This window comes from Rhinoraja longicauda, chromosome 17 (genome assembly GCF_053455715.1).
Source record: "Rhinoraja longicauda isolate Sanriku21f chromosome 17, sRhiLon1.1, whole genome shotgun sequence".
In the NCBI taxonomy this organism is placed as follows: domain Eukaryota; kingdom Metazoa; phylum Chordata; class Chondrichthyes; order Rajiformes; family Arhynchobatidae; genus Rhinoraja; species Rhinoraja longicauda.
Genome location: NC_135969.1, coordinates 38092960 through 38669675, shown reverse-complemented (window position 1 = coordinate 38669675; position 576716 = coordinate 38092960). Strand labels below are relative to the sequence as shown.

The 576716-nt window shown below is 44.8% G+C and overlaps 1 protein-coding gene across 1 annotated transcript; it reads right to left on the bottom strand.

Moving 5' to 3' along the window:
• Positions 1-145963: 145963 nt before the first annotated feature.
• On the bottom strand, positions 145964-417502 carry suclg2 (succinate-CoA ligase GDP-forming subunit beta). The gene is made up of 11 exons (XM_078414531.1): positions 417382-417502; positions 312740-312881; positions 246421-246520; positions 240609-240699; positions 239483-239635; positions 237568-237657; positions 231594-231690; positions 211237-211398; positions 207324-207466; positions 157545-157665; positions 145964-147431 (listed from the first exon to the last, which is right to left on the bottom strand). Exons 1-11 carry the CDS (start codon positions 417448-417450, stop codon positions 147316-147318), a joined length of 1284 nt encoding a protein of 427 aa, XP_078270657.1. The 5' UTR covers positions 417451-417502; the 3' UTR covers positions 145964-147315.
• Between the last annotated feature and the right edge of the window lie 159214 nt (positions 417503-576716).

Here is a 576716-nt window from a genome sequence, read left to right as displayed (position 1 = left end):
CTCCTCCTCCATGGATCTGGTGTTCCACCAACGCATCATTACACTTCGTGCACGTTGGACCACACCTCCATAATTCCCATGTGTGCATATCCAGCTGATGCTGTTCTCAGGATGCTTGTATGGAAGGAAGATTTCACAATGCCAACGTAATTAATGTAGGCAATATTCTTTTTAAACTTTAGTTTGAAGATACAGCGTGGAAACAGGCCCTTCGCCCCACAGAGTCCACACCAACAATTGATCACCTGCACACTAGTTCTATGTTATCCCACTTTGGCATCCTACACACAAAGGGGCAATTTACAGAAACTAATTCATCTACAAACCCCTACGAACTGTACACTGCAAGGGCCAGGAAGCGAGCGGGAAAGATCATCTCTGACCCCTCTCACCCTGGCCACAAACTGTTTGAAGCACTTCCCTCTGGAAGGCGACTCCGGACTGTCAAAGCAGCCACAGCCAGACATAAAAACAGCTTTTTCCTTTATCATCGTGACTTTGTTGCATATCTTTTATTCATTTTTGTGTTCCTTGACATTGCAGTTATGGTTTATGACAGGCTGTGAAAGCACCGGGCGTTTCATAATACAAATCTTCGATAGCTCGCCTTGTCTAATCTCTTCCATAGCAGAATCCATACGAAACCAAGACCTCTAGCGACCTAGAATTTTTGCTCACACTTCCCCCAGGAAATAAGTGCATGCTTATTCCATTGACATGGTCATAGGGTCATGCAGCACGGAAACAGGCCTTTCAGCCCAACCTGTCCATGCCAACAAGATGCCCCATCTAAGCTAGTCACATTTGGCCTTCTCCTATCCATAGACTGGTCCAAATGTCTTTTAAATGTCGTTATTGTGCTTTCTTTGGTAGCTCGTTAGATATACCCACCATCCTCTGTGTGAAACAGGGGACCTCAGGTTCCAATAATGTTTTCTCCTCTCATTTTAACCTATGCACTCTACTTCTTGATTCCCCAAAAGACTCCACACTATCTGATCCCTCATGACTTGACACACCTCGATGGGATCAACTCTCAGCCTCGTGCACTCTAAGAGATAAAGTCCGAGTCAATTAACCTACAAACCTGCACGTCTTTGGAGTGCGGGAGGAAACAAAATACCCAAGCGGTCATGGGGAGAACGTGCAAACTCTGCACAGACAGCACCCGCAGTCACGATCGAACCCAGGTCTTTGGTGCTGTAAGGCAGCAACTCTACCGCTGCGCCACCGTGCTGCCCCTAATTAGTCTAATTTCTCTTTTCAAAGCCGCTTAAGACAATTTTTGTTCCATTTCAGATTTCCTTCAGCATTGGAATTTTGCTTTTGAATTCCTATTTAGCATGAAATCCAAAGGCTTGTCTTTAGGTTTTGTTGAACCCAATGCAACCAGCCCTTTCGATGGAATTCTTAGGAATTATGTTCACTTTCCAAAAATATGTATATTTTTTATTTTAATCAAAAATTTAAGATTAGATGAATAATTTCAAAGTGGACTCCAGTCAACATTGAGGTCAAATCTTTTTCGACCATCGTGTTTGGTAATAAGGTGTGCAGCGGTAGAGTTGCTGCCTTACTGCACCAGAGACCCTGGTTCAATCCTGACGACAGGTGCTCTCTGTACGGAGTTTGTACCTTCTCCCAGTGACCATGTGGGTTTTCTCTGGGTGCTCCAGTTTCCTCCCGCACTCCCAAGATGTGCAGGTTTGTAGGTTCATTGGCTTCGGTAAAATTGTAAATTGTCCCTAGTGTGTAGGATAATGTAAGTGTGCGGGGATGGCTGGTCGGTGTGGACTCGGTGGGCCGAAGGGCCTGTTTCTGCGTTGTTTCGCCGAACTAAGCTGAACTAAAATGTAGCATTGAACATGCGTTCTAGTGCATGACAACTGGTGCTGCCTGTACGGAATTTGTACGTTCTCCCCGTGACTGTGTGGGTTTTCTCCAGGTGCTCCTGTTTCCCCCCACACTCCAAAGACATGCAGGTTTGTAGATTAATTGGCTTCTGTAAATTATCCCTAGTGTCTAGGATAGGATTAGTGTACGGGGGACCGCTGGTCGGCGTGGACTAAGTGGGCCAAAGGGCCTGTTTCTGCACTGTATCTCTAAACTAAACTAAACTAAAGATGGAACAAGCTTTGCAACAATAATACTCTAATAGTAGAGGGCTTGATGTTAAATAGGGCGAGATGACCATCTCTAACCTCACTCCCTTGAGATGGGATGCGTGCAAAGGCTTCTGTCAAGCAGTCTAACTGAGAAACGACAACATTTATCTCAACAGTGACAGCTACATCACAGTGCCAGTCCAAGGATTTACATTTACCAACATCTGATTTCGAATTTAGCACCTTTCACATTTAAGATTAGTTGTCATTTATTTTTTAAATGTTCTTGTAAGGTTGTAGAGTGTCAGTGTTTATATCCGACAGTCTAGGATTGGTGAAGGAAGGAACAGCAGATGCTGGTTTAAACCGAAGATCGACACAAAATGTTGGAATAACTCAATGGGAAAGGCAGCATCTCTGGAGACAAGGAATGTGCGACCTTTCAGGTCGAGACCCTTCTTCAGAGGGGCATGTAGCCATCTCAGGCATTAATAAAACTGGGAACCAAGAGGAACAAACCTTTCACTAGTAAAGTCATTGAGATCTCTCCCCTGACTCTCAGTCTGACGAAGGGTCGCAACCCAAAATATCACCTATTCCTTTTCTCGAGAGATGCTGCCTGACCCATTGAGTTACTCCAGCATTTTGTGTCTTTCTTCAGTGTAAACCAGCATCTGCAGTTCCTTCAAACACTCATTGAGATCTGCTGTTCTGGATTCCCCTTCCAGAGGAATGATTCAGTATCTAGATGCGAGGAACTGGAGGTGCTGGTTAGACAATAAACCTAAGACAATAAGTGCAGGAGGAGGCCATTCGGCCCTTCGAGCCAGCACCACCGTTCAATGTGATCATGGCTAATCATTCTCAATCAGTACCCCATTCCTGCCTTATCCCCATACCCCCTGACTCCGCTATCCTTAAGAGCTCTATCTAGCTCTTTCTTGAATGCATCCAGAGAATTGGCCTCCACTGCCTTCTGAGGCAGAGAATTCCACAGATTCACAACTCTCTGACTGAAAAAGATTTTCCTCATCTCAGTTCTAAATGGCCTACCCCTTATTCTTAAACTGTGGCCCCTTGTTCTGGACTCCCCCAACATTGGGAACATGTTTTCTGCCTCTAACGTGTCCAACCCCTTAATAATCTTATACGTTTCGATAAGATCCCCTCTCATCCTTCTAAATTCCAGTGCATACAAGCCTAGTCGCTCCAGTCTTTCAACATATGACAGTCCCGCCATTCCGGAGAATTAACCTAGTAAATCTACGCTGTACGCCCTCAAATAAAAAGACATAAAGTGTTGGAGTAAGGCAAGCAGCATCTCTGGAGAATGCAGAATACTCAGGAGTCTGAAGAGGGGTCCCGATCCAAAACTTCATCAATCCATGGTCTCCAGAGATAGTGGCTGACCCGCTGAGTTACTCCTGAACTTTGTGGCTATTTTTTCTACTCAGTGTCTGGCACAGGAGGACGAGGGGCGACATTATAGTGGTGTTGCCGATCATCAGAGGAATGGACAGGGTAAATGCACGGAGTTATTGTAGGAGAATTGAGAACCAGAGGATTTTAGATGAATTCTGGAGAGGGAAGAAACATTGTAGACAGAAGGGTTCCTCACAAGTATGAGTGATATTGCAGTGAGAGCAAATTAATTAAAAATCTAATCCCGTGAGGTGCAACCAAGCTTGTAAAGTCAGAGCTAAGTATAACATGGGGAAGGAGCAGCACAGTCTAAACTATTAGATTCAAGGTCCACTACACTTCAAGAGGTGGATTAAGCAGGCGTTTTAGACCCCTGGGGACATCTATCTAATGGCCTGCACTTAGAACATGTTTTAATGGTGGGACAACTAATGCCCACTGTTATTACAGTGTAAATGGAGCAGGAAGTCACTGCCCAAACTCCCCTACTCCTACAGCTGTTGTGCTCCACTTGTGGTGTCTAGACGAGAAAGAGGGTGGCACAGTGGCGCAGCGGGTTGAGCTGTTGCCTCATAGTGCCAGAGGCCCGGGTTCGATCATGACCTCAGGAGCTGTCCGCCTGGAGCTTGCACATTCTTCCTGTGACTGGGTGGGTTTCCTCCGGGTGCTCCCGGTTTCATCAATTCATAGGTTCATAAGTTATAGGAGCAGCATTCAGCCATTTGGCCCATTAAGTCTACACCGCCATTCAATCATGGCTGATCTATCGCTGATCCTCTCAACCCCATTCCCCCGCCTTCTCCCCATTCCCTTGACACCCTTACTCATCAAGAATCTGTCAATCAGCGCCTTAAAAATATCCCTTGACTTGGCCTCCACAGCCTTCTGCGGCAATGAGTGGCACACATCCCAAAGATGTGCGGGTTTGTAGTTTAATTGGCAGCTATAACATTGACCCTAATGTGTAAGGAGTGAATGAGAAAGTAGAACTAGAGTGAATGGACGATGAATGGTCGGCCTGAACTTTGTGGGCCAAAGGGCCTGTTTCCATGCTGTATCTCTAAACTAAACTAAACTAAACCTGTCATTATAATGCATTGGACGTGTAAAACAAGGCACAAAATGCTGGAGTAACTCAGCGGGACAGGCAGCATCTCTGGATAGAAGGAATGGGTGACGTTTCAGACTGAGACCCTTCTTCAGACTGAAGATCAGGGGAGAGGGAGACAGAGATATGGAAGGGTATGATGTGACAATGAGAACAAAGGGGAAGGTGATCAAGGAAAATGTGGAATAGAACATTACCAGCTAGGGGAAGCTGACAACGAGGCATACAAAGATAAAATGTAATCATGTAAAACTGTTCTACATACATAATACATGCGTATTATGTATTATATAAACATCTTTAATGGTTTATACATTACAGTAAAAATAAATTTGCAATGTGAAAATTTTCATGACTGATTGAAATGCTGATATGCCGTTTCAATCATTCAATCATTCAATCAACTCAGAAAGGTCATGGCTTATGTTTTACTTCAGCATCATGTCTTGCACGAACCCCATGTCCCTTGGCATTTAAAAAAAATCTCGACATTTCTCTTGAATAACTATCTGAAATGTCGAGTTTTACTTATTCACAAGTTTGCTCCCTGTTTCCTCCAATTAGCCTACAAACTCGCATGTCGTTGGAGTGTGGGAGGAATCCGGGACACCCGGAGGAAACCCAGGCAGTCACAGTGGGAACGTGCAAACTCCACACAGACAACACCCGTAGGCAGGATCGAACCCGGGTCCCTGGGGCTGTAAGGCAGCACCTCTACCGATGCGCCACTGTGACACCCATTTTGCCCAAAGCCTGCAGAAAACACCTGGTTAAAAAACAGATGTAAACATAACTTGCAACAAAAGAAAAAGGTCTTTAATTGAAGATTCAATTTCCCTTTAAATGGTCTCAGCATGTAGCAAACTTCTCTGCAATTCAAAGGTTACACTAGTGACAATGATGCATGGCATATTGTCTACAAGAAACAGCAGAAACTGTGCTTTTACCGACCTCAACAGCATTATGATTCATTGTAATATTCTAATGATTTGCCTATACTGTTTTTAGAAAGACCTTTAGTCCTTACCTCATTACCTGCTTTTAGCTTCTTCCTCAGTCAGAAACACCAGTGTTGGCAACTATATGTACCCGACAGAAACGGAAAATAAAGGAATGGAAACTACCATCAGAATGGATAATATGATGGAGAGAAATGGTAAAAAGGGCGTTTAAAACACAGGAACTGGTTTACTGAGCATAATGCATAATAAAAGCAGTTTGTAGCTGGAAATGTTAAGGAACACAAACTGTAAGACGTACCAATGTGGTAGAACACTATAGATAGACACAAAATGCTGGAGCAACTCAGCGGGTAAGGCAGCATCTTTTGGGTCGAGACCCTTCATCAGACTGGATACCATGTTTACTATGATACAATGTTAGAAAACTATGTTTAATGCACTATTCACTGCCATCATTATACTTTCATGTATAATTTCCATGTGAAAATATTTTTATTTTATTAAAAGTGGACTAGCAAACATTTCGCCAAACATTTGTAGTTGGTTCAATTAGGTCAGCAGGATAATCTGGTAAGATATTTAGACTTTTGAGATACTGCGCAGAAATAGGCCCTTCGGCCCACCGCATCTGTGCTGGCCAGCGATCACCTCATACACCTACACACTAGGGACAATTTACAATTTTACCGAAGTCAATTAACCTACAAACCTGCACGTCCTTGGAGTGTGGGAGGAAACCGGGGCACCTGGCGAAAACCCACGAGGTCACAGGGAGAACATACAAACTCCGTGAAGACAGCACCCATAGTCGGGATTGAACCCGGGTCTCTGGCGCTATAAAGCAGCAACAGTACCGCTGTGCCACCGTTCCGCCCAAACCATGTCCTCTGGTTCACTTGGAGGATTTAATGTAGATAACATTAGTGGTACCTCTCCAGTATGTTGAAGCGACTACTGCAGGTAATCCATGTCTCAGATACATACAGTATTAGAATATTGTGTTCAGTTCTGGGCACCATGTTATAGGAAAGATGTTGTCAAGCAGAGAAGATTTACGAGGATGTTGCCAGGACTCAAGGATCTGAGCTATAGGGAGAGGTTGAGTAGGCTGGGACTCTATTCCTTGGAGCACAGGAGGATGAGGGCTGATCTTATAGAGGAGTATAAAATCATTAGAGGAATAGATCGAGTAGATGCACAGATTCTCTTGCCCAGAGTAGGGGAATTGAGGACCAGAGGACATAGGTTTAAGGTGAAGGGGAAAAGATTTAATAGGAATCTGAGGGGTAACTTTTTCACACAAAGGGCAGTGGGTGTATGGAACAAGCTGCCAGAGGTGGTAGTTGAGGCAGGGACTATCCCAACATTTAAGAAACAGTTAGACAGGTACATGGATGGGACAGGTTTGGAGAGATATGGGCCAAATGCAGGCAGGTGGGACTAGTGTAGCTGGGATATGTTGGCCAGTGTGGGCAAGATGGGCCGAAGGGTCTGTTTCTGCACTGTATCACTCTATGACTCTGTGAGAAGGCCAGGGATCATGGCTGCCCTGTAGACCTTCAGCTTTGTGCAAGGTTTCAAATCATGGTTGGTCTTCAAACACTCTTTGCCTCAGACTGTCAAAGGCTATGCTAGTGTACTGAAAACAACAGGGTATGATGGCAATTAATTTAATACACTTTATTTACCCATTGCAACCCTTCTAGTAACATAGATTTCTTTCCTCCCTTCTAATGCATTTTTAATGGGGCAATATATTAGCTGCTATTTCAAGAACTGAGACAGAATATCCCCCTTGCAACAATATTGTGGTATTCACACCATATTGTAGATGTACTGTTCAGAAGCAATATGCTTTGACTTTTGGGATTTGACTTTAGTTGTAACTAGTCTAAGAATAAAGGGGAGACCATTTAAAACTGAGATGAGAAAGAACTTTTTCACCCAGAGAGTTGTGAATTTGGGGAATTCTCTGCCACAGAAGGCAGTAGAGGCCAATTCACTGGATGAATTTAAAAGAGAGTTAGATAGAGCTCTAGGGGCTAGTGGAATCAAGGGATATGGGGAGAAGGCAGGCACGGGTTACTGATTGTGGATGATCAACCATGATCACAATGAATGGTGGTGCTGGCTCGAAGGGCCAAATGGCGTCCTCCTGCGCATATTTTCTATGTTTCTATGTTTCTAAGTTTCATTATAATAATAATAATAATAATAATAAGCATTTATTTTATATAGCGCCTTTCCAGAAGCTCAAAGCGCTTTACATAAACAATCATAACATAAAAACAAACAGACAAACTATCCTAACGGAGAAGCGGCGAATAAACAGCGCCAGCGTCCTCTCACGTCAGGGTCCGGCAGTAGACAAAAAAAAGCACAGGACACACATATACAATTTTTACACAAACAGCCATCACAGTGATTGCTCTAGGCACACCCTCACTGTGATGGAAGGCAAAGTCTTATCTCCTCCTCATTTCTTCTCCCGTGGTGCCACGAGGTGATCGAGGCTCCCAACTTTTTGAAGCCCCCACCGGGCAATGGTAAGTCCCAGGGCCGAGCCAAGCAGGCCGATGAAGGTCCTGAGCCCCCACCGGGCGATGGAAAGTCCCAGGGCCGAGCCAAGCAGGCCGATGAAGGTCCTGAGCCCCCACCGGGCGATGGAAAGTGCTGCGGCCGAGCCACGCAGGGCGATGAAGGGCCTGCGAGCGGGTCGATCGTACCTTGCGCTTCGGGGCGGTCGAAGCTGCTATGGCTGGAGCTCCCAAAAACCGGTCGCCAGCCAGGGACCTGCGAGCTCCCGATGTTGCGGTCTGCAGGGCCCACGGCCGAAGCCTCCGAGATGGTAAGTCCAGGCCCTGCAACCGGAGTCTTCAAGGTCGATCCCAGCTGGAGGCCGCCGACTCCACGATGTTAGGCCGTAGCGCGAACGGAGATACGACACAGTAAAGGTCGCATCTCCGGTGAGGAGGAGATTTGAAAGAAGGTTCCCCCCCCCCCCACCACCCCCCCCCCCCCCCCCCCCCCCCCACATACACAGAGTTAAAAATAGAACAAAACGTACATTAAACGATGACAATAGACAAAAAAACAAAAAAAAGACAGAGAGACTGCCGGTGAGCCGCAGCTGCAGAACACAGGAAGTGCAGGTGCTGGAGGCACAAGAAGGCACAAAGTGCTGGAGTAACTCAGCGGGTCAAGCAGCTTCTCTGGAGAGTGTGGATAGGTGACATTTTGGATCAGGACACTTCTTCAGACTGATTGTAGTGAGGGAGGGGAGAAAGCTGGAAGAGAGATGGTGGGTCAGACAAATCTAGCAAGTGATAGGTGGTTGCAGGTGAGAGAGGGAGTATTGATTGGCAAATGGTTTGACAAAGGCCAGAGATGAAAAGACAAAAAAGTGTGAGGTAAGGAGATAAGATAGCGGGCATGTGGAACGAGCTGCCGGAGGAGGTAGTTGAGGTAAGTACTCTTGCAACATTTAAGAAACAATTAGATAGGTACATCGATAGGACAGGTTTAGTAGGATAGGGACCAAAGGCAGGCAGGTGGGATTAGTGTAGATGGGACATGTTGGTCAGTTTGGGCAAGTTGGGCTGAAGGGCCACGCTATGACTCTCTATGATAGAAGAGACGTGAAATGTGAAGCCAGAGGAAGGAATGTAGGTGGAAGGGGAAAGGGAGAAATGGGTGTGTATGTAGGTGGGGCCCAGGGAAGAAGGGTTGGGGGGGGGGGCGAAGAAGTGAGAGGGGGAGTGGGGGGAGGGGAGTGCGGAGGGAGAGGAAGTGGAGGGGCGGGGAGTGGGGGAAGGGGAGTGCGGAGGGAGAGGAAGTGGAGGGGAGTGGGGGGGGGGAGAGTGCGGGGGAGGGGAGGAAGTTGTGGGGGGAGAGGGGGGGGGGGTGGGGGTGAAGAGTGGGCTGACCAACAAGACAGCCATTTTAAAGTACCTTGTATTCATTCTTGCTATTAAAATTTGACTTCTGCCTTGTTTCCTTCAGCATTGTTGCCAGAGTTAGGATGGGAGGCTGGGGAAATTGATCCTCTCGATCGGATGGCTGATTCTTTCTCAAGAAGGACAGGCATGAGGAGGACAAAGAGGAGAAAAACGGAGAAATAAATTGCCGCGGTAAAGTTAATCTATTTTCACTCTGAGGCTCATTGCTCTTGCTAACTTATCGATACATTACGACCGTCATTAGAAAAAACCATTAGAAGTTTAAATGCACTTCTAATGATTTTATGAATAAAATATTGTCTCACCAAACAAGCACACTGCCCATTAAAGATCAATCTCTGAATTTCACTGCTGGATGTCTTAGGCACACCCCACCCAAATGATCTAAGGCTATTGTTAACAGCAGAGATCAATTAACTTACAGTGTACGAAGGAACTGCAGATGCTGGTAACGCAAATCGTCACCCATTCCTTCTCTCCCGCGATGCTGCCTGTCCCACTGAGTTACTCCAGCTTTTTGTGTCTATCTTCGGTTTAAACCAGCATCTGCAGTTCCTTCCTACACATTTTGTCGGCCCCACTGCAAAATCTCCTCAGGGTATGCCTACTCTGAAGAAGTTCTCCTCCTCTCTCGCTCCGACGAGAGTTTTGTGACATCCTCTCTCGCTGCTCCCCCTTTGTGATGCCACCTGGCCTACAATCCGAAGAAGGGTCTCGACCCCAAAACGTCACCCCTTCCTTCTCTCCAGAGACGCTGCCTGTCCCGCTGAGCTACTCCAGCTTTTTGTGTCGATCTTCAATGAACCTACAGCGTGGTTGTTCTTAGTTTGTAGAGTTGAGTCACAGGATGGATGCTGCAATCATCAAGTCAACCCAAGGCCAGCTGAAGATGGACACAAAATGCTGGAATAACTCAGCGGGACAGACAGCATCTCTGGAGAAAAGAAAGGGTCTCGACCCGAATCGTCACCCATTCCTTCTCTCCAAAGATGCTACCTGACCGCTGAGTTACTCCATCATTTTGTGTCTATCTTCAGTGTAAACCAACATTTGCACTTTCTTCCTACACATCAGCCATCTCAATTTGTTTCTTCGGATTGTCTCACTTTATAATTGGTCACAGGCGGCTGTGCGCTCAAAGTTTGCACAGCAAAATAACAGCATTTATTAAAATCACAGATGCTTTCATACGAAACGATACGATACAAAAAAAACTTTATTCATCCCCAGAGGGAAATTGGCCTACCAACATTCACACACACACACAAGGTACACAAAAACTTGAAATTAAAAGTGAAAACAAAAAAGAAAAAGACAGGCATCTGTTGGCTGGCTGCCGTGTGCACAGCGCCTTTACTGGAACAAATGAACAAATAAACAAACAAACACAGACTTATCTCCTGGGCAGAGGATTCTAAACTAGAGTGCCCCCCTCCCCCCCATGCCAGGTCCTCCATTGCCTTCCCCTCCCCCCCCTCACGAGAAATGGCTAACTTTGCATATCCAAAAAAGTTGTCAAGTAACCACCAACTAAGTGTGTAGGATGGAACCGCAGATGCTGGTTTATATCGAAGATAGACACAAAGTGCTGGAGTAATTCAGCGGGTCAGACAGCAATAGAATATGTAATGTTTTGAATCGGAACCCTTATAGTCATAGAGTCTTACAGGTTGGAAACAGGCCCTTCAGCCAATTTGCCCACACCGGCCAACATGTCCCATCTACATTAGTCCCAGCTGCCTGCGTTTGGCCCATATCCCTCTAACTTGTTGTAACTTGTACCAGTCTAAATGTTTCTTAAACGTTGCGATAGTACCTGCCTCAACCATGTCCTCCGACAGTTCGTCCCGACCCGAAACATCACCTATTGCCACCTGAACCCGCTGAGTTACCCCAGCATTTTGTGTCTACCACCAAACTAAGTCTTCAATTACATTTAAAAAGCAAACCAAGTATATTTGCAGATATGTTGGATAAGTTGAAGAAAGATGCCACCTTGGCAGAATAGAGGGCAGAATTTCAATATGAACTATCAGTGCAAATTAGTCCCAAATTTCTATATTCTCAAACACTGGTGATGAAAAGTTTTAATTTATTTTAAGCTGTCTTTGTAGAATCATCTGCAGGCAGCCACTGCTAAAAGTTCTTTAATTAAAAGTAATAATGACAAATTTACATGTTTTAACTAGGTTACAATAGTACTTCCATTTTTCCATGCAGTTATGCTACGAGAAAGTATTACTGCAATAATGAGGACGTTGGATGCTTCCTGAGGGCCATATTATGTTGACATACATCACCTGGTAAACATAAAAATGCAAAACAAGCCTCCTTACCCATTTATAAAAAGCAATAAGCCAATGTGAACTGGGTTTAGTAAGGCAAACACCTCATTAACAGCAGCAGAATGCGTTCATCAGCTCATAAGTTCACAAGTGATAGGAGCAGAATTAGGCCATTCGGCCCATCAAGTCTACTTCGCCCTTCAATCGTGGCTGATCTATCTCTCCCTCTCAACCCCATTCTCCTGCCTTCTCCCCATCACCCCTGACACCTGTACTAATCAAGAATCTACCCATCTCTGACTTAAAGGCCTCCACAGCCTGGTGCATTATAATGGTAAATTATTTGCTATTTATATTGAAATTATTTTTTGTCATTATCTCAGTCCAGCTCTATGCCCCATTCTCTTCTCAATCACACCTAAATCCTCAAGGATAAAAGCTTAACTACACTTGCACTGTCAAATTGTTCCTTAAACTGTTTCAACTATTAGTTTCTGAAAGAACAGGCTATAAATAAATAAAGTAATTAGTTTCTGCATTTAGCAAAGTTACACTGAATGAACTTTTTCTATGCTAATATGTAGGATCAAATTTCAAAAATCTCCTGAGTTCATGAAAGCATTCTAAATACATTATTTTAACTGGTTGGTTAGAAACAGAGCTGTTTTCAGTTCATTATTTCCAATGCCTTTCATAATTCTTTCAATTATATGAAGTTGTTGTTGTGGCAAAATTAATGACAATTGAGTCACAAATTGTGACAAATAGCATCCAAAAGCATTCAAAAAAAGAATTTGTTTGAAGTGAAATGATTTAAAAACCCATTTTGTAAACCTCTTTTTAAATTCCCAAATGGCAACCCAAGAGCTGAACGCAGTCTTTAATCAGATGGGGTTCCACACCAAGGGAGAAAGGCGAGAGAGAAGATTTACGAGGATGTTGCCAGGATTCGAGAGTCTGACCTATAGGGAGAGGTTGAGTAGGCTGGGACTCTATTCCTTGGAGCGCAGGAGGATGAGGGGTGATCTTATTGTGGTGTATTAAATCATGAGATGAATAGATTGGGCAGATGCACAGGGTCTCTTGCCCAGACCAGGGGAATCGAGGACCAGACGACATAGTTTAAGGTGAAGGGGAAAAGATTTGATAGGAATCTGAGGGGTGATTTAAACGTTCCCAACGTTTAAGAAACAGTTAGACAGGTACATGGATAGGACAGGTTTGGAGGGATTTGCGCCAAACGCAGGCAGGTGGGACTGGTGTAGCTGGGACAGGTTGGCCAGTGTGGGCAAGTTGGGCCGAAGGGCCTGTTTCCATGCTGTATGACTCTCTGACTCTATGACCAAGGGAGAGAATAGCAGAATGTTTAACATGTAATGCACAAATGGGGTAGACAGTCAGAACCTTTTTTCCCAGGATGGAAAGATCAAATACTAGAGGGCACAGCTTTAGGATGAGAGGGGCAAAGTTTAAAGGAAATGTGTAGGGCGTTGTTTTTCCATACAGAGGATGGTGAGTTCCGGGCACAGCTGCCGTGGGTCATGGTTGAGGCAGGTAAGGAGGAGAAGGAAGTTCTTTAGCCAAAGGATGGTGCATCTGCGGAATTCATTGCTTGTTTTTAAGATTGAGAGGGTCTTGATTAGGAAGGGCATCAAAGTTTACGGGGTGAAGGCAGGAGAAGGGCATTGAAAGGGAGTAGACTCAATGGGCCGAATGGCCTAATTCTACTCCGATGTTTTACGGTCTTATGATAAGATAGTGGCTTTTTGGAGACTTTTGGATAGGCCCATGGATATGCAAGGAATGAAGGGATATGGATTATGTACAGGCAGATAAGAGTTGGCCTTGACATTATGCTCAGCACAGACATAGAAACATAGAAAATAGGTGCAGTAGGAGGCCATTCGGCCCTTCGAGCCAGCACCGCCATTCATTGTGATCATGGCTGATCATCCACAATCAGTAACCTGTACCTGCCTTCTCTCCATATCTTTTGATTCCACTAGCCCCTAGAGCTCCATCTAAGTCACTCTTAAACCCATCCAGTGATTTGGCTTCCACTGCCCTCTGTGGCAGAGAATTCCACAAATTCACAACTCTCTGGGTGAAAAAGTTCCTTCTCACCTCAGTTTTAAATGGCCTCCCCTTTATTCTAAGACTGTGGCCCCTGGTTCTGGACTCCCCCAACATTGGGAACATTTTTCCTGCATCTAGCTTGTCCAGTCCTTTTATAATTTTATACGTCTCTATAAGACCCCCTCTCATCCTTCTAAACTCCAGTGAACACAAGCCTAGTCCTTTCAATCTTTCCTCACACGACAGTCCCGCCATCCCAGGGATCAATCTCGTGAACCGACGCTGCACTGCCTTTGTGGGCCAACAAAGGGCCTGTTCCTGTGCTGTATCTTGTGTCTTGTGCTGTTCTCGAGTCCTGTTCGAGGCATTACCCCGGTTCACCCGCCCACGAGTTAGCCCTTGCACCTCGCGTCCGATGTCTCCAGCGGCTCCTCCTGATACCGCGGTCTGTCGAGCTGTCATGTCCTCTGGGTGGGTTCCTGGTTCCGTGGTCTGCCGAGCTATCGGGTCCTCCGGGTGGGTTCCTGGTTCCATGGTCCACCGAGCTGTCGGGTGCTCCGGGTGGGTTCCTAGTTCCATGGTCCACCGAGCTGTCGGGTCCTCTGGGTGGGTTCCTGGTTCCACGGTTCCTGGTTCCACGGTCCACCGAGCTGAGGCATTATACCTTCAGGGTTATTTGCCTTCTCCTGTTGAGTGGCTGAATTGCGCATGAGATACTGAGAGAAATATGATGCAATGGATACACAACCACAGAATAATACTGATGGTGAAATGGAAATGGATTTGTCTCTACGCTTGGTTTCAAAAGCGTACATTGGCCTGTCACAAGGAGTATTTTAACTGATGCGCCATTCCAGATGTACAGTTTTGTAGGTTAATTGATGATTGTATATAGTCCCTAGTGTGTAGGATAGTGTACAGGGAACGCTGATCGGCGTGGACTCGATGGGCTAAAGGGCCTGTTTCCAGGCTACATCTCTACACTAAAAGCTAAACTGATGTTTTAGTTATATCATCTGCATGTTTTATTTATTCTTAAATAGAACACAGAACATAGAACAGCACAGGAACGGGCCCTTCAACCCACAATGTTTGTGCCGAACATGATGCCAAGTTAGACTGATCCCATCAGCCTGTACATGATCCATATCCCTCCATTCCTTGCACGTCCATGTGCCCATCTCAAAGCCTCTGAAATGCCACTATCGTATCTGCCTCCACCACCAGCCCTGGCAACGCGTTCCATGCCTCCTCTACTTTGATCTCAAATTCATCAAATCTTTGACCATTTGAGACAAATGGGAAGAAGTATTAGGAGACAGAAAAAAAAGCACACGCCAGATAATTGCCTCAAAAATGTGTGCTCAGGAAAATTGTCAGGTGGAATTGCAAAGCGCAGATGGGGAAAAATGCAAAGTTAAATCAGAAAGGAAATATTGTCACATGGCTGCTTCCAATTTTAAGAGAAAAGAGGAATCACTGCCTGCATAATTTAGAAAACACAAAATTGACCTTTTATCTACAAATTTTGAATTGAAGTAAGATATCAAAAGAGTGAAATTTAATTTTGTATGATCTTCATCAAAATATATCTTACAATTATGAAGAATATCCATCTCCAAATACCAGGTCGTGTTCCGAAGGCTGTTAGATTTGTCCTGTTGCTATGAAACAGCATGAAACGTATTGCTCTACAAATAGGATTCTCTTACAATTGAACAGTTGTACCTTAGGGTATTTGTCTGAAATCGAAATACTGGTGCAGGGAACAGCGCCGACATGTTTTCTAGGATGTTTTAATGATTGATTGTAGTCATAGATTCATACAGCACAGAAACCCTTCGGCCCATCTTGCCTGTTTCCGCACTGTATCTCAAAAACTGAAAAATCGAAGGAGTCCTCATTATTGCAGTAATTCCTTTTTGTAGCATAACCACATGGAAAAATGTAATTACTATTGCAACCAAAAACTTGCCCCTCAGATTCCTATAAAACCTTTCTCCTCTCACCTTAAACCTATGTCGTCTGGTTTCTGGGGGTGCCGCACGATGGCTGCCTCACCTACAGTCTGTCTGTCTTTTTCAAACTATTTTTGTTATTTTTAGTAAGTTTTAAAAATTTGTGTAAATGTTCTCTGGTTTGTTTTATGTGGGGGGTGGGGGAGGGGATCGGGGGAAACTTTACTTCGATCTCTTACCTTGCCGGAGATGCGATTGTTTTGCGGGTCGCAAGTCCAGTCGCTCTGCGGCCTAACATCGTGGAGCTGGAGGCCTTGCCTGGGACTGACTTTGTGCCCCCGCGGGGCCTTGGATTTACAATCTGAGCGTGCGATTCCTTGCCTGGATCGACGCTCCAACCGCGGCCTGCGGACTTTAACATCGTGGAGCTCGCAGTCTCGGGTTGAGACCGGTCGGGGACTCCAAAAGCCGCACAATGTTCGACTGGTCCCGACCCGGGGTAGATCGCCCTGCGCGGGGGAGCTGAAATACCCCCTCCCACCGATGCAGGAGCTGGATCGCCCTGAGGAGGAAGGCCCACCGCCGGTCACGGGAGTCAAGATCGTCCTGTCAACAGAAGGTTAGAGGCCCTCGACTGCTGGAGGACAAAGAAGGGAGAGATTGAACTTTTTTTCGCCTCCCATCAAAGTGAGGAATGCGGAGGAGTCACTGTGGTGGATTTTTTTTTAGATTTAAAGATACAGCGCAGAAACAGGCCCTTCGGCCCACCAGGTCCGCGCCGCCCAGCGATCCCCGCACACGAACACTATCCTACACCCACTCAGAACAATTTTTACATTTGCCCAGCCAATTAACCTACATACCTCTACGTCTTTGGAGTGTGGGAGGAAACCGAAGATCTCGGAGAAAACCCACGCAGGTCACGGGGAAAACGTACAAACTCCGTACAGACGGCGCCTGTAGTCAGGATCGAACCTGAGTCTCCGGCGCTGCATTCGCTGTAAGGCAGCAACTCTACCGCTGCGCCACCGTGCCGCCCTTACAGTAGATGTTCATGTTGAAATGTATTTTGTATGTCATGTTGCTTTTTATTGTTATGACTGTACGGCAAATGAAGTTCCTCGTATGTTGCAAAACATACTTGGCTAATAAAGTATTATTGGGAATGTGATTGATTGTGATTGTGATTCACCTACTCTGGGTAAATGACTCTGTGCATCTACCCGATCTATTCCACTCATGCTCGTAGATGATCATCGACCTTGATTGGCTGTCCGCTGGCAAAAAGCCTCATATTCTAGTGGATCATTAGGTCTTAGAACAATGAATTAAAAAAAATTTTTTTTTTGTATAGGATGGAACTGCAGACGCTGGTTTACACCAAAGATAGACATGAAAAGCTGGAGTAACTCAATGGGACAGGCAGCATCTCTGTAGAGAAGGAATGGGCGACGTTTCGGGTCGAGACCCTTCAAATTGAGTCTGGGCAGATGGAGACACAGAGATATAGAAAGGTACAAAGAAAATGTAAGATTCAAGGTTGACAGAGGGAGCGGAAATTTAAAAAAATTGGTCAAAATTATAAATTGTCCCTAGTGTGTAGGATAGTGCTAGTGTATGGGGATTCACTGGTCTGCACGGACTCGGTGGGCCGAAGGGCCTGTTTCCATACTGTATCTCTGATCTCCAAAAGTGATAGTCCATGAGAACTACAACCAGTATTACACTCTTTTTCATTCATTTATACGAGGAAAAACCTTTTCACCCTAAGAGTTGTGAATCTGTGGAATTCTCTGCCACAGAAGGCAGTGGCGGCCAATTCACTGGATGTTTTTGAGAGAGTTAGATTTAGCTTTTAGGGCTAAAGGAATCAAGGGATATGGGGGGAAAAAGCAGGAACGGGGTACTGATTTGAGATGATCAACCATGATCATATTGAATGGTAGTGCTGGCTCGAAAGGATGTATGCCCTACTTTCTTTTTCTATAGTTTTTTCCCACAATATTACCAAGTTGGGAAAATTTGTAAATCGTGCGCATGGTGCCTAATGCAGAAATGAGAATGCTTTCCTCAATTCAGGATTCCTAGACTTGTCTCTGGAGGCAACTGTCCCTGAGGCAGCTCTACTGTTTAGCACAAATCGTGGTGTGTATTGTGGAATAAAGACATCATTTGTTTAGTGAGTCGCAACTAATTCTGGAATCATCCATCACAAACCCTTTCGAATGCATCTCCGTGACTTACCGGGTTTACAATTCCATTTTGATTCCATTGCGAAGTTTGAAATTGCAGCATCTCGTGCCCCAGAGATTTTTTTAAAATATAGATAGATCTGTAGTTCAAGCTGCAGCAAATTCAAATTATTTTATCTCCATCTGACACCTGGTAATTATTTCACCCCGATCATCTATTTTTTTTCTGTTCACAGCCATTTGAATCTTTACCCTTCCTAGCTGCTCGCTGAAGGTCTGGCCTGGAGTGTTTGTGCAAACAGTGATGTCTTGAGTTCACAGAATAGACGAGGCAGTGACGGCCAGATGATTGGAAAACAGTGCAGCCTCTTTTGGGGGTGTTTGAGGTGTAATTTGGGAAGATATAACACCTGTCAACATATTGCTGACATTTCATTTTGATTTTAAACAAAAAGTCCCTGGATTGTCCCGGTGGACCTGTGGCTAAGTACAATGCTCAATGTGTTGTACACATTGCTGGGGTGGCACAGTGGCCCAGCGGTAGAGTTGCTGCCTTACAGCGCCAGAGACCCGGGTTCGATCCTGACGATGGGCACTTGTCTGTACGGAGTTTGTACGTTCTCCCCATGACCTGCATGAGATTTCCCTGGAAAACTCTTGTTTCCCCTCACACTCCAAAAACGTACAGGTTTGTAGATGAATTGGCTTGCTATAAATCTAAGTTGTCCCCAGTACGTGAAGGATAGTGTTCGTGTGCGGGGATCGCTGGTGGGCATAGACTCTGTGGGCCGAAGGGCCTGCTTTGGGGCTGTATCTCTAAACCAGACTATAATAAACCAGATGTACCACGTCTGGACTCTGATCATGGACCCTGCTGAGGTGGTGAGACAAGGAACTGTAGATGCTAGAATCTAGAGCAAAAAGCAAAGTGCTGGAGTAATTCAGCAGGCCGTGCAGCATATCTGGAAGAGATGGATCGGTGACATTTGAAGTCTGAAGAAGAGTCCCGACCAGAAATGTCAACTATTCATATCCTCCACAGATGCTGCCTGACCTGTTGAGTTACTTTGAATATTAACTCAGCTGCGGTACTAAGGACTAGGGACAATTTACAATTTTACAAAAAGCTACAAACCTGTACATCTTTGGATTGTGGGAGGAAACCGGAGCACCCGGGGAAAACCCACACAGGTCACAGGGAGAACGTACAAACTCCGTACAGACAGTGCCCATAGTCAGGATCGAACCTTGTAGTCTGGCGCTGTAAGGCAGCAGCTCTACCTCTGCACCACCATATATGAGGTGGATAACATCATGACATACTGAGGATGTTAGCCTGGGAATGAATGAATGATACTTTATTGTCACATGTGACAAGCCACAGTGATATCCTTTGTTTTGCATACCCAAGGTATGCAAAGAATCACCACATAAAGGGCAGCGACAAAGTTACAAAGTATCCCACGCCAGGTCCTCCTTTGACTCTGACAATAATTTATTTATCTTGTCTGCGTTTTTGGAGGTTTTGCTGAGGGAATCTGGTGGTTTCTCTACAGGTCTTTGAGGGGCTACTGAGAGGCAGGGGGTCATTGTTTACCCAGTGGTCTGTAGGCAATGTATCTGGCTCATAGCTACTAAAACATCTCACATAAATGAAGTATCAAGTTTGCACCATCCAACTCTGGCAAAGGGGTCAAGGAAAGAGCGTTCACCTCGCGGCCCTGTTTCCACCAATCTTTCCACCACCACCACACACAAGAAGCACAGGACGCCATTGTATGCAGATGCCAAGAAGTGTGTTCAACTCAGGCTGAACAATTTCTAATCTTGTGATGTGGACTCGACAAGAAGCACTCTGGAAATAAATAAAACAAGCTCACGTGGAATAATTGGAGAAGAATGTGATAGATTTCCAAATAAATTACATCATTGATTTTGAGAAACAGTTTAAAGGTAGAGTACTAGAAATACATTGTGAAACATAATATTCAGTTTAACTGACTGTTATTTTGTAGTTTAGCTCTATTAAGCTTATTGATATTCAATATCTTGGTGTGATTTTTTGTTTACAGAGGAGTTCATAAATAAATTTCACAGTTATAATATTAAACACACACACATACACATGCACAAATATACACACACAGACATATATTCTCTCTCACACACACACACACACACACACAAATGTACACAAATACACACACAAACTCACACGTACAAAAACACACAAAGTCACAAACTCGCACGCACACAAAAGCTCACTCATACACACAAAATCACACGCATAAACACACATAGATACACACACGCACACACACACACACACACACACACACACATGTATAGACACACATACACACCCAGTCCATATTGAGAGGATTGGACGTTATGGAGTCTGGGAAAAGTGGTTAAGGAGCACATATATCCTAAGTTCATAAGTGATAGGATCAGAATTAGGCCTTCAGCCCATCAATAAATCATCATGGTACAATGTAGCCTTGGCATTGTGAACATGACAATACTGGACAAAGCTGGACCATTAAAGAAATAGGATCTTTCCTATCCATGTCCCTGTCTAAGTTTCTTTGAAGTACTCTAAAAGTACTGCCTCTACCACCTCCTCTGGCAGTTCATTTCCCTCTGCATGATAAAGTTACCCCTCCGGTCACTTTTAAATCTTTCTCCTCTCACCTTAAACCTATGCCCTCTAGTTTTAGTGAACCCTAACTTAAACAAAAGATGGTGGCCATTCACCTTATTTCTGCCCTTCATGATTTTATAAACTTCTTTAAGGGTCACGCCTAAGCTCCAAGGAAGAAAGTTCCAGCCTATTCAGTTTCTCCTTATAACTCATACCCTCCATTTCCGATAACATCCTCATAAATTCTTTTGGTACCCTTTCCTGCCTATAAGGCAGCAATCTCCTCTGTTCAAATTCACTGCCCTTCCATCTGCCATTATGAAGCCAATATGGAATATTTGGCGAAGACACACAGGAGATACAAGGGATATGTCTCCACCCTAAACGTCACCTATTCCTTTTCTCCAGAGATGCTGTCTGACCCGCTGAGTTACTCCAGCTTTTTGTGTCTATCTAAGGGATAGATAAGTTCATAAGTTATAGAGTCATAGAGACACACAGCATGAAAACAGGCCCAACGTGCCCACACTGGCCAACATGTCCCAGCTACACTAGTCCCACCTGTCTGCGTTTGGCCCATACCCCTCCAAACCTGTCCTATCCATGCACCTGTCTAACTGTTTCTTAAACGTTGCGATAGTCCCTGCCTCAACCACCTCCTGTGGCAACTTGTTCCATACACACAACACCCTTTGTGTGAAAAAGTTAACACTCAGGGTCCTGTTAAATCTTCCCCCCCTGACCTTAAACCTATGTCCTCTGGTTCTTGATTTCCCAACTCTGGGCAAGAGACTCTGTGCATCTACCCGATCTATTCCTCTCATGATTTTATACACCTCTATAAGATCACCCCGAGTACCTAAGTTGTAGGAGCAGAATTAGGCCATTCGGCTCATCAAGTCTACTCTGCACACAATCATGACTGATCTATCTTTCCCTCTCAACCCCATTCTCCTGACTTCTCCCCATAACCTGACTTCCGACTTCTCCTCATGACATGTCATGAAATGCTTATTTCTGTATGTAAGACAAGCCTTTCATGACATCCAAGGGCAATTAACAACCAATAAGGTAGTTTGAAGTGCAATCATATCATAAAATAGGAATAGAAAGATATAAATATACCTTAACCACGTTTTACCTGTGACCTGCCTGGGGTTTCTCCGAGTGTTCCGGTGTTTCCTCCCGCACTCCAAAGACATAGAGGTTTGTCAACAAATTGGCTTGGTAAAATTGTAAATTGTCCCTGGCGTGTGCAGGATAGTGTTGGTGTGCGGGGATCGCTGGTCGGCGCGGACTCGGTGGGCCGAAGAGCCTGCTTCCACTCTGTATGTCGAAACTAAACTAAAAAACTAAACTATGCCCTCTAGTCCATGACCCCGATCCGTGACCATATCACCCCCGTCCTTTACAAACTCCACTGGCTCCCCATCCCCCAGAGAATCCAGTACAAAATCCTCCTCATGACCTACAAAGCCCTCCATAACCTGGCCCCATCCTACCTGACTGACCTCCTCCACAGGCACACTCCCACCCGCACCCTCCGCTCTGCTGCTGCCAATCTCCTATCCCCCCCCATCCGGACCAAACTCAGATCCTGGGGGGACAGGGCTTTCTCCATCGCTGCTCCCACCCTATGGAACTCACTACCCCAAACCGTCAGAGACTCCTCCTCACTCACCACATTCAAAACATCACTGAAGTCTCACCTGTTCAGTACTGCCTTCAACCACTGAAGGTCACTTCGCCTTCTGTCTCCTTTCTCTGTTCGTTTACTTATTTATCTATTTATTCACTTCCCTATGTTCTTTAAATCCCTGTAAAGCGTCTTTGAGTGTTTGAAAAGCGCTATATAAATGTAATGCATTATTATTATTATTATTATTAGTCCTTGATATTCCCAGCCAGGGATAATGGTTCTGGCAGTCTATCCTAACAGACCACCCTATCATGTTATGCCTCTCATCATACACCTCATGCATAGGAAACTGCAAAATTGCTAAATTTGATCGGCATAAGTTAAATTCAGCCTGACTCAATGACTCATAGAAAATTAAGTCCTGTCATGTCAGTCCAAAATATCCTTTTAACAATATAAAGTGCCAGTTATTGCCAGTTAATGTCACTTTGACACTGACAATTTACAACGTTTGATCTCACCCCTCCAGATTATAATTTTTTCTGCATTTTGCAACACAATTTTCTTTAAAAGGTCTATATTGTAAGGGTGTGTCTGATTAACATTTGAAAATCAACAGCTTTTGTTATTGCAAAATAAGATTCATTATTGTTTTACATGGTAATAAAGTGATACAATAATATTGTCATGCATCAAGTAGATTCCATTTCTGAGAATGTGTTTGATAATTTATGAAATTCGTGAAGTGTGAAAATGCACATCTCCAGATTCGGGGACAGTTTCTTTCCAATTATTAGGCAACTGAGTCATCCTTACCACAACCAGAGAGCAGTGCTGAACTACTATCTACCTCTTTGGTGACCCTCGGACTATCCTTGATCAGACGTTGCTGGCTTTACCTTGCACTAAACGTTATTCCCTTATCATGTAACTGTACACTGTAAATGGCTCGATTGCATTGTCTTTCTGCTGACTGGATAGCACGCAACAAAAGCTTTTCACTGTACCTCGGTACACGTGACGATAAACTACACTGAACTAACTAATTTATGCAGGAGAAATAGTTTTAAGCTGAAGTAGGAATTTTAAAGGATTGCACTAACTGAAAGCCTTAAATAGGGCTGAGCTGTTAATAAATAAAACCACAGTACAGTGAAGCATTTAATTCAATGTAAATCAATATATACACATAAAGAGAAAAAAAAGAATTGCAAGTGCTGTCAGGATACAAGGTAAATTGGGTTATAACGCTGAGGTAAATAATACACAAATTCCAAGACAAAGCAATAATGCTAAGGAATTTAGAAAATAGCAGAGGAAAACAAGAATAATTAACAGCCACAAAAGGTTAGTTTATTTTAGAGATACAGCTTGGAAGTAGCTTTGGCCCACCGAGTCTGCGCCAACCAATAATACACTAGTTCTATCCTTCACCCGAGGAACAATTTACAGAAGCCAATTAACCTCCAAACATGCACATCTTTGGAGTGTGGGAGGAAATGGGAGCACCCGGAGAAAGCCCACACGATCACAGTGTGGAGATGAGGAACGCAGAGCCAGATCTATCTTATTTGTTTGCTTGGGCCACTGGACTTTGCATGGGCTTTGCAACATTGTGTTAAATCACATGCTTGAGGCTCTCTCTCTCTCTCACCTGCTTGAGGCTACATAATCACAAAAATGCTGAACTTGCTAAAGCTAATAGTAATCAGTAGCCCAATCCGCAGAATGTTCCAGCTCGTCTTCAGAGGAGAAAAACACAATGTATAAGAACAAAAAACAGTAAACAGACGCTGGCTAAACCTTGAATAATAGCATGTTAGGGCCTTATGAGGGAAAACTGACTATGTTCCAATACTCGGCCTTATAAGGGAAAACTGACTTTGTTCCAATATTGATTGGTTGTAATAACTGTAAATTTTGCGGTTTTTGGGAATAAAGTGGGCTTAATTCTAGGGGCTGGTGAGACACGTTTCCACTGGCCCCGGAGTCCGCAACTCTGTGTGTGCTTTTAGAAACCTGTCTACGAGATCTCTAATAAACTACGGATAAGTGAGGTTTCTGCCGTCTCTGATTATTATCAACCAACTGATTGGGAACGCGAACTCGACAACAGAGGGAACGTACGTACAATCTCCGTACGGACAGCACCCTTAGTCAGGTTTGAACCTGGGTCTCTGATGCAGCAATTCTGCCTCTGTGCCACCGTGCCACCCCTATCTTTCAAGCGTTCTACAGGTTGTTATAAATATATTGAGTAAAAGTAGCATGCGGGACAAATACAGGCGATTGTGTAATATGTAAAATGACGTCAGATTTATCAAGGGATGCTTTGGTTTTTTGCTCACAGTGAAGGTGATATTGTAGATGGAGGGGAGAATTAACAGAGTGAATTACATCAGGGCAGAACTAACAGGGTTTAATGTAGGTAAACATAATGGAGAAACCAATGGAATGTATTATAGTGGCACAGTGCGCCACAGTTGAGTTGCTGCTTTACAATAGACAATAGACAATAGACAATAGGTGCAGGAGGAGGCCATTCGGCCCTTCGAGCCAGCACCACCATTCAATGTGATCATGGCTGATCATTCTCAATCAGTACCCCGTTCCTGCCTTCTCCCCATACCCCCTGACTCCGCTATCCTTAAGAGCTCTATCTAGCTCTCTCTTGAATGCATTCAGAGAATTGGCCTTCACTGCCTTCTGAGGCAGAGAATTCCGCAGATTCACAACTCTCTGACTGCAAAAGTTTTTCCTCATCTCAGTTTTAAATGGCCTACCCCTTATTCTTAAACTGTGGTCCCCTTGTTCTGGACTCCCCCAACATTGGGAACATGTTTCCTGCCTCTAACGTGTCCAACCCCTTAATAATCTTATACATTTCGATAAGATCTCCTCTCATCCTTCTAAATTCCAGTGTATACAGTGTTACGGTGCCAGGGGCCCGGGTTCGATCCAGACTACGGGTGCTGTCTGTACGGAGATTTTCACCCTCTCCCCGTGACCTGCGTGGGTTTCCTCCTGGTGCTCCCACATTCTGAAGACGTGTGGGTATGTAGATTAATGGGTCTCTGTAAGTCGTTCCTAGTGTGCAGGACAGAACTAGCGTAGGGGTGGTGTGATGGTCAGCATGGACTCAGTGGTCTGTTTCTGCACTGTATCTCTAAACTAAACTAAACTAAACTAAACTATAAGATTAGTCATAATCTTTCAATCCTTTTACGATTTGCAGTTTGTGTTGTTGGACGAGAAAAGAGACAATACCACTGCATTATTCAAGAGATAGATGGGAACATTGGGCAACCTGAGGCCTTATATTCAATGCCAGTTGTAAAGAGGCTTCCCGAATCCGTTACTAGCAATGGAATGACTGATCACTGGAACAAACGCACGCTGATCACAGAGCACCAGCATGGATTATTTAAGAAGATGTTTAACAAACCTGATGAATTGTTAAAGAACTTCACTAATAATGTAGTTAAGAAAAATCTGTAAAGGTCCATATCCACATAGATTTCCAAAACGTATTCATCAAAATGTGGTGCAAGAAATCATGAACAAATATAAAAGCATATATAATTGTAGGCTGGAAATTATTTGAGAGTTAGGAAATATGGGCAGGGGTTGAATGGGCGGCACGGTAGCGCAGCGGTAGAGTTGCTGCTTTACAGCGAATGCAGCGCCGGAGACTCAGGTTCGATCCTGACTACGGGTGCTGCACTGTAAGGAGTTTGTACGTTCTCCCCGTGACCTGCGTGGGTTTACTCCGAGATCTTCGGTTTCCTCCCACACTCCAAAGACGTACAGGTATGTAGGTTAATTGGCTGGGTAAATGTAAAAAATTGTCCCTAGTGGGTGTAGGATAGTGTTAATGTACGGGGATCACTGGGCGGCACGGACTTGGAGGGCCGAAAAGGCCTGTTTCCGGCTGTATGTATATGATGATGATGATGGTATGTATAATAATAATAATAATAATAATAATAATAATAATAATAATAATAATAATAATAATAATAATAATAATAATAATAATAATAATAATAATAATAATAATAATAATAATAATAATAATAATAATAATAATAATAATAATAATAATAATAATATGCCTTTATTGTCATTGTATGAACAGTACAACAAAATTAGAAGTGCTACATCTGAAACAGTGCAACAGTAAAGTGATAATTGGTATTCTCAAGTCTGAAGAAGGGTCTCGACCCGAAACGTCACCTTTGGTTTTCTTCCACACTCCAAAGACGTACAGGTTTGTAGGCTAGTTGGCTTGGTATAAATGTAAATTGTTCCCAGTGTGTTAATGTGCAGGGATTGCAAGGGCGGTGGGGATTCGGTGGGCCGAAGAGCCTGTTTCCGTGCTGTATCTCTAAACTAAATAAAAGTAAACTACAAATTCATCGTCTTGAACACTTCCAGTCTCAAAAGCATGCGCCTCACTCCAGCAAGAAGAAAACCTTTTATCATTGTTTTAATTTTTAATTTCCTCCTTCGCTTGCCTCCGCCAAGACTGAACATCTCACATCAATTTCACTTGAGATACTGTTAATTTAATCAATAAACAGCAGTGGGGAAGCAGAGATCAGAGCTGTGTCATCTATCCTGTTAGTCTTTGGAGAGCAGCTTCAGAACGCAACCAAAGCCATTGAAGATAAAAGAATCAAAATATTTAGCAATTTCTTTAAAAATTAGGTTAATGAAAGAAAAAAGTAATTTCTGGCGATGGTCTCTAATTAATATTGTTCCACGTTTAATGGATAAAGGGCATAATGTTTAGTGCAAGATAAAGTCAGGTAAAAATAGTTCAAAGGACTCCAGTGAGGTAGATGGGAGGTCAGGACAAATCTCTAGTTGGTGAGAGGATGGTTCAGTTGCCACAATAACAGCTGGGAAGAAACTGTCCCTAAATCTGGATGTGTGCGTTTTCACTCTTCTGTACCTCTTGCATAATGCGAGAGGGGAGACGAGAGAGTGATCAGGGTGAGACTGGTCCTTGATTATGCTGGTGGCCTTGCTGAGGCAGCGTGAAGTGTAGTGGAGTCAATGGGAGGGAGGTTGGTTGGCGTGATGGACTGTGCTGTGTCCACAACTCTCTGCAATTTCTTGCGGTCTTGGATGGAGCTTGTGATCTGATGGGCAAACGTTTCATACAGAAGTGGTGAATATTTGGAATGAGCTGCCAGAGGACACAATGGATACAGATACTATTAGAACATTTGAAAACTATTTGGACAGATCTTGAATAAGAAAGCAATAGAGTGCGCAACAGTGGCGTAGCGGTAGAGTTGCTGCCTTTCAGCACCAGAGACCTGGGTTCGATCCTGACCAAGGGTGCTGTCTGTACAGAGGCAGGAAACATGTTCCCAATGTTGGAGGAGTCCAGAACCAGTTTGGAATAAGGGGTAGGCCATTTAGAACGGAGATGAGGAAAAACTTTTTCACTCGGAGAGTTGTGAATCTGTGGAATTCTCTGCCTCAGAAGGCAGTGGAGGCCAATTCTCTGAATGCATTCAAGAGAGAGTTAGATAGAGCTCTTAATGATTGCGGAGTCAAGGGATATGGGGAGAAGACAGGAACAGGGTACTGATTGTGGATGATCGGCCATGATCACGGTGAATGGCCGTGCTGGCTCGAAGGGCCGAATGGGCTACTCCTGCACCTATTGTCTATTGTCTACTGACCATCTTTAATGTAAGCAAAAATTCTGAGGTGAATTTGGCACAGGAACTTAAATAAATAAAGACAAGTACTGACATAGAGATGGAGGGAGAGATCAGGACAGATTACAAGAATTGATTTTCTGATGACTTTATAGGAGGCATGAAAGGAAGCATAAAGAGGAAATTTCAGAACCAAGATAGCTGAAGGCAGGTCTTCATCACCAGAGAGTGGGGAATACTTTGTTATGTGTAGCTTTGTTGTCTGCATAACCCACCAGAACTGCCCCTGCTATCTTACCTGATACTTTCCTTTGATTAATCCGCAAAAGCATGCCAATAAAAGCCACATTCATTATATCTTACTGGTATCTGGCTCGATCCTGTCTACGGGTGCTGTCTGCACGGAGTTTGTACGTTCTCCCCATGACCTGCGTGGGGTTTCTCCGGGGGCTCCGGTTTCCTCCCACACTCCAAAAACGTACAGGTTTGTATGCTAATCGGCTTGGTAAAATTGTAAATAGTCCCTAGTGTGCGCACGATAGTGTGAGCGTGCGGGGATCGCTGGTCGGCACGGACTCGGTGGGCCGAAGGGCCTGTTTCTGCGCTGAATCGCTAAACTAAACTTTGCGAACAAGGGTCTCGACCTGAAACGTCACTCATTTCTTCTCTGCAGAGATGCTGCCTGTCCCGCTGGGTTACTCCAGCATTTTGTGTCTATCTTAAGCTAAACTTCAATTTTGTTTAAACTGGAATGCTGACTTCAATTATCGCTTTTCCAGAATTAGTCCAGTTCACCCACAGCTCATGTAGGCAGAGCAATTGCAATCTTTAGATCAGCGGGAGAAGCTTACGAGAAGCAGCATTACATCTTATTGTTCTGCGCAATGTAGATACTTGTGTACATGTATTGCGTACAGTTTTGGTCTCCTAATCTGAGGAAAGACATTCTTGCCATAGAGGGAGTACAGAGAAGGTTCACCAGATTGATTCCTGGGATGGCAGGACTTTCATATGAAGAAAGACTGGATAGACTCGGCTTGTACTCGCTGGAATTTAGAAGATTGAGGGGGGATCTTATAGAAAGTTACAAAATTCTTAAGGGGTTGAACAGGCTAGATGCAGGAAGATTGTTCCCGATGTTGGGGAAGTCCAGAACAAGGGGTCACAGTTTAAGGATAAGGGGGAAGTCTTTTAGGACCGAGATGAGAACGTTTTTTTTCACACAGAGTGGTGAATCTGTGGAATTCTCTGCCACAGAAGGTAGTTGAGGCCAGTTCATTGGCTATATTTAAGAGGGAGTTAGATGTGGCCCTTGTGGCTAAAGGGATCAGGGGGTATGGAGAGAAGGCAGGTACGGGATACTGAGTTGGATGATCAGCCATGATCATATTGAATGGCGGTGCAGGCTCGAAGGGCCGAATGGCCTACTCTTGCACCTATCTTCTATGTTTCTATGTTTGTACTCAGGATAAATTATTAAGGAATGAAAATGATATTCAGTGAGTTTGAACATTAAAAATAAATGCCAAGTTTTTCATCCTTCAAGAAAAGTCTGAGTGCAATTGTCAAAAGAGTTGACTGCAAGGCATTTGGACTGTAATTCACGTATAGCCCCAAATTTGACCTTGGTAGGATTTAACGCAGTGAACGGTAGCTTTAATGGAAAACTATCTGCACTTCTAACCACCAAAGAAAGCTGTAAAGTTGACTCCCCCTAAGAATGAAAACCTCGGTGGGGCTGTAGCGAGCAAATGAAGCATAATGCACTGTGCGTGCGTCCGTGGCCGAGAACTGAGTGAGGATGGGCAGGCTGCGTTCAGCTATTTTAAACCAATATTACTGATGTGCAGTTAAGGTCCCCAGTGGTCTAGTTCTGGCTAAAAGGCTCATAGCTGAGTGGTTCCGATCATGTAAGTTTGTTTAAGATGCATAATTCATGAAGGGTAGATATCGCCACCCTTGAATTGCTCTCTGCACGGGAGGAAGCTGGCAGAAGAACTCATGTCGAGAAACCTGACATTACCACATCACGTGCATCAAGGAAGGACACTGGAAAACAATTAGTCTTGAGGAGGACAGACGCAAAATGCTGGAGTGAATCAGCGGCACAATAGACAATAGACAATAGACAATGGACAATAGACAATAGGTGCGGGAGTAGACCATTCGGCCCTTCGTGCCAGCACCACCATTCAATGTGATCATGGCTAATCATTCTCAATCAGTACCCCGTTCCTGCCTTTTCCCCATACCCCCTGACTCCGCTATCCTTAAGAGCTCTATCTAGCTCTCTCTTGAATGCATTCAGAGAATTGGCCTCCACTGCCTTCTGAGGCAGAGAATTCCACAGATTTACAACTCTCTGACTGAAAAAGTTTTTCCTCATCTCTGTTCTAAATGGCCTACTCATTATTCTTAAACTGTAGCCCCTAGTTCTGGACTCCCCCAACATTGGGAACATGTTTCCTGCCTCTAATGTGTCCAATCCCTTAATAATCTTATATGTTTCGATAAGATCCCCTCTCATCCTTCTAAAGTCCAGTGTATACAAGCCTAGCCGCTCCAGTCTTTCAACATATGACAGTCCTGCCATTCCGGGAATTAACCTAGTAAACCTGCGTTGCATGCCCTCAATAGCAAGAATATCCTTCCTCAAATTTGGAGACCAAAACTGCACACAGTACTCCAGGTGCGGTCTCACTAGGGCCTTATACAACCGCAGAAGGACCTCTTTACTCCTATACTCAACTCCTCTTGTTATGAAGGCCAACATTCCATTGGCTTTCTTCACTGCCTGCTGTACCTGCATGCTTCCTTTCAATGACTGATGCACTAGGACACCCAGATCTCCTTGTACGTCTCCTTTTCCTAACTTGACACCATTCAGATAATAATCTGTCTTCTTATTCTTACCACCAAAGTGGATAACCTCACAGGCAGCATCTCTGGGTAGAAGGAATCCGGTGACGTTTTGAGTCGAGACCCTTCTTCAGACTGATTCCTATTGTAGAAAAAACTTTGAATCCAAATCGATGAGCTGTTACTTAGTACAATCTGATTAAACTCCTCAAGAGAACTGTAGTTTTAACCTTGCAAAGAAATGAGGAAATATTCAAAATCAATTTTGTTTTTAGTTTAAAATTAAACTTACTGAATAGTGAAAGGCGTGGATAGAGTAGATGTGGAGAGGATGTTTCCACTAGTGGGAGAGTCTAGGACTAGAGGTCGCAGCCTCAGAATTAAAGGACGTACCTTTAGGAAGGAGATGAGGAGGGATTTCTTTAGTCAGAGGGTGGTGAATCTGTGGAATTCATGGCCACAGAGCGCTGTTGAGGCCAAGTCAGTGGATATTTTTAAGGCTGAGATTGACAGATTCTTGATGAGGACATGAGTCCGGGGACATGGGGAGAAGACAGGAGAATGGGGTTAGGAGGGCGCGATAGATCAGCCATGATTGAATGGCGGAGTAGACTTGATGGGCCGAATGGCCTAATACTGCTGCTATCACTTAGCAACATGAAAATATCTCCTTAGGGCTTTAATGTAATAACTAAATATTTTCTCTTACCATTTCTTTCCTATCTACATCAATTGTGTAGTTACTCTGCACAACAAATGTTATGTTTGTTTAATTCACGTGTTCCAAAGTTGTTTGGAAAATAAAGTCAACTACTGTAGTAATGAAGGGCAACAAATATTTTTGCAACATTTTTCTGACATCTAAGATAATGACGTGAATACCAATCACTAAAATAATGGATGTAACAAAATTAGAAATGCTTAATTTTAATCCAAAATAAAATCTGGCTAACAGAGTACTTTATTCCTTGTTACTTTTCACAAATTCGTCTTTATAAAGTAGTGCTGTTTCGGCATTGAAAATTGTGAAATATGCAGAAGACTGATTACTACCTGAAATATTCATGACTGTGATTCTGATACAGATGTGCTGGCAGAGGTTTTAATATTTAATACTCCACAATTAGCGGGGCAGTTGTGATTAATGGGAGTGAAATTTATTGCTAAATGCACATCTGCCACAAATGCCCTTTCTGCTCTGAGTTTGTAGTTATTTCTTATGCAGCAAGGAAACACATGTTGGTCGATGCCACGATTTAAAATCTATTTTCAGAGCATCAACTAAATCTTTTCTGTTGTCCTCATTAATAGTAAGATGGCATTTCTTCCTAACTCTGTACGCGTAGGAAGGATCTGCAGATGCGGGTTTAAACCGAAGATAGGCACAAAATGCTGGAGTAACTCAGCGGGACAGGCAGCGTCTCTGGAGAGAAGGAATGGGTGACGTTTCGGGTCGAGGCCCTTCTTCAGACTGAGAGTCGGGAGAGGGAGATTATTTTTCTTCTCGTGTCCACACATGCTAGATATTGTGTTTCAGCCAAAACTGAACAAAACTCTTAGCAATATCATTGTTCTCTGTGAGGTCCACAGCTTTGCATTCTTGCTCCAATAGAGGACATCTCAAGAGGTGCTCCATGGTTTGTGGTTCAGTGCCACATATGAAGACACGTCTTCAGTGTCTATATAACCCCACTTCTTGAGAGTCGCTTTACAACGACCAGTACCAGCTCTGTTGAGGCATTTCCATTCAGCCCAGCTTGATTCGGCCCCAGGTAGAAGTTTTTCTTTGGCACTTATGGACGGATGTCGTTGATGGGAGATTGGCTAGCCTCTCTTCCCATAATGCAACTCTAGTACCCTCAGCTTCAGGAGAGGGAGATACAGAGATAAGGAAGTGTAAGGTGTGAAAACGAGACATGTAAGAGGGTGGAGATCAAGGAAAATGTAGAATATATCATTGTTAGCTTGGAGAAGGTAACAACAAAGTAAACAGAGATAAAATATAATCAGGGACAGTCAGACTGGTCGACGAACTGGGAGGCGGGAGGATTGGAGAGAGAGGGAAAGCAAGGGTTACTTGAAGTTAGAGAAGTCGATATGCATACCGCTGGGGAGTAAGCTGCCTAACTCTTATGGTTTGCAAATAAAATTCATGGTAACTTACCCCATGTGCTTCAAAACCATTGCAATAAACACTGTACCAGCTTTGCTAGAAATTGCAATTAAAATGTACCTATTTAATAATATTTTGAATGAATGTGGGTGTGTGAGTAGGAGTTATCATTTTTAATTTTATTACTACAAATGTATTTTGCATTTTTGAATTTAGTGTATCTGAATAATAACATCGGAATTATACAGGAAATGGAATTTGATCCATTTAACGTTCGATTTGAAGCACCCTATTTATTCCGCCTATTTAAAACAAGTATCTTTTGTCAATTGTCATGAAAATAATTTAATGTCAATGGTCTGTCGATGATAGAAATAAAATGTAAATAAAAAAAGATTTGACAGTTTTAAGTCAAATGTATCCTAAAAGGTTTTAATGCAATAACTAACTCTTTTTCAGGGCGGCACGGTGGCGCAGCGGTAGAGTTGCTGCCTTACAGCGAATGCAGCGCCGGAGACTCAGGTTCGATTCTGACTACGGGCACCGTCTGTACGGAGTTTGTACGTTCTCCCCGTGACCTGCGTGGGTTTTCTCCGAGATCTTCGGTTTCCTACCACACTCCAAAGACGTACAGGTTTGTAGGTTAATTGGCTGGGCAAATGTAAAAATTGTCCCTAGTGGGTGTAGCATATAGTGTTAATGTGCGGGGATCGCTGGGCGGCGCGGACCCGGTGGGCCGAAGGGCCTGTTTCAGCGCTGTATCTCTAAATCTAAAATCTAAAATCAAATCATTCCTTTCCCTTTGTACATCAATTTTGTAATTCCTCCGTAAAGCAAAAAAAATAATTCTGTTTAATCAATGTGATATAAAAAAAACATTTTCCAAAACTAACTGCAACTTTAGTTCTTCTTCAGACAGAGTGGCACGGTGGTGCAGTGGTAGAGTTGCTACCTTACAGCGCTTGCAGCGCCAGAGACTCGAGTTTGATCCTGACTACGGGTGCTCTCTGCACGGAGTTTGTACGTTCTCCCCGTGACTTGCGTGAGTTTTCTCCGAGATCTTCGGTTTCCTCCCACACTCCAAAGACCTATAGGTTTGAAGGTTAATTGGCTTGGTATAAGTGTAAATTGTCCCTTGTGTGCGTAGGATACTGTTCGTGATCGGGATCGCTGGTCGGCGCGGACTTGGTGGATCGAAGGCCTGTTTCTGCGCTGTATCTCTAAACTAAACTAAACTAAATTAAACTAAAAGACATGGATAGGACAGCTTTAGAGTGATATGGGCCAAACACAGGCAAGTGGGACTAGTGTAGACGGGACATGTTGGTCAGTATGGGCAGGTTAGGTCGAAGGATCTATTTCCACGCTGCATGACTCTGTGACACCATGACTCTTAAGAATAGGCTTAGGTTGGATTGGAGCAACAAAGTTGTGGGAAACTCTGGAACATTCATCCTAAGATATTCTTTATTAGAGTATCTGGGAGATGTCTGAATACTAATCCATTGGAAGAGATTAGATCTTGCAGTCTGCGGTCATTTATACACCTGCAGGGAAATGCAATATTGATTTTTAAGGGTATTAGTAAAAGCCTGTTCACTCAATCTTAAAGCCTCTATCAAGAGGCACTGATCTTTATTTCCATACTGCCAAATCATTCACAAGAATTCAAGTTGCTTTCAGAGAGCAGAAGCAAGGAGAAATTAAGAGAACCATTATTCAGAACATCGTGCACAGACACAGGCCAGTGGGTTCAACTTGTGCATGAAGGAACTGTAGATGCAGGTTTACACCGAAGTGACACAAAATGCTGGAGTAACTCAGCGGAACAAGCAGCATCTCTGGAGAGAAGGAATGGATGATATTTCTGAAGAAGGGTCTCGACCTGAAACATCACCCATTCCTTCTCTCCAGAGTTGCTGCCTGTCCCGCTGAGTTACTCTGGCATTTTGTGTCTATCTTCGGAATCAACTAGATAATGCTGAAGATCATCATAACACACAGAGCAGATTCTCCCAGAATCATTCATCTCATCAAAGTATCGATCTATTCCTTCTTTCACTTATTTACTATACTAGTTTCCACTGCAAGACATGTGAGTTGTGTAGCTGAACCAATGTCATCAGATGTTATAGTCTGCTCTAAATCCAAGAACATTTTCCTTATTTCCCTCTTGATTTGTTATTAACAGTCATATTTATGGCTCTGTCTTTGGATTCTCCCACAACTATATATATATATATATATATATATATTCTCCATATCTACCTGGTTCATACAATAACAAAAACTAAGGTCGTCTATCAGGCCAGATGGAAGATTAACAGGAAAAGCTGGAGTAACTTAATGGGTCAGACAGCATCTCTGGAGAAAAGGAATAGGTGATGTTTTGGGTTGAGACAATAGACAATAGACAATAGACAATAGGTGCAGGAGTAGGCCATTCAGCCCTTCGAGCCAGCACCGCCATTCAATGCGATCATGGCTGATCACTCTCAATCAGTACCCCGTTCCTGCCTTCTCCCCATACCCCCTCACTCTGCTATCCTTAAGAGCTCTATCCAGCTCTCTCTTGAAAGCATCCAACGAACTGGCCTCCACTGCCTTCTGAGGCAGAGAATTCCACACCTTCACCACTCTCTGACTGAAAAAGTTCTTCCTCATCTCCGTTCTAAATGGCCTACCCCTTATTCTTAAACTGTGGCCCCTTGTTCTGGACTCCCCCAACATTGGGAACATGTTTCCTGCCTCTAATGTGTCCAATCCCCTAATTATCTTATATGTTTCAATAAGATCCCCCCTCATCCTTCTAAATTCCAGTGTATACAAGCCTAATTGCTCCAGCCTTTCAACATACGACAGTCCCGCCATTCCGGGAATCAACCTAGTGAACCTACGCTGCACTCCCTCAATAGCAAGAATATCCTTCCTCAAATTTGGAGACCAAAACTGCACACAGTACTCCAGGTGCGGTCTCACCAGGGCCCGGTACAACTGCAGAAGGACCTCTTTGCTCCTATACTCAACTCTTCTTCAGACTGAGCCAAGGGAAGGGGAATCGAGAGATATAGATGGTGATATCTATATCTCTCGATTCCCTTTGCCCTGACTCACAATCTGAAGCGTCTCGACCCGAAACGTCACCGATTCCTTTTCTCCAGAGATGCTGTCTGAACCGCTGAGTTACTCCAGTTTTTGTGTCTATCTTCAGTTTAAACCAGCATCTGCAGTTCCTTCTACACAGTGGAAGATTAATGCAGCATATGATAAGGTAGGGCAAAGATAGTGAAACTCAACAACAAACACAACAATCCTGTGCCTTCTGCCAAAGTACTTAAGATTTTCTCAACCTTTCTAACTGTTCAAAACAAATTAAAATATCAAATGTGAAATTAACAACTCATAAATTTTCAAAAGTATTAAGTGAACTATAAACAAGATAATGTCCTACCTAAACTTAATAGTTTATCTAAAGAGAGAGATATTTCACAGTAGTTATGAATGAACGAATGAATGAATGAATACGTTTATTGGCCAAGTATGTGCATATACAAGGAATGTGCCTTGAAAGTTTATCAGTGTTGCATCGAGAATTACTGTATAACCCAAAAGTGTTTCTACATTTCTGACACTTCAGTTACCCAGATCAGGTCATTGAAACCTTAATGTTCAATTACCTGTTATATCAGAACTTATAATCATACCAGCACTCTCACATTTTGCACATTTTTGCAATTGATGTTTGCTCAGGAAGACTTGCTATGAGAAAATAAAAGACACAAATTGCTGGAGTAACTCGACGGGTCATGCAGCATCTCTGGAGAACATAGATAGGTGACGTTTTGGGTCAGGAGTCCCGACCTATTCATGTTGTCCGGCGATGCTGCCTGACCCGCTGAGTTACTCCAGCACTCTGTGTCTTTTTTTTTTTGGAAGCCGGCATCTGCAGTTCCTTGCACACTTTCTAAGGACTTTGCATAGGGATGAGAGATACACAGAGCTAGCTGCATCCTCCAAATGGAAGCGACTCCTCCTGATTTATATTGATTGTTTGTTGGCAGACCTTGCCAGGATAAAATAGTTTGACTGTTTAGCAAATGGATATGTCATTTAGGAATGAGTCAGCTATAAAACCTAATAAATGACGGTCGATATCAAGTCCGCTTTACTGAAAGAAATGATCAATACTGAACACCATGCTGTCACAAAGCAAAGGTATGGTCCATTGCGTTCGCAATAGATGAACACCTTTGATAGACTATTAATTGTGATATATGTCTAAACAAAATGGCCCTGTTTCCCAGACTTCCAATTCTGCATTGTCTAGACCATGGGTGAATCATTCGGATCAGACACCTGAGAGACTCCTTGATATTTTTTTAATTTAACGGATTGTGCCTGTCACCGTACAAATGGTTTTACCCTTGGCTAGTTTAGATTCATTGTCTGATTCCGGCCATCTTGTTTTTACAGGAAGATTTACAACTGCCAAGACAAAGGAACTTGCAGGCACAAAAGGGAGAAACAATCCAAGCATTGATTAAGTAAATTGGAAGCTGGAATGGTTCCAAATTCTAATGCGGTGAGATCACGTGGTGTACAGGATGGAACTGCAGCTGCTGGTTTAAACTGAAGACAGACACAAAAAGCTGGAGTAACTCAGCGGGACAGGCAGCGTCTCTGGAGAGAAGGAATGGGTGACGTTTCGTGTCGAGACCCTCCCTCAGACATGTGATGCTCCACATAAAAAATGGTCAGACAACATGAGAACACCGTCACATACACATGCAGGAAGTTCCTTGGCTTTAGAGATAGAATAAACAACCTTCTTCAAAGCACCTTCCCTGTGCCCCACCTGGACTCGCTCCTATTTCTTCCCTCCCCCTCCACCCACTGTCCTTCCTCTGGCTTCACAATTCGCAACCCTTCAATCATTTTGTCTCACACCTTCTGTTTTAACCTCTGGCCTTTGTTCCAACCATCTGCCGATCACCCCATCCCCCTCCCCCCCCCCCCCTTCTCGGCCTGGTTTTACCTATTACCTGCCACCTATTACTTGTCCTGTCCGTCTTCTCTCCCAGCTTTCTTTGCTCCCTCACCCCCCCCCCCCCCCCCCAATCAGTCTGAAGAGGACCCTGATCCAAAACATCACTTATCCATGTTCTTCAGAGATGCTGCCTGAGCCACTGTTACTTTGGCACTTTCTGCCCTTTTTTGTAAACCAGCAACTAAAGTTCCTTGTTTCAACTGCTAGTTCAAAGGTCTTGTATTCTGTAACTGCTATTATTTTAAAAAATGACTGGACTAACTCAGCATCTCTGGAGAAAAGGAATGGGTGACATTTCGGGTCGAGACTTCTTCAATTTGAAGAAGGGTCTCGACCCGAAACATCACCCATTCCTTCCCTCCAGAGATGCTGCCTGTCCTGCTGAGTTACTCCAGCATTTTGTGTCCATCTTCGGTGTAAATCAGCATCTGCAGTTCCTTCAAACACACATTGTAAAAAATGAGTTGGGGTAAATTAGTTATTTGCAGTTTGACTAGCTGGGACTAACGGGTTGCACGGGGAACTCAAATGTTACAAACCTTCTTGCAGGCAAATTTACCGATGATATAAAAATAGGTGAGAAGCCATCTTTGGAGGAAGAATTGAAGAATATTTGGATGGGTAAAGCAAGTGAGCAAAATTATTGGCGGGTGGAGTTTGATGTGGGAGACTATAAAATTATCCTCTCTGGCAGAAAAAGTAGAAAGACAATGTATTGTTTACATGAAGAGGGGGGGTTCTGGGGGGGAGGGGTAGAGGGGGGAGAGTTGATAAAGTGGATGTTGAGTATGTTTCCCCTCATGAGGGGAATCAAGAACCGCCGGTGGCACGATGGCACAGTTGCTGCCTTACAGCGATCAGCACCAGAAACCCAGGTTCGATCCCGACTACGGGCGCTGTCTGTACAGAGTTTGTACGTTCTCCCCGTGACCGCGTGGGTTTTCTCCGAGATCTTCGGTTTCCTCCCACACTCCAAAGCCATACAGGTTTGTAGGTCAATTGGCTTTCTATAAATATAAATTAGCCCTAGTGTGTGTAGGATATTGTTAGTGTGCGGGGATCGCTGGTCGGCGCGGAATCGGTGGGCCGAAGGGCCTGTTTCCGCGCTGTATCTCTAAACTAAACTAGACTAAACTAAACTAGAGGCGATAGTTTCAGAATAAGGGGCTCGCCCACTGAACACCCGAGATAATCTCCGCCCTCTTCACTATCTCTCACCATTGTCACACAGCTGGTCCCATCGGTGCAACATGAAGGAGCAGAGGGAGATGGAAGGAAAGAAGGAAAATTGCAGGCAACCTGGCCAATTCATTTCTTGTCTGTGGCCAATTCATTCACTCATGCTTGACCTAACATGACGGGAATCTGAGCATTCCTGAGTGCAGCCCGTTTGTCCCCGGCACTCAGAGATAAGGCGGGTTGTGCTTGAGTTGTAATGGAAGCGTCAACTGTTGCAAATGGATTGTCCGCCCACTGCCACGCTGGAAAGGATGTGCTTCAAACTCTGTCTAAAGCCCTGTACCATGTCTTTGTCACGGAAAGCTGTGGAGGCCAAGTCAGTGGATATTTTTAAGGCAGAGGTAGATGGATCCTTAATCAGTATGGCTGTCAGAGGTTGTGGGGAGAAGGCAGGAGAATGGGGTTAGATTCAATCAGCCAAGATTGAATAGCGGAGTAGACCTGATGGGCCGAATGAACGAATTCTACTCATATCACATGACCCTATGACATTAGTGTTGGACTCTTTCTTTAGACTTTACTTTACTTTAGAGATACAGTGTGGAAATAGGCCGATCGCCCCACCGAGTCCGCGCCAGCCAGTCAGCGATCCCTCCATACACTAACACTATCCTACACACTAGAGGCAATTTACAATTTACAGAAGCCAATTAACCTACAAACCTGTACGTCTTTGGAGTGTGGGAGGAAATCGGAGCATCATGAGAGGAATAGAGCGGGTAGATACACAGAGTCTCTTGCCCAGAGTGTAAGAAAATAACTGCAGATGCTGGTACAAATCGAAGGTATTTATTCACAAAATGCTGGAGTAACTCAGCAGGTCAGGTAGCATCTCAGGAGAGAAGTAATGGGCGACGTTTCGGGTCGAGACCCTTCTTCAGACTGATGAAGAGTCTCGACCTGAGATGCTGCCTGACCTGCTGAGTTACTCCAGCATTTTGTGAATAAACACTCTCTTGCCCAGAGTAGTTGAATTGAGGATCAGAGGACATAGGTTTAAGGTGAAAGGGAAAAGATTTAATAGGAATCTGAGGGGTAACTTTTTCACACAATGGGTGGTAGGTGTATGGAACAGGCTGCCAGAGGAGGTAGTTGAGGCAGAGACATTTTCGAAACAGTTAGACAGGTACATGGATAGGATAGGTTTGGAGGGATATGGACCACATGTGGGCAGATGGGACATGTTGGGCAATTTGCTGAAGGCCCTGTTTCCACATTGTCTCTCTCTATGACTCTATGACGCCTGAAGAAAACCCATACAGTCACAGGGAGAACGTGCAAACTCCGTACACACAGCACCTGTAGTCAGGATCGAATTTGGGTCTCTGGCGCTGTGAGGCAGCAACTCTACCGCTGCGCCACCGTGCCGTCCTTTTTATTTCTGAGTGCGCTGTGTGAGAAATCTTTCATGTGATTAGGCATTCAGCCAACTTGATGATATCATACGTATTGGAACGCAGGGATTCCATAGACCTGATGTCAGGATGTAAGACATAAGGAAACAGGGGATTCTCACAGAGTCTCTGGCAGAGATCCCTTGACTTTGTCAAGAGATTTGTCCCAACCCATAAGTGGGTTCTATTACTTCACAACAAATAGACAATTAATACAGATTGTAAATAGCTGGTGCTGTGAGCTACAGTATCTTTGCAGAAACAGCCTGCCAACCTGCCAATAATCCGTTTGTTCATAACATTTTGGTTTAATCTCTATATGCATATGATTAGCGGGAGTGATTTTGTTTTGAAAAAATAAAAATCATAAAATATGCACGATTATGATTAAACACATGCCATGAGCAGATTAAACAGTTTCTTTACCCTGGGCCGTTTTTTGTTTTTTTTAGAGATACAGCACCGAAACAGGCCCTTCGGCCCACCGGGTCCGCGCCGCCCAGCGATCCCCGCACATTAACACTATCCTACACACCCTAGGGACAATTTTTACATTTGCCCAGCCAATTAACCTGTACGTCTTTGGAGTGTGGGAGGAAACCGAAGATCTCGGAGAAAACCCACGCAGGTCACGGGGAGAACGTACAAACTCCGTACAGACGGCGCCCGTAGTCAGGATCGAACCTGAGTCTTCGGCGCCGCATTCGCTGTAAGGCAGCAACTCTACTGCTGCGCCACCGTGCCGTCCGTTTAGTTCTGTTTATTTTGGTTTGTAGATACAGCGCAGCAACAGGCCCTGTCGGCCTACCGTGTCTGCGCCAACCATCATCCGCCGTACACTAACACCATCCTACACACACTCGGGACAATTTATAACCGGAGCCAATGAACCTACAAACCTGTATGTCTTTGGAGTGTGGGGGGAAACCGGAGCAGCCGGAGAAAACCCACGCAGTCACGGGTAGAAATGTCAAAGCCGCCACAGCCAGACATAAAAACAGCTTTTTTTCCCACACTCAGTAGCTGTACTCAACAACCTAAAGTCTGTAGCCTCCTTTTGCTCTGGTATTTTATTTCATTCTTCACATGTGTAAACTAAAAAGTTTTATTGATAATTGTTTAGTGTATGTCGTGTTGTTACTTGCGAGCAAAGCCCCAAGGCAAATTCCTTGTATGTATACATACTTGGCTAATAAAATGTATTCAATTCAATCAATGCTAACTTTGTACAGACAGCACCCGTAGTCAGAATTGAACCCGGGCCTCAGACGCAGTAAGGCAGCATCCTCTACCACTGCGCCATTTTATCACTTTAATTTTTTTCTTTAAATAAAAACATTCATTTCTGACTAATTGCTGTAAGAGTGAACAAAAATAGTCTCGCCATACCCCTCAGCCTGTTCAGACTCCATTGCAGGAGGCTGGACATAGTTTTAATAATGGGTCAATGAAAGGAAAGCATGAATCTGCAGTTAGATCACCTCCTGAACAATGAACAAATAATCTTTGTGATTGTTTGTATTCTATGCCCTCTGCTTCCTTTGGGTCCGATGGAATACGTGGTTTTGTGAAGGATGAAATTAGTTCATTTTGGCAGGTACATGAATTTTTAAGCATGACTGTCACATTGTATTAAGATTTCAAAGAACTCGGACAGTGTTGCTAAGTTACATGTTTCTTGCGTGACATCTGTCCTCGCCCGACTCTCCAGTGTCAATGGCTACAAAACCTTTCTCCTTTTGGTGCTTCTGTTCTCATGTTTGACTTTGAAGCTTTGTTTAATTCAGAAGATTTTCCTTTTTGCACTTCAGAGGGAACGCAATGGATCGTTTGTGCTTTGCTACTTCAATGATACTTAGTCACTGGGCTGGTAGCAAGTTATAAGATCGTAAGGTTATGAGGGATAGGAGCAGAATTAGGCCATTTGGCCCATCAGTGCAGCAGTGCGGCACGGTAGAGTTGCTGCCTTAGAGCAAATGCAGCGCCGGAGACTCAGGTTCGATCCTGACTACGGGCGCCGTCTGTACGGAGTTTGTACGTTCTACCCGTGACCTGCGTGGGTTTTCTCCGAGATCTTCGGTTTCCTCCCACACTCCAAAGACGTACTGGTATGTAGGTTAATTGACTGGGTAAATGTAAAAATGTAAAAATTGTCCCTAGTGTGTGTAGGATAGTGTTAATCAAGTCAAGTCAAGTCAAGTCAATTTTATTTGTATAGCACATTTAAAAATAACCCACGTTGACCAAAGTGCTGTACATCTGATTAGGTACTAAGGAAAAAATGAAACATACAGTAGCACACAAACATAACAGCACATACAAAACAATTAATGTGTGGGGATTGCTGGGCGGCGCGGACTCGGTGGGCCAAAGGGCCTGTTTCCGCGCTGTATCTCTAAATCTAAATCTAAAAAAAATATCTAAATCAAGTCCACTCCGCCATTCAATCGTGGTTGATCTATCTCTCCTCCCTAACCCCATTCTCCTGCCTTCTCCCCATACCTCTGATCCCGTACTAATCAAGAATCTCTCTCTGCCTTAAAAATATCCACTGACTTGGCCTCCACAGCCTTCTGTGGCAAAGAATTCCACAGATTCACCACCCTCTGACTAAAGAAATTTCTTCTCATCTCCTTCCTAAAAGAACGTAATTTAATTCTGAGGCTACGACGTCTAGTCCTAGACTCTCCCATTAGTGGAAACGCCCTCTCCACATCCACTCTATCCAAGTCTTTCACTATTCTGTACGTTTCAATGAGATTCCCCATCATTCTTCTAAACTCCAGCAAGTACAGGCCCAGTGCCGACAAACGCTCATCATAGGTTAACCTAGTCATTGCTGGGATCATTCTTGTAAACCTCCTCTGGACCCTCTCCAGAGCCAGCACATCCTTCCTCAGATATGGTGTCCAATACTCAAAGTTCACAGAATAAGCCGTTGTTCTCGATGTGTCCTCCTATATATTGGCGAGAACAAGCGCGGACTGGCCGATCATTTCACTGAACACCTACGCTCAGTCTGCCTTGGCCTTCGCAATCTCCCAGTAGCCAAACATTTTAGCTCCCCTTCCCATTCCCATTCTGCCCTTTCTGTCCAGGGCCTCCTCCACTGTCAGAGTGAGGAGACCCAATGGAGATTGGAGAAAATTGTGAGACCCAACGCAAATTGGAGAAAACAGCACCTCATATTTCTCTTGGGCAGTTTACAACCCAGTGGTATGTAAACCACTGATTTCTCTAACTATTGATCTCTCTAACTTCAAGTAACCCTTGCTTTCCCTCTCTCTGTGTCCCTCCCCCACCCTAGTCTTCCTGGTAGTTTCACTGCTCGTAACCCTTCGTTACCACCCCTTCCACAGCCAACAATGGACCATTGTGGGCACTTTGGCCTTCTGAGTTGTCTTTGATTTACTCTGTACTTTTTCATAACCCTAGTAACCCTTCCCGCCTGTCTCTCAGTGTGAAGCAGGATCTCGACCCTCCATGACACACTGGTCAATCTGAGGAGCACCTTCAGACAACAGACTGGTTCCACCAAGACGTAGCACAGAACGCCACAAGAGATCCTTCTTCCCTGTGGCTATCAAACTTTACAACTGTCGTGGGGTAGACTGAGACTGAATCTTTTGTGTCTATCTAAGAAATATAGGATGCTAGGGATAAAAAAAAACCAGATAGATAAAATAAGGATAATGTCATGGTGAAACTGCTCATTGAATATTTCTGTATTGTTTTATCTGCCATCTATAGGGAACGGCTGTAGGAGACACAGTGTTGGAGTAACTCAGCGGGTCAGGCAGCATCTCAGGAAAACATGGAGAGGTGACGTTTCGGGTCGTGGCCATTCTTCAGATATTGGAACAGCTGATATTCTACTAAAGTAGTTTGTAAAATTTCCCTTGCATTTTCCAAAATCCTCATCTGTCCTACGATTTACCACAAATGTAAATTGCTGGTTTCAAAATTGTAAAAAGATTCTCCGAAGGAAATGCAAATGTCAGTGGTACTTTGAGTCACGAGAAAGTGAATCACATTTGAAGGCGATGTTTTAACTCGGTGATCGTATTTTGACTGTCCTGAAGATTTATCACAACATTTAAAATCACACTCTGAGAAAAGAATCTTGTCACACAAGTACTGTAAGAAATATCTTCTCCACAGACTCTGAACATTCAACAATGTTCATTTGTTGATTGTGCTGATAAATACATGAGAACCAAGGAATTCAAACCTCAGTGTATCCTATTTAAGAGCTCCTCACAGACTTGTTTTCACTTCTAATTTATGTTTTTTACACTCATGTCTTGTTCTTTTGCACAGCGTTCTTTCTTTTAAAAAAATTCTGTGTCAGGTGGAGCAGCGGTAGAGTTGTTGCCTTATAGCGCAGAGACCCAGGTTCCATCCTGACTATGGGCACTGTCTGTACGGAGTTTGTACGTTCTCCCCATGACCTGCATGGGTTTCCACTGGGATCTCTGGTTTCCTCCCACGCTCCAATGATGTACAGTATTGTAGGTTATTTGGCTTGGAATAAATGTGAAATTGTTCCTCGTGTGTAGGATAGTGTTAATGTGTGGGGATCGCCGGTCGGCACGGACTCGGTGGGCCAAAGGGCTTGTTTCCGCGCTGTATCTCTAAACTAAACTAAACTAAACTAAACTAAATTATGTGTAACTTGTTTTTGTGTGTTTGTCTGAGTCTTGGTTAAGTTCAGATTTATTATTCTCATGTGTATCGAGGTACAGTGATAGACACAAAATGCTGGAGTAACTCAGCAGGACAGGCAGCATCTCTGGAGAGAAGGAATGGGTGACGTTTCGGATCGAGACATTTCTTCAGAAGAAGGGCCTTGACCTGAAGCACCACCCATTCTTTCTCTCCAGAGATGCTGCCTGCCCTGTTGAATTACTCCAGCATTTTGTGTCAATCCTCGGTGTAAACCAGCGTCTGCAGTTCCTTCCTACAGTGAATAGCTTTGTTTTATGCTCTATCCAAATAGATTAGATACACAATGTGAATCAAAAATACTGAACACATGCAGGTTCACCACATATTTTCTGGCAGCTGGTGGTTCGGCACCTCCATTAATCCGGACAAAATTACGAGAGCGCACATGAAATCCCCCCAGGGAAGTCCCCCCGAAAATGTGTCTCCTAGGCTGGGTTGAGGCGGCCGATCCTGACCTCTTCAGGACTCCCTTGCTAATTGGTGGGTTGAATTTGCCCCCCTGTGGCTGGGGCTTTGGAACACCGGCTGGGCCGGAGCTGGCAGATCCGTTCCCATAGCCCACTTCCTAGGCTGACTTTGCGGTCCGGTATCTCGGACCTTAGGGGGCATACAGAAGCCAATTAACCCACAGACCTGTACGACTTTGGAGTGTGGGAGGAAACCAGAGATCCCGGAGAAAACCGAGGTGGTGACAGGGAGAACGTGCAAACTCCGTACAGACAGCACCCGAGGTCAAGATCAAACCTGGGTCTCTGGAGCTGTAAGGCAACAACTCTACCGCTGCGCCACCGTGCCACACCAACTCTACATTTCTCCAACTGCTGGAAATCCTAATATTATTAGTGCTTAATTGGGCATAATTTCCTTTCATCTCAACCTTAATCTCAATCATAAACTGAATCAAACTGAATCTTCGAAATGTAGTCGGGGCCATCACTCATATTTCAGAGTTAAATGGTGAATATTTTAACTGCATGCATTCTACAAATGTCTCTGTCATATTATAAATGTGATACAAAAGAACGGTATAGGCCTCCACACCCTGAACTAATTCCTTCTGCAGGAGAATTAAATATGGAATACACATACATTGGTTTTGTTAACATTTTAATTGTTATGGAAAATATATCTTCATATTTAGTACCAGATAAACAATTATCTATATGTTACTGTGTAGGAAAGAACTGCAGATGCTGGTTTAAACCGAAGATAGACACAAAATGCTGGAGTAACTCAGCGGGACAGGCAACATCTCTGGAGTGAAGGAATGGGTGACGTCTCAGGTTGAGACTGAAACCCAATCCAGTGGTATGAATATTGATTTCTCTAACTTCAAGTAACCCCGGCATTCCCTCTCCTCCCATCCCTCCCCCACCCAAGTCGCACCAGCTTCTCGTTTTCACCCAACATACAGCTAACAATGACAAATTTCCTTTATCATCGTCACTTTCTTGCATATTTACATCATCTATATCTCTCGTTTCCCTCTCCCCTGACAAGCCTGAGAAGGGTCTCGACCCGAAATGTCACCCATTCCTCCTCCCCAGAGATGCTGCATCAGGCAGGTCAGACAGCATCTCTGGAGAACATGGATAGGTGATGTTTTAGGTCGGGAACGTTCTTCAGTCAAAAAGGGTCTGACCCATTTTGCGTCTGAAGTAGGGCCCCAACCCTAAACGTCACCTTTAGTTAGTTTAGCTTAGTTAAATTTACTGTCACATGTGCCGAGGTACAGTGTAAAGCTTTTGTTGCGTGCTATCCAGTCAGCAGGAAGGCAACACATGATTACAATCGAGCCGCTCACAGTGTACAGATACATGATAAGGGAATAAAGTTTTCGTGCAAGGTGAAGCCAGCAAGATCCGATCAAGGATGCATTCAAGAGAGAGCTGGATAGAGCTCTTAAGGATAGCGGAGTCAGGGGGTATGGGGAGAAGGCAGGAACGGGGTACTGATTGAGAATGATCAGCCATGATCACATTGAATGGCGGTGCTGGCTCGAAGGGCCGAATGGCCTCCCCCTGCACCTATTGTCTATTGTCTATTGTCTATTGTCATCTGAGTGTCTATCTTCAGTGTAAACCAGCAGCTGCAGTTCCTTCTTCCTACCCATGCTGCCTGACTTGTTGAGTTACTCCAGCACTTTGTGTCATTTTGTGCATTAACCAGCATCTGCAGTTCCTTGCTTCTACACTTCCTCACTCCACTGATGGGAGTCAAATTTCCTCTTTCCACTGTCAGAAGCCCTGAATGAAATATTTTTCCATTAATCTCAATCTATTGCTGTGGAGACATGAATCCTACGACATAAAACTACTTGTAAATGAGCTGTAATTAGGCAGTATCACTGGGAGAGACCGTGGGGATACATGATGTGGGAAATGGAAATGCCACACTGGTGCAGTAAGGCATGTTCGAGTCCATTATTTGACAGCGTAGGTGGAGTTCCAGATTGTCATAATCCATATATTATCCAACCTAACACCCTAATGAATTAAAATATCTCAACTGGTAATAATGTTTAATTTCACATTAAAACTGATAAGAGAAACTATAGCAACAGAAAGTTACATCATAAAGGCTTGCGGCAAAGAGAACAAAGCATTGTTCCAAAGTACTTTGTATGATTTATAATAACACTCATACGAGTTAAATAACCATAAAACCTTTCCCGCTGTGAAGGATGGAATCTGAGAATATAAATGATGCTTTTCTTTAAGAAGTAAACGAAACAGAAACTCAGAGATAAGGGAAGAGAAAATTGCAAAACAAAGGTATTATAAGCAGCTCGTGATACTGCCTGAGTTACTCCAGCATTTTGTGCCAATCTTTGGTGTAAACCAGCATCTGCAGTTCCTACACATTTTGTCTGTTCCACTGCGAAACCTCCTCAAGGTGCAAAGAGGCCCTGGGGCGGCTTGGTGGCGCAGAGGCAGAGTTGGTGCCTCACAGCGCCAGAGACCCGGGTTCGAACCTGACCATGGGTTTTGTCTGTACCGAGTTTGTACGTTCTCCCCGTGACCTGTGTGGGTTTTCTCCGGGAAGCTCCAGATTTCTCCCGCACTCCAAAGACGTACAGGTTTCTAGATTAATTAGCTTAGGTAAATTGTAAATTGTCCCTAGTGTGTAGGATAGTATTAGTGTGCGGGAATTGCCGGTCGGCACGGACTCGATGGGCCAAAAGGCCTGTTTCTACGCTGTATCTCTAACTTTAAATTTCTTTTTTTTAATTCAAAAAGTATGCCTACTCTCTCTGAAGACCTTTCATTTATTTGTTCTTTGTACATTTTCATATCTATAGTTTTCCTCTCCCCTGACACTCAGACTGAAGAAGGGTCTTGACCCGAAACGTCACCCATCCCTTTTCTCCAGAGATACTGCCTGACCTGCTGAATTAACCATATAACCATATAACAATTACAGCACGGAAACAGGCCCGTTCGGCCCTACCAGTCCACGCCGACCACTTTCTCTGGCCTAGACTCATCTACCTGCTCTCAGACCATAACCCTCCAATCCCCTCCCATCCATATACCTATCCAATTTACTCTTAAATAATAAAATCGAGCCTGCCTCCACCACTTCCACCGGAAGCTCATTCCACACAGCCACCACCCTCTGAGTAAAGAAGTTACCCCTCATGTTACCCCTAAACTTTTGTCCCTTAATTCTGAAGTTATGTCCCCTTGTTGGAATCTTCCCCACTCTCAAAGGGAAAAGCCTACCCACGTCAACTCTGTCCGTCCTTCTTAAAATTTTAAAAACCTCTATCAAGTCCCCCCTCAACCTTCTACGCTCCAAAGAATAAAGACCCAACCTGTTCAACCTCTCTCTGTAGCTTAAGTGCTGAAACCCAGGCAACATTCTAGTAAATCTCCTCTGTACCCTCTCCATTTTGTCGACATCCTTCCTATAATTTGGCGACCAGAACTGCACACCATACTCCAGATTCGGCCTCACAATTTCAACATTACATCCCAACTTCTATACTCGATGCTCTGATTTATAAAGGCAAGCATACCAAACGCCTTCTTCACCACCCCAGCATTTTCTGTCAATGAATTACTCCAGCATTTTCTGTCAATTTAAGAAAAAGGAACAAGCAGGTGGGTACCTCAGATTGCTGTACAGGAGTTTGGAGGTCTGAATAAAACTCCATCTGCCATTTCCAACGAATCTATACCCTGGTGGATATCTACCCTCATTCCACCATCCCACACCTGCTGGTCTTCCATGAACGACCTTGTCAAATGTGATATTATAAATATAAATATTAAATATAAATGCAAATATTATATCATAATACGTTCAAGATGAATAACATCTCACTTGTATTTAAAAGGATCCAAAAGAATGAGTGGATAGAGACATCTGTAACCGTCTCATCCTCCGTACATGCCTGATGTGGGAGAGTCTAGGACCAGAGGGCACGACCTCAGGATAAGAGGACGTACCTTCAGAATGGAGAAGACAAATTTATTTATCCAGGTAAATCTGTGGAATTCATTGCTGCAGACCGCTGTGGAGGTCAAGCCATTGGGTATTTTTAAAGTGGAGATTGATAGGTTCTTGATTAGTAAGGACTCCAAAGGTTATGGGGAGAAGGTAGGAGAATGGGGTTGAGAGGGATAAACAGATCGAATGGCAGAGCAAAATCACAAGTTCACAAGTTATAGGAGTAGAATTAGGCCATTCGGCCCATCGAGTCTACTCTGCCATTCAATCTTGACTGATCTCTGCCTCCTAATCCCAATTTCCTGCCTTCTCCCCGTAACCCTTGGCACCCGTTCTAATCAAGAATTTGTCTATCTCTGCCTTAAAAATATCCACTGACTTGGCCTCCACAGCCCTCTGTGGCAATGAGTTCCACAGATTAACTACCCTCTGACTAAAGAAGTTCCTCCTCACCTCCTTTCTAAAAGAGCGCCTTTTAATTCTGAGGCTGTGACCTCTGGTCCTAGACTCTCCCACCAGTGGAAACATGCTTTCCACATCCACTCTATGTATGCCTTTCATTATTCTGTAAGTTTCAGTAAGGTCCCCCCTCAACCTTCCAAACTCCAGCGAGTACAGGCCCAGTGCTGTCAACTCGATAGGCCAAAAGGCCTAATTCTACTTCTATGTCTTATGGTCTTATGTTTGCAGTCTTTATCCACGCGTGAATGAAATAGTTTATGCTGAATATGAAATCCTGTAAATGTGTGAAGGTTTTGAAAAGTATTAATTTGAAATATTTCTTATCAGAAACAATTGTGCGTTTATTTCAGAAATATTTTCCACAAATGTAAATGCTACGATAAACATTTGATAGAACCATAAATTATAACCTTTAGTTTCCTGCACATGAAAATTTGAATGCTATTTGGACTCGGTTGATATCTGTTATATTCATTTTAATGGCGACAAATTAAATATTTACCCCATAATTATGTAGGAACAATTGTATTGGTAAGCTCATTTTAAAAGCTGTAACTTTCTATGTTTAATAATTTAAAGTCATAAAGACATAAGATGAAAGAATGGGTTAGCTGGGCTTGTATTCACTGGAGTTTAGAAGGGGATCTTATAGAAACACATAAAATTCTTCAGGGATTGGACAGATTAGATGCAGGAAAAATGTCCCCGAACCAGGGGCCACAGTTTAAGAATAAGGGGTAAGGCCATTTATGACTGAGATGATGAAAAACTTTTTAACCCAGAGAGTTGTGAATCTGTGGAATTCTCTGCCACAGAAGGCAGTGGAGGCCAATTCGCTGGATGTTTTCAAGAGCGAGTTAGGTTTAGCTCTTAGGGCTAAAGGAATCAAGGGATATGGGGCAGGAACGGGGTACTGATTTCAGATGAGGAGCCATGATCATATTGAATGGCGGTGCTGGCTCGAAGGGTCGAATGGCCTACTCTTGCACCTATTTTTCTATGTTCTATGTTTCTATATTGAATAGTTTCCCTTAGTAAAATGATTACAAGATGGTTTCAGATTTTTGACTTGCCATGGTATATTTTGTATTGTCGGCATTATTTCTACAATTACATCTGTTCCATCTGCTCCATCAATACCAAGGGTATTATTAAGATTTCATGATAGCTAAAACGATGACTTCAGTTCTTCAGTCAGTTTGGAGCAGTGCAGTGGCACAGCTGGTACCTCACAGCACCAGAGTCCCTGATTCGATCCTGATGTCGGGTGCTGTCTGTGTGGGGTTTGCACGTTTTCCCTGTAACCTCGTGGGTTTCCTCCGGGTGCTCTGGTTTCCTCCCACATCCCAAAGCCGAGCAGGTTTGTAGGTTAATTGGCCTCTGTAAATTGCCACTAGCGAGTAGGTAGGGAAGTGGATGCGGAAGTGGGACAACATAGAACGTGGAATCGAAGGTATTTATTCACAAAATGCTGGAGTAACTCAGCAGGTCAGGCAGCATCTCAGGAGAGAAGGAATGGGTGACGTTTCGGGTCGAGACCCTTCTTCAGACTGATGTCAGGGGGGCGGGACAAAGGAAGGATATAGGTGGAGACAGGAAGATAGAGGGAGATCTGGGAAGGAGATCTGGGAAGGAGGAGGGGAAGAGAGGGACAGAGGAACTATCTAAAGTTGGAGAAGTCTATGTTCATACCACTGGGCTGCAAGCTGCCCAGGCGAAATATGAGGTGCTGTTCCTCCAATTTCCGGTGGGCCTCACTATGGCACTGGAGGAGGCCCATGACAGAAAGGTCAGACTGGGAATGGGAGGGGGAGTTGAAGTGCTCGGCCACCGGGAGATCAGGTTGGTCAATGCGGACCGAGCGCAGGTGTTGAGCGAAGCGATCGCCGAGCCTGCGCTTGGTTTCGCCGATGTAAATAAGTTGACATCTAGAGCAGCGGATGCAATAGATGAGGTTGGAGGAGGTGCAGGTGAACCTTTGTCTCATTTTGTGAATAAATAGCTTAGATTTGTACCAGCATCTGCAGTTATTTTCTTATAAGTCAACGTGGAATCGGTGAGTTGACGAGTCTGTTTCTGTGCTGTATTTTTCATTCAATTCTACGCTATTCTGTGCTTTGCCTCTGCATGCCATCGTGACATAAACTGCCGTGAGGGGGTTCTTAGAAACATCGAAACATAGAAAAATAGGTGCAGGAGTAGGCCATTCGGCCCTTCGAGCCAGCACCGCCATTCAATATGATCATGGCTGATCATCTAACATCAGTACGCCATTCCAGCTTTCGCATCCAAATCCCTTGACTCCCTTTGCCCCAAGAGCTAAATTAAGGCTACGTAGAAAATCACAAATCACGTCTCCTCTGCATAAACATTATTCCTATAATCCCATTCATCTCTAAAATAATTGCCATAGCCCTTTGCCTAACTTTCAATAATACATATAGTCAAATAAATGTTTCGAATATTGCAGATGGGTGGAGTCTATTTAGCAGGCACAATTAAAACAATCTCCAAGCTATAAACGCAGACAATAGAACAAAGAAACAGGAAGAGGCCAAAGTCTGTGCGGAAGAAAATGCCAAGGTACAATGATGTCCTCTGCCTGCACATAATCCATGCAAAGATATGGATCATGTCATAGAAGCATAGGAGTTATACAGCACAGTAACAGGCCCATCGGCCCAACTCTTCCATGGTCACCAAGATGCCTCACTGAAGCTAATCCCATTTGCCTGCGTTTGGCCCATATCCCACTAAACCTTTCCTATCCATGTACCTGTCCAAGAGTCGTTGAAATGCTGGCAGGTGAAGTTAGTATATCTTGGCATTATGTTCAGCACAGATACAGTGGGCCAAAGGCTCTATTCCTGTGCGGTGCAGACTTTATGTTCTACGTTATGTGATACAGGTTGAGTAAAATTCAACTGCATAGAACTAGGAGTGTGTAGAAAGGAACTGAAGATAAACTGAAGGCGGACACAAAAAGCTAGAATAACAGCGGATCAGACAGCATCTCTGGGGAAAATGAATAAATGAAGTTTTGGATCGAGGCCGTTCTTCAGCCTGAAGAATGGTCTCGACCCGAAAAGCCACCTATTCATTTTTTCCTGAGATGTTTACTGACTCGCTGAGTTATTCCAGCTTTTTGTGTCTATCTATGGAACTAAGAACTATAATTGAGTAACAGTGTTGCACAATATGGCCTCTAATCCAGATACTTATCAACTTATTAAGGACCGTAACAATGTATAGCATACAATTGTACTAAGAGCATTGTCAGTTTATCCACTGCTGACAAAACAAAACTTTCATATCGTATTTGAGATTGTCCAGCTTCAAACATATATTCTCAAAAATCTAATCTAACTTGTACACATGGCAAGATATTGCAAAGCAAGATTGTTCTGAATTGTTTACTGTATGTCGTGTGGTTACTTGTGAGCAAAGCACCAAGGCAAATTCCTTGTATGCATACATACTTGACGAATAACATTTATTCAATTCAATTCAATTCAATTCAATTCAATTCAAGAAGGGTCTCAACCCGAAACGTCATCCATTCCTTCTCTCCAGAGATGCTGCCTGTCCCACTGACTTACTCCAGCTTTTTGTGTCTATCTTCAGTTTAAACCCGGGTCTGCAGTTCCTTCCGACACATGAGTTGATTGATGTTTTCTTCTCCACCTCGAGAATAAATTAATGGAAACATTTCACTGCACAATTTTGTCCACGAGAAACCAAAAGCATCCATTACAACCTCAACCCAAGATACTACCAGGCAATTTGAACTGTTCGTTAAGGTTTCATAGTCATATTTGGATGTAAATCTTTGCAATTCTGTCTCATTTGCTGCTGTTCGTGTTATTATTCCAGGATAAATGGCCGTAACAAATACTCACTAAGAAAGAATAAACACTGCATTTATATGGCACCTTTCAGAGGCACAGAACACATGGTAGTTTACAGACGGTTAAACAGATTCAGTGTTGTAAGGAGAGAACTGGCTGGCAAATCAGATTCAGCAAACTGTCCCACACTGGAATGAAATAGGAGCTAATATCTGCCAGTTAAGGTGTTGTTTGAGAGATATATACTGGAGAATAGCCCAGGAAAATGCCCCTGGCCTTCGTTAATGCATTCTTTATGTCTATCTGAAAGTTAGTTTAGTTTGGTTTAGAGATCCAGCACAGAAACAGGCCCTTCGGCCCACTAAGTCTGCACTGACCAGCGATCACCCTTAAGATTAGCACTATGCTACACACACTTGGGACATTTTTTTTTTTAACAATTTGACCAATCCAGTTAACCTGCAAACCTGTACATCTTTGGAGTGTGGGAGGAAACTGGAGCACTGGGAGAAAACCCACGCAGTCACGGGGAGAACGTACAAACTCCGTAGGGACAGCACCCGAACCCAGGTGTCTGGCGCAGTCAGGCAGCATCTCTAACGCTGCGCCATTCATCTTGCCGCCCCTCTGAGTTGGAACCTTAATTTAACTTTTCTCAATAACAGACAACCATGTTTAATGGTGCAGCACTTGCTGAATTAATTCCATCCTGCATTCTATGTTTAGTTTTAGTTTTAGAGATACAGCATGGAAACAGGCCCTCCAGCCCCCTGCGTCCTTGCCGACCAATACACCACTTCCATGTCTGACACTTTAGGGGCAATTTACCAAAGCCAATTAACCTACAAACCCACATGGCTTTGGAATGTGGGAGGAAGCCGGAGCCCCCAGAGAAAACCCACTCGGTCACAGGGAGAACGTATAAACTCCATGAAGTCACATCCTTGATCAGGATCGAACCCGGGTCTCTGGCTCTGTAAGGCAGACAATAGACAATAGACAATAGACAATAGGTGCAGGAGTAGGCCATTCGGCCCTTCGAGCCAGCACCACCATTCAATGTGATCATGGCTGATCATTCTCAATCAGTACCCCGTTCCTGCCTTCTTCCCATACCCTCTGACTCCGCTATCCTTAAGAGTATCTAGCTCTCTCTTGAATGCATTCAGAGAATTGGCCTCCACTGCCTCCTGAGGCAGAGAATTCCACAGATTTACAACTCTCTTACTGAAAAAGTTTTTCCTCATCTCCGTTCTAAATGGCCTGCCCCTTATTCTTAAACTGTGGCCCCTTGTTCTGGACTCCCCCAACATTGGGAACATGTTTCCTGCCTCTAACGTGTCCAACCCCTTAATAATCTTATACGTTTCGATCTTGCCTTACATTCTTGCCTTAGAGGGAGTACAGAGAAGGTTCACCAGATTAATCCCTGGGATGGCGGGACTTGCATATGAGGAAAGACTGGATAGACTGGGCTTGTACTCGCTGGAATTTAGAAGACTGAGGGGGGATCTTATAGAAACATATAAAATTCTTAAGGGGTTGGAGAGGCTAGATGCGGGAAGATTGTTCCCGATGTTGGGGGAGTCCAGAACCAGGGGTCACAGCTTAAGGATAAGGGGGAAGTCTTTTAGGACCGAGATGAGAAAACATTTCTTCACACACAGAGTGGTGAGTCTGTGGAATTCTCTGCCACAGAAGGTAGTTGAGGCCAGTTCATTGGCTATATTTAAGAGGGAGTTAGATGTGGCCCTTTTTGCTAAAGGGATCAGGGGGTATGGAGAGAAGGCCGGTACAGGCTACTGAGCTGGATGATCAGCCATGATCATATTGAATGGCGGTGCAGGCTCGAAGGGCCGAATGGCCTACTCCTGCACCTATTTTCTATGTTTCTATGTTTCTATGATAAGATCCCCTCTCATCCTTCTAAATTCCAGTGTGTACAAGCCTAGTCGCTCCAGTCTTTCAACATACCGCTCCAGTCTTTCAACATTCAGCAACTCTACCGCTACACCACCATGCCACCATCACTGTTTCTGAACTACCCTCAACCCCAAAATAAACCAGGCCAATTAAATAGTCTATGGCCCTGAACTATCTACAACAGTTAACAGCACTCAATTCCATAATCAATGAATATGCATGCATCTACAGAATAATAATTTACTTAAATGACATTAGCAATGCTCAGTGGGAGAGTGCCAAAGGAGAATTTTTGAACAATAAATCAAAAATACAATTAAGTTAACAATCTGACATATACCAAAGCATCTCATACAAGCAAAGGATTTAAATGTTCTTGATTTTGTTTCGGATATAAATCTATTGAATTAAAATTCCCATAATTTTTAATATAAAGTGTTTTATGAAATTATGAATGAATGGGCTGACAAGTTAATAACTTTACACACTTGAAGGTTCATGCATCACATCAAGAAAGTTACTCCATATAAACTGAAGGAGCTGCGGCCTCTTTTACAAGCCAACCTGAAAGGTGGCACAGTGGCAGGACGGTAGAGTTGCTGCCTCACTGCGTCAAGGGCCCGGGTTCGATCCTGACCATGGGTGTCGTCTGTGTGGAGTTTGCACGTTCGCTCTCCCCGTGACTGAGTGGGCTTTCCTCGGGTGCTCCGGTTTCCTCCCACATTCCAAAGGGGTGAAGGTTGGCAGGTTAATTGATTTCTGTAAATTGCAGCAAGTACACAGGACATGAAAATGGATCTAACATGGAACTAGAGTGAATGGGTGAACGATGGTGGGCGTGGCTTCGGAAGGCCGAAGGGCTTGTTTCCATGCTGAATCAATAACATTTTTTTTTAAAGCCTTAAAGTGGATCAGATCAGAGACAAATATCCTCCACCACACCCCTCATTGCTTTCTGCACCTTTAGAGGAATTTGCAAAGGCCCAGCCATCTATACTTCATTCATAAAGTAAAATGGAAAGGATGATGGATAGAATATAATGCCAATCAACATCAACGTAAGGGAAATTTCACAATGTCGACGCATCTCAACAGGGAATTAATGAAGTTGTCATAATCTATTTCACTTGTCACTTTGAATAGCTATCACTAAATAAGAGCTTCGTCTTGCCTTTTCTTTTGAATAAATAGCTGTAAAAGTGTTCTAATGAAAACCCATTACTCCAAAAAAAAAGCACCAAAATGTACCAATATTGCCCTCAACTTACTTTCAACACGCAGAAATCTATTAAGAGTCAAGGGGGTTTTATTGTCCTTTATCCCAGGCAGAATAATCTGATTCTAACTTGCAGCAGCACGACAGAATATGCAAACATAGTACTCTGTAGACAATATTAAAAACGAGAAATAAAGTTCAGTGTACATACACACACACTTTCTACACAGAAATTAAAAAATATATGTAGTGCTCTGTAAACGTTATAAACGACAGGAAGAAAAGTTCAATGTATGCATGTGTGTGTGTGTATATATGTGTATATATATGTGTATATATGTGTATATATACGCATACATACACATATACATACATATATACACATACGTACATATACATACATATATATATATATATATACAGTATAAGAAAATAACTGCAGATGCTGGTACAAATCGAAGGTATTTATTCACAAAATGCTGGAGTAACTCAGCAGGTCAGGCAGCATCTCAGGAGAGAAGGAATGGGCGATGTTTCGGGTTGAGACCCTTCTTCAGAATCTATATATATACACATATATGTATGAGCTGCAGATGCTGGTTTAAACAGAAAATGTTGGAGTAACTCAGGGGGACAGGCAGCATCTCTTTAATCTGAAGAAGGGTCTCAAAACGAAACGTTACCCATTCCTTCTCTCCAGAGATGCTACCTGAGTTACTCCAGCATTTTGTGTCATATATATGACAGCGGGGCTGTCATATGTTGAAAGACTGGAGCGACTAGGCTTTTATACATAAACATAGCACAAAAAGTAAGGAAATTTGTGTTTGGTAGATTATTTCTTTGTTGTAACAATGCTTCTTGGCAATAAATCTTATACCGTTGGAAAGCCTGTTTATTTCCCTTTTAAATGGTGCCACATTTGTAAGGAACATGCATTTATGGGATGAGCAGCAGAGCTGAGTACATGGGTTGCGCCCATGAAAAATCTGCCAAATCTTCTCTGCCAATGCCAAACAGCTTATTCTGCTGTTGTTATTGACTCTTGTTTTGAGCTTCTGGTACCCCCAGGTGCTGACAATCAGGTGCCTGATTGGCACTGTAAGCGCTGTAAGACAGCAACTCTACCCTGTCAGCACTTAGGAACCGTAGGCTGTCTTCTACAGATTTGCAGTCAAGGTTTGCAGGACGATATGGCCGACGGCTCTCTGCCCAGCCAGGCTGTTGTGGCTGTGTATGGTTCTTCCACACGCTACTGAGGCTCCTGTTTATTAAATGAATAAATTGTTAAATTGCCAATATGTCTTGTTTCTTCAGACTTCAATCATCCAATCCACCAAACAACACCGAACAAGAGTCAATGGCAGAATAAGCTGTTTGGCATTGCAGAGAAGATTTGGCAGATTTTTCAAGGGCGCAACCCACATACTCAGCTCTGCTGCTCATCCCACAAATGCATGTTCCTTACAAATGTGGCACCATTTAAAAGGGAAATAAACAGGCTTTCCAACGGTATAAGATTTATTGCCAAGAAGCATTGTTACAACAAAGAAATAATCTACCAAACACAAATTTCCTTACTTTTTGTGCTATGTTTATATATATATATATATATATATATATATATATATATATATATATATATATATACATAACTTTTACTGGTATTTTTTCTCATTTTTATATTGTTTTCAGAGTGCAGTATAGGGAGTAAGAATAAGGGGTAGGCCATTTAGGACTGAGTTGAGGAAAAACGTTTTCATCCAGAGAGTTGTGAATCTGTGGAATTCTCTGCCACAGAAGGCATTGGAGGCCAATTCACTGGATGTTTTCAAGAGAGAGTTAGATTTAGCTCTTCGGGCTAACAGAATCAAGGGATATGTGGAGAAAGCAGGAACGGGGCACTGATTTTGGATGATCAGATTATTATCTGAATGGTGCTAAGTTAGGAAAAGGGGACGTACAACGAGATCCGGGTGTCCAGGTGCATCAGTCAATGAAAGGAAGCATGCAGGTACAGCAGGCAGTGAAGAAAGCCAATGGAATGTAGGCCTTCATAACAAGAGGAGTTGAGTATAGGAGCAAAGAGGTCCTTCTGCAGTTGTACAGGGCCCTAGTGAGACCGCATCTGGAGTACTGTGTGCAGTTTTGGTCTCCAAATTTGAGGAAGGATATTCTTGCTATTGAGGGCGTGCAGCGTAGGTTTACTAGGTTAATTCCTGGAATGGCGGGGCTGTCATATGTTGAAAGACTGGAGCGACTAGGCTTTTATACACTGGAATTTAGAAGGATGAGAGGGGATCTTATCGAAACGTATAAGATTATTAAGGGGTTGGACACGTTAGAGGCAGGAAACATGTTCCCAATGTTGGGGAATACAGAACCTGGGGCCATAAGAATAAGGGGTAGGCCATTTAGAAAGGAGATGAGGAAAAACTTTTTCAGTCAGAGAGTTGTGAATCTGTGGAATTCTCTACCTCAGAAGGCAGTGGAGGCCAATTCTCTGAATGCATTCAAAAGAGAGTTAGATAGAGCTCTTAAGGATAGCGGAGTCAGGTGGGTATGGGGAGAAGGCAGGAATGGGGTACTGATTGAGAATGATCAGCCATGATCACATTGAATGGCGGTGCTGGCTTGAAGGGCAGAATGGCCTACTCCTGCACCTATTGTCTATTGTCTATGATCATATTGAATGGCGGTGCTGGTTCGAAGGGCCAAATGGCCTACTCCTGCACCTATTTTTCTATGTTTTTATGTTTCTACAATGTAGATATATTTTTTTTTTAATGTAGAAAAGTAGAATATAATATTTTCACTTCTTGTTAAAACTGGGAGGAAAGTATTACAATAGACTCCCACCTGTTTGACACTGCCATCTGTACTGTTGGTTTTGTTCATTAATAATAGCTTCAACATATTTCAGCAAGAGCAACCAGCAAGTTACGTGACATGGCAATGCAGACCCCCCCTTGTGGCAATGGCTAAAAAGAGGAGCTGGGAACGAGCAGATGTGGTCCACCAAGCAGCTGGCAGCCACTTGAATGTCTGGCAGCAGGTTCCACTCTTCGTTGATCCTTGTACCTACAACCAGCAGGTGGGTGTGGATGGCATCTTGAGTCATGCAAGTGATTTAGCAACGTGCCAAGAACCTGGTCAATACACAGTATGTGTCAAATCATAGACAATGCTTTGCTTTGAATATAGAACTGTTGCCTGGACTAGAGGGCATGAGCTATAGGGAGAGTTTAGGTAGACTAGGCCTCTATTCCCCTGCAGCACAGCAGGATGAGGTGTGATCTTACAGAGGTCTGTAAATTCATGGGAGGAATAGATCGGGTAGATGCAGAGTCTCTTGCCCAGAGTAGGGGAATCGAGGACCAGAGGCCATAGGTTCAAGGTGAAGGGGAAAAGATTTAATAGGAATCTGAGGGGTAACTTTTTCACACAAAGGGTGGTGGATGTCTGGAACAAACTGTCAGAGGAGGTAGTTGAGGCTGGGTCTATCCCAACATTTAAGAAACAGTTAGACAGGTACATGGATAGGACAGGTTTGGAGCGATATGGACTAAACGTGGGGAGGTGGAACTAGTGTAGCTGGGACATGTTGGCCAGTGTGGGCAAATTGTTTCCACACTGTATCACTCTATGACTATGATCCAGAGAAAACCCAGGCGGTCACGGGAAGAACATACGAACTTCGTAGACAGAACCCATAGTCAGGATCGAACCGGAGTCTCTGATCCTTTTCACACAAAGGGTGGTGGGTGTATGGAACAATCTGCCAGAGGTAGTTGAGGCCGGGACTATCCCAATGTTTAAGAAACAGTTAGACAGGGACATGGATAGGACAGGTTTGGAGGGATAAGGACCAAGCACAGGCAGGTGGGACTAGTGTAACTGGGACATGTTGACCTCTGTGGGCAAGTTGGGCTGATGGGCTTGTTTCCATACTGCATCACTCTATACAGTGATAATAGTTACTTCTGTATTGCTCTTTGAAGGAAATATTGATCTTACAACATGAAATGAATACCAATATTACAACAATGCAGATCTATTGGTGCTGTTCACTGTCTGAAATATGTTGTTGTTTCTTAGTCTGTTTTTAGCTCTTCATGTTTGTTTTTGTCAGTGTCATTAATATAGAAAATTGCTCTCAATTCATTTTCATACTACATTATATAAAGAGGTTTTGAGCAGTTTTGCACAATTTAATACTCTATATTTTGAGGTGCAGTTTCATAATTCTAAACTTCGAGGTATATCTAAATACACAGGTTTCAATAAACCAAAGTAAATGTTAAGGAGGGAATTCAGATGCTGGTTATCACTGAAGATAAGACACAGAAAGCTGCAGGAACTCAGCGGGCCAGGCAGAATCTCTGGAGCAAAGGGAAAAGACTTCGGGACTGAAGGATCTCGACCCAAAATGTCACCTATGCCTGTTTTCCTGAGATGCTGCCTGACCCACTGAGTTACTCCAGCTTTTTGTGCCTATCTTCAAAGTAAATATTATATTGATTGATGAATGTAACCCTTAAAAACAAATGCGGCTTTGACTGAATCATCAGTCAAGATGTAATCTGTCAAGTGATGTATATTCACCCAGGGCAAATAAGTACGTTTTTAATAAGTAGTGTAAAAATGGTGAATTTTCAATATGAACAATATTCTACTTTCAAAGAATAATATTTTGATAACTAATACTTATTAATCCTTGAAACTAGAATATTGATTCATGTTGAAAATTCTGTTATCCCAGGATATGCCGAATGATGGTCATAGGTAACAATATTTTAATATAAATACATATTGCGGAATAATTACGCTGCCCACTTGGGAACACCAGCACATTATATTCATCATTGTAAAAACATTATCCAAAAGAAACGATGAAATCAAATTGAATTATGTCTGGCAAACATCTGTTCAATCACTATTTCATTTCTCCAGTTCCTATCATTGCAAATGGCTTCTGCATTGATTTCCCATCTGCCTCGAAGAATGATGTATTGGAAGAATACCAGAACAGAGAATTACTGATCCATTGACATGATTTTGTCACCAGTCCAGTTGCCAAACTCCAAAGACATCACCAAACGTTTCTGAGGCCAGCAGTATTAATATTGACTTCTCTAACTTCAAGTAACCCTTGATTTCCCCCTCTCCATCCCTCCCCCATGCTAGTCCTCCGACTATAGACACAAAAAGTTGGAGTAACTCTCCGGGACAGGCAGCATCTCTGGAGAGAAGGAATGGGCGACGTTTCGGGACGAGACCCTTCTTCCGAAATGTCACCCGTTCCTTCTCTCCAGATATGCTGCCTGTCCCGCTGAGTTACTACAGTTTTTTGTGTCTATCTTTGGTTTAAACCAGCATCTGCAGTTCCGTCTTACACACTAGTCCTCCAACTAGTTTGACTGTCCTGCTGATTAAATTTTATCTTTGTATGCCTCGTTGTCTTCTTCCCCAGCTAACAATGATCTATTTTCCTTAATATTCATCCCCTTTGATCTGTCGTTGCCACACCTTACCCTTTCACATCTCTGTGTCTCCCTCTCCCCTGACTCAGTCTGAAGAAGGGTGTCGACCCGAAACGTCACCCATTCCTTCTATCCAGAGATGCTGCCTGTCCCGCTGAGTTACTCCAGCGTTTTGTGTCTATTTTTGGTGTAAACCAGCATGTGCAGTTCATACCTACACATTCCTGAGGCCAATATTTTCCACCAACTCTACCTTTTTTGTGAATTCTGAGATTATTTAACTAAAATCAAAGTCTGTGTACAGAACATAACAGGAGTCATAAACTGTGGCAATTACATTCTCTCAGAAGTAGAAATCTTTCAACGCTCTGTTATCGTAGAATAAAATGGAGTTTAAGTTGAGCAAAACTCCTCAGAAACTGTATAACATGTTATGACATGAATTTGCTGGAGCGCAGGAGGATGAGGGGTGACCTTATAGAGGTGTATAAAATCATGAGAGGAATAGATCGGGTAGATGCACAGAATCTCTTGCCCAGAGTAGGTGAATCGAGGAACAGAGGACATAGGTTATAGGTGAAGGGGAAAAGATTTAATAAGAATCTGAGGGGTAACGTTTTTACACAAAGGGTGGTGGGTGAATGGAACAAGCTGCCAGAGGAGGTAATTGAGGTAGGGATTATCCCAACATTTAAGAAGCAGTTAGACAGGTACATGGACAGGACAGGTTTGGAGGGATATGGGCCAAATGCTGGCAGGTGGGACTAGTGTAGGTGGGACACGTTGGCCGGTGTGGGCAAGCTGGGCTGAAGGTCCTGTTTCCACATTGTATTACTCTATGACTCTATGACTAGCACTCTCCTACACACAAAGGACAGTTTACAATCTTTACCAAAGCCAATTAATCTACAAACCTGTACGTCTTTGGAGTGTTTGAGGAAACTCGAGCATCCTCAGAAAACCCACGTAAGTCACGGGGAGAACGTACAAACTCTGTACAGACAGCACCTGGAGTCAGGATGGAACCCGGGTCTCTGGTGCTGTAAGGCCGCAACTCCACCGCTGTGCCACCGTGCCGACCTTCAAGCTTATTTGGAAGTTGCAGTGTTTAAAAGCCTTAAAGTCTTGAATTTAATTGTAATTTTAAAAGTCAGATAAAAACAGATCACTTAAATGTTCAAATATATTTAAAGATGCTCCTTAAGACTTGGAAGGAGATAGTTTCAAGTTTATGGATTCTTTTAACCTGAAGCATCACCTCCCAATGTACAGCAATAAACTGATATGGGGGGGGGGGGGGGAGATATGGGGGGGGGGGAGATATGGGGGGGGGGGAGATATGGGGGGGGGGAGTTAAAGCTGTAAATGACCGTAGATTTTAATTTACTCATGTTTTAAATGTAAGATAAATGTATAACACAGAATCGCATCAGATAATACAATAAAGCCCCTGAAATTACAGGAGAACATGTTCATTACACTAATCAGATTTTGTGCTGAAAATTTCCACTTGAGTTTCAATTGGAGTCCGCACATTATTATTCCAGGGTTTGTTATCCCCCCTTTGCCCTCCTAGTGGTTAATTTGCACACCTTTTACCTCTGAACAATGTTTTTATAGCTTATGGGTAGTCATGGGTTACAATTTCCATATTGCTGTGTTGCATTATGTAGCGACTTCTCTCTGCTTTGATGCAGCTACGAAGAGGCTGGCAGTAATTGCCAGCGTCTGTAATTGTTACCGTGGCTCAGGCTGGGTTAAAGCTGGAAGAAACACGTACCAGAACAGCTGTCAAACACATAAGCCTGGACAAATGCCATGGAAACCAGAGCTAGCAGGAAATGAGCTGATGGTCCCCCGAGGTATAAAATCCTGCTTCATACCGTGTGATGCGGTGTTTCTCTGCCAGAAGATGATTCGGTGAGGGTGTAATAGTTGGCTTTGTACAAAGGTGCTTCATAGCCCCAAATGAAAGTAAGTATCATGATAAAAATAGCAAGCCCAGAAGCTAAATGGATTCAATTTAAATGCCAAAGAAAACATCTGCAAGATTGCAAGATGCAAAATGTTGCATTAGAAACCTAATTAACGTGAAGTAAAGGTAGCTTATTTTCTTTTTCTGTTCCTTTCCCAAGGCAACAGTTGGGTCAAGATCTACAATTGCGAGCCGCATCTCTGTACATTATTCGAGTGTGCGTTTCTCATGAATAATTTGGCAGCTTCTCCAGACGTTAATGGCGAGTGTTTCATTGAGTTTGTTCCTTACCTCATCCCACGCCAAGGTCCTTCACACTTGCCAGAACAAATCGCCAGGGAGCAGTCACGGGTTGGAACATTAACTAGTTCATAGAAACATAGAAACATGGGTGCAGGAGTAGGCCATTCAGCCCTTCAAGCCAGCACCGCCATTCAATATGATCATGGCTGTTTATCTAAAATCAGTACCCCATTCCTGCTTATTCCCCATATCCCTTGATTCCTTTAGCCCGAAGAGCTAAATCTAACTCTCGCTCACTTTCCAGTGCAGTGAGACTGCCCCTGACTGTTTCCTTGCAACCACCCCAGTGTAATTCAAACTTTGGGGACTGAAACCTGCAACCTTTATAGATAGAGTGCACCAAGTTCAGTTCCTATTTACGCAGTCTTTATCAATTAACATATACATTTTATTAACATTTCATACTCAATGGATCAACGGTTCTTTATTGTCACTAATGCACTGCACAGTGAAATTCTTTTGCACAGCCCACAGTTGCCATACTTTGGCGCCGTCTATTATTGTTTACAAAGAAATGTCCAAAGTCCAAAGTCAGGTCCACACGTATGTTCTTTGTACTTTGTACTACTTTGTTTCTTTGTACTTTGTCCAAACCCTTTGTCTTATCCCTTTCACTGAATGTTATTTAGTTCAGTTTAGTTTAGTTCAGTTCAGTTTAGTTTAGTTTAGTTTAGAGATACAGCGTGGAAACAGGCCCCTCGGCCCATCGAGTCTGCGCCGACCAGCGATCCCCGCACACTAACACTATGCTACACACACCAGGGACAATTTACAATTGCACCAAGCTAATTCACCTACAAACCTGTACGTCTTTGGAGTGTGGGAGGAAACCGAAGATCCAGGTGAAAACACACGCAGGTCACGGAGAGAACGTACAAACTCCGCACAGACAGCACCAGTGGTCAGGATCGAACCCGGTTCTCTGTGGCTGTCAGGCAGCAACTTCACCGCTGCGCCACCCTGCCGCCCTTTATGGACTCGTTCTTCATTGCAGTTCTTTATTGTCATGCATGCACAGCAGAGTGAAATTCTTTTGTAACAGCCACAAATGTACAGTCACCATATTATTTGGCACCGTTTACAAAGAAAACAATGATACAAAGCTAGGTGGCAGTGTGAACTGTGAGAAAGATGCTATGAGGTTGCAGGGTGACTTGGACAGGTTGTGTGAATGGGCGGATGCATGGCAGATGCAGTTTAATGTGGATAAGTGTGAGGTTATCCACTTCGGTGGTAAGAATAGGAAGGCAGATTATTATTTGAATGGTGTCAAGTTAGGAAAAGGGGACGTACAACGTGATCTGGGTGTCCTAGTGCATCAGTCACTGAAAGGAAGCATGCAGGTACAGCAGGCAGTGAAAAAAGCCAATGGAATGTTGGCCTTCATAACAAGAGGAGTTGAGTATAGGAGCAAAGAGGTCCTTCTGCAGTTGTACAGGGCCCTAGTGAGACTGCACCTGGAGTACTGTGTGCAGTTTTGGTCTCCAAATTTGAGGAAGGATAATCTTGCTATTGAGGGCGTGCAGCGTAGGTTTACTAGGTTAATTCCCGGAATGGCGGGACTGTCATATGTTGAAAGACTGGAGCGATTAGGTTTGTATACACTGGAATTTAGAAGGATGAGAGGGGATCTTATCAAAACGTATAAGATTATTAAGGGGTTGGACATGTTAGAGGCAGGAAACATGTTCCCAATGTTGGGGGAGTCCAGAACCAGGGGTCGCAGTTTAAGAATAAGGGGTAGGCCATTTAGAACAGAGATGAGGAAAAACTTTTTTAGTCAGAGAGTTGTGAATCTGTGGAATTCTCTGCCTCAGAGGGCAGTGGAGGCCAATTCTCTGAATACATTCAAGAGAGAGCTAGATAGAGCTCTTAAGGATAGCGGAGTCAGGGGGTATGGGGAGAAAGCAGGAACGGGGTACTGATTGAGAATGATCAGCCATGATCACATTGAATGGCGGTGCTGGCTCGAAGGGCCAAATGGCCTACTCCTGCACCTATTGTCTATTGTCTATAAAAGTCCAAAGTCCACAAGTACTTTCTATGTACTACTTTGGTACTTTATACTTTGACCAATATTCTTGACCCTTTTGTCGAGTATTGTTTAGTTTAGTTTAGTTTAGTTTAGATTAGTTAATCTCATTACAGAGAGTCAAGTCAAGAGTCATAGAAACATAGAAAATAGCTGCAGGAGGAGGCCATTCGGCCAGCACCGCCATTCATTGTGATCATAGCTGATCATCCACAATCAGTAACCCATGCCTGCCTTCTCCCCATATCCCTTGATTCCACTAGCCCCTAGAGCTCTATCTAAGTCTCTTTTAAATTCATCCAGTGAATTGGCCTCCACTGCCCTCTGCGGCAGAGAATTCCACAAATTCACAACTCTCTGGGTGAAAATGTTTTTTCTCACCTCAGTTTTAAATGGACTCCCCTTTATTCTTAGACTGTGTGGCCCCTGGTTCTGGACGCCCCCAACATTGGGAACATTTTCCCTGCATCTTGCTTGTCCAGTCCTTTTACAATTTTATGATCTTCTCAAGAGAGAGTCAAGAGTGTTTCATTATCGTATGTCAATATCACTGTGAATGCTGGACTGCCTGTCCCGAAGGGGCTGCCAGTCACACTTTCAGTTACTCCAGCTCCTTGCAAACCCGTGCGCTCATCTGGGTTAAACTTACGACCGAATGTGGTGACTGCAATGAGACCACAGCTCCAATTAAATATTGATGCAAGTCGAACTAGAGAGACCATAGGGGCCAGAAATATACCGCCTGTCACATTGTCCAACAGCCTGCTAGAGATGAACATGGCAAGATGATTCAGCAGGCCGGGTCATGAAGGTGCCTGTTCTCTGTGCCCCTTGAAGTGATGGATACTGCACAATACAAGCGTCACTGCCGTGACCCTTTGGGCCATGTCTTTCCCCACCAGTACCTTCTGACATGCAGGCTACACTATTGTACTCTGTGGAACACATTTCAAGTAGCAAGCAGGGAAAGCCGTCTCTGACCTTACCGTGAATCTTGAACTGCATCGTCTGGTCCTGTTAGTCTTCCATGGAGTCCATAAGCTGCTTCTGCATTCATTGCAACAATCAAAACCGGGGGGGGGGGGGGGGGGGGGGGCATGGTGGCACAGCGGTAGAGTTGCCGCCTTACATCGCCAGAGACCCCCGGTTCAATCCTGACTATGGGTGCTGTCTGCACCGAGTTTGTACGTATGTATGATTAGTAAAGATGTCAGGGGTTATGGGGAGAAGGCAGGATCATGGGGTTGAGAGGGAGAGATAGATCACCCGTGATTGAATGTCGGAGTAGACTTGATGGGCCGAATGGCCTAATTCTGCTCCTATAATCTTTGAGCTTACGAATCTATGTTCTCCCTGTGACCGCGTGTTCTTTCCCCAGGTGCTCCAGTTTCCTCCCATACTCCCTACAGGTTTGTAGCTTGATTGCCTTTGGTAAGTTGTAAAATTGTCCCTAGCGTGTAGGATAGTGTTAATGTGCAGGGTGATCGCTGGTCAGCTCTGACTCGCTGGGCCCAAGGGCTTGTTTCTATGTCGTATCTCGAAAGTCTAAAGTCTGAACAAAACGTCCTGGAAACACAGGACACCTGTGGAAAGAATAGACGAGTGAACATTTTAGGCTTCTAATGTTGATTTTATGATTAAATAAACTACATTTATCATTAGCCATTCCACTAGTCTTCCATAATTTAGTTTAGTTTAGAGATGCAGCGCACAAACAGGTCTGCCAACCAGCGATCCCTGCACACGAACACTACCCTACACACCCTAGGGACAATTTACATTCATACCAAGCCAATTAACCTACAAACCTGTACGTCTTTGGAGTGTGGAAGGAAACCAAAGATCTCGTAGAAAACCCCCTCGCAGATCACGTGGAGAACGTAAAAACTCCATACAGGCAGCACCCGTGGTCAGGATCGAACCGGGTCTCTGGTGCAGTAAGCGCTGTAAGGCTGCAAATCTACCGATGCGCCACCATGCCGCCCTTGTAATCTCCGATGCACTCCCTTCCAAAGTCGCCACAGCTCTCCCTGGATCAATGCATGCAATGCACCAATACTCAGAACACAAGAGGGTGATGGGGGCCTGGAACTTGCTGCTTTGGATATGGTGGAGGCAGATATGATGGGGGTATTGAAGAGGCTTTTAGATAGGCACATAGATATGCAGGGAATGGAGGGATATGGATCATATGCAGGCACAGGATATTAGACAATAGACAATAGGTGCAGGAGGAGGCCATTTGGCCCTTCGAGCCAGCACCGCCATTTAATGTGATCATGGCTGATCATTCTCAATCAGTACCCCGTTCCTGCCTTCTCCCCATACCCCCTGACTCCGCTGTCCTTAACAGCTCTATCTAGTTCAAGTATTCTATTTTCCATTGTATTATCTTTTATTATTATCATTCTATTATCTATTACCATGTATCTATACACTGTAAATGGATCGACTGTAATCGTGTATCGTCTTTCTGCTGACTGATTAGCAAGTATCAAACAGCTTTTCACTGTACCTCAGTACACGTGACAATAAACTAAACTGAAATTGAACTGAACTTGGCATCATGTTCAGCATGGACATTGTGGGCCGAAGGGCCTGTTCATGTGTCTCACAGTTCTCAGTTCTATGTTCTATGTTCTAGTATAAGCTAAAAGTGCAAGGCGTTATATTAATCCATTTAAAGTATTTTAGTTTTGTATATCAACATAGTTTGATTTAGACACTTAAGATCTTTACTTTTGACTTTATTTACTTTCTCCAGCGTGGAAACAGGCCCTTCGGCCCACCCAGACCGCACCGACTAGCGATCACCCTCTTCACGAACACTATCTTCCACACGAGAGACCATTTACAATTTCACCAACACCAATGAACCTACAAACCTGTATGTCTTTCGAGTGTGGGAGGAAACCGGAGCACCCGGAGAAAACCCACGCAGGTCCCCGGGGGTACATACCAACTCTGTACAGACAGCACCCGTAGACAGGATCGAACCCGGGTCTCTGCCACTGTTTGGCAGCAACTCTACCGCTGCGCCACCGTGCTGCCCATTTTATTTATGCATTTTACTTTAACAATGAACACAACCTTTGTTCTCATCTTTACCTACCTTTAAGAAATGCACAGGAATAGGAAAATAAACTGCAGATGCTGGCTTAAATCGAAGGTAGACACAAAATGCTGTAGTAACTCAACGGGTCAGGCAGCCTCTCGAGAGAGAGAAGGAGTGGGTGACATTTCGGGTCGAGACCCTTCTTCAGACTGATGTCAAGGGAGGGGGCGGGACAAAGATAGAATGTAGTCGGAGACAGTAAGACTAGAAGGAGAAATGGGAAGGGGGAGGGGATGGAGAGAGAAAGCAAGGGCTATCTGAAGTTAGAGAAGTCAATGTTCATACCGCTGGGGTGTAAACTACCCAAGCGAAAATGAGAAATGCACATCAGTGATACCAGTTTCGTTTTTGACAGCTGCTAGCAAGTAAAGTCCCCCTTTATCCTTTGCCAAGGCCAGTACGTATGTGAACCAGGAGTTTGCCCACCTATTTAATTAGGCTCGCAGTCAGAAACTCCTTCTTGACAGGCCCAGCTGGAGAGAGGCAAGTGAGAAGCTCACAGCTCCAACACAACGCAGGTCCACAAACTTATGGACAGACTACCCTTGCATTACACCCCTCTGGACCTTTTCCTTTCTGAACTGAACCATCCCACAACAACTAGAGAGCAGACCTGAACTATTATCTACCTCATTGGAGACCCTTGGACTATCTTTGATTGGACTTTACTGGCTTAATCTTGCACTAAACGTTATTCACATTATTCCCTTTATCATGTATCTGTACGCTGTGGAAGGCTCTATCGTAATCATGTACAGGTGCTCCTCAACTTACGATGGGTTACGATGAACTTACGATGGGTTAAGATGCAGGTTACGTTCTGAGAGACCCATCGGAAAACAAAAATATCGTAAATCAAAATGCATTGAATACACGTGATCACATGGCCGGAAGCAAGCTGCGGCTCGCTACGGGTCACTGCCATTTCCACCATCGCAAAGTCTAAATATCGTAAGTCGAAGCATCGCAAGGCGGGGAGCACCTGTATTGTCTTTCCGCTGACTGGTCAGCACGCAACAAAAGCTTTTCACTGTACCTCAGTACACGTGACAATAAACTAAACTCAAACCTCACAAAAAAAACACTGCAGAGAACTGGACGTAAGCAGAATTTCCTTGCTGCAGAAGACAGATTATTCCTTTCGCAAATATATAAGAAAATAACTGCAGATGCTGGTACAAATCGAAGGCATTTATTCACAAAATGCTGGAGTAACTCAGCAGGTCAGGCAGCATCTCGGGAGGGAAGGAATGGGCGACGTTTCGGGTCGGGACCCTTCTTCAGACTGATGTTTTGCAAATTCCTTTTGCATATGTAATCTCTCAACATTCTTCATAGAATAGTAGGCAGCACGGTGGTGCAGCTGGTAGAGCTTCCGCCTCACAATGCCAGAGACTCAAGTTCAATCCTGATCGCAGGTGCTGCCTGCATGAAGTTTGTACGATTTCCCTGTGACAGCGTGGGTTTCCCCCGGATGCTCCGGTTTCCTCCCGCATCCTAAAGCGCCTCGTATTACACTTTGGTAGTTTACAGCCTAACGGTATAGACATTGTATTCTCCAATTTTAGGTAACCTCTAACTTTTGTGTTCTTGTTCTATGTCCGTGTAAAACTTGAGAGTCTTCAAGGTACAGCGGAAGTCTTTATTACGTTAACTCAATGCTGGCAGCGAGACAACTAAAAATGGCTGCAACCACACGATCTGACTGTGCACTCACACACTGTGTACAGACAGAGATAACCATGTACAAAACATCTCCCTTTGTCCTGTGCGGCACCACCTGCTGCACGGGAGGAGCAACGGGTCCTCCCACCCCACACGGTCCACCAAACATCACACCCCCCCCCCCACCACCAAATCCCCCTTTTCCCCCACCTTCCCTTCCCTGTGCCACACCTGGACTGCCACCTATTGTCAGGGGTTATGGGGAGAAGGCAGGAGAATGGGGTTAGGAGGGAGAGATAGGTCAGCCATGATTGAGTAGCGGAGTAGACTTTGATGGGCCGAGTGGCCTAACTCTGCTCCTATTCCTTATGACTGATCTATTTCTCTCCTCCACTGCCTCCAACCCCCCCCCCCCACCTTCCTGCTTACAAGATGGTGCCCAACCCAGGCGACTATTTGCGTGCTAGCCGCAGAAGCAGATCTACAACCACACATTACAATCGCTCCACATTCTTAAATCTCTGTTCCTGCACTGTAAATGGCTCGATTGTAACCATGTATAGTCTTTCCGCTGACTGGTTAGCAAAGCTTTTCACTGTACCTCAGTACACGTGACAGTAAACTCAGCTGAACTAAACCAAACCCCACCCACACCTTCCTTCTACCTTCATTCCTCTGGCTTCACAATCCACAACTCTTCAAACCTGTCTCACTCCTTCTGTTCTCATCACTGGCATACAAACTCCATACACACAGCACCCGTGGTCAGGATCGAACCGGGACCCTGGCGCTGTAAGGCAGCAACTCGACCGCTGCGCCACCGTGTCACCTGTGGAGGTTAGAAAGATAATTAATTTATCCAAGTGGCTTTTACTTGTGGGCATGCCCAGAAGGGTAAACAGGGGCAGGTGTTTCAATCTGCGGGTGTCAGGGATCATGGGGCAAAGGCAGGAGAATGGCATTGACAAGGAGAGATAGATCAGGCATGATTGAATGGCAGAGTAGACGATGGGCCGAATGGCCTAATTCTGCTCCTGGAACTAATGAACTGATGAACCTGAGAGGTGGAGTATTACTGAGCACACTCACGTCCCCATCTCTGCTGTTGCACTCATGAATTTCAACACCGTCAGTGGATAATGATCGAAAATTTTGAAAGCGTTTGTTTTTGGTTTCTTGCCTGTTCTCATCAGCCTGTGGAGACTGTGACTAATTAAAGTGAGTTTACTGCTGCACAGCCAGGATGAAATGAAATGGCTCACATCTTTTTAAATCTTCCTACCTCATCTTTTATTCTTAGCCTCTGTTGACTCTTTTTGGTTTATTTTTGGTGCGGGTTTCTTTGATTCCGCCTCTTTCCTTTTCCCTTGTGGCAGGAATGGAGCCCCCTGGGTTTCTGTTTATCAAGAGAAGGACAATGAATAATGGATCTAACCCAGGCTGATTACATATCAAAACCACTCCATTCTTCAGTAGATAGCAAGCACGTTGCAAGCTCCACAGGGATACAACAGAAACTCTCTTAGACAAGGAATGAACTAGGAAAGATTACCATTTTACAGAGTTTCTCCCACAATTTCCTTGCTAAAATTATATCAGGGAATCAGGAAAGTGCCAAGGAAATTTGGGCTGTGGAAATACGAGTCACGTGCGGCTTACCATCTTCAAACATAACGGCATATCAAGTATAAAGTGGCGCAGCGGTAGAGTTGCTGCCTTACAGCACCAGAGAATCGGGTTCGATCCTGACTACGGGTGCTGTCTGTATGGAGATTTACGTTCCGCCTTAGACCACGTGGGTTATCCCCGGGTGCTCTCGTTTCCTCCCACATCCCGAAGACGTGCGGGTTTGTAAGTTAATTGGCTTCCGTAAAATTGTCCCTGGTGTGTGCGATAGTGCTAACGGACAGGGTGATCGCTGGTCAGTGCGGACTCGGTGGGCCGAAGGGCCTGTTTCCGCGCTATATCTCTAAAGTCCAAGCGATTAAAGCAGTTGAGTCAGTTGTCACGATTTTCCTTATTGAGAATGATGGGAATGTGTGGAAAATAAAATGGAATTAGTACGGATAACGCTTGCTGCTTGGTGCGGACTCAGTGGGCCAAATGATCTGGTTGTCCGCGGTATGGCTCTATGATATTATCCAACTAGTTGTCAGCTTGGGATAACCCCAGGAGTCTGGGCGTAGACTGCCAAAGGACCTTTAAAATATTCAATATGTCTTGGCACAAACAGCCACATGTTTCATGTCCAAGAAACGTTTGTCCAAAGGGAATGACACAGATGGGTAGGTTTCAACGAGCAAAGAGCAGAATTGTTCATAGAACAGAGATTCCAGTTTTTATTGTGACCAATATTTTAGTATCACATCAGCAGAACCTAAACGCTCAGAAGGAACTGAACCCTTCTTCAGTCAGAGGGTGGTGATTCTGTGGAATTCATTGCCACAGACGGCTGTGGAGGCCAAGTCATCGGGTATTTCGAAAGCAGAGGTTGAAAGGTTCTTGATTAGTAAGGGTGTCCAGGGTTATGGGGAGAAGGCAGGAAAATGGGTTGAGAGGGAAAGATAGATCAGCCCTTTGAATGGCAGGGTGGCGCAGCGGTAGATTTGCAGCCTTACAGCGTCAGAGACTCCGGTTCGATCCTGACTATGGGTTCTGTCTACGGAGTTCGTACGTTCTCCTCGTGACCCCCTGGGTTTTCTCTGGATCATAGTCATAGAGTGATACAGTGTGGAAACAATTTACCCACACTGGCCAACATGTCCCAGCTACACTAGTCCCACCTCTCCACGTTTGGTCCATATCGCTCCGAACCTGTCCTATCCATGTACCTGTCTAACTGTTTCTTAAATGTTGGGATAGTCCCTGCCTCAACTACCTCCTCTGACAGTTTGTTCCAGACATCCGCCATCCTTTGTGTGAAAAAGTTACCCCTCAGATTCCTATTAAATCTTTACCCCTTCACCTTAAACCTATGCCCCCTGGTCCTCGGTCCCCCTGGGCAAGAGACTCTGTGCATCTACATGATCTATTCCTCTCATGATCTTATACATCTCGATCAGATCACCCCTCATCCTCCTGCGCTCCAAGGAATAGTCTCAACCTACTCCACTTCTGCCTATCACAATGGATTGTGCAAAGTATGTTCAGCGGGGAAGATGGGAAGATGAAATTTAAAGAAGACAAGAATCATGTATTACATGCAGGAAGGAAAAGGGTAGAGGTATCTGAAAGTGGTACGAAACTGATACAGATGAAGTTTAAGTAAACTTGGAAACCTTGGTAGATATCTCCAGCTGCCACAGCTTAGCAATCAGTAAAGCTAATAGAAGGCTAAACTACACAGACTAAAGGACAGAGGGGAAGTCACAGGACATGCTGCTCAGTCAATAACATATCAAAGTCTGGTCACACTTTGCGACTCAGTCCTGTGTGGAAAGGTCCATGTGGGGCAAGGTGTTGGAGATGGTACAGAGGGGGAAGATGTAGAGACAAAATGTGGAGAGGTGACAGGGTTTCAAGGAGAAAGAACATTTAGGGGATGCTGGAATCAAGTGGACATTAGGTATAAACCGGGCGGTCACGGTGGCGCAGCGGTCGAGTTGCTGCCTTACAGCGAATGCAGCGCCGGACAACGGGTTCGATCCCGACTACGGGTGCTGTCTGTACGGAGTTTGTACGTTCTCCCCATGATCTGTGTGGGTTTTCTCAGAGATATTTGATTTCCTCCCACACTCCAAAGACGTACAGGTTTGTAGGTTAGTTGGCTTGGTAAATGTAAAATTTGTCCCTAGTGGGTGTAGGATAGTGTTAATGTGCGGGGATCGCTGGTCGGTGTGGACCCTGTTTCCGCGCTGTATCTCTAAACTAAACAAGAGCTGCTGACGCTGATTAATGCACAAAAGGACACCCAAAGTGCTGGAGTCACTCAACGGGTCAGGCAGCATCTCTGAAGAACATCAGTAGATGGCATTTCGTGTTGGGACCCTTTTTAAGACCCAGTCTGGTGTTGACCAGAAACTTCACCTTTTACTTTATAGTTTAGTTTAGTTTAACTTTTAGTTTAGTTTAGTTCAGTTTAGTTTAGATTAGTTTAGATTAGAGATACAGTGTGGGAAAAGACCCTTTGGCCCACCAGATCCATGCCGACCAGCGATCGCCGTGCACCAGATTGATCCTACACACTAGGAACTATTTACAGAAGCCAATTAACCTACAAACCTGCACGTCTATGGAGTGCAGGAGGAAACCAGAGCACCCGAAGAAAACCCACACAAGTCACGGGGAGAACGGCAAACTTCATACTGACTAGCACCCGTAGTCATGATTGAACCCAGGTCTCTGGCGCTGTAAGGCAGCAATTCTACCGCTGCGCCACCGTGCCGGAGGAGTATAATCTACAAAAAGACATTCTGCTAGCTGAATGTTATAGAAACTGGAGAGATTTTTCTACATTTTTAGGAAAAGGCTCAACAACATTAACTCAGCTGAAGCTGCACTGAGTGACACTAAGTTTGGACCGTGATTGACGTAGCCAAGAAAACATTCACTATACCACAAAGGATATCTCAGCCGATGCGAGAAACAGTCATCCTCTGTGTCATTCTGTGCTGTCAAGATGCAGGCTTGGATCAGAGGTCAACTTAGGAGCCAGCTGAGACTGACTGAAAGTAAAATTTACTACTGGAGAGCAATGGAGGCAAACACAAAGGAAAAGGCAAGTCCAAATTAAAACTACGTGTGGCCTTGGACACTGTAAAACTGAAAACAGTTAAGAGATGGTTTCAATGTATAGTCAAAAGGCAGTATAAAAATTGGTGTAAAGCCACAGATTGTTGTAGTAACTCAATGGGTCAGGCAGCAACTATGAGTCTGAAGAAGGGTCCCAACCTGAAATGGCACCTATCCATGTCCCCTGGAGATGCTGGCTGACATGCCGTGTTAGTCCCACACTTGGTGTTATTTTTTGTAGGTTTACTTTAGTTTAGAGATGCAGTGTGGAAACAGCCCTTAGTCCACCCAGTCCATTTTAACCGACAATCACCCATTCACACCAATTCTACGTTGTCCCAGTTTTGCATCCTACACAGGAGGTATCAATTTACAGAAGCCAATTAACCTACAAACCTGTGCGTCTTTAGAGTGTGGGAGGAAACCGGAGCACCCGCAGAAAACCCAGGTGGTCACGGGGAGAACGTACAAACTCCGCACAGACAGCACCCACAGTCAGAATCGAATCTGGGTCTCTAGCGCTGTGAGGCAGCAACTCTACCGCTGCGCCATCATTGAGAGTATGGGAGTGGGAACAATGAGCATTTAACTGAAGTTTAAGTTAGCATTGTGTGTCAATATCACCAAAGATGAGTTTTAGATCTTGCTTTGGTTATTTTGTTATGGTCTTATTAACCAAAATCATATAGAAACTCTACTCCCAACTATTTTTGTATGATGTATTAACCAGAACCATGTATATATCGTATTCCCAAATGCTTTGTCCTTCTACCCAATACCATTTTTTTTCCTTTCAGTATACAGATAGAGTTCTATTCCCTGTTTTTCTGGGACTTGACTGTCAATTTGGATGTATCTAACCCAAGAACATCTGATGGAAATAAATCTACATAAATGCTTGAGCATCTGTCGGTGATGCATTCCCATTACAATTAAATTTTCTATTACGAGTCATTATACTGCTTTGTGTTTGAAAGCAGCTCTTGCTCCAATGGTTTGGGTTACATTAGTGACTTGATTGCTTTAATTGTGCCAAGATTGTCTTGGAGCAAATTTGATTGCTATCTTGGAATACTTTTTTCATACAGAATGTGAGGAAGCTGTGGAGGGGTAATTGGATGGTGTTGTAATTGCCTAATTAACCCAAATGGTCCCACATCGGGCATTTGGTTTTGAGGGCGGCACGGTGGCGCAGCGGAAGAGTTGCTGCCTCACAGCGCCAGAGACGCAGGTTCGATCCTGACTACGGGTGCTGTCTGTCAGGAGACTGTACGTTCTCCCCGTGACCGCGTGGGTTTTCTCCGGGTGCCAATTAACCTACAAACCCGCACGTCTTTGGAATGCGGAAGCAAACCGGAGCACCTGCAGAAAATCCACGAGGTCACGGGGAGAACGTACAAACTCCATACAGGCAAGACCACTCCGAATAGGCAACACCCGTGGTGAGGATCGAACCCGGGGCTCTGGCGCTGTAAGGCAGCAACTCTACTGCTGTGTCAGGTGAGGAGAGCTGATTGGCAAATGTTTGGAGTAAGCGACAAAGGCTAGGGATGAAGAGGAGACGAAAGGGTGACAAATAAGTGAGGAGAGGGGTAAAATATAAGGACAGAGAGAGATGAAAGTGCGGGGGGGGGGGGGGGGGGGGGGTGTGGAGGAAATAGGTGTGTAGCAACGTGGTCAGGGAATTAACAACCAGAGGACATGGGTTTAAGGTGAGAGGGAAAAGATTTCATAGGAATCTGAGGGGCAACTTTTTTCATTCAGATGGGCAGAGAGTATATGGAACATGCTGCCAAAGGAGATAGTTGAGGCAAGTACTATAACAACATTTAAAATACATCTGGACAGGCACATGGATAGAAGGCTTTCGTGGGATATGGGCCAAACGTGGGAAGATGGGAGTAGTGTAGATGGGGCGTCATGGTGGCAGAGGCAGGTTTGGCCGAAGGGCATGTTTCCGTGCTGTATGACTCTATCACTCCATACTTACTGCCACCTACAGGCTATGGAACTAATTTCCTATTTAGTTTAGTTCAGTTTAGTTTAGAGATACAGTGTGAAAACAGGCCTTTCGGCCCACCAAGTCCACGCCGACCAGCGATCCCCACACACTAGCACCATCCTACACACACGAGGGACAATTTTACACATACCCCCAACCAATTAACCTACAAACCTGTACGTCTTTGGAGTGTGGAGGGAAACGGATGATCGAGGAGAAAACCCATGCAGGTCACTTGGAGAACGTACAAACTCCATACAGACAAGCACCCGCAATCGGGATCGATCCCGGGTCTCTGGCGCTGTGAGGCAGCAAGTCTGCCAAATGCGCCACTGTGCCGCCATTCTAAAGTCCAGAGGTACCAGACCAAGACCATGAACTGTATTATCACAGCTGTCTCAGCGATAAAACCCATTGAGTGCTTTCCGAATGTCCTGATTTCTGTTGGCGTTTGTACACGTCAATGGGACTGACACAGGATGCTGGCAGGCGATTTCTGTTGTAGATTGTGTAAACATGTGGCTTCTCTGGGTTTAAAATGCCGGGAACGAAACATGTGTAGGAAAGGACTGTAGATTAAATGCTGCTTTAAATCGAAGGTAGACGCACAATGCCGGAGAAACTCAGCGGGACAGGCAGCACCTCTGGAGAGAAGGAATGGGTGACATTTCGGGTCGAGACCCTTCTTCATGTTTTGTTATCAAGAACAGTATTTCAATGTAGTTTGCTTTGTAAGACACTGACTGCACCTCTGTTTATCTATAATCTTGTACAGCTGGGTTGTACTTTTAAAGAAACGTGCAGTGTCATATTATATTCACTTAATGTTCTTTTAGACAAACTACATCTACTCAGAGCAGAAAGCTCTTTGTGGTAAATTAAATTATTGGACAGACTTTCCTCAGCAGTTATCTAGGCTGTGTCATTGTTTAAACACACCAATCAGTCAAATCATTATGACCACCTGCCTAATATGCTGTTGGTTCTCCGTGTGCCACCAAAGCCGCGCTGACCCGCCGAGGCATGGATTCTACAAGACCCCTGAAGGTGTCCTGTGGTACCTGGCATCAAAACATTAGCAGCAGATCCTTCAAGGCCTGTGAGTTGCGAGGTGGAGCCGCCGTGGGTCGGACTTGTCGATCAGCACATCCCACAGATGCTCAATCGGATTGGGATCTGGAGAATTTGGCGGCCAGAGCAACACCGTGAACACTTCATCATGTTCCTCAAACCACTCCCGAACAACCTGTGCGGTGTGGCAGGGCGCATTGTCCAGCTGAAAGTGGCCACTGCCATCAGGGAATACCATTGCCATGAAGGGGTGTGCCTGGTCTGCAACGATGTTTAGGTAGGTGACACGTGTCAAATTGACGCCCACGTGAATAGCTGGACCCAGGGTTTCCCGGCAGAACATTGTCCAGAGCATCACACTCCCTCCACAGGCTTGTCATCTTCCCACAGTCGGTTTGGACCAGACGGGATAGCCTTCATTGCCCTCGCGTATCGATGAGCCTCGGGCGCCCAGCACCCTGTCGCCGGTTTGTGGTTTGTCCCTCCTCGGACCATTGTCGCTAGGTACTCACCACTGCTGACCGGGAGCACCCCACAAGCCTTGCCGTTTCAGAGATGCTCTGACCCAGTCGTCTGGCCATAACAATTTGGCCCTCATCAAAGTTGCTCAGGTCTTTACTCCTGCCATTTCTCCTGCATCCAACACAACAACTTCAAGAACTGACTGTTCACTTGCTGCCTAATATACCCCACCCCTTGACAGGTGCCATTGTAACATGATAATCAATGTTATTCACTTCACTTGTCAGTGGTCATGATGTTTTGGCTGATGTATGTCTCTGGGTTCTGCATGTATGTCTGGTATGTAGGAAAATAACTGCAGTTGCTGGTTCAAATCGAAGGTAGGCACAAAATGCTGGAGTAACTCAGCGGGTCAGGCAGCATCTCAGGAGAGAAGGAATGGGTGATGTTTCGGGTCGAGAAGAAGGGTTTCAGTCTGAAAAAGGGTCTAGACCCGAAACGTCACCCATTCCTTCTCTCGTGAGATGCCGTTTGACCCGCTGAGTTACTCCAGCATTTTGTGTCTACCTTGTATGTCTCTGGGTTCTGCATGTAATGAAAGTACTATGTCTGAAGAAGGGTCTCGACCCGAAACCTCACCTATTCCTTTTCTCTAGATATGCTGCCTGATCGTAGACCCTGTCCAGGAAGGATGTCCTGCTAACCTTCGTGGAGAATATTCTCTATTTTAATTTCGAGATACAGCGCGGAAACAGGCCTTTCAGCCCACTGAGTCCATGCCGACCATCGATCGCCCGTACACTAGTGCAATGTTAGCCCACTAGGGACAATTTACAGAGGCCAATTAACCAGCAAACCTGCACGCCTTTGGAATGCGGGAGGAAACCAGAGCACCTGAAGCAAACCCACGCAGTCACAGGGAGAACATACAAACTCCGTACAGACAATACCCGTAGTCAGGATTGAACACGGGTCTCTGGCACTGAGAGGCAGCAGCTCTACCGCTGTGCCACCGTGCCACCCAAATGACAGTCTCACCACGGTAGCGCAGTGGCGCAGCTGGTAGAGCTGCTGCCTCGCAGTGCCCGAGACCCGGGTCTGATCCAGATCCTGATTCAGAAGACGCAAAACGCCACGCATCCTTTTTCTCCCAGGATGCTGCCAGACCCGCTGAGATACTCCAGCACTTTGTTATATCTTTGGTAATAAACCAGCATCTGCAGTCCATTGTTTCTACATCTAGTCTAATATTCAAATCCTCTTATTGTAAAGATCAATAATTGATATGGCTTATCAACTAATTGTTGTATCTCAGTGTTATCTTGCACAGAAGGACACCTAGTACCTTTAAATATCAACATTTCCAAATCTACCGTTGAGGGAACATAGAACATAGAACAGTGCAGCACAGACATGGACCCTTTAGCACATAGTGTTCATGCCAAATCTGATGCCAAGTTAAATGAATCTCTTCTGCCTGCAGGTGATCCACATTCCTCCATCACCTGCATATCCGTGTGCCTATCTAAAAGCTTCTTAAAGGCCATGATAGTATCTGCCTCCACCACCATTCCAGGCATCCACCACACTCTGTGTAAAAATACTTGCCCCTTTAAATTTTGCCCCTCCCACCTTAAAGCTATGCCCTTTGGCCACTAACATTTCCACCAGTTAACAAGGTTCTCACTATCTGCCCTATCTAAGCCTCTCAAAATTTTTATAAACTTCTATCAGGTCTGCCCTCAAACTCCAATGTTCCTTGAAAACAATACAACTTTGTCCAACCTCTTCTGATAGGTAATACTCTCTAGTCCAGGTAGAATTGTGGTAGGTCTCTTCTTCCCCCTCTCCAAAGCCTCCACATCTTTCCTGGTAAGAGATAACCAGAACTGCTCATGATACTCCAAATGAGGCCTAACCAAAGTCCTACCAAATGTATCCCTTCCTTATCACCTCATCCACAGCCAACAATGGAGCATTGTGGGCTCTTTGGCCATCAGTGCCGTCTCTGATTTGTTGTGTTCCTTTTCATAATGCGAATTGTAGAAACAGAATCTCATATTTCGCTTGGGCAACTTACAGTCCTGTGGTATGAATCTTGATTTCTCTCACTTCAGGTAGCCCCTGCATTCCCTCTCTCTCTCTATCCCTCCCCCACCCAAGTCGCACCAGCTTCTCGTTTTCACCTAACAAACAGCTAACAAATAACCTGTTTCCTTTATCATCGTTACTTTTTGCATATCTTTCATTCATTGTTCTTTACCTCTCTACATCATCGCCTATATCTCTTATTTCCCTAACCAGTCTGAAGAAGGGTCTCGACCCGAAACGTCACCCATTCCTTCTCTCCAGAGATGCTGCGGCACGGTAGCGCAGCGGTAGAGTTGCTGCTTTACAGCGAATGCAGCGCCGGAGACTCAGGTTCGATCCTGACTACGGGTGCTGCACTGTAAGGAGTTTGTACGTTCTCCCCGTGACCTGCGTGGGTTTTCTCCGAGATCTTCGGTTTCCTCCCACACTCCAAAGACGTACAGGTATGTAGGTTAATTGGCTGGGTAAATGTAAAAATTGTCCCTAGTGGGTGTAGGATAGTGTTAATGTGCGGGGATCACTGGGCGGCACGGACTTGGAGGGCCGAAAAGGCCTGTTTCCGGCTGTATATATATGATATGATATGATAAACCAGCATCTGCAGTTCTTTGTGTCTACGTCAAAAAGAATTGTACTGGTCCTGCAAAAGTCCCACAAGGCTGCACTGTGACTTCCTGCCTCTTGTACTCAATATTTGTGTTTAATAATTTAGACCGCTTTTCTATTTTATTCACCAAAATGGATAACCTCACACTTTTGTACATTATAATCTTTCTGCCACTTTCTTGTCGCCTCACTCATCGTATCTATGTTCCCCTCAGATTCCTTTACGTCATCGTCACTACACACAGTCTCGTCCAATTTTGCACCATGAGCAGACTTGCAAATATGATATTTGATCCCTCCAGCCAAAGCATTGATCCAGCTTGCGAATTACGATTCTCAGGACAATTCTTGAACAGGTATCGAACATCATTTACCTGCCACAATGATTAATAAACTATTATACAATTTTAAACCTGAGTTGAAACAGATTAATTCAATGGTAACTACGCAGCAATGTTCAGAACGGATAAATGCTGGAAAAAAATCTTGATTTGATTGATTTATGATTACTTTTTTAATAAGGAGGCCATCGGTACAATACTTTGATAAAATATAATGCTATAAAATGGGACAGGTGATTAATTCACACTAAAATTGTTCCAAATTATTTTTCAACACTTTTGTTTCATACGGATCAAATAATTTTGCAGACAGAATGTTAAGATAGTGATGTAGATACTCATTTAATTTCCTCTACTCATTTCATATTATCAAGACTTGATCTGGTTGTCTTTATATGCTCCAGAAAACAACACAGTGGAGCTCAGTCGTTCACGTGAGTTAAATCATTAACGTGCGTTGCATAATTCAGTAATTCAAGTCAAGTTAACTTGAGTTTCTTCTCATTTGCCCAGGTACGGTCTTGTACAAGTTCAAAGAAAATCTGGCTTGCAGCAGGATCATATTTTACACAAAGGGTGGTGGGTGTATGGAACAAGCTGCCAGAGGAGGTACTTGAGGCTGGGACTATCCCAACATTTAAGAAACAGTTAGACAAGTACGTGGATAGGGCAGAATTGCAGGGATATGGACCAAACGCGGGCAGGTGGGACTAGTGTAGCTGGGACATGTTGGCCGGTGCTGGCAGGTTGGGCCGAAGGGCCTGTTTCCACGCTGTATCACTCTATGACTCTATCATACATACATGGACTCAGACAACACACGTTCGGCATGTCCCCAACAACTCTCACCAACTTCCACAGATGCGCCGTAGAAAGCCACTCTATCGGGATGCATCACAGCATGGCTTGGGAACAGCTCCATCCAAGACCGTGAGAAATTGCAGAGAGTTGTGGACGCAGCCCAGACCATCATGCTAACCAACCTCCCTTCCATTGACTTCATCTAAACACTTCACACTGCCACCAGCGCAATCAAGGACGAGTCTCACCCTAGTCACTCCCTCTTCTCCCCTCTCCCATCAGGCAAGAGGTACAGAAGTTTGAAAATGCACACCTTCAGATTCAGGGACACTTCTCCCCAGCTGTTATCAGGCAACTGAACCATCCCATCAACAACTCGAGAGCTACCATCCACCTCATTGGAGACCTTCGAACTATCTTTAATCGGACTTTACTGGAGTTCGTCTTGCACTAAATAATCATCTGCTCCCTGGGCAATCTGGTCAGCTGTGTCCAGCCGACTGGAACACTTTGATTTGCCTCAGGGCATTTGCCCTATTCTGCTGGCCCTCCTCTCATTCCCCATCATATGGAGCCCCAGTGGTAAAGTGCACCTTGTCTTTACTAACCACCAACAAGGCTGCTCTAGTAAAGCACACAAGGGCCCAACTGGGGTATGCTCTTTGGCAAAGAGCCCTGTTCACCACTTGTGTTCCCGCAAAATGTGTTTCAAGAAAGGGAGGAGGTAACAAGAAGAAACTGCTTCAAATTTTTGTTTTGGTTTAGAGATACACCTTCTGGCCCACTGAATCCGTGTTGACCAGCGATTTCCCCGCACATCAACACGCTCCCACGTGCACTAGGGACATGACACATTTACACTAAGCCAATCAACCTACAAACCTGTACGTCTTTGGAGTGTGGAAGAAGTAAGCCAAAGATCTCGGAGAAAACCCACCCAGGTCACGGGGAGAACGTACAAACTCCTTACAGACAAGTACCCGCGGTCGGGATGGAACCCGGGTCTCTGGCGATGCAAGCACTGTAGGGCAGCAACTCTACCGCTGCGCCACCGTGCAGCCCTGATTCTAATTGAATGTTCTCATTCTTTTTATTATTGCGACAAATAGATGGTATCAATGGGTTGGAACATAGAACATAGAACATAGAACATAGAACATAGAACATAGAACATAGAACATAGAACATAGAACAGTACAGCACAATAATAATAATAATAATAATAATATATTTATTTTATATAGCGCCTTATCACATGCTCAAAGCGCTTTACAAATACAATTAACATAGAAACAAACAGACAAACTATCCTGACGGAAAAGCGGCGAATACTCAACGCCAGCGTCCTCTCACGTCAGGGTCCGGCAGCAGACATCAAAAAGCACAAGACACACAGATACAATTTTTTACACAAAACAGCCATCACAGTGATTGCTCCAGGCATACCCTCACTGTGATGGAAGGCAAAGTCTTATCTCCTCCTCATTCTTCTCCCGTGGCGCCACGAGGCGATCGAGGCTCCCAACCCCTTGAAGCCCCCACCGGACGATGGAAAGTCCCAGGGCCGAGCCGAGCAGGCCGATGAAAGTCCTGAGCCCCCACCGGGCGATGTAAAGTGCTGCGGCCGAGCCACGCAGGGCGATGAAGGGCCTGCGGGCGGGTTGATCGTACCTTGCGCTTCGGGGCGGTCGAAGCTGCTACGGCTGGAGCTCCCAAAAGCCGGTCGCCAGCCAGGGACCTGCGAGCTCCCGATGTTGCGGTCTGCAGGGCCCAACGGCCGAAGCCTCCGAGATGGTAAGTCCAGGCCCTGCGACCGGAGTCTTCGAGGTCGATCCCAGCTGGAGGCCGCCGACTCCACGATGCTAGGCCGTAGCGCGAACGGAGATACGACACGGTAAAGGTCGCATCTCCGTTGAGGAGGAGATTTAAAAAAAGGTTTCCCCAAACCCCCCCACCACCCCCCTACATACACAGAATTAAAAATAAAACAAAACGTACATTTAACATCGACAATGACAAAAAAACCCCCCAAAAAAACGGAGAGACTGCCGGTGAGCCGCAGCTGCAGAACACAGCCACGCCCCAATAACAGGCCCTTCAGCCCACCGCCCATACCAAACATGACACCAAGTTAGACTAGCCTCCTCTGCCTGCATGTGACCCACATCCTTCCATTCCCTGCACATCCATGTGCTTATCTCATAGCGCCTTAAATGCCACTGGTATCTACCTCCACCACCACCCCTGGCAGTGCGTTCCAGGCACCCATCGCTCTCTGTGTAAAAAACTTGCCCTGCTCATCTCCTTTAAACATTGCCCCTCACCTTAAAACTATGGCTTCAAATCTTTCACACAGCCTTTCTGGGGGAAAAACGGTCTGTCCACCTAACAATAGACAATAGACAATAGGTGCAGGAGTAGGCTATTCGGCCCTTCGAGCCAGCACCGCCATTCAATGTGATCATGGCTGATCATTCTCAATCAGTACCCCGTTCCTGCCTTCTCCCCATACCCCCTGACTCCGCTATCCATAAGAGCTCTATCTAGCTCTGTCTTGAATGCATTCAGAGAATTGGCCTCCACTGCCTTCTGAGGCAGAGAATTCCACAGGTTCACAACTCTCTGACTGAAAAAGTTTTTCCTCATCTCCGTTCTAAATGGCCTTCCCCTTATTCTTAAACAGTGGCCACTGGTTCTGGACTCCCCCAACATTGGGAACATGTTTCCTGCCTCTAACGTGTCCAACACCTATCTATGACTTTTATGCTTTGATTTACCTCTATCCGGTTTCCCCTCAGCCTCCGTTCCAACAAGAGAGAACAATCCAAATTTGTCCAACCTCGCCTAATAGCTGTTACCTCTAATCCAAGCAGCATTCTGCCCGAGACCCTTCTTCAGACTGAGTGTCAGGGAGGGGGAAGCAAGAGGTATGAAAATGTACAGAACAAATCAGAGGCGGCACCAATGGCTGTCATAACGAAGGGATATGAACAGTGAAACTAGCAGAACAGCGAGCCACGTATACCTTTTCTCCAGAGATGCTGTTAAATTACTCAAGGATTTTGTGTCTATCTTTGGTGTAAACCGGCACCTGCAGTTCCTTTCTAAGCATTCTGGTAAACCTCTTCTCCACCCCCTCCAAAGCCTCCACATCCTTTCCATAATAGTATGAACAGAACTACCTACATTACTCCAAAAGCAGTCTAATCAAAGTCAATAGATAATAGACAATAGACAATAGGTGTAGGAGGGGGCCATTCAGCCCTTAGAGCCAGCACCGCCATTCACTGTGATCATGGCTGATCATTCTCAATCAGTACCCCGTTCCTGCCTTCTCCCCATACCCCTTGACTCCACTACCTTTAAGAGCTCTATCTAAGTCTCTCTTGAAAGCATCCAGTGAATCAGCCTCCACTGCCTTCTGAGGCAGAGAATTCCACAAATTCACAATTCTCTGGGTGAAAAGGTTTTTCTTCATCTCCGTTCTAAATGGCCTACCTGTTATTCTTAAACTGTGGCCCCTGGTTCTGGGCTCCCCCAACATTGGGATCATGTTTCCTGCCTCTAACATGTCCAACCCCTTAATAATCTTATGTGTTTCAATAAGATCCCCTCTCATCTTTCTAAATTCCAGTGTATACAAGTATCCTATAAAGATGCAACATGACATCCTGACTCTTCTACTCAATGCCCCGACCAATGAAGGCAAACATATCATGCGCCTTGAGATAGACACAAAATGCCGGAGTAACTCAGCGGGTCAGGCAGCATCTCTGGAGAAAAGGAATAGGTGACGTTTCCGGTTGAGACCATTCTTCTGAATGAGAGTTAGAGGAGAGAGAAACTGGAGGTTCACGGGAGAGCGAAACTAGAGATACACCTTGTTTTCCACTCTACTTGGGTTAGAATGATAAGCTGCTACGAAGAAACATTTTATATATATATAGATTATCACAATACAGGTTGATATACAAATGCTGGCGGCACGGTAGCGCAGCGGTAGAGTTGCTGCTTTACAGCGAATGCAGCGCCGGAGACTCAGGTTCGATCCTGACTACGGGTGCTACACTGTAAGGAGTTTGTACGTTCTCCCCGTGACCTGCGTGGGTTTTCTCCGAGATCTTCGGTTTCCTCCCACACTCCAAAGACGTACAGGTATGTAGGTTAATTGGCTGGGTAAATGTAAAAATTGTCCCTAGTGGGTGTAGGATAGTGTTAATGTGCGGGGATCGCTGGGCGGCACGGACTTGGAGGGCCGAAAAGGCCTGTTTCCGGCTGTATATATATGATGTGATATGATATGAGATCATCACAATACAGGTTGATATACAAATGATATTCAAATCTTCATAAAAATGTAATCAGTTCAATCAAACCTCTGAGGTATCATTTTACAATTGCTGGCCAGTTGGATGGTATCTGACAACACTTCTTCAGTCTGAAAAAGGGTCTCGACCCGAAACGTCACCCATTCCTTCTCTCCCGAGATGCTGCCTGACCTGCTGAGTTACTCCAGCATTTTGTGAATAAATGCCTTCGATTTGTACCAGCATCTGCAGTTATTTTCTTAGAACACTTCTCCGTGGATTGTCACCTTGTCGTGGTGGAGAAGCTTGTGTGGTCCTGAGATCCTGAGAGCGATGCCGTCTGGAGCTACGCTCCTGGTAGGGTCACCCATGGCGGTAAGGTCGAGGGGGAGGTCCCTGACAAAGAGCAATCCAACCAAGATGGATCAGGCGGAGGATGATGGCTGACTTTAGTGGAGCGTCACAACGGCTGGGAAGGCGGATGGATGAAGGCTGCAGCAGAAAAGGGTCCCCGGTCGTCTTGGACTCCACGCCACTGGATCCTGATCTCGATCTGTCAAGGACTGTGTGGTGGCTATCTGTGCACCAGTCTCCCCACGTTGAACAAAGTCACGCACAGGTGTCCTCCATAAAGAGGAGAGTCATACTCGCTTCGAGTGACCGCCGATGATGATCTGACAACATTGATATGCCGTAAGATTACAGCTCTCAACTGCACTACCAACCTTTACAAGATCTAGTACTTGTCAAGATTCACTCTCTCTCTCTCTCTCTCTCTCTGTGCCACTTCAGTAATATGACTTTTCAATTATGAATCTATCATCAAAGCAGTTAGTGTCACACAAAGCAATCTGTAACCCCAATGCCAGATTGTCAATCTGAACACTTTGCCTGAAATAAACTCTGTTTCCTCTTGGGTATCCACAAAGTGAAATCAAATTGAGATGCATTTTCTTTCACCTGTTCCCCCCCCCCCACCGCCCCCCCCCCCCTCCCACCCCCTCCCCCCCCCCCCCGTGCAACTGGGCAGCACGGTGGCAATTGCTGCCTCACAGCGTCAGAAACAAGGGGTCGACCCTTGACTACAGGTGGTTGTCTGTACGGAGTTTATCATAAGGTCATACGTGATAAGAGCAGAACTAGGCCATTCGGCCCATCAAGTCCACTCTGCCATTCAATCATGGCTGATCTACCGCTCCCTCCTAACCCCATTTTCCTGCCTTCTCCCCATAACCCCCTTGTACGTTCTCCCCATGACATGCGTGGGTTTTCTCCGGGTTTATCCGGTTTCCTCCCACATCCCAATGGCATGTGGGTTTGCAGGTTAAGTGGCTTCTAGAAAGGTTCCCCCTAATGTGCAAGAAGTGGATGCAAAAGTGGGATAGCATAGAACTAGTGTGAATGGTTGATCAACGGTTGGCCTGGACTGGGTGGGCCGAAGGGCCTGTTTCAAGGCTGTATCTTTCAATCAAAAATTGTGACGATCCCTTAGAAAAATAATCATGTAGAAAACAAGGTTTTGACACAGACATTTTGGCCTAAAAAGCACAGCATTCCGGAAACTTCTAAATGCTGCAATCTACCTCTGTCGCCACCTTTATTCCTCCCATGGGAATTTGTGTAACTCTACCCTTGCTAATTGCAGTGAGGTATTTCCAATGGAAGAAATGAAGATGGAATTAACTTTCATGGTGTCTGTCTGACCCTCAACTACCCTGATCAGAGCATTAATAACAACATAATCCATCCAGCCCTGCACATAATTAGTAACTGATGCTGCTCAAATTCATCAATTATTATTTTTGGTGAGGTTTTTGCTCAACTAGAGGGAGAAATAGAAACCTTATTTTTTTATATGTCCCCTAATGTCAGTCTGGCTGGGTGTGGTTGTGTAGAAGTAAAATTGCGACGTTTTAAAATCATACTCTTTAGTCTCTAAATCATACACTTTAGTCTCTATTGCTGCATGGTGGCGCAGCGGTAGAGTTGCTGCCTTACAGCAAATGCAGCGCCGGAGACTCAGGTTCGATCCTGACTACGGGCGCCGTCTGTACTGAGTTTGTACGTTCTCCCCGTGACCTGCGTGGGTTTTCTCCGAGATCTTCGGTTTCCTCCCACACTCCAAAGACGTACAGGTTTGTAGGTTAATTGGCTGGGTAATATGTAAAACTTGTCCCTAGTGGGTGTAGGATAGTGTTAGTGTGCGGGGATCGCTGGGCGGAGCGGACTCGGTGGGCCGAAGGGCCTGTTTCTGCGCTGTATCTCTAAATCGAAATCTAAAAAATCTAACTCCATTTAAAGTGTTTTTCAAACCAGCACGGGAAACGACCAGCTAACCCGCGGCACAGTGACACAGTGGTCGAGTCGCTGCCTCACAGCAGCAGAGACCCGGGTTCAATCCTGACCACGGATGCCATCTGTGCGGAGTTTGCACGTTTTGCCTCTGACTGCGGACGCTCCGGTTTCCACCCACACTCCAAAGACGTGCAGGCTTGTAGGTTAATTGGCTTCCGTACATTGCCCCTAGTCCGTAGCATAGAGCTAGTGTCCGTAGCATAGATCAGTGGTCGGTGCTGACTTGCCAGGTTAACCAACAAACATCTTTGAAATGTGGGAGGGAACAGGAGCACCAGGAGAAAACCCACGTGGTCACAGGGAGAACATACAAACACCATACAGACAGCACCCATCGTCAGGATCGAGCCCGGGTCTCTGGCGCTGTAAGGCAGCAACTCACCCGCTATGCCACCGTGCAGGTAAGAGTGGAAAAACTCCCCTAATTGCTCGTAATATATGCAGTGACATATTTATGTGACTGAAGTGTCGGTCTTCCTGTATAAACATTTGAATCAAAGTGAGAGATGGCTCCGAGTATGTGTTAAAGCATTGCGAATCGCAGCTTTGATTCCTCGCATCAAACTGATGACATTGGTGTAATCTTGCTGAACTGCTGAAGTGACATTTGGAATCATCATAAATGATAACGTGACGGAAAGATCAATGATCGCCATCGAGGAAAGAACACGACAAGACTCATTATAATCCCCAGATACCACATTGCACAAGATCCCGAAACCACATCAATATTCCATATTCACATGGTAAGTATTGCGCCAATCCTTCACCGACTTTCCTTGTCAGCTAACAATTCAATTAACCATTTGTTTTCATGATCATCGCAAACAATGCACAAACTAATGTTTTGTTTTATGTACAAGCATCACAAATTAGTAATCATGTATAATTAGCAATTAGTACCAATTCATGCTACAAGGTACTGATTAAAACCAGGCTGCACTCATTACTAGGGGTGCACATGATGACATAGTAGACAACTTTGCGGGTTTCTAGCAGACAGAAGGCAGAAGACAGAAGACAGAAGACATTTTGTAAATTATAAGAGCAGAATTAGGCCTTTCAGTCCATCAAGTCTACTCTGCCATAGAGTCATAGTGATACAGCAAAGTACAAGTGTGGAAACAGGCCCTTCGGCCCAACTTGCCCACACCGGCCAACATGTCCCAGCTACACTTTTACCACCTGCCCGCGTTTGGTCCATATCCCTCCAAACTTGTCCTATTCATGTACCTGTCTAACTGTTTCTTAAACGTTGGGATAGTCCCAGCCTCAACTACCTCCTCTGGCAGCTTGTTCCATACACCCACCACCTGTTGTGTGAAAAAGTTACCCCTCAGATTCCTATTAAATCTTTCCCCCTTCACCTTAAACCTGTGTCCTCTGGTCCTCGATTCACCTACTCTGGGGCAAGAGATTCAAATCATGGCTGGTCTAAATTGTAAATTGTAAATTGTAAATTGTAAAAACCTTTATTGTCACTACACAAAGTACAGCGAAATTAAAGCAGTCCAGATGATGCAATCACACACAGCAGACAGTACAAAGGATAAACCTTTATCCATAACAAGCTAAACCTAATCTACTGAATTAAACAAACTGACCTCTAATACAATACAGACAAAACAATTACAATACGGTCGAGGCAGTGTACAGCGCAATCATATATTCCGCAATGATAATAGCAGATTTCGGAGGATTCGGATCATTGATGGAAGAAAGAGCATTTCAAGGCTCCAAACAACTATATTTGTCATTGTGAAATGCAGGATTTAAAAAAAAATAAAGCAACTAATCTCATGCCATCTGTTTATTGAGTCATAAGGTCATAAGTGATAGGAGTAGAATTAGGTAATTCGGCCCATCTAGTCTACTCCGCCATTCAATCATGGCTGATCTATCTCACCCTCCTAACCCCATTCTCCTGCCTTCTCCCCTTAATAGACAATAGACAATAGGTGCAGGAGGAGGCCATTCGGCCCTTCGAGCCAGCACCGCCATTCAATGTGATCATGGCTGATCATTCTCAATCAGTACCCCGTTCCTGCCTTCTCCCCATACCCCCTGACTCCGCTATCTAGCTCTCTCTTGAATGCATTCAGAGAATTGGCCTCCACTGCCTTGTGAGGCAGAGAATTCCACAGATTTACAACTTTCTGACTGAAAAAGTTTTTCCTCATCTCTGTTCTAAATGGCCTTCCCCTTATTCTTAAACTGTGGCCCCTGGTTCTGGACTCCCCCAACATTGGGAACATGTTTCCTGCCTCTGACACCAGGACTGATCAAGAACGTATCTATCTCTGCCTAAAAATATTCACTGACTTGGCCTCCACAGCCTTGTGTGGCAAATAATTCCATAGATTCACCACAAATGAAATTTCCCCTCATCTCCTTCCTAAAAGAACCCGTAGTGAGGAAGGATATTCTTGCTATGGAGGGCGTGCAGCGTAGGTTCACTAGGTTAATTCCCGGAATGGCGGGACTGTCGTATGTTGAAAGGCTGGAGCGATTGGGCTTGTATACACTGGAATTTAGAAGGATGAGGGGGGATCTTATTGAAACATATAAGATAATTAGGGGATTGGACACATTAGAGGCAGATAACATGTTCCCAATGTTAGGGGAGTCCAGAACAAGGGGCCACAGTTTGAGAATAAGGGGTAGGCCATTTAGAACGGAGATGAGGAAGAACTTTTTCAGTCAGAGGGTGGTGAAGGTGTGGAATTCTCTGCCTCAGAAGGCAGTGGAGGCCAGTTCGTTGGATGCTTTCAAGAGAGAGCTGGATAGAGCTCTTGAGGATAGCGGAGTGAGGGGGTATGGGGAGAAGGCAGGAACGGGGTACTGATTGAGTGATCAGCCATGATCACATTGAATGGCGGTGCTGGCTCGAAGGGCCGAATGGCCTACTCCTGCACCTATTGTCTATTGTCTATTGTCTATTGTCAGGATCGGAGCTGGGTCTGTGGCGCTGTAAGGCAATAGCTCTACCGCTGCATCACCTTGCAGACTTACTGGTTTTAATTGCTGTTGTAACTGCCTCAACTGCAAAGAAAAAAGAATCTGACTTTTTGATATTACAGAGCACGAACTGACACGCCATCCTTCTTCCCCAAGGTAACTGCACCCAGAGGAAAACATTTTTGCAATGGCGTTTGAGATCTAATGTTAGCCTCATCGTGATTCCCTCAACAGTAATTTATGTCTTAGGAAGTTCTCCTAAGTAGGCAATAGGACCAGCAAGCTTGAGAACTGAGAAAATATATGATCCAGTTATTGCATTGAAAAAGATTTAATTGTGATATATTTTGCAACTGAGAGAAAGAAAGAAATAAAACGTCATTGTGTGATGGGAGAAACAATAGTACCAGCTTTCTGAAATATTTTAGGAAACTCTACAGGGAATATTGATGTGATTTCAAGGAGACAAATAAAAGATTAATATGGGCATGTTCTTTCCCATTCATTCTCCCTGGTACTGTTCAACCATAAGATATTGAAACCCAGATTTATTATTATTTTTTGCATCTCTCACCAAATACTTCTTATCCTCTTTGTTGGATACTCTTAGCATGGTTTAGTTTCCAATCAGTTGAGGGTCAAACATGCGGTAGAGTAGTTGCCTCAGACCTCCTGAGACCTGGGTTCAATCCTGACCACGGGTGCTGTCTGTGTGGAGTTTGCACATTCTCCCTGGGACTGCCTGGGTTTTCTCCAGGTGCTCTGTTTTCATAGAAACTTAGAAAATAGGTGCAGGAGGAGGCCATTTGGCCCTTTGAGCCAGCACCGCCATTCATTGTGATCATGGCTGATCATCAGTAACCTGTGCCTGCCTTCTCCCCATATCCCTTAATTCCACTAGCCCCTAGAGCTCTATCCAACTTTTAAATTCATTCAGTGAATTGGCCTCCACTGCCTTCTGTGGCAGAGAATCCCTTCAAATTCACAACTCTCTGGGTGAAAAAGTATTTTCTCATCTCAGTTTTAAATGGCCTCCCCTTTATTCTTAGACTGTGGCCCTTGGTTCTGGACTCCCCCAACATTGGGAACATTTTTCCTGCATCTAGCCTGTCCAGTCCTTTTATAATTTTATAAGTCTCTATAAGTAAGATCCCCTCTCATCCTTCTGAATTCCAGTGAATACAAGCCCAGTCTTTTCAATCTTTCCTCATATGACAGTCCCGCCATCCCAGGGATTAACCTTGTGAACCTACGCTGCACTGCCTCAATAGGAAGACCAAATTAGGAGACCAAAACTGCACACATGCTCCTCCTACATTCCAAAGACATGCAGGTTTGTAGGTTAATTGGCTTCTGTAAATTTCTCCTAGTGTGTAGGATACAAACCTGGAACAACATAGGTGGTTGTTGGTCGGTGTGGACTCCGTGGGTCAAAGGGCCTGTTTCCATGCTGTAACTAAACTACGCTAAATGAAGCCCTGTCTCAATAGTGAGGATGAGTTTCCAGAGTTTGTGCTAACATATGAGATGAGCATAATTGTGGAAATATAATATTGATTTTTTATTAATAGCAGTAATTTGCAGGTCAACAGGCAGATTCATCCCTGAGGGGAGAAAGCAGCATAAACCACAAAATACATATTGTATCTCGTTGATTTGAGGGTCCTGTTGAGAACAAGGTGAATAGATTCTGCAAGAAAAAATACAAAATGCTTCAGACTGATACCGGCCTCCACACGAAACGTCACCTACTCCTTCTCGCCAAAGATGCCGTCTGACCCGCTGAGTTACTCCAGTTACTCCAGCTTTTTGTGTCTATCTTTGGTTTGAACCAGCACTTGCAGTTCCTTCCTGCACATGCAACCCCATACATGTTGAACATCTAAAGACTAACATAATTCCCACTGAGCCACCCATGCAACAAATTAGCCAACAACCTGCAGAAGTGTTTGATAATTGACCACAGAAAGGCAAACGCAGTGGTCATGAGGTCATGTTAAAGCACGCAGTCGGAGAACAATAAATGTTCAGTTTTACTAACACTATTTATAACTATTCTCTCCGGAGATGCCGCCTGTCCCGCTGAGTTACTCCAGCATTATTTTGTCTACCTTCGATTTAAACCAGCATCTGCAGTTCTTTCCTACGCTATTTATAACAAGATGTCTCTCCTTGCAAAAATAAAACCTAGGTACCAGAATTCATGAGATGCATGTCTGGGAAAGGAACAATTCCCAGATCACGATGCACAGAGGAAATTTCATAGTGATTAAACAAAATCTTTTTAAAATTCTCTAAAAAAATGCTGATTTTACTCATTATAACAAATATATGTTACACCTCAGCTGGAAGCGTTTGACATCGGCACTGGTAATAAAACCCCAGCATTTTATTACCTAAACACTAATGTTTCTCTGCGGGGAAATAAAGCTGTTCTTGGGCCTAGATCCAGCCTCAGTTGAAATATACACATTTACACGTGCACAGAACTTTGTGCTGTGAAGGTATTCATACGCCAAATGGTAATGGTGTTTATTGTAGATGTATCCAGACTGGTTAAACATTTCAGAACAACGAGACTTCAACGAAAGTGGAAGGATGGATTAATCAGTGTCTGGTTAGATCCCTAGATCACGTCTCCCTAGATCCCACGTGATGTAACCATCCAGACTCATCTATCCTGCAGCACCTTGGCAAAGATTTTGATGAATTCCATTTAGACTTTACCCTTCCCTTAGCCCTTATCAGTCCTCTTGGTAACCTTGTGAGACACAATTTCCCATGCACAAATCCGTGCTAGCTCGAATCAGTCCATGTCTATCCAGAAATGCCGCTGGAGATACTCCAGCATTTTGTGACGTTTCGGGTCGAGACCTTTCTTCAGAAGTCTGAAGAAGGGTATCTAGCTGAAAGGTCACCTATTCCTTTTCTCCAGAGAAGCTGAGTTACTACAGTTATTTGTTTAGGAAAATAACTGCAGATGCTGGTTCAAATTGAAGGTGAGCACAAATTGCTGGAGTAACTCAGCGGGTCAGGCAGCATCTCAGGAGAGAAGGAATGGGTCTGAAGAAGGATCTTGACCCGAAACGTCACCCATTCCTTCTCTCCCGAGATGCTGCCTGACCCGCTGAGTTACTCCAGCATTTTGTGTCTACCTACAGTTATTTGTGTCTATCTTTGGTTTAAATCAGCATCTGCAGTTCCTTCCTACACACTCCAGCATTTTGTCTCTCTCTTGCCTATCCAAATGTTGGGGAATCTTGCCTGTCAGAATCCCCTCCAGTAATTTACCCACCACTAATGACAGATCCACCAACCGATAGTTCCCTTCCTTGCCCTTGCTTTCCGTTTAGTTTAGTTTAGAGATACAGCGCGGAAACAGGCCTTTCAGCCCAGCAAATCCGGGCCAACTGGCGATCCATGTACACTAGCACTATCCTAAACACTAGGAACATTTTTTACTGAAGCCAATTAACCTACAAACCTGTATGTCTTTGGAGAGCGGGAGGAAACCGGAGCACCGGCGGAAAATGTGGTCACGGGGAGAACGTACAAACTCCACCCCATAGTCAGGATCGAACCCGGGTCTCTGGCGCTGTAAGGCAGCAACTCTACCATGTGGTATGACTCTATGACTAATCAACAGGCATTTTAAGAGTTCAGCTGCTATTTTAACATTTATACCTGCAGTGAAGAAGCGGTTTGGGACATGTTACAGGTCACAGATTCTCCATGTGGGAAGCTATCCTAATGATGAGAGGTTAACTCAGATACACATTTTAATTATTCAGTAAATTAATTTAAATGTGTTTTCCTCCCACTGTGGGCTGGAGATTCCTATCACTATCTCTGAACCAAGGCTGGGCCTAATAATGTAACGCATCAGTAAATACCAACATGTTTCTCTATTAAAATTTACATTTCATACTGCACAGAAAAGCAAGGTTTTCGTGAAGCCAAATTTTCATTCATTAAATTACATCCCAAGTCCATTAGAATCGTCAAATCAGCTCATTTTTCTAATCAACTTTTATTAGATACTAGCTGATATTTCTTTTTGTTTATTGATTTTAGTTTTAGAGATACAGCACGGAAACAGGCCGTTCAGCCCATCCAGTGGGCACTGACCAGCGATCCCCACACATTAACACTATCCTACGCACACGAGGGACAATTTACATTAATACCCAGCTAATTAACCTACAAAGCCTACATGTCTTTGGAGTATGGGAGGAAAACGAAGATCTCAGAGAAAACCCATGCGGTCAGGGGGAGAACGTACAAACTCCGTACAGACAGCACCCGTAGACATGATTGAACCCGGGTGTCTGGCGCTGTAAGGATGCGACACTACCGCTGCGAAACTGTGCCGCCCAACTAGTTTATCAGCCCCCTGCAAAGTTTACCAAAACCCATCAAGTACAAACGAGGAATGTGATTAAATATTGTCCACTTGGCTTGATGATTGCAGCACCAAAATTTCAAGATGCTATCCAGAATAATTGGGCGACATGGTAACGCAGCGGTAGAGTTGCTGCCTTACAGCAAATGCAGCGCCGGAGACCTGGGTTCGATCCCGACTACGGGTGCTGTCTATATGGAGTTTGTACGTTCTCCTCGTGACCTGCGTGGGTTTTCTCTGAGATCGGTTTCCTCCCACACTCCAAAGACTTACAGGTTTGTAGGTTAATTGGCTTGGTAAATGTAAAAACTGTCCCTAGTGGGTATAGGATAGTGTTAATGTGCGGGGATTGCTGGGCGGCATGGACCCAGTTGGCCGAAAGGGCCTGTTTCCGCGCTGTATCTCTAAACTAAACTAGAAATTTAAAAAATCGTTCTTGAGCAAAACCCTGTGAAAACATTCTCTCCCTTACCACCACCACTATCGCTACAAGATAGGCTTCCATCTCGCACGTTCTCCCTGTGATGGTCCGGTTTCTTCCCACATCGCAAGAGCATGCAGGTTTGTGGGTTAATTGGCCTCTGCAAATTTCCTCTCGTGTGTAGGGAATGGATGAGAAAGTGGGATAACATGGAACTAGTGTCAATGGGTGATCGATGGTTGACGTGGACATGGTGGGCTGATGTAAGAAAATAAAGGCAGATGCTGGTACAATTCGAAGGTATTTATTCACAAAATGCTGGAGTAACTCAGCAGGTCAGGCAGCATCTCAGGAGAGAAGGAATGGGTGACGTTTCGGGTCGAGACCCTTCCCTGGTGGGCTGATGGGCCTGTTTCCATGCTGTAAAACTCACCCAAACTAAACTAAAGATCCCCAAACATCAATGAAACAGTAATAACCCCTCAGGGTCATTAAAGCAGCAGCCGCAGAACCTTGTTATTTGCTGTGAGCTTATCTATGACACTCAAACGGTGAAAGGAATGATCGGATGTAGCCTTCGTTTCGCTCAACACCTTCGCTCAGTCCGCCTTAACCAACCTGATCTCCCGGTGGCTGAGCACTTCAACTCCCCCTCCCACTCCCAGTCTGGCCTTTCTGTCATGGGCCTCCTCCAGTGCCATAGTGAGGCCCACCGGAAATTGGAGGAACAGCACCTCATATTTCGCCTGGGCAGCTTGCAGCCCACTGGTATGAACATTGACTTCTCCAACTTTAGATAGTTCCTCTGTCCCTCTCTTCCCCTCCCCCTTCCCAGATCTCCCTCTATCTTCCTGTCTCCGCCTATATCCTTCCTTTGTCCCGCCCCCCTGACATCAGTCTGAAGAAGGGTCTCGACCCGAAACTTCACCCATTCCTTCTCTCCTGAGATGCTGCCTGACCTGCTGAGTTACTCCAGCATTTTGTGATGCCTTCGAGATGTAGCCTTCATCTCAGTTCCACCTTTTACGACTCGTGCTGGAAGGCTGCTCTACGAAGCAATGACCTGCAGACTTTCTGTCCTCGGTCTCCTCCATTGTCAGTGTGAGGCTAAATGCGAATTGTAGAAACAGAATCTCATATTTCGCTTGGGCAACTTACAGTCCTGTGGTATGAATCTTGATTTCTCTCACATCAGGTAGCCCCTGCATTCCCTCTCTCTCTCTATCCCTCCCCCACCCAAGTCGCACCAGCTTCTCGTTTTCACCTAACAAACAGCTAACAAATAACCTGTTTCCTTTATCATCGTTACTTTTTGCATATCTTTCATTCATTGTTCTTTACCTCTCTACATCATCGCCTATATCTCTTATTTCCCTAACCAGTCTGAAGAAGGGTCTCGACCCAAAACGTCACCCATTCCTTCTCTCCAGAGATGCTGCCTGTCCCGCTGAGTTACTCCAGCTTTTTGTGCCTACCTGCAGGTAAAGCTGAATTCAAACTGTGTTGAAACAAGGAACTGCTGATGCTGCTTTACAAAAAAAGACACAATGTGCTGGAGTGAATCAGCGGGTCGGGCTGCATCCCTGGAGAAAATTAATCGGTGACGTTTCAGCTCTGAAAAAGGGCCCCGATCACGAAACCTCACCTAGCCACGTTCTTCAGAGATGTTGCCTGACCCGCTGTGTTACTCCAGCACTTTGTATCCTTTTTCTGTAAACCAGCAACTGCAGTTCCTTGAAGTACGGAAAGTGACAGAGTAACTCGGCGGGTTAAGCACCATCTCTGGAGAACATGGACAGGTGACTTTCCGGGTCGGGTCCCCATCTCCAGAGCTGCTGCCTGACCCGCTGAGTTACTCCAGCACTTTTGTTCCTTCCAAAGTTACATGCATGCGTCGTGACATAAAACACAATAGCCCAGAGATGAAGGATTGGCGATCATGTGTGCGAAAGCTGCAGCCATCGCCCATTGTATAGAGGCAGGTGGGAGATTAATATTCACGCCAACCCTTTTGATAGTCAAATCATCTTCTAAAATTGGGAATGTTGTCAGAAAAAGAGTTCAGATAAATTGACAAGCTTGCAAAACAGAAGCTGGAAGCGGTACGCGCGTTTGAACTGTGGTGATAATGAAGGAACCTAGCCTCTGATTATGAATATTTCATGGCACGTGTGCTGGAAGAATGCACGCTTAACAGCTGTGAAATGACACCGACAGGACTGATTATGCAACGCTCTCGGAAACTTAGGACTGGAAGCCGTGAAATTTGACAGACCACGTCGTGGGCCATGAATCCGGCCTGCACTCAGAATAGCTGGCTGCCGTTTCATCGCGTTCCCTTTTCCCATCATGTTTTTTTCATGGCCTGACATTTTTCATTTGCCTCAGCATGACATTTAGGCCTGGCTAGAAGCGAAGGTCTTTTTTTTTTGCAATAGGTTTATCTCACCTCATCTGAATATAATGTATTTTCAATGAATTCCTTGCAGTGTGCTGTTGAAATAAATCGGTCAGAAAAAACTGAAAAAGATTGTCCCCAAATAAATCAGTGGCAGCTAGACTTTAACTATCGCTGAAAGAATGCTCCAAGTTTGTGCTTTATGGCGGAGCCTTACTGAATCATTTCTGATTTCATTTGTAGGTTGTCTAATTGGCGGATAGAACAGTTCCTTGATGTTCAAGCCTGCTTTCCTGCACATATCCACACTGGGTGTTAATAATATAAATGTGAATTAATTGTACATGGAAACATCACTTCATGAAGGTCTATTTTCTTGAGGCACATTTGTACGTTTAGTTTAGCTTAGAGATACAGCATGGAAACAGACCCTTTGGCCCATGCCCAACATCCCATTCAAACTAGTTCCATGTTTCCCACATTCTCATCCACTCCTTACACACCAGTGCCCTGCACAGTAGTGCAGCGGTAGAGTTGCTGCCTTACAGCATCAGAGACCCGAGTTCGATCCTAACTATGAGAGCTGCTTGTACAGAGTTTGTACGTTCTCCCTTTGACCGCGTGGGTTTTCTCCGGGTGCTCCGGTTTCCTCTCACACTCCAAAGATGTATAGGGTTGTAGGTTAGTTGTTAATTGTTCCTAGTGTGTGTAGGATAGGACTAGTGTATGGGTGATCACCGGCTGGTGCGGACTCGGTGGGCCGAAGGGCATGTTTCCGTGCTGTAACTCTAAGCTAAACTAAACTAAACTAAACTAAACTAAACTAAACCAGGGGCAATTTACAGAAGCCAATTAACCAACACACCTACAATGTTACACAAATATCCACAGTTGTAAAACCACACTGATATAAAATCATAAAGTGCATTAAAAAATCTGATTTTGGTAGATACAAAATGCTGGAGTAACTCAGCGGGACAGGCAGCATCTCTGGAGAGAAGGAATGGGTGACGTTTCGGATCGAGACCCTTCTTCAGACTGATCCAGTCTGAAGAAGGGTCTCGACCCGAAACATCGCCCATTCAATAGACAATAGACAATAGACAATAGGTGCAGGAGGAGGCCATTCGGCCCTTCGAGCCAGCACCGCCATTCAATGTGATTATGGCTGATCATTCGCAATCAGTACCCCGTTCCTGCCTTCTCCCCATACCCCCTGACTCCGCTATCCTTAAGAGCTCTATCCAGCTCTCTCTTGAATGCATTCAGAGAATTGGCCTCCACTGCCTTCTGAGGCAGAGAATTCCACAGATTCACAACTCTCTAACTGAAAAAGTTTTTCCTCATCTCCGTTATATATGGCCTACCCCTTATTCTTAAACTGTGGCCACTTGTTCTGGACTCCCCCAACATTGGGAACATGTTTCTTGCCTCTAACGTGTCCAACCTCTTAATAATCTTATACGTTTCGATAAGATCTCCTCTCATCCTTCCTTCTCTCCAAAGATGCTGCCTGTCCCGCTGAGTTACTCCAGCTTGTTGCGTCTACCTTCGATTTAAATCACTATCTGCATTTCTTTCCTACCCCAAAAAATCTGCTTTCTTGTTCCAGGCATCATTCTGGTGAACTTCTTCCAAAGACAATATTTGCTAAGATGTGGCACCTCGAACTATTAACTACAGTGACATGGTCTGACAGGAGCTTTCAGTTGCTGTTGCTTACTCTTATCTGAGTGTATTCCAGTCTCTCTTTATAAAGGTCAGTCTGTACAAATATTTCTGTAACTGTCCACTATTTTTTAATGATCAATGTGCATGGATTTCCAGAATGCTCGGATCCTTAGCATTCTTAAATTTTGTTTATTTGGAAACAACCTCCCTCTGCCATTTTAGAATGGTTTAACATTGACCTGCATGGAAGTATTTTAACATTGTTTGACAATTGGCTTTATCTATTAATATCACCTTGTAATCTTATGCTTCCATTCACACTCGTTATTAATAGTTCTGCTTCGTTCATTGTCACGTGTACCGAGGTACAGTGAAAAGCTTTTGTTGCGTGCTAACCAGCCAGTGGAAAGACAATACATGATTACAATCGAGCCATTCACGGTGTACAGACACATGAGAAGTGAATAACGTTTGGTGCAAGGTGAAGCCAGTAAAGTCCGATCAAAGATAGTCCGAGGGTCCCTGATGAGGTAGATAGTAGTTCAGGACCACTCTTTGGTTGTGGTAGGATGGTTCAGTTGCCTGATAACATCTGGGAAGAAATTGTCCTTGGATCTGAAACTAAAATGAACTAATAGTGACTACCTTTCTTTCAAAGAAAACTTGAATAAGTGAATTTTCTTTCCAATTATCCAGGGTATTCATAAATACAGTGAATAGCTGTGGACTCAACAAAGACCTTTGTGGGGCACCATTTGACATATTGAGATAATTTGTAAACCAACTCTTTATCCTTTGCTTCCTATCACTCAACCCACCTCCAAACCAATTTGAAAAACGTCCTTCAATTTTATCTCACAGTCTCTTACCAAGGACTTTTCAAATGTCTGTTGAAAGCTTACATTATACCAGCTTCTAGGGAGATTGTCCCCGTCCATTAGTTACGTCTCTTCTTGGAAATACGTAAACTTTCTTCGTCAACCTTTATAATTGGAAACGCGTGTCTCTCATTTTGTGAAATTTGAACGTAGGTACTGCTGGACAAGAAGGAAACCTGTGAATAATAGGCTTTAGGGATACAGCGCGGAAACAGACCCTTCGGCCCACCGAGTCCGCGCCAACCAGCGATCCGCGTACACCAGAACAATGGTTGTGCCGAACCTGATGCCCAGCTGAACTAATCTCATCTGCCTGCAAGCGATCCATATGCCTTCATTCTTCAACCATATCCCTTCATCCCCATCTAAAAGCTTCTTAAACACCACTATCATATCTGCCTATCCGCCGCCACCGCCACGCATGGCAATGCATTCCAGGTCCCCACCACCCTCTGTACAAAAAACCCTGCCCCACACACCTCCATTATATTTTCCCCCTCACGGCTTATCGCTGAGCCTTCTACTGTTGGACATTTCCACTCCAGGAAAAAAGGTTCAGACTGTCTATCCTATCTATCCCCCCTATAATTTTATATACATCTGCCGGGAGCTCCAATGCCGCGGAGAGTCTTTTCAACCGTCCCGACGCGGGGAGTTTGGTTGTGGTAGCGAGGGCTTGAACATGGGACCGTCGGCAGCGGCAATTGCGGACGGTTCAACAGCCCAGACCACGGGTGAACAAAGAGGAAGATGATTTAACTCTATCACCTTCCATCACAGTGAGGAATGTGGGATCCGCTGTGGTGGATGTTTATGTTCAATTTTATTTCATGTGGCTGTGTGTTTTGTTGCTTTTCACTTAGTTTGGCTTTATGGTAACTCAAATTTCACTGTACCTTAATTGGCACATGTGACAATTAATTGATCTTGAAATCTTGACTCTCCCCCTAAACCTCTGAGGTTCTGATATCTTTTTTTTAACTAAACAATCAAATTGGTAGGTAATCAGCTAACACATAATTTTATTTAAACGAGTTCGACGGTGATTGTTTACGGAGGTGTGGGAATCTTTTAAATATTTTTCTCACTAGTCAGTCAAAAAGAAATATAATGTCATAAAGTGATACAGTGTGGTGGTAACAGGCCCTTCGGCCCAACTTGCCTACACTGGCCAACATGACCCGGCTGCACCAGTTCCACCTGCCCACGTTTGATCCATATCCCTCCAAACCTGTCCCATATATCAGTTTTTAAAAATTGTTTAGACTTTAGTTACAGTAGGGAATCAGGCCCTTCGGCTCACTGAATCCATGCCAACCAGCGATCACCTGTGAGACTACTGCTATCTTACACACCAGGGACAATTCACAAATTACAGAAGCCAATTAACCTACAAATTTGCACCTTGGAGTGTGAGAGGAAACAGGAACACCTGGAGGAAACCCAGGCGGTCACAGGGAGAACGTACAAACTCCGTACGGACAGCACCCGTAGACAGGATCGAACCTGGGTCTCTAGCGCTGTGAGGCAGTGACTCTACCGCTGCACCACTGCGCCGCCCCAAATGGATGTGTACAGTACAGCTGATCGGTGTAAGGGAAAATGTGACTGTAAAATATTGGGGAACTGTGGAATTATCTGCCACAGAAGGCAGTGGAGTCAAGTTAAGTCAATTTTATTTGTATAGCACATTTGAAAACAACCCACGTTGACCAAAGTGCTCTACATCAGTTCAGGTACTAAGAAACGAATGTACAATGGCACTCAAACATAACAGCACATACATAAACAGTTCACAGCGCCCCCCTCAGAGGGCCTCAAACGCTAGGGAGTAGAAATAGGTTTTGAGCCTGGACTTAAAGGAGTCGATGGAGGGGGCAGTTCTGATGGGGAGAGGGATGCTGTTCCACAGTCTCGGAGCTGCAACCGCAAAAGCGCGGTCACCCCTGAGCTTAAGCCTAGACCGCGGGATAGTCAGTAGCCCCAAGTCGGCCGACCTGAGGGACCTGGAGATAGAGTGGTGGGTTAGAAGATTTTTGATATGGGGGGGCAAGCCCGTTTAGGGCTTTGTATGTGAATAGGAGGAGCTTGAAGTTGATTCTGTACCATACTGGGCCTATTCACTGGATGTATTCAAGAGAGAGTTAGATAGATATACGTTCTGTACCTCTTAGGGCTAATGGAATCAAGGGATATGGGGAAAAAGTACTGATTCTAGATGATCAGCCGTGCTCATATTGAATGGCGGTGCTGGCTCGAAGGGCCAAGTGGCCTACTGTACCTACTTTCTATGCTTCTATGGTTCTAACTCTGCCATATTTTAACGAGTAGATTTCTTCAAATAGAAAGTGGACCAAAAAAAAGTCGCTCGGAGACCATTCAGTCAATCGTAAGATATGTCAAAGTACATCGACTCAAAGCAAAGAACTGCTCGGAGAGCCGACTGCTCCCTAACCAAATTAACTTCCACAGACAGAACAGCAACAAAGACATTTTTCAGTTTTCGCCCTGGAGCAGAGTGACGCAGGGCGCCAATACTTCAACTCTTTACTCTGCAGCCCAACCATCTGTTCCAACGTGTACCCAGGACCCACAGAATGAGGTCCCGTAATATATGGAGGTTGACAACCCAGCTCCAAGTCGTGGCAAATGAGAAGAAAATACAATTAACCTCATAACATTTGGATAAGTTAATCACTCTCACAGGCCTTGCTCCTTACCTTTAGGTCAGTAACGTGCGGCCAGTATAAAAGGCAATGCAGTCTCCCTTCCATTGACAAGATGATACTCTGAATCCTGCTAAAAGATGGGACTTGGACCTCCAGGGATTGAAATGTGGTTTGGCAAAACAGATGTGCTACGCGCAGAGATTGATGGGGAAAGAACAAATGCACAGAGCAATAGACTGCCTGTCTAATTTTGTGGCACACAATATTCATGGGAACACAGATTGCTGGTTTAATTAGGTTTAAATTACCCTTACAATCTTTACTTAATGGTTGACTGCGACAAAACATTTATTTTTGCAATGGAACAGTAATTTATGTACCAACAAAAAGTTCATTTGCGGAAAGATACCTCTCAATGGCTGATGAACAATTTCCACAAAATATTCTGCTTATCTTTGAAGTGTATCACTCTGAAAGCAAAACTGAGGGGATGTAATTGATTTTCTGCATTTTTACATCAATTGATTTAACAATGAACCTTTATCAGTTACGATAAAAAGAACACTAATGCTCCGGTTTCCTCCCACATCTCAAAGACACGCGGGTTTGTCGGTTAGTCCGAAGATAGGCACCAAAAGCTGGAGTAACTCAGCGGGTTAGACAGCATCGTTGGAGAAAAGTGATAGGTAACTTTTCGGGTCGAGACCCTTCTTCAGACTGAGAGTCAGGGGAAAGGGAAACAAGAAATACAGATGGTGATGTGGACATAGCACAACATCTAGTGTGAGAAAATAACTGCAGATGCTGGTACAAATCGAAGGTATTTATTCACAAAATGCTGGAGTAACTCAGCAGGTCAGGCAGCATCTCAGGAGAGAAGGAATGGGCAACGTTTCGGGTCGAGACTCTTCTTCAGCCTATCTTCGGTTTAAACCAGCATCTGTAGTTCCTTCCTACACATTTCGTAGATTAGTCGGTCTCTGTAAATTGCCCCGAGTGTGCAGGGAATGGATGAGAAAAGTGGGATAACATAGAAATAGTGTCAATGGGTGATCGATGGTCGCCATGGATTCTGTGGGCCAAAAGAGCCTGTTATCATGTTGTATCTTTAAACTGAACTAAACAGAAGGGTGCGGAGGCCAAATTATTGGGTATTTCTAAGAAGAGATTTACAGGTAATTAATTAGTACGGGTGTCAGGAGTAACGGGGAGAAGGCTGGAGAATGGGGTTGAGTTGGAAAGATAGATCAGCCATGATTGAACCATGGAGTAGATTTGATGGGCCGAATGGCCAACTTCTGCTCCTATGAACTATGAACGTGAACCTATAAACAAAACTAAATGACATGGGTGAATTCCATTGCTTCCTAATCAGAGTAGATACCACACATAATACAATTAATTCTTAAGTAAATAAAAATAATTCCAATGACATCAGATATGATTGAATGGTGAAATAGACCTGGAGGGTGCTAGGCCTAATACTGCTTCTATTCCAATGGTATTATGTGCAAAGTATTAGATGGTTATAACACATTCAGAAGATTCTTGTGAATTCCATAGTCAGAAATTCACATTTTCTTTGTTATGCTATCTGCTACCCATATGCCATTTTGTCTAAGTTGTACTTACAGCAAGACAATGTTGCTGGTGTTTGAAGCTCATAAACTCATATGCATTGGAATTCGTATTGGTGTGTTATTGGCATGGGCAGGAAAAATGTTCCCGTCGTTGGGGGAGTCAAGAACCAGGGGCCACAGTCTAAGAATAAAGGGCAGGCTATTTAAAACTGAGATGAGAAAAAACTTTTTCACCCAGAGAGTTGTGAATCTGTGGAATTATCTGCCACAGGATACGAATTCACTGGATGTTTTCAAGAGAGAGTTAGATATAGCTCTTAGGGCTAATGGAATCAAGGGATATGGGGAGAAAGTCAAATCATACCTAGGGTTGCCAACTGTCCCGTATTAGCCGTGTATCGAGGTACAGTGAATAGGCATAAAATGCTGGAGTAACTCAGCAGGACAGGCAGCATCTCTGGAGAGAAGGAATGGGTGACGTTTCGGATCGAGACATTTCTTCAGAAGAAGGGTCTTGACCTGAAGCACCACCCATTCCTTCTCTCCCGAGATGCTGCCTGACCTGTTGAGTTACTCCAGCATTTTGTGTCTACTGTGGCGGGCCACTACATTACCTTCGATTTTAACCAGCATCTGCAGTTTTTTATCCTACACATCGATGGTGTGGAGGCTGGTTCGGGTGATGGAATGGGATGCGTCCACAACTCTGTAATTTCTTGCTATCTATTGGTACAGCTGCTTCCAAAACAAGTTTAGACTTTGGAGATACAGCGTGGAAACAGGCCCATCAGCCCACCGAGTCCGCGCCGACTAGCGATCACCCTGTACATTAGCGCAATCCTACACGCTAGGGACAATTTACTATTTCCAGAAGCCGATTAGCCTATAAACCTGTACGTCTTTGGAGTGTGGAAGGAAAACCCACCCATTTCACGCTACCCATTCCTTCTTTCCAGAGATGCTGCCTGCCCCGCTGAGTTACTCCACAATTTCATGTCTACCTTTGGTTTAAACCAGTACCTGCAGTTCCTTCCTACATACTCCATCATTTCCTTGATCCTTATTACCATGCCAAAGTTCATTCGCAAGGAGAAATCAGCAGCATCATCTGCGTAAGTTGCTGACCGATCTCTCCTCACGGCGTGAGTTTCAACAAGGGCTGTCCAGACTAGCGGTTATCTGAGGGGAAAAAAAGCTATTTGCTGACCTAAATGCATTCTGATTGAATGCTCGTTAGGAATATGTTCTCTGTGAGTAGTCATGCAGATTCCTCTCAATCTGCTGGTAGCCATCCTGATGGCACATCTGCCCTTGCACTGCCTTTGAACATTGGCAGAGCATTTTCAACCATCACTGAGGGATGCTGCCAGCCCCATCGTTCATCAACGCAACATACGCAGCAATTATTATCATCAGAGAATTTACACGCCCCTCAATTGCACCATGCTGTTTCCTACACCGCAGAACATTTGCAGTTGGAGCCCATCTTGAGATAGTCCATCCATCAACCAGTCTGTTTGGAGCCTCCTCCACAAAAGAAGCCCATTCAAGTTATGTTTGGGGAACCCCCCCCCCCACACAAATTCCACCTCACAAGGTTCTTCTCGTTAGTCCTCCTCCAGCAATAATCTTTGAAGAATATTTCCTGGAGGTGTTTAATCACAAGGGGATTCAGTGCTAATGATGGACACACAACGACCGTGGTACCAAAAATAAAATGAATAGAATGGTTCATTTTTAAGCAATACAAGTGAAAAAAATGTTAGATTGCCATGTAAGCACTACATCACATTTAAAAAAAAGATGTAATATGTTTGCAGTCGTTGGGGTTTAAATGAGAAGGTATGCCAGATTTGACATTTAACAAAAACAAACTTGTTTGGGCCTAAAATTGCTCATTACATTGAATGAAAAGCAAGGTACTGTTTCTTACTCAATGATTAACACCTCACATAAAAAGTGATTTCTTCAGAACATATTTACAATTGTCATGAATCACAGAGAAAAGTCATGAATCACAGAGAAAATGGAAGGGTCTTTTCTTTAAAAGATTTTTGTCATCCCTGTTGTTAATCGTTTTAGAGTCATAGAGTCACACAGTACGGATAGGGGCCCTTCGGCTAGGGTTGCCAACTGTCCCATATTAGCCGGGACTTCCCGTATCTTGGGCTAAATTGTTTTATCCCGAACGGGGTTGTCCCGTATTAGGCCCGGATGCTGTAGGTTGTAGGCCCGGACGCTGTAAGTTGTAGGCCCAGACGCTGTAGGCCTGGACGCTGTAAGTTGTAGGCCCGGACGCTGTAAGTTGTAGGCCCAGACGCTGTAGGCCCCGACACTGTAGGTTGTAGGCCCGGACGAAGTAGGCCCGGACGCTCTAGGCCCGGACGCAGTAGGCCCGGACGCTGTAGGCCCCGACGCTGTAGGTTGTAGGCCCGGACGCAATAGGCTCGGACGCTGTAGGCCCCGACGCTGTAGGTTGTAGGATCGGACGCAGTTGGCCCGGACACTGTAGGCCCAGACGCTGTAGATTTTAGGCCTGGACGCAGTAGGCCCTGACGCTGTAGGCCCCGATGCTGTAGGTTTTAGGCCCGGACGCAGTAGGCCCTGACGCTGTAGGCCCCGATGCTGAAGGCCCCGATGCTGTAGGTCCCAAAAGTTTAGGTCCCGACCCTCTGGGTTTCCGACATTTTAGCTCCGGACAGTCTAGGTCCAGAGGCCCAGGCGTCGCCTAACGGAGGTTGCGTAGCAACCCGCCTCCCGGCCTGGGGCGGCCGCCATTGGTGGAGCGGGAGCACGTGGCCGCTGGCTGTGTGAGGTCACGTGGGGCATAGGACGGTGACGTCCCCATGTCCCGTATTTGGGAATGAGACAGTTGGCAACCCCTACCTTCGGCCCAACTGGTCCATATCAATCAAGGTGCCCCAACTAAGCTAGTCACAATTGCTCAGGTTTGACTCTTCTCCCTCATGTAACTATGTCCCATTCCATTTGTCTTTTAAATGTTGTTACAGTATCTGCTTCAAGGGCTTCCTCTGGCAGCTCGTTCCATACACCCACCACCTTCTGACTGAAAAGGTTGCGCCTCAGATTCCTATTAAATCGCGCCCTTTTCATGTTAAACCTATGACCTCCAGTTTTTGATTCCCCAACCCTGGGTAAAAGACTCTGTGCATTCACCCTATCAATTCCACTCATGATTTTGCACACCTCTATAAGGTCACCGAAGATGGACACAAAATGTTGGAGTAACTCAGGCAGCATCTCTGGAGAGAAGGAATGGGTGATGTTTTGGGTCGAGATCATTCTTCAGACTGAGTCCGGGGAGAGGGAGACTAGAGGTTTCAAGGAAGGGTAAGGTGTGAAAAGGTCAGATCAAAGCAGACGATGGTCAAGGAAATGTACAAAGAGAATAAAGTACCAAGGGATAAAGTCCCAGCCCGCCCAATCTCTTTATTTAGTTTCTTGCAATACATAGAGTTAAACTCAATATTATTCCATTAACTCAAGATGGATACTAGTGTAATACTTCCCTCATGTAATGGAAGTCCTGACTGTTATTTGTCTCTCTATTACCTCATATCAGACTTACAGAACAAACACAGCCAACTGTCAGTGATCAACACTAACAGTTACAGAGGTTTATACAAATGCATTTCCATTGCTCCTCGGCAGCAGATGAGCTGTTAACCTGCTATCACCTTGCAGCAGAATGTTAAATGGGTATCAGTCAGCAGTGACAGATGCATATTTCTTCAGACCTCCTGCGGCTGGCAGCTAAAGATTTGAAGAGGACTGCTGTTAGAAGTGCTTAGATCCTCAGCTTGACATCCACAAAAATTATCTTCACTTCAACATAAGATAACATGGTAGAGAGGAATTTCGTTTGGTGGAGATAATGATACAAACATTTGAAAGTTAAGGCTGGCCGCCATAAACGCATTAAGGATCAGCACGGCGGCGCAGCGGTAGAGTTGCTGCCTTACTGCGCTTCCAGCGGCAGAGTCCTGGGTTCGATCCTGACCACGGGTGCTGTCTGTACGAACGGAGTTTGTCCGTTCTCCCTGTGACTGCGTGGGTTTTCTCCGAGATCTTCGGTTTCCTCCCAATCGCCAAAAACATACTGTAGGTCTGTAGGTTAATTGGCTTGGCATAAATGTAAATTATCCCCGGTGTGTGTAGGATAGTGTTAGTGTGCGGGGATCACTGGTCGGTGCGGACTCGGTGGGCCGAAGGACCTGTTTGCTCGCTGTATCGCTAAACTAAACTACACTATTAAGCATTTAAGTTTTTTTTACTTTAGGACTTTGGTTAGGCCGTGTTTGGAGTGTTGCATGTAGTTCTGATGACAGAATTGTAATTATTGTAGGACAATGCCGCATTTTCTTCTAATCTTCTCCTCAACGGAGATGCGACCTTTACCGTGTCGTATCTCCGTTCGCGCTACGGCCTAACATCGTGGAGTCGGCGGCCTCCAGCTGGGATCGACCTTGAAGACTCCGGTCGCAGGGCCTGGACTTACCATCTCGGAGGCTTCGGCCGTGGGCCCTGCAGACCGCAACATCGGGAGTTCGCAGGTCCCTGGCTGGCGACCGGCTTTTGGGAGCTCCAGCCGTAGCAGCTTCGACCGCCCCGAATCGCGAGGTACGATCGACCCGCTCGCAGGCCCTTCATCGCCCTGCGTGGCTCGGCCGCAGCACTTTCCATCGCCCGGTGGGGACTCAGGACTTTCATCGGCCTGCTCGGCTCGGCCCTGGGACTTTCCATCGCCCGGTGGGGGTTCAGGACCTTCATCGGCCTGCTCGGCTCGGCCCTGGGACTTTCCATCGCCCGGTGGGGGCTTCAAAAAGTTGGGAGCCTCGATCACCTCGTGGCAACACGGGAGAAGAATGAGGAGGAGATAAGACTTTTCTTTGCCTTCCATCACAGTGAGGGTATGCCTAGAGCAATCACTGTGATGGCTGTTTATGTAAAAATTGTATCTGTGTGTCCTGTGCTTTTTGTTGTCTACTGCCGGACCCTGACGTGAGAGGACGCTGGCGCTGTTTATTCGCCGCTTCTCCGTTAGGATAGTTTGTCTGTTTGTTTTTATGTTATGATTGTTCTTGTAAAGCGCTTTGAGCTCCCGATAAGGCGCTATATAAAATAAATGCTTATTATTGTAGGACAAATGTGGAGGCTTTGGAGAGGTTGCAGAATAAGGACATGTTTTGCCTCGGTAGTCTATATCTCAAAAGCATGAATGTTGAATTCTGATATAAGGCAATCCAGCTCCTCTCGCCTCCTCTATTCACCCAGATCCTCCCTCTCCTACAACACCTCTACCTTACCCAGTTCCTTCCCCACCCTCTCCACCTCCCCACCCCTCACATACTCCTTCCTTTGCATCTCCTGGCACAAAACAGCAAAACTAACCCTCTGGTGAAGACTCGCAAGCCATATTAATTCATCCTGACATGGATCCGGTGATAACATGAACTGCTTGCACAGAAAATGAAACAGCTTTTTTAAAGAACATGCAATTAGCCACTATTTCTCTAGATGCAAAATGCTGTTAACAGTTTTTGTTTAGGTTACAGCGCGGAAACAGGCCGTTCGGCCCATCAAGTCCGCGCCAACCAGTGATCCCTGTACACTAGCATTGTCCCACATAGGAGGGACAATTTTACAATTTTTTACCAAAGCCAATTAACGTACAAACCTGTACGTCTTTGGAGTGTGGGAAGAAAGCGGAGCACTGGGGGAAAGCCCACGCGGTCACGGGGAGAACGTACAAACTCCATACAGACATCGCCCGTAGTCAGGATCGAACCCGGGCCTCTGGTGCTGTAAGGCAGCAACTCTACCGCCGAGCCCCTTCTTAAAAAAATTTTTTTTCTCTATCGTACAAAGTGGGAGAAGGGGGTCAGTGAATGTACACGGATATTCAAAAGAGTAAGTTCTACACAGATAGCTTTTCAAGCTTATCTTAATTACGGAAAACAGTCACTGAAACCTTTGCAGTAACAATCCATCCAAGTTCTCATGATCAAAGTGTGTACACTCTGATGAGCATTGCTTTGTAATATGCCTCAGAAAGAATCCAGTCGTAATCTTTTAAATGCTATTACAGGTGATCCTAAGATTACGTAGTGATAAGATGTGGAGTTGCATTAACTACAAAGGTGCCTAAATAGGCTCAGTCGGCAGCCTTGTCAGACCAAGAACCTAGCAGTACATGATAATGGAATAGCGGACTGCTTAACGGCACTAATATAGAGCAATTACCGCTTTCATTATCTGCTCTTGGTTTTACTTTTGGGACCCAGTGGAATATAGGAACCAAATTAATGTCCCAGAAAATCTGTCACATCGTCTGAAGCTGCAAAATGAAATGCATGCTGATTTTCCAACATCAGTTGAATGTAGACACAAGGAACTGCAGATGCTGGGTTATAAAAAAAAAGAGGTAAAGTGCTGGAGTGACCCAGCGGGTCAGGCAACATCTCTGGAGAACATAGATTTAGGGTCAGGACCTTTCGTCAGTTGGATGCGCTTCCCTGAGGCTTTCAACTAAACAATCACATAGAATAATTCCTCTAAAATATTAGATTGTTTCTTCTTTAGAAAATAGAACTTAGGGCACTGGAACATAGAACAGTAGGGCACTGGAACAAGCCCTTCGGCCCATCATGTCTGTGCCAACCATGATGCCATCTGTCTGCATGTAGTCCATTCCCATGACTGTTTAGCATTATACCAACCTAATTAACCTACAAACCTGTACCTCTTTGGAGTGTGGGAGGAAACCAGAGAAAACACACGCGGTCACGAGGAGAACGTACAAAGACCATACAGACAACACCCGTAGTCAGGATCGAACCCAGGTCTCTGGCGCTGTAAGGCAGCAACTCTACCGCTGCACCACCGTGCTGTGGTGTACAAAGTACCTTGTGTTTTAATAGTAACTATACCAAGTGGACCCGTTGGACCCAAACCTCTCCTGCATTGGTGCAGCACCCTCTCCTCCCCCTCCCCTCTCCCCCTCCCCTCCCCCCTCCCCCCTCCCTCCTCCCTTCCCCCTCCCCGTCCCCTCCCCACCCCCCTTCCCCTCCCCTCCCCCCCACTCCATCCTCCTCAACCCCCCTTTTCCTCCCTCTTTCCCCCTCCCTTCCCCATCTCCCTCCACCCCCTCCCTCCCTCCCTCCCTCCCCTCCCTCCCTAGGAGATAGATTTAAACTTTAAAATGTGAATAACTTTTAAAATATAACACCGATTTCAATGAAACTTCTTCCATTGGCACCAAAGTGATGACGGTGAATAAGGTGGGCCTACAATTGTCACGCTATCGTGTACCGTTTTGGCTGTAGTTCAGGAACAAACAAACAAGCAAACGAGAGTTTTAGGAAATAGATTTAGTCATGTGTTTTTTGGTATGATTGAGTTTCATTGTGTATGAGACACTTTGGCAATGCAAGGCCGATGTAAAGTTATGCAGCTGTTTTTCAAAGGAAGACAAATCAAAGATGTTCATTAATTTCGTTCGGTAAAACGAATGACAATAAAGCTATTCTGTTCTGTTCTGTTCTGTTCTGTTGTGGTTGCCAAAATGAACAGGGCACATCGACCTTGACAGAAGGAACTAACTCGGATGGTTCACGCCAGCACTCAGCTGCAAGTTTAAGGTCTCAAAATCAGAACAGATTTATTTTTTAAATCCTGGCAAATAATTTTTCAATAAAGCCTTGAGCTCAGGTTTGAAAATGTCTGTCAAAGCACTGGAAATTACTCTATGAGATTATAATCCCTTGAAGTTGTAAACTGAAGCAAATTCTCATGATTTGATTGGGCAGCACGGTGGCACAGCAGTAGAGTTGCTGCCTTACAGCGAATGCAGCGCCGGAGACCCGGGTTCGATCCCAACTACGGGTGCTGTCTGTACGGAGTTTGTACGTTCTCCCCGTGACCTGCGTGGGTTTTCCCCGAGATCTTTGCTTTCCTCCCACACTCCAAAGATGCACAGATATGTAGGGTAATTGGCTTGGTAAATGTAAAAAATGTCCCTAGTGGGTATAGGATAGTGTTAATATGCGTGGATCGCTGGTCTGCGCGGACCCGCGGTGGGCCGAAAGGGCCTGTTTCCGCGCTGTATCTCTAAACTACACTAAACTAAAAAGATTGTACATGCTCGAACTATATACATCTATAAACATCCAGTTGTTATCAGGCAACGGAACCATCCTACCAACAACTAAATGGCAGTCATGAGCTACTATCTACCTTATCGGAGACTATCTTTGAATTGACTTTATCACCTTTATCTTGCACTAAATGTTATTCACGCCATTCCCTTTATCATGTGTCTGCACACTGTGGGCGGCTCGATTGTATTCATGTATTGTCTTTCCGCTGACTGGTTAGCACGCAACAAAAGCTTTACACTGTACCTCGGTACACGCGACAATAAACGGAACTCAAACGGTCATTGCTTAAAGACAAGAGCAGGAAAAGCATCGAAACCTCTTCCAACGTCAAGATTATTCAGGCAAAAAGACACTGAGATGCAAACGAAATGGATAAATATCAGGTATTTTAAAGCATTGCTTTTCGCTATTTTCCCTCAGAAATATTCATAATTAATCTATAAATGCTGACAATATTCCATTATCTTTTTCAAATTGCCCTCTGATGCCCAAATCAAAACGTTTTTAGTCACAGGCTGTCTGGAATTTGATTTTGCCCTCAATCTATAAAGAAACTACGACCAACGCACTTTTAATCTTGTGAGGGGAAAGAAAAAGATTAAACTGTCAACATAAGGATGAGCCACCATGACGACCAATCTCATGCAGCCAGGCTTCAAACCCCAGCTAATCGTACCACGGCAGGAATATATTTTCCATTCTAATGCATGTAATTAATAGGAAGCACAAAATACTCGGTTCAAATTCACAACATGCACAACTAATAAGGGTGAGAGGATGGAGCTCTTTACAATTTATTTGCATGAAAAGCTTCAATATATATGAAATATTTCAAAGAAATTAGTTTTTAATCTTCGTCAGTGGATGAGTTTGTGACCCAGGCTGTTTTCGAAGCTACCTGGGAGAATTCACAGTGAAGTACAATCTGGAGTTTTCATAACTAAGGCAGACAGCAAACATGTATTATCTTCGCATTGATATCTGAGAGTCCGACATCATCAGTGCAAGCTGGAAATTGTCCCCTTTCAGATCTCATCTCATATGGATTTACTTCAGAAGATGTTATCAACATGTGTCAAAAGCATTTTTTCCCCCCCACGATTTGTTGAACCACAGAGTTGAGGCTTGTCTTTGACCGAGACTTTGACCAAGATCGTAGAAGGCATGAAGGTCATAAGGTCATGTAATAGGAGCAGAATAATGCCATACGACCATCACGTTTATTCCGTCATTTAATCATGGCTGACCTATCTCTCTCTCCTAACCCCATTCTCCTGCCTTCTCCCCATAACCCTAGACAACCGTACTAATCAAGAATCTTCTATCTCTGCCTTAATAATATCCAATGACTTGGCTTCTACAGCTTTTTGTGGCAAAGAATTCCACAGATTCACCACCCTCTGACTAAAGAAATTCCTACTCATCTCCTTCCTAAAGAAATGTCCTTTAATTCTGAGGCTACGGCCTCTGGTCCTAGACTCTCCCACTAGTGGAAATATCCTCTCCACATCCACTCTATCCAGGCCTTTCACTATTTGGTAAGTTTCAATGAGGTCCCCTCTCATCCTTCAAAACTCCAGCGAGTACAGGCCCAGTGCCGTCAAACAAAGATGATGTGAGAGTCTGAAGAAGGGTCTCGAGCCAAAACGCCACCCATTCCTTCTCTCCAGAGATGCTGCCTGTCCTGCTGAGTTACTCCAGTATTTTGTGTCTATGTTCGGTTTAAACCAGCACTTGCAGTTCCTTCCTACACAATGATGATGTGAGGGCCAGATTAGACTTGAAACAATTGAAAAATTCAACTAACCTCAATATATACGTGGATCAATTCTGTTTCATTAATACGGGCAGTCAGTCCTGATGAAGGGTTTTAACACAAAATATCGATTGTCCATTTCCCTTCAAAAGTAGAATAAATGTTATTAGCCAAGTATGTATACAGGTGATCCTCAGCTTCCAATGGGGTTCCGTTCGAGAAACCCATCGGAAACCAAAAGTATTGTAAGTCGAAATGCATTGAAAACGCGCGATCACGTGCCCGGAAGCGAGCGGTGGTTCACTACGGGTCCCTGCCATTTGCTCCATCGCAAAGTCGAACTATCGCAAGTCGAACCATCGCAACCTGGGGAGTACCTGTACATTGAAAGGAATTTGCCTTGGTGTTTTGCTCGGGCCTGCTGCGTTCCTCCATTTGCTTACCTTTTTTTAGCTCCAGATTCAAATATCTGCATTCTATTGCATCTCTGACAAACATGGAAGAGTTTGATTAAAAGATGCGCCATGGAAAGAGGCCATTCAGCCCATCAAGTCAATGCCGACCATCGATCATCTTTTCGCACTAGTTCTACGTTATAAACAATAGGCAATAGACAATAGGTGCAGGAGGAGGCCATTCGGGCCTTCGAGCCAGCACCACCATTCAATGTGATCATGGCTGATCATTCTCAATCAGTACCCCGTTCCTGCCTTCTCCCCATACCCCCTGACTCCGCTATCCTTAAGAGCTCTATCTAGCTCTCTCTTAAATGCATTCAGAGACTTGGCCTCCACTGCCTTCTGAGGCAGAGAATTCCACAGATTTACAACTCTCTGACTGAATTTTTTTTTCCTCATCTCCGTTCTAAATGGCCTACCCCTTATTCTTAAACTGTGGCCCTACCCCTTATTCTTAAACGGTTATCACACTTTCACATCCACTTCCGTGACTCTCGGGGCGGTGTAGAGATGCCAATTAACCTACAAACTCGTACGTCTTTTGGATGTGGGAGGAGAGCGGAGCACCCGGAGGAAACCCACGCGGTGACAGGGAGAACGTGCAAACTCCGCGCAGGCAGCGTACGAGGCCAGGATTGAACCGAGTTGACATAGATCAGCCATGATTCAATGATGGAGTAGACTTGATGGGCCGAATGGCCTAATTCTGCTCCTATGACTTATGAACTTATACCTCACTCTCCCTATCTCCATTTTACACCATTGCAAGTGTACGATCAGCCAGGTGAGGAGTTCCTGATGGGCGACAAAGAGTGGGTTATCCCAGGTGACTGGGAGAGGCACGTGCTTCTCTGCTGCTAACGTCACGTAAGGCACGGCTGCTCGGATCAGATGCAAACCATTTGGTCTGCAGATCATTCAGCCCCCGCATGATTCATCAGTCCACAGCCCCCTTGTGTATTGTTAATCATTCCCCAACCTCTACCATTTCAACACATTCTACGGTCCTCTTGATACATCACAAAAAGGTTCAATCCAACATCCTTGTCTGGTAGACGCGAAATGCTGGAGTAACTCAGCGGGTCAGACAGCATCTCTGGAGAAAAGGAATAGGTGGCGTTTGGGGTCGAGACTCTTCTTCTGACTTTAGTTTACTTTACTTTACTTTAGAGATATATTTTAGTGCACGGGGATCGCTGGTCGGCACGGACTCGGTGGGCCGAAGGGCCTGTTTTCGCGCTGTATCGCTAAACTAAACTCAACTAAGCTAAGATACAGCGCAGAAACAGGCCCTTCGGCCCACCGAGTCCGCCCCGACCACTAGCACTATCCTACACATCTGGATAGAGATGGGCCTATTCAGGCTCATGGATGGCCACAATTTACAATTGTTTACAATTTACAATTTTTACCAAAGCCAATTGATTTACAAATATGCAAAAAAAGTCACAATGATAAAGGAAATATGAATGATCCCAGGAATGAGTAGGTTATCCTATGATGAGTGTTTGTCAGCACTGGGCCTGTAAATTTCTTTAGTCAGAGGGCGGTGAATCTGTGGAATTCTTTGCCACAGGAGGCTGTGGAGGCCAAGTCAATGGATATTTTTAAGGCAGAGATTGACAGATTCTTGATTAGTACGGGTGTCAGGGGCTATGGGGAGAAGGCAGGAGAATGGGGTTGAGAGGGAAAGATAGATCAGCCGTGATTGAATGGTGAAGTAGATTTGATGGGCCAAATGGCCTAATTCTGCTCCTGGAACTTATGAATTTATGAGTTACTCCAATACTTTTGTGTCTTTTCTTTTGTAAGCCAGCCATCTGCAGTTCCTTGTGTCTACACACATTAGGAATTCTTTCTCCCTTTGTAATGGATTTTGGTGCCAACAGCTTACTTTCATTTGGATTTGCTTTTCACTCAGGCATGATGTTTGTGTGATCTCTGTGAAGTATTACAACTCCCTGTTTACAACTGTACTCGGGGTTGTTTCTGTGCCCAGCATCCTTCAAGGTTAAAACTTCTCAGAGGTCAAAATCTAAGTCTCCATTGTTGAATTGCTGGAAGTAATAGGAATGAAGACAATTGTTTCTTCATGCAGAAAATCACACATTTGGAGGAAGCCCAAAGATAATTTTGCACTCCAGACCAAATCCATTTCACTATCACTGAAAAACAAAACAAAATGTGTAGCTGATGTCATTTAATGACTGCAGGATTTCTTCTGCAGCTAAACACCTCAGCTCAGTCTGCCCAGACCCACATGATCACCCGGTTGTCAAACACTTTAACTCCCCCTCCCTTTCCCACACTGTCCCTTCTGTCCATGGCCCCCTCCATTGTCAGAGTGAGGCCCAATGCAAATTGGAGGAACAGCACCTCATATTTTGTTGGGCAGCTTACAAACCCAGCAGTATGAATATTGACTTCTCTAACTTCAAGTAACTTGCTTTCCCTCTCTCTCCATCCCTCCCCCATCCTAGTTCTCCGACTAGTTTGACTGTCCTCCTGATTAAATTTTACTTTGCATGCCTTAGTGTCACCTTCCCCTAGCTAACAATGATCTATTCTACATTTTCTTTGAACTTCGTCCCCATTGATCGCTCTCCTTATCCTTCCATATCTCTATGTCTCCCTCTCCATTGACTCTCAGCCTGAAGAAGGGTCTCGACCCAAAACGTCACCCGTTCCTTCTCTCCAGTGATGCTGCCTGTCCCGCTGAGTTACTCCGGCATTTTGTGTGTATCTTCGGTTTTCTTCTGTTAAATTGGTTGCTTCTGATGGGGTGGCAAGCATTCACTGCAAGCTGAACGTTGACATCATTGGTTCCAAGGGAATTCCCCCTGAGGTAGGGATGAGGATAAATCCTGTTTATGTTACAAGTATCAGCCTGTGTTGCAGAGCACTCCCTGTTGATATCAGTTACCAGGAGTCTTGCCATCCACTGCTTTTCATTGTTCACTTGTCCGGCCTCCTGCACTCCAATAACTTCAAGAGGCAAGGGTATTTCATTGTCATTTGTAACCACCACAAAGCAATGAACTTGTTATTTGCATCAGTATAACAGATGCATACTCATAGATAACATATAATAAGCAAAAAATTCTGTTAATTATAACCCCAATTTAAGGATGGCACGGTGGCGCATCGGTAGAGTTGCCGCCTTACAGCGCCAGAGACCCGGGTTCGGTCCTGACTATGGGTGCTGCCTGTACGGAGTTTGTATGTTTTTCCCTTAGCAGCGTGGGTTTTCCCTGGGTGCCCCGGTTTCCTCCCACACTCCAAGGGCATACAGGTTTGCAGGCTAATTGATTCGGTTGTAAATTGCCCCTATTGTGTAGGATACTGTTAGTGCTGGATCGCTGGTCGGCATGGACTTGGTGGGCCAAAGGGCCTGTTTCCACGCTGTGTCTCTAAGCTAAACTAATAACTCAAATACTAGTGCAAAAAGCCTGGTCCTTATTGCAACCTAAGAGAGTCACAGTTTATAGTTCAATTAGTGTTGTGTTGTGTTGTGTTCAAGAGCCCAACAGTTTAGTTTAGTTTAGCTTAGTTTCGTTTAGTTTAGTTTAGTTTAGAGATACAGTGCGGAAACAGGCCCTTCGGCCCACCGGGTCCGCACCGACCAGCGATCCCCGCACATTAACACCATCCTACACCCACTAGGGACAATTTTTACATTTACCAAGCCAATTAACCTATAAACCTGCACGTCTTTGGAGTGTGGGAGGAAACCGATCTCGGAGAAAACCCACGCAGGTCACGGGGAGAACGTACAAACTCCGTACAGACGGCGCCCGTAGTCGGGATCGAACCCGGGTCTCCGGCGCTGCATTCGCTGTAAGGCAGCAACTCCACCGCTGCTCCACCGTGACCGCCCGTGATGAAACTAAACTAAACAGTTGATGGGAAGAAGCTATTCTGGGACTGACTGTTCACGGCTTTCAGATTGCTCTCCTTTCTTCCTGAGGGGAGGAGTGAGATGAGAGTGTGAGCAGGTTGTGTGGGTCTTTGAGGGTGCTGGCTGTATTTTTTGAGGCAACGCTTCCTGTAGATCCTGTCGACGATGGGGAGGTCTTACCCGTGATGGACCGGACAACGTTCACCACGTTTTGGAACCTCCTTCATTCCTGGGCGTTCGATATGCCAAACCAGGCCGGGATGCAACCAGTCATTACGCTCCCGACCATAAGGTTGGAGCAGTTCACGAGAGCTGTTTACTCATACAGAAAAATAGTCCTCAGTGCATTCAAACATAGTCATCAGCTTCTGCAATTACTTTCTACACATAAGATCTTACTGGAATATATGTGCTCTGTTTACAAAAAAAAAAGAAATTGTAAACCCAATTCCATTTATGCTATTTATCAAGATTGCTATAGTTCATGAAGGAAACATTTATTAATTGGGCATTTTTATTGTTTTGGTTTGCTCATCGCTTCCCTTTGACTTGTTCTCCCCGTAACCTGCGTGGGTTTTCTCCGGGATCTCCGGTTTCCTCCCACACTCCAAAGACGTGCAGGTTTGTAGGTAAATTGACTTCTTATAATAGTAAATTGACCCCAGTGTGTGCGGGATAGTGTTAATGTGCAGGGATCGCTGGTCTGCACGGACTCGGTGGGCCGAAGAGCATGTTTCCCCACTGCACCTCTAAACTAAACTAAACTAAACTAAACTAAACTAAACTAAACTAAAAGTTATTCATTTTTCACTCCTGAAGGGTGGACCTTCATAATCCTGTTCAGTTCAGTCGAACTGTCATAATTTTCTGCTCCAATTATGCTACATTTCTCGAACTTGGTCATAAGGGATAGGAGTAGAATTAGGCCATTTGGCCCAACAACTCTACTCCGCCACTCAATCATGGCTGATCTATCTCTCCCTCCTAACCCCATTATCCTGCCTTCTCCCCACAACCTCTGACACCCGTACTAATTAAAATTCTATCTATCTCTGCCATAAAAATATCCACTGACTTGGCCTCTACAGCCTGCTGTGGCAAAGAATTCCACAGATCCACCACCCTCTGACTGAAGAAATTTCTCCTCATCTCCTACCTAAAAAATCGTCCTTTAATTCCGAGGCTATGATCTCTCTAGTCCTCGACTCTCCCACCAGTGGAAACACCCTCTCCACATCCACTCTATCCAAGCCTTTCACAATTTTGTTCGTTACAATGAGGTCCCCCCTCATTCTTCTAAACTCCAGCGAGTACAGGCTCAGTGCTGACAAATGCTCATCATAGGTGAACCTACTCATTCCTGGGATCATTCTAGGTGCAGCGTTGCAAGTTTCCTGAGGAGTATCGTGGCCTGCCCTAGGCAGCAGCTCTCCTTGGGCTGAAGAATATTGAGTTCAATATTTGGCAGAGATCCAGGAGATTCTTGAGGTAAAAATAAGTTGCGTGCAACCACAGTTACATCAGTGCTGTGGCTCAACACCACTTAAAGCTGTCAGCCAGTTCTACCGTTCCAAAATGGTTTATTTAGAAGCTTGACGAGTAACTTAGTAAGTGTGTGTGAATTTACGCAGGTATGTTCAATTTATGCAAAGGAATGTTGCCATTTATAATAAGTTCATAAGTTCTAAGAGAAGAATTAGGCTATTCGGCCCATTCACTGATGGCTGATCTATCTTTCCCTCTCAACCCCATTCTTCTGCCTTCTCCCCGACTAAAGAAATTCCTCCTAATCTCCTTTCCAAGGGAACGTCCTTTTAGTCCGAGGCTATGGCCTCCAGTCCTAGACTCTCACACTAATGGAAACATCCTCTCCACATCCACTCTATCCAAGCCTTTCACTATTCGGTAAGTTTTAATGAGGTCCCCTCCTCATCCTTCTAAACTCCAGCGAGTACAGGCCCAGTGCCTGCAAGTGCTCACCATATGTTAACATAATCATTCCTGAACTCAGCGGATAAGGTAGCATCTCCGGAGATCATGGACAGGCGATGTTTCGAATCCTGACCTTCCTTCAGAAGAAGTGCCCCGACCGGAAGCGTCACCCATCCATGTTCTCCAGAGATGTTGCCTGACCCGCTGAGTTACTCCAGCACTTTTGTGTCCTTTTTGGCTGATGGAGTGTTGGTTCGGAATTGGTTAGAAAGGACACGATGGGCCGGAAGAACGTTTCTAGGGAAATGTGTAGGGGAATCATGCAAATTGTACTTCACAGTTAGGGTTGCCAACTTTCTCACTCCCAAATAAGGGACAAATGGTGAGGTCACCGCCCAGCGCCCCACATGACCTAACCCAGCCAGCGGCCACGTGCTCCCGCTCCACCAATGGCAGCCGTTCAGGCCGGGAGGCGAGTTGCTATGCAACCTCCGTTAGTCGGCGCCCGGGCTCCCGGGCCTACAGTGTCCGGGCCTACAGTGTCCGGGCCTACAGTGTCCGGGCCTACAGTGTCCGGGCCTACAGCACCTCCCGGGCTTAATACGGGACAAGGGCGGTCACGTACGGGACAAACCAATTTAGTCCAATATACAGGTTGTCCCGGCTAATACGGGACAGTTGGCAACCCTATTCACGGTGTTGTCTGACCATCCACAGATCTACAATCCATGGAGTTGTTACGAGAAGGAAATTACTTCTTGTGTGGGACTGAAGGTGACCTTGCAGGGCTAACACCAATTATCTGAACTCATTTAGATCCTTGTCCTCTGTACTCTACATTATTCTCACAAGATGTATTCTTTAGGCATCACTTAGAGGAAGCGAACATATCAAACCTGCATGTGTCAAATGCTATCCACATCAAATACCTTTCACTGGCCTTCAGCTACTTTGTGCTTCAAGCCTTTCACCCAAGAAAGTGGGCTGTCACTGGTGATTTTTCGATCTGATGAAGCAAAGAGAATAATGAATATAAGGTATGGTGAGCAGCCAGCAAAGGCTTATTTTGCTAATGTTAAAACACTGTTGCATAACACGATGAATGGTAATACGGAGAATACAGTTTAGTTCATCGTCATGTTTTGGTTTGTTCGTTTTTTAGTTTTAGATGTACAGCGCAGAAACAGTCCCTTCGGCCAACCGAGTCTGCACCAACCAACGATCCCCACACATTAGCACTGCCCTACACACACTGGGGACAACTTACATTCATACCAAGCCAATTAACCTACAAACCTGCACGTCTTTGGAGTGTGGGAGGAAACCAAAGATCTCGGAGAAAACCTACGCAAGTCCCGGGGAGAACGTACAAACTCTGTACAGACAAGCACTTATAGTCAGGATCGAACCCGGGTCTCTGGTGCTGTAAGGCAGTAGCTCGACCACTACGACACTCTGCCGCCCTGTACAAGTTACAGTGAAAAGCTTTTTTTTTTGTGTGCTATCCAGTCAGTGGAAAGACTATACATGATCACAATCAAGCCACTCACAGTGTACAGATACAGGATAAAGGGAATCACGTTCAGTGCAAGATAAAGGGAGGTAGAGTTCGATTAAAGATGGACCGAGGGCCTCCAATGAGGTAGATGGTACGAAGAAACTGCAGATGCTGGTTTACACCGAAGATAGGCACAAATTGCTGGAGTAACACATAGAAACATAGAAACATAGAAAATAGGTGCAGGAGTAGGCCATTCGGCCCTTCGAGCCTGCACCGCCATTCAATATGATCATGGCTGATCATCCAGCTCAGTAACCTGTACCTGCCTTCTCTCCATACCCCCTGATCCCTTTAGCCACAAGGGCCACATCTAACTCCCTCTTAAATATAGCCAATGAACTGGCCTCTGTGGCAGAGAATTCCACAGACTCACCACTCTCTGTGTGAAGAAATGTTTTCTCATCTCGGTCCTAAAAGACTTCCCCCAGCAGGACATGCAGCGTCTCTGGAGAAAAGGAATAGGTGACATTTCGGGTCGAGACCCTTCTTCGGACTTCTTCAGCGGGTCAGCATGAGCAGGTTTCGCATGATAACATGCCTAAATTGGAAAAGCTTAAAACAGTGATTTTTCCCAGCAGTGTTTTACATATGGTGCCTATGTTACACTGAACACATGAACTGGGCAGACTGCCCAGCGGCACAATGGTACAGCAATAAAGCTACTGCCTCACAGCGCCAGAGGCCAGGGTTCAATCCTAACCTGGGTGCTGTCTGTGTGGAGTTTGCACGTTCTCCCTGTGACCATGTAGGCTTTCTCCGGGTGCTCCAGTTTCCTCCCACATTCCAAAGGCGTGCGAGTTGGTAGGTCAACTGGCCCTCTGTAAATTGTCCTGAGTGGATGAGAAAGTGGGATAACATAGAACTAGGGCCAGTTTCCACGTTGTGTCTCTAACAAAGATCCTCTCCTCTCCTTTTGCCTGCCAGTTGCCATAAATCTGATCTGTCCGGTACTGAGGGAACCCAAAACAATCTTTGAGACGAGATGTATAAATCTGTCAAATCTTTCTGAGAGGCATAAAAGATTCCATGGGTTTTCATGTTATCTCAACCAATTTTTTTGTGCTTTCAACCAACGTTAACAAAAGAGATTATATGCCCATGAATTTGTGTGGCTTATTTCACGTCAACTGTTTATTCCATTTCCTACAATACAGTCTTTTTTAGTGGGAAATTAGGAATGTTCATAAACTCATCAGTTATGGGAGCAGAATTGGGCCATTTGGCCCATCGTCTACTCTGCCATTCAATCATGGCTGATCTATCTTTCCCTCCCAACCCCTTTCTCCTGCCTTCACCCCATAACCCCTGACACCCGTACTAATCAAGAGCAAGTACAGCTTCGGTGTTGAAAACGGTCTGGGATGTTTAAATATCGTGGAAAGAAAACTATAAATGCTTTTTGATCAGAAATTACTTTCACTTTCAATCGTGGGCCAAACAGTAGCTTCAGCGATGCAAACTTTCTTCCCTCGATGTTCCAGATGCATAAATATTCCTCTGAGTTTGGTGTTCTGTTTATTTCCCGTATCCTTCATGAATTCTAACATGTTGTCTGCTTAGATTATTCTTTCTGCAGCTCTCAACTAATTATATACCAATCATTTCACATGGTTTCTTTCAATCAGTTAAAAACAAAACAGTTATGTAAAAGCGATTTTAATTAGAGTCAAATCTCAAGGAAAAGCAGGGTTTCCATTTTATTGATATTGAGTCTCTCAGTGGAAGCCTCTTTGTAATTAATAACTCCAGTTCCCAAGATCCAAAATGCTGGATTCTGGCATAATTTATTTCCCTGCAGCAGATTGATTCATGACACATTTTGTTTGTGAAAATATTAAATTATGAACACTTGATCCGTTCATATAAAATTATAATTTTTGAAGAGATGTCAAACTGTTTCTTATTCCCCAATTAAGCATACTGTTCGTGGAGCTCAGAGCATGCACTGTGAAAGCAAGAGAGTAAATAAGAATATGATACCTCAGTTGTGATTCTGACAACTGCTTATAAAAATGAAGCAGGTTTCTATGCACCAAGGCGAGACCAAAGTTAGTTCGCTACTTTCACTAAACGGCATCAACATAACTCGGAAGAAGGGTCTCGACCCGAAACGACGTCTATCCATGTTCTCCAGAGATGCTGCCTGACCCGCCGAGTTACTCCAGCACTTTGAGGCCTTTTGGCACAAACATAACGCTAGACACAAAGAGCACAAAACGGTTGGCGGCACGGCGGCACAGCGGTAGAGTCGCTGCCTTACAGGGCTTGTCAGCGCTGGAGACCCGGGTTCGATCCCGACTACGGGGGCTGTCTGTACGGAGTTTGTACATTCTCCCCGTGACTTGCGTGTGTTTTCTCCGAGATCTTCGGTTTCCTCCCACACTCCGAAGACGTACAGGTATGTAGGTTCATTGGCTTGGTGTATGTGTAAAATTGTCCCTAGTGGTGTGTAGGATAGTGTCAGTGTGCGGGGATCGCTGGTCGGCACGGACTCGGTTGGCCGAAGGGCCTGTTTCCTCACGGTATCTCTAAACTAAACTAAACTTGCAGGTGGCTGAACGTGTGATGTGTACAGATTTAATTGTGGTACTTTAAATAAATGCATGAAGAATAAAACAGATCAGGGATTTGGGCAAAGAGCTGGAGCCTCTGATGTATTGGGTTTCCCTTTGGAACGGCAGGTGAACCATCTTTGCTTTGATGTTCAACAATTCTGAGTAAACTGCTTCCATTCCAAATGGGAACCTAAGGCCAGAACAGTATTAACAGCTAAAGGGGCATGAAAAAATGCAGATGCCGGTTTACCAAAAAAGAGACAAAGTGCTGGTGTAACTCAGGCAAGATCTCTGGAGAACATGGATAGGTGATGCTTTGGGTCAGGGCTGTGGTGTTACTGCCAGCAGCTGCAGGGTCGGCTGAAGGGGGCAACCCCGGGACACAAAGACGGTCGGGCGAGGAAAGGGACGTTGGTTCGCCGGCTAAGCCGGTCGAGGGCAACGAAGGAGGCCCTGCAGCAGCCTGGGGCTTACCTGGGCTTACCTGGATCGAGAGCGCTCCACTACATCCAGCATGTGGACCTGACTAATGGACGTTATTTGGACGATTTCTTTTTCTTTTGTAAATGGTGCCAAAATATGGCGACTGGTGCAAGAATTTCACTGGGTAGTGCATACGTGACAATAAATAACTGTTGAACCATTGAGAAGAAGTTGTCTTCAGATTCATCTGAATGCTGCAAGAACCACATTATATGGGGCCAAATGCCAGTTTGAAAAATTAGCTTGTTCCTTGAGTTCTTTATATCTATTTCTGTTGACTACTAATTATTTTTACTGATATTTGGTGGCAAATAACACAATGATTAAGTTAATCATTCTCATTTGTGATTTTATTCAAAACATAATCTTTGTATTATTGTTCCTAAGGAGATAGAATGCAATGCTTGCGGGCAATTAGATCACCTTCAATATTACATTGGATTTTGTCAAATGCTTCATCTGATTGATATATGATTCCCTCACACTTACAAAGTAATTGCACACACACAGGGAATGACTTCAAATCAATATTATATAATGGCACTTCTTTGTTAAATCTAAAATAAATCAGCTTACCTTTTCAGAAATCCATATTAAAGCGTGAAACATAATTCACCCACTCCTTCCAACTTTTCTTGCCCAGACAACTGAAATAAGCAGCAAGCTGGAATGAAAAAGCAGAAAATTATAGGAATGCATATCTCACCAAAGTGAGGTCCATATTTTTGGGGTTGGCACGGTGGCGCAGCGGTAGAGTTGCTGTCTTGCAGCACAAGAGACCCCAGATTCGATCCTGACTACGGGTGCAATCTGTATTGAGTTTGTACGTTCTCCCCGTGAGCTCGTTGGTTTTCTCCGGGTGCTCCTGTTTCCTGTCGCACTCCAAGGATGTACAGGTTTGTCGGTTAACTGGCCGGTAAAATTATAAATTGTCCTTAGTGGTGTAGGATAGTGCTAGTGTGGGACAAAAAAGGCGGTTGGGCGAGGAGAGGGACGTTGGTTTGCCGGCTAAGCCGGTCGAGGGCAACGGAGTAGGCCCTGCAGCAGCCTGGGGCTTGCCTAGGCTTACCTGGATCGAGGGCTGGTGGGCGTGGACTCAGTGGTCTGAAGGGCCTGTCTCTATACTGTATCTCTAAAGTGTAAAAGGCTAAATCGTGGATTGGAAAAGATGAAAAGTTCCATTCGAACCAGCAATCAACCCTTTCATGTCACAAGTCTATCAATATCAATATTTTCAGTATCACAAGTCTAACAATATCATAATTTATCCAAATAAATTATTTTGCACAGTATTATAACGACACTCAAAACTTGTAATCTGGTTAGAATTTAGTACTCGAGAAGAATAATATAAGAAAATAACTGCAGATGCTGGTGCAAATCGAAGGTATTTATTCACAAAATGCTGGAGTAACTCAGCAGGTCAGGCAGAATCTCTGGAGAGAAGGAATGGGTGACGTTTCGGGTCGAGACCCTTCTTCAGACTGATGTCAGGGGGGCGGGCTCGAGAAGATGTCGGCACATTTGAGCCACATCAAAGTTCAAGGGATGCAGTTAATTCAACAGTATGCTTTATATCCCAGTTGGTAGTCCACAATATTGTAAAACTCCACGCATTTGCACAAAACACTTAATTTCTCACTGTTAAGTTTGTCCAAGGTAGTCTAACGGTAGTAAACACTAACGCACTGTGACTTAAGATCAACTGAAGATGAATATTCTATTGTGCATCAATGGCATGTGAGCAAGCTGACTGAAGAGTCAGATCAAGGTGCAGTATCATTTGGACACTCACTCTGGTGAAATCCATTCACCCAATTATACAGCAATCAATTACAGTCTTCAAGGCAACTTTGCCTTTCAAGGTGCAAGATTTCATGCTGGGAAAACAATGAGTAAGGGCGAGCGGTTTAATAACAGCAAAGAAGGAAACTTATAAGATTTCCATCCCCTCACTTCCCTGTGGCCCACTTGGACTTTAGACTTTAGACTAGAGATGCAGCATGGAATCAGGCCCTTCTGCCCACCGAGTCCACGCCGCCCAGCGATCACCCCGTACACTAGCACTATCCTGCACACCAGAAGGTATTTATTTCACAAAATGCTGGAGTAACTCAGCAGGTCAGGCAGCATTTCAGGAGAGAAATTAAGTGTTTTGTGCAAATGCGTGGAGTTTTACAATATTGTGGTCTACCAACTGGGATGTAAAGCATACCGTTGAATTAACTGCATCCCTTGAACTTTGATGTGGCTCAAATGTGCCGACATCTTCTCAAGCCCGCCCCCCTGACATCAGTCTGAAGAAGGGTCTCGACCCGAAACGTCACCCATTCCTTCTCTCCAGAGATGCTGCCTGACCTGCTGAGTTACTCCAGCATTTTGTGAAATAAATACTTTCGATTTGTACCAGCATCTGCAGTTATGCCAATTAAGCTACAAACCTGTATGTCTTTGGAATGTGGGAGGAAACCGGAGCACCTGGAGAAAACCCACGCGGTCACAGGGAGAACGTACAAACTCCATACAGACAGCACTCGTGGTCAGGATTGGTTTCTGAAAATTGCCCCGAGTGTGTAGGATGCGAAACTGAGGTGACATATGGGTGATTGATGTGTAGGAAAGAAAACTGCAGATGCTGGTTTAAATCGAAGGTAGACACAAAATGCTGAAGTAACTCAGCGGGTCTGAAGAAGGGTCTCGACCCGAAATGTCACCCATTCCTTCTCTCCAGAGATGCTGCCTGACCCGCTGAGTTACTCCAGCATTTTGTGTCTACCTATGGGTGATTGATGGTCGGCATGGACTCAGTGGGCCGAAGGGCCTGTTTCCACACTGTTTAAACTAAACTAAGCTAAATGAACAAATTTGATTTGATAAAGTACTGAAACTATGTGCGTCTTTTATATCTAACCATGCACAGATGGTAATCCCTAATGCGCGAGACTCCAATACACTTTAATGCTTCTATAATGAATAATAATTATGATGAATTCTAGGACTGTCGTATGTTGAAAGGCTGGAGCAATTAGGCTTGTATACACTGGAATATAGAAGGATGAGGGGGGATCTTATTGAAACATATAAGATAATTAGGGGATTGGACACATTAGAGGCAGGAAACATGTTCCCAATGTTGGGGGAGTCCAGAACAAGGGGCCACAGTTTAAGAATAAGGGGTAGGCCATTTAGAACGGAGATGACGAAGAACTTTTTCAGTCAGAGAGTGGTGAAGGTGTGGAATTCTCTGCCTCAGAAGGCAGTGGAGGCCAGTTCGTTGGATGCTTTCAAGAGAGAGCTGGATAGAGCTCTTAAGGATAGTGAGGGGGTATGGGTAGAAGGCAGGAGCGGGGTACTGATTGAGAGTGATCAGCCATGATCGCATTGAATGGCGGTGCTGGCTCGAAGGGCTGAATGGCCTACTCCTGCACCTATTGTCTATTGTCTATTGTCTATTGTCTATCGTGAACATGTTGTGGGGTTTGAGTCATGAATAGGACTCGATTCTAGTGTTAACATATTTGGGCAATGCGGTGCTGAACACATTTCCCCTGGTGCTGTAAAAATACAGCCGATAATGTTTTAATTTAAAGACAATTCTTTCTTTAGTCACACTGAAACAATATTAGTCTGGCCTCAGCCTTTGGATGAAGTTCAATTAAACTGGAAATTAATCTGTGATTTACCACGGGCAGATATAAAAACAAAGAATGAAGGAAACCAAGTGTAATTGAATTTTACAAAAAGCTCCCAATGTAGCAAAGCACCAACTAGTCCCTTTACTGGAAACTTCCTAGATGATCTACAGGCAAACACAAGTGCTATTAGCAGCTACGTGATAGAACATTGCTTGGAGTCACTATTGAAGCAAGCTATTTATTACCCGAAAATGATTTTTTTTTTCCCCCGAACTAACAGGGAATAGTTTACATCAAAGAGAAATTTACCGACTCCTATTAGAACAGAACAAATACTCGTGATAAAATTATATTTGTTTAAGTATCCAGCAGCGGTATTGAGGTTCCTGGATTTGTTATGGCTTCTATTCATGTTCATGCTATGGGGTTATTGTTACAGTTAATTGCAACAACCGCAGCTCAACAAGGGCTGCAGAGGGCCGGGCCTGGAGAGGGACGGTGGTTCGCGGGGCGACCAAAATGGAGGCCACGGCTGCAACGGCCCTTTGCGGCTAGCTGCCAGCTGGGACTGTAAAATGGCGCCCAAACAATACGTCATGCACAGCGACTCAGTGGAAAGACACAAAATGCAGGAGTAACTCAGTGGGACAGGCAGCGTCTCTGGAGAGAAAGAGTGGGAGACGTTCCAGGTCGAGACCCTTCTTCAGTCTCAATCCAGAGATGCTGCCTTGTCGTGCTAAGTTAAACCAGCATCTGCAGTACCTTCCTACATCATAGTGAATCAGTGGACTGCTTTGTGCATATTGTACTGACCAGAACAATTCAGACAACAGTCTGAGGAACGGTCTCGACCCGAAACGTCACCCATTCCTTCTCTCCTGAGATGCTGCCTGACCTGCTGAGTTACTCCAGCATTTTGTGAATAAAAACCTTCGATTTGTACCAGCATCTGCAGTTATTTTCTTACAGAACAATTGTGCTTATGTACAGTGCATTCAGAAAGTATTCAGACCCCTTCCCCTTTTCCACATTTTGCTACGTTACAGCCTTATTTAAAAATACTATCACCTATGGTGATAGTTTTACTGAGCTGTCTGCAAAAAAAATGTATTTCACTGTACCTATGTTTTCTATGTCTATGTTTTCTATGTTACCTGGTACACGTAGCAGTAAACAAAACCATTGACATTCTTTATTGGTTGCAGAAAATACACTACAGTGAGGTGGGGCGTTTGTTAATGCATTTTAATCACAGGACTCTGGAAAGTATTATCCTTCTATACATTACTGTTGATGCTGAAGTGTAAAGTAATTGGGACAGTGGCGCAGCAGGTAGAGATGCTGTCTCACAGTGTCAGAGACCCAGGTATGATCCTGACCTCGGGTGCTGTCTTTGTGGAGTTTGCAAGCTCTCCCTGTGATGATGGCGTGCTCTGTTTTTTTCCCCACATTCCAAAGACATACGGGTCTAGTTTAGTTTTAGTTTAGAAACATAGAAACATAGAAAATAGGTGCAGGAGTAGGCCATTCGGCCCTTCGAGCCTGCACCGCCATTCAATATGATCATGGCTGATCATTCAGCTCAGTAGCCTGTACCTGCCTTCTCTCCATACCCCCTGATCCCCTTAGCAAAAAGGGCTACATCTAACTCCCTCTTAAATATAGCCAATGAACTGGCCTCAACTACCTTCTGTGGCAGAGAATTCCACAGACTCACCACTCTCTGTGTGAAGAAATGTTTTCTCATCTCGGTCCTAAAAGACTTCCCCCTTATCCTTAAGCTGTGACCCCTGGTTCTGGACTCCCCCAACATCGGGAACAATCTTCCCGCATCTAGCCTCTCCAACCCCTTAAGAATTTTATATGTTTCTATAAGATCCCCCCTCAGTCTTTTAAATTCCAGCGAGTACAAGCCCAGTCTATCTAGTCTTTCCTCATATGCAAGTCCCGCCATCCCAGGGATCAATCTGGTGAACCTTCTCTGTACTCCCTCTAAGGCAAGAACGTCTTTCCTCAGGTTAGGAGACCAAAACTGCACACAGTACTCCAGGTGCGGTCTCACCAAGGCCCTGTACAACTGCAGCAGAACCTCCCTGCTCCTAAACTCAAATCCTCTTGCTATGAATGCCAACATACCATTCGCTGGAATAGTTTGTCCCTATTGTGCAGGATAATGCTAGTGTACTGGGTGATTGCTGGCCGGCGTGGACTCGGTGGGCCGAAGGGTTTTGTTCCTTCGTTGTTCCTCTACAATGTAAAGTAAATGATCATATTTCTTTTTATTTACCCAATCAAGAACATCTGCCCCCTGCCAAATGTATAAATCAAAGGTAGACACGAAATGCTGGAGTAACTCAGGCAGCATCCCTGGAGAGAAGGAATGGGTGACATTTCGGGTCGAGACCCTTCTTCAGACTGAGTTGCTGCCTGTCCTGCTGAGTTACTCCAGCATTTTGATTTAAACCAGAATCTGCAGTTCTTTCCTACACAAATGTATCAGCTCATTTGAGTTTTAGACTCAAATATCTATATCTTTAGAACTCAGAAGTGCTACCACAAAAATATATAACCCATGCATATATAACCCATGCATATATAACCCATGCATATATAACCCATGCATAAGGATATATATGAGAGATGTGGGTATGTTTTCGGACCAGCAAGCCTGCTTCACCATTGAATAAGATCATCACTGATGCAGTGTATCATTCACTTTATCATTTGATCCCTGCTATCCTTTAATGCGTTTACAACTCATAAATCTGTCAGCCTCAGTCTTAAATTATTTTTGATGTGCCTTTGAGGGGAGGATTCTGTGAACCGTTGGCCCTTGCAGGGAGAGATTTCTCCCCATTTCTGTCCTAAATGTCTGGCTTTTTTCTCTACTTGGAGATCCTTCAAATGAAGGAAATCACCCTTTTAGTATTTAACTTGTCAATCCCACTTAGATTTTTATTCGGCTAATTATTGTAGCACTTCTCATTCTTCTAGGGATTACAGATGTTTGATTTGCATTGGGTAGAGTTGCTGCCTCACAGCGCCGGAGACCCGGGTTCGATCCTGACTATGGGTGCTGTCTGCATGGAGTTTTCACGTACTCCCTGTGACTGCGCGGGTTTTCTCCCAGTGCTTCGGTTTCCTCCCATATTCCAAAGACGTGGAGGTTTGTAGATTAATCAGCTTCTGTTAATTGTCACTAGTGTGCAGGATAAAACTAGTGAATGGGTGATTTGGTCAGCACGGACTCGGTAGGCCGAAGGGCCTGTTTCCACGCTGTATCTCTAAAACTAAACCAGAATCATATTGTATTACGTTTTTCATTAGTTCATAAGTGATAGGAACAGAATGATATATTCGCCATATCAAGTTTACTCCGCTATTCAATCCTGGCTGATCTATCTTTCCCTCTCAACCCCATTCTCCTGCCTTCACCCCATAAACCCTGACACCCGCACTAATGAAGAATCTATCAATCTCCGCCTTAAAAATATCCACCCACTTGGCCTCCACAGGCTTCCGTGGGTTTTTGAGACTAAACAAGAGAACACCGAAAGCATTAACATTTATAACACTGTGTGAATACTTTCATGCATTTCTAAAACCAAAGTGCAAATTCCACCAATGCAGTGCGGGATTACATGTTCCCTTAAGGAAGATCAAATTAACCCACGTTTCATCCCGGTATTTCCTTGCCACTTCCAGACCTCTGTCTCTGTTCTCCAAAGCTCCAGTTACTCGTCATCTTTCAAGCTGTCGTTAATCTGACGACGTTCTATTTCTGAATATTGCAGCTCAGAAAGTCGTTTTGGTTATTTATAACAGATCGCAATGCTGAGTTCATCAACTGCACGATTCTGTAAATTTTCCAATTAACAATTCTCTCAGTCTTACCGTGACCCAGCCACATATATGCCTTCTTGATTTCCTGCTCCCACTTTAACCTACAAGTACTTAATTAACTTAAAATTGCCAAAACCCATGAATGGGATAGATCATTTGCACGCCTTAATTTTAAGAGTTCTTATTATAATTAAATGGTCCCATTCGTTCTGCTGTCTTTAGCGGCAACGGTTTAAACAAATTTAGGCAATTTATTGCAAGTTATATTTGACTTGCTCTTCATTTTTCCCTAGCATCTATCCTCTAAGAGCAATAAGAGGCAGCACAGTGACACAGCGGTAGAGTTGCTGCCTTGCAGCGCTTACAGCGCCAGAGACCCGGGATCGATCTTGACCACGGGCGCTGTCTGTATGGAGTTTGTACGTTCTGCCCGTGATCCTGTGGGTTTTCTCCGAGATCTTCAGTTTCCTCCCACACTCCAAATACGTGCAGGTTTGTTGGTTAATTGGCTTGGTATAAATATAAATTGTCCCTAGTGTGTGTAGGATAGTGTTAATGTGCGGGGATCGTTGGTCGGTGCCGACTGGCTGGGCCGAAGGGCCTGTTTCCGCGCTGTATCTCTGACCTAAACTAAACTAAAATTATGTAAGAAAATAACTGCAGATGCTGGTACAAATCGAAGGTATTTATTTCACAAAATGCTGGAGTAACTCAGCAGGACAGGCAGCATCTCAGGAGAGAAGGGATGGGTGACGTTTCGGGTCGAGACCCTTCTTCAGACCAAAATTATCATTAGCAAAGATCTCATATGTAAGAATTCTATTAAAGCCAATCATTCCTATTGTTGGCTATTTCAATTTAATACTCTGACATCTGTTTATTAATAGGCAAAATACTGAAAAGGGCAGCTTTAATACTTTTACTTTTAAATCTATGTATTAACGTTGTCAAGTTATTAAGGCTGTCAACTGACGTTAATGAATATTAATCTAATGTTGCCAAGAACCTTCTGCAATTAGATTTTTAATTTGGCTTTGTGTTAACTGTCTATATAATAAACTGTTACTAGCCTCCTGGGTAACCATTAAGCTGAAGACAGACACAACATGCCGAAGTAACTCAGTGGGACAGGCAGCATCTCTAGATAGAAGGAATGGTGGAAATTTTGGGTCGAGACCCTTCTTCAGACCTTCGGGTCGAGAGCTGAAACATCACCCATTCCTTCTCTCCAAAGATGCTGCCAGTCACGCTGAGTTACTCCAACATTTTGTGTTTACCTTCGGTGTAAACCAGCATCTGCAGTTACTTACTAACCATTAAGCTGGTCTGTGCAGCCAGATTCATAGACAAGTAAGTGCAACAAGGCTGCTTTTAATACAACAAAAAAAACCTCATGCATAAAGTTTGCAATTTGAGGAAGGTGGTTGGAGAGGGTGTGAAGAAGGGTCTCGACCCGAAACTTCACCCATTCCTTTTCTCCAGAGATGCTGCCTGTCCCGCTGAGTTACTCCGGCTTTTTGGGCCTATCTTTTGTTTAAATTAATTAATGGTTTAAACTGAGCACCTGGAGAAACTAAAAAGGCAATACGGGGAGAAAAGATGAGGTACGAGGGTAAACTAGCCAATAATATAAAGGAGGATAGCAAAAGTTTTTTTAGGTACGTGAAGAGGAAAAAAATAGTCAAGGCAAATGTGGGTCCCTTGAAGACAGAAACAGGGGAATTTATTATGGGGAACAAAGAAATGGCAGACGAGTTAAACCGTTACTGTGGATCTGTCTTCACTGAGGAAGATACACACAATCTCCCAAATGTTCTAGGGGCCGGAGAACCTAGGGTGATGGAGGAACTGAAGGAAATCCACATTAGGCAGGAAATGGTTTTGGGTAGACTGATGGGACTGAAGGCTGATAAATCCCCAGGGCCTGATGGTCTGCATCCCAGGGTACTTAAGGAGGTGGCTCTAGAAATAGTGGAAGCATTGGAGATCATTTTTCAATGTTCTATAGATTCAGGATCAGTTCCGGTGGATTGGAGGATAGCAAATGTTACCCCACTTTTTAAGAAAGGAGGGAGAGAGAAAACGGGTAATTATAGGCCAGTTAGTCTGACATCAGTGGTGGGGAAGATGCTGGAGTCAATTATAAAAGACGAAATTGCTGAGCATTTGGATCGCAGTAACGGGATCATTCCGAGTCAGCATGGATTTACGAAGGGGAAATCATGCTTGACAAATCTACTGGAATTTTTTGAGGATGTAACTAGGAAAATTGACAGGGGAGAGTCAGTGGATGTGGTGTACCTCGACTTTCAGAAAGCCTTCGACAAGGTCCCACACAGGAGATTAGTGGGCAAAATTAGGGCACATGGTATTGGGGGTAGGGTACTGACATGGATAGAAAATTGGTTGACAGACAGAAAGCAAAGAGTGGGGATAAATGGGTCCCTTTCGGAATGGGAGGCAGTGACCAGTGGGGTACCGCAAGGTTCGGTGCTGGGACCCCAGCTATTTACGATATACATTAATGACTTAGACGAAGGGATTAAAAGTACCATTAGCAAATTTGCAGATGATACTAAGCTGGGGGGTAGTGTGAATTGTGAGGAAGATGCAATAAGGCTGCAGGGTGACTTGGACAGGTTGTGTGAGTGGGCGGATACATGGCAGATGCAGTTTAATGTAGATAAGTGTGAGGTTATTCACTTTGGAAGTAAGAATAGAAAGGCAGATTATTATCTGAATGGTGTCAAGTTAGGAGGAGGGGGAGTTCAACGAGATCTGGGTGTCCTAGTGCATCAGTCAATGAAAGGAAGCATGCAGGTACAGCAGGCAGTGAAGAAAGCCAATGGAATGTTGGCCTTCGTAACAGGAGGAGTTGAGTATAGGAGCAAAGATGTCCTTCTACAGTTGTACCGAGCCCTGGTGAGACCGCACCTGGAGTACTGTGTGCAGTTTTGGTCTCCAAATTTGAGGAAGGATATTCTTGCTATGGAGGGCGTGCAGCGTAGGTTCACTAGGTTAATTCCCGGAATGGCGGGACTGTCGTATGTTGAAAGGCTGGAGCGATTGGGCTTGTATACACTGGAATTTAGAAGGATGAGGGGGGATCTTATTGAAACATATAAGATAATTAGGGGATTGGACACATTAGAGGCAGGAAACATGTTCCCAATGTTGGGGGAGTCCAGAACAAGGGGCCACAGTTTAAGAATAAGGGGTAGGCCATTTAGAACGGAGATGAGGAAGAACTTTTTCAGTCAGAGAGTGGTGAAGGTGTGGAATTCTCTGCCTCAGAAGGCAGTGGAGGCCAGTTCATTGGATGCTTTCAAGAGAGAGCTGGATAGAGCTCTTAAGGATAGCGGAAGTGAGGGGGTATGGGGAGAAGGCAGGAACGGGGTACTGATTGAGAGTGATCAGCCATGATCGCATTGAATGGCGGTGCTGGCTCGAAGGGCTGAATGGCCTACTCCTGCACCTATTGTCTATTGTCTATTGTCTATTGTCTATTGAAACTGCTCCCCATGGCTTAATTTCAATTACCTGAAGGTGTTAACGTGATTGGTAACAGATGCAAAGGCAAGTGTTTTATTTTAATGTAGCTAGTGGCTTGGATTTGGAATACACGGTCTGAACATTTGATGTGTACAGATTTAATTGTGGTACTTTAAATAAAAGCATGAAGAAAAAAAATGATGGGGATGGGGGGGTGGGGGATGGGGGTGGGGGATGGGGATGGGGGATGGGGGGGCTTGATGGGGGGGGGTGGGGAATGGGGGGATGGGGATGGGGGGGAATGGGGGGGGTGGGATGGGGGGGGATGGGATGGGATGGGGGGGGTGGGATGGGATGGGGGGGGGATGGGATGGGATGGGGGGGTTGGGATGGGATGGGGGGATGGGATGGGATGGGGGGGGGATGGGATGGGGATGGGATGGGGGGGGATGGGATGGGGGGGATGGGATGGGGGGGGGATGGGATGGGGGGGATGGGACGGGGGGGATGATGGGGGGGATGGGGGGGGGGGTTTGGACAAAGAGCTGGAGCGTCGGATAAATTGGGTTTCCCTTTGCAACATCTTTGCTTTGATGTTCAACAATTCTGAATAACTGTTTCCACTCCAAGTGAAATGGGAACCTAAGGCCAGAACAGTATTAGCAGCTAAAGGGACACGAGGAAATGCAGATGCCAGTTTACAAAAAAAAGACACAAAGTGCTGGAGTAACTCGGGGGGGGGGGGGGGTCAGGCAGCATCTCTGGAGAACATGGTTAGGTGACATAACGGCTTGGGATCCTTCTTATGACTGAAGAAAAGCCATCTATCCGTGTTCTCCAGAGATGCTGCCTGACCCGCCAAGTTACTCCAGCACTTTGTGTCTTGTGAGTAATAACAGCTGTTCGAAACTACCCTCATCTCAGTTTGATCTCCCTGAATATGCAGTGAATATACGTTTGGCTATTCACGTTGGATCTCAATGCAATTTCTCTGGCATAACCGGAGAGAAAGTTTACATAACATCTAGCTTTAGTTCAGTTTCGACACACAGCATGGAAACAGGCCCTTCGGTCCACCTAGTCCACACCAACCAGCGATCCCCGCACATTGACACCACCCTACAAACACTAGGGACAAGTTTACATTTACACCAAGCCAATTGACCTACAAACCTGTACGTCTTTGGAGTGTGGGAGAAAACCAAAGATCTTGGAGAAAACCCACGCAGGTCACGGGGAGTATGTACAAACTCCGTAGTAAGAATCGAACCCGGGTCTCTGGCACTGTAAACGCTGTAAGGCAGTGCCACCGTGCCACCATAACTCTTTGGGACTTCCAGAAATTGTTATGCTTTTGAGAGTTTGACTTGATTATATTTAAGTATAATATTATCTGATTTGATTGGATAACACGTAAAACAAAGCTTTTCATTGTACCTCATAACAGGACCTAATTCTGACTGCGAAAATAGTACGATACATTTTATCAGGTTTTTTCAATTTGTAATGGGACCATTTAAAGGCTTCCTGTGTACAATAATAATGACATGTAAACCCATCCCTAGAGGTTTGCTGGACTGTTTTAATACTGGAAGAACATGTACACTCACATCTCGCTTGGGGTTGTGTAATTTTAATGCCTATTTAATGCTTTTATTGTTGGACTGTGGGTGACTGAATTTCGTCCAATATTGGATGACAAATAAAGCTATCTCTTGAAAACCACCATAACTCATCCGTGTTTATTACATGGAAAAGGATTGTAAAAGCCTTGCCAGTTTTACTTGTTCACTAATCGCCACAAAATGGACGGGAGCTACAAGCCTCAAAGTCACACTGGACAAAAAGAAACAGGAGGTCAACATAACTATGCAGGAGAGTCAGATTCATACAGTGTGGAAACTGACCATTCGGCCCAACTTGCCCATGCCGACCAAGATGCCCCATCTACACTAGTCCTAAGAACAATGGCGGACTCGGCATGGGGGGAGCGCCGTGAGGGAGGGGATAACAAAGGGGGACCTGGCACGGATACTTTGTAACTTTGTAAGCGCCCCTCGTGTGGCGACTATTTGCATACCTTGGGTATGTACGCAAGCAAAGAATTTCACTGTAACTTGTCACAAGTGACAATAAAGTATTCATTCATTCATTCATTCTCTCTCTCGCCCACATCCCTCTAAACCTTGCCTATCCATATACCTGTCCAAATGCCTTTTAAATGTTGTTGTGGTACCTGCCTCAACTACCTCCTCTGGGAGCTCGTTCCATCCACCCACCATCCTTTGTGTGAAAAAGTTGCCCCTCAGGTTCCTATTAAATCTACCCCTCTCACCTGAAACCTATGGTTCTTGATTCCCATATTCTGGGTAAAAGTCTCTTGTGTATTTACCCTGTCTATTCCCCTCATGACCTCATACGCCTCTATACGATCAGAAGATACAGAAGCTTGAAAGCACGGACCACCAGACTCAGGAACAGATTCTTCCCCTTCTATTAAGTTTCTGAACGGTACTACTGTAAGCTACAGTACTATCTACTACACCACTACCCCATTGCGGACATTGGACTTTGTCGATGGAACTGCTGCGCTACAATATTCAGAACTATATTTTGTGCTACGTATCTTTTGCATTTCTCCATCTAATGTACTTGAGTTTGACTTGATTGGTGTTAATGAGGGGAGACCTCAATTAAATATACAGAATAGTAAAAGGTTGGGTAGAGTGGATGTGGGGAGGATATTTCCACTAGTGGGAGAGTCTAGGACTAGAGGTCACAGCCTCAGAATTATAGGACATTCTTTTAGGAAGGAGATGAGAAGGAATTTCTTTAGTCAGAGGGTGGTGAATCTGTGGAATTCTTTGCCACAGAAGGCTGTGGCGGTCAAGTCGGTGGATATATTTAAGGCAGAGATAGATAGATTCTTGATTAGTACAGGTGTCACAGGTTATGGGGAGAAGGCAGGAGAATGGGGTTAGGAGGGAGAGGTAGATCAACCAATATTGAATGATGGAGTAAACTTGATGGGCCGAATGGCCTAATTCTACTCCTATCACTTATGATCTTTGGGAAGTCTGAAGAAGGGTCCCAATATGAAATGTCGCCTATCCATGTTCTCTAGAGATGCCATCCAACCTGCTGAGTTGCTCCAGCACTTTGTGTATTTTTCTTTTGTAAACCAGCATCTGCATTTCCTTGTTTCTAGGTCTTTGTGGGATGTGGGAGGAAACCATCGCACCTAGAGGAAACCCACTCACTCACAGGAAGGGCACGCAAACTCCAGACGGCCAACACCCGAGACCGGGATCGAACCCGGGTCTCTGGCGCCGTGAGACAGCGACTTTACCAGCTGCGCCACCATGCTGCCCCTTGTGGTGGAACCCTGGACAAAAGCTCACCTCATGATCTCCTTGATGTTTAAGAATACCATATCCAGTTGTTTAAAACAATCCAGGGCAACGTGGCTGGCCCCATCGTTCCCCACTTTAATCACCCACTGCCTTCAGGACCAGGGTACAGTAGACCCTCGTATTTACGCATCTCCTTACAATGGATATCGGTTCTAGCGGAAGGACCTATCGCCTGGCCGCGTCCTCGACTGGGCCTGTCGCGGCCGCTGCCACCGCCTGTATCGCTGCTTTGAGATCTTGGAGCTTTGTACCTTAAGGCTGGTTCTCTCGAACACCTACAGGTGTACAGTAGAATGCACATTGACTGCTTACATCACGGCCTAGTTCGGCAACTTGAACGGTCAGGAGCGGAAACGACTGCAAGAAGTTGTGAACACTGCCCAGTCCATCACCGGCTCTGACCTTCCCACCATCGAAGGGATTTATTGGAGTCGCTGCCTCAAAACGGCAGGCAGCATCATCCTGGTCACACACTCATTTCACCCCTGCCATTGGGAAGAAGGTACAGAAGCCTGAAAACTGTAACGTTCAGGTTCAGGAACAGCTTCTTCCCAACAGCCATCAGGATATTAAACACTACAACCTCAAATTACCTCTGAACTACAATAGACTATTATTATTATTATTATTATTATTATTATTATTATTATTATTATTATTATTATTATTATTATATTATTATTATTATTTACAGTGTACAATGTTTACATATTCTGTTGTGCTACAGCAAGTAAGGATTTCATTGTTCTATCTGGGACATTTGACTTAAGGCTGGTAAGACTTTGGTTTAATGTCTATGTTTATGTTTCAGCTGAAAAAAAGACACCTTTGTCAGTGAAGTTCTTGCTCAGCCTAAATTTCATTGTTGGGTCTCCACACCTGAAAAGTTACACTCTGTTATAGCGGACGATCGGCGACAACGCTCACCATTTCCCCGCGCCCGTGGTCCGTTGTAACGAGGGTTTACTGTGCTGTGGTTGCCATCTGTTTACCGACTCCGAGGCTGACACCAGGCTCCTGAAACAAATTCCCTGCTTCCTGCCCCATCGCAGCAAGGCATTTCCACGAAGACGAAGACTTTTCAATGAGGTTGTCAAAGCTTCCAAACCCATGGGGATTCCAGGCTTGCGTTTGTTCAAAGTGAAGAATGATCACCTGAATCACGGAGCTGTTTAAATCTCAATGATCGGACCCCATGGAGGTGGACAGCATCTCAATCTCCAAGGTTTAGTTTAGCTTACTTTAGTTTATTATTGTTATCTGTACTGAGCTAGAACAAAAAGCTTTTTTATTGCTCTGCTATCAGGTCAGTGGAAAGACTATACATGATGGCAACCGAAACGTGATGTCTTATCGAAACGTATAAGATTATTAAGGGGTTGGACACGTTAGAGGCAGGAAACATGTTCCCAATGTTGGGGGAGTCCAGAACAAGGGGCCACAGTTTAAGAATAAGGGGTAGGCCATTTAGAACTGAGATGAGGAAAAACTTTTTCAGTCAGAGAGTAGTGAATCTGTGGAATTCTCTGCCTCAGAAGGCAGTGGAGGCCAATTCTCTGAATGCATTCAAGAGAGAGCTGGATAGAGCTCTTAAGGATAGCGGAGTCAGGGGGTATGGGGAGAAGGCAGGAACGGGGTACTGATTGAGAATGATCAACCATGATCACATTGAATGGCGGTGCTGACTCGAAGGGCCAAATGGCCTCCTCCTGCACCTATTGTCTATTGTCTATTGTTAAGCCGTCCACAGTGTACAGATCCAGAATAAAGGGATGCAAGTCGGGGCCTGATCAACCCCGGCTGGGTCGGCTGGGCGAGGGTGTCTGATGTTGTGAGACCCGAAACACCCCATGACCCCAGGTCACATCACTGAGGATGAGTCCCAGAGGATGTATCTTTCACACAGTACGAGATAAAGTGCAGTAAAGGTCATAAGGAATAGTAGAATTAGGCCATTCGGCCCATCAAGTCTACTCTGCCATTCAATCATGGCTGATCTATCTCTCCTAACTCCATTCTCCCGCCTTCTCCCCATAACCTCTGACACCTGTACTAATCAAGAACTGGATGCACAGAATCTCTAGCCCAGAGTAGGGGATTCGAGGACCAGAGGACATGGGTTCAAGGTGAAGGGGAAAAGATTTAATAAGAATCTGAGTAAAGTCCGAACAGAGGTAGCTCGATCCAGGAATGAAATATGATTTGAGCAGAACACAGTGTTTCATTCTGTAAGAGGGTCCCGGCCCAAAATGTTGATTCCCTTTACAGACGTCGTACTATCCCTTTACGGATGCTGCCTGACTTGCTGAGTTCCTCCGGCACTTTGCAGACAGGACAAAGGGAAAGACGTCTAGTGCAAGGTATGTGCAATGTACCCATCCACCTGCTCAACCCAAGATACAATCCCACTTCAGAGCTACAAAAATGCAATGGAGGCTAATCATTCTGGACTAGGGTGAGCTGCTTACAAAGGAGGAGATGAGAGTGAGTGTAGGTGCAGGATTTAGGAACATAATGCAATGCGGCATCGCTTCCCACACCCGTGAATATTATCACCATAGATTGGCCAAGGCTGCAAGCACGTGGGAGCACATCACATTAAAGTTATCCTCTAAACAAGATTCTCCTTTCTTAGAATTAACTTTTGGGGCGGGCCAGTGGCACAGTGATAGAGTTTCAGCTTTACAGCGGGTTCGATCCTGACTATGGGTGCTGCCTGTACAGAGATATCTATTGATGTCCTTTCTCCGGGTGCCCTGGATTCCTCCCACATTCCAAAGACGTGCAGGTTTGTAGGTTAATTGGCTTCTGCAAATTGTCCCTAGTGTGTGAGATAGTGATAGTGTTCGTGGTGATCGCTGGTCGGCGCGGACTCGGTGGGACGAAGGGCCTGTTTCCATGCTGTGTCTCTAAAGTAATATAAAAGTAAAGTAAATCTTGGTTCATATATCATCTCCTTCTCAAAACCTGGCACTCTGTCCCTGCCAGCATTCTGTGAGTTTGATCATCCCGTGAAGCATTGTTGTTTAACTTAGCCCAGAAGAGTTGCAAATGAGGATCATTACTAGATCTTGGGAACAGAATCAATAAATATAGCAATGACTTATTTTTAAAATGCATCCATATAATTGAAAGCATTTTATTCACCGTTTGAAAGACATTTTCTGCTGCAAGATATGGTCTTGAGAAGATAATGAGTTTTTCCTTGCTTTTACTTTCAAGGTTGTTTCAAGTACTGTGAACTTTAAAAGAGTCATAAAAGTTTGAAATGATAATATTGCTCAGGCAGTACATTTCTAGTACAGTAAAATTAAGTTTCACACACAGAAAATAGCCAATGACTAGAGAAAAAAGTTTAGCAAGATTATTTGCCCACTTGAGCCTTGTCATTAGTACGTTAGGTTGGGCACAGTTAGAGTTGCTGTCTTACAGCACTTGCAACGCCAGAGACCCGGGTTCGATCCCGATTACGGGTGCTGTCTGAACGGAGTTGGTACGTTCTCCCCGTGATCGCGTGTGTTTCCTCTTTTGCTTTCGACCCACACTTCAAAGACGTACAGGTATGTAGGTTAATTGGCTTGGTATATGTGTAAATTGTCCCTAGTGTGTGTAGGATAGTGTTAATGTTGGGGATTGTTGGTCGGCATGGACTTGGTGGGCCAAAGGGCTTGTTTCCGTGCTGTATCTCTAAAACTAAAACGACTTAATTGTGCCAAGATTAGTTTAGGTTAGTTTCGAGATATAGTGTGGAAACAGGCACTTCGGCCCACCGAGTCCACATCGACCATCAATCACCATCAATCACTAGTTCTATCCTACAAACTGGAGATAATACGCAGAAGCCAATTTACCTACAAACAGGCACGTCTTTGGAATGCGGGAGGAAACCAGGGAACCTGGAGAAAACCCATGCGGTCGGTCACAGGGAGATCGTGCAAACTCTGCACAGACAGCACCCGTAGTCAGGATTGAACAGGATCGCCCAGTTGTGTACATTCCAGCGGGGAATAGCTTTGCATTCTTGGCACTAAAGGAAGGTTAAGGCTTTACAAAACAGCACCGGGTTTACAGTGGCAAAATCAGTATTGCTGTTTTAAATCCATTTTAAGACTAAGGCTAAAGCGGAGGTCTTATTGCACGATCACAAAGACGTTCAGGAAATACGTCAAAACATTAGATTATTCAGAATTCACAGAAATAGAAAAATGTCATAACAATCATTGATATGCAGGAATTGTTTAGTCAGCACATAATTAAATAAATTTGTAAACATTTTTACAATTCAACTGCCCAATTTGTTTTCTGCAAATGCAAGGCACGTTGTATAAATGTATTGATGTTTCCTTCACATTTCACACGTCACCGGGTGAAAAATAATCGCGGAGAATTATTGTCCCATCATTAGTGGTGATCCAGAATTGAGTAGTACGATGAAAGGGGAAAGAAACGAAATTATTGCTTGAAAACTTCCTTGATGAATCTATTTTGCGGAGGCTCTGGCGACCGCTAACCTGGCAGCGTCTTCTAGGTTGCTGGCTGAGGCGATTGGCAGCCCGCTCTCCTTCAGGATACGCTTGGCTTCATTAACATTGGTTCCTGCACACACAGACAGACAGTGATGGGTGGGAGATTGATGGCGGATTAAAATCACAGCGACAAACATGGCACGGCTTTGTAACAAAAGCTATCTGCCCGTTCGAGTAACATCCTGATCCGAACTGCGATTTCAGCTCCACAAAGTATATTGATTTTTTACTAATTTCTTGCATCATTAAAGGAAACTGCTGAGATATTTATTTGTCCCCTCTATTGTTCTTCACAAAATGAGATGAACTCACGGTTCAATGTCACATTGAATTGCTGAGGATGTGCAAGGATAAATGGGAAGAAGTTATTCTCTTGCCCCCGCGGTTACTTTCTAGAATGTTCTGGAATACAGTGGCGAGGGTAGACAGTCAGAACCATTCTTCCCAGGGTGGAAATGTCAAAGACAAGAGGGCTAGGTTTACAGAGTTTAAAAGGAGATGTGCGGGACAATTTTTGTTTGCACAGAGTGGTGGGTGCCTGGAACACACTGTCAGGGGTGGTGTTAGAGGCAGAAACGATAGTGGTGTTACGAAACATAGAATATAGGTGCAGGAGGAGGCCATTTGGCCTTCGAGCCAGCACCACCATTCATTGTGATCATGGCTGACCATCCACAATCAGTACCCCGTGCCTGCTTTCTCCCCATATCCCTTGATTCCGCTAGCCCCTAGAGCTCCATCTAACTCTTTTTTAAATTCGTCCAGTGAATTGGCCTCCACCGCCTTCTGTGGCAGAGAATTCCACAAATTCACAACTCTCTGGGTGGAAATGTTTTTTTCTCAACTCAGTTTTAAATGGCCGCCCCTTTATTCTTAAGACTGTAGCCCCAGTTCTGCACTCCCTCAACATTGGGAACCTTTTACCTGCAACTAGCTTGTCCAGTCTTTTTTTATAATTTTATACGTTTCTATAAGATCCCCTCTCATCCTTCTAAAGTGTTTTAAGACCATTTTCAACAAGCACGCGGACATGCAGGAGATGGAGGGATACAGGTCAGGTGCAGGCAGGTTAGTTTAACTTGGTATCTAGTATAACATGGACATCGTGAACGGATGGGCCTGTTACTGTGCTGTTGTACTGTTCTATGTTCTAGGTAATACCATACAAAATCATTCCTGTATCATTTCTCGGAGTTAAACATTTTCATTAACAATTAAAAAAATATTTCCGGCTAGTATAATTATTATAAGGATTTTAATTTAGCTGCATTTCAGTTGAATACCTGAAACAAAAAATCAGTGCAGTTAATGTATGAAATACATATCTTCAGTTTTATCCCCGTTATATTTTGCACAGATTTTTTTTTTACACCAAAGTCTTTCGATTTCTGAATGTTTCTGCGTCTACGATACGATAGAACTTTATTTATCCCAGTAGGGAAATTGGTCAGCTGACAGTCATAAAACACACCAAGAAACATGAAATTAAAGTGGCGAGTGGAAAGTCCAGGATCGGGGATGTGCAGAGATTGGGGGTGGGGGTGGGGGTGGGGGGGGTGGGTCAGTCTACCCCACGACAGAAGGGGGAGGAGTTGTACTGTTCGATAGCCACAGGGAAGAAGGATCTCCTGTGGCGTTCTGTGCTGTCATCCTAAGCAAATTATTATTGGTCCCGCTTATTAATATAACCAGTAGTTCATCATTTGGAACCGTTCAACCTCTTGAAACCACAGGCACAAACGTGACAGTGTCCCCATATTTAACAGAGGACATTACTGGCACAGCAGCATTGCAGTCATGTTACTGAACCAATGATCCAGAGACGCACATTCAAGTTCCATCCATGCATCTGGGGATTTGAGTTTTGGTGGGAATGACCCTGGCTTTGATATTGAGGTAAAAGTAAAAACAGATTTCTGTAGCTTTTAGGTTTTTTTAGTTTTAGAGATGCAGCGCGGAAACAGGCCCCTCGGCCCACCGGGTCCGCACCGACCAGCGATCCCCGCACATTAACACACTGGGGACAGTTTTACATTTACACCCAGCGAATTAACCTACAAACCTCTACGTCTTTGGAGTGTGGGGGGAAAAGGGAAGATCTCGGAGAAAGCCCACGCAGGTGAACGCACAAACTCCTCACGAGGAGGACGTACAAACTCCATCAGGAAACCTGACTCTGAGGTGTAATATGGCACCAAGGATTGAGAAGAAGTTTGGCACTGCCATGAATTGGCCTTGCTAGATCCCATTCCACACTGGAATGGGGTGGCACAGTGGCGCAGCGGTAGAGTTACTGCCTTACAGCACCAGAGACCCGGGTTCCAACCTGACTAATTCAATGATACTTTATTCACAAAATGCTGGAGTAACTCAGCAGGTCAGGCAGCATCTCAGGAGAGAAGGAATGGGCGACGTTTCGGGTCAACAGTCTGAAGAAGGGTCTCGACCCGAAACGTCACCCATTCCTTCTCTCCTGAGATGCTGCCTGACCTGCTGAGTTACTCCAGCATTTTGTGAATAAATACCTTCGATTTGTACCAGCATCTGCAGTTATTTTCTTACAATGATACTTTATTGTTGCATGTCCCTAAGTACAATGAAATTCTTTGTTTTTTGCATCCAAGTATGCCAAGATTCGTCATGTATCTGGTGCTGACCAAGTTATAAAAGTACCCATTCTAATCCTGATGATCCGCCTTTGTTCTCAGCTCCCCTCCCCCCCCCCCCCCCGGGTCTCTCTTTGCAGTCTGTACAGAGTTTGTACGGTTCTCCCCGTGACCGCGTGGGTTTTCTCCAGGTGCTCTGGTTTCCTCCCACAATCCAAAGATATGCGGGTGGGTAGGTTAATTGGCTTCTGTAAATTGTCTCTAGTGTGTGGGATAGTGCTAGTGTACGGGGTGATCGCTGGTCGATGCGGACTCGGTGGGCAGAAGGGCGTGTCTCCCCTAGCCAGGTGAAGGAGGCAAGGCTGTGTATTCACGCCAGAAATTCTCCTCTGTCAAGACTCAGAAGTTCAGAGAAGGAAAGCAAGGGAGAAAAAAATGTCAGATAGACACGAAAAGCTGGAGTAACTCAGCAGGACAGGCAGCATCTCTGGAGGTGAAGGAATGGGTGATGTTTCGAGTCAAGAACCTTCATTAGACTGATCAGTCTCTCCAGAGATATTGCCTGTCCTGCTGAGTTGCTCCAGCTTTTCGTGTCTAGCTTTGGTTTAAACCAGCATCTGTAGTTCCTTCCTTCAGGATAAAAAATCAGGTCACCCGCACACCCATAGTTCTATCCTGCACACTAGGGACAATTTTGCAGGTGCCAATTAACCTAATAACCTGAGATAGACACAAAATGCTGGACTAACTCAGTGTGAAGAAGGGTCTCAACCCGAAACATCGCCCATTCCTTCTCTCCAGAGATGCTGCCTGTCCCGGCTGAGTTACTTCAGCGTTTAGTGTCTATCTTTGGTTTAAACCAACGTCTGTAGTTCCTTCCTCCAGAAAAAAAAAAGTTAAGTCTGTAAGCCATGAAAAACATCTGTAAAGTAAAGAATTTCACTGCTCCCAAAGACCCAACTGGTTCACGAAAGACAAATTTGTGCTGGGATAAGGTATGATTAATGAACGGAGACCTGAAAGCTTTCCAGCTGTCAGTCTGGGATTCTTTGGATAATGGAGAAGATTTATTGAAACACTTTACAGTATTTTATCTGACACCCGAGCCGGCCTAATTGTGTGCGGTTTTTATAACTTCAGATTAATTGTTTGAAAGTGGAGGACATAACCAAGACAGGATTTTAAGGCTTCAAAGTTCTATTCATGCAGGCTACTGGAGTCATGAAGAAATTAGCAGACAAGGAAAGGAGATTACGGCTGAGGAAAGTTCAAGGAGAAGGGAAAATGAATGTCAAAGTGAAAATGAATAAGATCCCTCACTTTTAAAAATCCGTTACAATCCCCGGTGAAACGATGTGGAATTTGATCCTAATTTCAATGCAAAGATATAGACAATAGACAATAGGTGCAGGAGGAGGCCATTCGGCCCTTCAATGTGATCATGGCTGATCATTCTCAATCAGTACCCCGTTCCTGCCTTCTCCCCATACCCCCTGACTCTGCTATCCTTAAGAGCTCTATCCAGCTCTCTCTTGAATGCATTCAGAGAATTGGCCTCCACTGCCTTCTGAGGCAGAGAATTCCACAGATTCACAACTCTCTGACTGAAAAAGTTTTTCCTCATCTCAGTTCTAAATGGCCTACCCCTTATTCTTAAACTGTGGCCCCTTGTTCTGGACTCCCCCAACATTGGGAACATGTTTCCTGCCTCTAACGTGTCCAACCCCTTAATAATCTTATACGTTTCGATAAGATCTCCTCTCATCCGTCTTAATTATATATATTTGGTTCTTAACTACCCAATTTCATATGTCGGCAATAGGACAAATATTCTAAAGATTTCCTTCGCTAAAGGGTCATAAGGTCATAAGTGATAGTAGTAGAATTAGGCCATTCGGCCCATCAAGTCTACTCCGCCATTCAGCCATGGCTGGTCTATCTCTCCCTCCTAACCTCATTCTCCTGCCTTCTCCCCATAACCCTTGACACCCGTACTAATCAAGAACTTGACATTGACCTTTGGTCATAGGCTGGATTTAGTCCGATACGTAAAACAAAATCTTTAAAGAGGAAGAAAACTAGATTTTTTTTTAACATTCAGTGCTCTTATCATATAAAAGATAGACACAAAGTGCTGGAGTAACTCAGCAGATCAGGCAGCATCACTGGAGAACATGGATAGACACAAAGTGCTGGAGTAACTCAGTGGGTCAGGCAGCATCACTGGAGAACATGGATAGACACAAAGTGCTGGAGTAACTCAGTGGGTCAGGCAGTATCACTGGAGAACATGGATAGACACAAAGTGCTGGAGTAACTCAGTGGGTCAGGCAGCATCACTGGAGAACATGGATAGACACAAAGTGCTGGAGTAGCTCAGTGGGACAGGCAGCATCTCTGGAGAGAAGGAATGGGTGACGTTTTGGGTCAACACCCTTTTGGCTGGTTTGTTTAGGCTGCCCAGTCTGAAAAAGGGTCTCGACCCGAATTGTCACGCATTCCTTCTCTCCAGAGATGCTGCCTGCCCCGCTGAGTTACTCCAGCATTCTGTGCCAACTTCTTCTCACTCGGGCCTGCTTAGTGTTTTCCAGCGTTTTCTGTTTGCATTTATCTGTCTTTAAAACGTTTTACGTTAGTTTGACAAATCGAAAAGGCATGCACAGCTGATGAGAATAGTTCAGTGCAACTGCGGGGCAAGCAAGAAGTGAAACATTGTCAAGGCATTTCAAAAACACAGAAGGCATGTTAGAAAGCACTAGAGTATTGCTGCAACATCTTATCTCTTGATTATCCGAGGCAGAGCTGGGTGCCCATGAATATTAATTCTGTTGACAGAATTCTGTTGACTCTACATCACCCAAGTTATTTAGTGGAGTATGAAAGGCTACATTAATTTGCTGCAACCTGAGGCACATGTCCATGCCTGAATGAAACGCACACAATAAATGAACGCATAAGGTGTATTGATGGGCCTGCATTAGGTTTCTTGAATCCACATTAATCAAAATAGCCCACGCTGTCATTTTTCATGAAGTTTCGCTTCAGATTATAGTTCTGCAACATGTCATAGCCCAAATAAACGACGCACATCACCAAAGTCACGAGCATTTTACAAAATCAGTATTTAATCTAGGGACAGGCACAAAATGCTGGAGTAACTCAGCGGGACAGGCAGCATCTCTGGAGAGAAGGAACGGGTGACGTTTTGTGTTCGGGTCACCCATTCCTTCTCTCCAGAGATGCTGCCTGTCTCGCTGAGTTACCGCACCATTTTGTGTCTATCCTCGGTGTAAACCAGCGTCTGCAGTTCCTTCCTACACTTTTTAATCTAGGGATATTTCCCTAATGAATAACGTGTCATAGAGATGCTAAATAAATAAATCTTGCAAGGTACACTATTTTAATTTAATTGTTTAGTTTTTAGTTTAGTTTAGAAATACAGCGTGGAAACAGGCCCGACTGATTCCATGCCGACCAGCGACCCCCGCACACTAACACTATCTTACACACACGAGGGACAATTTACAATTGCACCAAGCCAATGAGCCTACAAACCTGTACGCCTTTGGAATGTGGGAGGAAACCGGAGCACCCGGAGTCAGCCTACGCGGGTCATGGGGAGAACGTACAAACTCCACACAGACAGCCCCCGTAGGAAGAATCTAACCGGGTCTGTGGCGCGGTAAGGCAGCAATTCTACCTCTGCGCCACCCTGCCTTTTCTACTCACAATCAAGATGGTTTTTTAAAAAATCAATCAAATTTTCTTCAAACGGTGGGGGGGGGGGGGGGGGGGGGGAATCAGGCGTCTTAAATAAAAGCCACCAGATTCACTGATCTTGAAGTCAGGTTGATAATGGAATGAGAAGCACTGTTAAGAGTTTCCTCATAACCTCCCAGCACTTGATGGCAGCAAAGAACTGTGAACTGTGTTCCTGGCTCAGTCTTCAGCTGTGATAGAGAGATCCAGCATTATTCCAAAACTTGAATTTACAGTTTACACCTTTACTTTTGCAGATCCGGTAAAGGCTAGAATTGTTAAGTAAATATTGGTACAGCACTCTCAGGCTCTTGTAAGTCAGCACATTGCATTTAGTGAGACTTATTTTCTGGAATTGTGTAGGGAAAATGCACTCTAATCAAAGCTTTCTCATTGCTGTTATAATTCCCTCAGCAGGTCGGTGGGGGTGGTGTGGGTGAGGGAACTGTTCTGATGAGGGAGAAATAAAGTCCAAGGCTTGCAGAGGGGTTGTTGCGGCCTTAGACCACCAGCGACCCGGTGCGGCACGGTGGCGCAGCGGTTGAGTTGCTGCCTTACAGCGCCAGAGACCCAGGTTCGATTCTGACTACGGGCGCCGTCTGTACGGAGTTTGTACGTTCTCCCCGTGACCGCGTGGAATTTCTCTGAGATCTTCGGTTTCCTCCCACACTCCAAAGACGTGCAGGTTTGGAGGTTGATTGGCTTGGTATAAATGTAAATTGTCCCTGGTGTGTGTAGGATAGTGTTAGTGTGTGGGGATCACTGGTCGGTGCGGACTCGGTGGGCCGAAGGGCCTGTTTCCGCGCTGTATCTCTAAAACTAAAAACTAGACCCGGCTTCAATCCTAACTAAGGGTGTTTATACGGAATTTATACGTTCTCCCTATTCAGGGTGGTGGGTGTATGGAACAAGCTGCCAGAGGAAGTAGTTAAGGCAGGGACTATCCCAACGTTTAAGAAACAGTTAGACAGGTACATGGATAGGACAGGTTTGGAGGGATCTGGACCAAATGTGGGCAGGTGGGACCAGTGTAGCTGGGACATGTTGGCCAGTGTGGGCAAGTTGGGCCCAAAGGGCCTGTTTCCACACTGTATCACTCTGACTGTGTGGGTTTTCCCACACTCCAAAGACGTACAGGTTGTAGGTTAATTGGCTTCTGTAAAATTGTAAGTTGGCCACAGAGTATAGGATGAGGTTAGTATACGGGGTAATCGCTGGCTGGCATGGACTCGGTGGGCCGAAGGGCTTGTTTTCTTGTTTTCTCATTATATCTCTAAAGTCTAAAGTTATGTTTATCTTGGCCACCATTGAATGATCTGAATGTTTACACTATTAAAAGCAGTTGCAAGAATGACAACAATAATGATTCGGAGCACTTTAGCTTAAAAATATGGATTTTCCAATTCCAGTTAAAAATGTTAAGGTGCAGAGAATGGCTTCACATTCCCCAGTCTTTACACCAGCACTACTATCGTTCTCTGATGGCTTGTTTCCAGGCTCCAGGTTCAAACTAGCAAGCAGCCTCACAAACTAGTACACAAGGTGGCGTGAGAGGCCACATTAGCAAGATTCACCCTGATTCTGTGTAGGAAGGAACTGCAGATGCTGGTTTAAACCGAAGATAAACACAAAAAGCTGGAATAACTCAGCGGGTCAGACAGCAACTCTGGAGAAAAGGAATAGGTGACGTTTCGGGGTTGAGACCCTTCTGCAGACTGAGGAAGGGATTAGAGATTGCAAGGTGGCGCAGCGGTAGAGTTGCTGCTTACAGCACCGGAGACCCGGGTTCGATCCTGACTGCGGGTGCTGTCTGTACGGAGTTTGCACGTACTCCCTGTGACCACATGGGTTTTCTCCGGGTGCTCCGGTTTCCTCCCACATTCCAAAGACGTACAGGTTTGTAGGTTAATTGGCCTCGGCAAAAAATTGTACGTTGTCCCTAGTGTGTCGGATAGTGCTAGTGTATTGAAACATATAAGATAATTAGGGGATTGGACACATTAGAGGCAGGAAACATGTTCCCAATGTTGGGGGAGTCCAGAACAAGGGGCCACAGTTTAAGAATAAGGGGTAGGCCATTTAGAACGGAGATGAGGAAGAACTTTTTCAGTCAGAGAGTGGCGAAGGTGTGGAATTCTCTGCCTCAGAAGGCAGTGGAGGCCAGTTCGTTGGATGCTTTCAAGAGAGAGCTGGATAGAGCTCTTAAGGATAGCGGAGTCAGGGGGTATGGGGAGAGGGCAGGAACGGGGTACTGATTGAGAGTGATCAGCCATGATCGCATTGAATGGCGGTGCTGGCTCGAAGGGCTGAATGGCCTACTCCTGCACCTATTGTCTATTGTCTATTGTCTATTGTATGGGGATCGCTGGTTGGTGCGGACTCGATGGGCTGAAGGGCCTGTTTCCTCACTGTATCTCTAAACTAAATGAAAGATACATCATGGAAACAGGTCCTTTTGCCCACCGAGTCTACGCTGACCATCACAATAGTTTTACATTATCCCACATTTTCATCCACATCCGAACACATCAGGGGTAATTTACAAAGAATTATAATCAGTCTGAGGAAGGGTCTCGACCCGAAACGTCACCTATTCCTTCTCCCCAGAGATGCTGCCTGTCCCGCTGAGTTACTCCGGCATTTTGTGTCTATCTTTGTGTTAACCTGTAAACCTGCTCCTTTAGGGTGTGGGAAATTGGAGCATCCGGAGGAAATCTTTGCAGTCACAATGTTGAAACTCCGGCGCTCAAGGTCAAGATCGAACCCAGGTCTCTGGCGATATGAGGTAGCACCTATGCCACTATTGCACCCAGCAGTAACAGTACAGCATTCTCCTGCTTGAGAATCATGGAGTCATGCAGCATGGAAATGGGCCTTTCAGCACAACTTGCATACACCGGCCAACTTGCTCCAATTTCCCACACCCTAAAGGAGCAGGTTTACAGGTTAACACAAAGATAGACACAAAAAGACACCTGCCTGCATTTGGCACATATCCCTCTAAACCTGTCCCATCCAAGTACCTGTCTAAATGTTTCTTAAACATTGGGATAGTACCTGCCTCAACTACCTCCTCCATACACCCATCACCTTCTGTGTGATGAAGTTACCCCTCAGCTTCCTATTAAATCTTTCCCTCCTCACCTTAAACCTAATCTGGTTCTCGATTCCATTACTCTTGGCTAGAGACTCTGTGCGCCTACCCGATCTATTCTTTCTCATGATTTTATACACCTGATCACCCCTCATCCTCCTGCACTCCAAGGAATAAAGTCCCAGCCTACTCAACGTCTCCCTACATCTCAGGCCCTCGAGACCTGGCATGATCAGCCATGATCACAATGAATGGCGGTGCTGGCTCGAAGGGCCAAATGGCCTCCTCCTGCACCTATTTTCTATAACATCCTCGTAAATCTTCTCTGCAACCTTTCCAATCCGACGAGAGCACTTACTGTTTTATTTTCTTTTGATAAGGGAGGCACGGTGGCGCAGCAGAAGAGTTGCTGTCTTACGGCGCCAGAGACCCTGGTTTGATCCTGACCAGGGGTGCGTGTCACTATGGAGTTTGTACGTTCTCCCCGTGACCTGCGTGGGTTTTCTCTGAGATCTTCGGTTTCCTCCCACACTCCAAAAGACGTACAGGTTTGTAGGTTCATTGGCTTGGTATAAAAAATGTAAAATTGTCTCCAGTGTGTGTAGGATAGTGTTAGTGTGCGGGGATCGCTGGTCGGTGCGGACTTGGTGGGCCAAAGGGCCTGTTTCTGCCCTGTATCTCTAAACTAAACTAAACTGAAATTAGAGTAGTGTCCATTACTTACCCTCAAGTCGAACAACAAGTGGCACTTCCAGTTTAAGTTCCCGACTGGCCTTTATTATGCCATTTGCTATGATTGCACAGTTAACTATCCCCCCAAAGATGTTGACAAGGATTACTTCAACCTAAGGACGGAACAAAGAAAAGAAATTAAAATGCGATTGGAAATATAAATAACACACACATGCTTGCCTCTATTGGGGTAAAGTTAGGTAACAGAGTAATTATAAAATAGGTTTTGTCGATAGGGTGGCGCAGCGGCAGAGTTGCTGTCTTATAGCGCCAGAGACCCGGGTTCCATCCTGACTACATGTGCTGTCTGTATGGAGTTTGTATGTTCTCCCCGTGACCTGCGTGGGTTTTCTCCGAGATCTTCGGTTTCTTCCCACACTCCAAAGACGTGCAGGTTTGTAGGCTGATTGGCTTGGCGTAAATGTAAATTGTCCCGAGTGTGTGTAGGATAGTGTTAGTGTGCGGTGATCGCTGGTCGGTGCGGACCCGATGGGCCGAAGGGTCTGTTTCCGCGCTGTATCTTTCAACTAAACTACACTAACATTGTTTATTTTAGTGTAAAAGATGGGAAGCGATAGTTTTCGAGAAAACTGTGTAGCTCTTTGCAGCAATTAACTCATTCATGTGGGGCCTGTGTACATGGAAACATAGACAGAGCAGTCTGCTGTTTCCAGACAGGAGGCTTCTGTCGTCTGTGTTAATAAAAATCTTTCCTTCAAAAACTGGCAGAGATAGATCTTCGTCTGCTTTTAAAACAGGCAATAGTTCCTGAATGATGAGTTATAGCTTACAAATCAGCCATTGTTTATGGTCTATGCAAAACAACTGACCTTCCGGCATTTCCATCTGCCTACAGATTACAATCCTTCATGTGGTGTCTAGTCCCTTTCAGATTTATAGACACACAGTGCTGGAGTAAATTGACAGTCTTTTGCCCAGAGTAGGGGAATTGTGAATCAGAGGACATAGTTTTAAGGTGAGGGGGGGGGGGGGGGAAAGATTTAACAGGAACTTTTTTTACACTAAGGGTGGTGGGTATATGACACATGCTGCCATTGGAGGTAATTGAGGCATGCACCGTCATAACATTTAAGAGCCAATTGGACAGGTACATGGATAGGACAGGCCCTGGTGAGACCACTCCTGGAGTATTGTGTGCAGTTTTGCTCTCCTAATTTTTATGAAGGACGTTATTGCTATTGAGGGAGTGCAGTGTGGGTTTACCAGATTAATTCCCTGGATGGCGGGACTGACATATGATGAAAGAATGGATCGATTGAGCTTATATTCACTGGAATTTAGAAGGATGAGAGGGGATCTTATAGAAACATATACAATTCTTAAGGGGTTGGACAGGTTAGATGTAGAAAAAATGTTCCCGATGTTGGGGGAGTCCTGAACCAGGGGTCACAGTTTAAGAATAAGGCCATTTGGGACTGAGGTGAAGAAAAACTTTTTCACCCAGAGAGTTGTGAATCTGTGGAATTCTCTGCCACAGAAGGCAGTGGAGGCAATTCATTGGATGTTTTCAAGAGGGAGTTAGATATAGCTCTTAGGGCTAACAGAATCAGTGGATATGGGGAGAAAGCAGGAGCGGGGTACTGCTTTTGGATGATCAGCCATTATCATATTGAATGGTGGTGCTTGCTCGATGGGCCAAATGGCCTACCCCTGCACCTATTTTCTATGTTTCTATGTTTAGAGCATTTTGAGCCAAGCTTGGGCAGGTGGGACTAGTGTCGATGGGGCTTGTTGGTTAGCATGGGCAAGTTGGGCCAACGGGCCTGTTTCCATGCTGTATGACTCAATGATTGTATCTAAGTTGTAAATTGGAATTGCTTATGTCAATACATTATCCCAAAGGTTAAATAAGAGACAGAAATCTATAACATTGTAGCATCAGTACACACATCTATACTGTAGTTAGGTAAGGCTACTGACACCGATAGACTTGCCAAACAAACATCTTCTATTGTAATCTTATCGAAACGTATAAGATTATTAAGGGGTTGGACACGTTAGAGGCAGGAAACATGTTCCCAATGTTGGGGGAGTCCAGAACAAGGGGCCACAGTTTAAGAATAAGGGGTAGGCCATTCAGAACTGAGATGAGGAAGAACGTTTTCAGCCAGAGAGTTGTGAATCTGTGGAATTCTCTGCCTCAGAAGGCAGTGGAGGCCAATTCTCTGAATGCATTCAAGAGAGAACTAGATAGAGCTCTTAAGGATAGCGGAGTCAGGGGGTATGGGGAGAAGGCAGGAACGGGGTACAGATTGAGAATGATCAGCCATGATCACATTGAATGGCGGTGCTGGCTCGAAGGGCCGAATGGCCTCCTCCTGCACCTATTGTCTATTGAAGTCAGTCAATACAGCAACGTAGAAACAACTGTGTACCATTAAAAAAACACATTATATCTGCAGTACTCACAGGATACACACACTCAATATTGATTGAATGGTATGTTAAAAACAAGGATTTTATAAGTACTCTTGATCTTCTGTTTGCTGATATCTTTAAAAATATTCATACATAATTTGAATTTTTAAAAAGATTTGACCGTCTATTGAAGATGGTGGCACAGCGGTAGAGTTGCTGCCTTACAGCGCCAGAGGCCCGGGTTCGATCCCGACTACGGGTGCTGTCTGTACGGAGTTTGTACGTTCTCCCTGCGACCGCGTGGGTTTTCTCCGAGATCTTCGGTTTCCTCCCACACTCCAAAGTCATAGCTTAATTAGCTTTGGTAAAAATTGTAAGTTGTCCTTAGTGTGTGTAGGATAGTGTTAATGTGCAGGGATCGCTGGTCGGTGCGGACTCAGTGGGCTGAAGGGCCTGTTTCCCTGCAGTATCTCTAAACTAAACTATCTTTTAAAGGGAAATAATTGATAGTTATCATGGGCCTATTAAAATGATAGTTAACATGTTTGCTCAAAACACAATAACCTGTTATCAAATTAGCAAACCCACCAGAAGTGACACCAGCTTGACAATTTTTTCTCAAAGGAAATAAGAAATAAGTATATTCTTCGGGTAGACCAGACACACAATCTTGCATTGACATTTTGCTTTGATCTCCTAGAGATTAGATCTTATCAGCGAGTAAATTATACATAGAGAGCATTGATTGCCATTGAATAAAAGGAAAATTATTGCTTTAGCTGCAAAAAAAGCAATGCCAACACAAGGGGTAAATTGATGCAGTAAAAGAACTGCAGGTAAACTGCTGGTTTGTACCAAAGATAGACCCAAAGTGCTGGGGTAACTTAGTGGGTCAGGCAGCATCTCTGGAGAACATGGATAGGTGACATTTTGGCTCGGGACTCTTCTTCAGTTTGTAAAGGGGAGAGAGTAAGATGTAAGTCATCTGTCATAAATTTAAATAGTGGTACGCCACTTGCTCACTCTTGCAAGCAGCCCGTTATTTTATATTATATTCGTACATTTAATCCGTTCAAAGTTCTGTCTTTAATCAGTCCTTACTTTCAATAATTTTTAAAAAAAAATTAATTTGACATCTTCTTCAGCTGGCATTCCCACTATTTAAATAACTGCTTGTGATATTTATTATTATTTTATTTTATTTTATTTTGTTTATTTGTCATTCCACTCCTTACAGATCATGCAATGAATGGGATGATACACAGTGCCTCCGGGGGCCATAGTGCAATACAAATGCAAGACATATAGACAGGGGATGACAGTGCAGTATAATACGATACAGCACAATACAATTAGACAGTACGATACAATACAATACATATAGACAGAGGATTAAAGCATGTAAACGGTACAAGGTAAATTATCAGATTTCACAATACTGTATTTTTATGACATGCTTTCTTTTTTATTTATTAAAATATGTTTCTGTACAATATTCAATACGTAAGTCAGCATAAGTGCCTGAGGGTTCGGTTGCTGTAGAAAGCACCCAGTGAATGATGAAAAAAACCACTGCAGGTGGGTCCACAGCAAAAGAGCAGTAGGTCATTTTAAAATCACTGATCGTGAGTAAGTTTCCAGCCTACTGTTCTATATAGCTGGTATAAGAAAATAACTGCAGATGCAGGTACAAATCAAAGGTATTTATTCACAAAATGCTGGAGTAACTCAGCAGGTCAGGCAGCATCTCAGGAGAGAAGGAATGGGTGACGTTTCGGGTCGAGACCCTTCTTCAGACTGATGTCAGGGGGGCGGGACAAAGAAAGGGTATAGGTGGAGACAGGAAGATAGAGGGAGATCTGGGAAGGAGGAGGGGAAGAGAGGGACAGATAGTTCTATATAGTTGGAGGAGTTAAGTAAAGTAGCGATTTTAAGAGCTTTAAAAAAAGCGTTGTTTTTAGTTTTTAGTTTCAGAGATACAGCGTGGCAACAGGCCCTTCGGCCCGTTGAGTCCACGCTGACCAGCGACCACCCATAGACTACTCCTATCCTACGCAGAAGTGGCAATGTACAGAGGCCAATTAACCCACAAACGTGCATGTCTTTGAAATGTAGGAGGAAACCAGAGCACCCAGAGAATCCCATGCGGTCATTCACAGTAAGAACGCACAAACTCCGTACACACAGTACCCGTAGTCAGGATCTAACCCGCTGTCTTTAGTTTAGCTTAGTTTTTAGTTTTAGAAATACAGCATGGAAACAGGTCCTTGGGCCTACCGAGTCCTCACAGACCAGCGATTACCCTGTACACTAGTACTCTCCTACACCCTAGGGACAGTTTTATAATGATTACCAAAGCCAATTAACCAACGTACTCACATGTCTTTGGTACTTGGGTGTAAACCGGAGCACACGGAAAAACCCACGTGGTCACAGGAAGATCGTACAAACTCCGAATAAACATCACCCCATGTCAGGATCGAACCGGGGTCTCTCGCGCTGTAAAGCAGTAACTCTACCGCTGCGCCACTATGCTGCCCGGGACCATCATATTGCCATTGTGAAAGTCACAAAGATCTCAGGCGTTTCCACCATGGAATGAATAGAATAGTTGGAGTTCCCCCACATTCTAAAGACGTGCAGGTTAATTGGGTTCGGTAAAATTGGAAATTGTCCCCAGCTCATAGATGGTGTTAGTGTGCGGGGCAATCGCTGGTCGACACAAACTCGATGGGGCAAAGGGCCTGTTTCCACACTGCATCTCTAAAGTCAATGGATGTTTTTAAGGCAGAGATAGAGAGATTCTTGATTAGTACGGGTGTCAGGGGTTATGGGCAGAAGGCAGGAGAATGGGGTTGAGAGGGAAAGATAGATCAGCCATGATTGAATGACGGAGCAGACTTGATGGGCCGAACGGCCTAATTCTGCTCCTAAAACTTATGGACTTATGAAGTCTAAAGTAAAGTGGTAAATTATTACAAAAGCTGTTGGCAATAAGGTTAAATTAGTTTGAAAAGATAGCAGCAAGCCCATATTGGTTGAGTCTGCACAAACTCATTTTACATAAAACCCTTACAGCTAGCAAAAAACTGGAATTTTCATTCCATCGGTTTCAGCTGTTTTAAAACTACGAAGGCCAATTTTTAGCATTCACCACCAGTCATCCATAAATCTAGTTAAATATTAATGGTGATTCAAGGTTTTATGTCCTTTGGTGTTTAAAGCTGTAAGGCAATTGGGAGAAAATATAATTTGAGAAAAACACAGGAAACTAAGTAGAATGATAGAAACTGATTGCATACAAATATCAGCACAGCCAAATAAATCCATTCTAAACAATTACTGCCAGGTACTCTATAAAAAACAAGATTCTAGTCACGGAATCTAATCCACACCAGGCAACAGGAGACAAAACTGGAATATATTAGTAGCAATGCGGGATGACAGAAAGTTTTGAGCAGTGGCGCAGTGGCACAGTTGCTGACTTACAGCGCCAAAGACTCGGGTTCGATCCTAACCACAGGTGCTGTCTGTGTGGAGTCTGCACATTCTCCCTGTGACCTGCGTGGGTTTTCTCCGGGTGCTCCGGTTTCCTCCCACGTTCCAAAGACGTGCAGGTTTTTGTAGGTTAATTGGCGTCTTTAAAATTGCCCCTCGTGTGTAGGATGTAAAATGTGGGATACGGTGGGACTCGTGTGCGGGTGATCAATGGGCGGCGTGGATTCGGTGGGCCGAAGGGCCTGTTTCTGCGCTGTATCTCGAAACTAAATAAACTAAAATCCCTACCCCTCTCTTCCCTGCACTTCCATGTGCCTATCAAAAAACCCCTTAAACGCCACTATGGTATCTGCCTCCACTACCACCCCTGGCAGCTCCCCCTTCTCTCTGTATAAAAAGATACTGCTCTGCACATATCCACGAAACATTCCCCCTCTCCCCAGATGCAGTGCAAAGCTAACTCGTAAAGGCACGACTAAACCAAGAAATAGTAAATATTGCTTATTATTAAAACTGATAGCGCCCACAATATTGGGCTAGGTTTATGCATTAGTTTTTCTCTCATTAGAGTGAGTTAACTTCACACCCAGGTGTTTAATTGTGGTTGGCAGTCAAGCAATTAAACCTTGTACATTATTTCATGATGGTAACCTGGCATAGTTCTTTACTTTAGTTTAAAGATACAGCACAGAAACAAAAACACGGAAACCGGAGCACCCGAAGAAAACCCACGCAGTCACAGGGAGAACGTGCAAACTCCGCACAGACAGCACCCGCAGTCGGATTGAATTTGAGTCTTTGGCACAGTGAGGCGGCAACTCTAACGCTGCGCCACTGTGCCGCCCTTAATCATGTCCAGGCAGATGAGATCAAATAACAGAGCGAAGGTATTTATTCACAAAATGCTGGAGTAACTCAGCAGGTCAGGCAGCATCTCAGGAGAGAAGGAATGGGTGACGTTTCGGGTCGAGACCCCTTCTTCAGACTGATGTCAGGGGGGCGGGACAAAGGAAGGATATAGGTGGAGACAGGAAGACAGTGGGAGATCTGGGAAGGGGGAGGGGAAATAACAGAGCGGTCACCAGATGTCACTAAACCCAACGTGAAGCAAGTTTTAAACTCACAATATCAAAATGACTATCTGGAAACTTATAATGATTGAAACTTGACAGATACATGTTCATTTACACACCAAGAAACAAGACACAAAGTGCTGGAGTAACTCAGCGGGTCAGGCAGCATCTCGGGAGAATATGGGTAAATGATGTTTTGGATCGGGACCTTTCTTCAGTCCCGAAACATCACCTATCCCATGTTCTCCAGAGATGCTGTCTGACCTACTGAGTTATAGAGTCATAGTCACAGAATTATACAGTGTAGAAACAGGCCCTTCGGCCCAACTTGCCCACACCAGCCAACATGTCTCAGCTACAATAGTACCACCTGCCTGCGTTTGGTCCATATCCCTCCAAACTTGTCCTATCCATGTACCTGTCCAAATATTTCTTAAATGTTGCAATGGTCCCTGCCTCAACTACCTCTTCTGGCAGCTCGTTCCATACACCCATCACCCTTTGTGTGAACAGCACAAGAACAGAGTTACTCCAGCACTTTGTGTCTTTTATTGTAAACCAGTATTTGCAGTCCTTTGTGTCACAATTTGCACATCTACCCTGAGACTGATTGGTTTCTGGGATAGTTTTGTTTTAAACTATGCCTGATCATTTTGTGGAAAGTTGCAACTTTAAACCGAAAGCCATGTATTCACCAATATTAATGGTGGAATTGTAAACAAAAAATTAATTGCGCTACAGATGGAAAGTAGCGCATTTTAATTATTAAAAGCTTTCATTACTCAACCATAATCTCTTCTGGTCTGTTCACAAACATTATTAAAATAACATCAACAGATGAAACTTCTTAGAACAAATTTTAAAGATAATTTAATAAACATTTCATCCTACCTACTATATTATAATGACTTTTTAGTTTTAGTTTTGTTTAGTTTAGAGATAGAGTGCGGAAACAGGGCCTTCGGCCCACCGAGTCTGTGTTGATCAGCGATTCCCGCACACTAGCACTATCCTGCATGCACTAGGGACAGTTTACCAAAGCCAATTAACCTACATTCCTGTATGTCTTTGGAATGTGGGAGGAAACCGTTAGACCCGGGGAAACCGTTGGACCCGGGGAAAACCCACGTGGTCACGGAGAGAACGTACAAACTATACAGACAGCACCTTTAGTCGGGATCGAACTTGGGTCTTTGGTGCTGTAGGGCAGCAACTCTACCGCTGTGCCACCATGCCACTCTAACCTTGGTTTAGTTGCTAATTCAGAAGTGATTTTTCAAGCCAACTTGGGCTAATAACCACTCTATTAAAATCATAGATTATACCTATCTGTTCTTTAATATTCATGAATATCTTTACATCACAACTACGGACATACTTAAATGTTGATCAAAATTATTTTAACAAATAATGGGTTCATGAAAAATGCTATATAAATGCACGTGAAAACACTTGAATTTACATAGCATCTTTCGAGAAGCCAGTATGTGCTTCTTTGAATATATAACCAATTTGGCCCAAGTTTAAATTTGGATTTTATTGCTTCTGGGTTGAAAAGGGATTGTGATTTGAAGGAAAATGATTTACTGAATGTTAGTTCTCATCAATGTACTGTTAAATAAAAATGATTGCAACAGATTTTCAATGGGTTTCTGGAGAGTATAATCTAATACAATAGCCACTAGAGGGCAGGGCAGTTTGCAATCTGTTCAACAACTACCTGAGGCTGAATAACAACAAAAGTTCACCAGGAATAAAGAATAAGAAGGCTTTGCACCCCTGCGCCACTATTCAATAAGACTGTGGCTAATTTATGGCCTCAACTTTACATTCCTATCTGAGCCGCATAAACATCAATTGCGATTGGGGGTGCCAACTATCTCACTCCCAAATAAGGGACAAGGTGACGTCACCGCCCCGCGCCCCACGTGACTTCACCCAGTCAGTGGCCACCTGCTCTCGCTCCACCAATGGCGGCCACCCCTGACCGGGAGGCGGATTGCTACGCAACCTCCGTTCGGCAGCGTCCGGGCCTCCGGACTTACAGCGACCCCCAGGCCTACACTGTCCAGACCTACACTGTCTGAACTTACACTGTCCGGGCCTACAGTGTCCAGACCTACAGTGTCCGGGTCTACAGTGTCCGGGTCTACAGTGTCTGGGCCTACAGTGCCCCCAGTCCTAATACGGGACAAGGGCGGTCCCGTATGGGACAAACCAATTTAGCCCAATATATGGGATGTCCCGACTAATACGGGACAGCTGGCAACCCGAATTGCGATACAGGTAGAAAAAAGCTGGTTTACATAAAAAACACAAAGTGCCTGAGTAACTCAGCGGGTCAGGCAGCATACCTGGAGAACATGAATGGGTGACATTTCTGGTCGGCACCCTACTTCAGATACATGGCCCGTTAAGTTACTCCAGGACTTTGAACCATCAGTTCACTTTGCTTTCGAAGTCTCCTTGGTTCCCAAATCTAACCTTTGAGTGATGCACAACAAAGTCAGAAGTAGGGTCCCGACCCGAAACCCAGAGATACCGCCTGACCCTCTTGAGTTCCTCCATCATGTTGTGTAAACCTGCATCTGCAGTTCCCTGTGTCTCCATTAAATTGCAATATCGCTCTGCATCTTTCTCCACCTTCACTGATCCCCTGACCCCATCTCTCTTCCTGTTCTGAAGATAGACACAAAAAGCTACAGTGACTCAGCGACACAGACTGCATCTCTAGAGAAAAGGAATGGGTGACGTTTCGGGTCAATACCCTTCTTCAGACTGTGAGTCAGGGGAAAGGGGAACGAGAGATATAGACGGTGATGTAGAGAGGTATAGAACAAATTAATGGAAGAAATTCACGGTGGCGCAGCGGTAGAGTTGCTGCTTTACAGCGAATGCAGCGCTGGAGACTCAGGTTCGATCCTGACTACGGGCGCTGTCTGTAAGGAGTTTGTACGTTCTCCCCGTGACCTGCGTGGGTTTTCTCCGAGATCTTCGGTTTCCTCCCACACTCCAAAGACGTACAGGTATGTAGGTTAATTGGCTGGGTAGATGTAAAAAATTGTCCCTAGTGGGTGTAGGATAGTGTTAATGTACGGGGATCGCTGGGCGGCACGGACTTGGAGGGCCGAAAAGGCCTGTTTCCGGCTGTATATATATGATATGATATGATAAATGCAAAAAGGTAATGATGTTATTGGAAGCAGGCCATTGTTAGCTGTGGCCTAGGTGAAAACGAGTATAGACTATCAGAGTCATCTGGATGACTTTGAAGCTGGTACGGCTTGGGCGGGGGAGGGATGGAGAGAGAGGGGATACAAGGGTTACTTGAAGCTAGAGAAATCAATATTCATACTGCTGGGTTCTATGCTGCCCAAGCGAAATCTAAAGATAGACAAAAAAAGATGGAGTAACTCAGCGGGACAGGCAGCATCTCTGGAGAGAAGGAATGGGGGACGTTTTGGGTCGAGACCCTTCTTCAGACTCAATTATTAACATGTTTTAAAATCTTCTAAGTTCAGTGTAATCCACCCACTGATGCTTGGGGTCATCAATGCTTGAAATTTGTCACAACTGGATGCCACTTTGTCTTATTGCTGTTCAAGTACTAACACTGCATTTCACCGGAATACAAATTCAATAAGGATTTTTTTTTTGATTTAGCTCATTCTTCATAGATCCAAATGTGCATTTAACACAGCTCATTAGTTCCAATTAGTTACCATTTATCAGACTGCATTTCTCAACCTATTTTTCACTGGATAACGAGTTGAGATGTTTCATCAGGATAATTCCATTCTTATAGATGAACATCTGTGTTCAATAATAAATTACTGGAATATAAGCCATTAAATGTGGAATACATTTTACACCTGCTTGTTACTTTGCTTAAGATAGACCTCAAAAAGCTGGAGTAACTCAGCGGGTCAGACAGGATCTCTGAAGAAAAGGAATAGGTGACAATTCGAATCAAGACCCTGCTTCAGACTGAGAGTCAGGGGAAAGGGAAACGAGAGATATAGACGGTGATATATGGATAGGTGACATTTCAAGTCAAACCCCCACTACAGACTGAATTTGTTTAACTATAGGGTAGCAAATCTGTGGAGATCATTGTCACAGACTGTGGTGGAGGCTGACATTGGATATTTTAAAAGTAGAATAAATAGATAAATTCTTGATTGATAAGTGCATCAGAGGTTATGGGGAGGCAGGAAAATGAGGGTGAGATGGATAAATAGGTTAGCCGTGATTGAATGGCGGGGTAGACTCAATGGGCCCAATGGCCACATTCTTCAACTATGTCTATGTCTTATGGTCACCTATCCACATTCTCCAGGGATGATGCATGACACGCTGGGTTACTCCAGCACTTTGTGTCTTTTTTTACCCCATCATTGTTGCTTTGCAACTGACTAGTTTCTCGTGTTTGCAAAATCCCATTACATACATTTGTGACTTCTATTATGTCTGACTAATGGATCTATTATAACATGCATGGAACTGCATCTGTCTTGGTCCTGATCACACTGGTTGGTTGCATGACCATTGATCTGTGATCATATGGAAGACAAAATCATCGTGTTTAATATGAAAAGTAATGTACAGTTATCAATCCGTATTTTTAACAACTGACAAGATGATTGAAGGCAAAATAACACTAATTTATACAACATTTCTCATTCCCTCTGAATGCCCAAAGCATAACCAGCATTTTCAAGTGCAATCAGTATTGATGATTTGACCATGCTATATAGCCTCACAAACAGCAATGATCTAATAATGTGTCTTGTTGATGTTAGCTGAGGCACAAATATTACCCAAGGAATAATGTGTAGCGGTAGAGTTGTTGCTTTGCAGCGCCAGTGACCCAGGTTCGATCTTGATTATGGATACTGTCTGTACGGAGTTTGTACGTTCTGCCCATGACCTGCGTATATTTTCTCCGGGTGTTCCGGTTTCCTCCCACACTCCAAAGACATACAGGTTTGTAGGTTAATTGACCTGGTAAAATTGTAAATTGTCCCTAGTGTGTGTAGGATAGTGTTAGTGTGCGGGGATCGATGATCGGCATGGACTCAGGCAACTGAATCATCCTACCACAACTAGAGAGCAGTGCTGAACTACTATCTACCTCATTGGTGACCCTCGGACTATCTTTGATCGGACTTTACTGGAGTTACCTTGCACTAAACGTTATTCCCTTATCATGTACAAACAATGGTTCGATTGTAATCATGTATTGTCTTTAAACTGTACCCACTGTGTTCCCATGGTGAATCTCTAAACAAAACTAAAAATTAGGATAAAGACACAAATAAACATGCCCACTCACCAATTCATTATAACAGTACAGAACTTTTCATCTTTTCAAGAAGCACAAAGGCTTCTCTTATTACCATCATTTTCAGCTACTTTTACTTTAAAATGAAGCAGAGGAGAGATGAAAATCTGTATGCCATCAACACGATTTAATTTTAAAGTATTAACTAAACCAACTGCCTCACCTCAGAACCACAATTACTGGTACATTGCAGTGCCTGGAGCACAAACTTTCTTTTAAGTTAAAAAATGGAGAAATAAAGCTGTTTCTAAAAATCAATGTCAGGAAAAATGAGCGCCAGAACTTCCTAGTTGTGCAGCAGACATTGATTTCTAAACGAATCTACCTCCTAATGAGGGTGGCATGGTGGCATGGCGGTAGAGCTACTGTCTTACAGCCAGAGGCCCAGGTTCAATTCTGACTGTGGGGGCTGTCTGTACGGAATTAGTACATACTCTCCGTGACCTGCGTGGGTTTTCTCCGATATCTTCGGTTTCCTCCCACACTCCAAAGACATACAGGTTAGTCGGTTAATTGGCTTATAGACAATAGACAATAAACAATAGGTGCAGGAGGAGGCCATTCGGCCCTTCGAGCCAGCACCGCCATTCAATGTGATCATGGCTGATCATTCTCAATCAGTACCCCGTTCCTGCCTTCTCCCCATACCCCCTGACTCCGCTATCCTTAAGAGCTCTATCTAGCTCTCTCTTGAATGCATTCAGAGAATTGGCCTCCACTGCCTTCTGAGGCAGAGAATTCCACAGATTCACAACTCTCTGACTGAAAATGTTTTTCCTCATCTCAATTCTAAATGGCCTACCTCTTATTCTTAAACTATGGCCCCTTGTTCTGGACTCCCCCAACATTGGGAACATGGTTCCTGCCTCTAACGTGTCCAACCCCTTAATATTCTTATACGTTTCGATAAGATCTCCTCTCATCCATATAAATTCCAGTGTATACAAGCCTAATCGCTCCAGTCTTTTAACATATGACAGTCCCGCCATTCCGGGAATTAACCTAGTAAACCTACACTGCACGCCCTCAATAGCAAGAATATCCTTCCTCAAATTTGGAGTGGTATAAATGTAAAAAATGCTCCCTAGTGTAAGATAGTGTTAATGTCCGGGTCGGTGCGGCCTTGGTGGGCCGAAGGGCCCGTTTCCGTGCTGTATCTCTAAACTAAACTAAACTAAACTAATTCTGCTGGGAATACAATAGTTCCTCAGCATTATTTGCTTTATGTTACATATGGGGAGATAGGGAGTTACTATCATTGTACCCTGGAAATGAAAGCAATTGCAGAGCTATGTTCTGCTATTCACTGACACACAACATTTTTTGTGAGACTATTGCCATCTACAGTCAATTTATATTACGAAAAAGATTCATCGGGGCGGTGGAAAGTTACTAGATTGTTTTGAGTTATCTGGAAAGCATTACAATGATATTGATTTTTCAAATTAAACAACACGGGCCAAATAAAAGGAACCATTTAAAATTAGGTTTGTTCCTGGTCTCCATTTCTTGAACTCATTGCCATTCCTAGTCCACCTCCATGTGATTTAAATCGTTTTCTGAGGTCAGGGATGACTCCCTTTCTCAGAGGGAGCAGCTTTTAACATGGAACATTGGTGGCTACATTCACAGGAGTCATCGGAGCAGAATTATGCCATTCAGCCCAGCAAGTCCACTCCTCCTATCAGTCATGACTGATCTACCTTTGGAAGCATTTATCTACAAAATCTTAGACTAATATGGAGAGTAACAGTCGTATACACTATAGAAATCTCAGATGGGGAGCAGAGATTTGGATTGTAAGTTCATAACTTCATAAGTCATAGGAACAGAATTAGGCCATTCGGCCCATCAAGTCTACTCCGCCATCCAATCAAGGCTGATCTATCTCTCCCTCCCAACCCCATTCTCCTGCCTTCTCCCCATAACCCTTGACCTCTGTACTACTCAAACATGTCCATCTTTGCCTTAAAAATATTCAATGATTTGGCCTCCACAGCCGTCCGTGGCAATGAATTCCATGTAATGATTTGCAGCAGGAAGATATTAAACTCAAAAGAAAGCCAACACGGGAAAGTATCACGGGACTGCATCGTAAAGGCAGTTTTATGATAGTTGCACATAAAAATGGACCCATCTTCATATTCTATGAAGGGCGTGCAGCGTAGGTTCACTAGGTTAATTCCCGGAATGGCGGGACTGTCGTATGTTGAAAGGCTGGAGCGATTGGGCTTGTATACACTGGAATTTAGAAGGATGAGGGGGGATCTTATTGAAACATATAAGATAATTAGGGGATTGGACACATTAGAGGCAGGAAACATGTTCCCAATGTTGGGGGAGTCCAGAACAAGGGGCCACAGTTTAAGAATAAGGGGTAGGCCATTTAGAACGGAGATGAGGAAGAACTTTTTCAGTCAGAGAGTGGTGAAGGTGTGGAATTCTCTGCCTCAGAAGGCAGTGGAGGCCAGTTCGTTGGATGCTTTCAAGAGAGAGCTGGATAGAGCTCTTAAGGATAGCGGAGTGAGGGGGTATGGGGAGAAGGCAGGAATGGGGTACTGATTGAGAGTGATCAGCCATGATCGCATTGAATGGCGGTGCTGGCTCGAAGGGCTGAATGGCCTACTCCTGCACCTATTGTCTATTGTCTATTCTACCATGCCGAAAGGAATCAATAGGACTCTTTGGTGGACATTTGAAAACATGTTGTAAGAGCAAGAGAATCTTGCACAAGTTAATCACAACTGTTTGTTCATTGCACAAACACGGTGAACTTTGTACGAACTCAAGGAAATAAGTAGAATTCAGTGTGAAGAAGGGTCTAGACCTTGAACGTCACCTATCCATGTTCTCCAGAGATGCTGTCTGACCCACTGAGATACTCCAGCAGTTTGTGCCTACTCTAGGCTACTTTAGGCTTATAGATTTCTAAAGAAAACATAGATGGTCTGAAGAAGGATACCGACCCGAAATGTCACCTGTCCACGTTCTCCAGAAATGCTGCCTGACCTGCTAAGTTACTCCACCACTTTTGTGTCTTTTTTTGTAAATCAGCATCTGCAGCTCCTTATATCTCAAAGAAATGCAATGAATGGGATTCTGTCCCAAGAATGTGATGTGCAGAATGATCTTTCTCTGTATCGGTGTAAGTATAAATTTAACATCTCATCCGAAGAATGACACAAAAACATTTTAGTCGTTACCCATATTGATTGTACTGAAGATACACACAAAATGCTGGATTAACTCAGCGGGACAGGCAGCATCTCTGGATAGAAGGAATGGGTGACGTTTCGGGTCGAGACCCTTCTTCAGACAGAAATGCTGAGTTACTCCAGCATATTGTGCCTATCTTCGATGTAAACCAGTGTCTGCAGTTCTTCCTTACACATTGATTGCACTGAACTATTAGTTAGTCTCAGAGTGATACAGTGTGGAAACAGGCCCTTCGGCCCAACTTGCCCACACCGGCCAACATATCCCAGCTACACTCGTCCCACCTACTTGCGCTTTGTCCATATCCCTTTGTCCTATCCATGTACCTGTCCAGCTGTTTCTTAAACATCGGGATAGTCCAAGCCTCAACTACCTCCTCTGGCAGCTTGTTCCATACACCCATCACCCTTTGCGTGAAAAAGTTACCCCTCAGATTCCTATTAAATCTATTTCCCTTCACCTCGATTCCCCTACTCTGGGCACGAGATTCTGTGCATCCAGTTCTTGATTAGTACAGGTGTCAAGGGTTATGGGGAGAAGGCAGGAGAATGTGGTTAGGAGGGAGAGATAGATCAGCCATGATTGAATGGCGGAGTAGACTTGATAGGCCGATAGGCCTAACTCTACTTCTATCCCTTATGACATGAAATAAATCAGTGAAAAACATTAAAATCCACTTGACCATCTCAATAGCCAGCAGCTGGGAGACAGGAAGCTCTCCCTGCTATTCTGAAATGTTGATAAGTAAACATGAAGTAAGGAAGTCATTGTACACAATCTTCAACAAGATGAACTGAGACAAAATGGCTTCAGGGAATTCCAATGTTGTCAGTATTAAAAATCACTGTTGGCACAAGTGCTACTAGCTTTGAAGCAATGAAAAGATACCAATTGAAATGGTGTGTTACAGTTTCTGAGGTTATCAGAAATGTCTGCATTCATCTGAGGCTTTTAGCCACTTGGTATGCCCGTAATATAAAATGAACTAAAGATGTGAAATGAGAACAGAAACTGCTGATGAAAAGTCTTCAAACTGATTCGATCCTGGCCTCATGTGCTGTCTGTGCAGAATTTGCACGTTCTCACTGTGACCATGTGAGTTTTATCTGGGTGCTCTGGTTCCCTCCTACATCACAAAGGCGTTCGGGTTTGTAAGTTAATTGGCTTCTGTAAATTGCTCCTAGTGTGCAGGGAGTGGGTGAGAAAGTGGTTTAACATAGAACGAGTATGAATGTGCGATCAACGGTCGGCGTGGACTCGATGGGCCGAAGGGTCTTTTGCTCTGCTTTGTCTCAAAACTAAACTAAACTCGCAGAAAACCCTACTTCACCCCGCACCAGTCCCACACACTTTCTCCATTAAATGATATAACAACATCTGCTATTTATAAAGTGCCATTAGCAAAGGAAAACTGCACAGCCTTATTAAGCAAAAATTGACACTGAAGCAATTTTAATATTGATCAAAGGTATAGATTTTAAGCAGCAAAGCAAATGAGACAAAGATAGGTCATGCGGTTTAGAGCGAAGACTCCAAGCGAAACTCCAACCTATTTCCATGCTGTAATATACAATCGAGGTTAAGGAAAAAAAATGACAGTCGAGGAAGTTCTTAAAACTAGTGCAGCTTTGAGCACGATTTACATCTGGATTGTCAACAATGGAGAAAGTTAAAGTATTGACCCAAATAGATGTTTCTCAAGTATCTGCAAGTACTTTCTGCAGAATCAATGCATTACGATGTCAGGCGACAGCAGGGAACAGGAACCGGGAGTCAAACTAATAATAACCAAGCATCTAGATCAAATAACCAGAAGCTTTGAAAAAACAGCCAAGTGGCCATTGTAAAATGCCAGCCAGCTTTCTTCATAAGTACATAAGTAGATGGAGCAGAATTAGGCCATTCGGCCCATCAAGTCTACTCTGCCATTCAATCATGGCTGATCTATCTTTGCCTCTCAACCCCTTTCTCCTGCCTTCACCCATAAGCCCTGACATCTGTATAAGAAAATAACTGCAGATGCTGGTACAAATCAATTTATTCACAAAATGCTGGAGTAACTCAGCAGGTCAGGCAGCATCTCGGGAGAGAAGGAATGGGTGACGTTTCGGGTCGAGACCCTTCTTCAGACTGATGTCAGGGGGGCAGGACAAAGGAAGGATATAGGTGGAGACAGGAAGATAGAGGGAGATCTGGGAAGGAGGAGGGGAAGGGAGGGACAGAGGAGCTATCTAAAGTTGGAGAAGTCGACGTTCATACCACCGGGCTGCAAACTGCCCAGGCGAAATATGAGGTGCTGTTCCTCCAATTTCCGGTGGGCCTCACTATGGCCTTCTTCTGCCTTTCCTTTTCCTATATCATGAAATTATCATTAAGTTTATTCCCGTTCAGGCAGATTTTCCATTATCCCTCAATCTTGGGAAGCATGGTGGCCCAGTGGTAGGGTTGTTGCCTTACAGCACCAGAGCCCCGGATTCCACCCTGACTACGGGCGCTGTCTGTACGGAGTCTGTACGTTCTCCCCGTGGCCCGCATGGGTTTTCTCCAGGATCTCCGTTTTCCTCTCACACTCCAAAGACGTACAGGTTTGTTGGTTAATTGGCTTGGTATAATTGTAAATTGTCCCTAGTGTGTGTGTGTGTAGGATAGTGTAAGTATGCGGGGATCGCTGGTCGGCGCGGTCTCGGTGGGCCAAAGGGCCTGTTTCCGCACTGTATCTCTAAACTAAACTAAACTAAACTAAACTTTTTGCAACAACAGATGCAATTCCAACTTTGAAAGTTTCTGACCTATTTTCTGATAAGATGTCCCCCACATAACAAATTAATCGAGAAGATTAAGGTCCATGAAATTGAAGGTGAAGTGCATGAAAGGCTGACTGAACAAACGTCAGTGAGACGGGTTCGAATGAATTTTAGAAATGAAGGATGGACCAAGGGATGTGCCTGAAGGATCTGAAAACAGTCTTGCCCTTTCGGGGGGCTGATGTCGAGAAATCAGGATGGCAGGATAGAAAGTTCGATAATTTTCATCTCACGAACTGCAATCTTCTACAACATTTATCATCGGTGAACTAGCTGGTGTGTTGGGCCAAGCACAGGAAGGTTGCCAAAGCAGAAAGGCGTGACAATTTTAGCACTTGACACTTAAAGAGAGCACTATTCGCACACTTACTTTGTGATTTAAAAAAAAAAGTAAAAGTGCAGCTATTTAAACAGAGGACACGGGCACATTTTAAATTTTATTTTAAAACATTAAAACCCAAAGCAATGTTTAGTTTGGTTTTTAGCATAGTTTATACAGCGCGGAATCAGGCACGTCGGGCCAACCGTGTACACGCCGGCCAGTGAACGCCGCACATGGACACTACCCTACCCACATTAGGACAATTTACAATTTTTATCAAGCCCATTAGCCTACAAGCCTTTGGAGTGTGGGGGGAACCGGATAATCCACGCAGGTCACGGGGAGAACATACAAATTCCGTACAGACAGCGCCCGTAGTCAGGATCGAACCCGGCTCTCTGTCGTTGTGAGGCAGCAACCTCTACAGCTGTGCCACTGTGCCACAATGTGATAAGGGCCATTGCACTTGGGGCAGCACAGTGGTGTGTCTGGGAGAGCCGCTGGCTCACAGCGCCAGAGACCCGGGTTCCATCCTGACCTCGGCGTGCTGTCTGTGTGCATTTCCTCTGGGTGCTCCCACATCCCAAAGACGTGCGGGTTTGTGGGTTAACTGGCCTCTGTAAATTGCCCCTAGTGTGTAGGGAGTGGGTGAGAAATTGGGATAACAGAGTACTAATGTGAAGGGGTGACCAATGGCCGGCGTGGGTCTCAGTGGGCTATGCTTTATCTCTGAACTAAGTCAAACTAAATTTGAAGAAAACCCGACTTCACCCCTACACCATTCCCATGGCCTTTCTTCATCAAATTATATAACATTTGTGGGGGAATTGAGAACCAGAGGACATAAGTTTAAGGTGGAGGGGATAAAGATTTAATAGGAACCCGAGGGATTACTTTTTCCACACAAACAGTGGTGGGTGAGTGGAACGAGCTGCTGAAGGAGGTAGTTGAGGTAGGTACCATTGCAACGTTTAAGAAACATTTACACAGGCACATGGATAGGACAGGTTTAGAGGGATATGGGCCAAACGCAGGCAAAATGGAACGAGTGTGGATGGGACATGTTGGCCGGTGTGGGCAAGATGGGCCGAACGGCCTGTTTCCACGCTCTCAGACTCTTATGATCTATTTATAAAGCAAAACTGCACAGCCTTATTAAGCAAAAATTTACACTGAGGCGATTTTAACCTTGAACATAATCAAAGATTTTTAAGGAGCAAAGTAAAAGAGACGAAGATAGGTCCTGAAGTTTAGAGGGAAAACTCCAAGCTGAGGGTGTTGTCATTTGAAGGCACAGTCCAGGTGATCCATATTATAATGCACTCTCTTTGCATTTGCCAATGTTTGCCTGCTCTGTACAAATATTCATTCATGCAGGTCTCACTGTAATTGAATTCAATTCAGAATTCACATCAACCGACTCCTCGCTATTAGGAGGAATCTATTCACTGTGGCACTGACATCCGAACACTAAATATTTATTTTGTGAATTCTGGATGTCACCCAGGCTATTTCAACACTGGAAAGCATTGCTTGTAGATTGGCGGTGAGAATTTCAAAGAAGCCCCAGATTTCTTCTACTGAGCCCAAATAGACATCTCCCACTCAGCATCTTGAATCAGAATCAGACTCTTATAAAAGGGAATACAATATTCTGAGATCGAGCTGATTCTTGTGCACCAAGTGCAGGCTTTAACCCATAACTATCACACCAGCAACTTGTCTTGGTCCAGCCATATTGAAGCAATGGCCAAGAAAGCACAGCAATGCCTCTATTTCCTTATACGGCTTAGGAGGTTCGGCATGTCCCCCACAACTCTCACCAACTTCTACAGATGCGCCACAGAAAGCATTTTATTGGGCTGTATCGCAGCATCGTTTGGGAACTGCTCCGTCCAAGACCACGAGAAGTTGCAGGGAATTGTGGACGCCGACCAGACCATCATACAAACCAACCTCCCTTCCGTTGACTCAATCGACACCTCACGCTGCCTCGGCAAGGCCACTAGCATGATCAAGGACGAGTCTCACCCCCGGCCACTCCCCTATCAGGGCAAGATGTACAGAAGTGTGAAAACCAATGCCTCCAAATTCAGGGACAGTTTCTTCCCAGATGTTTTCAGGCAACTGAACCATCCGATCACCAATTTGAGATCCCGAGCTACTAATTGGAGACCGTTGCACTATCTTTAGCGGGCTTCATCTTGCACTATACGTTATTCTCTTTATCCTGTAACTGTATACTTGATTGACAATAGACAATAGACAATAGGTGCAGGAGGAGGCCATTCGGCCCTTCGAGCCAGCACCGCCATTCAATGTGATCATGGCTGATCATTCTCAATCAGTACCTCGTTCCTGCCTTCTCCCCATACCCCCTGACTCCACTATCCTTAAGAGCTCTATCTAGCTCTCTCTTGAATGCATTCAGAGAATTGGCCTCCACTGCCTTCTGAGGCAGAGAATTCCACAGATTCACAACTCTCTGACTGAAAAAGATTTTCCTCATCTCCGTTCTAAATGGCCTGTCCCTTATTCTTAAACTGTGGCCCCTTGTTCTGGACTCCCCCAACATTGGGAACATGTTTCCTGCCTCTAACTTGTCCAACCCCTTAATGATCTTATACGTTTCGATAAGATCTCCTCTCATCCTTCTAAATTCCAGATTGTAACTATGTATAGTCTTTCCGCTGACTAGATACCAGGCAACAAAAAAGCTTTTCACTGTATTGCCGTACACGTGACAATAAGCTAAACTCAATTTCATGGTTTAAAAAGGAGAGCAGTGTATGGCTTTATTTTGATGAAAATGGCCAGGCTAAAGCACTCCTCGATGCCACTCGTGTGAAACATGGCTTCAGCAAAGCAATATTTTTTCCGTCCTGGAGCCTTCTACACTCACTATCAATTTTGAACTTTGTCATATCTCAAACCTAAACCCCATGTGTTTTCCCCAATCTATATTACACAATCCGTCCACTAATTTTAGCGTCATTTATATTCCTTGCTTTTCACTTCCTGCCTTTGTAATCCTTGTATCTTACTGATTGATGATCCTGTCCTCTCTCCCATTACTGGTTGCTGCAGGTCTCCAGAAGCTGACCTAAGGACAGGGAGAAAGCTTCGTTGAATCTTTGAGAATGTTATTTTTCAAGATCAATACTGCGCTCTGTCTCTCCGCCATTGACGACAACAATTAGGAAATAACAGTTGCCGACGGTAAAGGAAAGGCTTAATCCTAAAATCCTTAGGCGTGGCAGAGTAGCGTCGCGGGAGAGCTGCTGCCTTACAACGCCAGACTTGGGTTCGATCCTGACTATGGGTGCTGTCTGGACGGAGTCTGTATGTTCTCCCAGTGGGTTTTCTCCAAGTGCTTCAGTTTCCTTCCACACTCCAAAGACGTACATGTTTATAGGTTAATCAGCTTGGTATGAATGTAAAAATTATTCCTAGTGTGTGTAGGATAGTGTTAACGTGCGAGGATCGCTGGTCAGTGTGGACTTGGTGGACTAAAGGGCCTGTTTCCACGCTGTATCTCTAAACCTAAACGTGCAGCATTTACATGTGTTTGCCATCATGACAACAATGCATTGACACAATTCCAATATCTTATCTTGCCTGATAAGCCAACCCACCCATTCAAGGAGAAGACACAAGAAAATACAGATTATGGGATCTGTAATGAGAAAGCCACAAAGTGATGGAGGTATTCAGCAGGTCAGGCAACAGCCAACATTTTGGGTCAGGACCCTTCTTCAGTCTCAACCTGAAACATTGTTTGTCCATTCCAGTCATTAGCCTATTGAACGTCTCAACTACTTCCAGCCTTCCGAATTACTGTATCTGCTTTCTTGCCTTTTACAATGAGAACTTCAAATATCCCCTTATTTAGAAACGTGTATTTTCAAAGATTGGTTCCTTCACGCAAATCATGTTATCTTTGCATGAATACCTTGAATTTGTCTAATTGGCGTGCTTTAATTGTGGTTTTTAATATCTGCTATTGGAAAATGTTTTTCTTTGGTCCTTTGAATATAAAATATTCTTTAGGTATCATTTACATCTAAGCCCAGAGGAGCAAGACAGGTAATACAGAGGGCTTTGATCTTTAATATACATTTGAATGCCTTAAATTTTAAACAATCTGATAATTTCAAAATATGAAATCGCATTTTACATGTGTTTGGTATATGTATTTTGAAATAAAGCATTAATCAATACCAAAACCGAATTTACGCACTGTATTTTTGAAATAACGCACTCAAATTTACACCCGTTTAATTATGTTTAATTTACGTGTTTTTGAATTGCGCGCTGATTTTCAGGAACGTAATCCTCGTGTGAAATGCAAGGTGCCTGTATTTTTATTCACTCACTAACATCAGTAGATTATGATAATCAATCATCATGTAATCAATCCATGGTACCCGATATTTATTAGCTTTTCAGTCTTAAATGCTCAGCTGCATGTGTTTTTTAAACAATCTGAATTAGAGGCTGAACATTATCGGCCCAACAACTCTCACCAACTTCTACAGATGCACCATAGAAAGCATATTATCAGGATCCATCACAGCTTGGTTTGGAAACAGCTCCACCCAAGACCCCAAGAAATTGCAGAGAATTGTGGACACAGCCCAGACCATTACACAAACCAACCTCCCTTCTATTGACTCCACTTATACCTAACGCTGCTTCAGCAAGGCCAGCAGCATAATCAAGGATGAGTCGCTCCCTGGCCACTCCCTCGTCTCCCCTCACCCATCAGGCAAAAGGTATAGAAGTGAGAAAACGCACATCTACAGATTAAGGGACAGTTTCTTCCCAGCTGAATCATCCTACCACAACCAGAGAGCAGTGCTGAACTACTATCTACCTCATTGGTGACCCTCGGACTATCCTTGATCGGACTTTGATGGCTTTATCTTGCACTAAACGTTATTCCCTTGTCATGTATCTGTACACTGTAAATGGCTCGATTGTAATCATGTATTCATGAACTGAATTAAAGGCACACAGAGCAGAGCTCTATTCATTTGAAACAAAGCTGGGCTGATCATTCATGTACTGAATGTACTCAAAATGCATGTTATGTTTCTCCATTGTAAAAGCTAATAAAAACTCATAACACATAAAATATTCTCCACAATGGCCTGGAAAAAGATTATTAAAGGCTGTCTATTAAACGCAAGCTGCCATAATTACAACCTCCTCCCACAAATCCGGCTGAATATTTACAATAAAGACCTCGTATGAAATGACAATTAAAGGTTGAGGGTGAATTTATTTTTTTCCAAAAACGTGCCGCTCAAAAGGACTCTTTTTGCAGCACAGTACTAAGATTTATGAGAACTGGCGTGCCAGAAAATCAGGGATGGACCTGCATATGGATAGGAAGGGTTTAGAGTGCTATGGGTCAAATGCAGGCAAATGGATCTAGATCAGAATGCCAACTTGGTCAGCATGGACATGGTGGGCCGAAGGGCCTGTTTCTGTGCCATACAACTTTATGACTCAATGACATGTAGCTGAACCGCCTAATATTTCTACATTTCCAGCATCTACAATACTTTAGTTTTGGATTAATAAAGGAGCTAACAATCATTTCAATCAGGATGTTATAAGATAATTAGTTTTATGTTTGAAAAAAATGAAGAGAGTGATTGATGCAAAAGCAATCTTTACACTATTTCTGGTTAATACACACAATAAGAAATCAGGGCACATCCATACAGTATGCTGGTACAAATCGAAGGTATTTATTCACAAAATGCTGGAGTAACTCAGCAGGTCAGGCAGCATCTCAGGAGAGAAGGAATGGGTGACGTTTTGGGTCTAGACCCTTCTTCAGACTGATGTCAGGGGGCCGGGACAAAGGAAGGATATAGGTGGAGACAGGAAGATAGAGGGAGATCTGGGAATGAGGAGGGGAAGAGAGGGACAGAGGAACTATCTAAAGTTGGAGAAGTCGATGTTCATACCACTGGGCTGCAAGCTGCCGTACAGTATGGATCAGTATATATTTTACTTAAGTTCATAAGTGATAGGAGCAGATTTAGGCCATTCGGCCCATCAAGTCTACTTCAATTATGGCGGATCTAACTCTCCCTCCTAACCCCATTCTCCTGCCTTCTCCCCATTAACCCCTGACACCCGTACTAATCAAGAATCTATCTCTGCCTTAAAAATATCCTTTGACTTGGCCTCCACAGCCTTTTGTGGCAATGAATTCCACAGATTCACCACCCCCTGATTAAAGAAATTCCTCCTCATCTCCGTCCCAAAGGAACGTCCCTTAATTCCTAGACTTTCCCATTTCCCATGAAAACACTAGCTTACTTAATAGTTTACTTAACTATTAAAAATTTGCCACCACTCAGATACAAGGTTTTTTAAAACATTTTCCATTCGATGGATAAATGTCAAACAAATTAGCTGGGACTTGAAAAACGTAGTAAAAATACATTGTAAACAATTAACATATTATAGATACGGTGGAAATCTGAAATTAAAAACAGAAAATACTGGAGATAGTTCATGAAATGTTATATTTGAATGCTGTAAAAAGTCAGTGATATAACTGACTAAAGAAAAATAAGCAAATTGTGTAAGTGGAAGGTGTTAAAAGAGCTTTATTTCTTTGGAGATTGCGTGGTATGCGAAGAGGAATGAAATAAAAATCAAAATAACAGGAGTCTACAAGACCTGCATTGCACTAGTTGGGTTGAAATAAGGAACGAACAAGGATTAATTATTCAGTTTATTGATGCAGGACACCTTTTTGTTGCTGAATCAGGGAAACTGACACCCAAGTGCCTCAAATCAGTTCCAAACAGACAAATCTCCTGACAGTGAGATCACAGATTTTTACTCGTGTTTAAAGATAAATAGGGGAATGATCATTAGGCTGGAGCCTGGGATTCATCCTTATCCGGCACCCTACATGGGTGCTGCGTTTTACTGCTAAAATGGTGGTCATTGGGAAAATTCATCTTAAAAAACAAATTGTTTCCACTCTGCTGTGTTAAGATGAACTCGCGTGGTTTCAGACGCCTGTTGCTTATGGCTGATAATGGCTGCCACATCTTTGCCAACAGGAATCATGAATAAAGAACACTCTCTGCAGTGGACACATTACACCAGAGAAGTCTGCTTGGGGAGGAGAGGGAACCATGGCTTCAGTCTATGTGTCCACACTCACCTCCCTCTCCCACAGTTTGAGGGCTAGGATGCGAGTGGTCCCATGCTACTCTTTATCATCATCATATCATATATATACAGCCGGAAACAGGCCTTTTCGGCCCTCCAAGTCCGTGCCGCCCAGCGATCCCCGCACATTAACACTATCCTACACCCACTAGGGACAATTTTTACATTTACCCAGCCAATTAACCTACATACCTGTACGTCTTTTAGTGGCCCAACTTGCCCACACAGTCCCACGTGCCTGTTTGGCCCATCTATATACTAAAACTCTCGTTTGTTTGTTTGATTGTGACTGAACTTCAGCCAAAACTGTACAAGATAGCGCAATATTTTTAGGCCCACCTTATTCACCGTTGTCGCTTTAATGGTAAAAATGGTAAGTTTTATTGAAATTGGTGTTATTCACATTTTAAAGTTTTAAAAAACCAGCGCATGCAGTTGGGGCCGGTCCTCACGTAAGATGGCCGCTAGACTAGCGCCTACACTTAGGTAAGATGGCCACCGGGTGACTGCACGTGCGCAGTTGGGGGGAGGGTTGTCATTTTTGTTCAGCTCCCACTTCCGCCAGATGCCCGTTTGGTTCAGCGGTCCAAGTGGGGGGAGCGTCACCGCTGCCGCTCCAAACCCCGGGCGTCTCCATCATGGCCCCCGCTCCACATGCAAACTCCGCACAAACAACACCTGTGGTCGGGATTGAACCCGGGTCTCTGGCGCTGCGAGGCATCAGCTCTACCAGCTGCGCCACTGTGTCGCTGCAATTCTCTTTTTACAAATAGGTAACCCTAAACTGAAGTCTCCGACCCGAATACCATCATGTTTTATCTAATGCCTAAGGGTAATTATCAAGATGGCGGCAGTGGCAGAGGCAGGAAAACAGCGGTGCTGGTGGGGCGGCCGGGAGCTCGCCTCCCACGTACCGGGAGCTATGGTTGTGCCAAGGTTGGCTACGGGGTGCAAGGAGTCGGAGCATTGGCTGTGTGAGGCGAGAGACGTTTCGTGGGTCGATGTGTCCCCGGGTCGAGGTGCCGGTGGAGTGGGCCGCTGGAGGCCCTGCAGCAGCCTGGGGCTCGATTAGATTGGGCGCCGCTCCAAGAGGCCAAGCGTGTGGATCAGACGCAGCCTGCACCGGCATGAAGCAGCAGAGCAGGACTCCACCAACACCACTTGGGCAGGCCGACCCTGCAACCCCAAACCAGTGCCGTCGCCAGAACAACGGGCCCTTACAGCCACATAAAGACTCGACCCTTTTAACAACTTTGGACTTGAATCATACAAAATGGCGCCCAGATGGGGTAGACAGTCAGAACCTTGCTCCCAGGGTAGAAATGTCAATGACTCGAGGGCCTGGCTTTGTGAGAGGGGTAAATTTTGATGTTTAATTGGCCCTTTGTAAATTGCCCTGAATGTATAAGGAGTGAATAGGAAAGTGGGATAACATAGAACTGGCGTGAATGGGTGATTGATGGTCGGCGTGGACCTGATGGGCTAAAGGGCTTATTTCCATGCTGGATCTCTAAAGTAAACTCTAAACTAAACCAAGATATGGATCCTTGCACTCAAAACATTAAATCCGAGGATTAGAAATTTGGAGAATTAAACATTCAGACTCAAGAAAAATCTGGATCCTTCGCTCAAGCAAATTGCCTGAAGTTGCATTCTGACCTGTTTCTACCTGTTGCTTCTTTAACGTGGAAAGCAAGTACACCATCGAGTTTTTATTCAGACGAGGAGAGGTTTCGAAACTTGTCTGACACTTGGTGTTTTATAGCTTCGCATTTCCCATCATGACCGATGGTTTGCGAGCACTTTCACCGCACAGCCACGGTTCCCAGAAAGCTGATTAAACAATGAGAAGGAGCTACCTGAAGCCATGATTTGCTGGAAGGCTGAGCAGCCACAGAACATGGGTGCTGCTCACCATGACCGCTCTTGGCGCGGGATGAGTACTAATGCATTTCTGCTCTTTTGTGACATTTTCCAATTTTATGTTGGGGTCGATGTATGCACTTTGAAAAATGCAAACCTAGTAGCTCTAAAAATATGGTATGTACTGTGGCATAGTGGGCTTTCCTGTGTGACATGGTTATTCATCATTTGGCTCCTTTGATTATTTTTTCCCTTTGTGTCCAGCTCATGGTCTCTGCTCATTCTGCAGAATCTCTTATTAATCAAACGCACGGTGCATTGAATTTCTGCACCACAACCGACTGACCCAAGCCTGCATGTGCCAGACAACGCCACTCGCATTCATCTGGTATGAAAGATCTACCTGTTTACTTGTCTACCTGTTAACCTGAAGGGTTGAAGACAACTGTGGAAAGGAGTTTAGTTTAGAGATACAGCACGGAAACAGGCCCTTCGGCCCACCGAGTCCGCGCCGACCAGCGATCCTACTACCCTATCGCTGACCAGCGATAAAACTACCCTACATACATTGGGGACAATTTTTTAAGTGTGGGAGGAAACCGAAGATCTCGGAGAAAACAAACGCAGGTCATGGAGAGAACGTACAAACTCCGTGTAAACAAGCACCCGTAGTCAGGATCGAACCCGGTCTCTGGCGCTGTAAGGCAGCAACTCTACCGCTGCACCACCGTGCCATCCGGTGAAGATGAGAAGGAATTTCTTTAGTCAGAGGGTGGTGAACCGGTGGAACTCATTGCCACAGACGGCTGTGGAGGCCGTCAAAGGGTATTTTCAAGGTGTAGACAGACGTGATGTGTGGAAAGACGTGGGAATTGCAAAATCTTACTTTCAGTGGTAGACACAAAGTGCTGGAGTAACTCAGCGGGTCAGGCAGCATCTCTGCAGAAACAGGATGGGTGACGTTTTGGGTCTTCAGACTGATGGCAGGGGGGGGGGGGGGGGGAGCGACATGGCTAGGACTGGAGCTAGGAAAAGGACCCCTACCCTCCCTCTACTTACAGTCTGGAGAAGGGTCCCGACCCGAAACGTCAACCACTCTTTTTCTCCAGAAATTTGCCAGCCTGACCCGCTGAGTTACTCCAGCACTTTGTGTCGATCTTTGGTATAAACCAGCACCTGCAGTTCCATCCTACACCCTTACATTCAGTGGTACACTTTTGAAGTGTAGTGTTATTGAAACATATAAGATTATTAAGGGATTGGACATGTTTGAGGCAAGAAACATGTTCCCAATGTTGGGGGAGCCCAGAACCAGGGGTCACAGTAAAATAATAAAGGGTAGGCCATTTAGAACGGAGATGAGGAAAAAAAAATTCACTCGGAGAGTTGTACATCTGTGGAATTCTCTGCCTCAGAAGGCAGTGGAGGCCAATTCACTGGATGCATTCAAGAGAGAGTTAGATAGAGCTCTTAATGATAGCAGAGTCAGGGGGTATGGGGAGAAGGCAGGAATGGGGTACAGATTGTGAATGATCAGCCATGATCACATTGAATGGCTCGAAGGGCAGAATGGCCTACTCCTGCACCTATTGTCTATTGACCGTTGCAGTGAAAGAAATAGCATTCTGCACACAGCCACATCAATGTAATAGAGACAAGTAGGAAAGGGAAGATGGGTCAAGGCATGCAATGGGTTAAAGTGGACACTGGACTCAGGCAGATAAGCCCAACATATGATCCCCAACCAAGCCTAGGTGAGCGGCCATAGTTAAACCTGGTTGTCACTGGTTGACACAAAAAGCTGGAGTAACTCAGCTGACGTTTCAGGTCGAGATCCTTCTTCAGACTGAGAGTCAGGGGAATGGGAAGCAAGAGAAATAGACGGTGATGTAGAAAAATATAGAACAAACGAATGAAAGATGTGCAAAAGTTAACGGTGAACAAGGAAAAGTGGAGCCCACAAAGGTCCATTGTTTGCTGTGCCCTAGGTGATAACGAGTTATACAGACAGTGAAACTCAACAGGACAACAGTGAAACTAGCGCGATGACTAGGGGGGACGGGGACGGAGAGAGAGAGGATGCAAGGGTACTTGAAGATAAAGAAATCAATATTCAAGCAAAATACGAGGTGCTGTTCCTCCAATTTGCGTTTGGCCTCACTCTGTCAGTGGAGGAGGCCCAGGACAGAAAGGTCAACGTGGGAATGTGAGGGGAGTTAAAGTGTTTGGCATCCGGAACACTCGGTCAACCAGTTCCACAGTTCGCAAACGACTTATCCCTCTTGGGACCACACCAGGGCCCCCCTCCCCCCCCCCCCGCAATCAATCTGAAGAAGGGTCCTGAACTGAAACGGTCTCCTGAAATGCTGCCGGACCCACTGAGTTACTCCATCACTTTGCGTCTATCTACTTTTATGTTATTTAAGTTTGCTTCCTTAAAATAGATATGGCGTGAGCTATATAGAAGTTGCCTTAGCTTTGCCTCCTGCAGGCCCAAGTCCTGTGCCTTCCACTTATTAACTACTGATGTAAAATTTCTCCCTGAAAACAAAAGTATTTATAGAAAGCAATACTAACATATCAAGTAATAAATCCTCTTGGGTGTGCTATAAATTGTCTTCTACTTTAATTGTAAGATTTCTTAGTGTCAGCTTTCAACTGACATGGTCTTTAGGGATGAACAAAATACCTTAATTGGTTTTCCTATTGCTGTAAATAGGAAGATTTGAGTTTAAATATTACACAGTGGCGCAGTGGTAGAGTTGCTGCCTTACAGCGCCAGAGACCCGGGTTCGATCCTGACTACGGGTGCTGCCTGTACGGAGATTGTACCTTCTCCCCGTGACCTGCATGGGTTTTCTCCGAGATCTTCGATTTCCCCCGAAGCTCCAAAAGACGTCCTGGTTTGTAGGTTAATTGGCTTGGTAGAAATGTAAAATTGTCCCTAGTGTGTTTAGGATAGCGTTACTGTGCGGGGATTGCTGGTCAGTGCGAACGATGTGGGCCGAAGGGCCTGTTTCCATGCTGTATATCTAAACTAAACTAAGAACACTGTAAATTAGATTGAGAAATGCTGTTATTGTGACCACCACATGAAACCACAATTACAAAACTAAGTAGATATGCACTTTGGTAAAGTGTAAACTAAAGGCTTATTGATTGATTGAAAGGTGCAGCATGGAAACAGGCCCTTCGGCCCACCCTGTCCATGCTGACCACCGATCATCCCTTCCCGCTAGTTCTATATTGTTCCACTTTTGCATCCATGGGGAATTGAGAGAGGCAAATCAACACATAAACCCACATGTGTTTAGAATGTGGGAAGAAACCGGAGCACCCGGAAAAAAAAACCATGCAGTTACCGGGAAAACGTGCAAACTCCATACAAACAGCACCCGAGGTCGGGATTGAACCTGGGTCTCACTTGCTGAGAGGCATCATGTCCACCATTGTGCCGATGTGCTGTCTATGATAGAATAAAAGTTTTATTTGAAATGCCTCACCTGGCTCTCTCAAAAAATGCAGGAAAGGTAAAATTCCATTCTATCCATAAATGATTAACCAACACCATTAAGCAACAGCAAGCGTTGGTCGGCACGGACTCGGTGGGCCGAAGGGCCTGAGTCCGCACTGTATTTCTAAAGTCTAAAGGAAGCACTCAGAACATGAACAAAGAACTCTCCCCAACAAAACCATCAAAACACAATCGAAATTCACAATTGAGATAATTTATAAGGCTGTCTCTCCCTTTTTGACCGTCTCTCTACCACAATTGTTTCCAAGTCCCTAACTACACATTTGCTGGCCCCTTCAGTACCATGGTCAGCCCTTACTCTTTTGTTTAAACCAGACCCAGTGCAGCTCTCATATCCATGAAAGCCGGTGCCTCTCTACGTGCACCACCATCCCGACCCTGGCTCTTGACTACCCCATATCCAGAGCATCATGTATATAATGGCTTCATCAATCTATCTCTCTATTCCATCATTGTATGTTCATGAGTTCTATGATCAGAATTAGGCCATTCGGCCTGTCAAGTATACTCCACCATTCAATCATGGCTGATCCATCTTTCCCTCTCGACCCCATTCTCCTGCCTTCTCCCCATAACCCCTGACACCTGTGTCATTCAATTATCTATTAAAAATATCCATTGACTTGGCCTCCACGGCCATTTGTGGCAATGAATTCCACAGATTCACCACCCTCTGATTAAAGAAATTCCTCCTTAATTGTTAATCCTTATTAAGGACGGCATGGTGGTGTAGTGGTAGAGTTGCTGCCTTGTAGCGCCGGAGACCCGGGTTCGGTCCTGACTATGGGTGCTGTCTGTAAGGAGTTTGTACATTCTCCCCAAGACCTGTGTGGGTTTTCTCCAAGATCTTCGGTTTCCTCCCACGCTCCAAAGACGTACAGGTTTGTAGGTTAATTGGCTTGGTATAAATGTAAAATAAAATTGTTCCTGGTGTAGGTGCGTTGGGTGGTGTTAATGTGCAGGGATCGCTGGTCGGTGCGGACTCGGTGGGCCAAAGGGCCTGTTTTCGTACTGTATCTCTAAACGAAACTAAACTAAATTACTTTTGCATCCTTATGAGGAAATATCCAGTTCAATACTTTTCTTCTTTCCCCGGTCCATTTACAACCTTTCTTTCCTTTCAATATGTTGAATATCCCACAGCAACCAAACATTAACTCACCTCTCTGAAGGACCGAATGGCCTCCTCCTGCACCTATTTTCTATGTTTCTATTTCTCCCTGTTTGAAATAATAATCCTGTATTCGTTACACTCAAAATCAGAATGGCCTGGTCGAAGTAACAAACGATATTGACTTTCTTCTTTTTAAGTCCAGTTTTTCGGTTGCTTTTCCTTGTGTAACAAGACTCATGGAAATTCAAGGTAATGATTTATCTACCATTAAAAAGTAATACGAAGAAAATTGTGTAAAGCATATAATTCACATCATACTTTGGCAATACGCAAACAGATTTAAGACCAAAACGTAAATATTAACAGCGGCTCAGAAGTTAGTGAATCCAAAAGATTTCTAGATAGAAATTTTAATTATTCAGTAAAATGTCGAGATCCAGAATCATTGCACTGTTTTCAACGGGTACATTTATCATACTGTACCAACACGCTGTAAAGTAAAAAGAAATCTGAAGCCAAAGCATTTTAAATGTTTATATCCAAAGAGATTTTTTTTGAATTATTTTCTGAATTGATCGTCTCAAATAGCTTTCAATGAAAATAAACTTCTTAAACTCATAGTCATACAACATGAAAACGGGCCCTTCGGCCCTACTTGCCCATGCCGTCCAAGATGCCCCATCTATGATAGTCCCATCTGCCCGCATTTGGTCCATAACTCCCTAAGCCTTTCCTGTTCAGATGTCTTTTAAATGCCATTTAATACCTGCTTCAACTACCTCCTCTGACTGCTCTTTCCATGTACCCACCACCCTCTGTATGAAAATGTTGCACTTCAGATCCCTGTAAAATCTTTCCCCTCTCGTCTTAAACCTGTCTGGTTCTTGACTCCCCTACTCTGGGAAATATACTGTGCATCTACGCTATCTATTCCCCTCGTGATCTTATCATATCATATCATATATATACAGCCGGAAACAGACCTTTTCGGCCCTCCAAGTCCGTGCCGCCCAGCGATCCCCGTATATTAACACTATCCTACACCCACTAGGGACAATTTTTACATTTACCCAGCCAATTAACCTACATACCTGTACGTCTTTGGAGTGTGGGAGGAAACCGAAGATCTCGGAGAAAACCCACGCAGGTCACGGGGAGAACGTACAAACTCCTTACAGTGCAGCACCCGTAGTCAGGATCGAACCTGAGTCTCCGGCGCTGCATTCGCTGTAAAGCAGCAACTCTACCGCTGCGCTACCGTGCCGCCCTTATAAACCTCTCTAAGGTCACCCGTCTTCCTCCTGCGCTCCAGGGAATGCGCTCCAGGGAATAAAGTCCTAATCTGCCCAACCTCACCCTATAGCTCAGGGTCTCAAGTCCCGGAAACATCCTCATTTCCAGCTTTTGTCGTTAGTGCTCATTGATTTGAAGTTTTTGGTGGAAAAAAAACCAAGGCTGGCCTAAAGCACAATTGCAAAGTACAGCAAGAGGAAATTAAAACTGCAAACAAAAAAAATCAAAGGTGATGTAGAAACAAGCAACTGCAGATGCCGGTTTACAAAGAAGCACACAAAGTGATGAAGTAACTTAGAGGGTCAGACAGAAGAAGGGTCCTGACCAGAAACGTCACTTATCTACATTCTCCAGAGATGCTGCCTGACCTGCTGAGTTACTCCAACACTTTGTGTCCTTTTGTCCAAAGACAAACACGCATTTTGGAAATGGAGGAATGAGATATAGGATTGTGGATTATTATTTGGCCTAAAGAGCCCATATTAATCAAAAACAAATTTTCCGTTTACTCTAGCATTGTACTCATCATATGTTTTAACATTTTAATCAAATATTTCACCAAATCATTTTTTTTAAGATGCTGCATGGAAAAAGGCCCTTTTGTCCACCAAGTCCATGGTGACGCTTGACAATATTTCCAATATTCCTTAGCCCTTTATTTCAACTTGCAATTTGAATGATTTTTGAACATATTGTTAATTCATTTTTTGATTCATTTTTAAAAAATAATTTTGAAATTTCGGTGTGGCATGGTGGCGTAGTTGTGGAGTTGCTGCCTTACAGCGCCAGAGTCCCGTGTTCGATCCTGACTACAGGTGCTGTCTGTACGGAGTTTATACATTCTCCCCGTGACCGCATGGGTTTTCACTGGGTGCTTTGGTTTCTTCCCACATTCCAAAGACATTCAGGTTTGTAGGTTAATTAGCTCTGGAAAAAATGCTAAATTATTCCGCGCTGTATCTCTAAACTAAACTAAACTAAATAAAAAAACATTCCTATAATACAGTGACAGAAGTTTGATGATCTATTTTGGAATAGTCAGACATGAAGAACTGATCTGACTTGAGTCTGGAGAAGGATCTCAACCCAAAACGTCACCCATTCCTTCTCTCCAGAGATACTACCTGTCCCTCCGAGTTAGTCCAGCATTTTGTGACAATAAAACACTCTATACTGAACTATTTTTCTGGTGGCTTAGTTCAGTTTAGTTTATCATATCATATATCTACAGCCGGAAACAGGCCTTTTCGGCCCTCCAAGTCCGTGCCGCCCAGTGATCCCCGTACATTAACACTATCCTACACCCACTAGGGACAATTTTTACATTTACCCAGCCAATTAACCTACATACCTGTATTGTCACGTATACCGAGGTACAGTGAAAAGCTTTTTTTTGCGTGCTATCCAGTCCGCGGAAAGACAATACATGGTTACAATCAAGCCATTTACAGTGTGTAGATTCATGATAAGGGAATAACGTTTAGTATTATGGGTTTTACAGAGTACTATGTTGATATATTCTGTTGCGCTGCTACAAGTAAGAATTTCATTGTTCCGTTTCATGGGCCATATGACAATAAACCAATCTTTCGACTCTCTTGACTAAATTCTTGGCGACTATTCAATTGAAAGCTAACGCAATAGTCAGAAGTGCTTACAAAGATGTGTTTTAATCTTTGATTTCTATCTATGATATGATAACTTCTGAGAGTGACTTGCGCCTAGCAAGAGCTGCTCAAATTGTCACCGTAAGTGCATAAAACAAGATGCCTTGAATTTACAAGCTGGGATTTGACAAAATATGGCAAACAGGAGCTCAGTTGTCAAGTTAATGTACGTAGGTAGACGCATTCTCACCATCCCAGGAACACAGTCATGATTCATCATTGTGAAGGCTATTCAACATCTCTCCTCGCTCACAATTTAAATTACTGTGGAAATGTCTATTGCAATGTGGTCTGATAAGTGTTATGTGTGCAGCTGGAAGATTTAAACCAGTAACTGATATGCCCTCAGCTTCAGAATGTTGCTAAGGACATTAGGAGTTGCAGATGTATTAATTGCCCTCCACAAGTAGACCCACTTGCAATCCAATGCTCTTACAGTGGTGTTAACAGTCAGCATCAGGTTTGTCAGTTGTAGCAGTATTACAATATGTCACATGAGTTTTGGTTAATATAGAGATACAGCGAGGGAACAGGCCCTTCGGCCCAACGGGTCTGCACTGACCTGCGCTCACCCCGTACATCAGCATTATCCTACAGACAGTTTTCAATTTTAACGAAGCTTAATTAACCTACGAACCTGTATGTCTTTGGAGTGCGGGTGGAAATTAGAGTGTGGGTGGATAGCCCTTGCATTCACGAAGGGAGAACATGCATACTCCATTCAGACAGCACCCTCAGTCAGGATCGAACCAGGGTCCCTAACGCTGTAAGGCAGCAACTCTACCGCTGCGCCACTGCTCTGATCAATGTCTTCTGCAATAATGTTTTCTATGGTGCTACCTCAAATGCCACTTGAAAATTCATCTGTTCTTTTTTATTTACCTTGCAGGCTACATATATCAAAGAATTAATACAATTGTTAAATCAATTCGTTCCAAAAACACATCTCGACTTTACTTAATCATGTTATGCTTTCATTACAGAAGAGAACAAAGTCAATGAGCATGAAGAGTTTTGTAAGGAACGCTTTTCATAGAGAGATATATTGCATTATTAATAAAGAATTACCTTGTAACCAGCTTGTAAAATGTGGATTTGGCAAGAGAAAGGCATGTCTGCAACATGGAATGAAAGGGATACAGCAGAACACTCTCAGGGCAGGTAGAGATTTTTTCATTGTTTGCACCATTTTTTAAATAATGCAAATACATCTGGGGATTAGAAAAAAAGCTGAGAGACTAATGTACCACACTGGTATTGCAAGCCATAAATCAAATATTTACAGTGCAAAAACACCTTGTATAAGATGGTAAGAAGCATAGTGGTATTTTCCTAACAGTTCTGATGTAACATCATTCCCTATGTACCTGCCTGACCTGCTATGTATTTTCAACCATTTCTGGAGGTTATTTTTCCTTCAGGTGCTATGTTGCTGGTAATGAAAATCATTAAAGAAGGCACGGTGGTGTGGCGGTAGAGCAAGTGCCTTACAACGCCAGAGACCCAAGTTCGATCCTGACTACGGGTGCTGTCTGTACGGAGTTTGTAAGTTCCCCTCGTGACCTGCGTGGGTTTGCTCCGAGATCTTCGGTTTCCTCCAAAGACGTGCTGGTTTGTAGGTTAATTGGATTGGTATAAAAGTAAAATTGTCCCTAGTGTGTGTAGGATAGTGTTAGTGTGCGGGGATCGCTGTCCGGTGCGGACTCGGTGGGCCGAAGGGCCTGTTTCCGCGCCGTATCTCTAAAGTAAACTAAACTAAATAAAAAACATTCCTATAATACAGTGACAGAAGTCTAATGATCTATATTGGAATAGCCAGACATGAAGAACTTCAAGTTCCAAAAGTTGATTAAATAAAAGCATTGAGGATGTAAGCAAAAGTTTTAGATGAAAAAAAAAAATGACAGGAAACCAAGATGATGGATGAATCCAAGATAATTAATAGATGTGGAAACAGGAAAGGGAGTCAGATTTATGGGGTAGGGAGCACGGCGCGGATGAGAATGAAATGAATCAGTCCCCTTGCTGAGGACTATTCATTCAGTATGCGCAAGGTGAGGTACACATGATTAGGAAGGAGACGAGGTCAGAGTCAGAAGAAAGTAATATGGAAGAGGAATGGAGGGAGCAATGAGGAAGAAAAATGTTTCTGCTGAAAGACTAGAGGAGATGAAGGATGATGTTGAGGCACCACGTTCTCTACAAGATCAGTAAAACCCTTGTACAAGGTACGCCTTAAAATCATGGGCCTCCTCCAATTATGAATTATGGAGAGCCTTCAATACATCAGAAGTGGAACATAGAGCAGTACAGCACACAAGCAGGCCCCACCCCCACCGTGCCGCCCTTTGGCCCACAGTGTCTGTGCCGAACACGGGCGGCACGGTGGCGCAGCGGTAGAGTTGCTGCCTTACAGCGAATGCAGCGCCGGAGACTCAGGTTCGATCCTGACTACGGGCGCCGTCTGTACGGAGTTTGTACGTTCTCCCCGTGACCGGCGTGCGTTTTCTCCGAGATCTTCAGTTTCCTCCCACACTCCAAAGACGTACAGGTATGTAGGTTAATTGGCTGGGCAAATGTAAAAATTGGCCCTAGTGTGTGTAGGATAGTGTTAATGTGCGGGGATCGCTAGGCGGCGCCGACCCGGTGGGCCGAAGGGCCTGTTTCCGCGCTGTATCTCTACAGTCTAAAGTTAGCATCATGATAAATCATTCGTGTAAAACGTCGAACTTTGTTGTTTTCAAGCAATGTGTCCTCTAAATTATGTGACATTAGGAGCACGGAATATTCTTCTCCAGTTGAGTGACATTATACTTGGGTCCTTAATTTATGGAATGCTATCTATATCTATATACTAAAACTCTCGTTTGTTTGTTTGTTTGTTCCTGAACTATAGCCAAAACGATATATGATAGTGCGACAATTTTAGGCCCACCTTACTCACCGTCATCCTTTTGGTGTTAATGGAAGAAGTTTCATTGAAATCGGTGTTATATTTTTAGTTATTCACATTTTAAAGTTTAAATCTATCTCCTAAGGAGGAAGGAGGGGAAGGGGGGGGGGGGAAGGTGGGGGAGGGAAGGGGAAGAGGGAAGGGGAAGAGGGTGGAGGGAGGGGGAGGGGAGCAGGGAGGGGGGAGGGGGAGGAGAGGGTGCTCCACCAATACAGGGGAGGTTTGGGCCCAACGGGTCCACTTGGTTTAGTTAACATTTAAGTATGAGGTGAGAAGCATTTTCAAGCTAGAGAGTTGATTTAAACCCTTTTGTTCAGTTGTGCTGTGTATTTATGAAGGACATATGTATTTCATTTAATACGGAACAGTTTGATAACTTATTATTTGGTGGGATAATGGTATATGTTGAGAATTTGAGCTACCTTTCTTGCCTTTTGAAAATGCTCAATTGACTACTTCAACCATTCAGAATTTATAAGCGATAAAGCTGATTCTGGGGCATGTTTTTATTTAAAATATCTGAGCTACAGTGCAGAACTCTCTGCCAAAGGAACGATAATAGAATACATTACATTTTAATATAAATTCAGAGAAATTTTATCAGAATGTTTTCCTGGAAGTTCTCATTCACAGTTACTGATTGGCAATGTATTCTGTGGGTCATGAACACGTTTTAATCAAAGTTATACATTTTGCAAGGAAGAGAGGTTTTTTTTAACAAAATGAGTGATGGTTCTGCAAGAACATTTATTTTAGATAGCTGATCACTAAACCAGTAGTATTGCATGTTTAGAAAGGAACTGCAGAGATGCTGGTTAAAAAAACGCAGATCGACACAAAGTGCTGCAGTAACTCAGCGGGTCAGGTAGCATCTCTGGAGAAAAGGGATGGGTGACGTTTTGGGCCGGGACCCTTCTTCAGACTGGTAGGACTCACAGAGGGGGAAGCAGCGAGAGAGGGTCTCACAGAACTCCCCTCGGAGAGAGGAGAACTTCTTCAAAGTTTACAGGATGATCTCTGGTTGGCACGTACTCGGTGGGCCGAAGGGCCTGTTTCTGCGCTGTATCTCTACAGTGTAAAGTTAGCATCATGATAAATCATATCATATCATATCATATATATACAGCCGGAAACAGGCCTTTTCGGCCCTCCAAGTCCGTGCCGCCCAGCGATCCCTGTACATTAACACTATCCTACACCCACTAGGGACAATTTTTACATTTACCCAGCCAATTAACCTACATACCTGTACGTCTTTGGAGTGTGGGAGGAAACCGAAGATCTCGGAGAAAACCCACGCAGGTCACGGGGAGAACGTACAAACTCCTTACACCATCATTCATGTAAAACGTTAAACTTTGTTGTTTTCAAGCAATGTGTCCTCTAAATTATGTGATATTAGGAGCACGGAATATTCTTCTCCAGTCGAGTGACATTATACTTGGTTCCTTAATTTATGGAATGCTATCTATATTCTAAAACTCTCGTTTGTTTGTTTGTTCCTGAACTAGAGCCAAAACTATATAGGCGACAAATTAAGTGAGGAGATTTTGCATAGGAGCACACAAAATGTGTAGAAAGGAACTGCGGAAGCTGGTAGACACACAATGCTGGAGTGATTCAGGGGGTCAGGCAGCATCTCTAGAGAAAAAGGATGGGTGATGTTTCTGGTTGGGACCCTTCTTCAGTTATCCAAAGAAGCTCCAGGAATTGGGTATATTCCAAGATTGGTATATTTACTGCACCATCATTCTCTTTGTTTTTGATCTCACTTGAATGGTACATAATTCATAATATTTTAGTTTTAGAGATGCAGCGCGGAAACAGGCCCTTCGTCCCGTCGAGTTTGCGCCGACCAGCGATCCCCGCACATTAACACTAAACTACACACACGAGGGACATTTTTTTTACATTTATACCAAGCCAATTAACCTTCAAACCTGTACGTCTTTGGAGTGTGGGTGGAAACTGAAGATCTCGGAGAAAACCCACGTGGTTAAGGGGAGAACGTACAAACTCCATACAGACAGCATTAAAGTTTCTTCTTCAAGAGTCAAGAGTGTTTTACTGTCATATGTCCCGAAACGGAACAATGAAACTAATACTTGCAGCAGCACTACAGATATGTTGTGTATGTAATACTCAGTGGACACCACAATAAACAACAAAGAGAAGTTCAGTATGTAAATATAATAACAAAAGAACAAATATAGTGAAAGACAAAGCTCCATGTCCCTAGTGCATTCAAGGCAGTTTGGGGTTTAGTTGGAGCTCATAGAGTTCAATAGCCTGATGATTTTAGGGAAGATACTGCTCCCGCACTTTGACGTTACAGTTTTCAGTATTAATGTCAATATTAATTATTTATATTAACACTTGCATTAAACTTCATTAGTTACTTTTGGTAATGAATTCCACATACACAACTGGTAGTGTAAGAAAATAACTGCAGATGCTAGTACAAGTCGAAGGTATTTATTCACAAAATGCTGGCGCCAACCGTACACTTAGCACTATCCTACTCACTAGGGGCAATTTAGAATTTTTGCCAAAACCAATTAACCTACAAACCCATACGTCTTTGGAGTGTGGGGGGAAACCGGAGCACCCGGAGAAAACCCACACGATCACAGGGAGGACGTACCAACATCGTACAGACAGCACCCTTAGTAAGGATCAAACCCGGGTCTCTGGCGCTGTAAGGTAGTAACTCTACTGCCGTGTCACCTCTTAATATCACATCATTTAGAGGAACAATTGCTTGAAAGCAGCGACATTTAATATTTCATTTAAATTAATTTATCACACTGCTACCTTGGAAAAAATATTCACACCGAAGTAAAAAGAAACAAAAATGAACTTCAATCTTTACAGAGTTCATGTGGTGTACTCATCTGCATTTAATTCTGAGTACTGTAACCTTTTTCTAAATAAATTTCTATCATGATCTAAATTGGAAATTCACTTGAAATTAATTAATATTGTCAAATGTTACAAAATAACAAAAGACATGTAAAGAATGTGTGAACGGGAAATCAATGGTCAATGTGGAATTGGTGGGCCGATGAGCCTGCTTCCACAATGATCCCAGGAATGAGTAGTCTGAAGAAGGGTCTCGACCCGAAACGTCGCCCATTCCTTCTCTCCTGATTTGCTGCCTGACCTGCTGAGTTACTCCAGCATTTTGTGAATAAATACCTTCGATTTGTACCAGCATCTGCAGTTATTTCCTTACACCAGGAATGAGTAGGTTCACCTATAATGAGCGTTTGCCAGCACTGGGCCTGTACTCGCTGGAGCTTAGAAGAAAGAGGGGGGACTTCATTGAAACACACAGAATAGTGAAAGGCTTTTTTGTTTTTAGAGATACAGCGCGGAAACAGGCCCTTCGGCCCACAGAGTCCGCACCGCCCAGCGATCCCCGCACATTAACACTATCCTACACACACTAGGGACAATTTTTACATTTACCCAGTCAATTAACCTACATACCTGCACATATTTGGAGTGTGGGAGGAAACCGAAGATCTCGGAGAAAACCCACGCAGGTCACAGGGAGAACGTACAAACTCCGTACGGACGGCGCCCGTAGTCAGGATCGAACCTGAGTCTCCGGCGCTGCATTCGCTGTAAGGCAGCAACTCTACCGCTGCGCCACCGTGCCGCCCCGGCTTGGATAGAATGGATGTGAAGAGGATGTTTCCACCAGTGGGAGAGTCTAGGACTAGAGGTCATAGGCTACTCTGCCTTTCAATAATGGCTGATCTATCTCTCCCTCCTAACCCCATTCCCCTCTGCCTTCTCCCCATAACCTCTGACACCTGTACTAATCAAAACCTATCTATCTCTGCCTTAAAAATATCCACTGAGTTGGCCTCCACAGCCTCCTATGGCAAATAATTCCACAGATTCACCACCCACTGACTAAATAAATTTCTCCTCATCTCCTTCCTAAAAGAACGTCCTTTAATTCTAAGGCTATGACCTCTAGTCCTTGGATAAACCTTGAGAAGACTTGGGCCGATAATTACAGATGTGCCAACATAATCCCCGTGGGGATAGTGGTTGATCAGCTGTATGTGTGGGAGGGTACCCGCTCGGTTGTATCATCTGCTGACATGCCGGCATATTCTTTATAAGGGAAGATAGCTACCACTGGAAAAGATAAAGAGCCATCCCACCCACTGCAATGCAGCCTCGTCACAGCAGTGAGAGACAATTTAGATAACTCAGAAGTGGAAACATTTCCCTTTAATATCCTCACTGGGGGAGAAGCTTTAAACCTTCACAGGATTTATTGCACAATCAGTGAATTCATACCAGACAAAGATTGCTTAAATGTTTGGTGTGTAGGAAGACATATCGTCCTTTCTCACTTTCATGATCCTAATGTGGCATCATTTATTTTCAAATCAAACTTGGAAATAAGGAGATAAATCCAACAGTATGAGTTGTGTGGATCGGGCTGATACACCCCTTAGGGTAGCTTCAAGTGAGCTTGCGCTATCTTTTTTACTACTGAGCAAACGTTATCAATTTGGAGCCAGAGCAAATTTTTATTTGGCTCAGGGGAGGTTATTTTGTGCTAATTTCACCTGTACACAGTAGCTTCCATTTTAATCAGGAAGATCGCTGCATTTGATAGAAAGTACTTAAGTGTGCCGTTCACAAACTAATTTCTCCACAAGTATTAGCTCCTCGATCTCAAAAGCATAGTTTGCAATGTAGCTTTTATAACAGGCTGCAAACATTAAACTTATTTATTGTTTTCAAGTACGGGAATTCAAAACTTCTTATTAACTCCCTCAGCATTTTACACGCCCACCTCTGGTTCATCCTTTTAAGCATTTTAGCTATCTCGTATTCTCAACTGCTCTCAAAGTTTTGGATTAATGAGCACAGTGTTAACGCTCGGCATTTGCGTAGTGCAATTGTGTCGGGATAAAGAAATAGAGATGAAGAAGTATAAGAAAATAACTGCAGGTGCTGGTACAAATCGATTTATTCACAAAATGCAGGAGTAACTCAGCAGGTCAGGCAGCATCTCGGGAGAGAAGGAATGGGTGACGTGTCGGGTCGAGACCCTTCTTCAGACTGATGTCAGGGGGGCGGGACAAAGGAAGGATATAGGTGGAGACAGGAAGATAGAGGGAGATCTGGGAAGGAGGAGGGGAAGGGAGGGACAGAGGAACTATCTAAAGTTGGGGAAGTCGATGTTCATACCACTGGGCTGCAAACTGCCCAGGCGAAATATGAGGTGCTGATTAGAAATATGAGCACCTCGGCCCACGCCGACCGGTGATCACCCATACACTAATTCTATCCTGCACACTTGGGACATTTTACAGAAGTCAATTAACCTACAATCCTGCACGTCTTTGGAATGTGGGAGGAAACCGGAGCACCCGGTGGAAAACCCACGCTGTCACAGGGAGAAGGTGCGAGCATTCCTACAGACCAGCACCCGTGGTCAGGATCGAACCCGGGTCTCTGGCGCTGTGAGGCAGCAACTCTACCGCTGCGCCACCGTGCCGTCCTTTATCTGTGGATAAAGAAACAGTTGGAAATGTCCATCAGGACTGAATGAATAAGACTGGAGATAATTTAAGGAAAGGCAGGTTAAGGGCAGGAGTGAATTGAAGAACATGATGTCCTCAATGTTAATTCATTAGAGCAAAGGATCCAGCAAAGCTTCACGGGATGGTGTGGCGAAGTTGGGATTATCAAAACCACATATAATATCTTAATCTCTAGTCCTTCAGAGGACTTGCACAGCAGTCTCAATAGACCAGTTAGAATCAGAAAGATAATATCTTCACTGACTCCACTGATAAATCTAAACATGCAGCCAACCTCATTAAAGTCTAAACATGCAGCCAACCTCATTGCAAACTGCAAGATAAAAAGTAGACTGAATGCAAAGGGAAACTTAGATAAGATCAGAAGCAGTTAAATGCAATGCATCCACAATTCATTAGGATAATTGATAAGTGAAGGATGACAAATTAAGTTGGGTTACCAGAGACAGCTATTGCTAAAGACACAATCTGTAAACTAAAGGACACAAAGTGCTGGAGTGATTCAGCGGGTTACCATCGATGACAAAGGGCGACACGGTGGCACAGCGGTAGAGTTGCTGCCACACAGCGACAGAGACCCGGGTTCGATCCTCTCTACAGGTGCTGCCTGTACGGAGTTTGTACGTTCTCCCTGAGACCATGTGGGTTTTCTCCGGGTGCTCCGGATTCCCCCCACACTCCAAAGACATACAGGTTTGTAGGTTAATTGACTTGTTATAAATGTAAAATTATCGCTAGTGTGTAGGGTTGTGTAAATGTGCAGGGATCGCTGGTCGGTGCGGACTCGGACCTGAGGGCCTGATTCATGCTGTATCTCTAAACTAAACTAAGCTTAGGTTTGTAGGTTAATTGGCTTTGGTAAAAAAATTGTAAATGGTCCCTAGTGTGTAGGACCTTCTAGTGTAAGGAGTGATCGCTGTTCGGCATGGACTTGGTGGGCTGAAGGGTCTGTTTCCGCGCTGTATCTCTAAAGTCTAAAGTAAAGATAGCGGATGTTTAATTCCATGTTTATTTACTTACTTTAAATTCCCCAGATGGGTTTCAAACTTAGGTCCTTAAATCAACAGCCCAGGCTTGTGAAAACTAATTTAACCACAAAGCCACTGCATCCCCACTGAAACCAGAGGTGAAAGATGTCTTGCAAAACGAGGAAGCTACTGCAATAGAAAGTGTAATAAGATTGGGGCAGAATGCGTAGAACTCGATTTTCGAACGGAAATTGATATATGGCTCCATATTGATTTCATTTTGTTGTATTTTTACGCAATAACTTAGAATTACCCTTTGCATTTTGTACTCCTGCAGAAAGAGCATTTTCAAATGAACAGAACACAAATGTCAGATTCTGATCTTAAAATCCACTGCGATTGTATTAGAAAGTCGGGTTAGTTCCCATAGGCACTCATAACATTCTAAGATAAAAGACGCAATTTCTCCAAACATTGCAGACTCCAGAAAAACAGAAAAGATGGGCAATGTTGACTCTAATGCCAAAAATATTTGAGAGGGATTTCAACAGTCGAGTAAATTAATAATGGGCGTCAGGCAAGTTAAATTTGTCCACTTATTTTCCTAAGCTTCCAAATGCACTGTAGGAAACTTTCAGACAAAAGAAAAGTGACGTCTATTCTCGTGGGGAAGCTGGAAGACCCACGCAATAACATTTGGACTAAAATCCTATAAAGGAATCCAATTAATTCAGATGGAAGAGAATTATCACAAGGCAAGATTATTAAAGTGCCTCATTTCAAAATAAGAGGTTTAATCGTCCCAAAGAGAAGAAATTTCATGCTCAGTTTATGCAAAAAAAAATTTAACACCAACACCTTACAGAATATACTCAATGTTAATAAAAAAAACCCGTCTGCAGGTTGCAGTTGAACCGAGACAGGCAGAAGCCCTTCAAGGAGTGTGGATTCATCCTTAAATCGGTATCTCCAGGGAGATTGGGGAAAGCATGAAAAAAGCCTTTCTGTGCTACCTACACTGCAGAACAGGAGAGAGGTAATGGAGTATGTAAGAGATGCTGGATGCTTGAAATGGGACAATGGTTCTGAGTAATGAGTATAGAAAAATGAATGGCATGAAAGACCAAGGTGATAACAGTTTCCATCATTCCCTTATTGAATATTAGCTATTCAAAAACGACTCTAAAGTTAAGTCATTGCTTGCTTTCTATTGTCATTGAATCCTTTGTCTGCAAGTTCATAAGTCATTGGAGCAGATGTAGGCCATTCAGCCCATCAAGTCTATTCCGCCATTCAATCTAGCTGATCTATGTTTTCCTTCTCAACCCCATTCTCCTGCTTTCTCCCTGTAACCCTTGACACCCGTACTAATCAAGAATCAGTTAATCTCAGCGTTAAAAATACCCAACAACTTATCCACCATAGCAGTCTGTGGCAATGAAGTCTACAAATACATCACCCCCTGACTAAAGAAATTCCTCCTCATCTCCTTTCTAAAGATGCATCCTTTTCATTCTGAGACTACGTCCTCTGGTCCTGGACTCTCCCACTAGTGGAAACATCCTCTCCACATCCATTCTATCCCGGTCATGGTCTGGAATTCTTTGAAGAAATAAATAACTGGACAAAGGAGAGTCAATCGATATGGTATACTTAGATTTTCAGAAAGCCTTTAATAAGGTGCCACACGTTAGGCTTCTAAAGGGCCTGTCCCATTAGGCGACCTTTTTGGCGACTGCCGGCGACTGTCAAAGTCGTAGCAGATCGCTGGACTTTTCTTTTACCCGACGACAATGACCACGACAATGCCGAGTCAGGTCGAGATTACAGCGTCTTCTGAAACATCGCAACATTCCCACGCTGTCAATGCTTCTCCGGCTTCCTGGTTTTCGCTGAAATCACTGACAAGTCAGTAAGTACTTGAGAGTTTTGAACTATAACACGTTGTATGGGTTACTTAAAAACCAAGCTTCACTGTAACAAGGCATAAACTGGATTTACTTCCAGTTTACTAATAGCTGTATTAAAAAAAAAAAATTTTTAAGTGGTTCAGTGGATTTTTGTGAAAAGTGTGTGGGCATTCTTTGAAAATGTATGGGAGATGCATATCTGGTTTCTGGGTTGCATATCTGGGTTTGGAGCCCACTTTAAATGTAATGGCTGAGGCCAAAAACATCGCGAAAATTCCCATGCTTACCTGACCGTCAAACTGTCGCCTCCAATCTACCTGTCAAATGTCCTGACAGTAAATAAATTGGTTAAACACAAGCATTTTATGGTATTTTGAAATTACTTTACTTATTTTAATATTATGTGCTTCTAAATGTATCTTAAGAGAACCTATCAAACCTGGAGACATCAGGCGACAGCGGCAATAAGTTACGATACCTGGCGACAAGCTAGCTGTCGCCGAGAGATTTCAAACCGTTTGATTTCTCAGCGACGTGCCGAGATCCACTACGATCTTTGGAAGACACCGCACGATCATGCCCGCGACACCCCGGCGAACGTTCGGCGACAGCCTAGTCACCGGCAGTCGCCTTAAAATCGCCTAAAGTGGGACAGGCCCTTAAGGAAGATGAGAGCCCAGGGTATCAAAGGCCAGATACTAGCATGGATCGCAGGTTGACTGGATGGCAGAAGACAGAGAGTGGCAATAAAGGGGGCTTTTTCTGGTTGGTTGCCAGTGACTAGTGGAGTTCTGCAAGGGTCGGTGCTGGGGCCGCGTCTCTTCACGTTGTATATTAATGATTTGGACGAGGGGATTGAAGGCTTTGTGGCAAAGTTTGTGAATGATACGAAAATAGGTGGTGGGGCAGGTAGTGTGGAGAAAGCAGGGACTCTGGAGAAGGACTTGGACAGCTTTGGAGAGTGGCAGATGGAATATCGTGTAGCAAAGTGTGGAGTCATGCATTTTGGTGGTAGGAATAAAGGCAAAGAGTATTTTCTAAATGGGGTGAGAATACAGAAATCGGAGGTTCAAAGGGACTTGGGAGTACTGATGCAGATTCCCAAAAAGTTAATCTGCAAGTCGAATATGTAGTAAAGAAAGCAAACTCAAGGCCCTCATTTATTTCAAGAGGGCTTGTACACAAAAACAGGGATGTAATGTTGAGGCTCTATAAGGCGCTGGTAAGACCACATTTGGAATATTGTGAGCAATTTTGAACACCATATCTGAGGAAGGATGTGCTGGGTCTGGAGAGGGTCCAGAGGAGGTTTACAAGAATGATCCCAGGAATGAGAAGGTTAACCTATGATGAGCGTTTGTCGGCACTGGGCCTGTACTCGCTGGAGTTTAGCAGAATGATGGGGGACCTCATTGAAACTTACAGAATAGTGAAAGACTTGGATAGAGTGAATGTGGAGAGGATGTTTCCACTAGTAGGAGAGTCTAGGACTCGAGGTCATAGCCTCAGAATTAAAGGACGTTCTTTTAGGAAGGAGATGAGGAGAAATGTCTTTAGTCAGAGAGTGGTGAATCTGTGGAATTCTTTGCCACAGAAGGCTGTGGAGGCCGTCAGTGGATATTTTTAAGGCAGAGACAGATAGAATCTTGATTAGTACAGGTGTCAGAGGTTATGGGGAGAAGGCAGGAGAATGGGATTAGGAGGGAGAAATAGATCAGCCATGATTGAATGGGGGAGTAGACATGATGGGCCGAATGGCCTAATTCTACTCCTATCCCTTATGACCTTATGAATGAGAGTGGGCTATTGTCAACTGAAGGAAAATGCTGCCTTCTAATTGTAAGCTATTATTTACATTATCGATTTGGATTCGTAATGAAGGTTGAATTTGAATTTTGCAGACGACATCGTATTATTATACTACAGCAAGGGATACAACAAACCACAATATTAATAAGTTTGCAGAATGGAGATGCAATTAGCAAATCAATTCAGATAACGTGTGGGTAAGCAGAGTTCCAATGTCACATACTTTTCGGTAAATAGAGATCGAATAGGAGCACAGAAGCAGTAGTCATAGAGGTAACAAAGTCATAGTCATACAGTGTGGAAACAGGCCCTTTGGCCCAACGTGCCCACTCCGACCAACATGTCCCAGCTACATTAGTTCCACCTGCCTGTGTTTGGTTCACATCGCTCTAAACCTGTCCTTTCCATGTACCTATCCAAAATACCCCACCCCCCAACACCATGCTCTAATTCTGCACACTAATCTCTTGTGTGGGACCTTGTCAAAAGCAAGGCATTATGCTGCAAGGTATTTTTAGGAATAAACTTAGATGGGGAACAATTCTAAAGATCCACGCTGTTGTTTGACAGAATTCCATGTTGAACATAGTATGCAACTTTGCAATCCACAAACCCTCCCCCACTGATTTTCCTTTTACTGCATAAGAAGGTCTTTTAGTTCCTTTGTACATCATCTGTATGCGTGCGTGCACATATATATATATACATATATAGAGAAAGACTTTTATAAAAACTTTTGATTCCTTCGTACATCTCCACTTATATATATGTATATATATATATAGTCTGATATTATATATATATATATCAGTCTAAAGAAGGGTCTCGACCCGAAACGTCACCCATTCCTTCTCTCCTGAGGTGCTGCCTGACCTGCTGAGTTACTCCAGCATTTTGTGAATAAATACCTTCGATTTGTACCAGCATCTGCAGTTATTTTCTCATACTATATGTATATATATGCGTATATATATGCGTGTCTTTCATTACAGTACTTGGTAAGTTTCTATGAGATCCCCCTCATCCTTCCAAACTCCAGCGAGTACAGGCTGTCAATCGTTCTCGGACAGGTAGATGGGTAGGAAAGGTTTAGAGAGATGTAGACCAAACGTGGGCAAATGGGACTAGGTGAGATGGGGCATCCTGGTTGGCATGGACGAGCTGGGCAGAAGGGCATGCTTCTGTGCTGCATGACTATAATTTCACAGCTTGCTCTGTTTGGAAACACATCTTACCCTGGGATCTGCAGTGAACAGCTTAAACGCTTGGTACACTTGGTCCTCTTGTACACCACCACCGAGGTCAAGGAAGTTTGCTGGTTTGCCTCCGTGAAGATCGATGATATCACACGTGGCCATGGCAAGACCGGCTCCATTAACTGTTTATAAGAAAGGCATCATCTTTTACAATTTGACAAATCATCAATTTCATAGCACACCAGTGAAAATAATGTCAAAATGATGTAAAAGACTAGCATTCTTCTGAACAGTTGCATGCACAAACCTTTAGGTTTAGCAGCTGTTACCGTAGTAGGGGCCCTTCACATGAAGAATGGAGCATTAAGACTTATTGAGCTTCATGCTGTTGCTACAAATAAATACCAGTTAACAAATTGGTTGAACCTGTTCAATCAAAATGTAAATCTAACAGCAATGATTGCCCTCTGATTCATGTTTTCTTACGTAAAAATCATCAATACTGCAAGATAAATTGATGTAAGTAAATATGTAAAGAATTGATGTAAAGAAAGAATTTCTATCGTGACTGAGAAACTTAGTCACGTCTGATACACCAATCAGCCAAAACATTATGACCCGATGAGCCAAAACATTATGACCACATGCCTAATATGCTGCTGGTCCTCCGTGTGCAGCCCCATACGCAGCAGGGTGCGATGCACTGTGTATTGTAACACATTCCTCTCGTCACCACCATTAAAATTTTCTGTGACTTGTGCCACAGTAGACCTTCTGTCGGTTTGGACCAGACGGGATAGCCTTCGTTGCCCTCGCGTATCGATGAGCCTTGGGCGCTCAACACCCTGTCGCCGGTTTGTGGTTTGTCCCTCCTCGGACCACTGTCGGTAGGTGCTCACCACTGCTGACCGGGAGCACCCCACAAGCCTTGCCGTTTCAGAGATGCTCTGACCCAGTCGTCTGGCCGTAACAATTTGGCCCATGTCAAAGTCGCTCAGGTCTTTACTCCTGCCCATTTCTCCTGCATCCAACACATCAACTTCAAGAACTGACTGTTCATTTGCTGCCTAATATATCCCACCCCTTGACAGGTGCCATTGTAACAAGATTGTAACAATGTTATTCACTTCGCCTGTCAGTGGTCATAATGTTTTGGCTGATCGGTGTACATTTTCCAGCTTTGTAAGCTTGCCAAATAGGTAGAAGGAAGTACATGGTCAAAACAAACCCATTCTGTTTGTGTCGACATCTCCTTTGGTGAATGGTGCACGTAGACTTTCCTCAAGCAGAACCCTTGATATTTTATTAAATTTCCAAAAATAAACTTTATTCACAATAAAAAATATACACAAAAGAAGAACTGTTCGACAGATTCTTGGTTAGCACGGGTGTCAGGAGTTATAGGGCGAAGGCAGGAAAATGGGATTGAGAGGGAGAGATAGATCTGCCCTGATTGAGTGATGGACTGGACTTGATGGGCCAAATGGACTCATTCTGCACCTATCACTTCTGAACTGTGCAAAAACTCTTCTGACATACATACATTCATTAGTATAAGAAAATAACTGCAGATGCTGGTACAAATCCAAGGTATCGATTAGCAAATTTGCAGATGATACTAACCATTAGCAAATTTGCAGATGATACTAAGTTGGGGGGGTAGTGTGAATTGTGAGGAAGATGCAATAAGGCTGCAGGGTGACTTGGACAGGTTGTGTGAGTGGGCGGATACATGGCAGATGCAGTTTAATGTGGATAAGTGTGAGGTTATTCACTTTGGAAGTAAGAATAGAAAGGCAGATTATTATCTGAATGGTGTCAAGTTAGGAGGAGGGGGAGTTCAACGAGATCTGGGTGTCCTAGTGCATCAGTCAATGAAAGGAAGCATGCAGGTACAGCAGGCAGTGAAGAAAGCCAATGGAATGTTGGCCTTCGTAACAAGAGGAGTTGAGTATAGGAGCAAAGAGGTCCTTCTACAGTTGTACCGGGCCCTGGTGAGACCGCACCTGGAGTACTGTGTGCAGTTTTGGTCTCCAAATTTGAGGAAGGATATTCTTGCTATGGAGGGCGTGCAGCGTAGGTTCACTAGGTTAATTCCCGGAATGGCGGGACTGTCGTATGTTGAAAGGCTGGAGCGATTGGGCTTGTATACACTGGAATTTAGAAGGATGAGGGGGGATCTTATTGAAACATATAAGATAATTAGGGGATTGGACACATTAGAGGCAGATAACATGTTCCCAATGTTGGGGGAGTCCAGAACAAGGGGCCACAGTTTAAGAATAAGGGGTAGGCCATTTAGAACGGAGATGAGGAAGAACTTTTTCAGTCAGAGGGTGGTGAAGGTGTGGAATTCTCTGCCTCAGAAGGCAGTGGAGGCCAGTTCGTTGGATGCTTTCAAGAGAGAGCTGGATAGAGCTCTTAAGGATAGCGGAGTGAGTGGGTATGGGGAGAAGGCAGGAACGGGGTACTGATTGAGAGTGATCAGCCATGATCGCATTGAATGGTGGTGCTGGCTCGAAGGGCTGAATGGCCTCCTCCTGCACCTATTGTCTATTGTCTATTGTATTTATTCACAAAATGCTGGAGTAACTCAGCAGGTCAGGCAGCATCTCGGGAGAGAAGGAATGGGTGACGTTTCGGGTCGAGACCCTTCTTCAGACATTCATTGGTGTTGTATTTGGTAGTGTTCACAGAACTATCGTTATACCCGGCACCCTTGCCACTCACGTGGCCCCCTGGGATGACATCCCTCCCCTTGTTTGAGGGGCGTCTCCACCACACCCTGCCCCCCAGTGGGCAGCAGCGGAAGGACCCCAGACTGCGGTCCTCCCCCACAGAGCCTTGGCGTTGGCTGCACCGAGCTTCAGCGCGTCCCTCAGCACGTACTCCTGCAGTCTGGCGCGGGCCAGGCGGTGACATTCCCTGACGGAAATGTCGCTCCGCTGGTAGGTCAACGAGTTTCTGGGCCGACCAAAGAGCGTCTTTCACCGAGTTGGTGACCTTCCAGCAGCACTTGACGTCCATCTCTGAATGTGTACCGGGAAACAGTCCTATCCATGTCCTCCAGAGATGCTGCATGACCCGCACTTTGTGAGTTATTCCAGCACTTTGTGTTTGACGCAAGATTCCAGCATCTGCAGTTCCTTGTGCCTGTATTAAAAAGTTCAACTTTTTATTGAAAAAGCTCATTCAACTGACAAGACTAAAGATAAATGAGGAAGGTTCCCTCAACGTCTGAAGAAGCTAACATGTCTGAAGAAGGGTCTCGACCCGAAACTTCACCCATTCCTTCTCTCCTGAGATGCTGCCTGTTCCCGCTGAGCTACTCCAGCTTTTTGTGTCTATCTTCCTTAAAAGTATTTCTTTCAATTGAGCTTCTCGGACTTGGTATTACAATCCCTACTGTAATCGGCACCTTCTTAATCTCTTGAGTGGGGGTAGGGGTAAAGACTTCATTGGGGTCATCAGGTGTGCACCCTCCTTCCTTGGTGTTTCGTTGATAGGCCCACGACACCTCCAGAGGGCTCAACAGCAATACCTGGCGTCCCAGGTGAGCACCCCTCCGTTTTTACCCCCTGTTGCTGGTCATTTTGCAGCCCAGTTGGAGTCTTTCCTCTTCAGCCACAGCCAGTTGCTGCTTCGCTCGGCAGCCTCTGACAGCGACCTGGCGGCTTGCTGGAAGGCCTGTCCTCTGATTCCCATTCACTTCAGGAGTCTGGCTGTTGACACGGCTACAAACCCTCTACAACCAACCTCTACAGGGAGCACCTGGGCACGCCAGTCGCGTTGTTTTGCCTCGGCTGCTAAGTCTGAATACTTAATATTCAAACAAAATATCTGGGCACATCAACAGAGGTGTCTCTGTTTAATACAGAAAACAAATGCGTCGGCTTCTGCGGAATTAAATATCCTTTAAGTACTTTTTAATTAAAATAATCATTTTACTTACCAAAGCATGCAATATTTCCGTCCAAACCAATATACTTGAGGTCATACTTTGCCGCTTGCCTCTCCAAAGGATCAAGTTCAGACACATCATCCTGAGAAAATATCTCTTTTTGTCTGAATTCTGCGTTGTCATCGAAGTTGATCTTGGCATCGAAGCACACGACTGAAAGATGGAAGATGGAAAAGCAATTAAAACAACGACAAGTTTGGAGGGATATGGACCAAACGCAGGCAGGTGTGCCTAGATGGGCACGGTGGAGCAGCGTTAGAGTTGCTGCCTTGCAGCGAATGCAGTGCCGGAGACCCGGGTTCGATCCTGACTACGGGCGACGTCTGTACGGAGTTTGTACATCCTCCCCGTGACCTGCGTGGGTTTTCTCCGAGATCTTCGGTTTCCTCCCACACTCCAAAAACGTACAGGCATGTAAGCTAATTGGCTTAATAAATGTAAAAATTGTCCCTGGTGGGTATAGGATAGTGTTAATGTTCAGGGATCGCTAGTCGGCACAGACCCAGTGCACCGAAAGGGCCTGTTTCCGCGCTGTATCTCTAAGCTAAACTAAAGGTGGGACTAGTGTAGTTGGGACATGTTGGCCGGTGTGGGCAAGTTGGGCCGATGGGCCTGTTTCCACGCTGTATCACTCCATGACATCGAGTGGTCATGATTGGAATGTATTTATGGGGATACCAAAAAGGAAAGCGCTGCTCCCAAATAGTGATTAAGGCACTCATGCCCACAACCGTCTGCCCACTCCAGGTTATTCAAGGAGAGACAAAGCCATGTCCCTGAGTCACAGAGAGCCACACAGAGTAACAATGTCACACACCGCTCAGCAAATAGAGATCTAATTGGAGCACAGAAGCAGTATTGATACAGGTAAGAAAGCCAGAGAGTTATAGTCATAAAGCATGGAGACAGGCCCATCGGCCCAACTTGCCCGCACCGGCCAACATGTCCCAGCTACACTCATCCCAACTGCTTGCCTTTGCCCCATATCCCACTAAACCTGTCCTATCCATGCACCTGTCTAAATGTTTCTTCAACGTTGCGATAGTACCTTAATCCTATGTCCTCTGGTTCTCGAATCCCTTACTCTGGGCAAGAGACTGTGTGCGTTTACCCGATCTATTCCTCTCACAATTTTGTACACTTCTATAAGATCACTCCTCACCCTCCTGCGTCCCAAGGAATAGGGTCTAAGCGTGCTCAACCACTCCCTTTTGCTCAGGCCCTCGAGTCCTGGCAACATTTTCCTAAATGTTCCCGACACCCTTTCCAGTTTGACAACATCTTTCCTTTCCAAAAAAAGAACACAATCGCCCAAAACTGAACACTGCTTTTAAACAAAAAAATTCCTGAAGCTTTAGCAAGTTCCGATGCGGTACAGCAAATTTGGCAACATATTACAGTTAGATATTACTCATTTCTTTTTGTTCTTTAACTTTAGAGATTCTTCAGTTTTAGTTTTAGAGATACAGCCTGGAAACAGGCCCTTCAGCCCACCGAGTCCATTCAGGGCACAGATCACCCATACAAATGTAGATAGGCACAAAATGCTGGAGTAACTCAGTGGGACGGGCGGCATCTCTGGATAGAAGGAATGGGTGACGTTTTTGGGTCAGGGTCTCGTCCCGAAATGTCACCCATTCCTTCTCTCCAGAGATGCTGCCCGTCCCGCTAAGCTACTCCAGCTTTTTGTGTCTGTCGCTGCAGATCTGAAGGTGGCTATCCTGCAACACTGTCTGTTGAGACTTTAGCACTCCAGGCCATGCTCTGTTGTAGCCTCACATGGGTGAACAGGCATGAAGCACCAGGAAGGAATCCCAGGGGTGACATCTGCAAGGTTCATGAACTGCTGGAGTGCTCGTTGAAGCTTGATTGCTTCTGACTGTTGATGCATTTCTACAAGTATTTGGTGGTTTCTGTAACCACTTCGAGTGGTAGAGGTTCTGTGGGGAATGGCACAACAATTGCTAAGGGAGTTTTGTCCTAATATCAAGCATTCTGCGCTAATACGTTGCTGGCAGACATGGATGTACATTTTGGCCTTTTCCTTCTCCCCAGGGTGCAAAAATCAAATACTAGAGGGCATAGCTTTCAGGTGAGAGGGGCAAAGGTTACAGAAGATGTGTGCGGCAAGCTTTCATTTTTTACCCAGAGCGCAGTGGGTGCCTGGACCGCATTGCTGGGGTGGTGGTTGAGGCAGATACTTTGGTGGCATTTAAAAGACTTTGGGCCAGGCGTCTGGAAATGCAAGGAAAGGGGGTGATATGGGTTACGTGCAGGTAGACAACCGATGGTCTTGGCATCATGTCCGGCACAGACATTGTGGGCCGAAGGGCTTGTGCTCCTGGACTGGACTATTCTACATTCTATCTTCAGTGCAGCACCTGAGATCTTCAGGAGCCTGCTGTCTGCCATGCTGTGGCAGTCTTTATGAATGAATGAATATAACTTTATTCAACGTAGGAGGGATCTCAAGGATGTTGGGGCACCTGGCAGTGGGGGGGGAGAGATGGATGGTCCGCTGAGAATGAAGAGGGACCCAGCGGGGGGGGGGGGGGGGGGGGTGCTGAGAACGATGGGGGACTGTTCGATTAACTTTTGTAACTTTGTCAGTGCCAGAAATGTGGAGACCCTTTGTGCACTGTCTGGGTTTGGTCTACTTTTTTAGTTTAGTTTAGAGATACAGCGCGGAAACAGGCCCCTCGGCCCACCGAGTCAGCGCCGACCAGCGATCCCCACACATTAACACTGTCCTACACACACGAGGGACAATTTACACACACACCAAGCCAATTAACCTACAAACCTGTACGTCTTCGGAGTGTGTGAGTAAACCGAAGATCTCGGAGAAAACCCACGCGGTCACGGGGAGAAAGTTCAAACTCTGAACAGACAGCCCCCGTAGTCGGGATCAAACCCGGGACTCCGGCGCTGCAAGCGCTGTAAGGTAGCAACTCTACCGCTGCGCCACCGTGGCTGCCTGTATGCTTTTACCGGATTGCATGTGTAGAAACAAAGAATTTCACTGCACATGGAGGTATCATTGAATCTTCTGGACAGATGCCCACATATACACCAGTCACAATGACCTTTCCCAGGAAGCCTGCATTCCAGGATAACTTTAAGTTACACATAAGGGTCCCGTGATAATTCACGCAGCCACTGAAGAACAGGGTTCATCTGACTCCTTGCAGTACTCAGTCCATTAACTCAGCAACACAAGGCTGGCTTGGTTCCGACAATTCAATCAAACGGCACGGAATAATTACGTGTCACGGTCACCATTTTTCTTTTGCTTTCTGCAGACATCTCCTTTTTTATTAGTTCTGAAGAAAGATCATCAACATGAAACATTAACTCTGTCTCCTACTCAGCAGATGGTGCCTGACCTGCTGAATGTTTCCAGCATTCTGCTGTTTAATCATTGTCTCCAGGATGACTGGCTAGAAGTTTAGTTTAGTTTACTTTAGAGGTACTGTGCAGAAACAGGCCCTTCGGCCCACCGAGTCCACACCGACCAGCGATCCCCGTACACTAACACTGTCTGACACACACTCGGGACAATTTTACAATTTTATTAAGCCAATTAACCTGCAAACCTCTACGTCTTTGGAGTGTGACAGGAAACCGGAGATCTCGGAGAAAACCCACGCAGGACACAGAGAGAAAGTACAAATTCCGTGCAGACAGCGCCCGTAGTCAGGATCGAACCTGGATCTCTGGCACTGTAAGGCACCAACTCTACCGCTGCGCCACCGCGCCTCCCTGGAAGGACATTACAGCACAGAAGGAAACACAACTTACCTTCCCGAACAATTTTGTCACGCTTGTTAAAACTGTTATCTTTGTTCGCTTCCAGGGTAAACACCAAAAGAAGGATAGACACAAAATGCTGGAGTAACTCAGCGGGTCGGGCGGCATCTCTGGAGGAAAAGGGTGGGTGACGTTTTGTGTCGGGACCCTTCTTCAGACTGAAAGTAAGCGGTGAGGGGACGGGTGAGGTGAAGAGCTGGAGGCCAGGACCAATTTAGGCCGGCCGCAAATGACCTGAGGCAGGGCAGTGCCTGGTAGGTCCATTGGTGGCTCGGGAAGGTGTGACCTGAAGAGAAACAACACGGAGAACAGTAGAACAGGTAAAGTGAGGGTGGAAGAAAGGAGGGCAAGGATGGAGGGAGGAAGAAAGGAGGGAGTGGGGAAGGAAGGGGGGAGTGGGGAAGGAAGGGGGGAATGGGGAAGGAAGGGGGGAGTGGGGAAGGAAGGGGGAGTGGGGAAGGAAGGGGGGAGTGGGGAAGGAAGGGGGGAACGGGGAAGGAAGGGGGGAGTGGGGAAGGAAGGGGAGAGTGGGGAAGGAAGGGGGGAGTGGGGAAGGAAGGGGGGAGTGGGGAAGGAAGGGGGGAGTGGGGAAGGGGGGAATGGGGAAGGAAGGGGGGAGTGGGGAAGGAAGGGGGAGTGGGGAAGGAGGGGGGAGTGGGGAAGGAAGGGGGGAGTGGGGAAGGAAGGGGGAGTGGGGAAGGAAGGGGGGAACGGGGAAGGAAGGGGGGAATGGGGAAGGAAGGGGAGAGTGGGGAAGGAAGGGGGGAGTGGGGAAGGAAGGGGGGAGTGGGGAAGGAAGGGGGAGTGGGGAAGGAAGGGGGAGTGGGGAAGGAAGGGGGGAGTGGGGAAGGAAGGGGGGGTGGGGAAGGAAGGGGGAGTGGGGAAGAAAAGGGAGTGGGGAAGGAAGGGGGTGGGGAAGGAAGGGGGGAGTGGGGAAGGGAGTGGGGAAGGAAGGGGGGAGTGGGGAAGGATGGGGGGGTGGGGAAGGAAGGGGGGAGTGGGGAAGGAAGGGAGGGGTGGGGAAGGATGGGGGGAGTGTGGAAGGAAGGGGGGAGTGTGGAAGGAAGGGGGGATGAGGAAGGAAGGGGGGAGTGGGGAAGGGAGGGAGGAGTGGGGAAGGAGGAATAGAGGGTAACAAGGAAGGAGGGGGGCAGGAAGGGAGGGGGAAAGGGGAGAGTGTAAGATGAAGTGACTAAAAATCCGAGAATTTAATGTTCACACCGCTGGGCTGTAAGCTACCCAAGCAAAATATGAGGAGCTGTTCCTACAATTTGCACGTGGCCTCACTCTAGTAATGGAAGAGGCCCAGGACAGAAAGGTGAGTGTGGGAAGAGGAAGGGGAGATGAAGAATATAGATATAAAGAAGGATCGTGTATTGTGTGAACGCAATGAAAAGTTCCCTGTTAAATTACTTCACACCAAATCACTTGAACCAACTTGATGAACGACTCCCCACTTGTTGCAAACAAATTTCAATAAGATTTTTGCAGGGAATATTTTCTTATACAGATTATTGTGTTCTCTGATGAGCTTATTAATACATCCATGTTTTATGTGCAAAAGGACACAGAGTGCTGGAGTAACTCAGCAGGTCAGGCAGCATCTCTGGAGAACATGGATGGGTGATGTTTCAGGTCGGGACAAGATTGAGAAGGTTGAGGGGGGGGGGGGGGACACCTCATTGAAACTTACTGAATAGTGAAAGACCTGGGTAGAGTGGATGCGGAGAGGATGTTTCCATTAGCGGGAGAGTCCAGGACCAGAGGCCATAACCTCAGAATAAAAGAATTTATCTTCAGACAGGAGATGACGAGGAATTTCTTTAGTCAGAGGGTGGTGAATCTGTGGATGGTCCAGTCTATGGATATTTTTAAGACGGAGACTGACAGATTCTTGATTTGTATGGGTGTCAGGGGTTACGACCAGAAGGCTGGAAAATGGGGTTGAGAGTGAATGATAGATCAGCCATGATTGAATGGCGGAGTAGACTTGATGGGCCGAATGGCCTAATTCTGCTCCTGGAAACAAATGACCCAATGGTGGAGGCCCGACCTGAATCGTCACCTATCCATGTTCTGCCTGACCTGCTGAGTTACTCCAGCACTTTGTGGCCGTTTGTGTATTAACCAGCATCTGTAATCCCTTGTTTCAAATGTTTCTATGCGGTCAGTTTCCAGTAATTGTGAGTTTCGGAGCATTAATTTGTAAGTGTATCACAGATTGGAAACACCTGTTGCGATGATGATAATTGCAGAGATTTGAAACAAGCTATTTGTCTTAACTACTCCATGCTGGTCATTATGTGCCAAACCTATGACCCAGTGGTGCCAAACAAGGTTCCTTCTGCTCCTCAACAGCAAACTCTCTCAGTATCATCTCCTTTCCTCCCTGCTTTGTGTACCATCTGATTTTAGATTTAGAGATACATCGCAGAAACAGGCCCTTCGGCCCACCGAGTCCGTGCCGCCCAGCGATCCCCGCACACTAACACTATCCTACACACACTAGGGACAATTTTTACATTTACCCAGTCAATTAACCTACATACCTGTACGTCTTTGGAGTGTGGGAGGAAACCGAAGATCTTGGAGAAAACCCACGCAGGTCACGGGGAGAACGTACAAACTCCGTACAGACGGCGTCCGTAGTCAGGATCGAACCTGAGTCTCCAGCGCTGCATTCGCTGTAAGGCAGCAACTCTACCGCTGCGCTTTAGGATGGAAATAACAAATACTAGGGGGGCATAGCTTTAAGGTGGGAGGAGCAAAACTTTAAAGAAAATGTGTAGGGAGGAACTGCAGACGCTGGTTTAAAGCGAAGATAGACACAGAATGCTGGAGTAACTCAACGGGACAGGCAGCATCTCTGGAGAGAAGGAATGGGTGACGTTTCGGGTCGGGTTTCAGTCTGAAGAAGGGTCTTGACCCAAAACATCACCCATTCCTTCTCTCCAGAGATGCTTCCTGCCCCGCTCCAGCATTTTGTGTTTAAAGGAGCTGTACCGGGCACATATTTTTTTTAAACACAGAGGGTGGTGGGTGCCTGGAAGGTGGTGGTGGAAGCGATAGTGGCCATTAGGTGACTTTTAGATAGGCACATGGGAATTCAGGGAATGGAAGGCTATGGATTATGTGCAGGCAGCTAAGTGTTAGTTTCGGCAAGTGTGCTTGCTTGTTTATTGTCACATGCAGTGAAAAGATTTTGTTGCGCGCTGACCAGTCAGTGGTAAGTCTGTGCATGGTTTGTCATGGACATTGGTTTTAGAGATACAGCATGGAAACAGGCCCTTCGGCCCACCAAATCCGTGCCGAACATCGATCAACCCTGCACTAGTTCTAACCTGCACACGAGGGGCAATTTACAGAAGCCAATTGACCTACGACCCGGCACGTCTTTGGAATGTGAGAGGAAACCGGAGCACCTGGGGAAAACCCACGCAGGTCACGGGGAGAATGTGCAAACTCCGTACAGACAGCACCCGTAGTCAGGATCGAACCCGGGTCTCTGGCGTTACAAGGCAGCAGCTCTACCGCTGCGCCACTGTGCCGCCCCACCGTGGGCCACAGGGCTATTCCTGTGATGTACAGTTATATGTTCTATGTTAAACAAGCTCGCACTAGTCAGCACAACTAACTGGTAAAAAGAATGACATTCCGAACTGCTCTCTCAACAGAAAGCATCCCTGCTTTCATTGGAAATTATTTCACATAGTGTGGTGACAGAGAGGAATCAGATGAATAAGAGTAAAATGCAGGATGGAAGCTATTGCAAAACTGGAAGGAAGATTCAAGCAGTAAAGCAAAAGAAAAGGTATCACAAAATGCTGGAGTAACTCAGCAGGTCAGGCAGCATCTCAGGAGAGAAGGAATGGGTGACGTTTCGGGTCGAGACCCTTCTTCAGACTCAGTCTCGACCCGAACCGTCACCCATTCCTTCTCTCCTGAGATGCTGCCTGACCTGCTAAGTTACTCCAGCATTTTGTGATACCTTCGATTTGTATCAGCATCTGCAGTTATTTTCCTAAAGCAAAAGAAAAAAATAGTCTGATTCAGTTTCATGGCAGGCCAAATATAAACAGGCACTAATTATGGCTGGAGAGACTATCACATTAGTGAGAGACCAGAAAAGATTATTTACCCAGATAAAGGGAGTACAATTACCATGAGCAGAACAGTGGCTGCAATTGGAGCAGGGATACTGGCAATAAATAGTCATTATAAGTACTTGCAATAATCAGTCCGCCTGGACCGACCTGATCTCCCAGTTGCCAAATACTTTAACTCCCCTTCCCAGTCCCACACTGACCTCTCTGTCCTGGGCCTCCTCCATTGTCAGAGGCTACACGCAAATTGGAGGAACAGCATCTCATATTTCGCTAGGGCAGCTTAGAACTCAGTGGTATGAATGGATTTCTCTAACTTTAAGTAACCCCTGCATACCCTCTCTCTACATCCCTCCCCCACCCAAGCCATACCAGCTTCAAAGTTGTCTTGTTGAGTCTCATTATATGTACTGGTTCTCACCTAGCACTCAGCTAACAATGGCCTGTTTCCTTTTTGCAGATCTTTCATTCGATTGTTCTATATCTCTCTACATCGCCGTCTATATCTCTCGTTTCCCTTTCCGACTCTCAGTCTGAAGAAGGGTCTCGACCCAAAACGTCACCTATTCCTTTTCTCCAGAGATGCTGTCTGACCCGCTGAGTTACTCCTGATTTCTGTGTCCACTTGCAATAAAAACGGTTGCAGTATTTGTCTGGTGTTTGTAACATTATTAAACTCCCTTTAATTGCATGCTGGAGAAATAAGTAAGTGATCAGTTGCAAAGTTAGTTTCTAGTTTCTGCCGACGTGCTCATTATGAAGTGAAAACGGCGGAAAAGTATGTTTGGACAATGATATATGCTAAATGATCTAAAATGGATGTCCTTAATATTGATGGACATGTAATACATTAGAACGGTCTAAATGACTGCATTGACTTTCAAATTATTACCCAAAGACACTATAATTTTGAACTGAACTATTAAAGTGAATGATAATGGCAAGGGCATTCTGCAAAAACATTGTTAACTTCGCAGCATGTCAATGCAAATTTATGACACATTCCATCAAAATATTCTAAAATTAAAATGATTATTTTATAAGTAGGTGCAATATCATTGGACTGATCACAATTAAATTGAAATATACAACTAGCTAGATTTAGTGTCAGCACGGAAATAGGCTTTGGCCCAACTTGCCAACCAAGGTGCCCCTTCTACGCTAGTCCCAACTGCTTACATTTGACCCCATCCCTCTAAACCTTTCCTATCCATGTACCTGTCCAAATGTCTTTTAAATGATGTCATTGTACCTGGCGCAATTACCTCCCTTGGCAGCTTATTCCATATATCCACCACCCTCTATGTAAAAAAAGTTGCCCCTCAGATTCCTATTAAATCTTTACCCTTTCACCTTAAACCTATGTCCTCCGGTTCTTGATTTCCCCGACTCTGGGCACAAGACTCTGTGCATTCACCCAATCTATTTCCTTTATGATTTATCCACCTTAACTAAAATAAATAAGCCATTTCCAATGAAAACTCTATCTGAATGTGACTGACACAAAGGCAACATTCAGGAGTGCTTGCATGATCTCCTGTCAATGATTAGTGGAGGTATTTCACAGGCGAAAATGAACAAGGACAAAACATGAAAGGACACAAAGTGCTGGAGTAACTCAGCGGGTCAGAGAGAATCTCTGGAGAACATTGATAGGTGACATTTTGCGACCCTTCAGACTGAACATTTATTGCAATGCTATATATTAGATTCCAGAATTACATCACTGGAGGCAATGATTACAATTTAAAATTATCTACATTTTTGCTTTCCCATACTGTCATTTCCAAGTTTATTAGGGTTAGTTGTCGAACCCTTCAAATGAGAAGAAACGTTATCGCATTAAGAGCCAGTGGGCAGAGATGTTCAAATGGCAGAACAATTTTACAGATTAAATTTGTTCAGTGTTCAGAAAACCCAAAAAATTTGTTCTATTTTACTATTCTATTTGAAAGCATCGCATCTGAACATAGTCAGAAAGCCTTATAATATATTTCATATATATGCTTCAAACTGCTCATGAATAAATTGTCAAATCCAACTAGCGGACATGGTCAAAATAAGTGTGTCTGCATAAATTGCAAACGTTTTCTTTGATGTAGAGCAGAAATGGAAAATTACGTTACGATTTGAGCGTGATCTTACAGCGGGATCTCAATAGAAAAGCAGCTTCCAAGACAACATTGCGAGTCTTGAACCCATTTGTTCGAAGCAGGTTGATGTCCAGCGTAAGCAGCAGAGGGAACCCTTCGACCCACCAAGTCCACCCCGACCATCAGTCAACTGTTCACACTCGCTCTATGTTATCCCACTTGCCCATCCACCCCCTACACACTTGGGCCAATTTGCAGAAGCCAATTAACCTACAAACACGCATGTTTTCGAGATGTGGGAGGAAACCGGAGCACCCGGAGGAAACGCATGCGGTCACAGTGAGAATGTGCAAACTACACATGGACAGCACCTGAGGTCAGGGGCGGCATTGTGGTGCAGCGGTAAAGTTGCTGCCTCTCAGCGCCAGAGACCCGGGTTCAATCCTGATGATGGGTGATGCCTGTATGGAGTTTGCATGTTCTCCCTGTGATTGCGTGGGTTTTCTCTGGGTGCTCCGGTTTCCTCACACACTCCAAAGACGTGCAGGTTTATAGGTTAATTGGGTCCTGTAAATTGTAAATTGGTCCTGGTGTGTAGGATTGTGTTAGTTTACGGGGTGATCTCTGGTCGGCGCCGACTCGATGGGCCGAAGGGCCTGTTTCCATGCTGTTTCTTTCAGGCCGGGACACGTCTTACTAATATCTTTCTTAAGTTCATTGACACAGCGTGGAAACTGGCCCTTTGGCTCACCGAGAACGCACTGACCAACGGTCACACTTACATTTGTTCTATCCTACATACTAGGGACAATTGACCAAAGCCAATTATTCTACAAACCTGTACGCCTTTGGAATGTGGGAGGAAACCGAGCACCCGGGGGAAACCCACGCGGTCAGAGGGAGAACGTGGAAACTCCACACAGCCATGTCCCGTGGTCAGGATCGAACCCGGGACTCTGGAACCGTGAGGCAACAACTCTACTGCTGCGCTACTGTGCCACCACCTCCCCCCCCAAACCTATTCTCAATCTTTAAATGGGTAATTTCAACTTATAGGCCTGTGCCTGAATGTAGGCTAGGGCCTACTCTCCGTTGGCACTGGATCATTGCATTTTCTGGTAACTTGAGGATGGAATTGAAAACTGTGTACTCATTGTCTCAACATTGTTCCACCCCTAGATTTGACCTTAAATTGGAAGAAAGCAGCTGCTGTTGGTGAATTTAATTCAATGCCCCAAGGACCGATCAGCTACGATTGAATGCGGAGTAAACTTGATGGGCCGAATGGTCTAATTCTGCTCCTATAACTCATGAACCTCCACCAAGGATCTATTTACATTTATTTTATACTAGACCAAGCGGACCTGTTGGGCCCAAACCTCTTCTGCATTCGTGCAGCACCCTCTCCCCCCCCACCCCTCCCTTCTCCCCCCTCCCCTCTCCCCCCTTCCCTCCCCCTCCCCCTCCACTCCATCCCCCTCAACCCCCCTCATCCTCCCCTCTCCCTCCCTCCCTCCACCCCCTCCCTCCCTCCCTCCCCCCCTCCCTCCCTATGAGATAGGTTTAAACTTTAAAATGTGAATAACTTAAAAAATATAACAACAATTGCAATGAAACTCATTAGCACCAAAGGGACGACGGTGAGTAAAGTGGGCCCAAAATTGTTGCGCTATCGTGTACCGTTTTGGCTGTAGTTCAGGGACAAAAAAACAAATGAGAGTTTTAGTATATAGATTTAATACCAGAAATACAGGGACATCTTAAATCCACCAGCAACTCTCAGCATCCTTCTGTACAAGGTTGCAACTTGCTACACGTGACAATAATAATCCAATCCCTTTTCTAGTACGACCACCAGCGTGAAGAACCTAATTTCAAACTGGATTGGACATGTGAAGATCTGTCTAAGAGGTTCACTAATACAATCAATAAATGTAATTAATTATAAGAATTCCTTAACTGCAAAAGCAGAAATAAGGTGATAAGGATTTCAATTCTGTCAAAACTAAAAATCATACAGAATTAACTATCGACAGATTAAGGCCAACGAGTTCCTTTCATTTAATTGACTGAAAATGAACACATAAAATTAGTAAGCTTTATTTGTATTCCTCTCCAATCAAAACTATATAATGTGTGAAGAATTTTGTGCATTTCCTCTAACTAACAAATACTGCAGGGCAGAAGAGAGGTCACCATTAAATTAAATACCAGATTCAATTTTAAATTTCAAAATTGATTTGCTACACGAGTGGTCAAAGTCACTGTAATGCAACATGTAGATTAATCTCAATACTTCCAACAATAATTTCCTGTAAAATATAATTCTGGCTGTTGGCAATTTTTGAAAGATCACTGTTTCTCTGAGCGCGAGAAAAACAACATTTTATACTTCAGCACGGCTACAAGAAAAATTGAAAATAATATGAACCCAAAGTAATTTAGATATTTCATTCCAGAATACCACTTCCAACTAAATGCGTTTGACCACGCACCTTACAATTCATACGTGCCCTTAAACGACCAAAATAAACGAGGCAAGAGACTGCATCAAAACAAAACTAAAACAAAAACCCAGTCTGAAGAAGGATCTCGACCCGAAACGTCACCCATTCTTTCTCTCCAGAGGTGCTGCCTGTCCTGCTGAGTTACTCCAGCTTTTTGTGTCTATCTTCGGTTTAAAGCAGCATCTGCAGTTCCTTCCTACACAAAACTAAAGCCTACACGGCTGTAGGTAGAAAGGGAAATTCAACTACAATACAATGCGCAAAGGAAGAGAAGAGAAGATAGAACACGTGGACTCAACATCAAAGAAAGTGACTAAGAGGAAGAAAGTGGTAGGCACAAGGAGTTACAAATGCTGACACGATCAAAACACAAAGTGTTAGAAAAACACAGAATAAGTGAAAGGCTTGGACAGAGTGGATGTGGAGAGGATGTTTCCACTAATGGGAGAGTCTAGGGCCAGAGGTCATATCCTCAGAATTAAGGTACGTTCCCTTAGGAAGGAGATGAAGAGGAATTTCTTTAGTCAGAGGGCGGTGAAGCTGTGGAATTCTTTGCCACAGAAGACTGTGGAGGCCAAGTCAATGGATATTTTTACGGCAGAGATAGATAGATTCTTATTTAGTATGGGTGTCGAGGGTTATGGGGAGAAGGCAGGAGAATGGGGTTAGGAGGAAGAGATAGATAGGTCAGCCATGATTGAATGGCAGAGTAGACGATGGGTCGAATGGCCTAATTCTGCTCCTATCACCTATGATCTTACAACTCAGCAGATCAGGCAGCACCTGTGGAGGGAATAGACAGGAAAGTGTCCCGACAGAAACATTGCCAATCAATTCCCTCCATAGATGCTGCCTGACTTGCTGAGTTCCTCCAGCACCTGACTCTCGGACCTGACTCTCAGTCTGAAGAAGGGTCTCGACCCGAAATGGCACCCATTCCTTCTCTCCAGAGACGCTGCCTGTCCCGCTGGGTTACTCCAGCATTTTGTGTCTATCTTTGGTGTAAACCAGCATCTGCAGTTCCTTCCTGCACAGTTAACAGGAAAGTGGGCCAATTGAAGGCAGACCCGTAATTGCATTACAAAGAAATGTGAAAAAAAAGGTATTTAAAGAGCAACTTGTATCACGTTAATAAGTAAAAAGAAAGATCTTGGAGGGAAAAATTAGTTGATAATGCAAAATAAAGCGTTTTCCATTCCAGGGAATAACAAAAAAAGTAAGAGTAAAAAAGGTAGTTGCAAAAGCTGTAATTTTCCAATACTATCTAGATTCAGAAATTATTTCCATATAGATAGGACCAGAAGACTTAGGATTAGTATTAGGCCATTTGCTCTTTCAGTCTGTTCTGCCATTCAATCGTGGGCTGGTCTATTTTCCCTCTCAATCCCTTTCTCCTGCCTTCTCCTCATAACCTTTGATCCCCTTATTATGTTAATTTTTGTTCTTTCTCCACAGGTGATGCCTGACCACAGAAGCTTTTCCTGCATTTTCTGCTTTTACACCTTTTGTGAATGTCTGGGTTTTTTTATTGTCCCCATTTTAACAGCCTTTTATTGGACTTGGCTTCGTACAGGTTTATCACAATGCCAGGTCTTAAAGGATTAAATAAAGAAGGCAAGTTACAAAACTGTGGCTTGTATTTCTTAATTTTAAATGTTTGGGGAGTATTTACTCGGTAAAGTAAGGAACTCAACAGGGGAACCCAGAACAAATGTATATATTCTTAAGGTAGACACAAAATGCTGGAGCAACTCAGCGGGACAGGCAGCATCTCTGGAGAGAATGAATGGGTGACGTTTCGGGTCGAGACCCTTCTTCAGACTATATTCTTAAGACTGGAACAAGGCTAGTGAAGAGTAAAATCAGGAACCGCAGAAGGTGAATCAGTTGCAAAATGAAATAAATTTGTTCCAGTTTTAGTTTTTAGAGATACAGTGTGGAAACAGGCCCTTGGGCTCACCTAATCCATGCTGACAATTGATCACTCATGCACTATTTCTATATTATCCCACTTTATCATCCTGCATGCTGGGGACAATTTACAGAGGATGATTAACCTACAAACCCGCACGTCTTTGGAATGTGGGTGGAAACCAGAGCACCTTGAGAAAACCCACGCGGTCACAGGGAGAACATGCAAACTCCGCACAGACAGCACCCATAGTCAGGATCGAACCTGGGTCTCTGGCGCTGTGAGGCAGCAACTCTACCGCTGCGCCACCGTGTGGCCCTGTACCCAGACAAGGAATACTTCTGCTAATGATGGAACTCCGATATAATCATTGATACATTAATAAAGGTATTTATTCACAAAATGCTGGAGTTACTCAACAGGTCAGGCAGCGTCTCGGAAGAGAAGGAATGGGTGACGTTTCGGGTTGAGACCCTTCTTCAGACTGAAGTTATTGATACATTAATAACACATAGGAAAACCATTAACTCACTTCGACCTGTGAGACTTTAGAATGATTCTGTTTTCTTTTTCATGAACTCGATTTTCTTTTTCTCTGTGTTGCGAAGAATATTCTCAATCTAATACAAAATAATCCGATTTATTTGGAATGTGACTTTTGATACTGCATTTCCTTTCCAGGCCAAAAGTATTCAATTGTTATTTACATCAATCGCAGGTGCGTAGATGTGATTGTTTTCGTAAAACAACTTCATGTGCAAGGCGTTAATTTTAACTTCATTTGGGAAAACAGGCACATGAGGAGAGGCTCTCTGGCACTGATGGGTAGAAATATTATATTGAAAAGGCAACACTGGTAATGCTGAACAGCAACTCAACCAGCGACCTGCAGCATTTTCAAAGCACCCACTGCCAAACCTGGTAGTGCACATCAACTATACAAGAGAAAAACAAGCAAGGATGATTTCTATTGAAAGACCACAGAGGGCTTTGGAAACACACCCCTCTCCAGATTCTGGTCAATTTTGTATAATAATAATCTTTCTTCAAAAGTAGGCCCCGTTTGGATATCATTGCAATATCTAAACACAATTGGCAACCGGGAAGGAAGTTAACTAATGGAAATTGGGATGTTATGTTATAGACAATAGACAATAGGTGCAGGAGTAGGCCATTCGGCCCTTCGAGCCAGCACCACCATTCAATGTGATCGTGGCTGATCATTCTCAATCAGTACCCCGTTCCTGCCTTCTCCCCATATCCCCTGACTCCGCTATCCTTAAGAGCTCTATCTAGCTCGCTCTTGAAAGCATTCAGAGAATTGGCCTCCACTGCCTTCTGAGGCAGAGAATTCCACAGATTTACAACTCTCTAACTGAAAAAGTTTTTCCTCATCTCGGTTCTAAATGGCCTGCCCCTTATTCTTAAACTGTGGCCCCTGGTTCTGGACTCCCCCAACATTGGGAACATGTTTCCTGCATTTGGGAACATGTCAAGAGTTGTACAAGGCATTGGTGAGGCCGCAGTTGGAATATTGTTTCAGCTTCGGTCGCCCCACTTTAGGAAGGATGCTGTTAAGCTGGAAGGAGTGTAGAGAACATTTAAAAGGATGTTCCTAGAACTGGAGGGCCTGAACTCCAGGTGGAGGTTGGGCAGGCATGGACTTCACTCCTTGGCGAGCAGGAGGATAAGGAGTGATCTTATAGAGGTGTACGAGATCATGGCTAGAGTGGATGGGGCATATTGGTCGGCATGGGCAAGTTGGACCGAAGGGCTTGTTTCCGTGCTGTATCTCTCTGGCCATGACCTCTGTTGGTCCAGCAAAACAGATAATCGGACAAGACTCTGGAACCAAAGGTCATAAGTGATAGTAGAATTAGTCCATTTGGCCCATCAAGTCTACTCCACCATTCAATCACGGCTGTTCTATCTCTCCCCTCCTAACCCCATTCTCCTGCCTTCTCCCCACCCTCTGACACCCTTACCAATCAAGAACCTATCTATCTCTGCTTTAAATATATCCACTGACTTGGCCTCCACAGCCTTCTGTGGCAAAGAATTTCAAGGGAAATAAGGGGTGAAGAAAGGTTCCGGAGGGTCAGTGGTGGCCCTGCAGGTTAACGAACCATTGCCTTGTCAATGGTCTGGGGATATTTCCCGTAAGCAACACTCGCATCTCCTGCAAGCCAAAAGTAGAGCTGTCTTCATTTCTCTCTGGTTCTGCAAAAACTGACACCACTGGGACTCACATTCCCAGCAGCCTGCAACATTCCCCAGCATAGGCTTACCTGTTTCACTTTGGACAATTGCTATTATCTTTTAAGGGTTTAAAATGCTTTCCAATTGCTTTAAAGTCTCCTCCATTTGCTCAATTTCCAGTTTGAATGATGATGCACAGTTCATTATTATAAAATCCACAAAATAGCAAGTCATCGGCTAATTCACTCATTATCACAGCATGGGAAACACATGGAAGATACAGATAAAAACCATCTTCTCAGAGCAGTGGTTCCGATCAACAGGGTGGCCATCGTGAATCTGCACAGCGGAACTATTAAATTGGTATAGCTTAGTTTGGAGATACAGCGTTGAAACAGGCCCTTCAGCCCACCGAGTCCGTGCCGACCATTCATCACCCGTAAACTACTCGTTCTATCCCACACACTTGGGACAATTTACAGAAGCCAATCAACCCACAAACCTGCACGTCTTTGGAATGTGGGAGGAAACCCGAGCACGGCGATCCAGAGGGACACGGGGAGAACGTACAAACTCCGTACAGACAGCACCCGCAGTCAGGATCAAACCCGGGTCTCTGGTGCTGTAAGGCAGCGACTCCACCATTGCGTCACAGTGCCGCCCAAATAGCAAACTTTTCTTTTCATACAGTTGCAAACAATGCAAGTTAAGTCTTCATTTAAAAATATATAAACTGTTTAAGGATTCAGCATTTGTTCAAATATCATAAAAGCAAAAAAAAAACCTGAAACTCAAAGTTTTTAGAGATAAGATTCCTGATTGTATGAATTTCCCCCACCCCAAGATATTTATTTTTAAGGCTGATATTCAGAACAGTTCACAATAACCATTTTGGGAATTATTTTATTTTTAATTGTAAATGTTAAAGATTTGTATACTTGTCGAAATTGTCCACTCGAGGGCAGAGTGAGGGAGGGAGATGGGCTGGGTGTCAGGGAGGGATGGGGCAGAGGATGTGGAGAGAGATGGAGAGGGATGGGTGAACGGGAAAGGAGGAGACAAAGGGCAAGGAAGGGAGTTGAGGGGAAATGGCAGATCTGGATGGGGGCATCCGCAAGTGTGAAGGGAGAAAGGGAGAGGGAGGAGGGGAGAGCCGATGTGAGAGATGGAGGGAAGGAGATAGTGAGAATGAGGGAATGGGGCGAGAGAGGGAGATGATGAATTGAATTGAATTTAATTTAATTGAATTGAATTGAATAAATGTTATTAGCCAAGTATGTATACATACAAGGAATTTGCCTTGGTGCTTTGCTCGCAAGTAACAACACGACGTACAGTAAACAATTAAGAATAAAAAATTTATAATTTAAAGATGTGAATGAAATAAAATACCAGAGCAAAAGGGGCTACAGACCTTTGGTTATTGAGTTGAGCTACTGCTCGTGGAAAAAAAAGCTGTTTTTATGTCTGGCTGTGGCAGCTTTGACTGTCCGGAGTCGCCTTCCAGAGGGAAGTGCTTCAGAGAGTTTGTGGCCAGGGTGAGAGGGGTCAGGGATGATCTTACCCGCTCCGTTCCTGGCCCTTGCAGTGTACAGTAAGTAGTGTATTGAGTACCAATAATTGAGAGAGACGGAATAAATGTTTAGGAAGGAACTGTAGATGCTGGTTTATACTGAAGATGGACACAAACTATTGGAGTAACTCAGTGGGTCAAGCAGCATCTCTGGAAAAAAGGAATAGGCAACATTTCGGGTGGGACTGAAGTCAGAAGAATGCTTCCGACCCAAAATGTTGCCGATTCCATTTCTCCAGAGATGCTGCCTGACACGCCGAGTTACTCCAGCGTTTTGTTCATAAGTGATCGGAGCAGAAGTAGGCCATTTGGTCCATCAAGTCTACTCCGCCATTCAACCATGGCCGATCTATCATTCCTTCCCAACCCCATTCTCCCGCCTTCTCCCCATAACCCCTGACTCCTGCACTAATCAAAATTTTGGTCTATCTTTGGCATAAATGTTGATTGAGCGAGGGGGGCGGTCACAGAAGAAAGGTCACTACCTCCTTGCCTGACCCGAGTAAATGTGTTTATTGCCATGATTCACAAGCCCTATGTTACAAAACACCACACACCTCCTACCCACCCTGAAATGCTTTATTCAACACCCATTTCCAATACGAAAATATTCATAGAAAACATGTGAGGAGGGATAAAAAAGCTCAAAAAAGGATTGTCTGAAAAGCACCAGGTTCCTTGACAGACCATTTGTATCGCATATGTCGGAAGGAACTGCAGATGTTGGTTCAAACCGAAAATAGATACAAAATGCTGGAGTAACTCAGCGGGCCAGGCAGCATCTCTGGAGAGAAGGAATGGGCGACGTTTCTGGTCGAGACCCTTCTTCAGACCCGACCCGAAAAGTCACCCATCCCTTCTTTCCAGAGATGCTGCCTGTCCCGCTGAGTTACTCCAGCATTTTGTGTGTATCTTCGTTTTTAAACCAGCATCTGCAGTTCCTTCCTACACAGTGCTGTAGAGATGATTTTATGTTTTCTGATAAGGAAAATAGTATTGGATAAGCATTTTGAAATCCATAGCCTTCACATGACTTATGCAGAGAACAGCTGTATCAAAAGCAATTATACAGTTCCCAGCAGTTATTTCTCCTTTCAGCAAAGAATAGCAAGCCCAGTGATAGCTCGTGGTTTATTTCTTTATCGGAACAAGGCTGATAAATCTGATTTACTCCACTGTGAGTATTAAAGAACTGAATATCCTTGCCTGGAGGTCGTGTGTTCTTATCTCACAATTACAAAGTCAGTGGAGAGGAAGTACACCGCTCAGGATATTCGCTCAGTCAACAGAAGATTCATCCCAGCTCTCGTTTTCCCCCAGCAAACAGCCAACAATGGCCTGTTTCCTTTATCGTTGTTCATTTTTTGCATATCATTCACATAATTATTTGTTCTTCATCACTCTACATCATCGTCTATATCTCTCGTTTCCCTTTTCCCTGACTAGTCTGAACAAGGGTCTCCATCCTAAACTTCATCCATTCCTTCCCTCCAGGGATGCTGCCTGTCCCGCTGAGTTACTCCAACATTTTTTCTTCTATCTTCGGTTTAAACTAGCAGTTTCTTCCTATTCGTTATTTAATGCCGAAATTATGTTTTGAGCACAAATGAACCATTGTTTGTGAGTATAAGAAAACAACTGCAGATGCTGGTACAAATCGAAGGTATTTATTCACAAAATGCTGAAGTAACTCAGCAGGTCAGGCAGCATCTCAGGAGAGAAGGAATGGGCGACGTTTCGGGTCGAGACCCTCCTTCAGACTGATGTCAGGGGGGTGGGACAAAGGAAGGATATAGGTGGAGACAGGAAGATAGAGGGAGATCTGGGAAGGGGAGGGGAAGAGAGGGACAGAGGAACTATCTAAAGTTGGAGAAGTCAATGTTCATACCACTGGGCTGCAAGCTGCCCAGGCGAAATATGAGGTGCTGTTCCTCCAATTTCCGGTGGGCCTCACTATGGCACTGGAAGAGGCATAGAAAGGTCAGACTGGGAGTGGGAGGGGGAGTTGACGTGCTCAGATCAGATTGGTTAACGCGGACCGAGCGCAGGTGTTGAGCGAACCGATCGCCGAGCTTGCGTTTCTTCACCGATTGATTCTTTTAACACATAAACAAAAGCTAGAAGCACGCATCCATCTCTTTCTAACTTTACCTTGGCCATCTGTGGTTTCACCAAAAGGATTCACTTCCAGCTGTGTTGCATCAACTTTCAAAAACAAGGAATATAGTTTCTGAATCTGTTCTGCAGCCTGTTTAAAGAAAAATAATTCACTTAGAAAGTGGTGAATGTACTAGACTTTCACTTTAATTTAGACTTTGAAGATACAGTGAGGAAACAAGCCCTTCGGCCCACCAATTCCACGCCGACCAACGATCCCCGTACACTACCCTAAGTACTAGGGATAATTTACAATTTACAGAAGCCAATTAACCTACAAACCTTTACGCCGTTCGAATGTGGGAGGAAACCGGAGCACCGGGAGAAAACCCACGCGGTCACGGGGAGGACGTACAAACTCCGTACAGACAGCACCCGTAGTCAGGATCGAACCCGGGTCTCTGGCGCTGTGAGGCAGCAACTCTACCGCTGCGCCGCCGTGTCGCCTCAGATATTGTACAGGAGAAAGAGAGGAAACATTACTCCGGCATCTAACCATTTCAATGTGACGGTCGTTTATGGAGACAGAAGGAACTGCAGATGCTGGAATCTTGAGCAAATCACAGGGCACTGGAGGAACTCAGCGGGTCCGACAACGTCAGTGGAGGATACGGACAGGTGACCATTCAGGGCGGGCCCCTTCATCATTCTGATTGTAGTAGTGGGGAGAAAGCTGGTAAAGAGGGGCAGGTGCAAGACAAAGCCTGGCAAGTGACACGTCTGCTAATCAAACACCCCTCGTCTGTGTCAACCTATCACGTGCCTGCCTTTGTCCTATCCCCACCAATCTTTACCAACTTTCTCCCTCTGCTGACAATCAGGAAGGGTCCAAACCCGAAATGTCACCTGTACGGATTTTGTACGTTCTCCCCGTGACCTGCGTGGGTTTTCTCTGGGAGCTCCGGTTTCCTCCCACACTCCAAAGACATGCAGGTTTGTAGGTTGATGTAATGGCTTGGATGTAATTGTCCCTCGTGTGTGTAGGATAGCGTTAATGTGCGCGGATCGCTGGTTGGTGCCGACTCGGTGAGCCGAAGGGCCTGTTTCCGCGCTGTATCTCCAGACTAAACTAAAAGGTGCTGCCTGACTCACTGAGTTCTTCCTAGACTTTGTGTTTTGATGATGGCTTACAATCTACTCAAAATATAACAATGCAGATAATTTCTATCACATTGAGCAATCCTGTTTGGATGCATTTTTCACATATAAACAAATCTAACAAAGTGAAAAGCACCCCCATTTATCTCTGCTTCATTTATCAGAAAGGTGGACTGAATAGTTTTTACAAATAGGAGTGTTACTAGTGCAAAGGTGAACATTAGCTTCATAACATCAAGAACAGGTTCCAATATTAACACAGTCCATTGAGAGCAAATGCGTATTGATAATCTCAATCAAAATCGAGTTTGATAGAGCTCTTGGGGCTAGCGGAATCAAGGGTTATGGAGAGAAGGCAGGCACGGGTTACTGATTGTGGATGATCAGCCATGATCACAATGAATGGCGGTGCTGGCTCGAAGGGCCGAATGGCCTCCTCCTGCACCTATTATTTATGTTTCTCTGTTGCTAAAATATTTAAACATAAAACTTCAAGCACAATAGGGAATCATTCAGAAGAGTTTGAAATTATGCTGATTATGTTACAGATCGTGTTTCTGCTAAAATTTATTTGTATAATTGGAAATCTAAACTATTCTTTCATGGAGAAAACAGAGGGATAAAATGTATAGTTCTTCAATTTACTTAATATATATTCCTGTGGAAGGGTCCCAACCCGAAACGTCACCTCTTCATGTTCCCCAGAGATGCTGCCTGACCAGCTGAGTTACTCCAGCACTTTGTGTCTTTTTTGTAAACCAGCGTTTGCAGTTCCTCATATCTCAATAAACATAAGCTTGCTGGACGTAGTTAAAACCCAACATGCGGCTCATATAATGATTTCACTCTCCAGCCACCTGCAATGCAGTATTATTGCCCATTAATGCTCCTCTTATAATGTGTTCACTTGAACTTCATTTCCTGCTATTTTGTAAAAAGGTATGGACCTATTAGAAGCAGCATGTTACAATGTCACTAAAGGACTTAAAGTGCTGAAGGACAGTAACTCAGCCGGTCAGGCAGCATCTCTGGAGAATATGAATGGGTGACGTTTTGGGTCAGGACCATTCTTCAGGTCATAAGAAACGTGAAAGGCTTGGATAGACTGGATGTGGAGAGGATGTTTCCACTGGTGGGAGAGTCTAGGACCAGAGGTCACAGCCTCAGAATTAAAGGAGGCTCCTTTCGGACGGAGATGAGGAGGAATTTCTTTAGTCGGAGGGTGGTGAATCTGTGGAATTCTTTGCCACAAAAGGCTGTGGAGCCAAGTCAGTGGATACTTTTAAGCCAGAGATAGATAGATTCTTGATTAGTCTGGATGTCAGGGGTTATGGGGAGAAGGCAGGAGAATGGGGTTAGGAGGGAGAGATAGTTCAGCCATGATTGAATGGCGGAGTAGACGATGGGCCGAATGGCCTAATTCTGCTCCTATCACTTATCACCTTATGAAGAAGGGCCCCCACCCGAAGCCTCACCTGTCCGTGTTCTCCAGAGATGCTGCCTGACCCGCTGTTACTCCAGCACTTTGTGCCTTTTATTTTGTGAACCAGCATCTGCAGTTCCTTGTTTCTACATTCTTCTATAAAATATTCCTTTCTGTCTTTGGGAGTGGTAACTACGGTCAATTTTATTACTACCCTTGAAATTAGGTCACTCAACAAACACTGGATTATTTTTATTTCAATATTTTTGTCCATCTCTGACTGCAAGTGATCTAATTAAAAAATCACTGAAATAAATGACTGGGATGTGACACTGAACTATTTAGTAGTTTTAGTTTAGTTTAGTTTCGTTTAGAGATATAGTGCAGAAACAGGCCCTTCGGCCCACCGAGTCCGCACCGACCAGCGATGCCCGCACATCAACACTATCCTACACACACGAGGGACAATTTACAATTGTGTCAAGTCAATTAACCTACAAACCGTATGCCTTTGGAGTGTGGGAAGAAACTGAAGATCTCGGGGAAAACCCACGCGGTTGTGGGGAGAACGTACAAACTCCGTACAGACAAGCACCCGTAGTCGGGATCGAACCCGGGCCTCCAGCACCGCAAGCGCTGTAAGGCTGCAACTCTACCGCTGCGCCACCGTGCCGCATTTAATTGGCATGTGCAGGAGAGGGGAGGGGACACAGCTTGGCAAGTGACAGGCACAAAGTGCTGGAGTAACTCAGCAGGTCAGGCAGCATCTCTGGAGAAAAAGAACGGGTGACGTTTCGGGCCGAGACCCTTCTTCAGCGATAGATAGATGGCTGAGTGGTCCGTCATCAAAGCCTTCTGCAAAAGATTTTTTTAATTCTCCGAGTTTAAAATCATTTACAACTCCTTAATGTAAATTAACGGTAGCGGCACGGTGGCGCAGCGGTAGAGTTGCTGCCTTACAGCGAATGCAGCGCCGGAGACTCAGGTTCGATCCTGACTACGGGCGCCGTCTGTACGGAGTTTGTACGTTCTCCCCGTGACCTGCGTGGGTTTCCTCCGAGTTCTTTGGTTTCCTCCCACACTCCAAAGACGTACAGGTATGTAGGTTAATCGACTGGGTAATATGTAAAAAAAAATGTCCCTAGTGTGTGTAGGATAATGTTAATGTGCGGGGATCGCTGGGCGGCGCGGACTCGGTGGGCCGAAGGGCCTGTTTCCACGCTGTATCTCTAAATCTAAAAAAAAAATTTAAAATATAAATTAACATTTTAACAAATAAAAATAAACGCAATGATTAAAATAATATTAGTAAAACAAACATTTTTATTTTCCTATCTACTGTACAGGGCAAGGAATGCTCATTGACTTGGATGGATCATTGTCCCCACGCCAGGTCTGACAGATGTAAAATGGAATGGACTGGTTGCTTGCTGTGATTCTCAGACTCCCAGCATGAGTGGGCTCTCTTGTTGAACCCCACATGGAGTCCATGACGGAGATGGTGAAACAGATGGTCCAGCATCTGTTGCTCAGCATGCCCTGGGACTGACGGCACAACCTACCTCGAGTGTTTGCACACTCGAATGGTTACAGTTTCCTTTGAAACTCACAACCACAGATAGCCGGGTTCGGCCAATTTAAAATGCTGCACTCTTTTGCACTGCTTTGGGCAACTGCTCTGTAATCTGTGTAAAAAATCCAACAGCATATTTGCCTTCCATCTCTAAGGTCGATCTCGACGTTATATTTTCACGCAGTAACTTTTGGGAACGTGATTCGGGCATCGTTATTTGAAGTAACCAAGAGTATTTGACAACGGGAACTGCAGAAGATGGTTTACTAAAAAAAGGATGCAAAGTGCTGGAGTAATTCAGCGGGTCAGGCAGCATCTCGGGGGAATTTCTGGAGAATCGACCTGTCCATGTTCTCCAGAGATGCTGCCTGGCCCGCTGAGTAACCCCATCACTTTGTGCCCATCTCTGGAGATCGTGGATAGACGACGATTTGGGATCGGGACCATTCTGAGGAAGTGTTCTCCAGAGATGCTGCCTGACTCGCTGAGTTACTTCAGCACTTTGTGCCATTCCCTGGAGAACATGGATAAGCGATGTTTTGGGCTGGGACTGTTCCGAAAAAGTATACTCCAGAGATGCCACCTGACCCAGTATTAAACAAGTGGCATACTGATCCTGAGGAAGGTAAAAGCTGACAACAAGAAGTAATGTTTATTTGATGTAAAGAGCGTGGAACTACAAGGTGATAGAAACATAGAAAAATAGAAAATAGGTGCAGGAGTAGGCTATTCGGCCCTTCGAGCAAGCACCGCCATTCAATATGATCATGGCTGATCATCCAAAATCAGTACCCCGTTCCTTCTTTTTCCCCATATCCCTTGATTCCGTTAGCCCTGAGCTAAATCTAACTCTCTCTTGAAAACATCCAATGAATTGGCCTCCACTGCCTTCTGTGGCAAATAATTTGTATTTTGTTCTAAATATGGATGAAAGGATTATACAATATTCTTTAGACTTTAGAGATCCTGGGCAGGAACAAGCACTTCATCCCACCGAGTTCACACCGACCAGCAATCACCCCGTACACTAGCACTATCCTATACACAATACAATACAATACAATACAATATATCTTTATTGTCATTGTACCCAGGGGTACAACGAGATTGGGAATGCGCCTCCCATACGATGCAATAATTTAAGTAATTAACAGCAACCCAACGAAACGAAACAGTTGGAACAGTTTTTAGACAGGGTAAAGTGCAAGTTGATCTATGCGTTGTGGCCATCCGGCTCAGCAGGACCGGTTCATACCAGCTATGGCCCTGGGGATGAAGCTGTTCCTGAGTCTGGAGGTGCGGGCGTAGAAGGCCTTGTATCGTCTGCCCGATGGAAGGAGTTCGAACAGACTGTTGCAGGGGTGTGAAGAGTCTTTGTGGATGCTGGTGGCTTTTCTGAGGCATCGTGTGTTGCAATTTTACTCCAGCCAATTAACCTGCAAACCTGTACGCCTTTGGAGTGTGGGAGGAAACCGGAGCAACCACAGAAAACCCACACGATCACAGGGAGAACATACAAACTCCGCACAGACATCACCTGTAATCAGGATCGAACCAGGGTCTCTGGTTCTGTAAGGCAGCAACCCTACCGCTGCGCCACCGTGCCACCCTATTCACTTTACTAAATTTGAAAATGTACAGTGCTTTAAAAATAATAGTCTGCTATTTACGAGGGATGTTTGAGGCCACATTTTCCTTGGCAAAGATTCAGCCACCGATTTATTTGGAACTAGTTCAATGAATTTTGCCCCAACGATGACTTCCTTCCCCTCTCTCCTCATAAGATAAATTGATTTCTAATCTGAGGAGAAGCGCATTCATCAATATAATAAATCACTTTCCACACATTTGTAAACCATTGTCCTCAATTTTACCTTTTGTTGCTGTGGTCCTTTGAATCCTATATTGGCAGCCATTCGGAATGCCTGATCTTGTCTAATCCCTTCAAAGATATCAATGGGCTCCTGGAAAGCAAATCAACACAGTAAAGTAAAATAAGGTTAATAAATATTTCAGAACCCTGAATAAGAAGAACCAAAAACATATACTTCAAACACCAAACAAAAAAAGACACAAAGCGCAGGAATAACTCAGCAGGTCAGACGCATCTTTGGAGAACATGGATAGGTGACGTTTCAGGACAGGACCCTTGTTCGGGCTGGGTGAAGGGAAAAAGCTGGGACAAAGTGTGGCTGGTGGTAGGCAGACACAGGCGTCTAAAGGTATATATCTTTCGCCTGCCATGCTTTGTCCTTCTGCAGTTGTATAGGGCCCTAGTGAGACCGCACCTGGAGTACTGTGTGCAGTTTTGATCTCCAAATTTGATGAAGGATATTCTTGCTATTGAGGGCGTGCAGCGTAGATTTACTAGGTTAATTCCCGGAATGGCGGGACTGTCGTATGTTGAAAGACTGGAGCGGCTAGGCTTGTATACACTGGAATTTAGAAGGATGAGAGGGGATCTTATCGAAACGTATAAGATTATTAAGGGGTTGGACACGTTAGAGGCGGGAAACATGTTCCCAATGTTGGGGGAGTCCAGAACCAGAGGCCACAGTTTAAGAATAAGGGGTACGCCATTTAGAACGGAGATGAGGAAAAACTTTTTCAGTCAGAGAGTTGTAAATCTGTGGAATTCTCTGCCTCAGAAGGCAGTGGAGGCCAAGTCTCTGAATGCATTCAAGAGAGAGCTGGATAGAGCTCTTAAGGATAGCGGAGTCAGGAGGTATGGGGAGAAGGCAGGAACGGGGTACTGATTGAGAATGATCAGCCATGATCACATTGAATGGTGGTGCTGGTTCGAAGGGCCGAATGGCCTCCTCCTGCACCTATTGTCTATTGTCTATTGTCTCTCCTCTCCCCCAGCTTTCATTCCCCCAATCTTACAATCAGTCTGAAGAAGGGTCCCGACCCGAAACGTCACCTATCCATGTTCTCCAGAGATATTGCCTGACCTGCTGAGTTACTCCAGCACTTTGCGTCTTTTTTTTGTTGTAAACAGGCATCTGCAGTTCCTTGCATCTACTTCACACACCAAGCAATTAACGTTTGTAAACTGCTGGTGGACTTGGATGTAAATAAATTGCTTGCCAATTTAAAAAATATAGCAATCCGAAGCATGCAAATATTTTAAAGTATTAAATCTGCCCTTGGGATATCAAGTCGGTAAGATAATATGTCCTGAGTTTTCTCGTTTAATTACCATGACGATTGCACAAATAAATATTGTGAAAAGATTGAAAATTCTTGAGGGAAAAATAATCAATAATGACTGACCACAGTTCAAATTGGTTTTCAGCGTGGAGAAACATATCACATAGAGAGGCACAAAAAGCTGGAGTAACTCAGCGAGTCAGACAGCATCTCTGGAGAAAAGGAATAGGTGACGTTTCCCAATAGTTGACCCGAAACGTCACCTATTCCTTTTCTCCGGAGATGCTGCCTGACCCGCTGAGTTACTCCAGCTTTTTGTGTCTATCTTTGATTTAAACCATCATCTGCAGATCCTTCCTAAACATATAACATAGCTTCGATGGTATTTATTCACAAAATGCTGGAGTAACTCAGCAGGTCAGGCAGCATCTCAGGAGAGAAGGAATGGGTGACTTTTCGGGTCGTGTCTGAAAAAGGGTCTCGACCCGAAACGTCACCCATTCCTTCTCTCCCGAGATGCTGCCTGACCTGCTGAGTTACTCCAGCATTTTGTGAATAAATACCTTCGATTTGTACCAGCATCTGCAGTTATTTTCTTAACATAGCTTCGACAATCACTTTAGCTTAATAGCATACCTTAAATATCAACTCCGGTTTGGTGGCTGCTACTTCTTCAATGTCCATTCCACCCTGCGGGCTTCCAACCATTATGGGTCCATTGTAGGCTCGGTCCATCAGTATGGCTAAATATGTCTCTCTGGCAATGTCCAGGGCTTCTGCCACCATAACCTTCAATTCACACGCAGAGTTTGAGACATGTTACTACAACAGCAATGCAATCGAACGTTTTAGAGTAGACTTACTCCAGAGATGCTGCCTGACTTACTCGAGCACTTTACTCCACTTAGCGACTCAGGTGCATGTAAAAACCTCATGGGGCTACATGAAAGATGCCTTCAAGAAGGTTTATCCCTCGGAAACAGGCCCTTCGGCCCACCGAGTCCGCATCGCCCAGCGATCCCCGCACACTAACACTGTCCTACACACACTAGGGACAATTTTTACATTTTACCCAGTCAATTAACCTACATACCTGTACGTCTTTGGAGTGTGGGAGGAAACCGAAGATCTTGGAGAAAACCTACGCAGGTCACGGGGAGAACGTACAAACTCCGTACAGACGGCGCCCGTAGTCAGGATCGAACCTGAGTCTCCGGCGCTGCATTCGCTGTAAGGCAGCAACTCTACCGCTGCGCCACCGTGCCGCCATTCAGCATTTAGCAAAATGCCTTCAGCACTTTGTGTCTATCTTTGGTGTAAACCAGCACCTGCGGTCCCTTCTTACACATTATCCTAGAAGATACTTTTAGAACATAGTATTACAGCACAGGAACAGGCCCTTCGGCCCACAATGACTGTGCAGGACATGATGCTAAATTAGACGCAAAGTGCCGGAGTAACTCGGCGGGTCATGCAGTATATCTGAAGAAAATGGATAGGTGACATTTCAGGTCGGGACTCTTCTTCAGACTGATACTTTACATTTTTACGTTTGGGAAGGGCCTCGACCCGAAATGTCACCTATCCATGTTCACCAGAGATGCTGCCCGACCTGCTGAGTTACTCCAGTATTTTATGTTTTCTTGTTTACTAACCAGCGTCTGCAGTTCTCTGTTCCTATCAAATATATTAACAAAATATTTAACTTGGGGTTCATAAATAACATCAAATTATTTCTTGTTTTCATTGTCCACGTTCTTACCTTTCCAACTTTGACACCTTCCTTGGTGGTTTGCTTTGTGATGAGGTTGTACCCAAGCATTTGTTCAGCCAGTTGGCCAACATCATCAGGGCTGTAAAGATTTTTTGAAAGTGAGCATTTAAAAGCTTTTTGTTTCATGTTTAGAGATACAGCGCGGAAACAGGCCCTTCGGCACGCCAACCAGCGTTCCCCCCACATTAACGCTATCCTGCACACACGAGAGACAATTTGCATTCATTCCAAGACAATTAACTTGCAAGTCTATACGTCTTTGGAGTGTGGGAGGAAACCGAAGAACTCTGAGAAAACCCATGCGGTCACGGGGAGAACGTACGAACACTGTACAGACAGCACCCGTAGTCGGGATCGAACTCGCGTCTCTGGCGCTGTAAGGCAGCGGCTCTACCTCAGTGCCACCGTGCCACACTCTGTGATCCCTTTTTCTACCGTTTACATTTGGTTGCATTTAAACTGCTGGAGCTCAAGCAAAATATTACTCACAAACTATATTTCACACAAACTTCCCCTTCGCTCTACCTATTGCAGGTGAGTTTGTCTTGATTGTCATATATATGGTATTATCTGATTTGATTAGATAGCGTTGAAAACAAATGCTCTGCTGTACACTGGCGCAGTGGTAGAGTTGGTGCCTTGCGGGTTCGATCCTGACTACAGGTGGCCTCTGCACAGAGTTTGTACGTTCGCCCCGTGACCAAGTGGGTTTTTCCGGGTGCTCCGGTTTCCTCCCGCACTCTAAAGGCATGCAGGTTTATAGGTTGACACAAAATGCTGGAGTAACTCTGGAGAGTAGGAATGGATGACGTTTTGCGTTGAGACCTTTTTTCAGACTGATGTCAGGGCAGTGGGCGGTACTGAGATAGGAATTAGTTGGAGACAGTACGACTGGTGGGAGAACTGGGATGGGGAGGGGATGGAGAAAGGGCTACTTGAAGTTAGAGAAGTCAATGTTCACACCTATGGAGTACAAGCTACTCAAGCAAAATATGAGTTGCTGTTCCTCCAATTTGTGCTGGGCCTAACTCAGTCAATGGAGGAGGCCCAGGACAGAAAGGTCAGTGTGGGAATGGGAGGGGGAGTTAAAGTGTTGAGCAACCGAGAGATCAGGTAGGTGTAGGCGGACCGAGCGGAGGTGTTCAGCAAAACGATCGCCATGCCTGAGCTTGGTCTCGCCGATATTTAGGAGTCCACACCTGGAACAGCATATACAGTAGATGAGGTTGGAGGAGGTGCAAGTGAACCTCTGCCTCACCTGAAAAGACTGTTGGGGTCCTTGGATAGAGTTGAGGGGGGAGGTACAGGGATGGGTGTTGCATCTCCTGCGGTTGCAGGGTAAAGTACCTGGGGAGGGGGTGGTTTGGGTGGGAAGGGACGAGTTGACTCAGGAGTTGCGGAGGGAACGGTCTCTGCGGAAAGCAGAAAGCAGAAAGGGGTGGAGATGGGAAGATGTGGCCAGTAGTGGGGTCCCGTTGGAGGTGGCGAAAATGTTGGAGGATTATATGCTGTATGCGACGGCTGATGGGGTGGAAGGTGAGGACAAGGGGGACTCTGTCTTGTTACGAATGGGGGAGGGGGAGCAAGAGTGGAGCTGCGGGATATTGAGGAGACCTTAGTGAGAGCCTCATCGAAAATGGAAGAGGAGAACCCCCGTTCCCTAAAGAATGAGGAAATCTCCGATGACCTGGTATGGAACACCTCATCCTGGGCACAGATGCGGCGTAGACGGAGGCATTTGGAGCAGGGGATAGAGTCTTTACAGGAAGCAGGGTGGATAGAAGTGTAGTCTACACTTGTAGGTTTGTAGGTTAATCGGCTTCGGCAAAATTGTAAATTGTCCCTAGTGTGTGTAGGATAGTGTTAGTGTACAGGGTGATCGCTGGTCGACGCGGACTCGGTGGGCCAAAGGGCCTGCCTCCGTGCCATGTCTCTAAACTAAAGTAAACGATAACTTTTAAAAAACTGAACAATCCCTAAAAACAATGTCCATCGTAGCCTGTCTCTTAATACTGTCTAAATATTGAATTCCTGACAAGATGCACTGCTGTATTGCTGCAGTACATGTTACTGCCACTAGAAGTCACAAGTGAGCCATACTCAAGCGAGAGAGAGCCCACTCTATAGGCAACATTTTGACATTGCACAACTAATCCGTTCCGAGGCTCAGTTCCCAGAAGGCAGCACTCAACTCCTCTTCAATCTTCTCACAGTTTTGAGATACAGCATGGAAACAGGTCCTTCAGCCCACCGAGTTCATTCCGACCATGTGGATGTGGAGAGGACGTTTCCACTAGTGGGAGAGTCTACGACTAGAGGTCGTAGCCTCAGAATTAAAGGGCGTTCTTTTAGGAAGGAGATGAGGAAGAATTTATTTCGTCAGAGGGTGGTGAATCTGTGTAATTCTTTGCCACAGAAGGCTGTGGAGGCCAAGTCAGTGGATATTTTTAAGGCAGAGTTAGATAGATTATTGATTAGTATGGGTGTCAGAGGCTATGGGGAGATGCCGGAGAGTGGGGTTAGGAGGGAGAGATAGATCAGCCATGATTGAATGACAGACTCGATGGGCCAAATGGCCTACATCTCCTATCACTTCTGACCTTATGACTATCGATTACCCGTCTCACTGGTTCTGTTATCTCACTTTCACATCCACCCCATACCCCAATTTACAGAGGGCCAATTAACCTTCAAACCCCCATATCTTTGGGATGTAAGAGGAAACCGGAGCATCGGAGGAAACCCATGAGGTTACAGGGAGAACGTGCAAACTCCACACAGACAGCACTCAAGGTGAGTATCGACCCTGAGTCTCTGGCCTTCTGAGGCAGCAGCATCGCCGTGCCACTCTTTAGCAACACTAACTCGAATTAGAAAAGTCAGCTCCTTCATTTCAACCAGTCGTTCATTTTATTCAGAAAACAAATACAAGAAAAATAAGAAATTATTTAGTAACTTGGTTTGAGTAAATTGGTTCCATTTCATCTTTCTTACTCAATATAACAACAAAAACATCTGCTAAATTTACTAAACATGACTTCCCTGTCCTGTTCTGTTAGGCATTCTGTCTGGCTGATGTTAACATATCAGACGTTAGAGAAATAGCGTGGAAACAGGCCTTTTGGTCTGTGTCGACCAGCGATTATCCCGTACACTAGCACTATCCTACCCACAAGGGTCAATTTACAATTTTACCAAAGCCATTTAACCTGCAAACTGGCACGTCTTTGGAATGTGGGAGGAAACCAGAGCACCTGGAGAAAACCCGCGCGGTCACGGAGAGAATGTACAAACAGCGTACAGACAGCACCCGTAGTCAGGATCGAACCCGGGTCTCTGGCGATGGAAGGCAGCAACTCTACCGCTGCGCCACCGTGCCGCCCCAAATGGACACAAATAAATATGAACGACATCTCTGACATAATCTTCTGTTATAGTTATAGGCTTCTTCGTCTAACTGGATTTGTTAATTGCTAATCTACTTTAAGCTTGTCTGACGAAGGGTGCCGACCTGAAACGTGAGTCTGAAGAAGGGTCTCGACCCGAGTTACTCCAGCATTTTGTGTCTACTTTAAGCTTGCCTAACTGCATTCAGAGGTTACTATTGCTACTTCAGAACCGTTCATTAAATGTACACAGCAGTTTTTATTTTCCCAGTGTTAATCGTTTTCCAGTTGTCTTTTTTATGTCACAGCTGCAATTGCCTTGACCACTTTTAGTTTAGTTTAGTTTAGAGATACAGCGCGGAAACAGGCCCTTTCGGCCCACCGGGTCCGCGCCGACCAGCGATCCCCGCACAAGTAGAGTAGTGATGGAAATTAGGAGGATTAAAGAAGAGGAGGTACGGACACTTTTGAAGAATATAAAAGTGGATAAGTCTCCAGGTCCTGATAGGATATTCCCTAGGACATTGAGGGAAGTTAGTGCAGAAATAGCAGGGGCTATGACGGAAATATTTCAAACGTCATTAGAAACAGGGATGGTGCCGGAAGATTGGCGCATTGCGCATGTTGTGCCTTTGTTTAAAAAAGGTTCTAAAAGTAAACCTAGCAATTATAGACCTATTAGTTTGACGTCTGTGGTGGGAAAATTAATGGAAAAGATACTTAGGGACAATATATATAATTATTTGGATAATCAAGGCCTGATTAGAAACAGTCAACATGGATTTGTGCCTGGAAGGTCATGTTTGACTAATCTTCTTGAATTTTTTGAAGAGGTTACCAGGGAAATTGATAAGGGCAAGGCTGTGGATGTTGTCTATATGGACTTCAGTAAGGCATTTGACAAGGTTCCACATGGAAGGTTGATTAAGAAGGTTAAATCGTTGGGTATTAATAGTGAGGTTGCAAGATGGATTCAACAATGGCTGAATGGGAGATACCAGAGGGTAACGGTTGACAATTGTATGTCAGGTTGGAGGCCAGTGTCTAGTGGAGTGCCCCAAGGATCTGTGTTGGGTCCACTGTTGTTTGTCATTTACATTAATGATCTGGATGATGGTGTGGCAAATTGGATTAGTAAATATGCAGATGATACTAAGATAGGTGGAGTAGTTGATAGTGAGGTAGATTTTCAAAGTCTACAGAGAGACTTGGGCCTTTTGGAAGGGTGGGCTGAAAGATGGCAGATGGAGTTTAATGCTGATAAGTGTGAGGTGCTGCATTTTGGTAGGACAAATCAAAATAGGATGTACAGGGTAAATGGTAGGGAATTGAGGAATGCAGTGGAACAGAGGGATCTGGGAATAACTGTGCATTGTTCCCTGAAGGTGGAATCTCATGTGGATAGGGTGGTGAAGAAGGCGTTTGGTATGCTTGCCTTTATAAATCAGAGCATCGAGTATAGAAGTTGGGATGTAATGTTGAAATTGTACAGGGCATTGGTGAGGCCAAATCTGGAGTATGGTGTGCAGTTCTGGTCGCCAAATTATAGGAAGGATGTCGACAAAATGGAGAGGGTACAGAGGAGATTTACTAGAATGTTGCCTGGGTTTCAGCACTTAGGCTACAGAGAGAGGTTGAACAGGTTGGGTCTTTATTCTTTGGAGCGTAGAAGGTTGAGGGGGGACTTGATAGAGGTTTTTAAAATTTTGAGAGGGACGGACAGAGTTGACGTGGGTAGGCTTTTCCCTTTGAGAGTGGGGAAGATTCCAACAAGGGGACATAGCTTCAGAATTGAGGGACAAAGGTTTAGGGGTAACATGAGGGGGAACTTCTTTACTCAGAGGGTTGTGGCTGTATGGAATGGGCTTCCGGTGGAAGTGGTGGAGGCTGGCTCGATTTTATTATTTAAGAGTAAATTGGATAGGTATATGGATGGGAGGGGATTGGAGGGTTATGGTCTGAGTGCAGGTAGATGAGATTAGGTCAGGGAGAATGGTCGGCGTGGACTGGTAGGGCCGGACAGGTCTGTTTCCATGCTGTAGTTGTTATATGTTATATATATGTTATTAACACTATCCTGTACCCACTAGGGACAATTTTTACATTTACCAAGCCAATTTTACCTACAAACCTGTACGTCTTTGGAGCGCGGAAGGAAACCGAAGATCTCGGAGAAAACCCACGCGGAAAACGTACAAACTCCGTACAGACAGCACCCGCAGTCGGGATCGAACCCGGGTCTCCGGCGCTGCATTCGCTGTAAGGCAGCAACTCTACCACCGGCTGCCACTTCCAAGTATGACCCGACCCAAAGGTAATTTCTGAAATTCTTGTTCAGTTCCTCAGTCACATCCTTTATCTGCAACTTTAACCGTTCAGGAAATGGCAAAATAACAATAAAATCTGAAACGTACTTTTTTGTTAAATGAACTCCTCCCTTCAGTCCACTGGTGAAGCTGCCCTTTCCTCGGCCACCAGCCAGGATTTGAGCCTTTAAAACAATTTCTTTCGCCTCTATTGGGAGAAAAGCAGAGTAAACAAATCGATTAAAAGTTTATGAACCAGTGTACTGTAGTTGGTGTCGCAAAAGAAAAACACACAGAAAATATTGTCCAAAACAACACATGAATTTGCCACTGGTTATGCATATTAGTTTAATTTATTATTCTGTCCTTTGTCACGTCTCAAATACAAACCTTCCATTTTAAACAGAATTGTGCCACTACAACAGATGGAGAAATGTCATACACAAATATGTCAAGTATTTATCCAACTGATGCCAGGTTCTGAGCTTTGGTATCTAATTGCCTGTCTGACAATATCAAAAAGTTCTCATTTGTTAGTCCTTGCACAATAATGGGACGCAGAACAGTACAGCACAGGAACAGGCCCTTTGGCCCACAATGTCTGTGCCGAACATGATGCCAAGACCAACTCTTATCTGCCTGCACATAATCCATATTGAGGGGGGATCTTATAGAAAGTTACAAAATTCTTAAGGGGTTGGACAGGCTAGATGCTAGAACATTGTTCCCGATGTTGGGGAAGTCCAGAACAAGGGGTCACAGTTTAAGGATAAGGGGGAAGTCTTTTAGGACCGAGATGAGAACGTTTTTTTCCCCACAGAGAGTGGTGAATCTGTGGAATTCTCCGCCACAGAAGGTAGTTGAGGCCAGTTCATTGGCTATATTTAAGAGGGCGTTAGATGTGGCCCTTGTGGCTAAAGGGATCAGGAGGTATGGAGAGAAGGCAGGTACGGGATACTGAGTTGGATGATCAGCCATGATCATATTGAATGGCGGTGCGTACAGGCTCGAAGGACCGAATGGCCTACGCCTGCACCTATTTTCTATGTTTCTATTCTCCATTGCCTGCATGTCCATGTACCTATTCAAATCTCTTAAATGCCATTATCAGATCTGCCTTTACCACCTTCCCCAACAGCACTTTCTCTACGTACAAAGACTCGCCCTGCACATCTCCTTTAAACGTCACCTTCCCTCTCACCTTAAAGCTATGCCCTCTAATCTCTGATATTTTCACTGAGAAAAATGTTCTGACTGTCTACTCTTCCTAGGCCCCTCATAACTTTATATACTTCTCTCACCTCATATCTGAGGAAGGATATGCTGGCGTTGGAGACGTCCTGTCGAGATTTATGAGAATGATCCCAGGGATGATTGGGTTAACATCGATGAGCGTTTGATGGCACTGGCCCAGTGTACGCTAGAGTTTAGAAGGGTGAGGGGGGGACCTCATTGAAACTTACCGAATAGTGAACGGCCTGGATCGAGTGGATGTGGAGAGGACTTTTCCACTGGTGGGAGAGTCTAAGACCAGAGGCCGGAGCCTCAGAATAAAAAGACTATTCTTTAGAAAGGAGATGAGGAGGAATTTATTTCGTCAGAAGGTGGTGAATCTGTGGAATTAATTGCCACAGAGTGCTGTGGAGGCCAGGACAATGGATATTTTTAAGGTGGAGATTGATAGGTTCTTGATTAGGATGGGCGTTTAGGGTTATGGAGAGAAGGCTGGAGAATGGGGTTGAGAGGGAAAGATAGATCTGCCATGATTGAATGGCAGAGTAGACTTGATGGGCCGAATGGCCTAATTCTGCTCCTACAACTTAAAAACATGAACTTATGATCTCACCCTTCATCCTCCAGCGTTCCAGAGAAAGCGATCCATATTTTATATATTTTTTATTTCATATTTCAGATACAGCGCGGAAACAGGCCTTTTCGGCCCACCAAGTCCGCGCCGCCCAGCGATCCCCGCACACTAACACTATCCTACACACACTAGGGACAATTTTTACATTTACCCAGTCAATTAACCTACATACCTGTACGTCTTTGGAGTGTGGGAGGAAACCGAAGATCTCGGAGAAAACCCACGCAGGTCACGGGGAGAACGTACAAACTCCTTACAGTACAGCACCCATAGTCAGGATCGAACCTGAGTCTCCGGCGCTGCATTCGCTGTAAAGCAGCAACTCTACCGCTGCGCTACCGTCTTTCCAACCTCTCCGACTAGTTTACACCCTCTGATCCAGGCATCATTCTGGCAAATTATTTGCCTTTTTATAACATTATCATAATCATACTTTATTAGCCAAGTATGTTTTGCAACATACGAGGAATTTCATTTGCCACACAGTCATACCAATAAAAAGCAACGGAACACACAAAATATATTACCCCTTCATTGCCTAATATCTTTTCATCTTTTCATCTAACTCTTGCCCCTTCTAATCTCTTCTCATCCTCCCCTCTCTGTAGGCATACTTCTTTTAATAACTGTAATTGGTGACATATTCATAACTCTTCTTAGCTTTGCAGTGAAAATATTAACCCTAACTTCCCTTCTTAATTTTAACTCCCCAATTCTCAGCAGTAGATCCGGGGTCACTTGAGATATCGCCAAAATGAAAGTCTTATTTTTCTCTCTCAGTTATTTCTCTCTCGGTTTTACAGAAGCTAGTAATGAAAGGAATTGGGTCCTTGGTGACCGCTCCCATAAGACTCAATGACCCAGTTAGTTTCACCAGTGATGTTGAAGCTGTTAGTATTTGCTGTCATAATGCTATGAGACTGGCAGAAAACTCCAGGATCAGCACACGAACAATTAAGCAGTAATTACTCCTTCCACTATTGATGAAAATCTTTTTTTAAAATTAAATCAATGAGTCGATAAAATCTTCAAACCTTTTGACACAAATATCCCCACAAAACTCTTCATAGAATTAAACCTTATTATATGAAATGCATCAATGATTTAATAGCTAAGATATACATAAAATGTTAGAGTAACTCAGCGGGTCAGGCAGCATCTCTGGAGAAAAATGGGCGGCACGGTGGCGCAGCGGTAGAGTTGCTGCCTTACAGCGAATGCAGCGCCGGAGACTCAGGTTCGATCCTGACTACGGGCGCCGTCTGTACGGAGTTTGTACGTTCTCCCCGTGACCTGCGTGGGTTTTCTCCGAGATCTTCGGTTTCCTCCCACATTCCAAAGACATACAGGTATGTAGGTTAATTGACTGGGTAAATGTTAAAAATAAATAAAAAATTGTCCCTAGTGTGTGTAGGATGGTGTTAATGTGCGGGGAACGCTGGGCAGCGCGGACTCGGTGGGCCGAAGGGCCTGTTTCCGCGCTGTATCTCTAAAAAAAAACTTTAAAAAAAGCAGTAGAGTTGCTGCCTTACAGCTCCACTGACCCGGGTTCGATCCTGAACACGGGCGCTGTCTGTACGGTTGTGTGCGTTCTCCCCGTGACCTGCGTGGGTTTTCTCCGAGATCTTCGGTTTCCTCCCACACTCCAAAGACGTACAGGTTGGAAGGTTAATTGGGTTCGGTGAAATCGTAAATTGTCCCTGTAGCGTGTGTAGGATAGTGTTAGTGTGCAGGGATCACTGGTCGGCGCGGACTCGGTGGGCCAAAGGGCCTATTTCCACGCTGTATCTCTAAACTAAACTGAACTAAAAGGAATAGGTGACGTTTCGGGTCGGGACCCTACTTCGGACTGAGAGTCAGGGGAGAGGGAAACGAGAGAGATAGACGGTACATAGATCAAATGAATGAAAGATACGCATAAAGCAACGATGATCAAGGGAAGGTGGAGCCCACAATGGTCTATTGATGGCTGTGGGAAAGGTGATAACGAGTGACCAAACAGTGAAACTCAGAAAGATGACAGTGAAACTAGCACGATGACTAAGGTGGGGGAAGGATGGAGAGAGAGAGAGAATGCACGGGTAACTTGAAGATAGAGAAATCAATATTCATAAAGAAGCCTCTCGACCCAAAACATCACCCATTCCTTCTATCCAGAGATGCTGCCTGTCCTGCTGAGTTACTCCAGCATTTTGTGTCTACCTTCGATATTCATACTGCTGGGTTCTAAGCTGCCCAAGTGAAATATGAGGTGCTGTAGCTCCAATTTGGGTTTGGTTTTAAATAGCTTTCAGATTCACATTAATTTTTTGTGTGGAAGCTGATGCGTTTGGAAATAAATCCCATAATTTCACATATTTTTTTTAAAAAATCTAATACTTTAAACTGTCTTAATCCCATATGAATGTCCCAAATTTTATTTGGCTCTTGATCAAATATGTTAAATGTTTGTTGAAAATTAAAATATTGTACTTCCTTCTTTGCTGTCTTCAATGTGACTAGCCATTTCATTCCAATGGTGATATCACCAGAGATCACATTTGGTTATTAGCGCCTGGGGAAATCTAGACTGAAGACACTGACATATCTATCTGGACATGTACTCAGAGGTCAGTACAAAACACCATAACTATATTACTATAACTATGACAATATTACTGACATTTGAGCCATAATTTCATGCCAGGTCTGATCAATGGACCAAAGCCTTTCACTAGAAAGAATATGAATCATTTGTAATATTAATCATGTTTAATATTCTAATCTTCTGATAATGAAAGCTTGTATCTGAACTATCTTAACTTTGCAATCAAAACGGTGTTAAAAGGCAAGCTGAAATAAACCACGCGAGTGGAAGAGTCTTGGCTCAGAGGGCGTAGCCACAGAATAAAAGGTCCTTTTGAAAGGAGATGAGGAAACATTTATTTCGTCAGAGGGTGGTGAATCTGTGGAATTTATTGGAATAGAGGCCGTCAATGGATATTTTAAGGTGGAGTGATAGATTCTTGATTAGTATGGGTGTCAGGGGTTATGGGGGGAAGGCAGGAGAATGGGGTTGAGAGGGAAAGATAGATCAGCCATGATTGAATGACGGAGTAGACTTGATGGGCTGAATGGCTTAATTCTGCTCCTATAACGTATGAACATGAACTCAGATTGCTGTTCTGATCAACAGAATATTTATTGTTTTGTGGCAATCATTGATATAACTCATTTTCTGCATGCTCAAATGTATATAATTTCATGACGCATACTTTTTTTTAAAAAGGACTCAAAAGAATACATCAATCTCAGATTTAAATTTTGCAATTGTTTCAATCCAAGTATCATATTTTTTTAAATGACTGATGATTTGTTTATGTGAGGCACAGTAATGCAGCTGGTAGACCTGCTGCCTCACCGTTCCAGCGACCCAGGATCAATCCCTATCTCTGGTGCTGACTGTGTGGAGTTTGCACGTTCTTCCCTTGACTGCACAAGTTCTCCCCACCGCTCCAGAAATCTAGTTTTCTCCCACACCCCACAGACTTGCTGGTCAATGGGTTTAGTGACCATTGTAAAGGGCCGGTCCCACTTTAGGTGATTTTAAGGCGACTGCCGGCGACCAGGCTGTCGCCGACAGTTCGCCGGGGTGTCGCGGGCATGATCGTGAGGAGTCTTCAAAGAATCGTAGCGGATCTCGGCACGTCGTTGAGAAATCAACCGGATTGAAATTTCTCGGCGACAGCTGGCTTGTATCGTTGCTTATTGCGGGCGCTGTCGCATGCTGTCCCCAGGTTTGCTAGGTTCTCTTAGATGCACTTAGAAGCACGTAATATTAAATTAAGTAAAATAATTTGAAGATACCATAAAATACTTGTGTTTAACCAATTTATTTACCGTCAGGACATTTGACAGGTAGATTGGAGGTGACAATTGACGGTAAGCGTGGGAATTTTTGCGATGTTTATGGCCATCAGTAATTACATTTAAAGTGGGCTCCCAACCCAGATATGCAACCCAGAAACCAGATATGCACATTACGCACATTAACATTATTCGGCACACACCGGGGACAATTTACAATTATACCAAGCCAATTAACCTGCAAGATCTGTCCGTCTTTGGAGTGTGGGAGGAAACTGGAGCTCCCGGAGAAAACCCACGCAGGTCACGGGGAGAACGTACAGACTCCGTACAGACAAGCAGCCGTAGTCAGGATCGAACCCGGGTCTCTGGCGCTGTGAGGCAGCAACTCTACCACTGCGCCACTGTGCTGCCGAGATTTAAATCTTGAGCATCTTTCCCTTTGAATGAATGCCTTTGAGCTTTCTAATGAGAAACAAATGCGCCAAGAGCCAATTCTACCCACAAAATGACCACAACAACCGTTGAATCAATCAACTCTGGAGGATTTAATTAATTGTTTCCAATCGTAGACAAAATTCGGGTGGTTATTTGAAGCCCAAGGGCAGTGATAGCTTTTAAACTTAATGAAGGTGCTGTTTTTAGTGCCTACACCTGAGGTTTTCTGATAAAGATTTCTCAAAGTATACAAAATAACATTAGCAGTCTTAAGAATTTTAATTCACTGGAATTTAGAAGGATGAGAGGGGATCTTATAGAAATGTTAAAAATTATAAAAGGACTGGACAAGCTAGATGGAGGAAAACTGTTCCCAATGTTGGGGGAGTCCAGAACCAGGGGCCACAGTCTAAGAATAAAGGGGAGGCCGTGTAAAACTGAGGTGAGAAAAAACTTTTTCACCCAGAGAGTTGTGAATTTGTGGAATTCTCTGTCACAGAAGGCAGTGGAGACCAATTCACTGGATGAATTTAAAAGAGAGTTAGATAGAGCTCTAGGGGCTAGCAGAATCAAGGGATATGGGGAGAAGGCAGGCACGGGTTACTGATTGTGGATGATCAGCCATGATCACAATGAATGGCGGTGCTGGCTCGAAGGGCCAAATGGCCTCCTCCTGCACCTATTTTCTGTTTCTATGTTTCCATGTACATTTTTAATATATAACTAGACCAAGTGGACCCGTTGGGCTCAAACCTCTCCTGCATTGGTGCAGCACCCCCCCCCCCCCCTCCCTCACTCCCCTCTACCCCCCCCCCCCCCCCCACTTACTCACGTCGGTGAGTAAGGCGGGCCTAAAATTGTCGCGCTATCGTGTACCGTTTTGGTCTGTGCAGTAAACAAACAAACGAGTTTTAGTATATCGATAACAAACTAATTTCTGCAGCTCATGCAGTTTGGAAATGATTCAAAGGATATTTTGACGAATTATTTTCAGTAATTTAAAGTTGGATTGCACAGTGATTAAAATGCTTACGATTAAAGCTATTTTGTCTTTATTAATTACATCGCACCAAGTTATTAACATTAAATTGATCAAGAAACACATAGCAATCAACATTAAGAAGTAATGGTTTTACAATGTGGCATGATTCACTGTCACCTAGTAGACGTGTGTTTTGACAATGTGGAAATGTCAGGGTAAACTGAAGGAAATCAAAGAACTTCTAAAAACGGGAGTAATTGTTGTGCCAACTTACATCCATATCTACCTCAGTGTTGGCAGGTGAAGGGGTGAGTTTGGTTTAGTTTAGTTTAAAGATACAGCGCGGAAACAAGCCCTTCGGCCCACTGAGTCCGCAATGACCAGCGATCCCCGCACACTTGCACTATCCCACACACACTAGGGACAATTTTACATTTATACCAAATCAATTAACCTACAAACTGGTACGTATTTGGAGTGTGGGAGCAAACCGAAGGTATCAGAGAAAGCAACACGAAGGTCATGGGGAGAACGTACAAACTCCGCACAGACTGCACCCTTGATAGTCAGGATCGAACACGGGTCTCTGGCGCTGTAAGGCAGCAACTCTACCGCTGTGCCACCATGCCACCGTGGTTGCACAGTAAATGATTAGAAAATGCAAGAGAAGATCATAAGATCGTAAATTGTGGGAGCAGAATCAGGCCATATCATATATATACAGCCGGAAACAGGCCTTTTCGGCCCTCCAAGTCCGTGCCGCCCAGCGATCCCCGTACATTAACACTATCCTACACCCTTCAGCCCATCAAGTCTACTGCACCATTCAATCATGGCTGATCTGTCTCTCCCTCTCAACCCCATTCTCCTGCCTTCTCCCCCATTACCCTTGACACCCGTACTAATCAAGAATCTATCTATCTCTGCCTTTAGTCAGAGAGTGGTGAATTCTTTGCCACAGAAGGCTTTGGAGGGTGAGTCAATGGATATTTTTAAGGCAGAGATCGATACATTCTTGATTAGTACGGATGTCAGGCGTTATGGGGAGAAGGCAGAAGGATGGGGTTAGGAGGGAGAGATAGATCAGCCATGATTGAATGGCGGCGTAGACTTGATAGGCCGAATGGCCTACATCTACTCCTATCCCTTCTGACCTGATGGCCATCGATTACCCATTCACACTGGTTCCATGTTATCTCACGTTCAATAAATAAAAAATATCTATTGACTTCTGTGGCGATGAATTCCACAGTGAATTTGTACTTTGCCAGAGCAAAAGTATATACTTTTTCTAACATCATCCATGGAATGAAGTTCATATATGAACCAACATTTGTCGTGCAAGTCCATGCAGCTAAAGTCTGCCCTGGGAGTTCTGATTACTTGGACAATGCAGTGCCTACAGCAAAATCAACCTCAATTTCCAGCTCAGTCACTCTGTTTGTTACTTAACCACTGCATCAGTCATGGCACTAAAACTTGAATAAAATGACAAACACATTCTTTGCTACAAGACCACTTACCAGTGACCCCATAAGACTTTAAATATTAAATGGCACACTATATATAAAGTCACTGTATACAAATTCTCTGTGCAGGTTTTGGAGCTGGTATTAGAATGATCTTTCATGTTCCCTAATGGTAACTCTCCGTCTACATCTAAGGGAGTGGAGACTGTTATTCATTTTCAAACCTAGGCCATCACCTAAGTCACTGCATCTTAAGTAATCCCTTGATCTTCTACCGCTTTAGAAATGGTTCTATTATAGGTTTGCGTCTGAGAGAAGCAGCCCCTTGTTCCACGAGGAAACAGCCAAGAAGAAGATTTCATCGGGCAAAAGAAAAGGCACTCCTCCAGTTTCAGGGACAGTTTTTTCCCCAGCTGTTATCGGGCAACTGAACCACCCCAGCAGAACCGGAGAGCACTCCTGAACTACTATCTACCTCATCGGGGACACTCAGACTATCTTTGATTGGACTCTACTCGCTTTACCTTGCACTAAACGTTTTTCCCTTACCATGTAAGGCGTACAGAACAAAGCATTTCACTGTACCTCAGTACATGTGACAATAAGACGGTGGAATCTCGCGCCGAACACAAAGTAGCTGAGTAACTCAGCGGGTCTAGTGTAGAGATACTGCACGGAAACAGGCCGTTCAGCCCACCAAGTCCGCGCCGACCAGCGATCATCGTTTACACTAGCACTATCCTCCACTCTAGGGACAATCTACAATTCTTACAGAAGCCAATTAACCTACAAAACTGTACATCTTTGGAGTGTGGGAGGAAACCGGAGCATCCGGGGAAAACTCACGTTGTTACGGGGAGAACGTACAAACTCAGTACAGAGGGCACCCATAGTCAAGATCGAACCCGGGCCCTTGACGCTGTAAGGCAGCAACTCTACCACTGCGCCACCGAGCTGCCCCAAGGCAGGGTCAGGCAGCATCTGTAGAGGACATGGAAAGGTGATGTTTCGGGTTGGAACCTGGACCTCAGATCCACTCTCCTGCATAACCCTCACCATCCCCCAATGCCCTAGACATCAAAGATCATGTGCAGGCAAAGATTAGTTGAACCTGGCAACATGTTCAGCACGGACATTGTGGGCCAAAGGGGCTGTTCTTTTGATGTATTTTCTATGTTCTATCAGCCTCTCTTTAGTCAGAAGGGGGTGAATCTGTGGAATTCATTGCCACAGAAGGCTGTGGAGGCCGTCAGTGGATATTTTTAAGGCAGAGATAGGTAGGTTCTTGATTAGTACGGGTGTCAGACGTTATGGGAAGAAGGCAGGAGAATGGGGTTAGGAGGGAGTGATAGATCAGCTATGATTGAATGGCGTAGTAGATGATGGGCTGTGGCCTAATTCTACTCCTATCCCTTATCACCGATATTGACCTTCAACATATTCAATGATTTAGCCTCAAAAGTTCTCTGTGGTAGAAAATTCCAAGGGTTTCAGAAAAGATTCCTCCTCATTGCTGTGTTAAGTGGGCGTTTCCTTATTCCAAAGCTATGATCTGTAGATTCAGATAGCCCCATTATTGAAACATCCATAATGTGCGGCACGGTGGCGCAGCGGTAGAGTTGCTGCCTTACAGCGAATGCACCACCGGACTCAGGTTCGATCCTGACTACGGGCGCCATCTGTACGGAGTTTGTACGTTCTCCCCGTGACCTGTGTGGGGTTTCTCCGAGATCTTCGGTTTCCTCCCAAATGTAAATGCAAATGTAAAAATTGTCCCTAGTGGGTGTAGGATAGTGTTAGTGTGCGGGGATCGCTGGGCGGAGCGGACCTGGTGGGCCGAAGGGCCTGTTTCTGCGCTGTATCTCTAAATCTAAAAAATCTAAAAATCTAAATCCTTTCATCATCTACTCTGAGCTCATTTGTAATGTCCTATGTTTCAATAGGGTGCTTCAGGGCTCCAGGGAGCACAGTCCCAACCCACTCAACCTTTGCTCATGAGAGAATTCATGCATCCTCGTCAGGAGTAAAAAACATTTAAGAAACAATTAGACAGGTACATGGATAAGACAGGTTTAGAGGGATATGGGCCAAACGCTGGCAGGTGGGACGAGTGTAGAAGAGACATGTTGGTCGGTGTGGGCAAGTTGGGCCAAAGGGCCTGTTTCCATGCTGTATGCCTCTATGCCATCTAAGATAACAGGGGAAAGGGGGTTGGGATCTAGAGTGTTTCAGACGAAATGTGTGGGAAGGAACTGCAGATGCTGGTTTAAACCGAAGATAGACACAGAAACCTGGAGTAACTCAGCGGGACAGGCAGCATTTCTGGAGAGAAGGAATGGGTGACGTTTCGGGTCGAGACCCTTCTTTAGAGTCTGAAGAAGGGTCTCGACACGAAACGTCACCCATTCCTTCTCTCCAGATATGCTGCCTGTCCCGCTGAGTTACTCCAGGTTTTTGTGTCTATCTAGAGAGTTTCAGACCTGCGATAGCAATGTTATTTTTCCTGCAGCATTCTCAAAATGCTGTGTGACTCTGTGATCCCGACTCTGGCCATCAAACCAGTGAAGCTGCATCCTATGTAGAGGTGGCATCCATGGAACAGGAAGACTAACCATTCATTCACACACCAGGTGTGGTCTCACCAATGCTCTGTGCAGATGCTGTGTTACTTTGTGCGGTGTCACATTTGATTTTTCATTGATTAGCTCGGAGCAAGATACCGAAATGTCATTTGCATGAGACGGGAATCATCTGGGCGCAAGTGAGAAATCTACTTCGAAAAACAACTAATGAGTTTCAATGAGACTTCCGAATAGAGCATATCAGGAATTATAAAGGTTATTACGAGACGATACCTTGCGATGGAACTACTGGAGTAATTCATTTAATAAACTCTGTCTTGTTCGTGACTCCTGGTTTTCTCATGCAGTCCATCAAATCTTTTAGCAATTAGACCAAGTTCTTTTCCTGCAATCCCATTGACATTTACCTGATCCCAATCCCGAGCCACGGTGCGTGAAGAGAAGATTTTTGCCGGGGTTTTAATGAATTATTCAACGTGCAAAAAAAAAAAGAAAAAAAGCAGACACCACCTCGACAGCATTTTTACTTTTAGCTGTTTTTATGTCATTAACTTTGATTCTCCCAACAGCACGTTACACTGCCAAGGCCATTTATTTAATAAATTCAGAGGAAAAGTGCCACAATTCCTATGGCTTTCTTTGCTGCTATCCTGATTTATTTAATTAATTTGCAGAAATGCTACTTGCTCCTCGGGGCATTTTCGCAATTTCTAGTCCCTTTTTATTTAATTAATTTTGATAAAAATGAGATCTAATCTCAATGGCATTTCATGCGTTTTGTGCAGCTTTAGTTAATGAATTAATTTGCAGGAAGTAGAATGTATTCTTGATTGTATTTTAGGATTTTGCCTGTTTTGTTTGATGGCGTTAACTCAGCCTCTTTCTTGACAGGACTATATTGCAGTCATTTTATAATTCATTCATTATTTCACCAGTGGTACAGACTGTTCCTGTTGCCGAATGTTAAAAATAAATTGGGCATAAACCCATTGCATTAAATAACTGATGCTTATGTATAGATAATACAATTCTGTTTGTCTGTTGGAACTGATGAATACTGAAGATTTTTACTGAATTAGTAGAATTGGGGAATTCCAATGGATTAGGCAGCTAATACTACGTTTATTGTCCAAGCCAGTCAACAAGTTATTTTAGTAACCAGCCTGACTGTCCCCGATTACAATTTATCTCTGTTTGCTTTGTTGTCACCTTCTCCGAGTTAACAATGATCTCTGAAGAAGGGGCTCGATCTGAAACATCACCCATACCTTCTCTCCAGAGATGTGCTGTTACTCCAGCATTTTGTGTCTATCTTCGGTGTAAACCAGCACCAGCACCTGCAGTTCCTTCGTACACAGTTAATTTAGTAAGATTTGTCGCCAAGTCCCAACCATCAAATGGTTAATCGGCAACTCTTTGCTCTCTTTCCTACCCCAATTTTGGGAATAGGCTTAATGATCTATATCTGGTGCTCCACTCCATAATAACTCCACTCCACCACTGCATTCAATGCCTTCCCTGGCCACTATCCCATTGCACGATGTAGTAAATTTGAAGGGGAGTAAGTTTATGCTTTTGATTATGAGTGATTTTGCTGGGATTTGTTGGCATTTCCACACGGACTTCCTAACAGGTTTTGGAATTCCCATACAACATGGAAGTTTCCAACTAACCGCCGACATTCTGCTGGTATTCGTTGCACTTCACATTGAGACTGAATGACCTTCAGTCTGGAACAGAGCTTGATTGCGATCTGCAGAACTAATTCTGGATAGTCTATCCTCAACCCTTCATCAATAGGAAACTGGAGCACCCGGAGAAAACCCATGCCGTCACAGGGAGAACGTGTAAACTCTGCAGTCAGCACCCTTAGTCAGGAACAAAGACGGGTCTCTGGTGCAGTGAGGCAGCAACTCTACCGCTGTGCCGCCCTACAATCAATCATCCCCTTTGCCATTTACTCACTCCTGCAGTCCAGAATACCTCACGCTTTCCTTTTTTCTTTTTTTCTCCCTCCCCTCTGCTCTCCCCCTGCGTATTGAAGCTTGTTCACCCCAAACAAATAATAATTCTCGTGAAACACCATTGATCTGAAACATTAAGTTTGTTTCCTTCTCCACAGGTACAACCTGACCACATGAGTGTTTTCAGCATTTGCTATTTTCATTGGGGATTTCCTACATTCTCAACGTTTTGCTTCTACAATATAAGTTCGTAAGTTCAAAAATCATAGAAGTAGGGCGGCACGGTGGCGCAGCGGTAGAGTTGCTGCCTTACGGCGCCAGAGACCCGGCTTTGATCCGGACTGTGGTTGCTGTCTGTACGGAGTTTGTACATTCTCCCCGTTACCTGCGGGGGTTTTCTCCGGGTGCTCCGGTTTCCTCCCACAATCCAAAGACATACAGGTTTGTAGGCAAATTGGCTTGGTAAAAAAACCATTCTAAATTGTCCCTAGTTTGTGTAGTATAGTGTTAGTGTGAGGGGATTGCTAGTCGGCGCGGACTTCGTGGGCCGAAGGGCCTGTTTCCGCCCTGTCTCTAAACTAAACTACTCTCGACCCGCTGTTACTCAAGTATTTTGTGTTTGGCGCGAGATTCCAGCATCTTTAGGTTTGTTTATTATTATCACGTGTGCTGAGGTACAGCGAAAAGCTTTGTTTTGCACGCTATCCAAACAGATCAGAGGTTATGGGGAGAAAAAAGGAAAAATTTGAGTTAGGAGGGAGAGATAGATCAGCCATGATTGAATGGTGGAATAGACTTGATGGACTGAATGGCCTAATTCTGCTCCTACCACTTACGATCTTATGACCTCACTTTTTTCCTTTTAGGCACTTCTTAAAACAGCATTCCAAATAGTCTTTTGCTTGTCAGCCCTAATTTCAAATTTTGTTAGACATTTGCTACAATAAACAAGAAACATAATGGAATCTGTTTCTATTGTTCCCAATGGAAGAATTCTAGTCCAAAAATATTTTAAAATTCAGAGAAAAAATTATATGGGCAGAGAAAGGGCAGGAGCAAATGTTGTAAATATAGTGTGGCAAATGCTCTGAATGTTCTCGTGAAACTCATATGGGGCAAACAAACTGGACTGCCAGTAGAATCATAGAGTGAAACAGTGTGGAAACAGGCTCTTCGGCCCAACTTGCCCACAACAGCCAATATGCAGCCAAGCTACACTGGTCCCACCTGCCTGCGCTTGGTCCATATCCCTCCAAACTTGTCCTATCCATGTACTTGTCTATCTGTTTCTTAAACATTGGGATAGTCCCAGTCTCAACTACCTCCTCTGGCAACTTGTTCCATACAGCCACCACCCTTTGTGTGAATATGAACCTTTCTCTGCCTACAGGTACACCTAGGGCGGCACAGTGGCGCAGCGGTAGAGGTGCTGCCTGACAGCGCCAGAGACCCGGGTTTAATTCCAACTACGGGTGCTGTCTGTAGGGGGTTTGTACGTTCTCCCTATGACCGTGTGGGTTTTCTCTGGGTGCTCCGGCTTCCTCCCACACTCCAAAGACGTACAGGTTTGTAGGTTAATTGGCTTCGGTAAAATTGTAAATGGTCCCTAGTGTGAGGGATAGAACTAGTGTACGGGGTGATCACTGGTCGGCACGGACTTGGTGGGCCGAAGGGCTGTTTCCATGCTACATCTCTAAACTAAACTAAGTCCTTGATCGTCCATTTAACCCCTCTCCCAAGTGCAGAACGATCATGCATTCTATGACCTTGAACTATTGGCCCCATAGCAGGAGCGTCCACGTGCCGGGGCTGGAAACTGAAAGTGTCCTGAGCTCATTCTGCTACCACCACCATCTATTGTACAAGTGATGGCTCCCACTGATTGTCGCCGGAAGCTTGCGCCCATTTCAGGACGGATGATGACAGTGATGTAACATTTGAAACATGGATGGTGGACACGAAAGACGAAGACCCTGATCTATTCACCATCATTTATTCACATTAAAAGCCCACCACACCAATCTCACTCCCATGTTTTAAATGACCCGTTGCTTATTTTAAAGAAAGTGTTAATTTCAAGTATTAGATCATTACTAGACCAAGTGGACCCGTTGGGCCCAAACTTCTCCTGCATTGGTGCAGCACCCTCTCCTCCCCCCCCCACCACCCCCCTCCTTCCCACCCACCCTCCCCTCCTCCCTCCCCCCTTTCCCCCCTCCCCTTCCCTCCCCCTCAACCTCCCTTATCCTCCCTCCACTCCCCTCCCTCCCTCCCCCCCTCCCTCCACTCCCCTCCCTCCCTCCCTCCCTCCCCCCTCCTTCCCTAGGAGATAGATTTAAACTTTAAAATGTGACTAACTTTAAAAATATAACACCGATTTCAATGAAACTTCTTCCATTAACACCAAAGGGTTGATGGTAAGTTCGGTGGGCCTAAAATTGTTTTTGCTATCCTGTACCGTTTTGGCTGTAGTTCAGGAACAAACAAACAAACAAACGAGAGTTTTAGTACAGAGATGTATGATTATCTGCAAACCTGGTTGTTAAATTCACCCACCCTTCAAATTGCGTTTGGATCCAGTGGCCTGGAATTTTCCAGAGTAATAAGGAAACAATCTGTGTTCACCATTAATACTGATGTGACAATCTTGAAGTTGCTCAGTGTTTCAGCATTTTCGGCAAATGCACTCCTTGAAGCTCGGTGGCCAAGTCAGTGGATATTTTTAAGGCAGAGGTCGATAGATTCTTGATTAATACGGGTGTCACGGGTTATGGTGAGAAAGCAGGAGAATGGTGTTAAGAGGGAAAGATAGATCAGCCCACGATTGAATGGCAGAGTTGACATGATGGGCTGAATGGCCTAATTCTGCTCCTATAACGAACAAATTTATCCTTAAGAGCTCTATCTAGCTCTCTTTTGAATGCATTCAGAGAATTGGCCTCCACTGCCTTCTGAGGCAGAGAATTCCACAGATTCACAACTCTCTGACTGGAAATATTTTCTAATGGCAGGCATATTCTGGGAAGCAGCCCAGACCATCGCACAAACCAACCTCCTCCCTTCTATTGACTCCATTTATACCTTACACTGTCTCGGCAAGGCCAGCAGCATAATCAAGGATGAGTCGCACCCCGGCCACTCCCTCTTCTCCCCTCTCCCATCAGGCAAGAGGTACAGAAGTGTGAAAACGCACACCTCCAGATTCAGGGACAGTTTCTTCCCAGCTGTTATCAGGCAACTGAACCATCCTACCACAACCAGAGAGCAGTGCTGAACTACTAACTACCTCATTGATGACCCTCGGACTATCCTTGATTGGACGTCTGAAGAAGGGTCTCGACCCGAAACGTCACCCATTCCTTCTCTCCAGAGATGCTGCCTGTCCCGCTGAGTTACTCCAGCTTTTTGTGTCTATCTTGATCGGACGATGCTGGTTTTACCTTGGACTAAACGTTATTCCCTTATCATGTATCTATCTATACGCTGTAAGTGACTCGATTGTAATGATAGTATAAGAAAATAACTGCAGATGCTGATACAAATCGAAGGTATTTATTCACAAAATGCTGGAGTAACTCAGCAGGTCAGGCAGCATCTCAGGAGAGAAGGAATGGGTGACGTTTCGGGTCGAGACGAAGAAGGGTCTCGACCCGAAACGTCACCCATTCCTTCTCTCCTTAGAATGCTGCCTGACCTGCTGAGTTACTCCAGCATTTTGTGAATAAATACCTTCGATTGTAATGATGTATTGTCTTTCTGCCGACTGGTTGGCACGCAACAAAATCTTTTCACTGTACCTCGGTACACGTGACAATAAACTAAACTGAATAATTTTGTTCAACAGATTATTCTGTTTACCTTTATTGCATACGAACAGTAAAAAAACGAGGGGCTTCAGCTACAAACGTCCCCAAGTTCCTCTGTTTTCCTGCGACATTTGCGGCTTATTGAAAGAAAAAGCACAAAGCTGTCACACCAGTTAAGCAAGTGCTGCTGTGCAGAAGCCAACCACCAAGCTAACTTGAGAAGACAGGTATCAATAAGTGCCTCAGGGATTAACGAGACTTCAGTGTCAAAAACATTCTTACAATTATTGCAAGGATGGGAAGTAAAATTATTTTCGGTTGCCCCTAATTTAGCAGCATTAAAACCTGTTTGGCAGATTGTCCCATATGTTAAAATATTAACACAAAAATATTTTAAGGCAGAGATAGATTCTTGATTAGTACAGGCGTCCGAGGTTATGGGAAGAAGGCAGGAGAATGGGGTTAAGAGGGAGAGATAGATCAGCCATGACTGAATGGCAGAATAGACTTGATGGGCCGAATGGCCTAATTCTACACCTATTCCTTATGACCTTTTGACCTTATAACATGAATTGGAATGCTTAAGTTATTTTGTGGTCTTTAAAGTAGATGCAAATTGGAAAACTATGTTCTTTGGGGAAATGTGAACCTGTTCCAAAGAACCAAACCATAGGAGGGATTTATTTAGAGAATATTATAATTTTTTTGGCCGCCCAGTTTTAAGGGCACAAATTAAATGGTACCATTTTTCAAACATTCAACCATGTTCTAAAAATAGTTTGCTCTGCATATTTTATCTATCGTGCAATATGGTTAGTTTTGATTTTCTTTTCAAATTGAGCAGAATTATGTTAGCACGTTGTTGAACACAGGATAAATGCTATGTGGGGAAAAGCACTGAAAGTGATTTTTGGCTCCAGCTGAAATGAAAGAATTTTAACTTTTGCGATCACCGATTTAGTACTGAGATCACTCAAAGGAACATAACAGTGTTTCAAGCCACTGAGATCCAGACAGATTTCTATCTTCCTTATTTTTCATGGTAATGGCCTGCATTGCAAGCAAGTTTTATAAGAATTCTGCCCAGTTCAATGGTGGAAATAATGTGGTGGGAAATTCATTACTGCTGCTGCAGCAAAAAGGAACAGGAGAGACCATGCATATCTTTTTTAGTTTAGAAATACAGCATGGAAACAGGCCCTTCGGCCCACCGAGTCCACCCGCCCCATTCACACTGGTTCTATCTTATCCCTATTTTGTCTAACCACTCTCTACACTCTCGGGGCAGTTTACAGAGGCCAACTAACCTACAAACCCGCATGTCATAGAAACATAGAAAATAGGTGCAGGAGTAGGCCATTCGGCCCTTCAAGCCTGCACCACCATTCAATATGATCATGGCTGATCATCCAACTCAGTATCCTGTACCTGCCTTCTCTCCATACGCCCTGATCCCTTTAGCCACAAGGGCCACATCTAACTCCCTCTTAAATATAGTCAATGAACTGGCCTCAACTACCTTCTGTGGCAGAGAATTCCACAGATTCACCACTCTCTGTGTGAAAAAAAACTTTCTCATCTCGGTCCTAAAAGACAGCCCCCTTATCCTTAAACTGTGACCCCTTGTTCTGGACTTCCCCAACATCGGGAACAATCTTCCTGCATCTGGCCTGTCCAACCCTTTAAGAATTTTGTAAGTTTCTATAAGATCCCCCCTCAATCTTCTAAATTCCAGCGAGTACGAGCCGAGTCTATCCAGTCTTTCTTCATATGAAAGTCCTGCCATTCCAGGAATCAATCTGGTGAACCTTCTCTGTACTCCCTCTATGGCAAGAATGTCTTTCCTCAGATTAGGAGACCAAAACTGTACGCAATACTCCAGGTGTGGTCTCACAGGTACATGTCTTTGGGACGTGGGAGGAAACCGGAGCACCTGGAGAGAACCCAGATGGCCATAGATAGATCGTGCAAACTCCACATAGACAGCACCCGAAGTCAGGATCGAACCCGAGTCTCTGGCACTGTGAGGCAGCAGCTCTACCAGCTGCACCATTGTGCTTTCCTACAAATTTCCTGTCAGGACATTGACTTTTGTGTGGACTAAAAAAAACCCTCTCCATTAAATTATTACTATTTTAGTCATTTGGAATATTTTTCCCAGATGGGAATAAAGTCAATATTAAAGCACAACCCACAGCTTTGGATGGAAGTGTTGCTCCAGCAATCGCTAAATTATGACCTTTTTGCCAGAAATGCCAACTAATCTCTGCAGAGCAACCAAGATAATACTAGCCAATTATTGCTCACAGAAGAACACTAATAAAATGTTTTACAGTTCCAGTAAATTAATCTGTGAAGGACATAGGTTCAAGGTGAAGGGGAAAAGATTTAATAGGAATCCAAGGGGTAACTTCTTCACACAGAGGGTGGTGGGTGTATGGAACAAGCTGCCAGAGGAGGTAGTTGAGGCTGGGACTATCCCATGGTTTAAGAAACAGTTTGATCAGGTACATGGATAGGACAGGTTTGGCGGGTTATGGGCCAAGCACAGGCAAGTGGGACTGGGTTGCTGGGACATTGTTGGCCGGTGTGGGCAAGTTGGGCCGAAGGGCCTGTTTCCACACTGTACCACACTATGACTCTATGACAATCTACATCAACATTGGAGCATAATAGGCCACTTGACTCTCCAGTCTCCACCACAAGGTTCTGTCCATCTCTTTCTCCTGAAATAACTAAACGTTATTCCCTTTATCCTGTACCTGAACCATATGGACGGCTTGATTGTAATCAGGCATAGCCTTTTTGCACGACTAGCCTTTAAACACGCAACAATAAAGCTTTTCACTGTACCTTGGCACACGTGACAATAAACAAAACTATTACTATTTACAGTAGCGCTTTCCTCCCACACCCGAAAGACGTGTAGGGCTGTAGACTAATTTGCTTCTGTAAATTGTTCCTAGTGTGCCGGATAGAACTGATGTATGGTTGATCGTTGGTCGGAGCGGACTCGGTGGGCAGTAGGGCCAGTTTCCACGCTGTATCTCTGAACTAAACTAAAAGCTTTCAGAGTGTGTCAATTCTTTGGCAATGTATAACAGTGCAGGGATGCTTCTTCCAAAGATCTACTGTAAGATTTGAGAAGTTTTCCCTCATTTGGAAAGCAACACCAAACCAAAGAGCTGCAGTTTGGACATTTTGAACGAGAGACTGGGGCTGATAGCGGAGAAAGGCTGCGGTCAGATTAACAAAGGATGTCACAATCCGTGGGTCCTAAAATGGCCGCAGGACCTCGTGACCAGCCACAAAAAGTAAAAACCTTACAACCCAGTCTCTAGGTTTCTGCAAAGCCACGGCCAGAACAAAGGATGGGTATTGGCCATGCAGAAACCTACGAAACCAGGTCGGAGTCCAGACACTGGGGCGCTGACATCAGCATACTCACAATGCCCCAAGCCGACCTACACAGTCCATCTCGGTGAGGGGGCACAATAGCCCATAGAAAACTACCTGGTAGGTGATGGGAAACCAGTTAACACCCATCACCTCACAACGAAATACCAATTAACACCGTCTGGCCATCCCCGGTATCCCCGAACATAAGCGCAGATCAGAAGAAAACTCATACATATCTTTTTGAACAAAGAGATTCCAAGATCTGGCGGGAGATAGGACGGGTCAGAAATAGTATAACTGGCCACTACTTTTGGGTGAAATAGTTAAGTCAACTGAAGTCAAGAAGAGAGTCAGAAGGAAGTCAAACGAATGCAGGAGGAAGAAACGACAGACAAGAAGAACGGATGCAAGAGAGAGGAACAGGCACGCAACACGAGGAGAAATACTGCAAAACCAACAGCCAGTAACCCCAGTAATAGCCCCATGGTGAGCATGTACTCCAAATCCTACATATCCTGGACATAGTTTAGTGTAGAGGGGAGGGTGGTTTGAATAAACGTGGGTGTGTAAAAGAGTGTGTGTTGGTCAATTTTGCGATGTGTCGTACGTTCCCCATCTTACAGTCGTGTATATGTCTTATGGAACTGTGTGTGTTTTATGATTCATAGTTATAAGTATTCGTGTGATTCGGTATGTGTTTTATAGACATGTATTATAGAACTGTATAAGTATTCATGGACAATAGTCCCAAGTGCTGAATAAAAGCCTTTTCATTTAAACCCTGGTTTTCAAATCTGGTCTGGTTGAATTTTTCTGCACTATAAGAGCTCCTGCATCTAAGTCCAGTGTCTAGAACAGTAAGGGGTGAGTGGGTCGAACCATTCACGGGGAACCAGTGTGCACGGCCTGGTCAAGGGATCAGAGCAAGGCACGGGGACCTTAGGTCGGGCGAAAGCTCGGCGCAGAAACCCTTTACAGATAATGGCGACCACGAAGGGACACTGGCAGCAGGACGATAGTGTGCCGGAAAAAGATTTGAAAACTAGGGATGTAATGGACGAGCGCATTGCGGACTATGTTTTTAGCAAGGTGAATATCACCAAACAATGGATGTGTGTTTTATTAGATGACAAGCACCCACTGGATGCAGCGATCCGGTGGACGGCCAGTAAAGCCCACAAGAAATCTGTAGAGAAGGCGGTCTGGCTGACCTGCTATAAAAAGCAGGTCCAGCTTTTGGACCGCATGGTTGTGGCACAGGCAACCCAGATCAGGGACCTTCAGGAGGAGGTAGAGGAGAAGGCTGCGGGTGGGAACCAGTTGATCGAGGCTCTGGACTCTTTAAACAAGGAGCGCCGGGTCGTGACCAACCGCCACGAAGCCAGGGTAGAGCTGATGGAGTGTCAGATCACTGAGGCTATGCGCAGTAAGGGCAAGCTCAGGGAGCAGTGCGCTTCCCTGAGCCACCAGCTGGAGACCCAGGAAGAGAACCTTAAGGGAGTTAGGGCAGCCTATAAAATGGTTTTAGAGGACAGGTCGGAAGGGGCCGACCACGGGGCCTGCCTGCAGGAGATAGAGGGTCTGCGGAGTGCTTTAAATAAAGCAAGCGGGCTGGTTTATCTAATGAACCCCCCAGCGGGCCAGTCGCTGGCGGTTGCGAAGGTCCCGGTTCCGGTCCCCAGAAAGACCGTGGTGGCTTCAGCCCCCAAACTCCGCGATCCCCCTAGCTACGAGGCATCCTGGGAAAGGGGTAGTGTAGGGGAGAGAGAGAGAGAGGAGCTCCCGGTACAATACTCAGCACCGGCACCCATGTGCCCGGTCCTGGAAACCAGACGGGGATCCACCACGGAGAATGGGGACGTCGGACCCATTCAGAGCGAGATCGTGGTGCCCCACAACTCCCAGCATTTAAGAGCTATGATTGGGCATGTAACAAAATTGTCCGGATCAGGGGACCCCTCACTGCATTTCAGGGAGATAGAACAGACCGCCGCAATCAACGGTTGCGACGAGGGAGAACGGGCAAAATTGTTGCTGTTCTCCCTGGACAGCTCGATCCTCCAATGCCTCTCAGACGAGAGTAAAAGAGGGACCAGGACCTACGATCTCCTGCGGGACGAGGTCCTGGAGGTCTTGGGGGTGGGCAACGAGGGTCCGCAACGAGGGTCCATTTGCCCGATTAGGAAAGACCCTCCAGATGGAGGGAGAACCCCCAAGGATTTTTGCGGCGCGACTGTGGACAGTATATCAGAGCAGTTGCCCGCACGTCCCCGCGCGGGATGACCTGGCCGGGAATGGGAGAGCCCAGTGGCTCCGATGCTTGGTGTCAAACAGCCTGGCGGCCGTCAGGGAACAGGCGAAAGCCTGGTTTGATCCCACAAATAGCACGGAGAAGGCAGTTTTAGACCGTCTCACGGTAGGGTACAGAAACACCCGGAGTACGACCACCCGGTTAGTGAAAGGGAAGGTGCACGTAGCGGAGGCTACTGCACCGGCCCAAAAGGGGTGGCGACAGGAGGGTAACCCTACCGCACAGTCCAAGTGTTTTAAGTGCGGTAAGGTGGGGCACTGGCGGAAAGATTGCAGGGTCCACATCAAGGAAGATAGGGTTGGCACCACCCAGCGCGCCGATGTCCCAGTTAAGCCCGAGATCATCGAAACGATGATCGAGGTGATGCAGTCCCTCATGGCCGCCCAGGGGAAGGTGGCAGTTGCTACCGGCTCCCCGGGTGCGAGGGGGGCACTGGACATTCCCCAATGACATCAGCCCGTGCAGCCTGCCTATCTGTGTCCTCTCCGCTACGATGCGTGGAAGAGACCGCTTGTGGAGATGGTAGTGGAGAGGCAAAGGGGCAGTTATCTGTTGGACACGGGGGCTTCATGCACCGTGGTCCACACAGAGGAACCCTTTGACTCTCCCCTGTCCACGGGGGTCCCTTTCGCACTGGCGGGGTTCACAGGGAAGGAACAGGCTGGCGCGCGTTCACAGCCAAGGATGAGGCAGGTCACGCAGACAGGCAAGGTTGCCTGCGTGAGGGGGGAGGACATTCTCCAGGAATGGAGAGTCTCGCGTTTTGGGTGGGATTCGGACGAGGAAGAGCCTGATCAGCTCGACCAGGGGCTGGATCCCATTACGGAGGAAGAGGAGTCGGAGGGGGACGACAGTAACGTCCCCGACTCAAGCACCAGGAAGGCGGGGGTAGCGAGCGAAGGCTCACCACCTGTAGGTACAGGCAGGGTGAGGCTGGATGCCGCGGGTATATCCAGCACCAAGGGGGCAGAGCTGGATGAGGCGGGGCCAGGGTCGGCAGCTGCGGGGGGTACCCGAGCTGCGGCACGGCAGGAACCGGTCCTCAGCCAGGCTGTCCAGGGGGCAGTGCCTAAGGTGATCCTCCGTAGGTCTAGCAGGGAACCCCAACGTAGAAAGTTTTGGCCAGAGGTCAATCACGCCCCGAGGTACAGGAGCCAAGTAGGGAGGAGGGAGCTTACGTCTCGGAGGGGACCTAGCCCCCGCCAGGCAGCGACAGGCTGCGGAGGATCAAAGGTGGGAGATAGCGTGGTGCAGCCGCAGGAGACGACCCGCTGCAGCCCTGACAGGGATTAGCTGAGCCGCCCTGGGAAGGCGGCGCTGTATTATATTTTAGGTAATATAGATAAGGATAGGTATTTTAGATAAGGATAAGCTATTTTAGATAAATTTTGTGGGGATAGTTAGTTGTAAATAAAGTTGATGCGTCCAGGATGTGTGGGTGTGGTGTGCAGGCTGGGGGTCAAGAGACCCGCCCGCAGAAGCGTTAACAAAGCCAAGCGCTCCCCAAGAGGCTGGCTATACCATTCTTCTTTATCTGTTTTCTGGAGTGGAAGGAGGCACTCGTATGGTGGATCGTTGCCACGGCGATCGGATGTGGGTGGACCTATCGGGGCCGCACCAAGGACATCATCGTCTACGGCTGCTCCGGGGATACGGCTCCCATCGCGACCGATCGGACTGGAAGGAGAGAAGCGGAGGAGACCGCAGTTCACTTCCATGAAGGCCGGTGGCCGGGGTGGCTGGGATCGAACTCTTCAGAGTATTCCAGCGCCCCAGGTTTTGCTTATCGGGACACTTCATTATTGTGCCCGAGAGTCAAGATCATCGCCCAAAAGATCAGCGCCACCGTTGGCAAAAGGATCTGCCTGGTATGCACGGGGAAGGTCCCCGCGAGCAGGCGGTGGTGGCTGAGGAAAACGAGCAGGACAATGGCCAACTCCACTGTTGAGTGGGAGAGACTTGACAACGACACTCACAGGACTATTTCTGGGACTAAAGAACAGTTGAGTGTGTGTTGGGACAAATGGTGGGAACCGGATGAGGGGATTTATATGTGTATGTGGGGTTCGAGGTATCGCTGCCCCACGGGCAACAGCATATTTTTCCAGAGACAGTGGCAGGATGATGGTAAGGGGATGAGGTGGGATGTTAGCTCGCGGGCTTGTGGGGTCTCCCTTTCCCCGATCCCGGTAAACGCCACTGAACTCATCACACGACCACGCATAACACCTCCCACAGTTCCGCTGGCAGTAGCACAGGAGGGTGAGTGCCCAAAAACCACCAAGGGGCCCGGGAATGGCCTGGTACTGATACCGACTGACCAGGTATTGTACCAGGGGGTACACTACGCGGTAGCCTCGGTGATCTTAAACCTCACCGAGGTGAGGTTGCCGGGGTGGTGCCCCAGGGAAACTGAAAAACTGTACCAGGTGCTACTAACCAACATGTTCCGGCAATTTTACGAGTTCGACCTTGCCAGTGTGGACAAGGAGAGCTTGTATAGCCAAGAGCCGGAGGACTGGAGTCAGACGGGGTGGCATAGGAGGGGTGTAGTAAATGATGTATTTACAGGCTTTAACACCGGGACATCTGTGGTCAACGCTCTAGATACCATGGAGCTGCAGACCCAGATTAACAGGTTAAAGGCACAGTTAAAAGACATCCTCACAGATGAGAACAAGGTCGTCGGGTCCGAGCTGCATGAGGACCAGGCAATGACACTACACCTGCGCGAGATAATTGCCGAGCTGGAAAGGCATGCCGGCACGGTGAACGCACTGATTAGGGAAGATCGGAACGCGTCCGATCAGGCAGCGCAAAATGAGGTGTGCGTACTGTACGGGGCATGGTTGCTGGGCGAGGGCCGCAGCAACCTCGAGGACCTAAAAGGAGGATTGGTCCCGTCCTGGATCAGTAACAAGCACCTACAGGCACTGCTACCCTTTCAGAATGCGCTCACCCCGTGCCAGCTCAGGTTAGCATCGGAGGCATACCCTGTTCCCGTAGATTGTGGCCAGTCAAACCACACAGTCATGGGAATAGTGGTGCGGATGCCAGTGTTGGGCAAGACGACAAGGCCCGCACTGGTGTACAGGGTGGAGAACATTGGAGTCATTCAGGGGGGAGCCCATATTCGCTATGCAGCGGTCCCATCGCACGTCATCCGCTGGGAGCAGTCGATGACGGGTACTGACCTCTCGGGGTGTCGGAGCCGGGGAGCACATATCATATTGTGTCCTCAGCACTTGAATGCTTTTTCGGAACAACAATGCGGGTTCAGGACTGCTGGCGCGAAGCCTATGAATTGTACCATGGAGGCAATGGCACAGAGCCATGTGCCCCCACAGGTGGCATACATAGGGGGTGGTACCTATTGTGTTACCACTGCAGCGCAGTACTATCGACACGGACAGCACGGTTCGTGTCCGGTAAGAGACAGCAGCTTCTGTTTTAAACCCAGGGCAGAGGTTCAAGTGGCACAGCAGCGAATTGTCCCCATTCCTGAACCCTCCACGGTTCACCTAACTGTACAGGAAAACTTCACCGACCTGCAGCGATTTGTAGCGCATTTCGGGTACGCCACTCCCCCTCTTCCCGAACATCTCACAACCCTGTTAAAGGCAGTCGCCGTGTCGCAAAGACACTTTTACACCCTGGAGCAAAAGACCGTAGAGATAGGGTCCGAAATATTGGACATCGTGATCCCACCATGGTGGGACCTGTTCACCAATATCGAGGTCCCGTCTTGGGTTAGGATAGCGTCACACGCATTAGTTGTGATACAAGCAGGGATAGTCTTATATTTGATATGCGTAAAATGTAAAAGAGGGCAGCACCTCAATAACCGAGTACATCAAGGGGAATGGAGAGACCGTTACGTGCGGGTGGGCGAGCAGGACCCAGCCACAAGCTGCTAGGAGGACGTGCCCCCTCCGCACCGAGTGAACTGTGTTTTATATTGTCCCCTTCGAATTTCTATAAACTGTGTTTTTGTATTTTCCTCTTCGAATTTGTATCAAGAGTGATTGTGAAGGAATGTAAAAAAAAAAATGTATCGTTTTGCTGTTGTGTTGTTTTCATGTCCTACATTAAAGCGGACACCAGTAGGAGGATGGCGGAGGCATCAGCCTGGGACAAGGTGTAGGTGTATATGTCTGACATGAAAATGTACATACTTGTAATATAGTTTTGCCCGGGACACGGGCAGTAAAGGTCAGCCTAAGATGGGGACTGTACGTTCGCAATGAAACACTAGTTTAGTTAAAACCTCAGGGGTCTGGATATGGAGAATCGGGAAAACATTGCTCAACCACATTGTTTAATTGATTCGATAAGCTGGGGTTATGCAAATCAACAGGAGGGACTGTAAGATTTGTATTATAGAACTGTATAAGTATTCATGGACAATAGTCCCAAGTGCTGAATAAAAGCCTTTTCATTTAAACCCTGGTTTTCAAATCTGGTCTGGTTGAATTTTTCTGCACTATAAGAGCTCCTGCATCTAAGTCCAGTGTCTAGAACCGTAAGGGGTGAGTGGGTCGAACCATTCACGGGGAACCAGTGTGCACGGCCTGGTCAAGGGATCAGAGCAAGGCACGGGGACCTTAGGTCGGGCGAAAGCTCGGCGCAGAAACCCCTTACACTACAAGCTGCAGCACATGAAGATCTGCTCGGCTCATCATTACAAGCTGCTTTGGCCCTGCAGAAGTAATTTATCTTAATTGCCTATCATATGAACTTCCCCTGTTTATCTCTTAGATAGACACAAAATGCTGGAGTAACTCAGTGGGCCAGGCAGCATCTCCGGAGAAAAGGAATCGGTGATGTTTCGGGTTGAGACCCTTCATCAGACTGTCTGAGACAGATGAGTCTGATGAAGGGTTTCGACCCAAAATGTCACCTATTCTTTTTCTCCAGAGATGCTGCCTGACCCGCTGAGTGATTCCAGCATTTTGAGTCTACCTTCGGTGTAAAAGGGCATCTGACGTCCCTCCTTCCACTCCCTATCTGTATCTACCTATATCACCCTTCCACTGATCTCTGCACTTTAAATTTCAGGCCTAGACGCACCCTGGCCACTCCCTCTTCTCCCCTCCCCCATCGGGCAAAAGGTAGAGAAGTGTGCAAACGCACACCTCCAGGTTCAGGGACAGTTTCTTCCTAGCTGTTATATTCATATTTATTCATATTCATATTTCAGATACAGCGCAGAAACAGGCCTTTTCGGCCCACCAAGTCCGCACCGCCCAGCGATCCCCACACATTAACACTATCCTACACACACTAGGGACAATTTTTTACATTTACCCAGTCAATTAACCTACATACCTGTACGTCTTTGGAGTTATCAGGCAAATGAATCATCCCACCGCAATCGGAGAGCAGTACTGAGCTACTATCTACCTCATTGATGACCCTCGGACTATCCTTGATCGGACTTTGCTGGCTTAACCTTGCACTGAACATTATTCCCTTATCATGTAACTCTACACTGTATTGGCTCAATTGTCTTTCTGCTGACTGGATGGCACGTATCAAAAGCTTTTCACTGTACCTTGGTGCACCTGACAATAAACTAAACTGAAACTTTTTACAGTTTTTACAGAGGATGAACGATTCCGGTGTACATTCACACCCTCCGCAAAGCACAAGAACAGAAGCCCATCCTGTTCCCATGAACCACCTACTCCGACAGGCTGCGCTTATTCTCACATTGAACAATTCTCTATTGACTCCTCTCATTTCCCCCAAGTGAAATGGGTTGCTATGGGAACCCACATGGGCCTAACTATGCTTAGCATGTAGTGGGAGATGTGTCAATGATTCTGGTTCCAATTCTGTTCAGATCCACTCCCCTAGTCTTTTCACTTCATCTGTGACTAAATGCAAAGCAAATGCCAGTAAAAACTCAAATTACTTCAGCCTTGCGTCCAATTCATGCTCGTAGGTTACAGGAGTGGAATTAGGCCATTCGGCCCATCAAGTCTACTCCGCCTTTCAATCATGGCTGATCTATCTCTCTCCCTCTCTTTCTCTCTCTCTCTCTACCCCATTCTCCTGCCTTCTCCCCATGACCCCTGACACCCATACTGATCAAGATTCTATCAATCTCCACCTTCAAAATATCCATTGACTTAGCCTTCATTGCCTTCTGTGGTGACAAATTACACAGATTCACCACCCTCTGACTAAAGAAATTCCTCCTCATCTCTTTTGCAAAGGTACGTCTTTTTATTATTGGAAACATCCTCTCCACATCCACTCCATCCAGGCCTTTCACTATTCGGTATGTTTCAATGAGGTCCCCCCTCATCCTTCTAAATGCCAGTTTCTACCCTAAGTTTAAGAGTGTTTAAATATCGTATGCACTGACAATGGAACAATAAATTTCTCCTTTGTAACAGCATAGCATCCCTCCATCTTCAAATGAGCCATCTTTAATTCTTCCTTTCCATTTCTTCATCTGTCGTTCCTCATTTCCGGAATTAGTCCATGCTCCAATATTCACTAAGAGCACATTGATTCCCAATGCCAATTTGACGATATTTCCTCGCATCTTGTGTCCTGTAACAACTTGGCACGGTGGCGCATTGGGTGGAGTTGCAGCCTTACAGCGCCGTAGACCCGGGTTCGATCCAGACTACGGGTGCTGTCTGCACGGAGTTTGTACGTTCTCCCCATGACCTGCGTGGGTTTTCTCTGAGATCTTCGGTTTCCTCCCACACTCCAAAGACGTACAGGTTTGTAGGTTAATTGGCTTGGTATAATTGTACATTAGCCCTAGTGTGTGTGTGTAGGATAGTGTTTGTATGTGGGGATCGCAGGCGGTGCGGGCTCGGTGAGCCGAAGGGCCTGTTTCCATGCTGTATCTCTAAACTAAACCAAACTTAACTCGATTCCATTCTCCTGGTTTCTCTGGGACTCCATCACACCTGGTCGGACGGTTCTACCTTTCATGCCAACACCTTTTCAGTTTTGGAACACTCCCAGCAAACTGGACGATAACAAATATAACACAGCTGTTTAAAAAATGTAGGCAGGGAGAAAATAACAAATTGTAGACCACCTAACTTGATATGAAGCCTAAGGATGGTGCAGGAATCTATTATTAAGGAGCTGGTAACAGAGCAGAGTGTAGGGCGGCATGGTGGTGCAACAGTAGAGTTGCTGCCTTACAGCGCCAGGGATCTGGGTTCGATTCTGACCCCAGGTGCTGTCTGTACGGAGTTTGTACGTCCTCCCCGTGATCTGCGTGGGTTTTTCCGGGTGCGCTGGTTTCCTCCCAAACTCCAAAGATATCAAGGTTTGTAGGTTAATTGGCTTTGGTAAAAATTGTAAATTGTCCCTCGTGTGTGTAGGATAGTGCTATTGTTCAAGAAGCAATTAGACAGGTGCATGGATAAGTCAGGTTGAGAGGTATATGGGTCAAACGCAGGCAAGTGGGACTAGTGCAGATGGGACATGTTGGTCGGTGTGGGCAAGTTAGGCCGAAGGGCCTGTTTTCACACTGTATCACTCTTTGAATCTCTCTGTCCTTTGGTTTTTGATTGCATTCCCCTTGGTAAAACTCTACACATTCTACACCCTATCTATTTAGTTTAGTTTAGTTTAGAGATACAGCACGGAAACAGGCCCTTCGGCCCACCGGGTCCATGCTGACCAACAATCCCCACATATTAACAATATCCTACGCACACAAGGGACAATTTTTACATTTACCAAGCCAACTAACCTACATACCCGTAGTCTTTGGAGTGTGGGAGGAAGCCGAAGATCTCGGAGAAAAGCCACGCAGGTCACAGGTAGAAGGTACAAACTCCCTACAGACAGCACCCGTAGTCGGGATCGAACCCGGGTCTCCAGCGCTACAAGCGCTGTAAGGCAGCAGCTCTACCGCTGCCCACCGTGACGGCCCCATTATCCTCCCCTCATGATTTTCTACATATCTATAAGATCACCCCTCAGCCTTCCTGCGCTCAAAGGAATAAAGTCCAAGCCTGTCCATTATTTCCATATTGCTTCGCCTCTCAAATCCTGGCAAAATCTTCAAACATTGTTCAATTGTGCTTCATAGGCACCGTTCTGCTCTGTTTATACTATTTATCTACCTTTATACTATTTATCTATACAAATTTTAAAAAGCAAATATTCAATGGGTCTGGCAGCTTCTGGATATAGAAACAAAGTTAAAATTACAAGTTTCATTCTCCACACATGTTGCTTGACCTGCTGAGTATTTCCAGCATTTTTGTGTTTTTTTTACATTGCCAGCACCTGCCATTTTATCGCTGTTTGATTACAATGGATATCTCCTACACAAGTTCACCTCCTGATCTTTGCCGTGATAGTATTTTCGAGAATCCTGTCACGCTGGTCTTTCTCTTGAACCTACTGTCTAGCTTCCTGGAATGACGAACTGCAATTTATCATTACTGCAACAACTTCCAATCAGCACTGCACCAACAAAATTGCCAATGTGGAGAAACATTCATCATGTTCACAGGAGGCTTGATGTCACCCCCTACCTTTCAGGGTTATGCCCGTGTATCTGGTTTACACTGTAAGCAACTCCCAGCGATTGGTGTTAAAAAACGATCTCCTGAGGATGCCACATTGTCATTTTGATACATTAGCACGCCGGCGCGGCCGTAGAACTACTGCCTTACAGCGCCAGAGACCCGGTTTGTGATCCTAACAATGAGTGCTGTCTGTACGGAGTTTGTACGTTCTCCCCGTGACCTGCGTGGGTTTTCTCCGAGATCTTCGGTTTCCTCCCACACTCCAAAGACGTACCCAGTTAGCAGGTTAATTGGCTAGGCATAAATGTAAAATTGTCCCCCAGTATGTGTAGGGTAGTGTTAACATGTGGGGGATACCTGGTTGGTGCGGACACGGTGCGCCGAAGAGCCTGTTTCCATGCTGTATGTCTACAAAAAACACATTATTAACATTGGCCAGAGTTAATAGGACACATGGTACAGTGGCTTAGCTGGTAGAGCTGCTGTCAAACAGCGCCAGACACCCGGGTTCGATCCTGGCCTCGTGGTGATTGCACATTCGCCCTCTGACCGCGCGGGTTTCCTCTGGTTTGCTCCTACATTCCGAAGCCGTGCGGACTTGTAGGTTAATTGGTCTCTGTAGGTTGCACCTAATGTGTAGGGAGTGGATGGGAAAGTGGGACAACATAATTTGTGTGAACAGACGATCGATGGTCAGCGTGGACCCGTTGGGCCGAAGGGCCTGTTTCCATTCTGTATCTCTAAATTAAACTAAACGATTTCGCTTGGGCAGTTTACACCCCAGCGGTTTGAACACTGACTTCTCCAACTTCAGATAGTTCCTCTGTCTCTCTCTTTCCCCTCCCCCTTCCCAGTTCTCCCACTGGCTTCCTGTCTCCTACTACATTCTATCTTTGTCCCGCCCCCTCCCCTGATATCAGTCTGAAGAAGGGTCTCGACCCGAAACGTCACCCATTCCTTCTCTCCTGAGATGCTGCCTGACCTGCTGAGTTACTCCAGCATTTTGTGATACCTTAAACTAAAGGCTGATTCTGATGTTATTTGCCCAGAAGGCATATTATTATTTCCTCTACATGCATATCACATTTAGGTTCATCAACTAATGTTAAAAACAAATATTTAGTTAAGATTGAGCTATTGTCCATGCTAAGGTGTTTTGTTGCTGAATTTAGCTAGTCTTACTGGTCCCTAAAGGAATGAAAGAAATGCTTATCTCAGGAGCATGTTTGATGCAAGCTAATCCACAAATCCTAACTATAAACATTCATCATTTTTTTTTTGTCATAACAGCACTATGGATTTCAGCCAATTTCTATATCTCATCTTCGAGGTCATTTTAGAAAGTTCATGGTTTTTGGCTTGGTAAATTGTAAATTGTCCCTAGTGTGTGTACGATAGTGTTAATCGCTGGTCGGCACGGACTCGATGGGCTGATTTCCACGCCGTATCTCGAAACTCGAAAAGTGACAAAGAAGGGTCTCGACCCGAAACGTCACCCATTCCTTCTATCCCGAGATGCTGCCTGTCTTGCTGAGTTACTCCAGCATTTTGTTTCTATCTTCGGTTTAAACCAGCATCTGCAGCTCCTTTCTACACAAGAGGTTCAAGAGATTCCTTCCATTTTTTTTCTTATCTAAATCTTTCAGTGGAACTCTCTATTCTCTTCTCCCTCATTTTAGATTTTTTAGTTTAGAGATGCAGCATGGAAAGATGGCCCCTCGACCCACCGAGTCCACACCGACCATCGATCACATGTTCGCGCAGGTTCTGCGTTATCCCACTTTCTCATCCACTCCCGACACACTAGGGGCAGTTCACAGAGGGCCAATTAACCTACAAACCAGCATGACTTTAGTGATGTGGGGGGAATCCGGAGACCCAAAGGACACTCACAGGATGACAGGCAGAACGTGCAAGTTCCACAGAGACAGCACCCGAGGTTAGGATTGAACCCAGATCTCTGATGCTGTGAGGCAGCAGCTCTTCCAGCTGTGTCTCCTATTCTCTTGCCCACCTCTCCTCGGCAGCCTCTATAAAACTTGACTCAACCACTGTTAATGGGAGCGAATTCCACATTCTCACCATTTTTCAGATAAAGACATTTCTTCAGAATTCTGCGTTGATGACTTTCTTATATTGATGGCCTCTGGTTACGTTCTGTACCACAAGAGGAAACATTCTCCCCATCCACTCTGTCAAAACTCTCAGAATTACAGAGATCTCTTCGAGGTCACCCCTCAGCCTCCTCTTCTCCCAGGACTCGGCCAATTCTGTTCATCTTTTCATTACCGGCATAGGCTCATACATTTGTGAATGTCCTTGTAAAATGGCACAGTCTCTACACCCATTTCACACTATTCTATTAAAAATATAATTCGCGAGGGAGTACAGAGAAGGTTCACCAGATTGATCCCTGGGATGGCAGAACTTTCATATGAAGAAAGACTGGATAGACTAGGCTTATACTTGCTGGAATTTAGAAGACTGAGGAGGGATCTTATTGAAACATATAAAATTCTTGAGGGGTTGGAGAGGCTAGATGCGGGAAGATTGTTCCCGATGTTGGGGGAGTCCAGAACCAGGGGTCACAGCTTAAGGATAAGGGGGAAGTCTTTTAGGACCGAGATGAGAAAACATTTCTTCACACAGAGAGTGGTGAGTCTGTGGAATTCTCTGCCACAGAAGGTAGTTGAGGCCAGTTCATTGGCTATATTTAAGAGGGAGTTAGATGTGGCCCTTTTTGCTAAAGGGATCAGGGGGTATGGAGAGAAGGCAGGTACAGGCTACTGAGCTGGATGATCAGCCATGATCATATTGAATGGCGGTGCAGGCTCGAAGGGCCGAATGGCCTATTCCTGCACTTATTTTCTATGTGAGAATCAAGGAGTTTCTCCCACTAGTATTATGTGATCACCTTTGCCATTTAACTAGTCCATAAATTTAAAGCCACTCAGACTAATCTTCAATATACGACAGAATATGTATATAAAATCTTTGAAAACAATAATTAAGTAGCTGCTTATGAGTCTGGTTGTTTGTCCCAAAAGGCTGAAAGTGAGGGAAAAAGATTTAATAGGAATCTGAGACGTAACTTTCTCACACAAAGGGTGGTGGGTGTATGGTACGAGCTGCCAGAGGAAGTAGTTGAGGCTGGGACTATCGCAACGTTTAAGAAGTAGTTAGGCAGGGAAATGGACAGAGGACAGGTTTGGAGGGATATGGACCAAACGCAGGCAAGTGGGACTAGTGTAGCTGGGACATGTTGGCCGGTGTGGGCGAGTTGTACCGAAGGACCTGTTTGCACACTGTATCACTATGACTCTATTCAGAATGGACTCTATTCTACTTTAGAATTTGTAATTTATTTTTTAAAGTTCTAACTGTGCTTTACTGCAGTTTGGAAGTCAACTCAAATGTTAAAGCCACACTCTTTCTCTTTAGAAACATCATGCTCTTCCAATGCATTATGAATGTTATAATAGGCCCAGGGCACAGGCTGGATTACCCAATTGATGTTTCACATCGAGATAAATAAGCGGATATAAAAATGCCCTCTCCAACTTCTATGTCCACCGATGCAGATCTCCCAGCACGGTTATGTAGTGTACAGGTGCCACTAGATCACTTGCTCAATCGAAATACGAAGACTTGCTCAGTTAGTAAGTGGACTAACTTGAAATGAAACATAGAAACAAAGATGCTGCACCCTCGTCGCAGAGAGGAAGAAGGGTCTTGACTCGAAGCGCCACCCATTCCTTCTCTCCAGAGATGCTGCCTGTCCCGCTGAGTTACTCCAGCAACTGCAGATGCGGGTTTATATCAAAGAGAGACACAACGTGCTGGAGTAATTCAGCGGGTCAGGTAGCATCTCATGTTCATAAGTTGTAGGAGCAGATTTGGGCCATTCGGCCCATCAAGTCTACTATGCCTTTCAATCATTGCTGATCTATCTCTCAGAGAGACACAAAATGCTGCAGTAACTCAACAGGACAGGCAGCATCTCTGGAAATGAAGGAATGGGTAATGTTTAGATTTTTTTTTTAGATTTAGAGATACAGCGCAGAAACAGGCCCTTCGGCCCACCGGGTCCGTGTCGCCCAGCGATCCCCGCACACCAACACTATCCTACACCCACTAGGGACAATTTTTACATTTGCCCAGCCAATTAACCTACAGACCTGTACGTCTTTGGAGTGTGGGAGGAAACCGAAGATCTCGGAGAAAACCCACGCAGGTCACGGGGAGAACGTACAAACTTCGTATAGATGGCGTCCGTAGTCAGGATCGAACCTGAGTCTCCGGCGCTGCATTCGCTGTAAGGCAGCAACTCTACCGCTGCGCCACCGTGCTGGTGGTCTGGGTCTGAACGTCACCCATTCCTTCCCTCCAGAGATGCAGCCTGTCCCGCTGAGTTACTCCATCATTTTGTGTGTATCTTTGGTTTAAACCAGCATCTGCAGTTCTTTCCTGCACATCTGATCTATCTCTCTCTCTGAACCCCATTCTCCTGCCTTCTCCCCATAACCCCTGACACCCGTACTAATCAAGCATTTATCAATCTCTGCCTAAAAAATATCCAATGACTTGGGCTCCATAGCTGAGTGATGTTTCAGGTCAGGAAAGTCACCCATCCTTTTTCTCCAGAGATGCTGCCTGACCCGCTGAGTTACTCCAGCACTCTGTGTTTCTATGTTGTAAGTTTTGTGTGACTACTTCTTGGAATGATATTGTACTGTTGGGGTTATGATTTTTTTTTAAACAGAATTTACAAGTTTACGGGGGCCAATTAATATCCACACCCACACGTCTCTGGGGGGCGGGGGTCACAGGAAGAACGTGCAAACTCCGCACAGACAGCACCTCAGGTCAGGATCAAACCCTGGGTCTCTGGCGCTGTGAGGCAGCAGCTCTACCAGCTGGGTCGCGGTACGTGACAAGATTTAACTCACCGCAAACTTTCATCCCTTGAAAATAAATATTAAATACATTGCTGTCAGCCAGTCTGAAGAAGGGTCTCGACCCGAAACGTCACCCATTCCTTCTCTCCCGAGATGCTGCCTGACCTGCTGAGTTACTCCAGCATTTTGTGAATAAAAATTGCTATCAGGCAAGACAGATTTCTGAAAATCTGCACTTATGTTACCATTTTGCCAAAGTCTACATCAGATTTAAAAGCTGTGATCAGTCATATGATAACTCAAATCCTCATATTTTCATATCAATTTGTGAGTGGATTCGACTAAACTGGGCGGCACGGTGGCGCAGCGGTAGAGTTACTGCTTTACAGTGCCAGAGACCCGGATTTGATCCCGACTACGGGTGCTTGCCTGTACAGAGGTTGTACGTTCTCCCTGTGACCTGCGTGGGTTTTCCCCGGGTGCTCTGGTTTTCTCCCACACTCAAAAGACGTGCAGGATTGTAGGTTAATTGACTCGGTATTATTGTAAATTGTCCCTCGTGTGTGTAGGATAGTGTTAGTGTGGGGGGCTCGCTGGTCGGCATGGAAAAGGGCCTGTTTCCATGCTATCTCTCTAAACTAAACTAAATTATGAGATATTGATCTTTAATAGACACCGCATCATTAGCTGGTTTATTAATAATTTTTTGAGACTTCTGCCTCCACATTTAGTGGGCTCAGTTTGAAAATTTGGGATTTCCGCCCCTTCACCAAAGGAGATGTGTTACTACAAGTTCTGAGAATGAGTGATTTTTTTCACATGAATTTTAAAAATGATTGCAGTGGTAAACTCCCACAGAACAGTATTTCTCTCGCCGTTGATTCTTACACTTCGGAACAGATCTGTGAGCTTGCAAATGGCACTTATCCATATTCCCTACAGCATTACTTTATACAACAACTTCTCCTTCGACTCCTTCCACTTCCTCCAAATCCAAGGCGTAGCTGTGGGCACCCACATGGGCCCTTAGCTATGCCTGCCTCGTTGTCGGGTACGTCGAACAATCACTGTTCCAGGCGTACACCGGCCCTATCCCCAAACTATACCTCCGCTACATCGACAACTGCATCGGTGCTACCTCCTGCACCCATGCAGAACTCACTGACTTCATCAACTTCACCACTAATTTCCATCTTGCACTCAAATTAAAAGAGTGGAGTAATATGTGGAAATTCAAGAAAATGTTCAAAAAGACTGACATGACAGAAATGATGGTTCTTGACAATATTTGTGTTTCTTTCTATGTTTTGTTTATCTGCTTCTGACTGTTGTGTTTTTAAAAATTATATTTTGTTAAGTATTGTTAGGCACAATAAGCTTTGGCTTCTGCCTACATCTTTTATTTCAGAAAATATCATGTGTGATTATATTGTCTTATTTTTTATTCAATAATTTTGCACTATTTAACTTTCACAACAGTATGGTCAATCTGTTGAAGTGTATCGGCTGGAAAATAAATAAATAGATAAATAAATAGATACATAGGCGAGTAGATAGATAGATAGATAGATAGATAGATAGATAGATAGATAGATAGATAGATAGATAGATAGATAGATAGATAGATAGATAGATAGATAGATAGATAGATAGATAGATAGATAGATAGATAGAGAGATAGATAGAGAGATAGATAGATAGATAGATAAATAAATAAATAAATGGATAGATAGATAAGTCGAAGTGTTCACTTGTCACCATCTCTGACATCTCCCTACCGTTTCTAGATCTCACCGTCTCCATCACAAGAGACAGGCTGTTGACTGACATCTATGACAAACCCACTGACTCCCATAGCTATCTAGACTACACTTCCTCCCACCCTGCTTCCTCTAAAGACTCTACCCCCTACTCCCAATTCCTCTCTCTACGTCGCGTCTACGCCCAGGATGAGATTTCAGGTCGTCGGAGATGTCCTCATTCTTTAGGGAACAGGGTTGTCTGATTGTCAACAGAAGTTCACAAGTCAACATATGTAACAAAAGTGCGGCCAATATGGGTAGTTCTGACCCCAACAGTCTCTGAAAGTTATAAACATCAGGATCATTACCAGAATAACACCTTTTCACCAATGCGCGGCATGGTGGCGCAGTGGTAGCGTTGCGGCCTTACAGCGCTTACAGCACCAGAGACCCGGGTTCGACTACGGGTGCTGTATGGAGTTTGTACTTTTGCCCCGTGACCGCGTGGGTTTTCTCCGAGATCTTCGGTTTCCTCTCACACTCCAAAGACGTACAGGTTTGTAGGTTAATTGGCTTGGTGTAAGTGTAAATTTTCCCCAGTGTGTGTGTGTAGCGTTAGTGCGCGGGAATCGCTGGTCGGCGGGGACTCGGTGGGCCGAAGGGCCTGTTTCCGCGCTGTATCTCTAAACTAAACTGAACTAAACTAAACTAAAGAACACATGATTACAATGGAGGAGGGGAAGGGATTGGGCATGAGGAAGGGGCTGAAAAGGAGAAAAGGGGATTTAAGGGTTAAGGTGTATGTGACCAAATGCTACATGAAGATGAACTGTCACTAAATTAAAATGCATACCTCAGATGCCGGCAAATCTATGCTGGCATGAGATTGCAGAAGGGGTGTTGTAATCTTACAAAGGACAGGATACGGATACAAAGGATGAGCACCGGGTAGACTTGAGCCTCTTAACAATTACCACAAGGTTGAGCCCCAGGAAGATGTGTTTATGTTAATATACTCCATTGTTAACCTCGGACAATGGCCAGTGATAGTGGGTGATGATTCATTGAACTCCCATCCTCTTGCAAGACCACCTGTGTGGGGTGTCTGGTTCTGTTATCACTTCTAAAAACCCATTGTATTTGGTGCATAAAAAGGTTGCTGAAACACTCTGTAAGTGAGTGGGGTCTTCGAGTGGTTGCAGCTCTCCCACTCCCGCTGACGTAATAAAGACGCTAATGTTTTACCACTTTATGGTATTGTTGTCTGTCTATTAGAATCGAACTTTAACAGGGCAAGTGAAAATATTTATCTGTTGCAAAAAGCCGTGATTGAAAGTGTGGAAAATCTGTAAAGGACAGACGAATCTGAATCCACCGTGCTGGTCCTTCAGAAATATTTGTCAATCCTGTAGTAATAAGAAAAAAACAACTCCAAATGGAGTGATGGCTCATCGTGTCTCATTGCCTCACCATTTTCCAGAATTATGCTTTATTTTACATGCGACTGCATCCTTCAGTAAAGAGTCAGACACAATCTCACATGCTGACAAGCAAAACAAATGTACTATCGGCACAAATCATTTTAATAATGTTTCAAAGCCCACTGCACTTAGAGAAGTGTAATGATGCTCGGAAAATTGTCTTTTTTTTATAAAAAAATACACCATTCTGAGCAAAAACTACTTTTCTCTATTTCTCGAGATGTGATCACCCCCCAGAATCAGAAAACATTTGTTTCGAACCCTCGAATTCCATTCTGGATCCTTCAGCAATTCTCTATATTTTATTTTGACAAGTTCTCTGTGACTGAGCTGATGCAGAAAAACAAACAAGAACACATTTACCTGTGGAATCTATCAATGTCGTCACCAATTTTAACAAAAAAACTTGCAACAGTTCAACCAAGTTCAATGGAAGTGGTAGAAAAAAAAGCAGAATCCACAGGTAAAATGAGAAGGGAACTTACAGAAAGTAACAATAAATGAGGTACATGTATGAAGGAACTGCAGATGCTGGTTTAAAACGAAGATGGACACAAAATGCTGGAGTTACTCAGCATCTCTGGCCAGGCAGCTTCTCTGGAGAGAAGGAACGGGTGACATTTCGGGTCGAGACCTTTCTTCGGAGATAAATGAGATACGACGTGTTAAAGAAAGTGCAAAACATAACAAGATCACCACTGTGGTTAATGGGTCCACGTTAATGTGCTTCCTTGATAGGTTTGGGTTGTCACCTGTGCAGTGAAATGCTTTTAGCTTCACCACGGTACTGCCATAGGTTTAGACTTTAGAGATACAGCGTGGAAAAAGGCCAACCAACGATCATCCCGTGCACTAACACTGCCCTACCCACAAAGGAAAATTTACAATTTTACCGAAGCCAATTAACCTACAATCCTGTACGTCTTTGGAATGTGGGAGGAAACCGAAGCTCCGGGAGAAATCCCACGCAGTCAATGGGAGAACGTACAAACTCCGTACAGACAGCACCCATAGTCTGGATCGAACCAGGTCACTGGCGCTGTAAGGCAGCAATTCTACCGCCACTGTGCCGCCCTTTCTTGATAGGTTTGGGTTTAAGTTTATCATTGTCGCCTGTACCGAGGTACAGTGTAAGGCTTTTAGTTGCACCACTCTACTGCCTTAGGTTTAACTTTATAGAATCAGCGCAGATACAGGCCCTTCGGCCCACCGAGTCTGCGCCGAACAGCGATCACACTGTACACTAGCACCATGCCACACACCGGGGACAATTTACAGTTTTACCGAAGCCAATTAACCTACAAGCCTGCACGTCTTTGGAGTGTGGGAGGAAACTGGAGCACCTGGACAAAACCCACAGTCACAGGGAGAACGTACAAACTCCATACAGACAGCACCGATCCAGGATCAAACCCGGGTTTCTGGCGCTGCAAGGCAGCAACTCTACTGTCGCAGGGCCTGGACTTACCATCTCGGAGGCTTCGGCCGTGGGCCCTGCAGACCGCAACATCGGGAGCTCGCAGGTCCCTGGCTGGCGACCGGCTTTTGGGAGCTCCAGCCATAGCAGCTTCGACCGCCCCGAAGCGCGAGGTACGATCGACCCGCTCGCAGGCCCTTCATCGCCCTGCGTGGCTCGGCCGCAGCACTTTCCATCGCCCGGTGGGGGCTCAGGACTTTCATCGGCCTGCTCGGCTCGGCCCTGGGACTTTCCATCGCCCGGTGGGGGCTTCAAAAAGTTGGGAGCCTCGATCACCTCATGGCACCACGGGAGAAGAATGAGGAGGAGATAAGACTTTGCCTTCCATCACAGTGAGGGTGTGCCTAGAGCAATCACTGTGATGGCTGTTTTGTGTAAAAAATTATATCTGTGTGTCTTGTGCTTTTTAATGTCTACTGCCGGACCCTGACGTGAGAGGACGCTGGCGTTGTGTATTCGCCGCTTTTCCGTCAGGATAGTTTGTCTGTTTGTTTCTATGTTAATTGTTTTTGTAAAGCGCTTTGAGCATGCGATAAGGCGCTATATAAAATAAATGAATTATTATTATTATTATTACTGCTGCGCCACTGTTCCGCCTTAGCTGTACCAGTGTGTCGCTGATCCCATGCACCTTTACCTTGTTGACTAGCCTGCCAATGCTGCAAATGTCCATCCCTTGAGAAAAGAGGACTCCATTTATATCAGCAATTTAAACAAATGGCGCGCTCAATTAAAACCATACTGCCAGGATTTGAAATATTCGAAGCACCAAGTGGGAAAAAAACGCAGCAGTTGTTAAAAACAGCCTGAAGCATGTTTGTAGCTGCACACACACACACATCAGAACGAGAAATGTGCCACACTGATTTGAATCAAGACCTATCTAACCTTTCTTTGAAAATTAAAAAAAAACAATTTAATTTAATCTCCTTGTTAATTCATTAAATCGTGGATTTATGTCCATAAAACAGAGCTTCAATTTTACTTTAAACAAGTCAAACAAGCTCATTGAATCTCTGCGAAAATTACCAATATCAAGATAGGTTGAAAATAAAAGGTCATGCTATCCTGCCCCAGTTGCTTTTGAGCTTCTTTTCCCACTTTGTAAGTCAAAGATGAATCTACTTTCAAAGCCATTTATTGTATCAAAGACTCCAGCTTGTGTCCACTTCAGAGCCCGTCACTATGGATGTGTTGAGATAAGATAAGATAATCTCTGCAGTTTGTTATTTTTCAGTAGCCGTGGGTTCAGATGAGCATATCTGAAAATGGTAATAGAATACGTAACTACAACACTAATTTCTTGTATGTGTCATTGGTGCAAACATACATGATCAGCTAATAGGAGTATGAAGAAGGGTCCTGACCCAAAACAACTATCCATGTTCCCATTCCTTCTTTCCTTCTCTCCCGAGATGCTGCCTGACCTGCTGAGTTACTCCAGCATTTTGTGAATAAATACCTTCGATTTGTACCAGCATCTGCAGTTATTTTCTTATATATCCATGTTTTCCGGTGATGCTGCCTGACCTGCTGAGTTTAGTTTAGTTTAGAGATACAGCACTGAAACAGGCCTTTCGGCTGATTCCGCGCCGACCAGCGATTCCCGCACATTAACACTGCCCTGCACACACTGGGGACAATTTTACATTTTATCGCAAGCCAATTAACCTACAACGTTGTGCGTCTTTGGAGTGTGGGAGGAAACCAAAGATCTCGGAGAAACCTACGTAGGTCACGGGGAGAACGTGCAAACTCCGTACAGACAGCAGCCGTAGTCAGGATCGAACCCGGTCTCTGGCGCTGTAAGGCAGCAACTTTACAGCACCGAGACTTTTTTGTAAACCTACATTGCTTTCTTTCCACCATCTTTAACAATTTGATACTTTTCTCTTTACTTGTATATGGAATTAATAAGCCATTTCATTCACAGGTCAAGAAGATAAAGAATAAAGACACAAGAAACTGCAGATGTAGGAATCCTGAGCAAAATACAAAGTGCCGGAGTAATTCACGGGGTCAGGCAGTATCAATGAAAGGAGCGTTTACGTGGTGTTTTGTATTGAGACCCTTCTTCAGATAAAGAGGGCGGCTCAGTGGCGCAACGGTAGGGTTGCTGCCTCACAGCGTGGAACTTGGGTTAATTCCTGACCTTGGGTGCTGTTTGTGTGGAGTTTGCACGCATGACCTGGGATCGCATGGGTTTTCTCCGGGTACTCCGGTTTCCTCTCATATCCCTGAGGGGTTGCAGGTTAATTGCCCTCTGTAAATTGCCCCTAGTGTGTAGTGGAATAACTAGCGTGGACGAGTGATCGACGGTGGATGCGGTTGGTCGAAGGGCCTATTTTCATGGTGTATCTCTAAACTAAAAGCACTGTGCTACCTGATATTTTACGGTGAAATCACTACTTAGACCACAACAATATCCTAGTACTGTCCCCACACATATCCCAAACCAAAGGCTGCAGCTGGAAGCAAATAATCAGTCATTTTGATGAGACAATTCACTTCAACAACTTATACACATATTTGTTCAATTGACTGACCCCTTAAATTTAGCACACAGTTAAATACGCAATCTTCTAACAGCCATATTGTCATTTTCTTTTAAATTAACAGTATAACTATGATGGTTAAGCTATAATAATAAAGAAATGTTTCACACTGATTTACAGTCTAAGTATAATTAGTTCAGCACAGAGTTCTATAATACTCGATAAAAAAATTATGCCCTATCTATCGCACTGCTGTCCATTATTGAAACAGAGTCATAGAGTCACAGAGTGATACAGCGTGGAAACAGGCCCTTCGGCCCAACTCGCCCACACCGACCAACATGTCCCGGCTACACTAGTCCCACCTGCCTGCGCTTGGCCCATATCCTTCCAAACTTGTCCTGTCCATGTACCACTGAGTTACTCTAGCATTTTCTGTCCCCTGAGTTACTCCAGCATTTTCTGTCCCCTGAGTTACTCCAGCATTTTCTGTCCCCTTGAGTTACTCCAGCATTTTCTCTCCCACTGAGTTACTCCGGCATTTTCTGTCCCACTGAGTTACTCCAGCATTTTCTGTCCCCCTGAGTTACCCTGGCATTTTATGTCCCGCCGAGTTACTCAGGCATTTTCAGTCTATCTTCGGTGTAAACCAGCATCTGCAGCTCCTTCCCACACTGTTCATGAACCTGCCTAATTGTTTTTATTAAACGTTGTAATAGTCCCTGCTTCAACTACCTCCTCTGGCAGGTAGCTGAGGCTGGGACTATCCTAACATTTAAGAAACAATTAGGCAGGTACACGGATAGGAACCAAACGCAAGCAGGTGGGGCTAGTGTAACTGGGACATGTTGGCCGGTGTGGGCAGGTTGGGCTGAAGGGCCTGTTTCCACACTCTATGACTCTATGGCAGTTTGTTCCATACACCCGCCGCTTTTTGCGTGAAAAAGTTATATTAATAAACAAAAGGCATCCATGCTTATGGCCAATTTGAGTGCTGAGAGGGGACAAGCCACGTGGAAAGGCTTGGCATTGTTCAGTGCCACAGAAGAAGTGCAGCAATAAACAAGGCTTCATTCAGACTGCATGACAGCCAAGGACAGGTTTCTCCATGGGACGGCCTTTCTGCCATAAACTACAACACAGCTGTGAAATAGTGCCAAGGTGAAAGCTGAACCTGCTGCCAAATCCCCAGAGTTCAACGTGCAAGCACAGCAGGCCCAGAGTTCAGACAGAGCGAACAGTCTAATTTCTGCCTCCTCTGTGTTCTGTCAAAATCTTTGTATAATCTGCATCATATGCATGCCAAGCACGCTCTTATATTGCTGTCTGACTGTGTATATTTAGCTTGACATGCTCCCTCTTAAGGTTTATGGAACAACCCAATTCTTCCTTTACCGAGTTACAGTGCATTCAAATATGGTGTGCATAATCACCGCTACTGTTCCAACATCCTCCCCTGCTGAACAGAACAATACTTAAGTGACCTTTATGCAGTAGTATCCTCACTGAATACATGCATTATTTAATGTAAAATTCCTGGTAATCCTACCTCAATTTTGGTTTCTTTTATCTCCCAGCCAATTTAACAAGATACTGCAAATGTAATAAAGACGTTTATTTAATGAATCTGATCCCAGCCTTACCTTAACTGTCCAATATTACTAAATAGAATGAGAAGTAAGCTTGGGGAAATATCAGTATTATATTACATGGCATATTACATGGCAACACAATCGTGCATTAGTGATGGAAGCGGATAATTCTGCCCACTGTGCAATATACAGAGACCGATTAACGTACAGACCCGCACGTCTTTGGGATGTGGGAGGAATCCGGCACCCGGAGGAAACCCACGCGGTAACTGAGAGAACATGCCAACTCCACACAGACAGTACCCGAGATCAGGATTGAACATGGGTCTCTGGCACTGTCAGGTAGCAGCTCTACCCGCTGCACCATTGTGCCACACACATATTGTCAGTCGCTCAAATCGAAAATGATTTGAAGAGTTTTCCATTTTAGTTTAACGTAGAGATACAGTGCGGAAACAGGCCCTTCGGCCCACTGAGTCCACACCGATCAGTGATCCCTGCACATTAACACACTACCCTACACACACTAGGGACAACTTATACCTAGTCAATTAACCTACAAACCTGTATGTCTTTGGAGTGTGGGAGGAAACTGAAGATCTCGGAGAAAACCCACGCAGGTCACGGGGGTACAAACTCCATACAGACAGCACCTGTGGTCAGGATCGAACCCGGGTCTCTGGCGCTGTGAGGCAGTAGCTCTACCAATACGCCACCGTGCCGCCCAAAATGCTGGCTAGTTACTTTTTTTTTGTTGCTTGATTAGTTCTCAATTATATTTCAGTTCAGAAAATATTTGCATAATTTTACACTGTTTACGGACCAGTTATCAGATTTGTGGGTTTCTGTGCATTCATTTGAACTGATCAGCATTTTGCTGGCCAAAATACGATTGGCATATTGGAAGCCATGAATTGTTTATCTTAAATTTTTGTTCATCCATAATTAGGAGATGCCAACACAACAGAATTTGTACAAAATAGAAAAGTATCTGGTAATGCTGTACCGATTATTACTGCCGTTTGGAAATCATATATAGTGGAGTTCTGGTATTCAAAAAATCCTAAAATCCTAGGTCAAAGCCTAAAAATTGCCAAATGCCGGGATTGTGGTAGCAATCTGAGAAACATAGCAGTGCTGTTTAGAAATAAATCCCATCCAGTTTTAACTTAGTAAGTGCTGACATGAGTTTTCAATCTGCCAATTAACCACACTACTCCATTATAATAATAATAATAATAATAATAATTTTGTATTTGTCATATGTAGGTTGGCACAGGGTCAATGGTACAATGAAATGTATTTGACAAGACAACGGTTGGTCACATCGGCAGTAATATCCCAAGGATAAATAGGATAAAAAATGACATTAGTAAGGTAAAAAGACAATATTAAAAATAGGTAAAAAGACAATTTTAAAAATAATCAACATATATGATGTGAAATGTGTTTATGAGTTCAGAAGCCTGATGGCCTGATGGTAGAAACTGTTCTTAAGTCTGGTGGTACGCGCAGCCCTACTCCTGTATTGTCTGCCTGACGGTAACAAGGAGAACAGCCTGTGTGCTGGGTGGCTGTGGTCCTCGATGATGCTGCGTGCCTTCCGCAGGCACCGCCGGTAGAAAATGTACTGAATGGCCGGGAGACAGTTGCCAGTGATGTGCTGTGCCGTCTTCACCACTCTCTGTAGTGATTCGTGGCTGTGAGCAGAACAGTTCCCGTACCAGACTGTAATGCAGCCCGTCAGCAGGCTCTCGATGGTGCATCTGTAGAAGTTTGTGAGGATGCTGGCGTTCATGCCAAAGTTCCTCAGTCTTCTCAGGAAAAAGAGCCGCTGGTGGGCCTTCTTTGTTATTGTGTCCGTGTGCAGTGTCCAGGAAAGGTCCTCAGTGACGTGCACACCGAGGAACTTAAAGCTGCTGACCCTTTCAACCTCAACCAAGAAATAAATCCCATCCAGTTTTAACTTAGTAAGTGCAGACATGAGTTTTCAATCTGCCAATGAACCACACTACTCCATTATACACCCCGTAAGAGTTAAAAATCAGTACGTCTTTTATGGTTATTTCTCCGTTCCATGCAAAGATAAAGTTACTCCCTGGTGCAGGTGTATTAGAAACACAGAAACATACGAAATTGGTGCAGGAGTAGGCCATTCGGCCCTTCGAGTCAGCACCGCCATTCAATATGATCATGGCTGATCATCCAAAATCAGTACCCCGTTCCTGCTTTTTCCCCATAGCACTTGATTCCGTTAGCCCTATGAGCTATATCTAACTGCCGTGATGTGTTTTCACACAAAATGAACTGAAGACACTAAAGCCAGTGGCAGCACAGAGACAATAATTTGTGGGGAATAATTTGTGGCCAGTTGTGTCTCTCTCCTTTATGTTCTGGATAACTCCGGTTCATTGAATGTAGAGTCACACAGTGTGGAAACAGGCCCTTCAGCCCAACTTGCCCACACCGACCAACATGTCTCATCTACACCTGTCCCACTTGCCTGCGTTTGGCCCATATCCCTCTAAACCTGTCCTATCCATGTACCTGTCTAATTGCTTCTTAAACATTGCAGTGGTCCCTGCCTCATCTACCCCCTCTGGCAGCTCGTTCCATACATCCACCATTCTTTGTGTGAAAATGTTACCCCTCAGTTTCCTGTAAAATCTTTCCCACTTCACCTTAAACCCATGTCCTCTGCTTCTCGATTTCCCTACTCTGGGCAAATTAAATGGATATAGTAATGATTTGGACACAGACAATGTTGAGATTTATATCAAAATAGGAGGCGCAGCTAATTTGCCATTGGAAGAGCAGACAAAATTGCAGAGGGATCGTTAAGTTAAAAAATGGACTATTAAGCAGCAGATAGAATTCAATAGCAGTCTGAAAGTGAGGTTATGGATTTTGGTTAAAAAAACCACTGTAAATATCCTCTGAATGGAGGTAATGCAGTGCTGTGGAATAGCAGAGGGACCTGGAGCTGCAGCTTCATATAAGATTCAACACAACAAGCAATTTGGGTCAATAAAGCAGTGAAAACAGAATTGAAGGATTTAACTTGTAGAGTGTAGAACATAAAAACAAAAAGGTTTTTATTTCATTCACGGTATGTAGATGATCTGAGCATGGGGGATGTTTATTGTTCATTCCTAATTGCCCTTCAACTGGGTGACTTGCGAGATCACAGCAGCACAGTGGTGCAGCGTTAGAGTTGCTGCCTCACAGCGCTTACAGCTCCGGAGACCCGGGTGCAATCCCCACTGCGGGAGCTATATGTATGGAGTTTGTACGTTCTCCCCGTAACCGCGTAGATTTTCTCCGAGATCTTTGGTTTCCTCCCACACTCCAAAGATTTACAGGATTGTAGGTTAATTGGCTTGGTGTCAATGCAAACTTGTCCCTAGTGTGTGTAGACTGGTGTTAGTGTGCGGGGATCGCTAGTCGGTGCGGACGCGATGGGGCGAAGGATTTGTTTCCTCGCTGTATCGCTAAACTAAACCAAACTACTACAGAGGGCAGTTAGCACTCAATCACATCAGTGGGTCTACAATCACATACAGTACAGGACAGTCCCTGTAAGGCTACTGTTAAAGTATCGTGATGAACCAGATGAACCGTTAATGGAGAAGAGGTATCTTGGTCGGCATGGACAAGTTGGGCCGAAGGGCCTGTTTCCATGTTGCATGACTCCATCTACCACCTGCCCCCAGGTTTCCCCTCCAATTTCATAGTTTTCTAGTTCCAGCAAGGCATAATTCAATTATCTCTATTCTTATGCCTCAGCCTATTTTGGTATTTTAGTATCATCTTTCAGAGATCTTCTCAAAACCTCCAGTGCCATTATACTTGTGTTATATGTGTCAGAAGGAACTGCAGATGTTGGTTTAAACAGAAGATAGACGCAAAAAAGCTGGAGTAACCCAGCGGGACAGGCAGCATCTATGGAGAGAGGGAATGGGTGACGTTTCCGGTCGAGATCTTTCTGGAACAAAGGGCTGTTGCAATGAGGCCTGGAGAGAGTGGACGTGGAGAGGATGTTACCACTGATGGGAGAGTCTAGGACCAGAGGGTACAGCCTCAGAATAAAAGGACGTACCTTTTATTGAGGAGGAATTTCTTTAGTCAGAAGGTGGTGAATCTGAGGAATTCATTGCCACAGAAGGCTGTGGAAGCCAAGTCCATGAATATCAGACACCTGAGGTTGACAGATTCTTGATTAGTACAGGTGTCATGGGTCAAGGGGAGAAGGCAGGAGAATTGGGTTGAGAGGGAGAGATAGATCAACCATGATTGAATAGCAGAGTAGACTTGATGGGCCGAATGGCTTAATTCTGCTCCTAGAATGTATGAACTTATGAATACTTTTAAATTGTTTTGTGTATGGTTGTATGTAAATTTAATATAGCAAATATATTTGTTCTTACAACAAGTTGGAGCAGTGTAAAGAGATGAGGTCTGCTTCTCACGATGGAGTAGGCAACAGCAAAAGGTCAATTTGAAAGATTAAATATAAGAGGTTTAGAACTGAGAATGTGAGTTAAAAGTCTGTTAAATTTACTTCCAAAATTAATAGCTGAAGCCACAGCTAATATTTCAAATTAGAGTAAATTAATGAATAAGGAAAGATGATTGAAGGGCAATGGGAACAAGAAAAATAGATGTAATTAATACAATTTACACACATGGAGTGCAAACTGCCTGCTTACTCAAATACTAATTTTCATTTTGTAATTTCTTCATATTTCCATCTACTGTGAAGCATTTGCAACTGCTGGGATTCAAAGCAGGAATTCTAATTAAACTAGTAACTCTGTTACCTAAATTGCAATTAATTTTCAATTTAAAATGGATGATCAAACCTGTAGCCTTACATTCCATTCTTTCGTCAGTGAGTAGATTAAAGATTAACCATGAGATCCCAGAAGAGGAGACACAAGAGACTGCAGATGCTGGCATCTTGGGTGAAAAAAAGAAAACTGCTGAAGGAACTCAGTAGGTCAGGCAGGGTTAAAGATACACAAAATGCTGGAATAACTCAGAGGGTCAGGCAGCGTCTCTGGAGAAAAGGAACAGGAATCAGTCTGACGAAGGGTCTCGACCCGAAACGTCACCTATTCCTTTTCTCCAGAGATGCTGCCTGACCCGCTGAGTTACTCCAGCATTTTGTGTCTATCTTAGGTCAGGCAGCATTTGTGGAAAGAAATGCACTGTTGGCTTTTTTGGGTTGGGACCCTTCTTCAGATGGAAGAGTGGAGGGGAGATATTGGTGGAGAGTGGTGAGGTAAAGGAGTATGGCAAGATCTGGCAAGTAATGGGTGGATTTAGATGGCAATGAGTTCACGGGCAAATGAGTCAGATTGGGGAAAAGATGGCTGGAGGTAGCTAACAAGGCTGGAAGTAGCCAACAAGGCTGGAGGTGAAATGGAGAAGACAAAAAGGTGCAGATGTGGAATCTGATTAAGGAAGGATGGCATGGTGGTGTAGTGGTAGAGCTACTGCCTTACAGTGCCAGAAGCCCGGGTTCAATCGTGACCATGGGTGCTTTCTGCACGGAGTGTGTACGTTTTCCCCGTGACCTGCGTGGATTTTCTCTGGGATGTTGGGCTTCCTCCCACACTCCAAACACGTACAGGTTTGTAGATTCATTGGCTTGGTATAAATGTTTAAAAAAATGTCCCCAGTTTATGTAAGATAGTGTTAAAGTGCGGGGATCGCTGGTTGGTGTGGGCTCGGTGGGCCGAAGGGCCTGTTTCCATGCTGTATCTCTAAACTTAACTAAACTACGGAAGATGGGGGTAACATATAGAGCCAGAGGGAAGGATAGTATGTGGAAGGAAACTGGGGGTTTGGGGGGGGGGGGGAGATGATAAGAAAATAGATCATCAACATCGATTTCAGGAGTCCCATGGGTGCTCTCACATCCATAGATAGTTGGTTACACACCAAAACCGGCCTCAGTGTTAGCTAATATTTCCTAACCTAAGTATTGAACGGATACTGAAAATGGGTATAATCATTTGCTGACGATTGGCATAGGTTTAGTTGATTCCCACTCTCCACAGTCAACCACTGGCCTCCTTTCATCACGTTAAATAAATGTCTTACAGCACAGATGGGGCAGTGGTGCAGCGGTAGAGTTGCTGCTTTACAATGCCGTGGACTTGGGTTCGGTCCTGACTACGGGTGCTGTCATAGAAATCTAGAAAACATGGAAAAGTAGGTGCACGAGTAGGCCATTTGGCCCTTCGAGCCACCACCGCCATTCAATATGATCATGGCTGATCATCTAAAATCAGTTCCTGCTTTTTCTCCATATCCCCTGATTCCTTTAGCCCTAAGAGGTAAATCTAACTCCCTCTTAACAAACATCCGGTGAATTGGCCTCCACTGCCTTCTGTGTCCGTACGGAGTTTGTACCTCCTCCCTGTGACCTGCGTGGGTTTTCTCCAGGTGCTCCGGTTTCCTTCCACGCTCCAAAGATGTGCAGGTTTGTAGGTTAATTAGCTTCTGTAAATTATCCCTAGTGGGTAGGATAAAACTAGTGTAGGCGAGGTGTGGACCAAAGGGCTTGTTTCCACCACTGTTTCTCTAAAACCTAAACTAAAACGCAGAAACAGGCTCTGTGGCCCGCCCAGGAATGGGCATTTGGAGAGGTTCAGGTAAAATTACTTGGACAGTAATGGAAGCCATCTCATTAAGTAGTCAGTGTCTTTGGAAGAAAAAAAATGCTAGCTTCACTTCAATTGTATCAGCATGTGGCACAGCTGCAGTGCTGCTGCCTCACAGCATCAGGGACTCGGGTTCAATCTTGATTACGGGTGCTGCCTTTGTGGAGTTTGTTCGTTCTACTTTTGACCGCGTGAGTTTTCTCCGGGTGCTCCGGTTTTGTCCCACACGCCAAAGACGTGCAGGTTTGTAGGTTAATCGGTTTCTGTAAATTGCCACCTAGTGCACAGGATGAGAAAATGGAATAACATAGAACCTAACATAGAACAGGGTCTCCTAATCTGAGGAAAGACATTCTTGCCATAGAGGGAGTACGGAGAAGGTTCACCAGGTTGATTCCTGGGATGGCAGGACTTTCATATGAAGAAAGGCTGGATAGACTCGGCTTGTACTCGCTGGAATTTAGAAGATTGAGGGGGGATCTTATAGAAACTTACAAAATTCTTAAGGGGTTGGATAGGCTAGATGCAGGAAGATTGTTCCCGATGTTGGGGAAGTCCAGAACAAGGGGCACAGTTTAAGGATAAGGGGGAAGTCTTTTAGGACCGAGATGAGAACGTTTTTTTTCACACAGAGAGTGGTGAATCTGTGGAATTCTCTGCCACAGAGGGTAGTTGAGGCCAGTTCATTGGCTATATTTAAGAGGGAGTTAGATGTGGCCCTTGTGGCTAAAGGGATCAGGGGGTATGGAGAGAAGGCAGGTACAGGATACTGAGTTGGATGATCAGCCATGATCATATTGAATGGCGGTGCTGGCTCGATGGGCCGAATGGCCTACTCCTGCACCTATTTTCTATGTTTCTAATGTGAACGGGCAATTGATGGTCAGCATAGACTCGGTGGGCCAAAGGGACTACTTCCATGCTGCGTCTCAAAATGTAAGGAAATGCAGATGCTCGAACCTTGGGCAAAACACAGAGAGTGCTGGAGTAACTCAGTGGGTCAGGCAGCATCTGTGAAGAAAATGGATAGGGCAGCATTTTGGGTTGGGGCCCTTCTTCAGACTGATGGGTTCCAACTGGAGACGATAGACACCAACATATATTTGATCAATGGCCCAAAAAGACTAAACTGAACAACAATAGCAGAGATCGCAATCAAAATCAAGTTTCCTTCCACAGATATCTTGTTTGTAATTTATTAGATTTATTAGCGAAAGGCAGAGTAAACCAAACTGAAATCCATTCACTTTATATTTCCTCCAAATTGAAATGCAGTGCTTTGCTTTCCACAAATTAACAGAATCATCATTGGTTTTAGCCATTGTGCGAGAATTTTATGTTAGCTACAACATAGTAACTGTAAGTGGCTGAAACATTAGTGTCAGACTTCTGAAATGAGATTTTGATTTGTTAAGCTCCGAGCAATTACTTGCAGCTGTATGCATCCATTTGCAAAAGCATGAAGTAAGTTGGCTCACCAGCATGTGATACACTGATCAACAACCGCACAAAAACTGTCACCAAAAAACACACCTCACATCTTAAGTGAAAAAATGAAAAACCTTGCTCTCGGTTCGACAATTAACCGCTCACTTTTTTATGTCACCTCCGCTTTGTTCACGACCCCCGTCGTGCAAGAATTAGGCCAGAATAATAAGTGCCTTACAACAAAGCTCTCTCTCCAGATGTGTAGGAAGGAACTGCAGGTGCTGGTTTAAACCGAAGATAAACACAAAACGCTGGAGGAACTCAGCGGGTCAGGCAGCACTCTGGAGAAAAGGACTAGGTGACGTTTCAGGTTCGAGACCCTTCACTCAACTTCACTGTCGTCCTGTTGGATTTCATTGTCTGAAAACTCATTAGCACCGAGCCCACTGCCAACAATGGACCATTGTGGGCTCCACTTTTCCTTGATCGCTGTTACTTTTTTGCAAATCTTCCATTCATTTGTTCTTTACCTCTCGTTTTCCTTTCCCCCGACTCTCAGTCTGAAAAAAGGGTCTCGACCCAAAGCATCATATATTCCTTTTCTCCAGAGATACTGCCTCCTGAGTTTAGTTTTTAGTTTAGTTTGGAGATACAGCGCGGAAACAGGCCCTTCGGCCCACCGAGTCCGCAACGACCAGCGATCCCCACACAGTAACACTGTCCAAAACACACACTAGGGACAATTTACATTTATACCAAGCAACTTAACCTACAAACCTGTATGTCTTTGGAGTGTGGGAGGAAACCGAAGATCTCGTAGAAAACCCATGCATTCACGGGGAGAACGTGCAAACTCCGTGCAGACAGCATACGTAGTCGGGATTGAACCCGGGTCTCCGGTGCTGCAAGCGCTGGCAGGCAACAACTCTACCGCTGCGCCACCGTGCCGCCCGACACAAAAAAGAGTTACTTCCGATTTTTTGTGTCTATATTCTCTTTCTTCTTATTACTAGAATACCTGGCATTCAAGGCCCTCTTGTCAAAATAAAAGCACACAGGGTTCACAGTCAGGAATGACAATCAGATAATTATCGGAAATTCAAACAAATCCGCAGTAATTACGTCATTATCTTCTTACAATACGGTAATCTCTATAATGCAGGAGAAGTCTTTTTAGTCTTTCTGTAATACTGCAGCAAGCAACAATTATAGTCGCATAAGGTCCCTGTTCAATGAAGAGGCCTTTCCTACTATATTTAGTTTAGGTTAGTTTAGAGATACAGTGCGGAAACATGCCCTTCGGACCATCGAGTCCACGCCGACCATCGATCCCCCTTACACTAGCTCTGTCCTACACTCTGGGGACAATTACCAGAAGACAATTAAACGGCAAACCTGTATGTCTTTGGAGTGTGGAAGGAAACTGGAGCAAACCCACGCAGTCACGGGGAGAACGTGCAAACTCCGTACAGACAGCAACCGCAGTCTACCACTGTGCTACCTTTCCACCCACAAACCATACTAACATGAAAAGAGATTAAAAAACTATCCCACATCTCCAATGGACGTTGTACTTTGCAATTAAGTTGTGCCAACTAATATATTACATCTATATCTTAGCTTTATAAAAAGTAATGATCTTTTCCGCATCATTTGCTTCCCAACCATATCTTGGGCTGAGCATAAATTAGAAGAATTCGTTTTTATTTGGCACTTGTAAGCTGCAGAAGGGCAAACTGAAATAGAACAAATATCATCACAGAAAATATTCATTCCAAAATTTTAAATTCATGCACCAATACTACAATGATTCAATGATGCTTTATTGTCGCCTGTACCTAGGTGCAGTGAAATGCTTTGTTTAATACACAACATGGTAAAATCATGCAGCAGACCGCACCTGCAGAGTACACAGGTGTCGCTACGTTTTGGCGCTGACGAAGTTACAAACGTTCACCAAACAGTCCTATCTCACATGGCAGCCGTCCCACCCCCACCCCTGCCCCACCCCCGCCCCGCCCCCGCCCCGCCCCACCCCCTCCCCCAACTCCACCCCCACCCCGGGTCGCCTTCGTTCTCATTATAAGGAGATGTAGCCCCTTGTGATAGACAAGTGGTAAATCATCGGCTAACTACTTTGTTCCCCCTAGCTAGCTAGATACCAGGAGAAGGAAAGGGAAAGGCAGTCTAAATGTCACTTATTACCACTTAAATCTCTATTCTTTGCTGGTATTAGTCAGGCTGGAGGTTAATGATACCACAATATATAGAGACCTTAACACAAGGGTAAAGCTGTTTGACAATAGGGAGAAGAAAGCTGGAAGAGAGGTGAGGGCGGGACAAAGCCTGGGATGTGATAGGTGGATACAGGTTTGGCGGGGGGGTTGATGGACAGATGGTTGCACTAGAATCAGAGATGGAAAGACAAAAAGTGTGAGGGTGGTGAATTTGTGGAATTCTATGCCACAGGAGGCTGTGAAGGCCAAGTCAACAGATATTTTTACGGCAGAGGTAGGTAGACAGATTCTTGAGTAGTAAGGGTGTCAGGGGTTATGGGGAGAAGGCAGGGAAATGGGGTGAGGATGGAGAGACAGATCAGCCATGATTGAATGGCAGAGTAGACTTGATGGGCTGCTCCTATAAACAACGACGTCATGAGTTGAGGATAAAAGAGGCGAGAAATATGAGGATGGAATATAGATGGAAGGGGATGGAGGGGAAGGGAAAAAGGAGAAATCCAGGTAGGACACAGGGAAGAGAGGGATGGGGAGATGAAAGGGAGGGGGGGGGGTGTAGGATTGGAGAGTTCAATGCTCATACACTTGTGTTGCAAGCTCACCAAGTGGAATACAAGGTGCTGTTCCTCATAATATAACGTTGAACATGTGGCAGACATGACTTTGGCTGCAGCTGGTATTTCATTTACAGTTTGGATTATCGAATTGGAAAATTCCAATGCAGACTCCCTGATATATTTTCTCAACTAAAGGGTTATATTGAAATAAATGTTCATAACACGAGCTCAGTGTTCACAGCATTAATGCACAGAGGCTTTCCGGATTGTAAAGGGTTATTGGAGAGCAAATGGTGGCAGCTTGCTCTCACTGCCTGACGAGACATAAAGAAGACAGCAAATTTCAGACGGCAATCATAGAAAAAATAATTAATGGAGAGGTTCGCAAAAAATATTCGCATTGTGAATGATCAGAATGTAGAACACTCAACAACGACATGTCATTGAAGGTGGGACCACAAGGTCTTTCACAAGGGGAAATAGCAATTTCTTGAAGGAGACCTTGGGCGGCACAGTGGCGCAGGGGTAGAGTTGCTGCCTTACATCGCCAGAGACACGGGTTCGATCCTGACCACGGGGGCTGTCTGTACGGAGCTTGTACGTTTTCCCAGTGACCTGCGTGGGTTTTCTCCGTTTGCTTCAGTCTCCTCTCACACTCCAAAGACATACAGATTAATTGGCTTTGGAAATCTTTTTTTAAATTGCCCCTAGTGTACAGGATAGTGCTAGTGTACGGGGATCGCTGGTCGGCGTGGACTCGGTGGGTCAAAGGGCCTTTTTCCGCGCTAAACTAAGCTAAAAAACTAAAGCTGGCATATTTAGAAAATTGAGAAGGGTTGTTTTTGTTGATCCTTTGGAAAAGAAACTAATGGATATTTGATTGTCTGAATGTCTTTCTTCCATGTGGTAACATTTTGTATTTTGCCAAAACATAATGTTCATAAAATCATTTGGACAGATATGTGGATAGGACAGGTTTAAAGGCCTATGGGCCAAACGTAGGCAGGCGAAGTTGGGCAAGTTGGGCCGAAGGGCCTGTCTCCATGCTGTAAGACTCTATTTCTAAAGTCTAAAGTAAAGTTTAAAGACTATTTCATTAAACCAAAAATATCCAGTTGCAGCATTGGGATTGTAATTAAATAATGTAAATGTTCCTGTACATTTTGTTTTTGTTTTTTGTTCTTTTATCATGTTCTGTATTGGCACGGCCTCACTATGCAATGGAACTTAATATTTTTACAACATCCAAGTTATTTGATCTCCTCCTAGTACACAATGAGCTACCTAATTAATTTTTTAGTTTAGTTTAGAGATACAGCACGGAAACAGGCCCTTCGGCCCACCGAGCCTGCACCGACCAGCGATCCACGCACATTAACACTACCCCACACTAGGGACAATTTACATTTATACCAAGCCAATTAACCTAACAAACCTGCACGTCTTTGGAGTGTGGGAGGAAACCAAAGATCTCGGAGAAAACCCACGCAGTCACGGGAAGAACGTATAAACTCCGTACAGACAGTACCTGTAGTCGGGATTGAACCCAGGTCTGTAAGGCAGCAACTCTACTGCTGCGCCACCATGCCACAGATTAGTATAATTAAATTTCCAATGTTTAAAATTGGCACTGAATGCCACCAGCATATTCAAGGATCAGTCTCACCCGGTCACTCCCTCTTCTCCCCTCTCCCCATCAGACAAGTACAGACGTGTCAAAACACACACCTCCAGATTCAGGGCCAGTTTCTTCCCAGCTGTTATCAGGCAACTGAACCATCCTATCACCAACTAGAGAGTGGTTCTGATCTCACATCTACCTCATTGGAGAACATCAAACTATCTTTAATCGGACTTTACTGGATTTATCTTGCACTAAACGTTGTGCCCTTTACCCTGTATCTGTACAGTGTAGGCGGCTTGATTGTAATCACATCTAGTTTTTTTGCTGACTGGATAGCCACCCAACAAAAAAGCTTTTCCCTGTACTTCGGTACACGTGATAATTATAAACTAAACTAAACAACCATTTCTACTGAAAGGGTCAGGAATGGGACTTCTAGAAGGAATGGAAATGTTGATATTATTGACTTCAGATTAATTTAATAATAATAGTAATAATAATAACTTATTATTTATATAGCACTTTTCATGCAATTGAATGCAGCCCACCACAAAACAAACACATCTCTAAACAAAGATACAATTTAAAACAGTAAGTACAATAGGCATACAAAGCACAGATTTTTATTAAAATATAAAATGTAAAATTGGGAGTGTAAAAGCACAAAGGAGGTAAAATCAGTTAAAAGCTTGAGTAAAGAGATATGTTTTTAATTGCCGTTTTAAAATCTCAACTGACTATTGCATCCGCTGCTCCAGATGTCAACTTATTTACTTCGGCGAAACCAAGCACAGGCTCGGCGATCGCTTCGCTCAACACCTGCGTTCGGTCTGCGTTGGTCAAACTGGTCTCCCGGTGGCCGAGCACTTCAACTCCCCCTCCCATTCCCAGTCTGACCTTTCTGTCATGGGCCTCCTCCAGTGCCATAGTGAGGCCCATCGGAAATTGGAGGAACAGCACCTCATATTTCGCCTGGGCAGCTTGCAGCCCAGTGGTATGAACATCGACTTCTCCAACTTTAAATAGTTCTTCTGTCCCTCTCTTCCCCTCCTCCTTCCCAGATCTCCCTCTATCTTCCTGTCTCCACCTATATCCTTCCTTTGTCCCGCCCCCCTGACATCAGTCTGAAGAAGGGTCTCGACCCGAAACGTCACCCATTCCTTCTCTCCCGAGATGCTGCCTGACCTGCTGAGTTACTCCAGCATTTTGTGAATAAATACCTTCAATTTGTACCAGCATCTGCAGTTATTTTCTTATATTAAACTGACTTACTTCAGTCATCTTTTCTAAGGTCTCCTGTCTGTCTCCTCTTCTATTGGGCAATGCTGGGTATTTTTCTGCACCAGCATTGCAAACTATATTCAAGTGATCGCTTTTCAACAAGTTAAAATCTCACAGTTAGTGAGACTTGTTCTAACAATTTCAGATTTTTTTCACATTTAGTTGCACATTGCGGCTGGGAAAAGTTGAGTATTGGATTGGAAAAAGATGTAGCCCATCTAACCAGTTCCAAAAAAAACAAAAATTATTTTTTTAGGCTGATGTAAACTTGCGCTATAAACAAAACTGAGTGAAAACAGATTGGATAACACCATATTGTGTATGGTGTTATGGTGAGCCACGGGTGGTGAAGAAACCCTCGGCTCGGGGGTGTTGTCACGGAACTTGGAATGGGGAGGAGTGGCGTTCCAGGAGGAGTTGAACTGGTTGGGGGTTTGGGGAGCTGTATGGTGCTTGAGGAATGGAAAACTTCGCTTGACACTTGTCCCGTTACATTGGCTTTGCTTTACACTCGTGTCCCGCTTCAATATGCTATTTGCTGTACACTTCTACAATAAATTAAATGGCTCATCATTAATCGGCAGGACAGATTTTCCGTAAATAATTCTACAAAATAAATAACAAGTCAACCTGAAGTCTTTTGACTGGTATTTTTCACTGTGGCTTTTAGGTTTAGTTTAGCTTAGTTCAGAGATACAGAGCTGAAACAGCCCCTTTGGGCCACCGAGTCCGCACCGACCAGTGATCCTATCCTACACACACTAGGGACAATTTAAAATTTTACCAAGCCAATTAACCTACAAACCTGTATGTCTTTGGGGCTTGGGAGGAAACCGTAGAACCCGGAGAAAACCCACGCAGGTCACGGGGAGAACATACAAATTCCGTACAGACACCACCCGTGGTCAGGATCGAACCCGGTTTTCTGGCGTTGTAAGACAGCAACTCTACCTCTGCACCACCATGCTGATAACAATTACTTTATACACACTGAACAGATGTAGGAGACATTTTAAAATGCTGTTTAAACAGTATTACCTAATATCAAAATAAATAAACATTTATAATGTTCTGATTGAAATCAATTTGTTGATGTCATTTTCGTTTTAAAATAGGTTTGGGTACAAGTGCAATCCTTTGTCAGCAATCCATGTGGCTGTGTGCCCACCAATAACCAGTTATTGATGATTTCTGCTGAATGGTTTTTGTGATTCAATGGAAATAGATGCTTCCTGTCGCATCTCACACTTGTGTGTGCTTATTTATCATGTCATTTCGCTCAACCTTGCCAAGCGGAATAATAAACAAGGAAACGCTGGAGGTGACATCCAAAATGTCACATCCCTATGTAATCCACGCTTGCCTAAATGTGACTAGTCATAAAGCAGAACCTACAGGCCATTTAAGTCAAAGCGCGTCAACCCATTGTAGTCCTGCATTAAAATAGTTCACTCTTTCAAAACAAAAAGCTGAATTTTAAATGAATTTGCAACATGGAAGCAGTAAGAATGCATTTCATAAATCAGCCCAATAGACATAAAGCATTAGACATCAGTGCAAAGCTTCAAATGCGGAGAGGGCCTGTCAGGAATTTGGTTCGCAGTATTACAGAGAAGAGCTGACAGACGAGAACACAATTGAACTATATTAAAGAGACCAAAAACATAACAGCTGCTCTCCCATGAGAGATGGGTTTTGCACTTATTTGCAAAGGTGCTTCAAAACGTGAACACTTTCCAAGCCGGACTAACAACAGGGACTTCGAGATTCCTTCACACAACACTGGGAAATAAAGAGCTGTGCAGGTGAAAATTGGCTTAATGGGGCAGAGCAAAGTTATACACCAGTTCTGAGTGTCTTAATGCCCTGTGGGAATATCAGCCTCTGACATTTTAAAAGAGATTGTGTTCCAAAATAAACCACCACAAAAAAAATGATGTCAACAACTGAGCAAAGCTCAAAATTTGGCAGCAGGTATACTAATAGGGCAGCACAGTGGCGCAGCGGTAGAGTTGCAGCCTTACAGGATCAAAGACCTGGGGTCGATCCTGATGACGGGCGCTGTCTGTACGGAGTTTGTACGTTCTCCCTGTGACCGCGTGCTCCGCCCGCACTCCAAAGACGTACAGGTTTGTAGGTTAATTGGCTTTGGTAAAAATTGTAAATTGACCCTAGTGTGTAGGATAGTGTTAGTGTACCGGGATCGCTGGTCGGCGTGGACTCGGTGGGCCGAAGGGCCTGTTTCCACACTCTATCTCTAAACTAAACTAAACTGAAGATAGACACATGAAGCTGGAGTTACGCAGCCGGCAGGCAGCATCTCTGGAGAGAAGGAATGGGTGACGTTTCGGGTTGAGACCCTTCTTCAGACCCTTCTTCAAACTAAACTAAGATGGGTCCCGACCCAAATGCCATCTGTCCATTTAATTCCATAGATGCTGCCTGACTCGCGGAGTTCCTCGAGCAGTCAGTTTTTTGCTCAAGATACCAGCATCTCAGCTTAGTTTAGTTTATTGTCACATGTACCGTGAAAAGCCTTTGCTGCATGCTAACCAGTCAGCAGAAAGACAAAACATGATTACACAGCAAAGTCCAATCAAGTATAGTCCAAGGGACATCAAAGAGGTAGATAGTAGTTCAGCACTGCTCTCTGGTTGTGGCAGGATGATTCAGTTGCCTGATAACAGCTGGGAAGATGGGAGATGGGAGAAGAGGGAGAGACCAGGGTGCAACTCATCCTTGATTATGCTGCTGGCCTTGCCGAGGCAGAATGAGGCAATAGAGAGTTTGACATCTACAGGATCTATGAGAAAATCACATTCCTTTTGACATCAGAGAATAGCATGCATGTAAAATTAACCTTCTCTCATATTGCATGTCCACTAATACTGACAGTGGAGCTAAATTGTTCTTAATTAAACTATACAATATACTCTTTGGTTCCCATTAATTCTGAACTCTGCACCTTGCTCCTTAGATCAGGTGCCAGATGTTTCCCATGTCCATTCCAACAGTTCAATGGGTTGTTGAGTGGTTGTGAGACCAGAATACAATGTGCAAATGCCTTCATTTTCACGTGACCATAATGAATTTTAAAAATAGTCAGTCACTTAATGTCGGGATCTCACTCCGCAGATACGATGTACTAATTGGTTTTTCAGACATTTTCAGAGAAACGCTCAGATCCTCTGGCAGAATTGCTCCGTTTTTCAAACTGCTATTATTTCATAAGGATGATTGATGTTGTACATTTCATGAATATCACGAAGGGTCATCAAAGCTTAGTTTCAAGACTCATTGGTTCTCACAGGAAACTGTATCCAAAGAACATATTAAAGTTGGAAGTAAATTACTGGATTTCAATGGAGGATAATTTTTTTAATAATATTTTTTCATTTTGAAACACTTTTGGTGGATGACAGTGCTGTGCCCAGGGCAGTTGCAAAATAATCTCTTTTAGTGTTTAGTTTAGAGATACAGCGCAGAAACAGGCCCTTCGGCCCACCGAGTCCATGCCGACCAGCGATCCCCGCACATTAACCCTATCTTACACGCACTAGGGACAATTTACAATCTTTACCAAAGCCAATTACAAACCTATACCGAGGGCCAATTAACCTACAAACGTCTTTGGAGTGTGGGGGGAAACCGGAGATCCCAGAGAAAACCCACGCAGTTCACGGGGAGAACGTACAAACTTTGTACAGAGTCAGGATCAAACCCGGGTCTCTGGCGCTGTGAGGTAGCAACTCCACCACCCTGTATTATCTGACACTAAAACTAAATACAGTGATCAGACATTTCTGTCCAACATTTGGGTTCACAACTGTTGTGCAACATACAGATAACAGCTTATGTACGGGGAGGTGTAATATACCAAATCAGAAATTAGGAATTAAATCACAAAAACTTGGCAAACTGGAAGGAATAAAGATTATTTCCTTGAGGACTGATACCACTCTCATACTTTCAGCATCTAGCTTCCTCTGCTGCTCTTAATTTATTTATTTCCAACTGTTAATACATTTATTAGATTTGCCCTCAATGTTTTGGCTTGCTTCAATGATATTTCATGGCCAGAAAAACCATTATGGGGATTGCATCCTGATAGTTATCAAAGTAAAAGATCATCGATAATCGAGGATATGTCGAACACAGCAAGAATGAGGTGATGGGTTTAAGCTCACAGGAGACTGATTCCTTTCAAAAGCTACCTATTTGTTGCTAACAACATTCGTAGTTGCTGAGAGGCAGCAGGGCCATATATAAGATGCCCACTTCTAAGTCTTCCCGTGTGAGAGAATACATATTTTATGTTGCCACACTTGCCTTGCTTTTCATCTGCAAATAATCAAATGCAAAAAAAGCAACATGCCTTCTAATACTGAGTGTGGCAACTGATCAGAGCAAACCAAATACGTTTTCCAATCTATCATCCATCCGTATTACTCGATGTGAATAGATATTAGAAATTTAAAATTATGTTGACGCCACACTGCGTATCAGGTGTGGCTGCTCAGGAGACGATCTACACCCAGAACAACACTGAAAATTCATGGCAAGCTGCCCATCAGTGGTACTAAAGAATCAATCAACCTTGTGCTCATCATTGAGCTCACACTGTGTGTTCTTCCAGTCACCTGACACATAAATAACACACAAGTTGTGACATACAATGTTTGCAATTGTGTGCAGTTTTGGTCTCCAAATTATGAGGAAGGATATTCTTGCTATTGAGGGCATGCAGCGTAGGTTTACTAGGTTAATTCCCGGAATGGCGGGACTGTCGTATGTTGAAAGACTGGAGTGACTGGGCTTGCATACTCTGGAATTTAGAAGGATGAGAGGGGATCTTATTGAAACATATAAGATTATTAAGGGGTTGAACACGCTAGAGGCAGGAAACATGTTCCCGATGTTGGGGGAGTCCCGAACCAGGGGCCACAGTTTAAGAATAAGGGGTAGGCCATTTAGAATGGAGATGAGGAAAAACTTTTTCACTCAGAGAGTTGTGAAGCAGTGGAATTCTCTGCCTCAGAAGGCAGTGGAGACCAATTCTCTGGATGTTTTCAAGAGAGAGTTAGATAGAGCTCTTAATGATAGCGGTGTCAAGGGGTATGGGGAGAAGGCAGTAACAGGGTACTGATTGTGGATGATCAGCCACGATCATGGTGAATGGCGGTGCTGGCTTGAAGGGCCGAATGGCCTACTCCTGCACCTATTGTCTATTGTCAACCTTATATCGAGGATTCACCTTTATTGTTCAGTTTCTTTTTTGCAAAATATTAATGGATTGGTTTATCTAAATCACTTCACATAAATCATATTCCCCACGGTATATCGGTGGAGCATACGGCAAATGGTATGGCATAAGAGGAAAATAATTTCACCGATCAAACCTGGTGTAAGTAGTTTAGTATAGTTTAGTTTAGTTTGGAGATACAGCATGGAAACAGGCCCTTCGGCCCACCGAGTTCATGTCGACCATTGATCACCCATTCACACTATTTCTAGGTGAACCCATTTTCTCTTCCACTCCCAATGCACTAAGAGCAATTTGCAGAGGGCCAATTTAACCTAAAAACCCACACGTCTTTGGGATGTTGGAAGAAACCGGAGCACCCGGAGAAAACCCACGTGGTCACAGGAAGAATGTGAAAATACCACACGTTCAGCACCGGAGTTCGAGATTGAACCTGGGTCTCTGGCACTGTGAGGCACCACTGCGCTGCTCATGAATAAATGCTTCATTTTTTTCCAAGCATTTGGGATATTTGGGCAAGCAGATGGTCTGAAGAAGGGTCCTGACCCGAAACGTCACCCATCCTTTTCCTCCAGAGATGCTGCCTGACCCACTGAGTTACTCCAGCACTCTGTGCCTATCTTTTGGATATCCTGAGGTTATGTACGATGCTGAAATAAATGAAAGCTTTGTTTTCCCACTTACACATTGTCCCCTCGACATGTATGTATTTAGTCATGAAATTGTCAAGCATTACAGTATGTTTATCAACACATGCTCAGAGGGAAAACATTCAAACTCCACAGAGACAACATCTGAGGTCTGGATTGAACCTGGTTCTCTGGCGTCGCGAGGCAGCAGCTATGTGAGCCATGCTTCTGTGCCACCTTTACTGAAACTGAATTTCGTGGGCAAGAGTGGATATTTAGGCAGAGATCTGTCTCTCCTTGTGTCCATGCATTTATAGCCCTCAGCTCCATACAAGACTCCATACCATACAATTGCAAAGAATTGTGGACACTGCCCAAACCATGACACAAACCAACCTCCCTTCCAATGACTCCATTTACATATCACGCTGCCTCGACAAGGCCAGCAGCATAATCAAGGACGAGTCACACCCCGGCCACTCCCTCCTCGCCCCTCCCCCATCGGGCAAGAGGTATAGAAGTGTGAAAACGCACATCTCTAGATCCAGGGACAGTTTCTTCCCAGCTGTTATCAGGCAACTGAACCATCCTACCACCAACTGGAGAGCAGTCCTTAGCTACTATCTACCTCATTGGAGATCCTCGGTCTAAATTTGATCAGACTTTACTGGACTTTATCTTTCACTAAACGTTATTCCCTTTATCATGTATCTGTACACTGTGGATGACTAGATTGTGATCATGTATTGTCTTTCCGCTGTCTAGTTAGCACCCGGCAAAAGCTTTTCACTGTACCTCTGTACACGTGACAATAAACTAAACTCAACTCATAATGCCTTGATATTACAACAATAAAGTACCAATGTGCACGTGTGACTATATATATATATATATATATATATATATATCTACACATTGGTACACTATGTATGTGTACATAGGAGGACCTAACATGGTCCAATAACACTGCTGCGCTGGTCAAGAAGACACAGCATCGACTGTTCTACCTAAGAACACTGAAAAAGTCTGGTCTACCCAAACAGCTGCTGACGACCTTCTACCGCTGCACCATAGAGAGCATCCTAACACATGGCATCCCTGTGTGGTACCTCAGCTGCACGGAGGCAGAGAGGAAAGCTCTTCAGCGGGTAGTCCATAGAGCTCAGAGGACTATCGGAACACAGCTACCAGCCTTGGAGGCATCTACAACACACGATGCCTCAGAAAAGCCACCAGCATCCACAAAGACTCTTCACACCCCTGCAACAGTCTGTTCGAACTTCTACCATCGGGCAGACGATACAAGGCCTTCTACGCCCGCACCTCCAGACTCAGGAACAGCTTTATCCCCAGGGCCATAGCTGCCATGAACCGGTCCTGCTGAGCCGGATGGTCGCATCGCACAGTGATCCGGCACAGATCTACTTGCACTTTATTCTGTTTTAAAACTGTTCTAATTTGTTTCGTTGGGTTGTTTAAATTAATACTGACTAGCTAATTAATTTATTGCATCGTATGGGAGGCGCATTCCCAATCTCGTTGTACCCCTGTACAATGACAATAAAGATATATTGTATTGTATTGTATTGTATTGTATGTATGTGCACATTGGTACACTATCCATGTATATATAGTAAGGAGGTTTGGAACCTATTTGGAGGTTGTAGTGTTCAATAACCTGATGGTTGTAGGGAAGAAGCTGTTCCTGAACCTAGACGTGACAGTTTCGTACTCACCGCACCTCCTTTCTCTGTGCACACTATTGTTGGTACAATGAAAGACTAATCAGAAAGGTTATCAATAATCTAACAGTTCGAGTAGTTTTTCATTCAGACGGCTGCCAGTGCTTCCCGCTGCTATTCAACTTACTCAGTCTCTTGGCGGCCTCGAGAGCATCTTGTGAGTTATCGGCAACGAAGAACCGCTGCACCGTGATGCCATGATCCGCCATGATTTTTTTGCTCTGGTATTCCTGAAGGTTCAACCACCGCACAGGAACAAGTCGGGCCACCTGTACGTTCATGGAGGGGAAATGGAAGGAAAAGAGTCACGTTCGCTATTTCATATTGCTCAATAATCATTGTTACAAACTCAAACAATAATCCAAATGCTTGTCTATCGTAATGGAGGCTCATTCCCCATGCTCTGTGAACTATGTTCGGGCGGCACAGCGGTAGAGTTGCTGCCTTACAGCGCTTTCAGCCCCAGAGACCCTGGTTCGATCGCGACTACAGGTGCTGTCTGTACAGGGTCTGTACGTTCTCCCCGTGACCAAGTGGGTTTTCTCCAAGATCTTCGGTTTCCTCCCACACGCCAAAGACGTGCAGGTTTGTAGGTTAATTGGCTTGGTATAAGTGTAAATTGTCCCTAGTGTGTGTAGGACAGTGTTAACACACAGGAATCACTGGTCAGCGTGGACTCGATGGGCCTGTTTCCGCGATGTATCTTTGAACTAAACTAAAGTTAAACATTCACATTGCAAAATGCCATGAATGTTTAGTTTAGTTTATTTTATCGAGGTACAGTGAAAAGCTTTTTGTCACGTGCTAACCAGTCAGCGAGAAGACTATACATATTTACTATCGAGCCGTCCACACTGTACAGATACATGATGAAGGGGATAACATTTAGTGCCAGATAGTAAAGTAAAAGCAAGTCCAGCAAAGTCCAATTAAAGATAGTCCGAGGGTTTCCAATGAGGTAGAAAGTAGCACAAGACCGCTCTCTGGTTGTGGTAGGATGGTTCAGTTGCCTGATAACAGCTGGGAAGAAACTGTCCCGGAATCTGGAGGTGTGCATTTTCACACTTCTGTACCTCTTGCCTGATGGGAGAGGGGAGACGAGGGAGTGGCCGGGGTGAGCCATGTCCTTGATTGTCCGGGTGGCCTTGTCGAGGCAGCGTGAAGTGGAGATGGAGTCTGAAGAAGGGTCTTGACTTGAAACGTCACCCATTCCTTTGCCCCAGAGATGCTGCGTGACCCGCTGACTTACTCCAGCATTTTGCATCTATCTTCATAAGATCATATGATCATACGTGAGCAGAATTAGGCCATTCGGCCTATGGATTCTACTCCGCCATTCAATCATGGCTGATCTATCTCTCCCTCCTCATCCCATTCTCCTGCCTTCTCCCCATAACCTCTGACACCTGCACTAATCAAGAACCTATCTATCTCTGCCTTAAAAATATCCACTGACTTGGCCTCCACAGCCTTCTGGCGCTAAGAATTCCACAGATTCACCACCCTCTGACTAAAGAAGTTGGGATCTTCAAAGGAAGGGGAGGTTGGTTTGTGTGATGGTCTGGTCTGCGTCCACAATTCTCTGCAATTCCTTGCGGTCTTGGATGGAGCTGTGATCCATCATTGTTTGCTATTCATTACAGTTCAACACTGTTGCCATTTCTCATCCGCCATCTAATTTAATTACAATGATCATAGTGCCTTGGGAGTGTATCCCTGTAAACATGTTCCAAGATGCTCAGACAAGATGTTAATGAAACAGACTTTGAGAAAAGGGACAAGGTTGAACTACTTCAGCAGCTGTCAGTGAATGCTGTCCACGCAAGCACCCGCCTTTGTTGCCTGCCACGATGTTACGATACTTAATTGCTGTCACTATACTGTTTAAATTAAAGATAATTATGATTTTATTACAGTGCCAACTGCAATGCGAAATGTCAACAGCAAAGGTGCAATGAGATCATCCATTTAAGAATAAGGGGTAGGCCATTTAGAACGGAGATGAGGAAGAACTTTTTCAGTCAGAGAGTGGTGAAGGTGTGGAATTCTCTGCCTCAGAAGGCAGTGGAGGCCAGTTCGTTGGATGCTTTCAAGAGAGAGCTGGATAGAGCTCTTAAGCATAGCGGAGTGAGGGGGTATGGGGAGAAGGCAGGAACGGGGTACTGATTGAGAGTGATCAGCCATGATCGCATTGAATGGCGGTGCTGGCTCGAAGGGCTGAATGGCCTACTCCTGCACCTATTGTCTATTGTCTATATTAGCAAGTTATAGTTTCAGTTTAAAGTTGCCCCACAGTAGAGTTGCTGCCTCACAGCGCCAGTGACCCGGGTTTGATCCTGACTACAGTTGCTGTCTGTACAGAGTTTGTACGTTCTCCCTGTGACCTGCGTGGGTTTTCTCCGGGTGCTCCGGTTTCCTTCCACGCTCCAAAGACGTGCAGGTTTGTAGGTTAATTGGCTTGGTAAAATTGCAAATTGTCTCCAGTGTGTGTAGGAGAGTGTTAGTGTTGCAGGGATCGCTGGTTGACTCTTTAGGCCGAAGGGCCCGTTTCCACGTTGTATCTCTAAAGTTTAATATGAATATAAATATATTTTGCCACGTCACACACCCTCTGCAGAGACCAGCTTAAGTGAAATGAGATTCAGTCTTCATGGGGCAACAACAAAGGTGAGCACTCCTCCTGCAAAGAAACAAATCACACAGGAAAGGATTGACTCAGGAGGCTGATCAGATTAATCGCATGTGCGGCATAATGGCGCAGCTGGTGGAGCTGCTGCCTCACTGTTCTGTTGGTGTCCGCAAATGCAGCGGGCTCCAACAGGATTAACAAGCTCATCAGGAAGGCTGGCTCCGTCCTGGGGGTGGAGTTGGATTCACGGGAGGTGGTCTTGGAGGGGAGTTTGCTCCTCAAACTGCGGAGCATCCTGGACAATGCAACTCACCCCCTCCATGACACGCTGGTCAACCTGAGGAGCACCTTCAGCAACAGACTGGTTCCACCGAGATGCAGTACAGAACGCCACAGGAGATCCTTCATCCCTGTGGCTATCAAACTGTACAACTCCTCCCCCTTCTGTTGTGGGGTAGACTGACTCGTGGGTTTGTAAATTAATTGGCCTCTGTAAATTGTTGTTGGTGTGTATGGAATGCATGAGAAAGAGGGGTGACATAGAACTAGTGTGAACGGATGACCGATGGTCGCGTGGACTTGGTGGGATGAAGGGCCTGTTTCCTCGCTGCATCACTAAACTAAGCCAATGTTACAAGAGACTAGGAATCCAAAGGGCAGAACAGTGGCTTAGCGGTCGAGTTGCTTCCTTGCTTCCAGAGACCCGGGTTCGATCCTGACTCCCGCTGCCGTCTGTACGGAGTTTATACGTTCTCTCCGTGACCTGCGTGGGTTTTCTCCGGGTGCTCCGGTTTCCTCACACACTCCAAAGACGTGCAGATTTGTAGGGTTAATTGGCTTCGGTAAAATTGTGTAGGATCAGGGGTGATCCCAGGTTGGCGCGGAAGAGACTGTATCTCCAAAGTCTAAAGTCAAAATGGGTTGATAACCCTTTCTTCCAGCGAGTAAATGTGGTAACAGATGGGAATCTGGCAAAGCTAGTCGACTAACAGCAAAAACTAATCACAATTTCACCTGCAGCCACAGAGCGTAGAATAAGAAAATAACTGCAGATTTTCTGGTACAAATCGAAGGTATTTATTCACAAAATGCTGGAGTAACTCAGCAGGTCAGGCAGCATCTCAGGAGAGAAGGAATGGGTGACGTTTCGGGTCGAGACCCTTCTTCAGACGTAGATATTGATAAGCAGCCTGGCAACTACAAAAGCAAGTTATTAATTTGAAACTTAATTAGATGTGATGCAACATCAATTAGGAAATATCAAGTCAATGGAAACTTGAAAGCGGTTTTTAAAATTCTCTGCAAATTAGACGACAGTTGAGCCAATTGTTTCATCTGTTCTTACATTTACATTCTTGAAGGCGGTGAACAGCAACAAATTATAAACGGAAGATAACACAAACTTGCAAATTCTGATGCGACGTGAAAAACTGTTCAGCAAATTAAATTCATCAAATCGGCCCGGCGCGGTGGCGCAGCGGTAGAGTTGCTGCCTCACAGCACCAGAGACCCGGGTTCGATCCTGACTGCGGGTGCTGTCTTTACGGGGTTTGCACGTTCTCCCTGTGACCGCGTGGGTTTTCCCCGAGTGCTCCGGTTTCCTCCCACACTCCAAAGACGTACAGGCTTGTAGGTTAATGAGATTTCATAAAAATGATAAATTGTCCATGGTGTGTGTATGGGATAATGTTAGTGTACGGGGATCGCTGGTCGGCACGGACTCGGTGGACCGAATGGCCAGTGTATCTCTAAGCTAAACTAAACTAAACTGTGATTGAAAGCTTTCTCATCTGGAGTCCTGCAATGGGTCAGATACCATGATTTTTTCATACTTGGACGGCATTGCCGTTATCAATTATTTTTATACCTTGCCTTGAATGGCGTGATGTACAGTGAAAGGTCATAAACTTACTTACTTCAACAAGGCAGCGAAGGTTACCTGCTTTCCTAATCTATAGACAGGTGATTGACTCATATTGCTAGCGACTCCAGCGGCAATTTGAAATGCCCCTTAATCGTAAAATAAATCCGCCGATACGAAATTGATTCTTCTGGAATTTACGTCCGGGTGTGATGGAGCTCCGTGACCCAATGCAATCACGGTGAGTACTTCCATAATGAAGCCTTCACAAGAGTTCTTCCCTGAGAAATGGCAGCATGTGCGTCACTGCCCTGGATTCTGCCTCGAGGACAGGAATAGACTCCTGCAGTTCGCTTCTGGTGGAGCCCATTACTAATGTCCTTCCTACACCCCCCTTTCTTCCAAAAAGCCATGGACATATAGAAACATAGAAAATAGGTGCAGGAGTAGCCCATTCGGCCCTTCGAGCCAGCACCGCCATTCAATATGATCATGGCTGATCATCCAAAATCAGTAGCCCGTTCCAGCTTTCTCCCCATATCCCTTGATTCCGTTAGCCCTAAGAGCTAAATCTAGCTCTCTCTTGAAAACATCCAGTGAATTGGCCTCCACTGCCTTCTGTGGCAAATTCTCTGCCTCAGAAGGCAGTGGAGGCCAATTCTCTGAATGTATTCAAGAGAGAGCTAGATAGAGCTCTTAAGGATAGCGGAGTCAGGGGGTATGGGGAGAAAGCAGGAACGGGGTACTGATTGAGAATGATCAGCCATGATCACATTGAATGCCGGTGCTGGCTCGAAGGGCTGAATAGACAATAGACAATAGACAATAGGTGCAGGAGTAGGCCATTCAGCCCTTCGAGCCAGCACCGCCATTCAATGCGATCATGGCTGATCACTCTCAATCAGTACCCCGTTCCTGCCTTCTCCCCATACCCCTTCACTCCGCTACCGTTAAGAGCTCTATCCAGCTCTCTCTTGAAAGCATCCAACGAACTGGCCTCCACTGCCTTCTGAGGCAGAGAATTCCACACCTTCACCACTCTCTGACTGAAAAAGTTCTTCCTCATCTCCGTTCTAAATGGCCTACCCCTTATTCTTAAACTGTGGCCCCTTGTTCTGGACTCCCCCAACATTGGGAACATGTTTCCTGCCTCTAATGTGTCCAATCCCCGAATTATCTTATATGTTTCAATAAGATCCCCCCTCATTCTTCTAAATTCCAGTGAATATAAGCCCAGTCGACCCATTCTTATGGAGAGCATCATGAGGAAAAACTAACTTCCTGAATGAACCAAAGTCAGGCGATACGGTGGCACAGTGGCCTCCTCCTGCACCTATTGTCTATTGTCTATAATTACACAGATTCACAACTCTCTGGGTGAAAAGGTTTTTCCTCGTCTCAGTCCTAAATGGCCTACCCCTTATTCTTAAACTGTGACCCTTGGTTCTGGACTCCCCCCAACATCGGGAACATTTTTCCTGCATCTAGCCTGTCCAATCCCTGAAGAATTTTATGCTTCTATAAGATCCCGTCTCATCCTTCTAAATTCCAGTGAATATAAGCCCAGTCGACCCATTCTTATGGAGAGCATCATGAGGAAAAACTAACTTCCTGAATGAACCAAAGTCAGGCGATACGGTGGCACAGTGGTTGAGTTGCCGCCTTACAGCACCAAAAGCCTGGCTTAGATCCTGACTATGGGTGCTGTCTGTACAGAGTTTGTATGTTCTCCCTGTAACTGTGTGGGTTTTCTCCAGCTGCTCCGGTTTCCTCCCACATCCGAAATACCCGCAGGTTTGTTGGTTAATTGGCTTCAGTAAATTTCCCCTAGTGTGTGTAGGATAGAACTAGTGTAGGGCTGATCGCTGGTCGGCGCGGACACGGTGGGTCAATGGGTCTGTTTCCACGCTGTATCTCTAATCTAAACTACAAGAGGTACAGATGGGGTAGAAGTAACATCCCACTCAGTCCATATGCAATCGTCGCCAGAGTTTGGTGTCCTAGTGCATCAGTCACTGAAAGGAAGCATGCAAGTACAGCAGGCAGTGAAGAAAGCCAATGGAATGTTGGCCTTCATAACAAGAGGAGTTGAGTATAGGAGCAAAGAGCTCCTTCTGCAGTTGTACAGGGCCCTAGTGAGACCGCACCTGGAGTACTGTGTGCAGTTTTGGTCTCCAAATTTGAGGAAGGATATTGTTGCTATTGAGGGAGTGTAGCGTAGGTTTACTGGGTTAATTCCCGGAATGGCAGGACTGTCATATGTTGAAAGACTGGAGCGACTAGGCTTGTATACACTGGAATTTAGAAGGATGAGAGGGGATCTTATCGAAACGTATAAGATTATTAAGGGGTTGGACACGTTAGAGGCAGGAAACATGTTCCCATTGTTAGGGAGTCCAGAACAAGGGGCCACAGTTTAAGAATAAGGGGTAGGCCATTTAGAACTGAGATGAGGAAAAACTTTTTCAGTCAGAGAGTTGTGAATCTGTGGAATTCTCTGCCTCAGAAGGCAGTGGAGGCCAATTCTCTGAATGCATTCAAGAGAGAGCTAGGTAGAGCCAAAGGATGCCAAAGCGTCCTACAAGAGGAAGATTGAAGACCACTTCTCCAACAATGACCCACGGCGGGTATGGCAAGGCATCCAGCACATCACCAACTACAAGACCAGCAACCGCACGACTGCCGACGGCGACGCCTCGCTGGCTGAGGAACTTAACTGTTTCTTTGCTCGTTTCGAGGTGAAAGCTACAGTGGCAGACATTACACCCTCTCCAGCACCTGACAGCAACACCTTCACTGTGCAGGAGTATGATGTTAAGCGCGTGCTCAGAGCAGTGAATCCCAGGAAAGCTGCAGGCCCCGATGGTGTGACGGGCAGAGTGCTGAGGGAATGTGCAGACCAATTATCTGAGGTCTTCACAAAAATCTTCAACCTGTCCCTTTTAAAATCCACCATCCCTCCCTGCCTGAAGTCCGCCATAATCATCCCACTGCCGAAAAAGTCTGTCATCAGCAGTCTTAACGACTACCGTCCGGTAGCACTCACACCGGTCATCACAAAGTGCTTCGAGAGACTGGTCCTGCAGCACATCAAAGCCAGCCTCCCACCCACCTTCGACCCACACCAGTTTGCCTACAGAGCAAATAGGTCTACAGGGGATGCCATCGACACTGCTCTTCACACTGCACTGACCCACCTTGAACACCAGGGGAGCTATGTGAGGATGCTCTTCCTCGACTTCAGCTCTGCCTTTAACACGGTCATCCCGAGCAGACTGGTCACCAAACTTTCCGACCTTGGATTTTCCCAAACCATCTGCAAATGGATCAAGGACTTTCTGACCAACCGCCCCCAGACAGTCAAAATAGGCCCTCACCTCTCCTCCACCATTACACTGAGCACCGGCTCACCACAGGGCTGTGTGTTGAGCCCCATCCTTTACTCCCTCTACACTCACGACTGCGCCCCCACCCATCCCACCAACACCATCATCAAGTTCGCGGATGACACGACTGTGGTTGGACTCATCTCAGAAGGAGATGAGACAGCCTATAGGGATGAAATCCAAAGGCTGGCAGCATGGTGTTCAGTGAACAATCTGGTCCTGAACTCCTCCAAAACAAAGGAACTTATAATTGACTTTAGGAAAACCAGTGGAGATTACGACCCACTCTACATCAATGGGGTCTGTGTGGAAAGGGTACCAGCTTTCAGGTTCCTGGGTACGCACATCGCAGAGGATCTCACCTGGTCTACCAACACCATCACCACAGTAAAGAAGGCACAGCAGAGACTCCACTTCCTGAGGATCCTCAGGAAAACCAACCTGCAGGAGAAGCTCATGTTGTCCTTCTATCGCTGCTCCATCGAGAGTGTGCTGGCATACTGTATAACCACATGGTATGCCAGCTGCTCAGAAAAGGACAGGAAGGCCCTTCAGAGGGTCATCACGACGGCCCAGAAAATCATCGGCTGCTCACTGCCCTCCCTGGAGCACCTGTTCAGCCTACGCTGCCTCAGTAGAGCAGGCAAAATAATAAAAGATCCATCCCACCCCGGCCACCGTCTGTTTGTTCATCTGCCCTCTGGTCGACGTTTCAGGTCGATAAAATCCCGAACAAACAGACTTAAGAACAGTTTTTACCCCAGGGCCATACGAGAACTGAACACTACCTTTGCACTAGGCAACACTAAAAAATCTTTGTACTTAACATAATTGTATTTAATTGTATTTATGTATTTATTTGTTTTTGCATTTATTGCATATATGTTTGTACGCACCGTCAGGATTGGCTATTTTTTAATTTCGTTGTACTCGTTGCAATGACAATAAATGAATATTATTATTATTATTATTATTAAGGATAGCAGAGTCAGGGGGTATGGGGAGAAGGCAGGAACGGGGTACTGATTGAGAATGATCAGCCATGATCACATTGAATGCGGTGCTGGCTCGAAGGGCCGAATGGCCTCCTCCTGCACCTATTGTCTATTGTGCTAATTCACTGTCCCAGTTGCAGCTGGCCATAAAGGCCCGTGCAGACGTCTACACCATCCGGTTGACCCACAAACCGTCGTCCCTCTCCTTGCCCGGCCATCATTTGGAGTACTGTGGGCAAATTTGTGCCCCATAACTGAGGAAGGATGTGCTGGCACTGGAGAGGGTCCAGAGGAGGTTTACAAGAATGATCCCAGGAGTAGGTGGATTAGCATATGATGAGCATTTGACAGCACTGGGCCTGTACTCGCTGGATTTTAGAAGGTTGAGGGGGGACCACATTGAAACTTACAGATTTATGAAAGGCATAAATTATGAGTGGATGTGGAAAGGATGTTTCCACTGGTGGGAGAGCCTAGGACCAGAGGTCATAGCGTCAGAATTAAAGGGTGCTCTTTTCGAAAGGAGGTGAGGAGGAATTCCTTTAGTCAGAGGGTAGTTAATCTGTGGAACTCATTGCCACAGAGGGCTGTGGAGGCCAAGTCAGTGGTTATTTTTAAGGCAGAAATAGACAAATTCTTGATTTGAACGGCTGTCAAGAGTTATTTAGGGAGAAGGCAGGAAAATGGGATTAGGAGGCAGAGATCAGCCATGATTGAATGGTGGAGTGGACACAATGGGCCGAATGGCCTAATTCTACTCCTATAACTTGTGAACTTACCCCAGTTCTGTGGTGGATGAACAAGACCAGCTGTCGGGATAAGGCCGAGACTCGCCGGGACCTGGTGGATTTGTCGGTTAACTGGCCTCTGTAAATTGCCTCTAGTGTGGATAATAAAATGGTATAACATAGAACAGGTGTGGTTACCTGTGGACTTGTGAGCCTAATGGGCCTGTTCCCACACTGTGTCTTGCATATTTAAGAAGAAAGCAAAATTGACCTTGATGTCCTCAGTGTGGTGACATTTATTTTATGGGCACAAACCAAGAAAATATTAATTTCTGTAGGAATGCTACACAGACAGGAGCAGATAGATAGTTTAGTTTAGTTTAGTTTAGTGCTAAGGCCCTTTGGCCCACCGATTCAGCGTCGACCAGCGATCACGCATTCACACTAACATTATTCTGCACACACTAGGGAGAATTTCCATTTAGATCAAGCCAATTTACCTACAAACATGTATGTCTTTGGAGTGCGGGAGAGAACTGAAGATCCGGGAGAAAACCCACGCAGGTCACGGGGAGAACGTACAAACTCCGTACAGACAGCACCCGTAGTCAGGATCGAACCCGGGTCTCTGGCGCTGTAAGGCAGCATCTCTATCGCTGTTCCACCGTGCCTCCCTGTTAACACCAATCTTCATCTTCTTTTCCTCGGCAGGTCAGAAGAGGATTGGAGGACATTGTGGTCGACTTAGATGCAAAAGATCAGACAGAAAGTTACGTGGGCAGTTAAGGGGCGGAGATGGTGGTAGGAATTGCTCAACTTTACATTTGAAGGTCTACGTAATTGAAAGGGATATCAGACAGGAAGGTTCACTGACTGCTCACCTGCACTCAAATGTGTGCACACCTCACAGAGTTCAATTTCAGCCCTGAACAATTTTCCAATCAAAACTAGCATTTTTTTTGTCTAAGCGTTACAAACCTGAACATATCAGAATTTGTCCGGCAATTGCTCTAATTATTCAATGCCCTGGTTCGATCTAATTTATCCTTAATATAGTAATGGGTACGCTCTGTTTGCATTCTTGGATGCAATCCCACACATAATAGCGTGTACAGGAACGAGAAAGCCTCACTGTATCAGAAGATAGACATTTCTGTCATCTTCTAATATTCGTGTTGGTTGTCTGGTAGAATTCACTTTAAGTTTGCACCATAAAAGAGTCATTTGAAGGGCAGATTTCCACGAGATTTAATCCCACTTTGGGCGGCACATCGTGGCGTAGCAAGGGCGGCACACTGCAGCACAGCTGAGAGTTGCTGCCTCACAGTGCCGGAGACCTGGGTTCGATCCTGACCACAGGTGATATCTGTGTGGAGTTTGCACGTTCCTTCAGTTTCCTCTGGGTGCTCTATTTTCATTACACATCCCGAAGACATGCAGGTTTGTAGCTTAATTGGCCTCCTATCTACGTTCGCCAGAGATGCTGCTTGACCCGAAGAGTTGGTCCATCTCTTTGTGTCTTTTTTTAAATAAACCAGCACCAAGAGAATATATGTGAAAACAGGTGTACCTGAATATGTATCTCCTTCATGTTGTATGTATTCTGTACCATGTGTGTTGAAGAAATTTTTAAAAAAGTAAGTAATTTAAAAAAAACAGCATCTGTAGTTCCTTGTATCCACAACTGATTGACTAGGGTACACTTAAAATCAAGTTACACCCAGGATTAGACACCCATTGTTCGGGATGCTTATTTTTCGGGGGAATTAAAAAAAAAAAGTAACTCTATACCAAGTTTAGTTTAGTTTAAAGTTACAGCGTGGAAACAGGCCCTTCGGCCCACCATTTGCACTGACCTACGATCACCCTAACACGAGTTCTACGTTATCCCACTTTTGTATCCTACACACTAGGGACAATTCACTGATGCCAACAAACCTGTACGTCTTTCGAGTGTGGGGGGAAACCGGAGCACCCGGGGGGGAAAGAGAGTTGTGAATCAGAGAGTTGTGAATCTGTGGAATTCTCTGCCTCAGAAGGCAGTGGAGGCCAATTCTCTGAATGAATTCAAGAGAGAGCTGGATAGAGCTCTTAAGGATAGCTGAGTCAGGGGGTATGGGGAGAAGGCAGGAACGGGGTACTGATTGAGAATGATCAGCCATGATCACATTGAATGGCGGTGCTGGCTCGAAGGGCCGAATGGCCTCCTCCTGCACCTATTGTCTATTGTCTATTGAAACCCACGTGGTCACGGGAAGAATGTGCAAACTCCGTACAGACAGCACTTGTAGTCAGGATGGAACACGGGTCTCTGGAGCTGGAAGGCAGCAATTCGACCACTGCACCACTGTGCCGTCCTAGTTGAATAGATCTCTGAATAGTTTTCAAAGTAAAATGTTAGAACGATTTTAGATCTGTTATGTTCTGCTATGTTTTATTTTGTAATCCGAATGCACTAATTTGCGCAAGATTTTAGCCTAGAATTTCAGCTGCAGCATTTAGCATTAACACTGATAAACGCACAGAATTTATTAGTGAATCTTTCAAAATTGTGCATCATTGTGCATCACTAATTAAAAATTGTGCATCACTAATTAACGCCCTCATACCTTATTTCATGAAGAGCAGGTATTGGAAGTTGAATCTCCCCTGTTGGTCACACCTGTCTCAATAGCTTTAGCCCTAATTACCTTAGACTTAAACAGCATGAAAACAGGCCCTTCGGCCCATAGAGTCCACGTCAACCAGCAATCACCCGTATACTAGCACTATCCTACACACTGGGGACAATTTAAAGCAGCTACAAACCTGTACGTATTTGGAGTGTGGGAGGAAACCAGAACACCCGGAGAAAACCCACGCAGGTCACAGGGAGAATGCAGAAACTCCGTACGGACAGCACCCGTGGTCAGGATCGAACCCCACTCTGTTGCTGTGAGGCAGCAGCCCTACCCTTCAAATTACAAATATCTTTGGTAAAGATTGACTTAAATTGTATTTATGTTTCTGCAAGCAAGTGTTTGATTACATGTTTCAGATATGGAGAAACCAAACTGAAGAAGGGTCTCAACCCGAAACGTCACCCATTCCTTCTCTCCTGAGATGCTGCCTGACCTGCTGAGTTACTCCAGCATTTTGTGAATAAATACCTTCGATTTGTACCAGCATCTGCAGTTATTTTCTTACATTACATAAACTTTCCACTATGCTTCTTCTGCAAAAGGAAATCAACTGCAACCCAAAATGCAAACCATGCTTTAAATCTTAAAAACTGTGCATTTTGAATTAGAAAATAGAAAATAGGTGCAGGAGGAGGCCATTTGGCCCTTCGAGCCAGCACCGCAACTGAATTGGATTCAGTTTGAACCAAAATGGGTTGAAAGAACATTAAATTTAACACCTATAGAATTTTAAAATAGCTATTCAAAACAAGAACACATATGTTTATAGTGCAAGGGACAAGATTTAATACAAACCTGAGGGGCAGCGTTTTTACTCAGGCTGGTGGGTGCATGGGACAAGCTGCCAAAGGAGGTAGTTGAGGCAGCTACTATAACAGCATTTAAAAGACCCTTGGACAGGTATGCAGATTGGAAAGGTTCAGAGGGAATGTGTAGGAAGGAACTGCTGATGCTTGGTTACACCAAAGATAGACACAAAATGTTGGAGTAACTCAGCGTGGCAGTCCGCATCTGTAGAGAAAAGGAAAAGGTGATGTTTTAGGTTGAGACCCTACTTCAGGCTGAGAGCAAAGAGGGATATGGGATCTATGCCAAATATAGATTTAGATGGTATAAGAAATGGTATTGAAGGGTCTCGGCCCGAAACGTCACCCATTCCTTCTCTCCCGTGATGCTGCCTGACCTGCTGAGTTACTCCAGCATTTTGTGAATAAATAGATTTAGATGGGGCATCTTGGTCAGCATGGATGATTTGGGCCGAATGTTATTGTTTCTGTGCTGTATGACCTTATGACTCTGTAACACAAAGAGTGGCCAGAGGATTGCCAGTGAAACTCAACTCGTTAAGTTCAGGAGTGTCTGCATTAATTCCGAGATGCACCAGCAAAACCTGGTACAACTAAAAGCCAATTCTCTTGATTTTTTGAAGTCTTGTTATCTTTTCATCAACAACTAAGACTAAAATAAAGACAGTTAATTTCCTTCACCTCGCTATCATCGTGTAATTAATCAATAAAACCATTCATTAATTGATTGATGATAGTAAGGTGAAGGAAATTCACTGTCTCAATTAATGATACTATAATTTTTGATACTCTACTTTTTGGGAAAATAGATCAGGTTACAACATACATCCTTAGCAAAGGTTGGAACAGGAGGATGCACAGGTGTCAGGGTTTGTGGGGAGAAGGCAGGAGAATGTGGTTAGGAGGGAGAGATAGATCAGCCATGATTGAATGGCGGAGTAGACTTGATGGGCCAAATGGCCTAATTCTGCTCCTACAACTTATGAAGATAGCTGTGTGCCTTCAAGCAATCTGGTGTTACATACCTTCTTCCAAAATAATAGAGTCATAGTCATAGAGTGATACAGAGTGGAAACAAGCCTTTCAGCCCATCTTGCCCAAACCGGCCAACATGTCCCAGCTATACTGGTCCCACCTGTCTACATTTGGTCCATATCCCTCCAAACTTGTCCTATCCATGTACCTGTCTAACTGTTCCTTAAATGCTGGGATAGTCCCTGCCTCAACTACCTCCTCCGGCAGCTTGTTCCATTCACCCACCACCCTTTTGTGTGGAAAAAGTTACCTCTCGGACTCCTATTAAATCTTTTCCCCTTCACCTTAATCTTGATTTAATCTTTGCTATGGAGCAGAGGAACATGTACATAGTTGAGGATGTGGAGGTTCAATCGATTTTGCTCAATAAACTATAAGTCAATTGTATCTCTGCTAATGTCCCAAGATAATAGCTTGATGCCTCAATGTCAACAAACTACTGAAAATTCAACATTCCTGCCCAAGTATTCGACCTGGGGAGTTGAATTATTTATCCGCATTTTAATGACAGAAAGAAGAATATTAACCGATCAAACCCTGAGGTTTCGACTGCTGCTGAACAAAATCCTGTCCTATAGAGCAGTGATATTTCAAATCGAATCCTAGCTTCTAAAAGACTGAGAACTAGTTAACAGGAATCTGATGGCTAGGAGTTTAAAGCAGGTATTGATCAAGAGGCATATCAATCAAGCGACATATTTCACGCAATGCACAAGACTACTGTACAATAAAGGTCGATATGGCATCAAAAAGGATTGAAAAGGAAGAGATCGGCAAAAATAAACTTGGGTCTCTTACAGGTGGAAGCAAGGGAAATTTATAATGAAATCACTGAAAAAAAATGCAGTATGTAATTTCTGTACACAGAAAACAATAAATAAAAACACATTCGAGAAATAGTGGGCATAATAGTTCACTCGACGTGAAATATCTAGTGAATTGAGGAGGTTAGTACATAGAACAGTACAGCACCGGGAAAGGCCCTTCAGCCCACAATGTAAGTATTGAGCCTGATGCCCAGACCAACTCTTATCTGCCTTCACATAATCCAAATCCTTCCATATGCCAATCCAAAATTCTCTTAAACCCCCCGACTGTATCGTCCTCCCTGATAACATATTCCAGGTAACTACCACCTTCGGTGTAAAATACTTGCCTTGCCCATTTCACTTCCAATAACCAGTTTCCCCTCTCACCATGAAGCTGTGCCCTCTAGTATTTGAAATTTCTATCCTTGGAGCAACAACCTCATACCAACCAGTCTGAAGAAGGGTCTCGACCCGAAACGTCACCCATTCCTTCTCTCCTGAGATGATGCCTGACCTGCTGAGTTACTCCAGCATTTTGTGAAATAAATACCTTCGATTTGTACCAGCATCTGCAGTTATTTTCTTATCATACCAACCAGCTGGTCATTTCGAACTGAGATCATACTGACAATCCCCAAATTGTTTTTTAGATTGAAAAGTAGGCTTGAAAGGTTAAATAGTTGTCTCCTGAACCTCTTTCACAAGATTCTGAAGCACTTTTAGTAAATGTACTATTTTTCTTACTGCATAATGTGAGCGATCCCAAACAAGTCTGTACTTCAAACTGAATTATATAACAATTGCAATAAACTGGGTTAGCAGAATGATTAATGGACAACACAACAGCAACAAAATAATACCAGGCACAAGGAACTGCAGATGCTGGCTTACAAAAAAAGGACAACAGGTTCTGGAGTAACTCAATGGGTCAGGCAGCATCTATGGCCCTGACCCAAAATGTTGCCTGTCCACATTCTACAGAGATGCTGCTTGACCAATTGAGGTACTCTAGCACTTTGTTACCGAATTAATATTGCCAGAGCAGTTTGCCTTCAACTCACGGTCTCATTGCTTCAGTTTTACCAAAGGGTCACAATCAAGTAACCAGAGATTGGAATACAATATTTAACAATGAAAGAAATAACCAGCATTCACCTAACACCTTCTATGTTTTTAGGATCTCACATACCTATTCAGTAAAATTAATTGTAATTAGAACATAGAACAGTACCTTACAGGAACACAATCCACGATGTCTGTGCTGAACATGATGCCAAGACCAACTCTTATCTGCCTGTACATAATCCATATCCCTCCATTCTCTGCATATCCATGTGCCTTTCCAAAAGTCTCTTCAGTGCTTCTGCCATATCTGCCTTCACCATAGGGTTGCCAACTGTCCCGTATTAGCCAGGACATCCTGTATTTTGGGCTAAATTGGTTTGTCCCGCGCGGGACTGCCCTTGTCCTGTATTAGGCCCGGGGGGCGCTGTAGGCCCGGATACTGTAGGCCCGGACACTGTAGGTCCGTCAGTGTAGGTTTGGACAGTGCAGGTTCGGACAGTGTAGGTCCGGAGGCCTGGGCGCTGCCCAATGGAGGTTGCATAGCAACCTGCCTCCCGGCCCGGGCGGCCGCCATTGGTGGAGCGGGAGCACTTGGCCGCTGGCTGGCTGGGCACCGGACAGTGACGTCACCTTGTCCCTTATTTGGGAGTGAGATAGTTGGCACCCCTACTTCACCACCACACCCAGGAGCATGTTCCAGGCACCCACCACCAACTTAGTAAACAATCTGCCCCACACATCTCCTTTAAACTTCGCCCCTCTCACTTTAAAGCTGTCCCCTCTAGTCTTTGACATTTGCACCCTGAGGGAAAAAAGGTTCTGACTGTGTATCATAAAATCCTAATCAAACACTCTTGACTCTCTTACCTCTCATGATTTTATATACTACTATCAGGTCTCCCCTCAACCTCTGGCGTTCCAGAGAAAACAATCTAAATATGCCCAGCCCTTCTACAGCTAATGCCCCTTAATCCAGGCATCATTCTGGTCAACCACTTTTGCAGCTCTTCAAAGCCTCCACATCCTACCTGTACTGGGACGTGATTATAGTTATTTTATAAGCTGCTGCAACATCCAATTGTAACACGGGTCGGTTCCACAAATCAAAATGAGATCAATTCCTGGTTATTTTATTGATGATTAGACAGAGGCACCAGCAGATGATTTGGCCATCCAAAATTGCTCGAAATCAATAATCTATGAACGGCAAAAATGTATCTTAGCTGCACAGCTGAAATTGCTATGCGGCAATGTCCCAGAAGCATGGGTGCTACAAAGCATAAAATCATAGACAAATACCAATTCCTTTCTCCTGTCCGCACCTGCAGCGATAGACAAATGTCATGTCCACGATGTGCAGCAGTAACAGGTTTCCAGAACTCAAAAACATATTTGCAGAGAGGTTTACGAGAATGATCCCAGGAATGATTGGGTGAACATATGATGAGCGTCTGACGGCACTGGACCTGTAGTTTAGTTTAGTTTACTTTAGAGATACAGCGTGGCAACAGGCTCTTCAGCCCACCGGGTTCGCGCTGACCAGCAATCCCCGAACATTAACACTATCCTACACCCACTAGAGACAATTTTTACATTTACCAAGCCAATTAACCTACAAACCTGTACATCTTTGGAGTGTGGGAGGAAACCGAAGATCTCGGAGAAAACCCACGCAGATCACGGGGGGAACGTACAAACTCCGTACAGACAGCACCCGTAGTCGGGATCGAACCCGGGTCTCCGGCGCTGCATTCGGCGCTGTAAGGCAGCAACTCTACCGCTTCGCCACCATGACTGCCCTGTACTCACTGGACCTCATTGAAACTTACCAAATAGTGAAAGGCCTGATAGAGCGGATGTGGAGAGGATGTTTCCACGAGTGGGAGAGTCTTGGACCACAGGCCATAGCCTCAGAATAAAAGGACGTTCCTTTAGAAAGGAGATGATGAGGAATTTCCTTCGCCAGAGGGTGGTGATTTTGTGCAATTCATTGCCACAGACGGCTGCTGAGGCCAAGTCAATGGATATTTTAAAGGCGGAGATTGACAGATTCTTGATCAGTATGGGTGTCAGGGGTTATGGGGAGAAGGCAGGAGAATGGGGTTGAGAGGGAGAGATAGATCAGCCATGATTGAATGGCGGAGTGGACTTGATGGGCCGATTGGCCTAATTCTGCTCCGATGACTTATGAACTTAGAACGAAGAACACCAAGGAACACCTGTACACTCCAAAGACGTTCAGGTATGTAGATTAATTGGCTGGGTAAATGTAAAAATTGTTCCTAGTGGGTGTAGGATAGTGTTAGTGTACGGGGATCGCTGGGCGGCACGGACTTGGTGGGCCGAAAAGGCCTGTTTCCGGCTGTATATATGTTCGCCGGGGTGATGCGGGCATGATCGTGAGGAGTCTTCCAAAGATCGTAGTGGATCTCGGCGCGTCGTCGAGAAATCAAACATGTTTGAAATTTCTCGGCGACAGCCAGGCATCGTTGCTTATTGCGGTCGCTGTCGCACGCTGTCCCCAGGTTTGATAGGTTCTCTTACGATGCATTTAGAAGCACATAATATGAAAATAAGTAAAGTCATTTCAAAATACCATAAAATGCTTGTGTTTAACCAATTTATTTACCGTCAGGACATTTGACAGGTAGATTGGAGGCGACAGTTTGACAGTCAGGTCAGCGTGGGAATTTCCGCAATGTTTTTGGCCTCAGACCATTACATTTAAAGTGGGCTCCAGGGGAGAGGAGAGGGAAACAGCTATGTTTAATTCGTAGATACATACATAAGTACATAGACAATAGGTGCAGGAGGAGGCCATTCGGCCCTTCGAGCCAGGATCGCCATTCACTGTGATCATGGCTGATCGTTCACAATCAGTACCCCGTTCCTGCCTTCTCCCCATACCTCTTGATTCCGCTAGCCCAAAGAACTCTATCTAACTCTCTTTTGAATGCATCCAGTGAGTCGGCCTCCACTGCCTTCTGATGCAAAGAATTCCACAAATTCACAACTCTCAGTTATAAATGGCCTACCCTTTATTCTTAAACAGTGGCCCCTGGTTCTGGACTCCCCCAACGTCAGGAACAAGTTTCCTGCATCTAGCGTGTCCAATCCCTTAATAATTTAATACATTTCTATAAGATCCCCTCTCATCTATCTAAATTCCAGTGAATACAAGCCCAGTCGCTCTATTCTTTCATCATGTGACAGTCTCCATCCCGGGAATTCGGACACAAGAATTAATGCTTTCCTACTTTCGCATTATATCCAATTTAAGAAGCAGTGAGGAAAATAAACATTTGCATCAGTTGACTGATATGAAAGCACAACTGAGCAACAGTACTGCCAGTACTAATTAAAGGCCTGGCACTTCTCCTCTGCTGCTCCCAAGGTGTTCAATTGTCCTCTCATTTCACCATTTAGCTCCAGATGTCCCAGCCTGACCCTTCAGATTGATTCCAGATGCCCAATGCAGGCTCAGACACACCTGGCACCATTCCAACGGCCATTTATTTCCACCATCAATAGACCATTGATCTTCTTGGCCTCGCTCCAAGCGACCCCTGTCCCCTCCTGTCCAGCTCAGTTCTGACAGGTAGAAACGTGGATTCTTTTTGAAAGGAAAAGAAGGTAATGCAAGAGAACCCAGTGCAAAGGAGCAAGAGAGAAAAAGAAAGAAACAAAACATATTATCGACTAAAAGGAAATGCAAACGCTAAGAATCTGGAGGATCTGGATAAATAATAATTCTGACAAATATTAAAGCTGGAGAAACAAAATTAAGAAATTTAAATTTAAAAAAAAAATCAATGGATAATTTTTCACAGGGAGATTGGAGAACAGGTGAAAATAAATCACAGCAAAGTTGCATTTAGAGTCATAGAGTCAGACTGCATGGAAACAGGGCCTTCGAACCCAACTGGTCCATGCCGAACAAGATGCACCATCTAAACTCGTTTACATTTTTAAACCAGTTTCTTCTCAGTTGTTATCAGGACAACTGAACGGTCCTCTCATCAGCTAAACTAATCCCAATTGCCCGTATTTGGTCCATATCCCTCTAAACCTTTCGGTAGATTACCATATTAGATCACCTCACTGATTATGCATGCTGCACATTCCACATGTGATCCAGTCTGGATCTTCAACCCTACCTAGACTATGTAACCCCTACCTATCTACGTACCTGTCCAAGTGTCCTTTGAATGTTGTTATTATTCTGGCCTCAACCACCTCCTCTGGCAACTCATTCCATATATCCACCACCCTCTGAGCGACCCCTTGGGTCCCTATTAAATCTTTCCCCTGTCACCGTAAACCTATGTCCTCTGGTTCTTGATTCCCCTCGCCTGGGTAAAATACTCTGTGCATTCACCCTATCAATTTCCCTTGTGATTATATTTGGGTTCCCCAAATTCATTACAAAAGACTTTAAGATGCCTACAATTAAGGTCAATTTTCTCAAAAGGCAGCAATGCATAATCATCATATGTACAAACAATGGAATAATGAGTTTTTTACTTGCATAACAGGCCTGTAAACAAAGGGCTCACAGAAAACATATAATAAACAAAATAATCATTATTTCTTCCAATACCGACGATGGGTGCTGTCTGTATGGAGTTTGTATGTTCTCCCTGTGATCGCGTGGGTTTTCTCCGAGACATTCAGTTTCCTCCCACACTCCAAAGGCGTATAGGTTTGTAGGTTAATTGGGTTAGTATAAATATAAATTGTCCCTACTAGTGTGTGTACGATGGTGTTTACGTTCGGGGAACGCTGGTCGGTGCGGACTCGGTGGGCCAAAGGGCCTTTTTCCGCGCTGGATCTCTAAAATACATTTCCCTTATTCAAATGCTGCACAGTTCAATGTGCAAGGCACACCTCTTAAAGCCCAATACCTGCTTATACCTTTGCTCTCGAGAATATCGAGTTGGTGTCGCAGATTTGCATTAATGAATCTTGATCTCAGAAAGTTGTTCAAAAACTATTTACGTAGCTACAAGGAACTGCAGATGCTGAAATCTTGATGCAAAACACAAAGTGTTGGAGGAACTTAGTGGGTCAGGCAGCATCTGTGGAGAGAATGGGCAGACGACATCTTGGGTCAGTAAGGCGGGGGGTGGGAAGAAAACTGGAAATGAGAGATGGGGGCTGGGCCAAGTTTAGCAAGTGATTTTAAAAAATCACAAAGTGCTGGGGTAACTCAGTGGATCAGGCAGCATTCCGGAGAACATGGATAGGTGGCATTTTGAGTCAGGACAATTCTTCAGGTGCCTGACCTGCTGAGTTACTCCAGCACTTTGTGACTTTTTTTCTGCCAACCAGCATCTGCAGTTCCTTGCGTCTCCTCGCAAGTGATGGGTGGATAGAGATGAGGGAGGGGGTGATTGCAGATAGGAGGAGTAAATGACAAAGGCCAGAGACAAAAAGGAGACAAAGGGCTGTCAGGTGAGGAGAGAGGAGAGATGTTGCATTATCACCACATCTGTTGTCAAATGAAAAGGACAGAAAATATTTATGTAGAAAAGAATATAATGAAGTTAATGGAGATTAACTTAACCTGAGCCAAGCTTTTATGCAAATATTGCACATCATAAATATTCTACACGGAAATTCTAGTTGGAGTGGATTGGCAGATGCCAGCACATCTGCCATTCCACTTCCCTGATGTGTCTCAAGCCAGACCTTGTAGAATTGGCTTCTCTAATCCTTTTAATAGAGGTCATAGCTCCTGAGAATAAAATTCAGTTTGGGGTGGGGTGGTCACGGTGGCACAGTGGTTGAGTTGCTGCCTAATAACGCTTGCAACGCCAGGCACCCGGGTTCGATCCCGACTACGGGTGCTGTCTGTACGGAGTTTGTACGTTCTTCCCGTGACCTGTGTGGGTTTTCTCTGAGATCTTCGGTTTCCTCCCACACTCCAAAGACGTACAGGTTTGTAGGTTAATTGGCTTGGTAAATGTAAAAAACAAAATGTCCCTAGTGTGTGTAGGATAGTGTTAATGTGCGGGGATCGCTGGTCGGCGCGGACCCGGTGGGCCAAAGGGCCTGTTTCCGTGCTGTATCTCTAAACTAAACTAAACTTTGTTCTTTAAGTATTTTTAAAAGTTTTATGTTATTAATAATTATTTAAAACAAACACAATGATGTTAAATATTTCTAGGATCACAAACTTTGGCATGAAACCTCACCCGCAGTCTTCCATTCTGTACAGGATATCCCACAAAGAATTGTCCCACCCCAGGATAATTGTCCCATTCCTTTTTCTCCCTGCTCCCATCAAGCAAAAGGTACAGAAAACTAACAGAGCGCACCACCAGACTCAGGAACGGCTTTTCCCCCTTTGTTATCAGGCTGCTGAATGCTCCTTCAATAAGCTAGGGTACTGTCTGATTCATCTTTCGAAATGCATAGCAGAAACAGGCCCTTTGACCCACCGAGTCCGTGCCAACCGGCGATCACCCCGTAGACTAGCAGTATCCGACACACTAGGGACAATTTACAATTTTACCAAAGCCAATTGACCTACAAACCTGGAAGAAAATAACTGCAGATGCTGGTACAAATTGAAGGTATTTATTCACAAAATGCTGGAGTAACTCAGCAGGTCAGCAGCATCTCGGGAGAGAAGGAATGGGCGACGTTTCGGGTCGAGACCCTTCTACAGGTCTGAAGAAGGGTCTCGACCCGAAACGTCACCCATTCCTTCTCTCCTGAGATGCTGCCTGACCTGCTGAGTTACTCCAGCATTTTGTGAATAAAGACCTACAAACCTGTATGTCTTTGGAGTGTGGGAGAAAACCGGAGCACCTGGAGAAAACCCACATGGTAACAGGGAGAACGTACAAACAACACCCATTTGTCAGGATCGAACCTGGGTCTCTGGCACTATTAGGCAGCAACTTTACCGCTGCACCACCGTGCTGCCCCGAGCTCTACCCCATTGCGGACATTGGACTTTGTTTATGGAACGTTGCGCTACAATGCTGAGAACGATATTGTGCACTCTGTATCTTCCCCTTCATCCATCGTACTTTAGTCTGACTTGATTGTATTCATGTATCGCATTATCTGGTCTGATTGGAAAGCATGTAAAACAAAGCTTTTCACTGTATCTTGATACACGTGATAATAATAAACCTAAACCTAAATCTAAAGTCCAAAGCAAGGGTCTCGACACGAAACGTCACCCATTCCTTCTCTCCAGAGAAGCTGCCTGTCCTGCTGAGTTACTCCAGCATCTTGTGTCTACCCCAACTGTGGACTGGCCATCACTGAAACCTTGCAATGCGGCACCATCTGAGCTCAAGATCAGGAAACCCAGGATTATATAACCTTGCACTGACACCAGGCTCAAGATTCAGTCTGAAGAAAGGTCTCGACCCAAAATGTCACCCATTCCTTCTATCCAGAGATGCTGCCTGTCCCGCTGAGTTACTCCAGCATTTTGTGTCTATCGTAGGATGTTCCCTTCCATGGATTTCTCCCGCTGGGAAAATTCTGACGAGTGTAACGAAGACTGAAAATGAAAATAAGTTTAGGTCTAAAATAATTGACTTGTGAAGGATTGTTGACAGATAAATGAATGCAGATTTGTGGTTTGTTATGGTTTCAATTTTGGATCATATTCAATACAAATTGTCTCAAACTACCAAATCAGGTCATCACATTAATCTAAGCAATATTTTGAGAGATCATAAAAAAAAGCTGAATAATCCATTTCAAACATTTAGGGAACATTGAATTCTCCAACTTTAGTGAACATGGTATTCTCCAATTTCAAGGTATCTAGCCTACAATTAACCCTCCTCCCCCCCTCTCTCTCTTCCCTGTGCCCCATCTGGATCCACACCCATTTCTCTCCATCCCCACCCTCTCATCCTCTTACCCCTATACTCCTCCTAGTTTCACAGTTCACACCTCTTATCCATATCTCACACTTCTTAGCTTTCCATCTCTGGCTTTTGTCCAACAATTTGACAATCAAAGACCCCCTTCGCTGTATCCACCTATCACTCACCAGACTTTGCTCTGTGCCTCCGCTCTTCTAGCTTTCTTTCCCCCTCCCACCTCCCCCACCACAAAATTAGTCTGGAGAAGGGCAACACGGTGGCGCAGCGGTAGAGTTGCTGCCTGACAGCACCAGAGACCCGAGTTCGATCCCGACTATGGGTGCTTGTCTGCACGGAGTTTGTACGTTCTCCCCGTGACCACGTGCGTTTTCTCTTAGATCTTCGGTTTCCTCCAAAGACCTACAGGTTTGGAGGTTAATTGACTTGGTAAAAATGTTTTTAGAATTGCCCCTAGTGTGTGTAGGGTAGTGTTAGTGTGCGGGGATCGCTGGTCAGTGCAGACCCGGTGGGCCGAAGGGCCTGTTTCTGCGCTTTATCGCTAAACTAAAAAAGAGTCTCAATCCAAAACATCAACTCGTCATATTCTCCAGAGATGCTGCCTGACCTGCAGAGGTACTCCAGCACTTTGTGTCCCTTTTTTGTATACCAGTATCTGCAGTTTCTTGTCTATCTGTATTCCATTTCATGGTCACTTCCAACATTTGACGCTGTATTACTGAAATGGAAATCAGCTGAAATCTCACTTTGGTGAATGTAAAACCTAATGTAATATTTCAAAGGAATGAGATCAAATGCCGTTGACTGTTGTGAACAAGTAGCTCTTCTGTCTTGGGGTAATACGGCACGAAAGAGAAATGAAGTAGTGTAATATGCAGAAACTTTTGATTTATTTCCACGTTTTAACTGGAAGATAAAACAGTACAAGTAGCTATCACTTGAATCTTCTTGTTCAAAATGCTTCAGAAAATGTCATAAAAATGTGACTGAATGCCAGGACGAAGCAGGGGTACTGGTAAAATAATTGCAAACAAATTAACTATAAAGTACAATAGCTCGACCATTAAGCAAGGTTTCAAAGACAAATTGCATATTGTGGCGCTCCCTGGTGGTGAGCCACACGTGGTGCAAATCCTCGGCTCAGGGGGTGGGGTCACGGAACTTGGAATGGGGAGGAGTGGAGTTGGGAGTGGAGTTCCAGGAGGAGTTGAACTGGTTGGGGGTTTGGGGAGCGGTGTAGTGCTTGAGGAATTAAGAAAACTTCGCTTGACACATGTCCCGCTTCATTGGCTTTGCTTGCCACTCGTGTCCCACTTCAATTTAACCATTAAGTCTAGTTGTAAGATAGATTGTGCAAAATTATTAATTTTTGAAAATTCATCGGTGTCATAGCATGGAAACAGGCCGCTTGGCCCAAACTGCCCACGCCGACCAAGATGCCCCATCTGCACTCGTCTCACCTTCCTACGTCTGGCGCTCATGCTTTACATTCAATAGACAATAGACAATAGACAATAGATAATAGGTGCAGGAGTAGGCCATTCAGCCCTTCGAGTCAGCACCGCCATTCAATGCGATCATGGCTGATCACTCTCAATCAGTACCCCGTTCCTGCCTTCTCCCCATACCCCCACACTCCGCTATCCTTAAGAGCTCTATCCAGCTCTCTCTTGAAAGCATCCAACGAACTGGCCTCCACTGCCTTCTGAGGCAGAGAATTCCACACCTTCACCACTCTGACTGAAAAAGTTCTTCCTCATCTCCGTTCTAAATGGCCTATCCCTTATTCTTAAACTGTGGCCCCTTGTTCTGGACTCCCCCAACATTGGGAACATGTTTCCTGCCTCTAATGTGTCCAATCCCCTAATTATCTTATATGTTTCAATAAGATCCCCCCTCATCCTTCTAAATTCCAGTGTATACAAGCCCAATCGCTCCAGCCTTTCAACATACGACAGTCCCGCCATTCCGGGAATTAACCTAGTGAACCTACGCTGCACGCCCTCCATAGCAAGAATATCCTTCCTCAAATTCGGAGACCAAAACTGCACACAGTACTCCAGGTGCGGTCTCACCAGGGCCCGGTACAACTGTAGAAGGACCTCTTTGCTCTTATACTCAACTCCTCTTGTTACGAAGGCCAACATTCCATTGGCTTTCTTCACTGCCTGCTGTACCTGCATGCTTCCTTTCATTGACTGATGCACTAGGACACCCAGATCTCGTTGAACTCCCCCCTCCTCCTAACTTGACACCATTCAGATAATAATCTGCCTTTCTATTCTTACTTCCATTACAAATCTCAAATTGTGGAGTACAGAGGCAAATAAATAAATGATGGGTCTTTGTCCAGAACATTATAGAGGATACCAAAAGTTAGGCAGTGTCTTGACTTCAAAGCAATGTGCAGACGTGATGCATTAAAAGCTGCCTGTATGGATTTTTTTTGTAAGTGTTCATGCTTTCACAGTACAGCTTGTATCTAATGTAAAATGAATTATTTTGAATTGTTATTGAGTGTTCATCTTTTGGGACATGCATTTGAACACAGTACACTGAAACTCTTTTCATTCTTGCACTTCCAATACAAATCACTCAATTTTTTAGGTTAAACACAAAGTGTTGGAGTAACTCAGCAGAACAGGCTGCATCGGTGGAAGAAATGGATAGGTGACATTTTGGGTTGGGATCCTTCTTCATATTCCCTCCAATGGATGCTGCCGGACCTGCCGAGTTACTTCAGCACTTTGTGTTTTGATCGTCTGAAGGAAGAGTCCTGAACCAAAATGGCGCCCATCCATTCCCTCCACAGGTGCTGCCCGACCTGCAAGGCCTTATTCCAGCACTTTGCATCTTGCTCAAGATTGCAGCATCTGCAGCTCCAAATCTTTAAGTTTATGCACCTGTGATTTAGAAATGGTTACTAAACATCTGCTTCTACTCGCTACGAGTGGCCCAACATTTGCTAGAGACTCCTATGTTAGCGAACTGCTCTCAAAGTCCCACTCTGCAGTGTATATCAAGTTGGTAAGAGTCTGCAGTGAGGAATCAAGGATTATAGTCATCTACCCGCAAAATGCACACGACAAGCAAAAATAGCCCAAGCCTTCTGTTAACTGATAAATTTTGAAAATAAGGCTTGTAGTGGCTTATTAAATCATTCAGTCTGGCCATCTGTTCAGGAACCTACAATATACTGTGCTCTCGGAAGTTGAAGTAATGGAATTGGCCAGGTCTTAACAAATGCACTAACATATTCAAAAATCCCACTTATTAATCAGTTTGATCCATGAAGGCGGACGATTTGGCGAAAAATCTAGCAAAAATACTTCAGCGTCAACTAGTTTCATAAGTTCATAAGAGATAGGAGCAGAATTAGGCCATTCGGCCCATCAAGTCTAATCTGCCATGTGTTATGATGGTGTGAAAAGGATAGAAGAGTATGGGTCAAATGCAGGCAAATGGGACCATCTCACAGAGGCATCTTGGACAGCACGGATGAGTTGTTTCCGCGCTGTGTATCTCTAAGATTTTCTTAGCATTTTACTGTTATCTGACGATATTGTTGTTGACAAGAGGAATTGGAGCAGCTTGTATATCAATAACAAAACTTTAATGTTTTTTTGCACAAAATTCCCTCCCCTTAGATCAGAATATTTCTGGCACTTAACTCAGGAAGAATAGACAATAGACAATATGTGCAGGAGTAGGCCATTCGGCCCTTCGAGCCAGCACCACCATTCAATGTGATTATGGCTGATCATTCTCAATCAGTACCCCGTTCCTGCCTTCTCCCCATACCCCCTGACTCCGCTATCCTTAAGAGCTCTATCTAGCTCTCTCTTGAATGCATTCAGATAATTGGCCTCCACTGACTTCTGAGGCAGAGAATTCCACAGATTCACAACTCTGACTGAAAAAGTTTTTCCTTCAAAGATATCCACTTGCTCGACCTTAATGCCCCAACATGGTCAGCATCTGTTTCCACATCCACTACCATTCAATGACTTACAGCATTCTCAAAGCTCGACACGTTTTAAATGCTACAGATCCACGATTCCTAAAACTATAGTGGCGCAGGGGTAGAGTTGCTGCCTTACAGCGCTTGCAGTGCCTGAGACAAGGGTTCGATCCAGACCACGGGTGCAGTCTGTACGGAGTTTGTACGTTCTCCCCGTGACCTGCATGGGTTTTCTCCGAGATCTTCAGTTTCCTCCCACATTCCAAAAACGTACAGGTTTGTAGGTTAAATTGGCGTGGTATAAGTGTAAAATTGTCCCTAGCGTGTATGTAGGGTAGTGTTAATGTGCAGAGATCGCTGGTCGGTGCGGACTCGGTGGGCTGAAGGGCCTGTTTCCGTGCTGTATCTCTAAACTAAACTAAAAACTAAAAGTTTTGTCCAGCATTTCTACAAGAACTTTAGAAAAAGAACCGTTATTTAGTAAGACACAAAGATAAATGCACTCTCTGCCACCAACACTACAATATATCACAAGGACACTTTGACAAGATAACTTTCTTGTGGCCATGAATCTTAGTTTAGTTTAGTTTATTGTCACATGTACCGAGAGGCAGTGAAAAGCTTTTGTTGCGTGCTATCCAGTCAACAAAAAGACAATACGTGATTACAATCGAGCCATCTACAGTGGACAAGATACATGATAAAGGAATAACGTTTAGTGCAAGATAAAGCCAGTAAAGTCCAATCAAAGATAGTTCGAGGGTCTGCAACGAGGTAGATAGTAGTTCAAGACTGCTCTCTGGTTGTGGTAAGATGGTTCAATTGTCTAATAACAGCTGGGAAGAAACAAAATTTGATGTAGCAAATGCATCTTTGGCATGGTGTGTCAACTGTTATTACAGTTAAATTGCTTAAACTTTATCAAGCACCAATTCTAATGAAATGTATTATATTGAAAATAATGTCCTTAATATAGCCATTAACCGGTAATAATTTAACTCGATTTATTCCGAACTAACTAACGTGTAACCAATTAAATAAAGCAAAGTTTGCATTATTTTAGTTTCATAAACGAGTACACTGCCTGAGAAATTATGCAGTACAAGCTGTTCTGGGTGACAAATGGGTTCCATTTTTCCAGATGTACATAAGACTCAATTTTGTCCGCAAAACACGGACATGTTGGCAGTGGTAGAGTGCACTGCTTCACAGCACCAGAGCACAGCACCACTTACCACAGCACCACTTACAGCACCAGAGACCCGGGTTCGATCCTGACCACGGATGCTGTCTGTCCCAAGATTGTACGTTCTTCCCGGGACCTGCGTGGGTTTTCTCCGGGAGCTCCAGTTTCCTCCCACAATCCAAGGATGTACAGGTTTGTAGGTTAATTGGCGTCAGCAAAATAATTGTAAATAATTGTCCCAAGTGTGTTAGTGTACTGAGATCGCTGGAAGGCGTGGACTCGGTGGGCTGAAGGGCCTGTTTCTGCACTGTGTCTCTAAACTAAACTAAAAATAGTCAGAAAACACATAAAAGTTACTCAATATGGTAATTATATCGCCACGGTATTGTAATGGATGGCATCAAAAGCACGTAAGAATGATAAGAAAGAACAATTATGAAAATGGAGAGAGAGAAAAAAAAAACTTGTTCTGCTATTCATAGGAATTAACATGGCCAAATGCATTGGACTCTGAATGTAACAATTATACAGGAGCTCGTTCATATATAGGGGTGTCATAAGGTCATAAGTGATAGGAACAGAATTAGGCCATTCGGCCCATTGTCTATTACGCCATTCAATCATTGCTGATCTATCTCTCCCTCCTACCCCATTCTCCTGCCTTTGCTCCATAACCCCAGACACCCGTACTAATCGACAATCTATCTATCTCTGCTTTAAAAATATCCACAGATTTGGCCTCCACAGCCTTCTGTGACAAAGAATTCTACAGATTCACCACCCTCTGACTAAAGAAATTCCTCCTCATCTCCTTCCTAAAGGAACACCCTTTAATTCTGAGGCTGTGACCTCTAGTCCAAGACTCTCTCACTGGTGGAAACATCCTGTCCACATCCACTCTATCCTAGCCTTTCACCATTCGTGTCTGTAAGACTCAAAAATCTCAAATTCAAAGAATCCAGCAGATTTTCTGGTGTAGTCATCGTCTAATCAATTCTGAGAACTCTCTGAAGCAATTATAACCAGGGGCGCATTTATTCACAAAATGCTGGAGTAACTCAGCAGGTCAGGCAGCATCTCAGGAGAGAAGGAATGGGTGACGTTTCGGGTCGAGACTTCACTGCAACACTGAAGAAGGGTCTCGACCCAAAACGCCACCCATTCCTTCTCTCCTGAGATGCTGCCTGACCTGCTGAGTTACTCCAGCATTTTGTGAATAAATACCTTTCGATTTGTACCAGCATCTGCAGTTATTTTCTTACATAACCAGCTCATCGGCGCGCCGCTCTGACACCCCTGTAAAAAAAAAGCCAAAATAAACAGCGGGGAATTTTACAGTGGCCGCTGCGGCACCAGTGGCAACACCGGCACCTAAAAAATTAGCACTGCAACACTGATTATAACTATCTTCTCACAAAAACCAAGAGCTGCCCTGCTTAAAGAAACAAAGAGGGTTCATGTTGCCAAGTAAACAGGTTTGAATCTCTGAGCGTTATTCCATATTGATTTTATAGCCAAGGTCAAATCAAGTGACCTGTGCCTTTCCAAGTGCAGAAAGAAGCTGATGCTATCAGTACAAAGCATCTATACTGACAATGCACAAAGTTCTATGACGAAGCCAAATTAAATTGTCAAAGCATTAAAATAAACCATTCCCATCTCACCTCACAATCCTTCTGTAAAATAAAAGGTTGTGATCTCATAGCTATTAATTTCTTTGTCTCTCAAAATGCATTCTACCAAATAATGCAATGCTCTATCCATCATTACAGAATGCCAAAATCCTTGAACATTTCTCAGTGAGGGATAAAGAAAGATTACTTTTCCATCATGATTTTCATGTCTGAATGTCAATGTCAAATGTGCAAAGAGCTTCACTATTATTCCTGACTTTCTTTTCATGCTCAATGAAAATGTTGGGCATGAAGGTGCAAACTCCCCATATATTAGCTAACATCGACAAAATAATTGCTGGTGTAAGCCATTTGGCCCTTTCTGCCTCTTCCACCATGAAGTATGATTCTGGTTACATCCAAATGTTGTACCCTGTTTCCTGCTTCCTCCCCATAGGCCTGGATAGAGTAGATGTGGAGAGGATGTTCCCACAAATGGGAGAGTCTAGGACGAGAGGTTATAGGCTCAGAATTAAAGAAAGTTCCTTTAGGAAGGAGATGAGGAGGAATGTCTTTAGTCAAAGGGTGGTGAATCTGTGGAATTCATTGCCACAGAAGGCTTTGGAGGCCAAGTCAATGGATATTTTTAAGGCAGTGATAGAAAGATTCTTGATTAGTGTGGGTGTCGGGGGTTATGGAGAGAAGGCAGGAGAATGGGGTTAGGAGGGAGAGATAGATCAGTCGTGTTTGAATGGTGGAGTAGACTTGATGGGCCGAATGGCCTCATTCTGCTCCTATAACATGAACTTATAAACTTGTATCTGTTAATGTCTTAAACTATGAGAACTAAATATATTCAAGGAGTCCAGGGTGAGACTTGTCCTTGAATATGATGGTGGCCTTGCCGAGGCAGCGTGAAGTGTAGATGGAATCAATGGTCTGGAAAGTCTGGGCTGTGTCCACAATTCTCTGCAATTTCTTGCATTCTGGTTTCAGCACCACTCACTGAATAGTGATCAGTTGGGAGGGTTGTGGATGTGACATGGTACATATTATCTGACGCGTTTCTCTCCTTAATTCTGATGGTAACACAAAGAAGCGTACCGAGTATTTCTTAGAAACTTTCACAACATAGGTTTAGGTTCATAGCTGAGATCTTCCTGATCTGAACAGCATAGTCCCACACCAGGCACCTACCTAACCGTGGAACATTCCTTACTTACTGACAAAGATTTTCGTTTCAGTTTTAATAACAATCATCAGACAAGGTTATACTTGAAGTAATTTCCAACATTATTATTTAGTCTTGAGATTTTTTGAGGTACTTGTTTTTGAAGTTATCAATTATTGTTAGATCGCAGCACGGTGGCGCAGCGGTAGAGTTGCTGCCTTACAGCGCCAGAGACCCGGGTTTCGATCCTGACTACAGGACTACTGTCTGTAAGGAGTTTGTACGTTCTCCCCGTGACCGCGTGGGTATTCTCCGGATGCTCGGGTTTCCCCCCACATTCCAAAGACGCACAGGTTTGTCGGTTAATTGGCTTGGGTACAAACTGCAAATTGTTCCAAGTGTGTGGCATAGTGCTAGTGTGTGGGGTGACCATTGGTCAGCACGGACTCGGTGGGCCGAAGGGCCTGTTTTCACGCTATATCTCTAAATTAAACTAAATGCAGCTGGTATTCTATCAAGGAAGCAAAAGTATCTCACTTTTTCTTCACCATATCACAGAGAGCAGTACAGCACAGAAACAGGCCCTTCAGCCCATGTCGTCCATGCCCGCCAAAATGCCCCATCTAAGCTCAGCCCACTCACCCATGTTTGGCCCATTCCCCTCCAAACCTTTTCTCTCCGTGTACGTGTACAGGTATGTTTTAAACTGCTCAGTATCAGTTATTTTCACCTGCTCAGTATCAATTAGAATGACTAACTACTGCTGAAGTTCAATACTGCACATCACTAACAGATGAACTATGGACCAACTTTGGTGGCACTAAGGAATTCGAGCTTATTTGGTGCACTGGTTTATTAATTTATTGAATTTTTTGATTATTATATATTATCCATGTGCATTGTGTTACAGGTTTGTAACGCTGCTACGGGTAAGAATTTGACTGTTTTGTTGTCAGTAATTATAACAATTAAACACTCTTGACTCTTGAAGTTGAACTCTCTATATTTTACTGACTGATTATTAGTTATTTAGACTCTTTTCAATCCTCCCCTATTCAGCTTCTGGCTAGTTTATCGTTATTTACAAGGCGGTGCAATGAAATTCCTTGTTCGTATGAAGCTCGTTGAACAAGCAGTATGTGCAGGGAAGGAACTGCAGATGCTGGTTTACCACAAAGATAGACACAAAATGCTGGAGTAACTCAGTGGGTTAGGCAGCATCTCTGGAGAGATGGAATATGTCCCCTACCTTGGGGGTCCTGCTGGTTTCACTGTTCGTATCCCCCCATTATCACCTCTTCCACAGTCAACAAGGCTCCATTGAGGGCTCCACCATTTCTTTGCCATCGGTGCCGGCTCTGATTGGTTCTGGACTTTTTCATGCCTCTCGTTTCCCTCTCCCTCTTCCCTCTCAGTCTGAAGGAGGGTCTCGACCCGAAATGTCACCTACTCCTTTAATCCAGCGATTCTGTCCGACCTGCTGAGTTACTCCAGCATTTTGTGTTTATCTTCGGTATAAACCAGCATCTGCAGTTCCTTCCTGCACATTAGAACTCTGCAAACTGAACTGCTTTCGGGATGACCAGAGGCCATGCGGGGCACAAGGCTGCAGATTTTACCACCTTACTGCGGATTTGAAATGACTTCTGATCTTTCAATTTGAAGAAACTAGATTCAGCCGTGTTAGCCGTATGTGACATATGTGCAGAATCATTTCACAGAGTTGGATAGATATTATTTTCACTTGCACCTGTGTGTTGCTGTACAATGCATCAAATACAGATCCTAATGTTCAAAGAAGCCCTACAGTGTTACTCTGCCGTGAGTATCATAAAAACATGTTCCGAGGGTTGAACCACTAATCTATCTTTAGAATGCAGTATGATGACACTGAGAGTTTAGCTTAGTTTAAAGCTACAGTACAGAAACAGGCCCTTCAGCCCACCGAGTCCGCATCGACCAGTGATCCCCGCACACCACTAGGGACACACTAAACACACTAGGGACAATTTTACATTTATAACCAAGCCAATTAATCTACAAAGCCTGTACGTCTTTGGAGTGTGGGGGGAATCCGAAGATCTCGGATAAAACCCAGGCAGGTCTCGGGGAGAACGTGCAAACTCCGTACAGACAACACCCGTAGTCAGGACCGAACCCGGGTCTCTGGCGCTGTCAGGCAGCAGCTCCACCACCACGCCACCGTGACGATAAATACAACTGGAAATGCAGAGCAGCCAAATCTATTCCTCTCATCTGCCGTAAGAACTCACCTTCTTTGATAACTTTCCCTTTGCATAAAGGCAAAAGGAGAATGCTTTCTGCATGGTCAACATAAAATAGCTCAGCGGACGCTTGCTAGCTGTGGACAAATACCACATCCATTTTTAATTACTCTGCTCTTGCAATATGCAATCCCTTCGCCTTACTACCTCAGAGTTTGAAATGGAAAAGGGGAATATTGCCTCAATTGTGGTGCAGTCACCCAGCTACAAGCAAAACACCTCAATAAAACAAGGGAGGCAGCAGATCTAAAAAGATGCAGCTGCAGCAAACCCTCATTAAAATGTGAGGAATGTGTCTGCTATTGCCGATTGTCCGCTATAACAGAGATGGGGGGATTCATTCCAACCGCCTAACCGTCAATCCGTGCAACAACGAGTTGTTTTCAAATACAAAGGGGGGGGGGCACGGGGGGGAAGGGGAGGGCTGTTTCTCATTCTTTAGTTTAGATTAGAGATGCAGTCTGGAAACAGGCCCTTTGGCCCACTGTCCACACCGACCAGTGATCCCCATATACCAGCACAATATCACACACTAGGGGAAATTTGCAATCTACCAAAGCCAATTAACCTACAAACCTGCACGTCTTAGGAGTGTGGGAGGAAACCGGAGCACCAGGAAAACACCCATGGTGCACAGGAAGAATGTACAAACACTGTACAGACAGCACCCGTCATCGGGACCGAACCCAGGTCTCTGGCGCTGTAAGGCAGCAACTCTACCGCTGCGCCACCGTGCTGCCAGTGGAGGGAACGGTTGCTTCTCACTCTTTTGTGCAACTGTCGACTAATTAAAAATTGAAACAGAAACTGCGTCTGAAAAAAGTGGTAGGGCAGATCAGGAACAATGACGAGGCAGAGTACAAGGAGATAGAGAACTTCATAACATGGTGTCAGGACAACAAACTCTCCCTCAGTCAGCAAGATAAAGGACTTCAGGAATTCAATGTGTATTGGGTAGACACAATTAGTTAGTCTGAAGAAGGGTCTCGACAAGAAACGTCACCCATTCCTTCTCTCCAGAGATGCTGCCTGTCCCGCTGAGTTACTCCAGCATTTTGTGTCTACCTTCGATTTAAATCAGCATCTGCAGTTCTTTCCTACACATTCAAAGTGTATTGGTGTGTTCAAGAGAGAGTTCAAGATTCAAGATTCAAGATATCTTTATTTGTCATCCAAAAAACAAGTTTTTTGGACGAAATTTCGTCACCCACAGTCCAACAATAAGAGCAATAAATAAGCAAATTACACAACCCCAACCAACACAAAACCCCCCAAAAAGAAACATCCATCACAGTGAGTCTCCTCCAGTCCCCTCCTCACTGTGATGGAAGGCCAGAATGTCTTTTTCTCTTCCCCTGCCGTCTTCTCCTGCGGTCAGGCTGTTGTCGTTGCCATGTTCCAGGCTGCGCCGGACGGTGAAATGTTCGATACAGCTCTTAGGGCTAACGGAATCAAGGGAGATGGGGAGAAAGCAGGAACAGGGTACTGATTCTGGATGATCAGCCATGATCATATTGAATGGCAGTGCTGGCTCGAAGGGCCGAATGGCCTACTCCAGCACCTATTTTCTATGTTTCTATGTTTCAATTAAATGGTGAAGAGCTTCAAACGTCCTTGGTGTTTTTATCACCAACAATCTGTCGTGGCCCAACCACATTGAAGCAGCAGCCAAGACGGCACACGAACGCCTCCACTTCCTCAAGAGACTGAGGAAACATGGCAGGTCTCCAACGACTGGTACATATGTCCACGGATGTACTGTGGAAAGCATACTGGCGGGTTGCATCACAGCTTGGTTTGGGAACAGCTCTGCCCAAGACAGCAAGAAATTACAGAGAGTTGTGGATACAGCCCGGCACATCACACAGACCAGACCTCCCACCATCTACACGCTTCAGGTGAACAACCAACATCATCAAAGAAGAAGGGTGTCGACCCGAAACGTCACCCATTCCTTCTCTCCCGAGATGCTGCCTGACCCGCTGAGTTACTCCAGCATTTTGTGTCTACCTTTAATCAAAGACATTCCTTCATCTCCCCACTTCCATCAACCAGAAGATCCAGGGTCCCGAATCGGCAAACTACATCAATGCGGACATCAGACTTTGTCTCTGGAACTGACGCTCCACAGTGCTGAGAGACTATGTTCTGCACATTCTTCACCCCACCTTTTGTACTTGAGTTTGGCTTCATTGTATTCATCGATAGTATAATCCGATTTGAATTGATTGGATAGCAAACAACCAAAAGCTTTTCACTGTACCTCAATACACGTGACAAGAATAAAAAAACTGAACGTTAAACCATTTGGCTTCCGCACAACATTTGTCAACATTTCTCTGGCTCAGCAGTCGAGCCACTGCTGCAATACAGGCCGCCGATCCTGACCATGGGTGCCGTCCGGACACCGTTTGTCCGTTTTCCTTGTGACCACGTGGGTTTTTGCCCGGGTGCTCCAGTTTCCTCCCACACACCAACAACATACAGGTTTGTAGATTAATTAGATTAGGCAACAAAAAAAAAATGGTGGATTCTCCCCAGTGTGTCGGGTAGCGCTGGTGGTCGCTGGTTGGCATGGATGCGGTGGGCTGAAGGGCCCTTTCCAACGCTGTATCTCCAAAGTAAAAGTCTAAAGTCATAGACCCATACCTCCCTTCTTCTCACTTTCACTTGGGTGGAATGAATTGGGTGTCATGTATGTAAATCATAACCGCTACAAATTAATTAAAACAATTCCAGTAAAAATAAACAGTTACCTCAGAGGCAACTCTTTTATAGGTGATGAGAGCAGTGAAAGAGGGCCAGAACTGAGGAGTTCCCCCATTCAAACTTTAATTTTATTACATAATGAAGGAAGTAGAATCCTTTGACAGAGCAAACAATGTGCGATGCAACATTTATTACAATGTTCGTCCTTGAATATCAAAGACAGCCAGCACACTGTCTAATCGTGCAGAAAGAAAAGTGGGAGACTCTTGGTTGAGATCAAAAACCAAATGAGAAATTTTTCCCCTCTCTCCATAACTGAATTCAAACTAAATACAAGGTCGAGGTGTTTGGACATTTTAAATGGCCTTCAGAACCTATTGTACCTGCGTCACAAAGCTTCACCTAATGAAGTTTCCATAGCTTCATCACGACTCCAGCAGAGAATGAGACCAGGCCACATGGGAGAAGCCCATAAGACATAGGAGAAGAATTAGGCCATTCGACCCATCAAGTCTGCTCTTCCATTCAATCATGGCTGATCTACTTTTCCCCCTCAACCCCATTCTCTTGCCTTGTCCCCGTAACCTTTGATGTTGTTACCAATCAAGAAGTCCAACCACCTCATGAAGCCCCAGGGCTATCTTTAATCAGACTTTATCTTGCGCTAAACGTTACTCCCTTTATCCTGTATCTGTACTTTAGTTTAGAGATACAGCGCGGAAACAGGCCCTTCGGCCCACCGGGTCTGCGCCGACCAGCAATCCCTGCACATTAACACTATCCTACACCCACTAGGGACAATTTTTACATTTACCAAGCCAATTAACCTACAAACCTGTATGTGGGAGGAAACCGAAGATCTCAGAGAAAACCCACACAGGTCATAGGGAGAACGTACAAACTCCGTACAGACGGCGCCCGTAGTCGGGATCGAACCAGGTGTCTAGCGCTGCATTCGCTGTAAGGCAGCAACTCTACCGCTGTGGGTGGCTTGATTGCAATTGTGTATAGTCTTTCTGCTGACTGGATAACACAAGCTTTTCACTGTACCTCGGTACACATGACAATAAACGAAACTAAATTAAACTGAAAGAATGAGTGTGTGAAAGGGAAGGGATCGAGAGATTAAGTTTTTGTTTAAACATTACTGAGCTTTATATGATCCCCTTCCTTTTTGTTTTCTTTCTTTACTTGTAAAACGATTTCATTAATTGCACTGCAAAAGGAAAGTATATAGAGGGGAGGTCTCCAGAGTACAGAAGGACTGATTTCAGCCTGAAGAAAAGTATCAGTCTGAAGAAGGGTCTCAACCCGAAACGTCACCCATTCCTTCTCCCCAGAGATGCTGCCTGACCCGCTGAGTTACTCCAGCATTTTGTGATGCCTTCGATTTGTACCAGCAACTCCGGTTATTTTCTGACGCAACTAATTTACGACAATCTGACTTTCCACAAATGGGCGGCGCGGTGGCGCACTTACACTAAATTCAGGCAACTGAATCATCGCATCAACAACTAGAGTGATCCTGAACTATCATCTACCTCATTGGAGGCACCAGGGCTATCTTTAATTTTTAGAAGGATGAGAGGGGATCTTATCAAAACGTATAAGATTATTAAGGGGTTGGACACGTTCGGCAGGAACAATGTTCCCAATGTTGGGGGAGTCCAGAACAAGGGGCCACAGTTTAAGAATAAGGGGTAGGCCATTTAGAACGGAGATGAGGAAAAACCTTTTGTGTCAGAGAGTTGTGAATCTGTGGAATTCTCTGCCTCAGAGGGCAGTGGAGGCCAATTCACTGAATGCATTAAAGAGAGAGCTAGATAGAGCTCTTATGGATAGCGGAGTCAGGGGGTATGGGGAGAAGGCAGGAACGGGGCACTGATTGAGAATGATCAGCCATGATCACATTGAATAGCGGTGCTGGCTCGAAGGGCCGAATGGCCTACTCCTGCACCTATTGTCTATTGCAGACATGTCCAAAGTCCAGCCCGGGGGCCAATCGCGGCCCGAGGTCAGATTTTATACGGCCCGCAGCTTCCGTCTTAAAATGTATTATTTATGGCCCGCCAGCACTGTCTAACAGAATGAAGGTAGGGGGAGAGGGGAGAGGGCGACTACACCTCCCGGCGGTCAGAGCTGCCCGACCTACACCCCACCCCCCCCCCCCCCGTCCCGAGCGGGAGAGGCGACGGCGACTACACTTCCCGTTGGCGGGGTCCCCTCCCAGCGGGAGAGGCAACGGCGACTACATCTCCCGGCGGTCAGCGCTGCCCAATCTGCGGATTGTCAGACGAGAGGTCCGGGGGGAGCACATTAGTTAGAGGTCCGGGGGGGGGGAGCGCATTAGTGAATGGTCCGGTGGGGGGGGGGGGGGGGGGGGGCGGGGGGGAGCGCATTAGTTAAAGGTCCGGGAGGGGGGAGCGCATTAGTTAAAGGACAGGGGGGGGGGGGGGAGAGAACGCATTAGTTAAAGGTCTGGGGAGGGGGGTGAGGGAGCGCATTAGTTAAAGGACCGGGGGGGGGGGGGAGAGGAAGCGCATTAGTTAAAGGTCCGGGGGGGGAGCACATTAGTTAAAGGTCCGGGGGGGGAGGGGGGGAGCGCATTAGTGAAGGGTCCGGTGGGGGGGGGGGGGGGGTGGAGAGAGCGCATTAGTTAAAGGTCCGGGGGGGGGGGGGGAGCGCATTAGTTAAAGGTCCGGGGGGGGGGATGGGGTGGAGAGAGCGCATTAGTTAAAGGACCGGGGGGGGGGGGGGGGAGCGCATTAGTTAAAGGTCCGGGGGGGGGGGGGGGGGGGGTGGCACTGGCCCTTGGGTATTTTCACATTATCAAATCTGGCCCTCTTTGAAAAAAGTCTGGACACCACTGGTCTATTGTCTATAATCGGGCTTTACGGGACTTTATCTTGCACTGCACGTTATTCCCTTTATCCTGTATCTGTACACAGTGAACAGCTCGATTGTAATCATGTATCGTTATTCCGCTGACAAGTTAGCACGTAACAATAAGCTTTTCACTGTACCTAGCTAGGTAAACGTGACAATAAACTAAACTATTTTACATGAAGACATCCTGTATTATGTTTGCTTCTAGGTATTATGGTACTGGGACAGCACTAAGTACAGATAAAAACAGCTCGAAAAGCAGTAACATTACCAAAGGTCTGTGGAAAAAACGTGTCTTCTGGAATACATCAAACCACAGATAACAACTTGAGACTGGAGTGTTGATGAGGTCAAAGTATTTTTTTGATGCATTCTCAAAATTAATAGAGGCCGCAAAATGCTGTTACTCCATCAAATCAGATCTTATCTTGAGGTTGAAGGTAAGGCATCTTAGAGGAAAAGGTAGCACTCCCTGTGGAAGATCGGCTTGATATCTTTTAAGGGTTTCAGAATTGCCCACAGCAGCAAATTACAGCCTCATAAACTCCACGAAAATCGGTGCAAATCTCCGTTAGACTTTTGACTAGAGACACAACGGGGAAACAGGCCCTTCGGCCCACTGAGTCTGCGCCGGCCAAAGGTCACCCTGTACACTAGCACCATCCTACACACACTTGGGGCAATTTACAATCTTACAGAAGCCAATTAACCTGCAAACCTGTACGTCTTTGGGGTGTGTTTGGAAACCAGAGCAACCGGTGAAAACCCACGGAGGTCACAGGGAGAACGTACAAACTCTGTACAGACAGCACTCGTGGTAAGGGTTAAACCTAGGTCCCTGGCGCTGTAAGGCAGCAACCCTACTGCTGCGCCAACGTGCCACTCCAAAAGCTGCATTTCCCTGACCAGGAATCGAACCCAGGCCGCAGCACTGAATCTACACCACCAGAGAAGCTAACTATTAACTAGTAAAAACCCAGCGGTATAAATATTGAGTTTTCTAACTTCAACTAACACTTGCATTCCATCTCACTCCCACCTTAGTCGTCTTGCTAGTTTCACTGTTTGTACCCTTTTATTATCACCTCTTTCACAGCCAACAATGGACCATTGCGGTCCATTCTTGAGTCATCGGTGCCGGCTCTGATTTGTTCTGCACCTTTTCATCCCTCTACTTTCTCTCTCTCCTGACTCTCAGTCTGAAGAAGGTTCTTGACCCGAAACGTCACCTATTTTTCTGCTCCAGAGATGCTGCCTGACTCCAACGTTTTGTGTCGATCTTCGGTGTAAACCAGAATCTGCAGTTCCTTCCTACACAAGCTAACTACTGTGAAGGTTCCATAACTCCAAGGAGAAGTTTCACTAACTCCAAGTAACCCTTGCATCCCCTCTCTCCCTGTCCTCCCCCACCCTAGTCGGCCTACTAGTCTCACTGTCGGCCTGTTGAATTTCACTGTCTGCATAACCCATTATCACCTACTCCACAGCCAACAATGGATCATTGTGGACTCCACCTTTCCTTGATCATTAGTGCTTTTTGCATATATTTCATTCATTTGTTCAATGTACCTTCGATGTATCTTCCTATATCACTCGTTCCCAGTTTCCCCTGACTAGGTCTGAAGAAGGGTCTCGTCCCGAAACGTCACCTATTCCTTTTCTCCAGAGATGCTGCCTGACCCGCTGAGTTGCTCCAGCATTGTGCTTCCATCTCCGGTGTAAACCAGCATCTGCAGTTCCTTCCCACACAAGCTAACTCGACTACGATGAAGGTTACTCTGCTCACTAACACTCCAAGTGTGCTCCCAGAGACAGGTGTGCTTAGAGCTCTCTCCCAACAGCTGACGATTGCAGGGCCAGAAAGCAGAAGGAGAATAATCGTCTTTGCATACGCAGAAATTAACACCAAAGTTTCAAAAAGATGCCCTGGGGCCCAATTCCAGAACATTCTGCAAATCAAGCCTGACACCGCAGACACAAGATGATGTCAAATCAAACGTGGGAAAGATTCCCTCCAGACAGAATGCCAAGTTGGGTCCTGAATCCACACTTATAACTCCGAATGAATAGACTAAAAAGCTGAATTTGCAGCACCAAAGAAACATCTCAATCCCATTGCTAGTGGGGGCAAATCAACGGCAGTATCTGGAGCTCGGTTTCCAATTTGTGTTCTCATTAGACACGCATGGGTTAATGTGTGCCCATGAAGTTAGGCTATTTGGCTGGGCTTTACAGTAAAGACAACAATGAAGCTAATGGCACAGCTATTTAACCACAACACAGTGATCAGCCACAGGCAAGCAAATTAAGTTCTCCCAGTCCAGTCCTTCTTCTCACCAGCATCAAAGCAGACGGCTAGAAATTGGCAGCTGACCAGGCAACCTCCACTGAGGCCCACTCTGGGCAAAAGACTGTGCATGTATCCGATCTGTTCCTCTCCAATGTTGTACACCTCTATAAGATCACCCCTCATCCTCCTGCGCTCCAAGGAGTAAAGCCCTAGCCTGTTCAACCTCTCCCTGTAGCTCAGTCCCTTGAGTCCTGGCAACATCCTGGTAAATCTTCCCTGAAGCCTTTCAAACTTGACAACATTTTTCCAAAAACATGGTGAGCAAAACTGTAAACAATACTCTATAAAGTATTAGATTTAGATCTTGGGGCGAAAGGAATCAAGGGATATGAGGAAGAAGCAGGAAAGAGTTACTGATTTTGGATGATCAGCCATGATCATATTGAATATGATTGAACCTGGCTTGAAGGGTCAAATGGCCTACTCCTGCACCTATTTTCTATGTTTCTATGTAGATAGACACAAAATGCTGGAGTAACCCAGCAGGACAGGCAGCATCTCTGCAGAGAAGGAATGGGTGACATTTTAGGTAGAGACCCTTCTTCAGACCCGAAACGCCCCGCCCAGAAACGTCACCCATTCCTTCTCTCCAGTGATGCTGCCTGTCCTGCTGTTCAGCATTTTGTGTCTATCTTCGGTGTAAACCAGCATCTGCAGTTCCTTCCTACACAATACTCTAAATGTGGCTTCCCCAATGTCTTATACAACCGTAACATGACCTCCCATGTTACAGATTTGAAGATACACCTCTTTAAATAGACTTCCTAGTCACCTTTAAGGAAAAGATTTCCCCAGGTGTTCCTTAATAGAAAACACCCGCACCAAAGACCATTTGTTCACTCACCTCCCTTGACGTTTGTTAGACTTACACTGTATAATTACAGAAGAGTTTTCTTCCTTCCTGATATACAGTAGAAACTGCAGATAGTCATAGAGTGATACAGTTTGGAAACAGGCCCTTTGGCCCAACTTGTCCACACTGGCCCACATGTCCCAGCTACACTCGTCCCACCTGACTGCCTTTGGCCCATGTCCCTCCAAACCTGTCCTATCCATGTACCTGTCGGTTTCTTAAACATTGGGATAGTCCCAGCCTCAACTACCTCCTCTGGCAGCGCGTTCCATACACCCACCCCACCCTTGGTGTGAGAAAGTTACCCTTCAGATTCCTATTGAATCTTTTCCCCTTCACCTTGAACCTATGTCCTCTGGTCCTCGATTCCCCTACTCTGGGCAAGAGACCCAGAGCATCTACCCAATCTATTCCTCTCATGATTTTATACATCTCTATAAGATCACCCCTCATCCTCCTGCACTGCAGGGAATAGAGTCCCAGCCTACTCAACCTCTCCCTATAGCTCAGACCCTCTAGTCCTGGCAACATCCTGATGCTGGATGCTAAGATGCTGAAATCTTCCAGCAAACTGCTGAAGGAATTCAACAGGTCAGACACTATCTGGGGAGCGAATGGACTGGCTACATGCTGGGTTGGGATCATTCTTCAGTCTGATTCATTCTTCTTCAGTCTAACGAAGATCCAGACCTGAAACGTCATCTGCCCCACTCCCTCCCTCAGATGCTGCCTGGCTCGCTGAATTACTCCTGCACATATCAATGTACTGCAGACGGGACACCAAAGGTGTTAGTTTTCCAATACAGTCAACGTGGTGTCATGATAATACGAATTGGGCCAGAAATAGTTTCATTTTTTTAAAAGTATATCAATACCCAAAGCTAAAAATAATTATCACAGTAATTCCAAGGGCGGCTCAGTGGAGTTGTTGCCTTACAGCGCCAGAGACCCAGGTTCGATCCTGACTACAGGTGCTGTCTGTGCGGAGATTGCACGCTCTCCCCGTGCCCTGTGTGGGTTTTATTCCGCACTCCAAAGACGTCGAGGCTGGTAAGTTCATTGTCTTTGGTAAAGATTGCAAATTGTAGGATGGTGCTGGTGTGCGGGGATCGCTGGTCGGCGCTGACTCGGTGGGCTATGATGGGGGCCTGTTTCTGCGCGGTATCTCCAAACTAAACTAAACCCAGAAATGATTTTTTTTTAAATATACTTTATGGCAATGAGAATTATTATTGAAGACAAGAAGCAGTTAAATTACAGCATCCTCAGTCCTCTCATGCACCATGCCATACAATCAAAAACAATTTCTCACAGCAATAGACAGCATGAATAATTTAGGATAACTTTCACACTAAATAATTTACATGCTTTACTTCATAGAATTTATGAAAAAGAAAAACAGTTTATAGAAAACTACTGATAATACCAGTGGTGCAATTTGTATTAAAAAGGAAAATGTTTTTTTTAAATAAACGTAGATTTGTGATTCGACATTTAAATTTTGTTCCAACTGACACATGAGGTGGATTATAAAATACAATAACAAAATCACCGATTATGCTTACAATGAATATTAATGTCTCTGCAGAAAAGGGTCACAACAGATATTCTAGAGGTCACCTTATTTAGAATAATGCAACAGCTCGGAAAATGACACAGTTCTGAAATCTGTTCAAGGCATTGGTACAATGTTTAGAGTCCAATCTTCTTCCAAATTTCAGATGCTATGACTCAGCATGGATACATGTACGTTTACATAGATTATAATCAGCCAAATCACTTTTGTTTTAACAGTTCACCTAACACCACCCCTACGGAGTCTTAAATTACTTCACAATCAATGAATTACTTTGTCAAACACAGTCACTGTTGTATATTTATTAGTGCACAGCAAGTTTCCACAAACAAATCAACAAATGGCCAATTTATTTGTGCTTTATGGTATTGATTGAGGGGGAATTGTTAGCTGGAAGATCATGAAACAATAAAATAGAGGCCGAGTTAAATAAGCCTGTAACCAACATTAAAACTTCATCGTTCCGTCACATCCAATCCTAATTGGTGGTGGTGGTGACAAACAAAAAGCCAATCGGCGATAGACACAAAGTGTCAGGCAGCAAATCTGGAGAGAAAGAACGGGTGACGTTTCGGGTCCGGACCCTTCTTCAGACTGCCAGAAGCTTAGAATTCTGAAGAAGGGTTCTGACCCGAATCATTTTTCCCCATCCTTTTTCTCCAGAGATGCTGCCCGACCCGCTGAGTTACTGCAACACTTTATGTCTATCTCCTATTTGCACGGTGGCACAGCTGCCATACAGCGCTTACAGCGCCAGAGAACCGGGTTCAATCCCGACTACGGGTGCTGTCTGTACGGAGTTTGTACGTTCTCACCGTGAGAGAGTTAGATTTAGTTCTTAGGGTTAAAGGAATCAAGGGATATGGGGAAAAAGCAGGAACGGGGTATTGATTTTAGATGATCAGCCATGATTATGTTGAATGACGGTGCTGGCTCGAAGGGCCGAATGGGCACCTGTTCCTATCTGCACCCATTTTTCTATATTTCTATGACCTCGTGGGTTATCTCTGAGATCTACGGTTTCCTCCCACACTCGAAAAACGTACAGGTATGTAGGTTAATTGGCTTGGTATAAATGAAAAATTTCCCTAGTGTGTGTTGGATGGTGTTAATGTGCGAGGATCGCTGGTCGGCATTGACTCGGTGGGCCGAAGGGCCTTTCCTCGCTGTATCGCTAAAACTCAACAAAACTAAAAACGAAAGATGCCTGATCCACTGAGTTACTCCAGCACTCTGTGTCTTCCTTCGGTATAAACTAACATCTACAGTATCTCCCTACACAAGTTAATAGAAGGATGTCCATGACAATTGCCATCCTCAACAGTGGGAGTAGACAAATGCCAAAGTCACGGGTAAGGCACGCCTATCAGTCTTGAGCTATAACTGCTCAGGGAATGATTCACTCTAACGTTCTGTGGTTCCTAGCATGGGCGGCACGGTAGCGCAGCGGTAGGTTTGCTGCTTTACAGCGAATGCAGCGCCGGAGACTCAGGTTCGATCCTGACTACGGGTGCTGCACTGTAAGGAGTTTGTACGTTCTCCCCGTGACCTGCGTGGGTTTTCTCCGAGATCTTCGGTTTCCTCCCACACTCCAAAGACGTACAGGTATGTAGGTTAATTGGCTGGGTAAATGTAAAAATTGTCCCTAGTGGGTATAGGATAGTGTTAATGTGCGGGGATCGCTGGGCGGCACGGACTTGGAGGGCCGAAAAGGCCTGTTTCCGGCTGTATATATATGATATGATATGATATGATATGATCATAGAAGTCAGTCCCCAGCCAGTTCAAGAAATTATGAAGTGCACTGAAGGCAGCAAAGATTGGTTTAGTTTAGTAATACACAGGCCAAGATTCCAATCTGGACGCAGAGATACATTTAAAAGTTACTTTTGGAAATTGGCATGCAGGAAAGAGGCTGTCTTGGATTTAAACAGTACAGGGAGGGAAGATTGTTTCCATGTAACCTCCCCACTGTAATCGGACACTATTGTCTCTTGAGAACCTAGATGCCACCTTAATTGTGAGCAGCCATTGAAATTGACAATCAATTGCTTCTGTCGACATTTGTGATGGTAATCTATTATACAATGTAACACACAGCCGTTACTATTTGTTACAGTAACAAAACTAAAAATTATTGCTATTGAAAAACCCTTTTATTTTCGAGAAACCTGCAGGAAAAATTAATAGACAATAGGTGCAGGAGTAGGCCATTCGGCCCTTCGAGCCTGCACCGCCATTCAATATGATCATGGCTGATCATCCAACTCAGTATCCCGTACCTGCCTTCTCTCCATATCCCCTGATCCCTTTAGCAACAAGGGCCACATCTAACTCCCTCTTAAATATAGCCGATGAACTGGCCTCAACTACCTTCTGTGGCAGAGAATTCCACAGGTTCACCACTCTCTGAGTGAAAAAAAACGTTCTCATCTTGGTCCTAAAAGACTTCCCCCTTATGCTTAAACTGTGACCCCTTGTTCTGGACTTCCCCAACATCGGGAACAATCTTCCTGCATCTAGCCTGTCAAACCCCTTAAGAATTTTGTAAGTTTCTATAAGATCCCCCCCTCAATCTTCTAAATTCCAGCGAGTACAAGCCAAGTCTATCCAGTCTTTCTTCATATGAAAGTCCTGCCATCCCAGGAATCAATCTGGTGAACCTTCTCTGTACTCCCTCTATGGCAAGAATGTCTTTCCTCAGATTAGGAGACCAAAACTGTACGCAATACTCCATCGGGGTACTGATTGAGAATGATCAGCCATGATCACATTGAATGGCGGTGCTGGCTCAAAGGGCCGAATGGCCTCCTCCTGCACCTATTGTCTATTGTCTGTTGTTGATCCTCACTAAGGGTAAATAGCTGCCATGTACCCTTACATTATAACTGTGACTTCAAAAGCATTTCATTGACTATGGCCCCATTTGGGACTTCATGAGATGTGGGAGGTGCTAGCTGAGTGCTTATTATTTTATTAGCTGCAAATGCCTCCTGTTTGAGTTCCACAAACTGCATTGCAACAGAGAACCACCACAATAACCTCAGTAACGCAGACGCACTTAACAAAATGACTGCCCTGGCACACAGCCAGGGATCAATAGTTTTGCCATTTGAACACTAAGTTTATTAGTTTGGAAAGAAAGTCCTCCATAATAAGCCCTAGTTTCTGAAAGCTTGAAATTATTCCACTTGTCAATATTCCCGTCCGGCATTAATATTTCCATAAAAACAAGTCACCAAATGATTTCAATGGACAGGGTGGTGGGTATATAGGACGAGTTGCCAGAGGAGGTCGTTGAGGCAGGTACCATAACAACATTTAAAATACATTTTGGTCAGGTTGATCTATGATGCTGTTTTACCAAAGAACGACATAAAATGCTGGAGTATCATTTAGCATGCAACATTATGGTTGGAATTGATCAGGCAAACGCACAGAGTTTCTTGCCCAGAGTAGGGGAATCGAGAACTGGAGGACTCAGGTTTAAGGTGAGGGGGGAAAAGATTTAATAGGAACCTGAGAGGCAACTTTTTCCACACAGAGGATGGCGGGTATATGGAACAAGGTGCCAGAGGAGGTAGTTGAGGCAGGTACCATAACAACATTTAAAAGACATTTGGACAGGTACATGGATAGGAAAGGTTTAGAGGAATATGGGGCAAGCGTAGGGAGGTGGGACTAGGGCATCTTGGTCGGCAAGGGTACGTTGGGGCCGAAGGGCCTGTGCCAATGCTTTATAACTGTATGACTCCATGACATTCTGACTAAAGAGAGATTAGTGGTTCAACCCTAGGAACTTGTTTTTATGATATTCATGCCAGCGTAACACTATGAGGCTTCTTTGAGTGCTAGGTTCTGTATTTGACGCATTATACAGCAACACATAGGTGCAAGTGAAAATATCTATCCAACTCCATGAAATGATTCTCACTTATATCACATGCAGCTAACACGGCTGAATCGTCAAATTGAAAGATCAGAAGTTATTTCAAATCCACAAAAATGAGGTAAAACTTGCAGCTTTGTGCCCTGCGTGGCTTCTGGGCATCCCATAGCAGTTTGCAGAGTCCTGATGGATAGGAAACAACTGCTGGTTTACACCGAGGACAGGGTGTCGCAGCGGCAGAGTTGGTGCCTTACAGCGACAGAGACCCGGGTTTGATCCCGACTACGGGTGCTGACTGTACGGAGTTTGTATGTTCTCCCCGTGACCCGCGTGGGTTTTCTCCGGAATCTCCGGTCTCCTCCCGCACTCCTAAGACGTACAGGTTTGTGGGTTAATTGGCTTGGTATAATTGTAAATTGTCCCCAGTGTGTGTATGGGACAGTGTTTGGTGTGGATTCGGTGGGCCGAAGTGCGTTGTATCTTGAAACTAAAATAGACACAAAATTTTGGAGTAACTTGGTGGGGTCAGGCAGTTTTTAAGGATAAGGGGGAAGTCTTTTAGGACCGAGATGAGAAAGTTTTTTTTCACACAGAGAGTGGTGAATCTGGCATCTCAGGAGAGAAGGAATAGAAACATAGAAATATAGAAAATAGGTGCAGGAGTAGGCCATTCGGCCCTTCGAGCCTGCACCGCCATTCAATATGATTATGGCTGATCATCCAACTCAGTATCCCGTACCTGCCTTCTCTCCATACCCCGTCGCCCTTCCTTTTAGGACCGAGATGAGAAAGTTTTTTTTCACACAGAGAGTGGTGAATTTGTGGAATTCTCTGCCACAGAAGGTAGCTGAGGTATGGAAAAAAGGCAGGTACGAGATACTGAGTTGGATGATCAGCCATGATCATATTGAATGGCGGTACAGGCTCGAAGGGCTGAATGGCCTACTCCTGCACCTATTTTCTATGTTTCTATCTCTGGAGAAAGGGGATAGGTGACGTTTCGGGTCGGAACCTTTCCTCCACGTGGAATTCCTTGCTCGGGGAAAAGTTACGACCCAAAACATCGACGATTCTTTTTCGGCGTTTTCCTGAACTTGAACCACTGTTGAAAGGACACCTCTTATCACTTCTCCACACAATGCTGATTAAATCTTCCTTGTACTTTCTTTGTAACAAATAACCTTTTAGCATCTGGCTGTGTCCGTAGATGGCACCAGATTCGCAGTTTGCCTCTTTCAATCAATGGTGACTACGCGTTCATTGCTATAGGTAATTCTTCACCCAATTGCTTTGCGACAACCTTTCAGTCCTTAAATGTTATTTAAAAGTGGGAAACAGCTTTAGCAGCTCGTTAGAATGACACCTTTCAACCATACAAACATTAACCATGGAAAAATAACATGACCTCTAATGAAACAGATTGCACAGAAATTGCTGCATGCAAAGAAAGTAGATAAGAGGTTGTTACTGTGGTAACAGTAAATTGCATTGGTACTCATTTCAGCAGTATATCATATGCCTGGTGGATTTATAGTCAGAGTCATTCAGCGCGGAAACCGGCCCTTCAGCCCAACTTGCACACACCGACCAACATGTCCCTGCTACACTTGTCCCACCTGCCTGCGTTCTGCCCTTATTCCTCCAAACCTATCCTTTCCACGTACCAATCTAATTGTTTCTTAAATGTTGCAATGGTACCAGCCTCAACTACCTCCTCTAGCAGCTCATTCCATACACCCAACACCCTTTGTGTGAAAGATACCCCTCAGATTCCTATTAAATCTTTCCCCAGCACACAGCAGCGAAGACGATGGCACGGGCTACCACCGATTGGTAGAACATCTGCAGCATCTCACTGCAGACATTGAAGGAGCGGAGCCTTCTCAAAAAGTACAGGTGGCTCTGTCCCTTCTTGTACAGGGCCTCAGCATTCCTGGACCAGCCCAGTTTGCTGTCCAGGTACACTCCCAGGTATTTGTACTCCCTGGCAAACTGCACATCCACACCACTGGTGGAGACAGGGGGCAGAAAACACATTCTTCACCTTAAACCTATGTACTCTGGCCCTCACAAAATACTGGAGTACTCGACTCCCCTACTCTGGGCATGAGACTGTGTGCGTCTACCCAATCTATTTCTTTCATGATTTTATTTTATGCACCTCTAAAATCATGAGGCCACAATATAAACCATACAGTTATGTAAATATCAATGAATGAAGTGAAAACAAGGAACTGCAGATGCTGGTTTACCAAGGAAAGATACAAAAATGCGGGAGTATCAAAATGCTTGAGTAACTCAGCGGGTCAGGCAGCATCTCAGCAGAGAAGGAATGGGTGACGTTCCGGGTCGAGACACTTTTTCAGACTGATGTCAGTGGCGGGACAACGATAGGATGTAGTCGGAGACAGGAAGACAGTGGGAGAACTGGGAAGGAGGAGGGGAAAGAGAGGGACAGAGGACCTATCTGAAGTTAGAGAAATCAATGTTCATACCGCTGGGGTGTAAGCTGCCCAAGCGAAATATGAGATGCTGTTCCTCCAATTTGCGGTGGGCCTCACTATGGCACTGGAGGAGGCCCATGACAGAAAGGTCAGACTGGGAGTGGGAGGGGGAGTTGAAGTTCTGAGCCACCGGGAGATCAGGTTGGTTAAGGCGGACTGAGCGAAGGTGTTGGGCGAAACGATCGCCAAGCCTGCGTTTGGTCTCGCCGATGTAGAGAAGTTAAAAATGGGGGAGTATCATTAATGACAAGGAGGCATACAATTAAAACTCCCACCCTAGTTCTCCGACTAGTTTCTGATTAATGTCCTTCTGATTAATTTTACTGATTGTATGCCTCCTAGTTACCTTCCCCTCAGCTGACAACAAACCATTCTACATTTCCTTATCATTGTCTGCTTTGATCTGTCGTTTTCGCACCTTACCCTTCCATATCTCTGGAGTCCCTCTCCCCTGACACTCAGTAAGAAGAAGGGTCTCGACCCAAAAAATCAGCCATTCCTTCACTCCAGAGATGCTGCCTGTCCCGCTGAGTTACTCCAACATTTTGTGTCGATCTTCCGAAGTTTTGTAGATTGGTTCTCTGAGGAAAATAATTTTCTAGTCTACATGGAAGGAATAGGGAAATGGGACTGCTGTCAGTCAATGGGCTGAATGGCTTCCTTTAGTCCCCTAATAATTCTATGATTCCAAGCAGAATTACACCTCAAATCTTCCCTCCCTCCTAACAACCCATTCAATAAATAAATCCCATGGTGTGTAGGCTGGGTCTCTATTCCTTGGAGCACAGGAGGATAAGGGGTGATCTTATAGAGGTGTACAAAATCATGAGAGGAACATATCGGGTAGATGCAGAGTCTCTTGCCCAGAGTAGGGGAATCGAGGACCAGAGGACATAGGTTCAAGGTGAAGGGGAAAGGACTTAATAGAAATCTGAGGAGTAACCTTTTCACGCAAAGGGTGGTGGGTGTAAGGAATAAGCTGCCAGATGAGGTAGTTGAGTCTGGGACTATCCCATCATTTAAGAAACAGTAAGACAGGTACATGGATAAGGCAGGTTTGGAGGGATATGGAGCAAGTGCAGGCAGGTGGGATTAGAGTAGATGGGACATGTTCGCCGGTGTGGGCAAATTGGGCCGAAGGGCCTGTTTCCACACTGCGTCACTCTGTGACTCTATGATACATACTGGGCAAATTGAGTGAATTAAACAGTGATTGAATGATTCTCTCAAAGATAGAGGACCTCAAAAGCATAGCATAATGAAAAAGACTGAAGTTAATTGGAATTAAGACAATTGATGAACGATATGAACAGCCATTTTGAAAGTTCTATTTGTCTTCCCTCGCCGAATGGCCTAATTCTGCTCCAATAACTTATGAGTTTTTTGTTCAAGCTCATTTTTGCACACCCTTCTCTCCCTGAATCTACTGCAGACCTGTGCAATCAGGCGTCATTTTAACGCCGTTTTTTCATTTCCTTTCAAATGTATTCACTGAAATAGTTAACAGTAGTGATTTGGAAAAGTTTGATTAATAGAGTTGAAAATTAGTTTAATCAGAAAGAAAAAAAAAATCAGCATTTCTAATCAGTGTCAATCCACTGCTTATGTGTAACTAGATTTTACATTAGTGAAAATTACTTTTGTAAAATATACTCAACCACTTTCTATTTGATGGACCTAAATAGCTAGCTACTTCAAGATTCTAAAATGTACACTCATTCAAAAAGTTTTCATTAATATTCTTGCTCCCAAAAGATTCAGCTTAACTTTTGAAGGCTCAAATGACTGCAATTAGTAAAGTCCCAGTGGTATTTGATTTATCTTGGAGAGAAGGCCAATTGTGAAAGTAGTGACTGGTTTCAATGGAATATGTTTAAAACTAGATCTTTGATATAGTTAAGTACAAATTGAGTAGGTTAGGACTCTATTCCATGGAGCACAGGAGGATGAGGGGTGATCTTATAGAAGTGTACAAAATCATGAGAGGAATAGATCGGGTAAACGCACAGAGTCCATTGCCCAGAGAAGGGGAATCGAGAACCAAAGGACACAGGTTTAAGGTGAGGTGAGGTGAGGGGGTGGGGGCGGAGGAAAGATTTAATAAGAACCTGAGGGACAACTTCTTTTACACAAAGGGTGCTGGGTGTATGGAACGAGCTGCCGGCGAAGCTAGTTGAGGCAGGTACTATCACAACTTTTAAGAAACATTTAGACAGGTACTTGGATAGGACAGGTTTAGAGGGATATGGGCCAATCGCAGGCAGGTGGGACTAGTGTAGACGGGACATGTGTAGGAAGGAACTGCAGATGCTGGTTTAAACCGAAGACAGACACAAAAAGCTGGAGTAACTCAGTGGGACAGCAGCATCTCTGGAGGGAAGCAATGGGTGACGTTTCAGGTCGAGACCCTTCTTTGGACTAGTTAGGGAAAAGGTGAAACGAGGGATATAAACGATGATGTAGCGAGATAAAGAACAATGAATGAAAGATATGCAAAAAAGTAACGATGGTAATGGAAACAGGCCATTGTTAGCTGTTGGGTCAAAACGAGAAGCCAGTGCGACTTGGGTGCGGGAGGGATAGAGAGAGAGGGAATGCCGGGGTAACTTGAAGTTAGAGAAATCAATATATCACATCACTGGGCTGTAAGCTGCCCAAGCGAAATATGAGATGCTGTTCCTCCAATTTATGTTTAGTCTCACTCTGACAATGGAGGAGACCTAGGCCAGAGAGGTCAGTGTGGGAATGGGAAGGAGAAAGTGTTTAGCAACCTGGAGATCAGGTAGGTTCAGGCGGACTGAGCGAAGATGGGACATGTTGGTGGGTGTGAGCAGGTTGGGCCGATGCATCTGTTTCCACGGTGTGCGACTCTTTGACTCTAAATTACAGCAATAAAACTGGAGTCATCTTGCGGAAGCACTCCACCAATACGGTAATGTTTTTTTGCAGTACAAAATCTCATAGCTATAGTCAATTTAATTTCTATTTTCACTGCTCTGGCCTTACCTGATCTGTAACTAATCTAATAAATGAACTAAAATTATTCAACTGCATACCACTGATCATATTAAAAAGGAAAAAGGAACAGGAATAATGCATCTCAAATGTGACAACTGGAAAATTTGTTCCAAGAATGCTTATTCATCTTTACTTTGAATACTTTCTACTGATCATAGCCATGTAATTATGAGATGTACTTGCAAGCTGCAGTAAATATATTTCAGTAATTGATTTAAGCTGCATGATCACACCATTTAAAAATGTATCTATAATTCTGTCTAAACTACAACTGCACTAACAAAAAAATCTAAACATAGCACAAAAAGTAAGGAAATTTGTGTTTGGTAGATTATGTCTTTGTTGTAACAATGCTTCTTGGCAATAAATCTTATACCGTTGGAAAGCCTGTTTATTTCCCTTTTAAATGGTGCCACATTTGTAAGGAACATGCATTTGTGGGATGAGCAGCAGAGCTGAGTATGTGGGTTGCGCCCATGAAAAATCTGCCAAATCTTCTCTGCCAATGCCAAACAGCTTATTCTGCCATTGACTCTTGTTCGGTGTTGTTTGGTGGATTGGATGATTGAAGTCTGAAGAAACAAGACATATTGGCAATTTAACAATTTATTCATTTAATAAACAGGAGCCTCAGTAGCGTGTGGAAGAACCATACACAGCCACAACAGCCTGGCACCTCCTCCTCATGCTGGTCACCAGCCTGGTCACACACTGTTGTGGGATGGCATCCCTTTCTTCAACCAGCATTTGTCGCAAGTCAGCCAACGTGGTTGTGTTGGTCACTCTGGCACGAACAGCACGCCCAAGCTGATCCCACAAGTGTTCAATGGGGTTGAGGTCAGGACTGCTGGCAGGCCATTCCATCCTCTCCACTCCCAAATTCTGGAGGTAGTCTCTGAGAAACCCTGCTCTGTGGGGGCGAGCATTGTCATCTTGGAGGATAGAGTTCGGTCCCAGACTGTGGAGATATGGGATTGCCACTGGTTGCAGAATCTCATCTCGATATCTCTCTGCATTGAGATTGCCTCCAATGATGACAAGCCTCGTTTTTCCAGTGAGGGAGATGCCACCCCACACCATCACACTGCCTCCACCAAAAGATGTTACTCTATCGGTGCAGCAATCAGCATAGAGCTCAAAAGAAGAGTCAATAGCAACAGCAGAATAAGCTGTTTGGCATTGGCAGAGAAGATTTGGCAAATTTTTCATGGGCGCAACCCATATACTCAGCTCTGCTGCTCATCCCACAAATGCATGTTCCTTACAAATGTGGCACCATTTAAAAGGGAAATAAACAGGCTTTCCAACGGTATAAGATTTATTGCCAAGAAGCATTGTTACAACAAAGAAATAATCTACCAAACACAAATTTCCTTACTTTTTGTGCTATGTTTAGTTAGAATTGTTGAATATGAAGACACAGAGTGTTTATTCGTTGTTTGAATTGGCCGCATTTGGAGTACTGTGAACAAATCTGGGCCCCACTGCTGAGGAAGGATGTGCTGGCTCTGAAAAGGGTCCAGAGGAGGTTTACAAGAATGATTCCCAGGAATGAGTGGGTGATGAGCGCTTGACAGCACTGGGCCTGTGCTCGCTGGAGTTTAGAAGGTTGAGGGGGGACCTCATTGAAACTTACAGAATAATGAAAGGCATAAACAGCGTGGATGTGGAGAGGATGTTTCCATTGGTGGGAAGAGTCTAGGACCAGAGGTCATAGCCTCAGAATTAAAGGGCGCTCTTTTGAAAAAGGAGGTGAGGAGGAACTTCTTTAGTCAGAGGGAAGTTAATCTGTGGAACTCATTGGCACAGATGGCTGTGGAGGCCAAGTCAGTGGATATTTTTAAGGGAGAGATAGACAAATTCTTGTATGGAACGGGTGTCAAGGGTTGTGGGAAGAAGGCAGGAAAATGGGATTAGGAGGCAGAGATCAGCCATGATTGAATGGCGGAGTAGACTCGATGGGTCGAATGGTCTAATTCTACTCCTATAACATGTGAACTTGCAAATAACAGCTACATGGAAAGCAGGGAAGACCACGTTTGCTGGGATTATAGGAGTCAGGAAGTCATAATGCAGTTATATTGGACTTTGGTTAGACTGTATTTGCTGCACTGGTCACCCAATTACAAGAAGTATGTTTAGTTTAGTATCTTATTGTCATGTAATTGGTACAGTGAAAAGCTACTGTTTGTGTGCTATCCAATCAAATAAAAGAATATACATCAATACAAAACTGTGGAATTCACTGCCTCAGAAGGCAGTGGAGGCCAATTCTCTGAATGCATTCAAGAGAGAGCTAGATAGATCTCTTAAGGATAGTGTCAGGGGGTATGGGGAGAAGGCAGGAACGGGGGTACTGATTGAGAATGATCAGCCATGATCACATTGAATGGTGGTGCTGGCTCAAAGGGCCGAATGGCCTAGTCCTGCACCTATTGTCTATTGTCTAAAGCATTTTGTGTCTCTTAAACTAAACTAAAGATGCAGAACAGATTCTCAATGCTAACTCAAGGAGTTGTTTATCCTTAGTAACCATAATTTATTTCAAGTTAACAACTTTCTTTTTTTTTTTAAATGAACTATATTACAGAGTACAGATTTGCAATCTATATTCGAGTGAACCTAAGCTCTCTTATAACAGAACAGGCTAATGTGTCTGCTTTTCAAACAAATTGGTTTTAAAATAATTGGCTGCAGCAATCTTGCAGTTAACTCTTCACATTACATCTAGAGACTAATGCTGCAAATCGCGCACATTACTATTCATATTCCTAAAATCCACTTAAATAATTAATGTTCTGATATATTGTACCTATAGTCCAACAAACCATATCTCAATCTACAGCATATGACTAGAATGAAAGAAGATTAATTGAAGTCTTGCGCCCTGAATAACATTTAAAATAAGATGTACTGAATGATCACCGCTTCAGGTGAATCCACCAAGTCACTAATCTTTGAAATTAAGCACTTCTGGTCCAAATGTGAAAGAAAAAGAAAATCGAAGGTATTTATTCACAAAATGCTGGAGTAACTCAGCAGGTCAGGCAGCATCTCAGGAGAGAAGGAATGGGTGACGTTTCGGGTCGAGACCCTTCTTCAGACTGAAACATCACCCATTCCTTCTCTCCTGAGATGCTGCCTGACCTGCTGAGTTACTCCAGCATTTTGTGAATAAATACCTTCGATTTGTACCAGCATCTGCAGTTATTTTCTTACACTAAGAAAAAGAAAATGATCTGTTGAGAAGAATTGGCGACTAGTCAGGGCACTAATGAAAAACCACAACTTATGTCTAATCACTTCTTCAAAGCAGCAATTCACCCTGAGTCAATACCTTTCCTTATTTTAGATTATTTAGTTTAGAGATACAGCGCGGAAACAGGCCCTTCGGCCCCTCCGACCAGCGATCCCCGCACGTTAACACTATCCTACACTCGAGCCAATTTTTACATTTATACCAAGCCAATTAACCGACAAACCCGTGCGTCTTTGGAGTGTGGGAGGAAATCAAAGTTCTCACAGAAAGCCCACGCAGGTCATGTCATAAGTGACAGGAGTAGAACGTTGAGTTACTCCAGCACTTTGTGTTGATCTCCTGCCTCAAAACACTATTTCTCCTGAGAAAACTTTGCTCCAAGTGCACACTTAATCTATTAAATTCTGCCTCCAATTACTTCCACTGCACCAGCACATCATCAAAGCTTTAAATGCATTTCCCTATTTTGCAGAATTGAATTGGGCTATTACTGTGCATTCTCACCATTAAAAAATTAACGTAGAATTAAATTTAACACACAATTGAATATTGTACGCACAATAATTTACAATCGTGGCAAAATGTTGGCTCAGGCCCCCAATCACCTTCACAAATCTAAATAACCATCAAATAAAGGACTTGCACGGACATCTTTAGTTTCGTACATTTCTAAAGTTAATTAAATAACAAGAAAAATATGAACCAACCAGAGGTTAACGCAAAGTTGATAGGACCATTATCTTTAGAGAAAAAAAGAAGCAACCTCTCAGAGCATGGATTGATGTAGGAAGATACTAATCATTAATGAAGAAAACACCAGGCACAGATGTGGCAGCTATTTGCACTGTCTCTTAATCTACCTATTAATCTACTAATGATTTGCTACTGGTATTACACCAAGTAGTCAAAACAGATAGGATAAATGCAGTCTTTTACCCTGTGTAGGGGAATCAAGAACCAGAGCACCTCGGTTTAGGGGGAGAGGGACAAGCATGTGGCGCAGCGGTAGAGTTGTTGCCTTACAGCGAATGCAGCGCTGGAGACTCAGGTTCGATCCTGACTACGGGCGCCGTCTGTACGGAGTTTGTACGTTCTCCCCGTCACCTGCGTGGGTTTTCTCCGACAACATTGCAGACAACAGAGGGAAATAGTGAATGAGATGACTGGATCCCCTTTGTAAAGATGCAGACTCAATGAGCTGGGTGCTGGTCTCCACACTACGATTACCACTTGCAGTCACTCAATAGATGAAATGGTGTTCGATCCTGTTGAACAACACTTGGATGAACTACTGTGAAGTAGCAAGGCACACAATGTACTGCACAATGGTTGGAGGATTTCAATGTTTAATTTAATTTAGAGGTACAGCTCAGAAACAGGCCCTTCTGCCCATCGAGTCCGTGCCGACCAACGATCCCCCGCACACTAACACTATCCTACACACACTAGGGACAATTTTACCAAGCCAATTAACCTACAAAACTGTACGTCTGTGGAGTGTGGGAAGAACACAGAGCTCTCAGAGAAAACCCACACAGGTTATGGGGAGAACGTACAAACTCCATACAGACAGCACCCATTGTCAGGATTGATCCCGGTCTCAGCAACTCTATCGCTGCGCCACCGTGCCACCTATCAACAAGAGTGGCTACATAGCACTACATATATAGATAGCACTGTTGCATTCCCTCTATTGAGGGTATTCTCACAGGACTGCAGTTCTAGGATTTAGATCCAGTGGCAAAGTAAGAATGGAGATTTCAGGGTTGTGTACCTATTGAATTGGAACTACTGGTGCTGTCTGTACAGAGCTTGTACGTTCTCACAGTGACTGCGTGGGTTTTCTCCAAGAGCTCTGGTTTCCTGTGGCTGAGTCCTTGGTTCCCTTCCATTGTGTACACTACCCTGAAATCTCCATTCTTCCATTACCACTGGGTCTAAATCTTGGAACTAATGTCCTGTGAGAATGCCCTCAATAGAGGCAGGACAATAGTGCACGTGATTTTCACAGTAGCTCAGCACATGGGACAAAAAGGCAATACTGGTACCAATACAATAAAAGAAACCAGGGAAAAGTCATACGTGTCCTGACACAGAAATGGATACCCTAAAATAAATACTCCAACGCCTATTATGTTTTCTACAAACAGGGTTATACGTTACTTGTCCGCTTGCCATGACTTTTTCAATAAATCATTCCCTTATATTGGCTCACTGGAAAAATTTCTGCGGAATAATTTGTTTCAATATTTCCTCTTGTCGCAATGATGTCTATTTGTGTCCATGTTCATTATTGACTTTAAGATGGCCAGAACCACAGAACTCTCGTGCTTGCTGCTAATTTGATTCTGTAAATGTATTTGTACAAGAAGGAATGGCAATAATTTTCACATACCCTTCAAATTGGATCAATGAAGATCCAAAGACGTACAGGTATGTAGGTTAATTGGCTGGGTAAATGTAAAAATTGTCCCTAGTGGGTGTAGGATAGTGTTAATGTACGGGGATCGCTGGGCGGCACGGACTTGGTGGGCCGAAAAGGCCTGTTTCCGGCTGTATATATATGATATGATATGATATGATAAGATGTCCCTAAAAATACACATGGCAAATAAAGCCGAGAGATGTGTGCGATGATATTTCTTATAAATTACACAAATTAGCCACATGAAACCCCCAAGTACACTTGCGAAGGGGAGAGGAATTGTTGGCAAAATATCAAAACCGTACATGGTGGGTACCAGTTTAGTTTAGTTTAGTTTAGAGATACAGCGTAAAAATAGGCTCTTTGGCCCACCGAGTCTGCACCGACCAGCAATCCCCGCACATTAACACTATCCTACGCACACTAGGGACAATTTTACATTTATACCAAGCCAATTAACCTACAAACGTACATCTTTAGAGTGTGGGAGGAAACCAAAGATCTTGGAAAAAGCAGGTCACGAGGAGAACGTACAAACTCCAGCCAGACAGCACCCATGGCCAGGATCGAACTCGGGTCTCGAGCGCTGCAAGCGCTAAGGCAGCAACTGCCACCGTGCCGCCGACTGCTTTACAAAGATTTGCTACAAATGAGGAACATATGCTTTCCAGAGCAATGATTTTGAAGTCTAGCTTTTTTGTTTCGGCTTGCTGAGGTGTTCGTTTCTCAGTCCGTGAATTAAATGTTGAATATCATCAAGCAAATTACATTTCTGCATCCTCTATATCTGATGGCAGCAGCGCTAATGTTAATAAAACATGAAGGAGATGAACTTACTGATATTTCCAAAGGTTCTTTCATTCCCCCAGAGATGCCCTATACGTCTGCATGTGTTGCAATTGCCATAAATATATACTGCAGCTAATGTTCGAGAGTGTGGCTTATTGTAGTTTTATTTTTGAAAAAATGGAATTCTGCGCAAAATAACCCAATCCTCCATTTTCGAGCATCATTCACAACTTTATGCATCAATGCAACAAGAATTTTAAGCACTTGGCAATTATAATCCAGCAATATATACTCCATCATACAATGAAATAAGGGTAACAATGTGTTGTAAAAAAAAATCTCGGCTTGCACCATTTGTTGCTTAACTCTGGTAGTTCTATTTTATCTCAAAGACTACACCTTAATTTGTACATTTCTCTTTTATCAGTGCAGCAACAAAGCATCGTGCTAATTTTGCATTTGGCAGCGGCCAAATAGTTAAAGATATAACCATTGGAACAGATAAGCCTACACCAAATCCAGAACTTCTTACTTCTGAAGGGCTAATTGGAGAGAATATTCGATAGAGTCCCGACTGCCTAATCACACACACACAATTAAGTGGTGAAGCTGTTCTAAGGCCCACATAATCATTCAGTGTGTTGCCAGCTTCACCATTGCATTTGATTCCGTGCCTCACCTAGGGGTGAGGCTTTAACAAAGTTATTTAAAGATAAACCAAAAGTTTGAAAACATAAATATTACTTAATTATTTTCCATTCATCGCAAGTGCACCATTATTTCCGCTGGTCAAAAATAAGTGTTCATTTCCTGGACTAGAAGCATGGAGTTACACAGCATGAAAACAGGCCCTTCAGCCCAACATGTCCATGCCGTCCAAGATACCCCATCTAAGCTGGTCCCATTTGCCTGCGATTGGCCCATATCCCACGAAACCTTTTCTATTCATGTACCTGTCCAAAAGCCTTTTAAATGTTGCACTTTGTACCTGACTCCATTACGTCCTCTGGCAGCTCGTTTAAGAGTTGACCAAGACACGGTAAGGATTTCAGCGGCAGATAAACTTAGGGAGTAAAGGAAGAAGACCAACATGGTGATTGGTACGCAATTGTCAGATTATTATGGAATCACATGTGACTTCAAAGGTTGCTCGTTCAGCCTCAAGATCTTGCCAGGGAAGGGGAACAGAACGAGTGGATAGAGAATAGAGTTTGTGACGATGAATTCCTTCTTCAAGCATTAAAGATGAAGAATATTTCTGCACCCTTAATCAGTCTATCAGGCAAACAACATGGGAATTAAAGACAGTGGAAAGGTCAAGGGAGGAGCTGCATGCTGTTAAAGTAATGAAAACTATCATAGTTTCAAAGTCAAATCACTGTGATAGCACAAGCAGATAATAAAAGGAAGTGGTCTGTTTAGCCACTTAGACAATAGACAATAGGTGCAGGAGCAGGCCATTCGGCCCTTCGAGCCAGCACCGCCATTCAATGCGATCAGTACCCCGTTCCTGCCTTCTCCCCATACCCCCTGACTCCGCTATCCTTGTGCAAGAAGGGGAAGAGAGGCCACTGTTTGTGATCGACTGCTATAATAGAAACCTTTAGACTTTAGAGATACAGCGTGGAAACGAGCCCTTCGGCCCACCGAATCCACGCTGACCAGTGATCACCCCGTACACTAACACTACACTAACAAGAGGGTCAATTTACAATTTTAACTAAGCCAATTAGCGTACAAACCTGCACGTCTTTGGAGTCTGGGAGGAAACCGGATCACCCGGAGGAAGCCCATGCAGTTACAGGGAGAATGTACCAACTCCATACAGACAGCACCCATGGTCAGGATTCAACCCGGGTCTCTGGCGCTCTAAGGCAGCAGCTGTACCACTGCAACATTGTGCCATCCTAAATGTGCCAACCTGTCGGCACAAATTGGAAATGGACACCTATTAGTGCTTAGATGACATAGGAAAGTGGCTTGTCTTTTGAAGTGTGACCTTTACAAAAAAATTCCTGTCTTGGAAGGTAGTCATGTGCTGATAAACATCCACCTGCTGCAATCTCTGTGATATATTGGATGGAGTAAATGTGGAGAGGACGTTTCCACTTGTGGGCGGGTCTAGGACTAGAGGGCACAGCCTCAGAATTAAAGGACGTTCTTTTAGGAAGGAGATGAGGAGGAATTTCTTTAGTCAGAGGGTGGTGAATCTGTGGAATTCTTTGCCACACAAAGCTGTGGACGCCAAGTCAGTGGATATATTTAAGACTGAGATAGATAGATTTTTGATTAGCATGGGTGCCAGAGGTTATGGGGAGAAGGCAGGAGAATGGGGTTAGGAGGGAGAGATAGATCAGCCATGATTGAATGGCAGAGTACACTTAATGGACCAAATGGCCTGATTCTACTCCCATCAGTTATGATCTTATGATGTTGCAGACTCCGCTATAAAGTTTTCTTTGAGCCCGGCATCAATTTCCCATTAAACATCATGGGTACTGGATCCCTCTTTAAATATTTTAATGTAATAGCATTCATCTCAGACAACCAATGAGGCAAGTCTGGAAGCAGTCGATCAAAGCAGCAAACACAACACTGAATGCATTTCCAATATGGAGCATCCCACCATGAAATTGCCAAGTCAAATGACATTTCACACCCCAGCACTGAACAAAACACAATGAGTTGTCTTCCCCAGTTCATAACCATGGTGAGACATGTTCATTTCAATTTAAACATGTGCTTTGAAGCCTGGTGTTAAATCGACAGAAAAGTACAATTTGTATTCTATCTGAACTTGGGCTAAGATGCTAAAAAAAATGATTTACATAATATCTTAATTTAGTTCAGTTTAGCGATACAGCAGAGAAACAGATCCTTGGACCCACCAAGTCCATGCCGACCATCGATCCCCTGTTCACACTAGTTTTATGTTATCCCACTTTCACATCCACTCCCTACACATAAGGGGACAACCTACAGAGGCCAGTTCACCTACACATGGGATGTGGGAGGAAACCGGAGCACCCGGAAAAATCCACGTTGTCACGGAGAGAAGGTGCAAACTCTGCACAAACAGCACCCAAGGTCATGATCCCATGACTTCTCTAACTTCAAGTAACCCTTGCTTTCCCTCGCTCGCCATCCCTCCCCCTTCCCAGTTGTCCGACCAGTCTGACTGTTCCCGATTACATTGTATCTCTGTTTGCTTTGTTGTTACCTTCTCCTAGCTAACAATGATCTATTCCACATTTTCCCCCTTTGATGTGTCGTTCTCTCACTTTACACTTCCTTATCTCTGTGTACTTCCCCCCTCCCCTGACTCTCAGTCTGAAGAAGGGTCTGGACCCAAAACGTCATCCATTCCTTCTCTCCAGAGATGCTGCCTGTCCCGCTGAGTTACTCCAGCATTTTGTGCCTATCTCGAGATGGAACCCAGGTCTCCGGCGCTGTGAGGCAACAGCTCTACCAGCTGCACCACTGTGCCACCCCATTACATACGAGTAATGATACGAATTGCAAGACTCTTCATTACAATGACTGTTTTGGCGGAGCCAAATAATATCAACCAAGACAACAAAAGAAAGCTTTGTTGGAGAAAAAATATAACTTACTTCAATGGCTATAAATACTTGACCTTGCCAAACCACAGCACTTTGTGCCAAGTGTACAACGCAATAATTGTGTTTATTCTGCCCAAATATTTTAATAGGTTCTATAGGTTATAATCTTTCATGCCTTTTGAACACAAATCCAATTTTATGGTAAGTGAGCTACTTCTAATAATTGGAAATCTCAAAGCATGAAGGACTTCCAGCTTTAATTTACTGATAAATAATGGACACCCAACCAATGTCAATCTAAAATATTAACTTATTTGTTCTTACTCTTTTAAAAAAAATAATCTTTAAATAAATAATTTTTAAATAGTGCATATTTGTAATGTATTTGTATCTTTGCACTTATTAAATCACAAGCGTGACGTTTAAATTCTGTTCCTCATCATGCCATTTTCTGCATCTTACACAAAGAGTAGTTCAACTGCAGTCCTATGCTCTCTAATTATGTGCAAAACAACTTTCCGATTGTGTAGGAAGGAACTGCAGATGCTTGTTTACACCGAAGATAGACCGCAAAATGCTGGAGTAACCCAGCGGGACAGGCAGTATGTCTGGAGAGAAGGAATGGGTGACGTTTCGGGTCAAGACCCGTCTTCAAACTGACACCAAACATAGAAAATAGGTGCAGGAGAAGGCCATTTGTCTCTTCGAGCCATTCAATGTGATCATGGCTGATCATTTAAAATCAGGCCCCCGTTCCTGCTTTTTCCCCATATCCCTTGATTCCTTTAGCCCTAAGAGCTAAATCTAAAGGGCCTGTCCCACTTAGGCGATTTTTTAGGCGACTGTCAAAGTCGTAGCAGATCGCCAACATTTTCTTTTACCCTACGACAATGACCTCGACAATGCCGAGTCATGTCGAGATTACATGGTCTTCGGAAACATCGCAAAATTCTCAGGCTTATCAATGCTTCTCCGGCGTCCTAATTTTCGCTGAAATCACTGACAAGTCGGTAATTACTTGAGAGTTTTGAAATATAACATCTTGCCCGGGTTACTTGAAAGCCAAGCTTCACGGTAACAAGGCATAAACTGGATTGACTTCCAGTTTACTAATAGCAGTATTAAGAAATTTAATTTTAAAAGTGGTTGAATGGATTTTTGTGCGGAGTGTGGGCATTCTTTGAAAATGTACGGGAGTTGCATATTTGGTTTCTGGGTTGCATATCTGGGTTGGGAGCCTACTTTAAATGTAATCGCTGATGGCCATAAACATCACGAAAATTCCCAAGCTTACCTGACCGTCAAACTGTCGCCTCCAATCTACCTGTCAAATGTCCTGACGGTAAATAAATCGGTTAAACACAAGTATTTTATGGTATCTTCAAATGACTTTACTTAATTTAATATTACGTGCTTCTATATGCATCTAAGACAACCTAGGAAACCTGGGGACAGCATGCGACAGCGCCCGCAATAAGCAACGATACCTGGCGACAAGCCAGCTGTCGCCGAGAGATTTCATACCGGTTGATTTCTCAGCGACGCGCCGAGATCCACTACAATTCTTTGAAGACTCCTCACGATCATGCCCGCGACACCCCGGCGAACTGTCGGCGAAAGCCTAGTCGCCTTAAAATCGCCTAAGTGGGACAAGCCCTTAATTCTCTCTTGAAAACATCCAGTGAATTGCCCTCCACTGCCTTCTGTGGCAGAGAATTCCACAGATTCACAACCATCTGGGTGAAAAGGTTTTTCCTCATCTCAGTCCTAAATGGCCTACCCCTTATTCTTAAACTGTGACCCCTGGTTCTGGACTCCCCCAACATTGGGAACATTTTTCCTGCATCTAGCCTGTCCAATCCATTAAGAATTTTGTATGCTTCAAAAAGATCTACTACTTTTGTATTAGCACTTTCCTTGCGACGATTCCTGAACAAAGGTTCCTTCATCTCATCAGAAGAGAAGAGTTTTGTTTTAAATCTTTCAGTTGACATCTCCAATCACAAACTCAAAAGCATGTCCCAATTCTGCTGCGATACAGCAAACCATCAGTGATTTTCAGTCACGTGCTCTGAAAGTCCAAACATTGCCCACAGCAAGTCTGCAACCACAGTATTCCTTTGGGAAACCCGCTCCTAACTAATTGGCAAGCGAGCAAATTTGGGAGGCACAGTTGATAAACGTGCTGCCTCAGACCACCAGAGACCCAGATTCAATCCTGACCTCGACTGCTGTTTGTGTGGACTTTGCACGTGCTCCATGTGACCGCGTGGGTTTCCTCCGGGTGCTCTGGTTTCCTCCCACATCCCAAAGACATGCGAGTTTGTAGGTGAATTAGCCTCTGTAAATTGCCCCAAGTGTGTAAGGTATGGATAACATGGAATTAGTGTGAACGGGGTGATTGATGGTCGATATGGATTCAATGGGATGAAGGGCCTGTTTCCAAGTCGTATCTGTAAACCAAACCAAGCCCAAGAGATGTCTCCCTTATATTACTGAAACATGGGCTATCTAAGGCAGGCATCTCAAAGCACAGGAGAGGTATCACATATATTGACTCTGCAAAATCCTCCAGATCAACTGACAGAACCCACAGGCCAATGTCAGCAACGTCTCCCAGGCTAACATGTGGCACAGTGGTATAGTGCTGCCTTACAGCAACATATAGTTGCTGCCTTGCAGCAACATAGACCAGAGTTCAATCCCGACTTCGGGTGCTTCTGTATGTAGTTTGTATGATCTCCCTGTGGCTACGTGGGTTTTCTCCGGGTGCTCCATTTTCTTCCCACATCCCAAAGATGTGCAGGTTTGGAGGTTAATTGGCTTCTGTAAATTGTCCCCAGCGTTTAGGATCGAACTAGAGTGCGGGTGATCGTGGTCGGCGTAGACTTGGTGGGCCGAAGGGCCTGTTTCCACGCTGTATCTCTAAACATATCCCTTGTATTGAGGTCCCAGTCATACTCAGTTGGCCCAGATAATCAAGTTCAAACCCAGACTCGCATAAGAGGCATCCACATGCGACATGGGAAGAGATTCCTGGGCACACAGATGAATTGATTCAAGGAGGCTTGCAAAGCTTCCTCGAGAAAGAATGACATCCATGAATGTAGGAATCTATAGATCAATTTCCCTCCTGGGATAAATAAAATTATATCGTATCGTATCGTAACCCGTTCATCGCTCCCTTGGAAGAGGGATATTTGGGACATCATTCAAAACTTTAGATCTATTTGTCAAGAGCACAAAGATGCCCAATGCACCCACCCATCGCATGAAACATCTCCTATAACAGAGCCTGGAGGCATCACATTCCTCTCATCAACAACTTTCATAGGTTCCAGGAGCAGAACAAGGCCATTCTGCCCATCAAATCTCCTCTGCCATTCAATCATGGCTGATCTATCTTTCCCTCTCAACCTTATCATCTGCCTTTGCCCCATAACCCCTGACACCCTTACTAATTATGAATCTGTCAATCTCCGCCTTAAAAATATCAATTGACTTGGCCTCGGCAGCCGTCTGTGGACCTTGGAACTGTAATGGAAGGAAATCATCCTCACAGACCACTTAAGAAAATCTGGTACATGGATAGTTATTCACAAAATGCTGGAGTAACTCAGCAGGTCAGGCAGCATCTCGGGAGAGAAGGAATGGGTGACGTTTCGGGTCGAGACCCTTCTTCAGACTGATGTCGGGGGTGGGACAAAGGAAGGATATAGGTGGAGACAGGAAGATAGAGGGAGATCTGGGAAGGAGGAGGGGAAGGGAGGGACAGAGGAACTATAATGGATAGGACAGGTTTAGAGGGATATGAGCCAAACATAGGCAGGTGGGACTAGTACAGATGGGGCATGTTGGTCGGCGTGGGCAGGTGGGGGCAAAGGGCCTATTTCCACGCTGTATGACTCTATGCCAAGAAAAAAATGTACCCTCAAAAGAATCCTCACAGAACTACTGTGTATTTTCTGCAACTTTTGGCCTTTGTAGTTTCTTTTCATTCATTTGCACAATCTCGCACAAGTCATATTGCAATTGGAACAAACAAGCTGCAGTGCCAAATGATCTTTTGCAAGAAAAGGCTGAAGATTTTTATCTACTTCCAGTTACTTATTACAATATATGTTCCAAACATGCTCTATTATTACATTTCCTTCGGTGTGACGGGGGTAAATTGCATTATTACATCTACCATGAAGAACCATCACCCAGAGCCATTTCTATTAGCTTGGTATTAGTCTTATAATTAAACATTAATAACTGCAAAGGAATATTTACTTCGCACGCAGAAACTCACTGCCACAGTCATCACCAAATTCAATCATCTCCGAGTGATAATTATATTATAACTCTTCCTATTAATTAATTATTTGGCATGGCTTTTTGGTCAACACTCTCGCCCCCTCATGCCCGAATGAAACACTGAACCAAGAAACGATCTTCCGCGGTCTTACACATACCAACCTGGTTAATAGCTTTCTGATTTTATTAAATTCGTGGGCAAGGGCCTTCATTTTAAGTTTCTTTAAAGTACAAGACTTCATCAAATAACTGAAATGAAACTTCTCCCCTATAAATTAATAATGTGCCTTTCAGGGAAAAAAACACTCAACCCATTATTATTTTATCCCAAACGCACTATGCTTGGCCGATTTTTTTAAATAAATAGCATTTCATCCTTGTTTCCGATTACAAAATAAAATTATGAAATTATTCACTTTTGGCTAATGCGCCTTAAAATTGAATGAGGAAACTTTTTTTTTTAAACCCCTAAAATTCCCAAATAATATATATACAACCCATTATATTTTGGTGGTTTTGCTCGGGAAGAACAATGTCAGCAGCTTGTCCAATTTAATCCGTCAAGTCTAAACATGCATTTCAATAGCATTTCAGTGGGCAGAACGGTGGCGCAGCGGTAGAGTTGCTGCCTCACAGCGCCAGTGACCCGAGTTCAATCCTGACTACGGGTGCTGTCTGTACGGAGTTTGTATGTTTTCCCTGTGACCATATGTGTTTTCTCCAGGTGCTCCGGTTTCCTCCCACATTCCAAAGGCATGCAGATTTGTAGGCTAATTGGCTTCTGTAAATTGTCCCTAGTGTATAGGATAGAACTAGTGTATGGGTAATACTTCGGAAGGAACTGCAGATGCTGGTTTACACCGAAGATAGACACAAAATGCTGGAGTAACCCAGCCTGTTCCGCTGATTTACTCCAGCATTTTGTGTCTATCTATGGGTATTAGTTGGTTGGTGTGGACTCGTTGGGCTGAAGGGCCTGCTTCCATGCTCTAAACTAAATTAGATTAAACTAATACAAAACTTGCCACTGAATGTCAAGGAAATGAAGAAAAACAAATCCGAGTACAATGGTGAAAATAACAAGCGAGTCGATGTCTGTTCTTATTTTCATTTTAGTTACAGAATAGGATTTTTTAAACTTTGTTTTTAAAATGGGACATGGCATCCAAAAAATACTCAACTAGTCAGGAGGTATGGTGGGATCCAGAGATTTTTAAAAACACTGATTTTTCAGATCACTAATTTTCGAAAACAAAACTGTTAAAAATACCAAAAGAGGTAAATTAGAAAATAAGAAAGACCAGAGAAAAACAAACAAGAATCAGGAGAGAACAAAAGAAGTCCTGTGAAAGGGTGGAAGGCAGAGTAAATAATAGAAGAGATTAAATGATCGTACAATAGGGAGCGATGTTGGGAAAGCAAAGAACCATAAGACAGGTGGAGACATTTTAGTTTTTAGTTTTAGAGATACAGCGCGGTAAACAGGCCATTCGGCCCACCGTGTCCACGCCGACCTGCGATCCCCACACACTTGCACTATCCTGCACACTAGGGACAAGTTCCATTTATACCAAGCCAGTTAACCTACAAACCTGGACGTCTCTGGAGCGTGGGAGGAAACCGAAGATCTCGGAGAAAACCCATGCAGATCACGGGGAGAATGTACAAACTCCGTACAGAGAGGACCCATAGTCAGGATCGAACCCGGGTCTCCGGCGCTGTAAGGTAGCAACTCTACTGCTGCGCCACCATGCCGCTCTAAGTACTAATATTAGTCACCAAGTAACCCTTGAATTCAATGTTGCTCTTGCTTAAACTCAGATTCATTGGAACAATGTGCCAACTCAGGAACTAAGACATCAAAGTGCAAAAGGAATAGAGAGTTAACATGACGAGCAACAAAAAACATAGGGTTTACTCCAGCATTTTGTGAATAAATACCTTCGATTTGTACCAGCATCTGCAGTTATTTTCTTAACCAAAAAACATAGGGTCACAAGTACAGACTGAACAGAGATGATTCACAAAGCAATTGGCAGGTGATCATTTGGCTTCATCAATGTAGAGTGGACAAAGGTTGTGAGGAGATTTGATGGAGGTATATAAAATGATGAGAGGCATAGATAGGGTAGACAGGCAGAACCTTTTAGTCTGACAATAGACAATAGGTGCAGGAGGAGGCCATTCGGCCCTTCGAGCCAGCACCGCCATTCAATGTGATCATGGTTGATCATTCTCAATCCGTACCCCGTTCCTGCCTTCTCCCCATACCCCCTGACTCAGCTAACCTTAAGAGCTCTATCTAGTCTGGGTGGAAATTTGGTATACATTGTGAATACAAGCAAAGAATCCCACTGTGCCTAGTCATATGTGACAATAAAGTATTCCTTCGTATTCCTGAATGCACAACACTCGAGTGCATAGCTGTAACTCAGCGCGTCAGATAGCCCTGCAGGGGAACATGGATAGGTGACGTTTCGTGCGGGAACTCTTCTCCAGGGATGCTGCCTAACCCGCTGAGTTATCTGGGTCTCTGATGCTTTGAGGCAGCTGTGCCACATGTATTAATAGAGAAAAGACACCTGTAACATCCTGAACACATTGATAAGGTTTATAAAGCCAAGGATTAGCGAAATCAGGTATAAATGGAATTCCTGTTATCTACATTCTCGCTGTATTACTCAAGGATAAGTCTTAGGCAATTCAAAAACATTTTACCACTACTCTTTTCACGATACAAAAGGTACTTAAGTGCTTAAGAGTTGTAGGGGGGAAAAAATGAATTTGAACTAATAATACATACACATTCCAAGAGCAGAGACAGTATATAGCAATGTCTGAATTGCAAACAACCATTTAAATTTATACACAAGATTACTCATTACCTTCTGTACAAATATTGCTCGCCTTGAATTGAAGTGTTATCCAGAATGACTTGCACAAGCCAAAACTTTTTTTCTCTATTTTGTTAATCTGGACATTGAATTTCTTTTCAAATTGAATTATACTACACATTTCTCACTGAATACACCATTTTTGTTGCATATTCACACATCGTACTGACAGCACCATTTTAGTTACACGTTAGGGTGAGGGGAGAAAGATTTAATAGGAACCCGAGGGGGAACTTTTTTTTTTACACACAAAGGTTGATGGGTATATGGAGCAAGCAGCCAGAGGAGGTAGTGGAGGCAGATACTATCGCAACATTTAGGAAACCTTGAAACAGGGACATAGATAGTAAGGAGAGACACAAAAAGCTGGAGTAACTCAGCAGGACAGGCAGCATCTCTGGAGAGGAGGAATGGGTGACGTTTCGGGTCTGAAGAAAGGGTCTCAAACCCGAAACATCACCCATTCCTTCTCTCCAGAGATGCTGCCTGTCCTGCTGAGTTACTCCAGCGCTGGAGACCTGGGTTCGATCCAGACTGCGGGTGCTGTCTGTACGGAGTTTGTACGTTCTCCCTATGACCTGCGTGGGTTTTCTCCGAGATCTTCGGTTTCCTCCCACACTCCAAAGACATACAGGTTTGTAGGTTAATTGGCTTGGTAAATGTAAAAATTGTCCCTGGTGGGTATTGGATAGTGTTAATGTGTGGGGATCGCTGGTCGGCGCAGACCCGGTGGGCCGAAAGGGCCTGTTTCCGCACTGTATCTCTAAACTAAACTAAAATATTCAGAGCTCAAAAACATGATTATTTCTAGTCTAGGTCCATATCAGAAGACCTCAATTTCTCTTCACAATTCGTTCAGTAATCACAATTTTAGTCAATATTTTATGTTGGCAAAATTGTTTTCTGGCAACTTTCCCTGCATGTTAAGTACCTTAGTGGTATTAATCGTACTAGCGAATTAAACTTTCAAATAAGCTCTTTTAAAATTCATCACAGGGTCAAATATTGAAAAATGAAATAGAAACATAACAAAGGAATATTTAAGATAAAACCTGGGTCTATATCAATCTCCAATAAGACATGTTGCTCCTTAAGTAAAAGATAATGAAATGTTACATCGTTTTGTCAAAAGATATTCGATATATCCCTGCTGCAACGAGACTAAAAGTGGCTCTGAACATTCCTGCTTCATTATAATTACAAAACTGACTCATAAGTCACATAGCACTGGTGATCATTTGTACATATGTCGTTCTGCTGTGTCTTTGAAAGGCTGTCTGATTAGTCTCGTTCTCCAAGTCCATCTACATCATTCTATTTCAAGCACACAACCAACAGCAGTATGGAAATTGTTATTGAGTCTTCTTTCAATACTCATTCAGATAGTGGATTTGAGATCACAACAACATATTATGTCATCATTTTCTTCTCACTGTACCCCTAATCTCTCAGAATTTAAAAAAAAAATAAAGGTCAAATCAATTCTGAAATTAACTTTCCATGGTATAGATTTTCATTTTCTGGAGACATTTTTCAAACTAGAACCAAATAGTGCAAATGTCATAATCATATTTCAGTGCTTAGCAATCGAGCTGTTTAGTAATGGAAATAGTATAGAGAAAGAGCCTTGGCCACCAAGCATGTTTTATTGAAAGAACTGAATCAGGCAAAACTACCACCTTCCTCTGTTACCATTTTCACTACCACTGGGTAAATCATTTTTCTCTTCAATCTGTGCAATGAATAAAGAAAGCAGCTCATTATGACTAGAATCCAACCTGCCACGTGATTACCCATCAGGTTACTAATAATAATAATAATAATATTCATTTATTGTCATTGCAACGAGTACAACGAAATTAAAAAAATAGCCAATCCTGACGGTGCGTACAAACATATATGCAATAAATGCAAAAACAAATAAATACATAAATACAATTAAATACAATTATATTAAGTACAAGATTTTTTAACGGTGTTGCCTAGTGCAAAGGTAGTGTTCAGTTCTCGTATGGCCCTGGGGTAAAAACTGTTCTTAAGTCTGTTTGTTCGGGATTTGATCGACCTGAAACGTCGACCAGAGGGCAGATGAACAGACGGTGGCCGGGGTGGGATGGATCTTTTATTATTTTGCCTGCTCTACTGAGGCAGCGTAGGCTGAACAGGTGCTCCAGGGAGGGCAGTGAGCAGCCGATGATCTTCTGGGCCGTCGTGATGACCCTCTGAAGGGCCTTCCTGTCCTTTTCTGAGCAGCTGGCATACCATGTGGTTATACAGTATGCCAGCACACTCTCGATGGAGCAGCGATAGAAGGACAACATGAGCTTCTCCTGCAGGTTGGTTTTCCTGAGGATCCTCAGGAAGTGGAGTCTCTGCTGTGCCTTCTTTACTGTGGTGATGGTGTTGGTAGACCAGGTAAGATCCTCTGCGATGTGCGTACCCAGGAACCTGAAAGCTGGTACCCTTTCCACACAGACCCCATTGATGTAGAGTGGGTCGTAATCTCCACTGGTTTTTCTAAAGTCAATTATAAGTTCCTTTGTTTTGGAGGAGTTCAGGACCAGATTGTTCACTGAACACCATGCTGCCAGCCTTTGGATTTCATCCCTATAGGCTGTCTCATCTCCTTCTGAGATGAGTCCAACCACAGTCGTGTCATCCGCGAACTTGATGATGGTGTTGGTGGGATGGGTGGGGGCGCAGTCGTGAGTGTAGAGGGAGTAAAGGATGGGGCTCAACACACAGCCCTGTGGTGAGCCGGTGCTCAGTGTAATGGTGGAGGAGAGGTGAGGGCCTATTTTGACGGTCTGGGGGCGGTTGGTCAGGAAGTCCTTGATCCATTGGCAGATGGTTTGGGAAAATCCAAGGTCGGAAAGTTTGGTGACCAGTCTGCTCGGGATGACCGTGTTAAAGGCAGAGCTGAAGTCGAGGAAGAGCATCCTCACATAGCTCCCCTGGTGTTCAAGGTGGGTCAGTGCAGTGTGAAGAGCAGTGTCGATGGCATCCCCTGTAGACCTATTTGCTCTGTAGGCAAACTGGTGTGGGTCGAAGGTGGGTGGGAGGCTGGCTTTGATGTGCTGCAGGACCAGTCTCTCGAAGCACTTTGTGATGACCGGTGTGAGTGCTACCGGACGGTAGTCGTTAAGACCGCTGATGACAGACTTTTTCGGCAGTGGGATGATTATGGCGGACTTCAGGCAGGGAGGGATGGTGGATTTTAAAAGGGACAGGTTGAAGATTTTTGTGAAGACCTCAGATAATTGGTCTGCACATTCCCTCAGCACTCTGCCCGTCACACCATCGGGGCCTGCAGCTTTCCTGGGATTTACTGCTCTGAGCACGCGCTTAACATCATACTCCTGCACAGTGAAGGTGTTGCTGTCAGGTGCTGGAGAGGGTGTAATATCTGCCACTGTAGCTTTCACCTCGAAACGAGCAAAGAAACAGTTAAGTTCCTCAGCCAGCGAGGCGTCGCCGTCGGCAGTCGTGCGGTTGCTGGTCTTGTAGTTGGTGATGTGCTGGATGCCTTGCCATACCCGCCGTGGGTCATTGTTGGAAAAGTGGTCCTCAATCTTCCTCTTGTAGGACGCTTTGGCATCCTTGATGCCTCTCTTCAGGTTGGTTCTAGCAGCACTGTATAGAGCTCTATCACTAGACCTGAAGGCGGTGTTACGGTCCTTGAGGAGAGACCTGACATCCTTTGTCATCCAGGGTTTTTGATTGGGATACAACCGGATGCGTTTGTCGACGGTGACATTGTCAACACAGTTTTGGATGTAGCAAAGTACAGTTGATGTGTACTCCTCCAAGTCCTGATCCTCAAAAATATCCCAGTTGGTCCTTTCGAAGCAATCCTGCAGCTGCGAGGAAGCTCCTTCAGGCCATGTCTTAACAGTCTTTATGGTGACTGGAGCTTTCCTCCTGAGTGGGGTGTATGCTGGAGTTAGGAATATGGACAGGTGATCTGACTGCCCCAGGTGTGGTAGTGGTGCTGACCTGAAACCCTTCTTAATATTTGAGTAAACCTTGTCTAGTGTGTTTTTCCCCCTGGTAGCACATCTTATGTGTTGTTCAAGTTTCGGGAGAACTGACTTTAGGTCTGCATGGTTGAAGTCCCCGGCTATGATGTGGGCTGCTTCTGGATATGTGCTCTGTTGTGAGTTTATTGCACCGAGCAGGTAGCCTAAAGCTGTGCTAGCGTTAGCATTCGGTGGGATGTAGACTGCTGTTACTATAACCCCTGTAAATTCGCGAGGAAGGTAAAAAGGCCTGCATTTAACTGTTAGGGACTCCAGATCAGGAGAACAGTGGCTATCTATGATTTGGATGTTAGTGCACTCAATGAATATGTATGGGGGGGCGCAGTGTTGAAGTGGTCTGAGGAAGGGTCTCGACCCAAAATGTCACCTAACCATGTTTACTTTACTTTAGAGATACAGCGTGGAAACAGGCCCTTTCAGCCCACCGGATACACGCCGCCCAACGATACACTGGCACTATCCTACACACTCGGGACAATTTACAATGTTACCAAAGACAATTAAAGTAGAAGCCTGCACGTCTTTGGAGTGTGGGAGGAAACCGGAGCACCTGGGGAAAACCCACGCGGTCACAGGGAAAACGTACAAACTCCGTACAGACATCACCCGTAGTCACGATTGTGCGCGTGTCTCTGACGCTGTTAGGCAGCAACACAATCGCTGTGCCACCGTGCTGTCTTTATTCTCTGGAGATGCTGCATGACCCGCTATGTTAGTTTAGCACTAGTCTAGCAGTAGAGTTGTTGCCTCACAGCGCCAGAGACCCAGGTTCGATCCTGACCTCCGGTGCTGGCTGTGTGGAGTTTGTACATCCTCCGTAATCACTTGGGTTTCCTCTGGGTGCTCCGGTTTATTCCCACAAACCAAAGACGTGCAGGTTTGTAGGTTAATTAGCTTCTGTAAATTGCCCCCGTTGTGTCGGATGTGAAAGTGGGATAACATGGAACTAATGTGCGGGTGATCAATGGTCGGCATGAACTCAGAGGGCTGAAGGGCCTGCTTCCCGCTGTATCGCTAAACCAAACTGATATCAATGCTGCAGACATTCATCGATGGCTTACCACATAGAATTCTAAACGAATTCCCCGAAAAGGCTAACAACATCATCTGCACCACACCCTTTGTTTTGACATACTCAGAGAAATGACATCTGAATTAAATAAATCCGAGCTATCAACAAAAAAAAAAATGGCAGGATTTAATGAATTTTCAACTATGTTTCTGAAAATTAATAGCCATAAAAGTGGTAGCAAATGGATTGTATTGTGGAGCAATTAAAAGGAAAGGCTGGCATTTGCTCTCAGCGGTGTTAAACGGAAAGTGGAAAATTTCTGAAAGTACAGGGGAAAAATGATTATCCCTCAGCATAAAAGCAGCAGCACTGTTCAAGAGCAAATAAGCAATTTCACCGAGACCCACGGCTTGCCATCCTGACTTGACTCGTGGTGACTTAGTAGTATTTCAAATCAGATACAAAAATAAAAACAATGATGAAATCTGTACTTAAGATTGGAGTGAATATGAACAGTGTTCAGCTCAAACAGTGCCACCCGGACAACACTGGAAGCATGAGGCACTTCATTTAACAAAGTGATAAATTCAGAATGTATTTGCTGAGTGCCACAGGGTAAATCATTTCTGCTGCTCCACTACTATGACCCAATAACAATTTCATTTGCCACAAAAGCAATGTTTTTCAAACAACACACTGATAATACGCGTTGAATTTTTAAGGGAGAAAAAAAACCCATGCAAATCCCCATTTCTCTTCTGCTATTTAATCTGTTCTGGACCTTTCTATTAATTGAGTGCCAAATGAAGATTTAAAGACATTCATTATTTATAAGCTAACCAGTCCTTTATTATTGCATATGGCCACAGCCACATCACGGCCCGGTTCAGAAACTCAAACGGCCAAGAATGAAAACGATTGCAAAGAAAGTGGTGAACACTGCCCAGTCCGTCACAGGCACCCACCACCCCACCAATGAAGGGATCTACAGGAGTCGAGAGCCTCAAAAAGGCAGCCAGCATGATCAGAGACCCACGCCACCCTGGCCAAGCTCTCATTTCGCTCCAGCCATCAGGAAGAAGACACAAGAGCCTGAAAACTGTAACGCCCAGGAGCAGCTTCTTCCCTACAACCATCAGGCTATTAAACACTACAACCTCCAAATAACGACTGAACTACAAAGACTTGGCGGCATTGCTTTTGTCTTTGCACTAATATTGTTTGCTTTATTTATAATGTCATAGAGTGATACAGCATGGAAACAGGCCCTTCGGCCCAACTTTCCCACACCGGCCAACATGTCGCGGCTACACTAGTCCCACCTGCCCGCGCTTGGTCCATATCCCTCCAAACATGTACTGTCCATGCACCTGTCTAAGTGTTTCTTAAACGTTGGGATAGTCCTTGCCCCAACTACCTCCTCTGGCAGCTCGTTCCATACACCCTCCACCCTTTGCGTGAAAAAGTTACCCCTCAGATTCCCATTAAATCGTTTCCCCTTCACCTTAAGCCTATGCCCTCTGGTCATTGATTCACCTACTCTGGGTAAAAAGCTCTGTGGATATGAATATATATATACCTATCTATACTGAACATTTTTGGTTCTTTACAGAGTACTATGTTATCTATGTAGGAAGGAACTGCAAATGCTGGTCCGAAGAAGGGTCTCAACCCGAAATGTCACCCCTTCCGTCCCTCCAGAGATACTACCAGCCCTGCCGAATTACTCCAGCTTTTTACGTTTACATATCTTTTGTGCTGCTGCAAGTACGAATTTCATTTGTTTTCATTGTTCCACTTCGGGACATATGACAGTAAAATACTCTGGACTCTTGAAGTTACCAACAGTACCATTAATCCAACACTTGCACACGATTTGCAAAACAAAACAAGGATTTTTGATGTTTTGTAAAATGCAGATAAGTTTCTACTTGTACGTCCAAACAACTTGCTAAAAACAAATACAAATCTGCTCGATGATTTCTTTTGCAAAATAACAGCCTCCTCAGGGCTTTTTCTGGACTCTGGATAATATGCAATGTTAACTTTGTCATTACGCCCACTGTTTAAAAAAAATAATTCTGGCATTAAAATTCCAAGCAATCTTCTGCCATCATTTGATACATTGCAAACTCCTGGAATACATGTGAAAAGTTGTGGATAAGAAGGATTATCTCACTCCACTGAGACATACAAACAAGTAATTGACAGTCTGATTCTGAATTAATAAAGTGACTCAACTGTGGATAAAAGTGAACTTGTGTTTTGTTTTATTATGGAGTAGGAAGATCGAAGATTTGGTATCCGACATTTCATACAGGGAAAGTTAGCGTGACAATCACCTCAGGGTAATGGTACGTCAGGCAGCATCTCAGGAGAGAAGGAATGGGTGACGTTTTGGGTCGAGACCCTTTTTCAGACTCGGGTCCCCGAAACGTCACCCATTCCTTCTCTCCTGAGATGCTGCCCGACCTGCTGAGTTGCTCCAGCATTTTTGTGAATAAATACCTTCGATTTGTATCAGCATCTGCAGTTATTTTCTTATACTCAGGGTAATGGTCTATAATTCCTGATGCAGGTTTTCAGAACAGCATTGGCAAGAATCTAACATAACTAACATGTCAAAGGGAAATGGGAAAATCAGTGCCGCCTTGTCCCTTTCTTGGGATGTTATGACACTTGGGATGCTAAGAATCACTGATGGGATTCATCAGATCACAACATCGGCCTGCAGAAAGCCTGCTAACATATCAAAACACCACAGACATTTTTAAATCCATTCACTACTTGTGAGGACTGTCGGCCACCATGAAGGTGTATTTGTCTGGAAATAAACAATTTGTCCCTGTAATTCAGTCCAGCTTCTCAAAAGGCGATGTAAAAGACAGAGAGACGAGGAACTGCAGATGCTGGTGTACAAGAAAAAACACACAAAATGCTGGAGTAACTCAGCAGGTCCGGCAGCATCTCTGCAGAACATGGATAGGTGATTATACGGGTTGGGACCCTTCTTCAATAGACAATAGACGATAGGTGCAGGAGGAGGCCATTCGGCCCTTCGAGCCAGCACCGCCATTCAATGTTATCATGGCTGATCATTCTCAATTAGTTCCCCGTTCCTGCCTTCTCCCCATACCCCCTGACTGCGCTATCTTTAAGAGCTCTATCCAGCTCTCTCTTGAATGCATTCAGAGAATTGGCCTCCACTGCCTTCTGAGGCAGAGAATTCCACAGATTCACAACTCTCTGACTGAAAAGGTTTTTCCTCATCTCAGTTCTAAATGGCCTACCCCTTATACTTAAACTGTGGCCCCTTGTTCTGGACTCCCCCAACATTGGGAACATGTTTCCTGACGCTAACGTGTCCAACCCCTTAATAATCTTATACGCAGACTGAAGAAGAGTCCCATCCTGAAAGGTCACCTATCCATGTTCTCTATAGAAGCTGCCTGAGGTGCTGAGTTTATGTGGAAAACAATTTGAAAGAAATGCATTGTCTATAAGCTTTATCAAGGGTCTAAACAGGAAAAGAAAGGTGCAAGGCACAGTGGTTATAGAAAAGAGAACTGCATTTATGTAGTCAGTAATCATACACTGTAGTCTTCATTATTAGCGTGTAGGATGGCACTGCAGATGCTGGTTTACATTGAAGAGAGACGCAAAATGCTGGAGTAACTCTGGTCTCAACCCACAGTCACCCATTACTTCTCTCCAGAGATGCTGTCTGTCCCGCTGAGTTACTCCAGCTTTTTGTGTCTATCTTCGAGTAACTCTGCGGGTCAGGTGGCATCTTTGGAGAAAAGGAGTAGGTGACGTTTCGCATCGAGCCCCTTCTTCTGATTGAGAGTCAGGGGACAGGGAAACCTAGAGGTGTGAAAAGGTTTAAAGAAAAAATGAATGAAAGGTATGAAAAGAACAAATCAAAGCCTGCAATGATGATCAAGGTAAGGTAGAGCCCACAATGGTCTGTGGAAAAGGTGATGACGAGCAGATACAGAGAAACTAAGCTGGGTGGTAGTGAAACTAGTAGCAGAACTAAGGTGGAGAAGGGACAGAGAGAGAGAGAGAGAGGGAATGCAAGGCTTACTTGAAATGTACCCTTGCATTCCCTCTCTCTGCTGGCGGCCTTGCCGAGATCGTGGGGCTTGGGTCAATAGACAATAGACAATAGGTGCAGGAGGAGGCCATTCGGCCCTTCGAGCCAGCACCGCCATTCAATGTGATCAATCAGTACCCCGTTTCTGCCTTCTCCCCATACCCCCTGACTCCGCTATCCTTAAGATCCGCTGCGGACCTTTCACCGTCCGGCGCGGCCTGGAACGTGGCAACTTCAACAGCCTGACCGCGGGAGAAGACGGCAGGGGAAGAGAAAAGACATTCTGGCCTTCCATCACAGTGAGGAGGTGACTCACTGTGATGGATGTTTCTTTTTTTTTCTTTTTTTTAATGTTGGTTTGTGGTTGTGTGTGTAATTGCTTATTTTATTGCTCTTACTGTTGGACTGTGGGTGACGAAATCTCGTCCAAAAGACTTGGTTTTTTTGGATGACAATAAAGGTAATTCTAATTCTAATTCTAAGTGTAGACAGATTTAATGGGAGGGAGGGAATGGAAGGGAAGGGAAGCACTCCACATTTCCCTGCTTTCCTACTTAATCCCGGTGGGGGCTTCAAAAGTCAGGAGCCTCGATCACCTCGTGGCACCACGGGAGAAGGATGAGGAGGAGATAAGACTTTTCTTTGCCTTCCATCACAGTGAGGGTGTGCCTGGAGCAATCACTGTGATGGCTGTTTGTGTTAAAATTGTAATTGTGTGTCTTGTGTTTTTATTGTCTACTGCCGGACCCTGACGTGAGAGGACGCTGGCGCTATTTGTTCGCCGCTTCTCCGTCAGGATAGTTTGTCTGTTTGTTTTTATGTTATGACTGTTTTTATAAAGCGTCTTTGAGCACTTGGAAAATCGCAATATAAAATAAATGTTTATTATTATTATTATTATTATTAATCAGGACCGTTTGAGTTTAGAGATACAGCTCGGAAACAGGCACTTCGGCCCACCGGGTCCACACCGATCAGCGATTCCCGCACACCAACGCTATCCTACACTCGCTAGGGACAATTTACCAAGCCAATGAACATACAAACCTGCACGTCTTTGGAGTGTGGGAGGAAACCGAAGATTTTGGAGAAAACCCACGTAGGTCGTGGGAGAACGCACATACAAGAGTCTAGAGTGTTTTATTGTTATATGTTCCAGACAAATCAAAGAAATTCTGACTTGCAGCAGCATAACAGAATATGTAAACATAGTACACTGCAAACAATATAATGAACGAGAGGAAAAAAAAATTTCAGTGTGTGTACTCTGTACAGACAAGCACAGGATCGAACCCGGATCTCTGGTGCTGGAAGGCAGTAGCTCCACTGTTGCGCCTTTTACCCAGTAAGTTTAGATCAATGGCCGATCTTTCAAATATGTCGCCTCAAGTGTGACTCATTTTCACATACCCATGACATGTCTCCACATTAATGAATGGCAGTCCCTTAAAGCACGATCAAATGTCGGCCCAGTTTTCACCAATGCTCAAAAGTTTCTCATGGAAATAAATGTCATGAAAGCTGTATTATTAGTGCAGCATAATTACAGAGACTCAACTGGCAACAGAACATTTTAAATATTTATAACCTTCAATTTTAACCAAGGAAATTGGCTAAAAAGAAAGATTATCTAACTTTAATTCCATGTATTCGTTCCTAAAGGAACAGAATAATTTGCTACGCTTCATTCCAATTTCTAATTTAGTAACCATCGCTAATAATGGTATAATTTGCTAAAAAAAAAGTGTAACGGCATAATGATGTTTGTGCCGGCGGCAGGTCAGGCAGCATCTGGGGAGGGAACGGATAGGTGGCGTTTTGGGATGGACCCTTCTGCAGGCCAGGGCTGAAGAAAGGGGTTGCACGTCCGTTCCCTCCCCAGATGCTGCCTGACCCGCTGAGTTCCTCCAGGACTTTTGTGTTTTGCTCAAGATTCCGGCATCTGCACTCAAGAATCTCCATTTCACGAAGCGGTATTCAATGAACATGGAGTACTGCCATCATTATGCCGTGACACTTGTTTTTTTCCAGGACTCCAGTGCTTTGCTCAATCTGTAAAATTGTTTAACGCGAGAAAGCAGTTTGTTGCAGATGGTTTCACATACAACACAATATTCAAAAAAAACATTTAAAAGACAAAATACAAAGAAGATTTAGATTTTAGATTTTTTTAGATTTAGAGATACAGCGCAGAAACAGGCCCTTCGGCCCACCGGGTCCGCTCCGCCCAGCGATCCCCGCACACTAACGCTATCCTACACCCACTAAGGACAATTTCTACATTTGCCCAGCCAATTAACGTACAAACCTGCACGTCTTTGGAGTGTGGGAGGAGACCTAAGATCTCGGAAAAAACCCACGCAGGTCACGGGGAGAACGTACAAACTCCGTACAGATGGCGCCCGTAGTCAGGATCGAACCCGGGTCTCCGGCGCTGCAACTCTATCGCTGCGCCACCGTGCCGCCACGTTTCACAGAGTGCTGGAGCAACTCAGAGAGACAGAGTGGAAAGAAAAGGTATTATGACTGTCAAAAGCATTGCCGAGATGCACTCGTAAGTCAGGAGATGCATGGCTACGCGGGTGGGACATCTTGGTCGGCAGGGATGAGTAGGGCTGAAGGGCGTGTGTGACCTTATGACTCAATGGCAGGTCATAAAGTCTTAGAGCATGGAAACAGACCCATTGGCCCAACTTATAGGCAAGTGTTAAGGGGCTTAAAAACAGAAAATGCTGGTAACATTCAGCAGGGCAAGCAGCTTCTGTGGAAAATGAAGCAGCGTTTAGTTCAGTTTAATTTTGTTTAGAGGTACAGGCATGGAACCAGGCCCTTCGGCCCACCGATTCCGCACCAACCAGCGATCCTCATACACTAACACTACCCTACACACTAGAGATAATTTACAATTTACAGAACCCAATTTAACCTGCAAACCTGCACATCTTTGGAGTGTGGGAGGAAACCAGAGTACCCGGGGAAAACCCACGCAGTCACAGGGAGAAGGTACAGTCTCCGTACCGACAGCACCCGCAGTCAGGATCAAACCAGGGTCTCTGACACCGTGAGACAGCAACATTACTGCTGCGCCACTGTGCCACATTACTGCTTCAGGTCGAAAGCTTGTCGGACCTTTCTGTCAAAGGGTTTCAGACCTCAAGCATTAAATCCATTTCTCTTTCTGTTGATGTTGCATGACTTGGTGCATATTTCCAGGATTTTCTATTTTTATTTCAGATTTGCAGCATGTGCAGTTATTTTTTTTTACTTCCAAGAATTAAAGGGCTTCTAGAAAGAGTCAGTTAGTGAATGGGGATCAAGAGGTAAATGGAAAAAACTAGAAGGCACAACATGAGATATAGCAAGATAAGTTTGATTTCAAACGAGAGGTTGATATCTAGAACTCGCTGTCAGAGGTTGTGGTGAAAACATATACAATTACTACATTTAAGAGGGATTTAGACAGGCACAGATATTTAAAGCATAAACCAATATGATCCTAATGCACGGGAATGGGATTGGTATCGATGAGCAAATAGATCAGCTTGGATGCAATGGGCTGAAGGGCCCATTTATGTACTGTTAACATGAAAACTCTGTGACTTAGGGCGGCACAGTGGCGTAGTGGCAGAGTTGATGCCTTATAATGGCCGAGACCCGGGTTCGATCCTGACTGTGGATGCTGTCTGTGCGGGGTTTGTCCGTCCTCTCTGTGGCAGAAAAAAAATCGACAAATTGCAAGAACAAGAACCATTCGGATGGTACAGAGGCACAGTTGGTAGAGCTGCTGCCTCACAGTGACAGAGACCCGGGTTTGATCCTGACCTCTGGTGTTGTCTGCGCGGAATTTGCACATTCTCCTTGTGACCGCGTGGGTCATACAAACTCACTTAGCTCATTAATGCTCTTGAGAGAAGAAAGTCTAGTCCAGGCGTTTTGTGTCCACAGCAATGTGGCACGGTGGCGTAGCTGGTAGACCAGCTGTCTAGCAGCGCCAGAGACCCAGGTTCAATCCAGACCGCAGGTGCAGGCTGTGTGGAGTTTGCACATTCTCCGTGACCACGTGCGTTCCCTCCGGGTGCTCCGGATTCCTTCCACGACCCAAGGACGTGCAGGTTTGTAGGTTAACTGGCCTCTGTAAATTGCCCCTAGTGTGCAGGGAGTGGACGAGACAGTGAGATAACATGGAAAGAGCGTGAATGGGTGACCGATTGTCGGTATGAACTCAGTGGGTGGAAGGACCTCTTTCTATGCTGTATCTCTAGACTAAACGATACGAGAGCTCATGAAATCTAACAAACACGTAGAGTTTGATAAGATTACTGGCACAGGATCCAGAGACAGCTAAATTTGCTGAGGGTGATAGCTACCAAAGTGCTAGAGAAGCTTAAATCTGCAACAAAAAAAAAACGCAGAACAGATTGAATCTATCCAATTACTGCCAAACCAGTCCAGTGTCAATCTTCCGTAAAGAGTTGGCAGGATCAGGCAGTGTTCCAAAGGAGTAAATTTTCGCTGATAATCTGCCCGAGATACTCCACTTGGGCTCCACAGGATCACGCAGAACAAGACATCATTACAGATCCATGGATCAAAACCTGAGCTGAATTTTAGAATCAAGATGAGAGTGCCTTCCTAGGACATCAAAACAGCATCAGACTTTCTGTAGCACTGACCAGCCTTTGTAAAATTGAAGCAGAGCACCAGAGGCCACAGCCTCACAATAAAAGGGCCTACCTTCAGAAAGGAGATAAGAAGGAATTGATTTAGGCAGAAGGTGGTGAATCTGTGGAATCCATTGCCACAGACGCCTGTGGAGGCCATCAATAGAGATTTGTAAAGTGGAGATTGACTGATTATTGATTAGCAAGGGTGTCAGGGGTTATTGGCCAAAGGCAGGAGAGTGGGGTTCAAAGGGAAAGATAGATCAGCTATGATTGAATGGCAGAGTCGACTTGATGGGATGAAAAGCCTACTTCTGCTCCTAGAACATATGAACAGCAATGAGGTAGTTAATCTGTGGACCTCAATGCCACAGAGGGCTGCGGAGGCCGTTAGTGGATCTTTTTAAGGCAGAGATAGACAAATTCTTGATTAGAACAGGGGGTGTCAAGGGTTATGGGGAGAAGGCAGGAAAATAGACAATAGACAGGAGTAGGCCATTCAGCCCTTCGAGCCAGCACCGCCATTCAATGCGATCATGGCTGATCACTGTCAATCAGTACCCCGTTCCTGCCTTCTCCCCATACCCTCACTCCGCTATCCTTAAGAGCTCTATCCAGCTCTCTCTTGAAAGCATCCAACGAACTGGCCTCCATTGCCTTCTGAGGCAGAGAATTCCACACCTTCACCACCCTCTGACTGAAAAAGTTCTTCCTCATCTCCGTTCTAAATGGCCTACCCCTTATTCTTAAACTGTGGCCCCTTGTTCTGGACTCCCCCAACATTGGGAACATGTTATCTGCCTCTAATGTGTCCAATCCCCTAATTATCTTATATGTTTCAATAAGATCCCCCCTCATCCTTCTAAATTCCAGTGTATACAAGCCCAATCGCTCCAGCCTTTCAACATACGACAGCCCCGCCATTCCGGGAATTAACCTTGTGAACCTACGCTGCACGCCCTCCATAGCAAGAATATCCTTCCTCAAATTTGGAGACCAAAACTGCACACAGTACTCCAGGTGCGGTCTCACCAGGGCCCGGTACAACTGTAGAAGGACCTCTTTGCTCCTATACTCAACTCCTCTTGTTACGAAGGCCAACATTCCATTGGCTTTCTTCACTGCCTGCTGTACCTGCATGCTTCCTTTCATTGACTGATGCACTAGGACACCCAGATCTCGTTGAACTCCCCCTCCTCCTAACTTGACACCATTCAGATAATAATCTGCCTTTCTATTCTTACTTCCAAAGTGAATAACCTCACACTTATCTACATTAAACTGCATCTGCCATGTATCCGCCCACTCACACAACCTGTCCAAGCCACCCTGCAGCCTTATTGAATCTTCCTCACAATTCACACTACCCCCCAACTTAGTATCATCTGCAAATTTGCTAATGGTACTTTTAATCCCTTTGTCTAAGTCATTAATGTATATCGTAAATAGCTGGGGTCCCAGCACCAAACCTTGCGGTACCCCACTGGTCACTGCCTGTGATTCCGAAAGGGACCCATTTATCCCCACTCTTTGCTTTCTGTCTGTCAACCAATTTTCTATCCATGTCAGTACCCTACCCCCAATACCATGTGCCCTAATTTTGCCCACTAATCTCCTATGTGGGACCTTGTCGAAGGCTTTCTGAAAGTCGAGGTACACCACATCCACTGACTCTCCCTTGTCAATTAGGATTAGGAGGCAGAGGTCAGCCATGATTGAATGGCAGGGTAGACTCGATGGGCAGAAAGGCCTAATTCTACTCCTATAACGTGAACTTGTGAAGAATGAGGATTGACCAATGTTTTTTAGATATAGAGATACAGCGCAGAAACAGGCCCTTCGGCCCACCGGGTCCGCGCCGCCCAGCGATCCCCGCACATTAACACTATCCTGCACCCACTAGGGACAATTTTTACATTTGCCCAGCCAATTAACCTACAAACCTGTACGTCTTTGGAGTGTGGGAGGAAACCGGAGTATCCGGGGAGAACCTCCTCGGTCATGGGGAGAACGTTCACTGTCCATATAGACACCAGTGGTCAGGATTGAAACCAGACGTGCAGGTTTGTAAGTTAATTGGCTTCTGTAAATTGTCCCTAGTGCTCAGGATAGAACTTTTGCACAGGTGATTGTTGGTCAGCGCGGACTTGGCGGGTCGACAGTTCTGTTTCCACGAGAGCTAGATAGAGCTCTGATGGATAGCGGAGTCAGGGGGTATGGGGAGAAGGCAGGAACGGGGTACTGATTGAGAATGATCAGCCATGATCACATTGAATGGTGCTGCTGGCTCGAAGGGCCGAATGGCCTACTCCTGCACCTATTGTCTATTGTGCCTCTAAAACCACAATCTTAAATTTGGGTGTTTAGAAAGATATGAGCCAAACGCAGGGCAAGTGTAGACAGGGCATCTCGGTCGGCATCTGCAAGCTGTGCCAGAGGGCCTTTTTCCAAGCTCTCTGACACAAGGAGGTAAATGTGATTCTTAAAGCCATAGGGATCAAGGGATACAGAATGAACATGGGAGCAGGATACATGATAAATCAGTCATGATCATTTTGCAGGGTAGAGAAGGCTCAAAGGGCTTAATGGGTGCTCCTGTTCATTTGTGATCTCCTTCTCAAGGTTTTCATGATTGCCATTGTCAAGGTTCATGAGGAATAATCATTTTGATGAATGCTGGATGTTAGCTGGCATCTGTTGAACCCACCGGTAATAGTGCTGCGTAAATCTACCGTCTGCAAGCAAAAATACTTTAGTAATACCTGGTTCTTACAATGAATAAAATATTTCTGCTGATCATTTTGCCACTTTCATCTCATCTATCTTTACAATCCTTCACCACGAATATTTCAAATTTATCACATCAGTCTTTTGAATTGGTGGGAAGCATAGTGGTGCACATAGAACACAGAGCAGTGAAACCTAGGAAAGGGCCATTCGGCCCACAATGTTCATGTCGAACATGATTCCAAATTAAATCAGATCTCGTCAAGCCTGCACGTCACCCATATACCTCCATTCCATGCATATCCGTATGCCTATCCGAAAGCCTCGTAAATGCCACTATCTTTTATGTCTCCACCACCACCATCGAGGCGGCACGGTGGCACAGCGGTAGAGTTGCCGCCTTACAGCGCCAGAGACCCGGGTTCCATCCTGGCTACGGGTGCTGTCTGCACGGAGTTTGTACGTTCTCCCCGTAACCCCTTTCGTCAGAGGGTGGTGAATCTGTGGAATTCTTTGCCACAGAAGGCTGTGGAGGCCAAGTCAGTGGATATTTTTAAGTCAGAGATAGATAGCTTCTTGATTAGTACAGGTGTCAGAGGTTATGGGAAGAAGGCAGGAGAATGGGGTTAGGAGAGAGAGATAGATCAACCATGATTGAATGGCGGAGTAGACTTGATGGGCCGAATGGCCTAATTTTACTCCTATCACTTATGACTGTGGGTTTTCTGTGAGAACTTTGGTTTCCTCCCACACTCCAAAGACGTACATGTATATGGAATAAATGTAAAAATTGTTCCTAGTGTAGGATAGTGTTAATGTGCGGGGATCGCTGGTCATTGTGGACTCGGTGGGCCGAAGGGCCTGTTTCAGCCCTGTATCTCTAAACTATACTAAGCCATCTCTGGCAGTGTGTTCCAGGCATGGTGCAGTTCATTCACAGCACCAATCCTGACCTCCGTTGCTGTCTGTGTGGAATTTGCATGTTCACCCAAGCTTCTCCCACATCCCAAAGATATACTAGTAAGTTAACAAGTGTGTTGGAAGGGACTGCAGATGCTGCAGTCCAATGATACCAATGATAGACACAAAATGCTGGAGTAACTCAGCAGGTCAGGCAGCATCTCTGGAGAAAAGGAATAGGCAACGTTTCGGGCTGAGACCCTTCTTCAGGATGAGAGTCAGGGATGCTGACTGACCCGCTGAGTTACTCCAGCATTCCGTCTCAATATTCTAGTAAGTTAACTGGCAGTTATAAATAGTCTCTGGTATAGACTGATATGCGTGGGAATTGGGGCAAGTTGCTGGCTGTGAAAAGGGAGAGAAAGTTACATGGAAATGAGTGGGGAAAATCATAAATTCATAAATGATAGAACTAGGCCATCGGCCCATAAAGTCGACTCCGCCATTCAATCATGGCTGATCTATCTCTCCCTCTTAATCTCCCGTTCTCCTGCCTTCTCCCCATAACCTCTGACACCCGTACTAATCAAGAATCTATCTATCTCTGCCTTAAAAATATCCGTTGACTTGGCCTCCACAGACTTCTGTGGCAATGAATTCCGCAGATTCACCACCCTCCGACGAAAGACATTCCTCCTCATCTCAATGAAACTGATGGGACAGCTCTGAGAGCTAGCATAGATTTTATGGGCCAAATGGCACCCATCTACACTGCAAAGTATTCAGAGACATAATTACCACGTATTCGTCTTCAGTGCGCATCACAAAACTCCTCCGAATTATAGCATAGCTGACAGAAGAAGTGTGTGATGCACCTCGGAGTGCCATTAGCAAAAGACATCTGGCTCACAACCAAACTGCTAATCTACAGAAATCATTGTCAAAGTGGCAATATGGGAAATAAAAAGCGTGAGCTGAAAAACAATGCAACGGTAGAACATTTTCGCGATGGTTCTCTGCAAAAACATAGTTTAAAACAAGTCAATTACTGAGCTTGTCAAGCGAATAAAACAAAAATTAATCAACTGGCACGAAATGGCAGGATGTTCAGGATTAAAGATGGGAGTTCAGTTCAGAAAGCCATGCTGAGGTATATCTGCTGTATACCTTTATCACGGTTGTTATCAAAGTACATACCTTTCCCACTCAATCCTTCATTTACTGAGAATTCACAGCATTACAGCACACATTTAAAAGAGTTCTGTTCTTTTTATCAAGTATACCTCAACAAGCACTTGAAAGGTTCATCAGAACAAATGTATCATTCAAATACATGATTGAAACCAAAATTAACAAATTATAATTTCAATTATAAGATTAGTGTCATTTATTGTTATAATTGCTTGACAGTCCTAATATTTCCATTTTACTTTGAGTTTGCTCTGCCATTTGATCATATCATATCATATCATCATACACATACAGCCGGAAACAGGCCTTTTCGGCCCACCAAGTCCGTGCCGCCCAGCGATCCCCGTACATTAACACTATCCTACACCCACTAGGGACAATTTTTACATTTACCCAGCCAATTAACCTACATACCTGTACGTCTTTGGAGTGTGGGAGGAAACCGAAGATCTCGGAGAAAACCCATCATGACTGATCAAATTTTCTTTTTCAACCCCTATCTCCTGCCTTCATGATGCCCTTACTATTCAAGAACCTATCAATCTATGCTTTGAAAATCTCCAATGACTTGGCCTCCACAGATTTCCACAGATTCGCCACTAAAGAAATTCCTTCTCATCTCCATTCTGGAAGTACGCCCTTTTATTCTGTGACTGTGCCCTCTGGTCCTAGGCTCTTGCACCACTGGAAATATAATCTCCACATGCACTCTATCCAGGCCTTACATTATTTGGTAGGTTTCAATGAGATCCCCCCCTCATCTTTGCTTAGGTTTGTGGGCCACATCGTGGTGTAGCAGTAGAGTCGTTGTCCAACAGCGCCAACGACCCCAGTTCAATCCTGACGATGGACACTGTCTGGCCGGAGTTTGTAATGTTCTCCCTGTGATCCCGTGGGTTTTCTCCGGGTGCTCCAGTTCTCTCCCACACTCAAAAGACGTGTAGGTTTGTAGGTTCATTGGCTTTGGTAAAAATTGTAAATAGCCCCTGGTGCATCGGACGGCGCTGGTGTACGGGGTGATCGCCGTTTGGCACAGACAAGGTGGGTGTAGGGCCTGTTTTGTGCTGTATCTCTGAAGTAAAGTCTGAAGTTTGCTCCTGTATTTGCTTTGCCACACGGCTTTCTCCGAGCTGGTGATTTCTCTCTGGCAATATGCCCATCGAGGGATGGTGATTGCAGGAGGGAGGAGGGAGAGAGAGAACACAAGAGAGAGAGAGAGAGAAGAAAAAAAAACTTTTCGGCAGGTTGATTGGCAATAATGCAAACCCAGCATATACGTGTAATGACAAAACATAAAATGTTATGGCGAGCTTCATGTGGAATTAATGGGGAAATATGCCATCCTCAATGAAAGCAGAGCGCCCAGGGCCAAGATGCAATGATCGTGAAGTAAACAGGGGTGTGACAGAACTGAACAGAGCAACTTTTGGATCTCCAGATTTAATAAGGCATTCAGCTCTCACCCACTTGTTGGGCCCATTTATGAGCATATCAGGCACCATTAGCCTGGCACTTATTTTGACAATAAGCATTTTCTCAAGACAATTTTCAGCATCTAATGCTCAATCGATGTGACCAAATACATCTGAAATTTGGCTAATATTCAAATTAGCTATTTATTGTGTGCTACATCAGATTCAAAAGAGAAGCTGATGAATCAGATTTAACCATATTCTGTACTTTCCAGGCTGCTGTTTTTATAAGATTAATTTTCTTTGTTGTTTAAACACATCCATTGCAGATAGGTTTAAATCATTTAAGAATAATTTACTCACCGGTTATGTTTTCCCCACATTAATTGCAGTAGAATTACAAAGCCATTTCCAGGGTTTTTATTTCGCACTATTACACCTGCTCATCAATGTATAGATGTAAACAAAGTTAAGAGCTTTTCTCATGTAAATATTGGCGCCCACTCATCCATGAAAAAAGACATCTTAAGTGTGACAGTTCAGTTTATTGTCACGTGAAAAGCTTTTGTTGCGTGCTAACCAGCCAGCGGAAAGACAATCCATGTGGTGGTGAATCTGTGGAATTCATTGCCACAGACGGAAGTGGGGGCCAAGTGTTTGGGTTTTCTTAAAGCTAAGATTGATAGATTCTTGATTAGTACGAGTGTCAGAGGTTATGGGGAGAAGGCAGGAGAATGGGGTTGAGAGGGAGATAGATTGGCCATGATTAAAAGGGAGAGTAGACTCCATGGGTCGAATGGCCTAATTCTGCTCCTATGAGTTATGAACTTATAAATGTTTTTATGTCACAACAAAGACATGATTGGCTTTTTGCCAGCTAAATGGTTGACAATAGACAATAGATGCAGGAGTAGGCTATTCGGCCCTTCGAGCCAGCACCACCATTCAATGTGATCATGGCTGATCATTCTCAATTAGTACCCCGTTCCTGCCTTCTCCCTATACCCCCTGACTCCGCTATCCTTAAGAGCTTATCTAGCTCTCTCTTGAATGCATTCAGAGACTTGGCCTCCACTGCCTTCTGAGGCAGTGAATTCCACAGATTTACAACTCTCTGACTGAAAAAGTTTTTCCTCATCTCCGTTCTAAATGGCCTACCCCTTATTCTTAAACTGTGGCCCCTGGTTCTGGACTCCCCCAACATTGGGAACATGTTTCCTGCCTCTAACGTGTCCAACCCCTTAATAATCTTATATGTTTCCATAAGATCCCTTCTCATTCTTCTAAATTCCAGTGTATACAAGCCTAGCCGCTCCAGTCTTTCAACATACAACAGTCCCGCCATAAAAAGGTTGACACATAAAAAAATCAATTGCCATGCTTACAAACCTCAAAGCTAGAATATAAGGGTTAACCCCATTCCCCTGCCTTCTCTCCATAACCTCTGACACCCGTACTAATCAAGAATCTGTCTCTTTCTTAAAAATATCCACTGACTTGGCCTCCACAGCTTTCTGTGGCAAAGAATTCCACAGATTCACCAGCCTCTGACTAAAGAAACAGAAAGTTTGCACACCTTCTTAGAAAGAAAACATTGTAGTTATCCAGGTACGAGGCATTTCAGCGTGGGTTCAGAATGGCAAAGTTCAAAGACTCCACATACACAGACAGAAACGATTGGATTTTAATGTAAAGGGTGGCATGGTGGCATAGCGGTAGAGTTGCAGCCTTAGAGAGCTTGCAGCACCAGAAACCCGGGTTCGATCCCGACTACGGGTGCTGTCTGTATGGAGTTTGTACGTTCTCCCCATGACCACGTGGGTTTTCTCCGAGATTTTTGGTTTCCTCCCAAACTCCAAAGACGTACAGGTTTGTAGGTTAATTGGCTTGATATAAGTGTAAATTGTCCCTAGTGGGTGTAGCATAATGTAAATGTGCGGGGATCGCTGGCCGGTGAGGACTCAAGTCAAGTTTATTTGTCACATACACATAAATGTGCAGTGAAATGAAAGATTACCCACAGTCCAACAACAAGAGCAATAAAAATAAGCAATAACACACACAATCAAACAAAAATAAACATCCATCACAGTGAGTCTCCTCCAGTCACCTCCTCACTGTGATGGAAGGCCAGAATGTCTTTTCTCTTCCCCTACCGTCTTCTCCCGTGGTCGGTCTGTTGGAGTGGCCACGTTCCAGGCCGTGCCGGACGGTGAAAGGTCCACGACGGGCCGACCCAAGCCCCGCGATCCGGGGCGGGTGAAGACACCGCCGCTTGCTGTATCTCTAAACTACACTAAACTACAGAGGTAGTAAACTTTCTGTTCCTTATTTAAAGCAACTCCGATCAGATTTTATATAAAATCTGGAGGGGAATGGATAGGGTGAATGCACAGAGTCTTATTCACAGGGTGTGGGAATCAAGAACCAAAGGACAAAGATCTATGGCGAAAGCGGAAAGATTTAATAGGAACCCGAGGGGCAACTTTTCCCCCCACAGAGGATAGTGGATATATGGAACGAGCTGCTAGAGGAAGTAGTTGAAGCGTACACAATAATAACTTTTAAAAGACATTAGAACAGGAACTGCGCTCGGTCCGCGTTAACCGATCGCTTCGCTCAACACCTGCGCTCGGTCGGCGTTAACCAATCTGATCTCCCGGTGGCTGAGCACTTCAACTCCCCCTCCCATTCCCAATCTGACCTTTCTGTCATGGGCCTCCTCCAGTGCCATAGTGAGGCCCACCGGAAATTGGAGGAACAGTACCTCATATTTCGCTTGGGCAGTTTGCAGCCCAGTGGTATGAACATTGACTTCTCCAACTTTAGATAGTTCCTCTGTCCCTCTCTTCCCTTCCCCCTTCCCAGATCTCACTCTATCTTCCTGTTTCCACATATATCCTTCCTTTGTCCCGCCCCCCTGACATCAGTCTGAAGAAGGGTCTCGACCTGAAACGTCGCCCATTCCTTCTCTCCTGAGATTCTGCCTGACCTGCTGAGTTACTCCTGCATTTTGTGAATAAATACCTTCGATTTGTACCAGCATCTGCAGTTATTTTCTTAGAACAGGTATGTGTTCAGGAAAGGTAATGGGAAGGTGGGGGGGGGTATTTGGAACTAGCTGCATGGATAGATTGGGCTGAGGAACTTGTTTTCGTGCTGCATGTCTCTATGACTCTCAATCCGATACCATACTGCAGGTTTACATGAAGACAAGAAAGGAATTCTTAATTCCAGAGACACCTGTCCCAGCAGGGCAGATCAATGAGTCTGATTGACGGTTTAATTATGAACAATACCCTGGAGTATTGAGATTGAGCTAACTCAATGAGTAGACTCCTGAATATGCAGGAAGGAACTGCAGATGCTGGTTTAAACCGGATAGACACAAAAAGCTGGAGTAACTCAGCGGCACAGGCAGCATCTCTGGAGGAAAAGGAATAGGTGACGTTTCGGGTCGAGAATCTTCTTCAGTCTGAATTAGGGTCTCGACCAGAAACGTTACCCATTCCTTTCCTTAAGAGATGCTGTCTGACCCGCTGAGTTACTCCAGGTTTTTGTGTCTATCTTCGGACTAGACTACTGAGTTTGCCAGAGGTAAATAACTCAATGCCAATCTTCTAACAACAACATGTATTTATAAGGAACCTTTACCACAAAAAGATATCCACGGCAATTTACAGAGGTTTTCACATTAGTTTCAGTGAATTTGGCAATTTTACTCTGCAAATAACATTACCATGCACAACAAGTATCATTTGCTTGAGGCTGCAGCAGCCTTATTAGGCAAAAATATTAAATCAAATGTATTCTTTTGAATGTCTTTTCACTGCCTGGGAGAACCTTCTTTATGCATTTATTTCTCAAACCTCTCTTCAATTTTCAACAAAATATTGAATTGCTTTTAAAACTATTTTACATAATCAAACTATCAGGATAGCTCAGGGGAGAATTAGTTGAGATGCAGAAATTATGACAGGCACAACTTCTGTTTGCTGACAGGTCAATAATTATGAGAAGTTTGGATAATTGGTTGAAGGCATAATTGAAAGTCGTTGAATTTGTTTATCACTCAAACAAAGGTGGGGATCAGAACTTATTGCCTAAATGAGTGAAAAAGCATAAAACCTGATATTTTTTAAGGATGCAAAACACAGAACAGTGGAGCACAGGAGCATATCGGGATGGCACGGTGGCACAGCGGTAGAGTTGCTGCCTGACAGCGCCAGGGACCCGGGTTCGATCCTGACTCTGGGTGTTGTCTGTACAGAGTTTGTACGTTCTCCCTGTGACCACATGGGTTTTCCCCGGTTTCCTCCCACATTGTAAAGATGTGCAGGGTTGTAGGTTGTAGTCTGAAGAAGGGTCTCGGCCCGAAACGTCTCCCATTCCTTCTCTCCCGAGATGCTGCCTGACCTGCTGAGTTACTCCAGCATTTTGTGAATAAATAACTTCGGGTTGTAGGTTAATTGATCTGTAAATTGTCCCTATTGTGAGGGATAGAACTAGTGTATGGGGTGATCGTTGGTCAGCACGGACTCGGTGGGGCTGTTCCCACACTGTATCTCTAAACTAAACTAATGCCCTTCAGTCCACGATGTCTGTGCTGACCATGATGCCAAATTAAATTAATCCTACCTGCCTGAAAAATGATGTCTGTCAATTCCCTGCACGTTTATGTGCCTGTCTAAATGCCTCATCACCGTTCGGTCGAGTCTGCTTCCACCACCACTCTAGTAGTGGGTTTCAAGCACCTACCGCTCTCAGTGTAAAAAACTTGCTTTGTGCATCTCCTTTAAACTTTGCCCCTCTCACCCAAGAACCATACCAGTTAACATTTTATAGGTTTGCCCTGGGAAGAAGGACTCTGATAATCTACCCTATCTAGTGTAGGAAAATAGCTGCAGATGCTGGTACAAATCGAAGGTATCACAAAATGCTGGAGTCACTCTGCGGGTCAGGCAACATCTAGGAGAGAGGGAATGGGTGACGTTTCGGGTCGAGACCCTTCTTCAGACTGATGTCAGGGGGGCGGGACAAAGAAAGGATATAGGTGGAGACAGGAAGACAGTGGGAGAACTGGGAAGGGGGAGGGGGGGAAATAACCTATCTCTGGTAGGGAGATCTACCCTATCTATGTTCTTCATAATTTTATAAACTTCTGCCGGATGATCCCTCGTCCACAACACTGCAGAAAAAAAAAATCACGTTTGTCCAATGGAGAAAGAAGGAATTGCAGATGCTGGTTTACAAAAAAAGACTACAAGGTGCTGGAGTCACTCAGCGGGCCAGGCATCATCCCTGGGTCCCAACCTGAAATGTCACCTATCCGTGTTCTCCAGAGATGCTGCCTGACTCGCTGAGTTACTCCAGCACGTTGTGTCTTTTTCCACAGTTCACCCAATGTCTCCCGAGAGCTAATACTCTTGAATCTCTGCAACATCTGGCTGAACCCCCACATCTGTAGCCTCCCCAAGGACTCCAGATCCTTCCTGATGATGCTGCTACTTTGTTGTCACTTGCACCGAGGTACAATGAAATTCTTTGTTTTACCATACAAAGTACTGTACATAAAAGATTATTAAGGGGTTGGACACGTTAGAGGCAGGAAACATGTTCCCAATGTTGAGGGAGTCCAGAACAAGGGGCCACAGTTTAAGAATAAAGGGTAGGCCATTTAGAACGGAGATGAGGAAAAACTTTTTCAGTCAGAGAGTTGTGAATCTGTGGAATTCTCTGCCTCAGAAGGCAGTGGAGGCCAATTCTCTGAATGCATTCAAGAGAGAGCTATATAGAGCTCTTAAGGATAGCGGAGTCAGGGGGTATGGGGAGAAGGCAGGAACGGGGTACTGATTGAGAATGATCAGCCATGATCACATTGAATGGCGGTGCTGGCTCGAAGGGCCGAATGGCCTACTTCTGCACCTATTGTCTAAAAGAGTCGCCCCAAAGGCACCAACAAAGTTACAAAAAGTACTCATTCCTTCCTTGTCCCCAATGACGGGTCCCTTAGTTCTCGGCAGCCCCACCATGCTAGGTCCCCCTTAGTTCTTAGCGCCCCCCCCAACGCTGGGTCCCCTTCATTCTCAATGGACCCTACATGTCGGGTCTGAAGTATGGAGACAGGAAACGCAAGGAATACTCCAAATGTGGTGGAACAAAAGTTTGAAAGGTTTTTCCATCCAATAGCCCGTATCTCCCAATAAGTGTTTTCACCAAAGATACTAGAGGAACAAGACAGACCACTCGACCCTCAAAAGTGTAGTATATCATGGCACCATTTTAGTAGGCAGAAACGTGCAGAAACATTTTTTAAAAAAATGTAAAAAATCTGTGAATTGATAGATGCGATATATTCTGCATTTTAATGGTATCATCACACATACTGTTCCCCCAACACACTGATTACACTGCGAGAGGTGGGTTTTGCCTATAAAAATGGCGGACGTTACGCTCCTTTGCGTACTACACTTCAGTACAGGCGATTTCAAGTGGTCCAACTTGTTCCTCTAGTATCTTTGATTTTCACTCTCCATTTTATGTTATCAGCAATCCATTGTGACATTCCATTGTTCAAAATTGAAAAAGAAAAAGCACAGGAATCCAAACCAATCCAAGATGAAACAAGCAGCAAGATAATTCTCGTTGTAAATCTTGATATGATCATCTTGTAGCACAAAGCAACTCGGCAGGAAAATATGATTGATGACAATGATTTCTTGCTTCAGGTCTGCTAATATTATTGTTGGGGTCCAAAGAAAAGCCAAGGTTTTATCCTGGTTTTGCTTTCTCAGTCAGGGTGAGAAGGCCCCATCTTCACATCAAGGACACCCTGCATTGTGTTGTCCAGGATTACAATTACATTAAATGGGAGGGGAAAAAAAACCTGCAGATACTGGTCTAAATCAAAGGTAGGCACAAAATGCAGGAGTAACTCAGCGGGTCAGGCAGCATCTCGGGAGAGAAGGAATGAGTGACGTTTCGGGTCGAGACCCTTCTGAAGAACCGAAACGTCACCCATTCCTTCTCTCCCGAGATGCTGCCTGACCCGCTGAGTTACTCAAGCATTTTGTGTCTACCTTAAATGGGAGGGACTCAGAACAAATCTGGTATCTCTCAAAACCAAGTGCACAGATGGCATAACATCGGCCGAATCTAGAACAATTATGAGACAGAGTAAAGGATGGAGACAGAGAGAGCTTGGTCATAAGATCATAAGGAATAGTAGGATTGGGCCTTTCGGCCCATCAAGTCTACTCGGCCATTCAATTATAGCTGATCTATTTCTCCCTCCTAACCCCATTCTCCTGCCTTCTCCCCATAACATCTGACACTTGTACTAATCAAGAATCTATCTCAGCCTTACAAATATCCATTGACAGTCTCTACAGCCTTCCGTGGCAAAGAATTCCATAGATTCACCACCCTCTGACTAAAGAAGGTAATATGGTGTCAAGACAACAACCCTCTCCCTTGATGTCAGCCAAAGGAAAGAGCTAGTCATTGACTTCAGGAAACAGGGTGGAGTTGACGCCATGGTCAGGATCAGTGGTGCTGATGTGGAGATGGCCGAGAATTTCAGGTTCCTGGTGTAAACATCATTGACAATTTGTCCTAGTGCAACCACATTGATGCTACAACCAAAAAAAATACACCAGTGCCTCTACTTCCTCAGAAGATTAAGGAAATTTGGCATGTCTACAACTCTTACCAAAATCTACAGTTGTACTGTAGAAAGCATCCTATTTGGAATGGTCACCACTCAATTTAGACCAGCATCCTCAGTTTTTTTCTCCTCCCATTTAATGTAATTATAACAGGTTTGGCACCTGTTCTGCCCAAGTTCACAAGATATTACAGAGAGTAACACCACCCAGGACAAAGTGCTTGAGTGGTCCTCCATGCTCCACCAAAATATTCATTCCCTTCACCATCTTCATACCAGGTCTAGAGTACGAGATATATATGAGATGCACCATTGTTACACGCCAAAATGGACTGACACTACCTCCCAATAGATCTCAATTTCACTTACTGTTGTGGGGGCTAAATGATTCCACACACTATCCCCGTACCTCCTGTATAAGTCATAGAGTCACACAACACGGAAAAAGGTCATTCGGTCTAAAGTGCCTCATGCCGACCCAAATGCTGCATCTATGCTAGCTAGTCCCACCTGCCTGGGTTTGGCCCTTTATCCCTCTAAACCTTTCCTATCCATGTGCCTGTCCAAATGTCTTTTAAATGTTGTTATAGTGCCAACAGTTCTTGAAAAAATTAATTAATTTCGGGTTATCAGCGATCCTAAGCATTTCAATGGATGATAAGGTTTCCACAAATGGACGATTCTTCCCTTCAGCGCTTTCGGCAGTTGATGAATACCTGTTTCCACTCCGGGACTGATTCAGAGCTGGCTCATGAAACCAATGATGTACAATGCAGTACTTTGTGATGAACTCTGCCGTCGGTCGGGCAGCAGGTGCTCTGTGGGGAAGTCAGGTGGGCAGCTTTGAAGATGATGTACTCCCGCCTCCATTCACGATGGGCTTCAATGTGATCTAGACCAGTGTCCGCAGACTCTCACAGCCAGTCCAAATGCTCTCTCTCCACTACCCGCAGGGATTCTCAGATGCCACACTTTCTAACGAGGCTTTGAAAACATTCTTTAAACTTTCCCCCTGTCCAATGGTAATCCCTTGCTGTGACAGAGCTTGTTACAGAATGTTTGGTTTGGGAGTCTGAAGATGGGCACGTGAAGAACACAGCTTCATGCAACAAAGCCAACAGAATGTGACTCGAGCCTCAATAAAGGGGGCATTAGCACGAGAGAATGTTAACATAGGTTCAGACTCAAGAAACTGCAGATGCTGGTTTACAATAAAAGACGCAAAGTAATGGAATGGAATGGATTACTTTATTGTCACATGTGACAAGGCACATTAAATTCTTTCCTTACATATGCAAGGTGCACAAATAGCGGCCACATATGGTGCTGACAAAGTCACAAAGTACAGCGGCTCCTCCTTTGTTCTCCCCCCTCCCTTACAGCGGTCCCCCCCACGTCGGGTCCTCCATTGCTCTTCCCCTCCCCCCGTCACGGCGGTCCCCCGACACCGGGCTCCCCGTTGTCCATCCTCCTCACCCCCTTACCTCCCCATTGTCCATTGTTCTTCCTCCTCACCCCTCTACCTCCCCATTGTCCATTGTTCTTTCTCCTCACCCCCTTACCTCCCCATTGTCCATTGTTCTTCCCCCTCACCCCCTACCTCCCCATTTGTTCTTCCTCCTCACCCCCCCTACCTCCCCATTGTCCATTGTCCTTCCTCCTCACCCCCTACCTCCCCATTGTCCATTGTTCTTCCCCCTTCCTCACGGCAGTCCCCCCACGCCGGGTCCTCGATTATTCCCACCCCTCCTCCTCCCTCACCTCACGGCGGCCCGTGAATACAGCGAGTCCAGCAGCATCTCTGGAGAACATGGATAGGTGATGTTCTGGGTCGCCACCCTTCTTCAGACCCTTTCTGGTCGGGACCCTTCCTCAGACAGTCTAAGGCTGTGCTGGCGCACTAAAGCCTACAATGAATTCACCGTCAATGTTTCCCTCCAGTCTGAAGAAGCGTCCCGACCCAAAACGTCACCCATCCATGTTCTCCAGACACTGCCTGACCCGCAGAATTACTTGTGTTCATTTTTTAAGCATAGATTTACTTATCCTGCCAACGGATCCAGAGGATTATGCAGAGGCACCTTGGGCGGTATTTCTCCAGTGCGTTGAGATGTCTGATGTAAGTAGTCCAAGCCTCAGGACCATACCAAAAGGCAGGAATCACTGCTGCCTAGTAGACTAGATTGTGCCAGATTTGAGAGTCTGATCTTCAAACAATTCTTCTGACAACAAAAGGCTGTGCTAGTGTGCTGAAGGTACAGGGGCAGTGCCGGTGCAATGGGTGACTCAAGAGTCAAGAGTGTTTTATTGTCATATGTCCCAGACAGAACAATGAAATCCTTACTTGCTGCAGCACAACAGAATATGTAAACATAATACATATGATAAACGAGGGAGGCAAAAAAAAATCAGTGCGAATATATAAACATACTCACAAGTATACACACATATATATATATACGCACACACATACGCATACACACATAACTCGTGGCTAAAGCTGGTGTATCCTGAATAATGCAGCATCTGCATAGGTCCTCTGCACTTCATCAACATGCACAGAATCTTCCCAAATGAAGTAAGATGAATGAATGAATGAATGAATAAGTTTATTGGCCAAGTATGTGCATATACAAGGAATGTGCCTTGGTGCACTGCTCACAAATGACAACACAGTTAACCATAAAGCATAAAGCATAAGGATTACCAGCCTTGATGCATGCAGCTTCCTAAAATATTTAAAGTCAGTGGTGTGTGACAAGCCACATCAAAGCAGGGATGTTGAATACCAGCGCTGGGATGTTGCAGACTGAGGCGAGAGAATATTTGGTGGGTGCCCAAAGTTTAGTCGTGCCAGCCTATAGTTAAACCAGTGAAACATTCATTGGGTTCATGAACCACTTGGTCTCTGCTGTACTGTTACAATTTGTGGTTCTGATGTAAGCAACTCATCTCACCTTATGAACGATTAATAACACCTGCACTGTACTACCTTCGCTATATATTGCTCCAACTTTACGATACACTGTGCTGCCTATAATACAAACTGCTACCTTTGCTGTATACTGTCATCTTCACTATACATTGTGGTACCTTCACTCTGCAAGGTGCTACCTTCACTTTGTGCTACTTTTACTGTACACTGCTCCAACTTTACTGTAAACTGTACTACCTTCACTACAAACCACTACCTTTACTATACACTGTGCCACTTGCACTATATACTGCGTCACTTTTAACATGCACTGTTCCAAATTACTGTACACAGTGCCACATTTATTATACCAACTTCACTCTACACCCTGCTACCTTTACAAGACTCTGTACCAACTTTACTATACACTGTGGCACCTACACTATATTGTTCCAATGTTACCATACACTATGCTACCTTTAATATACACTGTGATGCCTTCACCATACAGTGTGCCACTACCATACTCTGTGCCAACTTTATTTCACACTGTGACACTTACACTATACACAGTACTATCATCACTCTACATTGTACTACCTTCACTCTACTACCTTTAATATAAACTGTGCTACTTTCACTATACGCTGTACCACCTTTAAAATGGCCAGTTCCAACTTATTGTATATTGCGGTACCTTTACTCTACACTGCTCCAACTTTACACAATGCTACCTTCACTCTACATCGTACCAACTTTAAAATGCCCTGTTCCAACTTACTTTATACTGTAGGAAAGAACTGCAGATGCTGGTTTAAATCGAAGGAAGACACAAAATGCTGGAGTAACTCAGCCTTTACTATACACTGCTCCAAATTTACTATACGCTGTGGCACCTACACTACATACTGTACCTGCTTCACTTAACATTGCTCCAACTTTACTATACACTGGTCTGTTTACTATACACTGTACTACCTTCACTATCCACTGTACCAACTTTACTATGCAATGTGGCACCTACACTGTGTTACCTTTAATGTACACTGTACTATATTTACTATACACTGTACCAACTTTACTATACAATGTGGCACCTACACTGAACATTACTCCAACTTTACTATACACTGGTCTAAGTTTAATATACACTGTACTATCTTTACTATACACCACCAACTTTATTATACACCGTGCTACTTTTAATACACCAAAGATAGACACAAAAAACTGGAGTAACTCAGTGGGACAGGCAGCATCTCTGGAGAGAAGGGATGGGTGACGTTTCGGGTCGAGACCCTTCTTCAGACTTTAATACACCGTGTTACCTTCACCAAGTTTATCAACCAAGTTTGATATGCAATGTCCTGTCTGCACTACACACTGGACTATATTGAACTAACTTTACGATACGCAGTGCTACTTTTAATACACCGTTACCTTCACTCCACTCTGAACCAACTTTACTATACACTGTGGCACCTACACTGTGCTACCTTTACTATACACTGTGGCGCCTACACTGCGCTACCTTTACTATACACTGTGCCAACTTTACTATACATTGTGCTACTTTTAGTACACCGTGCCACCTACACTATACTCTATACCAACTTCAACATACACTGTGCTGCCTACACTACACTGTGCCACCTTTACTATGCACTACTCCAACTTTACTGCACTGTGTTACTTTTAAACACTGTCACCTTCACTGTACTCTGTGCCAACTTCAATATGCAGTGCTGCCGACACTACACTGTGCCACTTTTACTATACACTGCTCCAACTTTAATATACACCGTGCTACTTTTAATACACCATTACCTTTACTATACTCTGTACCACCTTCACTATACTCGGTACCAACTTTAATATATAGTGTACTGCCTACACTATACACTGTACCATCCTTCACTCCACTTTGTACCATCTTCACTATACTCTGTACCAACTTTACTTCACACTACCAACTTTAATATGCACTGTACTGTCTACACTATACTCTGTACCACCTTCACTCCACTCTGTACCAACTTTAATATGCAGTGCTGCCTACACTGTACACTGTGCCGCCTACACTGTACACTGTGCCACCTTCACTATACTCTGTACCACCTTCACTCCACTCTGTACCACCTTCACTCCACTCTGTACCACCTTCACTCCACTCTGTGCCACCTTCACTCTGTACCACCTTCACTCCACTCTGTGCCACCTTCACCGTGTACCACCTTCACTACACTCTGTACCACCTTCACTCTGTACCACCTTCACTCTGTACCACCTTCACTCTGTACCACCTTCACTCTGTACCACCTTCACTCTGTACCACCTTCACTCTGTACCACCTTCACTCTGTACCACCTTCACTCCACTCTGTACCACCTTCACTCTGTACCACCTTCACTCCACTCTGTACCACCTTCACTCCACTCTGTACCACCTTCACTCTGTACCACCTTCACTCCACTCTGTACCACCTTCACTCTGTACCACCTTCACTCTGTACCACCTTCACTCCACTCTGTACCACCTTCACTCCACTCTGTACCACCTTCACTCTGTACCACCTTCACTCTGTACCACCTTCACTCTGTACCACCTTCACTCTGTACCACCTTCACTCTGTACCACCTTCACTCTGTACCACCTTCACTCCACTCTGTACCACCTTCACTCCACTCTGTACCACCTTCACTCTGTGCCACCTTCACTCCACTCTGTACCACCTTCACTCCATCTCCGTGGCTGTGAACCAGGCGGCGTCCCCGCCACTTCAGTGACCCCGCCTCCCGCTGCCCGGCACCAGGAGAGGGCGAGGAGGAGCGGCCCGCTGAGGTAGGTCGGTCGGTCGGTCAACCAAACCTCGCAGCTTCAGCGGCCGGACCGTGCCGTGCCGTGCCGTGCCGTGCCGTGCCGGGCCTCCCCCTCTGACCGGGGCCCCGGGCCTCCCCCTCTGACCGGGGCCTACTGCGGGCCGAGACTAGGCCCGGAGTCCCCGCACTCTCCCTCCCCTCCCCTCCCCCCTACCCGGCCCGGCCCCGCCCCACCAACCAACCAACCAACCTGGCGAGCGGCGCGTCCCGCCGGTGTGCCGAGCCTTCTCGCTGCCTGCAGGCTGAGGGAGGCCGCCATGCTGCCGGGACGTGAGGGCGGGAGTGGAGTGGAGCGGAGGGGAGGGAGTGAGGCGGAGGCTGAGGCTAGGGCCAGGGCCTGCCCCTCCTTCTCCAGCTCTCTCACATCCACCACGACCTCCCCTCCTCGATGCCCAACAACCTGTTACTGCACCTGTTAGCAAACTCACACAATGTTCATCAAACTGCTGCTGCTATTAAACTTATTCAATGCCCAACAAACTTACTCCTGTTAGCAAACTTATTCAATGCCCAACAAACTTACTCCTGTTAGCAAACTTATTCAATGCCCAACAAACTGCTGCTCTTAAACTTATTCAATGCCCAACAAACTTACTCCTGTTAGCAAACTTATTCCTGTTAGCAAACTTATTCAATGCCCAACAAACTGCTGCTCTTAAACTTATTCAATGCCCAACAAACTTACTCCTGTTAGCAAACTTATTCAATGCCCAACAAACTGCTGCTCTTAAACTTATTCAATGCCCAACAAACTTACTCCTGTTAGCAAACTTATTCAATGCCCAACAAACTTACTCCTGTTAGCAAACTTATTCAATGCCCAACAAACTGCTGCTCTTAAACTTATTCAATGCCCAACAAACTTACTCCTGTTAGCAAACTTATTCAATGCCCAACAAACTGCTGCTCTTAAACTTATTCAATGCCCAACAAACTTACTCCTGTTAGCAAACTTATTCAATGCCCAACAAACTGCTGCTCTTAAACTTATTCAATGCCCAACAAACTTACTCCTGTTAGCAAACTTATTCAATGCCCATCAAACTGCTGCTCCTGCTATTAAACCCCTTCAATGCCCATCAAACTGTTAGCTCCTGCTATTAAACTCCTTCAATACCCAACAGATTGCTGCTCCTATTAGCAAATTCACACAATGCCCAACAAACTGCTGCGCTCCTTCTATTAAACTCCTTCAATGCCCAACAGACTACTTACTGCTCCTGTTGGTAATCTCCTACTTCTGCTCCCAGTTGTTTTCTGGGCTTCATTAATGATAATTTGCATGAAGATCTGAGTCTTCTAGTGGATTTCCTTTGCAACCAGGGCAAGGTAACCCAACATTTAGCCCAACACTGATAAATAAGTCAAATCCCTGTCAATTCCCTGAGCTAGGTAACCAGTGTTTGTCCAACACTGATAAAAATGTCAAATCCCAGCTTTCTGAGAAAAACTGAGGGGTAATTTTCTCGAGGTGTATAAAATCATGAGGAGAATAGTTTGAATAGACGCAGTCTTTCACCCAGATTAGGGGAATCAAGAACCAGAGGACATAGGTTTAAGATGAGAGGACAGCACAGTGGCGCAGCAGCAGAGTTGCTGCCTTACAGCGCCAGACACGCGGAGATTACGGGTGCTGTCTGTATGGCGTTTGTATGTTTTCTCTGTGACCTGCATGGGTTTTCTACGGCTGTTCTGGTTTCCTCCCACACTTCAAAGACGTTAAGATGTGTCGGTTAATTGGCTTTGATAAAAGTTGTAAATTGTCTGGAGTGTTTCGGATAGAAATAGTGTACTGGTGATCATTGGTTGGCTCGGACTCAGTGGGCCGTAGGGCCTATTTCCGCACTGTATCTCTAACGTCTAAAGCAAAGTCGAAAGAGAAAGATTTAATAGTAACCTGAGGGGCAATTCTTTCACACAGTGGGTGGTGGGTGGTGGGTAAACCCTTCCAGAGGAGGTAGTTGAGGCAAGTGCAAGAACAATATTTAAATGACATTTGGACAGGTACAGGGATAGGAAAGGTGTGGAGGGATATGGGCCAAATGCAGACAGGTGCGACTAGCGTAGATGGGGCATCTTGGTCGGCATAGGAAAGTTGGGCGGAAGGGCCTGTTTCTGTGTTGTATGGTTCTCTAACTCTCCTAGTATAAGAAAATAACTGCAGATGCTGGTACAAATCGAAGGTATTTATTCACAAAATGCTGTAACTCAGCAGGTCAGGCAGCATCTCGGGAGAGAAGGAATGGGTGACGTTTCGGGTCGAGACCCTTCTTCAGACTGATGTCAGGGGGGCGGGACAAAGGAAGGATATAGGTGGAGACAGGAAGATAGAGGGAGATCTGGGAAGGAGGAGGGGAAGAGAGGGACAGAGGAACTATCTAAAGTTGGAGAAGTCGATGTTCATACCACTGGGCTGCAAACTGCCCAGGCGAAATATGAGGTGCTGTTCCTCCAATTTCCGGTGAGCCTCACTATGGCACTGGAGGAGGCCCATGACAGAAAGGTCAGACTGGGAATGGGAGGGGGAGTTGAAGTGCTCGGCCACCGGGAGATCAGTTTGGTCAATGCGGACCGAGCGCAGGTGTTCAGCGAAGCGATCGCCAAGCCTGCGCTTGGTTTCACCGATGTAAATAAGTTGACATCTAGAGCAGCGGATGCAATAGATGAGGTTGGAGGAGGTGCAGGTGAACCTTTGTCTCACTTTGTCTCTAACTCTCCTGTTGCTCCCAGTAGCTTTCTGGGCTGCATTGGTGGAGTGTTGCTTGAAGACCTGTGTTCATGCTGGTGGATTTCCATTGGAACCAGAGTGAGGCAACCAGTGTTAGTCCAACACAGATAAATAAATCAAACCCCAGCTTTCTGATCGGCATTGATGGGAAGTTGGAGAAACAAGGAACTGCAGGTGCTGGTTTACAAAAAAAAGATACAAAGTGCTGGAGTAACTCAGCAGGATCAGGCAACACCTCTGGGGAACTTGGGCAGGTGACATTTTGGATTGGAACCCTTCTTCAGACTGAAAAAGCCCTGAGTCCATGTCATGTAGAACAGCATAGCACAGGAACAGGCCTTTCAGCCCACACTGTCTGTGCTAAACATGATGCCAAATTGAACTAATTTCCTATCCCTGCATATCCATGTGACTATCTAAAAGCCTCTTACATGCCACTATCATATCTACTTCCACAACCACCCCTTTCAGTGTGTTCCAGGCACCCCCTACTCTTGCTATGGAGGGCGTGCAGCGTAGGTTCACTAGGTTAATTCCCGGAATGGCAGGACTGTCGTATGTTGAAAGGCTGGAGCGATTGGGCTTGTATACACTGGAATTTAGAAGGATGAGGGGGGATCTTATTGAAACATATAAGATAATTAGGGGATTGGACACATTAGAGGCAGGAAACATGTTCCCAATGTTGGGGGAGTCCAGAACAAGGGGCCACAGTTTAAGAATAAGGGGTAGGCCATTTAGAACGGAGATGAGGAAGAACTTTTTCAGTCAGAGAGTGGTGAAGGTGTGGAATTCTCTGCCTCAGAAGGCAGTGGAGGCCAGTTCGTTGGATGCTTTCAAGAGAGAGCAGGATAGAGCTCTTAAGGATAGCGGAGTGAGGGAGTATGGGGAGAAGGCAGGAACGGGGTACTGATTGAGAGTGATCAGCCATGATCGCATTGAATGGCGGTGCTGGCTCGAAGGGCTGAATGGCCTACTCCTGCACCTATTGTCTATTGTCTATTGTCTATTAACAAAACGTACCTCACATATCTCCTTTAAACTTTGCCCCTTTCACCTTAAAGCTATGCCCTCTAGTCTTTGATATTTCAAATACCTTACTCAATTCAAAAATTACCTGGTTATTCATTGTAATGCTGTTTGTGAGTTTTGCCATATATGTAAAATGGTTGCCAACAAACCAACGATTATTTTGTTTGATTACCAACGGCACATAGAGGCTGGGTATATGGAATGAGTATATGGAACCCATACACCTGGGTATATGGAATGAGTTGCTGGAAAACATGTACTCTCACACCATTTGTAAGACACTTGGATAGGTACATGATAGGAAAGGTTTAGAGGAATATGGGCCAAATGCAGGCACATGGACTAGCTTAGATCAACCGGCATCTTGGTCAACGGGGACAATTTGGGCCAAAGGCCCCCCATGTTTCAGTGCTGCATGATTCTAAATAATTTGAGTTTGCTTATGGAAGGCAAAAAAAAATCAAGATTTATATCCAGAAGTAAATATTTAGATGATATTAGGCAGCATAGTGATGCAGCGGGTAGAGCCGCTATCTCACAGTGGCAGAGACAAGTTCGATCCTGACTTCAGGTGCTGTCCGTGTGGAGTTTGCATAATCTCCCATTTAATGCGTGGGTGCTCTGGTTTCCTCACATATCCGCAAAGATGTGCAGGTTTGTAGGTTAATTGCTCTGTGTGTGTGTGTGTATGGATTGAACGTGAAAGTTGGATTACGTCAAACTACCGTGAACGGGTGGTCAATGTTCGGCATGGATCTGATGGGCCGAAATGTTTCAATCAACCATTCAAATCAGCAATTCAGTAAGATGTAGCAATCTACGAGTCTGAAGAAGGGTCTCGACCCAAAACCTCACCCATTCCTTCTCTCCAGAGATACTGCCTGTCCGGCTGAGTTACTCCAGATTTTTTAATCTATCTTCGGTTTAAACCAGCATCTGCAGTTCCTCCTTACACATAGTAATCGATGTGACTGTGAGTATACCTTTGGGAACGGAATGCACCATTTGGAATTGCTTTTGATTTATTGGTCTACCTAAAGTTCATGGTGAGGAGCACTTCAAAGCAAAGCATAAATAGCAGATGGATCATCTCACCTCCCAAACCAGAATGAACAATGGCCCCCACCCGAAACATTGTCCTTGCATTTCCATCCACATATGCTGCCTGACCTGCTGAGATTTCCAGCATTTTGTGTTTTGCTCAAGATTCTGACATCTGCAATATCTTCTGTCTCCCAAACCACTCGTCTGTCCCTCAACCACCCCCCGCCCCAGCTTTGGCACAATTTGTGGCCTTCTTTCAACCTCATCAGTCACCTTAATAATCAACAAGACGAAAAAATATCATTTTAGCGTTCATTGTGCTTGGCTGAGTTTTGACTGTCTTCAATAAGGGATGTTTTGTTGGTAGCTCTGCTGTTAGTTGCTTTTGCAAACAATAACACTAAATAGCCCACTGACACAACATTCAGCTTAATAGACTTGCAAGATGAATGCCAGATTAAATTCGAAGGAGAGTAATACTTTTCAGGATACCGCATGGAAGATCAATTTTACATGGAAATAAATGGAATGCCAAACCTGAAACATAGGCTGAAGCAGAATCCAATAAATTACTGAAAAAGGGAACAGAATAGCTATTTGTGAGAAAATATGTAAAATGAAAGGAGAAAGGGGAAGAGAATGAGCAAGTGGAATTTTCACAGAAAGAGAAAGGTTTAACGTACTAAAATGGCCACTTGCATTGTAAATGTTGTTAAATCTACCTTCATTTTAATTGCAACTAATTTAGATTTGAGCATGACATGCTATTTTTTCATTTATCTTATATTTTGGTGTATTCGGCCGCAATATGGTATTAAGGATAGATTTCCTTTGGTCAGGACCTTTCCCTCAATCTGAACTTGATGACCCGAAAAATATTATTTGGTCCAGCCTGCCCCATCAATGCACACAATGGGTATTTTTAAGGCAGGGGGGTACAGATTATTGATTAGTAAGGGTGTCAGGGGTTATGGGATGACGGCAGGAGAATGGGGTTGTGAGGGAAAAGTAGATCAGCCATGCTTGAAATGCGGAGTGGATGTGATGGGCTGAATGGCCTACTTCTGCTCCTATGACTTATGAACTTAATCAGCATCATACAGTGTGTTACGATACAACATTGTAAAATGTTAGATAGACACAAAATGCTGACGTAACTCAGCAGGTCAGGCAGCATCTCGGAGGCGAAGGAATGGGTGACGTTTCGGGTCGAGACCCTTCTTCAGACTACCTTCGATTTAAACCAGCATCTGCAGGTTTTTTTCCTACACATTGTAAAAATGTTACGCCAATTTACAAAAAAAAGAACGATTCGGAGAAATGCTTCTCTGACCATTTGGACGCAATCATACATGCTACAGGAGTTTGCAGTGATTGATGTTACTAATTACGGCTGTCCTCTCACCTACCTTAGTAATCACTTCTGCTATTTCACATCCTTGCTTCATCTGCCTGCCAACAAATCCCTTTCTGTCATTGAAAAGTGCCAGGGGCTGGAAAAATAGTAAGCTCCCCAAGCTGTGTGGAACTGATGAAACTCAGGGGACTGAGACAACCCGAGCATTGCGGCCACTTGCCGTTTGAGAGCTTGGCATTGCCTTCCATATTTCTGGTGTTGTTCAGTGAGGGATGGTTGTAGGAATAGCAAGTCCTTTTACTCTGCGTACCATGTGCTGAATAGCATCCACGGCATCATTGTTAGATATCTCATTCGAGTTTCTGTTTGGGTGAATCTGCAAGTAAAAGGCGCAGGAGCTACTTATAATATGGATAGAGTGATACAGTGTGGAAACAGGCCCTTCGACCCAACTTGCCCACACTGGCCAACATGTCCCATCTACACTTTTCACGCCAGCCTATGTTTGGCCCATATCTCTCTAAAACAGTCCTATCCATGCACCTGTCGAAATGTTTCTTAAATGTTGCGATAGTCCCTGCCTCAACTACCTCCTCCGGCGGCTCGTTCCATACACCCACCACCTTTTGCATGAAAAAGTTGGTGTTTTACAGACTAGCGAAGATGATGAGAAGTTGTGGTTCTGGGATATCAGGGTAACTTTGTAGGTTGTCTCTCTGTGATCTGGAGCTGGCAGGACACTGTTAACCCCACTAACCTTCACAGTAAGAACAGAGTGTTTTCCAAGAAGCTCGATGATCTTTTTGCAAAGGTTGACCTGTTTGAAGTTGACTCTCGCTTCCAATCTACACCCCATAGCGAGGAATCGTGCATAATTCAAGCTGTAAAACAATGGAGGGCATAGGTTTAAGGTGAGAGAGGAAAGATGTAATAGGTAGCTGAGAGGGAACCTTTTCACGCAGAGGGTGGTGGATATATGGAACGAGCTGCCAGAAGCAATAGTTGAGGCAGGAACAATAACAGCATTTAAAAGACATTTGGACAGGTACATGATGGGACAAATTAGAGGTAAATGGGCCAGTCACGGGCAAATGGAGCTAACATGAATGGGATATCTTGGTCAGTGTGGACAAGTTGGATTAAACCTGGGTCTCTGGCGCTGTAAGGCAGGAACTCTACCGCTAGGTGAATATATCGGTTTGGAGGAACGGCCATCAGGAACATGTTGAATAGGTGATGTTTCGGGTCAGAACCCTTCTTCAGATCACCCGTTCGCACTAGTTCTATGTTGTCCCATTTTCATATCCACACCCTACGCACAAGGGGATGTTTACAGAAACCAATCAACCTACAAACCTGCACATCTTTCAGATGTGGGAGAAAACCAGAGGAAACGCACGCGGTCACAGGGAGAAGACGCAAACTCCACACAGACAGCACCCGAGATCAGAATCGAACCTGGATCTATGGCGCTGTGTGGCAGCAGCTTTACCAGCTGCGCCACTGTGAAGCTTGGGCAACAACCTTCTGCGATACGATACTAGACGATAGAACTTTATTTATCCGAGCAGGAAAATTGGTCTGCGAACAGTCATAAGACACAACAAGATACATGAAACATGAAATTAAAGTGACGAGTGGAAAGTCCAGGATTGGGGAGGGGGAGGGGGAGGATCGGGAATGGGAGTCAGTCCACCCCATGACAGAATGGGGTGTAGTTGTACAGTTTGATATCCACAGGGAAGAAGGATCTCCTGCGGCGTTCTGTGCTGCATACTGGTGAACCAGTCTGGTGCTAAAGGTGCTCCTCAGGTTGACCAGTGTGTCATGGAGGGGGTGAGCTATATTGCCCAAGAAGCTCTGCAGTTTGAGGAGCATCCTCCCCTCCAAGACCACCTCCAGTGAATCCAGTGAATCTTCTGACTCAGAGATAAGATTTCTATCCACTGGGCTGCAGCCAGGAGGGTGGAAATGGCCATGAAGGTCGCAGGCATACCTTGCTCAGGGGTATGTCTGTCTGTCTGCATGCTTGGATATGCATGCGTAAATGCAGAAGCGGATGAGGCACATAACACAAATTATAGATTGAACGAAATAGCAGAAAATACATCAGGCAAAGCAGCAAAAATGTGGCTATGAATATATACCATACATTATGCCTTAGTGAACAAGAAACATAGTCCAGTAGGAAATCTACTTGAAAAAAGCACCCATTTGTTGTTTGAAAATATGTAGTGTTGTTATTTGCAGATGAATCTGAAGTTCATCAGATTTTTGGTTCATTAGCAGAATAAGAAGTGGGTATTTATATTATAGTTACCTTCATCTTTCAGACAATCCACAATCTCTTTTGTTTCCTTCTATGTTCACTTTCTATGATTTAGAATCTGTCAGTCCATCCATTCTACCATTCCTTGATCCTCGTCTCCTTTGATCTGTGTTTTCACACCTTACCCTTCCATATCTCTATATATCTCTCTCTCCCCTGACTCGCAGTCTGAAGAAGGGCCTCGCTCGACCTGAAACGTCACCCATTCCTTTTCTCCAGAGATGCTGCCTGTCCTGCTGAGATACTCCAGCATGTTGTGTCTCTATCTTTGATGTAAACCAGCACCTGCTTTACCATCCTACACGGTCCCTCCACTGCTTCAGTTACTTCTAAGCATTACCAAGGGTATAAAGGGGACTGGGACATGGAGTTTGGTATTGGTAAAAGCCACAAAAATAAAGTTTAACATAAAGACACAAGAACCAGTTTGCAGATGACAGCAAGTTTGCAGATGACACAAAGGTAGGGGGGGGGGGTGGTGAAAAGCGAGGAAGGGATCTGCAAGCTGCAGGAAGATATAGATGAGATGGTCAGATGGGCGGAGCAGTGGCAGATGGAATTTAATCCTGAAAAGTGCGAGGTGATGCACTTTGGCAGAAATAACTTGGAGAGGGAGTACACCATGAATGGAAGGACCCTAGGGAAGACAGGGGTACAGAGGGACCTTGGAGTACAGGTACACAAGTCCTTGAAGGCAGCAGGACAGGTGGACAGGGTGGTCAAAAAGGCATATGGGTTACTGGCCTTCATTAGCCGGGGCATCGAATATAAAAGTAGGGGGGTAATGATGGAATTGTACAGAACATTGGTGAGGCCACAGCTGGAGTATTGTGTACAGTTCTGGTCACCACATTATAGAAAGGATGTGATAGCTTTGGAGAGGGTGCAGAGGAGATTCACCAGGATGCTGCCAGGGATGAAGGGCCTCGGCTATGAGGAGAGACTGAGCAGACGGGGTTGTTTTCCCTGGAGCAGAGAAGGCTGAGAGGGGACATGATCGAGGTGTACAAGATCATGAGGGGCATAGATAAGGTAGATGGCGGGGAACTTCTTCCACTGGTGGAAGGTTCAACAACGAGGGGACATAGATACAGGGTAAGGGGAGGGAGGTTTCGGGGGGGATGTGAGAAATAACTTTTTCACCCAGAGGGTGGTCGGAGTCTGGAACTCACTGCCTGGGGTGGTGGTGGAGGCGGGAACACTCACAACGTTTAAGAGGCATTTGGATGGGCACTTGAAATGCTACAACATTCAGGGCTACGGTCCAAATGCGGGAAAATGGGATTAAAATTAGACTGTGTTTGGTAACGGGCGGCGCGGACACGATGGGCCGAAGGGCCTCTTTCTGTGCTGTAGGACTCTATGATTCTATGACTCTATAACCAGGGGACATAGGTATAAGGTGAGAGGGGCAAGATTTAATAGGAACCTGAGCAGCAACCTTTTCACTCAAAGTGGGTAGTGGGTGTATGGAACGAGCTGCCAGAGGCATTAGTCCTGTAACGACATTTGAAAGATACTTGGACAGGTACAGGGATAGGAAAGGTTTCGAGGGTTATGGGCCAAACGCAGGCAAATGGGACTAGTTTAGATGCGGCCTGGACGAGTCGGGCTGAAGGGCCTATTTCTGCTCGATATGTCCTTATGATTAATTGGACTTGATAAGATTCACCCATTTCTCTTATATTTCTCCTTGTTCATTTATTTGCAGTTTCTCCTCCTGCTTCAACCATTTGTCCCCCTTGTACTTATTTTCTTTGTCCTGGTGGCTAAACGGTTGAAAAGAGAGAGCAGAAGCTAGACCCAGCTGTCTTTGGATAGAATATAAAATAATTAAGACCTATTGACAGAAATGTCTTAATAGGTCAGAATCTATTCAAAGGTAGCACATGCAATAGAGAAATGTATTAGTCGGAGAGCAAAATAGAATTCTCCTGACTCCATTTTAAAACATCCTGGGTCTTTTTTGTAATTTGGTAAGTAGTTTTAAACTGCTGAGAAAGATGACCTTGATATCAGAATGCATTAACTCTAGTGGTACCGAAGATTAATGCCGATGGTGGAGTTGTTATCCCACTAAAAGTTTGTCGCACAATTTTTCTTCGAGGGATGGTGAAATCTTGCAATCGATTCTGTCTCCTTATTTTCAACAACTCATGATAAAAAGAGTGAGGTGCAAGTGTTTGACTGTGGGAAAGGGCATGTCCCCGACTGAAACCTGTAGATGTTGTGATGCTTGCAACCATTGATGGATATTTTGTTATATCGTTAATAAGGCTAGAAATTCCACAAGAGTTTAGTTTAGTTTAGAGATACAGGGCCACCGAGTCTGCGCCGACCAGCGATCCCCTCACATTGACACGATCCTATACACATTAGGGCCAATTTTTCACATATACACCAAGCCAATCAACCTACATACCTGTTCGCCTTTGGAGTGTGGGAGGAAACCGAAGATCTCGCAGAAAACCCACGCAGTCACGAGGAGAACGTACAAACTCCGTAAAGACAGCACCCGCAGTCGGGATCGAACCTGGATCTCTGGCGCTGTAAGCGCTGTAGGGCAGCAACTCTACCGCTGCGCCACCGTGCTGCCCTCAGTAACAGAGGGACAAAATGGGGCATTGTCCTGGGGAGCTGGTGGCGTCACCAGTGTTGAACTTGCGCCTCCAGCAAGGAAATCCTATTGTGTAAAAGCCCTTTCCCATCGCGGGTAGGCTGTGATCATGATGGGTGGGAGAATAGTAAAGGAGGACTGAGGGTTCCAGAAAGGGTAGGGAAGATAATGATGGGTGTCAGGAGTTGGTGTGGGGTGATGAGGTCGGGAGGATGGAGAGGGAGTTCCTGGGCATTCACAGAATGGAAGGTTATAGAAACAAAACAATACAATAGAACTTTATTGATCTCAGGAGGGAAATTGATCTGCCAACAGTCATAAAACACAAGATACATGAAACATGAAATTAAAATGACAAGTGGAAATGATTGGGGATGTGCAAAGATTTGGGTGGGGGGGGGGGGGGGGAGTCAGTCTACCCCATGACAGAAGGGGGGGAGGAGTTGTACCGTTTGATAGCCACAGGGAAGAAGGATCTCCTGTGGCTTTCTGTGCAGCATCTTGGTGGAACCAGTCTGTTGCTGAAGGTGCTCCTCAGGTTGATCAGTGTGTCATGGAGGGGGTGAGCTGTATTGCCCAAGATGCCCTGCAGTTTGAGGAGCATCCTCCCCTCTAAGACCATCTCCCATGAATCCAATTCTGCCCCCGAGACGGAGCTAGCCTTCCTTATGAGTTTGTTAATCCTGTTGGTGTCCACAGTCTTCGCCCTGCTGCCCCAGCATATAACAGCAAAGAAAATGGCACTGGCTACTACCGATTGGCAAAACAGACTTTAGATTTTAGAGATAAAGCACAGATACAGGCCTTTCAGCCCACCGAATCCGCGTCAACCAGCGAACACCCTTTACACTAACACGATCCTTCACAATTTACCAAAGCCAATTAACCTACATCTTTGGATTGTGGTAGGAACCCGGAGAAAACCCTCGTGGTCAGAGGGAGAACGTACAAACTCCATGCAGACTGTATCCGTAGTCAGGATTAAACCTGGGTCTCTGGCACTGTAAGGCAGCAACTCTACCGTTAAGTGGATATATTTAGGTTTGGAGGAATGGCCATCAGGAATAACATATAACATATAACATATAACAACTACAGCATGGAAACAGGCCTGTCCGGCCCTACCAGTCCACGCCGACCATTCTCCCTGACCTAGTCTCATCTACCTGCACTCAGACCATAACCCTCCAATCCCCTCCTATCCATATACCTATCCAATTTACTCTTAAATAATAAAATCGAGCCAGCCTCCACCACTTCCACCGGAAGCCCATTCCATACAGCCACAACCCTCTGAGTAAAGAAGTTCCCCCTCATGTTACCCCTAAACCTTTGTCCCTCAATTCTGAAGCTATGTCCCCTTGTTGGAATCTTCCCCACTCTCAAAGGGAAAAGCCTACCCACGTCAACTCTGTCCGTCCCTCTCAAAATTTTAAAAACCTCTATCAAGTCCCCCCTCAACCTTCTACGCTCCAAAGAATAAAGACCCAACCTATTCAACCTCTCTCTGTAGCCTAAGTGCTGAAACCCAGGCAACATTCTAGTAAATCTCCTCTGTACCCTCTCCATTTTGTCGACATCCTTCCTATAATTTGGTGACCAGAACTGCACACCATACTCCAGATTCGGCCTCACCAATGCCCTGTACAATTTCAACATTACATCCCAACTTCTATACTCGATGCTCTGATTTATAAAGGCAAGCATACCAAACTCCTTCTTCACCACCCTATCCACATGAGATTCCACCTTCAGGGAACAATGCACAGTTATTCCCAGATCCCTCTGTTCCACCGCATTCCTCAATTCCCTACCATTTACCCTGTACGTCCTATTTTGATTTGTCCTACCAAAATGCAGCACCTCACACTTATCAGCATTAAACTCCATCTGCCATCTTTCAGCCCACCCTTCCAAAAGGCCCAAGTCTCTCTGTAGACTTTGAAAATCTACCTCACTATCAACTACTCCACCTATCTTAGTATCATCTGCATATTTACTAATCCAATTTGCCACACCATCATCCAGATCATTAATGTAAATGACAAACAACAGTGGACCCAACCCAGATCCTTGGGGCACTCCACTAGACACTGGCCTCCAACCTGACATACAATTGTCAACCATTACCCTCTGGTATCTCCCATTCAGCCATTGTTGAATCCATCTTGCAACCTCACTATTAATACCCAACGATTTAACCTTCTTAATCAACCTTCCATGTGGAACCTTGTCAAATCCATATAGACAACATCCACAGCCTTGCCCTTATCAATTTCCCTGGTAACCTCTTCAAAAAATTCAAGAAGATTAGTCAAACATGACCTTCCAGGCACAAATCCATGTTGACTGTTTCTAATCAGGCCTTGATTATCCAAATAATTATATATATTGTCCCTAAGTATCTTTTCTATTAATTTTCCCACCACAGACGTCAAACTAATAGGTCTATAATTGCTAGGTTTACTTTTAGAACCTTTTTTAAACAAAGGCACAACATGCGCAATGCGCCAATCTTCCGGCACCATCCCTGTTTCTAATGACGTTTGAAATATTTCCGTCATAGCCCCTGCTATTTCTGCACTAACTTCCCTCAATGTCCTAGGGAATATCCTATCAGGACCTGGAGACTTATCCACTTTTATATTCTTCAAAAGTGTCCGTACCTCCTCTTCTTTAATCCTCCTAATTTCCATCACTACTCTACTTGTTTCGCTTACCTCACATAATTCAATATCCTTCTCCTCGGTAAATACCGAAGAAAAGAAATTGTTTAATATCTCCCCCATTTCTTCCGGCTCAGCACATAGCTGTCCACTCTGACTCTCTAATGGACCAATTTTATCCCTCACTATCCTTTTGCTATTGACATATCTGTAGAACCCCTTGGGGTTTACTTTTACATTACTTGCCAAAGCAGCCTCATATCTTTTTTTCGCTTTTCTAATTTCCTTTTTAAGATTCCTTTTACATTCTTTATATTCCTCAAAAACCTCATTTACTCCCTGCCGCTTATATTTATTGTATATCTCCCTCTTTTTCCGAACCAAGTGTCCAATTTCCCTGGAAAACCACGAATGAGGGGATTGAGAGCATTGGACATGTAGTGAGGAAATGCTTAGGTATTGGATAATGAAGAAGCAGATACTGATCCTCTCCAGGTTATAGATGCTCAACCTCTGTATAGCCCTTTCACACAGATGTGAATTGGGCTTCTGATGGGATGGATTTCCTGGCTGCTCTGGGAGAGCAGGCTTCTATTGCCATGTGGGAACTTGGTTTACGGCAATATCATTGGATCTTGCAGAAAAATCTGAACGGTTGAGGGGTGGCACAGTGGTATAACGGTAGAGTTGCTGACTTACAGCGTCAGAGACCTGGGTTCGATCCTGACAATGGGTGCTGTCTATACGGAAATCACGTTCTCCCTGTGACCTTGTGGGTTTTCTCTGGGTGCCCCAGTTTCCTCCCACACTCCAAAGCTCTACATGTTGGCGGGTTGATCGGCTTTGGTAAAGTCCCTCGTGTGTAGTATAGTGCTAGTGTACGGGGATCGCTGGTCGGCGCCGACTCGGTGGGCCGAAGGGACTGTTTCTGCGCTGAACTAAAGTTAATGATACGATATGATACACCTTTATTTATCCCAAGAAGGAAATTAATCTGCCAACAGTCATAAAACACAAAAACACAAAATACATGAAGCACAGAATACATAAATGCCCTGATTTAACTATGTTGCCCTTGGTTGGAGCATGTTTTTCATTTAAACACATTTTCAGGTGGCCACAGTTCCAAAGAGCAAACTCTTTTGGTTACGATCAGTTCTTGGGAAAGGAACTCTGTTCTAACCTTTGAGCGACCTGTAAAGTGCTGAACAAAGTGATTCCATTTCAGATCAGAGACCTGCTTATCAGTTGCACTTTGACCATGGGTGATTAATATATTATGGAAAGCAAAGGCTGGAGCGATTGGGCTTGTATACACTGGAATTTAGAAGGATGAGGGGGGATCTTATTGAAACATATAAGATAATTAGGGGATTGGACACATTAGAGGCAGATAACATGTTCCCAATGTTGGGGGAGTCCAGAACAAGGGGCCACAGTTTGAGAATAAGGGGTAGGCCATTTAGAACGGAGATGAGGAAGAACTTTTTCAGTCAGAGGGTGGTGAAGGTGTGGAATTCTCTGCCTCAGAAGGCAGTGGAGGCCAGTTCGTTGGATGCTTTCAAGAGAGAGCTGGATAGAGCTCTTAAGGATAGCGGAGTGAGGGGGTATGGGGAGAAGGCAGGAACGGGGTACTGATTGATAGTGATCAGCCATGATCGCATTGAATGGCGGTGCTGGCTCGAAGGGCTGAATGGCCTACTCCTGCACCTATTGTCTATTGTCTATTGTCTATTGTCTATTGTCATAGTATAAATGCTTTTATATATGTAAATAGGGCCTTCTCAGAAAGGAGTTAGCAGTCAGAAGATATGTTTGTCTTTGTACATGGGGCATATCTTCATACCAAAATAATAATTCACAGAAAGATAAATTAGATCATTAGAATGTGAGAGAGAAAACCAAATTACTATTTTTTTTTTGTGTGTAATCTTCTTATTGTAAGAGTTAAGTCTGCCCCATACACTTGTGTATCTCAGGCTGAGTTGAGAGAAGAGTTTGATTATTAACTATCCATATCTTAACTAGGAAGTTTGGAATTTATGGCCATGCTTTCTTGCTCTGAATGTCAAAAGCAATTTTTATGGAAAAGCGGTACCGAAAAATGACTTTCAATGATAAAGGAAGAGAAGGACAGAGCAAGGGAAAGAACAATCTGCAGCCAAGGAAATTGATCTATCAGCAAATCACATTTGTAAGCATATTCCGGTCTCCTCTGGCTTCACAATTCGCACATCTTCCATCGTTATCTCACATCTTTGTCTCTGCATCTCTGGCCTTGGTCCCACCATTTACCTGTATTTTAAAAAAACACTTGGTGGTATCCATCTATTATTTGCCACATTTTGTCCAGCCTCCGCCTTTCTTCTGGATTTCTCCACCCCCCCAACACCACACAAACTGTCTGAAGAAGGGACCCGACCAGAAAAGTCACCTATCCATGTTCTCCGGAGATGCTGCCTGACCCGCTGAGCTACTCCAGCACTTTGTGTCTCATTTTGCAAACCAGCATCTGCAGTTCTTTGTAACCTGCCTTGCTTTGTGCTTGTGACCATAACACAAAAGTGATGGAGAAACCCAGCAGCCAGACAACATCTGGGAAGGGAATGGACAGGTGACATTTCAGGTGTGGACCCTTCTTCAGACTGATGGTGATATTTCTGGGTGACATTGATTCTATCAGGAAATTAGCCTGGGCATTAACAGCGATGTATGTCTGAGCCTATTGCAGCACCCGGCATGTACCTGAAAAATTATTATCTTTGCAACTTCTATTTCTACGCTCTCGTAAATATGGCAGCTTTGGGATGCAACTCGCCTCAAGGGTGGCACAGTGATGCAGTGATAGAGCTGCTGCCTCACTACACCAGTGACCCAAGTTTGATCCTGACCACGGGTGCTGTCTGTGTTGAAGTTCACGTTCTTGTTCCCTTCTGTTGCCCTTTGAAAGTTTCCCAATCCTCTGGCTTCCCGCTACCCTTTGCTATGTTGGGTTGGGTCAAAACCTGGTGATAGATGGATACAGGTGAGAGGGGTGAGATTGTCAAATATGTGGAGGAAGTGACAAATGATAGAGGTGAAAAGGAGAAGAGGAGAGGGAGAACATTTGCTTGGTCTTTGCTTGGTCTCGCCAATGTAAATGAGGCCACATCAGGAGCACTGAATGCAATAGAAACGTCACCTATCCATGTTCTCCATTGATGCTGTTTGACTTGCTGAGTTATTCCTGCACTTTGTGTCTTTCGTTGTAGACTAACATCTGCATTTCCTTGTGTCATCAAAACACAGTTTGATTGTGACTATACTCAATGGTTATTGACCATTTTCCATTAAGACCTTAATACTTAGGTTGGCCCAGTTTATAAAACACCAGAGGATGAAAGAAACGTATACAACACATTTATCTGTTTAGTACATGTAGCGGGCTAAAATGTAATTATTATGTAATAATGTGTAAAGTGTCTAAAATACATGTAGAAATAAGGAACTGCAGATGCTGGTTTATAAAAAAAACACACAAAGTGCTGGAGTAACTCAGCCGGTCAGGTACCATCCATGGAGGGTGATGAATCTGTGGAATTCATTGCCACAGAAGGCCCCACAGAATGGGGTTAGGAGGGAGAGATAAATAAGCCATGATTAAATGGGCAGAGTAGACTTGATGGGCCGAATGGCCTAATTCTGCTCCTATCAGTTATGATCTTATGAGAACACAGATAGGTGACGTTTTGAGTTGGATCCCTTCTTCAAACTGAAGAAGGGTCACGACCCAAAATTTCACCTATCCAAATTGTGCTTGGACACTGCCTGACCCGTTGAGTTACTCCAGCACTTTGTGGCTATACCTGTTGAGATATTGTGTTTTACATTAATACGGTGTCGGGAACATTATTTTTTGAAGTCTGTAAAGTTTGCTATTCTTGAAAATATTCAAGAAAAAGTAAATTAACTTTAAAGTTTAGAACTTGAAATAGAATAATTTAAAAGGCCATTATTACAACTTGCTAATTAAAAGAAGTTTTAAAAAATGAATTCAAATGTCTTTTCTAAATATAGTGTGCTGCATACATTAACATGGCTGACGTTAAACCACTTTAAATTTATCTGTCATTACAAAGATGTATTGCAACTTTAAAGATAGACTCAAAATGCTGGAGTAATTCAGCGGGACAGGCAGCACCCCTGGAGAGAAGGAATGGGTGACGTTTCGGGGTCGAGACCCTTCCTCAGACTGAGAGTTAGGGGAGAGGGAGTCTAGAGATATAGAAGGGTGAGGTGTGAAAACGACAGATTAAAGCAGATGCTGATAAGGAATTGTAGAATGGTTCATTGTTAGCTGAGGGGAAGGTGACAATGCGGCATACAATCAGTAATATTTAAACAGGAGGACAGTGAAACTAGTATGAGTAGAACAAGGACAATGGTACTAGAATGAGTAGAACTATTCCAACTTTATCTTCTTCACTGGCACACAAATCGTCTAACTTAAAGAAAATATACCGTATAAATCCATATATTGATTCGTAGAGTATTCACATAACTCATCTCAAATACTTGATATAAAGTTCACTTTTTGAACATTTCATCTGAGTTTAATTATGCAAGTTTTGAGGCCACTGTTTATGTTTTAACTAGTGCCCAATGGTCTTGTTCCCAGGGCTGCCAAGATTTACTTGGCTGATTCGAGGACGAAGGATTGCAACTACATTATTAGAATGAAGAAACTGGTCTTCCACCTGAGGGTAGAGGAGGCTGAGAGGAGATTATCAAAGACCCGTATCAATATAAAATCTTGAAAGCATTAGAGTGGATGAAGAGAAGCGGTTTTCAACGGCTGAAGGGTCATTCGTCGAGGAACATGGATTTCAGGTAATTAGTGAAAGAATCCTGTGGTGAGAAGGGGGATGGGGGGGGGATCTATTTTCCAGAATGAGTGGTTAGATTTAGAAAGTGCCGCCTGAAGGGTGGTGGAAATAGATTCAATAATAACTTCCAACCTGGAATTGGATAAATATTTTAAGAAGAAATGAGAAGAGGGTGAGGGGATGGGACTAACCGGACAATGCTTCACAAGAACACCGCAGACTCAATGAGCCAAATTACTTTTCTGGATATCATTGAATGAATTTATTGACCAGGACTAACTATAATATCCTATTCATTTGCTATGTCTCGCCACCATTAATTGTGTGAAATTAACGAGGTTTTTTGCGCATACGTTTTTCCTAAATAGTCATCAGCAAAGGCATTTCTTATGATCTACCAAATAAAATTTCAGACTGTTCGAGTGAAAGCACTGGACCTTTATTTCCAGTTTCACTACTTGAGACACTTGCCTTCTTCCTATCAATACCATCTGCTATTTGTTACTCGTCTTCATCCCCAGATTCTCTGATGATTCCTCTTCGGGGGAATCATCCTGTTGCCTGTGTTTCTGCTATTTTATCAAGATGAATAATAAATACCATATACGGCAAAGGTCAGAAAAACTATCCCTGTTATTCTTCATTCAGCATTGCTTCCCACCTTGAATTAAACTTGCCGTTGTATCCTGAATTATTTGGTAGTTTATAAATTCAACCACGATCCCCTGGTTCCTTACCATTGCTCTTTAATCTAGAATCTAGATTGTTATTAAACATCAGGACATCCAATATTAACCATATTTCCTTTGCCGCTTCAATCGGATAAAGCCTCAGAACCATCTTAACGTATGTAAATCACAACCTTCCTTAATAAAGCTGGAAAGGGTACAGCGAAGATTTACGAGGATGTTGCCAGGACTAGAGGGTCTGAGCTACTGGAGAGGTTGGGTAGGCTGGAACTCTATTCCTTGGAGTGCAGGAGGATGAGGGGTGATCTTATGGAGGTGTGTAAAATCATGAGAGGAATAGATTGGGGAGATGCACAGAGTCTCTTGCCCAGAGTAGGTGAATCGTGGACCGGAGAACAGAGGTTTAATGTGAAGGGGAACGATTTAATAGGAATCTGAGGAGTAACATTTTCACACAAAGGGTGGAGGGTGTATGGAACAAGCTGCCAGAGGAGATAGTTGAGGCTGGGACTATCCCAACGTTTAAGAAACAGTTAGACAGGTACATGGCTAGGACCGGTTTGTAGTGATATGGACCAAACGCAGGCAGGTGGGACCAGTGTAGCTGGGACATGTTGGCCGGTGTGGGCAAGTTGGGCGGAAAGGTCTGTTTTCACACTGTATCACTCTCTGTTTCTATAAATAGATGCTAACTATAGCTTGCATTCTGTACTCTTAGATGGGCATGGTTTGCTATTCCAAATTTCACTTATTTTCTGTGTATTTCTGAAAGGAAAACTGATAGAAATTGTAACTCGCTTCAGCATTATATTCTTCTTCGTGTTATCGTACTTACTATTCAAGGTCAGATGCACAAGAATTATAACTGAAATGGACAGACAACAAGCATGATTAATGACTGAGAGATTTAGTTTGTTGGACAATTCTAACTGTCCCTTGTGGTGCTTATGTTTGGTTTGAATTTCGTAATATTAATAATGATGGATATATCAACATTCATCTTTACACTAAAACTCATGTTTGTTTGTTTGTTTGTTCCTGAACTACAGCTAAAACGATACACGATAGCGCGACAGTTTTAGGCCCAACTTACTCACCGTTGTCCCTGTGGTGCTAATGGAAGAAGTTTCATTGAAATCGGTGTTATATCTTTTAAATTATTCATATTTTAAAGATTAAATATCTCCAAGGGAGGGAGGGAGGAGGGAGGGAGGGGTGTAGGTGGAGGGAGGGGGGGAGGAGGGAGGATAAAGGGAGGTTGAGGGGTAGGGAGTGGTGGGGGGCAAGGGGAGGAGGGGAAGGGGAGGGAGAGGGGAGGGGGAGGGGGGTGGAGGGACGGGGGGATGGAGGGGGGAGGAGGGAGGGAGGGGGAGAGGGGAGGAGGAAGGAGGGGGAGGAGGGAGGGGAAGGAGGAGGAGGGGGAAGGAGGGAGGGGTGGAGGGAGGGGGAGGAGGGAGGGGGAGGGGAGGGGGAGGAGGAAGGTGGGGAGGGGAGGAGGGGGGGAGAGGGGAGGGGGGGGAGGGGAGAGGAGAGGGGGGAGTGGGGGAGGACAGGGTGCTGCACCAATGCAGGAGAGGTTTAGGCCCAACGGGTCCACTTGGTCAATTGTTTATTAAAGTTTAAATGGGACAGGAACCTCTTGCAACTAGACATGTGGAAATAAAATAATTATGCATGGCCCTGCTCTTTAAACAATACTTAACACTGCTACAACAGTACACTGGTGTATACTCAGCATATATGAAACATATAGATGAGCATAAGGTTATAGTTTTTATGATGTATACCAACAAAACATGTCAGAAAAGGTTAAGTAATTCCTTTTAATATATTTTAGAACTTTTTTAATGATGCAAAACTTATTACTGCCAAGCATCAAAACTTTTACCAGAGTAAAATTTCATTTATCCAGATTTTAATTTTTTGTCGGAGATATAATAGCAGTTAACTTTTTAACCTTTTCTTCCTATCTCATTTCCTTTTCTCATAATTCCCTTTCTTCTCCCTCTGTTTATTTTCCTTTCTGTGCTAAATTTGACAACTGTGCAGCTTATTAGGACTTCTTCACTTTAATTGGCCATCGAGATCTGCAGCTCTCTTGCCTATCTCCGAGGTCCCATAACCACTGCGGAAAGTGCACAGTGTCCAGATCGTGAGCAAATGTAAGCACAATGATAATAAAGTCTGGTGGGCTTTGCCACTAACTGCAAAGACTGCTCCATTATATCATTGATATTAATAACACAGCTTTATTTTTAATCCTACTTTGCATGACATATATTTTAAGACTGCTAAACATAGGCCTTCTTTGGGATTTTTGCTCCTTCGTCACTGTAACTTCACTAGAGGTTTGGTGAAAATCTTGCATGCATGAAGAAACTACTTAATTTGGATAATGAGCAGAGAACTGAAGGGCACAGTTTTCAATGTAACAAGGTGAAGACAAGATTAACTTGCATTATATATCCTAAACTAATGAAAACGTACGAATAGTCTCTTGGCAAAGATAGGACAGTTTGTCCGGGCACGAACTTTGGAATGGATTATTTTTTAGGATAGCTGAAAGCTAGTTGGTGGCAAGCCTCTTGAGCGTTATTGGCTATTTATTTATTGGTTGCTTCTTAATTTTTACTTCTGATCGTGGTTGATTTAGGTTCTTGATTGGTACTAGGTCTCGGATTATGGGGAAAAGGCAAGAGAATGGAGTATGAGAGGGAAAGATAGATCAGCCATGATTGAATGTCGCCGTGACTTGATGGGCTGAATGGCCTAATTCTGCTCCGAGAACTTATGAACATGAACTTATGAACTTACAGGGCCAGCGGAGAGTAATCCAACACATGCCTGACTCATGCCTTGTAGATAGATGGTGGAAAGATTTTAAGCGGTAAAAGGTGAGTCATCCATCACAGAATTCTCAGCCCCTGATCAGCTCTGGTAGCCAGATATTTGTGTGGCCAGTCCAGACGAATTTCTGGCCAATGAAGGTCATTGGGAGGTTAATGGGGTTGGAGGGAAACAGCAGTGACAATACATTATTGAATGTAAAAGAGATAAGATACGTTCTTGCTGAAGATGGTCGTTGCCTGGCCTTTTCTGAGCATGTCCGAATGTTTCCTTAGCCTTGTTCAAGCAGGCATGAACTATTTCATTTAGTGTACCATTCGTGAGTCAAAACTCAAGGGTGTTTAATTGCCATATGTACCAAAAGAGAACAATGAAACTATTTCTTGCAGCAATACAGCAGATTTGTAAACACAGTACTCGATAGGATACAACCAAAATAAAGTTCAAAAATTTTTTTTTTTAAACATATAGTGCAAAACTAAACAAAAGCCCAAAGTCCCCAATGGAACAAAGACAGTTGGTAGTTCGGAGTTTAGTTGGTGTTTGTGGTGTTCAACAGCCTGCTGGTCGTTGGGGGAAGAAGCTGTTTCTGAACCTGAAGATCACGATCTGACTCGTATACCTTCATCCCGATGGCAGGAGCGCGTGGCCAGGCTGGTGAAGGTCCTTGATGATGCTGCCTGCCTTTATGAGGCAGTGCCTTTAGACAATAGACAATAGGTGCAGGAGGAGGCCATTCGGCCCTTCGAGCCAGCACCGCCATTCAATGTGATCATGGCTGCTCATTCTCAATCAGTACCCCGTTCCTGCCTTCTCCCCATACCCCCTGACTCCGCTATCCTTAAGAGCTCTATCTAGCTCTCTCTTGAATGCATTTAGAGAATTGGCCTCCACTGCCTTCTGAGGCAGAGTATTCCACAGATTTACAACTCTCTGACTGAAAAAGTTTTTCCTCATCTCAGTTCTAAATGGCCTACCCCTTATTCTTAAATTGTGGTCCCTTGTTCTGGACTCCCCCAACATTGGGAACATGTTTCCTGCCTCTAACGTGTCCAACCCCTTAATAATCTTATACGTTTCGATAAGATCTCCTTTAATAGATCCCTTCGACTTTGGGGAGGTCAGTACCCGTGATGGATTGGGCAGTGTGGGTGGAATTGAACAATTAAATAACAATTAGCAGTGAACATCTCAGCATCTAACCTCATGATGGAAAGAAGGCCATTGATGAAGCAATTGAAGATAATTGGGCCTAGCACACTGGCCTGAAGGAGCTCGGATGATTACGCTTCAAAAGCCTCACTCATCTTATTTTTCAAGATAGACACAAAATGCTGGAGTAACTCAGCACGACAGGCAGCATCTTTGGACAGAAGGAATAAGTGACGTTTCGGGTTGAGACCCTTCAGACTGACAGCAGCTATTGGATTGTTTGATGCATTTAATGCTCCTTGATGCTCTACACAGTTAAATGCAATTTGGTGTCAGGAGCAGTCACTCTCACTTCACGTCTGGTATTCAACTCTTTGGTCTAGTTCTGGACCAAGACAGTGAAAAGGCCTTGAGCCTTAATGTCCCTTAATGTTAAACACAAACCAACGAGCAGAATATTGGTGAATGACATTGCTTCATGGCAATGTAACTCCAGAAATTAATATTTGCAAAGACTTTGGTAGATGAATCTAAACTTAGTTGAGCCAAAGTTGCTGCATTTTTGCGTGGTATTTATAAGTGTTGTGGATGGCTAGATCATACGGGTTCAGGGAGGGAAGCAGATAATTGAAATGACATTTCCTCAAGCATTGGTCATTACTGAGGTGAAAATAATGAAATAGAACCTCTTCCCCTCTCCCCATTTACCCAGTCATGTTGAGAATTGAAAAGGAGGTCCATCAATCTCCTTATGGTGCTACTTGTGTGCTGGCCTTAGAAGGTGATCCACTATCATCCGATACAATCACTCCACTCCTTTAAATCTCTGTTCCATTTGCACCTCTATCAGTATTTCTCCCTACCTGTTGTACTTGTGCATGGCTTGATTGTATTCATGTACTGTATTATCTGGTTAGAGATACAGCAGAGAAACAGGCACTTCGGCGCACCGAGTCCGCGCCAACCAGCGATTCCTGCACACTAACACTATCCTACACACACGAGGGACAATTTACATGTATGTATACAAAGCCAATTAACCGACAAACCTGCACATCTTTGGAGTGTGGGAGGAAACCGGAGCTTCCCGGAGAAAACCCACGCAGGTGTACGCAGGAGAAAGTACAAATTCCATACAGACAGCAGCCGTAGTCAGGATCGAACCCGGGTCTTTGGCACAGTAAGACAGCAATTCTACCGCTGCGCCACCGTGCTGCCATGACGAGGTGATTTAATTGGATTGCACGTAAACTAAAGCTTTCACTGTATCTCTTTAAACGTAGAACATAACAGCACAGGAACGGGCCCTTTGACCCACAATGTTTGTGCCGAACATGATGCCGAGTTAAACTGATCTCACCTGCCTGTACATGATCCATATCCTCCATATCAATCTATTCCTTGTACTTCTATGTGCCTATCTAAAAACCTAAAAGCCTCCTAAACATGGAAATAATAAACCAATAACTAACACAAATAATAATAATAATAATAATAATGCATTGTAGCGACCATAGAGAATGGTCCAGGTCGTCGAACCCTCGGATTGGCCAGCGAGGTCACGTGTGAACGCCACCATGGGGATTGGTCCAGGGAGCGACATCGCTGATTGGCCAGCGATGTCATGTGCGCGTTTGGCGCCCGAAATAGCCAGTTCGGCGAAGTCTTCGAAGAAGACAGTAAGTTTTTGATGGTTGTCCTTTACCTTGTTGTTTAACTCTGTATTCGAATATTGCGGCTGCAATAAACTTCCTTTACAACCAACAAGTTTTCGGACTCGCCATATTGGTGACCCCGACGTGATCTGGACGATCACCGACTAAGCAGGAACCCGACGCCTCGTTGACGATGACCGCGCCGGGCACACCGGAGTTAAGCGCGGAAAGCGTTCACCTTCCGTTGTTTTGGACGCACGCACCGCAAGCTTGGTTTATCCACACCGAAGCTCAATTTCACATAAAGAAGATATCGGACGAATCCACGATGTACTACTACCTCGTCAGCGCTCTATCGCCGGACACAACCAAGCGCGTGATGCGGTTCATCGTGAATCCACCTGCGGAAAGCAAGTACGAGGCCATGAAGAAAGTATTACTGCGAATCTTCGGGTTTAATAAGCATGGTGGTGCGGCAAGACTTCTGCACCTACCGGATCTTGGAGACCAACTGCCTTCCGTCCTCATGTCCGAAATGATGATGCTAGCCGGTGAGCATACGGATTGCCCTATGTTCGAACAGGCATTCCGCGAGAGACTTCCTGAGGATGTCCGACTGCTGCTCACGGATTGTTCTTTTAAGGACCCCGAAGCATATGCAACGAGAGCGGACCCGCCCATAGCGGCAAAAAACAAGGCAAGCGGTTCGATCAACAAGGTCTCGACATCAGTGACCACGCCACAGCGACGGCAAGATGGCGCCACGTCTCCCGCCAATTCTCCGAAAGCCCGCCAAAAAGATCCGCACAAGCGCGGCTGGTGCTATTATCACCTACGATGGGGTAGCGAATCCCGCAACTGCCGTTTGCCTTGTACCTTCGCGGGAAATGCCTCGGCCGATCGTACATAGGGGCAGTTACGATTGGCCAGAACCGGCGCCTCTATGTCCATGATCGATTCACGGACACAGCATTTTTGGTGGACACGGGAGCCATCGTCAGTATAGTGCCGCCGACCGACCTCGAAACCAGATCGGGTAAGACAGGTCCCACCCTCATCGCGGTTAATGGCAGCCCAATTCGCACTTTCGGTATACGGAAGATGTCCCTTGTGTTAGGCCTCCGCACGTACGAATGGCCATTCATCATAGCCGACGTCAAACAAGCGATCCTGGGCGCAGATTTTCTCTGGGCTTTTTCACTGGTTCCTGATGTCCGCGGTAACGACCTCCGACCCTCCGCCGAAGATGAGCACGTCGCTCCGACAATCGCCTCCTCGCCCAGCCCTACTGTCCAGGCCGTCGTCGCGGCCCCCGACTCGTATGCTGAGATTCTGGCAGAGTTTCCAGAGCTGCTCATTCAACGTTTTGACACGCCTTCGGCCAAGCACGGCGTGGTCCATCACATCCGCACCGAAGGCCCTCCCGTTTTCGCTCGGGCCAGGAGACTACCGCCAGACAAACTGGTGGTGGCACGGGCGGAGTTCAGGAAGATGGAGGAAATGGGAATTGTCCGTCAGTCTGACAGCCCGTGGGCCTCGCCGTTACATATGGTCTCCAAGGCATCTGGGGGGTGGAGACCATGTGGCGATTATCGGCGTCTCAATGCTGTCACCACGGCTGATCGCTACCCCATACCGCACCTACAGGACTTTTCATCTGGGCTGGAAGGAGCGGTGGTGTTTTCCAAAATCGATTTGGTGCGAGGATACCACCAGATCCCGGTGCGACCGGAGGACATACAGAAAACTGCAACGATTACTCCGTTCGGGTTGTTTGAATGGTTGCGTATGCCTTTCGGTTTAAAGAACGCGGCACAGGCTTTCCAACGACTGATGGACCGCGTGGGCCGGGGTTTACCCTTTTTGTTTATTTATTTAGACGACATCCTGGTCGCCAGCCCCTCAGTGCAGGAACACCAGGCCCACTTGCGGACCGTGTTCCAGCGGCTCCAAGACCACGGGCTCATTATCCAACCCTCCAAATGTCAATTCGGCCTTCCTGCTCTTGATTTTCTAGGGCACAGAATTACCCCTGCCGGCGCCTCCCCTTTGCCCGAGAAGGTGGAGGCTATCCGGGCATTTCCCAGGCCCACCACAGTAAAAGGGCTACAGGAGTTCGTAGGCATGGTCAATTTCTACCATAGGTTCGTTCCGGCAGCTGCGCGAGTCATGCGCCCGCTTTTCCAATGCCTGGCAGGGAATCCGGTAGAGTTGATATGGTCCCCGACCGCAGAGGCGGCTTTTACAGCAGCTAAGGCAGCCTTGGCAGACGCCACCATGTTGGTCCATCCGAGCCCCTCCGCCCCCACGGCCCTGACGGTTGACGCCTCTGACGTGGCGGTGGGCGGGGTTCTGGAGCAGTAGGTCGGTGGCCGTTGGCAGCCTTTAGCGTTTTTCAGCCGGCAACTAAATTCGGCCGAGCTGAAGTATAGCGCATTTGACCGAGAGCTTCTGGCTCTCTATTTAGCTGTTCGTCATTTCAGGTACTTCCTCGAGGGCCGCCCATTTGTGGCCTTTACGGACCACAAACCATTAACATTTGCTTTTTTGAAATTGTCTGACCCATGGTCGGCCCGCCAGCAGCGGCACCTGACTGCTATCTCCGAATTTACCACCGATGTCCGTCATGTCGCGGGTAAGCTTAATGCCGTTGCTGACGCCCTGTCTAGACCCGCTTTTCCCCCTATTTCGGCGGTGGACTGCGAAGTGGATCCCCAGGAGCTTGCGAAGGCACAGCTTCTAGCGGATACCGTTTCGGCATACCGGTCCACCACTTCGGGATTGAAGTTGGCCCAGGTAGCTTGTGGGTCGGAAGGCACAAAAGTCTGGTGCGATGTTTCTCTTCCCCGTCCCAGGCCGGTAGTACCGCCCTCCCTTCAGCGCCGGGTTTTCGATGCCATTCATGGGCTGGCGCACCCGTCCATCCGCTCCACCTCTGCCTTGGTAGCAGCTCGGTTTGTCTGGCATGGCCTACGGAAACAGGTAGCGGGTTGGGCACGTTCCTGCGTTCCCTGTCAGACCGCTAAAGTCCAGCGCCATGTCCAGCCCCCCGTACAGGATTTCGAGGTCCCGGCTGTTCGTTTTTTCCACATCCACGTGGATTTGGTCGGTCCTTTGCCTTCCTCCCGGGGCTACACCCACCTCCTCACGGTGGTGGATCGGTTCACCCGGTGGCCAGAGGCTTTCCCATTGTCTGATATTTCGTCAGCGTCTTGTGCTAGGACTTTGGCCCTTCATTGGGTAGCTCGTTTCGGGGTCCCGGCAGTTATTACCACTGACAGAGGCCCACAATTCACTTCGTCCCTCTGGGCCGCGCTCGCAGAACTGTACGGGTCCAAGTTACAACCCACTACTGCATATCACCCCCAGGCAAATGGACTCGTAGAAAGGTTCCACCGCCAACTTAAGGCGTCCCTCAGTGCAAGGCTTGAAGGCCCGGACTGGGTAGACCAGCTCCCTTGGGTTCTTTTGGGCATCCGGACTGCTCCTAAGCTAGATCTCGGTGTGTCGTCCGCAGAGCTAGTATATGGCTTGACACTTCGAGTACCCGGAGATCTGTTTCCGGACCCTTCAGACCAGCTGCCTACAGTCCCATCAGTGTTAGCATCTCTCCGGGAACGGGTGGACTCCCTGGCTCCAGTTCCGACTTCACGTCATGGGTGTCCCATGGTACATGAACCGCCTTCCCTGAAGGACTGTGAGTTCGTTTTTCTGCGAAAAGATTCCCATCGCGCCCCGTTGCAGAGGGTCTATCAAGGGCCGTTCCGGGTTTTGCGTAAGGGAACAGCTACCTTCACCTTAGACATGTGCGGCAAGAGTGAGCTCGTCTCGGTGTCCCGGCTCAAACCTGCACATTTGGATCCGGATCAACCAGTCCTGGTCGGTCAAACCCCTAGGAGAGGCCGACCTCCGTTAGTTCCGCTCAGTCCAGGACCCCCCGTTCCGACAGTTCCTCCGGGACCCCCCGTTCCGGCAGTTCCTCCAGGACCCCCCGTTCCGGTAGTTCCTCCAGGACCTCCCGTTCCGGCTGTTCCGCCAAGTCCGGAACCCCCGGCTCCTGTGGTTCAGGCTGTCCCTCTCCGTACTCGTTATGGTCGCGAAATCCGGCTCCCTGCTAGGTTCCGCACCTCGGGTTCTGGGGGGGGTCATGTAGCGACCATAGAGAATGGTCCAGGTCGTCGAACCCTCGGATTGGCCAGCGAGGTCACGTGTGAACGCGACCATGGGGATTGGTCCAGGGAGCGACATCGCTGATTGGCCAGCGATGTCATGTGCGCGTTTGGCGCCCGAAATAGCCAGTTCGGCGAAGTCTTCGAAGAAGACAGTAAGTTTTTGATGGTTGTCCTTTACCTTGTTGTTTAACTCTGTATTCGAATATTGCGGCTGCAATAAACTTCCTTTACAACCAACAAGTTTTCGGACTCGCCATAGCATTACATTTATATAGCGCTTTTCTAACACTCAAAAACGCTTTACAAGGTTTACTAAAACATAAAAGAAAATAAATAGATAAATGAGTAAATGAAGAGAAAAGGAAAAAGAAGGTGAGGTAACAGTCAGTGATTGAAGGCAGTGCTGAACAGATGAGACTTCAGTGATGTTTTGAATGTGGTGAGTGAGGAGGAGTCTCTGACGGTTTGGGGTAGTGAGTTCCAGAGGGTGGGAGCAGCGATGGAGAAAGCCCTGTCCCCCCAGGATCTGAGTTTGGTCCGGATGGGGGGGGACAGGAGGTTAGCAGCAGCAGAGCGGAGGGTACGGGTGGGAGTGTGTCTGTGGAGGAGGTCAGTCAGGTAGGATGGGGCCAGGTTATGGAAGGCTTTGTATGTCATGAGGAGGATTTTGTACTGGATTCTCTGGGGGATGGGGAGCCAGTGGAGCTTGTAAAGGACGGGGGTGATATGGTCACGGATCGGGGAGTGGGTGAGTAGACGGGCAGCGGAGTTCTGGATGTGTTGGAGTTTGTTGATGATTTTTGATACCAACGTCTGAGAGCTTGGCTTGAGTTTATTCAGAACGAAGCCCAAAATTGCCAACCCTTAGCATGGTGATTTGCAATGTTAGGAGTTATGAAAAATGAAACTATACTTCTCTTCAACTAACTTTTCCTCAAATTGACAGCATACAAGCCACAAATAATTGATGATCCCTTTTTAAAGCACAGTTGTGGCGGACCTTGGAGCTGCAAAATATTGGTTTCTCCATGGAAACTGAGGTACAATTTGGAACATCGCTTGGGTTGAATTAGCATTATGCACATTGATGCCATAATTAGCCTATGTATTTCCAGTGTGCAAGAGGGTTGAATGTACTATCGGCTTTATAAGGACTGCAGTTGACAAAATGCGGACTAGATGTGGACGCGGACTAGACGAGAAACAAATCAGGCATAAAATTGCAATCACCCGCACACCCAGACTGCCCAAACGGCAGGCACTGAGGAGCTTGGTTGTACAGTCATGGTGTTGTATGAGCTGAAAGATTCCAGGCTGGATGGGGATACCCAAATATCCCGGTACAAGTCAATTATCGTCTTGGAGGGGAGGATGCTCCTCAAACTGCGGAGCATCTTGGACAATACAGCTCACCCCCTCCTTGACACACTGGTCAACCTGAGGAGCACCTTCAGCAACAGACTGGTCCCACCAAGATGCAGCACAGAACGCCACAGGAGATCCTTCTTCTCTGTGGCTATCAAACTGTACAACTCCTCCTCCTTCTGTCATGGGGTAGACTGACTCCCCCCCACCCCCCAATCTTTGCACATCCCCAATCCTGGACTTTCCACCCGTCACTTTAATTTCATGTTTCATGTATCTTGTTATGTTTTATGACTGTTGGCAGACCAATTTCCCTCCTGTGATGAATAAAGTTCTATCGTATCGTATTGTTATCACTGGAATCAGGATCTAAATGTTATTCACATTATTCCCTTTATCATATATCTGTACACTGTGGATGACTCGATTGTAATCACGTACTGTCTTTCCGCTGACTGGTTAGCACGCAACAAAAACTTATCACTGTACCTTGGTACACGTGACAATAAACTAAACTATTTTACATGAAGACCCAAGTTTTGGGTTTGTGTGAAATTCCAAGGGCAGTATATTAGCCGGTGGGACAATGCTCGTGATGAATTAGATTTTTCAGTCTTCAGAAGAAGAGCGAAAGATTATTTTAAATTCCTTTTTCAAAGTAATCCTCTCGCTTTTGTAGTTGAGCCAAAGACTGAGAGAAATGTTCTGTGCATGTATTTAAAGGTGACTCCATAAGACTATTGCCAAGGCATCTGAACAAAACAAATACAAACCATTCAGACTACATTCAGTATTGCATGCTTTGGACAAAAGGCAAAACCCCAATAAATGCAACTGTCAATATACTAAAGGACTGCACCAGTGACAAATAATGACTTTCCTGTCGGAGGTAGCTGATGAGTTCTTACTGTGAATATGATTAATGTTATCTTTCTTGACCTAAATTTAATTTGCCCTAGATTTTTCTTCAGTCGCTCTTCTCTGTCTATATTCTGGAACATCAACTCACACATCCCTGTACACAATGCCTGTTTTTTTCCCCCCCCCACAAAGGCAGTGTACTTCAAAAGATATTTTAATCATTTATTTCCGCTGTTGTTTTGTCCTGTCCGCTTGCAGCCACGGATGTGCCATTTATCATATTGGGTCATCTGCCTCAGTTGGTCTAGCTTTATTCAAAAGAATGCCTTTTCTCTTTCTCTTTCTCAAAAAATAAAGATTGCAATAACTGTTGCATTTAATTAACCGAGGGGCAAGTGAATACTTTTCATCCTGGCAGAACCACGTATTTTTCTCGAGTGAAGTGTATGTACTTCATACTTAATAGTCTCAATTGTTTACGCTCTGGTAGAATGTAATCTGCAGAAATTGAGGGTAACTTCAATGTGGATAAGGTTATAAATCTGGCAAGACAAGATCTCAGTGGTTCAAAGGTACTTTATTGTCACATGTACCTCGTTATAATGAGTGTAAGAAAATAACTGCAGATGCTGGTACAAATCGAAGGTATTTATTCACAAAATGCTGGAGTAACTCAGCGGGTCAGGCAGCATCTCAGGAGAGAAGGAATGGGTGACGTTTCGGGTCGAGACCCTTCTTCAGACTGATGTCAGGGGGGCGGGACAAAGGAAGGATATAATGAAATTATTTTATTTCGTACAGTTCAGTAAAAAATCTTACTGCAGGTCCACTGCTGAACGTCCGGCAACTGGTGGCCTTTTAATCCACGCAGAATTACGAGAACGCACTTGAAATCACCCCCCCCCCCAAGAAGTTCTCCTTAAAATGTTTTGATGAGGCCGGGTGAGGGCGGCCGATCTCGACCTCATCGGGACTTCCGCGGCTGATCGGCGCGGGTGGAATCTGCCCCCTGCGGCCGGGACTCTGGAACTCCGGCCCGGCCCGAGCCGGCAGATCCGTTCCCACAGCCGACGTCCGAGGCCGACTTCGCGGGCTGGTATCACGGCTCCTCGTTTGCCGAGGCGGACCGTTCCATTATCGTTCGACTCCTGTCAGAGGCAGTGACCTCTGTCGGTCGGGCAAAACGGATAATCCAAAAAGGCTCTGGAACCAAGGGTGCCGGAAAACCGGTGGTGAACCTGTGCACATCGACAAGGGCATACTTAAGTACAAGAGTGTAAGGACCGTAGAATACACTAAGGCAGTGCACAAGAGTTGCCATGTTTCCCACACTATCTTGTACCCATCAAGTTTGAAAGCTGTTAAAAATGTTCGTTTTAACTTGGCGATAACAGCCCATTGTTCTGGTGGCAGCACAGGGTGGGAGTTGCAGGGGTCGGCCTGGCCAGGTGATGCTGTCGATGCCCTCCTCCGTTACGTGCTGCCACACGATGCGTCCGATCCATGTGCTTGGCCACTTGGCCGCCTCTCCTTCCTTCAGGAGATTCCAGCATCTGCAGTTCCTTGTGTCTCTTGTCTCTCTCTAACTTTCATCCACACCTTACTTATTGAATAAGCTGTATCTTTTTCAGTCAATGCACCCACAGAAACAATAAAAACTAAGAACTGCAGATGCTGGTTTACACTAGAGTACACAAAGTGCTGGAATAACTCGGCAGGTCAGGCGGCATCTCCGGAGAACATGGATAGATGACGTTTCAGGTCAGGAGTCTGCTTCACACTCATAGTTGAGTTATTCCAGCACTTTGTGTCCTTTTATCTGCAGAATACAGCAGAGGAGATGCAGATATAATCCAATTTTGAAAGATGCAGAACAAAGGCAAAACCAAGGTTTTTAATTCATTGGTTTATATTTTGTTTTGTTTAATGTTATCTATGCGCTCTGTGCCCACAGGCCTGTTATGCTGCTGCATGTAAGAATCCCATTGTTCCATTGTCGGTACATTTGACAATTAAGCACACTTGTCTCTTGACCCTCTTTTTCATGTTAGCACAGTTTGATTTCTGAGCAAATGTGGAATAAATGTAATAGTATGAGAAGCAGCAAGTTAAATGAGATACCTTTGCACACACGCTTACTGTTTGACAGAGATACGGATGTAAATATTGGGCTTCTGCGGAGCATGGGAGCCAGCTATCAAATCCTGTCTCCACCTTTGCTCCTTTGCTCCCATTGCACAAAGGCGAGGAGGCACAGTGGCTGTGGGGGACACAGATATTTAATACATGAAGGTTTAAAGTTCAGCTCAGTGTGCATTGTCACCTCAGGTATGCCCGCTACTTTGAAAAGCTCTCACACAAAGAGGGAGGTCGAGCGGTGCAGTGCGATGTTCAGGCTTTTATTAATACATTTCAGCCATCTTTATAAATGCCGGGTGCTTCCAGGCACAGAATGCACAGAGAGCCCTTTTTTTTTTCTAACCTAAATTCCATTTGCGTAGAAATTTCGCTAAGTGCTCTTTTCATTTCCCATAAATCACCTGTCATGAATTCAGTGTTGTACTTAGTAATCTTTGAGAACAGCAAGCACAATTTAAAGGCAGTTTAAAGGTTGGCAGTGGTGGAAGCCACTGATGATTACCATCATTTGCCCCTGGGACAAGAGGTGGGGATCAACAAAGTACACTGCCGAGCTTCACAACCTCACTGCCGTCACCACACTGAGACCAAGCAGGAACGATGATGTCTAAGGGTCACCTCAATTGTGTCCATTGTCGTCTACTTAGAGTATAGAGCAGCGCAGAAGATAGATACAAAGGTAACTCAGCGGGTCAGGCAGCATCTCTGGAGAAAAAGGATGGGTGACGTTTCGGGTCGGGACAAGAGTGTCCAGCACTTGGTGTCTATCTTCGGTATAAACCAGCAACCAGTTCCTTTCTCCACATAGAAAACAGTACAGTGCAGGAACAGGACATTCGGTCCACCATGTCCATGCCCAACATGATTATAAGTTAAGCTATTCTCCATTATAGCTCTCCATTGCCTGCATATCCATGTGTCTAGCTAAAAGTTTCTTCAATGCCTCTATTGAGTGGTTGGTAGTCAGTGTGAAAAGTTGCCTGTTAACAGCTGAGAAGAAACAGTCCCTGAATCTGGAGGTACAGAGGGATATGGGCCAAACATGGACAGATGGAACTAGTTTTGACAGATGGGACTAGCATGTTGGTCAGTGTGGGCAGGTTGGGCAGAAGGGCTGGTTTCCATACTATATGACTCTGACTCTATACAGAACGATCTGCCGGAGAAGATAGTTGAGGCAGGTACTATCACTATGTTTAAGAAAATAACTGCAGATGCTGGTACAAATCGAAGGTATTTATTCACAAAATGCTGGAGTAACTCAGCAGGTCAGGCAGCATCTCAGGAGAGAAGGAATGGGTGACGTTTCGGGTGGATACCCTTCTTCAGACTGAAGAATGAAGGAAATAGATAGGTTAAATGTACAGATTGAAGAAGGGTCTCGACCCGAAACGTCACCCATTCCTTCTCTCCTGAGATGCTGCCTGACCTGCTGAGTTACTCCAGCATTTTGTGAATAAATCACTATGTTTGAAAAACATTTGGACAGGTATATGGATGGGTTTGGATTAGATGGACATACTATGTGACAGTGGGTAGGATAGGATTAGATGGACATGCGATTAGATGTGACAGTGGGTAGGATAGGATTAGATGGACATGCTATGTGACAATGGCTCTATGATTCTAAGAGGCTTTCTTGGGTTGTTTTTCAGGAGAGAGGGAAGACATCTGCAATGTTGAAATAAGATGTTATATAACATGACGACACAAGGAACTACAGATGCTGGTTTATTAAAAAAAAGACACAGGATTCTGGAGTTCCTCAGTGGGTCAGGCAGCGCATCCAGAGATTATGTGACATGACTTGTGCTCCGGCAATTTGTCTCATGGATGTGGACTGATAGGGAAAAGAACTGACAAGGAGTACATGCAAGCATAAGGTTTACCATTAGTGGAACAGGTCATGGTTGGAAGATTAAGAATGGCTGCTAATCCTACTTGAATGGTGGTGTGTTAATAGCACTCAAGTTTTATGTGGGAGCTTGTTGCATCGTTAGCCACAGATCAAGATATGGATCGAATCATCTGCAAGAGTGCACAAGTGAGGACAGGAAATTGCTTTTAAATGGATGGGGCCAGTTAAAGACCGATAATAGTGCTCCCAGGAAATTAAGGCGTGAAAGCAAAAAAAAACGAATGGGTAAAAAGTTTAAAAGTGCTGGAGTAACTCAGGCAGCATTCCTGGGGTCTGAAGAGGGGTCCCGACCTGAAACGTCATCTATTTACAATCTCCAGAGATGCTGTCTGACCTGCTGAGTTAGTCCAGTACTTTGTGACTTTTTTTTTGTAAACCAGCATCTGTAGTTCCTTGCAAAGATGTTCCATGGGCAGCATTTAGACAACTGGCACTGCATATTTGTAATGGAAGCCCTAACAGTTGATTACCCTGCTCTACAACTGATTACACTGTCTCAACTTGGGAAATGAATTCACTTTGGCCAATACGGTCCTGAATAAGTCCTTTGATCCACCGTGTCCATGCTGATCAGTTACCAATCTATACTCATTCCGTTTACCAGCCCTTGGTCCATTGCCTACCTTAGTGATTCAAGAGTGTAGGAAGGAACTGCAGATGCTGGTTTACACCGAGGATAGACACAAAATGCTGGAGTACCTCAGTGGGTCAGGCAGCATCTCTGGAGAAAAAGGATGGGTGACGTTTCTGGTTGGAACCCTTCCTCAAACTGACCCCTTTGAATAAGGGTCACGATCCGAAACGTCACCCATTCTTTTTCTCCAGAGATGCTGCCCGACCTGCTGAGTTACTACAGCACTTTGTGTATAGAGATTAAAGTACTTGTCCAGATACTTCTTAGATGTGTGAGTGCCTACCTGCCCCACCTTCTCAGACATTGCTTTCCTGATTGCCCACCGGATTTCACCTCTGGGTGAAAACATTCTTCCTCCAACCCTCTCTAACTCTCTTACTCTTTACTTCAGACTTTGGAGATACAGTGCGGAAACAGGCCCTCTGGCCCACCAAGTCCACGCAGACCAGTGATCACCCCGCACACTGACACTATCCTACACACTGGGGACGATTTACAATTTTACCTAAGCCAATTAACCTACAAACCTGCACGTCTTTGGAGAGTGGGAGAAAACCGGAGCACCTGGAGAAAACCCACGCGGTCACAGGGAGAATGTACAAACTGCGTACAGACAGCACCCGCAGTCAGGATCAAACCCGGGTCTCTGTCGCTATTAGGCAGCAACTATACCGTTGCGCCACTGTACTGCCCACCATCTCATCATCTTAAACCCCTGATCTTATACACCTCTGACATGGGGGAATGTTTCTCACTGTCTCGCCTCTCTTAAGTTTGTAAACCTCTATCGGACCCTTCTTCATCCTTCTCTGCACGAAGGCAAACAATCCCAGCCGATCCAGTCTCTCCCCATAACTGAACCATTTTGTCCCAGGCAACATACAACATAGATCCGTGCTGCACAGGAACAGGCCATTCGGCCCGCAATGCCCCAGCCAAACATGAATGCAAGGTCCGGTGAATTCTGGCGCATTTCCTCTGCACTCTTACCAATTACAATCACATCCTTCCTAGGATGTGACAACTGGAACTATACGCAATGCATTTCACATTCCTACACTACTTGTGTATGAAGGAACTGCAGGTGTTGATTTAGATCGAAGATGGACACAAAATGCTGGAGTAACTCAGCGGGACAGGCAGCATGTCTGGAGAGAAGGAATGTAAACCCTTTATTGTGTAAACATTCTCTCCAGAGATGCTGCCTGTCCTGCTGATTTACTCCAGCATTTTGTGTCTATCTTCCTACGCTACTTGTTTTTTTAAAATTCAGTGGTGTTAATGATCTTCAAATGTCCAAGTAGAAGCAATTAAAATGTTCACTGCAGTAAAATAAAAGTAAGTAAACTTCCAATTAAATGAGTCGCAACCTGGCTACTTCTTCTTCTCCCCTCTCCCATCAGGCAAAAGGTATAGAAGTGTGAAAACGCACACCTCCAGATTCAGGGACAGTTTCTTCCCAGCTGTTATCAGGCAACTGAATCATCCTACCACAACCAGAGAGCAGTTCTGAACTACTATTTACCTCATTGGTGACCCTCTGTCTATCCTTGATCGGACTTTGCTGGCTTTACCTTGCACTAAACGTTATTCCGTTATCATGTAGCTGTACATTAATGGCTTGATTATAATCAAGTATTGTCTTTCTGCTACCTGGATAGCACCCAACAACAGCTTTTCACTGTACCTCGGTACACGTGACAATAAACTGATCTGTCGATCCCATTCCATTACTATTTGTGAATTTTGTCATCATTACTCTGAGATAACTCCTCTTTAAAAATTGTTTTTCTCCGCTCAATATTCTTGATTACGTTTCCATCATGAAAACACACCAGCTGAAATAAGTCTACTTTATTTTTTTTCTTATTATTATTAGAATCTAAAACTCAACAAGCATTTGATTTTTGGCTGAAGAAGGTTCCCGACTTAAAATGTCATTTTTAGATTTTTTTAGATTTAGAGATACACTGCGGAAACAGGCCCTTCGGCCCACCGAGTTTACGCCGCCCAGCGATCCCCGCACACTAACACTATCCTACACACTCTAGGGACAATTTTTACATTTACCCAGTCAATCAACCTACATACCTGGACGTCTTTGGAGTGTGGGAGGAAACCGAAGATCTCGGAGAAAACCCATGCAGGTCATGGGGAGAACGTACAAACTCCGTACAGACGGCGCCTGTAGTCAGGATCGAACCTGAGTCTCCGGCGCTGCATTCGCTGTAAGGCAGCAACTCTACCGCTGCGCCACCGTGCCGCCCCTATCATCTGTCTGTTCCCTCCACAGAAGCGGTCTGACCTCCTGAGTTCCTCCAGCACTTTGGTTTTGCTCAAGATCTGCCGTTCCTCGTGCCTTCATTTGGTTTTTGTCTCTCTGCACAATCACTACTAAATATACTGAGGCCAATAATAACTTTGATATAGTAAAACATGATCATTGCCATTTGTAGCCTATTTTACATTAATAATTTTAATTTCTTTTGAAGTCCATGGAAATTCATTTGAGAAATCAGTGTTTTTAAGTTTAGTTTAGTTTAGTTTTGAGAAAAAGGGCTGAAACAGGCCCTTCGGCCCACCAGGTCCGCAACGATCAGCGATCCCCGCACACTAACACTATCCTACACACACTAGGGACAATTTACATTTATACCAAGCCAATTAACGTAAAAATCTGTACATCTTTGGAGTGTGGGAGGAAACCGAAGATCTCGGAGAAAACCCACGCAGGTCACAGGGAGAACGTTCAAACTCCCTACAGACAGCGCCCGCAGTCGGGATGGAACCCGGGTCTCTGACACTGCAAGGGCTGTAAGGCAGCAACTCCACCGCTGCGCCACTGTGCTGCCCTAGTCATTGCTAAGAATGTCCTTGGCAGACTAAGTGTAGTAGGATTGTTGGCAGAGAATGGGGAGAGGTGTTTTTGATATAAATGGAGTGGAACATGAGTAGCTCTGTTCATAATCAGCGGTTCAAATTGAACAAGCAGCTATGATGTTGTATGGGCTCTGTGTCAGAGGTGTCAGCCATGTAGTCTTTGACCTACAAAAAAGGACACAGAAGTAACTCAGCGGGTTAGGCAGTACCTCTGGAGAACATGGATAGGTGATGTTTCAGGTCGGGACCTTTCTTCAGAGATGCTGCTTGGCCTGCTGAGTTACCTCCAGCATGTCGTGTCTATCTTTGATTTAAACCAGCATCTGCAGTTCCTTCCTACACACTTTGTGTCCTTTTATGTAAGAGATGCTGCTTGACCTGCTGAGTTACCCCGAAACTTTGTGTCCTATTGCCTAAACCAGCATCTCCAGTTCAAGGGTCTCGACCCGAAACGTCACCCATTCCTTCTCTCCCGAGATGCTGCCTGACCTGCTGAGTTACTCCAGCATTTTGTGAATAAATCGATTTGTACCAGCATCTGCAGTTATTTTCTTATATCTCCAGTTCCTTGTTCCTAGACTTGGACCTGCATGTTGTTTTGGTTCCTTTATATCCTGGCAGCTTGAGTCCTCTGACCTTTCTGACCCACAATAGCACTTGATACATTTAAACACGACATTTGTTACTATGACATCCCTCCTTAATCATACAAAAAGGATACCTACATCATCATACTATAAACTGAACATTCCAACACCATTTAGGATCTGGCATTCACTACATTGCTAAAGCATCATTGTCATATGTCAACACATCTCGTAGTCCTCGTATCATAAGGTCATAAGGAATAGGAGTAGAATTAGGCCATTCGGCCCATTCTCTGCCATTCAATCATGGCTGATCTATCTCTCCCTCCTAACCCCATTCTCCTGCCTTCTCCCCATAACCTCTGACACCTGTTCAAATCAAGAATCTATCCATCTTTGCCTTCAAAATATCCACTGACGTGGCCTCTGCAACCACCTGTGGCAAAGAATTCCACAGATTCACCACCCTCTGACCGAAGAAATTTCTCCTCATCTCCTTCCTAAAGGAACGTCCTTTAATTCTGAGGCTATGACGCTTTGGTCTGATCACTGCCTCTGTTTGCATGGGACTGGATTCTGATCTGCCATGTCCTGTTCCACCAGTTCATTACCTCGATTCTGGTTTTGCGTAGTCTCCTCCTCAGACTCTTGCAATCTTGGCACCTCAGCCAAGCACCTGCACCAGATATCCGAACCTGCGGTTCCTCTCGTACTGAGCAGGATTTCTATTGCCAACAACGCATCATCAGTCGGGTGAAACTAAACTGTCTCACGACGGTCTAACCCAGCTCCCGTACCCTATTAGTGGGTGAACGATCCAAAGCTCGGTGAATTCTGCTTCACAATGATATGAAGAGCCGACATCGAAGGATCGGAAAGTGATGTCACTCCGAACAAGCCAGCTATCCCTGTGGTAACGTTTCTGACACCTCCTGCTTAAAACCCAAAAGGTCAGAAGGATCGTGAGGCCCCGCTTTCACGGTTTCAAGACCGAGTATAACAGAAAAATACATGAAATATCGAAGAAGGGTCCCGCCCCGAAATATCACCTGTCCATTTTCTCCAGAGATGCTGCCTGACCCGCTGAGTTACTCCAGCACTTTGTGTCTACCTTTGGTATAAACCAGCATCTGCAGTTCTTTTTTATTATATTAAAGAAAAACACCTGATGCAAATGGCCGAAAAGGGAAAGCATCATATTACGGTGTGACAGGTGAACCGACCGCCCCAGTCAAACTCCCCACCTGCCCCTTTCTCCGGAGAGGGTCGCACCCGACTGCCTCCATGCCTCCATGGGTAAGTGAAGAAACGATCAGAGTTTCTAGACTTGTCTCTAGACTTGGACCTGCAAGTTGTTTTGGTTTAGTTTAGTTTAGTTTAGAGATACAGCGCGGAAACAGGCCCATCGGCCCACCGGGTCTGCACCGACCAGCGATACCTGCACATTAACACTATCCTACACACACTAGGGACAATTTTTTTTACATTTACCAAGCCAATTAACCTACAAACCGGTACGTCTTTGGAGTGTGGGAGGAAACCGAAGATCTTGGAGAAAACCCACACAGGTCATGGGGAGAATGTACAAACTCCATACAGACAGCACCCGAAGCGAGAGCCGCTCGGGATTTGGTTGATCCAGGATTTGACATTGTTCAGTAGGCAGGCAAAGCAACAATAAAGTAGATAGACCAACCTCATTGTTATCAACCAAACTCAGGAAGATTATTGCCATATAATATTTTTGCATACAGATCAGGAGGATTATTGTCACACAATAAGTACATAATGCATAGAAACACTGAGTCTATATGCAAGAGTCGCCAGGTTTTGGCACCATTTCACAGTCCCAACTGCAGCTGGCCATAAAGGCCCGTTGCAGCCATCGCCTCCATCTGGTCGTTCCGCGAACTGTCGTCCCTCTCCTCTCCCAGCCCATCTTCAACCTTCATGCCCCGGGGGGTTCCTCCCGCAGCCGTCCTTGAGAGTGCGGAAGTCAAGACCCCCAGTTCCTTCTTTTCGGCAGTCCTTTGTCCAACATCCAAGATCCCAATATTTGCCAGGAAAGGATAGTAGGTAGAAAATAGACAATAGACAATAGGTGCAGGAGGAGGCCATTCGGCCCTTCGAGCCAGCACCGCCATTCAATGTGATCATGGCTGATCATTCTCAATCAGTACCCCGTTCCTGCCTTCTCCCCATACCCCATGACTCCGCTATCCTTAAGAGCTCTATCCAGCTCTTTCTTGAATGCATTCAGAGAATTAGCCTCCACTGCCTTCTGAGGCAGAGAATTCCACAGATTCACAACTCTCTGACTGGAAAAGTTTTTCCTCATCTCAGTTCTAAATGGCCTACCCCTTATTCTTAAACTGTGGCCCCTTGTTCTGGACTCCCCCAACATTGGGAACATGTTTCCTGCCTCTAACGTGTCCAACCCTTTAATAATCTTATACGTTTCGATATGTATCTTATTGAAACATATAAGATAATTAGGGGATTGGACACATTAGAGGCAGATAACATGTTCCCAATGTTGGGGGAGTCCAGAACAAGGGGCCACAGTTTGAGAATAAGGGGTAGGCCATTTAGAACGGAGATGAGGAAGAACTTTTTCAGTCAGAGGGTGGTGAAGGTGTGGAATTCTCTGCCTCAGAAGGCAGTGGAGGCCAGTTCGTTGGATGCTTTCAAGAGAGAGCTGGATAGAGCTCTTAAGGATAGCGGAGTGAGGGGGTATGGGGAGAAGGCAGGAACGGGGTACTGATTGAGAGTGATCAGCCATGATCGCATTGAATGGCGGTGCTGGCTCGAAGGGCTGAATGGCCTACTCCTGCACCTATTGTCTATTGTCTATTGTCTATTAAGATCTCCTCTCATCCTTCTAAATTCCAGTGTATACAAGCCTAGTCGCTCCAATCTTTCAACATATGACAGTCCCGCCATTCCGGGAATTAACCTGGTAAACCTACGCTGCACGCCCTCAATAGCAAGAATATCCTTCCTCAAAATGTGAGGGAAAGGACAGGAAGCTGCTGCAAATGCAAATCACAGGTGATTGCGATGGCACATTAAGTCAGCAGCATTTGGATGTATAGATTGACCATTTTGTCGCATGCAGTCAGCAGCTCTACAGTGATGGGTATTGGAGGAGAGGTTGGAAGGATCAGCAGTGACATTGCCCTGTGGTTCCTGTCACACCAAATACCACTGATGTCTTTGATGAGGTCTTTACCTTCTATCTTTGAAGTAACTCTATGTAGAAGCAAGACAACATATCTGATGCCTGCCACAATGTTAACGGTGGAAATGTAATCCAGAATCAGCACCGAGGTTTAAGCACCAATATTCCATTCATTATTTAGTTGCTGATCCTATTACTTGCAACCAAGACTCTTCAAAAGGAAAAGAGAAAACTTACCATATGAAATAGAATAGTATGATGCTTTTCCTTTCAGCCATTTGCATCATGTATTTTTCTTCAATATAATAAAAAGGAACTGCAGATACCGGTTTATACCGAAGGTGGACACAAAGCGCTGGAGTAACTCAGCGGGTCAGGCAGCATCTCTCGAGAAAATGGATAGGTGATGTTTCGGGTCGGGCCCCTTCTGCAGTATTTCAAGCTTTGTTATTTATATATTTTTGTCTATTTTTTATTTATTTTGACAGCTGCTAAATAACCCTCTTCTGTTAAGAAACTGTTAAATGGTGTACAAGAAAAGCACGAGAAGTTGTATTCTGGAAAATAATATCATCAAATAGGAGGTTGGACTTTCTTCAGCTGAACCCAGCATTTGATTTTGTGAATTTAAGTTTTAAAAAAGTAGAATATTCAATAATGTACCAGGAAACTGCATTGGAGTTGCAAGATCATGTTAAATATAACTCAAGGCAAATAGTCAATTGCTGACTGAGACACTTAACGTCTTTTTTATATCTGCCAAGACCAATGATTCAATGATTTACTACTTAAAAAGATGAAATCTATCTCGCTGGAAATTCTGGTCCGTGATAGTTTAAAACATACTGGAGTAACTCAGCGGGACAGGCAGCATCTGCGGATAGAAGGAATGGGTGACGTTTCGGGTCGAGACCCTTCTTCAGACTGAGAGTCAGGGGCGAGGGAGACACAGAGATAAGGAAACGTAAGGTGTGAAAATGAGACATCAAAGGGGATGCAGCTCAGGAAAATATAGAATAGATCATTGGTAATTAGGAGAAGGTGACAGTGAAGCACACGGAGATAAAATTAAATCAGAGGACAGTCAGACTGGTCGGAGAACTTGGAAGGGGGAGGGATGGTTATGAAGTTAGTGAAGTCGATATTCATCTGTTCTACATTTTCCTTGAACCTCATCCCCTTTGATGTCTTGTTCTCACACCTTACACTTCCTTAGTTCTGTGTCTCCATCTCCCCTGACTCTCAGTCCGAAGAAGGGTCTTGACCCGAAATGTCACCCATTCCTTCTCTCCAGAGATGCTGCCTGTCCCGCTGAGTTACTCCCGCATTTTGTGTCCATCTTTGGTGCAGTTCCTTCTTGCATATTTTAAAACATGCTGGAGTAAGACAATAGACAATAGAAAATAGGTGCAGGAGGAGGCCATTCGGCCCTTCGAGCCAGCACCGACATTCAATGTGATCATGGCTGATCATTCTCAACATACGTCAACAGATCAGGCAACATCTGTGGAGGGAATTGATCGATGACATTTTGGGTGTGGACCGTCAACAATCTATTTCTCTCCACAGAAGCTGCCTGACCTGCTGAGTCACTCCAGCACTTTGTGTTTTTTTCATGAATCTATCATCTGCAGTTCTTTGTTTTTCCGTATTTTAAAACATTCTGGATTGGTATAATGGTACTTCAAACTACACTTAAGATCCAAGCTATTTAGTAGGATCCAGACATGTATGAAAATGTGTACGATTATGTGTACCTAGACACAATGAACATAACATTGTAAGTCATAGGAGCAGAATTAGGACATTCAACCCATCGAGTCTACTGTGCTGGAGACACAAAATGGTGGTGTAACTCAGCGGGACAGGCAGCATCTCTGGAGAGAAGGAATGGGCGAAGTTTCGAATCGAGAACCTTCTGCAGACTGAAGCCAGTCTGAAGAAGGTTCTCGACCCGAAACATCACCCATTCCTTCTCTCCAGAGATGCTGCCTGCCCCGCTGAGTTACACCACCATTTTGTGTCGACCTTCGATTTAAACCAGAGTCCACTCTGCCATTCAATCATGGCTGATCTATCTTCCCCTCTCAACCCCATTCTCCTGCTTTCTCCCCATAACCCCTGACACACGTGCTAATCAGGATTCTGTCGATCTCCACCTTAAAAGTACCCAATGACAGAAGAATGAACAGAAACGATCTATTTCCCAGGGTAGAGTTGTCAAAATCCAGGGGGGAAAGATTTACGGTAATAGAAAGAAGGGTATTTTGACTAGTCGTGTTTTCATGGCGGCACGCTGGCGCAGCGGTAGAGTTGCTGCCTTACAGCGCCTGCAACGCTAGAGACCTGGGTTCAATCCCAACTACGAGTGCTGTCTGTACGGAGTTTGTACGTTCTCCCCGTGACCGTGTGGGGTTTCTCTGAGATCTTCGGTTTCCTTCCACATTGCAAAGACGTACAGGTTTGTAGGTTAATTAGCTTGGCCTAAATGTAAATTGTCCCTAGTGTGTTTAGGATAGTGTTAATGTTCGGGGATCGCTGGTCGGCGCGGACTCGGTGGGTCGAAGGTCCTGTTTTTCGCGCTGTATCTCTAAACTAAACTAAACTTAAAAACACTGATTTCTCATATGCATTTCCATGAACTTCAAAAGAAATTAAAATGATAAACGTAAAATAGGCCTCGAATTGCAATGATCATGTTATATGTTCTCCAAACTAAACTAAAGTTGAAAAACAATGGGGGCTTTTAAACATCTGAAAGTGTGATGGAGCCAAAAAATTCTCAACCCTGTTATAAAAAGACCTGGACATGTACTGCTACTTACAACCAAGAGCTTGAGTGTAGGAAATATGTTTTGGTCAGCATGAACATAATATACTATTGGCCCTTCTTCTGTATGCTAAATAACTGCAGATCTCTATAATCAGATGAGAACGAGATAAGTGTTCAGCCCAAATGAGTTTGAGTTTCCTATGCTGGAATCTCCTTCATCTGAAGAACTTCATAAGCCTTTGCAGAAAAGCCAGAGAAAGATATTACCTTCCACAAAATTTCATTGAGACTCGCTATATTCAGTTCGTGAGAAAACCTATTAAGGGTGATAGTGGATGAACCTCTGCATTACCAGACAGTGCAGCAAACGGAATTACTGACTGATCTGCCGATAGAGATCTTGGCAAGTTTTAATGGAAACAATACGCCTGAAGCTAACCTCAGCGAGGGTAGCAAAATAATAAATAAATCATAAAAGTTGAAGATAACATGGAGGGCAAGAAGGAAATAAACGAAGTCAGTAGAACAGAAATTGAGCAAGTTGTGGAACGGGGGGGAATGAACTGAGTCCCACAAATTACTGCACCACCTCCACATAATATGCCTGGTTTAGCATAATGGTAATTAATCCATTGGGTAATAATGGATCGATGCTCGTACGCAAAAATAGTGTTAATTTCAACATCGTTTAAATGGTGTCCTGAGACCTCAACACCTATGACAGTAAAATACAATAGAGCACATGTGAATTGAAATATGTAGACTGAAGAAACTAAATAATTAATTGATATAACTAGTTCTATTAAAACTTATGCACAGTTGAAGCGTACAAATTGTAGACTATTTATTACGCTTAAAACAAAGTCCCACTCTAAAGAATGTGGAAGGACAATAGACAATAGGTGCAATTGGGTCTTCGAGCCAGCACCGCCATTCACTATGATCATGGCTGATCATCCACAATCAGTACCCCGTTCCTGCCTTCTCCCCATACCCCCTGACTCCGCTATCTTTAAGAGCTCTACCTAACTCTCTCTTGAAAGCATCCAGAGAATCAGCCTCCACTGCCTTCTGAGGCAGAGAATTCCGCAGATTCACAACTCTCTGGGTGAAAAAGGTTTTCCTCATCTCCGTTCTAAATGGCCTACCCCTTATTCTTAAACTGTGGCCCCCGCTTCTGGACTCCCCCAACATTGGGAAGCTATTCACCAGAAGGGCAGCACGGTGATGCAGCTGGAAGTGCTGCTGCTGCTCTGCGCCGGAGACCCGGGTTCAATCCTGACCTCAGTTGCTGTTTGTGTGGAGTTTCCACACTCTCCCTGTGACCCACATGGTTTCCTCCAGATGCTCCGGTTTCCTCTCACATCCCCAAGCCTTGTGAGTTTGCGGGTTAATTGACCTCTGTAAATTGCCCTTAGCAGTGGATGAGAAGTGGATGAGAAAATGGGATAACATAAAACTCGTGCAAACAGGTGATCGATGTTCTGTATGGACTCGGTGGGCCGAAGAACCTGTGGCTCTAATTTAAACTAAATAACAATTGCTTACATTTTTTTCTACAGAAGTTTCTTTATGTACAGATAGAGTAGAATTTTTCTCCACTTGCATAGCTGACCAGATGATTGAAAGTCTCACGCTGGATACTTCCTAGTTCATTTGCTGCCTTAAAATATATAAGGTTGTTCTCACAGACACATCATCACTTTTAAAGGCACAAAGTTAAGAGTGAGAAGATGTTTCCAAAAGGAAAATTCACTGGGAACTTCACCAGATTTATGCCTGTGTCAGTACACCAGCCTGCCAGTAAAGTTTCTCCTTCAGATTAGATATATTCCATATTAGACTTCAAAAGCAATACATCTAAGGCTCGTGGCACAACCCGAGTATTCTGTCCATGGCTTCTATCTTCTTCCTCTTTATGGTTCCCCTCAGTTTGAAATAGCTTCCTTCAAAAACATCATAGTTAAATGGGAGTAATGAAATTGCTGGGAGAAAAGACATGATCATTCAAGATAAAAGCAAAATGAGGAACATGCAGCAAATTTAAAACAAAAATGAGAAAATGCAACAACACAATAGAGCTTCAGTGTCAGGATGGAGGATGAAAAGGAAATAACAACCTTTCATCTTTGGACCTGCAAACAAAAACTTTCATTTTTATATACATTGGGTATGCAAGCAAAGTATTTCACTGTGCCTAGTCACATGTGACAATGAAGTATTCCTCACCCAGAAAGATAAGGGGCAATGGTGCAGGGAAGAAAAAAAACCCCATTTAGAACTCATTTGCAAATGCAAAATATACTTATTTTTATTAACTGCTTTTTATAGTGAAATGCTCTATTTTTTGTCCTACATTTGGGAAAAAAAGTTTAACAACATTTGGAACACAAAGTGCTGGAGTAACTCAGCTGATCAGACAGCATCTCTGGAGAACATGGACATGTCACGTTACGGGTTGGGAACATTCATTAGACTGAGGAAAAAAATTAATAGTAAATACATTTATTAAATATAAAAAATGTATTTGTTCTAATGCACCTTATTTGCTCAAAACTATGCACTTGAGGATGAAAGTAAACCTCTCCAAGATGATTGCCCAATTGAAATATAAACATCGAAAAAATAGGTGCAGGAGTAGGCCATTTGGCTCTTCGAGCCAGCACCACCGATGACTGATCATCCAAAATTAGTACCCCGTTCCTGCTTTCTCCCCATATCCCTTGATTCCTTTAGCCCGAAGAGCTAAATCTAACTCTCTCTTGAAAACATCCAGTGAATTGGCCACCACTGCCTTCTGTGGCAGAGAATTCCACAGATTCACACCTCTCTGGGTGAAGAATTTTTTCCTCATCTCAATAGACAATAATTGCAGGAGTAGGCCCTTCGGCCCTTCGAGACAGCATCTCAGTCCTAAATGGCCTGCCCCTTATTCTTAAACTGTGACCCCTAGTTCTGGACTCCCCCAACATCGGGAACATTTTTCCTGCATCTAACCTGCCCATCCTTTAAGAATTTTACATGTTTCTATAAGAACCCCTCTCATCCTTCTAAATTCCAGTGAATACAAGCCCAGTCGACCCATTCTTTCATCATATGTCAGTCCCGCCATCCACAGAATTAACCCGGTGAACCTACGCTGTACTCCCTCATTAGCAATAATGTCCTTCCTCAAATCAGGAGACCAAAATTGCACACAATATTCCAGGTGCGGTCTCACCAGGGCCCTCTACAACTGTAGTAAGACCTCCATGCTCCTAAACTCAAATCCTCTCACAATGAAGGCCATCATGTCATTAGCTTTCTTCACTGTCTGCTGTACCTGCATGCTTACTTTCAGTGATTGATGTACAAGCACACCCAGGTCTCGTTGCACCTCCCCTTTTCCTAATCTGACACCATTCAGATACTAATCTGCCTTCCTGTTCTTGCCACCAAAATGGATAATCTCATATTTATCCACATTATACTGCATCTGCCATGCATCTGCCCACTCACCCAACAGCCTCCCTGCAGCCTCATTGCATCCTCATCGCAGCTCACACTGCCACCCAGGTTTGTGTCATCTGCAAACTGGGATATGTCACATTTAATTCCCTCTAAATCGTTAATATATATTGCAAATAACTGGGGTCCCAGCACCGAGCCTTGCGGCACCCCACTAGTCACTGCCTGCCATTCTGAAAAGGACCCATTAATTCTTACTCTTTGCTTCTTGTCTGCCAACCAGTTCTCTTTCCATGTCAATACCCTACCCCCAATACCATGTGCTCTAATTTCACACACTAATCTCTTGTGTGGGACCTTGTCAAAGGCTTTTTGAAAGTCCAGATACACCACATTTGCTGGCTCTCCCTTATCCATTCTACTTGTTCCATCCTCAAACAATTCCAGAAGATAAGTCAAGCATGATTTCCCCTTCATAAATCCATGCTGACTTTGACCGATCCTGTCACTGCTTTCCCAATGTGCTGCTATAACATCTTTAATAATTAACTCAAGCATGTTCCCCACTACCGATGTAAGGCTAACTGGTCTATAATTCCCCGTTTTCTCTCTCCCTCCTTTCTTAAAAAGTGGAGTTACATTGGCTACCCTCCAGTCCACAGGAACTGATCCAGAATCGAGAGAGCATTGGAAAATGATTACCAATGCATCCACAATTTCTAGGGCCACTACCTTCAGTACTCTGGGATGCAGACCATCAGGCCCTGGGGATTTATCTGCTTTGAGTCCCAACAGTTTACCTAACACCATTTCCTGACTAATGTGGATTCCCTTCAGTTCCTCCCTTCCACTTGATCCTCGATCCACTAGTATTTCTGGAAGATTGTTTGTGTCTTCCTAAGTGAAGACAGATCCAAAATACTCATTTAACTGTTCTGCCATTTCCTTGCTTCCCATTATAAATTCACCTGTCTCTGATTGTAAGGGGCCTACATTTGTCTTCACTAATGTACTCCCCTACTGTACTCCCTGTACACACATGACTGTAGGGCCAGGATCAGCTCAAACTCCATCATCAAGTTTGCTGATGACACTGTGGTGGTGGGCCGGATCTCCAACAACGATGAGAAGGCCTACCGGGAGGAGGTGGCTGATCTGGCACTCTGGTGTCAGGACAATAGCCTCCTCTTGAATGTCACTAAAACAAAGGAGCTGATTGTGGACTTCAGAAGGGCTAAACATCCAAGGACGTACACGCCACTGGAGATAAATGGGTCTATTGTGGATAGGGTGAGCAGTTTCAAATACTTGGGAGTCCGCATCGCAGAGGATCTGACGTGGGCAACGCACATTGCCGCACTGGTGGGTAAGGCTAAGCAGCGCCTTTACCACCTTAGACAACTGAGGAAATTCAGAGTGTCGCTGAGGATCCTTCATTGCTTCTACTCTGGGGCTGTAGAGAGCATCCTGTCCGGCAACATTACAGTCTGGTTTGGGAACAGCTCTGCCCAGGACAGGATGGCCCTGCAGAGAGTAGTGCGTTCGGCAGAACGCACCATGGGAACTACACTCGTCCCCCTGCAGGACCTATACATCAGGAGGTGCAGATCCAGAGCAAGCAAGATCATGAGGGACCCCTGCCACCCCAGTAACGGACTGTTCCAGATGCTACGGTCAGGCAAACGCCTCCGCTGTCACGCTGTGAAAACGGAGAGGATGAGACGGAGCTTCTTCCCACAGGCCATCAGGACTGTCAACTTTGATAACCCCAGAGACTAAATTTTGTCGACACTTTTTGTGCTATGTTTAGTAACTTATTAACTTTATTTATATGCTGTAACTGTAATTATTTTTGTGCACAACCCGCAGGCATTGCCACTTTCATTTCACTGCACATCGAGTATGTGTATGTGACAAATAAATTTGACTTGACTTGACTTGACTTATTCCTTTTTACCTATCTAAAGAAGCTTTTAGAGTCAGTTTTTATATACCCTGCAAGCTTTCTTGCCTGCTCTTTTTTCTCCCTCTTAATTAACCACTTTGTCCTCCTCTATTGAGTTCTAAATTTCTCCCAGTCCTCTGGTTTGCTGCTTCCTCTGGAAGTTCCCACAAAATATTTCATTGTGAATTTGAATTCAGGAAGAAGACAATATTGTATTTGTGTTAGATAGACTGGGCTTCCTCCTATGTCAGAGTGAGGCCAAATGCAAATTGGAGGAACGGCACTTCATATTTTGCTTGGGCAGCTTACAACCCCGGCAGTATAAATATTGATTTTTCGAACCCCTTCACGTATCCCTTGCTTTCCCTCTTCATCTGTCCTTCCCGCACCCTAGTTCTCCGACGAGTTTCACTCTCCTCCTGATTAATTTGACTGTTTGTATGCCTCATTGTCACCTCCCACTCAGCCAACAATGAACCATTCTACATTTCTTTGGATCAATGCCTGCTTTGATCTGCCATTTTCACACCCTGCCCTTCCATATCTCACGTTTCCCTCTCCCCTGACTCTCAGCCTGAAGAAGGATCTCGACCCGAAATGTCACCCATTCCTTCTCTACAGAGGTGGACTTAATTCACCACATAACACCTTGATTGTCAATTTGGTAAGTCACACATTTAATCTTGACCAGACCAAGTGGACACGTTGGGCCCAAACCTCTCCTCCCCCCCCTCCCCTCCCTCCCCTCTTCCCTCCCCCTCCCCTCTTCCCCCTCCCATCTCCCCCTCCCCTGCCCATCTCCTCCCTCCCCCTCTCCCCCTTCCCCTCCCCCTTTCCCTTCCCCTCCCCCTCCCCCTCCCCTTCCCCTCCCCACCCCCCACTCCATTCCTCTCAACCCCCCTTATCCTCCCCCCTCCCTCCCTCCCCCACTTCCTCCACCCCCTCCGTCCCTCCCTCCCTCCCTCCCTCCCTCCCTAAGAGATAGATTTAAACTTTAAAATGTGAATAACTTCAAAAATATAACACCGATTTCAATGAAACTTCTTCCATTAGCACCAAAGGGACAATGGTAAGGTGGGCCTAAAATTGTCACACTATCGTCAAACAATTGTCAAACAAACAAACGAGGGTTTTAGTATATAGATAGTTATCACATGGAAATTCCATTCATGAATCGCACAACCAAAAAGCGGGCAACCAGCCAAGGGGTGAACTTCTGAAAACTGGAGATATACCCTGATGAACAAGGTCATGAATATTGCAAATTCAAGAAATTCCTGCATTTAGATTAAAACTCCACTGAGAATTCTGCCTTCGTTAATATGTCTGAATGAGAGCTTAATGTAACAAATTTATACATTAGGACAAAATATCAGCAATATGTGCTGTATATCAGAGAAAGTAATTATGTTGGTAGCTAGGTCTGACAGGCCCATGTGCATTAATTGTACCTATTTAGTAACAGAGGTGTGAAAACCTTAGTTAATTCGTGGATGGAAGCTGGCAAATGTATCTTTGAAGATCAGGCAGCAGATCCGCCTTCCAGGGAAGCTTCTAAGGAGGAACAATTACGACCAAAAACACTTACATAGATACATAGAAAATAGATGCAGGAGTAGGCCATTCGGCCCTTCGAGCCAGCACCGCCATTCAATGTGATCATGGGTGATCATCCACAATCAGTACCCCTTGGCTGCCTTCTCCCCATATCCCTTGATTCCACTAGCCCCAGGAGCTCTATCTAACTCTCTTTTGAATGCATCCAGTGAATCGGCCGCCACTGCCTTCTGAGGCCGAGAATTCCACAAATTCATAACTCGCTGGGTGAAAAGGTTTTTCCTCATCTCAGTTCTGAATGGCCTACCCCTTATTCTTAAACTGTGGCCCCTGGTTCTGGACTCCCCCAACATCGGGAACATGTTTCCTGCATCAAGCGTCTCCAATCCGTTAATACTTTTATATGTTTCTACAAGATCCCCTCTCATCTTTTTAAATTCCAGTGAATACAAGCCCAGTCGTTCCATTTTTTTATCATATGTCAGTCCCGCCATCCGGGGAATTAACCTGGTGAACCTCCGCTGGACTCCCTCAATAGCAAGAATGTCCTTCCTCAAATTAGGCACTAATTTAACTTGAGTTAAACTGGGACAGAAAGCATTTTTTTTAGGCATTTCTAAAAATCTGAGGTGAATATGTGAATATTCCAATCATAAATATTTTTTTCACATTATTCTTTAAGAACTGCAGCCTGTCTTTAAATATGACTCTCTGGCTTATTAAGCTATCATGCTTAAAGCTTGCAAGCACACTCCACCAGTCTCAGAAGCAGCTTCTTGCCCTCTGTTATCAGGGTTCTGAATGGTTCTTCCATAAGCTCAGGTACTGACTGATTCACCTCTAACGCATTGTGGACATTGGACTTTGTCTATGGAACTGATGCGCTGCAGTGCTAAGAACCATATTCTGCACTCTATATCTCCCCCTTTGCTCTACCTAGTGTAATTGTGTTTGTCCTGATTATACTTACGTACAGTATTATCTGATGTGGTTGGATAGCATTCAAAACAAAGCTTTCCACTGTACCTCATTGTTTCCGCGTGACAATAATGAATCTTAAACCCTACGCCTGCTGTGGAAGGAATGGATAGGCAACATTTTGGGTTGGGACCCTTCTTCAGTCCAAAGGGTCATGAGACAAAAATATCACCCATCCATTCTTTCCACAGATGCTGCCTGACCTGCTGAGTTACTACTCCAGTACTTTGTGTTTTAATGCGCGAGTCCAGCATCTCCAGTTCTCCGTAACTCTCTTTTTTGATCCTCCTGTTGATTCCGGCAACCCAGGAACGGTCTCAACTCTGCAAACTGTACACAGCATCATAAAAGGCAGCAGCCAGCTTGAATCTAAGCCACAATGCAACATCGGCTCATCACTCCCATGACGACCATCTTTCAGGAGTCATCCAATTCAAAGTGTCCAATTCAAAGCAATCAATGGAAGAATTTCACTTTCCGTTCGACCTCTACACAAATAGTCAGGTGGGAAGCCGTTTTAACTTCCTGACGCACTGCTCAGGGAGATTGAGTGGAGTAACTGGGCACTCCACAACGCTTGATGCCTTTTGCACTAATCTTTACTGAATCTTTCAGTCAATCAATCCAAAGAGCATTTATGGATCATTAAATGATCTACGTGGTCTGAAGAAGGGTCTCGACTCGAAACGTCACCCACTCCTTCGCTCCAGAGATGCTGCCTGTCCCGCTGAGTTACTCCAGCATTTTGTGTTTACCTTCAATTTAATCTGCAGTTCTTTACTACACATAAAGATCTATGTGGCTTTGATGGAGTGGAGCAAAGTACAAGGGGGTTTGCATTTACATGTTAGCTGGAGCCATCCTAAAGAGTTGCTGCTCCACCAGCTATTTTCTTCTTCTTCTGTTTCACCCGCTTTTGCTCTTCATTTATAGAATCCACATCTTCCCTTGCAAGAGATAGACACAGAAAGAAAACCCTGGAGTTCATTTGAAAAATATGCTTGCCTTGGCTGCAAGTAGATCGAATTGCACCTGCCAGCCTGGCAGGGAATGGTGATAAGTGTTGGGTGGAACTGCAGACGCTGGTTTAAATCGCAGATAGACACAAAATGCTCGAGTAACTCAGCGGGACAGGCAGCATCTCTGGAGAAGGGAATAGGTGATGTTTCGGGTCGAGATCCTTCTTCAACCCGTTCCCTTGCACGTGTGCCTATCATTTGCTGCTGTGCTGAGGTGTGGACAGAGCAACAAACTATCACCGTTGTTTACATTTTATCTCCATTTGCTTTGTTGTTACCTTCTCCCAACTAACAATGATCTATTTTACATTTTCCTTGATCGCTATTCCCTTTGTCCTGTTTTCACACCTTACACTTATCTATACACTTCATTATCTATGTACCTCCCAGAAGGGTCTCAACCCGAAACGTCACCCATTCCTTCTCTCCAGAGATGCTGCCTGTTACTCCAGCTTTTTGTGTGCTAAACAATCAACATTCTGCGGAACGGTGGCGCAGCGGTAGAGATGATGCTTTACAGCGCCAGAGACCCGGGTTCGATCCTGACTACAGGTGCTGTCTGAACGGAGTTTGTACGTTCTCCTTGTGACCTGTGACCCATATGCGTTTTCTCGGTGATTTCCGGTTTCCTCCCACACTCCAAAGACATACAGATTTGTAGACCAATTGGCTTTGAAAAATTGTAAATTGTCCCTAGTGTGTGTAGGATAGTAGCGGTGTGTGGGGATCGTTGGTCGGCACCAACTCGGTGGGCCGAAGGGCCTGTTTCCACCCTGTATCTCTAAACTAAACTAAACTAAAGATTATACATGATTATAATCGAGCCGACCGCAAATACCATATTAAAGAAGGGTTCCGACCCGAAACGTTACCAGTTTTTTTCTCCAGAGATGCTGCCTGACCCGCTGAGTAACTCCAGCATTTTGTGTCTAAACCAGCATCTGCAGTTCCTTCCTACACATAAAGGGAATAATGTTTAGTGGAAGACAAAGTCCAATAAAGTCCGATGAAAGATAGTTTGACGGTTTTCAACGAGGTAGATAGTAGCTCAGGATTGCTCTCGAGTTGTTGGTTCAAAAACCAAACTCTCAAATGGATAGAAAAATGACACAAAGTGCTGGAATAACTCAACGGGTCAGGCAGCATCTCTGGAGAGCATGGATAGGAGACGTTTTGTGTCGGGACCCTTCCTCAGTCTGGCAAATCAATACGTTTTGTTCACCATCACCTGAATTCACTGGTGAGAGCAAAATGATCCAGGCTAAAGGGAACATGTTTTTCCTGGTGGTGTCCTGGATTCTACACCAGTGCAATCTTGACGTTTGCACCTTCCAGATGCCAGTGCTCCCTGCATCTGCATAAATACAGGCGAAGCAGGAAGCCACTTCTCATTCTGGTTGGTGTCATCATTTGGAAAAGTTGATGTGTTTAGCAATGCTCACACACTTACCAAATGCTGCTTGCTTGAGACATGTGCGATTGGCCCCTTAGTCCAGAGCTGCTCTATTCTCGCCAGAGATTGACTGCTGTGACTCACAAAGGTCAGGAAGTCTGTGTACCCAGATTAGATCCTAAATGACATCCATAGGGGATCTCACATGTGCACGTACTCACGTACACACATGACACACACGACGCCCACCGAGTCTGCGCCGACCAGCGATCCCCGTACACTAGCACTATCCTACACACTAGGGACAATTTACAATTTTTATCGAAGCCAATTAACCTGCAAACCTGTGTGTCTTTAGTATGTGTGAGAGGAGATCTTATCGAAACGTATCAGATTATTAAAGGGTTGGACACGTTAGAGGCAGGAAACATGTTCCCAATGTTGGCGGAGTCCAGAACAAGGGGCCACAGTTTAAGAATAAGGGGTAGGCCATTTAGAACTGAGATGAGGAAAAACCTTTTCAGTCAGAGAGTTGTGAATCTGTGGAATTCTCTGCCTCAGAAGGCAGTGGAGGCCAATTCTCTGAATGCATTCAAGAGAGAGCTGGACAGAGCTCTTAAGGATAGCGGAGTCAGGGGGTATGGGGAGAAGGCAGGAACGGGGTACTGATTGAGAATGATCAGCCATGATCACATTGAATGGCGGTGCTGGCTCGAAGGGCCGAATGGCCTCCTCCTGCACCTATTGTCTATTGAAACCAGAGCATCCGGGGGAAACCCACACGGTCATGGGGAGAATGTACCAACTGTAGAGACACCACCCGGATCGAACCCGAGTCTCTGACGCTGTAAGGCAGTAACTCCACCGCTATGCCACCAATTGTGCACCATTTTTAAATAGATTTCTTGTGAGCAATGTAAGCTTACTCTTAGTTTAAGAGAACAATAATTTTCTGTCCTTTAATTAGGTGGTTAACACATTAACCATCCACATAATGAATTGAAGAATTACGCTCGCTAACAAGCCTGAGTAATTTGTACAATAAGAATTGGCAGTTTGCTGGATTCACAAATGATATACATGGATGGAACAAGGACACGCACAACAGAGGAGAGACGGTTATTAACATCGGTGAAAAGGTTTGGTGAGCCTGAAAATATAACTCAGGAGGGGTGTTAAAACACTTTTCAAGCTGCTGTTCTCACAAGCATCATTATTATCCAAAATTAAAAATGACCCTTGACAAGATTATCTTGACAAGACAGTGAATAGGCAGGTTATACTGAACAAAAGACTCGACCTAATCCCCAGTTTGAATCAGCGAATTTACTTATATGATATTATTTTAGTATTTTAAGTATACAATATAGGCATGATTGGCAAGTCTAGCATTTATTGTCCTTCACCAATTACCTTTTAAAACTGAGGTGAGAAGAAACATTTCCTCCCAGAGAGTTGTGAATTTGTGGAATTCTCTGCCACAGAAGGCAGTGGAGGCCAATTCACTGGATGAATTTAAAAGAGAGTTAGATGGAGCTCTAGGGGCTAGCGGAATCAAGGGATATGGGGAGAAGGCAGGCACAGGTTACTGATTGTGGATGATCAGCCACGATCACAATGAATGGCGGTGCTGGCTCGAAGGGCCAAATGGCCTCCTCCTGAACCTATTTTCTATGTTCCTTTGTTTCTTGTTCATATACTCTCAGAGTACTGACTGATTTATTGAAAGATACAGCATGGAAACCGAGTCCTCCATCAATCACCCATTTGCAATAGCTTTAGATTATCCCTCTTATGCATCCACTGCCGACACATTACAGCAGCCAACTAACCTCCTATCCCGCACGTCTTTGGGATGTGGGAGGAAACTGGAGCACCCGGAGGAAACCCACACGGTTACAGGGAGAAAGTGCAAACACAGAACCCGCTGACAGCCACCGAGGTCAGTATTGAGCCCGGGTCTCTGGCACTGCGAGGCGGCAGCTCTACTAGCTGTGTCTCCGTGCCGCCCCCTGATGTTTAGGGTGTCTTGGATATGTATTCAATAGACAATAGGTGCAGGAGGAGGCCATTTGGCCCTTTGAGCCAGCACCGCCATTCAATGTGATCATGGCTGATCATTCTCAATCAGTAGCCCGTTCCTGCCTTCTCCCCATACCCCCTGACTCCGCTATCCTTAAGAGCTCTATCTAGCTCTCTCTTGAATGCATTCAGAGTATTGGCCTCCACTGCCTTCTGAGGCAGAGAATTCCACAGATTCACAACTCTCTGACTGAAAAAGTTTTTCCTCATCTCAGTTCTAAATGGCCTACCCCTTATTCTTAAAAGGGAGAATTAGATACAGCTCTTAGGGCTAACAGAATCAAGGGATATGAGGAGATAGCAGGAACGGGGTACTGATTTTGGATGATCATATTGAATGGTGGTGCAGGCTCGAAGGGCCGAATGGCCTTCCCCTGCACTTATTTTCTATGTTCCCATGTGTAGGAAAGAACTGCCGATGCTGGTTTAATATCGAAGATACGCACAAAATGCTGCAAAACTCAGCGGGACAGGCAGCATCTCTGGAGAGAAGGAATGGGTGACGTTTCGGCAGGGGGTGCAGTGCTGCCGGAGCTCACCGGAGCTTCTGTAAAAAAAGCCTAAATAAACAGCGGGGAATTTTAACTAGCGGGGAGTTTAACAGCGGCCGCTCCGGCACCAGTGACAGCTCCAGCACCAGTGACAGCTCCAGCACCAGTGACAGCTCCAGCACCAGTGACAGCTCCAGCACCAGTGACAGCTCCAGCACCAGTGACAGCTCCAGCACCAGTGACAGCTCCAGCACCAGTGACAGCTCCAGCACCAGTGACAGCTCCAGCACCAGTGACAGCTCCGGCACCAGTGACAGCTCCGGCACCAGTGACAGCTCCAGCACCAGTGACAGCTCCGGCACCAGTGACAGCTCCAGCACCAGTGACAGCTCCGGCACCAGTGACAGCTCCAGCACCAGTGACAGCTCCAGCACCAGTGACAGCTCCGGCACCAGTGACAGCTCCGGCACCAGTGACAGCTCCGGCACCAGTGACAGCTCCGGCAACAGTGACAGCTCCGGCACCAGTGACAGCTCCGGCACCAGTGACAGCTCCGGCACCAGTGACAGCTCCGGCACCAGTGACAGCTCCGGCACCAGTGACAGCTCCGGCACCAGTGACAGCTCCGGCACCAGTGACAGCTCCGGCACCAGTGACAGCTCCGGCACCAGTGACAGCTCCGGCACCAGTGACCTCTCCAGCACCAGTGACAGCTCCAGCACCTAAACAATTAGCACTGCAACACTGCGTTTCGGGTCGAGGCCCTCCTTCAGACAGATGTTTACATAGAAACGTCTAAAAATTCTATGTTTATCTAGGTAGTAGGAGGTACAATCGTGCCACAATTAGCACTGGTGGTCTGTTTCGTAAGCATTGTTAATCAGAAAGTTGAGCTGTCACAGAAAACAAAGAGGGAGGAAAATCTGGCATCTGAGTCCTTCCCAAGGAGGACAAATGTGTGCTGTCAAGCAGGAGGGTTGGAGCAGACCACCGGCCTACTCTCCCTACGCCCATTGCTCACACAAGTCAACTTGGATCAGTCACTCTGGAATTATTCTGTGAATTGGAAAAGGCTTGCGCCAGAATGCGGCCAAACATGCAGCCTCGTCGAATGCTGGAGCATCTGCTCCCAACAAGATGAGCAGACTGGTGCCCTGAAGCACTTGGAAGGTTCAACGAACAACAAGGTCTTTTACGATGGAGCGCCAAGGATGATGGAACAGGCAAACGTCTGGACTTTGTTAAGTTGTCATTGTCACAGGTTAAGGACATGCCTGGTTAATTGGTTTGAACAAATACATTTATTTTCATGGATTTGCTCACCAAAAATTCTTGAAAGAATTATTATTTTTTAACCTACAGCAAAAGTATCTTGAAAGTTAAGAAACTGCAGATACTTTTCATAGAAACATAGAAACAAAGAAAATAGGTCCAGGAGTAGGCCATTCGGCCCTTTGAGCCAGCACCGCCATTCAATATGATCATGGCTGATCATCTAAAATCAGTACCCCGTTCCTGCTTTCTCCCCACATCCCTTGATTCCGTTAGCTCTAAGAGCTAAATCTAATTCTCTCTTGAAAACATCAGTGGTGAGAGAGTGGGTGGCAACATTTACAAAAGCACCTCAGGCCACAGAAGGTTCATATCACAGGCATCTGAATCCTAGAAAAATTAAGGGTAGAATTTATGAGATGTTAAAATCTCCAGATGCTAGAAATCTGAAATTTAAAAAAAACAGAAATTGTTGGAAGAACTCAACAGATCAGGAAGCATCTGTGGAAAGAGAAACAGTCGATTCAGGTCTGGGACCCAAGCTGCATTTCCCTTTGACTAGAGGGGCGGCACAGTAACGCAGTGGTAGAGTTGTTGCCTTACAGCGCCAGAGACCCAGGTTCGATCCTGACCACGGTGTCTATAGGAGTTTGTACTTTCTCCCTGTGACCATGTGAGTTTTCTCCGGGTGCTCCACTTTCCTCCCACACTCCAAAGACGAGCAGGTTTGTAGATTAATTGGCTTCTGAAAATTGTCCCTAATGTGTAGGATAGAACTAGTGTACAGGTGATCATTGGTTGGCATGGACTTGATGGGCCGAAGGGCCTGTTCCCACGTTGTGTCTCTAAACCTAGAAGGGCTTTAGTCTTTCAGTGTGTGACCTTGCGATTGGAAAAAAAGACTGAAATAAAATGGAAGAAATGAAAGATTCTTTCCTGCAATATTTTGGTGTAATAATTACAGAATTGCACCATTCTCTTTTGTTCTCAAATAAAACAGTTTGGAATACATGAAATTTCCAGCAACATTTCACAAGTAGTATCAATGGCATTAATTACAATCGTCCACTCAATCAATTACGTATTAAACTAACTTTAATGGGTTTACCAGAAACTGCAGATGCTGGAATCGTGAGTAAAACGCCACATGGGGAACTCAGTGGAGCAGGCGGCTTCGGGGAAGGAATGGTCAGGCGACATTTCAGGTCGGGACCCTTACTCAGAATCTGAAAAGGGGTCCTGGCCTAAAAGGTCACCTGTACATTCCCAAGCCCGATGCTGCCTGACTCACTGAGTTCCTCCAGCACTTTGTGTATTGTTGGACATGGTTTGTCTCGGGTCTCATGTGCACTATGACCAAGATCCCAGAGGGTCCATCAACAGAATATACGGCTGATATAAGGCGTCTGGCAGAATAGCCCGCAGCGCTGTTTTCCTGCAACCAGCCAGAAATAGGCGAATTTGTGTTTGATGATATATGTTAAGAATAATAAAACACTGTTCTGATTTAGACCCTTCAACTTCCTCCATTTTCTCCATCTCGTGTTACATTTATCAAGCGAGCGGCACAGTGGCGCAGCGGTGGAGCTACTGCTGTCTGTGTATGGTTTGTTCGTTCTTCTGGCGACCGCGTGAGTTCACCGCGTGAGTTCACCGCGTGAGTTTTAAGGGTATTGGGATCAAAAAAAGAGGATCCCATTAATTGCGATCTGATTTCCTCTGTTCTGCAACTTGAAGTTGGAGCAGTGTTCAGGAATCACTATTTTTTGGATAAAATTAACATAAATCGTAACTTACCTTCACCTGCCTTTTGGTTCCTATGACTGGAAATTTGACAATGCACTTCATGGTGACACCTGGCATGGCTTTAGGCCATCTCACCGTTAAATATCAAGCTGTACTATGTTCCTAATAATTCTTGACACACACTAGTCCCTCCAGAACAAGGGGCCACAGTTTAAGAATAAGGGGTAGGCCATTTAGAAAGGAGATCAGGAAAAACTTTTTCAGTCAGAGAGTTGTGAATCTGTGGAATTCTCTGCCTCAGAAGGCAGTGGAGGCCAATTCTCTGAATACATTCAAGAAAGAGCTGGATAGAGCTCTTAAGGATGGCGGAGTCAGGGGGTATGGGGAGAAAGAAGGAACGGGGTACTGATTGAGAATGATCAGCCATGATCACATTGAATGGCGGTGCTGGCTCGAAGGGCCGAATGGCCTATTCCTGCACCTATTGTCTATTGTACAGTGGTGCAGCTGGTAGAGCTGCTACCTCACAGCGCCAGAGACCCGGGTTCAATCCTGACCTCAGGTGCCGTCCGTGTGGAGTTTGCACCTTCCCTCTGTGACCATGTGGGTTTCTCCCGGTCTGCTCCTGTTTCCTCCCACATCCCAACGATGTGCGGGTTTCTAGGTTAGAGCCATAGAGTCATACAACGTGGGAACAGGCCCTTCAGCCCAACCTGCCCACGTTGCCCAACATGCCCCATCTACACTAGTCCCGCCTGCCTGCATTTGGCCCATATCCCCCTAAATTTATCCTATCCATGTACAGGTCCAAATGTCTCTTAAACGTTATGATAGCTTAATTGGCCCCTGTAAATTGCCCCAAGAGTGTTGGGAGTGGATGAGAAAGTGGGACAACATCGAACTAGTGTGAACGGGTGATCGATGGTTAGCATTGACTCGGAGGGTCGAAGGGCCCATTTCTCTCTCTTCAGTATCTCTAAAACTAACATTAAAATGTAGACTTTTGTTTAAGACCCAACAACCACTGAATAAGCTCAGCCATCATCATCTTTCTCTGGCAGAAACTCAGTTGCCTCCTTGATTGACAAGTAGCTTTCCTCATGGATATTTTTGGAGATCATCCTATTACTTCTCAGCGCCTGTATCTGTGCAGGATGAAATCATTTCACCGAAGACAAGTCTGACAATCGTCTTAAGGTTTTTGTGCTCCCTTGGTGTCAAACCGAGTATGATCTTTCAAACTCACCCTCCTGCCTCTCTGACAATGTCAGGATTCAAAGATAATTGACTAATTATTTCCAGAGGTAGCCTTTGGGGAATGAGGCAAAAACCTCTATGATTAATTGTGGGTAATTTTCTCTTTAAGAGAGTGATTGAACTCTAGTTTCAGAAGTTATTGCAAAATGGAGATGAAGTACCGCCCTGCCAACGTCACCACTTTGTACACAGTAGATCACCCTCCAAAAAAGTAGTCTTCCCTCCAGTCCTATTTGGTCATTTACACCCATCTAAACTGAAGACACTTATTTAGTTTAGAGATACAGCATGGAAACAGCTCTTTCGGCCCACTGAGTCCGCGCCGACTAGCGATCACCCATACACTAACACTATCCTACACACATTAGAGACAATTTACATTTATACCAAAGTCACTTAACCTACAAACCTGTACGTCTTTGGAGTGTGGGAGGAAACCAGAGATCCCGAAGAAAACCCACGCAGGTCACGGGGAGAACGTACAAACTCCGGACAGCCAAGCACCCGTAGTCAGGATCGAACCCGGACCTCTGGCGCGTGTAAGGCAGCAACTCTACCGCTGCGCCACTGTGCCGCCCTTTGAAAATGTGAACTTGGCTATCCGAAGAAGACCTACAACAAATATGAAAATTATTATGAAAATAAATCGTGAAATCCTTGTCACCTTTCACTGCCTTTAGGTTCCCATGACTGAATATTTGCCAAAGCATTTCATTGTGATACCTGGCATGGCTTCAGATCACTGGCCTGTGCTTACTCGCATATTAAGCATTCTGCCCCTGATAATTCTCCACACACAAAGTGGTGCAGCTGATAGTGCTGCTGCCTCACAGCGCCAGGGACCCCGGTTCAATCCCGACCTCGGGTGCTGTCTGTGTGGTGTTTGCATGCTCTCCCCGTGACCGTGTGGTTTCCCTCCTGTATCACAAAGACGTGCGGGTTTCTAGTTAGTTTGTTTAGTTCGTTGTCATGTGTACCGAGGTACAGTGAAAAGCTAGGTTAACGATCCTCCAGGTTAACTGGCCTCTGTAATTTACTCCTAGTGTTTCGGGAGTGGATGAGAAAGTGGGATAACATAGTTTTCCTTTAGCTCCTCTCTGAGACAATGCTGTAAAAAGAAATAACAGGCAGCATTCTTACAAAACCTTTTTGATTCTCAGGATATTTCAAAGCATTTTTTACATCCAATTAATTAATTCTGCACACAGATCAATATGTTGATTAAGTTATCAGGCTGAGATATGAATTAGTATAAGAAAATAACTGCAGATGCTGGTACAAATCGATTTATTCACAAAATGCTGGAGTAACTCAGCAGGTCAGGCAGCATCTCGGGAGAGAAGGAATGGGTGACGTTTCGGGCTCGAGATGCTGCCTGACCTGCTGAGTTACTCCAGCATTTTGTGAGATATGAATTGTCTGGCAACCCTCAAAAGTTCTTCAACATATGGAACCCAGAGCTGCAGCATATTAAGGACAAGTAAAACTATCCCCTCAATGCCACACGCTTTTGTACCTTCTTTGAATCCAGCAGTGAAAATACTGAAATATTTGACTTGTGAAAATTACCTTTGCCTCATGTTTTTGTGCTTTTGTCTTTTTTGTCGCACTGTAGTTATGTTTTTTTCCATTTATTTTAATTTATTTATTTGTTTGTTTTTGTTTGTTTGTTTTCATGATTATGTAGGGAAGGGGAGGGATGGGGTTTACTGTTGTTGTTATATGCACTGTAATTAATTAAAATTAAGTTATCAGACCTATTGCCCTGCCTTTGAATCGTCCCGTAGAATTTTACAACCAGTAAAGATGGCAGAGAACACTTTAGTTCAATATCTGATCAGAAGGTCAGAGCTTCCAACAATGTAGTGTTCTATTAGATAGACACAAAATGCTGAGGTAACTCAGTGGGTCAGGCAGCATCTCGAGAGACAAGGAATAGGTGATGTTTCGGGTCGCGACCCTTCTTCAGACAGAGAGTCAGGGAACAGGGAAACTAGCAGTATGGAAAGGTACAAAGAACACCTATTCTTCTTCTTCAGAGATGCTGCCTGATCCGCTGAGTTACCCCAGCATTTTGTGTCGTATCTTCGTTGTAAACCATCATCTGCAGTTCCTCTTATTAGTACAAAATTCAAATGTCAACCTTGATTATGTGTTAAAGCTCCTGGGTGGGACTTGAAGTCACAACCTTCTGACTTAGATTCAAGAATGCTACCACTAGGCTCAAGCTGACAGCTAAATAGCACATGAGGTTTGCAAGGAATATGTGATGAAGGTAGGAAAATGGAAATTGTTTGGGTTCATAACAATATAATGCTGACAGGTTTAAAACTAGTTCAAGTATACGGAAGCTAATATATCCAATGACGAGGGAAACATGGGCAGTATGTGTAGGAAGGAACTGCAGATGCTGGTTTAAACCGAAGATAGACACAAAAAGCTGGAGTAACTCAACGGGACAGACAGCATCTCTGGAGAAAGGGAACAGGTGACGTTTCGGGTCGAGACCCTTCTTCAGACTGAATCTGGGGAAAGGGATGTGAGAGATATAGACGGTGATAGAGAGAGAGATATCAAAATAATGAATGAAAGATATATGCAAAAATGCAACGATGATCAAGGAAGCTGGCCATTGTTACCTGTGGGCTAGGTGAAAACGAGTTACAGACAATGAAACTCACCAGGGCGACATTAAAACTAGTACAACGACTAGGGTGGGGGAGGGATGGAGAGAGAGGGGACACAAGGGTCACTTGACGTTCGAGAAATCAAATTCATACCACTGTGTTGTAAGCTGCCCAAGCAAAATATGAGAGGCTGTTCCTCCAGTTTGCGTTTGGCCTCCCTCTGACATTGGAGAGAAATGTAAGTGTGGGAGTGGGAAGGAGAACTGCGGGCAGCATGTGTTGGAGTTCAGGTGACCGATAGTGTATCTTGAAACAAAACACGTTTTCACCTTTTAAAACGGCGCAAGATTAGAAATGGGCTTTAGTATAGAGTCACAAACAGAACAAACTGCAAGATAACAAATAAATGATTTTGTCTGCTTCGGACAACTGCTGTTCACCAGCAACATGAGATAGAAGTCTCGGGTAAAAATAAAACAGCTGATGTATGAAAGGTTGATATCAATTGCTCTATACCTCTGCTATTACACTGTTTGTTGCACTTTATGACTGACAATCATTCCTTCTATTCCTATATTTAGTATTTCTTAGTTTCGACAAAGAAATTGCAGTACTGTTCTGCAATATTATTAATGTAGAAGAAATTTGGCAGAACAAGCTTTTACACGGTGGCACAGCGGTAGAGTTGCTGCCTCACAGTGCCAGAGACCCGGGTTCGATCTTGACTACGAGTGCTGTCTGTACCGAGCTTGTACGTTCTCCCCATGACCTGCGTGGATTTTCTGCAGGTGCTCCAGTTTCCTCCCACAATCTAATGACATACGGGTTTGAAGGCTGATTGACAATAGACAATAGACAATAGGTGCAGGAGGAGGCCATTCGTCCCTTCGAGCCAGCACTGCCATTCAATGTGATCATGGCTGATCATTCTCAATCAGTACCCACGTTCCTGCCTTCTCCCCATACCCCCTGACTCCGCTATCCTTAAGAGCTCTATCCAGCTCTCTCTTGAATGCATTCAGAGAATTGGCCTCCACTTGGCTTGGTATAATTGTAGGTTGTCCTCAGTGTGTGTAGGATATAGTGAATGTGCGGGGATCGCTGGTCGGCGTGGACTCGGTGGACCAAAGAGCCTGTTTCCGTGCTGTATTTCTAAACTAAACTAAACTAAATTACAACCTATCGAGCTCTCTGGAGCTGCAATGTTAATAGCGTGGAGCGAAACAGCAGATGGCCGATGCTGCTATTCAAGCAAGGTCTGATTCAAAAAAAGGCTGCAATTATCAGCATCGGGCCTTCTAAAGGTTTTGCATACTAATGCACCTTATAGGGTTCTATCTCACTGTGTATTAACGATGTTTCAATGCACTATATCTCAGTGCACGTTGACCATCCAAATGCATTAATTCAAATCTATAAAGTGAGAGACCAATTTATCTGCATATTCAAGTGCCTATAATTTCAACGGCATCCAAGTCAATTTTATGGGCGAAACTGCCATGAAAGGACAATTTGTCATTGTTAGTAAATCAATTGTGCATGTAAACAAGGTTCAGACTTTTTCCATCACTACCACAAAGCATCTGAGTATTTTTTTTCTTGCTGTGACACATTGCCTGCGCGCCTGATAGTTCAACATGGATTTGTGCTGGAAATAAAAGGAGCTGCTGATATTTATTTAATTTAATCGTAGAGTCTGTCAGACAGAGAATAAGATTAATCATAAGGTCCATGTTAAATGACCAGCAATTTATAACATTTACTGCACTCACAGCATATAAACCTTATAATTGAAATAATCTATTTTATTTGAGCGTAAATCTGATGAGACAGTTATTGAACTAATTCCTTTTCGCCATCAAAGTCATTCTCATCAGACGAGAGTGTCCACATATGTCTTCATTTGTTGAAACTCGTAAAATTCAGTTTATATGTTGGGGTGGCTAGTTGGGATGACTGCATTGCCACCAAATTACCTGTTTCCTTAACATACTAGAAAGGCATCTTATACATTGATGGAGACAAAACCAAACCAAAAAAATGTAAAGAAGAGATGTTTCCAATCATACCTATACCCAACTCGAGTGAGACAGGAATAAGAGCACAGGATAGAGAGCAAAAATAAAGAGAGAGTAAAGCTTTTAAGATGCGATAGCTTAGTTTAGTTTACAGATAGAGCACGGAAACAGGCCCTTCGGCCCACCGAGTCCGCACCAACCAGCAATCCCCACACAATAACACCAGGGACAATTTACACTTATGCCAAGTATACAAACCCAAGCCAATTAACCTACAAACCGGTACGTTTTTGGAGTGTGGTAGGAAACCGAAGATCTTGGAGGAAACCCACGCAGGTCACGGGGAGAAGGTACAAACTCCATATAAGCAGCGCCCGCAGTCGGGATCGAACCCGGGTCTCCGCCGCTACAAGGGGTGTAAGGCAGCAACTCTACCGCTGCGCCACCGTGCCGCCCCACGTATAAGTATAAGTATGTTTATGTTTAAGTATAAGTATGAATGAAATAAGTATACAAAATTCTGAAAGGCATAGATAAGGTAGCCTGAATCAGTCTGACAAAAGGACCCGTTCTGAAACGTCACCTATCCATGTCCTCCAGAGATGCTGCCTGACCTGCTGAGTTACTCCAGCACTTTGTGAACTTTTTGGACATGCTGGTCTTGTTTTCCTTGGAGCAAAGGAAGATGATGGAGGTATATAAAATTTTAAGAGGCACGGACAGGATAAATAGTCAGAATCTTTTCCCCATGTGGGTGTATCAAAAACAAGTGGTTTTTAGATGAGCGGAAGGAGTTTTCATCAGTCTGAAGAAGGGTCTCGACCCAAAACGTCACCCATTCCCTCTCTCCTAGATGCTGCCTGACCTGCTGAGTTACTCCAGCATTTTGTGATACCTTCGGAAGGAGTTTTAAAGTAGATTTGAGAGGAATGTTTGTTTCACACATATCTGGAACACTGTCAGTGTCTTAGAGTCATAGAGTCAGCGTCATATAGCATAAAACCAGGCTCTTAGCCCAACTTGTCCATGGTGACCAAGATGCCCCATCCACGCTAGATACACCTGCCCATAGTTTGGTCCCTATCCCTCTAAACCTTGTATATCCATGTATCTGTTCAAATGTCTTTTAAATGTTCTCTTAGTACCTGCCCCAACTACCTCATCTGGCAGCTCGTTCCATGTACCCACCCGCCTCTGAGTGAAATAGTTGCCCCTCAGGTTCCTATTAAATCTTTTCCCTCTCAATTTAAACCTCTGCCCTCTGGTTTTTCATTCTCCTACTCTGGTTAAAAGACTAAGTGCATTCAACCTACCATTCCCTATGAAGGTCTTGTCCTGGTTTGACTTCTCAAAATGCAACACCTCACATTTACCTGCATTAAACGTCATTAGCCTTCCCTCAGCCCACTTGCCCAGCTGGTCAAAATCCTGCTGTGATTTTTGGTAACCATCTTCACTGTCTATGAGTCCACCTACTGAAGTGGTGTCTGCAAATTTACTTATCATGCCATGTAAAACGTTGATATAAACAGCAATGGGTGAACACACCACACCACACCCAGAGGCACACCACACCCGGAGGCAGTGATGGAACCAAATTTGATCACTACATTTAAGAGACATCGAGACAGGGAATTAAAAAGGTGAGGCATAGACAGATATGGACCAAATGCAGGCAAATGGGATTTGCGTAGATGGGTATGTAGAGGAAGGAACTGCACATGTTGGCTTATACTGAAGATAGACAGAAAATGCTGGAGTAACTCAGCGGGACTGGCAGCGTCACTGGAGAGAAGGAACGAGTGATGTTTCGACTCGGGACGCTTCTTCAGATAGATGGTATAACTGGGTATAAGAAAATAACTGCAGATGCTGGTACAAATCGATTTATTCACAAAATGCTGGAGTAACTCAGCAGGTCAGGCAGCATCTCGGGAGAGAAGGAATGGGTGACGTTTCGGGTCGAGACCCTTCTTCAGACTGATGTCGGGGGTGGGACAAAGGAAGGATATAGGTGGAGACAGGAAGATAGAGGGAGATCTGGGAAGGAGGAGGGGAAGGGAGGGACAGAGGAGCTATCTGAAGTTGGAGAAGTCGACGTTCATACCACCGGGCTGCAAACTGCCCAGGTATAACTGGGTAGATAGGTATACAGGTTGGCACGGACATGTTGGGCTGAACGATCTGTTTCTGTGTTGCACAGATCTGCAGCTCTAATTGCTATATCTCCACAGCCTGGAAAGATAAGGGCATTGTGTAGGAAGGAACTGCAGATGCTGGTTTAAACCGAAGGTTGGCACAAAAAGCTGGAGTAACTCAGCGTGATGGGCAGCATCACTGGAGAGAAGTTTCGGGTCGAGACCCTTCTTCAGACTGGTTAGGGATAAGGGAAACGAGGGAGAAAAAGACGATGATGCAGAGAGATAAAGAACAATGCCTGAAAGTTACACAAAAAAGTGACGATGATAAAGGAAACAGGCCATTGTTACCTGTTTGTTGGGTGAAAATGGGAAGCTGGTGCGACTTGGGTGGGGGAGGGATATATAATATAAGAAAATAACTGCAGATGCTGGTACAAATCGAAGGTATTTATTCACAAAATGCTGGAGTAACTCAGCAGGTCAGGCAGCATCTCAGGAGAGAAGGAATGGGTGTCGTTTCGTGTCGAGACCCTTCTTCAGACTGATGTCAGGGGGGCGGGACAAAGGAAGGATATAGGTGGAGACAAGAAGATAGAGGGAGATCTGGGAAGGAGGAGGGGAAGGGAGGGACAGAGGAACTATCTAAAGTTGGAGGTCAATGTTCATACCACTGGGCTGCAAGCTGCCCAGGCAAGATATGAGGTGCTGTTCCTCCAATTTCCAGTGGGCCTCACAATGGCACTGGAGGAGGCCCATGACAGAAAGGTCAGACTGGGAATGGGAGGGGGAGTTGAAGTGCTCAGCCACCGGGAGATCAGATTGGTTAACGCAGACCGAGCGCAGGTGTTGAGCGAAGCGATAGCTGAGCCTGCGTTTGGTTTCGCCGATGTAAATAAATTGACATCTGGAGCAGCGGATGCAATAGATGAGGTTGGAGGAGGTGCAGGTGAATCGCTGCCTCACCTGGAAAGACTGTTTGGGTCCTTGGATGGAGTGGAGGGGGGAGGTAAAGGGACAGGTGTTGCATCTCGTGCGGTTGCAGGGGAAAATGTCCAGGGATGGGGTGGTTTGGGTAGGAAGGGACGAGTGGACCAGGGAGTTACGGAGGCAACGGTCTCTGCGGAACAAAGTTACAGAAAACAATATTCATACCACTGGGCTGTAAGCTGCCCAAAACAGGGGCATTGCCTGCAAGTTCCCATCCAAGTTGCTCATTATTTGTTGGGAAATAATCTGTTGTTCCTTAGTTGCCATGAGATCTGAACCATCGCACTTTTCACTCAACACCACAATGGAAATTACTCCACAGGAAAACCACCATGATTCTAAAAGGCACCTTCCCAGAGGCGATAAGGCACAGGCAATGAATTCCATCCTTGCCTAATAAATCTCCCATATCTGAACAAAAAAACATGATCTTACAAGGTTCTGCAGAAGGGTCCTGACCCAAAACATCACCTATCTATTTTCTGCAGAGATGCTGCCTGACCCACTGAGTTACTCCAGCACTTTGTGTCTATCTTTGGTATAAACCAGCATCTGCTGTTCCTTTTTATTACAGCTTAACAAAGTTGTTTCAGGTGTCAGAATAATGAAGGCTGAGAGTGTACCTTCAAGAGATCATTGATTTAATTGCTATTCCAGCAACTCCCATCCTGTAAAAGTAAATACTTTCAGCAATGCCTTTCAGTGGATCAAGTTGATGTATGCTCTTCTGATCGGGAGAAAACTATCACAAATTCCTGCTGTTCAATTGTAAACAGAGCTCTGCATAACCCGGCCATCAATGAAAACAGTGATAGTTCAGGATGGGCACAAAGTGCTGGAGTAACTCAGTGGGTTCGGCAGGATCCCTGGAGAACATGGCTCTGTAACGTTTTGGGTCGGGACCCTTCTTCCCAACCCAAAATGTCACCTATCCATGTTCTCCTGGGATGGTGCCTGACCCGCTGAGCTACCCCAGCACTCTGCATTTTATTTTGTGTGATTCAGGCCACGTTTTTCTTGCAGGAAACAGGCAATGGCATTAACATTCAATGTCAAGGGAAAAAGATGAACGTTATAGTTGATGGAATTATTCAGCACAGAAACAGGCCCTTCAGCCCAACTTGTCCATGCCAACCAAAATGCCCCATCTATGCTAGTCCCACCTGCCTACATTTGGCCCATATCCCTCTAAACCTTTCCTATCCATCTCCCTGTCCAAAAGTATTTAAATACTTTGTTACCTTCTCTGGCAGCTTGTTCCATGTACTCACCACACTTCACGTGAAATAGTTGCCCCTGAGGCCCCTATTAAATCTTTCCCCTCTCATCTAATACCTATGTCCACTTGTTCTTGATTCCCCGACTCTGGGTAAAAGGCTGTGCATTTACCTATCTATGTTCTTATATACCTCGATACGATCACCCCTCGACCTCCTGCGCTCCAAGGAATAAAATCCCAGCCTGCTCAACCTCTCCCAACAACATCAAGCCCTCGATTCCTGGCAACATCCTCGTTATTCTTCTCTGCTCTCTTTCTAGCGTAACAACATCCTCTCATAACTGGAGTAACTGGAGTAACTCAGCCAGCACTTTGTGTCTATCTTTGGTATAAACTAGTACCTGCAGTTCCTTGTCTCTACACTCCTCTCACCTTAAACTTGGTTCTTGACTGCCCCTTACTCTGTTCACTCGCCTAACCTATATCAAAATGGAGATGTCGAACACCCGTAGATAACTTTCCACTTGAAAATCAAAGTCCCCAATGTGGGAAGATTTTGCAGCACTGCGGCACAGTCCTTCTCTCTGCAGTCAAGGATTTTCAACCCAGACTGCTAACAGCCACTTTTATTCCATAGTCTTCAATCTTGATGACAAGCCCATTATGTGGCACTTCATCGTGTCTTTTAGAAGTCTATATATGTAATACATCAGCAACATTTCCCTCATCAACCTTCTCCCTGTTAACTCATCAAAAATCTTTATCAAGATAGACGTGATTCTTCTTTAACAAATTCATACTGGCATTTCCTAATCCACCCCAGTTCAAGTGACTTAATTTTGTTGCGGATTATTGTTTTTAGTACATCCTCCACCATCAAGGTTAAATTAACGGGTCTATTTTAGTCACCTTTACACCATTCTTTGGACAAAGCAGTAACATTAGGCCAGCACAGCACCCGAGACCCAGATTCGATCCCGATCTAGGGGGCTGTCTGTGTGGAGTTTGCACGTTCTCAGTGTAACCACATGGGTTTCCTCTCACATCCCAATGAAGTCCGGGTTTGTGGGTCAATTGGCCCCTCGTGTACAGGGAATGGATGAGAAAGTGAGATAACATAGAACTGGCGGCGCTGCCCTAGCAGCTGCGGCTTACCTGCAGTCCGTTTGTCTTTGTGTTTTTGTTGGGGGATTTTGTCTTAATTGTAAATGTGATGTCGTGTTTTTGTGGTTGTGTACTATGTGTGTGTGTGGGGGGAGGGAGGAACTGTAAAATTGTATATTTGTCCCTTCCGAACGGAGACCCGACCTTTGTTTTCTAGGTCGGGTCTCCGTTCCTGCTGCGGCCTACCATCGGCCAAACTCCTGGAGCTGGCGGCCTCCAGGGCTCTGGTTCGCAGAGCCCGCGGACCAGACTCACCATCAGCGGAGCCGGCCATTCTCGGAGGCTGCGGGAGCGGCTGCGACTCGCCTTAGGCTCGGGCCGCGTGGATGCCGACATCGGGAGCTCCGGCAGCGGCAGCGTGTTCGCCCGCCCCAGATCGCGGGGCTTGGGTCGGCCCGCCGCGGACATTACACCGTCCGGCGCGGCCTGAAATAGGCCACGGAATTTTCTCTGCTCGGCGGGGGCTTCAATGTCGGGAGCCCCGACCGCCCCGACTTGCAGCGGGGCTTGGGTCGGCCCGTTGCGGACATTTCACCGTCCGGCGCAGCCTGGAACATGGCAACGACAACAGCCTGACCGCAGGAGAAGACGGCAGGGGAAGAGAAAAGACATTCTGGCCTTCCATCACAGTGAGGAGGGGACTGGAGGAGACTCACTGTGATGGATGTTTCTTTTTGGGGGGTTTTGTGTTGGTTGGGGTTGTGTAATTTGCTTATTTTATTGCTCTTATTGTTGGACTGTGGGTGACGAAATTTCGTCCAAAAAACTTGTTTTTTGGATGACAAATAAAGATATCTTGAATCTTGAATCTTGAATCTTGAACTCGTGTGAACGGGTGATCGACGGTCAGTGTTAACTCTGTGGGCCAAATCTCTAAACAAAAATAATTTTCCTTTTTTTTTGTCTTTGGTGCAGTCCTGAAATAATAGATTGGACTAGCTGCCATATTCACTTTGAGTGCAGCTAACCTTTCAATTTTTAGCCCATATGGAATCAGTTCACACGTAATCATTACCAGAATGATGGATGGTATCATTGACAACGCTGCCAGGAAAATTAATGTGAGATAAAATACCCTTGGCATCCGGGTCACTTTTGACAGAAGGCAGAATCCAGTGGCCCTTGTAAAATTTGATGTCAATGGCTAAACTCCTCATGGGATGGAGTCTTACCTTTCACAAAAGAAGATGAAAGGTTTGGTTGTCGAAGTTCTAATATTATTGCAAAAGCTTCTCGCGAAAGTTTGTAAGTCTTTTCAAAGTTCTTCCCCAACGCGAGTTGTCCTGTTAGTTTCACTGTTTGTACCGCCTCATTATCATCTCTTCCACGTCAACCATGGGCCATTGTGGGCACCACCTGTCCTGGATCATCAGTGCCGGCTCTGATTTGTTCTGTACCTTTTCACAACTCCAGTTTCCCTCTCTCCTGACTCTCAGTCTGAAGAAGGGTGTCGACCCGAATCGTTACCTATTCCTTTTCTCCAGAGATGCTGTCTGACCCGCTGAGTTACTCCAACATTTTGTGTCGTCTTTTGTAAGCCAGCACGTATACTTCCTTGTTTCAACACTGGATCACAAATAGTGATTCAATAATCACAAAATTCTCTGGATTGTTTGGGATGTGAACATTTCTTTCGTTTCTCAGCGTTTAGCAACACTTAGAGACAGTGAGTCAACCATTCTCTTTAAAGTATTATATTGAATATTGATTTCTCTAACTTCAAGTAGCCCTTTGTTTCCCTCTCCATCCCTTCCCCATCCTGGCTCTCCCACCAGTCTCACTGTCATCCTGATTAAATTTTATCTTTGTGTGCTTCATTGTCATCATCCCCCAAGCTAACAATGATCCATTCTCCATTTTCCCTGATATTCATCCCCTTTGCTGTCTCGTTTTCGTTTAGAGATACAGCGTGGAAACAGGCCCTTCGGCCCACCGGGTCCGCACCGCCCAGTGATCCCAGCACACTATCACTATCCTACACCCACGAGGGACAATTTTTACATTTGCCCAGCCAATTAACCTACAAACCTGTACGTCTTTGGAGTGTGGGAGGAAACCGAACATCTCGGAGAAAACCCACGCAGGTCACGGGGAGAACGTACAAACTCCATACAGACGGCGCCCGTAGACAGGATCGAACCTGAGTCTCCGGCGCTGCATTCGCTGTAAGGCAGCAACTCTACCGCTTCGCCACCGTGCCGCCTTTTCACACCTTAACATATGATGAGGGTTTGACGGCACTGAGCCTGTACTTGCTGGAGTTTAGAAGAATGAGGGGAACCTCATTGAAACGTACAGAATAGTGGAAGGCTTGGATAAAGTGGATGTGGAGACGATGTTCCCACTCGTGGGAGAGTCTAGGACTAAAGGTCATAGCCTCAGAATTAAAGAAAGTTCATTTAGGAAGGAGATGAGGAGGAATTTCTTAAGTCAGAGTTTGGTGAATCTGTGGAATTCTTTGCCACAGAAGGCTGTGGAGGCAAAGTCAGTGGATATATTTAAGGCAGAGATAGATTCTTGATTAGTACGGGTGTCAGAGGTTATGGGAAGAAGGCAGGAGAGTGTGGTTAGGGGGGCGAGATAGATCAGCTGTGATTGAATGGCAGAGTCGACTTGATGGGCCGAATGGCCTAATTCACTTATGATCTAACCCTTCCAACAGCAACAGACTGGCTCCTCCAAGATGCAACACAGAACACCACAAGAGATCTTTTTTTCACTGTGGCTATCAAACTGTACAACTCCTCCCCCTTCTGTCATGGGGTAGACTGACACCCCTTCCCCCTTCTACCCCCCCCACCCCCCCCCCCAATCTTTGCACATCCCCAATCCTGGACTTTCCACTCGTCACTTTAATTTCATGTTTCATGTACCTTGTTGCATTTTATGCCAGTCGGCACACCAATTTACCTCCTGGGATAAATAAAGTTCTATCGTATCGCATATCTCAGTGTCTCCCTCTCCCCTGACTCTCAGTCTGAAGAAGAGTCTCGGTCAGAAACGTCACCCATTCCTTCTCTCCGGAGATGCTGTTGTCCCGCTGAGTTACTCCAGCATTTTGTGTCTGTCTTCTTTAGTTTAGTTTAGTTCAGTTTAGTTTAGAGATACAGCGCGGAATCAGGCCCTTTCGGCCCACCGGGTCCGTGCCGACCAGCAATCCCCGCACATTAACACTATCCAATACCCACTAGGGCCAATTTTTACATTTACCAAGCCAGTTAACCCACAAACCTGTACGTCTTTGGAGTGTGGGTGGAAACCGAAGATCTCGGAGAAAACCCATGCAGGTCACGGGGAGAACGTACAAACTCCGTACAGACAGCACCCGTAGCCAGGATCGAACCCGGGTCTCCGGCGCTGCATTCCCTGTAAGGCAGCAACTCTACCGCTGCGCCACCGTGCCGCGCATTCTCTTTAAAGTTTTTGTGTGGTGTGATTATTCTCACTTAGCCGACAAATTTAGCTAATTACAAAGCATTGGTCTGTAATTTGGAGTAAATTGTGAACCAAATATGCTTGCCACTGATCTCAAAGAAAACTACCCAGGAAGATTTGGGAATCTCCTGTCATGTGGATCTTCTTGTTCCCTACACAGCCACTATCAGTTGTCAGCTGAAAGCAATCTCTGGAATCCAGTAATGTATCAAGCAGCTAATTGCTTTGCCTTATCGCAAAGAGCAAACAAGGGTAATACAAAGTACAACAGAATTTTAAACTAAATTTTCAAGATATTTTAGTGCCAAATAAATATTAGAACAAACTCACGAGAGTAAAAACTGAAAATCTTTTAAACAAACTTTATAAGTTAAAATACAAATGAATGATTATTTTAACAATATGGAGTCTTAAAATATGTATAAGAAAATAACTGCAGATGCTGGTACAAATCAAAGGTATTTATTCACAAAATGCTGGAGCAACTCAGCGAGTCAGGCAGCATCTCGGGAGAGAAGGAATGGGTGATGTTTCAGGTCGAGACCCTTCTTCAGACTGATGGGTCTCGACCCAAAACATCACCCATTCCTTCTCTCCAGAGATGCTGCCTGACCTGCTGAGTTACTCCAGCATTTTGTGAATAAATACCTTAAAATATGTATGATGGCATGACAGTCTACACAGAAGGAATTATTTTGGCCCGAAGAAGTTAAGCAATAATTATGGCTGAGAATGCTATTAAAAGACTCAGTTACATCTTATTCCATGCAGTGTAATATTTTCAGGTTTCTTCGTAATGAGATTAGTTCATACATATTTGAAGTTCTCATCAGTTCAATGATTACCACAAATTATACTGGAGAAGGCACCTGGAGTTCTGTGTGCAGTTTTGGTCTCCAAATTTGAGGAAGGATATTCTTGCTATTGAGGGCGTGCAGTGTAGGTTTACTAGGTTAATTCCCGGAAAGTTAGGGACTATCATATGTTGAAAGACTGGAGCGACTAGGCTTGTATACACTGGAATTTAGAAGGATGAGAGGAGATCTTATCGAAACGTATAAGATTATTAAGGGGTTGGACACGTTAGAGGCAGGAAACATGTTCCCAATGTTGGGGGAGTCCAGAACAAGGGGCCACAGTTTAAGAATAAGGGGTAGGCCATTTAGAACTGAGATGAGGAAAAGCTTTTTCAGTCAGAGAATTGTGAATCTGTGGAATTCTCTGCCTCAGAAGGCAGTGGAGGCCAATTCTCTGAATGCATTCAAGAGAGAGCTAGATAGAGCTCTTAAGGATAGCGGAGTCAGGGGGTATGGGGAGAAGGCAGGAACGGGGTACTGACTGAGAATGATCAGCCATGATCACATTGAATGGCGGTGCTGGCTCGAAGGGCCGAATGGCCTCTTCCTGCACCTATTGTCTATTGTCTATTGAATTCTTCAGGGAATATTTTATCAACTATATATTTTTTGCGCTGCTACTCCACATACTTCTCTTTAAACTTGTATCGTGTACACATTATTGAGTCGTTTGATCTTATGAACGATGAGAGAGCAGTGGTGAATTGTCAGCTTGGCATCAGTGGGGGTAAGAACAGTTAATTCTATTTATCCACAAAAATATTATGCATACTCAAATTAAGGCAAAGGTTAATGATGTTGAAATAGATTTTACTCAGGCGAGTCAAGTGTTTAATTATCATACGTGCAGACAACAGAACAATGACATTCTGATTTGCAGCAGCAAAACAAACCGGCAAGTAATAAAACAATGAATAAATTTATTCATTATCCTACTATTTATAATAGAACCTGACTCACCAAAAAAATGTTTTTTGTCGCACTCAGCTTTCACTCTCCAGATCTCCTTTTCCCTGACATGCCTCCCCCCCAAGGTTCCCCCGCTGTCTCGAACACATCAGGGTGCTGGTCCCTGCAATGTTTCACAAGGCTGAAGATAGACACAAAATGCCAGAGTAACTCAGCGGGACAGGCAGCATCTCTGGAGAGAAGGAATGGGTGACGTTCCGACCCGAAACGTCACCCATTCCTTTTCTCCGGGGATGCTGCCTGTCCCGCTGAGTTACACCAGTATTTTGTGTCAATCTCCGAGTTAAACCAGCACCTGCAGTTCCTTCCGACACATTTCACAAGGCCCGTGGTTTCCACGCCCCCTTCCGCTCTCTGGTTCCCATGCTTCCTTCCACTCACCCAAGCCTTGTTTCTATAACCCCCCCATTCCCATCAGCGGGATCCACGTTCCTGCATTCCCGTTCCACTTACCCAGACCCACATTACAGTGGCGCAGCAGTCGAGTTGCTGCCTTACAGCGCCAGCGTCCCGGTTTCCATCCTGACTGTGGATGCTCTCTGTACGGGAGTCTGTCCACTCTCCCTGTGACCATGTGGGTTTTCGCCGGGTGCTCCGGTTTCCTCCCACGTTCCAAAGACGTGCAGGTTTTAGGTGCATTGGCTTTTGTAAATTGCCCCAATGGTGTAGGATGGAACTAGGGTATGGGTGATCGCTGGTCGGCGCGGACTTGGTGGGTTGAAGGGCCTGTTTCCACCCTGTATCTCTAAACTACACCAAATCCCACACTCCACCTCCAATCAATGGGGCCCCAATTTCCCTGATCCCTCCAAGATACTGCAACCCCACTTCCTGTAGTGCATTTTCAATCAATATAACCCTGGTTCACCCATCCCCTTTCTACACAACCCTGCCCCACTTATGTCCAATTCAGCTCTCGTGTCCAATTTCAACTCACTAAGGTCTCAGTTCCTCCTAATCTCTTTCCAAATTGCCCGATTCTCTTGAAAATTTAGTTTCTTACCGGGCAACTTTTAAAAGTGTGAACTAAAATAGTGATGAGGTATCAAAAGAAATCAGGAAAATCTGCCATTCTGCACCATAGAAGTCTTGAGCATCTGGCAGCACTGGGTATGTTCTCACTGGAGTTTAGAAGGATGAGGGGGGACCTCATTGAAACTTACCGAATAGTGGGGTAACGGGGATCAACGTTCATCACCAACGGGGATGAAACAAACTATAGAGCGGAGGTGCAGAACCTGGCGGACTGGTGCTCGGATAACAACCTGTCCCTAAATACCACCAAGACCAAGGAGCTGATCATCAACTTCCGTAGGTCACATAACGGGGAATATGCCCCGATCTCTATCAACGGGGACAGTGTGGAGAGAGTGTCCAGCTTCAAGTTTCTGGGCACTCACATTTCGGAGGACCTAACATGGTCCAATAACACTGCTGCGCTGGTCAAGAAGGCACAGCAAAGACTGTTCTACTTAAGAACACTGAAAAAGTCTGGTCTACCCCAACAGCTGCTGACGACCTTCTACCGCTGCACCATAGAGAGCATCCTAACGCGTGGCATCCCTGTGTGGTATCTCAGCTGCACGGAGGCAGAAAGGAAAGCTCTACAGCGGGTAGTCCATAGAGCTCAGAGGGCCATCGGAACACAGCTACCAGACTTGGAGGGCATCTACAACACACGATGCCTCAGAAAAGCCACCAGCATCCACAAAGACTCTTCACACCCCTGCAACAGTCTGTTCGAACTCCTTCCATCAGGCAGACGATACAAGGCCTTCTATGCCCGCACCTCCAGACTCAGGAACAGCTTCATCCCCAGGGCCATAGCTGCTATGAACCGGTCCTGCTGAGCCGGATGGCCACAACGCATAGATCAACTTGCACTTTACCCTGTCCAAAACTGTTACAACTGTTTCGTTTCGTTGGGTTGCTGCTGTCTAAATTACCTAAATTATTGCATCGTATGGGAGGCGCATTCCCAATCTCGTTGTACCCCTGGGTACAATGACAATAAAGATATATTGTATTGTATTGTATTGTAATGTATTGTATTGTATTGTGAAAGGCATGGATAGAGTGGATGCGGAGAGGATGTTTCCACTAATGGGAGAGTCTTGGAACAGAGGCCGTAGCCTCAGAATAAAAGGACGTACCTTTCGAAAGGAGATGAGGAGGATTTGTTATTGTCAGAAGGTGGTAAATCTGTGGAATTCATTGCCACAGATGGCCGTGGGGGCCTAGTCAATTAATATTTTTAAGGTGGAGATTCTTGAATAGAACGGGTGTCAGGTGTTAAGGCGAGAAGGCAGGAGAATGGGGTTGAGATAGAAAGGTAGATTAGCCATGATTAAATGGCGGAGTAGACTTGATGGGCCAAATGACCTAATGCTGCTCCGAGAATTTATGGCCTTATGAAATTATCAGAGTTTCATTTTACTTGTGATAGAGGGAGTGGAACAAAGGTCCACTTGGTTGACTCATGTGAAGGTTGTATTTTGAAAAGAGGTTAAGAAGATTGATTGGGTCTTTGTTCCCTTGAGTCCGTAAGAACGAGAGGTGGCCTTGTCAGAATACAAAGGGTTTTTACGGGACTTGATAGAGTAAATGTTTGAGGTCAGTTTAGGTGTCTAGAACCAAGGATTACAGTCTCGATGTAAAGAGTCTGATATTCAGGACTGAGATGACAACTATTGCCTCGTAGTATATTGTGAATCTTCAACAATCTCTGCACAAGAGGACTGTGGAAGTTCAGTCACTGAGTAAATTCATGACTCAGAGATTGATAGATTTTTGGATATTAAGAGAATATATATTATGGGAGGCATGGTGGCACAGCAGTGGAGTTGGTGCCTTACAGCGCTTGCAGCGACGGAGACCCGGGTTCGATCCCGACTACTGGAGCTGTCTGTACAGAGTTTGTACATTCTCCCCTTAACCGCATGGGCTTTCTCCGAGATTTTATGTTTCCTCCCACGCTCCAAAGACAGACAGGTATGCAGGTAAATTGGCTTGGTATTAATGTAAAATTGTCCCCAGTATGTCGGATAATGTGCAGGGATTGCTGGTCAGTGCGGACTCGGTGGGCCGAAGAGCCTGTTTCCTCGCTGTAACTGTAAAAAAAAAAAGAGAAAATGCGCCACTCTAAATATAACAAGGTGTTTCGGGCGGGACAGTGATGCAGCAGTAGAGTTGCTGCCATACAGCGCCAGAGACCCGGGTTTCACCCTGACTAGCAGGACTGACTGTATGGAGTTTGTACGTTCCCCTGTGACCGCAAGGGTTTTCTCCGGGTGCTCTGATCTCTTCCCACACTCCAACGACGTGCAGGTTTGTAGGTTACTTGGCTTCTGCTCATTGTAAATTATCCCTAGCGTGTAGGATTGTGCTGGTGTTGAGAAGTTCATACGTTATCGGAGCAAAATTAGGTCATTCGGCCCATCAAGTCTACTCCGTCATTCAATCATGGTTGATTGATCCTCCCCACTCAATTCCATTCTCCTGCCTTCTCCCTGTAACCCCTGAAACTCTAGTGTGTGGAGTTATCGCTGGTCGGCGTGGAATCGGTGGGCCAAAGGGCATGTTTCCACTCTGTATCTCTGAAGCTTAAAGAGAAGAATCAAGGGGTTAGTGCAGGAAAGTGGCACTGATGTTAAAGATTAGTCATGGTCTTACAGAGTGAAGCAACATGCACAATAGGACAAATGACCCATTTCTGCTTCTATTTATTATGATTTTACATTCTATTTCATTATTATTATCTGTGTCTATATAGTGCTGCTAGGCATATAGTCATTGAGCACAAAAACAGGCCCTTCAACTTAACTTGCCTATGCCGACCAAGATACCCCATGTTAGCTAATCCCACCTGCCCACGTTTGGCCCACATCCCTTAAACCTAACTATCCATGTACCTGTGCAAGTGTCTTTTAAATGTACCTGCCTCAACTTTCTCCTCTATCAGCTCGTTCCAGATACCCACCACCATCAGTGTTAAAACGTTGCCCCACTAGTTTCTATTAAATCTTTTCCCTCTCACCTTAAACCTATGTCTTCTCGTTCTTGATTGCCCTGCCCTAGGTAAAAAAAATCTAGGCATTCACCCTAACAATTCCCCTCATGATGTTTTAGATTTCCTTCAAGGGAAGAGAGATAAGTCTGCAAAGGAATAGGCAGTTTAGTTTAGGGATGCCGCACAGATATAGGCCCTTCGGCCCACCGAGTCCATGCCGACCTTCGATCACCCATTCGCACGAGTCCTATGTATCCAACTTTTCCAACCACTCCCAACACACCAGCGGCAATTTACAGAGAGAGCTCGATAGAGCTCTTAAGGATAGCGGAGTCAGGGGGTATGGGGAGAAGGCAGGAACGGGGTACTGATTGAGAATGATCAGCCATGATCACATTGAATGGCGGTGCTGGCTCGAAGGGCCGAATGGCCTCCTCCTGCACCTATTGTCTATAACCCACAAACCCACACGTCTTTGTAATGTGGGAGGAAACCAGATCACCCGGAGGAAACTCATAGGGAGAACGTGCACTGTGCTGCCTTAGTTTGACATTATTTCAGTAGGAGAACCACAATTAGCAATGCCACAATTGAAATATAAAATGTTTATTTTAGATCAAAGATACATCATAGAAACAGGCCGTATGGTACACTGAGTCCACACTGACCACCAATCACACTAGCTCTATGTTAACACACTCCCTACGTACTAGTGGCAATTTTACAAATCAGTTTAGCTTAGTTAAGAGATACAGCGCGGAAACAGGCCCTTTGGCCCACCGGGTCAGCGCCGACCAGCGATCCCCGCACACTAACACTATCCCACACAAACTAAGGACAATTTGTTACATTTACCAAGCCAATTAACCTACATACCTGTACGTCTTTGGAGTGTGGGAGGAAACTGAAGAACTCGGAGAAAACCCACGCAGGTTCACAGGGAGAACGTACAAACTCCGTACAGACAACACCCGCAGTCGGGGTTAAACCCGAGTCTCCAGCGCTGCATTCGCTGTAAGGCAGCAACGCCTACTGCTGCGTCACCGTGCCGCACAATTAACCCACAAACCCGCATGTCTTTGGATGTGGGAGGAAACATGAGCAGCCGTTAGGAAACTCATGTGGTCACAGAGAGAGCGTGCAAACTCCACACAGACAGCACCCAAGGTCAGGATCTTGGACCACACTCCAAGGAGGAAGCATGAGTGGCATTACTGGCAACAAGGACAAGTCTGGATGAGGTGGCCTGTTTCCATGCTGCATACTCTTACCTAATTTGCTGCTTTACAGCGAATGCCGCGCCGGAGACTCAGGTTCGATCCTGACTACGGGTGCTGCACTGTAAGGAGTTTGTACGTTCTCCCCGTGACCTGCGTGGGTTTTCTCCGAGATCTTCGGTTTCCTCCCACACTCCAAAGACGTACAGGTATGTAGGTTAATTGGCTGGGTAAATGTAAAAAAATTGTCCCTAGTGGGTGTAGGATAGTGTTAATGTATGGGGATCGCTGGGCGGCACGGACTTGGAGGGCCGAAAAGGCCTGTTTCCGGCTGTATATATATGATATGATGATGATGAATTCAAAAGCCAGTCATAGCCTTGTTGAAATAAGTTCTGAGACAGTCGCAATCAAATTTGCTGGGAAAACAACATTAATCATGGCACTTAAAATACTCTGATACCACCAATCAAATATATGCTGTGACACGGAGTTATACGTTATATACATGTCCAAAGAGCAATGTCGTGCCATGATGCTTGCTATTAATTTTAACATTAACTTCCCTATGAAAAGAATATTCCACCTACATCAGCAGAGTGCTTACCTGGCAAAACATGCATGGATCAAAATGTAATATGGAGTCAAATTTAGCCCATAATCTGTTGCTATGAGAACAATCTTCTCTCTTTTAATTGAAGCATCAAAAATAGCACATCCACACATATATTTTAAGAAATCGTTATATATTTTCACTGCAAACTGCTAATGAACTATCACAGTACCTCTCACTGACTTCTTTTCAAACTCTGCTTGAACGAACTCAGTTAAGCCATTGAGACAATTCTTTGCCCTTGTTTTTTGGAATCATTCAGATCGTGAGACGGGGATGTTGGGGATGACCAGGAAGGTGAAAGGCAATGGGAATAAGCTGACATTGAAAACAGAACATGGAACAGCACAGCAGAGGAACAGGCCCTTCGGCCCGCAATGTCCGTGCTGATCATGATGCCAAATTAAACTAATCTCCTCCTGCTTGCATGTTCTTCCACCTCAAAAACATTGCCCGTCTCCGTCCATCCCTCTCCTCCACAGCTGCAGAAACCCTCATCCACGCCTTCATCACCTCCCGTCTGGACTACTGTAACAGCCTCCTCTATGGTTCACCCTCAAAAATCATCAATAAACTCCAACACATCCAGAACTCCGCTGCCCGTCTACTCACCCACTCCCCGACCCGTGACCATATCACCCCCGTCCTTTACAAGCTCCACTGGCTCCCCATCCCCCAGAGAATCCAGTACAAAATCCTCCTCATGACCTACAAAGCCCTCCATAACCTGGCCCCATCCTACCTGACTGACCTCCTCCACAGACACACTCCCACCTGCACCCTCCGCTCTGCTGCTGCTAACCTCCTGTCCCCCCCATCTGGACCAAACTCAGATCCTGGGGGGGACAGGGCTTTCTCCATTGCTGCTCCCACCCTCTGGAACTCACTACCTCAAACCATCAGAGACTCCTCCTCACTCACCACATTCAAAACATCACTGAAGTCTCACCTGTTCAACACTGCCTTCAACCACTGACCGTCGCTTCACCTTATTCTTCCTTTTCTGTTCGTTTATTTATTTATTTTTATGTCTTATTTACCCTGTAAAGCGTCTTTGAGTGTCTAGAAAAGCGCTATACAAATGTAATGTATTATTATTATTATTATTATTATTATGTGTTCCGCATCTTTCCATTCCCTCCATCTAAAAGCCTCGTAAATGCCACTAGCCACTAGCCTCCCTGGCAGCAAGTTCCAGGCACCCACCACACCCTCCGTGTGAAAACCTGCCCCGCACTTCTCCTCTAAACTTTGTTCCTCTCACCATAAATCTTGTCCTCTAGTCTTTGACTCTCGGAGAAAGTTTCTGAATGTCTACCCTGTCTATGCCCCTCATCGTTTTATATACTCCTATCAGGTCCCCCTCACTCCAGAGAGAACAATCCACGTTTGTCCAAGGTCTCCTTCCAGCTAATCCCCTCAAATCCAGGCAGCATTCTGGTAAACCTAGGCAAAGTTCTCTTGACTCTGTTTGAACAACCCACATTGAGCCTGATGTGATAAAAGGACAGTAACAATGCAAGTCAATTATTTTCCCCAGTCACCCTTCTTATTATGGTCTTCCCCGGTCAGTGACCGCAAAAGTAATGTCAATTTATGAATGCTGGTTTTCTTGTGCAGAATGCCGCACACTGAATACTGAGCCACGACTTCCTCATGTTCATTTAAGTCAAAATACATTGTGCAAGAAGGTACTTTTTAGGACATTCATGTGATCTGCACCCGGAATGAAGTTGGGTCTCTGACGCTGTAAGGCAGCAGCTCTACCGCTACGCCACTGTGTCCTTCTTTTCTTAATTCAGCACATCATGGCCAACTATTAATTTCCCAGGAGTTGACAACTATTTTGCCTTGTTTTAAAAAGAGCCACACATTTGCTTCATAGAGTCACGGGGTCATAGAGTCTTACAGCATGGAAACAGGTCCTTCGGCCCAACTTGCCCACACCGACCAACGTCCCAGCCACGCTAGTCCCTCCTGCCTGCGTTTAGCCCATATCCCTCTAAACCTGTCCTATCCATGTACCTGTCTCAATGTTTCTTAAAAGTTGAGATAGTCACCTGCCTCAACTACCTCCTCCGGCAGCTCGTTCCATACACCCACCACCATTTGGGTGGCAAAAGTCAATATTGGCATCATTGGCCTACCGAACTGAGAGGAATCACTCTGTGTGGCAGTGTGAAAAGGTTAAAATTGTCAGTGGGCAATGCCATTGCTGTTATCCTGCCACATAGTCAGTGCATGTTAATTCACTTTCTTCAAATGCTTGGGCTCAATAACTTGTTCCAGTGAGTTTATTCAAAGCATGTTACTGTTCTTATTAAGAGGAGATTATGAGAAAAGGTAATGAACTCCTTGGGTGTAGAAGGTGGCTCATTAGGTTCAAAATCCAAACCAATGAATTAATTGAATCTTAAAAAGAAATTTGACACTTTCCAGTGTCAAGCTTTTGCATATGACTTAATAAGTTAAAAATGTGTGGGTAGCAAAGACAATATTCTCATTTTCACTGGTTTCAGATTCATCGTGGTAAGAAGTCAATTAGGTACCCAATTTTCGCAGAATAGCTGACGAGTAAGAATAATTTGATTCATGGTTACTTTAAAATGCTACTTAATGATGGCCCTTACTCAAATCTATGTTCATTTTATTATCTATGATCAGCAACATCCCATTAACACAGTATTAATAGTAGGCTGTATTGATATTTATGGTTTGTAGCAAAATATCTCAACACTGTAAGTGAATGCATGGCATAAATATAGAGGTGCAAGGAACTGCCGATGCCGGAACCTCAAGCAAAACACAAAGTGCTGGAGGAGTTCAGCAGGTCAGGCAGCATCTGTGGAGGGAATGGACAGGTGACGTTGCGAGTCACGATCCTTCTTCAGACTGGTGCCCGTGGGGAGCAGTGGCGATGGGACAAAGCCTGGCAAGTGATCGGTGGGTAGACACAAAATGCTGGAGTAACTCAGCGGGTCAGACAGCATCTCCGGAGTGAAGGAATAGGTGAGCATCTATAGTGAGCGTCCCCACTCGCAGTATCTTAGAAAGAGACAAGACCAAGTGGACCCGTTGGGCCCAAACCTCTCCTACATTGGTGCAGCACCCTCTCCTCCCCCCCTCCCCCTCCCCTCTCCCCCCCTCCCTCCCCTGCCCCCTCCAACCCCTGCCCCCTCCAACCCCCTCCATCACCCTCCTCACTCATCCTCCCCTCCCCCCATCCCCTCTCCCCCACTCCATCCCCCTTATCCTCCCTCCCCCCTCCCTCCCTCCCTCCCTCCCTCCCCCCTCCCTCCCTCCTCCCCCTTCCTCCCTCCCCCCCTTCCCTCCCTCCTCCCCCTCCCGGGTCGAAAAGAGGGGTCGAAAAGAAAGGTCTCGACCCGAAACGTCACCTATTCCTTTTCTCCAGAGATGCTGTCTGACCCACTGAGTTACCCCAACATTTTTTGTCTATTTTCAGTTTAAAGCAGCATCTGCAGTTCCTTCCTACACAAGTGATCGGTGAATACGTGTGAGGGGGAAGGAGTAGTTTGGCAGATGGTGGAGTGAGTGGCAAAGACTAGAGAAGGAACGGAGCCAAAAGGGTGCTGGATAATGAGAGAAGGGTCATGATCAAATGGCGGAGCAGACTCAGTGGACCAAATTGCCTAATTCTGCCCATTTATTTTATTATATCATGAATAAAGATTCTTGTTCAGCATGTTACCTGGTACAGTAAAAAAGCTATGCTCATATCTAATAATAACACATTTTCTGTACTTGATATATAACTTCCATCAACGACCTTCTACCATTGAATGTAGGATAGAGGCCATTAAGACTCATTTTTAACGGTTCCCCCCTAACCCATGGAAGTAAAGAATGATTGGTACTTTGAAGATTGATCTGATGAAGCTCTGCATTATCTATATACTAAAACTCTCCTTTGTTTGTTTGTTTGTTCCTGAACTACAGCCAAAACGGTACACGATAGCACGCCCACCTTACTCACCGTCGTCTCTTTGCTGTTAATGGAAGAAGTTTCATTGAAATAGGTGTTATATTTTAAAAGTTATTCACATTTTAAAGTTTAAATCTATCTCCTAGGGAGGGAGGGGGGGGGGGGGGGGGGGGGAGGGAGGGAGGGAGGGAGGGAGGGAGGGAGGGGAGGATAAGGGGGGTTGACGGGGATGGAGTGGAGGAGGGGGAAGGGGGGAGGGGAGAGGGGAGGGTATGGGAGGAGGGGGAGGGGCAGGGAGGGGAGTGGGGAGGGAGGGGGGAGTGAGAGGGGAGGGGGGGGAGGAGAGGGTGAGGGAGGAGGGGAAGGGAGGGGAGGGGTGGAGGGAGGGATGGGGAGGAGGGAGGGAGGGAGGGGGGGGAGGGAGGGAGGGAGGATAAGGGGGCTTGAGGGGGATGGAGTGGGGGAGAGGGGAATGGGGGAGGATGGGTGAGGGAGGAGGGGGGAGGGGAGGGGGATGGAGGGGGCAGGGGGAGGGAGGGGGGGGGTGTGGGGAGTGAGAGGGGAGGGGGGGAGGAGAGGGTGCTGCACCAATGCAGGAGAGGTTTGGGCCCAACGGGTCCACTTGGTCTAGTCTCTTTCTAAGATACTGCGAGTGGGGACGGCTTTCTGACTGTGTGGGCGGACAGGGACTGCAGAGAGAGTGACAGTGGTCGGTGCAACTCTGGTCACATCATGGTGAGGGAGTGTGTGTGTGGCCCGGACATTGAACTGATGGCTGTGGTTCTCCACTTATGCTGTGTGCCCTGGGGATTCTCACACACCATCGTGGTGGCTGTTTAAGTCTATGTTTAATTTTTATGTGGTTATATACTTTGTTGCTTTTTTGTATGACTGTTGGCAAATCAAATTCCTTGTCTGTGTTTAAATACTGGCTAAAAAATGAATTACAAATTACAAATTAATTACAGAATATTTGTAATATACCTCATAATTCAAACTCGGTAGAGTACTCAAATAAAGGAAAATCGTAAGGTCAAGACAGTATTTTCTTACAGCATACAAACAAAGAACTGCGTATCCTGGTATACCAAGGAAAGACACAAAAGTGCTGGAGTAACTCGGTGGGTCAGGCAGCATCTCTGGAGAACATGGATGGGTGACGTCTCGGATCAGGACCCTTATTCAGATTGACGTTTTAGGTTGGGACCCTTATTCAGTCTGAAGAATGGTCTTGAACCAAAACGTAATCTATCCATGTTCTGCAGAGATGCTGCCTGACCCACTGAGTTACTCCAACACTTTGCGTTTTACACTTCTTACATTTTGTACCAGCTACTGCATGCACTGCGGCAACTTACCAAGGCTCTATAGACAGCACCATCCAAACCCATGTCTCCCCAGATATAGAAGAATAAGGGAAGCCAAAGCATGGGAAGTTGTCTTCCAAGCCACACACCATCCTGACTTGGAACTATATTGCCAGCGTTTTTCATCATCGCTGGATCAAAATGATGGTCTGCGCTGCATCATCCGGACGTAGCGAGACCATCACAAAACCAACCTCCCTTCACTGACTCCACTTATACCTCACGCTGCCTCTTCTCCCCTCTCCCTTCAGGCACAAGGTATAGAAGTGTGAAAACGCACACCTCCAGATTCAGGGACAGTTTCTTCCCAGCTGTTATCAGGCAACTGAACCATCCTACCACAACTAGAGAGAGAGCAGTCCTAACTACTATCTACCTCATTTGCTGGCTTTATCTTGAACGTTATTCCCTTATCATGTATCTGTACACTGTGAATGGCTGAATTGTAAGCATGTATTGTCTTTCCGCTGACTGCTTAGCGCACAACAATAGCTTTTCACTGTACCTCGGTACACGTGACAATAAACTAAACTGAACTGAACTCCGAACTGAACTCTAAAAAATATTGGATCAGTTTTCCTAATAGCATTGTAAGTATATCCACACCTTAAGGACGGCAGTGGTTCAATTAGGCAGCTGACCATCACCTTCTCAAGGGCAAGTTGAGATGAGCAATTAAATTCAGGCTCAACCTGTGAAGCCCACATCTCTTGAACGATCTATTATTCCTACATTAGGAAGTCTGAAGGGGAGGGTCTCGACCCAAAATGTCACCCATTCCTTCTATCCAGAGATGCTGCCTGTCCCGCTGAGTTACTCCAGCATTTTGTGTCTATCTTTGGCGTAAATCAACACGGTACGGTGGCGCAGCGGTAGAGTTGCTGCCTTACAGCGAATGCAGCGCCGGAGACTCAGGTTCGATCCTGACTACGGGCGCCGTCTGTACGGAGTTTATACGTTCTCCCCGTGACCTGCGTGGGTTTTCTGAGAGATCTTCGGTATCCTCCCACACTCCAAAGACGTATAGGTATGTAGGTTAATTGGCTGGGTAAAATGTAAAAATTGTCCCTAGTGTGTGTAGGATAGTGTTAATGTGCGGGGATCGCTGGGCGGCGTGGACTCGGTGGGCCGAAGGGCCTGTTTCCACGCTGTATCTCTAAATCTAAATCTAAACATCTGCAGTTCCTTCCGACACATACTATTCCTACATTCTTGTACTTAAGTATGATTGTGCCTATGTATTGTAAGAGTTTTACTGAACGGTATGCAAAAAAGGAATTTCACTCCACCAGAATACACGTGACAATAAAGTACCATTGAATCATTGAACCATTTAATTTTAAAAAAGCAGCTTGCTCAGGGAAGATGTCACACATTGCTCCTGAATCAAACTGAATCACAGGTTGTTCTTTCTCCAACATCTTAGTGTAGATATATCGATTGTAAAAACAAACAACTCCAGATGGTAGTTAATACATTAAAGGACACAAAGTTCTGGAATAACTCAGCAGGCCAGGCAGCATCGCTGGAGAACATGGATAGGTTAGTGTAGTTTAGTTTACTTTCGTTTACAGTGAAAAGGCTTTTTTGTTGCCATCCAGTCGACCAAAAGACAATACATGATTACAATCAAGTTGTCCACCAATGTACAGATACAGGATGAAGGGTGTTTCATTTAGTGCAAGATAAAGTCTGATGAAGGTCTCCAATGATGTAGATAGTTGGTCAGACTATCTACTGGTTTGGTTGGTGAGAGTTCCTGTTCAGTTGCCTGATAACAGGATAGGTGACGTTTCAGGTCGAGGCCCTTCTTAAGACTGCCTGGAATAGGGTCTCGACGCAAAACATCACCTATCCATGTTCTCCAGAGATGCTGCCTGACCTGCTGAGTTACTCCAGCGCCTTGTGTCCTTCCATGCCCATTGCATGTGCGTTTTTCCACAAAACGGAGTTCATTTGGTACTTGTACATTATTTTTAACTGGTGATCTGAATCTGACCCTCTCTCTGTCCTTGCATGACTCACATTATCCACTGTGTAAATTTCCAATATCCTCTTAATCATGCACTGCTTGTAGGAATGTCCTGTCAACCCACGTAATACATACTTTCCCCCCAAGTAAGGCATTTATTTTGCAAATACTGTTTTCCACAATACTTGCAACAGCCCCTCTCAACAAACACCTACCCTTTTCTCGGCCTGTCACCACGTCTTATACCTCACCTTATGTGCTTCCCATTAGAAACATAGAAACGTAGAAAATAGGTGCAGGAGTAGGCCATTTGGCCCTTTGAGCCAGCACCCCCATTCAATATGATCATGGCTGACCGTCCAAAATCAGTACCCCGCTCCTGCTTTCTCCCCATATCCTTTGATTCCGTTGGCCAGGTGATGTTTCCAGTTTGAGTTTGGATAGCTCTGCAACTCTGCACATGGCTAGTGTTAGCTCTGCCTCCCCTGGTAGCTAGTCCCCTATCCTGAATTCCACAAATATCACATCACTGATAAGTAAGTCCTTTAAATCTGTGAAACTGCACTTATCGTAGCTCGGTTGAATAAATAACCAAGGGATTTCCTCTGCTGCTGGTTGTATGTAAAGAACTAGTTGTGGCCAGCTGTTTAATGTCTCGGTAGGCAGAAATGCACCTGTAGTCTCCGCGGACTCATTTGAAAGCTTGGTGTGATACAATTCTCTCCCCATGCAACCACTGAAATACAACAGCATCTTTACTATCATCTTCTCCTGCTGATATCAGCTCAATATACCATGCAAGCTCTACTTTACACTATTTCTGCTCTTTTGGCAAATCATTTTGGTTTAAATATCTTGTCTAGGAAGGAACTGCTGATGCTGGTTTATACCGAAGATAGACACAAAATGTTGGAGTATCTCAGCGGGTCAGGCAACATCTCTGGAGACGTAGGAGTAGGTGACGTTTCGTGTCGAGACTCTTCTTCAGACCCTAGTCTGAAGTGAGTCTGAAGAAGGGTTCTGACCCGAAACATCATGGTGGCACAGTGATGCAGTGGTATAGTTGTTGCCTTACAGCGCCAGAGACTCGGGTTCAATCCTGACTACATTTGCTTGTCTGTACAGAGTTTGTACGTTCTCCCCGTGACTTGAGTGGGAAGCTCTGGTTTCCTCCCACACTCCAAACATTTACGGGTTTGTAGGTTATTTGGCTTGGTATAATTATAAATTGTCCCTAGTGAGCGTAAGATAGTGCGAGTGTACGGGGATCGCTGGTTGATGCGGACACGGTGGGTCGAAGGGCCTGTTTCAACGCTGTATCTCTAAACTAATAACTAAACCAAAAAAAAAACTAAAGATGCTCCAAAGACGTACAGGTATGTAGGTTAATTGGCTGGGTAAATGTAAAAATTGTCCCTAGTGGGTGTAGGATAGTGTTAATGTGCGGGGATCGCTGGGCGGCACGGACTTGGAGGGCCGAAAAGGCCTGTTTCCGGCTGTATATATATGATATGATATGATGATATGCTCCCTGACCCACTGAGTTACTCCAGTATTTTGTGTCTATCTTCAGATTAAATATTTGTTCCATTGTGCACTATTTCAGCTAAATTGCACAGCTCTCCATTCTCATTGAATTACCTCATGTTATTCTGATGGGGAGAACTCACACCCAACTTTCAATATTCTGGTTCAGGATGGATTCCAAATTTCTCAGTTATCTTCAACCAATATTCTCGACACCGCAGAGGAAGAGATAAATTTAACATAGAAACACAGAAAATAGGTGCAGAAGTAGGCCATTTGGCCCTTCGAACCTGCACCGCCATTCAATATGATCATGGCGGATCATCCAACTCAGTATCCCGTACCTGCCTTCTCTCCATACCCCCTGATCCCTTTAGCCACAAGTGCCACATCTAACTCCCTCTTAAATATAGCCAATGAACTGGCCTCAACTACCTTCTGTGGCAGAGAATTCCACAGATTCACCACTCTCTGTGTGAAAAAAAGCTTTCTCATCTCGGTCCTGAAAGACTTCCCCCTTATCCTAAAACTGTGACCCCTTGTTCTGGACTTCCCCAACATCGGGAACAATCTTCCTGCATCTAGCCTGTCCAATCCCTTAAGAATTTTGTAAGTTTCTATAAGATCCCCATGGATATAAACGTGGCATCATGTTTGGCACAAATACAGTGAGTGGGTCAAAGGGCCTGTTCCTGTGCTGAACTGTTTCCAGAGATGCTGCCTAAGCTGCAGAGCTACTCCAGCACTTTGTGTCCATTTCTGTCGGGCACAAAGTGCTCTGTTCTATGTCTCAGCATCTCTCTCTAATAATATTGTAAATTCCAGCCAAACAGCAGGGATACTTTATGAAATTGGAGAAAATTCTTCATCGTCACGATAGCATATTCTGGTTGTGCCTTTTCTTCACTGTCACGGGTAGCTTAAAGAAAGACCCACTCTCAGGAACTCAGAGATGCAACTTGGCCGTAAAGATTTTGCAGGGTAAAATCAACGATGGTTGCTCGCATCTAAAATTTTATACTACGCACATGTCACTTACAAGATACTGGAAACCTAACTTTATTTTTGATTTCTGATTACAACTTTTGATCGAAAGATACAGTATGGAAACAGACCCTTCAGCCCATCGGGTCCACACCGACCATCACGTTCATACGTTCGAGGAGCAGATTTAGGCCATTCGGCCCATCAAGTCTACTCCGCCATTCAATCATGGCTGATCTATCTTTCCCTCTCAACTCCACTCTCCTGCATCCGCCCCATAACCCCTGGCACCTGTACTGATCAAACATCCTTTCACACTAGTTCTATGCTATCCTACTCCTGCATCCGCCTCCCGTATACTGAACATTTTACCAAAGCAAATTAACCTGTAAACCCGCGTAGCTTTCGGATGTGGATGGAAACCAAAGCACCCGGAGGAAACCCACGCGATCACAGGGAGAACGTGCAAACTCCACATGGACAGCACCCGAGGTCAGGATCGAACCTGGGGGCCTCTGGCACTGTGAGGGAGCAGCTCTACCATCCGCGCCAGTGTGCCACCCAGGGATGTCCTTGCCAAAATGAAAGCCTATTATCCTAAACCATCATATCAGCCTGAAGCAATGCAGGAGAGCTGGCAGAATAAAATAAACAGTATACCTCTACACTCTCAGGTGATTATTTATAAGCTAAACGGAACAACATTTCTCTTCTAGGCATTCTTCCTTCAAAACCTCGTCCACTGGAACACACACCACACGCACCACACCAACAAACATTTAACCTCTGACGGTTCAATGGCCAGTGGTACTTTTAGTTTAGTTTAGAGATACAGCGCAGAAACAGGCCCTTCGGCCCACCGAGTCCACGCTGACCAGCGCTCCCCGAACATTAACGCTACCCGACACACACTAGAGACAATTTACACTTATAACAAGCCAGTTAACCTACAAACCTGTACGTCTTTGGAGTGTGGGAGGAAAGCGAGGAGCTCGGAGAAAACCCACGCGGTCACGGGGGGAACGTGCAAACTCCGTACAGACAGCACCCGTAGTCAGGATCGAACCCGGGTCTCCGGCGCTACAAGGCAGCAACTCTACCGCTGCGCCACTATTATTGTCAGTTGTACGAAGTGCAAACACAGTGAAATTATTTTTCTTACCAACAGTCCAGTAGAGAAATTCTATATATCTCCTATCCCCGTTTAGCAAGTGCACAGAAATAGTCTACTGAGCCCACATGCAAGAGGGACCATGTTTTGGTGCCATTTTCAAAGTCCACGCTGTAGTTGTTGTGAACAGTGCCTGCTCCAGGCAAGTCCCAGGCTGTTGTAGACCTGCAGCCATCTCCATCCTTGGATGCTGCATCCCTCTCCTCGCCCATCCACCATTGTTCCCCGAGAGTGCCACCCGCAGCCGACCTCAAGTGCACGGTAGGCCAGACCCTGGTTCCCTCTCTTCTCCTACCGGCCTCTCTCCGCGCCCGTTGCACCTGTCGTTGCTGCTCCCTCCTCCCAGCCTCTGGTCTTCGAGGGGCGAACAGGGGCCTCCCCCTCCTAGGCCGGCGGTCTAAAGAGCCGGTGACCGCCGCGGCGACTTCCCCCCGCAGACCCCCGTGATCCGCCGGCTCTTCCGTTCGCCCGCCCGCCGCTCAGTGGGCTCCTCCCTCTGCTCCAGCACCAAGTGGCGACACGTCTCTTCTCTTTCCCCCTTGGTTAGTTTAGTTTAGTTGCGAGACATGTGGCGGAAACAGGCCCTTCGGCCCACCGAGACCACGCCGACCATGGATCACCCATTCACATTGATTCTACGTAGTCCCACTTTCGCATCCACTCCCAACAGGTTGGAGGCAATTTACAGAGGGGCAATTGGCTCACAAACATGCACGTCTTTGTGATGTGGGAGGAAACCAGAGCACCCGGAGGAAACTCACAGGGAGAACCTGCACTGTGCTGCATTATTTCAGTTAGTGATGAGTAGGAAAATCACAATTAACAATGACACACAAAAAAACATTAATGTTTATTTCAGTTCAAAGGCGCATCATAGAAACAGACCGTATGGTGCAGCGAGTCCACACTGACCCACTAACTGCTCACGCTAGCTCTGTGTTACCACATTCCCTACACACTGGTGGCAATTTTACAGACGCCGATTAACCTACAAACCCACATGTCTTTAGGATGTTGGAGGAAACTGGAGCATCCTGAGGAAACCCATGCAGTTGTAGGGAGAACGTGCAAACTCCACACAGACAGCGCCCAAGGACAGGATCGAACCCAGATCTCTGGCGCTGTGAGGCAACAACTCTACCAGCTGCTCCACTGTGCCGCCCAATTGCTTCATAATCTATGAGTGCAGGATAGCAACTTTCTAATTACCGGTTTAATAAATATCCAGCTTGATTAGGACTTTAACCTCTAATCCTATCAGCGCGCTGGAAGTCTAATAGAGATTGGACCAAAATACTGAAAGACTGAGAAGAAAACATTGAGCACAGAAATGAATTACCATCAACTGAGCCAAACCAAACATCAGAACGAGCTCACATTTGCACAAAGTAAATTGAGCATTTTGATCGCATAAGCAGAGTTGCATCTATGGAAATTGTATGCTTCACTGTATAAGATACATAAAAAGCTGAAGTTACGTGCCCAGATAACATGGATTCTTAAGAACCTTAATTCAGAACATTTGTCAACATATATGCCTTGGGGGCATAGAGAGTCGTCGTGGCGATCCCTCCAGGTCGAGGATGATGGCCTACGTTCCGATGACAGAACAAAGACGCCTGTGCGTGTGTTTGTTTAACGTGTATTTGATGTTGCACTTCAAGAAGCACACGGTCCTTCACAAATCATTCAACTAACTCCAATGGCAAGGGAACCAAGACGATTGGAGCTGATAGATTTGTTGCATCCTTCATCATCAGCCTTCACAGCCGTTGAGTTCAAGATAACTTTGTCCGCCTGGTCCGCCGTTGAGGTCTTGTAGATTGGATCATTCTTAGTCTGGACCCTCATCCTCGACCTTACCGCCATGGGTGGCCCCACCAGAAGCTCGTGCTTCCGACGGCATCGCTCTCGGAATCAGGGGGGCACGCAAGCCTCTTCACCACAACAAGGTGAACCGTCCGAAGAGGAGATATAGAGTAAAACTGCACAGAAACAGGCCCTTTGGTCCAACTTGCTCACGTTGACCAAGGTGCTCCATCTATGCTTGTCCCACCTACCCGCCTGTGGCCCATATCCCACTAAACCTTTCCTATCTAAGTACCTGTTCAAATGTTTTTAAATGTTATAGTACTTGCCTCAACTACCTCTTATGGCAGTTCATTCCATATACCCACTATCCTCTGTGTGAAAAAGTTACCCCCCAGGTTCCGATTAAATCATTCCCCTCTCTCTTTAAGGCTATGTCCTCTGGTTCTTGATTCCCCTACTCTCGGTAAAAGACTGAATCTACCCAATCTATTCCACTCCTACCCAATCTATTCCACTACTTAAAAGACACACACGCATGCACGCACGCACGCACGCATACACACAAAACGTGCTGGAGTAACTCAGGGGTCAGGTAACATCTCTGGAGAATGTGGATACGTGACATTTCAGGTTGGGACCCTTCTTCGGACCGATGGAGTTGGGGGAGGGGGAGAAGAGAGCTGAAGAAGAGAGGTGGTGTGGGTCAAAGCCTGGTAAGTGATAGATGTAGTTGTGGGTGGAGGGAGGGGGGGGGGGGGGGGGGGGTTGATGGGTAGATGAGTGGAGTTGGTGATAAAGGCTTCATGTGCGATTAGAGGCAAAGGATGTCAGATAAGGGGAATAGCAGGGGAGTTTGAGGAAGATCCTGCAGGTGTTAAGACCTGCCTGGTTGGGGATGGAGGTGCAGAGAGACTGGACGTATATCAGAAGAAGGGTCCCAACCCAAAACGTCACCTATCCATGTTCTTCAGGGATGCTGCCTGAACCGCTGATTTACTCCAGAGGGAAGGATGTGGGTGGAAGGGAATTTGGGGGAGGGGGGGTGGGAGCAGGGGGGAGTGGTAACGAGAGAAGAAGTGGTAACGAGAGAGTGAAGCATCCCTTCATTGATGCTGCTTAACCTGTTGTGATACTGCTGCTGCAAGTAAGAATTTCATTGTTGCCTTTCGGGACATTTGACAATAAAACACTCTCGACTCTTGACAGGCTTTACTGGCCAATTATTTCTAGGATGTTCCGGCACTGCCAGCAGTTTGAGAGATGGGGCTTGCCTGCTGCTGCTATTTGGCAGCTTCCCAGCCTCACAAGTTATTTAAATATAGAGAATCTTTTCCTTGCACTCCAGGGGATTAGCCCATCCAGAGAAACAGCCCATTTCCATCATATTTTTACCAGTCTGTCTACATCTACAGTGCCCTCCATAATGTTTGGGACAAAGACCCATCATTTATTTATTTACCTCTGTACTCCACAATTTGAGATTTGTAATAGAAAAAAATCACATGTGGTTAAAGTGCACATTGTCAGATTTTAATAAAGGCCATTTTTATACATTTTGGTTTCACCATGTAGATATTAGAGCTGTGTTTAGACATAGTCCCCCCATTTCAGGGCACCATAATGTTTGGGACACATGGCTTCACAGGCGTTTGTAATTGCTCAGGCGTGTTTAATTGGCTCCTTAATGCAGGTGTAAGAGAGCTCTCAGCACCTAGTCTTTCCTCCAGTCTTTCCATCACCTTTGGAAACTTTTATTGCTATTTATCAGCATGAGGCCCAAAGTTGTGCCAATGAAAGTCAAAGAAGCCATTATGAGACTGAGAAACAAGAATAAAACTGTTAGAGGCATCAGCCAAACCCCAGGCTTACCAAAACCAACTGTTTGGAACATCATTAAGAAGAAAGAGAGCACTGGTGAGCTTACTAATCGCAAAGGGACTGGCAGGCCAAGGAAGACCTCCACAGCTGATGACAGAAGAATTCTCTCTATAATAAAGAAAAATCCCCAGACACCTGTCCGACAGATCAGAAACACTCTTCAGGAGTGGATTTGTCAATGACCACTGTCCACAGAAGACATAATGAACAGAAATACAGAGGCTACACTGCAAGATGCAAACCACTGGTTAGCCGCAAAAATAGGATGGGCAGGTTACAGTTTGCCAAGAAGTACTTAAAGGAGCAACCACAGTTCTAGAAAATGGTCTTGTGGACAGATGAGATGAAGATTAACTTATATCAGAGTGTTGGCAAGAGCAAAGTATGGAGGAGAGAAGGAACTGCCCAAGATCCAAAGCATACCACCTCATCTGTGAAACACGGTGGTGGGGATGTTATGGTCTGGGCATGTATGGCTGCTGAAGGTACTGGCTCACTTATCTTCATTGATGATACAACTGCTGATGGAAGTAGCATAATGAATTCTGAAGTGTATAGACACATCCTATCTGCTCAAGTTCCAACAAATGTCTCAAAACTCATTGGCCGGCGGTTCATTCTACAGCAAGACAATGATCCCAAACATACTGCTAAACCATCAAAGGAGTTTTTCAAAGCTAAAAAATGGTCAATTTTTGAGTGGTCAAGTCAATCACCCGATCTGAACCCAATTGAGCATGCCTTTTATATGCTAAGAGAAAACTGAAGGGGACTAGCCCCCAAAACATTAAGCTAAAGATGGCTGCAATACAGGCCTGGCAGGGCATCACCAGAGAAGACACCCAGCAACTGGTGATGTCCATGAATCGCAGACTTCAAGCAGTCATTGCATGCAAAGGATATGCAACAAAATACTAAAGATGACTACTTTCATTTACATTGCTGTGTCCCAAACATTATGGTGCCCTGAAATGGGAGGACAATGAATAAACACTGCTGTAATTTCTATATGGTGAAAACAAAATGTATAAAAATGGCCTTTATTAAAATCTGACAATGTGTACTTTAACCACATGTGATTTTTTCTATTACAAATCTCAAATTGTGGAGTACAGAGGTAAATAAATAAATGATGGATCTTTGTCCCAAACATTATGGAGGGCACTGTACACAATTCTGCTTAAAGAGGTTTTAGATTCTTCTAAAACTCTCCTATTAACGTGGCCACTATTCCAACCAAAAGCAATCCATCATCCATTGAATTGGTAGGAATCTGCTTTATTTCGTCCCATTTCCATCATGAGCTGGCCATTCCAAGTACCATTTTACGCGGGTTATCAGGGCTGCACACTAGGGTTTTGGCACGATGGCGCAATGGTAGAGTTGTTGCCTTACAATGTCAGAGACCCGGGTTCAATCCTGAGTACGGGTGCTGTCTGTACGGAGTTTGTACCTTCTCCCTGTGACTGCATGGATTTTCCCCATGTGCTCTGGTTTGTAGGTTAATTGGCTTTGGTAAAATTGTAAATTGTCCCTAGTGTGTGCAGGGTAGTGCTAGTGTATGGGTCGATCGATGGTCGGTGTGGACTCGGTGGGACAAAGGGCATGTTTCCGCACTATTTCTAAAGTCTAAAGTCTAAAGTCGCTATTAGCAAAAATCTATTAAAGACAGATACAGAATTAATAATTCAGCTGGTGAGATTTTGGTGAGATACGATTGCACACTAATAAAATGCTTTTCTTTAGTATATGGGGAGAAAGTTGAACCAGGATGTTGGATTTGATTGATCAGCCAGGATCATATCATTGAATAAAGTTGTTGAATATAAAAGGTTGGTTTGGCGTTTGAAAGCTATGGGAATCTTCGTATGTTAGAAACATAGAAAATAGAACTCATTTGAACCTTTGAGCCTACTCTACTTCGTTTAGTTAATTTTATTATTATCACATGCTCCAAGGTGCAGTGAAAAGCTTTTTTGTTTCATGCTATCCAGTCAATGGAAAGACTATGCACGATTACAATCAAGTTGTTGTAGTACAAGATAAAGTCCAAGTAAAGATAGTCCGAGTGTCTCCAATGTGGTAGATGGGAGGTCAGGACTGCTCCCTAGTTGGTGAGAGGATAGTTCAGTTGTCAGATGAAAGCAGGGTCAGAAACAGTCCCAGAATCTGTTCAATATGATAAAGTTGATCATTCAAATTCAACATCTTGTTCCTCCATATCCCCAAAAAAAACATTCAACTCCTTCTAGAATGTATTTAATGGTGGCTTCAACCCTCTGTGGTAAAGAATTTCACCACTGTCTGGGGAAATAAATTTCTCCTCATCTCAGTCTTAAATGGCCAACAACTAATATTTTATTATTCTTTATACCAATTTGTTTTTTTTGATATAAGTGAAACTGCGGAGACAAACTTTCACTGTTGTTAACTTTTTACCAATTATGTAATAGTTGGATTTATCTTTTCTTGCTTGGAAATAAATTACTTCATGCTATTATGTTGAAATCCATCTGTCATAGTTTTGCTCATTCTCTTAATCTATCACTGTATCTTGGTAATTTCCAGCTCTCCACCACAAAATCACTATACCATAAATCTTAATGCTGTTGGGAAAATTTTGATTATATGTTTTCTATTGGGCTATTTAAGTTATTTGATAAATGACGTGATCAGTTAAGATGTACATACTGATGGAACACTGTTCATTGATTTCTGTCAGTTAAATACTTGTTATTCCTTCCTCTACTATCCAACAATCTCCCAACCTAATAAATACTTCCTCAAACTTAGGTCTGAAGGTTTTTATGCAGAAGGCATTTGGCATTTTAGATTGTCAAGTGACTTCTTGAAACTGTTGTAAAGTATATCTAAAAACGATAGCATATTGAGATGCGGAAAATCTGAAATGAGAATAGTAAATGCCATAAATTGAGGGCGTGCAGCGTAGGTTTACTAGGTTAATTACCGGAATGGCGGGACTGTCATATGTTGAAAGACTGGAGTGACTAGGCTTGTATACACTGGAATCTAGAAGGATGAGACGGGATCTTATTGAAACGTATAAGATTATTAAGGGGTTGGACACGTTAGAGGCAGGAAACATGTTCCCAATGTTGGGGGAGTCCAGGAGCAAGGGGCCACAGTTTAAGAATAAGGAGTAGGCCATTTATAACGGAGATGAGAAAAAACCTTTTCAGTCAGAGAGTTGTGAATCTGTGGAATTCTCTGCCTCAGAAGGCAGTGGAGGCCAATTCTCTGAATGCATTCAAGAGAGAGCTAGATAGAGCTCTTAAAGATAGCGGAGTCAGGGGGTATGGGGAGAAGGCAGGAACGGGGTACTGGTTGAGAATGATCAGCCATGATCACATTGAATGGCGGTGCTGGCTCGGAGGGCCGAATGGCCTACTCCTGCACCTATTGTCTATTGTCTATTCAAATACTCAGCAGGTCAGGCAGCATCTTTGGAAAAAACGTGAGGGAGAGAGGGGGAGAAGTACAGTGAAAAACTTTGTCTTGCATGCAATCCAAACAGATCAGATAATACTATACAAAAATGCAACAAAGTCAAACTAAATTACAATTGGTAGAGCAAAGGGGAAGATACAGAGTGCAGAATATTGTTCTCAGCATTGTAGTTCAACAGTTCCACAGGCAAAGCCTAATATCCCAAATGGAGAAGAGGTGAATTTGATTGCACCATAGCTTACGGATGGATCATTCAGATGCCTGATAGCAGAGGGGAAGAGGGGAATATTTGCACTCTGACTTGCTTCCTGGTCAGTACACAATGCACAGCCAAGTCAGTGGATATATTTAAGGCAGAGATAGATAGATTCTTGATTATTACAGGTGTCAGAGGTTATGGGGAGAAGGCAGGAGCATGGGTTAGGAGGGAGAGATAGATCAGCCATGATTGAATGGCGGAGTAGACCTGATGGGCCGAATGGCCTAGTTCTACTCCTATTTCTTATGCCCTTATGATCTGGAAAATTGCAGACAGCTGACTGCTCCTGTTTCAGTGCATGCCTCTGTGCTCAAAATGCCATTGCACTAATTTTAATGGATTTTTTGCCCAGTTTCATTAGTTTTTTCCCCTGAGGTCTAAGAAGGCATTAGATCCATGCACAGCACACATTCTGTGTGCCAGGGGAGGCTGAAATCCTATTTGTGGACATGTGGGTATTTTTCTCAATTACCATCAAGCAATCAGAGGAATATAAATGATGCTTTCAAGATTAAGGCAAAATAATCTTGCAGCACAGAACGCAACAGGAGATCCTTTTTCCCCGTGGCTATCAAACTGTATAGCTCCTCCCCCTTCTGTCATGGGATAGACTGGCTCCCCTCCCCTCCCCTCCCCTCCCCTCCCCTCCCCTCCCCTCCCCTCCCCTCCCCTCCCCTCCCCTCCCCTCCCCTCCCCTCCCCTCCCCTCCCCTCCCCTCCCCTCTCCTCCCCCCTACTCCCCTCTCCTCCCCCCTACTCCACTCCCCTCCCCTCCCTTCCACTCCCCTCTCCTGCCCCCTACTCCACTCCCCTCCCCTCCCCTCCACTCCCCTCTCCTCCCCCCTATTCCACTCCCCTCCCTTCCCCTCCACTCCCCTCTCCTCCTCCCCAATCTTTGTACATCCCCATTTCTGCACTTTCTATAATTTCTTTCATTTCACTTTAATTTCATGATTCATGTATCTTGTTGTGTTTTGTGAATGCTGGCAGACCAATTTCCCTCTCGGGAAAAATCAAGTTCTATCGTATCGTGTTGTATTTATTATATATAACAACTGTTCTGCTAACCCTTATTATATCATGCTTTACAATCTTCATCAGAAATTGCCTGTCTTCATCACTTTGACATTCTGTCATTTGCCATCCTGCTTCCTGATGAAAGAATAAGATACAAGCTAAGGTGCTGCTCGATTCACCCGTATCCCATTGAGCACACTGTAGCGTGTCTGAGAAACTGGTGCAGGACAATGCTGAGAACAATTTATCTTCCCCTTTGCTCTCTCTGGGTCTGTGCAAAAGGGAAAGGTTGAGTAGGCTGGCACTCTATTCCTTGGAGCGCAGGAGGATGAGGGGTGATCTTATAGAGGTGATTATTTTTACTCATCAATGTGCGGATCTCCATGTTTTATGAATGTACATGTAGGAATGAAATAAAAGCCTATTCACAGCCGAACTGCATTGTTCCCAGCTGCTGTTACACTTTAGTTTAGTTTAGTTTGGTTTAGAGATACAGCACGGGAACAGGCCCTTCGGCCCAGCGAGTCCGTGCCGACCAGCGATCCCTGCACATTAACACTATCCGACACACATTAAGGACAATTCACATTTATACCAAGCCAATTAACCTACAAACCTGTACATCTTTGGTGTGTGGGAGGAAACCGAATATCTTGGAGAAAACCCACGCAGGTCACAGGGAAAACATATCACCTCTGTACAGACAACACCCGTAGTCGGGATCGAACCCGGGTCTCTGGCACGGCAAACACTGTAAGGCAGCAACTCTACCGCTGCGCCACCGTGCCGCCCACCTGAAACTTGTTCTGTTTCATTTTTAAACTAGGAAACCACTTTTTGAGAAAGGTATACTGGTAATAAATAGTTTATGCAGCAGCAGATCCCGATGCACAATGTGTATATGCTATGAAACTGCAGTTGGAATAAGGGATTTAGATATTGTCATGTAAAAGCTAGAAGCTAAATCATGGGTCTAATGGTCTAAAGCTGATTTAAGACAATAATAACATTGGAGTAACTTTATATCTATTTGGATATCCAACTGAAACTGGTTCAATCCGCCCTCTGGCCCTGTTGAAATATTTAAATCCTTCGCTCTTCTACACCACATTCAAAATCTCTGATTTCCATTAAATAGCAGCACACGTCTGTATGGAGCATCAACTAATCCTTTTTCAGACTGGTGGCTTTCCTGGTGTTGAAAAGATTCACAAAATCAGCCAGGCCTGGATTAAAATGCCCACGATACACGCAGAATAATTATAACACAGGAAATTCAGCGTAAGCACAACATGCACTGCAGATCAAGCTGCCTGTTCCTCCTCTGGCAAACGGCATGAATTAAACACTTCCAGCTATTTTATTTTATCAAACATAATTTCAAATTGAAACTACCTGGACTGGATGTGCAGGCAGGCACCTGGAAATTTATTTGCATAAACCATTTTCTTTTTTAATGAATTGCGATTGACAATTGGTTTTCTTTTTCGGAACAAAAACAACGATGACTCTTTTAGGTCCCGCTCAGTCATGGCTGACCATGGGTGATGCATCCTAGTTGGCTGCTTGCTCCACACCTCGGCTAGAGCAGCGTCGCTTGTGGCTGAAGAGACCGATGTGGGAGTGACAGTCTCTGTCGCAAAGGTCACATTTGTGTGTGGTCTCTGGTCTGTTGAAGGTGCCGCGCTCCTTCCTGCGCGCCCGCTTGTCTGCCGCTGTGTTCATCAGTTTCTCTTCCCCCGTTTTGAGATGTTCGTTCAGGGTACCTCTCTACCTCATACGATGTATATAGACAATAGACAATAGGTGCAGGAGGGATTAAAAGTACCATTAGCAAATTTGCAGATGATACTAAGTTGGGGGGTAGTGTGAATTGTGAGGAAGATGCAATAAGGCTGCAGGGTGACCTGGACAGGTTGTGTGAGTGGGCGGATACATGGCAGATGCAGTTTAATGTAGATAAGTGTGAGGTTATTCACTTTGGAAGTAAGAATAGAAAGGCAGATTATTATCTGAATGGTGTCAAGTTAGGAGGAGGGGGAGTTCAACGAGATCTGGGTGTCCTAGTGCATCAGTCAATGAAAGGAAGCATGCAGGTTCAGCAGGCAGTGAAGAAAGCCAATGGAATGTTGGCCTTCGTAACAAGAGGAGTTGAGTATAGGAGCAAAGAGGTCCTTCTACAGTTGTACCGGGCCCTGGTGAGACCGCACCTGGAGTACTGTGTGCAGTTTTGGTCTCCAAATTTGAGGAAGGATATTCTTGCTATGGAGGGCGTGCAGCGTAGGTTCACTAGATTAATTCCCGGAATGGCGGGACTGTCGTATGTTGAAAGGCTGGAGCGATTGGGCTTGTATACACTGGAATTTAGAAGGATGAGGGGGGATCTTATTGAAACATATAAGATAATTAGGGGATTGGACACATTAGAGGCAGATAACATGTTCCCAATGTTGGGGGAGTCCAGAACAAGGGGCCACAGTTTGAGAATAAGGGGTAGGCCATTTAGAACGGAGATGAGGAAGAACTTTTTCAGTCAGAGGGTGGTGAAGGTGTGGAATTCTCTGCCTCAGAAGGCAGTGGAGGCCAGTTCGTTGGATGCTTTCAAGAGAGAGCTGGATAGAGCTCTTAAGGATAGCGGAGTGAGGGGGTATGGGGAGAAGGCAGGAACGGGGTACTGATTGATAGTGATCAGCCATGATCGCATTGAATGGCGGTGCTGGCTCGAAGGGCTGAATGGCCTACTCCTGCACCTATTGTCTATTGTCTATTGTCTATTTAGAACTGAGATGAGGAAAAACGTTTTCAGTCAGAGAGTTGTGAATCTGTGGAATTCTCTGCCTCAGAAGGCAGTGGAGGCCAATTCTCTGAATGCATTCAAGAGAAAGCTAGATAGAGCTCTTAAGGATAGCGGAGTCAGGGGGTATGGGGAGAAGGCAGGAACGGGGTACTGATTGAGAATGATCAGCCATGATCGCATTGAATGGCGATGCTGGCTCGAAGGGCCGAATGGCCTCCTCCTGCACCTATTGTCTATTGTGATACCTTCGATTTGTACCAGCATCTGCCGTTATTTTCCTACACATGTGGTTGTTCCCATGGTAAATGTGGGCTGCACAATGATCCAGAAAGGGAGATGAATGGGGACTGATTTCTGAGGAACCCGAGTGACTAATGGCCACAAGTGCCCAGTTGGAATTAACAGGATTACATGGAATAATCCAGATGAACGCAGCGGCAGACAAGCGGGCGCGCAGGAAGGAGCGCGGCACCTTCAACAGACCAGAGACCACACACAAATGTGACCTTTGCGACAGAGACTGTCACTCCCACATCGGTCTCTTCAGCCACAAGCGACGCTGCTCTAGCCGAGGTGTGGAGTTCCACCAACGCCTGGTCCTGCTTTGTTCTCCTACCCCCCTCCCACCCCCCTCACGCCGGTCCTCCCACGCCTGGTCCCTTGTTCTCCTACCCCCCCTCCCACCCCCCTCACTGCGATCCCCCACTCTAGGTCCCTTGTTCTCCTACCCCCCACCCCCCCCCACCCTCCTCACGGCCATCCCCCCCACGCCTGGTCCTGCTTTGTTCTCCTACCCACCCCCCTCACGCCGGGCCTCCCACGCCTGGTCCCTTGTTCTCCTACCCCCCCTCCCACCCCCCTCACGGCGATCCCCCACTCTAGGTCCCTTGTTCTCCTACCCCCCACCCCCCCCCCCCCACCCTCCTCACGGCCATCCCCCCCACGCCAGGTCCCTTGTTCTCCTACCCCCCCACCACCCTCACGCCGGTCCCCCCTACACGGGGTCCCTTGTTCTCCTACTCACCCCCCTCACGGCGATCCCCCCACGCCTGGTCCCTTGTTCTCCTACCCCCCTCATCGCGGTCCTCCCAAGCCAGGTTCTCCTTTGTTCCAGTGAGCCAGATACATGTCACCAACATGAAAGTTCTCTTTCAGAAATGTACCATTTTCATCAAGCAATGATTTAGTTAAGCCAATTTAATGAATAAATCTTTACTGTAGCAGTAAAATCCCAACTTGCTCTTAAATCCCCAATCTCTGCATCTCTACCTGATATCTGTTCCAAATTTTAATCACACTTTTGCATGAAAATTTATACTTTGGCAACAATCTTAAATTTGCCTTTCACCAGTTTGAACCTGTGCTTCCTTATTCCACTCTCCTGGCTTCCTTCGACGCACTGCCTCATGTTTGACTTTTCCAGTATTCTTTTGGCACAATAAAATGTGTTAAACGCAAACAACAGCTCACGTGACACCATTGGCTGCTGTACATCAATCTAGCTTTTCACTTTTTTGAGGCACCATACTGATGCATACCATTACCAAGAAAACACCGGGCTTTATAATATTTAAGATCCTGTATCCTTCTGTAAAGCTCTTAGCTCGATTGGAATCATGTATTGTCTTTCCGATGACTGGTTAGCACGCAACAACAGCTTTTTACACCTCGGTACACGTGACAATAAATGAAACTAAACTAAACAGTAGTCTCATTTGAGGACCACAATTTTCTGTAATCTTTACAATAACATTATTCTCTGCGACCCCATCTCACCCCCTTCTCACTGCCCCCTCTTTTCACTGCACCTCGGTACACGTGACAAAGGCTTGGATAGAGTGGATGTGGAGAGGATGTTTCCACTAGTGGGAGAGTCTAGGAGCGGCGGTCATAGCCTCAGAATGAAAGGACGTTCCTTTAGGAAGGAGATGAGGAGGAATCGCTTTAGTCAGAGGGTGGTGAATCTGTGCAATGTATTGCCACAGAAGGCTGTGGAGGCCAAGTCAATGGATATTGTTAAGGCAGAGATAGTTAGATTCTTGATTAGTGCGGATGTGTCAAGGGTTACGGGGAGAAGGCAGGAGAATGGAGTTGTGAGGGAGAGATAGATCAGCCATGTTTGAATGACGGAGTAGACGATGGGCTGAATGGTCTAATTCTGATCCAATCACTTATTGTTCTCTGCAACCACTTCTCATCCTCTTGATAGTTCTCACCCTTTTTACTGCAGGTGCCAATAAACTAAATGGCTCCACATGAGCTGAGCACTTCAACCTTTTTCTCGAGTCTCAATGGCTTAAATTTAGTTTTCTTTAGTTTCATTTAGAGATACAGCATGGAAGCAGGCCCTTCAGCCCACCCAGTCCATGCTGACTAGTTGAGCACCCGTTCACACTAGTTCCATGTCAATAGTCAATAGTCAATTTATACACATAAATGCGCAGTGAAATGAAAAATTACCAACAATAAGACCAACAATAAGACCAATAAAAATAAGCAATAAAAATAAGCAATAGCACACACAATCATAAACCAACACCAAACAAAAAGAAACATCCATCACAGTGAGTCTCCTCCAGTCACCTCCTCACTGTGATGGAAGGCCAGAATGTATTTTCTCTTCCCCTGCCGTCTTTTCCCGCGGTCAGGCTGTTGAAGTTGCCACGTCGGGGCGGTCGTGGCTCCCGACATTGAAGCCCCCGTCGGGCAGAGAAAATCCCGCGGCCTATTTCAGGCCGTGCCAGATGGTGAAAGGTCCGTGGCGGGCCGACCCAAGCCCCGCAATTCTGGGCGGGCGAAGATGCTGCGCTGCCGGAGCTCCCGATGTCGGCCCCCACCCAGGGGCCTGCGAGCTTCCGACGTCCACGCGGCCCGCGGCCGAAGAAGCCTCCGGAGTCGCAGCTGCTCCCACAGTGCCACCACAGTCTCCGAAGGCAGCCAGCTCCGCAGATGGTGAGTCCGGTCCACGGGCTCTGCGAACCAGAGCTCAGGTGGTCCCAGCTGGAGGCCGCCAGCTCCAGGTGTTTGGCCGATGGTAGGCCGCAGCGGGAACGGAGACACAGCCCAGAAAACAAAGGTTGCGTATGTTATGCCACGGACAACATATTTGGGGTAATTTTTGCAGAGGCCAACTAATGTACAAACCTGCATGTTTTTGGGAGGAAACTGGAGCATCAGTGGGAAATCCATGCGGTTTAGTTTAGTTTAGTTCAATTTATTGACACGTGTACCGAGGTACAGTGAAAAGCTTTTTTGTTGTGCACTATCTAGTCAGTGTTTTTTTTTCTCTCAACCCCATTCTCCTGCCTTTACCCCATAAGCCTTGACACCCTTACTAATCAAGAATCTGTCGATCTCCGCCTTAAAAATACCCAATGTCGGCCTCCACAGCCATCTGTGGCAATGAAATCCACAGATTCACCACCCTCTTACTAAATAAATTCCCCATCTTCTCCTTTTCCAAAGGTACATCCTTTTATTATGAGGCTGTGCCCTCTGGTCCTCAACTCTCCCACTGGTGGAAACATCCTCTCCACATCCACTCTGTCCAGGCCGTTCACTATTCGGTACGTTTCAATGAGGCCACCCCCCCCCCCCCTCATCCTTCTAAACTCCAGTGAGTACAGGCCCATTTGAGATGAACCTGCAGACAATTGTTCTGCCAATTTATCAAAGCACTGTTTCAGGATTCTTAGCAGTCAGATTTCAGGATTTTTGCCACACTACATATGGATTTTGAACTATTTTAACAAGTAATGGAATAACCCTGTGGTACACTTCACACAGCAAATTTATTTTGAAAGCCAGTAAATAGCTGGGAACGCTGTTACAAGACCAAGCTCTGTGATGCATCCTCGTGGATCATGAACTGTGAGGCTGCCAAGTTCTACTCAAAATATCTTGTTAATTGAATATAAAACTAGCTTCCATGCAAACGGTTGTTAAATCATGCAATCGCCTGCATATATTATGTTTTCAGGAAAGAAATCTTAACCATACCTACTTTTTATGTGCAATTTCCAGTTATTTTTTAACCTTCCAGACTGATCAGTCCGAAAAAGGATCTCGACCCGCAACATCACCCATTCCTTCTCTCCAGAGATGCTGCCTGTCCCGCTGAGTTACTCCGGCATTCGGTGTCTGCTCCTCGGATTTGCTGGTTGACCTTGTAAGGGAGATAATTGCTTTTCGGTGAGTGTAAAATGAAATTGTTGCAGTAGGTTCAGGGAAAGTTGTTAATAGTTTCCCAGCGACATATTCCAAATCATAAATAACGAGACCTCAGGAGCAGGTACTATCCCTGTTGAAGTTCTAGAACTTGATGTTTCCTCTCACCTTCCAAAGACAGGTAAATTGTCTCCTGTATACTGCCCCGAGTGTAATAACATAGAATTGGTGAGCAGGTGATCGATGGTTGGCATGGACCTGGTGGGCCGAAGGGCCTGGTTAATAGAAACATAGAAAATAGGTGCAGGAGGAGGCCATTTCGCTCTTCAAAGCAGCACCGCCATTCATTGTGATCATGGCTGATCAGCTACAATCAGTAACCTGTACCTGCCTTCTCCCCATATCCCTTGATTCCACTAGCCCCTAGAGCTCTATCTAACTCTCTTTTAAATTCATCCAGTGAATTGGCCTCCACTGCCTTTTGTGGCAGAGAATTCCACAAATACAAAACTCTCTGGGTGAAAAAGTTTCTTCTCACCTCAGTTTTAAATGGCCTCCCCTTTATTCTTAGACTGTGTCCCCTGGTTCTGGACTCCCCCAACATCTAGCTTGTATAGTCCTTTTATAATTTTATACGTCTCTATAAGATCCCCTCTCATCCTTCTAAACTCCAGTGAATACAAGCCTAGTCTTTCCAATCTTTCCTCATATGACAGTCCCTCCATCCCGGAGATTAACCTCGTGAACCTACGCTGCACTGCCTCGTTTGTAGGAAGTGGAGGCTAAAGGGGGCTAACGCAGAAATACTGTGTAGGAAGGAACTGCAGATGCTGTTTTAAACCGAAGATAGACACAAAATGCTGGAATAACTCAGTGGGACTGGCAGCATCTCTGGAGAGAAGGAACAGGTGACATTTCGGGTCAAAACCCCTTCTTCAGACTAGGTGAAATAGTGAATATTGTGAAATAGTGTGAATGAGTGATTGATGGTCGGCTTGGACTCGATGGGCCGAAGGGCCTGTTTCCATGCTGTATCTCTAAACTAACCTAACCAAAATAACAACAGCAGTAGAATTGAAATCAAATAATTGAAATAGATAATAAACCATTCAACGCAAACTAATAACTTCAACATTAAATGCCACTGCCAGGTGTAATGGGAGAATGTATGGCCATTTTGAATTTGAGCTACTGACTCAAATTCTGACATTAATCTTTGAATCCAATTGGCAATTTTCCAAATTTCAGAATCACCTTGTTAACTGACTATTTCTTATAAATCCCTGTTGCTTTTCCGAGAAGCCTTTTGAAGGCTCTTTGAAGTTTAAATAACTGTTATAAGGTTTTCCATAGTTCCCTAGTGAATCATATTTCTCATGTAAGCCAAGTAGGTTGCTCCGGCAAGCTCTTCCTCTCTGAATGCATTTTATCAGGTTATTACAAATGAATAAAACACCACAAAGTGCTGGAGTAACTCAGCGGGTCAGACAGCATCTCTGGAAAACATAGATGGGTGACCATCTTCAGGCCCCAACGTGGTAGGGAGGGTGGGTGGGGGGGATGGGGGAGATAGGTATCTATCTCTTTGATGGCCCTCGGACTATCCTTGACCAGACTTTGCTGGCTTTACCTTGCACTAAACGTTATGCCCTTGTCCATACACTGTAAATAGATCGACTGTAATCATGTATCGTCTTTCCGCTAACTGGTTAAAACGCAACAGAAGCTTTTCATTCTACCTCAGTACACGTGACAATAAACTAAACAGAAACAGAAACAGACAGAAGAGAGGAAGGCAGGTCAAAGACTGAAACTTAGCTCTGATATTTATTAGATAATCCTCAATTCTAACTGTTTGCATTATCTTTCGGAACAACGATTTGAGTTTTCACTGTTTATTGTCACGTCTTCTCTAATAAATGTTTAATAGAATTCTCTGCACCATGTTTCACATTGACAAGAAACCTCCAGCCTATTTTAAATTGAATGCGCTTCGCAGACTGACATTTAAAATGGAGCAATGGTTCAGACTGCATGTGAGTTTGGCTGCAGCTGATTCACTCATCAGTTGCCTGCCAACCCATCTAAGCTCATAGATTGTCTCCGTAAGGAGCTTATTCCTTCCTCATTTTACCTTAAATTTCTTTTAAAAGCTTACACGAACTTAGCGAGATCGGGACCTTGGGAACGTGATCTTTAAGACTACACAACAAATTGGCTACTGTGAAATGTTACAAATCAACTGAAGTGTATGGTGTGTGCAGGAAGGGACTGCAGATGCTGGTTTAAACCGAAGATAGACACAAAAAGCTGGGGTAACTCAGCGGGACAGGCGGCATCTCTGGAGAGAAGCAATGGGTGACGTGCTGAAGAAGGGACTCGACCCGAAACGTCACCCATTCCTTCTCTCCAGAGACGCTGCCTGTCCCGCTGAGTTACTCCAGCTTTTCGTGTCTATCTTCGAAGTGTATGGTTCGTTCTCCTTCATCGGTCGGGGCATTGAGTGTAGGAATCGAGAAGTCATGAAGCAGTTCTTTAAGATGTGTAGAAAGGAATTGCAGACGCTGGTTGTCTGACCCTTCTGAAATCAGAAGAAACGGTCCAGACTCGAAACCTTTTTCTCCAGAGATGCTGCCTGACCCGCTGAGTTACTGCAGCACTTTGTGTCTGTTTGCAGCTCCATAAGACTTTGGTTCGGGCCACATTTGGAGCATTGCGCACAGTTCTGGTTGCCCCAATACAGGAAGGATGTGGAGATTTTGAAAAAGGTGCAGGAGAGGTTCACCGGAATGCTGCCTGGATTAGGGAATATTAGTTACAAAGGAAGGTTGGACGAACTTGGATAAACACAAAATGCTGGAGTAACTCAGCAGGAAAGGCAGCAATGCTGGAGAGCATGGATAGGTGACCTTTCGGGTCGGGACTCTTATTTTTTAAGCTGCTCATTAGTTTAGAGATACAGCACAGAAACAAGCCCATCGGTCCACCGAGTCCATGCTAACCAGCGTTCCTCCTACACTAAGCACTATTCTACAATTCTACAATTTTTTTTCCCCCAAAGCCAATTAACTTACAATCCTGAACGTCTTTGGAAAGTGGGAGGAAACTGGAGCACCTGGAAAAAAACCAGGCGGTCACAGGGAAAAGGTACAAACTCTATACAGACAGTACCCGTAGTTGGAATTGAACCTGGGTCTCTGGCGCTGCGAGGCTGCAACCCTACCCGCTGCACCACCGTGGCGCCACCAGTTTAGTTCATGGAGGACTCTTCAAGACTCCATTTTCTGCATGGAGCAACATACAATAGTTATCCAAGAAATTACGAGGTTTGAAGCAAAATGAATATGTAATCGTAATGACCGACTGCTCCTTGGATTTGCGAGGGAGATGATTGCTGTTCGGTCAGTGAAAAAAGGAAATTGTTGCAGTGGGTTCAAGGCAAGTAGTTCATAGTTTCCCCGTGACATATCCCAAATAACAAATAACAAAACCTCAACAGACTTGGATTCTTTTTTTCTCTCGAATGCTGGAGGTTGAGGGGAGACCTGACAGAAGTGTGTAAAATTACGAGAAGCATCCATGGGTTAAACAGTGAGAACATTTTTCCCAGAATGGAAATATCAGAATGGAAATGGGCAGTCACGGTGGCGCAGCGGTAGCGTCGCTGCCTTGCAGCGAATGCAGCGCCGGAGACCCGGGTTCGAACCTGACTACGGGTGCTGTCTGTACGGAATTTGTACGTTCTCTCCGTGATCTGCGTGGGTTTTCTCCGAGATCTTCGGTTTCCTCTCACACTCCAAAGACGTACAGGGTTTGGTAAATGTAAAAATTGTCCCTAGTGGGTGTAGGATAGTGTTAATGTGCAGGATCGCTGGTCGTCGCGGACCCGGTGGGCCGAAGGGCCTGTTTCCGCGCTGTATCTCTAAGCTAAAAATCAAAGACTAGAGGACATAGCTTTAAGGTAAATGGGGCAACGTTTGACTGAGAAGGGGCGGGACAAGTTTTGTTCCCCACAGAGAGTAGTTGGAGCCTGCAATGCACTGCCAGGGATATTGGCAGAGTTAAAATACAATGAGCGGATTTCAGTGGTTTTAAGATAGGTAGATTTTGGTTTTAGCAATACAGCGCGGAAACAGGCCATTCGGCCCACCAAGTCACCACCGACCAGCAATCTCCATATATTAACACCAGGCTGCACACCCTTGGGACAACTTACACTTATACCAAGTCAATTAACCTACAAATTAGTACGTCTTTGGAGAGGAAACCGGAGATCCCGGAGAAAACCCTTGCAGTTGACAGGAAGAACATACAAACGCTGTACACACAGCACCCGTAGTCAGGATCGAACCCGGGTCTCTGGTGCTGTAAGGCTGCAATTCTACCGCTGCACCACCGTGCCGCCCTTGTGAACATAAACAGAATACATTTGGGACAGTTTCCTGTAAAAATATACTTTGAACCCAACTAATAGAGAAGCTAATTTAAATTCCACGTTGTGCATTGAAATGTTGTTTGAAACTGCAGCATGTAAACAGGCCCTTCGGCTCACAGAGTTCACACTGACTATCAGTCACCAATTCACACTGGTTTGATGTTAACCCACTTTTCCATGTATTCCCTATTTACAAAAGCCAATTAACTTACAAGCCAACACGTCTTCGGGATGTGGGAAGACACCCAGAGGAAACCAACGTGTGGTCTTTGTGAGAACGTGCAAACTCCACAGAGACAGCAGACATCGACCGAGGTCAGAATCAAACCTTGGTCCCTGGCGCTGTGAGGCAACAGTTCTACCAGCTGTGCCGCTATGCCATTGGTATTCAGTTAATTAGTAGTACAATCAGGAAATGTTGGAAATACCAACAGGTCTGACAGCATCTGCAGAGAGGAAAGTGGAAGTTAACGTTTTAGATTGACTATCGGCCTTGAGTTCTGTTGCTGGCTCAACATTACCCGAACAGCATTTTGTCAGCACTGGGCCTGTATTCGCTGGAGTTTAGAAGAATGAGGGGGGACCTCACTGAAACATACAGAATAGTGAAAGGCTTGGATAGAGTGGATGTGGAGAGGATGTTTCCACTAGTGGGAGAGTCTAGGACTCGAGGTCATAGCCTCAGAATTAAAGGATGTTCTTTTAGGAAGGAGATGAGGAGGCATTTCTTAAGTTAGAGGATGGTGAAGCTGTGAAATTCTTTGCCACAGAAGGCTGTGGAGGCCAAGTCAGTGTATATTTTTAAGGCATAGATGGATAGATTCTTGATTTAGGAGAGATAGATCAGCCGTGATTGAATGGCGGGGTAGACTTGATGGGCCGAATGGCCTAATTCTACTCCTATCACTTGTAATCTTATGAACAGGTTGCAAAGTTTTGCAGCATGCTCCAGTGTATTCAGGAGAAATCTGAATTATTTTCCAAATACTTTAGGTGGTTAAGAACAATTCCCACAGTGGAACACTCTGAAAATCCTTCTCTTTCTTCCACATGGGGTACTTACATTTTTAATGAGTTACTGAGCCATAATTAGAGTTAGGCAAACTTATGGGTATTAAAAATCTCATTTAATGTAGGTGGATTTTAATTTTCTCAGCTAAGTATGTCAAAATATGATTGATTTTAAAATAATATACTTTTGAAAAATACTTAGAAGAGACTCAATCAGAATCTCATCTATGTTCCAGTCTTAATTTCACGCTCTGTAAAGTATTTAAAATCATTTGGCAAAAAAAATTGTGGTTTCTCCTTTCTTGATTGTGATCTGAGCAAATTCTTTTGTGATGTATAGACCTGATGCAGAGTTTCAATCTGAACCGTCGACAATTCCTTTCCCTCTCCTCCCACAGAAGTGATCTATTCCCCTCTGTTTTCAGGTTTCTGAACAGTCCTTCCATCAGCTGGGGTGTTGTTCGATTCACCACTATCCCATTGAGGACATTGGACTTTGCCAATGGAAGTAATGCACTGTAATGCTGAGAACTATACGAGTTTAGTTTAGTTTAGTAAAGATATACAGCGCGGAAACAGGCACTTTGGCCCACAGAGTCCGCGCCGACCAGAGATCCCCTCACTATCCTACGCACACGAGGGACAATTTACAAATATACCAAGCCAATTAGCCTACAAACTGGATCGACTAGGCTTGTATACACTGGAATTTAGAAGGATGAGAGGAGATCTTATCGAAACGTATAAGATTATTAAGGGGTTGGACACGTTAGAGGCAGGAAACATGTTCCCAATGTTGGGGGAGTCCAGAACCAGGGGCCACAGTTTAAGAATAAGGGGTAGGCCATTTAGAACTGAGATGAGGAAAAACCTTTTCAGTCAGAGAGTTGTAAATCTGTGGAATTCTCTGCCTCAGAAGGCAGTGGAGGCCAATTTTCTGAATGCATTCAAGAGAGAGCTTGAGCCAGCACCGCCATTCAATGTGATCATGGCTGATCATTCTCAATCAGTACCCCGTTCCTGCCTTCTCCCCATACCCTCTGACTCCGCTATCCTTAAGAGCTATATCAAGCTCTCTCTTGAATGCATTCAAAGAATTGGCCTCCACTGCCTTCTGAGGCAGAGAATTCCACAGGTTTACAACTCTCTGACTGAAAAAGGTTTTTCCTCATCTCCGTTCTAAATGGCCTACCCCTTATTCTTAAACTGTGGCCCCTGGTTTTGGACTCCCCCAACATTGGGAACATGTTTCCTGCCTCTAACGTGTCCAACCCCTTAATAATCTTATATATACATACACTGAACTTTTTTGCTTGTTTATTATATTGTTTACAGAGTACTATGTTTACATGAGGTCATAAGTCATAAGGCCATAAGTGATAGGAGTAGAATTAGGCCATTCGGCCCATCGAGTCTACTCCGCCATTCAATCATGGCTGATCTATCTCTCCGTCCTAACCCCATTCTCCTGCTTTCTCTCCGTAATCCCTGACACCCGTACTAATCAAGAATATGTCTGAAGAAGGGTCTCGACCCGAAACGTCACCCATTCCTTCTCTCCCGAGATGCTGCCTGACCTGCTGAGTTACTCCAGCATTTTGTGAAAGAATATATCTATCTCTGCCTTAAATATATCCATCGACTTGGCCTCCACAGCCTTCTGTGGCAAAGAATTCCACAGATACACCACCCTCTGACTAAAGAAATTCCTCCTCTTCTCCTTCTGAAAGGAAATTCTGAGGCTATGACCTCTGGTCCTAAACTGTCCCACTAGTGGAAACATCCTCTCCGCATCCACTTCTATCCAAGCCTTTGCCTGTTCGATAAGTTTCCATGTCCCCCCTCATCCTTCTAAAGTCCAGCGAGTACAGGCCCAGTGCTTTCAATCATATTCTGTTGTGCCGCTGAAAGTAAGAATTTCATCATTCTGTCGGGGACATATGACAATAAAACACTCTTGACAATCCGACTTGAACTTTCTATGAAAAAAACACAGAGATCAATGTATTAATTGAGTAGGAAGGAACTGCAGATCCTGGCTTACACCAAAGATAGACATGAAATGTTGGAGTAGCTCAGCGGGTCAGGCAGCATCTCGGGAGAAACGTGGATAGGTGACGTTTCAGGTCGGCACCCTTCTTCAGGCTGATTTTACTGGTGGGGGGGGGGGGGGGGGGGGAATAAACTGGAAGAGATGAGAGGCAGGCAAGTGATAGGTGGATACAGCTGAGGGGAGGAGTTTTGATAGGCAGATGTTTGGATTTTTCATTGTAATGCTTGGTTTGGGTTCTGAAGTATTAGTGCCAACATTAGCAAGATATTTCTGTTGTGTGATAACTGATAACTTTCAATCTAGTAAGCATCTTGTGCATTCTGTGCTGGAAGTGTCTTGCCATTGTCTGTTTAAAAGGAGAATCCAATTCTGAGATCACAAAACAACGGAGTCCTAATGTTTCCACAAACAACAGAAATATGGGAAGACACAAAATGCTGGAGTAACTCAGCGGGTCAGGCAGCATCGCTGAAGATGATAGGTAGTTGATGTTTTGTGTCGGGATCGTTCAAGGGCAACAGTAGATCTGCTGCCTTTACTGTGCTAGAGACCCGGGGTCGATCCCGACTCAGGGTGCTGTCTGCTTCCTGTGACCTGCGTGGGTTTTCTCCAGGTGCTCTGGTTTCCTCCCACATTCCAAAGGGCGGCACGGTGGAGCAGCGGTAGAGTTGCTGCCTTACAGCGAATGCAGCGCCGGAGACTCAGGTTCGATCCTGACTACGGGCGCCGTCTATACGGAGCTTGTACGTTCTCCCCGTGACCTGCGTGGGTTTTCTCTGAGATCTTCGGTTTCCTCCCACACTCCAAAGACGTACAGGTATGTAGGTCAATTGGCTGGGCAAATGTAAAAATTGTCCCTAGTGTGTGTAGGATAGTGTTAATGTGCGGGAATCGCTGGGCGGCGCGGACTCGGTGGGCCGAAGGGCCTGTTTCCGTGCTGTATCTCTAAATCTAAAATCTAAAAAATATATATCTCTAAACTAAAGTAAACTCGCTTATACCGAATGACTTTAATTTACAGTCTATCCCTCTTCCGGCCAATTTTCCCCTTTAAGAGTGCCTTTATTTCCTCTGAAGCGAGAGGCAAAATGGACAACCAGTTCACCTCCTGCTGCCCGTGATCCATTTGGTCGGATGTTTGGAAGAATAAACAGCAGTGAGCATTAACTTAACCTTTGTTTACAGCTCCCTCAGGGACAAGACTAAACTCCCTCGTTCAGTTCTGGCTCAGGAGCAGCGTGTACAGAGGCCGCGACCACAGGCCTCCATCTTATTGTTTATTCCTGCAACATTAGGAAGCATCAATATGCTGTTATTTTTAAACATCACTTTTACTGCAATTTGAGCTGCAATCTGACAGGGATATTTTGTACGCCAACATTATATCAATACCCAAACCGTTAGCTAGCATAGATTTTGTTAATGGAAGCGATGAGGCATTAAAGTTGGACTTGCTGTATATTTCACTCTGGAAGTTCAACCCAGTGGATGCCTATCCCTTGAGGGTGGTTCCACACCTCAGGCTATTAATGTCATTTACTAAGTTATGCTGACGACCGTACTCAAAATTTGGCGAGTGAAAAGATGAAAGCGCAAACGAAGCAGAGTTATGATTAAAACAATCAGTTCGTTGGTTCAGAAATTCTACGATGGTCTGTGATATCTGTCAATGCTATTTTCAGAATAATAAAAGTTTCCCCCCCCCCCCTCAAATCTCATCCCCTGACAATAGAAAGCATCCAGGATTTTTTTTAAATATTTGGGTGCATTTTAGATGATGAGTGGGAATTCGGGCGGCACGGTGGCGCAGCGGTAGAGTTGCTGCCTTACAGCGAATGCAGCGCCGGAGACTCAGGTTCGATCCTGACTACGGGCGCCATCTGTACGGAGTTTGTACGTTCTCCCCGTGACCTGCCTGGGTTTTCTCCGAGATCTTCGGTTTCCTCCCACACTCCAAAGACGTACAGGTATGTAGGTTAATTGACTGGGTAAATGTAAAAATTGTCCCTAGTGTGTGTAGGATAGTGTTAATGTGCGGGGATCGCTGGGCGGCGCGGACTCGGTGGGCCGAAGGGCCTGTTTCCGCGCTGTATCTCTAAATCTAAAAAATCTAAGGGTGAGAAGACCGGGTGCAGCATAGCCTGATCTCATGTGAAGGTTTTGGAAGAACCTAGCCCTATCCTAACCTAGGCCTAACACATGTCAAACTGGGACGAGTATGCATGCTGTAACACAAACTAAAGCACTGTCCCTGCACCTGTTCCTGAATATCTCTGATGATCAATTACATTTAGTTCAGTCTCTCTGTTAATTAGTCAACGATATAAAGTAGGAACTAGGCAACCAAGTTGTGCATAACTAAAGATAGGCTCGGTGATTGTTTTCACCCAAACAATGGTGGGGTTTGGGGACTTACTGTCTGAATGAGTGGCAAAACATAAAACTTGATAGATGGAGTCATAGATTGATACAGTGTGGAAACAGGCCCTTCGGCCCAACTCGCCCACACCGGCCAACAATCTCCCTGCTACACTAGTCCCACTTGCCTGTGCTTGTTCCATAACCCTCCAAACCTGTCCTATCCATGTACCTGTCCAACTGCTTCTTAAACGATAGGATAGTCAATATACTTGATATTTATTAAGAATGTAAAACAGTACAGTACAGTAGCACAGCAACATATCGGGGTGGCACAGTGGCGCAGAATTATCAATTGGATTGACTCAGGTGCAGGTTGGACAACTAGGCCTAGAATTCAGTGGTGTAAAATGAGAGAAGCAAAGTTTAAAGGAGACATGCGGGACAAGTTTTTTTACACAGAGATTGTTGGGTGCCTGGAAAGTGCAGATAGACATATTGTTCTGCAGGGAATGGAAGGATTACAGTAGTGCCAAAAACCCAGGTTCGATCCTGACTACGGGTGCTGTCTGTACGGAGTTTGCACGTTCTCCCCGTGACCATGTGGACTTTTCTCTGGGCGCTCCGGTTTCCTCCCACACTCCAAAGATGTGCAGGTTTGTGGGTTAATTGGTTTCTGTAAATTGTAGATTGTTGGTCGTGTGTGTCGGATAGTGCTCGTGTATTGGGTGATCTCTGGTCAGTGTGGAATCGGTGGGCTGAAGGGTCTGTTTCCACGCTGTATCGCAAAAGTCTAAAGAAGATAGTAAGCAGGGAGCCTGTTTTTACTGATGTTAACTGAGGGATATATCTATTGGCAGGGGCTGCAGAATGAACTCAACTTCTCTCCTTCAAGGTGGTGACAGAATATTTTACAACCTCTTGACAGAACAGCTGGAGCCCTGGTTTTATGCTTAAATCAGAGGGCTTGGAATGGTAAACCTCCTGTATTCAAAGAATCCCTAAGTAGTGTCAAGAGAGCCTTGGATTTCTGCAGTCAGTGGAGAATCTGATGCAGCAAATCCTGAAAGAGGAGGGACAACGTCTTATATAGGTAGTTGCCCCATGCTGGAGGGTGTTAGGAAAGAGAGTTAGTACAAGATTTTAAATGTCAAAAGCTCTCATTCAAGGGCCAATAGACAATAGACAATAGACAATAGGTGCAGGAGGAGGCCATTCGACCCTTCGAGCCAGCACTGCCATTCAATGTGATCATAGCTGATCATTCTCAATCAGTGCCCCGTTCCTGCCTTCTCCCCATACCCCCTGACTCCGCTATCCTTAAGAGCTCCATCTAGCTCTCTCTTGAATGCATTCAGAGAATTGGCCTCCACTGCCTTCTGAGGCAGAGAATTCCACAGATTTCTCAGGAACCAATCAATAATTTTGTGTTTGCTGCCTGACCTACAGAGGCTGCCTGAACTGCTGAGTTCCCACAGCACTTTCTGTTTAACTTGGCTACAACGCTGTGATGGGAATTAATAGAATTACTTCTTTTAGTTAGTCTCACATTCTTTTGTTTGCAGATATTGGAATGTTAAATTCCATGAAGTGGTCGAGTGAAGTGATAATAATGCTCTTGAGATTAATACAAAAAAACGGAAGAAGTAGTATTTGGTTCACCATCTGACTCATACAGTTTCTATTGTTATCCTGTTATCCAAGCAGGTGTGTTCATTTAAATACTTGGGTGTGAGGATAGACCATCTGCTATCCTGGAAAGACCACATTGAATCTGTCTGCAAAAGGACAAAACAAAGAATTTATTTTCTCCTCGCCTTAGGTCCTTTGGGGCGAGTAGACAAATTCGTCTTTTGTTCCTCACTTCTGTGATTATGAGTGTTCTTCAGTATTGTAATACTACATGGTACAAGTGTTTGTCCACCACTTTAAAGTCAAAACTGCTCCACCAAATGAAAATCTGCTCAAAGATCGTCAGTCAACCCCTTGAGAAACTCTATGAATCAGCCGACCATAATAACATGCTAAGGTTGGCCAACACCATTGTCTCTGACCCCGACCATGTCTTGAACAGTGAATACGAATTGTTACCATCAAATCGGAGGTACAGTGTACCAAGATTCAATAAGGTTCGACTGAAGCACTCTTAGGTGCACCAGTCAATCCTGAAACTAAACATAGAACTTAATCCCAGATCAAATGTACGTTGAAGGGTCTTGAATGTGTCGTCATTTGTGATTGCAATGTTATGGTGAATATATGGATCCTTGTTTCTTGACTTACATTCTTTGTCTTTGCTGATGTTGCAAGTGGACCTGCTGAGATGCAAGAAAAATTTTAGACTTGATCTGACAATAAAGTATTATCGTATCGTTATTCCAATTAATCCTCTGTACACAATCCAAATGGCGCCCTGGAATCTTTCATGGCATAAGGGCGGCACGATGGCGCAGCGGTAGAGTTGCTGCCTTACAGCGCCACAGACCTGACTACGGGTGCTGTCTGTGTGGAGTTTGTACCTTCTGCCCCTGACCCACGTGGGTTTTCTATGGGTGCTCCGATTTCCTCCCACATTCCCAAGACGTGCGGGTTTGTAGGTTAATTGGCTTCTGTAAAATGCCTCTAATATGTGGGACGTAGAACTAGTGTATGGGTGATGTGGTCTCGGTGGACTGAAGGGCCCGTTTCCACACTGTATCTCTAAACTAAACTAGATATGTTTGGGTTTTTTCAGTTGAGATACAGTGGAAACAGACCCTTTGGTCACCGAGTGCACACCGCCCAACAATCACTCCGTACACTAGTCCCATCCCACACTCTAGGAACAATTTACAGTAGCCAATTAGCACACAAGCCCACACCATTTTGTTTGGAATGTGGGAGGTAACCGGAGCTCCTGGAGGAAACCCACACGGTCGCAGGGAGAAAGTGCAAACTCAAGATCGAGCCCGGGTCTCAGGCGTTGTAAGGCAGCAACTTTACCGCTGCCCAACTGCATCGCCCAGTCACCAAGGATTGCTCTTTCAATCTGTGCAGTTTTACTACCTTTGCTTAAAATTGCACAGGAGCATGGAAAACAGTTTACGCAGAATATTTCAACGTGTATCAGTTCATACTCAGCATCGCGACCTCTGTTCATCTGCCGTTAATTTTTTATTCAAGTTGACATCAAGAATTTTTGCCTCGGCTGCCAGTTAAATGGCTTCAAGCCAACAACTCCAAAGGAGAAAGGAAACCTCCACGTATCCCTTCACAGTTACTCTGCCAGCTCCATTAACACGGCTTAATAGTACTTCCATGAAGAACTATGGCTTTGTTTGTTACGAGCCATCAGGAAAGGCAGGCGCCTCTTTGCAATCACCATGTAAAGAAGTTCAGACTCTGACACCCGATCCTGTCTAGTCAGTGTAAACCATGCCATCCTTAATGATACAAAATAAAGTTGTTTGCGGCAAAAAAAAACATGATACATTTCTGTTTTTGTGACATGAAATGCAGAAGTAATCTCTCAGAGAATTCTGTCAGCCTGCATGTTCGTATTCAATTTAGGATTAGTGTTGCATTCTCATACTTAGGAATGTATCAAATCAACTGCAACATTGCAGGTACATTACAGAATGGAGTGTAGATAAGTGCACTTTCAATACTGAATTTCTAGGCTTTGGTTATGCTTGCTATTAATCTTTGGCGGTCCCCAAGATTGGATTACAGCCAAATTTCCCTTTTTCTACAGGAGTAGTCTCTAGGGCGGCACGGTGGCGCAGCGGTAGAGTTGCTGCCGTACAGCGAATGCAGCGCTCGAGACCTGGGTTCGATCCCGACTACGGGTGCTGTCTGTACGGAGTTTGTACGTTCTCCCCGTGACCTGCGAGGGTTTTCTCCGAGATCCTCGGTTTCCTCCCACACTCCAAAGAGGTACAGGTTTGGAGGTTAGTTGGCTCGGCGCGGACTCGGTGGGCCGAAAGACGCTGTTTCCGTGCTGTATCTCTAAACTAAACTAGAAGTCTAAGTCTAGTGTTCGTGCTATGCAGATCTGTAAATGGTGGCCCCAGGTAGGACCACCAGAGGGGAGAGATGGGGAGAGGAAGAGAGCAAGGTAAGGAGGGACAGAAGAAGAATATGGTATAAGGTATTCTTTCGGGGTGGCACGATGGCGCAGCGGTAGAGTTGCTGCCTTACAGCTTCAGAGACCCGGGTTTGATCCTGACTACAGGTGATGTCTGTACAGAGTTTGTACGTTCTCCCCCCGACCTGCGTGAATTATTTCCGGGTGCTACGGTTTCCTCCCACACTCCAAAGACGTGCAGGTTTTAAGGCTAATTGGCTTCGGTAACATTGTAAATCGTCCCTAGTGCATGTAAGGTAGTGTTAGTGTACGGGGATCGCAGGTCGGCACGGACTCAGTTTGCCGAAGGGCCTGTTTCCACATTCTATCTCGAAACTAAACTAAAATAAAACTGAAAGTCAGCACAGGGAGCAAGGCGATCAAGGCAGCTGAGAGTGAAGGTGAAGGAGAGAAATGTGCCGTGGGCCAGGATCTGCTGTGTCTCTGTGGGGAAGGAGAGTGGCAAAGGTGGGACGGGTGCAGGAAGATAATGTCCATATCAAATCGTTGTTTGGGTGGGAGCGACAGAGAAGGTCATTGGGAATGCAAATTTGATGAAGAGCATTCCAACTGTGTGGAAGACGTCACAGGTATCCATGTGGTGGTGCACTAGCTAAGTATTAAATGTTTCTCCTTTCAGTCGCCGTAGGCAAAGGATTTACATTTCAGCCCACCTATCCACGTTCTCCAGAGATGCTGCCTGACCCATAAGATCAATGGACAATAGGTGCAGGAGGAGGCCATTCGGCCCTTCGAGCCAGCACCGCCATTCAATGTGATCATGGCTGATCATTCTCAATCAGTACCCCATTCCTGCCTTCTCCCCATACCCCTTGACTCCGCTATCCTTAAGAGCTCTATCTAGCTCTCTCTTGAATGCATTCAGAGAATTGGCCTCCACTGCCTTCTGAGGCAGAGAATTCCACAGATTTACAACTCTTTGACTGAAAAGGTTTCTCCTCATCTCAGTTCTAAATGGCCTACCCCTTATTCTTAAACTGTGGCCCCTTGTTCTGGACTCCCCCAACATTGGGAACATGTTTCCTGCCTCTAACGTGTCCAACCCCTTAATAATCTTATACGTTTCGATAAGATCTCCTCTCATCCTTCTAAATTCCAGTGTATACAAGCTTAGTCGCTCCAGTCTTCATGAGGGGAAAATTTTTTTTGACACAATGGGTGGTGGGTGCATGGATCGAGCTGCCGGAGCAGGTAGTTGAAACAGGTACTATCACAATATTTAAGAACCATTAAGTAGATTCATAGAGTCATAGAGTCTTACACCGTGGAAACAGGCCCTTCCACAAAACTTGCCCACACTGGCCAACATGCCTCATCTACACTAGTCCCAACTGCCTGCGTTTGGCCCATATCCCTCTAAACCTGTCCTATCCATGTACCTGTCTAAATGCTTCTTAAACGTTGCGATAGTCCCTGCCTCAACTACCTCCTCCGGCAGCTCATTCCATACACCCACCACCCTTTATGTGATTGCTTTAATTGCCAAGTACATGGATAGGACAGGTTTAGAGGAAGATGGGCCAAACGCAGGCAGGTGGGACTAGTGCACGTGGGGCATGTTGGTCGGAGTGGGCAAGGGCCTGTTTCCAGCACTTTGTGTCTTTCTTTTGTGAGCCAGCATTTGCAGTTCCTTGTTTCTGAAGCATTTTGGTTCAATGCGCAAGTTCACCATGAAGTAATTGCAGATGCCTTGAGAGTGAGAGAAAGTTGGCACATTTATATCCATTGCGTGAATGGAGATTGATGACTAGATTTGTGGGCTGTGGGATGAGGAATTGATTTCTGCTCATGGACGCACAGTGTGATGAAAGTGTTCTAGGTTCGGCCTCAGTGGAGTTCGGTGCCCTGATGTTAAGCCATTTCCTCAGCTGTTATTGAATAGATGATGCTCAGTTGGAGAAGGCCATGTAAAGAGGTTACAGATCACACGTTGCTTCAGGTGTGAAGGTGAAGAAAATTAATTACTCACCTCAGCGATTGCTTTTAACTTTAGGAATGGTTTTTCACCAGCTATGATTTGATGACACTGTATTGCTTTAGAGACATAAGAAGAAAGGACTTTACATCTCATAATCTCGGGTCATTTGGACAATAGTGATCATAGGATCATAAGTGATAGGAGCAAAATTAGGCCATTTGGCCCATCAAGTCTACTCCGCCATTCAATCATGGCTGATCTATCACTCCCTCCTTACCCCATTCTCCTGCCTTCTCCCCATAACCCCTGGCACCTGTACTAACCAAGAATCTATCTATCTCTGCCTTACAAGTATCCACTAACTTGGCCTCCACAGCCTTCTGTGGCAAAAATTTCCACAGGTTCACCACCCTCTGACTAAAGAAATTCCTCCTCATCTCCTTCCTAAAAGAAGGTCCTTTAATTCTGAGGCTACGACCTCCAGTTCTAGATTCTCCCGCTAGTGGAAACGTCCTCCCCACATCCACTCTGTCCAAGCCATTCACTATTCTGTACTTTTCAATGAAGTCCCCCCCCCTCATTCTTCTAAACTCCAGCGAGCTGTCAAAAGCTAATCATAGGTTAACCTACTAATTCCTGGGATCACGGAACTGAAGATGCTGGTATCTGAAGCAGCAAACAATGTTCTGCAGGAGTCAAAATGTAGAAACAAGGAACAACAGATGCAGGTTTACACAAAAATATACCCTTTATCCTCTCTCTGTACACTGTTGACGGCTTAATTGTAATCATGCACAGACTTTTGTAGAGGATAGAGCATAGAGGATAGACTTTTGTAGAGGTGAGGGGGACAAAGTTTAAAGGCGATGTGTGGGTCAACTCTTTTTACCCAGGGTGATGAGTGTCTGGAACATGTTGCCAGGGTTGGTGGTTGAGGCAGACTTGATAGTGGCATACAAGAGGCTTTTGGATACTCAGATGGATATGGAGGGATATGGATTATGCACAGGTAGAAAAGAGTTGGTCGTGGCTTCAAGTTCAGCACAGACATTGTGGGCTGAAGGGCCTGTTCTTGTGTTGTACTGTTCCATTATCTACGTTATATAATAAAATGCAGACTGGTGCTATCAGACCCAGTGTTATTTGATGAGTTGTCCTCAGAAGCAATGGGCTGGAGAAGGGTGAGATCAAAGGGTCTGTTTTTGTGCGGTACTGTCCCATGTTCTGTGTTCTATGTTCTCCCTGTGACCCCACATGGGTTTCCGCTGAGTGCTCTGCTTTCCCCCATCAATCCAAAGCCATGCAGGCTTTTTGCTTAACTGAGCCCCTATGAATTGTCCTTAGTATGTAAGGAATGGGCACGAGAGTTGGATAACATGGCGTTGGATAACAGGGACAGTTTCTTCCCAGCTATTATTTCAGGGACAGTTTCTTCCCAGCTGTTATCAGGTAACTGAACCGTCCTACCGCAACCAGAGAACAGTGCTGAACTACTATCTACCTCATTGGACATTCCTTGATTGGACTTTGCTGACTTTACCTTGGACTAAACGTTACTCCCTTATCATGTTTCTATACACTGTAAATGGCTCGATTGTAATCATGTATTGTCTTTCCACTGACTGGTTCGCACGCAACAAAAGCTATTCACAGTACCTCGCTCGGTACACGTGACAATAAACTAAACTGCACTAGTTTGAACAAGTGATCGATGGTCGGTGTCGACCCGATGGGCCGAAGGACCTGTTTCCATGCTGAGTTCATATGGTCTGTTCCCACCAATCTCTCTTCATGCTGTCAAAACCTTCTTTTGCTGTTGCTCGTCCATATACAGAGTTTGCTGTTAAAAGCATCCATGCCATTCACCTGCGCCATTTAATTAGTTTAGTTTAGTTTAGAGATACAGCGCGGAAACAGGCCCTTCGGCCCACCGAGACCGCACCGACCAGCGATCCCCACACATTAACACTACCCTCCACAGAAGGGACAATTTACAGTTATGCCAATCCAATTTACCTACATTCCTGTACGTCTTTGGAGTGTGGGAGGAAACCGGAGATCTCGGAGTAAATTCACGGGGAGAACGTACAAACTCCGTACAGACAGCACCCATAGTCGGGATCGAACCCGGGTCTCCGACGCTGCTTGCGCTGTGAGGCAGCAACTCTACCGCTGCGCCAATGTGGTGGCAAGTTTAGCATTCTCACTCCTTTCTGTGAAAGATGAGCTCTTGCGAAATTCTATTATTGGGTTTATAGATGATATATTCTCACATTGCTCACCTTTCATATTCTCACATTGCTCAACAGAATGTTAAAAAAATTCTTGAAGGCTTAAGTTGCTTTTGTAGTGTAGAAAGCATTGCTATTTGTGCACAATAAACTCCTACAGACAGCAAGGGGCAATATCCAACCAATCGTGCCTCGAGAAACAAGGAGCTGCAGATTCTGGTTTTAAAAAAAGGACACAAAGTGCTGGAGTTACTCAGCGGGTCAGGCAGCTTCCCTGGGAAGCATGGATAGGTGATGTTTCCACTCAAGACCCTTCTTCAGACATCTGCAGCATGGTGGTACAACGGTAGAGTTCCTGTTTTACAGCGGGTTCGGTCCTGACTATGGGTGCTGTCTGAACGGAGGTTGTACGTTCTCACTGTGACCGCGTGGGTTTTCTCCTGGTGCTCCGGTTTCCTGCCATATCCCAAAGGCGTGCGGGTTTGCAAGGTTAATTGGCTTCCGTAAATTGTCCCTAGTCTGCAGGATGGAACTAATGTACAGGGATCGCTGGTCGGCGCGGACTCGGTGGGCCGAAGGGCCTGTTTTCATGCCGTATCTCTAAAACAAAAACTTAAGAAAAACTATCCAAGTTCTCTAGGTTTGCTGCCTGACCTGCTCGCTCTATGATGTTGTTTGTGTATTTAATATTAGACAATAGACAATAGGTGCAGGAGGAGGCCATTCGGCCATTCAATGTGATCATGGCTGATCATTCTCAATCAGTACCCCGTTCCTGCCTTCTCCCCATACCCCCTGACTCCGCTATCCTTAAGAGCTCTATCTAGCTCTCTCTTGAATGCATTCAGAGAATTGGCCTCCACTGCCTTCTGAGGCAGAGAATTCCACAGGATATTAAAGATATCCCCCCTGCTCTTCCAAAGACCACCCTGGAATCTTTCACATTCAGCCTGTAGAGCTGCTGCCTCACAGCTCCAAGTACCCAGGTTCAATCCTGACCTCCAGTGCTGTCGACATGCAATTTGCACATCCTCCCTGAGACCGCATGGGTTTCCTCCAGGTGCTTCAGATTCCTCCCACTTCCCAAAGACATGCCGGGTGATAAGATAATTGTTTTTATTAACTGCCTCGGGTTTGCAGGTGATTGCTTAAATCTGGAGTGCGTTGGAGTGATCTCTGGAGAAAAAGAATAGTTGACGTTTCTTCAGATTGATTGAAGAAAAGAGAGTCCATTCACCTAGACTACGGTCCTGACTACCGATCCTGACTACGGTCACTGTTTTTGTGCAGATTGCACTTTCTCCTTGCGACCGCATGAGTTTTCTCTGGGTGCTCTGGTTTCCTCCCACATTCCAAAGACACTGGTTTGTAGGTTGATTTGTCTCTGTAAATTGCCCCTAGTGTGTAAGGCTTGCATGGGAAAGTGGAATAACATAGATCTCGTGTAAGGGGGTCGATGATCGATGTGGATTTGGTGGGCCGAGGGGCCTGTTTCCACATTGTATCTCTAAACTAAACTAAACTCTAAACAAAATAGATAGGATCGGTTTCATGTGGGACTGATGCAGATGAAGCATGTTGATCGGCGTGGGTTAGTTGGGCCGAAGGGCTTGTTTCTACGCTGTACGACTCTATGACTATCTCTCAAATCATACTTTGCCAGAGAATTTGTTTTCCACCAGCTTGGTGTTTCTGAAAGTCCAATCTTTCAAAATCTTGCGTTAAAAAAAAAAATCGGAGCACATTTCCAGTTTTGATATCCTTTTGTATTTCAGAAATGGGAGGTCTAACTGAGGAATGTTAGCAATGTTAGTTCTCCAGCAATCCTGGAGAACTTAGATAGTTTTTCTTAGAGTTTTGTTTTAGAGATACGGCATGAAAACAGGCCCTTCGGCCCACCGAGTCCACGCCGACCAGCGATCCCTGTACACTAGCTCCATCCTACAGACTAGGGACTATTTACAGAAGCCAATTAACCTTGCAAACCCACACGCCTTTGGGATATGGTAGGAAACCGGAGCACCGGGAATAAACTCACGGGGTCAGTGAGAACGTACAAACTCCATACAGACAGCACCTGTAGTCAGGACCAAACCCGGGTCTCTGCCGCTGTAGGACAGCAATAAATATTGGATGGTGTTAGTGATGAGGAAAAAATTCCCTGGTGATTCCACCCTCTTGCGATTAACAAGTATGGTTGTGAATAGGCCAGCACGGTGGCGCAGCAGTAGAGCTAATGTCTCACAGCGCCAGAGACCTGACCACGAGAGCTGTTTGCACGGAGTTTGTACGTTCTCCCCGTGACCCGCGTGGGTTTTCTCCAAGATTTTCGGTTTCCTCCCACACTCCAAAGACACACAGGTTTGTAGGTTCATTGGCATTGGTATAAATGTATAAATGTAAAATTATCCCTCGTGTTTGTGTTGGATATTGTTAATGTACAGGGATCGCTGGTCGGTGCAGACTCGGTGGGCCGATGGGGCCTGTTTCTGTGCTTTATCTCCAAACTAAACTAAACGACTGAAAGGATACTTACATGTGAATTTTCGAGTCATTTAAACCCATATGAGGCAAGTCATATTTTCTGTTCATTTCGGTGATATGAAAATAATGTGAACAATCAGATACTGGATAGTTTGAAAGATAATGCACACTGAGGAATGCTGACGACATAGGTGATGAAAATGATAGCTTTGAATGAAACACATAATGTATTTTTTTAATAGATATTGTATTGCCTTTCAGTTTTGTCACTTACTGTAAATGTAACAAGCATGATAAGCCTCCCCTTATGACTGCAGGCCATCCGTCAATATGTATGTTAATACAGATTTTGTTTTCTTTTCACACCAAAAATTGTACTTATCGCTATTTTCTTCAGGAGTTTAGGTTAGTTTAGTTTAGTGATGCAGAGCAGAAACAGGCCATTCGGCCCACCGAGTCCACGCCGACCAGCGATGCAGTGTTCTTGTGGGCAATTTGGTGGACAGACTCACACCTCCACTGCCTGAGTTCTTAGAGGCTGGGGTCAAAGGGACATCCCATGGAAGGAATCTCCACTCCCTGATGAACCATTGGTCAGAGAGGGGATGAGTTAACATCAGCAAAGAAAACCTGCAAGACAAGTTTTCAATTTAGATTAGTTTAGTTTAGAGATACAGTGCAGCAACAGGCCCTTCAGACCACCGAGTCCACGACAACCAGCGATCCCCGCACATTAACACTATCCTACACTAGGGACAATTTTTTACATTTTTTATACCAAGCCAATCACCTAAAAACCTGTACGCCTTTGGAGTGTGGGAGGAAACCAAAGTTCTCGGAGAAAACCGCGCAGTCACGGGGAGAACGTACAAACTCCATACCGACAACACCCATAACTAGGATCGAACCCGGGTCTCTGGCACTGTCAGGCACCAATGCTGCCCCACTTTGCCGCCCAATACCAATTATCGTACTTCAATATTCCATTGCACCACAATCTTGCACCATTTTTGCACTCATCCTTGTATTTATTGCTCATTTAAAGGGTTCAATGGTGCTTTGATGTCACATATACCTGTGTACAATTAAATTCTTTTTTTTTGCATGCATCTCAGTAAAAATCTTACGAGAGTCAGGGAAAATCATTTATCATTATTATCTGCGTACTGTTTACTGTGAGCTTCACTTGAACAAGGAATGTCATTGAACCACCATGTACATAGCAAACAAATCTAATCGTTAGGAATAAGCAATAACATTCTGTTCACTTTCTCTCTCGCACATCGGCTTTCTGTGAATTCTGCATTCCGACACTCAGATCTCTCTGCCTTGATCATACTCCCCAAACCTTACTTTCTTTTTCATTGAATTCCTTTTGGCACTTTCATGCCCATGTAACCAGGTCATAGAGCGATGCCGTGTGGAAACAGGCCCTTCGGCCCAACTTATCCTCACCGACCAACATGTCCCATCTACACTAGTCACACTTGCGCCCCTCACATTAAACCTGTGTCCTCTGGTACTCGATTTCCCTTCTCTTGGCAAGAGACTGTGTGCGTCTACTCGGTCTATTCCTCTCATGATTTTGTACACTTCTACAAAATCACCCATCATCCTCCCCCGCTCCAACGAATATAGTCCTATATGAATCCTCAATATAGTAAATCATTGAGTATTACCTCTGCCCTAAAGTCCTGGCAACATCCTCGTAAATTCTGGAGTAAATCATTGAGGGCTTCCTGTTGCCCGAACAAGAGTCTCGACCCCGAAACTTCACCTATCCCTTTTCTCCAGAGATGCTGTCTGACCCGCTGAGTTACTCCAGCTTTTTGTGTCTATCTTTGGTTGAAACCAGCATCTGCAGTTCCTTCCTGCACATTTCTTAATTGTGGATTCGACATTTCAGTCGGAATCATTGATAAACATCATGTAAAGCCAGGATCAGATACTAAGCCTTGAAAAACCCAAATGCATATATCCCTCCAGTCACTGAAACTTCTGTAACCAATTACTCTTTGCTTTTTTCCACTGAACATGTTCCTAATCCAACTTACTCTTTCACTCGGATCCCATTGATTTTTCGCTCTCCTGATCAATTTGCAATGTGGGACTTTGTCAAATGCTTTGCCAAAATTAATGTACTGCGCACCAAATGCTCTACCCTTATTGGCATTCCTTGTTACTTCCTCAATAAATTCAATGACGTTTGTTAGATGTGGCCTTCACTTAACAAATCTCCATTGACTGTCCTTGAACAACCCGAACCTCTGTATTGAATGAACACTGAAAGGGTTAGAAAACCTCAACAGGTCGGGCAGCATCCGTGGAAAGAGAAAGAGTTAACATTTTAGGTTATCGAGCTTTCTTCAGAATGGGTTTTTTGATTTCCTACTGAACAGCACCTCATATTTCGCTTGGGCAGCTTGCACCCCAACGGTATGACTATTGACTTCTTTAACTTCAAGTAACCCTTGCTTTCCCTCTCTCTCCATCCCATCCCCCTTCCCAGTTCTCCGACCACTCTTACTGTCTCCGATTACATTTTATCTGTTTGCTTTGATGTTACCTTCTTCCAACTGACAATGATCTATTCTACATTTTCCTTGATCTCCATTCCCTTTGTCCTGTTTTCACACCTTACACTTCCTTATCTATACACTTCCTTCTCTGTGTACCTCCCACAACCTTATTTACATCGGCGAAACCAAACGCAGGCTCGGCGATCGCTTCGCTCAACACCTGCGCTCGGTCTGCGTTAACCAATCTGATCTCCCGGTGGCTGAGCACTTCAACTCCCCCTCCCATTCCCAGTCTGACATTTCTGTCATGGGCCTCCTTCAGTGCCATAGTGAGTCCCACCGGAAATTGGAGGAACAGCACCTCATATTTCGCCTGGGCAGCTTGCAGCCCAGTGGTATGAACATTGACTTCTCCAACTTTAGATAATTCCTCTGTCCCTCTCTTCCCCTCCCCCTTCCCAGATCTCCCACTGTCATCCTGTCTCCACCTATATCCTTCCTTTGTCCCGCCCCTCTGACATTAGTCTGAAGAAGGGTCTCGACCCGAAACGTTGCCCATTCCTTCTCTCCTGAGATGCTGCCTGACCTGCTGATTTACTCCAGCATTTTGTGAATAAATACCTTCGATTTGTACCAGCATCTGCAGTTATTTTCTTACACTTTCTCCCACAACCCTGACATCAGTCTGAAGAAGGGTCTCGACCCGAAACATCACCCATCCCTTCTCTCCAGAGATGCTGCCTGTCCTGCTGAGTTCCACCAGCATTTTGTGTCTATCAGATCGACAAGCCTATTGTTACTTGGTTGAACCTTTATTCCTTTTTACTACCACGTCAGCAATCTTCCAATTCGCAACTTGCTGCACTGTTGCTCTGGAAAATTGCAGCCAAACAATTTCCACCATTGTTTCTTGTAGGGGTCTGTGAAACATTTCATCCAGGCCCAATGATGTACTCACTTATAAAAGGTGGCAAGTCCCTTCGGACATCCTCAATCTCCAAGGTTATTATCACTAATATTTTGCATTCCTCACTGTCCAGCGCACCACCAATTTTCATGACATCTGCAAACTTACTAATCACGTCTCCCCCATTCACATTCAAGCCATTAATATACATTAGTAATACGGGTGACAAAGGTGAGTGGGAGAAGACAGAAGAATGGAGTTAAGGGGGAAAGATAGATCATCCATGATCGAATGGTGGAGTTGACTTGATGGGCCAAATGGCCTGATTCTCCTATGGCTTATGAACTTATCACAAATAGTTAAGATCGCAGTTCCAGTCTCTGTAGTACATCATTCATCAGCAGCGTTGCAGTGCTAATTTTTTAGGTGCCGGAGCTGTCACTGGTGCTGGAGCGGCCGATGTTAAATTCCCCGCTGGTTAAAATTCCGCGCTGTTTATTTTGCCATTTATTTTACAGAGGTGGCGGAGCGGCACTCCGGTGAGCTCCGGCAGCACTGCCCCCCTGTTCATCAGAGACTTCCAATCAGATAAACATCCTTCCACTCCTACATTCTGTCTCCTATCACTGCGGCAATTTTGGATCTAATTAGCCAGCTTGCTCAGGGGCCCATGTGCCTTAACCTTGTGGACTAGCCTACCATGTAGGGCCATGTCAAATGTCTTAACTTAATAGACGCAAAAATAGTCTGAATCTGCACTCCTCCTTGAATTCCTATTATATTGGTTCACCTTCAAGTAACTGTTTACAGGCCATTTTGCTAATATTGTCCAGTAAAATAAGACTTGATCGAACGTTTACTTTGATTTTTTTTCTTTATCTTTTTCCATAACTGCTCTAATTCTAAATTAATTCCAGTTACTGACACCAATATTCTCTCTCGATGTCACTTTTTCCAAGGTCTCAGGTTCAGTTCTGAAAACTAACGCGAGCACCACTCGTCTTGCTGTGCACTGAAAATAAAATCATCTTTTGCATTTCTTGTAAAAAATATGGTTCACAGTCCATGCACTTGTTGTGTAGCAATTCATGTTAAAATCACCAGTAATCACTACTTTACTTTCCTACACTTTTCCGAAATGTTCTCTTGTTCGGCTCTCATGTGCCGAAACCTGATGTGAGCATCAATTGACATTCCTTCGGCAAATTCAGATGCAAGGTCATTAGGGTCAGGGTGGCGCAGCGGTAGAGCTGCTGCCTTACAGCGAATGCAGCGCCTTAGACTCAGGTTCGATCCTGACTACGGGCGCCGTCTGTACGTAGTTTGTATGTTCTCCCCGTGACCTGCGTGGGTTTTCTCCCAGATCTTCGGTTTCCTCCCACACTCCAAAGACGTACAGGTACGTAGGTTAATTGGCTGGGCAAATGTTAAAAATTGTCCCTAGTAGGTGTAGGATAGTGTTAGTGTGTGGGGATCGCTGGGCGGCGCGGAACTGGTGGGCTAAAGGGCCTGTTTCTGCGCTGTGTCTCTAAAATCTAAAAAAAAAATTAAAAATTAATCCACAGATGCTGCTTGGCCTCACAAGTTAAGTGCTTCCAGCACCTTATTCTTTATTGATGCTGGACAAGATTCCTGGACATTCATGTCCAAAGCTCATGTCAAGTAGACTGGAGCAATTTATTTTGTTAGGGCATCCCCAGCAAGACCAGCACTGATGCTCATCCTCAAATTCCCTTCAACTTTGTGAGTTATTCGGCCATTTCTGAAGACAGTCCAAACTCAACTCCGTTGCCATGGTTCTGCATTCACATGTAGGACAGGATGGGCAACAACTGCAAATTTCTTCTCTGAAGTACATTGATGAACCAACTGTGTTTTTGTTAGCACCACATCGCCAAGTGGTGCAGCGGTAGAGTTGCTGACTTACAGCGCCAGAGACCCGGGTTCGATCCTGTCTACGGGTGATGTCTGTACGGAGTTTGTACGTTCTCCCCGTGACCTGTGTGGGTTTTCTCCCAGAACTCCAGTTTCCTCCCACACTCCAAAGACGTGCTGGTTTGTAGATTAATTGGCTTGGTGTAAATATTTTTTTAAATGTCCCTGGTGTGTCGGATAGTGTTAGTGTGCAGGGATCGCTGGTCGGTGTGGACCTGGTGGGCCGCAGGGCCTGTTTCCGTGCTGTATCTCTAAACTAAACTAAACTGAACCATATTAGCTTTATATTCCAGATGTAATGAATCAATTAATTCATGAATTTTGAACATAAGAAATAGGAGCATGAGTAAGTCACCCAGTCACCCACTAATCCTGCTGCATTCTCTAAATTCCTCTGGCTTCATAGTGTCTATCAGGCTCAATCTAAAAACTAATCAGTATTAGAACAATCTCAAACCTCTGGGTTAGAGAATTCCAAGAACTCCAAGTGCTGGAGGAACTCAGCCAGTCAGGCAGCATCCCAGTTCAGTTCTAAACCCCAATTCAGATCAAGCACGGCTCTCGACAGGAATAGGAGAGAGTGGCATAAGAGGAGAGGCCGAGTATCATCAAGTCAAAGACACAAGGAACTGCAGAGCAAAACACAAAGTGCTGAGAGGAACTCAGCGGGTCAGGCAGCATCTGTGGAGGAAGTGGACAGGCGATGTTTCAGGTCAGGACCCTTCTTCAAACTTTGAATGGTCCTGACCAGAAACGGCATTCCTTCCACAGGTGCTGCCTGACCTGCTTGGTTCATCCAGCACTTTGTGTTTTAATCATCTGCAGGTACTTGTGTTATAAGTTCAAACGTGATAGGAGCAGAATTAGGCCATTCAGCCCATCAAGCCTACTCCACCATTCAAATATGGCTGATCTGCCTTTCCCTCTCAACCCCATTCTCCTGCCTTCACCCATAACCACTAACACTCATACTATCTCTGCTTTAAAAATATCCATTGAATTGGCCACCACAGCCGTCTGTGGTGATGAATTCCACAGATTCACCACCATCTGACTAAAGAAATTCCTCCTCATCTCCGTTCCAAAGGTATGTCCTTTGATTCTGAGGCTGTGGCCTCTGGTCTTAGATGGTTTCTGGATGACCAGAACAGCGACATAACCATGCTACAACACCATAGCCTGTGTACGCCCACCACAAACTTCTCAAGTGCATCAAGGGTTGAGCTATACATGTTTTGCCAGTGACATCCACGAACGAAGACTTCTATGTTCCTAAGAATTATTTTTTTTAAAAACCTTATCCTACCATGCAAGGTTTAAGGTTTCAAGGTCAGTTTATTGTCACATGTACAATTAAGGTACAATGAAAATCGAATTACTCCTTGGATTTCCGGATGGCACTGGCGAATGCTGCCATGGTGCACTGTTCCTTGCTGTTTTGTGTGTGTTTGTTCGTTTGTGTCGACTGTGAAAATCCCACAAAAATCTCTTCCATAACATCAGACATACAGTACCTTTAAACATCGTTAAACTGTAATGTTGTATTCTTAATGTTTTAATGTTTTATGCTTTATTTTTAATTGTTTACTGTTGTTACTTGCGAGCGGAGCACCAAGGCACATTCCTTGTATGTGTACATACTTGGCCAATAAACGTATTCATTCATTCATTCATTAAAAAAAAAGCAACAAGACACACAAATACATAAAGGTTAACATGAACACCCACCGCAGCGGATTCCCCACGTTCCTCACGGTGATGGAAGGCAATAAAGTCCAATCATTCTTCCTCTTTTATTCTCCAGCGGTCGGGGCAGTCGAACCATCCACAGTCGGGGCGATCGAAGCTCCCGCAGCCGGCGGTCGGAGCCCCCGCGTCGGGGCGATCAAAGCTGCTGCGTCAGGGCGGTCAAAGCTCCTGCGCCTTGGAGTTCCCAAAGTCGGTCTCTGACCAGAGACCGTAGACGCCGCAAAGTTAGTCCACAGGCTCCCATGGTTGGAGCCCCAAAGTCGATCCCTGACAGGGATCGTGGGCTCCGCGATGTTAAGTCCGCAGGGTCCCGCGGTGGAGCTCTCGAAGTCGGTCTCCAACAAAGGCCGCCAACTCCTCGATGTTAGGCCGCAGTGCGGACGGAGGTACGATACGGAAAAATATCCCATCTCCGTCGAGGTAAGAGATTAGAAAATGTTTTCTCCAACTCCCCCCCCCCCCCCCCCCCAACCTCCACATAAAACAAGCTAAAGAACACTAAAAACGTACATGTGACACATACAAACAAACAACAAAGAAGAAAGGGACAGACAGACTGTTGGCGAGGCAGACGTTGCTGAGGCTTTTAAAGTTGAAAGAAAAGCAGCTGCATTTGGACAAAGCCTGGAACTGTAAAATAAAAATGTGATAAGTACCTAACAGGTCGATCACACCTCAACAATAAAAAGCATAAAATGGATAGTATATCACCAATAAAAGTCAATAATAACTGCAAACATATGTTGTGAACCTTGCCATCTGCTTGTAACAGCATTCATTTCACGCTGCAATGTGTCAGACCCCAGAGACATTATATGCCTCATTTCCCGCCCTCCATGGCCCCCATTTGTCTAAATAGACCACTCTAACTTGTTCTAACAGGGAGCATTATTTTTGACCAAAATAAACAAGATAAACAGGTCCATTGAAAGTTGTTGGTTATACAGCATTTCGTAATGCGTCCACTTGTACCGGTTCTTTGCTCCTGTAATACGTGGCCTGCAACTGCTCTGCAGGGAGGCACAGTGGTGCAGCGGCAAAGATGCTGCCTTACCGCGTCAAAGACGTGGGTTCGATCCTGACTCTGGGTGCTGTCCGTACGGACTTTGTACATTCCCCCTGTGACCAAGTGGGTTTTCTCAGGGTGCTCTGGTTTCCTATCATATTCCAAAGACGTGCAGGTTTGTAGGTTATTCAGCTTCTATAAATTGTCCCCAGTGCGTAGGATAGAACTAGCGTATGGGGGATTGCCGATCGGAGCGGACTCGGTGGGCCGAAGGGTTTGTTTCCACGCTAGATCTCTAAAAATCTAAAATCTAAAAAATAAAATCTCAGTTCCTTAAGTGGTCACAAGTTTTTAGCTGCATTCTTTAATTGGCTATTTCTTCCCAGAGCTTATGTTCAATTCCACATGATGTTATGCAAGCTCTGTTAAGTATCTGTGGTGTTTTACCAATTGGTCAGTTGTCCGATGAAGGCTCTTTGTAGAGGATGAAATGTGTAGGAAGGAACTGCAGATGCTGGTTTAAACCGAATTTAGGCACAAAAAGCTGGAGTAACTCAGCGGGACAGGCACCATCTCTGGAGAGAAGGAATGGCTGACGTTTCGGATCGAGACCCTTCTTCAGACTGGTTAGGGATAAGGGAAATGAGAGATATAGACGATGATGTGGGGAGATAAAGAACAAGAGGAAATTGCGGGAGCCCAGGTTGAAATTTACGAGTCGCCCTTAAATACAGGAGAGGTGCCGGAAGACTGGAGGGTGGCAGAACTCAACGGGTCAGGCAGCATCAATGGACAGGCACCATTTCAGTTCAGGACCCTTGTTCAGACTGAAGAAGAGTCCCGAAACATCACCTGTCCATTCTCTCTACAGATGCTGCCTGGCCCGCTGAGTTCCTCCAACACTTTGTGTTTTCCATCAATGAACAAACACTTTTCACTCAACATTTCAATTTAGAAGATGTCAGCTACTTTTGGTAAGTTAAACAAGGATAGACAAACAACAAGAAATTAACATCAAGAACAAAATGGCAAGTACATCATTCCTGTGTCCATCATAACCTGCTCAATGCGTCTGAGTCGTGGACACAGCACAAGACCACCAGGAAAGGACTATTGAGTTATTCTGACAGTGTGATGAATGCTGAAGTTCTACATTGCTCTCAGTTACCCGGCTATAAATTCTTAGTTGAATCAAGATTTGCCTGAGATTGACGTTGAAGCCTACTCATTGTCCAACCACCTTACCATGCAGAGTTCAAAATTTCGCCGTGTCGAAACGATGAAAATCTGATAATGGCTTCTGGACTATGAACTTGCACGGTTAAAAACAGGAATTCAGAAACTGTAGACAGAAATATACTGCTTCAGCAAACGGCACATCCAGGTTCAGGAACAACTTCTTCCCTGCAGCCACTCGGCTATCAAACGCTACAACCTCAAATAAGCTCTGAACTACATAGATTATTATTGCTATTATTGCACTATTATTGTTTGGTTTTTTGTGTGTACATATGTGTGCATGTGTATATATTATATATTATATATATATATATATAGATATATTTATCTCGCTCATTCATTATATTATTTACTGTGTACTATGTTTACATATTCTGTTGTGCTGCTGCAAGTAAGAATGTCATTGTTCTATCTGGGACATATGACAATAAAACACGCTTGACTCTTGAAAGGTTGCTTAGATTTCAGTTTAGTTTATAGCTTAGAGATACAGCGTGGAAACAGGCCCTTCAGCCCACTGAGTCCACGCCGACCAGCGATCACCCACATACGAGTTCTATCCGACACACTCGGGAAAATTTACAGAAGCCAATTAACCTCGCAAACCTGTACGTCTGTGGAGTGTGGGAGGAAACCGGAGCACCCGGGGTAAACCCACACGGACACGGGGAGAAAGTACAAACTCCGTACAGACAGCACCCGCAGTCAGGATGGAACCCGGGTCTCTGGCGCTATAAAGCAGCAACTACCACTCCTCCAACGTGCCTCCCCCTTGCTGGTCGATTCAGCATTGAGATGACTATTTTAGTCAAACATTTGCTGTACTTTTTCCTCTGGTTTTTGTTTAAGAGTGGCTGAGAAAATTGGTGCTCTAATACTGATGTGTGCGATCGTGTGTGCTTGCAATAATAATACCGGCAAACATCGTCTACCCTTGAAAAATTAATTTTACAAGCAGGGAGTGGACTTGAACACATAACCTTGTGACTGAGATAGGAGAGTGTTGCAGTCGGATTTAAAGCTGAGGCAAGGGGTTTATTGCATCAAATAACTTGTCCTTGCATCGGTGTGTTGTGAATCGTGCTTTACATTATAGATTTGCACACAAACTAATAGTTGAACAAGCCGTCGCTGTTAACCATGCAAAACCCGACATTTGAGATTACTGAGATTGGGGCGTCTTACCGACATGGATGAGTTGGGTCGAAGGGCCTGTTTCCGCGCTGTATGGCTTTATGAGACCACACCTGGAGTGGTGAGACCACACCTGGAGTATTGTGTACAGTTTTGGTCTCCTAATCTGAGCAAAGACATTCTTGCCATAGAGGGAATACAGAAAAGGTTCACCAGATTGATTCCTGGGATGGCAGGACTTTCATATGAAGAAAGACTGGATAGAATCGGCTTGTACTCGCTGGAATTTAGAAGATTGAGGGGGGATCTTATAGAAACTTACAAAATTCTTATGGGGTTGGACAGGCTAGATGCAGGAAGATTGTTCCCGATGTTGGGGAAGTCCAGAACAAGGGGTCACAGTTTAAGGATAAGGACTGAGATGAGAAAGTTTTTTTTCACACAGAGAGTGGTGAATCTGTGGAATTCTCTGCCACAGAAGGTAGTTGAGGCCAGTTCATTGGCTATATTTAAGAGGGAATTAGATGTGGCCCTTGTGGCTATAGGGATCAGGGGGTATGGAGAGAAGGCAGGTACAGGATACTGAGTTGGATGATCAGCCATGATTATATTGAATGGCGGTGCAGGCTCGAAGGGCCGAATGGCCTACTCCTGCACCTATTTTCTATGTTTCTATGACTTTTTGCAGTGAGGAGGAATGCCAGGGTTTGTCTTTGCGATCTTTCAGTTGTTTCAATGAGGAAAACAAAAGGTGGAGTTAATGTGTCATAAAGTCCAGCCACATCCAGCTGTGGATGGTTGGTCGAGATTTGCCCCAAAGACATTCAAACCTGCATCCATTTGACTTTTTCGGAGTGCGGATATGTGATCTCGCAATAGAAATGACACACAGCGAGAGAGTAATGGGTTTAATTTGGTCAAGGGTATCGAGGAGAGTGGCGAGAGAACAATTTGGCAGATGGATGGTCGCGGAAAGGTCATGACAAATAGTGAGCATGAGGAGAGAGATATTTGGGAATTTTAAAGTTCAACGACAACGTAATCGCAGGTCGCGAGCTGGTGATTTTATCCTGCTCTCATCGTTGTCCAATGCCTCACTTTTGATGTGTTACACATTTTCTCAGTAATAACTATTTCAGGCCTTAATTAGGCCTGCGGCATCTTCACTCTTTTCAGTGAACATTCCCATTTGTCAGGTTTCCGACCTGCAGCTGGCTGACAACCTTATTTTGGTTCAACGGTCCTTCACAACCCCTAGTTGTTCGGTGCAACCAGTTTCATGTCCCTCAGTCCAATAATTTTTGAAACCAACTCATAGCCCTGGTTCCTTAAGTGCTCAAAAGCTCCATCTGCTCGTGGTCTAATAAAAGTTTTATTAATGTGCCTCTGCTGGCCTCAGAGTCCTGTCTGCAGTCTATCATACTACACATTCTCCCTGCAGCCTGCCCCAGTTCCCCAATCATTCTGATTGCAACAGCCCTGATCTATTAGCTGGACACCAGTTCCTTGCAGTCACGTTCACCGCCAGTTCTAACGCACTTGGTCTGAGATGTCTTTGTAACTGGCCTGTTGTGCTCAGTTTTCCCAGCGCAGTTATTTGATTTTTGATCAACCGCACTCCGATTCACACAGCGGGCCACTCTTCTCCTTCATCATCAATGTTCCCCTGTATGAACCAGTTCCTATCCACAGGCGTTGCTCCCACTAATCAATAATGCTGATAGCTGCTAAGTTGCTCAAAAACCTTTCCATTTCTGCGCATTCATTTACATTGGGTGAGATTTTTCAAGGCTTTTGACGAGCTGCGCGGAACATTATTACCAGCATTTAAAATTTCTGACCTAGATTTATACTCATTCATTGTAGTTCAATTGAACTGTCAGAAGAGGCTGATTAACAGCCTGGTATAATAATTCCTACTCCATCTTCCCCGCTAAAAAGGCAAATAAAATCCCAAATTGATAATAGAAAAGGTAAATTTCTTCAATTCTGAAAAGCAAGGAGTAATGTCAAATGTACCATTTATTGCAAGATTGTATTTTTCAAAGAATGCAACTTTTATTTTTGTGGAGCTTTTCACAGGATGTTCACTGCCTAAGGTTACTCGAGTAAATGTATTATTTATTGAATGAATTTTAAATGGAAACTAATGAGGGATTGGATGGAGGGGGGGGGGGTTCAGAGTCAAAGTAGGAATATCAATTCATTTTAAACCTTTGCCCTTTGGTATAAATGGCTCTGCTTAGGGGAAAAAGTTTCTCATTAGCTCACACTATCTATGCCCTTAGAGACACAAAATGCTGGAGTAACTCAGCGGGACAGGCAGCATCTCTGGAGAGAAGGAATGGGTGACGTTTCAGGTCGAGACCCTATGCCCTTTACTGTTTTGTAAGCCTCAATCAGGATCCCTCTCAGCCTCCTCCACTCCATGAAAAACAAACACAGACATCCAGTCTTATCTTTAGTTTAGTTTAGTGATACAGCACAGAAATAGGCCCTTCGGCCCACCGAGTCCGACCCAACCAGCGATCGCCGCATATTAACACTATCCTACAAACACTCAGGGCAATTTACATTAATGCAACGCCAATTAACCTACAAACCTGTACCTGGAATGTGGGAGGAAACTGATGATCTCGGAGAAACCCGCATGGTCACGGGAAGAACGTACAAACTCCGCACAGACAGCTCCCGTAGTCGGTATCGAACCTGGGTCTCTGGAGCAGCTCTACCACTGCGCCACCGTGCCTCCCTCTTAACCAAAATTCTCCACCCCAAACACCAACCCAGACAGCTCCAGTACAATTACATTGGGCAGCACAGAGGCGTTGCTGTAGTGCTGCTGCCTCACAACGCCAGAGTTAGACATAGACATAGAAAATAGGTGCAGGAGGAGACCATTTAGCCCTTCGAGCCAGCACCACCATTCATTGTGATCATGGCTGATCGTCCCCAATCAATAACCTGTGCCTGCCTTCTCCCCATATCCTTTGATTCCACTAGCCCCTAGAGCTCTATCTAACTCTCTTAAATCCATCCAGTGATTTGGCTTCCACTGCCCTCTGTGGCAAAGAATTCCACACATTCACAACTCTCTGGGTTGAAAAAGTTTTTTCTCACCTCAGTTTTAAATGGCCTCCCCTTTATTCTAAGACTGTGGCCCCTGAATCTGGACTCGCCCAACATTGGGAACATTTTTCCTGCATCTAACTTGTCCAGTCCTTTTATAATTTTATATGTTTCTATAAGATCTCCTCTCATCCTTCTAAACTCCAGTGAATACAAGCCTAGTCTTTTCAATCTTTCCTCATAAGACAGTCCCACCATCCCAGAGATCAATCTCGTTCTGGGTTTGATTATTTAATCAGACTTTATTGGACTTTATCTTACTACACTAAATATTATTCCGTTTACCCTGTGTCTGTGCACTGTGGATGGTTTGATTCTAATCATAGACAGATGCAAGGTGCTGGTGTAACTCCACGGGTCAGGCAGCATCTCTGGAGAAAAGGAATAGGTAACGTTTCAGATCGGGTCTCTTCTTCAGATTGAAAGTAGGGGGTGGGAGGGGGGGAGGTGAAGAGGCGGAGGTGAGAAAAGATCTGGATCAAACAGGGCAAGCCACAATGACCTCGGGCAGGGCGTGGCCTGGTAGGTTCATTGTTGGCGAGGGAAGGTGTGATCTCAAGAGGAACGTTGTGGAGAACAGTGGAACAGGAAAAATGCCCCAGGAGGAGGAAGGGGGCAAGGAGGGAAGGGGGGAGGGGCAGGGCCTCTGAGAGGAATTTTATCAGTGGGTACAAAGTTTCTTTCGGGCCCACTTCCCTTCGCCATTAGTCATCCTGTTTTTATCCACTACGGTTTTATGCCATGAGCTGTAGCCTGTAAGGCCAAAAAGGGTATGGAAGATGAGAGGGGGGTGGAACGGAGCGCTCTGTTGATTTTCTGCATTTGAGGCCTTGTGCTCCTAGACTCCCTCCATGATAATCTATCCACTAAAACTCTCGTTTGTTATCTTATCTTACAGCCAAAACGGTACACGATAGCGCGACAATTTTAGGCCCACCTTACTCACCATTGTCACTTTAGTGATAATGCAAGTAGTTTTATTGAAATCGGTGTTATATTTTTAAAGTTATTCACATTTTTAAGTTTAAAAGGAGGAGAGGGGGAGGGGATGAGGGAGGGTGGGGGTGAGAAGGGAGGGGGGGGGGAGGGGAGAGAGGGGAGGCGGGGAGGACAGGGTGCTGCACCAATGCAGGAGAGGTTTAGGCCCAACGGGTCCACTTGGTCTAGTTATAAATAAATATTAATAAAATAAAAGGATCAGAGAGAAGAAAGCACATTTGTTTTGAACATCTTTATTTATGCTACAATACAGATAAGGAGAATGAATTCACATTGAAACATCCTTTTATATTGCAATGCAGATCAGATCATCAGAAGACATAATTTTTGTGAAAATTATGTATCACAGCATGACAATTAATTTTTCTGGTAATGTTTGATTCAATACTTAGCCAGGCCAAATCCACAAGACGTTCGTTCCTGAGACATTGTAGAGCTTAAATAATTCTTAATCGGGTTGAGTTTGCTAAATGGCCTCTCTGCAGAAGCTACTGTTGCTGGAATTGTTAATAGTATTCTTAAGCTAACACAAACATTTGGAAACAGGTCACAAAGTCTGTACTCTGTTAACAAGTTCAACAGATCTAATGGCTTTAACTGCGCATTTACAAAATTTGCTTTACGTACTGAGGGTAAATGTTGCATTTCTTTTCCAAAATCATCACCGTTAAAGTCAGCAGGGTATTGCTCTGATAAAGATGGAAGGTATTTATTTCACACAATGCTGGAGTAACTCAGCAGGTCAGGCAGCATCTCAGGAGAGAAGGAATGGGCGACGTTTCGGGTCGAGACCCCGATAAAGATAAAGCTTTTCTCTCCACATCACTTTCAGACATGTTGAGATATTAACCAACCATTCCCCCCCCTCTCCCTCCATTTCCCCCCCCCCCCACCCTAACCCCCCCCATTCACCCACCCCATCCCCTCTCAACATCAACGGGCCTCACCCTACTGATCTGTGGACCTGTTGGCGGCAAAAGAGACTTACCAGTGTGTACAGCGCTGATCGGCGGCGAGGCGAGGCGAGGCGAACGCCAAGGCGGGAAGAGCAGGGACGGTGCACCCACCCCCCCACGTGGGACCCAGACCAATCGGGCCTCGAGCATATATTTTTTTTAAACAAATGTTTTTTTCTTATGCAAGCTAATTTTTTTTTTTAATGAGAAAACTTTAAACAAACGGATTATTTTAACGGGTTTTTTAAAAGTTTATTCTGTGAAACAAATGGGTCTTTTAACGTTTTTTTAATGAAAAGGTTATTTTTTCGGTTTTTTTAATGTTTTTTTTGAGATTTCAGGAAATTCCTGCTCCCCATCCTTTGGCTCCCGGGCCCCCTCTCGGACCCTGGGCCCTGGTACGATGTACTCCCTGCACCACCCACCCCCTCTCAGAAGCCCTGTGGAGGGCAGTATGAGATGAAGTTACTTACAATTAGAGAATTCAATGTATTCCATACAACCGCTGGGTTAGAAACATAGAAAATAGGTGCAGGAGGAGGCCATTCGGCCCTTCGAGCCTGCACTGCCATTCAATATGATCATGGCTGATCATCCAACTCAGTATCCTGTGTATCCAACTCAGTATCAGTAGCCTTCTCTCCATACCCCCTGATCCTTTTAGCCACAAGAGCCACATCTAACTCCCTCTTAAATATAGCCAATGAACTGGCCTCAACTACCTTCTGTGGCAGAGAATTCCACAGATTCACCACTCTCTGTGTGAAAAAAAACGTTCTCATCTCGGTCCTAAAAGACTTCCCCCTTATCCTTAAACTGTGACCCCTTGTTCTGGACTTCCCCAACATCGGGAACAATCTTCCTGCATCTAGCCTGTCCAACCCCATAAGAATTTTGTAAGTTTCTATAAGATCCCCCCTCAATCTTCTAAATTCCAGCGAGTACAAGCCGAGTCTATCCAGTCTTTATTCATATGAAAGTCCTGCCATCCCAGGAATCAATCTGGTGAACCTTCTCTGTACTCCCTCTATGGCAAGAATGTCTTTCCTCAGATTAGGAGACCAAAACTGTACGCAATACTCCAGATGTGGTCTCACCAATGCCCTGTACAACTGCAGCAGAATCTCCCTGCTCCTATACTCAAATCCCCTCGCTATGAATGCCAACATACCATTCGCTTTCTTCACTGCCTGCTGCACCTGCAGGTTGTAAGCTACCCAAGCGAAATGTGTTTCTACATGTTCACTGTAATCAGGTATAGTCATTTTGCTGGGTGGATAACACAAAACAAAGAGGCTTTTCACTGTACATGTGACAATAATAAACTCAACTATTTCTCTTATTATTAGTCCTCCTTAAATGCATCATTTAATATTTGTCAGGATTAAAGTCCATCTGCCATTTCCCTGCCTGTCTTGCCAATTCATCAGTATAATTCTACAGCTGAAGACTGCCATCCTCACTATTAATGAAGCCACCAATGTCTTCTCTGAACTTAGTAATCATATTTTTTATATTCACATCCCGATCATCAATATATATATAACATACAGCAAGAGTCCATGTAGTACTGCACTTCCAATCGCAATAATTTCTAAACCTACCTGATCTACCCGTGACTCAGCACTTCAACTCCCCATCCCATTCCCAATCTGCCCTTTCTGTCCTGGGCCTCTTCCATTGTCAGAGTGAGGCTCAGTGTAAATTGGAGGAACAGCACCTCATATTTTGCTTGGGTAGTTTACACCCCAGCGGTATGAACATTGACTTTTCTAACTTCAGATAGTTCCTGCTTTTCCTCTCTATCCCCCCTCCCCCTTACCAGTTCTTCCTGTTTCCGACTACATTCTATCTTTGTCCCACCCCCTCCCCTGACATCAGTCTGAAGAAGGGTCTCTACCCGAAAAGTCACCCATTCCTTCTCTCCAGAGATGCTGCCTGACCCGCTGAGTTACTCCAGCATTTTATGTCTACCTTCCAATCACATGTATCTTCTTTATTCAAGTAGATCATAGTTTATGTTAGGAATCATTATTAATAGATTATTAACATTCACTATTGATTCATTATTGATAATAGATGATTAAGATTCATTACTGAATCATTATTGACTGGTGGGCACACAACAAAAGCTTTTCATAGTACCTCGGTACACGTGACAATAAATTAGGCTTCAATTTCAACTTCAACTAATGGATCCACAAGCGAAGAAATTTGTAAACAAACCAAGGCATTTAAAATGACGATTGCATTTCCCCAAGAGTTATTTGGATGAAAAAGGTTTAACTGGAACGTTGGACCTTTAGAGAAGGGAAGACTGAGGAGAAATTTGGTAAAAGTATATAAAACAAGAAGAGGTTCGGACAGAGTGGTTAGTGCAGGATTAAATTCCTTGCCGAAGGGATTGGTGACTAGAGGTGACAGATATAAAAAGAGAATTATAAATGACACGAGGAAAACACTTTTTTTATGCAGAAGGTGGGTGGAATCTGGAGTACACCCGGCCTTCAGGAAGAAAATAGATGAATGTGAGATGGAGAAAAAATTGCAAGGTGAAAAAAAAGGACCTCAAAAAGAAGTGGAACTTGAGAGTTGCTCTGGTAAAGAGTTGGAACAGGCATGATAGGCCAAATGGCCTCATGGGGTCATAGAGCGATACAGTGTGGAAATAGGTCCTTTGGCCCAACTTGCCCACACTGGCCAACATGTTCCTGCTACACTCGTCCCACCTGCCTGCATTGGGTCCATATCCCTCCAAACCAGTCCTATCCATGTACCTGTCTAACTGTTTCGTAAACATCGGGATAGTCCCAGCCTCAACTACCTCCCCTGGCAGCTCGTTCCACACACCCAACCACCCTTTGTGTGTAAAAGTTACCCCTCAGATTCCTATTAAATCTTTTCCCCTTCTCCTTAAACCGATGTCCTGTGGTCCTCGATTCACCTGCTCTGGGCAAGAGACTCTGTGCATCTACCCGATCTATGCCTCTCATGATTTTATACATGCCCATAAAATCACCTCTCATCCTCCTGCGCTCCAGGGAATAGAGTCAATAGACAATAGGTGCAGGAGGAGGCCATTCGGCCCTTCGGCCCTTCGAGCCAGCACCGCCATTCAATGTGATCATGGCTGATCATTCTCAATCAGTACCCCGTTCCTGCCTTCTCCCCATACCCCCTGACTCCGCTATCCTTAAGAGCTCTATCTAGCTCTCTCTTGAATGCATTCAGAGAATTGGCCTCCACTGCCTTCTGAGGCAGAGAATTCCACAGATTTACAACTCTCTGACTGAAAAAGTTTTTCCTCATCTCAGTTCTAAATGGCCTACCCCTTATTCTTAAACTGTGGCCCCTTGTTCTGGACTCCCCCAACATCTCCCAGCCTACTCAACCTCTCCCTTTAGCTAGGTTTAACTAGATGTTGCCCTCTAGTCCTGGCAATATCATCATAAATCTTCTCTGTACCCTTTCCAGCTTGACCATCATCTTTCCTATAACATGGTGCCCAGAACTGAACACAATACTCTAAATGTGGCCTCACCAACATCCTATAAAACTGAAACATGTATACTCAATTCTGTGCCTCCATCTGTGTCGTAACCATTCTATGTATCTATTTTTCCTCCCTTCTTCAGCTGCAGACCAGTTTGTGCTCGAAACCATTTCTTCTTCAGGCATCAAAATGAAAGGCAGCCTCAATAGTCGTACAAGGGTTAAGCATTGGGAAAGAATTGGAAAATTGAGAGAGGGTAGTGAAAATTAGAGTCAAGAGTAAAGGAAAGAAGGATCGGATTAAGAGAAAAAGTAAACAATGAGACTGAGAGGAAACGTTTAACGATGTTATCATTTAAAGATTGTTAACAAAAATGTATTACTTATAAGTTCGTAAGTTCGTAAGTGATAGGAGCAGACTTAGGCCATTCAGCCCATCAAGTCCACTTTGCCGTTCAATCATGGCTGATCTATCTTTCTCTCCCAATCCCATTCTCCTGCCTTCTCCCCATAACCCGTGACACCCGTACTGATCAAGAATCTATCAATCAATCTCTGCTTTAAAAATATCCATTGACTTGGCCTCCACAGCTGTCTGTGGCAATGAATTCCACAGATTCACCACCCTCTAAATAAATTCTACCTCATCTCCTTCCTAAAGCTACGTCCTTTTTATTCTGAGACTATGGCCCCTGGCCCTGGATTCTGCCACTAGTGGATACACCCTGTCCATATCCACTGTATCCATGCTTAGAACAGGCTTATGAGAATAAACAACGTTCATTGTTTCCTTTGTTTTCATTGTTTCCTAAGATAGACACAAAACGCTGGAGTAACTCAGCGGGTCAGGCAGCATCTCTGGAGGAAGAGAATAGGTGGTGTTTCGGGTCGGAACCCTTCTTCAGACCCTTTTCATTGTTTCCTTTCTGGTCTTCACACGTTGAGTTATTTTGTCGGAACATAAATCTTGCTGTTAAAATGATTCTTCTAAGGTTATGTTCTAAACATGTGATCGATGTGCTTGCACTTCAGTTTTTCTTGAAGTTCACAGGGCAGTTTTCAAGAGACAGAAGCCAAAATGACACCACCGCCCCTAAACGTGCGGCAATTTATAGTTCACGTGGTGTCTGCTCCTGATCATGTGGCTGGCAATTTATAAATGAATGGGGGCAGATTTATTCACTGTTGTTGGCAAAATATCCCGGTCTAACACTCACAATAATCAGCTCCTTGCCTCATTTCCTGTTCACTGAAATGCACGTTATACTGGCATAGAACAATGCCGCCAAATTTCTCTCTGCACCCATTGCATAAAGAATATTCAGACAACTGTGGAATATAGAACATAAGAGCTTGAGACATTGCATCTATTTTTGCCCCTCAACTCCATTCTCCTGCCTTCTACCCATAACCTTCGACGCCCTTACTAATCAAGAATCTATCAATCTCCATTTAAAAAATACCCAATGACTTGACCTCCACCGCCATCTGTGGCATAGAAAAGTGCTGCACAGGAACAGGCCCTTCAGCCCGCAATGACTGTGCCAAACAAAATGCTGGGATAAACTAATCTCATCTGCCCGCAAGTGATCCCATACCCCTCCATTCCCAGCATATCCTCGTGCCTATCTAAAAGCTTCTTAAACACCAGTATTGTATCTGCTTCCACCACCACCTCTGGCAGTGTGTTCCAGGCGTCTACTACCTTTTGTGTAAAATAATGCCACGTATATCTCCTTTAAACCGTTTCCCTCTCACCTTAAAGCTAACACATTTGATGTGACTTGGAGCGCCAGAGACCCGGGTTTGATCCTGACTATGGGTGCTGTCTGTATGGAGTTTGTACGTTCTCCCCCTGACCGCGTGGGTTTTCTCCGGATGCTCCGGGTTTCCTCCCACATTCCAAAGACGTGCAGGTTTGTCGGTTGACACAACACGCTGGGGTAACTCAGCGGGACAGGCAGCGTCTCTGGCGAAAAGTCTGAAGAAGGGTCCCGACCCGAAACGTCACCCATTCCTTCCCTCCAGAGATGCTGCCTGTCCCGCTGAGTTACTCCAGCATTTTGTGTCTATCTTGGGCTTAAACCAGCATCTGCAGTTCCTTCCGACAGGTCTGTAGGTTAATTGGTTTCTGTAACTTATCCCCAGTATATAAGATAGAACTCGTGTAGGGGTAATCGCTGGGCAGCGTGGGCTCGGAACGTGGGACCTGTTTCCAACCTGTATCCGTAAATTAAACTAAATGCTTCGTTTCTAGAAAGAACCATAATGAATTCATTGGTCTATTAAATGAGTGTTCCTTTGGTCCTGTCAAAATGAATTACAGGTCCAGATTTTCGAACTTGGGTTTTAACCCTTTACTTCGCAAGGTCCAAATTGGTTTTAAGAAGCATTGATTACGATGACAAATACTGAAACCATGAAACCAGTTAGACAGCAGCAGCATCGATTTCATAAGACTGTGCCCAAATATTTCAGACTCAATGGTGCCAAAAGCTCAACTTTTACATTGTCAATAGTGAAACTTAATAATACAGTATGTAGCAAGGCAGCTCAAATATCTGATGGAAAATACATTCAACAATGAGCAGCCTCTTGTGCTTTTTTATGGCCTTACCACTCAATGGACCTGTAATCAGAGTTTGCAGGTTCCCAAGTGACTTGGCAGAAGGTATATTATAAGAATATTTCAAAATCTCTGACATTTCTTTTCATGAATTCACACAAAATGTCACAAACCTGATTACAAAAGGCTTGAGAGCATGGAAAAGATTTACAATTTCCCCAGCAATCTTTTGTTTGCACTTTTAGTTGAAAAGCCTTTCATTGAATTGAATTAAATTGAAAATAAAATTGAAAATTCCGTACTTCCTTAATTTGTTGTTCAAGCAATTCAGATTTTTTGTTTGCAGAAACAGGCCCTTCGGCCCACCGAGTCAGGGCCGACCAGCGATCCTCGCACATTCACACTATCCTACACATACTAGGGACAATTTGCACATACACCAAGACAATTAACCTATAAGCCTGTACGTCTTTGAAGTGTGGGAGGAAACCGAAGTTCTCGGAGAAAACCCACGCAGTCACAGGGGGAACGTACAAACTCCATAAAACACGGCGCCCATAGTCACAATCGAACCCGGGTCTCTGGTGCTGCAAGCACTGTAAGGCAGCAACTCTACCGCTGCGCCACCGTGCTGCCCACAGATATACCCACAGTAAAATGATTTTGTACATCTTTTAAAGTTGTTCTATCCCTTGTTTTTTTCCATGAGAATAAAATCACGATGACTTATGGTCAGTAAAACAAAGAACCATTTTGAACAAATTGGCTACTAAATTTCTCGACAATTCCTTCATCAATATATTTTTCGGAACAAAAGATGACGTTATATAGGGCAGTTATAAAAGCAAAAATATATATAGATCTTCACTCGATTTCACAGAAGATAATCGAAGTAGGATATATAACTTTGCAGATAATAATCTGAATGGATGTTGTTTAATATTTATGCGCCACAATATAATTCTGACCAGATATTCTGATCTCAAGTTCGATTGCTCGTTAAATAGCTAAAAATGAATAATATTGATTCAGAGCAGCTGAGAAGGTCAAATAAAACTGAAATCTGGATGCCATGATGCGAGAAACCAATCTCCTCAGAGATATGGTTGTCTGTGTGAGATAGTATAAGTCTTTTCATATTTATCTGATGCAGCTAAAAATATGAAATTGGGTTAAATCTACTGATTGCACGCATCTTTGTTTAATCCGCTCTCCTTTCTGTTTCTTCAAAGTCGACTGTAAAATTACATTGTAGAAATGATGTTCCTTTACCAAATAATGTGATGAGATGCTATTTAATATTGATGAATCGTGATCTTGCTCTGACCCTGTTGCCCAAAACGTGTCAGCTCTTCGTTAACAACTCCATCTGGTTGAGAATTATTCACATCACGGGTCAGGCAGGGCTGGAACTTTGACAGCACCAGATCTTGCTTGAGACAGAAGAAACCTCCCCTTGCAGTGATAACAGAAAGAAGGTGTGATTAACCTTCAGCTGACGCTAGAAGCCGTTGAAGTGTTCGGTTTCAACCTCAGCCCTTTTCCAAAATGAAAGTTATGATTATCTCGGTAACATTAAATGAGAAGACATTTAAGGGGGGTGGGGGGGGGGGGGGGGGGGGGGTCATCAAAGCTGAATGCAGGAAAATACTTGCATTTGGTAAAATTATCAGGAGAGAGACTGACAGGAAAATATCTCATTATTTTTGCATAGCAAGCCAGGATAGTTAGGAGGTCCACTTAGCAACAACAGGTATAAAAATATCCAGATATATATCCAAATGTATATATTATTTCATGCATTCTCGGGATGTGAACGATACTAATAATTTATCTGAAGAACTGAAGAAGAACCAGTCTGAAGAAGGGTCTTGACCCAAAACGTCACCCATTCCTTCCCTCCAGAGATGCCGCCTGTCCCGCTGAGTTACTCCAGCAATTTGTGCCTATCTTCTAAATAATTTGATCGTTTGCTGTCCATCGCTAATTAGCTGTGAACTGAGAGCAGTCACGATTTGTGGGAATAGATTCATGTGTAGGTCGTAATGGTGAAGAATTCTAGATGTTATCCCTGAGGGAACCCTTGTGAGCACTCTTCTCCTCTTCTTTCCCCTTTCTTCCCAGGTTGGAAAAGTCAAAGTCTGGAGGACACAGCTTTAAGGTGGGAGGGGCAAAGTTTAAAGGAGATGTGCAGGGCACGTTTTTCAACCCAGTGTTTAATTTAGTTTAGTTTAGCTTAGAGATACAGCGCAGAAACAGTCCCTTTGGTTCACCGAATCCACCGACCAGTGATTCCCGCACACTAACACTGTCCTACACACACTAGGGCCATTTTATACATTTACACCAAGCCAATTAACCTACAAACCTGTACATCTTTGGAGTGTGGGAGGAATCCGACGGTCTCGGAGAAAATGCATGCAGGTCACAGGGAGAACGTACAAACTCCATACAGACAGCATGCACCCGTAGTCAGGATTGAACCCGGGTTTCTGGTGCTTTCAGGCAGTAGCTCCACTACTATGCCACCGTGCCGCCCTGGTGCCTGGAATGCGCTGCCAGGGGAAGTTGGTGGAGGCAAATACGATAGAGGCATGTAAGAAGACTGAATTAGAGATGGCTTAGGGTGTTCTGTAATGCAGTTTTTAAAAAATCATCAATTGGAGCTAAAGGTTTTAGAATCCAGGGTATTAGAAGTGTAATCTCATTGATTAAATGTATTACTACATTAGTAAAAGAGAATATAGGAAGGAGAATGCAAACAGCCAAGAATCTATGGGTGGAATTGAAGACTAAGAAAGGAATTAAAATTGGATGGGAGTAGTCTCCAAGCCTCCTGATAACAGCAATGAAGTGGCAGATGATATTAATTCGGAGATTAGAGAGCCCTTTATGAAAAGTAGCATGGTTAAATAGGCTGCATTAATTTCCATAGAGATCGGAAAGAACAAAATAGCTCATCTAAAAAGGCTAGTGAATTTATTAACGCATTCAAGGTGCAATGTTGGAACGATATATTTTAGACGCAATAAAGGAGCGTCCTTTACGAGATTCAGCGATGGGAAATGAGATTGACTAATAATCCAAGAGTTAAAGTAGTATTAATTTAATGGTGACCAGAGTTCAAGATTAGATTTGTAAAGGAGAGAAGTGGTGCAGTTATTCAGATCTTCAATTTGGCGAAGGGTGATTTCCACGTGACCAGGTGAGACCAATGACAACAAACTGGGGGGTATGGAAACAAATAGAATTTAGTAGTTCAGGCAAATAGCCTCCTTCTGTGTAATAACTAGAAAGTTGAAAGCAAATAGTGCAAAGAATAAATGCAGGGATGAGATGGGAAAAAGAAAAGTTGGAATAGTCAGAGAGTATCACAGCTTATCAAACAAATGTGGATAAGTGTGAGGTTATCCACTTTGGTGGTAAGAATAGGAAGGCAGAGTATTATCTGAATGGTGTCAAGTTAGGAAAAGGGAACGTTCAACGAGATCTGGGTGTCCTAGTGCATCAGTCACTGAAAGGAAGCATGCAGGTACAGCAGGCAGTGAAGAAAGCCAATGGAATGTTGGCCTTCATAACAAGAGGAGTTGAGTATAGGTCCTTCTGCAGTTGTACAGGGCCCTAGTGAGACCGCATCTGGAGTACTGTGTGCAGTTCCCAATTTGAGGAAGGATATTCTTGCTATTGACAGCGTGCAGCGTAGGTTTACTAGGTTAATTCCCGGAATGGCGGGACTGTCATATATTGAAAGACTGGAGCGACTAGGCTTGTATACACTGGAATTTAGAAGGATGAGAGGAGATCTTATCGAAACGTATAAGATTATTAAGGGGTTGGACACGTTAGAGGCAGGAAACATGTTCCCAATGTTGGGGGAGTCCAGAACAAGGGGCCACAGTTTAAGAATAAGGGGTAGGCCATTTAGAACTGAGATGAGGAAAAACGTTTTCAGTCAGAGAGTTGTGAATCTGTGGAATTCTCTGCCTCAGAAGGCAGTGGAGGCCAATTCTCTGAATGCATTCAAGAGAGAGCTAGATAGAGCTCTTAAGGATAGCGGAGTCAGGGGGTATGGGGAGAAGGCAGGAACGGGGTACTGATTGAGAATGATCAGCCATGATCACATTGAATGGCGGTGCTGGCTCGAAGGGCCAAATGGCCTCCTCCTGCACCTATTGTCTATTGTCTATTGTCTAAAAACAACATAGCAAGTACAATATAAAATGGTTTTACAATTGCGTTGCCAGGCGTGGCGGTGGAACAAATATGATTGCGGCGTTTAAGAGGCTTTTAGATAGGCACATGGATACGCGGGGAATGGAGAGACATGGATCATATGCAGGCAGATGAGATCAGTGTCAAATTGGCATCATGTTCAGCACAGACATTGCCGTTCCTGTGCTATGTCCTATGTAAATATATGGTTGCCACCAATAGATAGTTAGCCAGCAGAGAATTCAAGAGAAAACCTTTCACCCAAAATGTGGTGAGCATGTGGATCCCACCACCAAATAGAATAGTTGCATTTCAGGAAATATTATAGGAATACCTGTGATAGAAAGAAAATGGGTCTTGGGGAGAAATAATGGCAGGTGGTGCATGTTACGTATAAATGACAGAAGAGGACCAAACAGTTTGTTTGCAAATTGAGAATATTTTTGGAACTCATTGTAGATAATGTAAGCAAGAAAATAATATCTGATAATATAAGATAATGGCACAAAGGATTGATAAATTTGAAAATGTAATTATAATTGTCGCCCTTGTGTTGTAAAGAATTTGGTGAATTTCTAGATGGTAAATCATACCCTTGCTCAGTCTCACAGCGCCAGGGACCCGGGTTCGATCCTCACCTAGGGTGCTGTCTGTGTGGAGTTTGCATGTTCTTTCTATGACCGTGTGGGTTTTCTCCGGGTGCTCCAGTTTCGTCCCACATTCCAATGGTGTGTGAGGTTTGTGGGTTAATTTACCTTTGTAAATCGCCCCCAGTGCGTAGTGACTGGATACGTAAGTAGGAGAACACAGAACTAGTGTGAACAGGTGATCGATGGTTGATGTGGACTGTATGGGCCAAAGGGCTTGTTTCATGCTGTATCTCTAAACTAAACTAAACTAAACTTACTCCTCTGATTTGAATTGCTCCACTTGCTTGCTAAATTGCAGAAGTAAATCTATTATTTCAGAAAGACTGGAGGGAGTATCCAATATCTGGGTGGTGGGGAAATGAATCCGAACCTATTATTAAGGATGAAGTAATTGGAAAATCTGGGCTGATTGGAAGGACTTGCCATGGATGTAAAGGGGACTGTGTCACGTCTAACAAACCAAATTAAAGTTTTGGAAGATGTAGCAAAATTATTGAACAGGGGATGTCAATGGATGATGTTTATCCCGACTTCTAAAGAGCATTCGATAAGGGAGTCAGGGGATATGGGGGAAGGCAGGAACGGGGTACTTATTGTGCATGATCAGCCATGATCACGGTGAATGGCGGTGCTGGGCCGCATGGTCTACTCCTGCACCTATTGTCTATTGTTCCATAGTGCAGAGTTGTGAGACAAAAATAAAAGCGAATTAAAAATAAATCTACTAATGCAGATGGGAAATGTTGGTCGGTATGGGCAAGTTGGGCTGAAGGGCCTGTTTCCACACTGTGACTCTATGACTCCAAATTATTGTTCTGGTTATTCTCCTGGTTAGACAGCTGAAGACAGTGTAGATAGAATGGGCAGGAACTTGAATTGAAATTAATGTCCCATAAGAACCTTTGTTGGGACTTCAACTGCTTTTATGTATTAATTTCTCAAAGAGCAGCATATTTCAGTTTGCCAATGACCCAATTATAGGTGACGTATATGGTAGCATAGCTAAGGGAATAATATTATGAAAATACAATATGGATTGAGTGAGTTGCCATGACTGTGGCCGATCTGTTTCAAAGCAATTAAGTTTGGAATCATCCATCGAGGACATTAGGGGTAAAAATCCAGAACAGTCAGGATCCAAAGAGATTTGAGATCTTCACAAAGGACAGCATATTTGAGCAGCTCGATTGTGTTTGGACTCATTTCTAACCCCCAAAATATCAAATAATACTAAAGTCGAAAATGATAATAGAACTATATTGAGGTTGGTCCTATTGGACAGGCTAGGCTTGTATCACTGGAGTTTAGAAGGATGAGAGGGGATCTTATCAAAACGTATAAGATTACTAAGGGGTTGGACATGTTAGAGGCAGGAAACATGTTCCCAATGTTGGGGGAGTCCAGAACAAGGGGCCACAGTTTAAGAATAAGGGGTAGGCCATTTAGAACTGAGATGAGGAAAAACTTTTTCACTCAGAGAGTTGTGAATCTGTGGAATTCTCTGCCTCAGAAGGCAGTGGAGGCCAATTCTCTGAATGCATTCAAGAGAGAGCTAGATAGAGCTCTTAAGGATAGCGGAGTCAGGGGGTATGGGGAGAAGGCAGGAACGGGGTACTGATTGAGAATGATCAGCCATTATCACATTGAATGGCGATGCTGGCTCGAAAGGCCGAATGGCCTCCTCCTGCACCTATTATCTATTGTCTATTGTATCTGTCTTTCTCCAACACCACTACAATCAGTCCGATGAAGTGGCCCGGACCGAAATGGTGCTTGTCCATATGCTCCAGAGATGCTGCCTGGCACATTGAATCACTCCCAGCAGTTTGTGTTTTACATGGTATAGGTTCTTGATTAGTGTGGGTGTCAAGGGTTATGGGGGAAAGGCAGGAGAATAGGGTTGAGAGGGAGAGGGAAAGATGATTCGGCCACGATTGAATGGCGGAGTAGACTTGATGGGCTGAATGGCCTTATTCTGCTCCTATGACTTATAAACCTATGAAAATATAGCGAGATATATTGGTGCAAAATTTGAAATGGGATGGGGAAGAAAATCAGTGAGATTTCTTGGGACCCATTGAAATTCTGCTCCTATGACTTATGAACTCATAAACTTCTTAT

Excerpts from the sequence above, each read along its gene's own strand:
- suclg2 (XM_078414531.1), bottom strand. The coding sequence starts at position 417,450 with ATGGCGGCCTCCCTCAGCCTGCAGGCAGCGAGAAGGCTCGGCACACCG. Across the intron at positions 246,521-312,739 it reads CGAGGCCGCCAAGAGACTGA|AGGCGAAAGAAATTGTTTTA; the intron begins GTAAGTTGAATA and ends TTCTCCCAATAG. Across the intron at positions 147,432-157,544 it reads ACTTGTTGTTCGACTTGAGG|GAACCAATGTTAATGAAGCC; the intron begins GTAAGTAATGGA and ends CTGTGTGTGCAG.